At 39.3% G+C, this 576716-nt stretch overlaps 8 protein-coding genes and 3 pseudogenes across 16 annotated transcripts; 6 read left to right on the forward strand and 5 right to left on the reverse strand.

Moving 5' to 3' along the window:
* Positions 1-9868: 9868 nt before the first annotated feature.
* On the forward strand, positions 9869-10538 carry LOC128567878 (alpha-ketoglutarate dehydrogenase component 4-like; annotated as a pseudogene).
* A 7169-nt stretch (positions 10539-17707) lies between these two features.
* Positions 17708-94707, reverse strand: USF3 (upstream transcription factor family member 3). 2 transcript variants are annotated; one of them, XM_053565458.1, is made up of 7 exons: positions 94448-94707; positions 46068-46192; positions 44386-44450; positions 43224-43252; positions 40689-40771; positions 33746-33842; positions 17708-31005 (listed from the first exon to the last, which is right to left on the reverse strand). In XM_053565458.1, exons 3-7 carry the CDS (start codon positions 44430-44432, stop codon positions 24554-24556), a joined length of 6708 nt encoding a protein of 2235 aa, XP_053421433.1. In that variant the 5' UTR covers positions 44433-44450; positions 46068-46192; positions 94448-94707; the 3' UTR covers positions 17708-24553. The 2 variants fall into 2 exon arrangements, with proteins under 2 accessions (XP_053421433.1, XP_053421434.1); XM_053565459.1 differs by lacking the exons at positions 33746-33842; positions 46068-46192; positions 94448-94707 and having other exon boundaries at positions 44386-44445.
* LOC128568337 (uncharacterized) lies at positions 83545-83710 on the reverse strand (annotated as a pseudogene).
* Positions 94708-107312: 12605 nt separating the features above from the next.
* On the reverse strand, positions 107313-132288 carry NAA50 (N-alpha-acetyltransferase 50, NatE catalytic subunit). 2 transcript variants are annotated; one of them, XM_053564211.1, is made up of 5 exons: positions 131954-132288; positions 113836-113969; positions 113280-113399; positions 112486-112552; positions 107313-110306 (listed from the first exon to the last, which is right to left on the reverse strand). In XM_053564211.1, exons 1-5 carry the CDS (start codon positions 131959-131961, stop codon positions 110129-110131), a joined length of 507 nt encoding a protein of 168 aa, XP_053420186.1. In that variant the 5' UTR covers positions 131962-132288; the 3' UTR covers positions 107313-110128. The 2 variants fall into 2 exon arrangements, with proteins under 2 accessions (XP_053420186.1, XP_053420185.1); XM_053564210.1 differs by having other exon boundaries at positions 113836-113972.
* A 550-nt stretch (positions 132289-132838) lies between these two features.
* ATP6V1A (ATPase H+ transporting V1 subunit A) lies at positions 132839-190409 on the forward strand. Its single transcript, XM_053564207.1, has 15 exons — positions 132839-133074; positions 160684-160778; positions 162777-162905; positions 165368-165582; positions 165842-165979; positions 168494-168645; positions 171879-172041; positions 172567-172675; positions 177747-177869; positions 177968-178082; positions 178641-178704; positions 180586-180789; positions 183776-183870; positions 185413-185584; positions 188043-190409. The coding sequence occupies exons 2-15, from the start codon at positions 160694-160696 to the stop codon at positions 188133-188135; spliced, it is 1857 nt and encodes a 618-aa protein (XP_053420182.1). The 5' UTR covers positions 132839-133074; positions 160684-160693; the 3' UTR covers positions 188136-190409.
* A 24826-nt stretch (positions 190410-215235) lies between these two features.
* Positions 215236-313420, forward strand: GRAMD1C (GRAM domain containing 1C). 2 transcript variants are annotated; one of them, XM_053564209.1, is made up of 18 exons: positions 215236-215356; positions 221887-222036; positions 238703-238787; positions 254808-254911; positions 255505-255600; positions 261115-261195; positions 274607-274725; positions 278448-278580; positions 282143-282305; positions 293201-293338; positions 297010-297128; positions 299610-299752; positions 300520-300623; positions 302531-302707; positions 303882-303936; positions 306538-306648; positions 307043-307148; positions 311760-313420. In XM_053564209.1, exons 1-18 carry the CDS (start codon positions 215330-215332, stop codon positions 311838-311840), a joined length of 1992 nt encoding a protein of 663 aa, XP_053420184.1. In that variant the 5' UTR covers positions 215236-215329; the 3' UTR covers positions 311841-313420. The 2 variants fall into 2 exon arrangements, with proteins under 2 accessions (XP_053420184.1, XP_053420183.1); XM_053564208.1 differs by lacking the exons at positions 215236-215356; positions 221887-222036; positions 238703-238787; positions 254808-254911; positions 255505-255600 and adding an exon at positions 271714-272088 and having other exon boundaries at positions 261184-261195.
* An 857-nt stretch (positions 313421-314277) lies between these two features.
* Positions 314278-330499, forward strand: ZDHHC23 (zinc finger DHHC-type palmitoyltransferase 23). 4 transcript variants are annotated; one of them, XM_053565621.1, is made up of 5 exons: positions 314278-314415; positions 315002-315196; positions 320125-320835; positions 323326-323493; positions 325516-330499. In XM_053565621.1, the coding sequence occupies exons 2-5, from the start codon at positions 315036-315038 to the stop codon at positions 325781-325783; spliced, it is 1308 nt and encodes a 435-aa protein (XP_053421596.1). In that variant the 5' UTR covers positions 314278-314415; positions 315002-315035; the 3' UTR covers positions 325784-330499. The 4 variants fall into 4 exon arrangements, with proteins under 4 accessions (XP_053421596.1, XP_053421599.1, XP_053421597.1 ...); XM_053565624.1 differs by having other exon boundaries at positions 323335-323493; XM_053565622.1 differs by lacking the exon at positions 314278-314415 and adding an exon at positions 314444-314704.
* Positions 330500-331444: 945 nt separating this feature from the next.
* Positions 331445-418888, reverse strand: CCDC191 (coiled-coil domain containing 191). 3 transcript variants are annotated; one of them, XM_053565589.1, is made up of 18 exons: positions 418734-418888; positions 416604-416642; positions 413049-413190; positions 408089-408232; positions 400225-400403; positions 398472-398695; positions 395145-395298; positions 381154-381344; positions 373546-373780; positions 368066-368526; positions 367185-367297; positions 365181-365263; positions 364333-364434; positions 353227-353370; positions 351107-351259; positions 343061-343206; positions 341912-341968; positions 331445-332519 (listed from the first exon to the last, which is right to left on the reverse strand). In XM_053565589.1, exons 1-18 carry the CDS (start codon positions 418821-418823, stop codon positions 332366-332368), a joined length of 2811 nt encoding a protein of 936 aa, XP_053421564.1. In that variant the 5' UTR covers positions 418824-418888; the 3' UTR covers positions 331445-332365. The 3 variants fall into 3 exon arrangements, with proteins under 3 accessions (XP_053421564.1, XP_053421566.1, XP_053421565.1); XM_053565591.1 differs by lacking the exon at positions 364333-364434 and having other exon boundaries at positions 418734-418881; XM_053565590.1 differs by lacking the exon at positions 341912-341968 and having other exon boundaries at positions 418734-418881.
* Positions 418889-419100: 212 nt separating this feature from the next.
* QTRT2 (queuine tRNA-ribosyltransferase accessory subunit 2) lies at positions 419101-444951 on the forward strand. The gene is made up of 9 exons (XM_053565733.1): positions 419101-419222; positions 423862-424082; positions 424841-424896; positions 427163-427239; positions 429316-429528; positions 434999-435198; positions 438120-438271; positions 440671-440788; positions 442861-444951. Exons 2-9 carry the CDS (start codon positions 423883-423885, stop codon positions 443090-443092), a joined length of 1248 nt encoding a protein of 415 aa, XP_053421708.1. The 5' UTR covers positions 419101-419222; positions 423862-423882; the 3' UTR covers positions 443093-444951.
* A 14004-nt stretch (positions 444952-458955) lies between these two features.
* LOC128567450 (putative monooxygenase p33MONOX) lies at positions 458956-459812 on the forward strand (annotated as a pseudogene).
* A 37190-nt stretch (positions 459813-497002) lies between these two features.
* On the reverse strand, positions 497003-541485 carry DRD3 (dopamine receptor D3). Its single transcript, XM_053565211.1, has 8 exons — positions 541136-541485; positions 534895-535199; positions 523094-523206; positions 512375-512517; positions 504364-504560; positions 503185-503262; positions 499691-500036; positions 497003-498306 (listed from the first exon to the last, which is right to left on the reverse strand). The coding sequence occupies exons 2-8, from the start codon at positions 535162-535164 to the stop codon at positions 498110-498112; spliced, it is 1344 nt and encodes a 447-aa protein (XP_053421186.1). The 5' UTR covers positions 535165-535199; positions 541136-541485; the 3' UTR covers positions 497003-498109.
* Positions 541486-576716: the final 35231 nt, after the last annotated feature.

The following is a 576716-nucleotide window of genomic DNA, read 5'->3' on the forward strand; positions in this document are numbered from 1 at the left end:
ATGAACCTGGACTAGTAGTTAGAAATGAGTAACCAGATCAAAAGAACAAGATCAGAGAAAGAAAACACAGATTGTGCTACAATGTTTTATTTGGACATGCATCTATATATGCAAAACACACAGCCTAGAATTATATGACTATTGAACACATCAATGAAAAGTTCTCCAAAATTCAGAAGATATACGCCTGATATGTGTATAAACCTGAGTAACCGTGAAATCCATTATGCTTGTTTGAAAATAAAACAAGGAAAGCCATCCAATAAAACGAAGGCTTTGTGTCATCTTGGCTCTCTACAGTGGAAGAGAGGAGAGGAGCTATATTCATATGAGTTGCTTCACTTTCTGTTTTGTTTTTTTTTTGGCCGGGGCTGGGTTTGAACCCATCACCTCTGGTATATGGGGCTGGCGCCTTACTCTTTGAGCCATAGGCACTGCCCAGAGTTGCTTCACTTTCTAAGCTTGCAAAGCTAAGAACCAAAGTCCTTTTTTAAAATTCAGTGATTTCACTTGGCAAAGAACTGTGGACCTGAAGATTCATTTTAAATCAAAATACACATAGCATAAGGTATGAGGTTACCCCGGGGAGCCTGTTAGTTCAAATACAAAATTTAAATGAAAAGAAGGCACAGGAATGTAGGGTGGTTTTTATATTTTCTAAAAAATATTCAGAGACTTAAAAAGTTGTCAAGGGTCAAAAAGTTCTCCAAAGCTGCCCTGAACCCACTCATCTGTGCCAGCCCAGTGGATTAGCCAGAATCTGCAATTCTCACATTGGTTGAACCATCTTTGTTCTTGGCCACTGTGCCAAGCTTTCTCCTTCTAAAAGGTAGTACTTTTATCCCAGCCAAATTTAGGTAGAGGAATTAGCAGCATTGGGCTGGAATATTTCTTCATTCAAGGTACAATGATCATAATGATGAATGTTTGTAAGTTTATTCAGAAATAAGCCAAAAAACCCAATGACTTGGTTGGAAATACTGACATGCTAACCAATTCTCATCTTCTGTACTAAGCTGTCTGTTGGCCTTTTTTCTTTTTAAATACTTAACACGAATTTGCACATTCATCCTATGGCAGCATTCAAAAAATGGGATTTAACATAACTGAATCATGAATTCCCAGAAAACTTCACAAAGTAATTAAGTTCTTCACAACTACAATTTGGCTACAGTCTCCTTCTAAACCACAGATCTGAACATGATTAAGCAATGTAAGAAAACACCAACAACAACTAGAACGGCACAGCAGAAACTTGATTAAAAGCTGAATTTTCACATCTTCCACAAAATCTGTAGCTTACTTAATCATGTGAAAAATTAAGTGACACACTGATACTATTTAACCAAGCTACCTGACTTTGGAGCTTATCTAAGAAGCACATTAGCATCCTCATCTTCGTTTCTCATAGGAAGAAATAAAAAGCAGAGGAGCTGTTGACAATAACCAGATAAATACAGCAGAGACTGCATTTCAGTCTCATTCTAAGGGAGGTGGAAATGAGTGTAGTCATGGAAAATAAATACAGAACCTCATTTGTCTTTTCTAGCAACCCTGTGACAGAGGAACAACAGGTAACAATAACAATGAACGGGTAAGAACAAGCTAAGACACAGAAGTTGTGTCATTTGTCCAAAGTCAAAGCCAGGTGACAGAGTGTGTGTGTGAGGGGGGCAATTACTATTTTGTGCGATGGCCTTTTATTTTTCTAAAGAATGACAGTAAAATATCTTTTGGATATTGTTTACCGAAGGGGAATTTATCAAGAGAAAACTACTATCTGTTCAAACTACCAGAGATAATTTTTTCTTAACATTTTTGTTCAGGTATAAAATACACAAGATAATGGATAAAAGATACACTAATCTGAAGTATATACAGACTGGTGACTTTTTTCATGTGTATGTACTGTGCTCAGGTGCACATTCACCAGCATTCTATGCACATTTCAAGTCAACCCCTCCCCTCAAGATAACCACTTTTCTGACTCTCCTCCCCATAGATTAATTTTGCCTGGTCTTGAACTTTATGTAAGGGAATTATGTGGATGTACTCCTTTTTGTCTGTTTCTTCGTTTGACGTAATGTCTGTGAGATTTCTCTGTATCTGTAAGTAGCTTCACTTTGTGAATATATGACATTTATCATTTCTCCTATTGATGGACATTGGAGCTATTTCCAATTTTTGTCTATTATAAAGAAAGTGGCTATGAACATCCTTATTCATGTCTTTTGGTGAACTATTTCCAGGGTGTATACTCAGTTCTGTGCAATTACTAAGTTATAAGGGGGTATGTCTTCATTATCAAAAGATACTACCAAGAGTTTTCCAAAGTGGTTAGATAAATTTATATTCCTATCAGAAAGTCCCAATCATTTCATATCTTTGCCAGTACCTGGCATCTGTCAGGTCTTTAAAGTTTAATAAACGTATATGCCTGATATGTGTATAAATGAAGTGGTATCTCATTGTATTTTACTTTGCATTTTTCTGATGCACAGACTTCTTGGCCATTTGTGTGAAGGATTTCTTCAAGTTCTTTGTTCATTTTAAAAACCAGTTTATGAGTACTTTTCTTTTTGATATATAAAATCTTTGATACTCTATGACTTGATGAAGAGAAATTCTTTTTTTTTTTTTTTTGTAGAGACAGAGTCTCACTTTATGGCCCTTGGTAGAGTGCCGTGGCATCACACAGCTCACAGCAACCTCCAGCTCCTGGGCTTAAGCGATTCTCTTGCCTCAGCCTCCCGAGTAGCTGGGACTACAGGTGCCCGCCACAGCACCCGGCTATTTTTTTTGGTTGCAGTTTGGCCGGGGCTGGGTTTGAACCTGCCACCCTCGGCATATGGGGCCGGCACCCTACTCACTGAGCCACAGGCGCCGCCCGAGAAATTCTTAATTTTAATGAGGTCTAATCTAACAATTTTTCCTTTTATGGTTATAGTCAGACAGATACTTCCTATGGTTACCTTTAAAATACTAGTTCTCAAATTTTTTGGTCTTAGGGGCTATTTATACTCTTAAAAATTATTGAGGACTCCAAAAAGCTTTTGTTTATGTGAGTTATACACTGCCAATATTTACTATATTGCAAAAAATCAAAGATTTAGAAATATTTATGAATTTATTTAAAGATAAATTCATTACATAACACAAATCCCATTTTATGAAAAATAACTATTTTCCATAACTAACAAAAATTGTAAGAAAGAGTAGTATTGTTTTACATTTTCATTTTTTGGCTTTTTTTGTAGTTTTTGGCCAGGGCTGGGTTTGAACCCACCACCTCTGGTATATGGGGCCACTGCCCTACTCCTTGAGCCACAGGTGCTGCCCCACTTTTACATTTTTGTATTCTATTCAATGTCTGACAACATACAATAGCTGGATTCTCCTATGGGTTTCTGTATTTATTCTGCTGTAGTACATGTTTTGCTTGAAATACCGTCATATCATTTAATGACAGGGATACTGAGAAAGGCATCATTAGGCAATATTGTTATTGTGTAATGTGAGAATACCATAGGGTGCACTTATACAACTACACCCCTAGGCTGTGTGGTAGAGACTATTGCTCCCAGGCTACAAACCTGGGCAGCATGCTGTACTGTAGGCAACTGTAACACAAAGGGAAGTATTTGTGTGTATAGACATACCTAAACAGAAAAGACACAATAAAAATTATGGTATAAGAGATAAAAATGGTGCGCCTATATAGGGCATTTACTATGAATGAAGTTTGCAGAACTGGAAGTTGCTCTAGGAGAGTCAGTGAGTGGATGGTGAGTGATTGTGAAGGCCTCAGACACTACTGTGCACTACTGCAGACTTCATAAGCACTGTACACTTAGGCTACACTAAATTTATGGATTTTTTTCTTTCTTTAACAATAAATTAGTTTTATCCCAGAAACTTTTTAATTTTTAAACATTTTGACTCATTTTTAATAACAGCTTAAAACACAATGTGTAGCTATGTGAAAATACTTTCTTCATGTACTTATTCTGTAAGCTTTTTTTCTATTTTCAAAATTTTTTATTTTTCCTTTTCCTTTTTAAAATTTTTTGTTAAAAATGAAGACACACACACATTAGCCTAAGCCTACACAGGTCAGGATCATCATTATCACTGTCTTCCACCTCCACATATTGTCCCACTGGAAGGTCTTCAGAGGCAGTCAGATACATGAAGCTCCTATCTTCATGTATGACAATAATGCTTTCTTCTGGAATACCTCCTAAGGGACTTGCCTGAGGCTGTTTCACAGTCAATGTTTTTTGCTTTGTTCTTTTTTTTTTTTTTCCTTAGGAGAACATTTATTAGGAAGAATATGTTGATTTTTCTCTTAGGGGAGTAATTTTCCTCTCGGGAATTGCTGGAAAACAGAGAGACACGGTGATCTCAGCAGTGCCATTTGTGCTGGAAGGCAGCTAGCCAACTTGAAACCTGCAGAGATTCATAGACAGGGCAATGGGGCATAGGCTCTCTGTGGAGCATGGGCGGGGAATGCTCCTAACATAATTTGGGGCTACTCTGTTCCAGAGAATGTTCTTTCCCCTTCTGTTTTATTCTGCATTTTGAAATCCACTGCCAACCAAGAATCATTTCCTTTCTAATGTGATGTTCAGCAGGAGGCCGTCCCTTCAGAGACAGGAATGGGGAAGATGTGCTCCTAAGCATGTCCTCACACATCTTGTCTATGCTTCCATGAGGGGGCACGGAAGAGTCTGCCTGTCAATGTTTTTTATATAAGTAGAAATACGTAAAATAATATCTCATCATAAGAGAGACTCTAACAGACATGATCAACTTGATTTCCTCCAGCTCCATAATAGTCGGAGATTTTAACACTCCTTTGGCAGTGTTGGATAGATCCTCCAATAAGAAGCTAAGCAAAGAAATTTTAGATGTAAACTTAATCATTCAACAACTGGATTTAACAGACATCTACAGAACATTTCATCCTTACAAAACTAAATACAAATTCTTCTCATCAGCCCATGGAACATCCTCCAAAATTGATCACATCTTAAGTCACAAGTCTAACCTCAACAAATTTAAAAGAATATAAATTATTCCTTGCATCTTCTTGGACCATCATGGAATAACAGTTGAACTCAATAACAACAGGAATCTGCATACTCATACAAAGACATGGAAACTAAATAACCTTATGCTGAAGAATAGCTGGGTCATAGACAAGATGAAGAAGGAAATTACCAACTTTCGGGGACAAAACGATAATGAAGACATGAATTATTAGAACATCTGGGATACTGCAAAGGCAATCCTAAGAGGGGAATTTATAGCACTACAAGCCTTCCTCAAGAGAATGGAAAGAGAGGAAGTTAACAACTTAATGGGGCATCTTAAGCAACTGGAAAAGGAAGAACACTCCAACCCCAAACCCAGCAGAAGAAAAGAAATAACCAAAATTAGAGCAGAATTAAATAAAATTGAAAACAAAAGAATTATACAACAGATCAATAAATCAAAAAGTTGGTTTTTTGAAAAGGTCAATAAAATAGATAAACCTAACCAAATAAATAAATAAATAAATAAACCTTTGGCTAACTTAACCAAGAAAAAAAGAGTAAAATCTCTAATTTCATCAATCAGAAATGGCAAGGATGAAATAACAACAGACGCCTCAGAAATTCAAAAAATCCTTAATGAATATTGCAAGAAACTTTATTCTCAGAAATATGAAAATGTGAAGGAAATTGACCAATACTTGGAAGCATGCCACCTTCCTAGACTTAGCCAGAATGAAGTGGAAATGTTGAACAGGCCTATATCAAGTTCTGAAAGAAAAGCCCAGGACCAGATGGCTTCACATCAGAATTCTACCAAACCTTTAAAGAGGAACAGTACCTATATTACTCAATCTTTTCCAAAATATAGAAAAAGAAGGAACACTACCCAACACATTCTATGAAACAAACATCACCTTGAGCCCCAAATAAGGAAAAGACCCAACAAGAAAAGAAAATTATAGACCAATATCACTAAAGAATATTGATGCAAAAATATTCAACAGGATCCTAGCAAACAGAATCCAGCAACACATCAAACAAATTATACACCATGACCAAGTGGGTTTTATCCCAGGGTCTCAAGGATGGTTCAATATACATAAATCTATAAATATAACTCAGCACATACACAAATTAAAAAACAAAGACCATATGATTCTCTCAATTGATGCAGAAAAATATTTTAATAATATCCAGCATCCTTTCATGATCAGAACACTTAAGAAAATGGGTATAGAAGGGACATTTCTTAAACTGATAGAAGCCATCTACAGCAAACCCACAGCCAATATTGTATTGAATGGAGTTAAACTGAAATCATTTCCACTCAGACCAGGGACCAGGTAAGGTAGCCCATTATCTCCACTGCTGTTTAACATTGTAATGGAAGTTTTAGCCATCACAATTAGGGAAGAAAAGGCAATCAGGGTATCCACATAGGGTCAGAGGAGATCAAACTTTCATTCTTTGCAGATGACATGATTGTATATCTGGAAAACACCAGGGATTCTACTACAAAACTCTTAAAAGTGATCAAGGAATACAGCAGCATTTCAGGTTACAAAATCAACATTCATAAATCCGTAGCCTTTATGTATACCAACAATAGTCATGCTGAAAAAACAGTCAAGGACTCTATTCCATTCACAGTAGTCCCAAAGAAGACGAAATGTTTCGGAGTTTACCTAACAAAGGATGTGAAAGATCTCTATAAAGAGAACTATGAAACTCTAAGAAAAGAAATAGCTGGGGCGGCGCCTATGGCTCAGTCGGTAGGGAGCCGGCCCCATATACTGAGGGTGGCGGGTTCAAACCCGGCCCCGGCTGAACTGCAACCAAAAAATAGCCGGGCATTGTGGCGGACGCCTGTAATACCAGCTACTCGGGAGGCTGAGGCAGGAGAATCGCTTAAGCCCAGGAGTTGGAGGTTGCTGTGAGCTGTGTGATGCCAGGGCACTCTACCCAGGGCCATGAAGTGAGACTCTGTCTCTAAAAAAAAAAAGAAAAGAAATAGCTGAAAATGTTAACAAATGGAAAAACATAAAATGTTCATGGCTGTAAAGAATCAATATCAGTAAAATGTCCATACTACCCAAAGCAATATACAATTTTAATGCAGTCCCTATTAAAGCTCCACTGTCATACCCTAAAGATCTCGAAAAAATAATACTTTGTTTTATATGAAATCAGAAAAAAACTCAAACAGTCAAGACATTACTCAGAAATAAAAACAAAGCAGGAGGAATAATGCTACCAGACCTTAGACTATACTATAAATCAATAGTGATCAAAACAGCATGGTACTGGCACAAAAACAGAGAGGTATGTGTATGGAACAGAACAGAGAACTAAGAGATGAACACAGCTACTTACCATTATTTGATCTTTGACAAGCCAATTAAAAACATTCAATGAGGGAAAAGATTCCCCATTTAACAAATGGTGCTGGGTAAACTGGCTGGCAACCTGTAGAAGACTGAAACTGGACCCACACCTTTCACCATTAACTAAGATAGACTCTCACTGGATTAAAGATTTAAACTTAAGAGATGAGACTATAAAAATACTAGAAGATAGTGCAGGGAAAACACTTGAAGAAATCAGCGTGGGTGAATATTTTATGAGGAAGACCCCCCTGCCAACTGAAGCAACACCAAAAAGTACATTACTGGAACCTGATCAAACTAAAAAGCTTCTGCACAGCCAAGAACACAGTAAGTAATGCAAGCAGACAGCCCTCATAATGGGAGAAGATATTTGCAGGTTATGTCTCTGACAAAGGTTTAATAACCATAATCCATAGAGAACTCAAACGTATTAAGAAGAAAAGAACAAGTGATTCCATCTCAGAGTGGGCAAGGGACTTGAAGAGAAACATCGCTGAAGAAGACAGGCACACAGCCTAAATACTTATGAAAAAAATGCTCATCATCCTTAATTTGCAGAGAAATGCAAATCAAAACTACTTTGAGATATCATCTAACTCCAGTAAGATTAGCCCACATCACAAAATCCCCAAACCAGAGATGTTGGCTTGGATGTGGAGAAAAGGGAACACTTCTACATTGCTGTTGGGAATGCAAACTAATACGTTCCTTTTGGAAAGATGTTTGGAGAAAACTTAGGGATCTACAACTAGACCTGCCTTTTGATCCTACAATTCCTCTACTATATATGCCTATAGGTATATATCCAGAAGACCAAAAATCATATCATAACAAAGATATTTGTACCAGAATGTTTATTTCAGCCCAATTCATAATTGCTAAGTCATGGAAGAAGTCCAAGTGCCCATCAACCATGAATGGATTAATAAATTGTGGTATATGTACACCATGGAATATTATGCAGCCTTAAAGAAAAATGGAGACTTTACCCCTTTCATGTTTACATGGATGGAGCTGGAACATACTCTTCTTAGCAAAGTATCTCAAGAATGGAAGAAAAAGTGTCTAATGTACTCAGCCCTACAATGAAACCAATTTATAGCTTTCATATGAAAGCTATAACCCAATTATAGCCCAAGAATATCGGGAAAGGGGAGGGAGGGAGGAGGCTGTTTGGAGGGAGGGTGATCAGTGGGACCACACCTACAGTACATGTGAAATTTACCAAATGTAGAATATAAATGTCTTAACACAATAACCAAGAAAATGCCATGAAGGCTATGTGAACCAGTTTGATGAAAATATTTCAAATTGTATATAAAACCAGCACATTGTACCCCATGATTGCTTTGATGTACACAGCTATGATTTAATAAAAAAAAAAAGAAAAGAAAAAAATAAAATACTATCTTACCAATAAGGGAGGGTTAAAAAAATAAAAGAAAATAATGATAAAAAGTGTGGTATAGTAAATACAAAAACCTACAACATAATTATTATCATTATCAAGTATTATGTAGTATACATGATTATATGTACTATAGGTTTATTTTTGTCATAAACATGTGACTAATGAGTTGAGCTAGGACATTACAACAGATACAACATCACTAGGCAATAGGAATTTTTCAGTGCCATTATCATTTACAGGACCACCATTGTGGATGTGCAGTCTGTTGTTGACCAAATAGCCAAATAGCATTATGCAATTTATGACTATGTATGAAGAAAATTTTAGCTTCACAGGAACAAGCAGTTGGAAAGAGAGGAGCGTTTTAGTATCCCTTTTAGATAATTACATATGTTTTCCTTTGATACCATGCCAAAACTCTACAAAATGGTATTTCTCCAAGATTAGTTGCAATGTGGAATTTGAAAGCATATCAGTGAACTTTTCATATTTTGTTTCTTTGAAATCCATTGGTCTATCTTGCACTTGAATGAATTTTATTTTAACTATGCATGACTGTGTTACAGTCATGACTGTGTTATGCATGCCTAGGCCACTTGGAAAATATTGGTTGACTGAATTATACATACATTCCAAACATTGACACATTTTATTATATAATTACTAATAAAATATGCATATTTGTTAATATCACCACTGATCTCATCAGAGAAGTCTTACTGGGAAACTGTCAAACTCACAGTTATATATAGTCTGATGGGCTCGTTTTATTCATTTTGGGGAAAATGTCTGCCAAATACCCCAATTCTGAGTAACCACAGATTTTAGTCATTCTTTCAGCTAAAAATAGTATCCCATGAAAAGAAGCCACTATTTCCTTCCACAAGTCAGACGATTGCACTAGTGCTTTTCCTGGAGCTCACCATTACACTTTGGTTTACCAATCAAAGTGCTTTGTGTTTGCTTCCCACAGGATGCAAAATATTAATGCAATGTTTAAAAAGAATATTAAAAGTATACTTAGAGAGGTCATGATGGGCAGCAATAGGACATCTGCCAGCAGGATCACCCAGATAGTCAAGCCACACACTTCATTAATAAGATTTCCAGACAGAAGAGACAATCCTAAACCTAACATATCAGAAGCTTTGAGATCAGCAGGGCAACCTTCTCACTCTTCTTCAATTCCCAGCATTCTAAGGGAAGTAAATCACGAGATTTGCTGATCTATCAGGGTCCACCAGACACTGCAGAACTAATACATTACCTCAGAAATACAGAAGGTAGAGCACGGTGGCTCATGCCTGTAATCTTAACACTCTGAGAGGCAGAGTGAGTGCATTGCCTGAGCTCAGGAGTTTAGACCAGCCTGAGCAAGAGTGAGATCCTCTGTCTAAAACTGGCCGGGCACTGGGGCAGGCACCTGTAGTCCGAGCTACTTGGGAGGCTGAGGCACGAGAATCACTTGAGCCCAAGAGTTTGAAGTTGCTGTGAGCTATGACACCATGCACTCTACCCAGGATGACAAAGTAAGACTGTCTCAAAAAAAAAAAAAAAGAAAAGAAAAGAAAAAGAAAGAAAGAAATATAGAAGGTAACTTGTGTTTCAAGAAGAAATTGAATATACGTACCACGGAGGTCCAGAGTAATCACCGTGGCTGCTGTTTGTCATCAGACAAAAGAACTATCTTTATAGTAAATGACTTCTAAAATGAAAAATGAGAAATTGTATATTAAACGACTTTCATAAATATTCTGTAAAAAAATGAGATGTAGAAAATTCAGATGGACGCTTATTATCTCCTAATTTAGGTGTTTTGGTCAACTTCTCCATAAGCTTACCTGATTGTTTATATACTTTATCCTTATGAAACTATACATTTATTTTAAAAAAGTGTATTTGAGTCAGTATTTAATAAAATTAATAAATTTTCTTGATTCACCAAGGAAATTTTGAAGTGAATTGGCTTTTCTGTTTACCAGGAGTTCACGATGATTGAGAATACAGTCACTCTTAGGATAGTCATGGTGCCACTGCCTTGATTCATACTTAAGTACCAGAAGTTTTACTCACTATTGTTTTAGCTCCAACGTATGTGTTGACATTTGCCCTGGCAAATCTTATACAATCATAAAAATACTTTTGACCTTATAGACTCACTAAATGGGTCTCAGAAAACCCCAGAAATTCTGGGGACCACATTTAAGAACAAGAGCCATTTTTGGCAACAATAGGGCTCACCACTGGATATTCCAAAGTCACACCCTTGTCTCTCTGGGCAACCAGAGGAGGCCGGGCATCTTCTCAGGTGGCAACCACCATGGAACAGATCTGGGACAGAAACACAGGCCCCATGAGTAAAGGGTTTGCCTGAGGTGGTACCGGCCTGGGTGGAGCTCGGGTACTAGAAAACGCACGTGCAAAGCCGAGAGATTCCCAGAGCAGGGCTGACCCAGAGGACCGCTTTACTGAGCCTAAGACGCACCCGGCCCTCAGGGGATAATCAGCCTGTAGACAATGGAAGGCAGGAGGCTAGAAATGACAGGTAACCGCATACAAACCTGCACAAACAAAGATAGGGCCTGAGGCAGAGGTTCTGGGAACTCAAAACAGCTTCTCTTCTGCAGGGGAATTTAGCAGGGACAGAAACAAACTCCCACAAAGTTGTTCTGTTCTATCAGTAACATCAATCAGGGGTGAGTCTGGAACTTAGTGAACACCCCCCAGCCTCCATCAAGCGCCCAAGGTTGTCAGGCCTCACGTCCCCCTCCTGGATAGAAGCAGAGGGCAGCAGCCTGGCAGAGCAGACATAGATTTCCTTGTGATTCAGGCAGGTGCAAACCCCTGGAGTATTTGCTTATTGGAGGCAACTGGGTCACTGCCCTGTGGGGTTATCAGTGACTGGGTGTGACAGAGTTGCAAGGTGGGAAAGGAGGCATCAACATTCCCAGACTAATCTATTTGCGGGGTGGGTCCTCCTGACTTCACGGAGCAGCAGAGCAAGTCATATTTGAATTGTCAGCAGACTCCTGAGATCTAGTTGCAAAGACTTTTTAAACTCCCACCTGAGACAGGTACTGACTGAGACAATTGATTTGGACCTTTAGAACTGAGCCAATCGCCCAGGACTATCCAAGTGGTACCCTGGGTGTGTGGTTATAGGAAGGTTTGATTTTCCTTTTCCAATTGTTACCTGTGGGGGATGGGGTGACTTAATTGCTGGTATTTCTCCACAGCTGAGACTTCAATTCAGAGTAACTGTTTCACTAGGGTCGGACAGAAACCAGCTGAAAACAAGACAGAGCCACTTAGCCCCACCACACCAAACAGGCCCCCAGTTTCACAGGCCATAGCACTGTACAGGTCCTTGACAAAGCTCCAGGGGAAAAGACAAACAGTGTAATATAATCATGGGGCGGAATCAGTGGAAAAATTCTTGTAACATGAATAACCAGAATAGATCAATCCCCCCAAGAAAAGATATGGCAGATTTGACTGAAGATCCCATTCATAAACAGCTGGCCGAGACGTCAGAAATTGAATTCAGAATTTGGATTGCAAACAAGATCAATAGAATGTAGGAATATTTGGAATCAAAAATTCGAGAAGCAATTCAAAAGTCGGAATTAGAAATTTGAGGAGAAATTCAAAAGTTGTCTCAAGAATTTAATAAATTTAAAGACAAAACCCCCAAAGATTTTGACGCACTGAAGCAAGAATTTGCAGCCCTCAAAAATCTGAAAAATACAGTAGAATTTCTCAGTAACAGAGTGGAACAAGCAGAAGATAGGATTTCTGACATTGAAGACACAGCTTTTAAACACTCCCAAACTCTCAAAGAGGAAGAGAAATGGAGAACAAAAATGGATCATTCTCTCAGAGAGCTGTGGGATAATGCAAAGGAGGCTAATATTCGCCTCATTGGAATCCCTGAAGTGATGAAGTGGCTTCGCAAGGCACAGAGGCCCTTCTTTGTGAAATTATGAAAGAGAATTTTCCAGACATGCCAAGAGATTCTGAAATTCAGATAGCAGACAGTTTCAGAACCCCAGCACGACTCAACCCGCATAAGACATCCCCCAGGCATATCATAATTAACTTCACTAAAGTTAATATGAAAGAGAAAATTCTGAAAGCAGCCAGACATAAGAAATCCATTACCTACAAAGGGAAGAACATTAAAATGACTGCAGATCTCTCTGCTGAAACTTTTCAAGCCAGAAGAGGGTGGTCATTGACTTTTAATCTCCTAAAGCAAAATAACTTTCAACCCTGGATCCTGTATCCAGCTAAACTGAGTTTCATTTATGATGGAGAAATTAAATACTTTAATGACATTCATATGTTGAAGAAATTTGCCATAACCAAACCAGCTCTTCAGGATATTCTCAGACCTATCCTCCATAATGACCAGCCCAATCTTCTACCACAAAAGTAAACTCACTCAGAAACTTTTAATCAAACTCCAACTTCCACAGTGGCAAAAGGATTAAAAATGTCCACTGCACTTTCGAAAAACTCGATACCCAAAATTTTACCAGACTTATCAATATTCTCCATTAATGTGAACGGCTTAAACTGTCCTCTAAAGAGGCACAGGTGGGCTGACTGGATACAAAAACTCAGGCCAGATATTTGCTGCATACAAGAGTCACATCTTACCTTATAATATAAATATAGACTCAGGGTAAAAGGATGGTTGTCCATATTTCAGGCAAATGGTAATCAGAAAAAAGCAGGTGTTGCAATTCTATTTGCAGATAGAATAGGCTTTAAACCAACAAAAGTAAGGAAGGATAAGAATGGTCACTTCATATTTGTTAAGAGTAATACTCAATATGATGAGATTTCAATTATTAATATCTATGCACCCAACCAGAATGCACCTCAATTTATAAGGGAAACTCTAACAGACATGAGCAACTTGATTTCCTCCAGCTACATAATAGTCGGAGATTTCAACACTCCTTTGGCAGTGTTGGATAGATCCTTCAATAAGAAGCTGAGCAAAGAAATTTTATATTTAAACCCAACCATCCAACATTTGGATTTAGCAGACATCTACAGAACACTTCATCCCAAGAAAACTGAATACACATACTTCTCATCAGCCCACAGAACATACTCCAAAATCGACCACATCTTAGGTCACAAGTCTAACCTCCGTAAATTTAAAGGAATAGAAATTATTCCTTGCATCTTCTCGGACCACCATGGAATAAAAGTTGAACTCAGTAACAACAGGAATCTGCATACTCATACAAAAACACGAAAGTTAAATAACCTTATGTTGAATGATAGCTGGGTCAGAGATGAGATTAAGAAGGAAATTGCCAGATTTTTGGAACATAATGACAATGAATACATGAATTATCAGAACCTCTGCGATACTGCAACGGGAGTTTGAAGAGGGAAATTTATAGCACTGCAAGCCTTCCTAACAGAACGGAAAGAGAGGAAGTTAACAACTTAATGGGACATCTCAAGCAACTGGAAAAAGAAGGACATTCCAATCCCAAACCCAGTAGAAGAAAAGAAATAACCAAAATTAGAGCAGAATTAAATAAAATTCAAAACAAAAGAATTATACAACAGATCAATAATCAAAAAGATGGTTTTTTGAAAAGGTCAATAAAATAGATAAACCTTTGGCTAACCTAACCAGGAAAAAAGGAGTAAAATCTCTAATCTTATCAATCAGAAATGACAAAGATAAAATAACAACAGACTCCTCAGAAATTCAAAAAATCCTTAATGAAAATTACAAGAAACTTTATTCTCAGAAATATGAAAATCTGAAGGAAATTGACCAATACTTGGAAGCACGTCACCTCCCAAGACTTAGCCAGAATCAAGTGGAAATGCTGAACAGGCCCATATCAAGTTCTGAAATAGCATCAACCATATGAAATCTCCCTAAAAAGAAAAGCCTGGGACCAGATGGCTTCACATCAGAATTCTACCAAACCTTTAAAGAGGAACTAGTACCTATATTACTCAACCTGTTCCAAAATACATAAAAAGAAGGAAGACTACCCAACACGTTCTATGAAGCAAACATCACCCTGATCCCCAAACCAGGAAAAGACCCAACAAGAAAATTATAGACCAATATCACTAATGAATATAGATGCAAAAATATTCAACAAGATCCTAATAAACAGAATCCAGTAATACATCAAACAAATTACACATCATGACCAAGTCGGTTTTATCCCAGGGACTCAAGGCTGGTTCAATATACATAAATCTCTAAGTATAATTCAGCACATAAACAAATTAAAAAACAAAGACCACATGATTCTCTCAATTGATGCAGAAAAAACTTTTGATAATATCCAGCATCCCTTCATGATCAGAACACTTAAGAAAATTGGTATAGAAGGGACATTTCTTAAACTGATAGAGGCCATCTACAGCAAACCCACAGCCAATATCGTATTGAATGGAGTTAAACTGAAATCATTTCCACTCAGATCAGGAACCAGACAAGGCTGCCCATTGTCTCCACTGCTCTTTAACATTGTAATGGAAGTTTTAGCCATTGCAATTAGGGAAGAAAAAGCGATCAAGATTATCCATATAGGGTCAGAAGAGATCAAACTTTTGCTCTTCGCAGATGATATGATTGTATATCTGGAAAACACCAGGGATTCTACTACCAAACTCTTAGAAGTGATCAAGGAATATAGCAGTGTCTCAAGTTACAAAATCAACATCCATAAATCGGTAGCCTTTATATATACCAACAATAGTCAAGCTGAAAAACCAGTTAAGAACTCTATTCCATTCACAGTAGTGCTAAAGAAGATGAAATATTTGGCAGCTTATCTAACAAAGGATGTGAAAGATCTCTATAAAGAGAACTATGAAGCTCTGAGAAAAGAAATAGCTGAAAATGTTAACAAATGGAAAAACATACCATGCTCATGGTTGGGAAGAATCAACATTGTTAAAATGTCCATACTACCCAAAGCAATATACAATTTTAATGCAATCCCTGTTTAAGCTCCACTGTCATACTTTAAAGATCTTGAAAAAAATACTTCGTTTTATATGGAATCAGAAAAAACCTCGAATAGCCAAGACATTATTCAGAAATAAAAACAAAGCAGGAGGAATCACACTACCGGATCTCAGACTATACTCTAAATCAATAGTGATCAAAACAGCATGGTACTGGCACAAAAACAGAGATGTAGATGTATGGAACAGAACAGAGAACCAAGAGATTAACCCAGCTACTTACCATTATTTGATCTTTGACAAGCCAATTAAAAACATTTCAGCGGGGAAAAGATTCCCTATTTAACAAATGGTGCTCGGTGAACTGGCTGGCAACATGTAGAAGACTGAAACTGGACCCATACCTTTCACCATTAACTACGATAGACTCTCACTGGATTAAAGATTTAAACTTAAGAAATGAAACTATAAAAATAGTAGAAGAGAGTGCAGGGAAAACCCTTGAAGAAATTGGTCTGGGTGAGTATTTTATGAGGAAACCCCCCAGGCAATTGAAGCAGCTTCAAAAATACACTACAGGGACCTGATCAAACTAAAAAGCTTCTGCAGAGCCAATAACACAGTAAGTAAAGCAGGCAGACAGCCCTCAGAATGCGGGGAGATATTTGCAGGTTATGTCTCTGACAAAGGTTTAATAACCAGAATCCACAAAGAACTCAAATGTATAAGCAAGAAAAGAACAAGTGATCCCATCGCAGGCTGGGCAAGGGACTTGAAGAGAAAGTTCTCTGAAGAAGAAAGGTGCACAGCCTACAGACATTTCTACACTGCTGGTGGGAATGCAAATTAATACATTCCTTTTGAAAAGATGTTTGGAGAACACGTAGAGATCTAAAAATAGATCTGGTCATTCAATGCTATAATTCCTCTACTAGGTATATACCCAGAAGACCAAAAATCACACTATAACAGATATTTGTACCAGAATGTTTATTAAAGCCCAATTCATAATTGCTAAGTCATGGAAGAAGCCCAAGTGCCTATCAATCCACAAATGGATTAATAAATTGTGGTATATGTACACTGTGGAATACTATGCAGCCTTAAAGAAAGATGGAGACTTTACCTCTTTCATGTTTACATGGATGGAGCTGGAACATTCTTCTTAGTAAAGTATCTCAAGAATGGAAGGAAAAGTATCCAATGTACTCAGCCCTACTATGAAACTAATTTATGGCTTTCATATGAAAGCTATAACCCAGTTATAACCTAAGAATATGGGGAAGGGGGAGAGGGAGGGGAGGGAGGGGGGAGGATGGGCAGAGGGAGGGTGATTGGTGGGATTATGCCTGCGGTGCATCTTACAAGGATACATGTGAAACTTAGTAAATGTAGAATATAAACATCTTAACACAATAACTAAGAAAATGCCAGGAAGGCTATTTTAACCAGTGTGATGAAAATGTGTCAAACGGTCTATAAAACCAGTGTATGGTGCCCCGTGATCGCATTAATGTACACAGCTATGATTTAATAATAATAAAATAAATAAATAAATAAAATATGCAGAGAGGGTTTAAACTGGATCATCTCTAAATACTAGCCCAGATCTGAAATCCTAGTTTTATTTTTTTAGAATGAGTACAGAGACATTAATATATACTTTGTTCTAACAGTGTGGCTCTGGTCATAATTACAAGCTGACGTTGACTGATCAGGCACAATCCATTATGGCCTTATTTCCAGACACATTAGGAAAATTTCAAGATTACTTGAATATACAAAAATGAAAATGTAAAAAACAAGAAAAAAGATTACTTGAATATAATACTTCAGTATGCAGGACAAGTCATTTTAATAGAGGTTTGAAGTGGCACATGCGATGATCAGAAAAGACAGAATTCACAATGCAAAAATGCAAAGTTTATTTTCTTAAATAAAATACTATATTCATATCTATACAAATAATTATTACAACCATTAAAATGTTACATTTAACAATAAAAATTTCAAAACTTTAAACAAGAGCATGGTTTAGAATATTCACACCGTAATACAATGCATTTGTAAAAAGATGTCAAAATAAACAGGACCTATTCTTATTTACAACTGTAGGACAATCCTAATCATATTATACATATCTGTTTTCCATTACAAAACAAATTAGTTTCCATTAGAATATAAACCAGATGATTTACAGGAATAGGACACAGTGCACAGCAGACACTGCTGCCATGGTATTGATACAAATATTACACTATGGAAAGAACTAAAATTAGTTGGAGTTTTTCTGTTATTGGTTTTTGTTGTTTTGTTTTTTTGGTGACTGCCCTACAGTAAGCTTCTCACCCAGTGTATCTATAAATAATTTGTGAAGGTAACTATGTTCTCCTCAGATTTTTCAACTTTTTTTACCAAAATGAAAATATATATATATGTGTGTGTATATACATATATATGGCCTGCTGAAAGTGGAAGCGTATCTTTTCTTCACAGTAACACAACTGCAGCATCTTTAAGCAACACTGTCTGGTCCCTTTCTTCTTTAAGGTCAACAGTTCAACGCCCCTTCCCCTATAGTGGAAGGTTACCACTATAGTCAAGTCCAGTGCCTCAGTGACCTCACAGATGAAAAATGATTTTAAGACTTAAGGAATGGGAGAACAGAGAAGTCTCAGAAAAGTGAAGAAGAGATTTGATGGATCAAACATTAAGCGACTATGACATAGTATGGTGTATAGCTATACACACAATTGAGAAAAAAATTATAGATCATCTTTCTTAAAAAGTGTTAAATTACAAATGAAGAATTATCTTGTTACATGCAGTCATCCTATATAACACCAATTTGGATATTATGCCCAATATTTGCAACCCAAGTTGGTTCATATCTATGAAGCATCTGACCACTAATATGTGCCAGAAAAAGATTACAGTTGATACAATTTGTGTAAATCTAGAAATAAGGATGTTGAATGACCACCACATACAAGCTCTGAGTTTAAAAGGAGTTTTGCTACTTACTAGTAAACGCTTTTACAAGATCAGCATCAAAGATGGCTCAGAAAATGATAAGGCAACAGTGAGAAACATCAGCTGTACTTGTCTTCTAGGTGTTTGATTACACAGCATGTACCATCCCAGCTGGTCCTGTGCTATAGCAGAGGAGTGGGTGAGTGATATGTTCCAATAGCTGGTCTAAGGACCAGAGGCACAGTTTCAGATAAAGTGCAGTACCAGGGTAGAGGCATGTGGACAGATGTAGAAGCTCTATGTCCAACAAGGTCCTGGGGCTTCTCACCAGCATATCTGGACTGTCTCAATCTAAACTTCATGTCCCCTGCACAACCCCTACCCTAGTAGAAACACTCTCTAGGTTTCACTCCAGTAGAAACCTATACAGAAGAGCAGAATTGCAGAGAGAATAAAGTTAAGTCTAATAAAAGAACTCTTTTCTGTCAACTCTGGAGAAGGAAAAATGGCAACATTCATCCAAATAGGACATCTTGAGAAGAAACTAATTTCTGCCTTTCATCTGTATATTAGTATCACTATCCCTCAGATTAACTTCACATTAGATCACCCGGTTATTGGTTATTGCCCTCAGGATGTACACAGCCATAGGCACATTACCTCGAGGCAAAGACCACATTTATACAGATGTCATAATTACAACAATGAGTTCAAGACTCCTCAAGATACCAGCCCATAGTTGTTCATTTTGGTATCACCTTTGCCCTTTCTTCATTCTGCCACAGGCAAAAACAAGTCCACCAAACCATGAGACAGAGTTATATGGCACACTGAAATATTTTAAATCAATTTTGAACTAATTTTTATTTTCAAGAAATTATTGTGCCCTTTAAGAGATTAGGTGGCATAGAGGTTCCCAAAAGCAGGAATTGAGAATCACTGATTTGGGAGTATGATTCACTACCATCTAAGACAGGGGTCCTCAAACTTTTTAAACAGGGGGCCAGTTCACTGTTCCTCAGACCGTTGGAGGGCCAGACTATAGTTTAAAAAAAAAAAAAAAAAAGAACAAATTCCTATGCACACTGCACATATCATATTTTGAAGTAAAAAAACAAAACAGGAACAAATACAATCACACCGCCTAATGTGGCCCGCAGGCTGCAGTTTGAGGACCCCTGAAAGAGATGGTGGGCCCAATGAAATGTTCAAGCAAAGGAGTAATCATTCTAAAGGAATGACCAGGCTTCCTGCTCCCTATTTGAAATGGAGCAGATGGCAAATAATAAGAGTCTAAGTAAGGGAGGATAAAGATGAAATGTATATTAATATATTTTACCCTTTCTCAAAATTTAAAAATTTTACTCCTGTTAAAATGTGTTTTCACATTTTCTAGAGTATAAGTTTTAGCCTCTCCAAGACATTGCTAATGTTAGAAGGCAAGAAAAAGGCAAATTAATTATCTTCAAAATATTTAAATCATTTGTATTTTAGGAAGGTTAATTTTTAAAACTTGATCTTTGTTGCAGCTCAACACAACCCTGATATGTGACTGGAAATTGCTGTAAAAGTACAATCCTCCCATTTCTTTCACAGTTCTGATATATTAAATTTTATGAAATATGATCACTGTGGAATTCCCACACATTACTCAGAAAAAAGGTACCATCTCTGATACCCAAAAAGGTCTTATAATAAAATAAAAATAAATTTGCTGAAGTGGTATAAAAGAACATAGAAGCCATCTCAAAGCAACTTGTATTTTATACATATACACACACATACACATACATACACAAATAACATCAAACTGGATTTCTTTCATCTATGACTGACTCATTAAAAGCTTATACACAGGCTTGGCACCCATAGTGCAGTGGTTATGGTGCCAGCCACATACACCGAGGGTGGTGGGTTCGAACCCAACCCAGGCCAGCTAAAAACAACAACAACCGCAACAAAAAATAGCCGGGCATATGGCGGGCGCCTGTGGTCCCAGCTGCTTGGGAGGCTGAGGCAAGAGAATCACTTAAGCCCAAGAGTTTGAGGTTGCTGTGAGCTGTGGCGCCACAGCTCTCTACCGAGGGCAACCTGGTGAAACTCTGTCTCAACAACAACAAAAAAGCTTATACACAGGCCAAATGTCGTGCCTCACACCTGTACTTTGGGAGGCCAAGACAGGAAGATGCTTGAGGTCAAGAGTTCGAGACCAGCTGGGCAAGAGGGAGACTCTGTCTCTACAAAAAATAAAAAAAATTAGCTAGGCATGTTTCACCTGCAGTCCTACCTACTTGGGAAGCTGAGGCAGGAGGATCAAGTAAGCCCAGGAGTTTGAGGTTACAGTGAGCTATGATGTGGCAATGCAACTCGAGCCTCCGTGACAGAGTAATAAGACTTTCTTTCAAAAAAAAAAAAAGAAATTTTAAAAGCTTATACATGAAGTGAAATCTGAAATTTTTCACTTCATTAGAAGTTACTGTTAAGGAGGAATCAACCAGTTTCTATGACTGATTAGATGTGATCGATAATGCTAAAAAAGAGAAAAAGATGCAATCAATGACTCTCACTTATGACTCGGACACAACATTGTGTATTTTCAAAAGTTCCAAAATTATCTGTGGAACTGATTTTACTTTCTATAGTTATATGTTAGTAAGCTACGGATGATATTACTTGTATTATAACCAAAATTGACATTTTCTGCCATTCCTTTACCAAAATTATTATCTAGATACTTCTATATATTATACAACAAATATCCTCTCAGAAACTATGTAGCTCTAATTATTAAACATTTAATACTGGCAGTAAATCTCATATACTTGTGCTTTTAAATCAAATAATGGGCCTATAGTCCAAACATTTTCAGAATTGAGCCCATATGTGAAATGAACTCTTACATATGCTACACATGTATAAAATAATTAGAGCTACAAGTAAGCAAGAGCCCAATTATTTGCAGATGGTCACATCTTTCTTCAGATGGTCAACTAAGCCTTACTGAAACTCAATCAAGATCCAAATGTTACAGTGTTGGAATGAAAGCTCTGAGAAATGCAAATGCTATCTCTGAACACAGCTGAGCAGGAAAATATAGTCAATGCAACAGAAATATCTGGAAGTAACAGGCTTTGAGTCCTTTGCATTACAATGTTCAAACTGAGCTTCTCCCTTAACCTACTGCCTTAATTCCAATTACATTAGCAGTCCTCAGTCCAGTGTGGGGGTGTGGGCAGAGTCAGGGAGAGGGGAGCAGGGAGAGAAATGAGAAAGGGAGGGAAGGGGAATAGCCAAACACACAGAAAACTGCAGATTAGCCTTTCAAGAACAAAGAAAAACTTGAATGTTAAAGCTTAAAATTCAGTTAACAGAGTTAAAAAACAAATCATAAATGCCACATTTTTCCACAAGAAAAAGCTTTGACTACCATGTTTTATCTGTTGTCCTAAGTTCACCAAGTCCTATGCTACCCCAAGACCTTTAAGAACAAAGAAAATACAGGTTTTATCTGTTGTCCTAAGTTCACCAAGTCCTATGCTACCCCAAGACCTTTAAGAACAAAGAAAATACAGGTTTTATCTGTTGTCCTACGTTCACCAAGTCCTATGCTACCCCAAGACCTTTAAGAACAAAGAAAATACAGGTTTTTCTTGTTTACAATTTTTATTTTATTTTGTTTTGTTTTATTTTATTCATTTACCTGCAGGAAGCTGCTTTAGCAACAAAAAAATACAGGAAAGTTTGGTAAGAACAGTTAAAGAGGCACAACTGACCCTTTTGCTGAGTCTTTAGAAGAGGTATTCACTGTAGTTAACTGCTCTGACCAGGATTTAGGAGACTTTTTTAGGCTTAAAAAAAAAAAGAATGCTGGTCCTTGGGTTTACTTTGTTAATAAAGCAGACAGAACAATTTGTATGCATCTCTCCCACCTCATCCCATTTTTTTGGCAGAATATAACAATAAAAAGGAATTAATGGGCTTAATGGGTTTAAGAAAGTGAGTGCATATTGTTTTCTCTTAGATTTTTTAAGTATTCAAAATTAAATATATATGTTTTAAAATTTATCCTTAATTTCGGTGGCGCTTTTAAAAACTCCTCCCTACATGAAGTTTTTCTACACTTTATCAGGTCTCAGGTGTCAATTTTGCATTTTCAGATAGCAGGCCTGTCTTTAAAGGGCCAGTTTATCCTTTAAAAATCTGTGTGTAGGGCGGCACTTGTGGCTCAGCGTGTAGGGCGCCGGTCCCATATGCCGGAGGTGGCGGGTTCAAACCCAGCCCCGGCCAAAAAAAAAAAAAAAATCTGTGTGCACACATGCGCGCACACACACTCTCACATACACATATGGACATATATAAAGACTATTTTTTGAAGCACCATTTCACATATACCAACAAGAAAAATAATGAACAAATTCATTTTCTTCTTATAATTCCATAATGAATAATAATGCAATATACAATGTTATATTAAAAATATAAATACTATCAGTAAATTAAAATACTGACAGAGCTTAAAACTCTATTCAGAAATATTTTTTAAAGTAAGGCTCAAATATGTAGATTCCAAACATATTATTTACTGATTGATCCTAATATTTAAATGAATGCGGAAGAATTCATTTCAAGATCAAATAAACAGAATGAAGAGAGAATATTAAATCAAAGCTGAATTGAAGAAACACCAATCACTAACTGAATCCATTGCAAAACTCCACAATATAACTGCTTTTATCCTTATGGCCTGATGCAAAATTCAAGTACAAAATGGAGAACATTTATGTACTTCACTTTGTTATCTATTTTTAAGGCTAATTGTCTAAGGAAGACCTTTATTGTAAAGAATCTTGGCACATCAAAGAATTTAGAGAACAAGACAGAAAATTCAGGTAATTTACAGATTGTTACAAGAAAGACACCTCTACCTAAACCAAACCTCAGGAATAAAGGCTGATTAAACAATTCATTTATTTGTTAACTACTTGATTTTAACTACAGACTTTTAATTCAACATTAATTCAATACCTGCCATGGGTAAGAAACTATTCTAGAGGTTGATATTTGCTAGCCTTTAGTGAGCCACTGTGTTTTACCTATGTTTTTGGATAGCCATTCAACTATCTATTCTACAAATTATCAACAATTAAGTTTAAAATCTAGGCTCCTGGCTCAGTGCCCCTAGCATAGCAGTCACGGTGCCAACCACATACACTGAGTGCGGTGGGTTCGAGCCCGGCCTGGAGCCAGCTAAACAACTGCAACAAAAAAATAGCCAGGCATTGTGGTGAGCACTTATAATCCCAGCTACTTGGGAGGTTGAGGCAAGAGAATCGCTTAAGCCCGAGAGTTTGAGGTTGCTGTGAACTGTGACGCACAGCACTCTACCAAGGGCGACATAGGGAGACTCTGTCTCAAAAAAAAAAAAAAAAAAAATCTAGGCTCCTCCAACTTCCAGATGATTGGTATTTAGAGAATATAAGATTACAAATCAAAGTTGTAAATGCAAATGTGCTTGGAAAATAAAAAATCATGCCATGTAGTTAAAAACGAAAGATAGCTTGTTTTTGACAACTCAGTATTTGCATCATCTCTGACATGGCTTCCCTACATTCAGAAGATAACTGAGAATTTTGCTGTTGTTTTTACTGAGAATTGATTATACAAACACAAAGACATACACACACAGCCCCTCTCCTCGTGTGGGTATGTATGTGTGCATGAACACACAAATACATTTGTAATCTCACTGATTACCTTTATGTTTAGTTAATTGGTATTCAAACAGCTGAACTACAATCATGACCCAGAATATGGCTTATGTTGTGGGCAGGTCTGTTCGAGGACTGCTTGGAAGAGTCAGGGGCAGAGGAGTTTGCTATTGTAAGTAAAGGTGACATTGCTGAGCCATCAGGAAGAGCTGTAGCTATTTCTGGAAACAAAGATGTCATATTAAAATTGGATAAGTGAGAGTTGGTCATGTGCATGGGTGGCATCTCAGTAAGAAGAGGAAAACTTGGCTGAGCAAAGCCAACAGGTCTGGGAGGAGATAAAATTGATCCAAATCGGTTATTTAAACTTCCACTGTTTACCTTCTCTGTGCTAGGATTTGAGAACATTTGATTAGAAAAATAGGGAATTGAGATATCATTAGACAGTGTAGGATGGGCAGGAGAGTATGGGGGATAGAAAGAAGGGAGGGTATTTTGGGGATCTACTGGGATAAGGGCTGGTGCTCGAGTGGCACTAGGCTGAGTAACCTGTGGAATGAAAGAAGTATTAGCATTTATTGGTGGATTCATGCCACCCTCAGGAATAAAGGGAAAACCAAAATTCTGTGACAGCGTATGCTGATCAGGACCTGAATTATCATTAGGTACTTGTGGGCTATCAGGCATGAAACGAACAATACTTCTTCTCTTTTCTGCAGCAGGTTGTTGACGTCCCAGAATCATGCTGCCACTGGTAGAGAGAGGAAGATGGGGAAGACTTGGATCAAAGACATTACTATGTCTTTGGTTTCCAGAACGATTCCTTTCAGGCTGACGAATTTTGGAACCACTGCTATCTTGCAAGGGATGCCTTGATCTCTGGGGAACTGAAGAATTAGCTTGACGTACAGGAGGTCCTTGATCAGCATTTCCATGAGACACAGATGGGTGAGGCAAAGCTGGCCTTGCAACCCCATGCATGTTGGTTGTGACTGGAGGGTTCATATGGCCCTTGGTCCCATGACTGTCAGTAATCCTCATGGGATTGGATTTCTGTACAGAAACATTGGGACTTGTGTTTCGACCTTGAATGTCTCCTGAGGAAGAGGAACTTGAAAAGGGAATATTCAAGGTGCTGTTCCTGGTGTTAATTGCACCTAGAGACATGTCACAACTTTCCCTGTTCTGATTCTCACTCTCTCTTCTAATGTGGACACTTTCATGAGCTGGAGGACAGCTGTACTCAATTGCTGAGGACGGACCACATTGTGTATTCCTCTGATGTTCTGAGAGTGGTCTCTGGCTCCCAATGACCTGATCACCAAGGTGAGGAGCAAGTAAACTCTGCATGAAGCTTTGATGACATGCATTTTCACTGTCCCTTGGTGAAATAGCATTTCCTGTTGGAATGCTCTGAACTGGTGGGTAAGGCAATCTCTTTTGACGGTCGATTGGTGGTGGGCCAGTGTTTTGACTGATTCGAAAAGCCTGGGACTGCATACTCCTCAGTGAGGACACAGGGTTGCCTATCTCGTTATTTCTTGAAGATTGTACTTCAAAATTACTCTGGGGCTGTTGACTGGCTCCACTTGCTTTAAATGTCTGACAATCAGAAAGGCGGATATCTGAGGCTACAGTATGGTCCACCCGACCCTGCATATTATGAATAGCCAAACTCTTATTTCTAGGAACATCAAGGTAGTTTCTCATTTCAAGCTGATCTGAAACTCTGGAACCCTGAATTGATATACCCATTCTCTGCTCTGAATTAGAAGATGTCTTTCCAATGAGTGCCTCAGCAGAATAACTGGAAACTCTATTTCTCTCTGGCCTGTGTGGAGTACAGCTCATGTCGGAAGGTCTAGTCACGATACTCGATTGGGACACCATTTGCTGCTCTAAGCCTCTTGGTGTCAAAAGCCTCTGCATTGGATTATGCCCAGATACATGTTCAGAAGAAACCCCTGAGCCTTGCTGTCTGCTTCCAACATCCTGCTGTTGGTGCATAATATCTTGACTGAGATGATTCTGGGGATGACTATGGTGGTTCCGGCTGGCTGAAGGGTTTTCACAGCTCTTCTCTGGCTGGGAACTTCCAAAGTGTTGCTGCATTTGCTGCTGCATCTGTTGATGGTGAGGATGCGGCTGCCCACTCTTGGGTCGGGACTGATCAGTTGCATGGTGCTTCGGTTGTAAGGAAAGCTGACCGGCCTGAGTGGCCTGAACAAGATTCCTCTTTTTCTGCATCTGAACTTCCTGCTGTAGAGTCCTCTGTTGGTGGACGTTATGAGGCTGAGAGTGGACAGAGCTATCTGCATGAGGTACATGATGCTGCAGTTGATATAAGTGATGCCTCTCTCTTAACTGGCCTGCCTGCTGTTGCTGCTGCTGCTGCTTTATGTAGAGATGGTTACTGTGAAGGTGAGATACCCCTTGAACTGGAACATGCTGTTGCAGGACCTGTAGATGTTGACTTGCCTGGGTTTGCTGCTGCTCAGCAACTGAAGGCTGAGAACTACACTGAACTTCGGTTTGCCTCAATGCCGGGGCCACGAAGTTATTACCAGATGGAAACAATCGTGCAAGGCCTTCTCCATGTGCTGGGTTACTAACAGGCACAACAGAGTTTGAAGAGTTGGGGGGAATCTGACCAACCATCATTTGAGTTTGATCAGAAATGCTATCTGGAGTTCTACTCATCAAGGACATACTTTCAAGCCTGAGCGGGGCTGGCTGGCAATGCTTTTGACGTTTAGCTGAAGACAGTAAAAGGTCATCTTGGACAGCACGCTTGGCAGAATCCTTACGGCTTTCATGACTTGGCTTTAAAAGTGGCTCTTGAATCTGTGAATTTGGTATGTTACTAGTCATAGTATTTAGCTGTTCTTGGGAATATTCAGTCATCAGAGATGGTCCAGGAGGCTGACTACCATATGAGCTAGATGAAACAGTTAGATTAACTGTTGTAGGAACAGTTGTTTGCTCTGAAGTTTGGGATAAACCCACACAGCTAACCAGAGGATGGCTGATGCTGCTCTGATGAATAAGATTATTCACACTTAGACTAGTCATGCTTGGTGGCTGAGATGTTGAAGCCTGTAAAGAGGCATTTGATGTTTTAATTCCTAGAGAACAACTTGGTTTCTCCAGGGGCCTATCCACAGCTGCTTCAACTGAATCCTGAGAATTAAATTCATCTGATGTTTCTGCCTGTCCTGTGCCATTCTCTTTAGGTGTCTGTGATTTGAAAGGTGGATCTCCCTCTAACGATGATGCTTCAGAAGACTTTGAAGTAACTTCCCTTACATCAGCCTGGAGACCAACTCTTGCCTTTTCAAGGTTCTCTTGATCAAAAATAGCTCTTGCTGCAAGAGCTACTATATCAGTTTGCTCTACAAAGGGACAGCTGTCACACGTATTGGTTGCTGTGTTGCTGGTCACGTCCTCTCTAGTTGTCTCAGGAAGCATGGATGCAACTGAGAAACTATGACTACTGCCAGAGCTGGTTGACATAGGAGAGTCAGCCTGCCTGCTGGGCATCAGAGACCCATTGATGACCTCCTGATCAGGGAGGCAGGAGTGATGCTGTGCTGGATCTCTATCGTCACTGCCCATCAGTAACAGTTCCTGCTTATGCTGTAAACTAACACTGGAATCAACTATTTTAGAATTTTCTGAAGAAAAGTCAGGATGACCCATTTGATCTGAAAGAGATGATTTCTGAGGGTCTTTTTCTTTATCAAGATCAGAGAGCAATGTAGTTAAACCTTGCCCCTTTAAGAGACCTGTGGTTTGCATGGTATCTGATGAATCCTGCTCAACTCTGCAATGTTCAGCAATGATTTCTACCTCAGAAACACAGTCAGTACTTGTAGTACTTGTGGTAGATGACAAACCAGAAACCTGAGAAACCAAAATGTGAGGATCATTTGGAGATGGAATCAACACACTGTCTGAAGGGCAGGATTTGGCAGCATCTGACAATGCTAAACTAGTTGGTGGTTTCTCCTGAGATGTCTCTCGTTGCAAATTGGGAGTACAATCTTTGGATTTTGCTGGGGCCATTGCAAAATGTTCACTTGTTACAGATTCTTGGGAAGGTGAGCCAGACTCTTCTGCTGACTTACATTTGGATACAGACTCAGGTGTTACTGATTCAGAATTTAGACCATTCAGAGAATGTGGAGCAGAAACACTTACACAATTTGCTTGGGACACAGGGACAGATGGTAATATGACGGGGAGGCTTTCCAGCAGTCTGTCACTACAGGATGGCTCTGCTGAGCTTCCAGCACTGGGGCAGTCTAACTTGCTCACATCTCTGACTGGATTCAGGGGACATGCTGACTTGTTTGCTGCTAAGTGTTTCTTGGCACCTGGTTTCTTATTCAACCTTTTTGACTTCACGTTAGGTGGCAAACAAGCAACAGTGTTCACTGAAGGAGTAGTCACTAGATTATAAGTACTGGGTAGTGAGGCTGAATTATCTGTTGTTGTGGGAGGTGCTACAGTGGTTAACGAAACACAGTTAGCTGGGGCGGTTTGATTATTTGCAGCAGTTTGAGGATTGGCAGGCTGGCTGATAGACAACTGTACACAGCTTTGCCCTGCCATCTGTGATATGCTTTGATTGAGACTGGCCAAAGCGCCAAATGTATTCAGGGCAACATTGGTATTTGGATCTTCGCTGGTGGTGGGTTGAATGATTTGCATAGGGGTTTGATTTGTAGTTCCTGACGAAGACATCACAGGCTGTAAAGCAAAGAGCTGCCCATTTAAAGAAATGGTTTGAGGCTGTTGTTGGTTTGACATAGTAACAGAAAAAGTTGGTGTTGAATTAGACGTTGATAAAGATGAAGGTCGTGGTAATATGTGGACAAGATGCTTTCCTCCGAAAGTCTGTGGGGTTGAAACATTTTGCGCTGAGTTATTAGAACCTATTATCGCATTGGCTCCATTGACAGGGAGTCGAACAGAACCAGGAGGTGGAGCAGAGAGGAGCGGCAAAGGATTCTGATTAGCTGCCTGTATGATTACTATCTGCTGCCCTACTGCTTGGTTGGGAACCTCTGCCCTCATCACTGTTGGGCATGGGGTGGTGCTGGGTGGCTGAAGAATAATAACATTTTGATTAGCTGGAGCTGCATTCACCGTTGGCCCAACTGGCTGAGCCATATGAATCACTTGCATTGCAGAATTCAGTGGAAGGATATTTTTTGGAGGCTGAGATTTAACTTGTGGCTGGGCAATTATTGGCTGCAAAGGTAGAGATGGGCAAGAAGGCAAAGTTACAACTACTTGCTCACCTGGCTGCCCATCTGCTGGGAAAGAATTATTCAAGTTGATGCCTGCAGCCACATGTCTATTGTGATTGCTTATGGCGGTGTTAGTACCAGACTCATTTAATACTGGAGTCACAGCAGAAGATGGGGTCTGGCTTAAGGGCTGAATAGTGTTTCCTGCCAGTTGCAAAGTAGTCCATGTTGTCTGTGTGTTTCCAGCTGAAGAAATTCGGGTAAGGCTATTAATGTTTTTCAAATCTGAAGCACTAACACTTGAAGAAGGCAAAGAACAAGAAAGAATCCAACCACTGTCCAAAGGGTTTGCAGAAATAGTGCTTACAGGAGTGGTGGTCCTCCCCACTCCAGGGGCAGATGGTGCCACCACTGTGGTTGCACTTGTCAAGCTTGCAGTCTTGCTAATGCTCACTGGAGAAGAATTACCCGCAGATAGAAGAGCCTGGGAGCAGACTGTGGTGGAAACTGAGACAACAAAGGTGTTTTGAAAGTCACCCCTGAAGTCCTGTATGCTCAGGCAGGACTTGTTTCCATGGTGCACTTTAGTAGCAACTGCTGAGGAACTGGGGGGAATGGTTGTAGAACAAGGGGTTGTTTTCTTCAATAATTTGGGGCTCTCTTGTCCATTCTTATTTTCAGAAGAATTTTGATCATTTAAACATGCATGCAAGGAACGATGTTGATGAAGTTCAGGCCCGAGCGGAACAGCAATCAGTGAGCTGGTAGTGGCACCATGCACACTAGATTCACTTCCAGAGGTGGAAAGCTCAAGAATATTTTGAGCAGAAATGGTAGCAGGAAGACAAAGAGGAACAGGCTGGTTGGTAGCTAATGCAGAAACCGTGGTCTGATGCCATGGCTTGTTTTCAGAAGGGTAAACTCTAGAAATAGACACTGGAGTCACAAGATTGCAAGTCCTCTGCACTGGCACCACATTGGCAGTTTGCTTTTGTAAATTATGACCAACATTAAATGTTATCCCCTGAACAGCTGCTCCCTGGTTGTTTCCACCAGGCTGACTCCCACTGGAGTAAACAATGATATTTTTTTGAACCTGGTCACTAGGAATAACAACAGAGACCTTTGAGTTTTTGAGATTTCCTTTCCAGTGGATCGTAGGGTCATCATATAAGCATATGTCATTTGCTTTCAGTAATTCAATATATCGGCCATTTTCTTTTTGGATTTCTTCTAGTTGTTTCCGTAGCTTTTTAATTTCTTCAGCTATAATATTAAGAATAAAAATACAGATAAGTGTCTGTATTTATAATAATTTGGGAAAGCACTGTGTATTAAACTATCGAATTCTAATTCTAGCATTCTAAATACCTCAGCTGAGAATCTTCAGCTCTTTTCTAATATAACTTCTTTATTCTTTTTTAGAATGGTATCTCAAACCCCTATCCCTTCCTTTTAAAAGTGTAAATCTTTAAAGGTCAACAACCGAAAATTCACTCATAATGTATAAATCTGAAAGTTCCTAATTCAAAAATTTCCAGTAGGGCAGCTCATAGGTGAAACAAGAGAAGACATATTGATATTGGCTTGGTGCCCGTAGCACAGTGGTTATGGCACCAGCCACATAACACTGAGGGTGGCAGATTCGAACCCAGCCCAGGCCAGCTAAACGACTACAAAAATAAATAAATAAATAATAGCCAGGCATTGTGGCAGGTGCCTGTAGTCCCAATTACTTGGGAGGCTGAGGCAAAAGAATCGCTTAAGACCAAGAGTTGGAGGTTGCTGTGAGCTGTGATGCCACATCACTCTATGGAGAGTAACACAGTGAGACTCTGTCTCAAAAAAAAAAAAAAAAAAAGACATATTGATATCATAACATGCTAGGAAAATAAATGAATATCAATATAAAACCTTTTAAACGCTGCAACAGCTAATGTTACTTGTGGCAGTAATAGTCTCTTTTATAAATACCTTTAGTTTCTATTTTACCCTTCGAGACCAAGAGAGTGAAAGAAACAAGAACACATAAGAAGCACAGTGGTAGAGCAGCAAAGAAAGCTGCCTCTGCTGTGGCAGGACCAACACAGATATGCTACTGAGCAGTGGAGCCGTCTGTCATGGTCCTCCTCCTTTCGAAGGGAGACAGCTTCAGCCACAAATGGGCCTTACCAATGAGGCAGACTTGGCTGCAGGTATTGTGCATCTTCTGGGCAGAGTGGTAGGTATTCTAATCCATTCCCCACCAAAAGCAGCCAAACCTCAAGGATAATGTCCTGTGAGGTAGCCAGAAATGAAAAGTTCCATTCCAACAAGGATGAGCTGAGACTAGCAGATTATTTTCCCAGATATTTAAACTAAAGGACAAAAGAAAGATGCCAATATGATGGACATTATGGACCAAGTAACAGTGACCAATGTTCTCACTTATTGCACATTTACTGCTTAGCTCTTTTCATTCATTGCCTCATTTAATAATAACAAAAATAACGATGATCATGACAGCTAATGTTTATCAAGCATTTACCGTGTGCTAGACTTTAGTTTAAGTGCTTTACTTGTATTATCTTTTTTAATCCCAATAAGAACCCTAAGATGGGAACTATTATTATTACCATTTTTAGATATGAGAAATGGAGTCAGAGTAGTTACATAATTTTCCTAAACTCACCCAAGTAGACACTAAGTCATTCTCATTTAAGATTGTTTTTGGAAATGGAGACTTAGAGAGGTTAAGTAACTGGCCAAAGGGTACTGAATGAGTAAATGAAGCAGAGACTCAAACCCAGGTAGACTCTGAGGCCACTGCTTCGATTCCTGGGCATGTGAACAAGGAGTATGCAGAGGAAGCTGCTAGGAGGAAAAAAGAGGATAGAGCAGATAGTGCAGATGCACAAAAAAAGAACCAGGGAAATAACAATCATGACACAGATGAAAAATAACTAGATTTAAGCTGTTTCAGGTGCTGCCCCTAACCCTCCTAGCCTAGCTAGTTAGCGTTCTATGAGTCCCACACAACTTGTATTTTTCAATAGTTTCCCTTTTCAGCCTCTGGGTTGTGAAAATCAAAGCCGCCTTCATTAGAAAAATCTACTCATTTGCAGAGTGCCTCTGAAGAGCAGAGTATCTAACCATCTGACAGGATTGCAAAAAAGGACCTGGATGATAAAAGACAGCTGACTTAGGTGAGGGGTAAGTGGCTATTTCAATAAACAACAGAATTCTGAATGCTGACTTCCTGAACATGATTTCCAATATCCTTCCCCCCATCACAATAAACACAGCCCAGCACTGTCCCTTCCTCAGCAAATTTTAACCTTTTTTCTCTCCTTTTATGGTAGCCTACTGATGCCCTTGTCAGAGCCATAAACAAAAGACAATTCAAACTGGCCTTCTACCCTGAGCTTTACGCTTGCCTGGGATATTTTTCTTTTCAGCTGTTATAAGGAAATTTGTTCTCCAAAACTGGTGGGAAAAGAGAACTCACTAGACAACATTTAAAAAGTCACCTTTATCTAAAAGTCAAATATCATTAAATGATCAGGCAGTTTGAAGTACACATTACACACAACATAAACAACTATAAACTGACTGTTTTAGCCTTTTTAGTTAATACAGAGTTAAGTGTTGGCACAAGTATATCCTAATCTTGTTTTTAAGTTACACTAAATAGAACTCTCTCTAGCTGCAGGATCAAACTGGAATAAAGAAGATAGAATAGATAGAATATTCTCAGTATCATGAGTTAGGCAAATATGAATTCCTCAAAAAAATCCAAAATCAAAATTATGTGTACCTGCAAGATTAGACTTGCTCACAGAGGAAAGAAAAGAGTTAAAATAAAATCAAAGTATTTGTCGCACTATTCTTCCAGACCCATTGAATGCAAGGTCTTAATAATGTTTTGGGGGAAAAATAGGCTTCTATATCCTAATGTAAGTTTTACTGAGATATAAAGGCCTAACCATTTAAAAAACAACAAAAGTAAGAATTTACAAATCCTTACCTTGTTCATTGTTTCCTCCATTAAGCAAGAGTTCATCATTTTGCCTTTTCAATTCTGTTATATATTTAAAGGCTTGGTCCAGGATCATATTCTTGCTCTGCCAAAGAAAATTAACCATTTAAAAGTTTCACTGATGGGCAAGAAACTTGCCAGAAGAAATATAAAGCTTTGTCTGTATCATGTATGTGTCTTTTCAATATTTAAAACAGGTACCATATTTAAAAGCTTCTGCTGTTCATTTTTAATTTATTAAATATTTACTGGGCATTTCCTATGTGTCAGGCTCTATTCTAGGCACTAGGGATGTAATAGTAAAACAGACAAAGTCTCGGCCCTTGAAAAATACACACACAGATATGAAAAAATCAGTTGGTGATAAGATTACATGTGCATACATAAATGAAGAAAATAAAGCAGGGTAAGGAGGGGGTTACACTGATGATGGAGGTTACTCTGCACAATGGACTGAATGTTTGTTTCCCATTAAAAATCATATATTGAAAACTGTATCCCCAATGTGATCATATTTGGAAGTAGGGCCTTTGGGAGGTAATTAGGTCATGATGGTGGAGTGCTCATGATTGGATTTGTGCCCTTACAAGAAGAGACAAGAATGATCTCTCTCCACCACACTAGGACATAACCAGGAAGGAGGCCCTCACTAAGAACAGAGGGCTGGTGCCTCGATCTTAGACTTTCCAGCCTCCAGAACCATGAAATACATTTCTGTTATTTAATTCACCCAGTTTATTGTATTTCTGTTATAGCGGCCTAAACTTAGACACTCTGCTACAGTGTTTTGTTTTTGTTTTTGTTTTTTGGGTTTTTTTTGGAGACAAAGTCTCACTATGTCACCCTTAGTAGAGTACCGTGGCGTCACATTTCACAGCAACCTCCAACTCCTGGGCTTAAGCGATTCTCTTGTCTCAGCCTCCCAAGTAAATGGGACTACAGGTGCCCACCACAACACCCGGCTATTTTGTTGTTGTTGTTGCAGCTGTCGTTGTTTAGCTGGCCCAGGCTGAGTTCGAACCCGCCAGCCTCGGTGCATGTGGCCGGCGTCATAACCACTGTGCTACAGGCTCCGAGCCTGCTACAGTGTTTTTTAATATGGAAGCTAAGAAAAGGACCCTCAGCAAAAAGTAAAGGAAGTAAAAGGAAGCATGCCCCGTGGATATCTGAAGAAAGAGGCTCCACATATAAAGATTAGAAAGGCATAGAGCCTCAGACAGGGAATGGAATTTTTGAGGAACATAAGGAGATGAGTGGTGCTAAAGTGAAGTATACAGGGAAAGACTGGTGGAAGAGGCTGAGAGGGCCTTTAAGACCATGTAAAGATTTTGGGTTTTTTTGTTTTGTTTTCGAGACAGAGTCTCATTTTGTCACCCTTGGTAGCATGCCATGGCGTCACAGCTCACAGCAACCTCAAGCTCTTGGGCTTAAGCAATTCTCTTGCCTCAGCCTCCCCAGTATCTGGGACTACAGGCACCCACCACAACACTCAGGTATTTTTTTGTTGTTGTTGTTTAGCAGGCCTGGGCCACGTTCAAACCTGCCAGCCCCAGTGTATGTGGTTGGTGCCTGAGCCACTGAGCTATGGGCACTGAGCCCATGTCAAGATTTTGAATTTTCATGCTATTCTTTGCTCTGTTCACCCCAACTACAAATTATTCTAAATATAAGTCAAGAAAGAAATGTTACTTGATTGCATTTGGTGCAATATAGTCTACTCCAGTATAGTCTACTCCTAAGCTTTTTTCAGAAAGATTGTATTTTATGATTATATGAATCAACAATTTTTTAAATCAAAACCATATCCATATGGCAAAAATATATAAATTTTGTTAAGGACTATATGCCAAAAAGTACTATTCTTTTTTGCTTTAGTTCTCCAGACCCTGTTCCAGAGGTAACCACCATAAAGTGACTTGCATATCCTTCCAGAAATGCCCTAGGTTAATCCATGCGTATATAGATCTTAAAAAAAAAAAAAAAGAAAAAAGATAGAGAAAAGGATGCTATAAACAAAATGTTGCATTTTTTAAATTTAAAATATATCTTAGAGATACTTCCACACAGCATTTAGATATCTATATTATTATTATTATTATTTTGCAGTTTTTGGCCGTGGCTGGGTTTGATACCATCACCTCTAACATATGGGGCTGGTGCCCTACTCCTTTGAGCTACAGGTGCTGCCCTCTATCTTATTATTTTTAATGACTATATTTATTTTATTTGCCTTTTTTTTTTTTTGAGACAGAGGTTGTACCCTCGGGTTGAGTGCCATGGCATCATAGCTCACAGCAATCTCAAACTTTTGGGTTCAAGTGATCCTCTTGCCTCAGCCCCCCAGGTAGCTGGGACTACAGTTGTCTGCCACAATGTCTATTTTTTAGAGACAAGATCTTACTCTTGCTCAGGCTGGTCTGAACTCCTAAGTTCAGGTAACCCACCCGCTCCTAGCACAGAGTGCTAGGATTACAGGTGTGAGACACCATGCCTGCCCCTGCCATTTTATTATTGATAAATATTAAAGTCACTTAACAATCATTCTGGTTTTTATTCTCTAACTATTAAAAATGTTACAGTGACTATTTAACTTCTACTCCAGTATCTTTATTATTAAATATCTTCAGTACTCTGCAGGTAGCACTATCCATCTAGAAATCACTGTGATTTAGCACCTTATTAACCAAGTTATAGTTCTGGGTTCCTTACACTGAGTCCCAACAAAGACCTAATACATAAACCCAGTAAACACTTTACTTTTAAGAGAAAAAAAAAATACTGTCATTTTCTAAAATAAGAATCTAAACAAAGGCAGAGACTGATGATGTCCAGCCACCCGCCCCTCTACTGGAGACAGGCAGAACACATAAAAATAGGAAGAAAGTCTTAGGCCGTTCTGCTCTGCGAGCCACATACAGACTCCTTCACTCATTCTAGGACACCAGGCAGTGAAATGGTTAGGGTTTTCTTTCTTCAGGGAAACTTGGAGAAACAAAGCCAAGAGCAGAAAAATAAGATTTTATTGGGCAAAAACACAAATCAGAAGACATAGTGTGCTGCTGTGTTAGGGGAAAAAAAGTACATTTTTAAAAGGATGAAAAACACATTTATGGAAGTCTAAGTCCACTCTGTAGGGGAGAGTGAAAAGAAACTGAAGTGTAAGGGTGCTAATGCTGCGAAGCACCAGCAACTAGAGCAGGTGGGGTGACGTATGAGGTTAAAATTGAGGGGACTAGTTGAAAGACTCTTAATAAAGCAATGATAAGAACCACCATAGGATAATGCAACACAGTACATATCCTATGCAGCTGGATGATTTTCCTTTCCTGTTCCAACTGCAGGGGAGACATTTATTTTCCGTGAAATCTGAACCAGAGACTTCCAGCTTCAGGAAGAACTGGCATAAAAGTAGACAAAATAAGACTCCTGAATGAAAACAGGGAGTCCAGTAAACACAGGGAGTCGAGTAAAACTCTTAACTACTAAAACATGAGACTCTTTAGCCCCCATCCCTGATCAGCCCCCAGAATAACGGCAAGCAGGCTTCTACTCCTGTTCCCACCATCCCTATTCTGAGATAGGAGATGGATAGATTCTTCTCTGGAAAAAAATTTATTTACCCCTCAAAAGAAAAAAACTATAAATTCTGATATTTTTAAGTTCCTTAACAAAACCAGCAAACCATCTAATCCTGCAACACTGAGAGCCACCAAGAGCTAAGGCTATTCAATTATCTTTTTAAAGCCTCATTCTCAAGTATGAAGAAACAGCCACATCACTAAACATGTAAGGAAAGCCTCCAAAAAGGAAGACAAAAATATCACAACAAAAGGGGGGTGGGGGGGGAATCAGAGGAAACAAAAACAGAAAATTGAAGAAAACTTTAGGAAAAATCTAAATAACAATCAAAGATGAGAAGATTATATCCATAAACATATGGTATGAAGAGTCACAAACAGAGAATAAGAAAAAAAGACTCTTGGAAATTAAAGATAGGAAAGCTGAAATTAAAAACAGAAGAGTCAGAAGAGACCAAGCAGCCGAGATTGAAAGGACAGAAGTTCTCAGAAGTAAAGTCTCAAAGGGAAAATGGAAACTACACGGTACATTTAGCCACATAGAAAACTGCACTAAGAGACTGTTGAAAATGTGGGAAAAATTAAAGATAAGTATATAGAAAATTAAGCAAATGAAAAACTATATGGCAATTATTTACCCCCAAAACCCAAAAGTTACAAATGAAATAATATAGTATACTCTTTGGTTTAACCATGAACAATATTTACAGAACCTTAACAACATAAAAATTGAATGCCAATTTTAACCAAAAGCTGTGATAGAATTGTATTGGAAGGATCAGAGAAGGGGAAGTCAGGAGAAAAGCATAATAGGAAATTGGTAGATAATATCTAAAATGGAAAAATCGCCATTGTCTTAGGAAACAAAAAGTACATTTTTAAAAGTGGGCATAGTGGCCACTGTAATTCCAGAACTTCAGGAGACCAAGGCAGGAAAATCACTTGAGGCCAGGAGTTTGAGAGCAGCCTGAGCAAGAGGGCAAGACCACATCTTTAACAAAAATATTCAAAAGTATAAAAATTAGGCCAGGCGTAGTGCCTCACACCTGTAATCCTAGCACTCTGCAAGGCTGAGGCAGCTGGACTGCTTGAGCTCAGGAGTTCAAGACCAGCCTAAGCAAGAGCAAGACCAGTCTCTACTAAAAACAGAAAAACTAGCCAGGCATCATGGCAGGTGCCTATAGTACCAGCTACCCTGGAGGCTGAGGGAGAAGGATCTCTTGAGCCCAAGAGTTTGAGGTTGCTGTGAGCTACCATGATGCTATGGCACTTACCCAGGGTAACAGTGAGATTCTATCTCAAAAAAAAAAAAAAAAAATAGAATAAAAATTAGCCAGGTATGGTGGTAAATGCCTGTTGCTGCTCAGGAGACTGCAGCAGATAGCTTGAACACAGGAATTCAAGGTTACGGTGAGCTATGATCATGACAATGATCATAATAAATAAATAATAAAATGGAAAAATTACGATATAGCAACATAAGAATGTTATTTAGAAATTAACAGTAAAAAAATCAAAAGAAACAGTGGAGAATGTTGCCTCTGGCAAGCAGGTAGGAGATTAATGTTTGTTGTTCTAGCTTTTTTGTGCTATTTGCTATGTGCAATATTAATTTTTGCATATATTAATCAAAAATTAACAAAAAAGATTATTACAAATTATGATATCTCATTACACTGGAATACATATTAGATAACCATTAAAAAAAATAAGCTATATGAGGAGTAGAATCTACAACCAAATGTTCACTGTGTACGAGTGAAAGCGACAATCAGGTTATAAAACAGCACTGGATATGCATATCCAGTATATAGTATATCCATGTATATATATCCTTCATATTATACACACTCACACACACACACATGAAGATTCTTAAAGCAACTCCTGAAAAGATGTGCAACAACACTGAGAGTGGTTATGACTTGGGAATAATAAATAACAAAAAAAAATATTTATTTATTTATTTATTTTTTTTTTTTTGAGAAACTGTCTCACTTTGTTTTCCTTGGTAGAGTACCATGGCATTACAGCTCACAAGCAACTTCAAATTCTTGGGTTCAAGCGGTCCTTTTGCCTCAGGCTCCTGAGTAGCCGGGACTATAGGCACCTGCCACACGCTTGGCATGGCCTTCCAGAGAGCTAGGATTATAGGAGTGAGCTACCATATCCAGCCTTAAAATTTATTTTTTAAATGTTTTTATGTCTTCTATATTGTTTCAATTTTTTTCTTTTGTTTTGTTTTCAGCGAGTGTGCTTTATCCTCATTATGAAAAAAAATAAAAAGCTATCTTCATTCGGGAAAACCTTCACACTTGAAGCTGAGATTTTAAGTACTAGATGAGGTTGATAGGGTACACAGAATAAATTAAAGAAGTTATCCTTGGAAGATTCTAGTTAAGAATTTAAAGCAAATAAAGAAATGTCTGATAAATAAAGTGGCATATATATAAACATAATCCTGGGATTAATTTAGCAATTGAAGAGAAAACTCAATTTAAGAGTCTAGAAATTACATGGCACATTTAACCATATAGAACTAGAGGTCAGGTGCGGTGGCTCACACTGGTAATCCTAGCACTCTGGGAGGCTGAGGCTAGTGGATTGCCTGAGCTCACCAGTTCGAGACCAGCCTGAGCAAGAGTGAGACCCCCCCTCCCACCTCTAAAAACAGCCAGGCGTTGTGGCAGGTGCATGTAGTCCCAGCTCTTGGGAAGCTGAGGCAAAAGAATCACTTGAGCCTAAGAGTTTGAGGTTGCTATGAACAACAATGCCACGGCACTCTACCGGGGGCAACAAAGTGAGACTCTTCTCAAAAAAACAAAAACTGTACTAGAGATTATTGGAAACATGGGAAAAATTAAAACAAGTATATAGAAAATGAAGCAGGCCAGGCATGGTAGCTAATGCCTGTAATCCTAGCACTCTGGGAGGCCAAGGTGGGAAGATCTCTTAAGCCCAGGGTGGGAAGATCTCTTAAGCCCAGGGTTCAAGCCCGGCCTGAGCAAGAGTGAGACCCCATGTCTAATAAAAATAGAAAAATTAGCTGGGGATTTTGGTGGGTGCCTGTAGTCCCAACTACTCAAGAGGCTGAGGGAGGGGGATTGCTTAAGCCTAGGAGTTTGAGGTTGCTGTAAGCTAGAGGTTGATGCCACAGCACTTTCGCCTGGGCAACAGTGTCTCAAAAATGAAGAAGAAGAAAACAGAAAATGAAGCAAATGATAAATGAGGCAATTAGTAACTGCAAAAAAACCATAAATGGCAGGAAACAAAAGTAATCATTTTAAGTACCAAAACAACTTAGAGATTGTCTGTTCACAACTAATGAATAAAAGTATGAATGGACTTCTTACCTGCTTCAGGGCAGGAGAACATGGGATCAGCTCTCCTATTCTGTTTATCCCAGCATTGATTTTCTTCTTTCTGTGCCTCTCCACTAGATAGGGGGAAAATCCATTTATCAAACCTTATACTACTCTGCCAAAATGCCCCATTCTCTCTTGGTAAAAAAATTTTAGGTATCCAACATTATCTAAAGACAAATAACTATAACAAGTAAATGAGATTTCTAAAAATGTTATATTTTAAGTCTAGTGTTATACATAGCAATATAGGCAAATACGTGTATTAGTATTTTAAACAATACTATTGATAATAATTAAATTCAAATTATAAACAAACAAGAATTACTAACATTGCATTCGGCCATCATTTTATTATAGTTTAAGTATTTACTAGAGATTTTAATGATAGCCAGATTTAAAGAACCTACTAACAAGCTGAACTATTAAAAAGCTACCTGTTTATGGCAAATGGACAAATGAGACCTACCTAGGGAGATTAAAGAACGTTAAAACACTTTTAGGATGACTAGAAGGACTTTATGGAATTGAAATCAGCTTTTAGTTATGACTTAAAATAGACAAGAAAAGGCATTGGTTGGTTTTCTCTATAGGATATGGACTCTCCACTTTGGCCACATAGGATCTTTCCCATCTATGAAATTGGATACTTGACAACTTCTCAATCAACTGCGAAATGTTCCAGGCTTAAGTGCCACAACTTTAGAAGGGATAAAAGGATACAAGAGATTATATAAATAATTTCTATAAGACAAGGGTCTTATCTATTTTCTGTTAGAAAGTTTTCTAGGCCAGGCCCAGTGGCTCACACCTGTAATCCTAGCATTCTTGGAAGGCCAAGGAACCAGCCTGAACAAGAGTGAAACCCCATCTCTAGTCAAAATAAAAAAACTAGCCAGGTGTTATGGCAGGTACCTGAAGTCCCAGCTTTTGGAGGCTGAGGCAGGAGAATGGCTTAAACCCAGGAGTTTGACGTTGCTGTGAGCTAGGCTTATGCCAGGGCACTCTAGCCTGAGGTTAGAGTGAGACTCTGTCCCGGGGAAAAAAAAAAAAGGTAAATTTTCTAAAACATTCCTTTTTAACAAAGGATCACAGTGTTTCTAAAAAAATGATCTTTCAGATTACAGCATGAGCAGAACTGCTTTGTAAAATGTATACTTTTTGCTTCATGATCTAGTAATAAAGGCAACCTTTTTAATGACACCTAATTAGTCTGTTAGTAAGTTATGGTAAGGACATACCTATGGCACCATGTGATGGGTGATCCTAATAAAAAAGATTTAGCACTCTGCCAAAAAAGGTCACATTTATACATGCAAGGAAAGCAAAGCAACAAACTGTGGCTTACCTTTCCTCTGAATAATAATAACATGTGTTATCTAAGAGCAGATTTTTTTTTTTCTTGATACAGAGTCTGACTCAGTTGCCCTGCGTAGAGTTCCATGTAAGAACAGATTTTTTAATGTGTAGAGGATAAAAAAACAAGTCAGCTTTTTACCCCTAGTGATAAATAAGTCTCTAAGGCAATAAATTCCTCATTCTGGAAAACATCAAATCCCACCAGCATTCAATACATCAGTTTATTTTATTTCTTTATTATGTTATTTTTTATTTTATTATTATTATTTTTTTTTTTTGAGACAGAGTCTCAAGCTGTTGCCCTGGGTAGAGTATCATGACATCATAGCTCACATCAACCTCCAACTCCTGGGCTCAAATGATCCTTTTGCCTCAGTTTTTCTATTTTTAGTAGAGATGAGGTCTCGCTTTTTGTTCAGGCTGGTCTTGAACCCATGAGCTGAAACTATCCATCGGCCTCAGCCTCCCAGAGTGCTAGGATTATAGGCACGAGCCAGCCAACACATCTGTTTATAAATAAAATTTTTCCAAGGACCTTTTCCTTAGGGAAAGGAAGATATCATTTATAGAGCTATAGAAATTAATATCTAAAGTAATATTTTAGATCTGAATGTAGTTCTTGATGGAAAATAAAATGTTAAACCATGTGCCAAATTAAAAATGCATGTACAATTATTTCTATATATGTTTATTTGCTTTTAACCTATATTTTCAGTACTAGAGATAAAATCAAATATTTATTTCCTACATTTCTTCCTATTCTCAAGAACTCCACAACTTAAGACCTGCTGTTCACCTCCTACCTACACCGGATGCAGCCAGCCCCCTCTGGAATTTCTGCAAAGACACATATCCTTCATTCTATTTAGGAGTAATAGATCTGGACTACTATGGTGGTGAAATCACGTAAAACACTCGCTCCATAAATGTATTAATCTCTTATTATCTACATAGACTACAAATCAGAAGTTGATAAGCAAACAAGCCATTTATTTTCATGAGACTCGGGGAATAATCTGTCAAAAACGATAAAGAAACATTTTCCTAAAACATAACAAATAATGGTTCTATGCTTATAACATAAAACTTATATAGTCAACTGCAGAATAATTTCATTTTGAATTTTTAAAAAATGCTAACAAGTAAAATTTAAATTGTTGTTTCTACCTGCATTGTGTGTCTCCCGGTTTTTCTTCCTGAAAGAAAAAGTGTAGATAAAAGGTAGCACAAAAATAATGGGAAAGCATGCTCACCACTTTATATTTTGAGAATCATAAAAATGAATGTTACAAATTGGTACATGTTACATCAATAAGAAATCATCTGAAGAAAAATTTTCTTAATACATATTATGGTATAAAAATTTAAAAGCAGGTACCACAATATAAATTTAGAAATCACAACTTCTGGAAGTAACTACAACTCTCTATTCTTCCACACCTAGAGTTGTAGGTTAGGAAGTGAAGCAGTCACTGAAACTCTACATTATTTGGCAAAGTAATTTAACTGCTAGTAAGTTCATAAAGTGATATGCCAAGTAGGTGACTTCGGATGTTTGTCCTGGATGTGGGTGTATAGGAGAGAAAAGCAACAGCAGAGAGTAGCTTTGTAATCTCCAGGGAGAAAAATCTGGCAGCAAACAGCACCCATTCCCTGAAAGTGGGCATTTGAACTCTCCTGTACATTTGTGTACCTTAGACTGTATAAATTCTTAAATTTTCATGAAAGCAAGTGTACTAAAAACATTGATTTTCCCTGTCATGCATAATTACCCAATACATTGGCATTCTCTAATAGCTATTTGATAAGAAAAGAGAATAGTGATTTTAATATTAGCAAAAGCATTGGCTGTGCAAATCTAAGCAGAAACAGTACCCAAAATGCTGGAAGAGAGTTTATACAAAGAACAAGTAGTAATACTGTGCTGATATGCATATTGGTATTAATGGATTGCGATGTCACAAAATGTCCATTCAAACTGACTACAGCCTAAATGAACTTAGGATATCCAAAACTAATACCATAATATAAGTAAAACTGTCATAAAAAACTAAACATTTAGCCTAGATTTGGAAAAACCAAATAATTAAATTACTGATCGTCATTTTTACTTGTTATATTGCTAGCAGAATAAGGAGGACAGGTAAATCTTAGCCTCATACCCCTTCCAGTAAATCTTTTTATATTTATCCACACATATTTCTGAAGAGTAATCATTTTCTAGGCATACACATGAATGTTCCCTAAGGATGACATATTTAGCAAAATAGGAACTAATTATGTTTCTTATTTTCCCAGAATACATTAATTTTGTACTATGCATACATACCTATGCTGCTTTTTTGTAGGAGTCTCATTCTCTGTCATTTCTGGCATGGTTACAGTGATAGGAACCTATAAAAAGATGGAAAGTCACATCAAGAAGTTAAGTCATTCTAGAATCTTAGAAAAATTGATCAATAGCAATTTGATTTGAATACCAAAATGCAAAAAAATATGACATTGATAAAGCACTGGATTAGGGGTGGGGAGAGAAAGAAGTATAAGAAAATAGGACAAAAATATTATAACTAGCAAACATAGAACATGGTGAATGTGAAATATGAGGTATAGCCAGAAAGAGCTTAAGAAGATTGGGGCAGAGAAAGATCACTGCAGGCCTGAAAATCAAGAAAAGTTCAAAGGGAATGTAAATTTGAGCAAGACCTGGAAAAACAGGTAGAACATACTTGACCTGGGAAAGTGTGTTCTTTGTTCATGATACTGAAGTGTTCTACAAAATTTGAACTAGAACAATGGTTCCCCCTCTCTGAACACAGAAAAATAACCAGAGATGACAAGTGTAAAACATGTAATAATATTCCATACGTGAAGAAAAAGCATTCATTTATTCACTCATGTATTGGTATTTCTTTAACTTCAAACTACTAGAAGGCTCATGTTATCCTTTGAGAATCATTAAAATCTTCGCATGAAAATCCTATTTGTATTTAAAAGGTCAGGATATGAAAAAAATGTATGTACTTTTGGGAAATATACACATTATATGGAAAAATCCTGAAAGCAAACACATTAATACATTAATGGTAGTTATCTAAGGTCAACAATGTTATATAGGCAATTTCTTTCTCATCTCTGATTTTCAAAAATTTCATAATGAAAACTGTAATGCTTTTAAATCCCTAGGACTTACAATCTTTCAAAAAGAAGTCTACTAAGTTGGAATACCTGGTCTGGTACAGTAGGAGGTACAAGCATGGTTTCCCAATTTTTTCTCTCGAGAGAAAGAAGGCACAAGTATGGAATCCGAAGTCAGAAAGCATGAGTTTAAAATCTGGTTCTGACATTTTTTTTTTTTTTTTTTTGTAGAGACAGAGTTTCACTTTATGGCCCTCGGTAGAATGCCGTGGCATCACACAGCTCACAGCAACCTCCAACTTCTGGGCTTAGGCGATTCTCCTGCCTCAGCCTCCCGAGTAGCTGGGACTACAGGCGCCTCCCACAACGCCTGGCTATGGTTCTGACATTTTCTACATGTCAGGCAAATTCTATAACCTCTCAGAACCTCAGATGGTTCGTCTACAGCACAGACCATAATAGCAATATCTACAGTATTGGGTTGTTTGAGAAGGAAGTGAAATTATGTGCAGGGACAACACAGTACTACAGTGCCCGGCTGTGGCAAGAACTTAATGAACGTTAGCTATAGGTTTTAATAAGGTATTTCAGGTTACCCTTAGCCCTAGAAAGGAGGGGGAAATGTCCTGGGAAATATGTGGAAGTGAATGCAGGCAAAGGGATTACAGCAAGCACTAACTCAAGCAGCCTGTGGAGAAAGCAGCCTATGGAGAAATGTGTGGTCAAGGCCCATTTCCAGCAACTTATTTCTATTCCACCTTCTCACTAACACTAATGAAGGCACCTACTGGCTAAAAGCAATGGACTCACATTCAGTGTCCATATAATAATGATGCAGGACATGTCATTAAATAAATAAACAATTCCTGTCACCTTTCTCAGCCAAGGGCTTGCAGAGTTTCTTCACTTTTGATTCCTGGCTTCCAATGCCTCCTGTTTCTGATCCAAATCTACCATCTTCTGCCGGAAGATGGTTTAGAGGTTATATTTTCTTCTTACTACAGGAGAGAAAAAGCAATGAATGTTTATAGTCACTACATACCCATTAGCAAGCAGCACATTGAACAAGGGCTGACAACCTGTAGCAGGTAGGCAGATTTTTAGCGGTATGTAGGATGGCCTCCTCATCACTTCAAAACAAATGGAAGGCCGGGCACAGTGGCTCACATCTATAATCCTAGCACTTGGGAGGCCAAGGCGGTGGATTACCTGAGCTCACAGGTTCGAGACCAGTCTGAGGCACAGGGAGACCTCGTCTCTAAAAATAGCCAGGTGGGCACATGTAGTCTCAGCTACTTGGAAGGCGGAGGCAACGAGAAGCGCTTAAGCCCAGGAGTTTGAGGTTGTTGTGAGCTAATGATGCCATAGCACTCTACCAAAGATGACAAAGTGAGACTCTGTCTCAAAAGGAAAAAAAAGGAAAAGACAATAAATGCAGTTGCTTTCAAAAGTCACTTTCTAGTTGGTTACCCATGCCCCAGTTCCCTAAAGATGATTCCCTCCTTTCTCTTAAGCATACTCATTGCTCACTGATTACTCCAACTCATCCACCCAGATATGTTTTCAATTCTAAAATTATTTTTCCTTCAATTTTGGTAATACATGGTATAATAGACTTTGGAGACTCAGGAGGGGAAAGGCTGGGAGGTGGTGAGGAATTAAAAATTACCCATTGGGTACAATGTGCACCATTCACATCACAGGTATACTGAAAGGCCCAACTTCAGCACTGTACAATTCTTTCAGGCATCAAAAAACTACTTGTACCTCCTAAATCTATTGAAATTTTAACAATAGGAAAATAAGTAATAATATAAAATTATCCTTCCTTCATTCCAGACTGAACAAGTGAGAAGTCTGGGAAGAGCCCAGGAATTTGGATTTTCAACAAGCTCCTTGGGTCATTTTTCTTTTCTTTTTCTAGTACAAAAACTTTGAAAAACTTATCTCTACTTTAGGGCAATGTTTCCCAAACACCCCTGATGATGAGAATTACCCAGAAACATTTGTTTAAAAATACAAATTCTTGCCCAACCCAGACCAAGTGAATCAGTCTCTCAGGGAGGAATTCCAATCTCAAAGAGAGGGGGCTAACGGGGGAAGGACACAATTCTAAGAAGGACTTCACCTAACAAATGCCATCAGTGTAACCTAACTCTTTGTACCCTCAATGAATCACAAACAATAAAAAAAAGGGGGGGGGGGCTAAAATTGAATGAGTGTCCCAGGTGACTCTTATAAGGAAAATTTGGGAACATGGGCAGGTATCTTTAATTGGTGAAATTTCAAACATCTGACCAATACCTTAGTTCCAGTCTTTTCCCTATAACACTTTGAAAATCTGTAGATAATTAGATAATTTTATGTTATAATTAAGATACATGAAGTAAAAGTTCTAATCATCTAACATGAACTAGAGGCCTATCACATAAGTAAACACATTCATTGCACTTGGGTAAAAGCCAGGAATTTAACTGAAAAAGGAATAAAACTGCAAATCAAAATCATCTACTTCGCCAAATGCAACTATGAATAACCATATCAAACCACATTAAAAAAAATATTGAAACCACATATAATGGCTCATGCCTGTAATCTTAGCACTCTGGGAGGCCAAGACAGGAGGATCCCTTAAGCTCAGGAGTTCAAGACCGGCCTTACCTGGGCGCAGTGGCTCATGCCCGTAATCCGAGCACTCTGGGAGACCAAGGCAGGTGGATCACCCGAGCTCTCAAGTTCGAGACCAGCCTGAGCTAGAGCAAGACCTCATCTCTAAAAATAGTTGGGTGTTGTGGCAAGTACCTGTAGTCCCAGCTACTCAGCAGGCTGAGGCAAGAGAATCTCTTGAGCCTGAGAGTTTGAGGTTACTGTGAGCTGTGATGGCTACAGCACTCTACTGAGGGCAACGAAGTGAGACTCTGTCTCAAAAAAAAAAAAAAAAAAAATGACCAGCTTGAGCAAGAGTAAGACCCCCATCTCTACAAAACATAGAAAAATTAGTTGGTCATGTTGGTGAATGCCTGTAGTCCCAGTTACTTGAGGGGCTGAAGCAAGAGGATCACTGGAGCCCAGAAGTTTGAGGTTGCAGTGAGCTATGGTGACACCACTACGTAACTCTACCCCTTGCAACAGAGTGATACCTTGTCTCAAAAAAAAAAAAAAAGTTAATCTCAATTTCTCCAGAATGATAGCATATGGTACCATTTTGCACTCTGACCCACAAGGTAGGACAATTTTGATTGTCCCACATCCTCACTAACATTTGTTATTGTTAGCCTATTGTTTTTTTTTTTTTTTTTAAGACAGAGTCTCACTATATCACCCTTTGTAGAGTGCCATAGAGTCACAGCTCACAGCAACCTCTAACTCTTGGGCTTAAGCAATTCTCTTGCCTCAGCCTCCCAAGTAGCTGGGACTACAGGCAACCACCACAACACCCAGCTATTTGTTGTTGTTGTTGTCAATGTTGTTTAGCGGGCCCTGGCCAGGTTCGAACCCACCAGCCCCAGTGTATGTGGCCGGTGCCCTAACCAATGAGCTATAGGAAGTAAGCCATTGTTAGCCTATTAATTTTAGCCATTCTGGTAGGTATATGATGGCATCTCATAATTTAATTTGCATTTTCTAGATAACCAATGATATTGAATACTTTTTATATGCATATTGAGGCCACTTATAGATATTCTTTTGTTCATATCTTTTGCCAATTGTTAATTGGGCTGTTTATCTTTTTATTGTTGATTTACACACAGTTTTTATATATTCTGAGTTCTTTTTTTTTTTTGCAGTTTTTGGCCAGGGCTGGGTTTGAACCCGCCACCTCTGGCATATGGGGCCGGCGCCCTACTCCTTTGAGCCACAGGTGTCGCCCTATTCTGAGTTCTTTATGTCTTCTAGATACCTGTCCTTTACCTACAATACTGAAATATATTTTATAAATGTTTTCTCCCATTATGGGAAAAAATGTGGCCTGCCTCTTCATTTTCTTTTTCTTTTTATTAGCCTGAACACAGGAGGAACCTATTCATTTTCTTAATTGCATCTATTGGTGGAAAAAAATATCAATTTTTTTCTTTTATAATTATTATTCTCTGTATCCTATCCAGAAAAACCTTTATCTATCCCCAAGATATTGTTTTATGATTGCCTCTACAAAGTTCACAGTTTAAACTATTATATTTAGGTCAACAATCCATATTACATATGGCAAGAAGTAGGAGTCTCAGTTCATTTTTTTCCCCATAGGCATATTTAGTTATTCCAACACCATCAGTTAGAAAGATTTCTTTTTTCTATTTTTTTTGAGACAGAGTCTTACTCTGTTGCCCTGGGTAGAGTGCTATGGTGTCATAGCTCACAGCAACCTCAAACTCTTGGGCTCAGGTGATCCTCTTGCCTCAGTCTCCCAAGTAGTTGGGACTATAGGTAGTCACCACAACACCTGGTTAATTTTTCTCTTTTTAGTAGAGACGGGGTTGCATTCTTGCTCAGGCTGGTCTCCAACTCCTGAGCTCAAGCAATACACCCTCCTTGGCTTCCCAGAATGCTAGGATTATAGGTATGAGCCACTAAAAATATGCATTTCTAACAAGCTCCCAGTTGATTCTAATGCACCCTAAAGTCTGAGAAGTATTACATTACTTTAATACTCCTTCCTCTAAAACTTAGCACATGCTGAGGAGCTCACAAATTAAGGTTCATATGGAAGGACCAGTGCATTTTCTTTCTTTTTTGGCCGGGGCTGGGTTTGGACCCGCCACCTCTGGCATATGGGGCCAGCGCCCTACTCCTTTGAGCCGCAGATGCCTCCCACCAGTGAATTTAAAATGAGAAAATCTGGGCTCTAATTCTAGATTTGCTACTCAATAACTGGGTATCATTTTATGTATCTATCTATCTATCTATTGTTTAGAACAAGAGTCTTACTATATTGCCCAGGCTGGTCTTGAACTCCTGATTTAAGCAATCTACCCACCTCACATTTCTGAAAAGCTGAGAATACAGTGACATACCACCACACCTAGTAGTATCCTTTTATTTATCAGGACCTAAGTTTCTCCATGTGTAAAATAAAAAGAGAACTAGACTCAGTCATTCAAGTATAGAGTAAGTGCACACATTGTCCTAGGAATTGCAGATATAAAGATGTATAAGGCCTGTCTGCCCTCAATAAGAACACAGGCTAGATCAGAGCTAACCAAAAGAACTTCGTGTGTAATAATAGAAATATCCTATATCTGCACTGCTCAATATAATCGACACTAGTGAAATGGGCCTGAAATATGGTGAAACCACAGAGCTAAACTTTTTTTTTTTTTGTAGAGACAGAGTCTCACTTTATGGCCCTCGGTAGAGTGCCGTGGCCTCACACAGCTCACAGCAACCTCCAACTCCTGGGCTTAAGCGATTCTCTTGCCTCAGCCTCCTGAGTAGCTGGGACTACAGGCGCCTGCCACAATGCCTGGCTATTTTTTGGTTGCAGTTTGGCCGGGGCCGGGTTTGAACCCGCCACCCTCGGTATATGGGGCCGGCACCTTACCGACTGAGCCACAGGTGCTGCCCCCAGAGCTAAACTTTTAATTGTATATAATTTTAAGTTATTTATATTTCAACTTAAATAGCTATACATGGCCAATGGCTACATTAGTCCCCTACACCAGGTCTAAGTGGACTCAGCTTTGTTGCAACTGTCTCTAAATTATCCTCCCCAACATGGGGAGGGAGCAGAGTGGATGTTCTGGTGTGCCCCATGACTAGGAGCCAAGCAGCCCTCCCTTCTATGGGGAATTTGAGCCAAACAAGTGCTACAATACCACCTCAGAAGCCATATGATGACTGCTTCTGGGAGACCTGGGCAGGGGATAGCCCTGACTACCCAGTGGCACAACCCCTGACACCCCTATGCTGCCACTTGCCCCTCAGCTTTGCCCACAAGGTTCTTGTGCTGCCACTTGCCCTGTAGCTCAGTCTCCATGGTCCCCACTCTACCATTCAACCTAGCAGCCCAACCCACACAGCTCTTGTGCTGCCTTCAGCCTGTAGCCCCAGAACCAAAGCTCCCACCGCCCTGGTTCAACCTGCTGGTGGCTTCACCCTTGAGGCCCAGGCCTAGAAGATCTGAACCCAAGATTCCAGCACTGCTGCAGGACCACACATGGATCTATCCTTAAAGATCCATGCTGCTATAGAGCCCCACAGGGCCAGCTCTGAGGCCTCACTGATCTGCCCCCAGAGGCTTCAGCACCACTGCTATGCCTCACAGACCCTGCTCTGAAGCTCCCTGCTACCATCAGTCCCTCCCATTCATGAGATGAGAGCTCTACCAGTCTCAGCAGCCCCACCTGTAAAATTCCTACCAGCAACTAGTGGAAACCACCCCCCTGGTTCAATGCTTTGCCAGGAACTCACTAGCCTCAAGCTACCATCACACATAGACCTGGTTGGAGTAAATGTCCACAGCCCAAATACCCACAATCATTGCCTATATAGCCTGGTCCTGCTACCACCATCCCCTCTGCTTGGAGACCACAGCAGAGCAATCTTCCCCCAATGTTTGCCTCCATGGAGAGGGTTTCACCCAGTCCCCAACCTGAACTTCCAACAGCAGCCTGGGGAACAACCCAGCGTTCTGTGGGAAGATCATTCAGCAAGTCCTGGACTTGATCATCCAGTCAGTCCATAGCTTGGACTATGACAATCACAGGGGAGTAGGACAATGCAGAACCGCTGCATGACAGGCTCTCAGTGTACCTGCTCCTCCCCTAGTGGGTCAATCTTCCAGAGCAGGTCACAAAAGTACTGTGTAGGGACCTCTCCTGCTAAGAAAGAGTTCCCAGCAAGAAGGACGGGTGTGCTGCAAATCAATCTATGCTGAACTGAGAAAAGAGGAGTCAGATAAGAAGAAACAACCAAAAGAACTCTGGCAACAAGAGAAAATAAGCTAGTTCAATGCTCCAAAGGAATCACTATGGATCTACTGCAATGAATCTCAGCAAAAGGAAACTGTCAAATGATGGATGGCAAAAATGAATGGGACTGAAGAGAAAACCAACACAAAGAAGTCAAAAAAAGAGAAAAATCTCAAGACATTGATAAAAAAATGAAAAAGTCACCAATGAACTAGAAAACAACAACAACAAAAAAGATACAGTAGAACCTAAAGAAATGAAAGAACCATTTAGGGAATTTCAAAATATAGCAGAAAGCTCCAACAACAGGTTAACTCAAGCAGAAGAAACAATCCCAAGGCTTACAGACAAGACTCTCAAGATAACCCAGTCAAAAATCAAAGAAAAATAATAAAGAATGAAGAATCACTCAGAGAAACAGGGGACTATGTGAAGCAAACAATACATAAATTATGGCATCCTTGAGGGAGAAGAAGAAAAAACAAAAACCATGAAAAATCTATTTGAGCAAATTATTGAGGAAAAGTTCCCTGATATCACTGGAGATTTAGATATCCCGATACAAGATGATCATTAAACAGAAATATTCATAGCAAGTAGAACATCTCCAAAACATGGAGTCATCAACTTGGCCAATGTCAAAATGAAGGAGAAAACAACTAACTTAACAAAAGAAAAGCCACCAGGCTAACAGTAGACTTCTCAGTGGAAACCTTACAAGCAGAAAGGATTAGGGCCCTATTTTTAGTATTCTTAACCAGAACAACTGCCAGCTAAAAATTTTATACCCTGCAAAACTAAGTTTCATAAATGATGTAGAAATAAAGACTTTCTAGAGAAGCAAATACTATAGGAATTTGTCACTACTTAGACCTGCCCTACAGGAAAGACTCCAAAATGTGTTATACGTGGAGCATCACAATAGATACCCACCAGTGTAAAAAACACCTAAAAATGAAAAGCTCACAGCTCTTAAAAACAATAGCACAAAGGAAAAACAAAATAACAATGTATCATCTAACATGAGGAAGAGAAGTGTACCCTATGTATCAGTATATTAACAATCGGCCAGGCACAGTAACAGGGCTCATCTCTATAATCCTAGCACCCAGGGAGGCTGAGGCAAGTGGACTGCTTGAGCTCAGGAGTTTGAGACCAGCCTAAGCAAGAGTGAGACCCCATCTCTATTAAAAATAGAAAAATCGGCTGGGCATTGTGGCCAGTGCCTGTAGTCCCAGCTACTTGGGAGGCTGAGGCAAGATGATCACTTGAGCCCAAGGATTTGAGGTTGCTGTGAGATGAGATGATGCCACAGCACTCTATCCAGGGTGACCGAGTGAGACTCTCTCTCTCAAAAAAAAAAAAAACAAAAGAAAACCTATTAACAATGAATGTTAACAGTCTTAATGCCCTGCTCCCAATTAAAAGACAAAAACTGGGTGAATGAATGAAAACAACACAACCCAAGACCGAGTAACAGCTTCCCTGCAACTGGGCACGGTGAGTCTGAGGAGATAAGACTCCAGACATCTCTGGCTGGTGAGATCTGCCTATAATCATCCCTTTGAGGATACAGGGAGTCAGCAAGGGACTTCTGGACCCCAAGAGGAGGACAAAAGCAGTGGGAAACTGGCAAGTGGTTGCGTGTGTTCGATCGACCTAATCACGCTGGCAACCGTGAGTACAAGCGCAGTGAGACTGCAAACCGGAAAGGCCTTACCTGTGAACTGTTTCGGTGTTTTTGGACTTGACACTCAGTTGAACTGCCTTGGGGAGAGCTTAGGCAGGAGTGCAGAGAACTTTGGGCATTGTTTGGGGCCCCAGACAGAGCCACTGAGCTGGGCTGCAGAGAGCCATTATGTGAGAGAACTGCCCCGGCAAGCTCCGCGCTCAGGGTCCCAGAGCAGGCGGGACCTAGTAACCTAGCAACTGAGCAGCCTAAAGGCAGGGACTGAGCTGCCCTACAGCCTTAACCATTAGGAGCAGAGTGAGCAGGTTTTGGCACACTGGAGGCTCGGGCTGTTGCCCTGGGTAGAATGCCGTGGTGTCACAGCCCATACCAACCTCAAATTCCTGGGCTAGGTGCTGCCTGGATCTCCATAAGATCTGTGCCACGACCCCGCACCAACTGGGCCTCCGCATGCCCTGACCAGGAACTGTGGGAGCCGTGCAACCCTGCGTCCTCCCTCTTGTGTCCTCCCAGCCTCCACACTGGCCCACTCATCCGGCCAGGGATACTAGTAGCTGCGCACACTCTGGAGCCCTCCCTGCCTCTACACAGAGCCCTTCTGGCCAGAGACTGCTGAAGCCTTGGGCTCTCTGTCCCAAAGTCACTGGGTGCCAGGCACTCCCAGAACTGTGCGCACCACCTCCCGCCCTGTTGCTGGATCCGGGTGTGTCACACACCGGAGCTGCTTCCACAACCAGAACTCCCTAGCTGGAGCAGCCCCAGAGGAACTACACAGGGTCACTCCCTACAAAGATCAAGCAACAATAGAGTGATCCCACTGATATCCAATCTTGGAGAGACACCTCCCCAACTCTGAGAAGGCCAGAGGCAACGGTGAAAAACAATCATGAGGCGAAATCAACAGAAAAACTCTGGCAATATGAATAATCAGAGTAGATCAACCCCCCAAGGATCAATGGGGCAGACACAGCACAAGATCCCATGCACAAACAAATAGCTGAGATGTCAGAAATTGAATTCAGAATCTGGATAGCAAATAAGATTGAATTAGAACTCCAGCAGTAACCCAAAAGATTTCTCAAGAATTCAACAAATTCAAAGACCAAATGACCAAAGATTTTGACACATTGAGACAAGAAGTTGCATCCCTCAAAGATCTGAGAAACACAGTAGAATCCCTCAGTAACAGAATGGAGCAAGCAGAAGAAAGGATTTCTGACATTGAAGACAAAGCTTGCAAACGCTCCCAAACTCTCAAAGAGGATGAGAAATGGAGGGCAAAAACAGATCACTCTCTCAGAGAGCTCTGGGATAATTCGAAGAAAACCAATAGTCGTCTTATAGGGACCCCCGAAAGTGACGAAGTGGCTTCACAAGGCACAGAGTCTCTTCTCCATGAGATTATGAAGGACAACTTTCCAGACATGCCAAGAGATTTTGAAATTCAGATAGCAGACAGTTTCAGAACTCCAGCACAACTCAACCCAAATAAGACATCCCTCAGACACATCATAATCAATTTCACTAAAGTTAATATGAAGGAGAAAATTCTGAAAGCTGCCAGATGAAAGAAAACCATTACCTAGAAGGGGAAGAATATTAGAATAACTGCACATCTCTCTGCTGAAACCTTTCAAGCTAGAAGAGGATGGTCATCAACTTTTAATCTCCAAAAACAAAGTAACTTTCAACCCAGGATTCTATACCCAGCTAAAATGAGTTTCTTTTATGATGGAGAAATTAAATACTTCAATGACATTCACATGTTGAAGAAATCTGCGATAACTAAACCAGCTCTCCAGGATATTCTCAGACCTATCCTCCATAAAGACCAGAGTAATCCTCCACCACAAAAGTAAACTCACCCAGAAAATTTTGATCAAATTCCAACTTCCACAGTTGCAAAAGGATTAAAAATGTCCACTGGACTCTCGAAAGGCTTATCAATATTCTCAATTAATGTGAATGGTTTAAACTGTCCTCTAAAGAGGCACAGGTTGGCTGACAGGATACAAAAATTCAAGCCAGATATCTGCTGCCTACAAGAATCGCATCTTACATTAAAAGACAAATATAGACTCAAGGTGAAAGGATGGTCATCTATATTCCAGGCAAATGAATAGCAGAAAAAAGCAGGCGTTGCAATCCTGTTCGCAGACGCAATAGGCTTTAAACAAACATAAATAATTAAGGATAAGGATGGACACTTCATATTCGTTAAAGGTAATACGCAGTATGATGAGATCACTATTATTAATATTTACGCACCCAACCACAACCAACCTCAATTTATAAGAGAAACTCTAACAGACATGAGCAACTCAATTTCCTCCACTTCCATAGTAGTTGGAGATTTTAACACCCCTTTAGCAGTGCTGGATGGATCCTCCAAAAAGAAGCTAAGCAAAGAAATTTTAGATTTAAACTCAACCATTCAACATCTGGACTTAACGGACATCTACAGAACATTTTCCATCCCAACAAAACTGAATTCACATTCTTCGCATCAGCCCACGGAACATACTGCAAAATCGACCACATCCTAGGCCACAAATCTAACCTCAGCAAATTTAAAAAAATAGAAATTATTCCTTGCATCTTCTCAGACCATCATGGAATAAGTGTTGAACTCAGTAACAACAGGAACCTGCACACCCATACAAAAACATGGTAGCTAAACAACTTTATGCTGAAGGATAGATGGGTTATAGACAAGATTAAGAAGGAAATCACCATATTTTTGGAACTAAACAACAATCAAGACACGAATTAGCAGAACTTCTGCGATACTGCAAAGGCCGTCGTAAGAGGGAAATTTATAGCACTGCAAGCCTTCCTCAAGAAAACGGAAAGAGAGGAAGTTAATAACCTAATGGGACATCTCAAGCAACTGGAGAAGGAAGAACACTCCAACCCCATACAAAGCAGAAGAAAAGAAATAACCAAAATCAGAGCAGAACAAAATGAAACTGAAAACAAAAGAATTATACAATAGATCAATAAATCCAAAAGTTGGTTTTTTGAAAAGATGAATAAAATAGATAAACCCTTGGCCAATCTAACCAGGAAAAAAAGAGTAAAATCTCTAATTTCATCAATCAGAAATGGTAACGATGAAATAACAACAGACCCCTCAGAAATTCAAAAAATTCTTAATGAATACTACAAGAAACTCTGCTCTTAGAAATACGAAAATCTGAAAGAAATAGACCAATACTTGGAAGTACGCCACCTACCAAGACTTAGCCAGAACGAAGTGGAAATGTTGAACAGGCCTATATCAAGTTCTGAAATAGCATCAACTATACAAAATCTCCCTAAAAAGAAAAGCCCAGGACCAGATGGTTTTACGTCAGAATTCTACCAAACCTTTAAAGAAGAACTAGTACCTATACTATTAAACCTCTTCCAAAATATAGAAAAAGAAGGAATATTACCCAACACATTCTATGAAGCAAACATCACCTTGATCCCCAAACCAGGGAAAGACCCAACAAGAAAAGAAAATTATAGACCAATATCACTAATGAATATTGATCCAAAAATACTCAACAAGATCCTAATGAACAGAATCCAACAACACATCAAAAAAATTACACACCATGACCAAGTCGGATTTATCCCAGGGTCTCAAGGCTGGTTCAATGTACGTAAATCTATAAATGTAATTCAACACATAAACAAACTAAAAAATAAGGACTATATGATTCTTTCAATTGATGCAGAAAAAGCTTTTGATAATATCCAACATCCCTTCATGATCAGAACACTTAAGCAAATTGGTATAGAAGAGACATTTCTTAAACTAATAGAGGCCATCTACAGCAAACCCACAGCCAATATCATATTGAATGGAGTTAAACTGAAATCATTTCCACTTAGATCAGGAACCAGGCAAGGTTGCCCATTGTCTCCATTGCTCTTTAACATTGTAATGGAAGTTTAAGCCATTGCAATTAGGGAAGAAAAGGCAATCAAGGGTATCCACATAGGGTCAGAAGAGACCTCTTTCACTCTTTCACCAAACTTTCACTCTTCACAGATGATATGATTGTATATCTGCAAAACACTAGGGATTCTACTACAAAACTTTTAGAAGTGATCAAGGAATACAGCAATGTCTCCGGCTACAAAATCAACACCCATAAATCTGTAGCCTTTTTATATACCAACAATAACCAAGCCGAAAAGACAGTCAAGGACTCTATTCCTTTCACAGTAGTGCCAAAGAAGATGAAATATTTGGGAGTATACGTAACAAAGGATGTGAAAGATCTATACAAAGAGAACTATGAAACCTTAAGAAAAGAAATAGCTGAAGACGTTAACAGATGGAAAAACATACCGTGCTCATGGCTGGGAAGAATCAACATTGTTAAAATGTCCATACTACCCAAAGCAATGTACAATTTTAATGCAATTCCTATTAAAGCTCCATTGTCATATTTTAAAGATCTTGAAAAAATAATACTTCGTTTTATATGGAATCAGAAAAAAACCTCGAATAGCCAAAACATTACTCAGCAATAAAAACAAAGCAGGAGGAATCACGCTAACAGACCTCAGACTGCACTATAAATCGATAGTGATCAAAACAGCATGGTACTGGCACAAACAGAGAAGTAGATGTCTGGAACAGAATAGAGAATCAAGAGATAAATCCAGCTACTTACCGTTATTTGATCTTTAACAAGCCAATTAAAAACATTCAGTGGGGGAAAGATTCCCTATTTAACAAATGGTGCTGGGTAAACTGGCTGGCAACCTGTAGAAGATTCAAACTGGACCTTCACCTTTCACCATTAACTAACATAGACTCTCACTGGATAAAAGATTTAAACTTAAGACATGAAACTATAAAAATACTTGAAGAAAGTGCAGGGAAAACTCTTGAGGGAATCGGCCTGGGTGAATATTTTATGAGGAGGACTCCCCAGGCAATTAAAGCAGTGTCAAAAATACACTACTGGGACCTGATCAAACTACAAAGCTTCTGCACAGCCAAGAACATAGTAAGTAAAGCAAGCAGACAGCCCTCAGAATGGGAGAAAACATTTGCAGGTTATACCGCCGATAAACGTCTAATAACCAGAATCCACAGAGAACTCAAACGTATTAGCAAGAAAAGAACATGTGATCCCATCTCAGGGTGGGGAAGGGACTTGAAGAGAAACTTCTCTAAAGAAGACAGATGCACGATCTACAAACACATGAAAACAAGCTCATCATCCTTAATCATCAGAGAAATGCAAATCAAAACTACTTTGAGATACCACCTAACCCCAGTAAGAGTAGCCGACATAACAAAATCTCAAAACCAGAGATGTTGGCGTGGATGTGGAGAAAAGGGCACACTTCTACACTGCTGGTGGGAATGCACATTAATACGTTCCTTCTGGAAGGATGTTTGGAGAATACTTAGAGACCTAAAAATAGACCTGCCATTCGATCCTATAATTCCTTTACTAGGTTTATACCCCAAAGACCAAAAGTCACAATATAACAAAGACATCTGTACCAGAATGTTTACTGCAGCCCAATTCATAATCGCTAAGTCATGGAAGAAGCCCAAGTGTCCATCAACCCACAAATGGACTAGCAAATTGTGGTACATGTATACCATGGAATATTATGCAGCCTTAAAGAAAGATGGAGACTTTACTTGTTTTATGTTTACATGGATGGAGCTGGAACATATTCTTCTTAGCAAAGTATCTCAGGAATGGAAGAAAAAGTATCCTATGTACTCAGCTCTGCTATGAAGCTAAATTATAGCTTTCACAACTATAGCACAAGACTATGGGGAAAGGGCCAAGGATGGGGAAGGGAGGTGGGAGGTTTTGGTCGAGGGAGGGTAATGGATGGGACCACATGTACGGTGCATCTTAGAATGGGTACATGTGAAACTTACTAAATGCAGAATACAAATGCCTACATACAGTAATGCCATGAAGAAAATGCCATGAAGTCTATGTTGAACAGTATGATGAGAATATTTAAGACTGTATATGAAACCTGCACATTGTACCCCTTGATTGCACTAATGTACACAGCTATGATTTAACAATTAAAAAAAAAAAACCACACACCCCAAGTAAATTCTCTCTCCAAGAAACACATAATTTATAAGGATTTGCACAGACTCAAATTGAAGGTATGGAAATATTACATGCTAATGGGAACCAAAAATGAGCATGTATAGCCATTCTCATAGTAAATAAAATAGACTTTAAATCAACAATGGTAAAAAAAAAAAAAAACAAAAAAAGAAGACAAAGATGGTCATTATATAATGGTAAAGTTAGTGATTCAACAAGAAGACATAAAATCCTAAATATATATGCACCTAAGACAGGAGCACCCAGATTCATAAAGCAAATTCTACTAAATCTAAGAAAATAAACAAATAGTAGTATCATAATTGCCAGGGATATTAACTCCTCACTGACAAAGCTGTCCATATTATCAAAGAAGAAAATCAATAAAGAAACACTGGACTTAAAAGGGACTTTAGAACAAATGGACCTAACAGATAGATAGAGAACATTCCACCTAAAAGCTACTAAAAATGGAGTCTGGAGAGACAAGTCTCCAGGCATCTCTGGCTGGTGGGATCTGCCCATAAAAATCCCTTTGAGGACACAGGGAGTCAGCAAGAGACTTCTGGACCCGAGGAGGACAAAAGCAGTGGAAAACTGGGCTCATCAAAACCCTGGTCTAGAGGCATGTCAACTTAAAGACCAAGAGGAAGTGAAAGGAAAATTAGGGCAAGGAGACAGATAAAAGAAATCACTTATGAGGAAGAATCAGCAGAAAAATCCTGGCAACATGAAAAACCGGTCCAGAGCAACCGCCCCAAGGGACTGTGAGGTAGCTACTGCAGAGCATTCCACCTATACAGAAATTTTAGAAATGACAGACAGGGAATTTAGAATACAGATGATGAAAACAATGAAGGAAATGATGGAAACAATGAAGGAAACTGCTTATAAAGTAGAAAATAACCAAAAGGAAATAAAAAAACAGAATCAAGTAACAGATGAATGATATGAGGAATATAGAAAGGATATAGCAGAGCTGAAGGAATTGAAGCTGTCAATTAGGGAACTCAAAGATGCAATAGAACGTATCAACAACAGATTAGACCATGCAGAAGAATCTCAGAAGTAGAGGAAAAAGCTCTTGAGATAACTCAGATAGTTAAAGAGGCAGAAAAGAAGAGAGACAAAGCAGAATGTTCACTGACAGAATTTTGGGACTTCATGAAGTGTTCAAACATACGAGTGATAGGGATCCCAGAAGGGGAAGAAAAATGCCCCAGAGGAATGGAAGCCATACTAGAGAATATTATAAAAGAAAATTTCCTAAATATCACCAAAGATTCTGACACACTCCTTTCAGAGGGATATCGGACCCCAGGTCGCCTCAACTCTAACCAAGCTTCTCCCAGACACACTGTGATGAACCTATCCAAAGTCAAGACAAAAGAAAAGGTTCTTCAAGCTGCCAGGAGTAAGCACCTGTTGACCTACAGGGGAAAATCCATCAGGGTGACTACAGACTTATCTAATGAAACTTTCCAAGCAAGAAGACAATGGCCATCTACCTTTAATCTACTTAAATAGAACAATTTCCAGCCCAGAATTCTATATCCTGCTAAGTTAAGCTTTAAAATTGATGTAGAGGGTGGCGCCTGTGGCTCATTCGGTAAGGCGCCGGCCCCATACACCGAGGGTGGCGGGTTCAAACCCGGCCCCGGCAAAACTGCAACCAAAAAATAGCCGGGCGTTGTGGTGGGCGCCTGTAGTCCCAGCTACTCGGGAGGCTGAGGCAAGAGAATCGCTTAGGCCCAGGAGTTGGAGGTTGTTGTGAGCTGGGTGAGGCCACGGCACTCTACGAGGGCCATAAAGTGAGACTCTGTCTCTACAAAAAAAAAAAAAAAAAAAATTGATGCAGAAATCAACTCATTTACTGATATACAAACATTGAGGAAATTCGCCACAACAAGACCAGCTCTACAGGAAATACTTGAACCTGTTCTACACACTGACCATCACAATGGATGAACAGCAAAGTAAGAACTCAGCAATTAAAGGACAGAACCTAGCTTCCACACTGATGCAAAAGATAAAACTAAGCAATGGACTCTCACAAAATAAGACGAATACAACACTACCATACTTATCAATTATCTCCATAAATGTTAATGGCTTGAATTACCCACTGAAGAGGCATAGATTGGCTGATTGGATTAAAAAACACAAACCATCCATTTGATGTCTGCAGGAACACACCTGGCTTCAAAAGACTAATTAAAACTCAGAAATAAGGGTTGTAAGACAATTTTTCAGGTAAACGGAATTCAGAAGAAAAGAAGAGTTGCAATCTTATTTTCAGATACATGTGGATTTAAAGCAACTAAAGTCAAAAAAGACGAAGATGGTTACTTTATATTGGTCAAGGGAAAAATAGAACAAGACAATGTTTCAATTCTGAATATTTATGCACCCAATTTAAATGCTCCCAGATTTTTGAAACAGACCTTACGCAATCTGAGCAATACGATATCCTATAACACCATAATAACAGGGAACTTTGACACTCTTCTTACAGAGGACAGATCCTCTAAACAGAAACTAAAGATATAAGGGACTTGAATGAGACCCTAGAACAACTGTGGTTAATAGATGTGTATGGATCACTCCATCCCAAAGATAAAGAATATACATCCTTCTCATCGCCCCATGGAACATTCTCCAAAATTGATCACATCCTAGGAACAAAACAAACCTCAACAGAATCAACAGAATTGATATTTTACCTTGTATCTTCTCAGACTATAAGGCGCTAAAGGTGTAACTCAACTCCAACAAAAACGTTCAACCCCATACAAAGTCATGGAAATTAAACAACCTTCTGTTGAATGAAAGAAGGGTGCAGGAAGAAATAAAACAAGAAATCACTAACTTCCCTGAGCATAACAACAATGACGACACAAGCTACCAAAACCTGTGGGATACTGCAAAAGCAATTTTGAGAGGAAAATTTATCGCTTCAGATGGCTACATACGAAAAACAGAAAGAGAGTGCAACAAACTCACAAGTCATCTTATGGAATTGGAAAAAGAAGAACAATCTAAGCCTAAAACCAGTAGAAGAAAAGAAATATCCAAAATTAAATCAGAGATCAATGAAATTGAAAACAAAATAATCATTCAGAAAATTAATAAAACGAGGAGTGGGTTTTTTTTTTTTTTTTTTTTTTTTTTTTTTTTATTTTATTTTAATTTTTATTTTAACGGCAGGAGTGGGTTTTTTGAAAAAAATAAATAAAATACATAAAACTTTGGCCAGAATAACTAGAAATAGAAAAGTAAAATCTCTAATAACTCAATCAGAAATGATAAAGGGGAAATAACAACTGATGCCACAGATATACAAAAGAGTACTATCAGAAACTCTATGCCCAGAAATTTGACAATGTGAAGGAAATGGATCAATATTTGGAATCACACCCTCTCCCTAGACTTAGCCAGGAAGACATAGAGCTTCTGAACAGACCAATTTCAAGCACTGAGATTAAAGAAACAATAAAAAAGCTTCCAAGCAAAAAATGCCCTGGTCCAGATGGCTTCACACCAGAATTCTATCAAACCTTCAAGGAAGAGCTTATTCCTGTACTAAAGAAATTATTCCAGAGGGGCGGAGCAAGATGGCAGCCGAGTAACAGCTTCCTTGCATCTGGGCACCGTGAGTCTGGGGATATAGGACTCCAGGCATCTCTGGCTGGTGGGATCTGCCTATCATTACCCCTGAGAGGATACAGGGAGTCAGCGAGAGACTTCTGGACCCCAAGAGGAGGACTAAAACAGTGGAAAACCGGCAAGTGGTCGTGTGTGTTCAATCCGTCTAAACCCGCCTGCAACTTCCACAGGCACGAGAACTTAAAGAGCAAGAGGAAGTGAAAGGAAAATTAGGGCAAGGAAACAGATAAAAGAAATCACCTATGAGGAAGAATCAGCAGAAAACTCCAGGCAACATGAAGAAACAGTCCAGAATAACCCCGTCAAGGGACCATGAGGTAGCTACTGCAGAGGATTCCACCTATACAGAAATGTTAGGAATGACAGAAAGGGAATTTAGAATACACATGCTGAAAACAATGAAAGAAATGATGGAAACAATGAAGGAAACTGCTAATAAAGTGGAAAATAACCAAAAGGAAATCCAACAACAGAATCAAATCAGAGATGAACGATATGAAGAATATAAAAAGGATATAGCAGAGCTGAAGGAAATGAAACAGTCAATCAGGGAACTTAAAGATGCAATGGAAAGTATCAGCAACAGGTTAGACCATGCAGAAGAAAGAATTTCAGAGGTAGAAGACAAAGTTTTTGAGATAACTCGGACAGTAAAAGAGGCAGAAAAGAAGAGAGAGAAAGCAGAACGTTCACTGTCAGAATTATGGGACTTTACAAAGTGTTCCAACATACGAGTTATAGGAATTCCAGAAGGGGAAGAAGAATGCCCCAGAGGAATGGAAGCCATACTAGAGAATATTATAAAAGAAAATTTCCCAAATATCACCAAAGATTCTGACACACTGCTTTCAGAGGGATATCGGACCCCAGGTCGCCTCAACTCTAACCAAGCTTCTCCAAGACACATTGTGATGAACCTGTCCAAAGTCAAGACAAAAGAAAAGATTCTGCAAGCTGCCAGGAGTAAGCGCCAGTTGACCTACACAAAAAATCCATCAGAGTGACCACAGACTTCTCTAATGAAATTTTCCAAGCAAGAAGACAATGGTCATCTACCTTTAATCTACTTAAACAGAACAATTTCCAGCCCAGAATTCTGTACCCTGCTAAGCTAAGCTTCAAAATTGACGGAGAAATCAAATCATTTGTGGATATACAAACATTGAGGAAATTCGCCACAACAAGACCAGCTCTACAGGAAATACTTCAACCTGTTCTACACATTGACCATCACAATGGATCAGCAGCAAAGTAACAACTCAGAAATTAAAGGACAGAACCTAACCTCCACACTGATGCAAAAGATAAAACTAAGCAATGGACTCTCACAAAATAAGATGAATAGAATACTACCACACTTATCAATTATCTCCATAAATGTTAATGGCTTGAATTCCCCACTGAAGAGACATAGATTGGTTGACTGGATTAAAAAACACAAGCCATCCATTTGCTGTCTGCAAGAAACACACCTGGCTTCAAAAGACAAATTAAAACTCCGAGTCAAGGGTTGGAAGACAATTTTTCAGGCAAATGGAATTCAGAAGAAAAGAGGAGTTGCAATCTTATTTTCAGATACATGTGGATTTAGAGCAACTAAAGTCAAAAAAGACAAAGATGGTCACTTTATATTGGTCAAGGGAAAAATACAACAAGAAGACATTTCAATTCTAAATATCTATGCACCCAATTTAAATGCTCCCAGATTCTTGAAGCAGACCTTACTCAGTCTGAGCAATATGATATCTGATAATACCATAATAACAGGGGACCTTAACACTCCTCTTACAGAGCTGGACAGATCCTCTAAACAGAAATTAAACAAGGATATAAGAGATTTAAATGAGACCCTAGAACAACTGTGCTTGATAGACGCATATAGAACACTCCATCCCAAAGATAAAGAATATACATTCTTCTCATCACCCCATGGAACATTCTCCAAAATTGATCATATCCTGGGACACAAAACAAATATCCACAGAATCAAAAGAATTGAAATTTTACCTTGTATCTTCTCAGACCATAAGGCACTAAAGGTGGAACTCAACTCTAACAAAAATGCTCGACCCCACACAAAGCCATGGAAATTGAACAATCTTCTGTTGAATAACAGATGGGTGAAGGAAGAAATAAAACAGGAAATCATTAACTTCCTTGAGCATAACAACAATGAAGACACAAGCTACCAAAACCTGTGGGATACTGCAAAAGCAGTTTTGAGAGGAAAATTCATCGCTTTAGATACCTACATTCGAAAAACAGAAAGAGAGCACATCAACAATCTCACAAGAGATCTTATGGAATTGGAAAAAGAAGAACAATCTAAGCCTAAACTCAGTAGAAGAAAAGAAATATCCAAAATCAAATCAGAGATCAATGAAATTGAAAACAAAAGAATCATTCAGAAAATTAATGAAACAAGGAGTTGGTTTTTTGAAAAAATAAATAAAATAGATAAACCATTAGCCAGACTAACGAGGAATAGAAAAGTAAAATCTCTAGTAACCTCAATCAGAAATGATAAAGGGGAAATAACAACTGATCCCACAGAGATACAAGAGATCATCTCTGAATACTACCAGAAACTCTATGCCCAGAAATTTGACAATGTGAAAGAAATGGATCAATATTTGGAATCACACCCTCTCCCTAGACTCAGCCAGGAAGAAATAAGAGCTCCTGAACAGACCAATTTCGAGCACTGAGATCAAAGAAACAATAAAAAATCTTCCAACCAAAAAATGCCCTGGTCCAGATGGCTTCACTCCAGAATGCTATCAAACCTTCAAGGAAGAGCTTATTCCTGTACTGCAGAAATTCTTCCAAAAAATTGAGGAAGAAGGAATCTTCCCCAACACATTCTATGAAGCAAACATCACCTGATACCAAAACCAGAAAAAGACCCAAACAAAAAGGAGAACTTCAGACCAATCTCACTCATGAACATAGACGCAAAAATTCTCAACAAAATCCTAGCCAATAGATTACAGCTTATCATCAAAAAAGTCATTCATCATGATCAAGTAGGCTTCATCCCAGGGATGCAAGGCTGGTTTAACATACGCAAGTCCATAAACATTATCCACCATATTAACAGAGGCAAAAATAAAGATCACATGATCCTGTCAATAGATGCAGAAAAAGAATTTGATAAAATCCAGCATCCTTTTCTAATTAGAACACTGAAGAGTATAGGCATAGGTGGCACATTTCTAAAACTGATCGAAGCTATCTATGACAAACCCACAGCCAATATTTTACTGAATGGAGTAAAACTCAAAGCTTTTCCTCCTAGAACAGGAACCAGACAAGGTTGTCCTCTGTCACCTTTACTATTCAACGTAGTGCTGGAAGTTCTAGCCAATGCAATTAGGCAAGACAAGGAAATAAAGGGAATCCAAATGGGAGCAGAGGAGGTCAAACTCTCCCTCTTTGCTGACGACATGATCTTATACTTAGAGAACCCCAAAGACTCAACCACAAGACTCCTAGAAGTCATCAAAAAATACAGTAATGTTTCAGGATATAAAATCAATGTCCACAAGTCAGTAGCCTTTGTGTACACCAATAACAGTCAAGATGAGAAGCTAATTAAGGACACAACTCCCTTCACCATAGTCTGAAAGAAAATGAAATACTAGGAATATACCTAACGAAGGAGGTGAAGGACCTGTATAAAGAAAACTATGAAATCCTCAGAAAGGAAATAGCAGAGGATATTAACAAATGGAAGAACATACCATGCTCATGGATGGGAAGAATCAACATGGTTAAAATGTCTATACTTCCCAAAGCAATCTACCTATTCAATGCCATTCCTATCAAAATACCAACATCGTACTTTTAAGATTTGGAAAAAATGATTCTGCGTTTTATATGGAACTGGAAAAAACCCCGTATAGCTAAGGCAGTTCTCTGCAACAAAAATAAAGCTGGGGGCATCAGCATACCAGATTTTAGTCTGTACTAAAAGCCATAGTGGTCAAGACAGCATGGTACTGGCACAAAAACAGAGACATAGACACTTGGAATCGAATTGAAAACCAAGAAATGAAACTAACATTTTACAACCACCTAATCTTTGATAAACCAAACAAGAACATACCTTGGGGGAAAGACTCCCTATTCAATAAATGGTGTTGGGAGAACTGTATGTCTACATGTAAAAGACTGAAACTGGACCCACACCTTTCCCCACTCACAAAAATTGATTCAAGATGGATAAAGGACTTAAACTTAAGGCATGAAACAATAAAAATCCTCCAAGAAAGCATAGGAAAAACACTGGAAGATACTGGCCTTGGGAAAGACTTCATGAAGAAGACTGCCATGGCAATTGCAACAACAACAAAAATAAACAAATGGGACTTCATTAAACTGAAAAGCTTCTGTACAGCTAAGGAGACAATAACCAAAGCAAAGAGACAACCTACACAATGGGAAAGGATATTTGCATATTTTCAATCAGACAAAAGCTTGATAACTAGAATCTATAGAGAACTCAAATTAATCCACATGAAAAAAGCCAACAATCCCTTATATCAATGGGCAAGAGACATGAATAGAACTTTCTCTAAAGACAACAGACGAATGGCTAACAAACACATGAAAAAATGTTCATCATCTCTATATATTAGAGAAATGCAAATCAAAACAACCCTGAGATATCATCTAACCCCAGTGAGAATGGCCCACATCACAAAATCTCAAAACTGCAGATGCTGGCGTGGATGTGGAGAGAAGGGAACACTTTTACACTGCTGGTGGGACTGCAAACTAGTACAACCTTTCTGGAAGGAAGTATGGAGAAACCTCAAAGCACTCAAGCTAGACCTCCCATTTGATCCTGCAATCCCATTACTGGGCATCTACCCAGAAGGAAAAAAATCCTTTTATCATAAGGACACTTGTACTAGACTGTTTATTGCAGCTCAATTTACAATCGCCAAAATGTGGAAACAGCCTAAATGCCCACCAACCCAGGAATGGATTAACAAGCTGTGGTATATGTATACCATGGAATACTATTCAGCCATTAAAAAAAATGGAGACTTTACATCCTTCGTATTAACCTGGATGGATGTGGAAGACATTATTCTTAGTAAAGCATCACAAGAATGGAGAAGCATGAATCCTATGTACTCAATTTTGATATGAGGACAATTAATGACAATTATGGTTATGGGTGGGGAACAGAAAGAGGGAAGGAGGGAGGTGGGTGGGGCCTTGGTGTGTGTCACACTTTATGGAGGCAAGACATGATTGCAAGAGGGACTTTACCTAACAATTGCAATCAGTGTAACCGGGCTTATTGTACCCTCAATGAATCCCCAACAATAAAAAAAAAAAAAGAAATTATTCCAAAAAATTGAGGAGGAAGGAATCTTCCCCAACACATGCTACGAAGCAAACATCATCCTGATACCAAAACCAGGAAAAAAAACAACTAAAAAGGAGAATTTCAGACCAATTTCACTCATGAATATAGATGCAAAAATTCTCAACAAAATCCTAGCCAATAGATTACAGCTTATCATCAAAAAAGTCATACATCATGATCAAGTAGGTTTCATTCCAGGGATGCAAGGCTGGTTTAACATATGCAAGTCCATAAATGTTATCCACCATATTAACAGAAGCAAAAATAAAGACCATATAGATCCTCCCAATGGATGCAGAAAAAGCATTCGATAAAATCCAGCATCCTTTTCTAATTAGAACACTGAAGAGTATAGGCATAGGTGGCACATTTCTGAAACTAATTGAAGCTATCCATGACAAACCCACAGCTAATATTTTACTGAATGGAGTAAAACTGAAAGCTTTTCCTCTTAGAACTAGAACCAGACAAAGTTGTCCTCTGTCACCTTTACTATTCAACGTAGTGCTGGAAGTTCTAGCCAATACAATTAGGCAAGACAAGGAAATAAAGGGAATCCAAATGGGAGCAGAGGAGGTCAGACTCTCCCCCTCTTTTCTGATGGCATGATCTTATACTTAGAGAACCCCAAAGACTCAACCACAAGACTCCTGGAAGTCATCAAAAAATACAATAATGTCTCAGGATGTAAAATCAACATCCACAAATCAGTTGCCTTTGTATATGCCAATAACAGTTAAGATGAGAGGCTAATTAAGGACACAACTCCCTTCACCACAGCTTCAATGAAAATGAAATACCTAGGAATATACCTAACAAAGGAGGTGAAGGACCTCTATAAAGAAAATTATGAAATCCTGAGAAAGGAAATATCAGGATATTAAGAAATGGAAGAACATTCTTCCCATGCTCATGGCTAGGAAGAATCAACATTGTTAAAATGTCTATACTTCCCAAAGCAATCTATCTATTCAATGCCATTCCTATTAAAATACCAACATCGTACTTTCAAGATTTGGAAAAAATGATTCTGCATTTTGTATGGAACCAGAAAAAAACCCTGTATAGCTAAGGCAGTTCTTAGTAAAAAAAATAAAGCTGGGGGCATCAGCATACTAGATTTTAGGCTGTACTACAAAGCCATAGTGGTCAAGACAGCATGGTACTGGCACAAAAATTGAGACATAGACATTTGGAATAGAATAAAAAACCAGGAAATGAAGCTAACATCTTACAACCACCTAATCTTTGATAAACCTAACAAGATCATACCTTGGGGGAAAGACTCCCTATTCAATAAATGGTGCTGGTAGAACTGGATATCCACATGTAAAAGACTGAAACTGGACCCACACCTTTCCCCACTCACAAAAATTGATTCAAGATGGGCAAAGGACTTAAATTTAAGGCATGAAACAATAAAAATCCTCAAAGAAAGCTTAGGAAAATCACTGGAAGATACTGGCCTAGGGAAAGACTTCATGAAGAAGACTGCCATGGCAATTGCAACAACAACAAAAATAAACAAATGGGACTTCATTAAACTGAAAAGCTTCTGTACAGCCAAGGAGACAACAACCAAAGCAAATAGACAACCTACACAATGGGAAAGAATATTTGCATATTTTCAATCAGACAAAAGTTTGATAACTACAATCTATAGAGAATTCAAATTAATCTGCATGAAAAAATCCAACAATCCCGTATATCAATGGGCAAGAGACACGAATAGAACCTTCTCTAAAGAAGACAGACGAATGGCTAACAAACATGAAAAAATGCTCATCATCCCTATTTATTAGAGAAATGTGAATCAAAACCACCCTGAGATATCATCTAACCCCAGTAAGAATGGCCGACATCACAAAATCTCAAAACTGCGGATGCTGGCATGGATGTGGAGAGAAGAGAACACTTTTACACTGCTGGTGGGCCTAATACAACCTTTTTGGAAGGAAGTATGGAGAAACCTCAAAGCACTGAAGCTAGACCTCCCATTTGATCCTGCAATCCCATTACTAAGCATGTATTCAGAAGGAAAAAAAATAATCCTTTTATCATAGGACACTTGCACTAGACTGTTTATTGCAGCTCAATTAACAATCGCCATAATGTGGAAACAGCCTAAATGCCCACCAACCCAGGAATGGATCAACAAGCTGTGGTATATGTACACCATGGAATACTATTCAGCCATTAAATAAAATGGAGAATTTACATCCTTTGTATTAACCTGGATGGAAGTGGAACACATTATTCTTAGTAAAGCTTCACAAGAATGGAGAAGCATGAATCCTATGTACTCAATTTTGATATGAGGACAATTAAGGACACAGTGGGGGTTGGGGAACGAGAGAGCAGAGAGAGAAAGAAGAAGGAGGGGGGTGGGGCCTTGGTGTGTGCCACACCTTTTGGGGGCAAGACATGATTGTAAGAGGAACTTTACCTAACAAATGCAATCAGTGTAACCTGGTTTCTTGTACCCTCCATGAATCCCCAACAACAAAAAAATTAAAAATTTTTTTTAAAAGCTACAGAATATAGATTCTATTCATCAGCACATGGGACATTCTCCAAGATTGATCACATCTTATCATATCAGTATCAGGATATTTTAAAAAATGGAGGCTCAGCCACCTGTGGCTCAAGCAGCTAAGGCACCAGCCACATACACCAGAGCTGGTGAGTTCAAATCCAGCCTGGGCCCACCAAACAACAAAGACAGCTGCAACCAAAAACTAGTCGGGTGTTGTGGTGGGCACCTGTAGTCCCAGCTACTTGGGAGGTGAAGGCAGGAGAATTGCTTGAGCCCAGGAGTTGGAGGTTGCTGTGAGCTGTGATGCCACTGCACTCTACCCAGGGCGACAACTTGAGGCTCTATTTAAAAAAAAAAAAAAAATCGATGTATCTTCTCAATGACCACAGTGAAATAAAACTAGAAATCAATTCCAAACAAACATCAAATCTACACGGTCAGAGAAATTGAATAACCTTGGGTCAATGATGAAATTAAGATGAAAATCATAACCGGGTGTGGCTGCTCATGCCTGTACTAGCATTTTGGTAGGGCAAGGCAGGAGGATTGCTTAAAGCCAGGAGTTTGAGACTACCCTGAACAAGAGCAAGACTCCATGGTGGCATGTGCCCACAGTCCCAGATACTAGGAAGGCTGAGGCAGAAGGAATGCTAGAGCCTCAAAATTCAAGATCAGCTTGAGCAAGAATGAGACTCTTTCTACATTGAAAGGGAAAGAGAAAGTAAAGGAATTAGCCATGCCTGCTGGCATGTGCCTGCAGTCTCAGCTACTAAGGAGGGTGAGGGCAGAATTGCTGGAGCCCAGGAGTTTGAGGTTACCCAGGTTTCAGTGAGCTAAGATGACACCACTGCTCACTGGTGTCAGAGCAAGACGCTGTCTCATAAAAAAGGACGAAAGAAAAAGGAAAACTAATTCAATATAGATTAAAGACCTAAACAAAGACATGAAACCATAAAAATTCTAAAAGAAAATGCAGGAAAATCTCTTCTAGACATTGTCTTAGGCAAAAAAATTTATGATTAAGACCCCAGAGGCACAAATAAAGTAATAACAAAAATAAATAAATGGGACTCAAGTAAATTAAAGTTTTTGCACAGCAAAGGAAACAATCGACAGAGTAAATAGAGAATCTACAAAATGAGAGAAAATATTCACAAACTATATGTCAAAAAAAGGGCTAATATCCAGATTCTACAAAGAATTCAGACAAATCAGCAAGAAAAAAAAATGTGGGCTTGGCACCCATAGCCCAGTGGTTAGGGCCCTGGCCACATACACCGGGTTGGGATGGTTTGAACCCAGCCCAGGCCTGTTAAACAACAAAGACAACTATGACAAAAAAATTGCCAGGCATTGTGGCAGACACCTGTAGTCCCAACTACTTGGGAGGCTGAGGCAAGAGAATTGCTTAAGCCCAAGAATTGGAGGTTGCTGTGAGCTGTGACACTATAGCACTCTACAGAAGGCAACATGTAACATTCTGTTTCTAGAAAAAGAAAAGTGCTATCCCATTAAAAAATGACCAAAAGACATGAAAAAGGTTTTTTAAAAGAAGAGAGACATGGCAGTACCCGTAGCTCGGTGAGTAGGGCCTCAGTCCACATACACTGAGGCTGGCAGGTTCAAAACTGGCCTGGGTCAGCTGAAACAACGATGACAACTGCAACAAAAAAAATAGTTGGGTGTTGTGACAGGCACCTGTAGTCCCAGCCACTCGGGAGGCTGAGGGAAGAGAATCTCTTGAGCCCAAGAGTTTAAGGTTGAGCCCAAGAGTTTGAGGTTGCTGTGAGCTGTGGTGCCACAGCACTCTACTCAGGGTGACAGCTTGAGACTCTGTCTCAAAAAATAAATAGCTGGGTGTTGTGGCAGGCACCTGTAGTCCCAGCTACTAAGGAGGCTGAGGCAAGAGAATCACTTAAGTCCAAGAGTTTGAGGTTGCTGTGAGCTGTGACACCACAGCACTCTACCAAGGCTAGCATAGTGAGACTCTGTCTCAAAAATAAATAAATGAACGAATGAAGAGAGACAGCCCACAAACATGAAGAAATACATCACTAATCATTAGGAAAATTAAAACCACAATGAGATGCTTTCCTTCTGTTAAAATGGCATGATTAAAAAGTGAAAAAAGAACAGATGCTGGCATGGTTGCCCAGAGAAAGAAATGTTAATATACTGTTGGTGGTACTACAAAGTAATACATTCTCTATGCAAAACAGTGTGGAGATTCTTCAAAGAAATAAATGGAGACATACTATTTGACCCAGCAATTTCCTTACTAGTTACCTACCCAAAGGAAAAGAAGTCATTTTATCAAAAAGATACCTGCACCTGAATGTTTATTGCAGCACAGTTCACCAGTTGCAAAGATGTATAATCAATCTAAGTGCCCATCAACTCATGAGTGCATTAAGGAAATGTATATAGCCAGGAGAGGTAGCTCACGCCTATAAACCTAACACTCTGGGTGGCCCAGGCAGGTGGATTGCTTGAGTCAGGAATTCCAGTCCAGCATGAAAAAAGGTCAGACCCCATATTTTTAGAGATAGTCAGGTATTATGGTGGATTCCTGTATTCCCAGGTACTTGGGAGGCTGGGGCAAGAGAATCACTTGAGTCCAAGAGTTTAAAGTTGCTGTGAGCTACACCACCATGGAACTCTACTGAGGGTGACAAAAAAAAAAAAATGCTTTTTTACACTAACTTTTCCCAATAAAGACCACTATGAAACCATGAAAAAAAAAAAAAAGTGGTATATATACACCATGGAATACTACCCAGCCATAAAAAGGAATTAAATAATGTCTTTTGAGGTAACATAGATGGAACTGGAGACAATTATCCTAAGCAAAGTATCTCAGAAATAGAAAAACAAACATCACATGTGCTGTCTAATAATGGGGAGCTAAATGATGGGGATACACAGGCACAAAGAGGTATAAAGGCATTGGAAATCAGGAAGGGAAGAGGGTGGGATTAAGGAGTAAACTTACCGATTTGGTACAGCAAACACTATTTTGGTGATGGGCACACTATAAGCCTCTAATTAAGCCTCATACAAGGTATCCATGTTACAAAATCATGTGTACTCCTTAGTTTTTTGGGTTTTTGGTATTTTTTTTTGCAGTTTTTGGCTGGGGCTGGGTTTGAACCCATCACCTCCAGCATATGGGGCTGGTGACCTACTCCTTTGAACCACAGGCGCCGCCCCCACTTAGTATTTTGAAATTTTTTTTTTTAAAAGGAAATAAAAAGGTGGTGTATTATGGCTCACACCTGTAATCCCAGCACTTTGAGAGACTGAGGCAGAACGATTAATTAAGACCAGGAGTTCAAGACCAGCCTGGGCAACACAGCAAGACCCTATCTCTAAAAAAAAAAAAAAAATACAATAAAATAAATTTTTAAAAGAATATGAAAAAATACAGCCGATGGGAGAAAATTTTTACAAACATATATTTAATAAGGCATTGTAACTAGCATATATAAAGAACTTTTACAACTCAATAATAAAAGACAACAAATTAAAAATGGGCAAAGGGGATGGTGCCTGTGGCTCAGGGAATAGGGCGCCAGCCCCATATACCGAGGGTGGTGAGTTCAAACCCAGCCCTGGCCCAACTGCAACAAAAAAATAGCTGGGCATTGGAGCAGGCGTCTGTAGTCCAAGCTACTCAGGAGGCTGAGGCAAGACAATCGCCTAAGCCCAAGAGCTGGAGGTTGCTGTGAGCTGTGTGAAGCCTCAGCGCTCTACCGAGGGCAACAAACTGAGACTCTGTCTCTACAAAAAAAAAATGGGCAAAGGATCTGAATGGGTACAAAGAAGATATACAAATGGCCAACAAGCACACAAAAAGATGTCTGACATCACTAGCCACTATAAAAATGTAAATAAAAACCATGTTAGATACTACATATGACCTCACACCCACGAGGAAAGTTAATTTTTTTTCTTTTTTTTTTTTGAGACAAAGTCTCAAGCTGTCTCCTTGGGTAAAGTGCCGTGGCATCACAGCTACCTCAAACTCTTGGGCTTAAGTTATTCTCCTGCCTCAGTTTCCCAAGTAAGGCACCCGCCACAATGCCCAGCTACTTTTAGGTTGCAGTTGTCATTGTTGCTTAACAGGCCTGGGGCAGGGTTCAAACTCGCCACCCTAGGTGCATGTGGCTGGCACCCTGCTGACTGAGCTACGGGCGCCTCAAAGGTTAAAATTTTTTTTAATCAATTACAAGCACAGTGAGAACGTAGAGAAATCAGAGCCCTCAAATATTTCTGGTGAGACTGAAAAATGGCACAGCCACTTTGGAAAACAGTTTGGCAGTTCTCAAAATTTAAATACAGAGTTACAATATACTTCCAGGTATATACCCAAGAGAACTGAAAACTATACATTCACACAAAAACTAATATTTGTATCTTTAGAGCAGCAATATTCACAAGAGCAAAAAAGTAGAAACATTCCAAATGTATATCAATTGATAAAGAGATAAAGAAAATAATATTTATATGATATAATCATACAATGGAATATCATTCAGCAAGAAAAAGGAATGAAGTACTGATACATGGTACAGAATGGATGAATCTCAAAAACACTGCACAGCGTGAAAGAAGTCAGTCACAAAAGACTACATATAGTATGATCACACTTACATTAAATGTCCAGAATTGGAAAATCCATAGAGATAGAAGATATTCAGCAATGAGGTATATAGCACTTTTTCTAGAATGGGTTCATAAACTTAATTCTCAGACTTCATATATTCAATCTTCTTACTTGATTCTGTTTTGCTATTGTTTAATGCATTACTAAATGTTTTACAATTATAGAAGGACTAAATGATGGTTCAACAAGATTTTCAACTTTACTCTGATGAAAAAGCAATATGCACTGGTAGAACCCTACTTTGAAAACCCATATAACCATTATGTTTTCACTTTCGATACAGTATTCAATACATGACAATACTTTATGATAAAACAGGCTTTATGGGGCGGTGCCTGTGGCTCAGTGAGTAGGGCGCCGGCCCCATATGCCGAGGGTGGCAGGTTCAAACCCAGCCCCGGCCAAACTGCAACAAAAAAATAGCCGGGTGCTGTGGCAGGTACCTGTAGTCCCAGCTACTCGGGAGGCTGAGGCAAGAGAATCACTTAAGCCCAGGAGCTGGAGGTTGCTGTGAGCTGTGTGATGCCACGGCATTCTACCAAGGGGCATAAAGTGAGACTCTGTCTCTACAAAAAAAAAAAAAAAAAAAACAGGCTTTATGTTAGATGATTTTTGTCAACTGTAGGCTAATGTAAGTTCCGAGCACGTTTAAGATAGGCTAGGCTAATCTATGATCCTCAGTAGGTTAGGTGCATTAAATGTATTTTCTTTTTTTTTTTTTTTTTTTTTGTAGAGACAGAGTCTCACTTTATGACCCTCGGTAGAGTGCCGTGGCCTCACACAGCTCTCAGCAACCTCCAACTCCTGGGTTTAAGCGATTCTCTTGCCTCAGCCTCCCGAGTAGCTGGGACTACAGGTGCCCGCCACAATGCCCGGCTATTTTTTGGTTGCAGTTTGGCCTGGGCCCGGTTTGAACCCGCCACCCTCGGTATATGGGGCCGGCGCCTTACGGACTGAGCCACAAGCGCCGCCCCATTAAATGTATTTTCAACTTAAGATATTTTCAATTTAGGACCAGGAGTGGTGGCTCATGCCTATATGCCTAGCCCTCTGGGAGGCCAAAGCGGGTAGACTGCTTGAGCTCATTGAGACCAGCCTGAGCAAGAGTAAGACCCCCATCCCTACTAAAATAAAATAGAAGAAAATAGCCAGGCCTTGTGGCGGGCACCTGTAGTCCCAGCTACTCAGGAGGCTGAGGCAAAACGATCACCAGAGCCCAAGAGTTTAAGGTTGCTAGGATGATGCCATGGCACTCTACCCAGGACGACAGAATGTCTAAACGTTTTCAACTTAGGATGGGTTTATTGTAATATACCCCACTGTAAATTGAGGACCAACTGTATTTAACAAGTTTTATGCAATGGTTAGATGGATATATCCATAAATGTATTCTATTTCTTTATCAGTTAACCCTCAGTCCTCCCCATCCAAAATGACTTATCCTACAATATGGTCTACTGAAATTATGTAACAACTAAGCCTAAATCTCTGGTCTGGGTCACAGCCACTATAGCATTTTACACTCTGTAACAAACTGAGATTTACTTATTTTGATCACTTTTCTTTAACAGTCTGTTCTTATAATAAAAGTCATATATACCAAGAACACAAAGCAAAATAAAAAAAATTAAAACTACTCTCAATCACATCATTCAACAAGAATCCACAAAAATCACTGCAGGTTTTTAGGGATTTCCTTCTGGATTTTTACCTATATACACCTGATTTTTCACAAATATTAAACCATATGCCATTTTTATACTGTTTATTACTTAATATGAACATTTCTCCATCTTATTAAATATTCAAAATCATGATTACAGCATTTATAATATCAGATACATATATGCTCTAATTTCTATTTTATTTAAAGCTTTATGCATCTTTGCTCTCTGAATTTTGCTGTATGAGCTATTTGCTTTCATTTCATATGAGCTGTTAGTTGCAGTTACTATTATTACTTTTTTCTTTTTTTTTTTTGAGACAGAGTCTCAGTATCTGACCCTTTGTAGAGTGCTGTGGCATCACTGCTCACAGCAACCTCCAACTCTTAGGCTTAAGTAATTCTCTTGCCTCAGCCTCCCAGGTCACTGAGACTAAATGCATCGACCACAATGCCCAGCAATTTTTTTGTTGTTTAGCAGGCTCAGCCCAGGCTGGGTTCAAACCCGCAAGCCGGGGTATATGTGGCCGGTGCCCTACCCACTGAGCTATGGGTGCTGCCAGTTTTGTTATTTCTGTTGTTACTATTTTCTTGCATTATAATTGGAAATAAGTATCTACTTTTGGAATTTGAGATTTTCTTTATTTCCACCTTACATGATATATTTTTACTGAGTGTTGTATGAATGTGTATTATTAGTCCTGAAGGTACAAAAGTTATATTGAATAATTTGTTGTTGCTGTTGTTTTTTTTTTTTATTTTTGAGACAGAGTCTCAAGCTATCCCCTGGGTAGAGTGCCATGGCGTCATAGCTCACAGCAACCTCAAACTCTTGGGCTTAAGCTTCCCAAGTAGCTGGGACTACAGGCACACACCACAACATCCAACTATTTTTTGGTTATAGTTGTTGTTAGGCAGGCCTGGGCTGGATTTGAACCCGCCAGCTCCAATGTATGTGTCTGGCACCCTAGCTGCTTGAGCTGTAGGCGCTGAGCCATATTGCATAATTTTAGAAATTAAATGACAGTTTTCTGGAATTAAATTTTATCTGATATTATCATGTATTATCTTTCATTTAACATTTGCCTGGAGTATGCATACATACATATTTTTTAATCTTTCTGTCTTATTTTGTTTTGTATTTGTCTGACATAACACAAATCTTGAGTTTTACTTCCATACACTCTTAGACACCCCCCCCCCCTTTTTTTTTTCAGACAGTCTCACTTTGCTGCCCTTTATCAATAGAGTGCTATGGTATCATAGCTCACAGCAACTTCAAATTCTTGGGCTCAAGCGATTCTCTAGCCTCAGCCTCCCAAGTTGCAAGGACTACAGGCACCTACAACAACATTTGGCTATTTTTAGAGATGGGGTCTGGCTCTTGCTCAGGCTAGTCTTAAACTCCTAAGCTCAGGCAATCCACCTGCCTTGGCCTCCCAGAGTGCACCATGCCTGGCTCCTTTTTTTTTTTTTTTTTTGAGGATTTATTCTAATCACACTTACTGTAATATTTGGTCATATTCTATTCACTCTCTCTCCTCATCTTTTTTTACTTTCACTTGTCTGTTAAATCTTTTCTTTTTATTTTCCTCAACATCTTTTTTCCTTGTATTTCTATTCCATGTGTGAATGTCTTTAATAATTTTAAGAAACATACTGCAGTGGATATATGTTAGATATTTTTTCATTTACATTTCATGAAATTTCCCAATTTTCACTTAGGTACCCTTACCACCCACCCCTTATGCTTTCAGCACCATTTCTTGGCAGGTCTTGAAAAATGACTCTTTTCCAGCCACAGCAATTGGTCTCATGTTGGTTAAATTATAAACCCAGGACTTTTCTTTGAAGGTATGAGTAGTTATGCTTTCTCTCCCTGATTTAACAAGAAAGTTAATATAATTCCACATACTGAACTTTCAGACATACTGTAAGGAGGGAAGCTAGTCTGAGTATGAAACTGACACACTGTTATGCCCAGGAGTTCTACAAAGACCACACTGCCAAAAAAGCCAAATTTACAACAGAGTCCTTTTATTGAAGAGCTCGCCAGTGACTGCCTCAGTGTCCCAACATGGAGCTTCTGAGAGCAGCCCTGAGTCAGGGTTTTTAAGGGTCAGGTTTTTAAGGCTTGGTCTGCATCCTGGTTGGCACACAGGCTGTCCAGGTGCATCTGGGTAGGGTAGCAAGCAAGCATTGTACAGAAGCAGAATTTTGCGGTTAGTTAGTCATATATTATACCTCTTTATTTTAATATTTTCCTGACCTGGTATTTCTTAAAGGTCAGTCTAGAGTTAGTTGGTACTTCCCGATCCATTTCTCAGGGGAGTTAGTCAAGCAAGAAGTTAGTGAGTACTTTCCTATCTATCTTGGGAGTGAACTAGACTTACTCCATTTTGTTGAGGACTTTCAGCCCAGAAATTTGCCAAGAGTTAACTGGTATTTTTCTACTTTAGCCTAGGCCTAACAACACAAAAAAAAGCGAAGCAGAGAGAACATCAGAGAAAAGAAATTGCTTACCAATCAACTAAACAGTCATATATATATATATTTTTTTTTTTTTTTTTGAGACAAAGTCTCAAACTGTCACCCTGCGTAGAGCACCGTGCCGTCACAGCTCAAAGCAACATCAAACTCTTGGGCTTAAGCGATTCTTTTGCCTCAGCATCCCAAGTAGCTGGGACTACAAGCACCCACGACAACACCCGGCTATTTTTTGTTGCAGTTGCCATTGTTGTTTGGCAGTTGGAATTCGAACCCGCCAGCTCTGGTGTATGTGGCTGGCGCCCTAGCCACTTGAGCTACAGGAGCGGAGCTTTTTTTTTTTTTTTTTTTTTTGAGACAGAGTCTTAGTCTGTCACCCTAGGTAGACTGCCATAGCATTATAGCTCACAGCAACCTCACACCCATGGGCTCAAGTGATCCTCTTGCCTCAGTTTTTCATTTTTTTTTTAGTAGAAATGGGGTCTTGCTCTTGCTCAGACTGGTCTCAAACTCATGACCTTAAGCAATCCATCTGCCTCTGCCTTCCAGAACGCTAGGATTATAGGTCTGTGCCACCAGTTGACTTATTTATTTAACATAGAGTCTTACTTTGTCACCCTATAGCATCATAACTCACAGCAACCTTTAACTCTTGGGCTCAAAGTATCCTTTTACCTCAGCCTCCCAACTAGGTGGGACTACAGGCACCCACCACAATGCTGTTCAGTGTGGTATTGAACTCCCAAGCTCAAGCAATCCACCTGCTTCCACCTCCTAGAATGCTAGGATTACATGCATGGGCCCACACCTGGCCCAACAACCTTAATTTTAAAATTTCAACATATTGGGTGGCGCCTGTGGCTCAGTCAGTAAGGCGCCACCCCATATACTGAGGGTGGCGGGTTCAAACCTGGCCCCGGCCAAACTGCAACCAAAAAATAGCCGGGCGTTGTGGCAGGCACCTGTAGTCCCAGCTACTCGGGAGGCTGAGGCCAGAGAATCGCTTAAGCCCAGGAGTTGGAGGTTGCTGTGAGCCGTGTGAGGCCACGGCACTCTACCGAGGGCCATAAAGTGAGACTCTGTCTCTACAAAAAAAAAAAAAAAAAAAAAATTTTTCAACATATTTTCTTCCTTTCATAAACTGTATTTATGGTTTCCTCTCCTCTCACTACAAGTTTTAAAGCTGTTTCTTAGCCACCAACTGTCCACCAGCCACTTCTGTCAAGGACTTAACTGAAATTGTCTAGAATCTTAGTACTAGAATATTAGTTCTTCTCCTAGATTTATAATCCAAGTCTCCATATTTCATAATTTTCTTCTTCGTCCTTTTTCATCACATTTCAGAAGAATTCCTTGGTCTGTCTTCTAGTTCATTAATTTAGTCTTCTGTTATAACCATCTTGCCATTCACCCTTCTATTGAAGTTTCATTTCAGAACACATGTTTTCAATGTCTAAAAAATTTCTTGTTCTCATTTCTTTTTCATAGCAACCCACTGTTATTTTATGGATATAATAGTCTCCCAATTCTTTGAGGATTTTTTTTCGCTTTCTTTGAGGAATTTTTGAACAAAAAATATTAGCTTTAGTCTAACATATTTGATTTGTTTTCTCAAAGATTGGTTCCTCTGTTTGGTCAGCTTGGTGTCCCTCTTTCATCCTGTTAATTTTCCTTAAATATTTGGTGATTCTTGGTTAAATAAATTGGTAACTAAAGTTAGTTTTGTCAGTACAGTCATTTTCAATCTGGTTGCACTATTAAAAAAAAAAAAAAACTCCCTAGGTGATTTAATGTGTATCTGCTGCTAAGAATCACTACTTTAATATATGTGAAAATCACTTCCTACAAGTTCTACCTGTCAAGAGATTCATACCTGAATACCAGTGAGCAGCCAAGTGAGCAGAAGGAAGGAGCTCCACATTCACAGGGCAACCACAAGTTCTCTAAGGTATAACCAAGATTCTCTCTCTGCCCCTATAGCTCAATGGGGATATCCCAATTTATACAGATAATGTTCTAGCAGTTTAGCCTATGGGTAAATGTAATTAACAATTCTAGTGGGTCCACTCTGACTTTTGAAGTCTCTGAGCTCTGAGGTATTCCAAAATTGTGCTTAGAATACTCACTTTACTAGTGTTTTCCTTTTAACCTGTATTAGGTTGCAAATTTTTCCATACAATGAGGTTTCGCCATCAACCTGAACCCATATGCTTTACAGTTTTCCTAAATTCCTCAATGTTTGTGAGCTGTACACAGGTACCCTTCCCAGCTTTCAACATTTATTAGGATATATCCTCATTTTCTTATTATGTTACTTAAGTAGGTTTTTTTCATGAAATAATAAATAAAGGTTTCTATTAAACTACTCAAATCATACTGATGGATTTAAGTTGTAAAGAAAAATACTCTTCCCCACCAATTTTCCTCCTCAAATTTCCTATTAACAGTACACAAGTAATTATTGCTATATTACTGTTTCCTCTTTTTATCCCCTGGTCTTTGGAAGTGAGTACTATGTCTAGCCCACAGATTACTTAATCTCTAACTCTTAGAAAAGGGATATAAATATATTTTTTAGAATTCTTCTCAGAGGAAGATTTGTCCTTTCTCCCCCATTTATTCACTCAATCATTTATTTATATTATGTGGATTTGTGGATATTTATTTTTGTTGTTTGGGTCATAATTCAATACTAGAATTAACTTATTGTTCAAACTGTTTAGGCTTTGGCCATTGGGTTCTCTTCTGGATTGGCTGCCCATGCCTTTTTTACATCCACTCCCTTTTCATTACTTTCTTACTTTTTGGCACTATAAGATGTTGCAGGCTCATCTTACGTTTTCTCCGCTCGTTTTCTCTTACGTGTTCCTAGAATCAGTTATTTCTCCAAGGAACTTTTGTTCCTTTTATTGGTGAATGAAATATAGAAACCAAAATCTAGGTGCTTCATGTATTCACAGATACTGAGGTGTCAGTGCTTACAAGCCGTTTCAGCAGACAGAGCTAGCAAATAGACATAAATATATGTCTACTAAATCATGTATACACAAATATCTATATTCATATCTGTTAACCATTGTATTTTTATTAAAATAGACATGCACCTGTGGCTCAGTGGATAAGGGACCGGCCCCATATACCGAGGGTGGCGAGTTCAAAGCCAGCCCCAGCCAAACTGAAAAAAAAAAAAAAATAGCCAGGTATTGTGGCAGGAGCCTTTAGTCCCAGCTATTCGGGAGACTGAGGCAAGAGAATCACCTAAGCCCAGGAGTTGAAGGTTGCTGTGAGCTTGTGACACCACAGCACTCTACCAAGGGTAGTAAAGTGAGATTCTGTCTCAAAAAAAAAAAAAAAGACATGCACTTATACCTATATCTCTGATTCTACGCTTGATCTTAGCCAAAAGGCCGAGAAGTGATCCTACATCTCTGATTCTAATCCAGGACCACCAGGTTCAGTATATATACTCTTCCCCTCTTGCTTATTTATAACATCTTTCTCTGACAGTGAGAAACATGTCACAATTGTCTACAATTTCATTAACAGATTTGGCTCAACCCTAATATCCATGTAAAGTGGTTCCAGAATGGCTAACTCACAGTCCCTCAGAGGGTTCTTTTAAGGATCAACAGATACATCTGTAAATTACTTTAGAGCAAGGGCAATTTTGTCCTTGTATCCCAAGGGCCTAACACTTGTGTTACTCAAGTGTTTGCAGAATGAACAATGATCCTCTGTAACTAATATAGCTAAATCCATATAAATGTTAAATACTACAACATTAATAAACTTCCTTTGTAGTATAACTGACTCTAGGGTCAGCTAATTCAAAGTTTAACTCCTCAGTCTTATTCTAGACCTCTGATGCAAGATTACCTTCCAGTAATGTTTTCTTCTCTGTTACTAAGTACCCCTCAGTGCTATCTGTGCAGAGTAGGCCCTTTATGAATTCACACTCAGCAATCCTAGTCTGTCTTTCATTGATTACTTCTAGAGTAACGGCTCTGAAGCCTGAAAAATCATCAGAATCACCAGGATCTGCTTCTAGACATTGGTTCAGCAGATTTGGGTCCAGTGTCCTTGAGGGCAGGTATTTGAATGTGTTGATGTATTTCAAGTGCCTAGAACCATACTAGGCACATAATGAGTAATCAGTATTTGTTCAATGAAAAAACGAATGACCGAGATAGTGTGCGGAAATTTTTTAAAGCTTCTAAAATGACTCTGAGGCATAGCTGCTATTGTCATCAATACAGATGTCACCAAGCCCCCATGTATCCTTCACCTCATATCAACAAGTAGTATAGTGGATGGGAGTGGCATTTGATGACAGACTTAGGATCATACTCCAAAGCTAACATGTATTAGCTATTTGGTTTTGAAATAAGTACTCTTCAGAGTCTAGCACTCTGGGAGACCAAGGCGGGTGGACTGAGCTCACAGGTTTGAGACCAGCCTGAGCAAGAGCGAGATCTTGTCTCTAAAAGTAGCCGGGCATTGTGGTGGGCACCTGTGGTCCCAGCTACTTGGGAGGCTGAGGCAAGAAAATTGCTAGAGTCCAAGAGTTTGAGGTTGCTGTGAGCTATGACGCTATGGCACTCGACCAAGGGCAACGAAGTAAGATTCTGTCCCCCAAAACATAATAATTTACATGATGATACAGTTCATGATCTAGCAAAATGCCTGGTACACAGCCAGAGCTCAATGCACATAAGCTGCCTTTCTTCCATTTCCCCCTAACTGAGAAAATGAAAATCATCTGACACAAGTTCCTTATTGGCCAGGCATAGAGACTCACACCTGTAACCCTACCACTATGGGAGGCCGAGGTGGGAGGATGGCTTGAGCTCAAGAGTTTAACACCATGGATGCAGTGGCTCACGCCTGTAATCCCAGCATTCTGGGAGGCCAGGGCAGGTGGATCCCCTAAGCTCAGGAGTTCAAGACCAGCCTGAGCAAGAGCAAAACTCTGTCTCTAAAAATTAGCCGGGTGTTGCTGGGGGTATCTATAGTCCCAGCTACTTGGGAGGTTGAAGCAAGAGGATCTCTTGTGCCCAAGAGTTTGAGGTTGCCATGAGCTATGATGCCACAGCATTCTACCAAGAGTGACAAAGTGAGACTCTGTCTCAAAAAAAAAATTTAAAAAGAGTTCAAGACCAGCCTGAGCAAGAACAAGACCCTGTCTCTGCCAAAAAGAGAAATATTAGTCAGGCATTGAGTAGCTACTTGGGAGGCTGAGGCAGGAGGATCACTTGAGTCCAAGAGTTTGAGGTTGCAGTTATGATTACACCATGGCATTTTCAGCTGTACAACAGAGACTCTGTTTCAAAAAAATAAATAAACAAGTTCCTTAGCTGGATGTTATGTTTACCATAACACACCCCAGTCTGCTCATCTATCCTTTCAGCCTTCCAGGACCTTCTGAAGCTAACTCTTTGATCTCTGAAAAGAGGCTATACTTGATTCTTTCCTCTTTAGTACTTTTATTTCCTCTCTCAATCATCTCTCCTTCCAAAACATAAAGATTTTCTCATATTAAATTTAAGAATTTACTGCCTTTTTTGGGCAGCGCCTGTGGCTCAGTGGGTAGGATGCCGGCCCCACATACCGAGGGTGGTGGGTTCAAACCCGACCCTGGCCAAACTGCAACAAAAAAATAACTGGACATTGTAGCGGGCGCCGCGGGCACCTCCCAGCTACTCGGGAAGCTGAGGCAAGAGAATCACCTAAGCCCAGGAGTTGGAGGTTGCTGTGAGCTGTGTGACTCCATGGCACTCTACCAAGGGAGATAAAGAGAGACTCTGTCTCTACAAAAAAAAAAATTACTGCCTTTTCTATGCATCATTCCATTTTTCTCTTCCCATTCCTACGAAACTTCCCCTTCATCAGCCAGTGCCTCCTATACCACAGCACTATAACTTCTGATTGTTCCAGCCAATCAAAACTGCTTCCTTGGAGGTTAGGGTTATTTTTCACTAAATCAAATGTCTTTCTCTGTTGTCGTTCTCCTCTTGGCAGGATTTGAAGGTGCTGATCTCTTTTTTTCTTGAAATTCTCTCTCCTAGGTTGCCTTCCTCTTCTCAATTATACATCTTTCTTTTTTTTTTTTTTTGAGACAGAGCCTCAAGCTGTCGCCCTGGGTAGAGTGCTCAAGCGATTCTCCTGCCTCCACCTCCCAAGTAGCTGGGACTATAGACGCCCGCCACAACACCTGGCTATTGTTGTTTGGTTGGCCAGGCTGGATTTGAATCCACCAGCTCAGGTGTATGTGGCTGGTACCTTAGCCGCTTGAGCCACAGGCGCCAAGCCTATACATCTTTCTTTAACATGAATCCTTGTCTTTCTCATTTGAATTTCAAGGCTCAACATTCTTCTGTTTTTCTGTTTGCTTCCTCTCTACAAAGTTTCAAATTGTTTCTGTGTAAAACTCATTATAGTTAAGCTAGATTTCAACTCTGATCTCACTCCAAATCTTTGGTTAGGCAAAGTCCTCTTCAGAACATTTCATTTCAAAACAAATTAACAAGTCTGTTAGGAATGTGTTAAACTGCCTTGCTTCTTGAAAAATCTACTTCTAAGTTCTCTATTTTATCAATGACACCAAAATTTTAACCTAGCTCTAAACCCCAAAATAATCTTTAAATCCTCTTACCAAATCGTATCAGTTCTTTTTACAATGTTCATCTCTTCCTGTTTGTTACTACCTAGATGAAGTCCCATTTTACACATGTCTGGCACTAAATAGTTTTCTTTTTAATTCCCAATCTTTGTCCTACTCAAAAGATTTGATACTCCAATGTCTCATTTGCTATATTTTTCCAATTCACCACATTCATCATGTTCCTTTCCTGATCCAGAATCTACAGTACAATTTCCTACCATCTAATGCATCACATCCAAATTCTGGGTTCTGGCTTTCATGACTCTATCTTCTTCACTGGCTAGTCTCTCCTACCCACTTCCACCTAGTACAACACACAAAGGAGCAGCTGTTATCTAGCTAATGACATCATCTATCTTCCTTCCTCTCCTGTTCTGACAGATTCAGACAGGTTCTTCCCTGTACTCCTAATCAGCTAGTTCACTTTTTGCTAAATCCACACTATTTTCCTACTGAATGTCCTTTCTGCCTTGCTTATCCAAATCCTCTCAAACCTTTAAAGTCCATCCTCCTCTATAAAATCTTCCCCTATATTTTTAGCTAAAACTAAACCCTCTCCATTACTCCCACTACTTAGTAAACTTGTTACATAATCTCTTCTGTTGGCTGAGTGCAGTGGCTCACACCTGTAATCCTAGCACTCTGGGAAGCCGAGGCGGGTGGATTGCTTGAACTCACAAATTCAAGCCCAGCCTGAGCAAAAGACCCTGTTTCTACTAAAAAATAGAAAAACTGAAGCAAGAGGATTGTTTGAGCCTGAGTTGGAGGTTGCTGTGAGCTATGAGGCCACGGCATTCTACCCAGGGTGACAGCTTGAGACTCTGTCTCAAACAAATAAATAAATAAATAATCTCTTCTCTTTTATATTATCAATCTTGCCTTCCCTCCTAGTGCTTCTCCACCTAAAAATCCTTATTTAATTTTTTCATTTAAAAAGATAAAATTATGCTTTTCCTGACCTTTCTTCCTCCCTCTAGGTGCTCCCACCCTTTCTTCCTCCCAACCATAAGGCTTATTGAACAAGTGGTTTATACTTACTAGCCCCTCTTCCTCACTTCCCATTCACTCATCAACAAACTGGATTTTTTTGTTTGTTTGTTTGTTTGTTTTTGTTTTCAGACAGAGTCTCATTTTGTTGCCCTCGGTAGAGTGCCATGTCATCACAATTCACAGCAACTTCAAACTCTTGGGTTTAAGCAATTTTCTTGCCTTAGCCTCCCAAGCTGGGACTACAGGTACCTGCTACAATGCCCAGCTATTTTTAGAGACAGGGTCTCGCTCTTGCTCAGACTAATCTCAAGCTGGTGAGCTCAGACAATCTACCTGCCTCAGCCTCCTACAGTGCTAGGATTACAGGCATGAGCCACCAGCCTCATCAACAACCTTTTATCTGACTTTTATTACTAAAATTGGTTATACCAAGCTCACCAAAAGACTGCTAAATCCAATGAACTTTGTAGGAAATACCTGTTGTTTTAGCCTTTTGGAAATAAATTCTCTCTAGAGAGTTTCTCTGCCCCATTCCTGAGAGCCCATCAAAGTGGGCTCTCCTCTGGGGTAGGCAGAGGGCTGACCAATAAGACCTCCCTACACAAGGAAGAAAGTTAACTGAGGCTGAGCTAGCCCCACGAATCCATAATGATCCTGGGAGCTTCTGTTTCCCTGGCCTTCCCAAGTTTATGTTATTCTATCTTCTTTCACTTCTTTAAGATTACCCAGTATTCATCCATTTCCTGCTTAAGTTAGCCAAAGTCAATTTCTGTTGTTCATAACTAAAGAGAATGTAGTCCTACTAGTGGCACAGAGGTGGAAGTAGTACCTCTCATGGTTACACACGCATACTACAAATTTCTTCTCCCTCTTCCCTTCGCTATGGTTTCAACTGCTTAAGAAATTATAACAAGCAAAGTGCAGTGGCTCATGCCTATAATCTTACCATTTGGGAGGTCAAGGAAGGTAGTTCACTTGACTACCAAAGCCAAGCCTGAACATCATAGCAAGACTTTGTCTCTACAAAAAATAGAAAAACTAATCAAGTGAGGTGGCACACCTGTAGTCCTAGCTACTCGGGAGGCTGAGATGGAAGGATCACTCACCCAGGAGTCTGAGGTGGCAGTGATCTATGATGACACCACTGCACTCCAGCCCAGGCAACAGAGTGAGACCCTGTCTCCAAACAAACAAGAAATTATAACACCTAATGTGGGAATGCTTTCACCAGGGTATGTAATAAAGGCTTCATTAATTGGGAGGTAAGGCTCCTCATGTAGCCAGACAATAGACAAAACAGAAATTATAAGCAGCACAGCTGGAAACTGGGGAAATCCTGGGGTACCTCTTCGTACTAAGACTAGCAGGGTAGTTGACAGAAGACTATTGCTACCCTACACAGGAATAAAAGTTTGCAAACCATATCTGTATGACTCCAAGGCCCATGCTCTTTAACACACTTTTTTTTTTTTTAATTGAAACAGAGTCTTAGTATGTCACCCTCCATAGAGTGCTGTGGCATCACAGCTCACAGCAAACTCAAACTCTTGGACTTAAGTGATTCTCTTGCCCCAGCCTCCCAAGCAGCTGGGACTACAGGAGCCCACCACAACAGCCAGTTGTTTTTTGTTGTTGTTGTTGTTGTTGTTGTTGTCATTGTTATTTAGCAGGCCTGGGCCAGGTTCGAACCCGCCAGCCCTGGTGCATGTGGCCGGTGCCCTAGCTGCTGAGCTACAGGCACTGAGCCAGCACACCACTTTCTACTGATAACAGTCTACTTGCAGCTACTTAACCAAGGAATGCCCTCTCTCACTTCCATCCCTCTGTGTCTATTACTTTGAATAAAATGTCCATATCAATTTTCAACTGTAAACTCCTAGTTATCCTCTTTAAAACATTCCCTGATTCCGGGTGGCGCCTGTGGCTCAGTTGGTAAGGCACCAGCCCCATATACCGAGAGTGGCGGGTTCAAACCCAGCCCCGGCCAAACTGCAACCAAAAAATAGCCGGGTGTTGTGGCGGGCGCCTGTAGTCCCAGCTACTCGGGAGGCTGAGGCAAGAGAATCGCTTAAGCCCAGGAGTTGGAGGTTGCTGTGAGCTGTGTGAGGCCACAGCACTCTACCAAGGGCCATAAAGTGAGAATCTGTCTCTACAAAAAAAAAAAAAAAAATTCCCTGATTCCTAGAGATTAGACTAGCTGCCTTTCTTCATAGTCTCAAATATCCTAACATAACATCTCAGTGTCTTAAAGTGAAATACACCTATATGCATATTAATTTTTTCTACCAGACTATAAATATGAAGACTATAAGCTTCATATTTGTTTCCTCAACAATTAGTATTAAGTAATGCAGTAATAAATGTCAGTTTAAAGAATATGTGCCCTTTGCTAATATTTCAGTATGAATCATTAAACGATAGATTTTATGTACTTATGTTTAATTTAGCATCTAATGAAGACTTCAATGAGTCCCTTAGTTATTTGATATGGATGTTCACCAATTCTCCAAATAATTCTAAAAAGTTCTCACAAGCTGAGTCCACCATGTACTATGACTGTATTCTCTTTAGCACCTAACAGTGTTGGGTACATGGTAAATATTTAATAAATACTTAGTGAACTAAAGTAAAAACACAGTAATACACATTAATAGGAAAACTTATCAAGCCCTACTGATCTAATTAAAAGATCTGGCCTTCTAAAGTACTATAATTGTACCCATATGGAAATTTTAATGAGAAAAAGAAAAATTATCCAATTGGACCGTTAACAACTTTACTCTTGGCAAAAATTCCACAAATATTTTATGGATAATAAGGGTAAACCTCTATAGCTCAGGGAAAAAAAAAAAAAAAAAACCTTAAAGCACATATGCATGTGCATATGGAAATAAAAATTACATATTTAAGGGGTCTGTCACAATTACAATTACTTAGATTCCACCAGCCTTTAACAAATCCATAAGAGAGATATAGGACATGAGAATACTTAATAGCAAATTCACTTAATGCCAAATCAACCTATGCTTAAGAGGTACATAGCTATCTTTGTATAATTTATAACATGGCAGTTGTTTAGTCATTCAACAAACATTGACAAATATAATGTTAGGTCTAAAGAATACAAAGATAAAGAGAACACAGTTCTTTTAGGTGGGCTTCTATTTCTGTCATGTTGCAATGGTATTTAAGAATATGATGTGAATGGTACCCCCTGGAGTTGCCCAACATGGAAGCCCTAGTTAGCAGTCTGGTGGGGAAGACAGATAAATACATTCTATGCCAATGTGTTAATAAATACTAAAATAGAAATAAGTGCAAGCTGTTTTGAGGCCAGAGAAGAGAAAATAATCAATATACTGAAGAAGTCAATAAAATATATGGAAAAAAAATAATGCCTATCCATGAACCCAATGCTAGTTAAGATATGAGGAAGCCACTAAGATAGAAACATCAGGATGGAGTATCAGTAAAACCAGAAATTATGGGTGCAAGCAGAGTGAGGACAGTTCCAAGCTGAACCATTCCAACTTAAAGGAAATAACTGTAGAAGAGCCAAAAAATAAAATACTCCTCCTCAGGAAGTTTGAGAATGACGAAACAGACATACATAAGAAGTTAAATGACCACATACAATAAGCATAAAAGGAGTTTGTGAACCAATATGTAGCACGAAATTTCAAAGGAAGCCAATCATGAAGAAGTAAAATAAGCTAACCAGGAAACCTTCAAAACAGTATAATTAGAACTATTATTGATGGGGAGGGGAAACATAAAGGGAGGGTCCACATCCTAAGAAAGGCCAAAGTCTTGGGCGGTGCCTGTGGCTCAGTGGGTAGGGCGCCAGCCCCATATACCAAGGGTGGCGGGTTTGAACCCAGCCCCGGCCAAATTGCAACAAAAAAATAGCTGGGCATTGTGGCAGGTGCCTGTAGTCCCAGCTACTCAGAGGCTGAGGCAAGAGAATTGCCTAAGCCCAGAAGTTGGAAGTTGCTCTGAGCTGTGATGCCACAGCATTCTACCGAGGGCGATAATGTGAAACTCTGTCTCTAAAAAAAAAAAAAGAAGAAGAAAGGCCAATGTCTTTAACAAAAGCAGGAATCTAAACTGCATTATTTGTGGGACATTAGGGGTTCAAAAGGTTCATACTAGGAAGCAGTGGTGGAAAGTTAGACAATTTGAGTGAAGACCTGATTTAGAAAAGCCTAGAAAACAAAACTAGTTTTTGCACATTGTTCTAGGTCTAGATTCATAGTAGTTCTTAGCCCTAGCTGCTGAATAAAATCAACTGGAGAGGCTCAGTGCCCATAGCACAGTGGTTACAGCGGCAGCCATATACACTGAGGGTGGCAGGTTTGAACCCAGCCCTGGCCAGCTAAACAATGACAACTGCAACAACAACAACAAAAACAACAAAACACCTGGAGAGCTTTAAGAAATAGTACATGGCCAAGCCTTACCCTTGATCCAAAGTAAGAGAACCTCAGTGGGAAGTGACTGGGGCATTAAAATTTAAAGGAATACAAGATGACTGTATATACAGTCTAGCTTGAGAACCACCAAACTAGAGAATAGAAAGGTAAAGCATGACAAAAATGATTAAGACCCAACCTTGATTTAAGACCCTGTTTATAAGCAACAAATCTGAGCTGATTACCTATTGAAGCTTATCTTCTAACTTGAGTTTAAAACTCTTGGTTTTCTGTGTTTCCTTTCCCTTGTGACAGCTAAGCTCTGAAAATAGGAAAATAAACCATCAATTTCTCATGCATTACTGGCTCACTGACTATAAACTCTGAAATTTTAGAACTTTACACTGTGATATTCCACAGACCTAACTAACCTAGAAAATAACTATTTCAATTCTAAGCTGCTCTTAACATCCCTGCATTGTAGTGCTATTACATTAAGGAATCTTCTAGGCTGCATCTACATCCAGGTTTTACAAAACTCCTAAATATAGAGAGACTATCCATGTACACAAGTCTTTTTGCTCAGATAACAGCAAAATGTGAGATTAAATTCATTCCTCTATCACTTGGAGACAAATTACTCCTGGTTTCAGAAGTGCAATGATTACAATGTATTTTCCTTATTTTGTAACAAAACATTTCAGAATACTGAACAAATAAAGGGAAACAATACATGTATCACAAACAGCAACTCTGTATTACCTTAATTACGTATCCTTTGTGGGAGGAAAAAGTCATCAGGGTGACTGGAGTGTTTGACAGCCTGTTGAATCTTCAAAAGCAGGTTAGTCTGCTGTGTTTAGTTTTTGAGAGAAAGTTAATGTGGGAACATGTCACTCACCTAAGGTTTATTCAGCAAATCTGTACATTGTTTCTAAGTAATGAATTGTCTTCTTTTATTATTATTATTATTTTTTTTTTTTGAGACAGAGTCTCACTCTGTGGTCCTGGGCAGAGTGGCATCATAGCTCATAGTATCTCAAACTCCTGGGCTCAAGCCATCCTCTTGCCTTAGCCTCCCAAGCAACTGGGGCTCACCCATCACAACACCCAGCTATTTTTAGAGAAGAGGGATCTCGCTCTTGCTCAGGCTGGTCTCAAACTCCTGAGCTCAGGCGATCCACCTGCCTTGTCCTCCCGGAGCGCTGGGATTACGGGTGGGCACCACCGTGCCCGGCCACAGGCACTAACCTTCTTAACCTGATAAGTTAGCCACAACTGTCACTGACTTGTTTTGTGTGGTGTCAGGTAACTATATCTACTTAATGGCAAAAACGTTATGCGAACACAAGTTGAAATCCCCCAGTTAGGTTTATGTAATCTCTTATTTCCAGATAAAGTTGGACGCAAAGAACCACATCTTAATGTAAGGGAAGGGAGTCTTGGAAGAGTACAGAAGTCAACAATCAAAATGTTAAACATGAACAAGAACAGGTCGCGTATTCCTTCAGGAAATGTAAAAGCAGATTTCAAGAGGTGACCATTCGCTTGTACTGCTTTTATTCAGAAAGCAAAAGAAAGACGTCTAAAAAGAAAATGCAAGCCATTAACTCTTCCACACAGGGGTGAGAGTTAAAAAGCAAGCCACGAGTCTGACAAGTGAGTCCCGAAGAAATTCAGAGGGAAAGGAGAGAGGATGAAAGAAACAGGAAAAGGTGAAGGAGGCGGGCAAAGGCCATCCGGTGCGAACCGGGCTGCCCAGCTCTTTATGCACCCAGGGCAGCATGGGGCCTCTCTCGCTTCGCGCGCATCTGGGGGCCGGGGCGCAGGGCTAGCCCGGCCACCCGCCTGGCACCAGGGGGCGCAGGAAGGTAGAGGAGAAGAGGGTGCAAGCACCACCAGCGCTAGCACCCCGCCAGGTGCCGCTCTCAAGGGGTCCCGGGAGTGGGGCACACTTTGCGCAGCCCTTGGCTCCCAGAGCAGTGAGGGGGTGGGTGGAGCTGAGCCCGGGGCCGCCCTCCGGAGCCGCCCCCGCAGCCCGGGCCCCCGCCCCCCGCCCTGTCTGTCAGAGGCCCCCTCCCTCAATGACTCACCCGCTGACTGCGCGGTCTCGGCCGCTGTGGCGGCTGCGGCGACCCCCGCCTGGGTCATGATCCCAAGCGGAGAAGGCAGAGGTGTCCGACTGCCCGGACGAATCCCTCCGTCCGCGGCCGCCGCCTGCTCCTCCGGGGCTGGGGGAGCGCGGGCCCAGGCCCTCCTCTCCCCCCGCCCCTGCCGCCTCTTCTAGAGGCCACCGCCGCGGCTGCGAGTCGGAGCCCTCAAGGCCGGAGACCCGGAGGCACCGCTGCCTCAACTTTCCCAGCCCCCCTCCCCCCGCCCCTTCCCCCGCCCCTCCCGCGGCCGCCGCTCTGCACACGTACAGCCTACCCTGTGTACGTTGCGCGCCCGCCTCTATCAGTGAACCCACCAATCCAGCCGCGGGGGGGGGTTGCTGTACTAGCCAATCAGAAGCCGGAACGCCGTTGCGCTGGGCTAGAGGACCGGAGGAGGTAGAGGGAAAACCAAGGAGTGAACGGTACTGGGGCGGCCCAATGAGGAGGGCCGCGGGGCGGAGGTGTGCAAGTTGGGTTGAAGGAACAGGAAATATTCTTAAAGGTAGAGTGATAGGCAGGAAGGAAAGCCAGTAGGTGAATGGGAAAGAGGTGGACCTGGTTCCTTAAAGGGGACGTGTGGAAAAGATGTTTGTAAAAACTTCTTTGTATTTTGTTCTGTATTCTGGTTCTACGTCTTTCATTGGGAGTTTGGAAATGGAAAAACTGAAGAGGAAGACGGCACAGAAGGCTCTCGGAATAATTAGAGAACAGGAAGGAGTGAGGATGCCTCTGTAAGAAGCGGTGAGGAAGAAGAGAATCTAGACCTCTCCGACTTCCTTTCACTGGAAGGTGGTTGCTGACCTGAGGCTGGTCGAATTCATAGGTTGTAGTCTCTCCTGTCATCTTTTACTTGCAGCGACGCACAGATTCCTGCAAGCTGGCGATGGCTGTGTTCATAAATGCTCTGGGCTGTGTTCATAAATGTTCCCCCAGATGGAGGAAAGGCGTGTAGCATTGGGGGATGAGATTTGAACCCTCAAGCTTGGCGCATTTAGAGAATTAGTTCTGGAAAGTGGAGGGCCATGGGTCATGGAATGGTGACCTGTTTGTTCCCTAACTCCAAGATGGTTTTGAGCTTTGGAGCCCTGGAACTGTAATCACAATTCCTTTTTCCTTTTTTCCCTTCATCATATTTTATAAACCCCCACCCCCAGGGGGTGTCTCCCACCTAGTGGTGGTGAAAGATTCCCAAGCCCTTCCACAAGCAGACTTGGAAATATCCCAGATCTTTTTTTATTTTATTTATTTTTTTTTTTGAGACAGAGCCTCAAGCTGTCACCCTAGATAGAGTGCTGTGACATTACAGTTCACAGCAACCTCCAACTCCTCAGCTCAAGGGATTCTTCTGCCTCTGCCTCCCAAGTAGCTGGGATTACAGGCGCCTCCCACAACGCCTGGCTGTTTTTTGGTTGCAGCCATCATTGTTGTTCGGGGGGCCCAGGCTGGATTCTAACCCACCAGCTCTGGTGTATGTAGCTGGCGCTTTAGCTGCTTGAGCCACAGGCGCCAAGCCAATATCCCAGATCTTAAATGTCCATGTGCAAGACCAGATAATTTCCAGAAGGTACATACAGGTCATGAAATAATGATAACTTGAGCCTGTATACAGAAGGAGCAGGTCAAACATTGAGAGAAAGTAAGGGTATGTACAGTAACTGAATGTTAGCTTCGTAAAAGCTGGGCGGCGCCAGCTACATAGGAGTAAGCGCCAACCCCATATACCGGAGGTGGCGGGTCCAAACCCAGCCCCAGCCAAAAACTGCAAAAAAAAAAATAGCTGGGCTTTGTGGTGTGTGCCTGTAGTCCCAGCTACTCGGGAGGCTGAGGCAAGAGAATTATGTAAGCCCAAGAGCTGGAGGTTGCTGTGAGCTGTGACAGGGCGACAAAGTGAAACTCTGTCTCTAAAAAAAAAGAAAGAAATTCAAAAAGCTATGACGAAACAGGCCTCTAATGTTGGTTATAAACTATGGCACTATGGAAATCTTTTTTAACTCATCTATCTAGGCATGTGAAGTTCTAATTAGCCTTTCAGTGTAGTTGGCACACCCAAACCAAATCTGCTGATAAGAAAGACCCTATAGGCCCTTATGTCTGTAATGCCAGCACTCTGGGAGATTTGAGCTAAGGAGTTCAGACCACAGCCTGAGCAAGAGTGAGACCTCTACTCTACTAAAAATAGGAAAAATTAAGTGGGCATTGTGGCTAGTGCCTGTAATCGTAGCTACTAGGAAGCCAGGAAGGATCACTTAAATCCAGGAGTTTGAGGTTGCTGTAAGCTAGCCAGTCTCAAACAAACAAACAAAAAAGAACCCTACAGTTCAAAGCCATAATAATAATGATAATAACACCAGCATGAAATTGTATATTATCATGTCTAGCCATAGGAAACAATTTCCATTCTGTTCAGAATGTAAGATAGTCTAGCTAACAAATATTATATCTAGGGTAGTCATGATTTCCTAAACAACTCTAAAAGACATGTTCTAGATGGCATTTTCCAATAGAAAGATGTTTTGTCTGCATCAAAAATCTGTTGTGGCTGGCACAAGGTGGCTCACACCTGTAATCCTACCTCTCTGGGAGGCCAAGGCTGGCAGATTGATTGAGCTCAGGAATTTGAGACCAGACTGAGCAAGAGCAAGACTCTGACTTTAAAAATAGCTGGGCATTGTGGTCAGCACCTATAGTGCCAGCTACTCTGGAGGCTGAGACAAGAGGATTGCTTGAGACCAAAAGGTTAAGGTTGCTGTGAGCAATGATGATGCCATGGCACTCTACCCTACGTGACTGAGAGAGACTCCATCTAAAAAAAAAAAGAAAGAAAAATCTGTTAAGGTAACCATGTTCAACTCTAAAATAAAACAATCTTGGTGATTTGTAAAATGGAAATAAAGAGTTTCTTTGGACCACTGTTAGAAATACACATTAATACCTTTATGGCATGATTTTGAAGTGGAAACTAAGAGCCCTTCTGTTTGATAAAGTTCAGAATATTAGCTTTTAAATTTAATCCTCATTTCCTAACTGAAACCCAAATCCCAGCCAGTGATCTTTTCGTTCAATTTACCCACGGAAGTAAACGCATTGGTTTACTGCACTGGGTACAAAGGGATGCAGATAATAACACAAATTCTATTTTCAGGCTAGCTGGTACGTACTTAAAAGTGCCTATAGCGGTGATATAATAGCCAAATGAAACTGTCCCAAGTGCCTCCAAACCAAGTCCATTTTTCACGTGGACAGAGTGAATCTGATTTTCACCCTCATTCTTAAGACCCTTCAATGGCGCTAAAAGACTACTTACATGATTTACAAACGAGCGTACTTCCACAGTTTGATTTCATGACCTCTTTCACTACTACTACTAGGGATGATTGACCAGGGGACCTACGACAAGGTGGGGAAGACTGGAGCCCGGACTACGGTGGCTGCTCCAGGGGGCGGTCCCCCGGCTCAGCTCCACCCACCCACCTCCTCGCTGCTCCCGGAGTCAAAGGCTGCGCAAAATGTGCCCTACTCCCGGGTACCCTTGTGAGCCGCCCCTGGTAGAGTACAAGCGCTGGCGGTGCCCGCACCCCTCTACTCCCCGATTCCCCCTGACCCTCTTGCTCGGCCTGTGGCGGGACTCACCCTGTGCCCCGGCCCCCGGATGCGCGCGAGGCAAGAGAGGCCCCTGCTGCCCTGGGTGCATAAAGAGTTGGGCAGCCAGGTTCACACCGGATGGCCTTTGCCCGCCTCCTTTCACCTTTTCCTGATTCTTTCATACTCTGACTCCTTTCTCTCTTAATTTGAGACTCACTCCTCAGACTCCTGGCTTGCTTATTTAACTCTCATCCTGAGGAAGAGTTAAGGCTTGCATTTTCTTTTTAGACGTCTTTTTCTTTCTCAGTGAAAGCGAATGATCACCTTTTGAAATCTAACAAATATCAGAAAAAGTTGCCCAGTGTTTCCCTGAGTGGTTGAGGTATTTGTTTTTACATTCCCAAAAGCGATACTTGCAGGTTGCAGATACTCCATACCATCCCCAGCACTTAATACTATCATTCTTTTTAATTCTAGCCATTATGGCAAGAGTAAAGTGGTTACTCGTTATGATTTTAGTTTCCATTTCTGTGCTAATGGTGTTGAGCTTATTTTCATAAAATCTTTTATCAGGTGAATTAGCCGGTGCCAGTCTCAGCTACTCAGAAGACTGAGACGAGAGGGTACCTGGAGCCCAAGAGTTTGAGGTTGCTGTGAGCTATGATGCCATGGCATTCTAGACAGGAGAACAGAGTGGGACTTTGTGTTTATGTGTATACACACACACACACACACACATATACATACATACATACAAATAGATGCCTAGCTTCATTGATAAGTGATTATTCAAATCATTAGTCCATTTTAAGATCAAGGCGCTTGTGCTTAGGTTTTGTTTTTGTTTTTTAGACAGTCTCAAGCTGTCGCCCTGGGTAGAGTTCTATGGCATCACAGCTCACAGCAAACTCCAACTCTTGGGCTTAAGCAATTCTCTTGCCTCAGCCTCCCAAGTAGCTGGGACTACAGGCACCCACCACAATGCCTGGCTATGTTTTTTGGTTGTAATTGTCATTGTTGTTTGGCAGTCCTGGGCTGGATTCAAACCCGCCAGCTTCCGGTGTATGTGGCTGACACCCTAGCTGCTGAGCTACAGGTGCAGAGCCATGTGGAGGGTTTGTGTTTTGTATTGAGACAGGCTCACTTTGCTGCCCTGGATAGAGTGTCGTGGTGTCATAGCTCACAGCAACCTCAAACTCTTAGGCTCAAGCGATTCTCTTGCCTCAGCCTCCCAAGTGGTTGTGACTACAGGCACCAGCCACAACACCTGATTATTTTTAGAAAGAGAGCTCTCTGGTTCAGGCTGGTCTCGAACCTGTAAGCTCTGCAATCCACCCTCTGGGCCTCCCAGAGTGCTAGGATTACAGGCATTAGCCACTGTGCCCAGCCTTTGTTTTTGATTTTTTGAGTCAGAGTTTGAATCTGTTGCCCTGGCTAGAGTACCGTGGTGCCAGCTTAGCTCACAACAACCTCAAACTCCTGGGTTCAAGTGATCCTCCTGCCTCAGCCTCCCCTGTAACTGGGACCACAGGTGCCTGCCACTACACCTGATGTTTTCTATTTTTTTTTTTTTTTTTTTTGCAGTTTTTTTGGCTGGGGCTGGGTTTGAACCCACCACCTCCAGCATATAGGGGCAGCGCCCTACCCCTTTGAGCCACAGGCACTGCCCAATGTTTTCTATTTTTAGTACAAATGGGGTGTCTCACTCTTGCTTAGGCTGGTCTTGAACTCCTGAACTTAAGTGATCTTCATGCCTTGGCTTTCTAGAGTGCTAGAATTATACTGTGAAAATATTTATAACCAATTTGTGGCTTGCTTTCATTTTCTTAAGCGTCATGAAAAGAAAAATTCAAGTATAACCTAGAAATATTGTGTACTGGGTTTCAGACCACTGCAATAAAGTGAATATCATAATTAGGGAAGTCACACAAATTATATTTTGTTTTCCAGTGCATATTAAAGTTAGGGTTAGGGCCAGGAGTGGTGGCTCACACCTGTAATCCCAGCACTCTGGGAGGCCAAGGCAGGCAGATCACCTGAGCTCACCAGTTCTAGACCAGCCTGAGCTAAAGGGAGACCATGCCTCTAAAAATAGCCAGGCTAATCATGGCAGGCACCTGCAATCCCAGCTACTTGGGAAGCTGAGGGAAGAGATTTGCATGAGCCCAGGAGTCTGAGATTGCTGTAACCTATGACACCACGGTACTCTACTATAGGCGACAAAGTTAAGACTCTGTTAAAAAAAAAAAAAAAAAGGTTAGATTTACACTATACTGTGGTAAGTGTGCAATAGCATTATGTCTAAACTCAATGAAAAACTTAATAATAAAATGCTTTATTGCTTAAAAAAAAAAAAATGCTGTGGCTCATACCTATAATCCTAGCACTTTGGGAAGCTGAGGTAGGTGGATGACTGGAGCTCAGGAGTTGGAGACCAACCTGAGCAAGAGGGAGACCCTGTCATTACTAAAAATAGAAAAAAAATATTCTCCAGGCATGGTGGCTCTTGCCTATAGTTTCAGCTACTCAGAAGGCTGAGGCAAGAGGACTGTTTAAGCCCCAATTTGGAGGTTGCTTTGATCTATAATGATGCCATTGCCCTCTAGTTTGGGGCACAGAGTGAGACTCTGTTCTTAAAAAAAATGCTAAAAATCATCTGAACCTTCAGCAAGTAATAACCTTTTCCTGGTGGAGATTCTTGCCACAATGTTAATGGTGCTGACTATCAGGGTGATGATTGCTGGAGGTTGGGGTGGCTTTTGCTATTTCTTAAAATAAGGTAACAGTGAAATCTGCTTCCTTTTCTTCTCAGCAAATCTCTCTGTTGCCCAGGCTAGAGTGCTGTGGTGTGTGCCTAGCTCACAGGAACCTCAAACTCCTGGGGTCAAGCCATCCTCCTGCTTCAGCCTCCCAAGTAGCTGGGACTACAGGCACATGCCACCACACCTCACTAATTTTTCTAGTTTTAGTAGAGATGGGGTCTCCCTCTTGCTTAGGCTGGTCTCTTTAACTCCTGAGCTTAAGTGATCCTCCTGCCTCAGCCTCCCAGAGTGCTAAGATTGCAGGTGCGAGTGACTGCACTTGGCTGCAACAGCAACCCCTTTCGGAGTCTCCTGCATATCAGATATTTACATTATGGTTCATAACAGTAGCAAAATTACAGTTATGAAGTAACAATGAAAATAATTTTATGGTTGAGGTTCACAATATGAGGAACTGTATTTAAAGGGTCTCGGCATTAGGAAGGTTGAGAACTGCTGTCGTACATCAATTGACTGTTCCTTTCACAAAAGATTTTTTTTGGGGGGCGGGGGAGTCTCAAGCTATTGCCCTGGGTAGAGTGACGTGGCATCAAAGTTCACAACAAACTCCAACTATCCCCTTGCCTCAGTTTTTCTATTTTTAGTAGACATGGGGTGTCTTGCTTTTGCTCAGGCTGGTCTCGAACTCACAAGCTCAAGCTATCCACCTGCCTCAGCCTCCAAGTTCGAGGATTATAGGCATGAGCCACTGTACTGGGCCTCAGGGCCCTAGGATTTTTTAATAATAATAAATGATGGCTTGGCGCCCATAGCACAGTGTTATGGCACCAGCCACATACACCGAGGGTGGCAGGTTCAAACCCAGCCCGGGCCAGCTTAACAACTGCAACAAAAAATAGCCAGGCATCGTGGTGGGCGCCTGTTGTCCCAGCTACCTGGAAAGCTGAGGCAAGAGAATCCCTTAAGCCCAAGAGTTTGAGGTTGCTGTGAATTATGACACTACAGCACTCTACCGAGGGTGACATAATGAAATTGTCTCAAAAAAAAAAAAAAAATGAGCATTGGCTTTAATTTAAGTCACCTGTTAACATTAGTGTCTAACAAGTCAGCCTGTTCTTTAAAGCCAGGCATTAACTTCTCTCTATAAAAGTCCTCAATGGCATCTTCCAGTAAAAAGTTTTTTTTCCATAGTGAAAATCTGGTGTGGCCACCTTCATTAAGTACCTCAGAAAGATCTTCTGGATAACTTGCTCCAGCTTCTATATCAGCACTTGCTGCTTTACTTTGCACTTTTATGTTATACAAATGGCTTCTTTTCTCAAACCTCAAGAACTGGCCTGCAAAGTTACCCGCAAACGTTTTTTCTGCAGCTTTCTCACCTTTTAAGAATTGAAGGGAGTGCCTTCTTCTGTATTAGGTTTTGGCTTAGCGAAATGCTATGGCTGGTTGGATCTTCTAAAACTTTCTTCATATCTGCAATAAGGCTGTTTTTCTTATCATTCATGTGTTCACAGGAGTAGCACTTTCAATTTTCTTCTAGAACTTTTTGCATTTACAACTTACCTGTTTGGTGCAAGAGATCTAACTTTTGGCTTATCTCAGCTTTCAATATGTCTTTCTCACTATACGTAATCATTTCTAGCTTTTGATTTAAAGTGAGAGATATGTAGCTCCTTCCTCTCACTTGAATATTTACAGGCTATCATAGGGTTACTATTTAGCCTACTTTCAATATTGTGTCTCAGGGAGACCTGAGGAGAGGGAGAAGAGGGTGATCAGTGGAGAAGTCAGAACACACCCTACATGTATCAATTATGTTCACCATTTTATATGGGCATGGATTGTGGTACCCCCAAACAATTACAATTAATAATATCAAAGATCACTGATGACAAATCACCATAACTAACATTAAAAGTTTGAAATATTGCAAGAATTACAAAATGAGAAGCAGAAACACAAAGTGAGCACACGCTGTTAAAAAAAAAAAAAAATGGGCGGCGCCAGCCCCATATGCCAGAGGTGGCAGGTCAAACCCAGTCCCAGCCAAAAACTGCAAAAAAAAAAAACAAAACGGTGCCAGCTGGGCAAGGTGGTTCACACCTGTTAATCCTAGCACTGGGAAGCTGAGGCAAGTGGATTGCTTGAGCTCAGTTCAAGACCAGCCTGAGTAAGAGCAAGACCCCATAGAAAAAACTATCCTGGCATTAAGGCAGGCACCTGTAGTCCCAGCTACCTGGGGGGCTGAGGCAGGAGGATCGCTTGAGCCCATGAGTTTGAGGTTGCTGTGAGCTATGACACCACCACACTCTACCCAGGGTGACAAAGTGAGACTTTGTTTAAAAAAAAAAAGTTTCCAATAAACTTGAAAGTGTTGACACAGATCTACAATAATCCGTGAAGTTCAATAAAGTACAGTGCAGTAAGATATCCCTATAGATTTATGAAGGTATGATTGACCTATGATAAATATTTAAAATGTGGCGGCACCCGTAGTTCAGTGGGTAGGGCGCTAGCCAAGTACACTGAGGCTGGCGGGTTCGAATCCAGCCCAGGCCAGCTAAACGACAAGTGTAATAAAAAAAATTGCTGGGCGTTGTGGCAGACGTCTATAATCCCAGCTACTTGGGAGGCTGAGGCAAGAGAATCGCTTAAGCCCAAGAGTTTGAGGTTGCTATGAGCTGTGCAAAGCCACAGCACTCTACCCAGGGTGACAGCTTGAGACTGTCATAAAAAAATACAGAAAATGATACCTTTTGAATACGTATTCATTTGTGAAACCATCTGCAAAATAAAAAAATGAATGTATCCATCTTGCTCCCCAACACATTTTCCTCATGTGAATTCTTTCCTCCTGCCCTCATTCTGTTCCTCAGGCAGCCACTAATAAGCTTTCTGTCACTACATATTAGTTTTCATTTTCTAGAGTTCTGTGTAAAGGAAATCATTCAATATATATGTCTTGCTTATGTGTAAAGCAAATGAGTTTGATTAAAGTCTCTAATAGGTCATTCCTAGTACCAATCATTTGGGGAAGAAGTTTGTGTTGATCAGAAAACAATAAAGAATCTACTCTTTGGATCCTGATGCAAAAGGTCAAAAGGTATGTAAGGTCACTCCTCATTTGTCGGATATGATCTCTACCTAAGAAGTCACCAGAGTATGATTTTTTTTTTTCTGAAGACAGGATGTGGGGCGGCACCTGTGGCTCAGTGAGTAGGGCGCTGGCCCCAAATGCCAAGGGTGGCAGGTTCGAACCCAGACCCGGCCAAACTGCAACAACAACAACAACAAAAAAAACAGCCAGGCGTTGTGGCGGGCTCCTGTAGTCCCAGCTACTAGGGAGGCTGAGGCAAGAGAATCAACTAAGCCCAAGAGCTGGAGGTTGCTATGAGCTGTGATGCCACAGCACTCTACCAAGGGCAACAAAGTGAGACTCTGTCTCTGAAAGAAACAAAAAAAGACAGGATGAAAAAAAAAATAAATAAATAAATAAAGACAGGATGTTGTCCAGAATGGAAGCAGATACTACTTATAAAGCTTAGAGGTTAAATCTCAAAGAAAATTTTTTTTTCTTAGAGACAAGTCTGTTGCCCTGCATAGAGTGCCATGGCATCATCATAGCTCACAGTAACCTCAAACTCGGGGCTCAAGCAATCCTTTTGCCTCAGCCTCCCAAGTAGCTGGCACTACAGTTATGCAACACTATGTCCAGCTATTTTTTTCTTCTACTTTTAGTAGACACAGAGATTCACTCTTATCCATCTTTGAACAGTCTTGAGTTCTATGTTACTAGCAATTCTACTCTTACCCTAAAGCAGTCGTTCTCAACCTTCCTAATGCCGTGACCCTTTAATACAGTTCATGTTGTGGTGACCTCTAACCATAAAATTATTTTCGTTTTATGGTTGGGGCTCACCAGAACATGAGGAACTGTATTAAAGGGTCACGGCATTAGGAAGGTTGAGAACCACTGCCCCAAAGTGTAATAAAACCATCAGGAATTACATTTATAATTGGTTACAGAGGTATAATTTGAATATACAACTTGAAATTACATATAACAGTAAAACTCAGTGCTTGTCATAAGATGAGGGCTTTGTTAATAGCACTTTCAAAGCAGCGTCACAACACTGTCTTTATCACCTCTTAGAATGTTTTCTTCTTTGGAGACAGATTCTCTGTCACCCCTGCTACAGTGCAGTGGCATCATCACAGCTCACTGCCACCTCAAACTCCTATGCTTAAGCGATCCCACTGTCTCCAAGTCTCCCAAGTAGCCAGGACTACCAGTGTGTGCCACCATGCCCAGTTCATTTTTCTGTTTTTTTGTAGAGATGAGGGTCTCACTTTTGTTCAGGTTGTTCTTGAATTCCTACCCTGTTTCCCCGAAAATAAGACAGTGTCTTATTTTAAGGTATGCTCCCAAAGATGCGCTAGGTCTTATTTTCAGGGGACATCTTATCTTTCCTATAAGTAGGTCTTATTTTCGGGAAAACAGGGTAGTTTCAAGCAATCCTCTCACCTCAGCCTCCATAAATGCTAGGATTACAGGGTGAGCCACCTTGACTCTTGATTCTAGATAAATAGTTCCAGCAATTTTTACCCAAGAAATCAAGTGTTTGAAGTTTTGGAGAACTGAGTTAAATTTCTGTCCCAGTAACAGACTACTCCTGACTTCACATTCATCATTTTATCAAACTTAACTACATCTATCTACATTTTAGAATTTGACTCAAGTGGCTGGGCACGGTGGCTTGCCTGTAATCCTCACACTCTGGGAGGCTGAGATGGGACTGCCCTGAGCTCACGGGTTCCAGACCAGTATGAGCCAGAGTGAGACCTTGCCTCTAAAAATAGCTGAGCATTGTGGTGGATGCCTAAATCCCAGCTACTTGGGAGGCTCAGGCAAGAGAATTGCTTGAACCCAAGAGTTTGAGGTTGCTGTGAGCTATGATGCCACATCACTCTACCAAGGGCAACAAAGTGAGACTCTGTCTCCAAAAAAACAAACAAACAAACAAACAAAACTCACTCAAGCCCTTTGTTCTACATGGGTACTACTTAGTGTATCATAAACACTAAGTTCCTGTAGTTTAGCCTTGCAAAGGAAGTTCAATTCAGGAATCTCTGCAATCGAAAATATTTCCTGAAAAATTCTGATATTCTTACTGTTCCTATTTATGATTATAGCATCTAACATCCTAGAAATATTCCAATCACTCAGCTAGAAAAGCAGCAATCTCAGAGACAGATTAGTCCCTCCCTACCAAAAATCTATCCACTTTTAGACCCACTTTCTATTTTTTATATTCTGAACAATACAGGGCATTCATTTAGGAAACTAAACCCTTTAGAAACTAATAAAACATAACTTTACCAACTGTCCTGCCTTGGTAGTCAACAAAACTCAACAGTTTCTCCAAGCAGTGTGATAGCCATTCTCCTAGAAGGCACAACAATCCCCACTTCCCAGTATTCATATCCTTGTGTAGTCCTGTTCCACACTGTATTTTGATGGTGCAACAGCTGCTCTGGGTGACCAACAGAATATGAGAGAAGTAATGTCATCTGAGGCTAAGTCATAAAAAACAAAATAGGATGACTTCTGCTCATGCTTGTGGATCACTTGCTCTGGAGGAAGCTAGGTGTCAGATGTCAGTCAGGCAGCCCTATGGAAAATACCCATACAGTGAGGAATTGAGGTCCAAAACCCACATGAGCATTTAAGTGGCTCATCTAACCCTCGTCAAACCTTCAAGATGATGCCGCCCCAGCCGACAGCTTAACTGCAAGCATAAGATCTCAAGCCAGAACCACTCAGTTAGTAAGCAGCTGCTAGATTCCTTATTTGGAAACTGTGGGGGAGAGAATACATATTTGTTTGAAACTATAGTGATAACTAAGATACAGTGGGCAAGGGTCACCCACTGTTTCTTGAATGGGAAAAGCAAAATTCTAATTACAACAGTTTTGAATAAAGATGTATTGAGTTAAATTTGTTAAAGACAAATTTGTTAAATTTGTTTGTCTAATATTCAATAAAAAACTTAAAAACCAATTCCCAACTCACTTAACTACTCCTTCCTCACCACAAAAAAAGGAAAATATTAAATATATGTTATCTGGAGCTAATACACATCACTAATTAGATCACAACCTAAAGTGTCAGAGATTTTCAACAATTACATTCAAAATACAACAGCAGGACAATTCCTTAGATCCTATTTTTTCTCTCTCATTGCAGATGTCAAGCATTATATTTAGCAAGTTCCAAAAGGGCTGAATTAGGATGCCTTGATTACACCTGGACTGTTTTAATGAGTTTTAAATTAGACCTTAAAGAAACGTGAAATAAAAGCAGTAAAGGCAATAGTACACAATGACTATGTACAGCCTCCAACTACAGAATTCAATACAAGGCAGAGTTTTCTTCAATAGTTATAGACATAACGGATCACTACCAGAACATCACATAAGTTTATTTCAGATGTAATAGCAATGTTAAAATTGACAAGTTTAATTCTTAACTGCACCAAGTAAACTCAGCCATATAATTATTTTTAAAGTTATTCCCTCCAAAAAACTGAGGGAGCTTTTCTTTTCCACCACCACACACCATTGTTTCCCAATAGTTCTTTTTGGAGGACTTTCAATTGATAAATAAACTGCTTTGGAAATAATGCAGAACTTCCTTCCCTAAATGAAAACTAGTCTGGACAAGCTATATATTGCATAGATTTCTCTATATTCTTTTCTTCAAAACCTAAATGCAATTACCATACAGTATAATTTTAACCTATTTGCCCCACGATAAAACTATCTGTACTGAAAAATATGATGGATATATCCTGTGATCTTCCAGTTAATAGAATTGTTTTACTTCAAAGATAATTATCATATCAAAATAACCAACTCAACATGGGACATTACTTCAGTCTTTACTGACTCACAGACATATGAACTAGTGCCCAGCTTCTACCTCTTCCACATCTTCCTCCTCCATAAGTGGATGGAATTATTTAACACAAGTCTGATGTAGGACAATAACCCTTTACAAACATTTACAATTTATGTGAAGTCATTGACTAGTGTGGAAAACAAAACTGTATGATAGGGAGCACACACAATTCAAAATTTACTATTTTTTTTCTCCTTAAATAACAAGTATTTAATTGTTATGAGGCAGCTATTTGGTTTTCAATAACCACATTTTGGGATACATTCATAGGACTGATTAGATAGTCCAGGTGAAATGGTTATAGAAATTGAGGCAGTGTCATCTCAGAAAACTCATTTATATATCAAAATCTATTTTGATATCTTGGAAGTTTACAAAAAGGCTGAATTCTTCAAACTAATTATGCCTTCTGTAACTCAAGCACTAATTCTCTTGGCAAGAGCAAGCTGAAGCTTATCCATGAGGGTAAAGGTGCTCAATGCTAAACTTTTCTTCTAAGCTTATATTTGGACTGTTTAAGAAACTTCTACCCCAAAATCCAGCATGGTCTGTCTACATCTTTACCATCTTAAGATTAGAACCCTCTATCAACTATTTATCTTCTTTTTCTGAATTATTCTTGGCACTCAAGACTGCTGAAGTCTATTGTACTTTGTACTTTCACGTTCTCAAATAAAAACTTTAAGTATGCATAAACATTTTATAAAATAATTCTGTTATTTAACATATTTGGAGATGAAACTTTCATACCAAAATTTTACATAAGAGGATAAATACGAATCAACCTTTCTTTTAATGTCTAATGACAGAAAGAAAACTCAAGCCCTGTGCATTGTTTTAAAGTGTAATTGTGAACATTTCCTGGGCCATCAGCACTAGTAATCTAATAATTTCTAAATACTGGAGATAAGACTATGGGAAGAAAACACAAATATTTCAACTGTTTTCCATCTTACATTAGCAACCTATCAGAGCTAATCCCTGTGTTTCAGAAAGCAATCTGGCACAGACCAGTACTGTCATTAGAGGAGGTCACAGTGACATTTGCATTAACACTTTATACTTCTACTTTTCCAAGAATAGAAGCAATATGTTTAACAATTATCCTTAACCCAAATCCTTAAATTCAGTATCATAGGCACAGAGTATAAACAAATCTGAGATCGTCTCCAATAGATAAGCAATAGCACAGCTATGTTATTCTCAAAAATACTGTCTAGATATGCTTTTCTGTAAAATCAAATGCTCAGTGGCCACATTTTTACCAGCCTACATTAGTTGACATCAAATGTATTTATCATGCCACAAATCCATTTAAGCTTCCTTTAGGTAATTCTTAATATGTCCAAAAAAAAAAAAAAAAAAAAAACACCTGCTTTAGGTTTACTTAGGGGTAGTGACCTATAAGGACATCAACTCCACTTTCAAGGTCATACTAACTATTGTCCGGTTTACTGAAGAAAAAGGACAAGAGAAGAAATTAAATCACAAAAAACTTCTTTATGTCAGTTAAAGGCCGTATCTCTAGCTGGGATATTAAAAAAAATTAATCTCACCAGCCCACACTCTAAAAGTTAATGCCACTACTAACAATCAATAGCAGGAAAAATAAACCTGCTAGCAACCAGCCCACTCATTAGCAAAAAAGCAGTTTAACTCAAATACTTAGACCAAAGTATAACACTACCTACCCACATTGCCCCACCCACCAGCAAGAAGAGAAGAAATGCTTAAAAAAAACATCAAAATAAGCTTAGTATTTCTTATAGGGATAACAATGGTCTAACTCCTGAGACAGTGCTCAGAAGAACTAAAGGTGGAATGAAGGCAACGTCTAGGGATATGCATCTCACAAGTCTTAAAAAACCCAAAGTACCACAGACTAAACTTGTCTATTAATTAGGGAACAAGATATTGTTGCTGCTGCTGCTTTTTGCCTTTTGAAATATACATTTTGTAGGCTCTGCTCTTCAATGTGAAAGCAAGACACTAAAAAAAAAAAAAAAAAGCTAAAGACTTTGAAATTGTTTGATACCCAACTTTTTTGAGACCAGGTATTTTAAACACGAAATCAAACTGATCTAACCTTTACCTTCCTTCAATTGAACCACCTCACAAAAATAAGGGAACTAAAACAATCCAAGCATGATTACTTTTTAAAGTCCTTGAAAATATTAAACTTCTTGAAGAAAAAGAAAAGACAGAAGGAAAAACAAGAACAAGGAGAGGAAAAAGCTTTAAAAGAAAGGGGGAAATCAACGGGCCTCTCTTTTATTTGGCGACAAGCAAGTGCAAGAAAGTTCATTTGTCATTTGTTTAGTTGTCTGTCTTTTGGACATCTGCATTCTGACCAGAAGGGACTTTGAGGTTTTTCTGCAGCACATGAGCATCTGCAGGCTCTATCCTCTTATAGTAGTTCTTCTTTGTCTCAATAATCTCAAAGCCAAACTTCCTGTAGAAGTCAATTGCCGACTCATTGCTGATCTGGACATGCCTGAGATATAAGAGAATAGCACAAAAAAATTAAAAATTAAGGTTTCATCATCTTTAAGTGTTTGCTACAGAATTTCAAATTAGCTGGAGCTAGAATGCTGCAGACATTTGTTACATTCTCTTTACCATTACCAGTAATCAACATAGATCAGTACTTGTTTCCTGAAAATGTTTTCACAATAATTTCATACTTTTAACCTGATTCTTAAATTTGCAAGACAGCTGGCTGAGATTAAGAAGCTCAATAACAGTGTTTATTCTTTAAGTAAAAAAAAGGAAAAAATATGCTACCCTATCATATTTTTTATTTAAGGGGAGAAAAGATTCCTATAAGTAAAAATGAGTGAAATAGCTGTAGGAGTGACTCACAGACCATATTAACACACAGAAAAAAGAAAAAAAAGATGAATAGAAACTATATGTTCTCAAAGTTTGAAGATACCTTTTTTTTTTCTTAAATAAGAAATGAGGTCTCACTCTTGCTCTCACTCAGGCTGGTCTTGAACTCCTAAACTCAAGTAATCCACCAGTCCCAGCCTCCCAGCATGCTAGGAATACAGGTGTGAGCCACCACACCTGGCCCTCATCCTCTTTCAGACTGATGAAAAACATGATATATATTGAAAATGAAAATTTGAGTTTTCTCAATTACTTCTGAAAACAAGAATGCACATTGTAATCTGTCCCACTGCCAAAATCAATTTTAAAACAATATGAGGTAACTGTAACTTTGACTCAAACTGTATAAAAGCAATTTACATAAAATGTTACTCATTAATATTCTGAATTAAAAAAAAAAACAATGTGGCTGTATTCTGTCATGACTCTTAAATCTTCAGACTTTTGAGATTCAAGTATAATTTCACTTAAGTAATCTCCAATTTTGATTATTAAACTCAACTATAAATAAGCGTGTCATTGATAGCCTCAAACAAAATATACAAAGTACAAACAGCATGGCATAAGAAAAGTAAGATTATCCTAGCACTCTGGGAGGCCAAGGCAGGAGGATCCCTTGAGCTCAAGAATTCAAAACTAGCCTCAGCAAGAATAAGACCCCATCTCTACTAAACACAGAAAAAACTAGCCAGGAGTAGTAGTATACTCCAGTAGTCCCAGCTATTCAGGAGACCGAGGCTTAGACCCAGGAGTTTAAGGTTACTGTGAACCAGGCTGATGCCATGGCACTCTGAACAAAATAAAACACTAATATTAATGGGATTAATGGCTTTGAATTTTGAAGACCTGAGTTTTAATCCTGGTTTCACCTCTATGACTTTGGAGCTCCTAACCCAACATAATAAAGCTGTGCGTTTTATTCTCAGCTTCCTTATCTACTATTAAACAAAACAAATTGCCTACACCTTATACTTTTTTTTTTTTTTTTTTTTTTTTGAGACAGAGCCTCAAGCTGTTGCCCTGGGTAGAGTGCCATAGCATCACAGCTCACAGCAACCTCGAACTCCTGGGCTTAAGCAATTCTCTTGCCTCAGCCTCCCAATGGGACTACAGGCACCCACCACAATGCCCGGCTATTTTTTTTTTTTTTTTGGTTGCAGTTGTCATTGTTGTTTGGCAGGCCCAGGCTGTTTTCAAACCTGCCAGCTCTGGTGTATATGGCTGGTGCCTTAGCCACTTGAGCTACAGGGGCTGAGCCTTTTTCACAGCAACTTCAAACTCCTGGGCTCAAGTGATTCTCTTGCCTTAGCCTCCCAAGTAGCTGGGACTACAGGCGCCCGCCACAACACCCAGATATTTTTATAGACAGGGTCTCCATCTTGCTCAGGCTGGTCTGGAACCCGTGAGCTCTGGCAATCTACCCACCTCAGCCTCCCAGAGTGCTAAGATTATAGGTGTGAGCCACCTCACCCAGCTCAAGAGATTCTTTTGTCTCAGCCTTTGGAATAGTTGAGACTACAGGCACCCACCACAAGCCCAACTATTTTTAGAGGCACGGTCTTGCTCAGGCTAGTCTCCAATTCCTGAACTCAAGCAATTTACCTGCCTCAGCCTCCCAGGACTGCTAGGGTAACAGCCATCTCTCCTGGCCTTAAATTGCCTACACTTTGTAATAACTACTTTTCCAAGGTGTTTCCAAAAATACAATGAAATAAGTGACCAGATTTACTGTCAATTTAGTAAAGTCTTTAGATAAAAACATTAACTATTATTTTACTTACAGATAGATGTTGTCAAAAGTGCCATCTTTTTCACAGATGTTTAAGACATGATTTAACATTTTAGTTCCTATTAAGACAAACAACAAATAAATAACTTCATAAAGCAACCTTTAAATTACATATCTATCCATCTGCTATCTTAACTACTTGTGTCCTAAAAGAATTTATGAGGTATACACTAGACATCCTTCTTTTCTTTTCTTTTTTTTTGAGATAGAGTCTCATTGTCACCCTTGGTAGAGTACCATGGTGTCACAGCTCGTAACAACTTCAAACTCTTGAGCTCCAGTGATTCTCTTGCCTTAGCCTCCCAAGTAGATGGGACTACAGGTGCCTGCCACAATACCTGGCTATTTTTAGAGATGAGGTCTCACTCTGGCTCAGGCTGCTCTTGAACTCATAAGGTCAGGCAATCCACCGCCTCGGCCTCCCAGAGTGCTAAGATTAAAGGCGTGAGCCACGGCACCCGGCCTTACACATCCTTATTTTCCAAAATTTTGTTCTCTCTGTACAATAGCTACCTATGTTTAAAATTATCAGAAAATTAAACTTTTTATACAAGTACTTCCAGGTAGAAGAAAAACAGAAAAGGTAAAAGGGGATGTAAATAACAAATCTATGTAGGGTTTCCAACTCATTTATGTTAATAAACAAACACTAGTTATTCTTCACATTATTTTATATACTCAGTAACCCATCTCCAGTATTCCAAAAAAGAAAGAAATTGCCCTACTATATCAGCTACAATGTATTTATGCTTCTTTGAAGAAGTAAAAAATTACAAGTGATCTTACCTATTCCTAGCCTTCGGTAAGGTGCCAGACATCCTAATGTCATGATGTAAAGTCTCTTCTGGTTCTGTGAATGATCCACCCTACAGCACACCGCACCTACAGCAATATCATTGAAATAGGCTGCCATGGAAAATATAAAGATATAATGTTCAATAGACAGAATTAACATATTCTATTTAATATTCTTCTCTTCTAAAGAACTATACCATTACTAGCAGCATTAAATTTTACATCAGCTACTTTATGAGTATCGATAGCCTCAAAAATCTTACAGTCTTAGGAAGTTGAATCTTCCCCTAGAATAAAGTTGAAAACTTTAGAGAATAAACTTTAAAGAATAAAGTGAAATCTCATAGGCACACACTAAATAATAAAGAACATTTAAATCATTTCCTTTTAAAATTCAAGCATTTTGATTTCTCTGATATTTTTTCTTAGAACCTAGACTTCCTCCATTTCCACACTTGGAGCCAAATTAGTTAACTCTCTGTGCTCCAATATTAAAAACAGTTTTTAAGAACACAAAGAAATGAAGAGGGGTAAAAAAAACATATACCAAGTTTTGCTAATTCGCCAACCTCCAGCACATCCTTGTAGAACTTGTCATTGTAGCTGACAGGAAAGATGACCTGGTTCAATCTCTTCAACTGTTTAATATTGTGTGGTGTTACATCTCCCAGCTCGATCCGGCTACTGGAACAAACCAAAATGTACTCAATAAAATATAATTAACGTAATGTGCTGAGCTAAAATGAATATACCAAAAAGACACCAAGACTTTTTTACTTGATAACCAACCCTTTCATATTCCTATGAAGATTACTATTTATAAGCAAATCCTGATAGCCATTTGATTCAAATTGTAACTCAAAGTTTTCATATATTTATACACATTTAGGGACAAATACAGCACACAAAAAATACTAAGGCCAGAATAATATTCTACAATAAATGCTAAAATTTTCCTTGTAGTTTGTAGTTCAGAAAAATTCAAATACACCTATTATAGATCAAAAAAGACTCATGATACTTAACATTGGCAAAAGGATAGCAAATGGTATTCTTATACCCTACAGATGGGATGTAAATAGATACAATATCCCTTAAGGACAATCTAGGATCCTGAATCAAAAGCCTTACAATGGTATTTTAAATACCAGAGATGGTATTTAAATATCCTCAACACATATCCCTCCCTTACACTTTCAGAACCAGAATCTCTATAAAGTTAACAAAGAGATACACATTTTGAAAAAACATTTCAAGGCCCGGTGAGGTGGCTCATGCCTGAGCTCACGAGTTTGAGACCAGAGCCTGAGCCAGAGTGAGACCTCATCTCTAAAAACAGTCTGGCATTGTGGTGGGCACCTATAGTCCCAGCTACTTGGGAGGCTGAGATAAGAGAAAGACCAAAGCCCAAGAGTTTGACGTTGCTGTGAACTGTGATGTCACAGCACTCTACCAAGGGCAACAAAGTGAGAGATTCTGTCTCAGAAAAAAAAAGAAAAGAAAAAACATTCCAGCTTCAAAACTACCTATCAAGAATGCAACAATAGGCCAGGAGCAGTGGCTCACACTTATAAACCTAGCACTCTATGAGGCCAAGGCAGGAGGATTGTCTGAGCAGGAGTCAAGACTCCAACTCTACTAAAAATAGAAAAAATTAGCGGGACATTTTGGCAGGTGTCTGTAGTCTCAGGTACTGGGGAGGTTGAGGCCAAAGGATTGCTTGAGCCCAGGAGTTTGAGGTTGCTGTGATCTATGATGCTACAGCACTCTACCCAGGGCAACAGGGTGAAACTGTCTCAAAAATAAATTAAAAAGTACTCAATTACAATTTCTAAAAAAGCCTAAGTCTCTGTTTTTTAAAAAATACGTTATGAAATATAATTGTAAACAACACAAAGTAATTTAAGAACCTAGGAAGTCAACCCTCTAAATTATAAGTGAAAGAACTTGCAGTTTTTTTAATTTTAAAAATGATTTCTAGGTAATTACTAGGCTTCAGGCATATTTACAATTTTTGAAAAGATAATAACCAGGTATTTCTTGACTTCATATAGGAAGAAAAGGTGGTTACAGTGCAGTGTGTGAGATCAAGTTTAATAAAAGTTAAACACTAAAAAAATGTTTCCAGGAGGATGGGCAGACCAAGACAAAATAGAAAAAACAATATCAAACCATTAGGGAATTGGAAGCTTAATCTTTCCCCACCTAATTAAAAAGAAACACATCTTCATTAAAAAAAAAAAAGCACATCATAGAAATGACTTAAGCAGTAAAAGTATCCTATAAAAACAACCAGAAATAAGTTTGTTGATATAGTCTTTTCAATATTTTTTTCTATGTACATATGTATTTTAAACAGATTTGGGATATTATAAATAGCATGGTAGCTGTTTGAGAAATTAATAAAATTGGTTCTTGCTGGACTTTCAGAATATGCTAGAAATAATTTCAAAGCATCCATTAAATGTAACTTTGTCAGCAAAATTCAGCTTTAAATATAGTTTAACTCTCATCAACATGGTATGTCTGATTGAAATGGAACACTTCTGTAATCCTGATCACTTAGCTCCAAATTATTTTAAGATGTGGACATTCTAAATATATCAGAGTAATATCATCAACTTGCAAATATAATTGAGCAAAAAACATGTAGTATTAAAGGCATAAGCAGAGGGATATGCAGAAATGTCAAGAAAATGAGAATCTGACTGTAAACAACCAAAAAGTTCTTAGAAGAGAACTTCTAAAAAATTAAGCTTAGAAAAGTCCAAAGTTTCTACTAAAAAATTAACCTAAGAATAGATCTTTAAGAATTTTTGTGAATTGGGCGGCACCTGTGGCTCAGCCCGTAGGGTGCCGGCCCCATATACCGAGGGTCACAGGTTCAAACCCAGCCCCGGCCAAACTGCAACCAAAAAATAGCCGGGCGTTGTGGCGCGTGCCTGGGGTCCCAACTACTTGGGAGTCTGAGGGAGGAGAATCACTGAAGCCCAGGAATTGGAGGTTGCTGTGAGCTGTGTGAGGCCACGGCACTCTACCAAGGGCCATAAGGTGAGACTCTGTCTCTACAAAAAAAAAAAGAATTTTGTGAATCTAAATTTTTCTAAAAGTCTTATGAACACAGTAAAGTTATCTTTTCAAAGCATAAATTGGTTCTATTTCAGTAAATATTTGAACACCTATGTGCTAAGTACCTAGAATACAAAGGAGTTTATAATTAGTAGGAAAGGCAAGTATATATTAGGTTATATAGTATGAAATGTAAGATTTCCTTAAGTATTAAGTCTGCTGATATTTCACTTGGACACTACTTGTTTTATTTTTACTGTGAAGGGACCTCTTTATTCTTTCAGATGCACAGTTTGGCTTGTAATTACCTTTCAAATTTTATTTTATTATTTTATTTTTTGGAGACTGAGTCTCACTATGTCGCCCCAGATAGAATGCTGTAGTGTCACACTCACAGTAACCTGAAACTCTTGGGCTTAATCGATTCTCTTGCCTTAGCCTCCCAAGTAGCTGGGACTCCAGGCACCCGCCACAACGCCTGGCTATTTTGTTGTTGTTGTTGTTGTAGTTGTCATCGTTGTTTAGCAGGCCCGGGCCGGGTTTGAACCTGCCAGCCTTGGTGTATGTGGCTGGCACCATAACCACTGTGCTACAGGAGCCAAGCCTGTGTTTGTTATTTTTGAATATGAGTTCCATTATAGAATCAATAATGCAAAGACAGCTCAAAATATCAACAAAGTGTTTGGGAAGAATATGGATAATGAATGCATAGAAGGTTGGAGGTTTGAGAAGTTGGATTCTGATGATTTTAATCTTGAAAATGAGCCACATGAGCCACCTGAGACCAAGGTGAATAATGATGAGCTGAAAGCTGTAGCAAAAGCAAACCCATCTCGATTTTTGCATTAATTAGCAGCAAAATTTGACATAACTATTTCAACAATACTGGACCATTTGAAATAAATCAGCAAGGTAAAGAAGCTGGATAGATGAGTTCCACAAGAATTAAACAAGCATCAGAAGAGAACTGTCTTGAAGCTTGCCTTTCTTTGCTGTCACAACACAAAGGCAAACCATTTCTATACCATACTGTTATGTGTGGTGAAAAATGGATTCCTTTTGACAATCACAAGCATTAGGCATAACGGTTGTATGAAGACAAAGTGCTAAAACACAGCCCCCAATTGAATATTCATTTTAAAAAAGCGAATGTTATCTGTTTGGGGTCCAGCACTGGTATTATCCACTACAGCTTCATAAAACCTGGTCAATTGATTACAGCAGATGTCTACTGCAACAAATTGAACAAAATGATAATGATACTTGTGATTAAGCAGCAGAGATGGTCAAAAGAGACAGGACAATGCTTTTACAAGACAACACTTGACCACCTATCATACAAACAAACGCTGCTCAAACTAAACAGGCTGGACTTGGAAACCCTCTGTCATCCACTGTATTCACCAGACCTTACACTACTGACTACCACTTTTTCTAGGCTTTATACAATTCCTTGAAAGGAAAAATATTCAATTCTCAACAAGCTATAGAAAATACCTTTTACTATTTCATAGCCACTGGCTCTCCCCAGGCTTCTTTGCCATTGGCATCAACGAGGCATCATTAAGATGGCAAAACTGTATCAATAGTTTAGGCGCATACCTTGATTAAATGTACTGCTTTTTGTTGGAGATATAATTAAACTTTTGATTCAAAATGGAACATTTCATACAATACAATATGCCAGTAAATAGTGTATGTACACAAAGTACAAAATAATATTAGAATGGAAGGTCACTATTCCAATGGAGGGGAACCTCCAATTTAGTATTTTAGAATACTAGGTTTTAAAGGAGTAGTAAGAATTTGTTCTGTAGAGACACAATCTAAACAGAGGGTTAAACATTAACAAAATAGCATATGCATTCCTAAAACATATTATGAGTCTGAACTCCAAACTCGTAGATCCAAATTATCTCCAAAGCATCTCTCAGAGATACTCCAAAGTAAACACATTGAAAATTGAATTTCTAATCTTCCCAGCAAATGCTGCTACACCTGAAGCTTTTCCTGTGTCAGCACATAGCCTCTCCATCTTTGGCTACAGATTACCATATTTCGCCATATATGTGCTCCCATGTGTAACATGCACCCACATTTTTTTGCTCAAACTTTCAGGGGAAATTTTTTTTTCAGTTTTGACTACTGAGCAAAGTCACACAACTGTCATCTCAATTCAACTTTAAAACATGTCATTACACCTGAAACATTCCTTAGGTGCCATCTGCAATCAGTCCCCTTTCCTGCCCCAAGCCACTAAATCTACTTTCTCTTTCTACAAATTTGGCTTTTCTAGACATTTCTTACAAATAGACTCACACAATAAATGTGATCTTTTGCACTAGGCTTCTTTCATGTAGCATGTTTTTTAGTTCATCCATGTTGTAATATGTGTTAGCAATTCAACCTTTTTATTGATGAATAGTACTTCATTGTGGTATGGATATACAACACTTTATTCACCAATTGATGGGTTACAGAATTTTATTTACTTCTTGCTTATTATAATAAATAATGCTGCTATAAATATTGCATACAATATTGGACATATGTGGGCCTATGCCTTACTTTTTTTCTGGTATATACTTAGAAGTGGGATTTTAGGGTTGTATGGCAAATATATTTAAGAAACTGCCTGTGGTGGGCAAAATAATGGTCCCCAAAGGATTCCCATGTCCTAATCCCAGAAACCTTGAATACATTAATTTACATGGAAAAATGGACCTTGCAGATGTGATTAAGACCTTGAGAAGTGAGAATTAACCAAGATTATCAGACGGACCCAATATAATCACACAAGTCCTTAAGAATGAGAGGAAGAGATGTGACAACATAAGCAGATACCAAAGAGATTTTAAGACGCGCTACACTGCTGGCTTTGAAGATGCGTAAGAGCCAGGTGCCAAGGAGTAGAGGTGGTCTATAAAAGCTAGTACAGGTCAGAAAATGTATTCTCCCCTATGGCCCCTAGAATACACACAATCCTGGTATATTAGTTTCCTAAGACTACCTTAACAAAACACTACTGACTGAGTGGGTTAAAACAACTGACAAGTTTTTCATAGCACAGGACGCTAGAAGTCTGAAATCAGGCTATCAGGAAGGCAACACTTTCTAAGCTCTAGGAAAGAACTCTTCCTTGCCTTTCCAGCTTCTGGTGGCCCCAGCCATTTCTTGACTTGGGGCAACCCAACTCTAATCTCTACTGCGTCTCTCACCTCTTCTTAGAAGGACACTAGTCACTGGATTTAGAACTCACTTAAATCAGTATGAATTCATCCTAATTACATCTGCAAAGACCGTATTTCTAAATAAGGACACATGCTGAAGTTCTGAGTAGACGTGAATTTTTGAGGGGCACTATTTAAATCACTACAGATGCCAAAACCTTGATTTTAGCCCAGCGAAATCCATTTCAGAGATATGAAGAACTGTTATGGTAAATCTGTGTTAAGTCATACATTGTATAATAATTTTTAACAGCAGTAATAGAAAACTATGTTGCTAAATTGCTTTCCAAAGTGGCAGCCCCCATTTACCTTCCCATCACTAATGTTTAGGATTCCAATTTCTATGTATTCTTGCCAACTCTTTTTTTTTTTTTTTAGACAAAGTCTCGCTCTTTCACCTGAGCCATAGTGCCATGGCATCAGCCTAGCTCACAGCAATCTCAAACTCCCAGGCTCAAGTGATCCTCCTGCCTTGTCTTCCAAGTAGCTGGGACTACAGGCGAGTACCACCATATCCAGCTAATTTTTCTATTTTTAGTTGAGACGGGTTCTTGATTTGCTCAGGCTGGTCTCGAACTCCTGGGCTCAAGGGATTCTCCCACCCTGGCCTCCCAGAGTGCTAGGATTATAAATGTTGAGCCACTGTGTCCAATCCTTGCCAGCATTTCTCATTGCCTTTCTGTTAACAGGCATTTTAGAGGTGTGATGTAGTATCTCATTGGACATTCATTTCTCTAATGACTAATGATGCTAAGCACCTTTTTCTTTGGCTGTTAGCCAGATGTATACCTTCTTTAATGAAATATCTATTTAGGTATTTCACATATGAAATAGGCTCATATAAGCCTGAGAAAAAACTCTAGAATCCTTACACTAATTTAATCCATAAGAATTTCTACCTGTTAATTGGATTGTCTTATTACAAGTTCTGAGCATTCCTTATATATTCTGGAAACAACTCCTTTAAAGGTCAGCCAATTGCAAATTGTGGGCTTTTGGGAGTCTATGGGAACAAATCTATCTTTTTTTTTATTGTTGGGGATTCACTGAGGATACAATAAACCAAGTTACATTGATTGCATTTGTTAGGTAAAGTCCCTCTTGTGAACGAATCTATCTTAAAAAGACATTTATGAGACAAAGGGAAAAACTGTAACTGAGTATCAGATCATAAGATGATATTAAGTGCCGTAATTATATTTTAAAAAGTCTATGTTAAATATAGAAATATTTACAGGTAGAATAAGGTACTATGCCTAAGATTTCCTTAGAAAAGCTCCAGCTGGCTTGGCGCCTGTGGCTCCAGCGGCTAAGGCGCCAGCCACATACACCTGAGCTGGCAGGTTCAAATCCAGCCCTGGCCCGCCGAACAACAATGAGGGCTGCAACCAAAAAATTGCCGGGCGTTGTGGCAGGCGCCTGTAGTCCCAGCTACTTGGGAGGCAGAGGCAGGAGAATCGCTTAAGCCCAGGAGCTGGAGGTTGCTGTGAGCTGTCATGCCACAGCACTCTACCCAGGACAATAGCTTGAGGCTCTATCTCAAAAAAAAAAAAAAAAAAGGCTCCAGCTAAAAAAGGAAAAGGGGAACTGATCCATCCTACTTTTAGAATTAAATGATGGGGTTAATTGTACTGTTTAGTTTCATGTGTTTGAAATTTCCATTACAAAGTTAAAAATTACTCATTACATAGGCACAACCTTTAGTACTTTGCAGGCATGTTATTTTTGACACTAAAACTCACGTCTCATTATTCGTTACTATTGGAAAGAACAAGTAAAAGGAGCCAAGACCTTTAAATTAAGCCTTTAACAAACTCCAACTTCTCAATCTCCAGGTGTACCAAGTCTCTGGATTATAGAAGAGAAATCGAATGAGAGCAGGATGAGAAAAAACCTTCCATTCCTGTACGGATGTGAACAATGAAGCTACTGGGTGGCGCCTGTGGCTCAAGGAGTAGGGCACCGGTCCCATATGCTGGAGGTGGCGGGTTCAAACCCAGCCCCAGCCAAAAACCACAAAAAAAAAAAAAAGAAAGAAAAGAAAGAAAAATGAAGCTACTAGCCCATCTCTTCATATAGTCCATTAGCTATTAGTTTGTACCAACACCACAAGATTAGTCCATTACTCAGTCAAATTTCATATATGTAATCTTTAGGCTTAGAATATGGTAGTAGGAAAACTTTACCCTTGGCTTACAAAACAAGCAGTGTGATAAAACAAGATAATGCATGCTAAATTTTATTATAGTAGCATCATACAATAAGCACAAAAACCTGGGCATGGTGGCTCATATTTGTAATCCCAGCACTTTGGGAGGCCAAGATGGGAGTATCATTTTTGAGCCCAGTAGTTCAAGGTTACAGTGAGTTATGATTGTACCACTGCACTTCAGTCTGGTGACAGAGACAGAGCAAGACTTCATCTCTTAAAGAAAAAAAAAGAAGAAAAGAAAACACTGTAACACTTATGCCCCTAATTGTAAAAGCAAATTTAGTAGCAATATTCTGAAAGGCCACAAGATGGGGACATGACTTCACAGAAGTTGGCCCTTCTCTGTACAAAGTGTGACTTAAAAAAAAAAAGGGGGGGGGGAGTGTCTTACTATGTTGTCCAGGCTAGCCTCTAGCGTTGGCAGTACTATAGGTGCATGCTGTCCGGCCCTCAGTGTGACCTAAAGTTATTCAGAAAAAGTGGAAATGAAGTATAGAAAAAGCTTACAGCCTAACTGTACATTTTCAACTGGTATGAAGTACAAAGGGGCACAAAATTTTACACTGCTTGGTCATTTGTCATATAATGTTTTGATATGGACTGGGTCTAGTTCCCTCCATTTTAAGATAATGAAACTTGGGCAGCGCCTGTGGCTCAGTGAGTAGGGCGCCGGCCCCATATGCCGAGGGTGGTGGGTTCAAACCCAGCCCCGGCCAAACTGCAACCAAAAAATAGCCGGGCGTTGTGGCGGGCGCCTGTAGTCCCAGCTGCTCGGGAGGCTGAGGCAAGAGAATCGCGTAAGCCCAAGAGTTAGAGGTTGCTGTGAGCCGTGTGACGCCACGGCACTCTACCCGAGGGCAGTACAGTGAGACTCTGTCTCTACAAAAAAAAAAAAAAAAAAAAAAGATAATGAAACTGAAGCCCAGAAACAAATATACCTATAGTTACACAGCTATCAATAAAGCCAGAATCATGCCTATACCTATGAACTTCCACTAGAATTCAAGATCAGCTAGGATTATAGGCTAGGTCTGCCTCTATCTCCCAAAGTGCAAGAATTACAGTCATGAGCCACCATACCTGGCCCTTTTCTGTCCTTCTAAGATGCACTATCTCTGTACTGCTATAAGCATTTCATTTTATACCTTACTCCTTCTAAACTGTAAGGCTTAGGGACAGGACTTCAAAAATTCAAGATCAAAGAATCTCTAAAACTCATTAATATCCCATAAAAACTCCTATTTCATCTATATTTTATTTAATTTTTTTTTTAATCTTTTTTTGGTTGTTGTTTTAGTTTGGCCGGTGCTGGGTTTGAACCCACCACCCTTGGCATATTGGGCCGGCACCCTACTCACTGAGCCACAGGCGCTGCCCTCATGTAGATTTTAGAGCAGCGTTTCTCAATCTCAATTTGGGTTGGATGCATCTTTGTAGGGGAGGGCTTTCCTGTGCATTGCAGGATGTCTGGCACCATCTTTAGCCTCTCCTTACTAGGTGTCAGAATGCTCTTCATTCTGTTATGACAACTCAAAGTATCTCCTGACATTACAAATAATCAGGAAGGGGTGGAGGGACACGAGGATAGAAGTTTGCCCTGGTTGATAGTCACTACTTTAGAGGTTTAGCAAGAATCAAAACAGCAGTAGCAGGGAGGATCAACTCTCCAAATTGTATGACTGTAAGTAGTAGAGCTATAAAAATTTCAGCGATCATTTGGTTGGTTACTGATGCTAAATAACACACAAAAAAACAACAGTGAGTGACCCTACCTCTAGCTGGCATTTAGTTCTGTGTCACACAGAACTAAAGTCTGATCGCATTTAATTCAAAGCTTTTTGCATTGTAATAAATTTCCTTTAAGATAAATAAGAAACTATACAGATTAGAAAAAGGAAATGCAAATATACCTTTTCTGGAAAGAAAAGTTTAAAATGCTCCTAAGAACAAAATATTTTTCTTGCTTAACCTTGTAAGTTCTACCTGCAAAAAATTCTCTTTCAAATGATGTGGACCCTAAACAGGCAACACTTTGACAATATTTACTAATCTGAATGTTTCAACACATTTTCTTGTTTCCTTTTCTTTTTTGAGACAGGGTTTTGCTCTGTTAATCAGGCTAGAGTGCTATGGCGTGAGCCTAGCTTATAGCAACCTCCAACTCCTGGGCTCAAGTGATCCTCCTGCCTTATCCTATCGAGTAGCTAAGACTACAGGCGCCCACCACAATGCCCAGGGTCTTACTTTCTTAGACTGGGCTTAAAATCTTGATCTCAAGCAATCCTCTCACCTGGGTCTACTAGAGTGTTAGGATATAAATGTGAGCCATCTTGTTCAGCCTCAACCCTACTTCCTAAATAACATGATCTTTGATTGTTTTGTAATTTGATGCCAAGGCAAACAATATCCTACAAAACCTGTCACTTGTTTGTAAGTTATACAACACGTTATACAACAAAGATATAAGTTATCTTTGCAAGTCACAAGAATATACACACGACTGGTAAAAGTGGTTTTAAAAAAAAGAGGGGAAGAATACCATTTATTAACTTATCAGCAAAGTAAAATTAGAGTTATGTGTTAATATTTATCCAAAACCACCTTGTAAAGGAGTCATTACGAAAGTTCTGAGATACACAAAAATCAAGAAATGCAAAATCCATGCAGATGGAAACAAAAGAAGGCCTTTTTAGGCCAGGCGCAGTGGCTCATGCCTGTAATCCTAGAACTCTGGGAGGCCCCTCAGATTGCTTGAGCTCAGGTGTTTGAGACCAGCCAGAGCAAGAGTGAAATCCTGTCTTCAAAAAAAAAAAAAATAATAGCCTGGCATTGTGGCAGGTGTCTGTATCCCAGCTACTCAGGTGAGGTGCAAGAATCTTTTGAGTCTAAGAGTTTGAGATTGCTGTAAGCTGTGCCAAGGCACTCTATGAGGAAACAAAATTACTCTTTCAAAAAAAAGAACCAACCAAACAAAACAAATGAAGCCCTCCAGCAACACCCATAAGCCAAGCAAGGTAAAATGTGCATGGGTAAATCAGAAAGTACAATGTTGACTATGTTTCTTAGAAGTGAAATAATGGACAGTAACAGTCTGTTTCAAGACTCATAGTGAATGACCCATGTACCCAAGACTCATAGTGAATGACCCATGTACCCAACGCTGAAACAGCAGCCACAATGTCTTTCTCTATTCTCCTTAAGGTTTTTGCAAGTGCTCCTTCCCTTTCCAATCAGCCTTTGAAGAGAGCTTACAGAATAAACTACTACTATCTTTTTGAAGGTCAACCGGCAGCAAATATCAGAGGTTTAAATATGACATTATTGGGCCAGGCGCCATGGCTCATGCCTGTAATCCCAGCACTGGGGAAGCCAAGATGGAAGGATTGCCTGAGTGCACAGGTTCGAGACCAGCCTGAGCAAGAGCACGACTCTGTCTCAAAAAACTAGCTGGGCATTGTGGCAGGCGCCTGTAGTCCCAGCTACGTGGGAGGCTGAGGCAAGAGAATCACTTAAGCCCAAGCCAGGGCACTCTACTGAGGTAAATAAAGACTCTGTCTCCAAAAAAAAAAATAAAATAAGACTTTTTTTTTGAGTCCGAATCTCACTTTGTTGCCCTAGGTAGAAAGCTGTGGCATCACAGCTCACAGCAACCTCAAACTCTTGGGCTTAAGTGATTCTCTTGCCTCAGCCTCCCAAGTAGCTGGGACTATAGACCCCCACCACAACGCCTGGCTATTTTTTTGTTGCAGTTGTCATTGTTGTTTTAGCAGGCCTGGGCTGGGGTTGAACCTGCCATGGATGTGGCTGGCGCCCTACTCACTGAGCTATGGGTGCTGAGCCAACATTATTTTTTGATCCAAAAAATTCATTCCCAGGAAATTATCTAAAAGAAATTATTAAGTATTCATGTTGAGCAGTTTTACAAGCAAGCACTCACAATTGCTCTATAGGGGACTGAGATGAAAAGATTCTAGAGGAGTGATTTTCAACTAATGTGCTGTGGGAGGATCTTAGGTGTGTCTCAAAATTTTTTAAAAGAACATTAATTAAATTATTTTCAAAAGAAGAAGTTCAAAGCACAGTAAGTATATTCTTTTTTTTAAATCAACATAATTTAAGTGTGCCACAGAAGTTTAACTAGAAGTTCTAGTGTGCTCCGAGATAAAAAAAAAAAATTAATAAAGATTGAAAAACGCCACCTTAGACCCACGAAACAAAGTTGTCACTTAAGAACAGTTCTAACAGCCAGGCATGGTGGCTCACAGCTATAATCCCAGCACTTTGGGAGGCTGAGGCAGATGGATTGCTTGAGTTCAGGAGTTGGAAACCAGCCTGAGCAAAAGTGAGACCCCTTCTCTACTAAAAATAGAAAAACTAGCTGGGCGTTGTGGTGGGCACCTGTAGTCCCAGCTACTTAGGAGGCTGAGGCAAGAGGATCAGCTTGAGCCCAAGAATTTGAGGTTATCTACTTAGTAGACAGGTTACTGGATTACAATGTTTTAATCAAAAACTAGGAGTGACCTCAGAATCCTTCACCACAGAGGTATAAACAGCCACAAACTATGTGTTGGCCCACAAGCTGAAACACGTAGAAATATCTACCATCTGAGAAACAGATTTCAACAACAAAAAATCATATTTCACACAACTTGGGGAGTATTTTTTTATAGGTTTAGCACAGCACTAATAGAAATATAATCTTAATCACATAAAATTTTATTTTTTTAGCATCTATGTTAACAAGACAAAAAAAGGAGAAATCATTTCAACATGCAAAGTAAAACTTATTAAGGAATGTTTTAACTTACAAATTTTCGTTTTCATTCCAAGTCTTTAAAATCAAATTTATTATTCTCACAGCGCACTTTAATTCAGATGTTAACTTACCTTGGATATATGTGATCTGTATTTATACTTCATAACTTTTTTTTGGAGACAGAGTTCTCATTCTGTCACCTTGGCATCATAAGCTCACAGCAACCTCAAACTCTTGGGCTCAAGCTGATCCTCTTGTCTTAGCATTTCGAGTAGCTGGGAAAACAGTCACCCACCACAACGGTAGTCTTAGGAGACAGGGTCTTGCTCTTGCCCAGGCTGGTCTCCCAACTCCTGAGCTCAAGCAATCCACCTGCCTCAGCTTCCCAGACTGCTAGGATTATAGGTGTGAGCCACAACACCTGGCTTACACGTCCTAAGATTTAAAGTAGATTTACATCTCCAGGTTGTTTCAAATATACTGAAACTGACTTTCCATACTTTTTAAAAATATTAATTAAATTAAATTTTAAATTAAAATCTAAAATTAAAATCAGTCACACAAGGCACATTTCAATTGCTCAACAGACAACTGTAGCTAGTCACAATGAGACCAGATTAACGTTTTGGGAATAAGTTAGGCACTAGACTTAAATAGGTGATGGAAAAGGAAAGGTAAAGCAGAGCTGGGTGATAACACTATTACATAATTTTGTAGCTATTGAACTATAATCCATACAATTATTATCTTCATGATGGAATGTTTCTAATGACTATTACTGGTGTTCTACTAGTTACTACAGACTGTTTAAAAAGGATGTTTGGTTAATTGAGAAAGTATTTGTCTTTTCAAATGTCACAAAGGTGAAAGCCATAGCTAACAAATGGAAGAGAAAATTAGGAGTCAAAAGATTTCCACAGGCCAAAAAAGAGGATTTAGCAAATGAAATTTAATACAAACATTAGTCTGGTCTGGCAAAACCACTGAGTTTGAAAGATAATGCTTTCCATCTGCAGTCTCCAACCCCACTGTTAGGAACCAGGTCTCACAGCAGGAGGTGCGCTGTTGGCCAGTAAGGGAAGCTTCATCTGTATTTACAGCCACTCCCCATTGCTTGAATCACTGCCTGCGCTCCCTCTCCTTTCACAACAGCGGCAGCATTAGATTTTCACAAGAGCTCAAACCCTGCCTTAAACTACACATGTGAGAGATCTAGGTTGCATGCTCCTTCAGAGAATCTAATGGACGTTTGAAATTATGGAAAACAGAGAATGTATTTTGACATAATAGCTGTGTGCTCAGCCTATCATATAAATTTAAAAAATCTTTTCCAACACAGAAATTCTTGATTATTCTTCATTAAGAGCTTCTCCAAGAGCTGTCTGCAATTTGGGAAGAAATCACACCAGATGGCAACACAGCATGAGTCACCACTGCACACACCTATATAGATAGTAGATACACTTTTTAAATAATACAATGATTTAATTTACAGACAGACGCAAACATCTGATCTTCATATGCTTTGTGATATAGTTTTACCAGGTCATTACATACTGAAATAAATTTCATATTTTCCTCATATTTTTCCTTTATATTAGTTAAGATATTACATTGATTTTTTTAAAAAACGGTGGTACAGTTAGGTTATATTTTATATGGTTCATCTCAACACAGTATGTGTCATATGTAACATAACAGTATTTGTTATAAACAAAGTATTTGTTATCGGGAAGAATGTACGCATTTTAAAAAAACAAAGTATTTGTTACAATTCACCATCTCAATCAACAAACCACAAATTATTGGTTTCAAAGAAGCAAGGAGTAAGAATTGTCCACACTTTTATTTATTCATTTATTTATTTTGAGACAAGAGTCTCACTTCATCACCCCCTATAGAGTGCCTGAGGGTACACAACTTTTATAAAAGTTGTCAAATGCTGCTTCACCCTGACCGGCTTTTGTTTTGCTGACAAAAGCAGCAATATAACCTTTAAAAAGTTTAATTATTAAAGTATTAAAAAAAAAATCACAAAATCCTGTATATAGCTCAATTATTTTTTTCTTACATACGCATACCCCCTTCCAATGTAATCAACACCCAGATAAAGACACAAAATGTTTCCAGCATCTCAGAAAATTTCCTACTGCCTTTTGCCAGCCCACACACTGTCTGAGGTCACCATGATTCTAATTTCTTCACATAGTTTTGTTTGACTGCAGAATCTTGTATTTCCTAGTGACATTAGTCAAAATGGCTTCTTTATATATTCCGATTAGTAAACCACACTGTTCTATGTTTATGCTGATTTTCTAGTATCTTGTTAAAGACATTATTACTAGAGTTTGCACTGTCTTACAACAATTGAAGAGTAAATGGATTTAGTTTTACTTTCCATTGCACTAATTACATTGCCACCTCATTTATTGGTTGTGTATACCTTTTTGCTTGAAATCTCCTTACCCAGAAAGGAACACCAGATAAAAATTCACGGGCATATTCAAACTACAAGGTCTCTGGTTCATAAAAACAAGCAACCTCAGTAAAAAGGAAGGACCATTTCCTAGATCTCAAACTTCTAGATATTCATATAAACATATGAAATAGTCAATAACTGGAATGTATCTACTGTAGAAGAAAGGCAAATGCTACATGCCAATAGAATGGAATGTCTAGTGCTAATAAAATACTCATAGCAAAAATATAAGGAAAATCAGATAAAATAAGTTTTAAAAGTTTCAAAGTGATAATACAGGCAACAGTGTAAAATTATTTAAATGGTAGATGGATTTGGAGTTGGGCCTTTTAAAGTTTCCAATTTTATTTTTATTTTATTTATTTATTTATTTATTTATTTATTGACACAGAGCCTCAAGCTGTCACCTACCCCATCACAGCTCACAGCAACCTCCAACTCCTGGGCTTAAGCGATTCTCTTGCCTCAGCCTCCCAAGTAGCTGGGACTACAGGCGCCCGCCACAATGCCCGGCTATTTTTTGGTTGTAGTTGCCATTGTTGTTTGGCAGGCCTGGGCTGGTGTATGTGGCTGGCGCCTTAGCTGCTTGAGCTACAGGTGCAGAGCCAGTTTCCAATTTTTGATATTTCTATTCAACTAACTGTTCAGGTAGCTCAATATACAATAGAACACTTAGCAAATAAAATCTCATACAAAAATCACATAGAACCACTTTTTCATTTCCACAGGCCATTTACAAATCAAGAGTCAGGACCATCAAAACAGCAGTATGGTGCTCAGTGACACAAGTTTTGAAACTCAAGGACCTTAACAACTTTTAAACTTATACTGTCCTTATGTTTTTAGTGCTTTAAACACAGAAGCAAAAAAATTTTTAAAGTCCCATCTTACTGGAAGTTTATCCTGGAAGTATAATAAAAGGGACTACTCCTACAAAATCACTGTTTCAAAATAAAGAACTCAATGCTAAGCTCCCAATCATGAGAATAGGAATTACACAGGTATAGTTGTTCGCATAAGATAAAAATTCAAGAACGGTTTCCTCTAAATCTGGCCAGTTATTCATTTCCATGGATCCCCTTCCATCATGTTACACATAAATATCCATTGTAAACATAAAGGCAATTACTTCATAAGTATATTAATTAAAGACCAATTGTGAATATCACTGTTTGGCCCCATTTCTATTGCCAAGTTAAACATCAGAAAGAACATTACACCCTATGGAGACTGAGCTAGATCAAAGATCTGGATCTAAACATACAACAATTTCTTAAGAGTCCTTTATAAATCCATGGCAGTTTCAACACCAGGAACACTTTGGCCTCATTTTTCTTATTTAAGGGAACCTAAAATGCACTTTCTTTTTTTTTTTTTGCAGTTTTTGGCCGGGGCTGGGTTTGAACCCACCATCCGGCATATGGGGCCAGTGCCCTACTCCATTGAGCCACAGGCGCTGCGGGAACCTAATATATATATGTATTGAGTGCCTAGCAGTAAGGATACAAAAACCCAGTAACAGACAGCAACCACATATAAGGAGCACAGTCCACTGAAACAAAAAACAAACTCCCCAATTATGCTGGACCATATACAAAATAACCAAAATTCCTAGATCACAAATCAAGTGGAGAAAATTCTGTCCTTAAATTAGTTTCCTAATTGAAACTCTTTAGAACTTGGGAAATATGTGAGAATGTCGTGTTTTCTAAACTTTAAAGATTCTTACTGTAAGACATACAATTCAACATTAGAGTAACTGTCAAGTTTTTAAAGCAAAATTAGAGTAAGGCTATGTCACAGGCCTTACTTGCTAAAGACCAAATTAAACTTTCTCAAACTTTTCTCTTCAGAGACCTGAAACACAGATAAACACAAGATAATATTTAGATCTCTGTTCTAGGTAGAATGAGATTATTCTGAAAAGTAACTCTTATTTCATTCGAAAAGGGCGCTGAACTAGTTTGAAAGGTTTCACTAACTTGAAACATTGTTACAATTCTTTGACTTCACGATAACAGAAAAAAAAAACAAACAAGGCATCTCAGAAAGCTCTTATCATAGTTAAGTTTCATTTCCTTAAACGCAGTTTATTTAGCCAATGCTTTAAAACAATGTTATGAAATCAATACTTTAACAGTATATAACCTAATGGTTAAGAAGGCATTTCCATTTCCAAATGGAAACAGACGAGTCAAAGTAGTCCCTAATTTTATGAAAGATAAAAACTGACAGACGGAACGTTAGCTTTGACTACCACCTGAAGAAAACAGCCAAATTACCCAAGACCCTCTCCCAGCGGTCGGGGGCAACAGGGAACTACTTAGGCAACAGCTCCACCTACTGATCCTCAATACTTCCTAGAACATTTGGCACCCCAAGTCTACAGTGATCGCGCTCTCTCCCCCTCCTCCACTCGCTCTGACCCAACCCAAATCTAGTTGAGTCACTAGCTCTTAATACTCATTCCTATGCTCTTTATTCTAATTTCTTCTTCTCCCAGAAGGTTCTTGCATGGCTCCCAAGAGTGAATAAAAGTGAACTGTGCCATAGACCACAGTTCCACCGTGGAGTGTGGATGTGGAGGAGAGGACAACCACACCACTCCACCTAGAGTGGCGGGCCGCGGTGGCTCAAGTCGTCCGCTCCAAGGGAAGAGGCCCCAGGCGCCTCACGACAGCTTTTCCCGGTTGCTCATTTACCTGCTAGTCTCCAATCAACCCGCCCTCGTCCTCCAAGCCGAAATCCGGGGTTCCTCGGGTCTCGCCCCCGTCGGCCCTTCAGCCCGCCAACAGCCCAAGCTTCTCCGTCCCTGAGAAGCCTACAATCTCCCTTCGCCCGGTCTTATCGCCCTCTCCCTCTAAATGGGCCCCGGCCCCTCACCCCGCCGGCTCGGCCCGGCCCGGTGCCCTTCCTCACCCTTTCATTTTCCCCGCCTACTGAGGCCGTCGTTACCGCCGATATCAACGCCGCCGTTGTAGCCGCCCTGAGCTCTCCGCGCCCTCAGCTCGGGCTACCAACCCCGAAAGCTGGCCTCCTCGCCTTGGACAGCGAGCTGAGCGGGTGACCGAGGCTGCGAGAGTCAAGCGCGGCCCTGAATCTCCCGAGGTGGCGATGGTGTCTCCCGCCGCCGCACTGGTGCAGCCGCTTCTCCACACGTGCACACGGGACTCTCGGCTCCCGCCCGCTGCAGCCGCCAGCCAGCTCGAGCGCTGCGCCGTGACCTTTCACCCCGCCCCCTCGCGCGCAGTCGCACTACTCGCCTCCAGGCACCCTTCCCCCTCCAATCTGGGACCTCCATCTTTCTATTGGGCTGCGCAGTCCGGAGTCAGGCTCCGCCTCCTTCCCCTGACGAAATTACGTGTGGGGCTTGCCTGGTAGGCCCCCGCGGCAAAATCCGGATTTTTCCATCCCTTAACTTTCCTATCCCACATCGGCAAGGTCTTCCCAGACCCCGTTCTTTCCAGTTCGTATTCTCAAGAGTGACCTTCAAACGCTCTTGTCTCCTAATAGATTTTTATACAGTTGGTTCTTCTAAATGTAAATAAGTCAGTAGAAAACTCACGTAAATGAGAGGTTTTAAAACAAACGTAATTAAAAATCAGCTGGATAACTTAGCTACTCTCCAGCACGCCTCAAGTTTTGAGGTCACGTGATTGGCCCCAACCTTACAGCCGGAGATTTTACCCACCGGCCCCGAAAGGGACGGGACTCCATCGCCATTTCCGGTCCCTAGATCGTGATGGGAACGTCATTACCTTAGCAATGCACTTTAACCCTTGTCATCCACGCTTTCTGCATTACACTTTACAACATCTTTGTGAAAAAATTAAATTTACTTTTTTCCTTTAATGAAAGAAAATTAATATTCAAGCGATCCGGGGCGCGCCAGGATGGGGGGGCGAAGGGCGGAGCTCGAGGTCATGTGACTGATTGGACCCGCCTCTCCCCCCACTTCGCGGCTGAAGACTTCCCCTCGCGTAGTGACAGAGCTTCTGGGTCTGCGATCCGTACTGTTTCTGCACCTCGCGCCCCAGCAGGTGAGCGGCGACCGGTAACCAGCAACTGGTGGGGTTAGGAGAAGGGGTGGGAGGAGGAAGCGAAGGAGTGCGAAGGCGGCCTCTGTTGCCTGGGGCTTGCTCTCTGCTGTCACTCTGCACAAGCTAGGAGCTCCTTTTTCCAGATCTCTTGACCCCTACTTCCCCACTACGGTCCCCGCTACCTGGAGATTGAGATAGCCCAAGGTTGGAAGAGAGTGCGGCCATTATCCGAGTCTTTGGGGCTTAGGGTAGTAGGATTGCTTCAGCCGTTCCTCGGGGTCTGCAATAGCGGTCAGGTTCCATTCTTCAAAACCCCTTTTTTGGCTAAGGCCCTTACTGTCTTAACCCTCAGTAAAGCTCCCAGTGGCTGGGGAGCGGAGAGGTAGGAAAAACCCTGGAGGCAGAGGCGTCTCCAGTGAGACAGGCTTGGGAGGGAATGTCCCTGATATGGCCCTCACTGCAGAGTCACTGAAAAGCTTTCCTCCCAATGTGCTTTCTCAGTAATTCTGAGGGTTTTTAAATCTGACATCCCTGCAGGGAGGGTTCTATTGGTGTTCACATGCTTCGGATGGGACAGAAAGGGTAAAAGCGAGGCTTTTTCTTCTTTGAAGAGGACAGTTACAGAAATAAAGACATCAGGCCAGGGGATACTGGTAATGCGACAGTTTCGATTGAATGGGGAGGCGTTGAAAGATGGTGTTTTGGTGTCGTGATCTGCCAGAGGCTTATGGTATACCATAGGGAGAAGTGACTAGGTTTCCCTGACAGCGAAGTAATAATTCTTCAAAAACTGATTGGGTTGGAAATATAATTAAACCAAATTTGTTTGATCATAAACCTAAAGCCAAGAATATTAACCGAGATATTACTGACTTCAGATTTTTTGCCTTTAATCCTTCTCTTTTTGCCATTTTCCCCTAAAATCCTAATTAATGGCCACTCCCAATCAATTCCTTGACCAGCTGTGTGGTAAATTTATATTAAGAGAACTTGTATCCCTCTTTAGCTTTACCCATTTGTGAAAACTGCAAGTGACCTCTTCAGATTTTAATGAGTAGTATTTTGTGAAAATACAGAAATTGTTTTCCCTACATTTTTGCCCAACCCAGTGTACTCCTTGTGTGTAATGTAGTAGCCAATGTTTTTACCTCAAACAATGTGCTTAAGGAATGAGTATTTTTCTGTTTGAGGTTAAACACTTTATTTATACTGCAAACTCAGAAAGTTCCATGCTTTTCCATTGAAAGGCCTTACAAAAATTACAAATTTGTTTTTTAAAATTTAAATTGCCCTTTTTTATATGAAAAATCATATTCTCATTATACTTTATAATTTTCAAACTAATGCAGTTGAAGAATACATTAAAAAGACAGCCGAAAGGGTGGTGCCTGTGGCTCAGAAGTACGGCACCGGCCCCATATGCTGGAGGTGGGGGGTTCAAGCCCAGCCCCGGCCAAACTGCAAAAAAAAAAAAAAAGATAAAAAACACAGCTGAAAAAGGAGATGGAATCATTATCTTTGAGTGGTGAATGTGATTGGCTTATTGTTGTTTTTCTTTATTGTCCAAGTTCTCTACAATAAGCCGGTCTTATTTTTTTTTTTTTTTAAGGAAAACAAAAAGGTATAATTCCAGAATAATAGCAATTTAACAAAATATTTTTTATAGTAAGTTCAAAATAGAAAAACTGGCCTATTGATGCTTCTTTCTAGAAAATATAACCTTGAAGATCTTGCTTTCCCCAGGATTCATAATTTTAGCGTTTTGTACTGAATGACCTATACTGCACAATAGTACTAGTGTACTATCAATATATTAGCTTACGTAGCCATGCTTGCTACAGATACATACTTTTTCTCTATCAATTTTCTACATAATTAGGTTCCCTATCTTGAGAGGAGAAAAAAAAAATAAGTAGTGTTGCTTAATTGCCCAGGTGACATTCCACCGAATAAGGAGAATTCCTTAAGTGCTGTGGAAGTCCAAACCAGTCCTGTCCTGCTGAGACCAAAATGAGAAAGGGAAAACCAGCTAGAAAGCATTGACTACTAGAGGGGAAGATGTCAATGTGAAAGTGGTTGAATGAGTCTGCAGTTTTACTTCACAATTTCCCAACTTTAGAGAATTTGTGAAAGCAATAACATAATTACTAATGAAATCTGGAAGACTAGCAGCAGGAATTGGTGGTAAGGTTGCTGCTGAGGTAGAATATAAAAATAGACTTTGACTTTTGTACACAATTCATACATACACAGGTGATTTAAAGTTTGGAAGGCATTTCTGAGACTAGTTTTATCAATTTATGATAAGTAAGGCCAGAGGTGGTGGCTCAAGCCTATAATCCTAGCCCTCTGGGAGGCTGAGGCAGGTGGGTTGCTTGAGCTCAGGAGTTCCAGACCAGCCTGAGCAAGCATGAGACCCTATCTCTCCTAAAAATAGAGAAATCAGTCAGGTTATCGGGTTGGGTGCCTGTAGTCCCAGCTATTCTGGAGGCTAGGGCAGGAGGATCGCTTGAGCCCAAGAATTTGAGGTTGCTGTGAGCTATGATGACACCAGGGCACTGTGTCCAAGGCAATAGAGTGAGACTCTGTCTCAAAAAATAAAATAAAATTTGTGAGAAGTAAATGTAGAAGTCCTAAAGTTTATCAGGGGATTGTACTGTAGTCCTCCATTAAAAAAACATGAGGGGACTCGGTGCCCGTAGCACACTGGTTATGGCGCCAGCCACATACACGGAGGCTGGCAGGTTCACACCTAGCTTGGGCCAGCTAAACAACGACAACTGCAACCAAAAAATAGGCATGGCAGGTGCCTGTAGTCCCAGCTACTTGGAAGGCTGAAGTAAGAGAATCGCTTAAGCCAAAGAGTTTGAGGTTGCTATGAGCTGTGATACCATGGCACTCTGACTAGGGCAACATAGTGAGACTGTCTCAAAAAGAAAAAAAACCACACACACTTATAAGGGTTTTTGTTTTCACCACCTGTATAGCTTAAGTAGATTGTTGCCACCGTCAGGAATGCTTTCTTCTCTTTCTCTGGGGACAGAGGTAGCACTTCTACCACATTGTATTTAACTCCCATTTGCTGGGCTGTTCCTCAGTAAACTGTAAAGCTTCTAGGTATTCAATGACTGGTCTCTACTGTTGTGTTTTTAGCACCAGAATGCTGACTTGCATGATAGGTACTCATTAAATTGTTTAGTGAGTGAGCATTGGACAGTTAGGCAAGGAGATTAAACCACTTTAGCTCTTGCAGATCATAGCTCTTTCTAAGGTTGTGCAGTAGGTATTAGCTTTCAGATATAAATCAGTAATAATAACCTTCCAAATCGTGGTCAAAGGAATAGCTACAAATCTCAAATGTATTAAATGAACAAAATGGCACTGCCTGAGCTGTAAGTGGAATAGCACTACTCTAAAAGTCAAAGATCGGGGCAGCGCCTGTGGCTCAGTGGGTAGGGCGCCAGCCCCATATATCGAGGGTGGCGGGTTCGAATGTGACCCTGGCCAAACTGCAACAAAAGAAATAGCTGGGTGTTTTGACAGGTGCCTGTAGCCACAGGTACTCGGGAGGCTGAGACAAGAGAATCACCTAAGCCCAGGAGTTGCTGTGAGCTGTAACACCATGTGACTACTGAGAGTGATAAAGTGAGACTCTGTCTCTAAAAAATAAAAGTCAAAGATGGGCTTGGTGCCTGTAGCTTAGCCGGCTAGGGCCCCAGCCACGTACACCGGAGCGGCCAAGTTCGAATCCAGCCTGGGCCTGCCAAACAACAATGACAACTACAACCAAAAAATAGCCGGGCGCATGTTGTGGCAGACGCCTGTAGTCCCAGCTACTTGGGAGACTGAGGCAAGAGAATCACTTAAGCCCCAAAAGAGTTTGAGTTTGTTGTGACGTGACGGCAGTCTACTGAGGGCAACATAGGGAGACTCTGTCTCAAAATAAATAAATAAATAAATAAATAAATAAATAAATAAATAAAATAAAAGTCAAAGATCTTCAACTATCTCTGCTACCTTAGTTACATGCCCTTTTAAGTAAAGTTGGGGGAAGGAGTTTCAGGTTTGATTCATAGGAGCCTTCTCAAGGATAATCTGTGTGGAAAATATTTTAAAAACTAAATGGTATATAAATATAAAGCAATATCGTACAGACTTTCTGTGATTAGATTTCCTAGTCATACAGACCGGGCTCAAGTTCTGACCCTGCCACTTAATAGCTGCGTGATCTTGGACGGTTTTCTTAAATAAGGTTAAGTTTCCTCATGTTTAAATCTGTCCCATAGGTCCTAGTAAATTAGATTGTGAATGTGCAATGTCTACTACACACTTTGTAAAATTTTTTTATTATTTTACCAGTATCTACTTTGATTTTAGATAGTGAATTTCTAGGAGACATAAGACATCCCACAGAATTGTCTGATGCCCTGTGAGTGGGAGGTTTAGTGTGTAGAGCAGGGAGTAGAATTTCAAATAAAGCTATTACCAAAAAAATGGGGAAGCAAGAAACATGTTCAGTAAAGATTCTGAAACAGGTTTATTAATAGGCTCTCAGAAGTGTCAACATAAAGTTCCTTATTTTAGCAACTACAAGGACTTACCATTTTCTATATAAAATTTTTCCAAAACTCATGATCATTAATATGTGGAATCAATTTAAGGTGGCAGTTCTATTTATAAATTTTTTTATTATGATGAATTATAGAAATATGTTAAAATTGTACAGGAACTTTTGAGTTAAGGCTTACAAGTTTAAATTTTTTGCCTTTTTGAAAAATTTAAATGTTTTTATATCTATTTTTATGCACATGTGAAATAAAACAAAGGAATGTAGAGAACATAATGGACCACAGTAAATTTGATGACTCATGAGGATTAGTGGTTTTGCAAGGGAAAATATCAGTAAATTGAACAGTAATTCAAGTATAGCTATCATGAGTTTGTTTCACTTTAATCTTGAAAAAAATTATTTGTCTTAAGAATTTCATTAAGATACTACTGAATATTTTCTTTTAATGTCAATTATCATAAATGAATGAGTTTATTGTTTTATGAATAAAGTTATTCATTATTCATTTATTACCAGTAAGAATGATTTCCATACAATTTCTGTGGAGAATTTAAAAGTTTTTCTACTTTTTTTCCCTGTGGTGAATTGAAAGATTTTAGTTTATACTGTGTATAAGAATATTCTTTTATATTTAGTGTATGCACAATATACTAAATATATGTATGTAAGAAAAAATATAGCTGGAATGGATATATATCTTTATAGTAACAGATCTTTATTTTTACCTAAAACTATTAAAACTGTCTTTAAAACTACTTACTATTTGTGAATAAAATTATCTAATGATTAGTTTATGTGTTTGAAGCTCTCCTTTCTGTCTTTTCTTTGTAGTTAACTCTATTTAATAAATTTCATGACCATGATCATCTGTTTTAAACATTGATGGCATGTCATAAACATTGTCAGGTTTAAATTTTTTTTTTTTATTAAATCATAAACACATAGATCATGTATACACTAATACATTTATGGGGTACATAGAATTAGGAACACTTACATCACACTGGTTATTATGTACCTCATCTTGTTTACTTAATTATTGTGTTAAGACATTTATACTCTATACTAATAGATCCAACATGTACCCTTGCATTATGCACCATAGATATGATCCCACCATTCACCCTCCCTCAATCTAACTTTCTCCCTTCCCCCTGCCCCTTCTCCCTCCTTCATCTTGGGCCATAGTTGTGATCTATTCTTCATATGAAAGTGTAAGTGATTATAAATTGGTTTCATAATAGTACTGAGTACATTGGATATTTTTTCTTCCATTCTTGAGATACTTTACTAAGTAGGATATGTTCCAGCTCCATCCATGTAAACGTAAAAGAGTAAAGTAACCACCTTTTTTAAGGCTGCATAATATTCTGTGGTATACATATACCTCAATTTATTAATCCATTCATGGGTCAGTGGGCACTTGGGCTTCTTCCATGACTTGGCTATTATGAATTGAGCTGCAATGAACAATCTGGTGCAGATATCTTTGTTATAAAGTGATTTTTGGTCTTTTGGATAATACACCTAGTAGAGGAATTGTGGGATCAAACAGCAGGTCTACTTTTAGATCCCTGAGTATTCTCCCTACTTTTTTCCAAAAGGGACGTATTAGCTTGCACTCCCACTAGCAGTGCAGAAGTGTTCCCTTTTCTCCACATCCACGCCAACATCTGTAGTTTTGGGATTTTGTTATGTGAGCCACTCTTATGGTAGTTAGATGATATCTCAAAGTGGTTTTGATTTGCATTTCTTTGATGATTAAAGATGATGAGCATTTTTTCATGTGTCTGTAGGCCATGCGCATATCATCTTCAGAAAAGCTCTGTTCAAATCTATTGCCCACAATGAAATGGGATTACTTGTTCTTTTCTTATTAATAAGTTTGAGTTCTCTGTTGGTTCTGGTCATCAAACCTTTGTCAGAAACATAACCTGCAAATATGCTCTCCCATTCTGAGGGCTATCTGCTTACTTAAATTTTAGAAAGAAGCACTTTTATTCTTATATCCTATGATTTTTTTTAACCATTATTATTTTTGGTACTATTATAACTAACTGCAATACAAATTTCAGTTTTAGTCTTAATGCTATCTGTATGAACTATTCTTTTGGTGATAAAACTTTTTAAACATTTTATCTGCAATACATTTTGTTTCTTTTTTGCAAAATAACTGAGCTCATTTCATTGAAAATAAAATGGGTGGGGCGGTGCCTGTGGCTCAGTCGGTAAGGTGCCGGCCCCATATACCCAGGGTGGCGGGTTCAAACCCAGCCCCGGCCAAACTGCAACAAAAAAATAGCCGGGCGTTGTGGAGGGCGCCTGTAGTCCCAGCTGCTCAGGAGGCTGAGGCAAAAGAATCGCTTAAGCCCAGGAGTTGGAGGTTGCTGTGAGCTGTGTGAGGCCATGGCACTCTACCGAGGGCCATAAAGTGAGACTCTGTCTCTAGAAAAAAAAGAAAAAAGAAAAGAAAATGGGTGGTATGTGATGTCATACAATGTGGAAGAGGTCCAGATATTCTTGAGCTAAGAGAAGCAACCAGACTTTATAAATTTTATTTTAGTTATTTCTTAGTTTAATTTTTTAAAGCTGTTTATTTAAGATTAAAATAGGGGAAACTAATTAAATTGGAAAATTGAAGAAAGGGCAGATGTGTAGTGGTGCTTGTATATACATATGGAAAAAGTTGAAAGGTGGTGCATCAAAATAAGTAATTATCACGAGAACATTGAAGAAAAGTTAAAATTTATTCATATACCTTTTATATAGTTGACTTCCTATAATCAAAGATTGCAAAACATTTTTTTAATTTGATGTGGAAAATTAAAACATGTAAATAATTCTTTCATCTTACTTGGATATCTGAAGTGAAAATGTTTTTACTTGTCCAGATAACTGAGTAAGTTATTTAATTTTGTAGGTGTGTAGATAATGTTTTTAGGCCGGAGTATATCCTTGTAGCAGTATTTTAAAAGGCAGAGTAAATCCTAGTGTTTAATGGAATTTATCACGTGACAAAGTGATGTTTCATTACAGTGGGAAAAATGACATTTATATGTGGTAAATACAACATATAAAACTTTTCTACCTAGAAGAAAATAAAGTTGAGCCAATCCTTTGCAATAAAGGCAAAAACCAATTTCAGATGAAATAAAGGCTTACGTATAAGCAATAAAGTATTGATCTCCTAAATTTTCTTTATATTATACATACACTCTAATCATAACAGTAAAGTCGTAATAGTAAAGATAAACATAAGAGACGATGTAGAAAACAGGAATTCATAAGTGGCAAAAATGAAAGACAAAAGATAGATTAAAAATTTTTGAAGGATGAATAACAGATAAAGAGTTAACAGTTGTAAGAACTCTTAAGAACTAAGAAAAAGTCCACCCCACTAGAAATCAGGATAAAATATGCATCACAGAAGATAAATGCAAACATTTATTTATGAAAAGATGTATAACTTCCTAGTAATCATATACCAACGATGAAATATTAATATTCTCAAAATAGCATAAATTAAGTGGGAAAGTTACTGCTAGTAGGGATGTGTAGAAGATTTTGTTTTTTTTTAAGAGACGGAGTCTCAGTTTGTTGCCCGCAGTAGAGTGCCTTGGCGTCACAGCTCACAGCAACCTCCAGCTCTTGGGCTTAGCCTCAGCCTCTTCTCTTGCCTCAGCCTCCTAAGTAGCTGGGACTACAGGTGCCCACCACAACACCCGGCTATTTTTTGTTGCAGTTCGGCCAGGGCCAGGTTTGAACCCGCCACCCTCAGTATATGGGGACGGCGCCCTTCTCACTGAGCCACAGGCGCCACCCCAAAGAAGATTTTCTAATAAACCAGTCAGACAGACAGTATCTGTCAGTATTGAAAGATACATGTATCAATCCAGCTCCATCTGATCTTTTCCTTAGAAATAAAAGCACCAGTAAAAAAGTGTTTACATGTGAAGGCTATGTTAACCAGTTTGATGAAAGTATTTCAAATTGTATATAAAACCAGCACATTTGTACCCCCCCCCAAAAAAAAAAGTGTTTACATGAATGTTGATTGCAACAACATATGTCAGTTGTAACAATGTGTGTCTTGGCTAAAACCTTGGAACAGAGGGAAGGTCTTCAATAGTAGTAGTATTATAGAAATTATGACATAGGCCTATTAAGGAATGTTGGGAAGCCATTAAATGGTAGGCATTAAATCTATACTGGCAATTTGAGAGGGTTTTCCTCATCTAAAGTAAGCAAGGCAAAGTATAGTTAAATGTATGTGTATGAGATCCCATTTTTATAAAACCAGATGAAAAACAACTCTGAGTTTTGTATATGCTTACATGGTTGTCATCATTGAAAGGAGAAATAAGCAGAGAAGAAAAGGAAAGAGGCAGAGTATCCACAGGAATAACATATGCATCTAAAACTACATGTTTGGGCAAGATGAATTGCAGGAAAGGATAGTTATCAAGTATTTGGTGGTTATTTTAAAGTGACTGGATGGGCATGTAGGTGACGTTTTTTCTTTCTTTCCTTATACTTTAGTATATTATGTATATTTACAGGGAACATTAAGTTTTTGTTTAATTAGCAAAAAAACCATTTACATTTTTAAAAAGAAAAGGAAGACCAAATAGGGCAGGTATGTTTTCTCTCCTGCCCTCTCCCCATTCTTAGTCCTTTTTTCTCCATGTAGTTGTCCAAAAATGGTATCACCTTTTCATATTATCCTGTACTTCACATTGTTTCTTTTTATATGAAGCAATTACTTTCTTTTATGAGACAGTCTCACTTTGTTGCACAGGTTAGTTGTGCCATGGTGTCAGTCTAGCTCCCACTAACTTCAAACTCCTGGGCTCAAGAAGTCCTCCTGCCTCAGCCTCCCAAGTAGCTAGAGCCACAGGCACCCACCACAATGCCCGTGCAAATTTTTCTATTTTTTAGTAGATAAAGATGGCTCATGTTCAGGTTGGTCTCAAATTTTTTTTGTTTGTTTGTTTGGTTTTTTGAGACACCGTCTCACTTGTCTCCCTTGGTAGAGTGCCCTGGCGTCATAGCTCACTGCAACCTCAAACTCTTGGGCTCAAGTGATTATCTGGCCTCAGCTTCCCAAGTACCGGGATGATAGGCACCTGCCACAACACCCAGCTATTTTTTAGAGATGGGGTCTTGCTCTTCCTCAGGCTGATCTCACACTCCTGAGCTCAGGCAATCCATCCACCTTAGCCTCCTAAAGTGCTGGGATTACAGGCATGAGCCACCATGCCCAGCTCAAACTCTTTTTTTTTTTTTTGCAGTTTTTGGCCGGGGCTGGATTTGAACCCAACACCTCCGGTATATGGGGCCAGTGCCCTACTCCTTGAGCCACAGGCGCTGCCCCATGGTCTCAAACTCTTAAGCTCAAGCAGTCCTCCCACCTTGGCCTCCCAGAGTGCTAGGATTACAGGCAAGAGTCATGGTGAACCTGGTCTACATTTTTCACTTAACAATGCTATCTTGGTGATCTCTCTGCAGTGGTTGTCAACCTTCCTAATGCCGCAGCCCTTTGATACAGTTCCTGTGGGTTGAGAACCGCTGCTCTACAGTTAAACTTGCCTCATTCTTCTTAATGATAGCTTTGTGTTCATTTGTACTAACATCATTGTCATATGTAACAGTTATTGAAAGTTAGCTTTATTGACACATTTTTCTTAATACTTTAGTAGTATTAACTTTTGGAAGCCTTACAACAAGTATAAGATAGCTACTATTTTTATCCCTATTTATCAAATGAAGTAAGTTAGGCATGGGGTGATTAAATGCCCAACAATCACAAAGCGTGTAAGTGGTAGGACTCCATTTGAACCCAGCAAGTCTCTTTGTAGAGATTACTGTCTTAATACCACTAAGCATATATAGATTCTCATAATACCACAATGTCTAGTCTACATATCAATGGACATGCATCTTTTGCTTAGGAAACGGTGCTATAGTTGATATTTCATGAGTAGAACATTTTGTACACATATAGTAAATTTCTTAAAAATGGAATAGCTGGGTCAAAGGTAAGTACATTTTGAATTTTGGTAGGTATTGCCAAATTGCTCTCCAATTTAGGGATGTACAAAGTTCAGCTTTGCAATTTCACTGTCAATGTCCTTGTCTTTTAAAGTGCTTTACAAAATGGTTGTTTTGTTATTTGTGAATTCATCACTTTTCATTGTATATTTATTTGACATTTAGAAAAAAATACAAAATAAAATGACTCAATCAATGATAAAAAAAAAAAGTTCATCTTTGCCAGTAATTTGACAAAATCTATCATTTAATTTAGAGTCTTTGGAAGGCTAAATGCCTTTACCATTTCTAGCTCCCCTGGATTGAGTATGTTCTACCATCATGTTATAACATAGCTTACCCTCACATGGAATCAGTGTACCAGTGTTGGTATAAGAACACGGTATGATATTTGGACAACTTCTTACTTATGAATAACAATAAGTACAGTAGGACCTCTCTAAGTTGACCACCCAAAGGACTATAACAAACTGGTGAACATACATAAGGAATTAGGTTTGCTATAGTGACACGTACATGTGGTGCACGTCCAGTCTGTATGAAAATTAGGTCAACTGAAGGAGATGGTCAGTGTAGGCAGGTGGTCAACTACGGAGATTCTACTGTATTTTAGATATAACTTTAAGTCTCCTATGTGATTTATACATTGAAATTTTGTCCATTGAAATTTATGTATTATTGAAAAAGTAAAATGCTGTAATTGTTAACAATTGTGTGACTAGCTGATTTTATGTACCAAAACAAGTATGTAAGATCTTTCAGATACTTTCTTAAGGGAATCAGATTAGCACTATGAACATTAAGAATTAATAGCTAAAGGGCAGCGCCTGTGGCTTAGTGAGTTAAGGTGCCAGCCCCATATACCGAGGGTGGTGGGTTCAAACCCAGCTGCCGGGCGTTGTGGCGGGTGCCTGTAGTCCCAGCTACTCGGGAGGCTGAGGCAAGAGAATCGCCTAAGCCCACGGATTTGGAGGTTGCTGTGAGCTGTGACATCACCGTACTCTACTGAGGGTTAATAAATGAGACTCTTGTCTCAAAAAAAAAAAAAAAAACTTAAAAAAAAAAAGAATTAATAGCTAAATATGAGAATAATAACTATGTCTTTTCTTGTGGAAGAATGAGTTTTCAATAATACACGAGTTCAGTTTTAAGTAATGGAAAATTAGTCATTGAAGGACTTTATTCAGATAAGTTATAAAATCCATAAATTATCTTGAGTGTACTACACTTCTGTTCAGTGTACTTTATTTCATTTTTTCAAGAAAGGAGAAAATAACTGTTATGATGATTTTAAGAAGCAGATTGACACCAAACCCTTCAATGTAATCCAAAGCAGCCACTTAAAATACAGAATCTGCTCAGGTCCCAGGCTAGTATACATGTAGTACTTCAATAAAGATTTATAGTACCTGCTGTTGTTCAGAGTGTGTGTGTGTGTGTGTGTGTGTTTTCTCCCAAAGCTACTATACTAGGGATAGAGAGGGTTGGGGAAGTAGTTGTAAATAGAGATAAACATGCTCTCAGTAGCTGAGCGTAGTCATAGGTGCCTATAGTCCCAGCTACTCGGGACACTGAACCAAGAGGATTGCTTGAGCCCAGGAGTTTGAGGTTTCTGTGAGCTATGATGCCAGGCTACTCTACATACCCAGGGCAACAGAGTGAGACTCTTGTCTCAAAACACACAAACAAAACAAAATGAATACTCTCTTAGCAGTAATTCTTTATCATGAACAAATTTTACCTCAAATTAGAGCAGGAAGAAAATAATTCTCTGTCTACTTACAACTTCCAAATGAGCCATTGAACCGTATCAACTTTAATGTCCAAATTATTAGTATATTAACTAAATCTTTGAAGACATAATCTCCTATGCTCCAATGGCACAAAAGCTTATTTTAGATAGGGTTAATAATGTCCTAAATTTTCACTCAACATATTGTAAGCTGATAGTACCATTAAACCCTATTCTGAAAATGTGGATGAATAAGTACTTTAGAGCCATCTGGCTACCATATTCCTCAGTTATTAAGGGACTTCGAAATTTCCAGGATTAACTAACTTGGCGGGACCAGCGTATGCCTACACAGCTTTATCAGAAGTCATATACATTCATTCTAAACAGACAAAAACCAATTTGGTTGAGTTTTCATCTGTTGCCCCTTGACATCCTTTGGGTTAAGGCTGTCATTAGGTTCTCATAGGCCATGTAGGCTTTTATTATTACTGTATTAGTTGACAAGTAAAAGCAAAAGTGAGAGGGCAGCACCTGTGGCTCAAAGGAGTAGGGCACTGGCCCCATATGCCGGAGGTGGTGGGTTCATACCCAGTCCCAGCCAAAAACTGCAAAAAAAAAAAAAAAAAAGCAAAAGTGAATTTATATTCTGTAGAAGCATTGTTGTCTTTATAGAAATTATATTGCTAGTACTTTATGCTTTTAAAAAATTTATTGAGATATAATTGATATACTTGCCCATATTTACACAATTGGGTAAGTATTGGTGTATGTATACACCCAGGAAACTATCTTTGCAATCAACATAGTGAATGGACTCATTACTCCTAAAAGAAATTTTTGTGTCTTTTGTAATCTCTTCCTTCCATTCCTCCCTAACCCCCATCCTCAACCATCCTTTGATTTGTCTTCTATCATTATAGGTTAGTTTTTATTTTTTTAAATTTTATATAAATGGAATTTTTTATCTGCCCTTCACTCAGCTTAATTATTTTGAGATTCTTTCAGGATGTTACATGTATCAATAATTTATTTTTCTTGCTAAGTATTATTCTATTTTATGGCTATACCACAATTTAACCATTCATTTGTTGATGGATTTGGAATTGTATTTCCACTTTTTGATCATTTTGCATAAAACTGCTGTGAATCTCCATGTAAAGTTTTTGTTTGGGTGTAGGCTTTTATTTCCTAAGAGTACATCACAAGGAAAAGAATGGCTAAAACATATGGTAGGTGTATGTTTAACTTTTTAAAGAAACCACCAATTTTTGTTTACCAAAGTGGTTGTACCATTTTACATTTCTATATGAGAATTCTAGTCAATTTTGCATCCTTATCAACACTTCCTTAGGTCAGTCTTTTAAATTTTTAGCCATTCTAAGATTGGACGTGGTGGCTCATACCTGTTATCCTAGCACTATGGGAGGCTGAGGCAGGTGGATTGCTTGAGCTTAGAAGTTGGAGACCAGCCTCAGCAAGAGTGAGACCCCATCTCTAAAAAATAGCCAGATCATTGTGGCAGGTTCCCGTAGTCCCAGCTACTAGGGAGGCTGAGGCAAGAGGATCTCTTGAGCCCCAGGAATTTGAGATTGCTGTGAGCTATGAGGCCGCAGCATTCTACTTAGGGCAACAAAGTGAGACTCTATCTCAAAAAAATAAAATGAAATTTTAGCCATTCTAATAAGGGTGGAGGGGCATTTTGTTATAGTTTTAATTTGCATTTTTCTAGTGACTATTGGCGTTAAGCAGCATTTTATGCAGTTATTTGCTATCCATATATCTTCTTGGTGAAGTATATATTGAAATCTTTTGCCTTTTTTCTTTTTTTATTTTTTTAATTTGGCCGGGGCTGGGTTTGAACCCGCCACCTCCGGCATATGGGACCGGCGCCCTACCCGCTGAGCCACAGGCGCCGCCCTGCCTTTTTTCTTTTTTTTCTTTTTTTTTTTTTTTTTTGAGGCAAAGCCTCAAGCTGTCGCCCTGGGTAGAGTGCTGTGGCATCACAGCTCACAGCAACCTCCAACTCCTGGGCTTAAGCAATTCTCCTGCCTCCGCCTCCCAAGTAGGTGGGACTACAGGCGCCTGCCACTATGCCCAGCTATTTTTTGGTTGCAACCCTCATTGTTGTTTGGCCAGCCCAGGCTGGATTTGAACCTGCCAGCTCAGGTGTAAGTGGCTGGCGCCTTAGCCACTTGAGCCACAGGCACGAAGCCTCTTGTGCCCATTTTAACTGGGTTGTTTTCATATTGAGTTTTGAGAGTTCTTTGTATATTCCTGATATAAGTTCTTTATCAGATTTATGGTTTGTAAATATTCTAGTTTTTAACATATCCTCATTCCAACAAAGTTTTTTGAAGAGCAGGATTTTAAAATTTTTGTGAAAGTACAATTTATAAATTTGTTCTTTTACGGATTTTGCTCTACCTAACGCACGGTCACAAAGGATGTTTTGTAGTATCAGGTTTTACATTTTGGTCTACCACCCATTTTTACCTTATTTTTGCATATGTTGCAAGGTATGGATTAAAGTACTTTTTTTTCATTTACTTATTCACTTCTTCTACCACCACTTGTTGCAGATAATGTACTTTCTCCACTGAACTGTCTTTGCACTTTTGTCAAAAGTCAATTGTCGACTGACTTGGTGTATAGTCCTTTCAAGCTAAGTGTTCGCAAAATTTTAAATAATAATACTAGGCAAGTTGGGCAGTGCCTGTGACTCAGTGAGTAGGGTACCGGCCCCATATACCGAGGGTGTTGGGTTCGAACCCAACCCCAGCCAGACTGCAAAAAAATAGCTGGGCATTGTGGCAGGCACCTGTAGTCCCAGCTACTTGGGAGGCGAAGGCAAGAGAATTGCCTAAGCCCAAGAGCTGGAGGTTGCTGTGAGCTGTGATGGTACAGCACTCTACCGAGGGTGATAAAGTGAGACTCTGTCTCTAAAAAATAATAATAATAATAGGCAAATTGATAGAGATTAGATTTTATCTATTCATTATAGAATTATTTGGTGTTCCAGTATTCATAAGGTTAAACCAAATAACCATTAAAATGATTTATAACATTTTAAATTTAATAAATTAAGTAACATTTAAGAACAATCTTTGATCTCTTAGAAGGTCATTCTCTGGTGGTGATATTTGGCTTCAGTTTGGATTCACATGAATACTGTTTTTTTAAATCTTGGCCATTGGGCATTAGCCAAAAATGTGCACTTCTAAGGGATTGTCTCTGTTTTTCTCAGTGAATGAGAGTTTCTTTTTTCCCCTCACACCCTTGCTAGTACTGTCACGGAGCACTATTTAGTAATTGCTCCTATGTGCCAAGGTGTTTTACTGGGTAAGTAGGGTACTCAGTGAACAAAGCAGATGTGGTCCCTATTTTCCAACATTTACAGTCTGGCAGTGGAGACAGGCACTGAACAGTTCCTTTCACAGATTTTAATTATAGTAGTATTAAAGGCAGGCGTCCTCAAACTTTTTAAACAGGGGGCCAATTCACTGTCCCTCAGACCGTTGGCGGGCCAGACTATAGTTTAAAAAAAAAAACTATGAACAAATTCCTATGCACACTGCACATATCTTATTTTGAAGTAAAAAACAAAACGGGAACAAATACGATTCACACGGCTTTAGGTGGCCCGCAGGCTGCAGTTTGAGGACGCCTGGTTAAAGGTTACAAAGGATATTGAAGACTGAGTGTATACCAGGGGGAAACTAATTCCTTAGCAAACCATACGTCTAAAACCTTTGTATATGATTAAGTCCTCTCCTTTGCCACAGTCAGTTCAGTTAAGGAAACCCTAGCAGATTTCTTGCCCTCTGAATTGAAAATGTCTGTGGACTTTTTGACTATATTTCGTGTATTTAAATCCAGGTTATGAAGTGGCTTTTGGCTATGTTAGGGAGCATTCTTTTCTTACTTCATGCTTTAGGCTACTTCTTTTTTTTTTTTTTTTTTTTTCTTGAGACAGAGTGTTGCCCTGGATAGAGTGCTATAGTGTCATCGTAGCTCACAGCAATATCAAACTCTTGGGCTTACATAATCCTCTTACTTCAGTTCCTCCTGAGTAGCTGGGACTGTAGGCACCCACCACAACATTTTTTTGTGTGAAAAAATTTAGAAAATTTTCTAAAAATTAACAGAAGAATCTTATGAGATATTAATGTTAGCTTTACTACGTTTTTTGTTGTTGTTTTGAGATAGGTCCTGCCTTATTACTCAACCTGGAGTATAGTGGCATGATCATAGCGCACTGGGCCCTTGAACTTCTGGGCTCAGCAATCCTCATGCCTCAGCCTCCCAAGTAACTGGTACAATAGGCATGTCCCACCACACCTGGCTGATTTTTAAAATTTTTGTGGAGCTAGGATGTCACCATGTTGCTCAGGCTAGTCTTAAACTCTTAGACTCAAGTAATCTTACTGCCCCAGCCTCCCAAAGTGCTGGGATGACAGGCATGAGCCACCATGCCTGGCCTACTATGACTTTTTACTCTTCATTTAATCAATTTTCATCTAAGGAAAAAAAAAAAAAGAGGAAATTCTTACGTAGATTCTGCTTTAGGTAGCTTCATTGTCCTGAATTTATGATAGTTAACCAGAAATTTTCATTGTCATTCTAACATAGGGTCTGTATATAATAAAAAAGAGACATTCTTGGCCTCTTAGTTTGTCTGCTATAAGAATGTGTGGCTTAAACCAGTGTTCTCCAATCTTTTTGGCACCAGGGAGGGGGATGGGAGAGGATGGGAGTGATGAGGAGTGCCTGTAAATACAGGTGAAGCTGCTTCACTGGATCAGGCTGCTGTTCATGTCATGCTGTGTGGCCTGGTCCCTAAGTTTCATGGAAGACAGTTTTTCTAAGGACAGGGGTTGGTGGATAGGGGAGTGAGGTAGAGCTCTGTGCCTGGCTCCTAATAAGCCACACAGGTGCCTGGGTGTTGGAAACCACAAACTTAAACAACAAACATGTCTCATAGTTCTGGAATTTGGAAAGTCCCAGGTCAAGGTGCTGGTAGATCCTGTGTCTCCTTGGGGCTGGCTTTCTGGTTTGTAAATGTCCATCTTCATGTGTGTCCTCACAGGGTGAAGAACAGAGATCATCTTTCCTGTCTCTGTAAGGGCACTAATCTCATTCTTGAGCACTCCACCCTTAGGACCTAATTATGTCCTAAATGCCACACTTCCTAAGACTATCACGTTGTGGGTCAAGATTTCAATATGAAATTTGGGGGGATGGACACAGACATTTAGTTCATGACACCTTTTTTTTTTTAAATGGTATATAAAGGTTAAAGCTACTACCTAACGTAAGGTCTTTTGAATTACTGGTTAATAACTGTCTAGTTGTTGAAATTAGACCAAATCTGGGTGTCATTACTCTGTCATCTTGAGTGTGTTGGATGAGTCTAAAAAATCTTATTTCCTGCCAAACAATACATACCTCATAGGACTATTATTAAGAACTAAAGAGACATCTTGTTTTGAACATTATGCCTGAATGTGATATATGTTTAACAAACAGTATTTAATAGTATCTATTTTTAATTTCACATGTCAGAACATTTTACTGAGTTATTGCTTTGTGGGAGTGAGGGAATGGGCAAGTGAGAAATACGCTCCTTGAAGGCAGGGATACTTGAATCTGTTCATGTAACAGTTTCACCATTGATCATAGTTTTCTATCCAAGAAACTGATGCTGTGGAATTTATATACTAAATACAACATTTTGTTACGCTTTAACACATTGAATTTTCACACTCCATATTGCACAGTTTTACTTATAAAAAATTTGAAGGGAAAGTAATCTATGATTTCTAGAAATGCTATAGAAAATGTTGACAAACAAGCATATTTAACTGATAAAATTTTAATTCCATTCCCAGTTTAAGTGTTTACCCTAGTGTTTATCTTCACTATTTCTTTTTCAGGAATGCCTTTGTTTTGACGTAAGATCAAAACAGAAGGGGGTGTGTGTGTGTGTGTATTCTTATAAAATTTTATTCTGGTAGGGACAAATTTTCTCTGATTCCATTAATCCATTCTGCCATTTGTAATTTTGCTGTACTTCTTTACACTTTGATTCTCACTTTTGTTTGCACATTTCCCTATAGTCTGCCTGAGTGATTTTTATGAACTTTTTCATTAATGACCTCATGTTTGCCTTTATTCTTAACCTTTTGGTCTATTAATTTAAAAATAAATAGCACTGTAAGGTATATATAAATATAAAAATGTTTGCCCTTGAAAGTCTTTCTTCTTGTAATGTTGGATAATTCATTACACCAATAAAAGCAACAAGGACCGAAATGTTTTCTGTCTCTATATTTTGTCATTCTTAGCAGAGTGGCAGACTGCTGGAATTGGCCCTCCTCAAGGCCCCGATATAGCTGCCACTGTTCCAGCCTTTTCATGCAGATGTTCAAATCCCAAGGAATAAAGAGCGTTATTTCTCATAGCCTATATCTTTTAATAGAGCAAAGCTCCCCAGTACTGTATTAGAACTATACTCTATAAATATACCCTGTAATAAGGTAATGTTACCAACTGGAATTCTACTTATTCTGTAACTGTTTGAGCAAGCATGAAAATATTAAGTAGATTTAATACCTTTCTCTGAGAAGGTAAACTATGTATTAAAATAAGTAATTGATTGTAATCTAACTAGATTCTTCATCTTTTAAAAATCTATGATTTCTAAGATAGTCTTTAATCAGTTAGACGCAATGTGCTTTTTCAAGTGTTAACATTAAAATAATGTTCATTATCAGTGAAACACCACAGGAGTAGGCATGTGAATACATATTGCCTTGGAACATCAGTATTTAGCTTTTATGTCATCTAAGACTCTGGTAGGAAAAAGAATTATTTCTGGAATAACAAAATTATCAGGTGTATTAATCAGCAATTATAAAAATGGAAAGAAGAATTTTCCTCTAGTGTTATTTGCCACTGCAGTGTTCTGCAGTGCCTGTGGGGGAGAGACTGATGACTCATTAGCTCAGATGGTTCCTTGTGCTGTCTTCTTTCTGGATTTTTCCTCTTTTACAGAAAGGGTTTTTGTTGTGTTTTGTTTTGTTATTTACAAATCTTTCATAAATATAGGGGTAAAAAAACCCTATAATTTATGATTAAAGGGGAATCTTAGTTGGAATTTGTATTTACTTTTTATTTTTAAACAAGGTAGGAGTCAAATAGCAAAAGACAAGATTTTTATATAATCATTGAGTGGATGTTTCTGAATGCAGCCATGTATACCACATTGTTTTCATGAAAGCATGTAGTAGGCACTCATGATTTTATTTTTTAAATATCGAGAATAGCTGTATATTGTCTTAGGAAGGAGTTATTAAACAGCCTATCAAATTATTTTATGTAGCATTAAATCATATAATTTGGACCTTATGTAGATTTGGGTTAAGACTAACTTCAATATAATCTAACTTGCAATATAATTTCGCTTATTGAAAGTCAGTGTTTTAGGACTTTTTTCTTTTTTAACATTTTCAAAGGCCTGTACTTTTTCACCTAGAGCCATAAGCATTTAATGAGGAAGCAGAAGATTTTAGTGGAGTATTTTTACTTGGACTATTTTCATTGAGAATAAGTAAGTTAACAAATTGTCACATTGTATGGCTATGATTATCAAAATGCTATATGCTTAGCCCTGTTCAGTTGTCAAGTCACTATAACATGCATACCTCATGAATAATTTTTATTTATAGGGAAGAAGCACTTTCAAATTTTCTTAAAGAACAGATATTGTATGTGATGAGAGTAGAGTGCAAAACTTCTTTGAATTTAAGAGACTATGCAAGAGCATATGAAGAAATTTCACTGCTTACAGTAAACTGATACAGCATTGTGTTCTTGTCCATATTCTAGGGTGGTGGTTCAATGTGAAGGAGAGGTTACCTATTCTTTTTGGTGTTTAATTTGTTTTCTGCAATTGGGATGTTTTGGTGAAAGGTGAAAGCTTGAGAGGTACAATAGAAACTCTTGTATCAGGGGTTTTAAGTAATTTATTACTTTGCTATTTTTTAATTATAATAATTACTATTAGTAAATTATTTACTATTTTAACTAATGGAAGTTAAAAATTTTAGTGCTCTAAGAGGACCTTACCTCAGACCAATTCTGGAAGTTTCTTGCAGTATTTCAGGCTCCAACTCAAAAGGTTGGAGCTGGAAAATCCTGAACCTAGGAAAATATTTTACGGCTCTTACCAGAAAAGAGTACTTTAGAAATTAAACAGGTTTTTAAGAGACTATAACTGGTATTGGAAGGCTTTATCTAAGATTTATGTTGAAGGATGAGGAGCAAGTTCCTTGTAAAAGCTAAGGTTTTGATTGTTTGCAGACGGGACTGCTGAATGAGTTGTTTGACTTAGCCTGAGCATTGCCCTATCCTCTATATGACTTGCTGTTCTAAACTCTTTTATATCCCCTTTCCTCTTTTACGGAATAACTAATTACAAGGCAACTAAGAAAATAGGCCCCAAATGTGGTGATTAAAGTGTGAGTTCAGTTATCCAGCGAGTGACAATTCAGATTTTTTTATTATTTGAGTATTTTGGGTTCTCCACAAGCAGATTCCAAGGAGTTTGGTGTATAAGGTATTTATTAGGGATCAATACATGTGAAACGGATGGGGTGGAAACCGAGTTGAGCAGAGGATGTCAGAACACAATACAAGTCCAGCAGTGCCTCAGCTGCCCTACTAGGGTAGATGTGTAGTGAGTATTGCTTGCGAGAGTGTCCTACATCAGGCTGAGATGGCTGGGCATTGCTTTATGCATTGCTTTGCTTGGCCAGCAGATGCAGGCTGCTCTGAAGAGGGTGTGCATGTGGGCAAGGCAGCTCTGCCTCGGAACCAGACCCTGAAGGGCTAACAGCTATTAGCTATGTATGTACTGACCACAGTCCCCGTCTTTCCTTCCAGGAAGTCTGGGGGCTGCATCTCCATATCTAACTAAGTGTCCTAATGTTATCTTCCTTCAGTATCTTACAGTTGTCCTTTTGACCATTTCTGTCATTGTGCTTCCAGTAGAAGGACTGAAGGATTATATAGCAATCATAGCAAGTTGGCTAAATGGCAAAAAGATTTGGTAGAAAAGAGACTTCCACAGAATTGTACATTTAACAAAAAAGGATCCTGAGATCATCTGCTACAACTTTTGTCTTAAGGCAGAGAATATTTTATTGTCTTCTGTATCAAATAAGATTATTTAAATGCAAATTGTAGAAACCACCCTACTCAAGAAAGCAGGATAGTATAGAACTTAAAGAACATAGGCTTTGGATCAGACTGCCTGGTTCAAATACCACCTTTACCACTCGCTGGTTTTGTGATTTTAGGTCATTACTTGAACTCTCCCTTCTTTTCATTTCCCTATTTATAACAGTGAGGTGGTGTTAGAGAATATAAAATCATTCAGCAACTGTTCCCTGAATGCTTATTTTCTTTGCCCTCTTCAGGCTTACCTTTTAGGGAGGATGCAGGCAGTAAATAGGTAAATTGAAAAGAAAATGTTTATTTTTTCAGCTAGTTATAAATGCTATGAAGAAAAGAAGTTAAGAGAATTGAGAATGACAGTGGTAGGAAGGGGACTCTTTTATGTGGGATGGAAATATCTGAGCAGAGACCTAAATGGTGAGAAGAATGAAACATGGAAAGATCTGAGGAAAGAACATTCCAGGCAGAGGCACAGCAAGTAAAAAGATGTGTGTTGCTTGGGCGGCACCTGTGGCTCAGTGAGTAGGGCGCCGACCCCATATACCGAGGGTGGTGAGTTCAAACCTGGCCCCGGGCCAAACTGCAACAAAAAATAGCCGGGCATTGTGGTGGGCGCCTGTGGTCCCAGTTACTGGGGAGGCTGAGGCAAGAGAATCGCCTAAGCCCAGGAGCTGGAGGTTGCTGTGAGCTGTGACGCCACGACACTCTACCAAGGGCAATAAAGCGAAACTCTATCTCTACAAAAAAAAAAAAAAAAGATCTGTGTTGCTCTACCAGAGGTTAAAATTGAAATATGTTAAAACATCAAAAGTGGACAGAAGTGATTGTAATTTTACACTTTAATAACTGGTATTGTTAGGCCAGGCACAGTGGCTCACACCTGTAACCCTAGCACTTAAAAATGCCTTTAGAAACTTGAAATCATTGATAGTAGCGATATACTTTTAGGTTTTTTAAAAATTTAAAATACATAAAGAAAATAAATTTATTTTATGCTCCCTAATGCGACACATTTCAAGTGCAATTACAACTTTTTATTAAAAAAAAAGAAATAAGAACAGACGCTGTTTTGCCTGATGAACTTTCTTGAGCACCTTCCTGATTCCCCCAGGTGATTTTAGCCATCTGTAGGGAAACTTCACTATATACTCTAATATCTCCTTGAAGTCTCAGCTTAACCTCTTCTAAGTCACTCCCATCCTCACCAAGTCTAGGTTAGATGCTGTTACTTTATGCTCTTCTAAATCAACCTGTACTGCTTTTGTGTATCATAACTACCTATTTGTCTTTTTATCCCACCATGCCAGAATGTCCTAGAGGGAAAGATTGTGTTCTACTCCATTATATTTCCTATCTATATTATAGTAGCTGGCACATCATTGATGCTTTTAAAAAATCTTTATTTTTAGAAAATAAAGTTATATTAATAGTGAAATATACATCAGAGCTAAGGAAAAAACTAAATGACTAGATTTTGGTTCAAATAACAAGAAGATAAGAGTACATTAGATGGGGCCAGGCACGGTATCTCTTGCCTTAATCCTAGAACTCTGAAGGCCAAGGTGGATTGCCTGAGCTCAGGAGTTCAAGACCAGCCTGAGCAAGAGCGACACCCTGTCTGTAAAAATACCCACGTTTTATGGTAGGTGCCTGTAGTCCCAGCTACTTGGGAGGCTGAGGCCAGAGGATCGCTTGTGCCCAAAGGTTTGAGGTTGCTGTGAGCTATGACATCACAGCACTCTACCAAGGGCGACAAAATGACACTCTGTTTCAAAAAACAAAATACATTAGACACTTTTTAGAAATTAAGCAATCTGTGCTTGCATTAACAAAATACACTAATTACTTTTCTATTAGATGTACTGTTAAGTCCCTCACAACAACCCAATTAGATTTTCCAGATGAAACTGAAGCTCAAAACAATGAAAGAATTTTTTTGGTTCAAGGACACATAAATTTAAACTCATTCTATGTGACTCAAAGCGTTGATCTCTGTCTCAATAAAAAGAAGCATTCAGAATAGATGAGGTAGTACTCTTCAGTTCTTAGACACACAACATCAAGAATGTTGTTTTCATCTTATTTGCACTATTTTAAAAGAAATGTTGCCATCATGAAAAGGGTAGCCTCAGGAGTGAAGGATCTAAAAAAGACTATTCCTTGAGGGACAGTTAAAGGCAGTAACAGAGAATTTGCTTGGTTAAGGAGCATACTTACTCTGTGACCATAGTAGTTGGAGGAGACAGGACCAGAGGATAGAAGTTAACAGGGAAGTAGATTTAGGTTGGATGCAAGACTGAACTTTGTCAGAGGGGATCTCTTAAAAATAGAATGGCCTGGCTCCATGCCTGTATCTCAGTGGCTAGGATGCCAGCCACATACCCTGGAGGTGGTGGGTTCTAATTCAGCCCAGGCCTGCCAAACAACAATGACAACTGCAACCAAAAAAAAAAAAAAAAATAGAATAGCTTTTTCAAAATGGAGGGCCTTTTCAAATAGTAATATTACTGGTAAAATAAACTTAACCACAGCTCTTCCCCCACAGGGGAAGTTGATAGCATTATTCCTATTTTTCAAATGAAGGTATTAATAGATTTTGATTTGTGTAAGATGTCCTGCAGCATGTTGTTGGTAAACCAGAATGTAGTCCAAGTCTGCTGACTCAAGATCACATGCACTTTGCACATTGGCGGCAAATGACCATGTATCATGAATGCTAAGAGGAAATATATTTATTTTGGGCAGGAAGTTAAAGTGTACGATTATCAAGTTCTTCTCTGACTTTGAAAATCTTTTCTGCAAAGACTGAAATTTGTTAACTACTTTTTTTTTTTTTTTGAGACAGTCTCACTTTTTCACCCTCGGTAGAGTGCTGTTAGGTTACAGCTCACAGCAACCTCAAACTTCTGGGCTTAAGCAATTGTCTTGCTTCAGCCTTCCGAGTAGCTGGGACTACAGGCTCCTGCCACAACGCCCAGCTGTTTTTAGACATGGGGTCAGGCTTGTTTCGAACCTGTGAGCTCAGGCAATTCACCTGCTTTGGCTTCCCAGAGTGCTAGGATTACAGGTGGGAGCCACCACGCCTGGCCCTCTGTATGGTTTTAATCTTTGTTTTCACTCTTGGCTTTATCTTTTTTTTCTTTTATTATTACATATACATGTGTTTATTAGGTTTCCATTTTTTTGCCTTCACAAAATTAAAAATGCTTAAAATTTAATAACAGTAACAATGTTTAAGATAAGGACTAGAAACAAAAACCTCGTAAAGAATGAATGAACATGAGTACATTCAGAAAAGGAATCAGACAGTTGCTACATCAAAATATTAAGCGATGATAATAATAATGCAAAGAAAGTAACATTCACATTGTCAAATGAGAGTATGTGTATTATAGAATGCTTTGACTTTGAGATTCAGTATGGAGTCATCAGTTAAGTTCTTATTTTTTTTAAGTCTCAAAAAATAGACAACTAATATTTATAAATAAAAGTAAAAGATAATTTCGAAAAACAGATCATGCCAAATCTTGTAGACAATAGGAAAAGAAAAAATACTTCAAAATCAGTGGCTCAGGAAAGAATTAAAAACATTCCTCAACCCTGCCTCAGTTAATTCCAAAGCTCAGGGTTTGGCTTTCTTCTCCTTCTGTGTTCTTTCTAACTGGATTCAACTGGACTTGATTCATTCCCAAAACTTTCCAAACCTGGGCACAGTGGGTGGGCACCTATGGTCCTAGCTGTTCAGGAGGCTGGGACTGGAGGATACTTGGGGCTAGGAGTTCAAGACCAGCCTGGGCAACATAGTGAGACCCCCATCTCTAAAGAAAAATGTGTTTGTAATTAGCCAGGTATGGTGGCACTTGCCTGTAGTCCTAGCTACTTGAGAGGGTGAGGCAGGGGGATGGCATGAGCCCAAGAATTCAAAGTTGCAGTGAGCTACTCTGGTACTAGTGCATTCCAGCTTGGACACAGAGTTAGACCCAGTCTCATAGAAAAAATCTTTTTTTCATTTTAATTCCATTGATATTCAAGCCTTGTGTATTTTCAGAGCTTTTTCAACTTCTTGTTCTGTCTACATTCCATTCTCCACTTTAATCTGTTAGAATAACTGAACACCATTCTTTCTTATAACAGTTCTTCCTCAATCTTTAGTAATTTATTTTTGCTTGTAGGATAAAGTTCACTTGTTTTGTTGGTATTCAGTCAGTTCCAGACCCACAAATTAGAGCTTTTTACTTTTACATTCTTATTTCACTCTTTTATACTAATGCAAACCTTATACCAGTCAGGCTGGTCTGTTCACTATTCTGAATATTTTATCTCCATTCTTTTGTTATTGCCTCACCCGGAATGCCTTTGCTACCATTTCTTTCCTTGTTTATGCAAATTCTGCCTCATCATCAAGATGTCTTTCCTTGGGCCAGGTGAGGTGGCTTATGCCTATAATCCTAGCACTCTGGGAAGCTGAGGTGGGTGGACTGCCTGAGCTCACATGTTGGAGACTAGCCTCTGCCAGAGCAAGACCCCCATCTCTAAAAATAGCCAGTCCTCCACCCCCCCCCCAAAATGATGTCTTCCTGAAGTAATCTCTGAACTTTTTTTTTTTTTGAGACAGTCTCACAATGTCTCCCTCAATAGAGTGTGGTGGTATCATAGCTCACAGCAACCTCCAATTCTTGAGCTTAAGAGAATCTCTTGCCTCAGCCTGCCAAGTAGCTGGGACTACAGGCATCCGCCACAATGCCCAGCTGTTTGTTTGTTGCATTCCTATTTAGCTGGCCCGAGCTGGGTTTGAACCTACTAGCCTCGGTGTATGTGGCTGGTGCTGTAATCACTGTGCTATGGGCCCCAAGCCTAATCTCTGAACTTTTAACGTGTACATTACTTGGTACCTTATCACTTATGTATGAATTTTCCTTTATGGTTTTTGGGGGACATTGTTTAACTTTTTATTTGTACATGTCTTTTCTTTCCCTAATTAAATTATCAGTAATTATTAAGTTAGGCCAACAGTCAAAAGTAAGCTTTTACTTTGGAATCTGTCACCTATTTTTTATAAAGTAAGAGGTTGAACTGAATTTTTTAAACTGTTTTTTGTTCTAGAAATAGAAAAAAAAGGGAAAACTTCCCCAGATAAATTTTAAAGGTAGATAACAAATCAAAACTTTTAAAAATGTAAAGACCAGGAACAGTAGCTCATGCCTGTAATCCTAGCACTCTGGGAGACTGAGACGGGTGGATTGCTTGAGCTCACAGGTTTGAGACGTACCTGAGCCAGAGCGAGACCCCTGGGCTGGTGCCTGTAGTCCAGCTACTCGGGAGGCTGGGGCAAGAGAATTGCTTAAGCCCAGGAGTTTGAGGTTGCTGTGAGCTATGATGAGAAGGCACTCTATAGAGGACAACAAAGTGACACTCTCAAAAAAAAAAAAAGTAAAATTTATAATTTGTTCCATTGTGAAAAGTGATGTGGTGAAATATAAAATAAGGAAGGAGGGAATATGTTATAATTTTAAATAGATGGGCAGAGAAGCCTCAGAAGGAAGTGTATGTAGAAGCAGAGAAGAGTACTCCTTGAAGAGAGAACAACCTGGACAAAGGCTCTAAAGCAGAATGTGCCTGTGCTTTTGATAAACGGCAGAGTCCAGTTTTATATACAGAATGATTAAGAGGAAGAGTAGTTGGAGAGGAAATCGGAGACATAATTGGGGAGAGGGGGTTGTTGTAGGGCCAGATGATTATTGGAAAGACTTAATGTTTTTTATTATACATACATTTTTGTATGTCCTATGAAATACCTGAGAATCGACTGAATATAGAGATATAATTCATTTATTATAATGTATAACCACAGGGAATTCAGGAATGAGGTAATTTAACTAAACTCTAAGAATTTTATATTATACTTTACTTTGAAGAGGTGTAATGACTAAGAATACACCAAGGATGAGAGCTGACTGCCTGTATTGGTTCTTTTGCTGTAGAGCTTGTGATTATAACTTAATTTTTTTAATCATAGGTAAATTAACATGATGGATTTTTCCAAGCTACCCAAAATAATTGATGAAGATAAAGAAAGCACATTTGGTTATGTGCATGGAGTCTCAGGACCTGGTAAGTAATGCGTGATAATCTCACCTATAAGGATTCCTCAGCTGGGCATGGTGACACATGTCCTGCTACCTGGGGGAGCGGAGGCAGGAACATGGCTTGAGCACAGCAGTTTAAGGCTGTGTTGAGCACCGATCACACTTATGAATAGGCACGGCACTCCAGCCTGAACAACATAGGGAGACCTTCTCTCTAAAGAAAAAAAGAGTAAAGATTTCTAACTTTGATTAATGTTTCAAAATAGAAATACACAGGTTTCTGTTTACCTGCATAAATTCTGTTTGTCCTTAAAAGATCTTATGAGGGCTTATCTATCATTGATCGTATGAATTTGATAGTTATTGAAGTGCTGTAATGTCTTACTTATGTGAATGTGTAACCAGTGTTCAGAGTTTCATATATATTTCTTAATTTTTTTTTTTTTTTGAGACAGAGTCTCACTATCTTACCCTCAGTAGAGTGCTATGTCGTCACAACTCACAGCAACCTCAAACCCTTGGCCTTAAGCGATTCTCTTGCCTCAGCCTCCCAAATAGCTGGGACTACAGGCAGCCACCACAACACCCGGCTATTTTTTATTGCAATTGTCATTGTTGTTTAGCTGGGTTTGAACCCGCCAGCCTTGATGTGTGTGGCTGGCACCATAACCACTGTGCTATGGGCGCCGAGCCATATTTCTTAATTTTTTTTTATTAAATTTGAGGTAAAAATAATCTATGAAGTTTATAGCTCAGTATGTAATACTTTGCGCATAATAGGAGTTCAGTAAATATCTGTTAATTGGCTTTGAACTTTAATAATTGACTTCAGTGCATTTCTCAGTGATGCTCTTCGCATTTAGAAATCTTTCTTAGTGGTTATTTCAGTGGGAAAGAAGTCTGATGACCTGAGACTGATAATGGAAAGCAGCTTTAAACTTTATGTCCTCCCTGCCAGAACTGAGAGTACTGCTTTTTAAATAATAAATCTCATTCCAGTATTCATTTTATTATTGAACACTCCCATTACAAAATGTGATTCATAGTTTACCTAAGTAAAACCTGCATTGAATTATTGCCCTTAGTACCATAGAAATTCATTTTTCTTTTATGTCTTTTTATAAGCCTCACACTAATAGTCTTTTTGTTGTTGTTCTAATCACAGTGGAAGTAATAACACTACTTTGGTGTTTATGTAAATGAAAACTGTCCATCAATGTTCCTCTTTTTTTGTCTCCAAGAACTTGGTGTTTGACCTTAAACTCGTTGGCAAGCAATAAAAAAAGTTATACATTTCACTGTTTTCATTCTCTTTTGCCATGTAGAGAAACAAATTATCCCCACTAATTATAAGGGTTGTTAAGACAGACAGGCTAGACCCAACAACTTCTAGAGAAAAGACAAAAGGACAAAGACTTTAGGTAAAAATACTCTGAAAATATGTAGTAAAGTGCTCCTAGAACCAAGTTTTAATTCTTAAGTACTTAATAAGATAATGAGAAAGGGCATCCTTTTGGCTTATGAAATATGATTTTAAAATTCCAAAATTTCTATAATTTCAGTACATTTTAATTATTCTTAAATAGTAAGTATTAAGGTAAATATTTATGGAATAAATAAATCTTCATTGTTCTGGCTTGGCTTCTGTAGCTCAGCAGCTAAGGCCCCAGGCACATATACGCTAGAGCTGGCCGGTTCAAATCCAGCCCGGGCCTGCCAAACAACAATGACAACTGCAACCAAAAAATAGCCAGGCATTGTGGCTGGTGCCTATAGACCCAGTTACTTGGGAGGCTGAGGCAAGAGAATGGCGTAAGCCAGGAGTTTGAGGTTGCTGTGAGCTATGACACCACGACACTCTACCTAGGGTGACATAGTGAGACTCTGTCTCAAAAAAAAAGGAAAGAAAGAAAAGAAAATATGAGAGGCATATCATTGGGTTTATTGGATATTTTAATAATCTGTAACTATTCGCAGAGCACTTGAGAGTTAAGTCGTTAAAACAGTCTTTTGTTCTCTTCAGTGGTTACAGCCTGTGACATGGCAGGTGCAGCCATGTATGAGCTGGTGAGAGTGGGCCATAGCGAGTTGGTTGGAGAGATTATTCGATTGGAAGGTGACATGGCCACTATTCAGGTGTATGAAGAAACATGTATCCTTTTTGGTTCAGTTTCTATATGTCAGAATTAAGGGATTTAAGCCAAAGGTAGAAGCAGCAACAATGCTATTCCAAGCATAAAATTCTCGAGAAGACACTGGATTTATCAGTATTTTATTAAAGAAGGGGAGAAAGGTACTAGGATTTAGTGCTTTTATTTTAAGAGGTTAATATTTTTAGAACTTTTGTTCTTACTGTTTTAGTAGTTCACAAACTTCAAGGGGAACCAATTGGAATTTTTCTTCAAAGGGCCACATAGAAGAAAACATAAGCAAAATAACAATATTGATTTGTTGTGTGGTTAAAATTCTCTAGTGATTTTTGTTTAAAATAGTAAATCCATAAATAAGTCAGTCACCACTCTGTCTTTATTCTGAATGACATGTTATATTACAGCTTTAGCACTTTCTTATTTGGTTATCATAATTTTGGCTTTTAAACATAGTATTTATTTTCAATTTTCTATGAAAAATAAACGAAGGATTAAGCCTTGTGAGGAAGCATTATTTCTTTGGGGGGCTTATGCATATCTTACTTAGATTGATGCGCAGATTGGCATTGATTCTTCAGGTATGTAATCAAGATTTATTTGGACAACTTTTTTGCCATTCTAAAACACAAGCTTTTGCAGGTCACTAGTCTCTTTGTAGAAGTACTAGTTGCTAATTTAAAACAAAATCATCTGAAAAAATTTAAATAAAATTGTCTTTGTAGCCATGAAATCATGACTAACAGTTTTCTTCTATTACTTTATCTTTTATTTAATCTTTAACATGGTTTAAAGACCACGTAAAATGTATACCATGACAGTCCTCTATATTTCTGTCATTTTGTATCCAATCAGTTACCAAAACACATGTGGGCATGTGCACAACCACTTTTATTGGTTCCTTTTTTTGTAGCCTTCCAGTTTCTTAATTTACATATATGAACAAATACTAACATATTTTTCCTTCCCTTTTTTCCACAAGATAGCATATTATATGCATTGTCTTGCATCTTAGTTTTTATACTTAAAAATGTGTTTTAAAAAAGTTATAGAAAATGCATACTGTGCTTATATAATAAATGTAGTAAAATATTAATAGTATAATCTAGATAGTAGAGATGAGGAATTCACTGTGAAATTGTCTCAACTTTATTATAGTTTTGAAAATTTTTGTAATCAAATGTTGGACTTTAAAATGTACATTTTATACCTAGATAGCCTTGACTCAACCTGTACAAAAACAAAGTATATAAACAAAGCATGTACATCCCCTAACATTCTGAAATTTAAAAAAAGAAAATGCATATTTTATAGATCTTTCTTAAGCAATTCATAGATGTTCCTATTGTTTTTTTATATCTATATAAAATTCCATTGTGTAAATTTACCATTATCACTCTATCATAGGATAGAAATTTTGGTTGTCTCTTTGCTGTTATAAATAGTGCTGTGGTGTAACTATAGTATGAATTCATAAAAGTGGGATTCTTAGGTCAAGGCTTATCCATTGTTAAATTTTGATAGATATTGCTAAATGGCTCGCATTGTAAGTTTTACTGATTTTACTCATATTAAAAAATATATGAGAACAAAATGAATTCAATATGATTATTTGCAGGTTTTATTCTTTTCCTTTTGAGAACAGATTACTTAATTCTTAAAATTTCAAGTTTTTGTTTAAGTAGTAATGCCCTTGTTAGAGAACTGATTTTCCTCAGTAGTAGATTTGTAACAATGTTGATGAGAGGGTTTTGCTTTTATTTTTAACCTGTGGTTCCCAAACTGTGTGCAGAGGCACACTGGACAGCTTAAGCAAACTCATGATGCCCAGGAGGATATTTAAATTTTTGAGGTAACATAACAATATTAGACATTTTATCAGGCACTATGTGAACTAGTACCCCGCTTATAAGGTTGGAAAATTGCACAGAGCCTGACAGGCACATGCATCCCATTTGTAAGAATTGTGGTTATTTTGGACTGAAATTAATATTCTTTTTCTTTTAACTTCTATGTATCATTTTTTCAAACTACTACTCAGTTGTTAGGACTTACTTGTATTAAGTCCAACAGCTTAACTGTTATTGCTGTATAGGAATATTACTGATTTCTATACATTGATTTTATAACCTGAGACTTTACTGAATGTATTACTTCCAGGACTCTGTTGGTGGTTCTTTGGGGTTTTCTAGATACAAGATCAGATCATTAGCAAACAGCAATAGTTTGACTACTTCTTTCCCCATTTTGACATAAGTACATGTATGTAAGAAATGTAATTGTTAGATACATCGTTTGTTCTGAGATACTGAAAACATTACTAAAACACTAAGGATGCTGTGAACTGGTAAAATTTGGAAACCTCTGTTTTAGCTTTTTGAATGTCACTTCCCTGTTAAACTGTGGTATTTCCTGTTAATAGTATCTTAAACTTTCATAGTGAGTTTTCCTTAGCTACTGTTTTTAGCTGGTGTGTCTGTTGGAGATCCTGTTCTTCGCACTGGTAAACCCCTCTCAGTAGAGCTTGGTCCTGGCATTATGGGAGCCATTTTTGATGGTATTCAAAGACCTTTGTCAGATATCAGCAGTCAGACCCAAAGCATCTACATCCCCAGAGGAGTAAATGTGTCTGCTCTTAGCAGAGATATCAAATGGGATTTTACACCTTCCAAAAACCTGCGGGTATGTCTGTGTGACCAAGAATTTCTGAAATTGGTGAACAAATATAAAATGAATGTTTAGTGAACTATTTTGTTTTCTTGGTCTAAACAAAAATATATTGGAGAAGCATAGTTTAAATTTGTCCTTAAATCTACTAGTAGGATTTTATAACCAATATGTTCCATTGATAAATAAGGAAGATAATTTAAATTATAGCAGTAAAGGTGAGTCTACTTGACGTTTATTTGGACATTAAACAGCAAATACTTTTGTTCTCTAGGTTGGTAGTCATATCACTGGTGGAGATATTTATGGTATTGTCAATGAGAACTCACTTATCAGACACAAAATTATGTTGCCCCCACGAAATAGAGGAACTGTAACTTACATTGCTCCACCTGGGAATTATGATGCCTCTGTAAGTATCATTTCAATTTTATTCTGCAGAGTGGCCTTATTTATATACGATAGTTGCCCAGTTTTATTGCATTAAATACTTAAAGAATGGATATTTAATGTATAGGTTTTGACTAACTCCCAGAATTATTTTTTTCTTTGTTTGTTTTTAATTTGAACTTGGAAATACAAAAAGTAGAACATACCATTTCTTTGTAAAGAAATGTAACATTTTTCTATCTTCTTACCATTTTTCTGTCTTCTTACCTGATGTTAACATTTCTTTAAAATCCTGACTCTAGTACTTACATAATGGATTATGTGAATTCTTTTTTTTTTTTTTTGAGACAGAGTCTCACTTTGTTGCCCTTGGTAGAGTGCCATGGCATCATAGGTCACAGCAACCTCAAACTCTTGGGCTAAAGCGATTCTCTTGCGTTAGCCTCCCAAGTAGCTGGGACTACAGGTGCCCGCCACAATGCCCAGCTATTTTTAGAGATGGGTTCTTGCTTTAGCTCAGGCTGGTCTTGAACCTGTGAGCTCAGGGCAATCCACCTGCCTCAGCCTCCCAGAGTGCTAGGATTACAGAAGTGAGCCACCATGCCTAGCAGATTATATGAATTCTTACTTTGGGTAAAACATTTAAAACTTAATCTTTTAATATTATTTATAGTCACATAATATCAAATAAAGTAGGCCATAATAGTCTTTATGGATATGAAGATATTGAGATCATTGTAGCATATAATTTTCTCCCAATAAAATATGATGAGAGAAAATACTTTTTTAGTCATTTCACAAGAATAAGGCAGTGCTCTATAACAAATAGAAAACAAGAGTTAAGATTAGGATGCAGGGCATTCAATTGGACTCATTCACTAGCTTAAAGACTCACTCACTCTAAATAGAGGAACCACGTTAAAGCAGACAATTCAAATGCATGTATCAACAAAATTACAGATTTTTAAAGGGCCGTGAAATTTGGAGTTTGTGAATAGTTGAAACCATGTCTGTTCACAAGTGTTAATGTATTATCGTTACCTTTTTTCTTTTATATATATTTAATTTAAATACTTAAAAATATTCAACTTTGGGCACATGGCTCACTCCTATAATCTTAGTACTCTGGGAGGCCAAGGTGGGTGGATCCCTTGAGCTCAAGAATTGGTTGGGTGTTATCGCAGGCACCTGTAGCCCCAGCTACTCGGGAGGAGACTGAGGCAAGAGCCCAAGAGTTTGAGGTTGCTGTGAGCTATGACACAATAGCACTCTACCCAGGGCAACAAACTGAAACTGTCTTAAAAAAAAAAAAACTCAACTTTATTATACATTTTAGGGTTTTATAGGATTCTTAGCAAATAGGCGGTTTTCCTTGAAGCAATTTAAGGATCATTATAAGCAAACAAAACAGAATGAAAAGTAAATTATGAAAGCTTTCACTTCTCTCCTCTCCCGGTCCCAAGAACATCTTGTTGCACATCCTTTAAGACTTCTTCCTGTGTATTTACATGTAATTTATTTAGCTACTCCTTTTATGCTTGATATACTTCTTTCAAAAAGACTATTTTTTAATCATTAAAAAAGTAATAAATGCACCTGGTTAAAAAGTATTTAGGACCCTATATAAAGATTTATAATAAAAAGTGTAGGCTCTGCACCCATAGCACAGTGGTTATGGCACCAGCCACATACACCGAGGGTGGTGGGTTCGAACCTGCCCAGGCCAGCTAAACAACTGCAACAAAAAAATAGCTAGGCATTGTGGTAGGTGCCTGTAGTCCCAGCTACTTGGGAAGCCAAGGCAAGAGAATGGCTTAAGCTCATGAGTTTGAGGTTGCTGTGAGATGTGACGCAACTGAGGGGTACATAGTGAGACTCTGTCTCAAAAAAAAAAAGAAGCATTAATCTCCTTACTCACATGTACCATCTTCCTACCCCCAAGAGTAATCTGAAGTTACTTTTATTTTAGAGAAAGAACCATTTGCAAATTTAACTGTACTTAAAATTTTACTATATTCTTTTCTTCTTTTTTTTTTTTTTTGGAAACAGAGTCTCACTTTGTCACCCTCAGTGGAGTGCCTTAGTGTCACAGCTCACAGCAACCTCAAACTCTTGGGCTCAATCAATCCTCTTGCCTCAGTTTTTCATTTTTTGGTTGAGACGGGGTCTCACTTTTGCTCAGGCTGGTCTAGAACTTGTGAGCTCAAGCAATCCACCTATCTCGGCCTCCCAAAGTGCTAGGATTACAGGCATGAGCCACCACGCCCAGCCTTCTTTTCTTTTTTTTGAGACAGAGTCTCACAAGGCTCTAGTCAGCCTAGCTCACAGCAACCTCAAAGTCCTGGATTCAAATGATCTTCCTTTCTCAGCCTTCCAAGTAGCTGGGAATACAGGCTCCCACTATAATGCATGGCTATTTTTTCTATTTTTAGTAGAGATGGAGTCTTACTCAAGTGATCTTCAGTCTCCCCGAGGGCTAGGATTATAGGCTTGAGCCACTGCCCCTGGCCTTTAAAATCTTACTGTGTTTTTATAGGATGTCGTCTTAGAACTTGAATTTGAAGGTATCAAGGAGAAATTCAACATGGTCCAGGTATGGCCTGTACGTCAAGTTCGGCCTGTCACTGAGAAACTGCCAGCTAATCATCCTCTGTTGACTGGCCAGAGAGTCCTTGATGCCCTTTTTCCGTAAGTTTGAGATGTGTCTCATAGTTTTCCTTCAGAGTTATTATATATGCTTATCTTTTCATTATTTTTGTAGATAAAGGTTTTATGTGTTTAATACTATAACAAATTTTATATACAATGATAATGATGGATTAATTATGTTTAACTTTTGCCAGTACTTAAAGTAAAACTGTAAAAGATTTATTTTTTTCACAGTTGTAAGCAGAAAGCATATTTCTGAAACTTTTTGAAAAAATAAAATTTTCAGAAGAAATCTGTACCCATACAACATAGCTGTCTTTAAGTTATCCTAGAATTTGTGTCACTATAAATTGATGACTTCTAAAATCAGATTGGCTCTCTGTGCTACCCAGCTAATCTTTCTTAATTTGAAGCCTGCTCTTTTCCATTTTCTTCAACTGCTTAAAAACCTTCTTTTTCTTAAAGTCTCAGCCTTTTCCAAACAAATTACTTCATTTAATTCACAGAAAAAACTGAAGCTGTGAAGTGAGAACTCTCTCTTATTTTTTTTTTTTTTTTTTTTTGTGGTTTTTGGCCGGGGCTGGGTTTGAACCCGCCACCTCCGGCATATGGGACCGGCGCCCTACTCCTTGAGCTACAGGTGCCGCCCGTGAAGTGAGAACTCTCAATCTCTGACTACCAAACCCATACATGTACACTCTTAATGTAGTATCTTGCACTTCAGACTTGTTCTCTGAATGTTACTCTTTCATTAAGATCTCTATCTTATCTTAGCTTATCAATCAGCACATCCTGTTTGTATATTTTTCATTATCCAGCTTAAACTTAATAGTCTATCATTCTTTTTTTTTTGAGATACAGAGTCCCACTTTGTTGAGTACTGTGGCATCATAGCTCACAGCAATGTCAAACTCTTGGATTTAAGTAATTCTCTTGCCTCAGCCTCCCGAGCAGCTGGCATTACAGACGCCTGCCACAATACCCAGCTATTTTTAGAGACAGGGTCTCGCTCTTGCTCAGGCTGATCTGGAACTCCTGAGCTCAAGCAATCCACCTACCTCAGCCTCCCAGAGTGCTGGGATTACAGGCGTGAGCCACCACATCCAGCCCTTATCATTATTATGAATATTTGCTAATATAATATATTTTCTTGTTCCTTTGTGTTTTATCACACTACCTAGCAAAATTCCAACTATGAGTCAGTCCGCTATCTCCTTTTCTCATGCCTACACACAGCCTTCTGAGATAATCAAATAATCAATGCAAACTGGCAGCTAACTGTACTATGGTATAGCAGTCCTGCATTTTCCTAGTTATCATTTTCCCGTATTCTCAGTAGTTATTTGAGATTGCTCTGCTTTCCTCAAATCTTTAGCTCTACCTTTCTTTCTTTTTCTTTCTCAACAAATTACCATGCTAGATCTTTCACGGAGAAATTAGAGGCCATGGGATTTAGAATCTTTCAGTTCCCTGCAACTAGACTCACTTAACACACATTTCTATTCATCCATACTTCCTTTCCTCTTTCTGAAGCATAACCCACCTCATGTCTCTCCATGGACCTCCTTCTAGTCTACCTTTTATCCCTTTCCACTTACCACTATTTTTTTCTTTATCTTCACAGCCAAACCTCTTGAAGGAATAAATTCTGTGTCTCCACTTCTCCCACCCTAACTGCCCTTGACTTTAACATACCCTTAATTACCCTAACTAATTTTATCAGTCACTCCCTTAGTGATAAATTGAGGAAGTAGGTTTTAGTATTCTTTTAATCTCTACAGCTTTGAATATTGCTTTCTACTTCTTCCTTTAGGCATCCTCTTTCTTGTTAGCTTCTGTCTACAAATTGGAGCCTCCACACTACAGTGGTCTGTCTAAAACAGATATCTCATCCTGTATTGTTTTGTTTGAAACTATTAAAGTGCTCTTCATTGCTCATGAAACAAATATACAATTTTAAACTCCTTACAAAGTCACCTGGGCTCTGGCCATTGCTTCCTTTCCATTGTTGTCTTAGCTACTTAACTGCCCTCCTGGCATAGTGAAGGACCTTTAATTCCTCAAGCAGTGGCCTCTTTTATCCCTGGCCTCTGGACATGCTGTTCTATCTACTTGGAATGTTATTTCCCTTCATCTGTTTCCTTTCAGGTCTTATCTACTATCTGGAAGAATTTCATAACCCCAGTCCAATCCACTCAGGTTTTGCGCTCCTTCTTTGTACTCTCGCAGGATCCTGGATATTTTCTGTGATAGCACTTTTCATACAAGATTGCTGAATTTTCAAGATTTCCAGTCCCACCCCCACCCCAGGTTAAAAGTGATTTGACAGAGGTATATAGAGTCATAGGAGAAGTGTGACATGCTTTCTTAGGCTATCACATACACTGAAAGATTTAGAGAAGAAAAAAATTTAATGCATATTCACTTTATATTTAAAGTCTGTTTCAATGATTAAAGATGTAATGTTTCTATGAATTTTTATGATGAAACATGATATTACAAAGAAATTTCCCTTAGTGTTACATCCCATTTCTTCATGCCTGGACTCTCCCCAACCATACATGCTCAGTGTATGAACACACAAACCAAAGTGACATCCACTTTTTCTTCCCTAAAGGGATTTCACTCTCCACTGCCACTTTTTAGGGAAAGTTTGAAAGTGGCCGCTAAGTGGTCCTATAATCACTCTCTAGTTTATATCAAGGGGGGAGGATTTGAGCTAAACGAGTACAGAAACATTGCTGTCTTGTTTAATGTTTGTTGTCTCTGCAGCATCTCCAAGCACAGTTTTTAGTGCTTAGGAAGTACTCCAAAAGTAGTTATTAAATGGATAAAAGGGAACTTAGCATCTTAACAAAAACCTCTTTGATAATTAAACTTCATAGCAGGATAGGAATATCTTAGATCTTATTTTTTTGCCTCTGGAGGCTATTTTCAAAAGTTATTTTTCTTTTAACTTTAATTTCTGTATTCTTTTCATGAATTAACTGAAGTGTTCAGAATAATGTTATATTATGTACCTTATTATTTATATAGTCCTCCAACTTATAGAACACACTTTTACTTTTCAACCATTAAAGATAATAGAAATGATTAATAATAAAACATACACTTGGTACAAAGCAGGGAAGCAGTTGTTATATCTGTAGATTTTTATATGTGTATGTATAGATACAAATATTTCAGAGTGCTTTCTTTAACTTATATTTTTGTGTTACTTACCTACTTTATTTATCAGGATGAGTAACCTGTACCTTGTTTTCTTTGTTCAGGTGTGTACAGGGAGGAACTACTGCTATCCCTGGGGCTTTTGGCTGTGGAAAGACAGTGATATCACAGTCTCTATCCAAGTATTCCAACAGTGATGTAATCATCTATGTAGGATGTGGTGAAAGAGGAAACGAGATGTCTGAAGTTCTGCGAGACTTCCCAGAGGTCTGTGTATATAAAGTTTTAAATAATAATTTAGAGAAAATACTACTAATCAATGTTCATTGGCAATTAGTAAAGCTTTGTGTTGGGTCTGGAGCAATGCTCTCATTCATTAAGGATCTCTTAAGGAACTTTAAAATTATATTTGTGATTAAATTTATATATTCAAGGATGGAAATTTGAATTATTCAAAATTAAACACCAGAAATTTTCTCTTTGTGATCTGTTGATTTTCATTTACTGGGAGAAATAAAATAGACAAAACACTTAAGATATAAACTTTATGATCTACAAGGTTATCATAGTAATATTTTTTCATAATATAATGTATTTCATTTATGAAATAGAAATACATATATCTTCTTCATAGTACTATGAAGCAGGGAAGAGTGATGAAAGTGATGAGGAATATTACTTTGGGAACACTGATTATAAGAGGGATTAAATATGGGCAAATTGTAAAAGAAAAAAGGACTAAAGTGTTACCTTTTGAAATTAGAGGATCACTAATAGATTTATTACTTCTAGCTCACAATGGAAGTTGATGGTAAAGTAGAATCAATTATGAAGAGGACAGCTTTGGTAGCCAATACCTCCAACATGCCTGTTGCTGCTAGAGAAGCCTCTATTTATACTGGTGAGTATATGAATTGGAATAAAAGCAATTATCTATTCTTAAGTTTAAAGCTATAATTTTTCTTTTCCAAAGAACTTTTTTTTAAGATTCATACGATTAATAATTAATTTAATCTAACTTCCCATTAGGTTACATGGTGTGGGTTTCTTTTTTTTTTTTCTTTTTCAGATTAATGGGAGGTACATGGTCTGTGTTTGTTAGGTAGAATCTAAGTTGTAGTTGTGTTCCTCACCAGAGAGTGTGCCATATACCCTTACATTGTGCCTATTAGGTGAGAGCACACCAATCTTCTTCCTTCCTCCTTCCCCCCACTTGAGTTTGTGTTTTTCTTTTGCATAGGGATGTATTTGTTTGTCTATTGGTTTCATATTTGAGTACCTTGGGTACTAGCTTTTCCATTCTTGTGATACTTTACTAAGTAGAGTGTTCTCCAACTCTATCCAGGTTAATGCAAAGGATATAAAGGCTTCTTCTTTTTATGGCTGAATGGTATTCTATGGCATACATATGCCACAGATTATTAATCCATTGATGTGTTGATGGGCACTTGGGTTAACTCTACATCTTGGCAAGTGTGAATTGAGCTGCAATAAACATTCTAGTACATACCTCTTATGGTAAAATGATTTTTTTTCTTCTGGATAGATGCCTAGTAATGGGACTGCGGAAATGGAAGGTCTACTTTTAATTTTTTAAGTATTCTCCATACTTCTTTCCAAAGAGGCTGTATTAGTTTGTAATCCTACCAACAGTGTAACAGTATTCCCTTTTCTCCACACTCTTGCTTGCTGAGAATTGGATAAGAAGAACCTCCATAGTTCCCTACACTGACCACCTCCTTAAGTTGACTTAATTTTCATAGACTGGACGTGCCCCACATGTACATATCAGTACAGTAAGCCTAGTTCCTTATGTTGACTACCTCTTGCTATGTTGACCAGTTTTTTATAATCCCTTGAATGGTCAACTTATAGAGGTTCTACTGTATTTTTTCTTGCAAGAAGAAGGACCCAAAGCCTGAAAGAAGTGGTAGTCAGGTGCAACGTCTGGTGAATATGGTGGGTGACAGATTCCAAGTCCAGCTTCTTAGTTTGAACAGTATTGTTTGTGCAACAACCTTGTCTTGCAAAAGGACTGGCCTGTCTCTGTTGACCTCTCTTGGCTGCTTAATTACAAATATCCTCCTTGTATCCGTTTGAATGGTGTAGACATCCACTGTAGTCACTTCACCATGTTTCATGAAGTAGTAATGAATAATATCAGGGCTGGACCACCAAACAGACATCATTAGCTTTCTTTGATGACTATTCTATTCTATTCTTTTTTATTTATTTATTTATTTATTTTTGTTCAGACAGAATCTCACTATGTTGCCCTCGGTAGAGTGCTATGGCTTCACAGCTCACAGCAACCTCAAACTCTTGGGCTTAAGCAATCCTCTTGCCTCAGCCTCCCAAGTAGCTAGGACTACAGGCACTTGCCACAACGCCCAGCTATTTTTGGTTGCAGTTGTCATTGTTGTTTGGCAGGCCCGGGAAGGGCTCGAACCCGCCAGCTTCAGTGTATGCAGCTGGTGCCCTTCTCATTGAGCTACAGGTGCCAAGCCTGCATTTGTTTCCTGATTGGCTGAAATTTGGCTTTTGGGAATCTCTTCAAGAAAGGCTCACGGGTGCTATATTCCCTGAATTCTTGTTTCTTCATAAATTTGATGTTTTTTCTATTGACTTTGAACTTTTAGCAGTAGTTTGGTGGAGTATAAAATTCTTGGATCAATCTTTCTTTTTTTCTTTTTTTAATTCAGACAGAGTCTTACTTTGTTGCCCTCAGTAGAGTGCTGTGATGTCGCAGCTCACAGCAACCTCAAACTCCTGGGCTCAAGCAATTCTCTTGCCTCAGCCTCTTAAGTAGCTGGGACTAGGGTGGCGCCTGTGGCTCAAGGAGTAGGGCGCCGGTCCCATATGTCAGAGGTGGCGGGTTCAAACCCAGCCCCGGCCAAAAACCAAAAAAAAAAAAAAAAAAAAAAAGTAGCTGGGACTATAGGAGCCCACAACGCCCGGCTAGTTTTGCTTGTTTGTTTTAGCAGGCCCAGGCTGGGTTCGAACCCACCAGCCCTGATGCGTGTGGCCGGCACCCTACCCACTGAGCTACAGGCATCGCCAATATTTCTTAATCTAGTGTTAAATGCTGGGGAAAGATCTGAGGGTAGCCTGCTTTTTACTCTTTATGGTGATTTTTCTTGTTTTCCAAAAGAATCTCTTTAAATTTGAAGTCTCAACTTTATTAGGATATGTCCTAGTATTGACAGTTTTGATAAATTTTTCCTGAGACATATCATGTACCCTTTTAATCTATGAATATATCTTTATTTTGGAAAATTTTTGAGAATTGTATCTAAAATTTTTTTCCTCTTCCATTATAGCTGTCTTCTTCACATATGCCAAATAGACATACTAAATCTCTGTTATGTTTTCCGTATGTATCGTTTCTTCTCTAATCCTTTTAATTTAGCCTTTTGTGTGTTTGTTCATAGGATGAATGGTGTTTATTCTTTGTTGCTTCTAATGAAACCTTCATTTCTATAGTGTTTATTTTTTCTTCCAGTCATTATTAAGTTCCTAGTTTATGAAACTTGTCTTCTTATCTCACTATATGTTTCTTGCAATTTTATATTGTGGTAGGATCCATTATTAAGGTTTTCTTTGCTTAACTAACTGTAGTCACAATTTTTATCTGTCCCTTGGCAGATTATTTGATCATCATTGTATTCTTCTGTCTTTTTGTCCCTTATTTTATCTTTCTTTAGATATACTATGCTGATATTTATTATTACCATTACTCGTCTTTTTAGGAGATAGGAAGAGATGGCTGTGACTGTGGTCCAGGGTAGCAGGTATTTGTCGTCATAATCTATGAAATTTGTTCTGGAATACGGCAGTGTAAGCAAGTTATTTTACTCTTTACTTCTCTCCTGCCAACAGAAAGCAGCAGCTGTAAAAACCATTCACTGTGAATTCTTTCTCTTCCACCCTGCCTCACCCATTTTTCACTTAGTGAAAATGGGAATGCTACATGTGTTCCATTCATCCCCATCGCCCTCCTCCTTGATGCCAAACTGGATCCAAGGAACTCCTGTCATGTAGCTTCTTGCAGTTTTCCCAAAAAAGGATTCTTGGTTTTGCTCCTCAGGATGTACCTCCTATTTATGGAGGCTTTATCTGAGATAGACAGCCTGAGATGGACTCTGGTGTTCCTACACTCTTGTTTGGTGTTCATCTCATTTAGATACTAAGCTTTGTTTATTATTGTATCGTGGAACTAAACATGTCGTCAAGTTTTTAATGATTGAGTTCGTATTTCTATTTTTCACACTCTCTCTGTGTGGTAGTAATGTTTTCATCCGCCATTTTAAGACAGGAAATCTACCCCATTCTTTTAAATGGCTGCACACTATCCCTTTGTATAGTATATGTATAGTCATATATGTATAGTCATATTTATTTAACCACCATTTTTTGGCTAACACTTGCATTACTTATTATTTTTTGCTACCACATGCAATGCAGCACTAAAACATCCTCATGTGTGTTTCATTACATTGTCCTTTGTGTGTTTTGTGGGCATGTTTCTTGTGGGCACATTTTTGTAGGGTAATTCCTTAGAAGTAAAGTTCCTGAGAATACAACTGGTAATGCAGATTGCAGATATTAAGTTCTGATAGCCCTTCAAAAGGCTTAATAGCAGATAAATTTCCTTTTCTCCACATCTTCAATGTTAGTTTTTTCAACACATTCTTAGGATAATTATCAAGCATATAGAAAAATTGAAAGAATATTACAGTGAACACCCATGTATCTAGCACCCAGATTTTACAACTGACATTTTAACTGTTCTTGTTTTATTCGATACCTATTCAATCTGTATTTCTTTTCTTTTCTTTTCTTTTTGTTTTGTTTTGTTGAGACAGAGTCTCATTCTGTTACGCAGGCTAGAGTGCTATGGCATTAGCCTAGCTCACATCAATATCAAATTCTTGGGTTTAAGTGATCCTCCTGCCTCAGCTTCCCAAGTAGCTGGGGCTACAGGCACCTATCACAATGTTTGGCTATTTTTTCTAGTTTTAGCAGAGATAGGGTCTTGCTCCTGTTTAAACTGGTCTCAAACTCCTCAACTGAAGGTATTTTCCTGCCTCAGCCTCCCAGAGTGCTTATATGCATAAGCCACCATGCCCAGCCCAATCTGTATTTCTTAACAATAAGCTAGCATTTTTCCTATGCATATTATTTGAAGGGTATTTGTATGTGCACAAGTGTGTGTGTATATGATATGAAGACAAAACCTACATTTGGAAATTAATTTCACCACACAAGAGAAAATTACAATTAGATTCAAGAAGGAGGTGGGGGACTCAGTAAGCTCACCTAATAGGTACAGTGTTGGGGTGTGGCGCACCTCCTGGGTGAAGGACTGAATTACAACTCACGTTATACAACAAATGCAAACAATGTAACCTGATTGTATGTATCCTTATATTAATCTGAAATTTAAAAAAGAATTAATTTCAGACTTAATTATTTCATGAAAAAGTAGAGAAAAGTCTTTTCTTGCTTTCTAAAATGTGTATTATATTAGGGCAGGCTAAGCTCTGGCATCAAATAATTCCAAACATAGATTTTCTCAATATAATAGGTGTTTATTTCAGGTGTCCAAAGAGCTCCTTTACTCTGTCGTTCTGGGCTGAGATCCAGACTAAAAAGAGGTCATCTGTTTTTAATACATGGCTTTAAGGGCACCGTATAGTTCTCTGCATGTCAGTAGACCAGAAGAAAGAATGTGGAAGAGTAAGCTAGGCCATAGAACACATTAATTTGACTCCCATTCCATTAGCCAGAGGTTAGTTACATAGCCATATCTAAATGCACAGGATACTAGTAGCTGTATGCCCAGAGGAAGAGAAAGAACGGTAGAAAGTAAGTGTACCTCCTGTACTTACTGCTTTAATGTTTTCTTAAGAGTCAGAAAGTCAGGATTTTATATTCTAGTGTTGTAACTTACAATATTCTTCCCAATGTAGGAATTACACTGTCAGAATATTTCCGTGACATGGGCTATCATGTCAGTATGATGGCTGACTCCACCTCTAGATGGGCTGAAGCCCTTCGAGAAATCTCTGGTCGTTTAGCTGAAATGCCTGCAGGTAAGTCTCCGTAATGCTTATTACTTAGGTAAGACTGATAGGATTGGGGAGGGGGCTGCCTTAGAACCTCTCTTTTTAAATCCCTTTTCCTTTTTCAGATAGTGGATATCCTGCATATCTTGGTGCCCGTCTGGCCTCTTTTTATGAGCGAGCAGGCAGAGTGAAATGTCTTGGAAATCCTGAAAGAGAAGGGAGCGTCAGCATTGTAGGAGCGTAAGGACCCAATCCAAACTATTTACTTTTCAAAAGAAGTCGTTTATTTTAGAGAGAATATTTAGCTTCCTATAGGAGTAGTGTCCCCTGTAGAACTCTTTGAAGGTACACATATTTAGGTCATCTCTGCATGCTCTGGTTCACTGGTTTATTATACTCAAGTCACAGTATCTTAGGAATAATTTAGAAAGTTATAGACATCATAAGCTGAGAATGCATTGCGATAAAAACAAGTAAAGCTTCCTGATCACTACATAGTGCCATAGTTTATTCTTGGAGGTTTTCTGACCTTCCTGCTTCATCTATTTGCTTAGAATAATGAAACTGATAATAATAAAATATCTGTCTCCTTTCTCATACTAGAAGGTGTTCAATAGTTGTCATTCTTATTTGCAACTTAAATACTGGCTTTTGTTTAAAATTGTTTTTTAAGATTTTCTTTCTACAGGTCATTTCTAAAGTTATTTACATTTAAATTGACTTTCAGGAAAATTGGCTTTTATACATGTTATTTTTCATAAGCATTTCTAATGACTGTATTTTTTTCTTTTAATTTAGAGTTTCTCCACCTGGTGGTGATTTTTCTGATCCAGTTACATCTGCCACTCTTGGTATTGTTCAAGTATGTCTTTCCCTAGCACAGTCAACTTCTGAGCCTTTCGCCCTCTGCCTCCTTCCCCGTTCTAAATGTTGTGAAGCTCTTAGTCTCTAAAGATTAGGCAATAGTAAAGTCTGTTTTAGCAGCATTTTTAACACTGGGAGCCTTTAATAGTCTTTTTTTTCTACCTAGAATTTGTAATAAACTTAACAGCATATAAATGGAAAATATGTTTAGGTAGCAAAATTTTCGTAGTGTTAGAGTAATACCGCCTTTTAAGTTAGAGTAACCCTAGTTATAGAAACAAATATAAGTGTAATGGAAAAAACTCAAAAGTTTATTTCTCCTCACAATGTGGTACAACCCTCTTTTCTACCAAGTAATAATTCAGAGTTCAGGGTTCCTTCCATCTTGTGGCTCCACCTTCATGTGTCCTGATAATCATTTGCATCTGGCTGGTACAATCGGAAACTGTGGAGAGGAAATACCCACTTTTTGAACATTGGACTCAGAAGTAATGTAGTCACTTCACTCTTTCTATTAGCCATGCCAGACCAAAGAAAGGATAAAGAAATGCAGTTTCGGGGCGGCACCTGTGGCTCAGTCGGTAGGGCGCCGGCCCCATATACCAAGGGTGGCGGGTTCAAACCCGGCCCCGGCTGAACTGCAACCAAAATATAGCTGGGTGTTACGGCGGGCGCCTGTAGTCCCAGCTACTCGGGAGGCTGAGGCAAGAGAATCGCTTAAGCCCAGGAGTTGGAGGTTGTTGTGAGCTGTGTGATGCCATGGCACTCTACCGAGGGCCATAAAGTGAGACTCTGTCTCTACAAAAAAAAAAAAAAGAAATGCAGTTTCAACACAGGCAGTTGCTTCCTAGTGATAAGGCATGAATTTTAGTGGATAGCTAGCCAGATTGGTCATTGAAAGAAGCCTAAATAAAAGGTGTCTACAAATCAGAGTTACAGTTAAAAAAAAAGAAAATGATATGTATATGTGTGTTACTTTTGTGGGGAAGATGAAATATTTACCTATGTTTCTGTCAGTATTAGATAAAAAGCAATGGCAGAGGCTAAATTTACAATTCTCAAGGTCTTTAACATTTGCTAAAATTTTGACTTTTAAGTTGTGGGGAAATAGGGACTGAAGTTAGGAATGTATAAAATACATGTGAATGTTTAGCTTCAGAAAAATTACTGTCAGATCTTATCGGATGTGCTCTTAATAGTAGGCAACTGAATTTATTTAAGTTTATTTTATTTCATTTATTTGAGACATTTATTTATTCACTTTGTCGCCCTTGGTAGAGTGCCATGGCGTCGTAGCTCAAGGCAACCTCAAACTCTTGGGCTCAAGCAATCCTCTTGTCTCAGTTTTTCATTTTTAGTAGAGACAGGGTCTCACTCTTGCTCAGGCTGGTCTCGAATGCATGAGCTCAAGCGATTCACCTGCCTCAGCCTCCCAGAGTGCTAGGATTACAGGCGTGAGCCACCACGCCAGGCCAGGGAACTGAATTTAATCAGAATATTTAGAGGTTTCTAATCCAAGTGAAGTGTCTATTCCATCTAAAGAAACCTTTTTGGGTTCATCTTTTATATTATACCTTAATAATCTTCCAAAGTATCAATTAATTGTCCTTTTTGCTATCAGATTTGACATACTATTAAGGAAATTCAGATAAACTTTGAATATGGTTTGTAGGTATTACCCACCCTAAAAATGAAAGAGCTACATTTTTATTTTTTCTATTTCAATTATACTTGGTATGTGATTTGACCAACAAATTATAGGATTGTATAGATTTTATATTGTATACAAATATATATGTATACTTTAATTTTTTTAACTTTTGTTTTTTATGAAAACTTACTGAGTTTTTTTTTTGTTTGTTTGTTTGTTTTTTATTAGGTGTTCTGGGGCTTAGATAAAAAATTAGCTCAACGTAAGCATTTCCCTTCTGTCAATTGGCTCATAAGCTACAGCAAGTACATGCGTGCCTTGGACGAGTACTATGACAAACACTTCACAGAGTTTGTTCCTCTGAGGACCAAAGCAAAGGAAATTCTGCAAGAAGAAGAAGACCTGGCTGAAATTGTACAGCTTGTGGGAAAGGTGAGTTGTCAAATCTCATGGAGGATAGATCTGTGTGTCATAGTGGAATGTTAAATAAACACAGATAACCAAGACAGATTTTTGCTTAACGAAGTAAATATTTATTAAATATTTTTATAATTATCTGAAATGATTTGTCCTTTATAACATTTAATGTGGTCCTGGGTATATTGTAGGCAAAAAAGAAATGCTTGATTTACTTTTATTTTTTGAAATGGAATATACCTATCACCGAACAACTTAGAGGTAGTAGAGTTAGCATTTGCAAACATACATTTTTGTAGGAGCACAAGGCTGGGCAAGAGAAGAATAGGATTCTAGTTGCTCCGGTATTAACTGTGGAACCTTAAACAAGTGACTTGCATTCTTGTGTCTGTGTCTTGATATTTCAAAAGAAGATGGTATAATTAAATTTAGGCAAATTAAGTCACAACATTGAATGACTTCTTAGATAGTATGCAGTGCTGGTCAGGACTCTTAGAGTTTCTGTCTGAATCTGTTCTTTTTATTGTATCTTACAAAATCACCTTATTTTTCTAACAGAGGATAGTATTGTTAGATAGCTAACATTTCTAGTATGTCTAGTCATTATTCAGAGAGTACTATAGTCATATAAGAGGAGAAACAGAAGACCTTCAAAGCCAGGGAAAAATAATACAAGAAAGAAAAGTATAGCCTCTGGCGGTGCCTGTGGCTCAGTGGGCAGGGCGCCAGCCCCATATACCGAGGGTGGTGGGTTCAAACCCGGCCCCGGCCAAACTGCAACAAAAAAATAGCTGGGCGTTGTGGTGGGTGCCTGTAGTTCCAACTACTTGGGAGGCTGAGGCAAGAGAATCACCTAAGCCCAGGAGTTGGAGGTTGCTGTGAGCTGTGATGCTACAGCACTCTACCCAGGGCGACAGCTTGAGGCTCTGCCTCAAAAAAAAAAAAAAAAACCACTGGCATAAAATAAAACATTTTACGTGAATTTATACAAACAAATGGATACACATAAAACATTTTAATGTTTATCTGTGGTTGAAGCAAGGCCTGGGAATAAAAGGGATTTAAAAAGAAAAGAAAAAATAGATAAGTACATACTTCATAGTTCTAAACAACACGCAATGTTAAAAAAGTTAACTTTTTTTGAGCTTTGTAGATTTCTGTGAAACAGACTTAAGAATTTAGGTAATTAAAATAGAAAGCCTTAAGCTAGGATGTGAAGAAATATCTCAAGAAAAGAATATCAATCTGCTTTCACACCCATGTCCATAGCAGCACTATTTGTAATAGCCAAAAGTAGAAGTAAGTCAAATGTCTCTCTAAGGATAAATGGATAAACAATGTAGCATATACATACAGTGGATATTATTCAGCCTTAAAAAGCAAAGAGTTTAGCGGCGGCTGCTGTGGCTCAGTGAGTAGGACACTGGCCCCACATAGCTGAGGGAGGTGGCAAGTTCGAACCCAGCCCCAGCCAAACTGCAGCAAAAAAATAGCCGGGCGTTGTGGCAGGCATCTGTGGTCCCAACTACTCAGGAGGCTGAAGCAGGAGAATCACCTAAGCCCAAGAGTTTGAGGTTCCTGTGAGCTGTGATGCCACGGCACTCTACCAGGATGACAAAATGAGACTCCTGTTTCTAAAAAAAAAAAAAAAAAGGCAAGGAGGTTGGGCAACGTGTCTCATGCCTATAATCCTAGTGCTCTGGGAGCTGAAGAGGGAAGATTGCTTGAGCCCAGCCTGAGCAACATAGCAAGACCTTGTCTCTTCAAAAAATTAGCCAGGCATGGTGGCGCATACCTGTAGTCCTAGGTACTCAGGAGGCTGAGGCTAGAGGATCAGTTGAGCACAGAGTTTAAGGTTGCCGTGAGCTATGATGATATCACTACACTCTAGCACAAGCAACAGAGGGAGATCTTGTCTCAAAAAAAAGCAGAAGAAAGGAAATCTTGTCACATTCTTCATTATGATTAAACCTTGAGGACATTATGCTAAGTGAAATAAGCCAGTCATAAAAAGACAAATACTGTATGATTTCACTTACAATGAGGCATCTAAAGTAGTCGAATTCATAGAAACAAAGTGGAGGGGTGGTTACGGGGGACTGAGGAGAAGAGGAAAGTTAATGGTTTTTTTTTTTCTTTTTTTTATTGTTGGGGATTCATTGAGGGTACAATAAACCAGATTACACTGATTGCATTTGTTAGGCAAAGTCCCTCTTGCAATCGTGTCTTGCACCTAAAAGTTGTGGCACACACCAAGGCCCCACCCCCCTCCCTTCTTCCCTCTCTCTGCTCTTCCTTTCTCCACTCCTCCCTCCTCCTTTCTTTCTCTGCTCTCCCCTTCCCCCACGCCCACCGTGACCTTAATTGTCATTAATTGTCCTCATATCAAAATTGAGTACATAGGATTCATGCTTCTCCATTCTTGTGATGCTTTACTAAGAATAATGTCTTCCACTTCCATCCAAGTTAATACAAAGGATTTAAAGTCTCCATTTTTTTAAATGGCTGAATAGTATTCCATGGTGTACATATACCACAGCTTGTTTTTGTTTTTGTTTTTTTTATACCACAGCTTGTTAATCCATTCCTGGGTTGGTGGGCATTTAGGCTGTTTCCACATTTTGGCAATTGTAAATTGAGCTGCAATAAACAGTCTAGTGCAAGTGTTAAGGGGTTTTTTGTTTGTTCTGGGGGAATAAATGTTTAATGGACATAGAGTTTCAGACTTACAACGTGGAAAAGTTCAGGAGATCTGATTCACAGCAATGTGAATATACTTAGCATTACTCAACTGTATATCTAAAAGTGGTTAAGAGGGTAAATTCTATGTCATCTGCTTTTTAGGCACAATTTAAAAAAACAATAAAAAGCTCTTATAGAGTGGATTTATTTGTGAGAGATGATTGTGTGTTGATTATATAGTTTCTGCTTGCTGATTGACTGCCACCATTGGTCCAACCTTGTATAAGTCAATTTCTAAAAATACCTTTTTCTCTTCTAGGCTTCTTTAGCAGAAACAGATAAAATCACCCTGGAGGTAGCGAAACTTATCAAAGATGACTTCCTACAACAAAATGGATATACTCCATATGACCGGTAAACAATACTAATTTTGGTTTTTTTAGTTTTAGGATTTTCTTTTTTTTTTTTTATTAAGTCATAACTGTATACAATGATATGATTATGGGGCATCATACACTGACTTCATAAACCATTTGACACATTTTTATCACAGTGGTTAGCATAGCCTTTCCGGCGTTATCTCAGTTACTGTGCCAAAACATTTACATTCTACATTTACCAAGTTTCTAGTTTTAGGATTTTCTATTATGTTTTGTGAAGGAGCTGCCTAGATACTGAAAACATTTTTTTTTTCTCATACAGGCTCATATACTCTGATTCTATATTGGTATATTTTGTATAGTCATAGCAGATATCTAATGATCTAATATGTTTTCCTGTCTTGATTTGCTCATTTGCCAATTATGACAGTATTTTCACTCATACAGTTAACCTATTTAGATTAATTTGTAGCTTAGTGTGTAAAACCCGGGGGTTATTGCCTCCTTCAGAAACTTTCTTCACATTTTCTTTCTACTGTCCATGTCTCTCTTACTCTATACTTAATAATTATGTTCTCCTTTTCTTTCTTATTTCCCTAAAGTCCTTCTTCTCTTTCTTTCTACCAGAGTCCTTATTACAGCCTACAACTCCTGCCCAGTGCTTGCGTTTTTTCAATATTGTCTGTGCCACTACCAAGATTTGTTTCAAGTTCCCATGTCTTTTAGACTTTGAGCCCTTCATTCCAGGCTATCTTTTCTCCCTCAAATCATGTTTGGTCTCCTGTAATACTGAAGAGGGAGTTGAGCAAATAGAAGGATTACCAGAAAATAAGCCAAACAGAAAATATGTCATTATATCAATAAACCTCAGAAACTTCCTACATTAGGAACTTAAGAAGCCTAGGGACCATCCACACAAAGGTATCTCAACAAGAAAGAAATCCTTTGGAAAGGGTTAAACAGTAGTAAATATGAAATCATGTATGTGAGTTTGTTTAAATGTGTCCAGAAGGTGGTGAGACCCTGTGTGCTCAAAGTTTCATGTGTCTTAGTAATTACATTTGATCTTAGGCTTACAAGCAACAATGTCTTTGTAATTAAAAGGTACATGTAAGTGGAAATGAACACAGGGGAAAGGCACAACTATTAACTTTAGGAACTTGCAATTTCCTGTTTTCCTATTATTCATTAAACCCTAACCCGCTATCACAGGGAGTCCTTATAACTCGGTTATTTTGCCATTTAGGTTACTTATTTAACTGCATTGTACAAAACCAAACCCTTGGCAAGTCATTAGATTACAGCACTACTGTTCCATTTTTCCTCCTGTTTGATGATCTTAACAGAGAAAAATAAATAACTATCTCCATCCATCCCCATATCCTGAGACAGCCCTGTCCAAAAACTCTGGTTAAGTAGTTTTTGGTCTTTTCCATTATTCTTTTTTCATCCCCATGTATTATCCAATACATATAAGCAGTCTGCTCTGGTAGTTTATAGATAAAGTTTTATATAAAGTATGAGCCTAGTTTGGAGTTTTTATTTGTTGATTTTTTTTGACCTTCATTTACTCTAGGTTCTGTCCCTTCTACAAGACAGTAGGGATGCTGTCCAACATGATTGCATTTTATGATATGGCCCGAAGAGCTGTTGAAACCACTGCCCAAAGTGATAATAAAATCACATGGTCCATTATCCGTGAGCACATGGGAGAAATCCTGTACAGACTTTCCTCCATGAAATTCAAGGTATATTTTTGTTATACTATAAGAAATATACCTATAGTGGGGTTATTAAATATTCTTCTTCTGTAGCTGTGACTTTTTTTAGTAGATCATGTTTCTTTTTAACTTTTCTAACTCTTTGAGTCCCAAACCTGGTGCCTTTATCTTTTTTACACATGCTCAGTTTGTATAAAACCAATACAGGCCTCACAGTTATCTTCAAGTAGGAGTACTGATGATAAAAATTATAGTATGTCATGTCTAAAATAAATGCTGATGTGTTTTCCCTTTTGCCTTACCTGCCAAGCAGTTCAGACTTTAATTCATGGCTGAGCAACAATTACCTTACTTCAAATGCCTATTAACGTCTAGCCCCCATGTTCTTCTAAAATGACGTTTGCCCTGTTTACTTCTTTTAAATATCATGTATTACAATTCCTTTGGAAATACACAACATAAAAATAGAAGATGAAATTATTAGTAGAAACTCAAATGTATAGATTGTTTTAAAAATGATTAGTTGAATTTTATTGAATTATTGGTAAATCATAACATCCAGGTATATTTACTAATCACCTATTGAGAATGAGTCTCTGAGTATATATGTAATATAAAATTTTAAAAATATGTATATGGTATGTGTGTTCATTTATAATATAGATGAAAATAAACCTGTGCAAATAGATACTCACTGTATCAAGAATTTAATTCATACCCTGTGGGATCTGTTGTTCCACTTTGAAATATATAGACCAAGAAAATAATGAGATTTTATATAAATATATATATTTTATATTATATATGTAAAAGGTTGTTTATTAAACTTCTTAAATGCCATGCAAGAACAGAGTCCATAAGATAGAATATTATGAAGACGTTAACACCATTTTTTTTAATATCTGAAGATATGGAGAAATGTTTATGCTATACAGAGTAAAAAAAATTAAATTACAAAAATTCCATATGTAACTTGATCCAAATATTGTCTTTAAAAATTACATATTTAGGTCAGACGTGGTAGCTCATGCATATAATCCTAGCACTCTGGGAGGCCAAGATGGGAGGACTGTTTGACCAGCCTGAGCTAGAGGAAGACCCTGTCCCTACTAAAAATAGAAAATTTCATCAGGTGTCATTGGAGGCTAGACCCCAGCTACTCCAGAGGCTGAGGCAAGAGGATCACTTGAACCCAGTAGTTTGAGGTTGCTGTGAGCTGGGCTGATGCCACGGCACTCGAGCCTAGAGAAAAAAAAAATTATATGTTCATAGGAGGATGAAAAAGAAATATAGTCGAGATGATTTCTTATAGTGTGATTAAAGGTCATAGTCTTTTTTTCTATTTACCTACTCATTATATCAAATTTACCTTTTAAGGGATTTTTAGTGTCATTAAATATTCTTTTGTAGCATTAGTTTGTGACTAAAGAGTAATATTTTCCTGTTCTTAGGCATTTAGGAAATTAACATTTGGTGAAGACAACCATGTAATTGTTCACATAGTTGGTTTTGTTTATTTTCCTTGTATAGATTCCCAAAAGTAGAAAGATCGGGTCATAAAGAATTTAAACATTTTAAAGTCTCCTTTATGTATTACTTAAGTTGCTTTTCATAGGATTTTAAATATTATTTTTATTTATTTTTTAATTTTTAATTTTTTAATTTTTTAATTTAATTTTATTTATTTATTATTATTTCAGGTTATTGTTAGGGTACAACTAATCATTTTTGTTTGTTTTTTAAGAGACTCACTTTGTCACCCTTAGAGTGTTATGGTGTCATAGTGCACAGCAACCGCAATCACTTGGACTCAAGTGATTCTCTTGCCTCAGCCTCAATGCCTGACTATTTTTGGAGATGGGGTCTTGCTCTGGCTGGGGCTGGTCTCAAACTCATGAGCTCAGGCAATCTACCCACCTTCTAGGATTACAGGTGTGAGCCACCACACCCAACAACCAACCAGGTTTAATTTTTTTTTTTTTCTTTTTGAGACAGGGTCTTACTCTGTCACCCTAGGTAGAGTGCTATGGTGTCACAGGTCACAGCAACCTCAAACTCTTAGGTTCAAGAACTCCTCTTGCCTTAGCCTGCCATGTAGCTGGGACTACACCTGGCCAACATTGTTCGTTTTACTGTTATTTCCCAAATTTTACTTTTCCATCCCAGTACAAGACCCTGATTATCATATGCATGCAGTGTGATCCTGCATCCCAATATTGTGCATATTGAGGATAAAGCCATTGGTCATTGCATGTAGTTACTTAGCAAAATACAAAATTTAAATTTTATTTTCTCTGGTTGATTGTGACTTTATTGATGCGTTTCCACCCTTAAGGACAAAGGAAAACGAGGATAGTTTTGACTCTTGCTTGTGGTATACCTCACCTAACCTAGCATTCAAAATATATTAAATACAAGTAATTTACTATACATTGTGAAAATTATTTTCCAAAGGTAAATTAAATTTGTCATGTCTTTTTTTCAGGATCCAGTGAAAGATGGTGAGGGAAAGATCAAGAGTGACTATGCACAACTTCTTGAAGATATGCAGAATGCATTCCGTAGCCTTGAAGATTAGAACTGTGATTTCCTTCCTCCTTTTCCTCAGCAAGCGCATATGTGTATATTTTCCTAAATTTCTCATCTTAAGCTCTTTGCTTCTCTATGTGCAGCTTTGAGACTAGTGCCTATGTGTATTTCATTTGTTTTCCTGTTTATTTGGTAGGTCTTATAAAAAACAAACATTTCTTTGTTTTAGTGTTGTGAAGGGCCTCTGATTCTTTGTTCAAAGTGGTGAATGTAGTAAATAAGATGCATAATGGCTGCACTACTGTAAACTTTGTCTGTAGGATGATGACCCTCCTTGTCCAAGTTTGTCCTTTCTTCATCTCCACTAAATTATAAACAGGACTGCTGCACGTCCTCTCTGTGCAGTGGATTGGAATGGAAGGCCAGGTTTCTAGATGTTTTGACAGGTTCTTTTATGACTTGGTGTCTATGAGATAAGGTCATTATCATTTTGCAAAGTAATTGCTTTGCTGGAAATATTTACTTTTTAAAAACATAAATGATTAATGTTGCAATTATTCATTGCTTCCCCCAATATAAATCAGGAATATTTATGGGAAACTGTTGGGAACTATACTGTTTCAAAATAGGTATTTGTGGGGTTCAGCACAATATGTCAATCAATACCCTCTAAATGAAAAAAACTCAGTGAAACATAGATCAATATTGTCTTATTAAAATATACCTTATTTCACTAGGAAAAATTCAGTATCAAGGACCATTATACACTGTATTACTAGGAAATTCTTTTTAAAATTAAATTTAAAACAATCACTGAAAACTTGATCTGCATCACAGCCTCTTTCTGTTCTTCAAACATCTTAGAAGCTTAGGCTTCTAAGAATCATGTGGCTCTGTGACAGGCAGTCATATGCTACAGAGAAGGTATTCAATAGTAGTTAAAGGCTGTTTGCACCTTTAAGGACTAGGTGGGCTGTAGAGATTCTTGGGGCCAGAGTGGCACCATGTTTTTTAATCATTTAAACAATGAATGACTCCTGTTACAAGTCTGCATGTTTGTTTGCTTGTTGAATTTTTGAACAGCCAGTTTACCAACTATAGAAAATATTACTTATTTCATGTGGGTTTGATTCACTGGTTCAAAAAGTTTCTTGGAATTATCTATGGCTACAACAGCTTAACAGTTTCATTCTGTTTTAATAGGGATGAAATTAATTCTTCTATCTGCTGATAACAATCTGGGTCATTTGGAAAAAGGAACATTTTATTCTGTCTTTTAAGTATATGTTTAAAAAAATAATTTCTGTGTTTGTGTAATATGATAAACTGACCCTGCAGAGCAGCTCTGAGAGCAGCAGTTTCCCATTAACTCTTTCTGACCAATAGTGCTGGTACCATTGCTTCCTCTTTGGGAAAAGGAATGTATTTAACAATCTCAAATACCCAAGTGTAATAGCATAAATAAAATATTTATTTTATGCCTCAGTATGACATTATTTAAGTTTTTAGGTAATGTATTTATTTTATTCTGTTAGGAAAGATGCAATCGGTAGAGAATTCAAGTATAGTTTAGTTTAAATCTTACAGATTGCATGTTTTTTACAGTGACTTGTTACCAAGAAAGCTATTCTTTTCGTGCTACTTTTTTTTCAACCTTTCAGAATATTGACAGATAAAAATTATGCAATGATTTGTTGAGATGTGGACTTTATGGTGCTGCTTAATCAGTTTGCTTCTAATCTGGCCTCCTACCCAGAAGCCCTAAGACTAGTGGAAATTAAAAGGATTTCAAAAACTTTCTATTCCTACGTTAAACCTACCAGCAAATCAGGATTATGATAGAAATGAATGATATGATGAAGAAAGTTTGACCAAATTAATTTTTGTTGTTTTGAATTTGAGATCATTCTTACTCCTTTTGAGAATGTTGACGTGTGAGTGTGAAGATGCTAGACAACCTCTGCTCAGATATTCCTTGTAAGTCTCCCTTCACCTGTATGTTATAGAATTTCAGATTAGTCACTGATCGTATTTCTTTAGGGAGAATGTGTTAAAATTACAACAATCTTTTAAAAAGATGATGCAGTTATATATTTATTGTGCTGTGCCTGGTCCTAAGTGGAGCCAGTTAAACAAGTTTCATATGTATTTTTCCAGTGTTAAATCTCACACATTGTACCCTTTGGAACTTTCCTTCTATCCTGAAGAGTGAAATGAAGAGGACACATATATTGCCTCCTATCCTTGAGATTTCACTATCTTTATGTTAAAAGTTGTGTATAATTGTTAAAAATCTGTGAAAGAATAAAACGTGGATTTAAATCAACATTTTTTTGTGTGTGTGTGGCAAGCTCTGCTATTTTTTTGTTGTTGTTGCAGTTTGGCCGCCCGGCTATTTTTTTGTTGTTGCAGTTTGGCTGGGGCTGGGTTTGAACCCGTCACCCTCGGCATATGGGGCCAGCGCCCTACTCACTGAGCCACAGCCGCCGCCCTCATTTCAGTTTTTAACAAGTAAACTAAAGCCTGTAATTAATAATTTTGCTAGCAAAAAAAAAACAATTTAGGGCAGCACCTGTGGCTCAAGGAGTAGGGCGCCAGTCCCATATGTCGGAGGTGGCGGGTTCAAACCCAGCCCCGGCCAAAAACCAAAAAAAAAAATTATAATTTTGCTAGCTAAAATGTAGTAATATCCATTCTAGTAATCTAATACGTTTCCTAGGACATACTTTTTTTTAATTTTGTATTTTTAACAATTTTCAAAGTAATGAAAAAGCAGTGTGGAATAAACAACTTCTTATAACTGTTGAGTGAGTCAACTTTCTCAAGTGGAGTGTGATAAAATTCTTATTCTAAGAAGTTAGTTTGAATCCCCCACCCCTACCCCAAAGTTGACTCTGAGACAAGTATTGGAGTTTAGGTGGTTTATTTGGGAGATGACACCAGGAAACACCAGTAGAGAATTGAGACAGAATAAAAGGAAGCCAATAAAAGTGGTCATTATCAAGCAAATTAGCACTTTGGACTTTGGAGCACATCTCAGTTATTCTACCTGGGGTGCAGAAAACTAGGGTAACTGCCATCATTGATTGACAGCCAGCTACTATCATTCTTTCATTGAAACCTGTTCCTCACAGACAAGGAACATTAATCCCCACCTAGCACATGCATACAGGTAGGTCAGGCATAGGTGGCCACAGAAAACTCTTTGCCAAAATGTTTATGTGCTGGCAGTTAGGAAGTTGGGCTTCTGTGTACTTGTAGTCATGGCTGAGGAGATAAGGGTGGGGGACTACTAGCAGCCACTCCAGCCTTCTTACAAACCCAGGAAGAAAATTATTCAATCAGGAACTGAAAGACCATTCTGCAAATTAAGGAGACATTACATGAAGGGACCAGGAGACTCTTGGAAGAAAAGATGTTTTTCAAGCCATAATTAATATGCATACTAATTAGGGTTATAAGGAAACAGAAATGGAATTCAATGTTTTTGCAAGTAAAGCCGCTTCTTAGATGAACGGGGATTTTGATCATTTATTCCAACCCTCTCATGCAGAAGAAGAGATTGAAATCCAGAAAGGTTAGCTGATTTGCCCAGAGACTCATGGCTACTTAAATAACAAAACTCTGGCCTCCTTATTCCTAATGTCTCTTTGTTTACACTAAATCATACTGTGTATCTTTTCTTTATGTGTGCATTTTTCACTCAGAACCAAAAAGTTGGTGGAATAAATGTGAGATAAAGTAACCAGAGGATAAGTAGGGAGAAACTACTGGCAAGGCAAGATGGACAGTGTAGTAGGTGTAATACATACATACAATGATTCACTCTTTTTAAGAAGGAAAATGTGATTGAGAAATGGTTAGAGTTTCAGCCAGAGTTTAGGAGGATGAGTCTAGAAATAGGACAAGAACCATTGTTTAGAAGTCTTTTAAAAGGGGAGGAACAAGAATATAATAATAATATGCAAAGGACTTACATACAAAATATACAAAGACCCAAAAGTTAAAAGAAAAGGCAGAGATTCTAGGAGATAAATGGATAAAAGAATTAACAGGCATCTCACAAATTGGCCATTTATATGAAAAAGGTGCTCAGCTTCAAGTCATCAGGGAAATGGGAAGTGCAAATTAATAACATGTGATGCTAATTTGTACCCTCTAGGATGGCTTAAATGGAAAGGACAGGGACTACCAAGTGTTGGTGAGGCTGTGCAGTGACTGCAGCTGTTTTATATATATATATATGTGGTCTTGGTTTGTTTGTTTGTTTTTGCAGTTTTTAGCTGGGGTTGGGTTTGAACCCACTACCTCTGACATATGGGGCCGGCGCCCTACCCCTTTGAGCCACAGGCGCCGCCCTTGTTTGTTTGTTTTTAAACTTGCAAACTGTTCCAGAAAAGGTAACAGATTTGAATTTTTCAATTCAGAAGCTTTCATTTCTCTTTGCAATCAGTGGCTTGCTTTGTCAGCTAGCTGGTGAGGATTTGGGGTGTAGTCTGTTCTTGGAACAAAGTGAAGCTAACCAGACTGCACAACATAGAAGGTATAACCTGTTGTCTCTTCATAGTGCTTTAGATCATGAGTCACATACAAATCAGTATTCAGGTGTCCAGGAGTATTTATCACAGCCCTTGAAGTAGCAATGGATTGAAAGCAGGTTTAACAAATAACTACATAATTTTTTTTTTGAGACAGAGTCTCACTTTGTCACCCTTGATAGAGTGCTGTGGTGTCACAGCTCACAGCAACCTCAAACTCTTGGGCTTAAGGGATTCTCTTGCCTCAGCTCCCCAAGTAGCTGGGACTACAGGCACCCACCACAACAACACCCAGCTGTTTTTTGTTGCAGTTGTCATTGTTTAGCAGGCCCAGGCCGGGTTCACAACCGCCAGCCTCGATGTATGTGGCTGGCACTGAAATCACTGTGCTACAGGCGCCAAGCCATAACTACACATCTTAATTAGTTATTTTGCAAATGTGTCTAAATGTAAGAAACATATGTGATTATGTTAATCCCATATGCCCCAAACCAACCTAAACTGGAATCTCTAGTCTAGGGAAAGAGAAGGCGAATCAATATATCAAACATCCCAGGTAATCCTTACCATAGGATAAGTGGGGGAACAACTATCTTTGCTCAGTGCTTAGCTGTGAAAGCTTCACAGAAGAGTTAAATTTAATGGGTGTTACCCTAGTTCACAGCACCCTCAAGCTCCTGGGTTCAAGCAATCCTCTTGCCTCAACTTCCCAAGTAGTTGGGATTACAGGCACCCATCCACTCTACCAGGGATGACAAAGTGAGACTCTGTCTCAAAAAAAAAATAATAAATAAATAAAGGCCTGACCATTTCAGGTGGATGATATCAACTCTGGCGATATTTACTTCAGAGCTTTTGTCCAGGAGTGGCCGAATCCAGGATTGACAAGGTGGATTATGATCTTGGAGTATCAAGTCTCTTTGTTCTTCTCTATCTTCAGGCCATAACTTTTATCCTCTAGACTATAGGGGAGGAAGAATATCTTTCTCTCCCCAACCAAGGTTCATAGCTGAGGCCTCTACAACAAAAGACAGATTAATAAGAGAAAAGCATACAAATGTACTTAATATAAATTTTATATGACATGGGTGCCCTCATAGGTAAATGAAAACCTAAAGAAATTGTTAAATCTGTATATTTTTATGGTAGGTTTAATGAAGAGTAGAGAAATATATAGGACAAAAACTATTATCTAATATTAATAAACTACAGGAAACTTAGCAAAGCCTGTTCAGATTCTTCTCTGTGACCCTTCAGAGAGACACAGAGAGGATGGGGGTCTTTTTCCCAAGCATAGGGAGATACCTTTCGCATGAGGGTCTTATGACCTGCTTTAGGAGATTTCAAAAACAAAACAAATCAACAACAAAAAAACCTTCCTAAGTTTCATGACCTGGTTCCCTGGTTCAGAGGGGAAGGGTGAAGGAAATCAGAGAACCCTTCCCACCTTTGTGCTTTTCTCATATTCTCTCAGTTTGACCTATTTGGGGACAGCATATCCTAAACCCCATCAAATCCAAGATGCCTGCTTCTGCTTGTCCTATCAAGCCTACTTAGTTGTTTCAACTATCAGGAAGAAGGAAAAAGAACCTGTTCTTTGCTTTCGAGGGTACCTCTGCTAACATACAATTGGCCAGTGCTTAGTTACAAGGCCACATCTATCTGCAAAGGAAATTGGAAAATGTAGCCTTTATTTCAAGCAGCCATGTACCAAGACAAAGATCAAGGTTTCTAGGGCCATTTTAGAAATTTATGAGGATTTTAAAAATCTGTCACAATGAACATGTATGTGTGGAGCGGGAGGGGCAAGGGATTTCTTTGCCAGTGATATTTAGAGGGCAGGGCCACAAGCGTTAGACATTTTAAATGCAAAGAAATGAAGAGTCACCCTGTATCCTGCATGATATTCAAATGACCTGCCACACATTTTTATAGGTTAAACACATTTATAATGATTTAAGTCTGAGACTGAACCCCATATTCTGTATAAATATGGAGTGTTTTTTGCATGATATTAATATACACTGAGTTTTTTAAGAAATGCAATAATACATATATTAAAAGAAGACTATTTTGTTTTTTGGGAGAAATTCAAGATTTATTAACCACTTTGGGAATTTTTTTTTTTTTTTTGTAGAGACAGAGTCTCACTTTATGGCCCTCGGTAGAGTGCCGTGGCCTCACACAGCTCACAGCAACCTCCAACTCCTGGGCTTAAGCGATTCTCTTGCTTCAGCCTCCCGAGTAGCTGGGACTAGAGGCGCCCGCCACAACGCCCGGCTATTTTTTGGTTGCAGTTTGGCGGGGCCAGGTTTGAACCCGCCACCCTCGGTATATGGGGCTGGCGCCTTACCGACTGAGCCACAGGCGCGGCCCTTTTTTTTGAGACAGAGTTCTCACTTTGTTGCCTCAGTAGAGTGCTGTGACATCACAGATCACAGCAACCTCAAACTCTTGGGCTTAAGTGATTCTCTTGCCTTGGCCTCCCAAGTAGCCAGGACTACAGATGCCCGACACAACTCCCGGTTACTTTTTTTAAAGATGAGGTCTCACTCTGCCTCAGGCTGGTCTTGAATTTGAACTCCTGAGCTCAGGCAAGCCACCCACCTTGGCCTCCCAGAGTGCTAGGATTACAGATGTCAGCCACCTTGCCCTGCCTTAAGTTGCCTTTTATTTATTTTGGTTTTTTTTGGCCGGGGCTGGGTTTGAACCTGCCACCTCCGGCATATGGGACCGGCGCCCTACTCCTTGAGCCACAGGTGCCGCCCTAAGTTGCCTTTTAAATACGCCAGTAAATTTGCATTGGCTGTTAGGTTTCCAAGGATTTTAACTGTAAGTGTAAGCATCTGATTACTTAATCATGTTTAGAGATGCCTACATATTTATATATTGAAATGTATATTATTAATATTTTATGACAAAGCACTTTTCCTTTTATTTCTTCCTATATTAATGTTGAAAAATCATAATGAAAAATTATGTATGTAGGGTGGTGCCTGTGGCTCAGTGAGTAGGGTGCCAGCCCCATATACCGAGGGTGGTGAGTTCAAACCCAGCCACACCCAGCCAAACTGCAACAACAACAAAAAATTATGTATGCATAAATTATATTATCAATTCACTTGTGGATAATAAAGAAGATATTAAAATATTGTATCAAAATCAAACACTGCCTGAAGCAGGAGAATCACTTGAGGCTGGGAGTTTGAGACCACCCTAAGCAACTCTATGAAAAATAATTAAAAATAGCTGGCAATCAGGAATTTGAGATTGGACTGAGCTATGATGATGCCACTGCACTCTAGCCTGGGCAACAGGGCAAGACCCTGTCGGAAGAAAGAAAGAGAGAGAGAAAGAAAGAAAAGAGGCAGGGAGGGAGGGAAGAAATCCCCATCAGCCAGAGTAGAGAAATGTAACATTTCATTTCATTTCATTTTGACAGAGTCTCTCTCTGTTGCCCTGAGTAGAGCGCAGTGGCATCATCATAGCTCACTGCAACCTCATAACTCTGGGTTCAGCGATCCTCCCACCTCAGCCTTCCAAGTAGCTGGGACTATGCGCACATGCCACAGCACCCAGCTAATTTTTTCTACTTTTAGTAGAGACAGGGTCTGGCTCTTGCCCAGGCTGGTCTTGAACACCTGAGCTCAAGCCATCCTCCTGCCTCAGTTTCCCAGATTGCTGGGATTGCAGGCATGAGTCAACATACCTGGCCGAGAAACTTTATTTAATATGGGAAACATTTAGTTAAGACAACAAAAGAGCCATGCCTTAGAAGTGGTGCTACTCCTAACTAATCTGCAAATAACTGCTTCTCAGAAAAAGTCTAAGATACTTAAGGGAATGTAACAAAATCCAGCATTCAAAACTATAAAATTCACAATATTATGAGATATTGCCAACTAAAGTTAGGAGAAAAATCAGCCAAGAGAAGCAAATTCAGAAACAATAGTTGGTGGAATTAGTAGATAAAAAGCTGGAAATGTTATTATAAATGTTTTCTAAATGTTCAGGATAAAACTCAATGAGAAATTGAAGATAGGAAAAAATTTAAATGGAATTTCTAGAGATTAAAATTATAAAACAACAGCTACTTGGGAGGCTGAGGCAAGAGAATCATTTGAGCCCAAGAATTTGAGGTTGCTGTGAGCTGTGATGACACAGCACTCCACCAAGGGAGACATACTGAGACTCTGTCTGAAAAAAAAAAAAAAATTGAAAATTTCACAGGAAGACATTAGTGGCAGATTAAATGCTGCAAAAGGATAGATCAGTGAGTGTGAAGAGAAATAGTATCTACCCAATATAGAACACAGAAAAAAAGAAAAAAGATTAAGATTTTTCATAGCTTGCAGCAGCCTCCAATTCTTGGGCTCGATTGTCTTGGGCTCAGCCTTCCAAGTAGCTGGGACAACAGGTGCCCCGTCACAATGCCTGGCTAAGAAAAGAAAAAGGACTAGGGTTAAAAAAAAAAAAAAACTGAACAGAGCAACAGTGGCCAGTGGGATAATGATTACAACTAGTGTACATGTAATTATAGTTCCAGTAAGAAGTAGGGTAGGAGAATACCATATAAAGAAAGAACAGCAGATGGCCTGGAGTGGTGGCTCACACCTATAATCCTAGCACTCTGGGAGGCCAAGGCTAGTGGATTACCTGAGCTCACAGGTTCGAGAGCAGCCTGAGCAACAGTGAGACCCCATCTCTAAAAATAGCCAGGCATTGTGGCGGGCACCTGTTGTCCCAGCTACTTGGGAGGCTGAGGCCAAGACAATCGAGCCCAAGAATTGGAGGTTGCTGTGAGCTATGATGCTATGGCATCTACTGAGTATGACAAAGTGAGACTGTTTCCAAAAAAAAAAAACCTAGAAAGAAAGAAAGAACAGCAGAAAAATGTAAAATAAATGTAAAATGTGATGAAAATTAGAAGCCCACAGATCCAAGACATTCCATGAAACTCAGCCAGGATAAACACGTAGCCCAACCACACCAATGCACATTATAATCAAGCTATTGAAAATCAATTATAAATTTTTAAAAACCCTCAAAAGTAACTAGAGAAAAAAGACACATTACGTACAAATTAACAAAGATAAGAACAACCTCAGTTTTCTTACTAAAACTATGCGAGCTAGAGGACAATAAAATATTCTTAGTGTACTGAAAGAAAGAAAAATACCCTGTCACCCTGTAATTCAGTATCTAACCAAATTATTCTTTAAAAATGAAGGCAGAGACAGGCGGCACCTGTAGCTCAGTGGGTAGGGCACCGGCCACATACACCGAGGCTGGTGGGTTGAAACCCGGCCAGGCCAGCTAAACAACAATGACAACTGCAACCCCAAAATAGCCAGGTGTTGTGGTGGGCACCTGTAGTCCCAGCTACTGGGGAGGCTGAGGCAAGAGAATCACTTGAGCCCAAGAGTTTGAGGTTGCTGTGAGCTGCGATGCCACAGCATTCTACCCAGGGTGACATAGTGAGACTCTGCCTCAAAAAAAAAATAATAAAAATAAAGGCAGAAAACTCAATTCAAGTTGGGCTTGGGGGAACGAGGGAGGGAAGAGGGGGAGGAGGGAGGGAGATGGGTATGCTCCCACTTAATGGGCACAATTGGGGGTATATGGCACCTCTTGGGTGCAGGATACAACTACAAGAGGGACTCTACCTAACAAACGTAAACAACCTAGTTATTTGTACCCTCGCATTAACCTGAAATTAGAAAAAAAAAGAAAGAAAGAAAACTGTTTTTCTTAAGAAGAGATATTTTTGTGTCTCACCTAAGAGATGAGCAGCAATGAGGAAGAAATAATATGCAAAAGCCGAAAGTTCCCTGTTACGTGTTTTTTTTTTGCTTAGAAATTACTTTTGATATTTTTTCTATAATTCTATAAAAGAATAAAGAAAAACAGATATAACAGACAAAAAATAATAATAACAATAAAAATGAAGGTGGACTAAAGACTTTTTTCCACCAGTCAAAATCTGAGAAACTATATCATCAGTAGAACTCCTCTATAAGAAATATTTTTAAAAGTTATTTAGGTAAAATAAGAATGAGGTTACACAGAGACATGGATTCTCATCCAAGAATGAAGAACACTGGAAATTGTATGATAAATACGCGGTGTCTTCATTATGAGGTATCTGTTTTAGCAGCCTAAAACAGAATATCACAGACTGCGTAATTCATAATCAACAGATATTTACTTGGTTCCTGTTTCTGGAGGCTAAGCAGTCTCAGATCCAAGGACTGGGTGAGGGCCTTCTTTTTGTGTAATAACGTGGTGGAAAGGGTCACAAGAGAGAACAAGAGAAGGACCAACTTGCTTTTATTAATACAATAAATGCTCTCCGGAGGTGATGACATTAATCTATTCATGAGGGCTGACCCCCCACCTCTTAAAGGTCCCATCTCTCAACACTGTTGCGCTGGGGATTGTTTCTAACACACGGACTTTGGGGGACGCTTCAAACCACAGCATCAGCCTGTGGACAAATATAAAAAATGTTTCTTGTTTTATATTTTCTTTACAAACAATGTAACCTAATCATTTGTAACCTCATATTAATCTAAAATTAAAAATAATAAAAATAATTAAAAAACATGAAAGCAGTTTAAAGTGAATCAGTAGCAGTTACAAGTGAATTATTTTCCTTTAAAGATCCACTTGTAACTGCTGCTAACTTGAATCTATGCTACCCAGTTGCGACCCTCAATTTGGCCCAAATAAACTCTCCACTTACATTAACACATAAAAATAAATAAATAAATAAACATACAAATAAATTTTCTTTCAAAGGAAATTGCCTGTTTAAAGCAAAAATATGACTGTTGGAATAACCAAGGATGCTATAATTAATTTTTATTAAGTACAAGGTGTCAGGGACTTCAACGAGTAACCAAAAGCCAGATTTTTACTATTGTGAAACTTTTTTTTTTTTAGAGCGTTTTACTATGTCACCCTCGTTAGAGTGCTGTGGCGTCACAGCTCACAGAAACCTCAAACTCTTGGGCTTAAGTGATTCTCTTGCCTCAGCCTCCCAAGTAGCTGGGACTATAGGCACCCGCCACGTTGGCCCAGCTATTTTTTGTTGAAGCTGTCATCATTGTTGTTTAGCTGGCCCAGGGCCAGGTTTGAACCTGCCAGCCTCCGTGTATGTGGCCGGCACCATAATCACTGTGCTATAGGCGCCAAGCCTATTGTGAAACTCTTGATGATTTTAATGTTTTTTAAAAATAATTATTTAACAAACATTATTGCATAATATATGGTAATGGCAAACATTTGATAATTGGTAGCAATTATGTCCATTATTCAGTCTTAACATTTCTATGAGTTATGAAAAAAACTATATGCCTATTTATTTCATTGCCTGTGGTCTATAAATCAGCATGAGGGTTGTTGTTTTTTTGTTTGTTTTTTTGTTTTTTGAGGCAGAGTGTCACTTTGTCACCCTCTGTAGAGTACCTTAGTGGCGTCAGAGCTCACAGCAACCTCAAACTCTTGGGCTCAAGCAATTGTCTTGCCTCAGTCTTCCCAGTAACTGGGATTACAGGCGCCCTTGATAACACTGGGCTAGTTTTAGAGACAAGGTCCCGCTCTGGCTCAGGCTGTCTCCAATTGGTGAGCTCAGGCAATCCGCCACCTCAGTCTCCCAGAGTGCTAGGATTAGAGGCGTGAGATACCACACCTGACCTTAGGGTTGTTTTACAATAACAAATTTTTAGGTACGTGCTTCCTCACTCCCCTTCTAATTCCCTGGGAGTGAGGTCATGAGATGGGGCATTATTGGGATGCTCTCCCAGCTTTAGGGAATGGTGGTTTACCATCAGACTCTCCACATTGAGATTGTTCTGTCTCCTCACCAGGCCTTGAAAACTACATCTCAGGGTTTGGTCAGATACAGGGCAAAAGCAGCTTCATTACTTCAATTGTGCTTCTGGGTTCCTTAGATAATGGCTTGATAATCCTGTTTTGTCAGCTCTTTGATGCTTTACAGATTTTTAAAAAATATTTTATAAAGCATTTTTAGTTATTCTTAGTAGGAAGATTGGTCCAAATGTGTGGCCCAACCTATTACCAGATATAGAACTTGAACTCCCGTCATCTATGCTTTCATCCTCAGTAACACTACAAAGGGGTTAGTATTATTATTATTCCCTTTTTTTCCCAAATGAAGCAGATGAGGCACACAAAAGTAACTTGCACACATCAAACTGCTAGTGGGCATTGGAGTCAGGTTTTAAATCCACTTTCATTTTACTTAAAATCTTTCCCCTTAACCATCCAACTAGGTGCTTTACTTAAATTGAAGACTTTGGTAACCTTTATAAAAAGTAATTTAATCTTTTTATTTTGCTATTTCTTTGTTAATTTATTTATTCATTTATTTATTTAGAGAGTCTCATTCTGATGCCCTGGGTAGAGGGGCCTGGCGTCATAGCTCACAACAACCTCAAACTCCTATGCTCAAGCAATCAATTGTTTTGCCTCAGCCTCCCCGGTAGATGGGACTACTGCCCCAGGCAACGCCTGGCTAGTTTTTCTATTTTTAGTAGAGATCTAGTCTCTGCTTTTGCTTGGATTGGTTAAAGACTCTTGAGCTCAGGCGATCCACCAGCCTCTGCCTCCCAGATCACAGGCCTGAGCCACTGCACGGCTTTTATTTTGCTTTTTAAAAGTATTAAATAACAGTGAACCCAGATGCTAAATAAAAAGATGTTTGAAGATTAGAATCCAGTTTTACTTTTGATATATTAATAGCTATTACCAAAAATGTTCTTGAATCAAAACATGCAACCAAATAGTGAGGTGTTATATTAGAAAATAATATCCATGTCTATATTAATATTAATATTATACCATACCCCTTTACCAGGCCGGCTCACCCATTCTCCGAAGGAGTGTTGGTTGCTAAGAACTCACAGCAATGCATTTGCACTGAAACATGCCCACAACCATCAGGAACCACTGCATCTGGCAATGTCTGGGAGCTCAAGCCCTCTGTTTCCCCCACCCAGCTGGACTCAAGTCAGTATGAGGGTACCAAAGACAATCCTCTTTCCTCAAGGTGGCACAAGTCAGTGATGACATTTGTGATCCAGAGCTCTCCATGGGAACGCATGTTGGTGTCTTCCACGTGCCCTTTCCTGCTTCCCTCCCTCCCTCACAAGTGTGAGTGGTATCCTCTCAAAAAGCCACTTTTACAGGAATCTCTTTCTCAGGCTCTGCTTCTAGGGAACTGAACTGAGAAACTGAGACATTTTATTTCTTCTTCCACAGATACTCTCTCTGAGCAGAAATAACTACTATGCTTTTGCTGCTTGTGTTGAATAGGGTGAGAAGAGTATTCTGTTCTGAGAAGTTCTCACTAAATGAAAGGTTTCCAGGCGTGGCACCCATAGCACAGTGGTTACGGCACAAGCCACATACACTGAGGCTGGTGGGTTAGAACACAGCCCGGGCCAGCTAAACAACAATGACAACTGCAACAAAAAAAATAGCCAGGCATTGTGGCGGTGCCTATAGTCCCAGCTACTTGGGGGGCTGAGGCAAGGGAATCACTTGAGCCCAAGAGTTTGAGGTTGCTGTGAGCTGTGATATCACGGCACTCTACCCAGGGTGAGATAGTGAGACTCTGTCTCAAAAAAAAAAAAGAAAGTTTTCCAGTAATGTATTTAAAATGTACTATTTCTTCTTTAAGAGATGTACCCATTTTGAGCAGTTTGGCCTCATTTTGTAGAAAGCTTCTTCAATGTGCATCCTCAGTTTTCATTTTGAGAGAATTGAGAATTCAAGTCCACATTTTTTTCTTCAATATCTTTTTCCTGTTCTAGAATCCGAATCACACATAGATGCTCTTTCCCAGGGTTGTCTACATTTTTGAATGCTCTATTGTGTGATCCAGGGTAAGACACCCATTGATGCTTGTATTCTACATTTCTAAAAAACATAAGTACTCAAAAAATTATACATTTTACACTTTATATATTTTTACCATGGGTTTCTAATCACAATGAACATAATTTCTACTCTTCTCCCCAAAAAACGTCCATTATTTTTAGTAGGCAAAATGAACACTTACCCATGAATTATAACTGCAAAATGGCTAATGGTCTCACTAGAGATTTTTTTATTAAAGAACACTCCTGTGGACTGATAGATTAAATGAGATAGATAATGTAGTTTCTAAAAATGTCTAATTTCCAGAAAGAGTGTTGTATAAAAGAAAACATTGTCACAACATGTTTGGTGATCTCTGAGTTTAATTACACTATTAATAGTCTATTGGAAAACATTTGCTTGTATCTTTGTAAAGGCAAGCATTTCTACTTAAAATAGTGATGCTAAAATTGAGAGGTTGATGAATATATCAAGGCAAAGACCAAGGAGAGGGTAAGAGAGATGGTCAGTCCAATTTAGTGTGTTTGTTTAACACCACAGGTTATAGTGCTACATTCGATAATATAGGGCATCTCATTTCAGAAATTGGCCCAAGGTGGATTTAAATAATTTATAGTTTGGTGAAATATAAATCTAGAAACTCAATACCCTTAGCAAATGACATAGGAACTCTCAGCTTGCACTTTCCTCTTTTTATCCCAAGACTAGCTTCTGCTTCTCATATACCCTTATTTCACCAGTCCTAGAGTTTGTTCTGCTCAGTGTATATTGTCCTACTGACCCAGAGAATTTTCTCCCTTTCTCTATCCAACTTATCTTAAAACGCTTTTTCTCTCTTGGCTCTTTCCTATAAGGTATCAATGTATTCCATCTTACAAAGTTTTTCAAATGAAAACAAAAATCTGTCAATCCAATATTCAATAAGCAACATTTAAATTAAAACGTAATTTCTCGTTTATTTACTTAAAAATATTGTGACATGTATCATGCATACATAAAAATACATAGAATTTACACGGACAACTTCACAATACATAAATATGTATGTACCCATCATTCAGATTAAAAAATAAAACTTTGGAGTTCCATGGAAGCCCCCTGTGTGTCCCTCCCCAGTTACATCCATCCTTCTCTCCCCAAAGATAAACATTACTCTGACTTTTGTGTTAATCAGTGCCTTGTTTTGATTTATAGATCTATCACCCTTGTTTATATCCCTACATTAATATATTCCTTAGTTTAAAAAAGGAAAAGAAAGAGTATCTTCCTGTGCAAGAAAGGCGTGGTGCTGCTGCTATCAAATATTTTTATTTTGAGGAGAAAATAAACCGATTAGAGTTTGTAGCCAGGTCCTGATATGGTTCCGGGAGAGTCTGAGCACCTTCTTTTAGGGAAGTCAGTGGTCAAGAGCCCAAGAGCAGGGATTCTGAAAAGTGTGAGACTCGCCATAGTTTGAGCACTTGGACTAGAAATTGGACATCCAGCGAGAGTAAGATGAGAGAGAGTGCTCCATGTTCTCTGTTTCTAAATCCACCCCAACTACCTGCAGTTCTCAGGTGCAAGTCAAAGCAGAAATCAGTGAGGTGAAAAAGCAAAGCACGGAGGAAAAGAATCTAAGCATGGCTCATGGGGGGCTTCTGTCAGCCAACAAGAAGGACAACAGGGAACTTGGCGATGAGGGTGCTCAGTTTGTCCATTGAGGGGCCCTGCTCCATCTGAACGGGTTGGCCATGACAGCGCTGTTTGTCCACTAAGGGGCCCTGCTTCATGTGAACAGGTTGCCTTCTTTTTTTTTTTTTGGTTTTTGGCCGGGCTGGGTTTGAACCCGCCACCTCCGGCATATGGGACCGGCGCCCTACTCCTTGAGCCACAGGCGCCGCCCGAACAGGTTGCCTTCTACACCTAGTCCCGCTCTGTGATCCACCTTCCGCGTCTTCTTGGGGATTGCTGTCATCGCTTTCCTGGTTCCATTTCCCAGTTTTCATATCCTACATCTTGTCTTTACTGATTTCTCAACAAGCAGTTGCTTTAGTACAAAACACTGTACATGTGAGAAGTATACAGTTGCCTGGCAGCCTGGAGGTGAGGAGAGGACCTAGGGATATAACCGCTTCTCATACAGCTCTGATCCGAGGCCTCTTATTTTCTACTTCCCTCTCTCCCTGGTTGATCAGCAGTTCCAGAGGCATTTTGGCGTTATTTATTCCTATACTTTTTGGGGACTCTGTGGTATAAATCAAGTTTACCTTAGTTTTGCCCAGGGTCAGTTTGGCTCTTGGTTTTCTCAGTTTTATGAATCAGTTGCCACTTCTTCTGGTTTCCAGATTACAAATGTTTTTCGTAAAAGCTGAAAACCTCTTGCCTCCCCTTCCATTCTCCCTCTCTGTCCACACTCCTTTAATTGTAGTTTGGGTGGATTTCAGGAAGGAACAAAATTGAATACAGAGGTTCAGATACATTAACTCACTATTTGTGGGACTGAAAAAGTGATAAAAACTAATAGAGACATTTTCTAAGGATCTGTACTGAAGCCAGTCATGATGCTGAACATTAAAAAAATGCTGAAAGAGTAAAGTTTGTAAAGTCCTTAAAACACTTTCTAATAATGAAATGCAAGTTAGAGAATACTACTTCAGGAAAATTTTACCTAGTAAAGTGGCAAAAGGTACCACTCTTGCCTTGCTTCTGGGCCTCTTTGGGATGGAATAAAGAAGCAGCCCTGGGACCGCATGTGCTCCTGACAGTGTATTTCCTCAACACTCACAGCTTTGTCACCTCCCTGTCCCCAACTCTCAGACTGCTTCTTTGCTGTGCTGTGGAGTTCAAGAACAGATATTAACAAAATCCCCTGTATCCCAAGTTCTCTGCACTTCCTGAAAATTCTCTAAAGCCTCTCTTGGCCTTGCTCTGACTGAAACCTGGTCTTCCCCAGAAGACACTGCGTTCCTTGCAGCCCTCTCGAAGGCTGGCCGTGTTCTCTTCCACGCTGTCATACCACTTGTGGCAGCTTTACTCTCTGAAGCCACCTTTGATGCTGGATTTCTGGTATTCGTGCCCTGTGTAGTCCCCTCCGTCAGTGGATCAGAGCTGTCTGACCCCAGTGGAATGCAGAGTGAGTGACAGTGTGTGACGTCCAAGGTTAGGTCATAAAAGGCATTGTAGCTCTCACCTTGGCATCTTGGATGACACACTCTGAGGAAAGCCGCTGCCATTCCATGAGGACTCGAGCAGTCCTATGGAGAAGCCCATGTGGAGAGGAATCGAGACCCCAAACTAACATGTCCAGCTACGTAAGTAAAACGTCTTACCTGAAAACTGGGTCTTCCAACCTCACTCAGGCATCTCAGGACGGGAGCCCCACATGACTACCAACTGAGGGCAACCTCCTGAGAAACTGTTGAGCTGCTCCAAATTCCTGGCACAAGCATCCATGAACAGTAACAAATGATTATTGTTTTGGGTGATTTGTCACACTACTCTTTTTATATTTGGTGATTTCAATAGCCACTAAGATTGTACTTTCAATCCTTGACGTTTTAGTTCCTTGACCTTTCCCCCAACAATCTTAACCACCACCCTAGTCAGCCACTCACTCTCAGGTTCAGAGAACTCATTCTAACTGCAGCTTGTCCTTAATCTCACTTCCGAGCCTCATTTCTGTCTTTCTAACTCATCCCCTCTGTTTATTACCAGCAATACTTCAAGTCTGACTAGATTTACAAACCCTTAATCCCAATGCTTTTCACTGTCCTTCATACTCTCTAAGCTTATTTTGCTTTTTACCTGGCTTGGACTTCAGGTGCAATGATTATTGCCACATACCTGAATACATCCTCATCTCCCTTGCTTCTCTTGCACCCTAGCTTACTCACCTGGTATGAATCAACCATAATTAAATCCAACTCTGTCCATTGTGTGCTTGCACTTGTACAACAGCAAAAAACCAAAAAACAAAAAGTAAAAAATCAACCATAATTAATCCAACTCTGTCCATTGTGTGCTTACACTTGTGCAACAGCAAAAAAACAAAAAACAAAAAGTAAAAAATCCCCACCCAACTGTGCAGGCTGATTTCACTTTTTTTTTTTTTTTTGAGACAGAGTCTCACTTTGTCACCCTCCAGAGTGCTGTGACATCCTAGCTCACAGCAACCTCAAACTCTTGGGCTCAAATGATCCTCTTGCCTCAGCCTCCCGAGTAGCTGGGACTACAGGCGTCTGTCACAACGTTGGGCTATTTTTAGAGACAGGGTCTTGCTCTTGCTCAGGCTGATCATGAACTCCTGAGGTCAGACAATCCACTTACATCAGCCTCCTAGTGTGCTAGGATTATAAGTATAAGCCACTGCACCGGCACTTTTATTTTTTTATTTTTATTTTTATTGATGGGTTATATTGATTTTTAAATTCTTTGAAATAGGAAGGTTGTAAGAATAGTACAAAGGCTTCCCATATATTCTTGTTCCGATTCCCCAATTAACATTTCCATGTTTGATTTATTTATTATTTCTTTCTGCACATAATTTTTCCTGAAACAATTGAGAATGAGTTACACCTAAGTGCGTCAGTATATGGACTCATATGTCACTTAACCATGCACTATTAGGCAATTTTTTTGTGTGTCAACATCAGAGTTTTCTTACAGAAACCTACACCACGTAGCACACTACACATGTAGGCTATGTGGTGTTCCCTATTGTTCCTATGCCGTAAATCTCTACACCATATTACTGTACTCAGTACTGAAGGGAATTGTAACACAATGAGAGAAGCATTCGTGCATCTGAAATTGAAAAGGCAGAGTAAGGGCGGCGCCTGTGGCTCAGTCGGTAGGGCGCCGGCCCCATATACCGAGGGTGGCAGGTTCAGACCCGGCCCCGCCGAACTGCAACAAAAAAAAATAGCCGGGTGTTGTGGCGGGCGCCTGTGGTCCCAGCTACTCGGGAGGCTGAGGCAGGAGAATCGCTTAGGCCCAGGAGTTGGAGGTTGCTGTGAGCTGTGTGACGCCACGGCACTCTACCGAGGGCCATAAAGTGAGACTCTGTCTCTACAAAAAAAAAAAAAAAAAAAGAAAAGGCAGAGTAAAAATACAGTATTATAATTTTACAGGACCATGTTGGTATATGCCCTTATGTGGTACATAACTATATTTTCTAAAATAAGAATGTTCTTAGACCTAGACATAAGATAATTATCGAGAACAGGAAATTAACAATGAATGAATACAATAATCTGATTTATTCTTTATTCAAAGTTTTTCAGTTGTCCCACTAATGTTCTTTAGAGCCCCCCAATTTTCTTTCCTAGTTCAGGATCCAGTCCAAGATCATACATTGCATTTTAGTTGCCATATGTCTTTAGTATTTAATATGAAGCAATGTTTCAGTCTTTCTTTGTCTTTCATAAATTTGATATTTTTAAATTAAATCATAGCTGTGTACACTAATGTAATTATGGGGCACAATGTGCTGGTTTTATACACCATTTGAAATACTTTCATCAAACTGGTTAACATAGCCTTCACCACATTTTCTTAGTTATTGTGTTAAGACATTTATATTCTACACTTAGTAGATTTAACTTGTACCCTTGTAAAACGCACTGTATAAATTTGATATTTTTGAAAAGCTCAAGTCAATTATTTTCTTTTCCTTATTTATTTATATTTTAATATTTCATTTATTTTATGAATAAAATAAATTTAGAAAAAATAAAAATAAATTTATTTTTTATAAATAAAATTATTTTATATTTTATTTATTACATATTTTATATATTTATTTATATTTTTATTTTTTGAGACAGAGTCTTATTCTGTCATCCTGGGTAGAGTTCCATGGCAGTATCATAGCTCATAGCAACCTCAAACTCTTGGGCTCAAGTGATCCTCTTGCCTCAGTCTGCTGGGTAGCTGGGACTATAGGCTTGTGCTGCCACGGCTGGCTAGTTTTTCTATTTTTACCCTGTTTCCCTGAAAATAAGACATCCTCCGAAAATAAGACCTACTTACAGGAAGGATAAGATGTCCCCTGAAATAAGACCTAGCGCATCTTTGGGAGCACACCTTAAAATAAGACACTGTCTTATTTTTGGGGAAACAGGGTAGTAGAGATGGGGTCTTGCTCTTGCTCAGGCTGGTCTTGAATTCCTGAGCTCAAGCAATCCACTGGCCTTGACCTCCCAGAGTGCTAGGGTTATAGGAGTGAGCCACCACATCTGGCCTTAAGTCAATAACTTGCAAAAATTTCTCTCAGTTTGAATTTGTCCCATGTTTCCTCATGATTGGACTTCTGGTACTATATGTAGTTTTGTGCTTGCTTTTATTATTTGACAATATTCCTTGTAATCTTTTTAGATCAGTACAGGAAGAGTTTCCTCGTAATTTATTTGGCCATTATATCTTCAAATATTCTTTCCGTTCCTCTTTCTTTCAGCTCTCCTTCCAGAATTCCCATTATGTGTATGTTGGCACACTTGATAGTGTACCACAGGTCTCTTAGGTTCTGCTCATTTTTTATTTTTCTATCTGCTTCTCAGACTGGATAATCTCATTGATCCATCTTCAAGTTTGCTGATTCTTTCTTCTGCCTGATTAAATCTATTTGAATTCCTCCAGTGAATTTTTCATTTCAGTTGTACTTTTCAATTTCAGAATTTCTGTATTTTTTAATAATTTATATCTTTTAATTGATATCTTTTATTTGGTGAGACATTATTCTCATGTTTTTTCTTTTCTTTTTTTTTTTTTTGTAGAGACAGAGTCTTACTTTATGGCCCTCGGTAGAGTGCCGTGGCATCACACAGCTCACAGCAACCTCCAACTCCTGGGCTTAAGCGATTCTCTTGCCTCAGCCTCCCGAGTAGCTGGGACTACAGGCGCCCGCCACAACGCCCAGCTATGTTTTTTGGTTGCAGTTCAGCCAGGGCCGGGTTTGAACCCACCACCCTCGGTATATGGGGCCAGCGCCTTACCGACTGAGCCACAGGCGCTGCCCTATTCTCATGTTTTTTCTTTTATCCATGATTCCTTTGAGCTCTCTGAGCATACATAAAATATAGCAGAACTTCCGTAAGTTGACCACCCAAGGGACTGTAACAAATTGTTCAGCATACGGAGGTGATCAGTATAAAGAACTAGCTCTACTGTGCATTAAGTACATGTTCAATCTAAATTAGGAGGTGGTCAGCTATGGAAGTTCTACTGTAATTGATTTAAAATTTTGTCTTTGCAACGTCTAGGCTTTGTTAGGGACTGTTTCTATTATTTTCTCCCTATATAGTGTCGGGGAGAAAATAAGAAGAGAGAAAACTAATAGGAACAGTTTCTTTTGTTTCTTTATATACCTTGTGATTTTTGTTGTTGTTGTTAAAAACTAGACTGGCAACTCTGGAACAGATTGTCCCCTTCCCTAAAGTTTGTTATTGCTATTCGTTCAAGTACACACTGGATGTTTGGTTAGTGACTTTTATGAACTATTTTTTATTACGGTGAAATATACACACAAAATTTGCCATTTTGTCCATTTTAAGTGTGCAGTTCAGTTACTTTAAGTATATTTAGATTGCTGTACAAGTCATATCTCCTGAATTTTTCCTCATCCCAGCTGAAACTCTGAACCAATTAAACAATAACACCCCATTCTGTCCTCCCTATTGCCCCTTGAAACCATCATTCTACTTTCTTTCTCTATGAATTTGACTGCTCTAGATACCTAATACAAGTTCAACTACTTTTGTAAGTTGAACTTACAAAAATTCAAATTATTACATTCTATGTCATGTGTGGCCACAGAATTCTCTGTTCCATTAAATTAGAAAAAGGAAGGAAACAAAAAGAGGAAAAAATAAAAAGTGAAGTGAGCTTCCAGTCTTTGGAGATGGGCACTGTGTGTGTGGGGGGCAAACCTTTAATACTCAGCCAGCAGTTGGCCACTCTGCCTTAGCCTTCTTTCTTGCAGGAGGAGTGCAGGAAATTAGCCTGAGATGAGAGTTTAGGGCCCTAAATCTTTTCCGAATATGCTCCATGGGTGTGGCCTTCTGAATTCCCAGGAATTTGTGGGAGGTTTTCAAAGCCCTTTTTTCCCAAAGCATATTATTCTCCAGGTTTTCCTTCTAAGCTTTTCAGATTGTCTGTTATTTGCCTTAACCCTTGCCCCTTGTCCTAAGTGCCCGTGGCTAATACATTTGCCTTCAAATATTTTCAGCAAAATGTCCCTCCCCCACCTCAAGGTAGTTATCCTAGCCCTGAGAAAATTCTGAGTTAGGTAGAATAAAGGCAAGTAAGTCCTTGAGCCTTCAGCCACCAAACAGGTCAAAGCTAATAGCAACAATTCTTTGAGATTAAGGTCTATACTGCTCTTCTGATACTGGGAACCAGTATGAGGAATATGGGCTATTGTGGAGTGGGAGATGGTACCAGGCCAGGTTAGACTAAAATGCCACAAAGCTCTGTTACTGAAACTCAGCTGTTTTTTCTTAATTAGATATTCCTGACTGTAGTAAGGTTTTGGTTGGATTCCAAAGTTCCCAATAAATTGGTTCTGATGGTTCTTGCCAGCTTATTTGTTGCTTTTGTAGAAGCAGAGACTTTTGGCGTTCCCTACTCTGCCATTTTCCTTGATGTCACTCCTTTTTATTCCTTATTACTATTTACTACCACTATTATTATTATTAAACTGCATAGAATCCCACATTCCAACGGATGGAGGTATATAATTTATTTAACCAGTCTCCCATTGATGATGATTTGCTTCCAATTTTTAGTAATACAAACTTTTTTTTTTTTTGAGACAGAGTCTCACTTTATTTCCCTGGGTAGAGTGCCATAGCATCATAGCTCACAGCAACCTCAGACTCTTGTGCTTAAGTGGTCCTCTTGCCTCAGCCTCCCAAGTGGCTGGGACTACAGGCACCTGCCACCACACCTGGGTAGTTTTTCTATTTTTAGTAGAGATGGAGTCTCCCTCCTGCTCAGGCTGGTCTTGACTCCTGAGCTCAGGAAATCCATCTGCCTCAGCCTCCCAAAGTGCTAGAATTATAGGCATGAGCCACCACACCTGGCCAAACTATCCTTTAATGAGTAACTTTGCACATTATTTTGCATGTGTGCAATTAAATCTATAGAAAAATCTGAGAAGTTGGTATTGTTGCAAAAATATGTGCATTCTAAATTTTCTTTCTTACTTTTTTTTTTTTTTTTTTTGTCTTTTGTGGTTTTTGGCCGGGGCTGGGTTTGAACCCACCACCTCCGGCATATGGGACCAGCGTCTCACTCCTTGAGCCACAGGTGCCACCCTTACTTTCTTTTTTCAATCAGGCCCAGGTAAGGCTCAAATTTGCTGCCCCGGGTATATTCCTGGGGCTGGGGGTATATTCCTGGGGCTCACTAACAGCTGAGCTATGGTGGCCCACTTGCATTTTAAATTTTTATAATTATTGTCAAAGTTCTGTATCTCTCCATACTCCCATTATGAGAGCTCCTTTATTCCTATAGTCTTGTCAACAGATGCATTATTAAACTTCTGTACTTTTGTTACTCTATTAGGGGAAAAAGAATATTTTAGTGTGGTTTTAATTTCCATTTCATTCTGAGTGAAATTGAGGATTTACAAGTTTTTAGGAGACTTTTTAAAAGACTTTTTAGGAATTTTTTTCCAGTCACGTGAACTTTTTTTTAGACAGAGTCTCATTTTGTCATCCTCAGTAGAGTGCTGTGGCATCACAGTTCACAGCAACCTCAAACTCTTGAGTTTAAGTGATTCTCCTGCTCCAGCCTCCCAAGTAGCTAGGCATATAGGCGCCTGCCACAACACCTGGCTGCTTTTTTGAGACAGGATCTCGCTTTTTCTCAGGCTGGTCTTAAATATGTGAGCTCAGGCAATCCACCCGTCTCGGCTCTCAAGTGCTGGGATTACAGGCATGAGCCACCTCGCCCAGCCCCAGTTATGTGAACTTTTAAACATATGTTTACTAACCTTTACTTGACCTTGGTTTTTTTCATATATATGTATATGTGTATATATATATATATATATTTTTGAGACAGAGTCTCACTTTATCGCCCTTGGTAGAGTGCTGTGGTGTCACAGCTCACAGCAACCTCCAACTCCTAGGCTTAGGCAATTCTCTTGCCTCAGCCTCCCAAGTAGCTGGGACCACAGGTGCCCATCACAATGCCTGGCTATTTTTTTTTTTATTGCAGTTGTCATTGTTGTTTTAGCTGGCCTGGACCAGGTTCGAACCCACCAACCTTGGTGTATGTGGCCAGTGCCCTACCCACTGAGCTATGGGCATCGCCCTAGTTTTTTAATTTTAGTTTTTATTTTTTGAGACAGACCCTTGTTGTGTCACCCAGGCTAGAAGTGCAGTGGCCTCATCATAATACACTACAACTTCAAATTCCTAGGCTCAAGCAATCCTTCCATCTCAGCCTTCCGAGTAGCTGGGACCAGAGATGTTTGCCACTATGCCTGGCTAATTTTTCAATTTTTTCCATTTTTTTACATGCATATATTTAATAAAGAAACAACTTATCAACCAAAAAAAAATTAGAAAAATTCATGGGAACACAGTGCTGTGGAAGAAAATGGGATGTCAAGAAAAAAAATATATCAACTGACGCAGAAGCCTGCGTGATGAGTGAAGCAAAGGAAAATTTGGCTAGGATAGTATTATATGCTCTGAAAAGGAGAATGGCTGGCCAACTACCCACTCATCTGACCACTTGGTAATAAGCAGCCTTACTTTATGCTGCATGGAATGGAAGCAAAGAGCCAGGGAACAGAAGGAGTGGAGAGGGGAAAGAATAATATAGTACCCACGGCAAGCAGATGGAAGAGCTAGGTAGAATTACAAAGATATGACTTAAGGCCTTTTGTTTCCTCTAAAACCTAAAATAAACTTTAAGTTCTTAAGTATTTCAGTCAAATTCAATGATCAGCACTGGGCACTGTGAAGGAATGGTGGGGAAATGGTTTGTAAAAATAGGAGGAGGACATGGATTCTGTTATTAAGGAGTTTACAACATACATGCGGAGACAGATTCCACACATAAAACAACTACAAAACATATTTACAAAGTTACATATAAATAAACATACATATGATAACATATGAAAGCTAAAAGGTACTGTTTCAATAATTGCTTAGAAGTCCCTGTGTCAATCACTGAAGGCTTCCTAAAGAAAACTTTTTTTGGACTTTTAAGTATAATTTTAGTGAAAGAGTAGGGCATGTGCAAAGCTATGGAAAGCCATGGTCTCTTTTGTAAAGCCATGGTCTCTTTTGTAAAGCCATGGTCTCTTGCTTGCTTCAGCTGGTCTTGAAATCCAGCCTCAAGGGATCACAAAGTTCTGGCATTACAGGTGTGAGCCTCATACCTGGCACATATTCACTTTCACCTTATGTTCTATTTCACTGAAAAGTATCTATGCTCTTTAGCCCAAGACCATCCAAAACAACACCTGAAGTTGAACAACATTGGGCTTATCGACTTACTGTGATGAGAGTGAAAATGCACCATGGAGAACCATGGGGCATCTCAGTGAAAGGGTGTTGGGATTTACTAAAGGATTTGTGTTGTGATTTTAGGGGGAGAATTCAAGAAGTGAAGCTTTGTCCTGGATTAGACGTTGTCAAGAGGCTGTGGTAATTCCATGATTGGGCATATTAATAAATCTTGTCTAGAAGGTAGGAGGAGTAAAGTGATGAGAAAGGTGTGACTGGGAAAGAAGCAGCAGTCAGTTATCTTAGCCAACCCAGGGAGATATTTAGTCATTTTTGTGGTTTGCACAGGTTGCATGCTTTTGTCTGTGTTCAGACACGATTACAATCTTTTTGCCTTGCTTTAATATGATCACAAAATTGCCATTTTTGATATTGGTGTTCGTGAAATTTTTTATGCTCAACAGAACACAGTTTACGCAAAGTTTTATAGGACAAGGATAAAAACCTAACCTTTGTTGATTGTCTTATTAGGTAATTTGTCCTTGAATATGGAATGTACATTATAAAAATACCCAAAGTCTGACTTTTTGTGGAACTGGATTCAACTCTTTTCCCCTCAACTTTATGTGAAGATTTTCAAACCTACAGAAACAGTAAAAGAATCACTGAATAGTGTTATACTTTCCACTTTGATGCAGTAATTGTCAACATTTTGCTCTCTGTATCTTTCTTTGTTGAATGAAGTATTTGAAAACAATTGCAGACCTATTTGATATTTGATACACCCTTAAATACTTCAGTACAAGTTTTCTCGAAACAAAGATACTTTCTAATACAACATCAAATTACTAATCATCCGTAAATGAAATCCATACATTTACACAAAAATCATTAATTAGTCCATAACACGCAACTGTAATAGGCACTTTATAGTCTTTCCTAATTGTTCTAGAATGACTTTTCAATAGACTTTTTTGGGGGAATCAAGGATCCGCAATGCTCAACAGCCTTTTACCAAGCAACTTCAATCTCTGCCTTGAAGGAACAAGACTTTCCCATGCAATTCACTTTTTCGCACTTTGGGGCAGGGTGTGCTATTTCTCCGCAGACACGGGAGTTTGAGGGTGGGAAGTAGATTTAAGGTTCGTTAGGACCCACGCAGACGGTAGTTTCGGGCTAACAAAGTTGCCGCCAGAGGGCGCAGGGCGCGCGGCGGGACCCTCGGGGGTACTCGGAGGGCCTGCCGACCAGGCGGCGGGGCCGGGAGCCTGGAGCGCGCTCCGGGCCGCCGGGTCCCCGCGCTGGGGGGCGCGGGGGCGCGCGTGCGCGGTACCGCGGTGACAGAGGGAGCCGCGATGGAGGGCGCCCTGACCGACCGCCAGGTAAGCGGGCCTCGCTGGGCACGTTCCCAGCGGTGGCTTTACAGTTTTCCTCACGATGATTGCTTGAACCTTCTCCGATGACTACAGTTATTCCTCGCTGCCCTTTCCTCGGTGCTCGTTGGAGTAATTCGGAATCCGTCGCCGAGGAAACGGTTCCCCGGCTTCCTGCGCGAAGGAGGGAGCGCCTGCTCGCGGGGCGTTGAGCGCTGGACTCTGGCCTCCTGTGGCCTCGCGCAGGCGTGCAGCCTCAGGCCAGTCGAGGCAGGTCTCTCGCCGTGATTCTGACACTGTATTGGGTTTTTCCAGTCTCACCCCCTTCCTTTACTATTAGCCCTCGATGAAAGGGCCCAGATAATTTAAATTACTGTGCTGCCAACCACGTTTTTTTGTTTCAACTACTTTATTTGTTAACTACATGCTTTGACACCACGGAAAAACTTTCTTATTAAACTTTAGGGAGAAGTCTGTTTTGTTGCAGGGGTACCTGCATGCTGATACTACCCCTCATTACTTTTACATTGGTTGTGTATATATACAGTTATTTTATTTTTAGGGAATTGCATGCAGTGCCATCTCTTGGGAAGAACATTTTCTAGTTTATGGGTCAGTAGAGGCATGCAGTTAATTTGTATTTTATTTTATTTTATTTTTTGAGACAGAGTCTCACTGTCTCCCTCGGCAGAGTGCTGTGGCGTCACAGCTCACAGCAACCTCAAACTCTTGGGCTTACACGATTCTCTTGCCTCAGCCTCCCAAGTAGTCTTGCCTCAGCCTGCCAAGTAGCTGGGACTACAGGCGCCCGCCACAACACCTGGCTAGCATACAATTAATTGTTGAAGGAACAAACAAATGAACATTATTTCAATTGATTCTCAAAACATGACCGTGAAATAGGCAAGATAGATGTCATTCATTCAACTGTGTTCCTGCCACTGAGTGTTCTAGAAAAGATGGTGAGCAACACTGACATGATTCCTGCTCTCAATAATCTTACTGTCTAGACTAGAGAGAATTATTGCCCCTACTGCAAAGGATTTAGAGAGTTGAGTGATTTTGCTAAGGAGAACAGAACTAGAAAGTTAAAGAGGTAGGAATCTGTGGCAGCTACCACAGAAAGCCTGGAAGGAGCCTTACCCCAAATTTAGTTCAGATGTAGAAACTTAAGATGCTATATATGCACCATGAAGGTATGAAAAAAAGTCTATTACTTATGTAATAGAAGTCTTTGGGAAGAGCAGGACAGCCTGCCTCTAAAGCAGCACCATAATGGCTTAAAAGATTTTTTTTTATATATATTTTTTTGTAGAGACAGAGTTTCACTTTATTGCCCTCGGTAGAGTGCCGTGGCGTCACACAGCTCACAGCAACCTCCAACTCCTGGGCTTAGGCGATTCTCCTGCCTCAGCCTCCGGAGTAGCTGGGACCACAGGCGCCCGCCACAACGCCTGGCTATTTTTTTGTTGCAGTTTGGCCAGGGCCGGGTATGAACCCGCCACCCTCGGTATATGGGGCCAGCGCCCTGCTCACTGAGCCACAGGCGCCACCCAGCTTAAAAAGATTTTTATTGTGGTTAAGGAGTCAGTTGGCATGAGGGTTCCTGTGCGTGGACAAGGGTTTGCTTGATTGGACTATCCTACCTGGTGACAATGCAAGGTGCACCCAGGCTTTCTTATCACCTTGCCCTGAGGAGGAACAGAAGAGAAAGAGGGGGAGAGGTGAAGCTTAAAAGTTGTCAGCAGGCAACCAAAAAAATTGAATCAGACTCCTTATTACTATTCATCCCAGATGTTTGACTGATAGCAGAAATGTGCCATTTTGCATTTAATTAAATTTGAACTTATTTAAGTAGGCCATTGTAGTTCTTACTGAAACCAGTAAGAAAAGTGAATGTTCCATTGAAAGCCACGTTCAAAAGCCCCAAGTTGTGTTTTGAGTAATAAAATGAGTGCCTTGGTCACTACCAATAATGATTTGGAACTCTAAAGGGGATAGGGAGTGTCTCTCAATTATGGCTTTAGTATGTGTAGAGATATGTGTGAATTTGATTTAAAAACATTCTGAGGCGGGGCGTGGTGACTCATGTCTATAATTCTAGCACTTGGGAGGCCAAGGCAGGTGGATTGTTTGAGTTCAGGAGTTCAAACTAGCCTGAGCAAGAGCAAGACCCCCTCTCTCCTAAAAATAGAAAATCTAGCCGGGTGTTGTGGCGGGTGCCTGTAGTGCCTGCTACTAGGAAGGCTGAGGCAAGAAGACCTTTTGAGCCCAAGAGTTTGAGGTTGCTGTGAGCTATGATGATGTCACAGGGACTCTACCCAGGGTGGCAGAGTGAGACTGTATCTAAAAAAAGAAAAATCATTTTGGGTATTTGTGAAATAAGAAAGTCCTAGGGTTCTTTACCTTAAAGGCACTAAGACAGTGGCCCAAGGGTCTGCTGAAGTGTGCAGATGGAGCTAAGTGTTGACTAGAGAATTCAGTGTTGAGATGACTTTCTGAAGTTCAGCCACTTGTGCTGCCCTTGGGTTCTGTCCTTTATCAAGAACATCCTCAGTAGGGGATAAAAACCAACATGTTTATAGTGAACACCATCACCTGTAATGATGGGGATGCTGTCTGTGAAGTATACACGTTCCCACTGCTGTACACTCAGGTGACCCAAGTTGCTCCTGAGGCAGACAAGGGATCCAGGAGAGGGGTGACCTCTTCAAGTACCATGGCATCTGCCCAGGCAATGGGGACAGGGCAGGCCATGCCCTCCTGCAGGTGGGAGATGCCAGAGCCCAGATTTGGGTCTGTCTTCTAGTAAGGAGTTCCTGGTGGCTGTGCTGACCTTGCAGGGTGCTGCTTCCATGATCCAAGGCATAAGGGGCAAGTAGGTAGAGAGGAGACTTGTGAAACCCTCTATTTCCAGAAGATCTCAGCCTGCCAGCAATTGCTGCTATAATGGCATATAGTGTGGGGATGAGAAGAAGCCTCTACTATAGTGAAGGATTCTTTCTGTGTGCCTGCGTGTTTATGGCTGTGTGTTGTACACAGATATGTGTGTTTTGGGGATAGCATGGGATGACAGTTACTAATACCAGTGTCTGTTGTATTATAACTTGGAAAAATTCTGGATCCTTTTTTATAGAGGGGGCTAATTCAGGGTGGACTGATTTGAAAGTAACAGCAAAAATAGACTCAAGTAAAATTTGTAAATAATGATCATGTTTTCTCTAGAACCCCAAAAGAGTGAAAAGATGGTGAACTTGCCTTAACTTTGTGAGTGCTGAGAGGGTCAGTAGCTATTTCTCGATGCGTCAGGGATGGATTAGCCCTCGTTTTACCAAATAATTTGCAGAAGTATAACCACACTGGCAGGCCTTACACAATGTGTGGAGCAATGCCCCAACCTCGTTTGTGAGCTCTTTTGTGAGCTCTTTTGTGAACGAGTCAGAAGACTCTCCTTAGAGGAGGATATTGTCAACATAATGTAACACCTGGAGAAAACTGGATGCAATTAAGATCTTAAGATTGTGTACAATGGCAAAGCTGTTAAGGTATTCCATTGGTAGCCAGGTAAAGACATATGGTGTCCCTCTGGAGGTGATGGCAGTAATTTCACTACTATTGGGTATAGGGGCCTTCATGAGTAAGGTAGCTGCATTAAGACACCATGAGGCACCATTCATTGTTTCCAAGTTTAACCTGCCAAACTGGGCTCTTAAATGAAGAAGCAATAGGGATAATGACTCTTTCACTAAGTAGGTCTTATAATGAGTTTCAATCCTTGAAGGCTCTTGTTTTATTTGATACTGGGATATATGTTATTTTCACTAGGGGTTGAAGGTGGTGGTTCACGTGTCCTAGTTTTTAAAAAGTCAATTTGTAAGCCCCAAAGACTTTATTTAAATTCAGTTTAGGGGCAGTGCCTATGTCTCAAGGAGTAGAGTACTGGCCCCATATGCCAGGGGTGGTAGGTTCAAGCCTGGCCCCAGTCAAAAAGAACTTCCAAAAAATAAATAAATAAATAAATAAATAAATTCAGTTTATTACTCATTGGGTCAGAGTGACCATGACCACTATGGGATATTTTAGGGAAAGGTATACCCTGACCATGGAGAATTGAGGCAAGGTAATAGTTCTGATGTTTAAGGTGTGGCATGCTTGTTTGTTGTCTATTTTATGTTGATCAACTCCGTTAAGATTATAGGGGATACCTTGTTTAAATTTAGTAGGATCTTCAGATAATAACTGTGATTTGAGCCCCAGTATAATAACGAAAGCCATGAAGATTTGCCAAATGATGCATTTTAGCAGTTGCTGAAGTTAATTCAGAACCTGTGTTGTAGAGCACACAAGCCAATCTTTTATCTTTTGCTGTATAAATTATTTTAATTTTGTATGTCCAACTAGATCAAATTATGGACTTCTGTTTGATTTTGTTTGTTTGTGTATTTGTCTGTTTCTTGCCTCCTTTGTCCAGGTTTGTCTGTTTCTCTCTCTCTCTTTCTTTGGAGAGCATTGGATAAACTTCAGGTAGGACAGATTCTCTTTTTATATTTACAAATTTCTTCCTCCAGAGAGCTTCAAATCAGTGTGAGGGTTAAGGGCTTCTCATGTGGCAATGGTTAGTTTACAGGGTTTAGGAACGCCAAGCTGAAGTTGGGTATGACTTACCCTTTTGCTGCACCATGAGGGTGGCATGGGTGCCTCTCCCTATAATTGAGGATCAGGGTCTTTGATACAACAGAGATGTCGGTGATGGCGGTAGCCGAAGCAGCAGCAGCAGGGCATTTAAGCATCCTGGTGAGCCATGTGCTCTTATAATGCCTCCTCTACTCTTTTCTCTCATCTTTTTTTAACTCCCTAATGACTGCTCTTTTGTGAGCAACTACCTGACAAGCTCATGTCTTACACAGAGCATAATCATTGCCCTGAGTACTCTACAGATTGGAGGCCAGTGTCTGGTTGAGATATCTGATTCCTTCATTTAAATTCTATTCTTTTTGGCTAGCTACAGTGGCTCTCGTCTGTAATCCTAGCACTCTGGGAGGCTGAGGCAGGTGGATCCCCTGAGCTCAGGAGGTCAAGACCAGCTTGAGCAAGAGCAAGACCCGGTTTCTAGAAAAAAACAAAACAACAAAACGTAGCCGGGCATTGTGGCAGATACCTGTAGTCCTGGCTACTCTGGAGGTTGAGGTAAGAGGATCCCTTGAGCCCAGGAGTTTGAGGTTGCTGTGCGGTATGATGCCTGGCACTCTACCCAGGGTGACCGAGTGAGACTCTGTCTCAATAAATACACAAACAAACTCCATTGTTTGTATAAACTAGCACTTTTTTTTTTCTGATTTCTCTTGATGGACAGTTAGGTTGTTTTCTCTTTCCTGGTATTGCACACATCCTTGACTCCATGTGTATGTTAAATTGCTGCATTATAGTATATGTCTATCTTAGGCCCCACTGGGCATTGCAAATTGTTTTGTAACGTGATTGTACCGACTGACACTCCCATTACATTATATCTTTTTTAAAAAATATATGCACACAGTTTTATATATAACGCAGCATCACACCACCTAGGTTTTTCTTTTCTTTTTTTTTTTTTCTTGGCCGGGGCTGGGTTTGAACCCACCACCTCTGGCATATGGGACCAGTGCCCTACTCCTTGAGCCACAGGCACCGCCCGGGGTTTTTTTTTTTTTTTTAATGTATCTTTACTAGTTTGTTTGTTTATTTATTTATTTATTCTTTAAGGCAAGTGTGAAGCAAAGTTTATTGAGGAAGAGAAAGATAGGCATACAGAGTAAGAAAGCTTACAGTGCAGGATATGTTTGCCATAGAGAGTCAACAGACAAATTCTTGTCCAGGCAATAGAGGCCCATTTGCTGTCTATGGTGAATGTGTCCTGCTTTGTAAGCTTCCTTACTCTGCAAGCCTATCCTTTTCCTCATCAGTAAATTTTATTTAATTATTCCTCTAGCAGACTGTGGACTTGTGGACCTAAGGACTTTGTTTTATTCATCTGTGCATCCCCAGGGCCAACAAAACAACCTGAAAGACAGTAGTAGTTGGGACATCTTTGTTGCATGTATAAGTGTATGAACTATAGAAGCAAAACCATATTCATCACTGTCTTTCAAGTATTTAAATGTACTTTTAAAATTAATTTGTTGGCTTGGTGCCTGTAGCACAGTGGTTATGGTGCTGGCCACATGCACCGAGGCTGGCGGATTTGAACCCAGCCCCGGACAGCTAAACAACAGAGACAACTGCAACAACAACAACAACAACAACAACAACAACAAAATAGCCAGGCATTGTGGTGGGCGCCTGTAGTCCCAGCTACTTGGGAGGCTGAGGCAGGAGAATCACTTAAGCCCAAGTTGCTGTGAGCTGTGACACTACAGCACTCTACTAGAGGGCAACATAGTGAGACTCTGTCTCGAAAAAAGAAAAAAAAATTAATTTGTCTGTTTTGAACTTGAATTCTTTTCTTTGCAAAATGACCGTTTCTCAATAGGTGATTTAAATGGTTTGATGTTTGTTGATAGGTGATAAATGAAGGGGAGTCAAGCCTTGCCACTGAGTTACAGGAAGAAGTAGAGGAAAATCCCAGTCCAACTGTGGATGAGAATAATACAGTGTCTGCTAAAAAACAGGGACCAAATTTACACAATTGGAGTGGTGACTGGAGCTTTTGGGTAATAATTTTCCTTTTTTATGTCTTCATTTTAATCTTGAATGCAAATTTTCTTAACGTCTGTAACAATTCACATAATATTTATAATCTTTGCTTCTTAGCTTAGCTTTAAAATGTTTGGAATCTCAGACACATTTCTGATTATGTTCTCCTTTGGCCACTAGGATGCACTGTTGTCTGGTTTGATGGAGTGGAATTATCTGCTTCAGTTTCCCTGTGAGAAAAAGGACACCAGTTGGGCTCCACTTACATTGTTGTTCACTGTATTGGCAAGAGACTAACATTAAACAGAAACCATATTTCTAAAATTGCAGAGAAGCCAGCTATATAATTTATATAGTTTTGATTTAAAAAATTAGTTCCTGTACCTAAAAGGAAGTTTAATATTGTTTGACTAATAGTGTGTAATGACTAGAAGGTGAGTTTTAAAACTAGGAGTTTCACATTCTCTTTGCATTGTGCTCACTTGGTTGCATAACCTGGTTGTGCTTCAGGTTTCCCCAGTGTAAAATGAGACTAGTGCTTGTTGATTAGGCACATTAAGATCTCAGTCTTCTTGTAAGAACATTTCTGTTACCATATAAATGCTAACATTTGTTACATTAAAGTGCTCACTCCAAATCTAGCAATTCCTATGAGAGCTATGAGTCATTTGATAGAATCTGATATAATACAACTATAAGTGAAATTTATAGAGTTCCAATTAGTTCGTTAGAAAGCCAATCTCTTGAGGATTAGTATCTTTTGTAGCCGATTTTCATACAATTTCAGAATAAACTAAAAAAGATGTTTATTAGCAGGTTGTAAGGATTAGTACAAGTACCATCATTCTGGTCGCAATTACCAATTCTGTTCATTGGAATAATTATTCAATCTTAACATGACTGAAAAGTTCTGACTTCCTGTTAAGCTTAACATCGTAAGTTTTTTTGAACCATATCCTAAGGAAAATGTATTATTGCTGAAAAATATACTAAAATAACAATACATCCTGTATCGACTATGTTATTTTTGGTTACATTTAGATGAAGTTTATGACTAGTATAGTATTTTGATCCTTCTGCATTGTGAGCATTATAGCTTATGTTATTGTCAACTAAAAAAAATTTAACCAGGTTTATACTTTGGAAAAAGCAGAGTTTTATTTCTCATAAAGCCTGTTAAGCAGCCATTCCATCAGGTGGGGAAACAGAGCCCCAGCCAGAACCCGGGCACATGTGCTTCAGAGGACAAACAAAAGGAACACGTTTTTATACTGAGTGGGGTGGTCAAATATATGTCTTCAACAGGCTATAGGAGCAGTCATGAAAATTTATGAAAGGAAATCATGCCCAGGTAATATTGTGCTTTATCTTTTCAATCCCATCATGGCTGGGAACTCAGTTTTAAAGTGTATCTGGTGTCCCCTTGGCCTAGAGGGGCCCATTCAGTTAGCAAAGGGCTTAGGATTTTATTTTTAATTCTCATCAAAGATTGGGGAACCTTTGTAGGTCCAAGAGCTAACTGCAGGGATAAGTAGTTATTGTGGTTACTCTTGGTAGACTTACACCAAGAAAGAGTGTAATGTAAGAAAAGGAAAAAGCAAAGGAATGAGAAAATTTGGAAATAGGGGAGAGAAAAAAAGAGGTACATACATGTATTCTAGATCCTTGCTACTGAGAGCATGTAGAGCCAGCAGGCCTGTCATTACCTGCCAGACAGAAATGCAGAATCTTGGGCCCAACTTCAGACTGGCTGATCAGAATCTTCTTTTTCACAAGATTTCTAGGTGATTTTCATGAACATTAAAGTTTGAGAAACATGAGTCGGTGTGTCAAAGGTTTACTTTCGCTTAGTTTGGGTTCCTATACTTATTACAAACACTTTATTTTAAAGAACTTTTATATGAATTTACGCAGATTTGACTTAAAGACAAATAAAACTGCTGACAGATAATAAGTTAGAAGTTTTATAGACTTTTCCAGAGGTCTATTACCCAGAAACTAGAACTATCAATAACTCAAAGACAAACAAAACCAAAAAGACCCTGAAAGCTAAATCAGAGTTTTTTTATGCTGATGTATCTGGAGAATTCCCCAAATTTTCATTTGAAGTTTCCTTAATATATTTTTTCCATTTTTTATAAATAAATTGAATATTGGAGTTAGGGGAATTAGTTGTTAACAACACATGAAACAACAGAAGCTCAAAAGGTTTGGAAACCTGGGCCTCTTGAAGGGGGAGGCCAAAGGTCTCTGCTGCTCTAACGCAGTACTATAATTGGTAGAAACGATGTTCAAAAAGTCTGGAAAATAAATAATTCATTTTTTTTCCTCTACCATTTTAAATCCATCTGCATCTACCGTGGACTCCACCATGTTGCAATTTTCTTTTATTCATTCTCCCCACAATAAAGTAAGAATTGGATAAAAATAATAAGATGGAGAAGTTCACTGGGGATTCAAAGTGAACAAAGAAAGACAAGTAGGAAAACAAAGTATTCATAAGGCACACAATCTGGACTTACACAAAGAATTAAGAAAGTCAGAGCCATTTCAATGGAGCCATCCAAGGACTCTGGAGTTTGCTTTTTCACTTTCAGAAAGTTTCTACCAAAAATATTGATAACTTTTTGAATCTTTGGTATTTTAAGAGTTAAACTTTACAGATCTAATGCAGAATAACTCATATATTTTTGTCTGGCTAAATCACTTGTTCCATAGTAGTGAATTTAGAGGGCAACATGATGTAATTGAACAAATTGGAGACTTGGAACAAAACATCTGAAACAGAGTGCCAGCTCTGTCCGGGGTGATTTCAGTGTGCAGTGATCTTGAGTATGTTGTAAGTCCTGTCTGACCTCAGTTACCTCACCTATAAAATTAGACATTGGTCACGGCATTACAACACTGGTGTGTCTTGAATTGGTAGTAATCTCATGCTCTTTAACAGACTGGCTAATAAGTGTTTGGAAAAAGAGCTTTCTGGTTGTGAGACTTTAATTTTAAGGAGTATGATTAACTCTTCACAGCTCTTAATAATGAGATCATCAGCTTCAGATTTTCTATATCAGTGCTGTAATATAAAGATAAGAATCATATGTTTTATTTTTTTAATTTAAAAGTTAAAATACTTAATTCCAGTATGTGAGAAATGTGTTTTATTATTAACTCTTAAACCTAATAAAACATTTAAAATTATGAAATTAAGAAATGAAATTTAAAAAAAGTTAATGGCAAATAAATACTTTTGTTTTTGCCCTTTGTTAGTGAAAATTTATAATGAAAGTAAAAAAAAAACTCAAACAAACCTCCGAAGACTTTTTTCCTGACTAAAGTAATGGTATATTCCAAATGGATTAAAGTTGTGGAGGAAAAGCAGAGACCTGCAGCATGTACATTTATTTAGTGCAGCTTCTTTTAGTGATGTAGAGTTAGCAATGATTAGGAGGAGAGAATAGCTTTTAATAGTTTTTATTGTGTTTTTAGAAGTTGACATAATTGGATTCTCTGATACAAATAATAGTGTTTTGGATAAGATATTTAATAATAAGTATTCTTTTATACTTTGTTTTATTAATTTTAAGTTATTTAAAAATATTTGTCATTTGTATGTCACTTCTATATACTTATTTCTTTAGTAGCTGATTTAGTTGATAATTATATTTTAAAGGGGGAGGGATTTGTAGTTTTCTGAATTGTACAACTAAATTTTTCAGAGGTCCTTTTTTTGCTTTTCTTTTAATAATTGTGTATTGGAAAATCTTGACAAAAATGCACAGAATGAAGAAGATATGAAATCTCAGATACAGCATGTATTTGGTTTAGGAAGGGAAATAGGAAAAAAAGATGGAATAGGAGAATTTTATTATTTTTTTATGTTGAATATTATAATTTTATTTATTTTTATTTATTTATTTATTTATTTATTTTTATTGTTAAATCATAGCCGTGTACATTAGTGCAATCAAGGGGTACAATGTGCTGGTTTCATATACAATCTGAAATATTCTCATCAAACTGTTCAACGTAGCCTTCATGGCATTTTCTTAGGGAATAGGAGAATTTTAGAAGAAGTTCGAGTTCAAATCCATAATTTTTAAATTTTTTTGTTTGAAAAGATTTTAAGAATAAAACAAGTATAGATTTTTTAAACATTATCTATATATAGTCAAATGGTAACTACTGTACTTACTTTTTTGTTTGTTTGTTTTGTTTTTTTTGAGACAGAGTCTCACTCTGTTGCCCTAGGTAGAGTGCTGTTATAGCTCCCAGTAACCTCAAACTCTTAAGCCCAAGAGATGCTCTTGCCTCAGCCTCCCAAGTAGCTGGTATTACAGGTGCCCACCACAACACCTGTGATCATATACTTACGTTTTAAAGGAAAATACTAAGATTTGAATTTTTCTAGCTCACAATAAAATTATCAGAAATAAGAAGTATTGATTCTAGACTTTATCATTGATGTAGATTGATAAAGTGATTACAGTCATATTATTCACAAGTAAGCTTTTCTACTTGTAAGTGGAAGATAAAACTTACCACAAACCTGATTCATAGGTAATCCACCATGAGGATTAATTAATGGTGAACTTAAAAATTTTTTTTTGAAGCCCAAGGGAATTAATTAGTGTGTTTGTGAAATACTTTGGCAATTTTGGAGAAGAGCTTTCTCAGAATCATGTTGTCCTCCAGAATAACACATCTTGGATTTATTCAAGCTTATAAAGGATATTTCAGGTTTTCATTTTGGTGATTGATAAAATCAAACAAACTCATTTTCCAATTTATATTGGATTCAAGAACACATTTTATCCAATTTGAAAAATTTTAAATATAGTTAGATACTGTTTGGTAAACCTAGGTTATCTTTTTAACATTTTTAGATTTCCTTATAAAGGAACAGGAACCAACACTTCTGGTAATATGAGGAGGAGACTATTTAACTTAAATGCTCTTCTGCTAAAAGTACCTAGAAATGCTGGACAGTGTGTTTCAAACTTTTTTTTGAGACAGAGTCTCACTTTGTCACCCTTGGTACAGTGCCATGGCATCACAGCTCATGGCAGCCTCAAACTCTTGGGCTCACGCGATTCTCTTGCCTCAGCCTCCCAAGTCGCTGGGACTACAGGTGCCCTCCACAATGCCTGGCTCAAACATCTTTTCATAATATGTGCCTAGGCTCACATAAGAGCAAGAGAAATACCCAAGGGCTAAAAAAGAAGAGGGAACTGATTACCATAGTTGTAAGCACATGAACTTCTCCTGAGGCAGCCTTAAGGAGTTTGCTCAGCTGTAGTGGCCACATGAGGTATAAGATGATACTTTGAACTTTTAGTGGTTGGGACTGAGCACTCTTCACAGAGCCATGACTCTTGGCAAGTTATACCCTCTGTGAAATGTAGACTTGGAAAAACATTCACCTGGATCTGCAGGTTTAAGACAAAGAAGCTTTTTTGTCTAAATCTGGGCTTAGAGGAGAAATTTCTCCCAGGAGTATATAACGGTAGTCCATCTCTCATGAAATTTGGAGGCTTGGATTTAATACTGTATGAGAAAACAGAAAAAGATTTAATAATCAGGACTTTAGACCCTCTAAAACGTCAGATAAAAGGACAAAATAAAAACTATAAAAATCACATGATATTCAAGCTGCAGGTTGCTAAGGGCATTAAAAAGTACATCCTGGCCAGGTGCGGTAGTTCACACCTGTAATTCCAGCACTTGGGAGGCCGAGGCCGGTGGATTGCCTTAGTTCATAGGTTTGAGACCAGCCTGAGCCAGAGTGAGACCTCATGTCTAAAAATAGCTGGACATATGGTGGGCTCCTGTAGTCCCAGCTACTTGGGATGCTGAGGCAAGAGAATTGGTTAAGCCCAGGAGTTTGAGGTTGCTGTGAGCTATGACACTACAGCACTCTACCAAGGGTGACAAAGTGAGTCTCTGACTCTTGTCTCCAAAAAGTAAAATAAATAAAAAAGTACATCCTGAGTGCAAAAACCTGACTGAAGCACCAGGTTTTGAACTGTTGACCTAATCTTCCTTTGTAAAATCTGACTTAATAATGTCCAAATAAATAATGGGCCAAAGGAAAGAAATTTCTATTTCGTGAAAACATTTGTACTTCTTTAAAGATGACCACATCAACATGAAAAAAATCTTTTGAGGAAAAAGACACGATTCCTAAGAAATTACTAATATGCCAACATATTTAATAAATGGTACAAAGTATATGGAAAATAACTGAAACAGTGATGTTATTGAGATATTTATTAAAACTTTATCTTAAGTATAGTCCTTAGATTCTCTAGAGCAAAGAGAAATTTAAATATCACATAAAACCAACCCTAAGATAATCTTCTTTTCCAAAAAGCCTTGTTTTAGATATGAGATGTGCACTTAAAAACCACAACACTGATTCTGTGAGCTATATGGGAGAGTAAGTTTCTATTAACCTGGTCACACTTTGTTCAGTAATTAAATTAAATGATTTTGATTGCATTATTTCTCTGGTGAAGATATTAAGCAGCAAAAAACGATAAGCAGTTGGAGGGAGGAGAAAAAGGTGTGGAGTACTAACCTTTGAATCAGCTTTAAAAACATTTCAAACATTTTTTCCTCTTACATAATACATTTATTCTAACCCTGTAACCTGTTCTTCTTTTACTTTTTTTCTTGTTGTACTTTTAGTTTGAGATATTTGTAGATTCACATGTTGGTTTAAGAAATAATACAGATCCCCTATATCCTTTAAACAGTTCCCAGCAGTAAGGTGTTGTGAAGCTATTATGTATTGGCCTGATGAGATACTGACATTGACAGAATCAAGAACATTTCCCTCACAACAAGAATGCCTTTTGCTGCCCTTTTATAGACATAGCCCTTTCTTCCTGCCCCCACCCCCTACTTAACCCTTGGCAACCGTTAATCTGTTCTTCATTTTCATAATTATATAATTTCAAAAATTTCTTCGGATTGGAATTGTACACTAGGATGTAACATTTTTCATTGGCTATTTTTACTCAGTATACCTTTCTGGAGTTCCATTCAGGTTTTATATATACAAATATTTCATTTCTTTCTTTTTTTTTATTGTTGGGGATTCATTGAGGGTACAATAAGCCAGGTTACACTGATTGCAATTGTTAGGTAAAGTCCCTCTTGCAATCATGTCTTGCCCCCATAAAGTTTGACACACACCAAGGCCTCACCCCCCTCCCTCCATCCCTCTTTCTGCTTTTCCTCCCCCCCCATAACCTTAATTGTCATTAATTGTCCTCATATCAAAATTGAGTACATAGGATTCATGCTTCTCCATTCTTGTGATGCTTTACTAAGAATAATGTCTTCCACTTCCATCAGGTTAATACGAAGGATGTAAAGTCTCCATTTTTTTTAATGGCTGAATAGTATTCCATGGTATACATATACCACAGCTTGTTAATCCATTCCTGGGTTGGTGGGCATTTAGGCTGTTTCCACATTTTGGCGATTGTAAATTGAGCTGCAATAAACAGTCTAGTACAAGTGTCCTTATGATAAAAGGATTTTTTTCCTTGTAGGTAGATGCCCAGTAATGGGATTGCAGGATCAAATGGGAGGTCTAGCTTGAGTGCTTTGAGGTTTCTCCATACTTCCTTCCAGAAAGGTTGTACTAGTTTGCAGTCCCACCAGCAGTGTAAAAGTGTTCCCTTCTCTCCACATCCACGCCAGCATCTGCAGTTTTGAGATTTTGTGATGTGGGCCATTCTCACTGGGGTTAGATGATATCTCAGGGTTGTTTTGATTTGCATTTCTCTAATATATAGAGATGACGAACATTTTTTCATGTGTTTGTTAGCCATTCGTCTGTCGTCTTTAGAGAAAGTTCTTTTTTTTTTTTTTTTATTGTTGGGGATTCATTGAGGGTACAGTAAGCCAGTTACACTGATTAGAGAAAGTTCTATTCGTGTCTCTTGCCCATTGATATATGGGACTGTTGGCTTTTTTCATGTGGATTAATTTGAGTTCTCTATAGATCCTAGTTATCAAGCTTTTGTCTGATTGAAAATATGCAAATATCCTCTCCCATTGTGTAGGTTGTCTCTTTGCTTTGGTTATTGTCTCCTTAGCTGTACAGAAGCTTTTCAGTTTAATGAAGTCCCATTTGTTTATTTTTGTTGTTGTTGCAATTGCCATGGCAGTCTTCTTCATGAAGTCTTTCCCCAGGCCGATATCTTCCAGTGTTTTTTCTATACTTTCTTTGAGGATTTTTATTGTTTCATGCCTTAAATTTAAGTCCTTTATCCATCTTGAATCAATTTTTGTGAGTGGGGAAAGGTGTGGGTCCAGTTTCAGTCTTTTACATGTAGACATCCAGTTCTCCCAACACCATTTATTGAATAGGGAGTCTTTCCCCCAAGGTACGTTCTTGTTTGGTTTATCGAAGATTAGGTGGTTGTAAGATGTTAGTTTCATTTCTTGGTTTTCAATTCAATTCCAAGTCTCTATGTCTCTGTTTTTGTGCCAGTACCATGCTGTCTTGAGCACTATGGCTTTGTAGTACAGACTAAAATCTGGTATGCTGATGCCCCCAGCTTTATTTTTGTTAGTAAGAACTGCCTTAGCTATACGGGGTTTTTTCCGGTTCCATACAAAACGCAGAATCATTTTTTCCAAATCTTGAAAGTACGATGTTGGTATTTTGATAGGAATGGCATTGAATAGGTAGATTGCTTTGGGAAGTATAGACATTTTAACAATGTTGATTCTTCCCATCCATGAGCATGGTATGTTCTTCCATTTGTTAATATCCTCTGCTATTTCCTTTCTGAGGATTTCATAGTTTTCTTTATAGAGGTCCTTCACCTCCTTCGTTAGGTATATTCCTAGGTATTTCATTTTCTTTGAGACTATGGTGAAGGGAGTTGTGTCCTTAATTAGCTTCTCATCTTGACTGTTATTGGTGTATACAAAGGCTACTGACTTGTGGACATTGATTGTATATCCTGAAACATTACTGTATTTTTTGATGACTTCTAGGAGTCTTGTGGTTGAGTCTTTGGGGTTCTCTAAGTATAAGATCATGTCGTCAGCAAAGAGGGAGAGTTTGACCTCCTCTGCTCCCATTTGGATTCCCTTTATTTCCTTGTCTTGCCTAATTGTATTGGCTAGAACTTCCAGCACTACGTTGAATAGTAAAGGTGACAGAGGACAACCTTGTCTGGTTCCAGTTCTAAGAGGAAAAGCTTTGAGTTTTACTCCATTCAGTAAAATATTGGCTGTGGGTTTGTCATAGATAGCTTCAATCAGTTTTAGAAATGTGCCACCTATGCCTGTACTCTTCAGTGTTCTAATTAGAAAAGGATGCTGGATTTTATCAAATGCTTTTTCTGCATCTATTGAGAGGATCATGTGATCTTTATTTTTGCCTCTGTTAATATGGTGGATAACATTTATGGACTTGCGTATGTTAATTTGCATCCCTGGGATGAAGCCTACTTGATCATGATGAGTGACTTTTTTGATGATAAGCTGTAATCTGTTGGCTAGGATTTTGTTGAGGATTTTTGCATCTATATTCATGAGTGAGATTGGTCTGAAATTCTCCTTTTTGTTTGGGTCTTTTCCTGGTTTTGATATCAGGGTGATGTTTGCTTCATAGAATGTGTTGGGGAAAATTCCTTCTTCCTCAATTTTTTGGAATAATTTCTGCAGTACAGGAATAAGCTATTCCTTGAAGGTATGATAGAATTCTGGTGTGAAGCCATCTGGACCAGGGCATTTTTTGGTTGGAAGATTTTTTTATTGTTTCTTTGATCTCGGTGCTTGAAATTGGTCTGTTCAGGAGCTCTATTTCTTCCTGGCTTAGTCTAGGGAGAGGGTGTGATTCCAAATATTGATCCATTTCTTTCACATTGTCAAATTTCTGGGCTTAGAGTTTCTGGTAGTATTCAGAGATGATCTCTTGTATCTCTGTGGGATCAGTTGTTATTTCCCCTTTATCATTTCTGATTGAGGTTACTAGAGATTTTACTTTTCTATTCCTCGTTAGTCTGGCCAATGGTTTATCTATTTTATTTATTTTTTCAAAAAAACCAACTCCTTGTTTCATTAATTTTCTGAATGATTCTTTTGTTTTCAATTTCATTGATCTCTGATTTGATTTTGGATATTTCTTTTCTTCTACTGAGTTTCGGCTTAGATTGTTCTTCTTTTTCCAATTCCGTAAGATCTCTTATGAGATTGTTGATGTGCTCTCTTTCTGTTTTTCGAATGTAGGCATCTAAAGCGATGAATTTTCCTCTCAAAACTGCTTTTGCAGTATCCCACAGGTTTTGGTAGCTTGTGTCTTCATTGTTGTTATGCTCAAGGAAGTTAATGATTTCCTGTTTTATTTCTTCCTTCACCCATCTGTTATTCAACAGAAGATTGTTTAATTTCCATGCCTTTGTGTGGGGTCGAGCATTTTTGTTAGAGTTGAGTTCCACCTTTAGTGCCTTATGGTCTGAGAAGATACAAGGTAAAATTTCAATTCTTTTGATTCTGTGGATATTTGTTTTGTGTCCCAGGATATGATCAATTTTGGAGAATGTTCCATGGGGTGATGAGAAGAATGTATATTCTTTATCCTTGGGGTGGAGTGTTCTATATGCGTCTGTCAAGCACAGTTGTTCTAGGGTCTCATTTAAATCTCTTATATCTTTGTTTAATTTCTGCTTAGAGGATCTGTCCAGCTGTGTAAGAGGAGTGTTAAAGTCCCCTGTTATGATGGTATTATCAGATATCATATTTCTCAGACAGAATAAGGTCTGTTTCAAGAATCTGGGAGCATTTAAATTGGGTGCATAGATATTTAGAATTGAAATGTCTTCTTGTTGTATTTTTCCCTTGACCAATATAAAGTGACCATCTTTGTCTTTTTTGACTTTAGTTGCTTTAAATCCACATGTATCTGAAAATAAGATTGCAACTCCTCTTTTCTTCTGAATTCCATTTGCCTGAAAAATTGTCTTCCAACCCTTGACTCAGAGCTTTAATTTGTCTTTTGAAGCCAGGTGTGTTTCTTGCAGACAGCAAATGGATGGCTTGTGTTTTTTAATCCAGTCAACCAATCTATGTCTCTTCAGTGGGGAATTCAAGCCATTAACATTTATCGAGATAATTGATAAGTGTGGTAGTATTCTATTCGTCTTATTTTGTGAGAGTCCATTGCTTAGTTTTATCTTTTGCATCAGTGTAGAGGTTAGGTTCTGTCCTTTAATTTCTGAGTTCTTACTTTGCTGCTGATCCATTGTGGTGGTCAGTGTGCAGACAGGTTGAAGTATTTCCTGTAGAGCTGGTCTTGTTGTGGCAAATTTCCTCAATGTTTGTGTATCCGTAAATGATTTGATTTCTCTGTCAATTTTGAAGCTTAGCTTAGCAGGGTACAGAATTCTGGGCTGGAAATTGTTCTGTTTAAGTAGATTAAAAGTAGATGACCACTGTCTTCTTGCTTGGAAAGTTTCATTAGAGAAGTCTGCGGTCACTCTGATGGATTTGCCCCTGTAGGTCAACTGGTGCTTACTCCTGGCAGCTTGCAGAATCTTTTCTTTTGTCTTGACTTTGGACAGGTTCATCACAATGTGTCTTGGAGAAGCTTGGTTAGAGTTGAGGCGACCTGGGGTCCGATATCCCTCTGAAAGCAGTGTGTCAGAATCTTTGGTGATATTTGGGAAATTTCTTTTATAATATTCTTTAGTATGGCTTCCATTCCTCTTGGGCATTCTTCTTCCCGTTCTGAAATTCCTATAACTCGTATGTTGGAACGCTTCATAAAGTCCCATAATTCTGACAGTGAACATTCTGCTTTCTCTCTCTTCTTTTCTGCCTCTTTTACTATCTGAGTTATCTCAAAAACTTTGTCTTCTACCTCAGAAATTCTTTCTTCTGCATGGTCTAACCTGTTGCTGATACTTTCCATTGCATCTTTAAGTTCCCTAATTGACTGTTTCAGTTCCTTCAGCTCTGCTATATCCTTTTTATATTCTTCATATCGTTCATCTCTTATTTGATTCTGTTTGTGGATTTCCTTTTGGTTATTTTCCACTTTATTAGCAGTTTCCTTCATTGTTTCCATCATTTCTTTCATTGTTTTCAACATGTGTATTCTGAATTCCCTTTCTGTCATTCCTAACATTTCTTCATAGGTGGATTCATCTGCAGTAGCTACCTCATGGTCCCTTGGCGGGGTTGTTCTGGACTGGTTCTTCATGTTGCCTGGAGTTTTCTGCTGATTCTTCCTCATGAGTGGTTTCTTTTATCTGTTTCCTTGCCCTAATTTTCCTTTCACTTCCTTTTGCTCTTTAAGTTCTCGTGCCTATGGACTAAGGGTTACAGGACCAGAAGGGTGAGAAGGTTGAAGAGCAAAAAAGGGATGAAAGAAAGGAGGACTGAGTGATAAGAAAAAAAAGAAAAATAGAGAAAGGAGAGGGGGTGGGTAAAAGGAATATTGACAAAAAGAAGAGAGGCACAGAAAGAGGGAGATAGAACCATATATGTGTACAGTAGGGTACTTTGACACAACCTTAAAAAAAAACCACCTTCTGTAGGTGCCCAGTTGGGTGGTTCCCTTGAGGTCAGCAGCTCTTTGCTAACCTGATCAGACACAGTACCCCACCTCCACCCAGTAGAGAGGAAAGACAAAAATGCTATAAATCAAACCAAAACAAGCAAACAGAAAACTTTACGGGATAAAATTGGGTGAAAAACCAAATAATAGCAGTAGAAACACTAGCAAAAATGAAGTTCTAGTTATTGAAAAAGACAGCAATGGGATATTATAATTAAACTAGAAAAATTGAGAAAGAAAAAGGATCTGTATGGAAAAGGTTGAACTTATAAAACAAAACAACATCAACAACATCAAAATAAAAAAAAAACAACCAAACCAAAAAAAAAAACAAAAAAATCAAAGCAGTATGTATATGTTATTGATTATTGTCTGGGCAACACGTGGTCTTCTGGGGTATGAGATGTTAATCACAGTTCTGATACTACTGGAGGCTGCTGATTTCTCAAACCCCAGCAGGTAGACACCCTAAATCTCTCTTCAGCCCACTTAAAAGGCACTTTGAACTTGTTCACTTGCTGAGCAGAAGCTTTCCCAGGAAAGTGCTTGTTGCTGGAATCACTGCTGAAGTGGCTATCCACTTACCCAGTGTGCCAAAACTGGTCTCACTCTGCCCCTGTGGGTTAGGGCTGCAAGGTGGCTCAGACCCCGCCCTTAGGCTACTTGGTCGCTGGGTTACCAGCTCCCACCCAATTCTAGCTCTGCGACCCTGAGGGCGGAGCTTGCCGGGGCAGATCGCTCACAATGGCTCCCTGTGACCCAGAGCCAAACACCATTAGCTCCGTCTGGCTCAGCGGCTCAGACTGGGGCCCTAGATAATGGCCAAAGTTCTCCAAACTCCCGCTCAGGCTCTCCCCAAGGCAGTTCAACTGAGTGTCAAGTCCAAAGACACCAAAACAGTTCACAGGTAAGGCCTTTCTGGTTTGCAGTCTCGCTGCTACTGAACTTACAGTTGCAGGCAGGTTTAGACGGATTGAACACACGTGACCACTTGCCGGTTTTCCACTGTTTTAGTCCTCCTCTTGGGGTCCAGAAGTCTCTCGCTGACTCCCTGTATCCGCACAGGGGTGATGATAGGCAGATCCCACCAGCCAGAGATGCCTAGAGTTCTATCTCCCCAGACTCACGGTGCCCAGATGCAAGAAAGCTATTACTCGGCTGCCATCTTGCTCCGCCTCCCACAAATATTTCATTTCTTTATATACTTAGTAGTATTCCATTGTATGGATATACCACATTTTTAATCATTCACTTATTTAAGAACATGTGAGTTGTTACTGTGATTGGGGTATGATGAATAAAACTGCAATAAATATTCATTTATAGGTTTTTGTGTGAATATAAGTTTTCCTTTCTGTGTTAAATGCCCAGGAATGCAATTGCTGGATCATGGGTTACGTGTGTGGTTGCACGTTTGGTGTGAAACTGTGAAACTATTTTCCTGGGTTGCTGCACCAATTAATATTCCCACCAGCAAGGTATTGTTAGTCCAGTTTCCCTGCTGCTTTTATCAGGAAAGGAGCTTCCTTGTAAATTTGATAATAATCTTGACTGTATCTATGAAAAATCTTGGTAGGAGTTAGATAGAAATTGCATTAAGCCAGTGTGTCTTTGGGCAGGATTAACATTTTACTACCTCAGTTTTCCAATCTATAAACACGGTTTCTCTCTCCACTTATTTAGGTCTCTCTTGATTTCTTAATTCCTTCTTTCTTCATTTCTCTCGATTTTTATTTTTTATAGCAGGCTCAAGCTGACACGGAGCAATTTCCTTCCTAGTACAAGTCTTTCCCTCCCTCCCTCCCCTGTCTCTCCACTACCGCCTCCTTCCTCCTCCCCACCTCCCTTGCCCAGGCCATTAGTCTAGCTCACGGCAACCTCGAACTCCTGGGTTTAAGTAATTCTGGCTGGGACTACAGGTACCCACCTTGATACCTGGCTAATTTTTTCTTTTTTTAGTAGAGACAGGGTCTTGCTCTTGCTCAGGCTTGTCTTAAACTCTTGAACTCAAGTGATCTTCCTGCTTCAGCCTTCCAGAGTGCTAGGATTACAGGTAGGAGCCACCGTGCCCAGCCTTTCGTAATTTTTTGATTAGTGTTTTATAGCATACGTGTTTTGTATGTGTAAGTATTTTGGTAGCATCACATCTTATGTTTTCTTTTGAATTATTATAAATAATATTGTATTTTTGTTTCAGTGTCCATGTATTCATTGCTAGTATATAGAAATACAGTTGATGATACTGTGCTTGTCTTGTATCCTGAAAACTTCTGAACTTTTACTGGTTCTGGGTATCCTGGATTCCTTAGGATATTCTGTTGTGAAAATCATGTCATATATAAACAGGAATGGTTTGTTTTTCCCTTTCTGAATTTTATTTTTTCCCCTGTGTTCCCTCTGTATTACACTGATTAGAACTTTTTTCCCTTTGTTCCTTCTGTAGTACACTGATTAGAACTAACTGTCCTTCTAGTGAGACAGGACATTCTTGCGTTTTCCTGATCTTAGGTGGCAACCATTAAGTCTTTCACCATTACGGTATTTTTTAAACTATAGGGTTTATTTGGTGCTCTTTATCAAGCTGAAGAAATTCCTTTTTATTCCTATTTTTCTGAGAGTTTTTGTCACATGGATGTTGAATTTTGTCAAATATTATTTGTGTATCAAGTAATAGCTATAACGTTAATATGGAGGATTATACTAATTGGTTTTTGTCTACGGAACCCACATTGGATCATGGAATGAACTCTACATGGTTATGTTGTGTAATTCTTTTTGTATATTGCCAGATTATATTTGCCAATACTTTGTTAAGGACTTTTGCATCTATCTTCCTGAAGGATAGTGCTCTGTAATTTTCTTTCTTTCTTTTTTTTTTTTTGCAGTATCTTTGTATGGTTTTGGTATGCATTAGGGTTCTACTAGCTTCATAAATGAATTGGCAAGTGCTCCCTCTTATTCTGTTTTTTTGCAAGAGATTGTGTAAGTTCAGAGTTAATTTTTTACCTGGAATTGCTTTCTTGGGAAATTTAAATTGTGAACTAAATTTCCTTAATGGTTGTAGGTCTATAGTTAAATTATCAAATTTACATTGAGTGAATTATGGTAGTTTGTGTTTTGTAAGGAATGATTTTCAGCAAATGGAATTAAAACAACTAGATATACACATGAGAAAGAATGGTTTTGGACCCTTACTTTACACTGTATAAAAAAAATGTTAACTAAAAATGTGTCATAGACCTAGATGTGAGAGCTACATGCTGCTTTTGGCTACTGAAAGTGAAATGCTAGAGAAAATAACTTATTCAAAGATAATTTATAATTAAAAGGGAAGTGGAGCACAAAAATTTGGAAAATTTGTGGAGAATCAAAGAACATTTTAGGAAAGGAAACCTGACCCAGAGACTATTTGGAGATTAATATGGCTAAAAGGAAGCCTGCTGCAGGGACAGGGATTCGTTGAGTTTCTGTGATCTGCAGGTTAATGTTTTTAATCAGTTTTGGAAAGTTTTGATCATTACTTCTTCAAATGTTTTTCTGCCTTCTTTCTGAGACTCCCATTGTTTGTATTTTGGTTCAGTTGATGACGTGCCACCAGGTCTCTGAGAGTCAGTTCATTTTATTCAATCTTTTTCTTCTTTGCTTTTCAAATTTGATAATTTTTACTGATCTTTAAGTTCCTAGATTCTTTCTCTGCCATTTTGAATTTGATTTTGAGCCCTCCTAGTGTTTTTTTTTTTTACTTCAGTGATTATAGTTTTCAACTCCAGAATGTTCATTTTTAAAAAATTTTTAAAATATCTATTAGTTTATATTCTCTACTTGTTGAGTCATGTTGTCACATTTTCCTTTAGTTCTTTAAGTGTGGTTTTCTTTAGTTGCTTGAACATATTTATAATGACAGCTTGATTATCTTTGTCTGCTAATTCTAATCTCTGAGGGCCCTACAAGGCCATTTCTATTGCCTGTTCTTTTTTTAATGTAAGAACATGTAAAATATTGTATAAAATGCATATGATTTTACATTGCATTTTAATTTATTGACTGATTACAATTAGAAATTATAATTGAAAAGAAATTTAATCTTTTTATTGTTGAAGACTTCAGGTTCCACCTACAAAGACAGGAATGAGGAATACAAAAGACAGTTCACGCATCTACCTGATACAGAGAAGCTGATAGCAGGTAAAAAAGATAGAAATATACAAAAAATTGTGTTATTATCTCATTATCAAAACAGAATTGATGAGTGACAGTATATGTAGAAAATTTAAGCCTTTGTGCTAGACAGAAAATAGTTTTCAAGATAAGCAGTATTATTCACAATTAGACGATGCAAAACTTAAGTTGTAATTTGAGGACTAGTGATTTCTGACTTATAGACCATTAAGTCCTAAGAAAATAAAAAGAAGGGCGGCGTCTGTGGCTCAGTTGGTAGGGCGCCGGCCCCATATACCGAGGGTGGCGGGTTCAAACCAGGCCCCAGCTGAACTGCAACCAAAAAATAGCTGGGCGTTGTGGCGGGCGCCTGTAGTACCAGCTGCTCGGGAGGCCGAGGCAAGAGAATCGCTTAAGCCCGGGAGTTGGGAGGTTGCTGTGAGCTGTGTGAGGCCATGGCACTCTACTGAGGGCCATAAAGTGAGACTCTGTCTCTACAAAAAAAAAAAAAAAAGAAATTATTTATAACAGTTTATTCTGGTGTATATTTTATGTTTTTGGAGGGAAAATTTAAACTTGTGGTTCAATATATGTTAACTTTCCCCAGGAAAAATATACTCTTTAACATTAGTTATAGAGCAATTTAATAAAATGATCAAGGGTTAAATCATTATTCATGTTAATTGTTCATAAATTTTTTGAGGTAGGCTTTAAGTGGAAAAATTTAGTCATTTTTCTTACAAAAGTGATTTGACAAGTGTAGATTCACGAAAATGATATAGAGCTAGGTTTTCATATTAGTACATATTTTAAATAGTTATAGGAATTTCTCAGATTTTTGGTACTGTTGGAGACTTTTAATTTGGTGTAACAATTTCTAGGCAGTTCAGCTCAATAAATATAATAATGAATTAAAATGATTTTTAAAAAGATTGCTTTTTGAAAGTAATATATTCTCACGAGGAAATTTTCAAATACTATGTAAGAGCATATGAAGTGAGTGGATCTTCCAATCTAGATCTTTAACCTTCTTCTTAAGAGATAACTGCTGTTAGCTATTTCTTACATATATTTCCAGAGATTTTGTATATGTATTTAAGAATATACATACAAAAAGAACCTAAATGAGAAATGAGAACCGACAGTGATTATTGTTTTGAAGAATCTTTAGACTTGTTCTTTTTTTTTTTTTTTAGATAGGGTTTTGCTGTGTTGTCTGGGCTACAGTGCAATGGTGTCATCATAACTCAATGCAACCACAACCTCCTTGAGTGATCCTCCTGCCTCAGCCTCCCGAGTAGCTGGTGCTGCAGGTGCTTGCCACTATGCCTGGCTAATTTTTCTATTTTGTATAGAATGGGGTCTCACTATGTTGCTCAGACTGGTCTTGAACTCCTGGCCTAAAGCAATCCTCCTGCCTCTTGGAAAGTACTAGGATTATAGGTATGAGCCACCACTATACCCAACCTAGATTTCTTTTTTATTACCACTACTTACAGTTCTATTTCATTGTTTTAATGGCTTCCCAGTAGTTATTTCATTGATTATATCATATTTTCTTTACCACATCCTTTATTGATGGACATTCTGGTTACTTCTTATCTTTTATATTTATGTCACACTGGACCTTTTTGTACATTATTTTATCCACATGTGCACACGTATTATAGGACAAATTCCATGGAGTGGAATTGTAAAACAAAAGGTCATGAGCATTTAAAAGTTTGATGCTGTTAGGCTGGCATGGTGGCTCAAGCCTATAATCCTAGCGCTCTGGGAGGCTGAGGAGAGAGGATTGCTTCAGCTCAGGAGTTTGAGACCAGCCTGAGCAAGAGACCCCATCTCTACTAAAAATGAGACAATTTATCCGGGTGTGGTGGCTCATGCCTATAATCCTAGAACTTTGGAGGCTGAGGGGGGTGGATCTCCCAAGCTTAGGAGTTCAAGACCAGCCTGAGCAATAGTGAGAGCCTGTCTATACTAAAAAGAGAAAAACTTGCCAGGCATTGTGGTGGGTGCCTGTAGTCCCAGCTACTCAGGAGGCTGAGGCAAGAAGATCTCTTGAACTCAGGAGTTTGAGATTGCTGTGAGCTATGATACTATAGCACTCTAACCTGGGCAATAGAATGATACTCTGTTTGAAAAAAAAAATTTCCAAAAAAAAGAAAGAAAATTAGCCAGGTGTTGTGGTGGGTGACTGTAGGCACACCTACTCGGGAGGCTTAGGCATGAGTCTCACTTAAGCCTCATGGAGTTTGAGGTTGCAGTGAGCTATGATGGCGCCATTGTACTCTAACCAGGTGAGACACTGTCTCAAAAAAAAGTTTTATACTGTTGTTGAGTTACCCGCCAAGGTGGCTGTACCAGTTTTCATTCTCATCAGCAATGTTTGTTAGTTCTTTTTTACCACACCTCAGGAAATCTTGTTTTATTGAAGTTTGGGAGGTAGAAATGGTGTTTAATCATTGTTTAAATATGTATTTATTTAACTATGAGGGAGGTTAAACATCTATTTATATATCTATAAATCATTTGTATGTCTTTTTCTGTGAACCTTTCTCTTCATGAACTTTGCCCGTTTTTCTAGGAGGTTCTTGTTAGACTTAAAAAAAAAATTACATCTTTTTTGCATGTATTACAAATGTTTCTTGCCAATCTGCTACTTAAAATCAAATACTTGTCTTCTAAACTTTTCTAAAATGTATCTTACTCATCATTGCATTCTTGAAAGAAATTAATCTGATTACAGGCGAAACTTACTAAATGCAGAATACAAATGCCTACATACAGTAACTAAGAAAATGCCATGAAGGCTATGTTGAACAGTTTGATGAGAATATTTCAGATTGTATATAAAACCAGCACATTGGGGTGGTGCCTTTGGCTCAGTGAGTGGGGTGCTGGCCCCACATACTGAGGGTGGTGGGTTCGGGCCCAACCCCGGCCAAACTGCAACAATAAAAAAATTAAAAAAAAAATCAGCACATTGTACCCCTTGATTGCACTAATGTATACAGCTATGATTTAACAATAACAATAAATTAATTAATAAAAAAGAAAGAAATTAATCTGATATACAATGATATATATTCTTTATAAAATATTAAAGCTGTACAGAAAAGTATAAGGAAAAGAATGAAAATCATTGGTAATCCTACTACTTATACATACTTTCGGTTAATATTTTGTGACTTTCTAGATGTTTACCAACGTGTATAATTACTTCCCAAATTAAATATTTTGTATTTTTTCTTACTGCTACAGTAAACCTGTATAGTATAAGACATTTAGGAAATTGATATTTTCAAAGCAGAGAATAAAATCGCCTGTAATTGTACCATCCAGAAATAATATTAATAACATATATAATCATACAAATAAAAAGATATATTTGGGATCATTCTGTACAAATGACTTTGAGCTCTAGGCTTAACCACTATTTTCTGTGTTAAATTAAATCCTAAATTTAATGTAATTTTTCATTTTTTTTTTAATTTTTAAATCATAGCTGTGTACATTAGTGCAATCAAGCGGTACAATGTGCTGGTTTCATATACAATCTGAAATATTCTCATCAAACTGTTCAACGTAGCCTTCATGGCATTTCCTTGGTTATTGTACGTAGATATTTGTATTCTGCCTTTAGTAAGTTTCGCCTGTACCCATTCTAAGATGCACCATAGGTGTGGCGCCACCCGTTATCTTCCCTCCACCCTAACCTCCCCCCTCCCTTCCCCTTCCTTGGCCCTTTCCTCATAGTCTTGTGCTATAGTTGGGTTATAGCCTTCATGTGAAAGCTATAAATTAGCTTCATAGTAGGGCTGAGTACATTGGATACTTTTTCTTCCATTCCTGAGATAGTTTGCTAAGAAGAATATGTTCCAGCTCCATCCATGTAAACATGAAAGAGGTAAAATCTCTATCTTTCTTTAAAGCTGCATAATATTCCATGGTATACATGTACCACAATTTGCTAGTCCATTCGTGGGTCATTGAGCACTTGGGCTTCTTCCATGACTTAGCAATTATGAATTGGGCTGCAATAAACATTCTGGTACAGATATCTTTGTTATATCGTGATTTTTGGTCTTCTGGGTATAAACCTAGTAAAGGAATTATAGGATCGAATGGCAGGTCTATTTTTAGGTCTCTAAGTATTCTCCAAACATCTTTCCAGAAGGAGCATATTAGTGTGCATTCCCACCAGCAGTGTAAAAGTGCCCTTTTTTCCACATCCACACCAACATCTCTGGTTTTGGGATTTTGTTAAGTGGGCTACTCTTACTGGGGTTAGATGATATCTCAAAATAGTTTTGATGTGCATTTCTCTGATGATTAAGGATGATGAGCTTTTTTTCATGTGTTTGTAGATCGTGCATCTGTCTTCTTTAAAGAAGTTTCTCTTCAAGTCCCTTGCCCACCCTGAGATGGGATCACGTGTTCTTTTCTTGCTAATACGTTTGAGTTCTCTGTGGATTCAGGTTATTAGACATTTATCGGCGGTATAACCTGCAAATATTTTTTCCCATTCTGACGGCTGTCTGCTTGCTTTACTTACTATGTTCTTGGCTATGCAGAAGCTTTTTAGTTTGATCAGGTCCCAGTAGTGTATTTTTGATACTGCTTCAATTGCCTGGGGAGTCCTCCTCATAAAATATTCACCCAGGCCAATTCCTTCAAGAGTTTTCTCTGCACTTTCTTCAAGTACTTTTGTAGTTTCATGTCTTAAGTTTAAATCTTTTATCCAGTGAGAGTCTATCTTAGTTAACGGTATAAAGGTGTGGATCCAGTTTCAGTCTTTTACACATCAGCAGCCAATTCACCCAACACCATTTGTTAAATAGGGCATCTTTTCCCCACTGAATGTTTACGTGGCTTGTCAAAGATCAAATAACGGTAAGTAGCTGGATTCATCTCTTGGTTCTTTATTCTGTTCCAGACATCTACATCTCTGTTTTTGTGCCAATACCATGCTGTTTTGATCACTATCAATTTATAGTACAGTCTCAGGTCTGGTAGCGTGATTCCTCCTGCTTTGTTTTTATTGCTGAGTAATGTTTTGGCTATTCGAGGTTTTTTCTGATTCCATATAATCTTCCATTTTCAAGATCTTTGTAATATGACAATGGAGCTTTAATAGGAATTGCATTAAAACTATATATTGGTTTGGGTTTAATAGACATTTTAACAATGTTGATTCTTCCCAGCCATGAGCATGGTATGTTTTTCCATTTGTTAACATCTTCAACTATTTCTTTTCTTAAAGTTTCATAGCTCTCTTTGTAGAGATCTTTCATGTCCTTTGTTAGGTATACTCCCAAATATTTCATCTTCTTTGGCAATACTGTGAAAGGAGTAGAGTCCTTGACTATTTTTTCGGCTTGGTTATTGTTAGTATATATAAAGGCTACAGATTTATGGGTGTTGATTTGGTAGCCTGAGACATTGCTATATTCCTTGATCACTTCTAAAAGTTTTGTAGTAGAATCCCTAGTGTTTTCCAGATATACGATCATATCATCTGTGAAGAGTGAAAGTTTGATCTCTTCTGACCCCATGTGGATACCCTTGATCGCCTTTTCTTCTTAATTGCAATGGCTAAAACTTCCATTACAATGTTAAAGAGCAATGGAAACAATGGGCAATCTTGCCTGGCTCCTGATCTAAGTGGAAATGATTTCAATTTAACTCCATTCAATATGATATTGGCTGTGGGTTTGCTGTAGATGGCCTCTATTAGTTTAAGAAATGTCCCTTCTATACCAATTTTCTTAAGTGTTATGATTGTGAAGGGATGCTGGATATTATCAAAAGCTTTTTCTGCATCAATTGAAAGAATCATATGGTCCTTATTTTTTAGTTTGTTTATGTGCTGAATTACATTTATAGATTTACATATATTGAACCAGCCTTGAGACCCTGGGATAAATCCCACTTGGTCGTAGTATATAATTTTTTTGATGTGTTGTTGGATTCTGTTTGTTAGGATGTTATTGAGTATTTTAGCATCAATATTCATTAGTGATATTGGTCTATAATTTTCTTTTCTTGTTGGGCCTTTCCCTGGTTTGGGGATCAAGGTGATGTTTGCTTCGTAGAATGTGTTGGGTAATATTCCTTCTGTTTCTATATTTTGGAAGAGGTTTAGTAATATAGGTACTAGTTCTTCTTCAAAGGTTCGGTAGAATTCTAACATAAAGCCATTTGGTCCTGGGCTTTTCTTTTTAGGGAGCTATTGTATAGTTGATGCTATTTCAGAACTTGATATAGGCCTGTTCAACATTTCCACTTCATTCTGGCTAAGTCTTGGTTAGTGGCATAATTGGTCGATTTCGTTCAGATTTTCATATTTCTGAGAGTAGAGTTTCTTGTAGTATTCGTTAAGGATTTTTTGAATTTCTGAGGGGTCTGTTGTTATTTCATTGTTACCATTTCTGATTGATGAAATGAGAGATTTTACTCTTTTTTTCCTGGTTAGGTTGGCCAAAGGTTTATCTATTTTATTGATCTTTTCAAAAATCCAAATTTTGATTATTGATCTGTTGTATAATTCTTTTGTTTTCAATTTCATTTAATTCTGCTCTGATTTTGGTTATTTCTTTTCTTTTGCTGGGTTTGAGGTTGGAGTATTCTTCGTTCTCCAGTTGCTTGAGATGTCCCATTAAGTTATTAACTTACTCTCTTTCCGTTTTCTTGAGGAAGGCTTGCAGTGCTATAAATTTCCCTCTTAGGACTGCCTTTGCAGTATTCCAGAGGTTCTGGTAATTCTTGTCTTGATTGTTGTTTTGTTCCAAAAATATGGTGATTTCCTTCTTAATCTTGTCTGTAACCCATCTATCCTTCAGCATAAGGTTGTTTAGCTTCCATGTTTTTGTATGGGTATGCTGGTTCCTGTTGTTATTGAGTTCAATTTTGATTCCATGATGGTCTGAGAAAATGCAAGGAATAATTTCCATTTTTTAAAATTTGCTGAGGTTAGATTTGTGGCCTAGGATGTGGTCGATTTTGGAGTATGTTCCGTGGGCTGATGAGAAGAATGTGTATTCAGTTTTGTTGGGATGAAATGTTCTGTAGATGTCTGTTAAGTCCAGATGTTGAATGGTTAAGTTTAAATCTAAGATTTCTTTGCTTAGCTTCTTTTTGGAGGATCTATCCTGCACTGCTAAAAGGGTGTTAAAATCTTCAACTACTATGGAACTGGATGAAATCAAGTTGCTCATGTCTGTTAGAGTTTCTCTTATAAATTGAGGTGCATTCTGGTTGTGTGCATAAATATTAATAATTGAAATCTCATCATATTGAGTATTTCCTTTAACAAATATGAAGTGTCCATCCTTATCCTTCATTATTTCGGTTGGTTTAAAGCCTATTGCGTCTGTGAATAGGATTGCAACACCTGCTTTTTTCTGCTTTCCATTTGCCTGGAGTATAGATGACCACCCCTTCACCTTGAGTCTATATTTGTCTTTTAATGTAAGATGCGATTGTTGTATGCACCCGATATCTGGCTTGAGTTTTTGTATCCAGTCAGCCAACCTGTGCCTCTTTAGAGGACAATTTAACCCATTCACATTAATTGAGAATATTGATAAGCCTTTCAAGTGTCTGATGGACATTTTCAATCCTTTGCGATTGTGGAAGTTGGAATTTGATCAAAATTTTCTGGGTGGGTTTACTTTTGTGGTGGAGGATTATGCTGGTCTTTATGGAGGATAGGTCTGAGAAAATCCTGGAGAGCTGGTTTAGTTATGGCAAATTGCTTCAACATGTGAATGTCATTGAAATATTTAATTTCTCCGTCATAAATGAAGCTCAGTTTAGCTGGGTACAGGATTCTGGGTTGAAACTTATGTTGTTTTAGGAGATTAAAAGTTGATGACCATCCTCTTCTAGCTTGAAAAGTTTCAGCAGAGAGATCTGCAGTTATTCTAATATTCTTGCCCTTGTAGGTGATGGTTTTCTTTCATCTGGCTGCTTCAGAATTTTCTCCTTCATATTAACTTTAGTGAAATTGATTATGATGTGTCTGGGGGATGTCTTACTTGGGTTGAGTCGTGCTGGAGTTCTGAAACTGTCTGCTATCTGAATTTCGGAATCTCTTGGCATGTCTGGAAAGTTCTCCTTCATAATCTCATGGAGAAGAGACTTTGTGCCCTGTGAAGCCACTTCGTCACTTTCCTGGATCCCCATAAGACAAATATTGGTTTTCTCTGAATTATCCCAGAGCTCTCTGAGAGAGTGATCTGTTTTTGACCTCCATTTCTCTTCCTCTTTGAGAGTTTGGGAGCATTCGAAAGCTTTGTCTTCAATGTCAGAAATCCTTTCTTCTGCTTGCTCCATTCTGTTACTGAGGGATTCTACTGTTTCTTAGATCTTTGAGGGCTGCAACTTCTTGTCTCAATGTGTCAAAATGTTTGGTCATTTGGTCTTTGAATTCGTTGAATTCTTGAGATATCTTTTGGGTTACTGCTTGGAATTCTAATTTGATCTTATTTGCTATCCAGATTCTGAATTCGATTTCTGACCTCTCGCTATTTGTTTGTGCTTGGGATCTTGTGCTGTGTCTGCCCCATTGATCCTTTGGGGGAGTTGATCTACTCTGATTATTCATATTGCCAGAGTTTTTCTGTTGATTTTGCCTCATGATTGTTTTTCACTATTGCCTCTGGCCGTCCTCAGAGTTGGGGAGGTGTCTCTCCAAGATTAGACCCCAGCAGAATCACTGTATTGTTGCCGGATCTTTGTAGGGAGTGGCCCTGTGTAGTTCCTCTGGGGCAGCCTCAGCTGGGGAGTTCTAGTTGTGGAAGCAGTTCTGGAGTGTGACACATCTGGATCCAGCAACAGGGCGGGAGGTGGTGCACATGGTTCTGGGAGTGCCTGGCGTCCATTGACTTTGCAGAGTGCACCCAAGGCTTCAGCAGTCTCTGGCCAGGAGAAGGGCTCTGTGCAGAGGCAGGGAGGGCTCCAGAGGGCACGCGGCTCCAGACAGTCCCTGGCCAGAGAAGTGGGCCAGTGTGGAGGCAGGGAGGATAGAGGAGAGAGGACGTAGGGTTGCACAGCTCCTACAGTTCCTGGTCAGGGCATGCGGAGGCCCGGCGGGCACGGGTCGGGGGTCGCAGCACAGCTTCTATGGAGGTTCGGGGAGTGCCAAGCCCAGGAGTTTGAGGTTGCTATGAGTTGTGACACCATGGCACTCTACCCAGGGCAATAGCCTTTGGCTCCAGTGTGCAAAAACCAGTCTCACTCTGCCCCTGAGGGTTAATGCTGTAAGGCAGCTCAGTCCCCGCCTTTAGGCTGCTCAGTCACTAGGTTACTAGCTCCTGCCTGATCCTTGCTCTGGGACCCTGAGGGTGGAGCTTGCCAGGGCAGTTCTCTCACGATGGCTCCCTGCGGCCCACAGGTGAGCACTATTAGCTCCATCTGGCTCAGCGGCTCAGTCTGGGACCCTAGACAATGCCCAAAGTTCTCTGCACTCCTGCTCAAGCTCTCCCCAAGGCAGTTGAACTGAGTGCCAAGTCCACAAACACCAAAATAGTTCATAGGTAAGGCCTTTCCGGTTTGCAGTGTCACTGCTGCTTGTACTTTGTGCTGCCGGTGGGATTAGGTCGATTGAACATGCGCAACCACTTGCCAGTTTTCCACTGTTTTTGTCCTCTCTTGGGGTCCAGAAGTCCCTTGCTGACTCCCTGTATCCTCAAAGGGATGATTATAGGCAGATACCACCAGCCAGAGATGCCTGGAGTCCTATCTCCCCAGACTCACCGTGCCTAGCTGCAGGGAAGCTGTTACTTGGCCGCCATCTTGCTTCCACCTAACAAAACATCAATTTTTCAGTTTTTAAAACAATTATTTCAGTTTTAAACCTACAAGATTGTATTTTATACATTTGTTTGATAAATATATTGAGCGCTCATTATGTGCCAGATACCATTCTGTTTGTGAAGAACTCAGAATCTGGTGGGAGATATGTAAACAAATCATTGTGACTCAGGGTGACATGCACAGTATTCATAAAGTACAGAAGTAATTCAGAGGAAAATAGAACTTACCTTCTTGGAGGAAAACAATTATTTTGATTTTTGGCATTCTGAATTTGAGATGCCCATACAAAATGCCCAGCGTTTATATATAAAATACTGTCTGAAAATAAAGTTTTAGGATATATCCCAGGAGTCTTCTAACTGATCTCTCCTCCAGTTCTGGGTGGTTTCAGCTTACGGCAGTGGTTTTTCAAGAATGCAAATCTGATCAGATTAAAACCCTTCATGGATGGCATTCCAATGACTTAACTTCCTAATTTACAAAGCCTTTTTTAACATGTTAAATATCCTCTCTTGCCATAACTTTCAAGTTTTCTTTCATCTCTAGTTCTTCTGCAGTCTAAATTCTTTACACAAGTCACTTCTTTTACTTCTAGGCCACTTTATTCTGCCTTGAACTGTTTTCCCTCCTCTGTATGCCATTATCTTTTATTTATATTTTAAATACTTAGATATCACTCATTTAGAGAAGCTTTTAATTCTTTAGCATTTCTTTTCTTTTCTTCATTTCTCCACTTTTAAAGGCTATAGGGAAGCTTTTACTTATAAACTTGGCCGGGTTCAATTCAGGCCTAATATTAGGCTATCACCTACCAGAGTAGTAGTAGTAGTAGTAATTATTAAAATATTGAAACATTAGCTGGTAAATAGCCCTGGCTTTAAGTCTCCCACATGACTCCTCCTACCTTGGCTGTCCTGGCCTTTTTTCTAGGACTTCCAGGATTTTCCCATGATGTAGCAACTAAGGAACTTATATTTTGACAAGAAAGGTCCCTGTGCAGCTCTGATTCAGCACTTTCCACTCTGTTCCAATTGCTTTCCACTGTTACTTTAAGTATCATCTCTGGATATGTGATATGTATTGCTGTGTATTCCAGTAAATTCTTTGTGCTTTTTTTCTATATTTATAGAACCATTATCTGCATTTGTTGTAACCCTGATGTCTAGGCTAGTATTGAACTTACAATAGGTACTTGAATAATGAATATACTTGTCACAGAGAACAGATGAGCCCAACCATGGATAACATGTAGAGTTAAAAGGACATTAAAAGAATCATGGCATCAGTAGAAAAGGAGAATCCAGTAAAAGGTTCAGAAGGAAAGATCAAGGAGTCTGTGAAGACCCAGAAGAAGTATTGTAGGACACAGAGAGTTGTAAGAATCAGGGTATACTGTATTATGCAGTATATGATATGCACCCACATTTTGGCCCAAACTTTCAGGAAAACGTCCCTTAAGAAAGTGGCCAGCTCTCAGCCAGGCCAGACACAGTCTGGGAAGGGCTGACACTCCCCTAGTAAACGAGCAGATCTCATTGTCCTCCTGCAGCTGCCTCCTCTGTGAAGGCTGCACCTTTCCCTCTCGCCAGGGAGCCCTTTCTTCTCTACCTGGTGTGTTGTGGGGGGTAGCTAGGAATAGGAAAACAGTAAACTTTTTCTAATTTGTTATTGGAATTATTTTAACCTTGAAATGAGTTGAGATAAGAGTGGGAGGGTGTGAGTGGAGATTGGGAGGTGAGGGAGAAGGCATGTGTGTCAAAGAATATGAATTATATGATCTTATGGTTATTCATTTACATCAGTGTGGTTCTCAACCTTCCTAATGCCATGGCCCTTTAATATAGTTCCTGTGGGTTGTGACCCACAGTTTGAAAACTGCTAGTTTGAATGAATGGAGTGCTTAATTGAATAAACAGTTGGAGTGGCTTATTTCTATTTGCATATACCTCTGTTTACCCAAGAGAACTCTCCCTTGTCTGTATGGGAAAGTGGAAAGGAGGCCTATTAACAAACACACCTGGCTCGGTGTCCATAGCACAGTGGTTACAGCGCCAGCCACATACACCCATGTTGGCAGGTTCCAACCTGGCCCTGGCCAGCTAAACAGCAATGACAACTGCAAGAAAAAATAGCCGGGCATTGTTGCAGGTGCCTATAGTCCCAGCTACTTGGGAGGCTGAGGCAAGAGAATCACTTAAGCCCAAGAGTTTGAGGTTGCTGTGAGCTGTGAGGCCACGATACTCTACTGAAGGCAACATAGACTCTGTCTCAAAAAAACAAAAAAAATAAATAACCCCCCAAAACAAACAAACAAAAAACAAACAAACAGATTTTCTATTTGTACAGAGAGATGAAGGCAGATTTCCACATCTAACCTTAAATGCCAAAATGAGACCTTTACTCTGGGATACCAATATTTATGTTAGGAGCTATCACCTTTCCTAGGAGCATGCTAACACTTTTTCTTTCTTACCTTAGAACTTGGAGGTAAATACCAGTACTGTGTTAGGGGAGCTGCTGAGTGTGGCTGACCTCTACTGTAGGAAGCCTGTCAGTCGGGTATCTGTCCCTATTCTAATTATCCCTCTTTGTACCTGCTGATTCTAAGTGTGTAGTCTCTGCTAATTAAGTGTACAGATATAGGAAACAGTGGCTTTATCTCTGTTGCACACTTTCCCGTATATTTTTTGAGCCAAGGATTTCTCTACTCTGTACATATACTGAGAAGTATTGTTACCGATTGACTCTATCTATATTCCCGTGGCACTTTGTTCTGTCTCCCTTGTTATATATATATAATATATAAAATATATAATAGTTTACATATATAAAAATATGTATATATATTTTTTGAGACAGAGTCTCACTTTGTTGCCCTTGTTAATTGCTGTGGCGTCACAGCTCACAACAACCTCAAACTCTTGGGCTCAAGTGATTCTCTTGCCTCAGCCTCCCAAGTAGCTGGGACTACAGGGGTCTGCCATAACACCCGGCTATTTTTAGAGATGAGGTCTCCCTCTAGCTCAGGCTGGTCTTAAACCCATAGGCTCAGACGATCTGCCTGCCTCGACTTCCAGAGTGCTGAGATTATAGACGTGAGCTACCGTGCCTGGCCCTTGTTATATTTTATTTATTTATTTATTTATTTTATTTTTTTTGAGACAGTGTCTCACTATGTTGCCCTGGATAGAGTGCTGTGGTGTCACAGCTCACAGCAACCTCCAACTCTTGGGCTTAAGTGATTCTGTTGCCTCAGCCTCCCAAGTAGCTGGGACTGCAGGTGCCCACCAAGCCTGGCTATCTTTTGTTGAGGTTGTCATTGTTGTTTAGCTGGCCCAGGCCAGGTTTGAACTCGCCAGCCTCAGTGTATGTGGCTGGTGTCATAACCACTGTGCTATGGGTGCTGAGCCCCTTGTTATATTTTAGTTACTAAAAAACATCTTTAGGAGTTGCTGGTCATTTGCTTATACCAAAATCGATCATGGTAAATAGTTAGTTGATGTTAACATATCAAAGAGACCTAAGTTACTAGGTTAATTTCTTTAATTTTATCCTTTCTAGTAAACAATTATAAAGTTGTAAAGTCCTTAAAGCAATTTTTGATTAATGTTACTTTCTTATCCCATTCTAAATGAATCTAATTCGTAATATGATTCTAATCATGTAGAATATTGCATCCTGAAATGCTATTATTATGTGATTATTATTATGGTACATGTTTATCAGTAGATGAATTGAGAGCAAAAATAGAGTAAAAACCCTTTACTTAACAGAAATGTTCTATTTCTTACATAGGACATATTGTTAGGAAGCTATTTTTTTTTTAAACCTATTTTATTGAGGCATAAAATTATCTAGTTTTTTTTTTTTTTTTTTGGCTGGGGCTGGGTTTGAACTTGCCACCTCCTGCATATGGGGCTGGTGCCTTATTCCTTTGAGCCACAGGCACCGCCCTTTGAGGCATAAAATTATCATGATAAAATGCACCCATTTTAGGGTCACTTTTAAAAACCACTGGAAAAATTTTGCCAATGTATATCAAATAGTCTTCAATTAAAATAATCCAGGTGGTTACAATTGCTTTGAATGTAGTTAAAGTAAAAAATGCATGGTTCTTGAAGGATCAAAGTGGTTCACAGGCTAACAGTGCTGGCATCACTTGATGGTTTGTTACACATGCGGACTCTTGACCTCACCCCAGATTTATTTAATATGAAACTCTGGGGGAGTGGCCTGGCAATTTGTGTTTTAGTAAGTCTGCCATGTATTTCTGATTTGAGTTTGAGAGGCATTGAATTGATAAAATGTTTTGGTGGTTTAGAAAACAATTTTCAGGACCCCCAGGGTAATCTTTAGCCCCTCTCTGTTTTAGAGATGCATACTTGTTTTTTTTTTTTTGTTGTTGCAGTTTGGACAGGGCTGGGTTTGAACCCGCCACCCTCAGCATATGGGGCCGGCACCCTACTCACTGAGCCACAGGCGCCACCCAAGATGCATACTTGTTAATGAGTAACTTAATCTGCTTAATTGTTTACAAGGAAGTTTTTCCCCCATGGGATCTCTGGGTTTTTTTTTGTTGTTGTTGTTTTAGAGACAGAGTCTCACTTTGTCGCCTTTGGCAGGGTGCTGTGGTGTCACAGCTCACAGCAATCTCCAGCTCCTGGGCCTAGGCGATTCTCCTGCCTCAGCCTCCCGAGTAGCTGGGACTACAGGAGCCTGCCACAACACCTGGCTATTTTTTTTTTGTTGTTGTTGCAGTTTGGCCGGGGCTGGGTTTGAACCCGCCACCGTTGGTACATGGGGCCGGTGTCCTACTCACTGAGCTACAGGCGCTGCCCAAGTCTGCTTTATTTATTTATTTATTTTTGACACAGAGTCTCACTATGTCACCCTCAATAGAGTGATGTGGTGTCACAGCTCATAGCAACCTCCAGCTGCTGGGCTCAAGCGATTCTCCTGCCTCCACCTCCCAAGTAGCTGGGACTATAGGTGCCCACCACAACACCTGGCTATTTTTTGGTTGTAGTTGTCATTGTTGTTTTGGCAGGCCCGGGCTGGATATGAACCAGCCAGCTCAGATGTATGTGGCTGGTGCCTTAGCTGCTTGAGCCACAGGCTCCGAGCGCTCAGTTTTGTTTTGCTGAAGGAAGCCTTGTGAAAGACTGAATTACCTTGCTCAGTTTTTAACCTTTGCTTAGACATTTAACATAACTAAGTCTGAACAGTTTGAGGTTTATGTAACATTTACCTAAAAATGTTAATTATAGAGTTTTAAAATTTGGCAGGTAAGCTAAATCTTCTTACAGCAGCATTTTTAATCTTGCATTATTGATACTTTGGCAATGTGGTTTTATACTAGCCATAGAGCCAGACCTTAACCTTTGGAGGCATGGTGTTATGGTATTATCATGTTTGGTAGGCAGACTTGGTTTGCTGGATTTCTGAGCCATCTTTGACTCCTCCCTTTCCCTTTTTCATCATCTAATCAATCGCCAATTCTCCCTTAGTACTACTACCTAAACATTTCTGAAACTACTCTGTATCTTCATATCATCACCTCCTAGTCTGAGCCACCATCAGCTTTTCTCCAGATATCCATGTGATGTAGCAGACTCCCTTCTCAATGTGAATAAGGTGGTCTTTAATAATACACATCCCATTAAGTCTCTTCCATGTGAAGCTCACCATGGCTTCTCAGGGAGTCCACAGTTCATCGTCGCCTGTGAGAACATATGTGATCCAGCTTCTCTAGCTTCTGCAGCCCAGAGAGCTGTCTTCTTAGAGCTCCTCTGACATACTGTCTTTCTTTCTACCAAAGGGCCTTTGTTCTCTTCCTTAATGAACCTGCTGGCCCTTTATTGATTTTTAGGTCTTAGTTTAAAGACCACTTTTTCAGTGGAATCCTTCTGGTGTACTTTCTTTCTGACCCACCCTCATACCTGCAGAGCTTTCTCCACACTTTGGTCGTTATCATACTGATTTTTGTATTTATTTGATTATTTCTTTGCTTCCCTGCAATGCTATGTTCCATGAGAGCAAGAGTCATCTTTGCTAACCCTAGGGCACAGCAAAATATCTGGTGTATGGTGTCCAAAGTATGTGAGTGAATGAATGAACAAACCAGTGAACAAAAAGTGATGATTTCTCATGTGTTGAAATAGTGTAACATTTATTAAGTTGCCAAATGTTTGTGAATAAGCTGTTTCTTATTTTTTGTGTATATAGATTATGCTTGTGCTCTTCAGAGGGACATTTTGCTTCAGGGACGACTATACCTTTCAGAAAATTGGCTATGTTTCTATAGCAATATCTTCAGATGGGAAACTACAGTAAGACATATTTTGCATTTGATTTGTTGGTATAAATAACTGCATAGATAGAAATATATATATGGTTCTTCTATAAACAACATATTTTAGATGATTTAAAGTAAACTTATATATGCATTTGTGTATCTCTACTTGTACGTTTGTAAATACATTTATGTGTTGTACGTATACGTTTGTAATATATTTTTCTAACTTAATACATTGAGCTCCATTTGTAATTATTTAATATAGTTAGAGATTTCAGGTTGAAAAAAGCTAAAACATGTATTCGTTGGTGCCAAAAACCATGTCTTATGTGACAGACGGTCTGCATTTTGTTTGTGTGTCTGTGTGTTAATATGGAACATGAACACCCAGATGTCTTTTCACATTTTGTTCTAATGTTAGATACAGGAGTCAATGGGGGAGAATACTGAAAAAGAGAATGTCTGACTGCTTACCCTGTTTTGCTCAGAGAGTACAACCATGTCCCTATTAACTCCTTCAGGTTTTTCAATGGAATATTCTGGATTAGATCAATATAATATTTGGTATTTTGTGTTACATATGTATCTGAAAAATACACGTTCTTTTTAATTCTTTTGTGTGTTTAGATTTCTGTTGCTTTAAAGAATATAACCTTCATGACCAAGGAGAAAACTGCTCGACTCATCCCGAATGCTATCCAGATCATTACAGAGGGTGAAAAGGTGAAAAACTTTTCTGCCTTTGCCATGTGACATAATGTGAAGAAAGTCTCCTTCATGCCAGTCGTCAACGTTGGGAATATAGGTGGTTCTTCTTAGAGTTGGGACTGTTTAATAGACATTGTACTTAATATTTCATTTCTGTATGTTTAAGTGGTTATTGGTGATAAAATTTAAATGCCTACTTTTTGCGCTGCGTAGTGTACAAAGAACTTTTGCTCGTGTTTTTTATTTCTTCATTGTAAGAGGCAGGTAGGATAAACATTAGCAAAATATCCTTATTATTTCTAAATACCATAATGATTCTATTATTTACTACAGATAACTACATGATAGCAAGTAATAAAAACAAATGGTTCTGGTGAACAGAGATTTGTGTAGCATACCAATAAACATATAATCATTATGATCTTTTTTAGAGTGGTAGTTATCTTTAATTGACATCATTTTTGTTATTTACCTATTAATATCTGCCATTTCTTAGTGGAGATATAGGAAGAATATTTCTATACCAATATGAAAAATTGGTTAGGGCTCTGTTTGTAACATTAAAAGCATAGTGCTGAGAATGAAAAAAAAAAGAAGGAAGGAAAAGAATGAAATGAAGGAAATGTAACAAAATGAAAGAGAAAAAAAGGGAGAGAAACAGTATCATATTACATCTTTACAAACATACTTTTTAATTTTACAGAGCTTCTTTTGAGTGTACTTTAAGTTTTATTTTTATTTTTTATTTTTTTTTTAGAGACAGGGTCTTGTGTTGTCTAGGCTTGAACTCCTGTGTTCAAGCAGTCCTCTTTAGTAGCTAGGACTATAGGCACATGCCCCCATGGCTGCCTTTTTTGGGGGATTCATTGAGGGTACAAAGAATTAGGTTACACTGATTGCATTTGTTAGGTAAAGTCCCTCTTATAATTGATTCCCATCCCCAAGAGGTGTGCCATACACTGTGGCTCCCCAATCTCCTCCCTTCTCCCCCCTCTCTCATTCCCCTACTCCCCACCTTGTATTAGATCATGTACTACTTTCATATTAGAATGGAATACATTGGATTCTTGCTATTTTCATTTTTAAATAATCTCATCCACGAGATTAGATGTGCATATGGGGATGTGATTATATATAATGTATACCCTTGCTCTGAACACTCCCAAGTGTAATGGAAAGAACTCTCCCTGAAGTATTTAAGAATAAATTCTTACCCTGATCCCTTATCACCCTAGATATTCTAGCATGTATTTCCAACAAAGACATTCTACAAAACCACAGCATAACCATCAAAATCAAGAAATTAATTGATTTATTACCATTGTTCAATCTTTAGACTCCTTCCAATTTCCAGAGTTTATCCTAGTAATGTTATTTATAGCAAATAGACTCAATTCAGAATTAGTTATCATGTTCTTTAATTTCCTGGAAGAATCCCTTAGACTTTTTTTTTACTTTATGCCTTTAAAACTTTTAAAGATTATGGGGCAGTTATTTTGTAGGATATCCATCAATTTCTGTTAACCCGATGTTTCTTTGTGATTAAATTTAGGTGTTGTAATTTTGGAAGAAATATGTGGAAGTGATGTTCTGTACTTAACATTGTATTCAATCAGATGACACATGATTTCAATTTGTACCATTACTGGTGATATTTATTTTGATAATTTGATTAAGATGGTACCTACAGGCTTTATATAAAGTTAGTCGGTTTTCTTTTGTAATAATAAGTATTTTGCTGCAAGTGTAAAAAAACCAAACTTCACATTTATTCATTCATTTACTTATGTCAGTGTGAACTTGCAGTTTTTTTATTTTAGTCAGTGATTTTTTAATCCCTTGCTATCATTATTTATTTTATTGTTTAAATTGTTCCAAATTTCTCCATCAAGCTGGCTCCCTGTCCTTTTGACTACTTTAGTGATGCTTTTTGGCACAAGATGTTTAAGGCTTTCTCTGCCCCAGCTCTGGAATCAGCCACTTCTCCAAGGAGTTCTGGTTTCTCTTAGGGGAAATTGATATTTAGAAAATAATGTATTTGGTGGTGCTCATATCTCAGTGGGTAGGGCGCTGGCCACATACACCCAGGCTGGCGGGTTCAAACCCAGCCTGGGTCAGCTAAACAACAAAGACAACTACAACAAAAAAATAGACGGGTATTGTGGTGGGTGCCTGTAATCCCAGCTACTTGGGAGGCTGAGGCAAGAGCATTGTTTAAGCCCAAGAGTTTGAGGTTTCTGTGAGCTGTGACGCCACAGTACTCTACTGGGAGCGACATAGTGAGACCGTGTCTCAAAAAAAAAAAAAAAAAAGAAAATAATATGTTCATTTCCTTTGGAGTGTCACTATTTCCAAATCCCCTAAGTGGGCAGAGCAAGGGTATACATTATATATAATCACACCCCCATATACATAATACACACATGTATATACACCTACTTACACATCTATCTCCATCCATCCGTCAACCCATCTCAAATAAGGATTTCATACCATTACCTTCAACCTCAATCCAGCACTACACAATTCATTTTTATTTTCTCCTTTTGCATATTTGTAACTCTTCCCAGTCAGTGAGAAATCAGGTTCTCATCACCTTCAACACAGTTACTTATTTGACCAATCTGTATGTAACCAATCTTCATCTCCACTGCCCCTCTCCCCAACATGGACACCCTTTTACCCAACTTTGTTTCTTCTGCCCACCTCCCCATGACCTAGATGTTTCCACCATGTAAAAACTCTCTTCACTCTGCTTGAGCTAACACACCCCTGCCCACCCGCTTCATGTTCACTTTCCCCTGAACAAGGTAGCGCTCCACAGAGACAGCCTCCGTTCCCAGCCTGTGGTCTGACATGCTGTGTCACTGTGTGTGGTCACTGCCCCCACCCTGCTCAGACTCTGATACCCCAGTACAAGACCACCCTTATGGACCCTGTCACACCATGCTGCCCTCCCCTGGTCTGGCTCTGACGTGCCTTTGTAAGCTTCCCTCGTTCACAGCCATACTCGTCACATGTCAGGGCTGAGACACCCCATGCAAAGCTTCCCCTTTATATGGTCACCCTTCTTGGGCTCTGACTTGTGCCTCTCCCACATGATTTTATTTTATTTTTCCAGTTTTTGGCTGGGGCTGGGTTTGAACCCACCACCTCTGGTATATGGGGCCGGCGCCCTACTCCTTTGAGCCACAGGTGCCGCCCATCCCACATGATTTTTTTTACCCCATTCTTGTTCTAGCACTGTGCTTTGTGTCAACCCCATATGTGGCGGCCCTTCTTACTCACCTGGGCTCTGACACTCGATGCAGGTCCATATTGCCTTGTTAGACAACCTCTTCATTCTTTTCTGGTTCTGATATCCTGCTTTGGGCTACTGCAGCTCCTCTGCTCCCACCTGTACCCCTAGTGCGGAAGTCTGCTTTTCTCTGTTCCAACAACAGGTTTAGGGCTGAACTGTTCAGGAAGGGAAGGAGAATTAACATATGCTTATTCTTAATTACATAATTTATACATTTCAGCACATGTAGATAGGCCTACCACTGTTTTTTAAAGTATATATAGTAATTCATAGAACGGATTAATTTATTTCTGATGTTTTGTTATTATAAACAATGCTACAGTGAACAGCCGGACCGTGCCTTCTTAAGTTCATATGTGACTGTTTCTCACATACAAAATGGAATTTCAGGATCAAGAATTTTGATTTTAATAATGATAACAACAATAATGATAACAACCTAGTATTTGCTGAATACTTACTGTGTTCTAGATGCTATTTTAAACTTTATATATATTTTCTCATTTAATTCTTTAATAATTCTGTACTATAATTACTCCCATTTTGTAGGTAATGAAACTAAAGAAAAGAAAAGTGACTCCAGATCACAGAACTAATACATGGGAGAGCCAGAACATGAAACCTAGCAGTTTAATTGCAGAGACCCTGGTCGTAACTTGCTCACTACATTAACTCAATGATTTATTTCTTAATCATCATGGGGAAAACCTTTGTAATACGAAATGTTCATCCCTTTTATGTATGAATTCTGTGACTAAAGGAAGATTAATCATGGTACTTGTAGTTTTGGTTGAGGTTCTAGGATATGTTTTGTGTCCCCGCTACTTAGAGATATCATTATTCAGAATTCTTCCCAAATTAAGAAGCCTATTATTGGATGAAGATTTATAAATACATTTTTGGAGGAGGATATCAAGCAAAGAGTAAAGGAAGGTCATAATTTATGTAGATTATCCAGAAAGCTGGAAATTTTAAGGAGGGAATGGGAATGTGGGAATGTAGTGGTTGTGTATGAGAGTGGAGAAAGTTAATAACAAGGTATTTAGTTTAAGAAGTGGGAATTAGCAAGCATTATGCAAGTGGTGAAAATGAGGTTAGGAGATTTTTAAAACCTGTATGTCTTACAAGGTTGTAAGATTATTACAGTTAGGCAAAACAGTTCAGCCTAAGAAAAGGGAATAGGGGACAGTAAGTAGTGATCTTTAGCTCACATATTATTTATAGAATTCTCTTTGGAAGAGCTCTGGATATTTCCTGTTTATAAAAAGTTTGCTTATAAAGAATATATAGCAAGGGTTTAATTTAATAAATTGGAAAATAGCACTTTAAATTTTTTTTACAAAATGTATTAACACCCAAAATATTATTTTTTTTGACATTTTACTTAATACATTCAGCATAGAACTGAGCTTTCTTCTTTGTAAAGCAAACCAGTCAGTTATGAAAGGTCACTGACGAGGGCATGGAAGAGATGACAGTCTGAGAGACTGTATTTAGAGCTGTCTTATCATATTTTTTCATAAAAGCCTATTTTAAAATATAACTTTGCAAAAACCAATTAAATGCGAACATAGAATTATAGATTAAAACATGCTACTTCTACAATATTCAAAGAACATTTCAGTGTTAATATGGGTGACTTATATTGATAAATAGAGATTAGGTATTACTAGCATTTTTAGAAGACTATGAAAGCTAATATAATTTATAATTAAAATTTAAATAAATCTGTGAAATCTGTGTATATTTTTCTTATTCTTTGTGTACTTGGTTCAAATAGTAACTAAGTCATATCTCTTTGCAAAGTTTAGAATAAAATTAAATTTTCATTTCTTCATCATTTTATTTAGATTGATTTTAACAGTTACACAATGACCATAAATAGCTACTATTTCAAGCCCCTTTTCCTATTATGTAGATTGTCCATAAAGTTTGTGTGCAAACTTAAAATAGTTGTAAATTTTAAATTGCACATGAACTTTATGGGCACCCCGTGTAATGACAAAATTGTACTTGTTGTAAGATGTAATTGGTAAACAACTTATTCACACAACAATTATCTGTTTTTCTTCTATTGTAACAAAGAGTTAAGTAAGGATAGTATATGAGTAGGCAGTGGTGACTTACGAGTTTGCTTTGACCCTCATAAGTCCCTACAGACCTTCATGACAGATACTTTCCCCTTATTTTCCATGACACTAAAATTGTCCTATTATTTTTCTTTGCAGTTTTTCTTTACATCTTTTGGTGCCAGGGATAGAAGTTACCTCAGTATCTTTAGATTGTGGCAGAATGTATTATTAGATAAGGTAAGTGTTCATCCTAGAGGCAGCTGCTTATGATAGTAAGAATCTGCTGCCTTGTACCTAAATAGTATTTGTGAATTGAAGAGATCCTTTTCATTTTTCTGAACTTAATCTTGAATAGATTATTCAAATTCCAAGTAAAAACTTCAAGCAAACCAAGATCCATAGTTACAAGATGATAATTATAATCTCCAAGGTAAGCACCAAGAAAACAACTAAAACATCTAAAGTAAAAGAAACATCAAAGGAATTAAAATGCTACACTAGAAAATATCTTTTTAACACATGAGAAAGCAATAAGGGTGGAATAAATGGTCAAAAAGGACACAAACAAAATGGTCATTAAATGTAAGTGGGTTAAACATTTCAATCAAATGGAAGAGATAGGCAGAATGAAAAAGTATGCCATCTAACCACATGCTGTATATAAGAGGCACATTAGGTTCAAAGGCATATACAGATTAAAAATAAAAAGAAGAAAAATGTGAATAGTAGCCAGAAGAGGACAGAAATGAATATAGTACTATCAGACAAAATGGACCTTAAGACAAAAATTAATAGAGACAAAGAAGAATATTTTATAATAATAAAAGGTCCATTGATCTGGAATTCATAAGAATTATAAACATGTATGTATCAAGTCACAGACCCCTAAAATACATGAAGCAAAATTGGCAGAATTGAAGGGAGAAATAGACAATCAATAATAGTTGAAGATTTCAATACCCCACACTAAGTGATGGATGGAACAACTAGACAGAAGATCAACATGAAAACATAAGACTTTAACAATGCTACAAACTAAGTAGAACTAAAAGATGTCTACGAGACTTTCCATCCAACAATAGCAGAATATACATCCTTCTCAAGTGCACATGGAACATTTTCTGGACCAGACCTTCTGCCACGCCATAAAACAAGCCTCAATACATTCAAAAGTATTGAAATAGTACACAATATATTCTCTGACCACAGTGGAATTAAATTAGAAATCAAGAACATAATGAAATTTGGAAAATTACATAAAGGCAGAAATTAAACCGAATAGTACTAAATACCCAAGGGTGAAAGAAGAAATCACAGAGGGAAATCAGCAAATACTTGGAGCTAGATGAAAACAAAAACACAGCAGGCCAAAGCCTATGGGATGAAGCTTAAGCAATGTTTAAAGCAATATTTATAACTGTAAACACCTATTTAAAAAAGAAAAATAATCTCAATAACCTAACTTTCTGCCTTAAGAAACTAGAAAAAAGAGAGTAGAAGCAAGGATATGATAAAGATTAGAGCAGAAAGAAATGAAATAGAGAATAGAAAAATAGACAATTAACAAAAGTTATTTTAAAAAATAAAATGAATGTATCTTTAGCTAGATTGATGAAGAAAAAAAGAGAGAAGGCTAAAATGATAAAATTCAGGCATGAATGTATCATTACTCTTGACCTTACAAAAATAAAAAGGTTAAAAGGAAATGTTATGAACAATTGTATGCCAACAAATTAGTTTCCCTAAATGAAATGGACAAATGCCTAGAAAGTCGCATACAACCAAAACTGACTCAACTAGAAATGGAAAATCCTTATAGACCAATGACAAGGGAAGAGATTGAATTAGTAATAAAAAAAACTACCCACAAAGAAAAGGCCCGGATGGCTTCATTAGTGAATTCTACCAAGTGTTTATGGTAGAATTGATACTGATCCTTCACATATTCCAAAAAATAGAGAAGGGAGCACTTCACAACTTACTGTATGAGTGAAGTATTAACCTTCCCAAATCAGATTAAAAGACATCACAAGAAAATAGATCAATATCTCTTGTCAATGAACATAGACACAAAGGTCCTCAACAAATTATTAGCAAACCAAATTCAGCAGCATATACAAAAGGTTATATACCAATACCAAGTGGGATTTATACAAGTCAAGCTCAAAGAAGCATGGAGTAGAGTGGTGCTTGCCAGGGGTGGTAGGGAGATATTGGGAGATGTTGGTTAAAGAGTAAGTTCCAGTTATGCAAAATGAATGAGTTCTATAGATGTAATATATAGCATGTATAGTTAATAATACTGTATTGTATGCTTGAAATTTGTAAAAGGGTAGATCTTAAGTGTTCTCAGCATAAAAAAAGAATGAAAGAAAGAAAATTAGAACTATTAATCTGTGAGATGATGGATATGTTAATTATGGTTAATTGTGATCATTTCATAATGTATACATAAAACATCAAGTGGTATACATTCAATATATATAATTCCTATTTGTTAATGATACCTTAGTAAAGTTAAAAAAACATGCTTTTGAGGATGTGGAGAAACTAGAGCCCTCATGTATACATTGCTGGTGGAATTGTAAACTGGTGCAGCCACTTTTAGAAAGAGTTTGGCATTTCCTCAAAATATTTAACATGGAGTTACTATGTGACCCAGTAATTCCACTCCTCGGTATATATGCAAGAGAATTGAAAGCATATATTCATACAAAATCTTGTGCCTGAGTATTCATAGCAGCATTTTCATAGTAGCTGGAAACAACCCAAATGTCCATCAAGCGATGAATGGGTAAATAAAATGCAGATCCATAGAACGGCATATATTCAGCAATAAAAAGCAGTAAAGTACTGGTGTGCACCACAACATGGATGATCCTTGAAAATAATGTTCAATGTTAAAGAAGCCCTCCAAAAGAATACATATTGGTGAAATGCAGTCTGCCTTCTCATTTGAGAATAATAAACTACATACAGGACTGTGCAAAAAAAAAAAAATACATATTGATTGTATGATTCTATTTTTATGAGATGTCCAGAATAGGCAAATTCATAGAAATAGAACAGTTATGGCTGGGGGGAAAGAGTAATGAGGAGTGACTGCTGAGGCTTTCAGGTATCCTTCTGGATTGACTAACATGTCCTAAAATTTAGTGGTAATGGTTGTACAACTGTGGCTAAATGCTAAAAAGCATTGAATTGTACACTTTAAAAGGGGTAAAATTTATTGCATGTTAATTATAGCTCAATGAAGCTGTTTCTTAAAAAAAGAAAAAGTTTAGGAATTAGAATTAGTTTAGAATTTTCCAGTGGATTAGGCTCTTTCTTTTGCTGCGGTGGGTATACATGCAGGTGGAAATTTAATCTCCTCCCCCTTTCCATCCCCCCAGCTAAGTCCCTCCTTGAAGTGGACACATTTTGGCCTGCAGGGCTCTTTAGTTGAATGGCCTTTTGAACTAAGCTGCAGAGGACAGGTTCTCACAACAGTGCCCTACTCAGACGCTTTCACTTTGCCAGAGTGGGGGGGATGTGGGGAGAAGTGGACTAGAAGCTGGGAGATGGAGAGAGGACAGAAGTGGGTAGGGGTCAGGGGCCTTGCCAAACCCTGCTGCTCCAACCTCCAGTAAGAAAATAGATGCAACTAGCCGGAAAGCCCCAAATCCAAGTCTCTCCTTAGGTCTCTGGGCATTTGTGCTCCCTGCCTCCCTAGAGCCCCGAGTCTGTGAACCTGGCCGGGCTGTGCTCCCGCATAGCGTCCATCTGCAAGGGTGTGGAACGGGGGCACCCAGGCAGGCTGCCCACAAACCACAGCCACCTTTCTAGGTCCTGCTTCAGGAGGGAAGCCTCCCGTCACATTTAGAGCCGTTTCATAATCACTGTGGGCTGCTCTTAACTAGCACCGGCTGAAAAACCGCAGTGTTGCCATAGGGACCTGGCTAACCTCACCCAAATACCAAGTGGTGGGAGCGCTCAGGGAATCTCTGAGATGTGGTCCTTTATTGTAACACGGCAACAAAGACTTGGTCATACTCTGGGTGCGAGTGGCCTCCCCAAATCATATGTGCACTGATCACACATGAGTAAGCTGGGATACATACTAATACAGAAGAGCTGAGGGAGAAACCATGTGAGTGCTGCCCTGTAACGAAGGAGAAAAGAGCTCTGAAGCGGGAGGAAGAAAGGGAATTCCAGGATACTTTGGAGGCCACAGTAGCCCAGAAACGCTGCATCTACTGACTAGGCATAACACTTAACCCTCTTTGAAAAGATTGGCTTACGCCTGTAGCCCAGTTAGGGCAGCAGGCACATATACCAGGGCTGGGGGAGTTCGAACCTGGCACTGCCCAGTTAAACAACAATGGCAGCTGCAACAAAAAATAGCCAGGCATTGTGGCAGGCGCCTATTGTCCCAGCTACTTGGGAGGCTGAGGCAAGAGAATCACTTAAGCCCAAGAGTTGAAGTTCCATGTGAGCTGTGACCCCATGGGGGGACATAGTGAGACTCTGAACCCCCCTCCCCCGAAAAGAAAAGATCCTTATATCTGTGTTTTTGATGAATGCATGTAAAGTTGGATCATCTTCACAGTAATTTTTTCTTTTAAATCTTTGGATCATTTGGTTATCTTTAACATTAAACATGCAACTCAATTTCAAGTGCACACTATACTCTCATTTTCATTAACATTTTTTTGAAAAGTAAAGTAAATTTATTTCAGGTTAATGTGAGGGTACAAACAACCAGGTCAAAATATTTGATTCGGATATGTAGAGTCCCTTTTGTGGTTATGCCCTCCACACAAAATGTGTGCCAAACACCCTTAGTCTGTCCCATTTTAATTAACATTTAATGCCTGTTTCTGCTGTATAAATCAAAAATAAATGTTTAAGTATATATTATGTGTTAAATACTATACAGAACTTATAGTTGAAGTGAGATCTGAGTTTTAGATCTGTTGTCCTAACTGGAATTTTAAGGACTATAGAATTCACACATAAAAGGAACTAGAAAAAAAACAACAGAAACCGTGTTTCTTGTATTTTCCTTGTGATCTTCGAAGAACAATTTTTTTTTAACCTACTACCATCTATAACAACAATAATAGCAACTCTCATTCACAAGTTTTAAGTGCCAGCACAATGCTGGGTGCTTGGTGTTGTCATGGTATTGTCTATAAGTTTGTGAGTCTCATTTGCCTTCTAGTTTTTTAAAATCATTAAGCCACATTGGCTAGATTTCTTGATCTTTTGTGATCTTTTATTGAAAACCCATACAATACACAGCATAACTACAAAATTCCATTAGAATAAACTTGTAAGTAATTTCAATAATGCATTTAAATTATGTTCAAAATATTTTTAGATTCTTTAAGTTCAGAATATTATGTTTACGTGTACCTAGGGAATCAAGAGAGTAAAAGTAATTGTGTTACTTCTCACATCTTGGATGAGAAAGCCTTAAAAATAAAGCAAACTAATATAGAAAAAAGATTAGTTGGTCAAATACTACAAAATGATAGTAAAATCATGTTTGAGTACAGGTTTTATTTATTTCTCCAATAAAATAAATCTACCAAAAAGAGAAACTGGAACTGAAGCTGATGCCCTTTAAAGAACCACTTTTTTTCATTCATAAGATTCCTTTGATGCATTGCTTCAAAAAGGACAGTTTATTTCCAATATTTGACTTAGTGAAATGTAAGTCCTCAACGTTTAGATGTGTTTAAGCCGTCAATATGATCATTCATGAAGTAATTTATGGTACTCGAGCTTAGTTCACAACTTTTGAGTTTGGCACCCTGTTATGAGGGCATAGTGAGTATCTGAGATGTGTGGGGCCAGAGGACAGTGGCAGCACCATTCTTTAATATGAAAAATTGGTATTTTCTCAGTCTTTGGTAAAGAACCATGCACCCATGATTCGAGATAAGTTTTAGTCCCTTCCCAACCTCACTCTTACCTCTTCTGCTTAGTTTAAGCAAGCTATGACCCCTTCCCTGTTCTATACTATAGCCAAACACAATCCTGCCTTGTTTTTGTATGGTCTGCACACAGGGAATAGTTTTCCATTTTTAAATGACTAAAAAAAAAAAATCAAAAGAATAATATTACCTGACACTGGCAATTATATGAAATTCAGATTTCAGTGTCCATAAATAAAGTTTTATTGGAGCATAGCCATGCTCATTTGTTATGTATTTCAATGGCTGCCTTTCACACTGTAACAGCGGAGTTGAGTAGTTGCAGCAGAGACCATATGGTCCACAAAGCCTAAAATATTTACTATATGGCCCTTTGCAGAAACAGTTTGTTGAACCCTGAATGATACTACAGACAAACTTATCTTTAAAAAAAATATGCCTGCTTATGTTAGCTTCCTGCTTAATACCCATTACCCTTGGAATAAACATCTAAAATTTTATATAGGGACTGCATAATCTAGTCCACCATTCCAACCACATATCAGTACATCCTCCCCATTCTTGTCTTCTTAAATGTTATATGTTTATGTTCTGTGCTTATCTTTAAACATGTTCTTTCTGCCTAGAAACTGTGACCCTCTTATTTCTGTGCTATTTCTAACTGAAATTTGTTAATGAACCTGGAGTCAGGTTCATTCTTTCACTTTCCTACAGCATCTTGCCCTTCTCTTTTATAACATTCATTATAATTTATTTATTCTAATTCTCTTCTCCTTGCTTGATAGTAAACACCTTGAGGACAAGGACCACCTCTGTCTTGTTCATGTTGTATGTCCATTGACAAGCTCTGTGTTTGCCATATAGCTGGTTCCACATCTTGATTTACCCAGTAGTCTGTAACTGTCTGGGTTTAAGCCTTTGTCAAATGAATGTTAATTATTCCCCCTTTACTCTAAAAAGTGTGCCAGTTTGGACAATAAATTAGATATTGTATGAGGTCTGACAATTAAGTTTGCAAACTCATCCTAGAAAAAAGTGCTACATAACATATTGGGGAATATCCCTTCAGTTGCCTTCCAAGTATTCCCCTTGGGAAGGTATGCACCGATGCCAGCACACGGGGTCTACTTTTCGAAGCAATTTTGGAACTCTTTCTGGAATGATCATTAGAGCTGTTGTTTTATGAGGTGTGACAATTAAGTTTGTGAACTTGTCACCATGTAGTTACCTGGGCAGCACTGTACAAACAAGTTGGTGAGGTTTCATAACCTTGGTATATCAGCATTTCACAGCTGTGTTTGTGTCAAAGTGTGGCCGTGTCTTGCTGAGTGGCACTCGTTATTGTTCTGTGTTTTTGTGTGCTGTATGATGACAGCTCTGATGGCCATTCCAGAAAGAGTTCCAAAATTGTTTTTAAGCAAATGTTCAAAAATACCTTTTGAGTGACTCCATTTAGTAGAATTTCAAAGATTTAGAGTCCAGGTAACCATTACTCTTAATTAAAAAGATACTTTAAATTCTCTTAGCTGAAAGAAAAGGCAAAGGATGGAGAGAAAACACAGAAATTTAATTTCAGAGACAGTATTCAGGGCATACCCTAAGTTCCATGTATATTTAACTCAATTTCTTTAACCTTCAGTACATACAGTGAAAACAAGTGATTATCTTGAAACACTAAAGTATTCTCAGTTGCCAAAAGAAGTGTCATTTTCATGTACTTAAATTACTCAGAAAATTTGTAGTAACAAGGGTTAAAATTTAAAAGATTTTTTTTGTTAAAACTTGATGTATCTTTTCACATTCCTATTGATATTATTATATGATTGTATTTATAATTGTTGGTATATTAATAATATAGGTAGGATATATACAGACTCATAATTTACTTGTTCTATTTTTCTCTCAGAGAGCTAATAGTAGTCTCTGTTGCCAGTAATTAGGGGATCTGGGGAAGCTAACTCTCCTCAGAAACATTCTGAGATGAGTATATTCTGAAAATGAATATTTAATTCCAGGGCCTAATAGAGCAGAAATCTGCACACATTTAAAATTTTAAGGTTTAAAGAGACAGAATGGCTTTCAGACTTATTCTCAAATGGCATAAGAAAGTAGCATGTGTTAGATTCAGGTGTGAGGTGATGAGGGGAGCTTTTTAAAATGTATACAGACCTACCCTTTCAAATTCTGATCCATGTCACTCTAGCTTCTATTTGGGGAATCACTAACCAGAAGGGTGATGGAAGGGTGTCCTATTTTTCAAGTGTGTGTGGTAAAAAGGGTTTAAAACATTTAATTGAATATATAGTACATCAAAAGAAAGAATATGTGAATCTGAAGAAGGCTTGGTCAGACTTAGGCCAAGAACTTAGGACTTAGGACAGTGAGGTAGCATCACAGAGGTAGACTCTGATCTGTAGAGAAGTATACAGAGATGGGACAGAGAGGAATGATCCTGCTCCACCAAGGCACAGTAAACTGTCCCTTAAGCTTCTACCTTTGCTCTGATTTTATGCTTATCGTGCAACCTTCTGATTACTAATCTGACTAGCATTCAGGTGTTGTGAGTAGTGGAGTAAAAGATTTCTCATCACTAGAAAGGAATATTACCCACTCTGCATTAGTGTATTTCCAACTGAATGAGTATGTGCAGTTTATGGGTATGGCTTTTTTATGTCAATCTCTCTGAGCCCAAGTCTAGGACAGTGCACTGACAGTGCTGAGGCCACTCTCTAAATAGTGATCAGTTTACAAATCTGATGTCACCCTCTGAAACCTTTTAAAAGAATATCATCCAGCCTTCTCCTGGAGACTGCTCAACCTTATCAAATCTCTTTTTTCTCTCTTATGCCACTCTCCAAAAATCATTACTTTTTCAGTTACTTAGAATTCTAGAAATAGCTTGAACCTTTTAATAGTCTCCTAACCATCTCTTTAAACACCCTAATCTGTTCTGCAGATTGTTACTGCAGCTTTTAAAACCACAATTGTGAATTTGTTATTTTTCTATGTGAAGCCACTGGGCGTGGCTTTTTGTATTTTGACAGTCCTTTAGCATGGCACACAAGACTCTTCATGACCTGGCTGCTTCCTCTAACCTGCCTCCTGCCTCCTGCCTCCAACCCACACGCTCAAGTCATGGTGAACTGGCCTGCCAGGCTGCTTCACTCTTCAGGTGTGTGCATTTGCCATGTGTGTGCTCATCACGTGCTCATCTTACATGACCTTGTAGCAGCATTTGAAACATTGTACACTTCCTGCATTCTGAGACAGTGTCTTCCCTTGACTTCCAGGGTATCATTCTTTCTGGATTGTCCTACTTCTCTGATATTTCCCTTAATATATTTTACTAGCCACTGCTCCACTTACCCTTTGCATATAGGGCTTTCTTGAGGCCTCAGTTCTAGGTTCTGTTTTCCCTTAAGCCTACTGAATTGACCTCTGATCAAAATGACCATAGCAGTAAATTTTCTTTTTTTTTTTTTTGCAGTTTTTTGGCCAGGGCCAGGTTTGAACCCACCACCTCCAGTCTATGGGGCTGGCACCTGTTCCTTTGAGCCACAGGTGCCGCCCCTGTAGCAGTCATTTTGTATAAGAATTTTTACATTTTGCCAAAAAAAGTAAATATTAATTATAATACAGTTAATGTTTATTTTTCTTATAGCTATTTGTTCACTGTAGTAGATAGGTATATGTATGTATAGTTTCAGTCAGTGAAAACTACCATAATATGCTAAATGCACTAGTTTGTAGACAGTGGGAGCTAGCCCCCTCAGTGTGCTTTCTTCATTTGAATGAGTGGTGGTATTCCCCAGTGTTACCCTGCTCTCCCATCTGCCACTCAATAAAATTATTAGATTTCAGCAAACCCCCCAAAGGATTGATTCTTACAGTTCATCAAAGAGCATTTGACCTGTCTACATACTTTACTAAAGTAAATGGAACAGTTAACTAGGAAATAGGGCCAGTTTTGATTCTTTGTTTAAAAGAAAATTTTTTTCTGAGAAATAAATTGGAATTGGTAGATGAGACTCTCTGTAGTGTTTATTATAGTTCAAGTCCCTGCCAGGAAATTCTTCTTCTTTTTTTTGACAGAGTCTCACTTTGTTGCCCTAGGTAGAGTGTTCTGGCGTCACGGCTCACAGCAAGCTCCAGTTCTTGGGTTTAGGTGATTCTCTTGCCTCAGCCTCCTAAGTAGCTGGGACTACAGGTGCCCGCCACAATGCCTGGCTATTTTTGTTGCAGTTGTCACTGCTGTGTTAGCTGGCTGGGGCCGGATTCAAACCCGCCACCCTCAGTATATGGGGCCAGCACCCTACCCACTGAGCCACAGGCGCTGTCCCCAGGAAATTATTCTGATCAAACTAAAGTCAGAAATATTTTCAAAAGCAAGAATTTTGGAGTAATCATGATGTTACCAGCTTAAGCTTTTCAGTGATGAAAGATTTGCCTGGTGTTTGTTGGAATTGCTTTGCCTGAACATCTGGCTCTTCCTGCTGTTTCCTGCTGTTCCATCTATAGTATGCAAAGAGAATCCTTGGTGGTCAGTGCAGGAGTCTGAGGGGGATGCTGCATGAGTATTAGGGAAGTGGCATGTGAAGAAGTAGAAATGATGTTACCAGAACCTAATAGAAAGTACTGGCACAGAGAAGATAATTTAACCCTTAATCCAGTTCATTTTAAAAAGGAGATTAAAATAATATTGCAATAGGTATTTTACATTAACAGAGCATAAGTAAAGCATTTTCATTTTGTTGTTTGTAATCTGTGTGTAGAACAGTAAAAATTGAGAACTGTCCCTTTAATAAAACGCTGTTTACCTGTCCTCCTCTTGTAGGAGTGGCTTAGGAACCTGTAGAGTGAGGTACAACTTCCCATTCTGCATTCTGACCTGCAACCTTGGGAAGAGTGCTGCTACTATAGACCAGGAAGTGACAAATAATGTGCTTTAAACTACATTAGAACTTGTGTTTTGTAAGGCGCAGATTTTTCATAACAAAATTGAGAGACTGAAGCAGTGATTTTACATGTTGTCATTACACATTTGGAGCTCTGCTTCAAATAAAGACTTTGAAGCATACTTGGAATACAAAGCTTTCTGGGACAGAAATTGATCTTCTGACTTTTGAGCCTTATCTGATTACCGCTTGGTTCATCTTTATTTTGTTAAACTACTCTGTAGGCTGAAACGGGGAGTCGTTTTTCTTCTCAGGTAGGTGGTCAGTTTTTGTATTGAAAAGTAGGTTGTTTTCTAAATTTACTCATATTGGTTGTGGTGCTGATTATTGAAAGAATTATGAACATCAGGCTGGGCATATGTTTTAATGTTTGAATATGCAGTGTGGCTGTAATTTTTATGATGACTGAACAACTTCGCAGGAAAAGTCATTTTTAACAAATTGGTGAATCTACAAAATGGTGAGTTAAATTTAAATAAGTTTTACTTGGTTTTCCATTAGTTAACCTGTGTATATATATTTAATTAGTAGATTTAAAAGGATATTGAAATGGCCCTGCTATTAACTTTCTGATAGCATTTGATAAAATAGTTAAAACATTTATTTATGTAGTTAAATAAAATTGCATTTTTGTTAGTATTTTGCTTATAGTACAAGTTTTATATCTTTTCATTTTAGGAAGCTGTCTGAGTATTTATCATCGGTCTGTTTGCTTTCGCTTGTCTTTGGAATAGTTTAATATCTGTTTTTCTGAAAAGTTTTTATAAAATATTAATCTTACACAATTGAAATATTGCTGCCTTCTCTTTATAAAATTAACCATCCTTTTATGACACTAAAATAGTTTAAAAATAATGTTTTTGGAAGATTGGGTTTTTAGTAGTATGAGCTGTTAACTGTGAAGAGAAGTTTACAGATGACTCTTTGTGAGTGGAAGTCAGAAAAGAAACGTGTGTTTCTTCAGCAACAAGGGCTGTGGGTCCTTAACTCTCTTTACAGTAATGGTCTGTTTCATTTTTCTTCTCTGGACATTATGCTTTAAAAGATTTTATTTACCAAATAAGTGGTATATATTAAATAATCAATATTAGAACATCACTATTTTTTTGACATACATAATTTCCAATGAGAGTGTCTTATAAGCCTGAGATAGCCACTGTAGGTTAATATAATTGCTTGCTGTTGTACTTAGCTTGAATAGCTTTATTGTAGGTAACTATCTGGATATTTTTGACTTTTTACAATTTATTAATAATATCTGAATTTTCATCCCCTGCTCTTGTGGACCTAGTAATCTGAACATGCAATTGTGCACTAGCACTGTGAAGTGCATATATTTAGTTCTTAATTTCTTTAAGGTCCCATAAAATGTCATGAAGGTCATCTAGTATGACCTCTAGTATGACAAACAAAGATACCATAGCTACTAGACAGAAGAAAGAAAGGAAAAGATAAGGGGAAGGTGTATTTGTTGTGGGGAATATCAGGAAGGAATTCAAGGCATCTGTATGTTTTGGCCCCATCAAATGTATATTTATCTGTACTCTTTGCTAACTGAAAATTTTTACTCCAATTAGTCTGACAAACTATTAACTGATTTCAAAACAAATATTACTTATGTTCATGTATTTTTTCTCTATTTTCAGTTGGTTTCTCTCTCTTCTACTTGTCTTATTTCTCCAGTTCCTCATTCATATCCTTCCTCCAGCTCAGTTGAGAACCCTGCTCCAGTGTGAAACCTTATCTGATCACCTTTAATCCACAGTAGCATTTCCTTCCAAGTTTAGACTTTCATATCATGAGGATTCTATCACTGCATTATTGCATAATCATATTATATGTTGTCTTATAACTTAAAAGCATCCCATATCTCTTCAACTATAAGTTGTTTGAAGGCTAGGAGTTCAACTTCTACATCATTTTTATGCCCCTTAGCATGTAGTGCAGTAATATACATTTGTTGGGTACTAAATAATCTGTTGAATAAATGAGAGAAATAAAGACTCTTGCTTACAGTTGCTTCAAGTATTAATGCTGCCTCTTTCTACTTTGCTTAATCGTGTAATTAACTGTAATGTTATTAGAACTCAGCTCAGACCACTGGTTATTTTAATATTATCGTTTTTGTTTTGCTGTATAATACTTGAGTTTATTGTATTTGATGATTTAACATGGATATGCTACTGCAAAGAAAGAACAATCTGGACTTTATTAAAAATAAATTGAAGAAAATATTCCGAAGTCCACCCCCCCCACCCCGTGTTTTATATTTTAGGAGAATACGATCTAAAGTTTTTTTGGTATATGAGGTTTTAAAGACAGTTAAAATATTCAGATACATTATGGATTGAGAGGATGGGTTCTGAGCTGACATTTAGGACTGAACGGTGATATGATGGTTATCATGATAAACTGATTGAATTAACAGAATTTAAACTGCAGATCAGTAATTGCCAGAAACTATGAACAAATTATTTTATACAAAGAAAATTGTAGACACTTTTACCTGTCCTTTACAGTAGTGATTATAATGCTCATTTAAAAATTATTTTATCTATTCCTTGTACGTAGCATCAGCTTTGGTGATATGCTTTATTAGCCCAGTTTTATAGGCACAAGAAGCAAAGGGTATAGTAAGGTCAGATAACTACCCAAGCCACACATCTAAAATCATCCAACTGGCAATTTTGACTTCAAAATTCATGTTTTGAATCACTGTTACATTATTTTTCATATTTTCCAATACTCAGTGTAATTTTCCTGTCATTTTAGAGCCTGACTAGACAGGAATTCTGGCAATTACTCCAGCAGAACTATGGCACTGAGCTAGGCTTAAATGCTGAAGAGATGGAAAACTTGTCACTGTCGAAGGAGGATAATGTGCAGCCAAGGTACAACAAAATGTTTTAAAATGTAAACATTAATTAATAATTAATCAAAACAATTATTTTAGACCCAATTAATTCTGAATTTTTATTAATTCTGGGTGCAGTTTTCCTCTTCATTCTCTGTGGTGGAATGGGGTAAAAGGTGGAGAGAAAGTTTGCTAAGTAGGAAAGCAAACACTGTATACACAAGCAGATGTTAACTATGTAACTGTGGCTCCTAAGGTTTGCTTAAAGCCTAGTAAGCCTTTTTTTAAGGATCTAGAGAAGTACCTAGTGAAATCTCTGCATTTATAGGTAATAATAAAGTAAATTAGATGGTAGGTATTTTGAAGGATACCGTAATAAATTTTCCTCAAGGTTTATTTAGTGTAGTGCTTGGCATGTATTTTGGTACTCAAGTAAATATTGAATACATTAATGAAAGGAGTGTATAGTACTGTGCAAATACATGTAATTATTATACAAGGTAGAAAATGGTAAGAGGCATGAAGGAGTAATAGATAATGTGATAAAGTAAAAATAGGGATTATTTTTGACTGATAAGATTCAATTAGGAGAGTGGACATTTTTATTAACCTGTACAAGTTAAAGTGCATTTAAGCTATAGGATTAAAAGCAATTAAAGATGATACATTAAAATTCTATAGCAAGGGGACGGCGCCTGTGGCTCAAAGGAGTAGGGCACCAGCCCCACATACCAGAGGTGGCGGGTTCAAACCTGGTCCTAGCCAAAAACCGCAAAAAAAAAAAAAATTCTATAGCAAAATTATGTTAAGTGAAAGAAGCCAGTTAGAAAGACCATGTATTATGCGATTTCATGTGCATGAACTGGAGTCTAGAATTAGTAAATTCATAGAAAGTATATTAGTAATTGGCAGGAGCTGACAAGAAAGGGGAACAGGGAGTGACTGCTGATGGGTATAGGGTTCCTTTCCTAGGTGAAGAAAATGTTCTAAATTTGGGTAGTGGTGATAGTTGTGCAACTCTGTAAACCACTGAATTGTATGCTTTAAATGAAGTGAATTTTATATGTGAGTTATACCTTAATAAAGTTGTTACTAAAAAATTCTATAACAAATCTTAAAATGGAAATATTTTGAAAGTCTCAAAATATTTTACTCATCTAGTTATGCTGAACCTATTATTTCAGTTTAGCATCAATATTTTATAGTCTTTGTACATGTGTGTGGTTGCAAATGTATATTTTATTAGTTTTCTGGAAAGTTAACAATTTCTATTGTATCATTTCCCTTGTAAAATTTACTAGACTCTCTCAGATACTGTCATTGAATAGAAAAGTGATTACTCTAATGCAGAGGGCCTTGGGTTGTGGTAAACAAGATCTAGATCCTAGTCTGGGCCACCAAGGAGCCAAGTAACCTCAGTCACATCTTTTAACTTTCTTGGTCCTTTGTTTGCTCATCTGAAATGAAACACTTGGATTCAGTAGTTCTCAGCCTTCTTAATGCTGCAATGTATTTCCATTGTTAAAAAGGGGTCGCGACCCACAGGTTGAGAACCACTGGATTAGATGATCTCCAAGGTCCCTGCCAACTTGAGAAGTTTCTAGTTTTCAAAGAAGGAAAGAAATATTTTTAACCAGTTGCCTCACATACACGTAGGACTAGCTTTTTAGGGTCACCAACCAAGATGCTACTGTTTTTCTTCTGGTGATTGAGAGCTTTCTTTTCTTTTCTTTTTTCTTTTTTTTTTTTTTGAGACAGAGTCTCACTTTGTCACCCTTGGTAGAGTGCCATGGTGTCACGGCTCACAGCTCACAGCTCACAGCAACCTCAAACTGGCGATTCTCTTACCTTAGCCTCTCTAGTAGCTGGGACTATAGGCGCAACAATGCCCGCTATTTTTTTGTTATGTTTTGTTTTGTTTAGCAGGCCCAGGCTGGGTTCAAACACACCAGCCCCAGAGCATGTGGCTGGCGCCGTAACCACTGAGCTACAGACGCCCCAAGATTGGGAGCCTTCTAAGAAAGTATGTGGCAGGATCCTCATTCACTCTTCTACTGCTTTTCTCATGTCTCCAATCTCTGAAAGACGTATTATCTGTTTCAAGCCTTTATTTCCTCAGCTTTTCCACCTTCTTTCTCTTCATTCTTAATCTCTCTTTCCCTCTTCCTACTCCTTCCTCTCCAATTCTCCACACCTCACTTCTATCCTTAAATCTTAAAGTATAGACACTCAAGTAGTAAACTAATCCCAAGGAGCCATTTTTCTTATTTGGTTCCCTCAGAGCCCTGTCATTGTGCCTGGTCAGCAGTAACTGGGTAGCAAACCTTCCTATTATTTGGGCAGAGTTAAATAGGGTCAAAATACTCTGCTTTTTCTTTTCTTTCTTTTTTTTTTTTTTTTTTGTAGAGACGGAGTCTCACTTTATGGCCCTTGGTAGAGTGCTGTGGCCTCTCAAGTCACAGCAACCTCCAACTCCTGGGCTTAGGCAATTCTCTTGCTTCAGCCTCCCGAGTAGCTGGGACTACAGGCGCCTGCCACAGCGCCCAGCTATTTTTTGGTTGTGGTTTGGCTGGGGCTAGGTTTAAACCCGCCACCCTCGGTATATGGGGCCAGCGCTCTACCCACTGAGCCACAGGCGCCGCCAATTCCTGGCTTTTTCTATTCCTTTCTCAATATAATATAGCTTTAGATGTCAGGTTTCTACTTTATTTTAGGAGAAGGGTTTTAAGTCTATGCATAGCAAAAAAAAAAAGTCTATGCGTATCAATGACTACATAGGAATAATAATGGCTCTATAATGTTGAGCCCTGGAAAGCAGATCACTTGTGCTCCTTTTGTATTTTATAAGCTTGTCTTTCTTTTTACTCCTGGAGGAAGGGAAAGCAGATCCCAGCACATTTATTGTAGTCTTGACCCTATCATCATGTGAGCTATTCCTTAAACCTGTTCTTAGGGCTGAGCAGAACGACGGGGTAGGACTGGTTGATGGGCGCTGTGCACAGACCATCTTGAGCTTCCATTTTGGATAGGAGTTTGGAAAACTGGGTCACAAGGAAGATCTAAAAGGGCTTTGGTGTAGACTGGTGTCCAGCTCACACATTTATTCTATTTCTTTAGAATCTCTGTGGTTGTCCACCACTGAAATTTAAACAAGCAGTATTCATTTGATTAGTCACTGTTGTGGCCAATGTACTTGGCTGATTTTTTAAATAGTTTTTGAAATTTATGGAGTCTCATATGAGCTTACCTTTTTTTCTTGAGACAGAGTCTCACTTTGTCACCCTGCACAGTGTACCGTGGCATTTTCATAGCTCACAGTTTATAAGGATATAAACTCTTGGGCTCAAGCCATCCTCTTGCCTCAGCTTCCCAGGTAGCTAGGACTACAGACACCTGCCACAACACCCAGCTACTTTTTCTGTTTTTAGTAGAGATAGGGTTTCTCTTTTGCTCAGGCTGGTCTTGAACTCCTGAGCTCAAGCAACACTCAGCTCGACCTCCCAGAGTATTAGAATTATAGTACTAGGATTATAGCATGAGCTACCACGGTGCCTGGCTTGCTTATCTTAATTATTTTCAAAAATGAAGTCAATTTACATGAGATTTAAGAAGATAGCTTTATTTTAAGTAGAGGCTTGTTATGTTGCAATAATCCATTTGTGTCAAAATGCTTTATAATAGAAAAGGACCTCAAAGAGGAAACCAAATCACTTATTTGTATGGAAGTGACCTTAATTTTCTATAATGTGTTTCTTACAGAAGTCCAGGACAAAACAGCTTGGATAACTCGGGGGAGAGAGATGAAAAATTATCCAGGTCCATCAGTTTTACTCGTGAATCACTAAATCGGGTTTCAGAAACAGAGTCACTTGATGGGAATTCAGCGAAAGGAGTTAGTATATAATATCTCTTTAAAAATATATCTTATACTGCTATGTATTCATTATAATATATGATCAAATAAAAATACAATATATAAAACGTTTAAAAACCCAAGATGTCAGGTTGCTACTTTAGGAGAAGAGTTTTAAGTTTATAGGTACCAGAGATAATGCTGGAAAAATGTGTGATTTTATTCAGAGCTGGATAAAGTGTAGCAAAGCTACCAGGCAGTTCCCTGAGCAGCAGTCTATAGGGAGAGTAAATACAATTAAAAAAATAACAAGATGGGGAAATTTGTAGTTAGCAGAATTTTTCCCATGGCGAGTAGCGTGGTGGAAAGAGTCTATTTTGAAGAGTCTATTTTGATGAGCCCCTGAGCTTGAGTAACAATAAAGGCTGCTTAAGCTGCCTACTAAAGCGGGTACTTCAATTAAACACTGAGCTTTAGAGTCATTGGTTTCTTCCTTTATTTTTTCAAGTACTCGAAATGGAGCTGAGAAATTCCTATTGCCGCTGACATCATAGCTATTGTAATGTGGCAGCGTGATGACGTATTACTCAAATGTTTGTGGCGATGCTGGTGTAAACAAACCTACTGCACTGTCTTTCATATAAAAGTAGATATAGCACATACCATTAGGTGCAGGACATAATACATAATAATGATAATAAATGACTATGTTACTAGCTTGTGTATTTACTGTAATATGCTTTTTATTGTTATTTGAGAGTATACTCCTACTTATATTAAAAAAAACAACAACCTAACTTAACTGTAAAATAGCGTAAGACGGGTCCTTCAGGAGGTATTTCAGAAGTGCTGCTAACATAAGAGATGACAATTCTGTGTGTGTTATTGCCCCTAAAGACCTTCTAGTGGAACAAAATGTGGAGGTGGCAGACAGTGAAATTAATGGTCTTGACCCTCTGTAGGCCTAGACGAATGTGGGTGTTTGTTTCTTAGTTTTTAACAAAAACCTTTAAAAGTAAAAAAATAAAGTATTTTAAAATAGAAAAGGGTTTATAGAATAAGGACATAAAGAAAGAAAATACTTTTGTATAGTTGTACAGTATATTTATGTTTTAAGCTAAGTGTTATAATAACAGTCGAAAGTTTTTAAAAAATTAAAAAGTTTATCAATTTAACAAGTTATAGTAAGCTAAGTTTAGTTTATTATTGATGAAAGAATTTTTTTATGAATTAAGTACAGTGTTTATAAAGTCTATAGTAGTGCATGGTAATGTCCTAAGCCTTCACATTCATTCACTGACTCATCCAGAACAACTTCCATTCTTGCAGACACCATTCCATGCTGAATGCCCTATACTGGTGTACTAGTTTTTATCTTTTATACCATATTTTTACTGTACCTTTTCAATGTTTAATTATGTTTCAGTATACAAATACTTAACATTGTGCTACAGTTGCCTACAGTATTCACTACAGTAACATGCTGTCCATGTTTGTTGCCTAGGGGCAATAGCTACATTAGACATACAGCCTAGGTTTGTAGTAAGCTATGCCATCTAGGTTTGTTTAGGCACACTCTATGATGTTGGCACAATGACAAAATTGCTTCATAATGCATTTCTTAGAATATATCCCTATTGTTAAACGATGCATGATTCTACTTGGAACATTCTTAACACACATTAAGTATCTAATAACCATAAACTGTTGTAATTGAAGGTGAGTCTGCATGTGGCCAGCAATGGTCCATTTCTACCCTCCCCCAGGGAACTTCCTAGGGCTCTTCTGAGTAAATGTTGGGAAAACATCAAAAGATAATGTATTTATGTGAAAAGCTGCCAAGTTACCAGCTTTTTTCAGAAAACAGTGATGCATCTATATTCTTTGCATTCTTGCAAAATGTATTTATCTACAGACCTTTAATAACTTTCTACTTGTGCAATGGAAGCGAGTAACTTAAAGTTTTAAGATGGATCATACATTCATTAATGTCTAAGATTGGTGTTACATAACGTTTTCGGGTTATGGAATACAAATAATACACACGTTTTAGTCTTTTTTTTTTCCCTTTTGCATTCAAGGGTAGTGTGAGATTCTTAGTTGTTGACAGATACAAGGTCACTTTGCATTGATTTTACTTCCAGCAAAGTTGGAAATAACAAAAATACAGAAATAATTTTTTTCCAAAATGAAAATGTTTGTTATAAAATTAATATTATTTGTAAGATTTCAAATAGAAATATAGAACCAAGAAAATAAAAATCATCACTGAAATGTGACTGCTATTTTCCTTATAAGTATCTATGTGTTTTATAATAGAAAATATAACTTAGTTTTCAATAAGAGGAGAAACAATTATGGAGCTGCAGGGAAACTTTACTTAGTATTTGTTAAAGGGGCCCTGAGTTAGCTAAATAAACATGTTGCTTTATAGTTAGAGCTTCCAAATAAATTGTCTTGCTTTTAGCAGTGATCTCTGCTTGAAGAATCGATCTTCTGACTAGGTTAACATAATCCTCTCATAAATCGTGTCGTGGGTCTCAGTTGTTATTCTGCTTTCTGAGTGGCCACTGGAAACCTGTATCCTCCCTGGAGTTGCTTTTGCTGTTTGGTGCAGCTCAAGGATCTCATGGGACAGGAAGTATAAGGATTGTCTATTTGCTTTTTGCTCTCTCTCATCTGTATACACATAGACAATGCAAGAAAATATTTTGCCATATGGTTTAATATAGATTTTTATACTGTTCTGCTAAGCCTGATTATAACACAGTACTAATCTACTGGACTGGTAACATGATGATAGCATTCACACTTAATGCCTACCATTAAATTTATTGGTAGAAATAACCATCCCAGAAATTGCAAATAGCATCTTATGTTGAATATATTTTAATGCCTAAACTCTTAGATCCTTTCCAGCAAAGCCAATTGTATTTTTATGAGTTTGCTATGAGATTAATTTCCCTGTGAATCTTCTCTTCCACACTGTACTCTTATGTGACTTTTTGTCTCTCCATTTTCTTTCCCTTTCTCCTTCAGGTCTTGAGATATGGGTGAGTTCTCTCCTTTGAGGTGATGGGGCAGACACTGGCAGGGGAAACTAACCGGATTTGGCTCCTCTCTCTTACCCACTCCAGAAAACTGATAGTTCCATTATTTTTTTCTCTGTTTCTTTTCTTTTCTGTGATTCACATGATGTTAACTATCTGTGAGTTCTTTTTATATGATGTTTTTCATAAATTTGTTTTTCATTATTGTATAAGAAAGTGACTTCAGAGTGTTATATATTATTTACTAATATTTTACGAGCTAACATTTAGCAGCATTGAAAATGTGATATAAATATAACAAACAAAATGCTATGAATATTTTTCAAAGAGCTGTAGTTTAAACCATCTGTAATGTTAAAGTTCTTTCTTTTTTTTTTTTTTTTTTGGCCGGGGCTGGGTTTGAACCCGCCACCTCTGGCATATGGGACCGGCGCCCTACTCCTTGAGCCACAGGTGCTGCCCAATGTTAAAGTTCTTACTGTAAAATCTAAGCCTAAAAGATTCTGTTTTTTTTTTTTTTTTTTTTTTTAACTGGATTGTTTGCCTTCTAGGGCTTAGGGAAAGAGGAGCCCCAAAGAGAGAAACAGATCAAAAAGAGTCCTTTACTAACTTCACCAAAGAGGTTAAGTAGAGTACCATCAAAATCACTGGACTTGAATAAAAATGAGTATCTTTCTCTGGACAAAAGCAGCACTTCAGATTCTTTTGATGAAGGTAAAGAATTTCTAATTAATTTTAATAAAATTTCAGTTGTAGTTTTAAATGTTTATCTTTGTATTAAGTATGTTCAGACTGAGAATTTAGTTGCATTAGATTCAGTCTCACCCTATAAAGCTACTGTCCTCAACTCTCAGGCTGTGGGCCAGGATAGCCCACGGCCTGTTAGGAGCTGGGCTGCACAGCAGGAGGTGAGCAGTGCGCCAGTGAGTGAAGCTTCATCTGTATTTGCAGCCATTTACCATCACTCACATCACTGCCTGAGCTCTACCTCCTGTTAGATTCCCCCATCTCTCCCCAGACACCCTTGCCTTTTCCGGATCTGTGGAAAAATTGCCTTCCATATCACTGCCTGAGCTCCGCCTCCTATCAGACCCCGCCCCCCAACCGTCTGTGGAAAAATTGTCTTCCATGAAACCAGTCCCTGGTGCCGGAAAGATTGGGGAACCACCTTTTGGAAGTTGGAGAAAGAGGCAAAAACGGCTACTAAGTCTAACTTAACTCCACTTCCTTCTGAAACTTGGAATTTAAAAATCTTCATCACATTTAGCTTTTAAAATTCCAAGCCTTAAGGCAATGGAGACGGAGCCGTGCCAATGGAAAAACAAATCTGTTAATAAAAATCTGTATGGCCATTCCTGTATACCAGGCAGCAAAATATGCTCACATTTTATAGGTAGAGTTACCTGTTATTCATTTAGGCCACTCCTCATTTAAGCCTGTTTTGTGCATAATTATGAAAGCAAGTAGTCATGGGAGGGGTGCATTTTGAGATGAGCATTAATTTAAATTATTGTATAGCTTCCAGAAAGGATTAAAGAAGATTATGAAATTTTTTTGAAAAGAAATCATTCTATCAGTTAATGATTTTTTAAAAAAATTTTACTCACATTATTCAGAAGAATATTCAACTTCCTGTGTGTGAAGATACAAGCTTTTGACTGTGATTATATTTTAGAAATATGAGATGAGTTTTTGAAAGCAGAAGCATGGACATTTCATTATAATTACCCTTGAATTTGATTTATTTTTACTATTGTCTTTCCATTTAATTTAAATTCTTTTTTTTGAGATAGGGTCTTACTGTCATCTTAGGTAGAGTGCCATGGCCTCATGGCTCACAGCAACCTCAAACTCCTGGGCTCAAGTGACCCTCTTGCCTCAGCCTCCCAAGTAGCTGGGACTATAGGAGCCTGTCACAACGCCTGGCTATTTTTAGAGATGTCTCGCTCTAGCTGAGGCTAGTCTTGAACCTGTGAGCTCAGGAAATCCACCTGCCTCAGCCTCCCAGAGTGCTAGGATTAGAGGTGTGAGCCACCACTCCTAGCCTTTCAATTCATTTTTAATGGAGGATCCTATAGCTGAAATTTATTATAAAGAGAAATGATAATATTCCATATGGCATTGAAAGGACTTACTTGGTTTTAGAAGGCTAAGAAAGATTTGCCTTAGTTCTAATAAAATGATAAATAATAATCAGAAGCATGACCCAAAGGCCCTCTGAACTTCAAAAGTATTATATTCTGGATAATTTTTTTTTTTACTTGTTTTGTATTGTAATCCATGTAAATGTGAGGTCTTAAGTGGGTTCAACACATTATCAGTCCTTCTCAACTACCCTGTTGTAACCAAATTGGTAAAGAAAACAAAGACCATGTCAGACAGAAGCCAAAATATCATCTCTGATACTAACAGTGATGAAGTTAGAGGATTATAGCTGTGTGTGAAAGATAAGTGGGTTGCTGATGGAGTTCAAGAATGAGATAGACTTTCCTATCACTCACAGGCTGTGTTTAACCTCCTCTCCAGGTAGAGGGACGTTTGCGCCTGGAGGATACTGGCTTCTGTGGGCACCTACATTCCACAAAGAAGGTGGACAGAAGTGTGTCAGGCCTGCCCAGCGTACTCCTTCCATATTTACTAACTGTATTACTAAGCTCAGGCTGCCTTAACAAAATGCCACAGCCTGGGTGGCTTAGACAATGGGAATTTATTTTCTTACAATGCCTGGTGATAGAAGTCCCAGATCAAAGTTCAGCAGAGTTGTTTTCTGGTGAGGGTTGTCTTTCTGGCTGGCTGCCTTCTCCCTGTGTCCTCATGTGGCCTGTCCTCAGAGAGAGGAGACAGAGAGAGAGCCGGGGAGCAGGTGCTCTTCTGGTATGTTGTCTCTTCTTGTAAGGATGCTAATTCTACCCATCAGTGCTCCACCCTGTGACCTCATTTAACTTAATTACTTCCTTAGAGGCCCCATCTCCAATGACAGTCACACTGAGGGTTAGCTGCCGGTTGGGTTCCAACATAAGAATTTTGGGGGTACACAAATATTCATTCCTTAACACTAATCTACTTTCTGTGGGTGAAGTGAATGAAGGGGTAGAGAGAGGGCAGGAATTATCCTAACTGAACACCTTTCACTTGGAAGAAGTAATAAAGAGGCATCTCTACTGTATTTCTTTGTTTTTTTGCGACAGAGAAGTCTCACTTATGTTGCCCTAGGTAGAGTGTTGTGGCGTCATAGCTCACAGTAACCTCCAACTCTTGGGCTTAAGTGAGTCTCTTGCCTCAGCCTCCCAAGTAGCTGGGACTACAGGCGTCCACCACAACGCCCAGACACTTTTTGGTTGTAGTTGTCGTTGTTTGGCAGTCCCAGGCTGGGTTTGAACTCGCCAGCTCCAGTGTATGTGGCTGGTGCCCTAGCCGCTGAGTCTCCACTGTATTTCAATAATATTGAGTTAGTCAATGTGAGTCATTTCCCAACTGTTTTACATAAACATAAGTTCATTGTGTATTTATTTATTTATTTATTTTTAGAGACAGAGTTACTTTGTTGTCCTTGGTAAAGTGCTATGGTATTACAGCTCACAGCAACTTCCAGCTCTTGGGCTTAGGCGATTCTCTTGCCTCAGCCTCCTGAGTAGCTGGGACTACAGGAGCCTGCCACAACACGCAGCTATTTTTTTTTGTTGTTGTTGTGGTTTGGCCCGGCTGGGTTCCAACTTGCCACCCTCGGTATATGGGACCAGCACACTACTCACTGAGCCACAGGCGCCGCCCAGCTCAGCTGTTTTTTGGTTGTAGTTGTCATTGTTGTTTAGCTGGCCTGCGATGGGTTTGAACCTGCCACCCTTGGTGTATGTGGCCAGTGCCCTACTCACTGAGCTACAGGCGCTGCCTCATTGTATATTAATGTGAATTTCCCCAACATAAAATTTACTCTTTCTAAACATACTTTTATTTTTATTTAATTTCTTTTTTTTTGAGACAGAGTCTCACTTTGTTACCCTCAGTAGAGTGCTATGGCATCATGGCTCATAGCAACTTCAAAACTCTTGGGCTCAAAGCAATTCTCTTGCCTCAGCCTCTTCGATAGCTGGGACTACAGGTGCCCGCCACAACACCTGGCTATTTTTTAGAGATGAGGTCTTGCTCTAGCTCAGGCTGGTCCTGAGCTCTTGAGCTCAGGCAATCCACCTGCCTTGGCCTCCCAGAGTGCTAGGATTATAGGTGTGAGCCACCTAGCCTAGCCTGGCCCCTAAACATATTTTTAAAGCGTCCAAAACAAATATATTAGTTTGCATGTTGTGCCGCTTTTAGGGCTCAGAAAGAGGTCATAGATACAGCATTTCTCATGTTTCAGGTTTAAGAGTATATGTTATGGATGGGAGACAGAGGCAAAAGTAGAGACAATAAAAAGTAGATCTTTAGGGCGGCACCTGTGGCTCAGTGAGTAGGGCACCGACCTCATATACCGAGGGTGGCAGGTTCAAGCCCAGCCCTGGCCAAACTGCAACAAAAAATAGCCGGGTGTTGTGGCGGGCACCTGTAGTCCCAGCTACTCGGGAGGCTGAGGCAAGAGAATCACCTAAGCCCAGAAGCTGGAGGTTGCTGTGAGCTGTGATGGCACGACACTCTACCAAGGGTGATAAAGTGAGACTCTGTCTCTACCACAAAAAAAACCAAAACAGTAGATCTTTAAAGGAAAATCATGCGCTCCCCACTTTCTTTAATTAGTGCCAATAACTTGAAATTGGTTGTATTTACTAAATAGGCATTTTAAGAACTTTTTTTTTTTTAAAGTAAGATCATTGACATGGAAGTCAGCACAGTAGGAGACATTTGAAGAGACTGAGGGTGTTGACTGTTAGTGTCCTTACCATGCTTGTTTCAATATGCAACAGGGCATGAGTTAGAAACACCCTGTCTGTCTGAATTTAGGACTATAGGAAGATCTACTCTGGCCCCCAGTGGCTAAACAGGTAAGTAACACCAAAACAAGAAGTTTTTTTTCTTCTTTCTCACCTGCTGTTTTATAAGAATGATCCTTAAAAAGTAATTTCATTATTGAGTTACTATGAAAATATTAATGATAAATTATATAAAATATACTATTAAAACTCATAAAATCCATGTATATATCTAGAAATAAAGGAAGAATAACAGTGGCATAGTTTCTATATTACATCTGAGCCCTAATCATATTTTGCTCCTTTAAAGACCATTTGGCTTTGTAAAAGACCATTTGGCTTTGTAGAATTATGTGAGGAAGAGTTTTCATGTAACATCAGCTCTCTGTTTGTGGAGGTTTTATTTATTTATTTATTTTTTGTAGAGACAGAGTCTCACTTTATGGCCCTCGGTAGAGTGCCGTGGCCTCACACAGCTCACAGCAACCTCCAACTCCTGGGCTTAAGCGATTCTCTTGCCTCAGCCTCCTGAGTAGCTGGGACTACAGGCGCCCGCCACAACACCCGGCTATTTTTTGGTTGCAGTTTGGCCAGGGCCGGGTTTGAACCCGCCACCCTCAGTATGTGGGGCAGGTGCCTTACCCACTGAGCCACAGGCGCCACCCAGTGCAGGTTTTATTTAAAGTGAATGGGGTGATGACTTTTTTCTTACTAGTTTATAATTAGATAGCAAATAAGTATTCCTGCTGCTTTCTTGGGCTTGCCATATACGTATATTAAATGGGCATGATAATGAACCTGTTTATTATGTTTTTAGAGAGGTGATGTTATAAAGATTCTTGAAGGCAATGAACTGGATAGACAATGGTAAAGGTCAAAAAGAAGTAAACCATCCCAGAAGATTTGGAAATATGCATGTGGGTTTAGAGGGAGCTAGGTGGATGGCAGATCACTTTAAATACCATTTTGGTTAAAATGACAGTATTTTGATCTTCTGTAGAGAGTAGGCTGAGTGAGAAAATGAAAAGATTTTTTTTTTCCTCTTTTCTATTGCCTGTAGTTGTTTTGGGGGAGGCACTGGGCTGTTTATATGTAGAGACTCCCTCTAGACCCATGTATCCCTTCCAAGAACCCACAAAGCAGAGCATCATGAGGTATCTCAGGGAGGGACCTGGAAGAGCTTCTAGTCCAGTCCCAGAAGGGCAAAATTTGCCTAGAATCTACTTTAACTGAATTCTTTTGTTTGTGGCTCAGTTGGTAAGGCGCTGGCCCCATATACCGAGGGTGGCGGGTTCAAACCCGGCCCCGGCCAAACTGCAACCAAAAAATAGTTGGGTGTTGTGGTGGGCACCTGTAGTCCCAGCTACTCGGGAGGCTGAGGCAAGAGAATCGCTTGGGCCCAGGAGTTGGAGGTTGCTGTGAGCTGTGTGAGGCCACGGCACTCTACCGAGGGCCATAAAGTGAGACTCTGTCTCTACAAAAAAAAAAAAAAAAAAACTCTCACTATAGAGGCTTAGTGTAGTAGCTCACACTTGTAATCCTACCCCTCTGGGAGGCTGAGGTGGGCGGATCCCTTGAGCTCAGGAGTTCAAGGCCAGCCTGAGCAAGATTGAGACCCTGTCTCTAAAAATATCCGGTGTTGTAACAGTCCCACATACTCGGGAGGATGAGACAAGAGAATCACTTGAGCCCGGGAGTTTGAGGTTGCATGGGGCTATGGCACTCTACCCAGGGTGACAAAGTGAAACTCTGTCTGAAAAATAAAATTAAATAGAATCTCTCACTCTGTACTAGGCATTTAGAACTCACCAAGATTAAAGGATGCCTTTTTAAAGAATATTTTTGTGGGGTGGTGCCTGTGGCTCAGTGAATGGGGTGCCGGCCTCGTATACTGAGGGTGGCGGGTTTGAGCTCACCCCAGCCAAACTGCAAAAAAATAGCCGGGCGTTGTGGCAGGCATCTGTAGTCCCAGCTACTCGGGAGGCTGTGGCAAGAGAATCGCCTAAGCCCAAGAGCTAGAGGTTGCTGTGAGCTATGATGTCACAGCACTCTCCTGAGGGTGACAAAGTGAGACTCTGTCTCTAAAAAAAAAGAATATTTTTGTATTTCCAGAAATGGCCTCTGGGTACCCAGCTGCTGAACAAAATGCTAAGCATTTTGTCTTAATATGTTAAACTATATTATTAATTTAAAACAAAAAAATAGCTGGGCATTGTGGCAGGCACTTGTAGTCCTAGCTACACGGGAGGCTGTGGCAAGAGAATTGCCTAAGCCCAAGAGCTGGAGGTTGCTATGAGCTATGACACCACAGCATTCTACCGAGGGTGACAAAAAATAAGACTGTCTCTAAAAAAAAAAAAAAGGATATTTTTGTATTTCCAGAAATGGCCTCTGAGTGTCCAGCTGCTGAACAAAATGCTAAGCATTTTGTCTTAATATGTTAAACTGTATTATTAATTTAAAACTGTAATACATAACAATTTGCAGAATAAGCCATAGAATGTCTTCATTTATCTAAGGGGTCATTGCTGATAGACTTTCCCAGGCCAGGGAATGCTAGCAAACGTCCAGTCTGGAAGAGGAGTTTAGAACATCCGAACCCTGGCAAAGGAAGACAGGTTGACATAATGTATCTATATCCACAAGTACAAAGAAATTATGGCTGCGCTTTTTCTGGACATATTTCTATTGCTGTCAGGATCTACTTCTTCTACCTTCCTTTTCTATTTTGTTATGGGAAATCTCTGCCTGGGAGGTAGAACCATGAGTGAAAGCTGAAAATTGGCTTAGGGTATGAGATACCTGGCTGTGTCATGGTGACAAACTCTGGAGTGACAGGATTTCCTGACCAAAGTCACTGGTGCTGAAGCAGACTGAAGCTAAGTCTGAAGCAAAGATTAGGCAGTGGGAGGGGCACATAGGAATAGCAAAATTGGAATCCATGATCTATGGCTGACAGAACAAGATGAATTAGAAGCCAAGCCTAGCAAACAGTAACAAGAATCAGAATATCAGATGATACTTGTTGATTAATAATGGTGAGGACAAACAGACCTCTGGGGAAAGCTGGAGAAAAAGCCAAGCAGTGGGCAAGCATGTCAGGGAAGCAGCAGGAGGCTGGGCCAGGTAACCTTGGCACAGTTAGCTTAGTCAGATTTTTTAATAAAACTCTCCAATTGAACTTGTTTTTCCAGGCATAAAGAATAATAGCAGGTTACTGGTTTTTAGAAAATGGAAAATATAACGAATTGTGTATTCTTAGTTGCTAAGTTAAACTCTAAATCAATTGCTTTTCTTGTATAACTATATAGTACATTTTTCATGGACTCTCCAAAGACTGGTCAGCATGTTTTCAGTGTTTTTCATGTCCATGTGCTTCTCCTCTTTATTTCATTTTATGCCATTTCTATTGTCCACTTTCAAGATGATGTGTTTGAAATAATATTTCCTCTTTGTAGGAAATCACTGGGAACCTGCTACTGGGTTGAGCAGTATTCCTTTCCCCACTTATAAAATACCACCTGCTGTCTTAACATGTTCCAGCAATACCATTGTTGATGTTATTTAGATAGGAAGCTTTAAAGTATCATGAATTTCACAAATGAATTATCTCAGGAGGAAATAGTTTATTTCATATATTTACTTCCTTGAACAAATGTACATGCAAAGATATTATTGTTAATTTCTGGTAGCGATACTACAAATTATGCTTTTATCAGTCATCGTTCAGAATATTTTATCTAATAATGCGATTTAAAAATAGGAAAATATTATACTGAGATACATACATATAAGTGTAATTTGTTTCCTTGTAAGTCAAAACAAGAAGCTTAATTTTGAAAGGTTATAGTTCTAGAGCTTCATAGAGAAAAGGCTGATTCTAACACAGTGTAGGGAAGACAAACCTAGAGTGTGATATAGTGCTAGAAAGTAAGAAAGTACTTAAGAATAAAAAAAAAAAAGAAGAAATATAGAAGAATTTAGAATATAAGAGTCAACCTGAAAGAGCTCCTAATGGCCAAATCAAATAATTTGAGCAACAAAATAGTGATAGAATTGGATTATAACCTGAAGAATAAAATAACTTCATGAGTCCATACTGATAAAAACAAATGATTGAGTAAATGCATAAATGGGCAAGGAAGCACAACTCTTCCTTACAGAGTTCCCTATGATGTTTGTAGACACTCCTCCTTACGGGACACAGAGCTTAGTTTTCCTCTCTTTCAGTATGGACTGAACTTAGTAACTCATTTCCAAGGAATACAGTATGGGAAGGGAAAAATACTAGCTTTGTAGTGGAAAAATCCTCCAGATGTTACCTTAGCCAACTGATTGAGGTTAACATTATAAATCATGTTGATATCCTGTATTCCCTGAGTTTGGTTTTATGGTATTTTTTCTAAAAATTCACAATCCCACTCTAATCATGGAAAAACGTGAGATGAACCTAAATTGAGGGGCCTTCTAAAAAAATACCTGATTAGGAACCTTTAGATGTCAAGATCATAAAAAACAAGGAAAGAGGGAGAAGCTGTCAGAGACCAGAGGACACCAAGGAGGCGTAACAACTAAATGCAGCATGGTACGTGGGGTTGGATCCTTGCACAGGAAAGGATGTTGCTGAAGAAAAAGATAAAGCCTAGTTTAGTTTACTGAACATCTCACATTATTCCAAAATAAAAGTTTTTAAAAATATGGTTGCAGGGCGGCGTGTGGCTCAAAGGAGTAGGGCGCCGGCCCCATATGCCGGAGGTGGTGGTTTCAAACCCAGCCCCGGCCAGAAACTGCAAAAAAAAAAAAAAAAAAAATATATATATATGTATATATATATATATATATATGGAGAGAGAGAGAGTTGCATATTCAAAGCTCTAGAAATAAAAGTAGATCCTAAATTATTTTTGGCATTTTCAGTAACAATTTTCCATTTAAAAATAGTTATTTAAAACTTCATATGTGCCAAGCACTGGATATGTTAATATGCAGGTGTTTAAAATCAACATGGTCCCCACTCACATGGAATTTAGAGTCTAGTGCAGGAGAAAGTTTACAAGTCATTTGAAGATAGAATTACAAATTGGGTTAAGCTCTGTGAAAGAAACAAGAGGGATCAATAGAATCACCTATAGTTTTTTGCTTTCTTTGTGAACATTTGAATTGTTTTTACAGTGAACATGCAATACTTCTTTATTAGAAAGAGCCTAATTAGGAAATACCTCACAAAGCCTTAGAAGATTACCCACTTTCATGATTCATTTCTACACTAAACGAGCCATTATTTGAAATTGTGGTGAATAGTTTTTCCTCACATATAGTATTGTTGCAGGGAGAAGGAATATTTCCCTGATATCCCTTAGTTCCTTTTACCTGTAACAAAATAGACACAAATCATTTAATGAGGGGGAAGTAGAAATAGTTGGTGATGAAACCAGAGCTAGAATATATTTCCTGATCCATAGACTAATGCGCTTTTACTTAAACCAAACCGAGGAATATTAACAGATGCTTTACACAGATCATTCTTAGGAGTTGGTTTCTGAAATAGGAGCTTTGTCACATTTTTCATTCTGAGTTGATGGAGGATACTTCTTGAAATAGCAATAAATAATCCTAGTACTGAAATCATAAAAATTTCATACTGGATTGCTTTATGCTACTTCTTTTATTTTACCAGGCTTCTATTCCTAGCCGTCTTTTTTTCTTTACTTTTTGTTTCTTCTAAGCTAAACTCCTCCTGGCAGTGTAAAAAAGTGGTTAAGTTTGTGTGCTTTGGAGCCGGAGTGGGTTTAAATTCCAGATCAGTTAGTGACTAGTCATGGAGCCTTGGCATTTCTCTTGTGCCTCAGTTTCCTCATCTGTACAGTGCAGATGATGATGATGATACTGCCTCTTTGCTCACAGGGTTGCAGTGAGCACAAGACGAGTCGAAACTTGTGAGGTGCTTAGCACCATGTCTTCTGTACAGTTAAGTACCATCTGAGTACGGTCCATTTTATGTATTGTTCCAGGGAATATGAGGAGAGATGAACAGATACTGCGCCTCTTTATTTGCTACCGGTAGTTTTCAATATAATTATCATTATCAAGTTCCCAGAATAAATATAATACTATGTTTGGCATGAAATTCAGCTTGAAATAATACTTTTCAGAAGGATTTCTTGCTTCTTTTAGTGTGTGATATTGAAAATAGGTTGTGAATACAATGATTCTTATCTTGGGGGAATCAGCATTATTAAGTCAGGTTGAAATATAACTCTGGCTGACAAGCTAGTGCGTGTAGCAGATACTATAGCCATTGATGACTTAGTATTTACTGAATGTTTAAGCATTCAGAGTTAGGACTTGCTATTCAATAATTGTTGTGGTAGAAACCATCCAGCGTGTCTCCATATTGCCCTTGTCACTTTGAAATATTCTTTTGAATAACAGATGATGGAGGTTTGATGTCATTCAAGTTGTGTATTTCTGTATCTTTTGGGCTTGGCAATTGAAATATTGATTATGTGTACCTTAGTTAACTATATATAGTTATGTCTAGTTATTTGTAGTATATATGACATGTATGTAATTATAATTTAGTTTTAATATTAGAATGTGCTGATCATTGTCATCACATTTGAAAACCATTTTGTGCCAAAGCAAAACAAAAACCCACAAAACCTTAAAATTATCTTGCCTTGATTTCATCTATTTTTGTTTTTCTAGAAAATATTCCTGAGAAAGATCTTCATGGAAGACTTTATATCAACCGTGTTTTTCATATCAGTGCTGAGAGAATGTTTGAGTTGCTGTTCACCAGTTCACGCTTTATGCAGAAGTTTGCCAATTCTAGAAATGTAATAGGTTGGTCCTTGTGTTCTTACCAAATGACAAATTTGGGAGGATTTTATATACTAGGTGTCTATAAAGTTCATGTGCAATTTAATATAGTTTTACATTGTCAATTGCCCATGAACTTTATAGGACACCCTGTGTAATTTTTAGAGGAAGGGTGTCCAAACTGCAGCCCACAGGCAGATTGTTGGAGGACTATTTCACTTATCTGTGATGTCAGATACATGAAAAGTATACACCGACCTTTTCTTTTGCTCATCGCTTTTCATTGGTGTTTGTGAATTTAATTTGTGACCCAAGACAACTCTTATTTTTCCAATGTGTAACAGAAAGAAAAAAGATTGGACACCCCTGCTTTAGAGGGTAATGGCCACTATAAAAACTGATTTGTGTTGTGAGGAAAAAAAATTAGACATTCTTTGATTTTACTTTGGTGATATATAAACTGGTATTTATGTTTGGCTAAATTCACCTGTGAACAGTATAATTGTTAATTAGGTATATGCTACTCACAATTAAATTCAGACCCTTTGAAAACTAAAACTAAATTTATTCATTAAGGTACCAATAAATAATTGGGTTAAACCTAATTCTCAATGGTTCTGTTATGAAACAATTGAGTTCTGGTGGAGTATAAGTTGGAATAACTACTTTGCCCTAAGTGATTTGGTGGTATCAAAGTTACGAATTCTCCATGATTCAACAATTCCACTTTTAGGAATACACCCACCAGAAATGGGTACATGTGTGTTCTGAATGACGTGAGCTACAATGTTCACAGAAGTGTTATTTATAATAGCTCAAAACTCAAAACAGTCCAAACAGCCATCAGTTATAGAATAGATAAACAAATTGTGTGTTCCCACAAAAGAATATGATAGTAATGCAAAATGGAAACTACTACCACTTATAATGACATGAGTAAGTTTGACAGACGTGATGTTAAGCAAAAGAAGTCAGATGCAAAAGAGTACATGCTATCCTATCCATGTATAATTTCTTTATATAGAGAGTACAGGCTATCCGTGTATAATATTTTTTATATAAAGTTAAAAACCAGGCAAAACAAATTGATGAGTATATAGTCAGCATAGTGGTTACCACTGTGGAGATTCATGTAGGTAAAGACTGGGAGAGAGGTTTGGGGATGCTGGTATGAATTCTATACCTTGATCTGAATGGTGGTACATGTGTGCATTTCCTTTGTGGAAATTATGGAGCTATCACTTGAGATCACAATACGTAGTAGCTATAGTATACTACAATGAAAATCCAAAAAGTGGTTCTATTTAAAAAATTGGTTGTGCTCATAAAGTATTTGTTAAAAGTTCTATTTTGGGGCAGCGCCTGTGGCTCAGTCGGTAAGGCGCCGGCCCCATATACTGAGGGTGGCGGGTTCAAACCTGGCCCCGGCCAAACTGCAACCAAAAAATAGCCGGGCGTTGTGGCGGGCGCCTGTAGTCCCAGCTGCTCGGGAGGCTGAGGCAAGAGAATCGCTTAAGCCCAGGAGTTGGAGGTTGCTGTGAGCTGTGTGAGGCCATGGCACTCTACAGAGGGCCATAAAAAAAAAAAATTCTATTTTGGTAAACAGCTCAAATAAGCTAATAGTATTTGAAACTAACTAATATTTTGTTAGCTTTGGGAGTACCCCGGTTAGCTTGTTATATAAAATTAGAAGACAGCAGCAACAGACATTCATATGAGTCATTTGACATAGTCAAAGGAAGTTATTCTATGGTCAATTTATTTATTATTATTATTATTATTATTATTATTTTTGAGACAGAATCTTACTCTGTCACCTTTGGTAGAATGCTGTGGCATCACAGCTTACGGCAACCTCTAACTCTTGGGCGTAAGCTATTCTTTTGCCTCAGCCTTCCAAGTAGCTGGGACTACAGATACCCCCCACAACGTGTGGCTATTTTTTTTGTTGCAGTTGTCGTTGTTGTTCAGCTGGCCCAGGTTGGGTTGGAACCCTCCAGCCTCGGTGTATATGGTCAGCACCCTAACCATTGTGCTACGGGCGCCCAGCCTATTATTTTAATTTTATTTTCTTTGAGACAGAGTCTCACTTGGTCACTCTGGGTAGAGGGCTGTGGCCTCATAGCTTATAGCAATCTCAAACTCTGGATTCAAGCGATACTTTTGCTTTAGTCTCCCGAGTAGCTTGGACTACAGGTGCCCATTACAACGTCCGGCTATTTTTAGAGACGGGGGTCTGGCTCTTGCTCAGGCTGGTCTCGAACTCCTGAGCTCAGGCAATCTACCCACCTTAGCCTCCCAGTGTGCTAGGATTACAGGCATGAGCCACAGCACTCTGCTCTATGGTCAATTTAAATATTGTTTATAATCCAGGTGTTTTATTAACCATTAGATTTTTTTTTTTTGAGACAGAGCCTCAAGCTGTTGCCCTGGGTAGAGTGCCATGGCCTCACAGCTCACAGCAACCTCAAACTCCTGGGCTCAAGTGATTCTCCTGCCTCTGCCTCCCAAATAGCTGGGACTATAGGCGCCCACCACAACGCCCGGCTATTTTGTTGTTGTTGTTGTTGCAGCTGTCATTGTTGTTTGGTGGCCCAGACTGGATTCGAACTCGCCAGCTCAGGTGTATGTGGCTGGCGCCTTAGCCACCACAGGCGCTGAGCCTTTTTGTGTTCTTTTTTGAGACAGAGTCCCACTTTATCACCCTGGGTAGAGTGCCATGGCAGTCACAGTTCAGAGCAACCTCAAACTCTTGGGATTAAGTGATTCTCTTGCCTCAGCCTCCCTAGTAGCTGGGACTATAGGCGCCCACCCCATTTCTAGCTGTATTTTTAGAGACAGGGTCTCGTTCCTGCTCAGGCTGGTCTTGAACTCAGGAGCTCAGGCAATCTACCCACCTCAGCCTCCCAAGTGCTGGGATTACAGGCATGAGCCACCGTGCCTGGTCCATTATTTTTTTATTTGAAACTTTTAGGCAAACAAAATTATATATTCGTAGATGATGTCATTTTCCTATGCAATGCCTTGTTAATATAGAAAAATTTATATAAACATTAATGTTCCATCACCCTACCTTGATTGAAGATTTCAGCGGACAAGTCAGTAACGTTACATGATGTCTCATAACATTAATGTGATTTCTCCGCAAGTCGGTATCAAGGTCATATTGCTGCATGACAAATGTCTTCCAGTTGGTCCTCAATGAGGGGAATGTTAAAGTGTTCTATCTGTTTCTGTTGTCATTACTTCTCACCATATGTATTGGAGATTTTAAAAAGAAGCCTACAGATGAACCAACTTTTATTTTACCTTCTGAAAAACTAAAAGTATATTAATAGAAAACAATTTAGAAATAAATGCATCAGAGATGGGGAATATGTCACATATAAGAGGATTGCCTAACACTTAATCTCTCTTTACTGTTAAACTGACAACCCAGAGTTACAAGGAAGTTAGGACTGGTCAAAAATAAAAAATTAAATAATTCTATGATTGCAAGAGGGACTTTGCCTAGCAATTGCAATCAGTGTAACTGGCTTGTTGTACCCTCAATGAATCCCCAACAATAAAAAAAAGAAAGAAAAAAAAAAAAAAAAAAAAAAAATTAAATAATTCTAAAACTATCCCTTGGATTACATTTAAAGTCATACCCTTCAAATTTCTAGAACTAACTATGTTATATTTGCTGTGATTAGATATAGTATCTACCCCTTGGACTGCAGAAACTGGAGGTGACCAACTGAGAACCATGACCTACACTATAGTCCTTAATAATCCACTTTCCGGGAAATGCACCGCTGCCACTGAAAAGCAGGTACGTCTGCTCTGTCAGTGTTCCAAAAGAGTTGTGCATGTGGGAAGAGAGAAGATGCTTGTCATAGTCACCAAATTCTAAGACAATTTTAACAAGTAAATGGCAAGAAAAAAGGAGAAAAAGGAGAAATTCTTACAGGTTAAAAGAGACTTAAGAGGCATATAAACCATACCAGCCCAATCCTAATTCAAACTAACCACCTATTAAAGAGGTATTTATGAGATTTAAGGAATCTTTAATTTTTTATGTGTAATAATGGTATTATAGCTATGTTTTAAAGACAATATTTTTAAAAGAGCTATACTTAAGAATTAATTTATAAAGAGATATATTGGGGCGGTGTCTGTGGCTCAGTGAGTAGGTCGCCAGCCCCATATACCGAGGATGGCGGGTTCAAACCCACCCCTGGCCAAACTGCAGCAAAAAAATAGCCGGGTATTGTGGCTGGCGGGCGCCTGTAGTCCCAGCTACTCGGGAGGCTGAGGCAAGAGAATCGCCTAAATCCAGGAGTTGAAGGTTGCTATGAGCTGTGATGCCACGACACTCTACCGAGGGTGATAAAGTGAGACTCTGTCTCTTAAAAAAAAAAAAACAGAGATATATTGAAGTATATATATATATATATATTTTTTTTTTATGGATGAGATTACACTGATGTTTGGGATATCTTTGAAAAGTAATTTAGGGCGGCTCCTGTGGCTCAGTGAGTAGGGCACTGGCACCACATACCAAGGGTGGCAGTTTCAAACCTGGCCCTGGCCAAACTGCAACAACAACAACAATAACAAAAATAGCCAGGCGTTGTGGCGGGCACCTGTAATCCCCGCTACTCAGGAGGCTGACGCAAGAGAATCGCCTAAGCCCAAGAGCTGGAGGTTGCTGTGAGTTGTGATGCCACAGCACTCTACCGAGGGCAACAAAGTGAGACTCTGTCTCAAAAAAAAGAAAGAAGAGTAATCTGTCTAGCCAGGCAGAGGACAGTGGTGGAGGGGATGGGCTGTAGGCCCCGGGACAGATAAAACAAGGCTGGACAGGAGTTAATTTTGTTTAAGCTGTTTCATGAGGAGGGTTTATAATACTTCATTTGTGTTCTTACGTAAATTTTAAGTTTTTCATAATGAAAGATTTTAAAAAGATCACTGTGGAAATATGATTTACATGGTAATGTGAAGGGCCAACAACTAGATGGCTGCTATGACATGGGAAGAGATGGAATTTTCTAAATTAAATACTGCGTGAGATATTTAATGCTCTTCTATTGCCAGTGTGACACTGTCACACTGTCTTATGATGGAGTGTGTGTTCAGTCAGTTTGTGTTGAAATATCTGTTTTGCAGGTAGTCTGAAAATATCTCTTAACATCTGATCTAGTTGTTTTCTTTAGCACTTTTAACACTTGTCCATCAGTGTTAAAAAGAACTTATTCCTTGGCTAGGTGCCCATAGCTCAGTGGTTAGAGTGCTGGCCCTGTGCACTGAGATTGGTAGGTTTGAACCTGGCCTGGGCCTGGTTAACAAAAGAAAAACCAAACCAAAACAAACAAACAAAAAAAAAGAACTTATTTTTTACCTTTTAAAAATTCTTGAAAAATTGTTAACATTTAAGAAAAGTTTGGTATTTTAGTAGTGGGAAGTCTTTGATAACGTTAGACCCCCCTCCACCTCTTTTTTTCCCCTTGGAAGATAGTTAGGAAAGGTGTGGTTAAAATGAGAATGGTTTGGCCAGCAACTAGTTTAAATTCTGTTTAGGATAAGCAATATTTTGTTTGGTTACCAACCTTTTTCACTTTTTTGATTTGGTTTTATAAAAGGGTGGTTTTACAAAACTTGGTGAATTTTATGGTGGAGTTCTTACTTTGTTCAATTGATTTTTGAATTGTTCCCCTAACAAGACCATGTAAAATGCTATAAACTAATAACATAATACACATAAGAAATTATTTGGTTCCTTGCCCTTCCTTACACCTAAAAGAAAGAAAGAATTATACAGCGAAATGACAGAGAAGCAGCAAACACCGTTTCTGTCAGTCCCTTCTTATTTCTTTGGCAGTATAATCAACATGGAGGCTCTTCTAGCTTTGTAAACAGGTTTCTTATGACTTCGGTAATTTCTCAGAAGGAATCCTAGTATACATATTCTTTTTTTTTTTTTTTTGTAGAGACAGAGTTTCACTGTACCGCCCTCGGGTAGAATGCCGTGGCCTCACACGGCTCACAGCAACCTCTAACTCTTGGGCTTACGCGATTCTCTTGCCTCAGCCTCCTGAGCAGCTGGGACTACAGGCGCCCGCCACAACGCCCGGCTATTTTTTTGTTGCCGTTTGGCCGGGGCTGGGTTTGAACCCGCCACCCTCGGCATATGGGGCCGGCGCCCTACTCACTGAGCTACAGGCGCCGCCCCTAGTATACATATTCTAAACTGGCAAGAAACTTTATGCATGAAACATGTACATACAAAATTTTTTTAATCTTATTTTGGCAGACACTGAATAAAGAAAGTCAGGAAGCACGGTTTTATTTGGTAGATTCAGAAGTAATGACACATGACGTCCCCTACCATGATTACTTCTATACCCTGAATAGATACTGTATCATCCGATCTGCAAAACATAAATGCAGGCTAAGGTGAGTGTAAATGAGTGTGTTACAGGATAGGCTAGATTATGCCCTGGTAATTTATTCATCCTGAATTGTTAGTAATATCTTTACACAATAAAGCTTTATTTCTTGTTCTAATTACATATCCAGCAGTGGTCAGCAGAAAGGTGTAGTCAGCAGAAAGGTGGGGCTTCTCCCTCAAGGCTCCTGCTGAAGAAGGCTGTAACATCTTGCAGCTCTGTGTTCCAGAATATGTATTGTTTCAGTTGCCCTAGGAAGAAAGCTGTAAAATTGTGCTTGCAACCTATTGGCCATAGCCAGTCACGTGACCCTGTTTAATGGCAAAGAGCCTGGGACTTCTGGAGAGCACACAGTGAATAGTAGTTCACTCTGCTGCAGTGGGAAGTGAGAAATGTTGGGGCATTGAAGAGAGAGGTGGCTTAGTCTAAGTAAAATAGTTACTTTCAACTAATGAGTGTGACCACTAGAGATTTTTATACAAAGAATTTAGAACATTTTGCATTTATTTTGAGCCTTTATTTAGGTAAAGAAAATTCAGGGTGCAAGAAAGGAAAGAGATAACATGGGAAGTACTGAGAAGAAAAATTTGATGGAATTATTAGCAGCACACATGAATTTTTAAAGAAGTCATTACTAATGAACACATTTTCTTTTATAATCTTAATGCATTTTAATCCCTTTGGCTTTCCATTGAATACAGCCTTACAGTTATTGCATTAATATAACTAAAGTCTGTTCTTTAAATAAATATTCTCTCTTTCTTATTCTATTAGAGTTTCCACAGATTTGAAATACAGAAAACAACCATGGGGCCTTGTCAGATCTTTAATTGAGAAGAATACCTGGAGCTCATTGGAAGACTATTTCAAACAGCTTGGTTTGTAAATTTTTTTATTTATATATTTTCATAAAGATAGCATTTATTAGCAATGAATGGATAGAGTTTTCATTTGGATTCGTAGCAGGAACTGACAGGTGATGTTGGAATGACCCCCACTGACATGGTTCCCACTATCCATTCATTCTACCACTTGTAGAATTTCAAAACTTTTTTTTTTTTGTAGAGACAGAGTCTCCCTGTACCGCCCTTGGGTAGAGTGCCGTGGCGTCACACGGCTCACAGCAACCTCTTAACTCTTGGGCTTACGCGATTCTCTTGCCTCAGCCTCCCGAGCAGCTAGGACTACAGGCGCCCGCCACAACTCCTGGCTATTTTTTGGTTGCAGTTTGGCCGGGGCTGGGTTTGAACCCGCCACCCTCGGCATATGGGGCTGGTGCCCTACTCACTGAGCCACAGGCGCCGCCCAGAATATCAAAACTTTTAATTTTCATTGGTCTAATAAACACTTCTGTAATGCTTGTTATATGCCAGACATATGTATGATAAAGTTCTGTGTGCTTTATAAATATTGACTATTTCATACTTCTAACAACCAAAAATTTTTTTTTTTTCTAAAGAGGAAATTGAAACACAGAGATGTTAAGTGACTTGTCAAGATAACACAGTTATATAAGAGCTGTCATATGCCCTGCTTCTGCAAGGAGCCCAGGAGGCAGGCTGCAGGAAGGGACTGCGTAACCCGAGATAGATACACACTTGTGCTGTCCAAGATCTGGAGAGTCCTCAGGCTCAAACCCCCCTCATTGGTTGCAACTTTCCTAGGCATATGTAGGCCCACATAGCAATGGTATTATGTACATCTATGGTTTGGGTGGAGGTGAATACAGGAGGCTGACTGGAGGAAGTGACAGAGTTGACCTATTTGGGTGTTAACAAATATATACATGAGAAAAGGATATATGAGCATATATGAGCATAGCTAGTGGTAAGTCAACTCAAGGTAATTTAAGGCTTTGTTTGTCTGATTTGTTGATTATTTTCCTTGCCTTTCTTTCTCTAGCTATTTCATTATTAAACTTTTTATCAGGAGAAAAGAAAATTAAACTCAAAAATTAGTTTGGCCTTGGTTTGGCGCCTGTAGCACAGTGGTTAAGGTGCCAGCCATATGCACTGAGGCTGGTGGGTTCGAACCTGGCCCTGGGTCAGCTAAACAATGACAACTGTAACAACAACAACAACAAAAAAATAGCCAGGTATTGTGGCGGGCGCCTATAGTCCCAGCTATTTGGGAGGCTGAGGCATGAGAATCACTTAAGCCCAAGAGTTTGAGGTTGCTTTGAGCTGTGATGCCACACTCTACTGAGAGTAACATAGTGAGACTCTGTCTCAAAAAAAAAAAAAAAAGAAAGAAAATTAGTTTGGCTACTGGATAATGAGCTTCTAATAAAAAAATCTGGCAAAGGAAACTAATGGCAAAAATGAGGTTTTAAGTTTGTTTGCAGATTTTCTTTATCAGTATTTCTCTCTTACAAACCCTCCCTGAAAAGTAGAACTACATATGCTAGTCCTTCCTTTAAAGTTGACAAATACCATAACCTGTCTTGGAAATCTGTCAAATGATCTGGTGTGAGTAGCCTGTTATTTCTCTAACTGAAATCATTACATTAATATTTGATATAGCACATAGCAAATTTGCTCTAATGAGCCCATCATTTTTTAATACACATTCTTCTTAGAATAATGAAACCCCTCATTATGGGGTCATTGTGCTCTCTAAAGCTTTTTATTAAGAATAAAGTTTGAATCTAGGCCATAAAGATCTAAGGAGTAAAGTTATGAAGGCTTAAACAAACAAAACCCCAAACTGCTTTATCTTATAGTTCAGAAGGTATCTGCTCTATATACATAACTATCTAAAGATCCTTTTTTTATTTTCTTCTTAGAATCAGATTTGTTAGCAGAAGAATCTATATTAAATCAGTCCACTGAAGACCCTGGAAAACTTAGCAGCCTACGGAAGAGAAGGCGACCATTCAACAGAACGGAAACAGTTGCTAAACGAAATTCTTCTCAGCGTTCCCCTGGAGATGTGGGTTTAGAGACCAAAATGGGGATTACAGGTAGCTGTCACCTGGTAAACCAAGATGAAAGATTATATTAATGTGAAGTAGAATGTGCCTCTTACTTGTAAGATACATCCACTAAAAGGCCTCCCCTCCTTCTCTCCTTTTTGGATAATGTTTTTCAAACAGGGAATTTTTAAAAGGTAACTATAAAAGAGGGGTTGCAAAATGGCAGACACATGGCCAGTACAAGTTTTTTATTTGGCCCACATGGCATTTGAAAAATTGAGACATTTTTCTATAAAAACTCAGATCTGACAATCGTGGACCCAAATCCCTTCCTAGCAGCAGTTGGTTGGAGCTTAGTTGCAGCTGTGCCATTAGGAGTGTTACCCCAGCTTGCCACAGCTCCCAGCACGGTCACCACCCTCCCGCCTTCTGGACTGCTTTGCTCGTTTATTTCATGCCTACATTTATAGACATTTGATTTCTACCTTTGAATACACTGCTCTTACTCCTGTGTAAGGAGGGCCAGCCCAGCGAAACTGTAAAGATGGAATTTGACTTTGATCATCCCCACTCTAATTTTGAAGATATCTTGCTTCTACTGACTGTTACTCTTTCCTCTCAGTTATGAAACTGTCATGCCTTCTTCTGAGACTTATATCTTAATGTGAATATGTTTATCTACTATTTAAGAGTAATGGCTCTTGGGTGGTGCCTGTGGCTCAAGGAGTAGGGCGCTGGTCCCATATGCCAGAGGTGGCCGGTTCAAACCCAGCCCTGGCCAAAAAACACACACACACACAAAAATAAATAAATGAAAAAAGACAGAGTAATGGCTCTTTAATTTTGGAACGATGTTTTTTTTTTTTTTTTTGAGGAGGGAAGCATTCTATGTAAACCCAACTCAAATATTATTTGCAGAGAGAGTACTTAGCTAGGTGTCATGCTTGATGTATTGAATTTCTTCTTTAATTTTAGAGTAAATTAATTTGTAATGTAAGTCAAATTTGAATGATTGCTATAGGTTTTCTCTTTGTAGGCTGTTTCCTGTTACTCAGGGTATCAAAATCATAAAGGAGGTACAGGGAATTCATTCTAAATTACTTTTTCATTACAAATAATTTTTAAAATTTTATTTTCAGCGCTTTTCAAATGAATATTAAATTTTTTGTCTGTTGTAATCACAATCCTTATGTAATGCAGCCCTTTTTCTTGTGATCTGCAGGAAAGAAAAAGGAAGTGGAAAACTGTAGTACTGTTATTGTGGTGATGAGTATTTTGTAAGTATTTGCTGTGAATGCTTATTTTGCTTATGTTTTCATTTTTGAAGTAGTTTCCAAAAGAATTTGAAAGCATCTGTATGTTATTATATAGAAATTGCCACTATTTGACCAATGTTGGCCTACAAAAATAGTTTTATAGGGCACAGTCTGATAGTTTTTGGTGTATGATTTTTAGAAGAATTATTACATTTGAGAAAATACAGAGAATGTTTTTTATTTTTTTAACTAATCAGATGTATTTCTGTCATCATAGATTTGTATGGGACGTTCCATAAATTTAAAGGGAATAGTTATGTATCCATGCTGGTGAAGTCTCAAAAATGCTAGTTTATTCTATTTGTTTGGACCAGGGGTACTTATCCTTTAACATGCTTAAGATTCACTTGGGGAAACTGCTAAACATGCAGATTTCTCAGCCCTAGTTGCAGAGATTGATTCAGTAGGTCTCGAGTAAGGATTAGGAATCAGTATTTTATTTATTATTTCAATAGATTTAGGGGGTACAAGTACAGTTATGTTACATGGATGAATTATGTAGCAGTGCTGTCAGGGGTTTTAGTGTACCCATCTCCCAAATCGAGTACATTGTACCTGATAGGTAATTTTTCATTCCTCCATTCTGAGTCTTCAAAGTTGGTTGTACCACTCTCTATAATAACCATGTATACCCACTGTTTTGCTCCCACATTTAAGTGAAAACATGCAGTATTTGTTTTTCCATTCCTGAGATACTTCACTTAGGATCATGGCTTCCAGTTCCATCCAATTTGCTGCAAAAGAAATTCTTTCTTTTTTTTTTTTTTTTTTTTTATGGTTGAGTAGTAAGGCATAGTATTTTAAAACACATACCCCAGGTTATTCCGTTGCAAGTAATCTGAGCATCCCATGGTGAGAAATACTGGGGCAATTAGTTCAAATTTCAGGATCTTTTATAGGAATCTACTTTGCTAGTCTTAGTGGAGTATTAATATTTACATGGCTCTATATGAATCTTGAGGCAGTCCCTTAGATTTAAGTGAGTTGGTTCTGACTCGGAAAAAAATATATTAGCTGTTTTTTTTTTTGTTTTTTTTTTTGTAATTGTAGGTTTCAAAACATAGAAGATGTTATTCCTTAGAGTTTTATAAAAGGCTTTCTTATTCTGCTTAAATCAGTTTGCTGTGACAATTTTGAATAGCAAATATTATCAGTGTTTTTTTGTATTACTTTGTGGAAAATTTATACTTAAAGGTTGAAGTGTTCACCTATATACTATTTCAATGTCATAATACTTTCATAAATTTGATTTTCTTGATACTTCTAAGTTAAAAAAATCTTCTCAATGAATAAAGAAGAGAGAATACTATAAATTTTTAAGAGCAAGTCAATATTTTATCTGAAAAAATGAGAGACACAATGCCACTTACTATCTATAAATATGTATAATTAGGTATGTATTCATTCACTTGAAAGGCTGCTGAGAAAACCAATACATTAAGTTCATTAACATGTGATATTTCATAAATGACACCATTAATATATACTTGGGATTTGATACTTGCTTTGTCCAAGATGAACTAGAGAAATTTTTGCTGAGTGGTCTTTTGTGTATGTGTGTGTGTGTTAGCTTCCAGTGGGAATTAGAGATAGGTCATGATTTACCTAAGATCAACTGCATATTGATCTTAATTTCCTTTTTGAAATGTAGCATTATGAGTGTGTAATTGCATAAGCCCAAGGCACCCCAAAATAGAATCTTAAAGCTCACCTGGGAGATTTCTGAGCTGGTGGTTGCATATTGACACTGACTGGGATTTTAGCAGAGAGGAGAGAGGTCAGAAAGAACCCCTTTGTGAACTGAGTCATTCAAGGACTTTTACTTACCATCTTTTTCTCAACACCCAGTAATAATTACAAGTAATTATTTCAGGCCAGGTGCTGTGGCTTACGCCTATCTATAATCCAAGCACTCTGGAAGGCCAAGGCAAGAGGATCCCTTGAGCTCAGAAGTCTGAGACCAGTCTGAGCAAGAGCAAGAAAAACTAGCTGGGTGTTGTGGCAGGTGCTTGTAGTCTCAGATACTCAGGAAGCTGAGGCGGGAGGCTCACTTGAACCCAGGAAACTGAGGTTGCTGTGAGCTAGGCTAATGCCATGGCACTGTAGCCTGGGGCAAGAGTGAAACTCGATCTTCAAAAAAGTAATTATTTGCTCGGTGCCTGTAGCTTCAGTGGTTAGGGCACTGGCCACATACACTGAGGCAGTCTGGTTCGAACCCATCCTGGGCCTGCTTAAATAACGACAACTACCACAAAAAAAATTGCTGGCATTGTGGTGGGCGCCTGTAGTCTTAGCTTCTTGGGAGGCTGAGATAAGAGAATCGTTTAGTCCAAGAGTTTGAGGTTGCTGTGAGCTGTGACCCGCCATGGCACTCTACGAGGGGGTATAGAATATAAAAAGTAATTATTTTATATAATAAGATGGGGATAATTGATTTAAACAGGAACAATAACTGGAAAATAGTGTATATAATACGTATTTCTAAAGCTTTCGCATGTACATTCTCAGTAGCAATGCTTCCGGTCTTAGTGTGGATTAACCAGTGTGATTTGCTCTGCCCAGTGTGCTGGTGCTGGTTTTGTTGAATGTGATGCTGTTCCTGAAGCTGTCAAAGATAGAGTATGCTGCTCAGTCCTTTTACCGCCTCCACCTCCAAGAAGAGAAGTCTTTACAGTAAGTATTCCTACCCCAACCCCTCTGTATTCACCGTATTATTTCAATAATTCTTTAGTTGCTGAAAATTTAATTCTAGTTTCGGAGATTTTGGGTTGCTACCTCTAGTCATAAAGTACTTTTTGTTTTTATTAAATCATAGCTGTGTACATTAATGTGATCATGGGGCACCATACACTAGTTTCATAGACCATTTAACACATTTTCATCAACCTGGTTAACATAGCCTTCCTGGCATTTTCTTAGTTATTGTGCTAAGACATTTACATTCCACATTTACTAAGTTTCACATAATTTTGTTCTTTGTTTTCAAATGTACGAAGTACTAATGATTTCTGGAAATGAAAGACCAGAAGCCATTCTCCAGATTTTGAAGATGGTATTTTTCTTTCAGTTTAGCTTCTGCTATGGTGTCCAGAGCCGAAAATATTCCAAAAAACAAAGATCAGACCCATCGTTTAAAAGGAGTGCTCCGAGACTCCATAGTCATGCTTGAACAGGTAGGCAACTCTGTATTTCACAGTACATAGTGTCTTCATCCCTGTAGGAATCAGTTGCTCTTCTGATTCTGAAGAAATATTTTCTACATTATTATTTGAAGAAATCTCCCTCCTAGAAACAACTACACTTGCCATTTTCTGTATTATGTGTATAATATATATAGCCATTGGGTTTTTTTTTTTTTCAAAATGGGACTATGTAATACACACACTTACATATCCTCTTTTCAATTAATACTATATTTTGAAGATGTTTTCATATCAGCATGTATATATCTACTTCATTTTTATTGATCCTCTTAGATAAAATTGTATGCTTAATAGTAACTTTTTACAGAAATGGTAGCTTCTATTATTTTGCTTTTACCTATTAACCAAATATCTTAGAGATACTTCCCAATCAGTATATTAAGTACTTCCTCTTCTTTTAACAGCTCCATAGGATCCAACTGTATGTTTCCCATAGTTATTTTACTAGTATTTTTTTTTTTGTAGAGACAGAGTCTCACTTTATCGCCCTCAGTAGAGTGCTGTGGCATCACACAGCTCACAGCAACCTGCAACTCCTGGGCTTAGGCGATTCTCTTGCCTCAGCCTCCCGAGCAGCTGGGACTATAGGTGCCCACCACAACGCCTGGCTATATTTTTTTGTTGCAGTTTGGCCGGGGCTGGGTTTGAACTCGCCACCCTTGGTATATGGGGCCGGCGCCCTACTCACTGAGCCACAGGTGCTGCCCTTACTAGTATTTTTATCAGCATTATCAATTACTTTTACCACTATTTACAAATATTCCATCCCCTAATTCTCTGTTTATAAATCTCCTTTCAAAGTCTTTGTCCACTCAGGTTTCCCATTGCTGGAGCCTTCCACCCATCAGGCCAGTGGCCCTCTGTGCCTGGTGCATAGCTGTCAGCCTGGGCATCCCTGTCACCTGTCACCTTTGTTTCCTATAGCCCATATTTTCTTTTCTTAGCTTACTTCCTTCTTTTAGTGGAGCACATCAAATAGTAGCTTCCTGAGAAAGAGAATGTAGAGGTAAATATTTTAAGCGTTCACCTATCAGGAAAATTTTTTTGTTTTCCCCTTTCCCATGGTTGTTTGGCTGCTGATAGAATTATAGATTGGAAATAATGTTCTTTCAGAATTTTAAAGGCATTTTTCTGCTGTCTTGTGGCTTGCAGTGCTACTTCTGGAAACTTATGCCTGTAGTTCCGGAGACCTCTTGTGTCATCTAGTTGATGCTTTCCTCCCCTCCACTTTCTCTCTCCTGACTCTGCAGAGCTTCTGTCACTCACATGTCCGCCTCTTCCTGGATGGGTTGTCTAGCCTTCTTCCCTGCCCTTCTCAGCTTCTGTATCTTTGCTTTTGTTTTACTTCTGGGACATTTCCTCAACATTATTTTCAAATTCTTCTATTGAGCTTTTTAATTTTTGGTGACAAGTTTTTAACTTTGAAGAGCTGTTATTTTTCTGAATTGTTTCTTTTCTTTGTGGTATTGTAACCTTTATTAAATGGTTATAGTATCTTTAGCTCTCTGAGGATATTACTGATAGTTAAATATTTTTTCATCCTGCTTATCATTTTCCGTCAAGAGCTTTTCCTTCCATTTTAATTTCTACTTTTAGGGTTAGAGGTTTTCTTTAGAAATCTGCCACTTGCTTTCTGCTTGTGTGAATCTGAAGGTCTTAACATGTGAATCAGGCTGGTGTACCTGAACTTCTCTATAGACCTGGGTGGACTATTGATTGAGAAGTCCCGGTATCAGTATCTTCAGGTTAGTTTGTCATAGGATCGATCAGTCTCCACAGAGAAGACTCTTCCAGTCTCCCTGGCACGTGGAGGATTAAGGGTTGGCTGCTGCATTTTAGGATCTGGGTAGGAGAAGAGAGATTGTGAGGGCAGGACAGAGGGATGATCTCAGCATTCATTACATACTTTTTCATATAATCCCCCTGCTTTTGGTATATAACACTGTCCTTAACAATGCTTTGGTGTCACCCCTGCCAAACAGCCAGAGACCCTTTGTTTTATCCTTTCTAGAAAATAAAATCCATTTGTCTACCTAAGTCATATGAAAGGTCAGATGCCCCCAAATTTCCTCCAGTCCTTTTATTGTCTCTTCCCACTTCCAGATACTCCAGGCCATCAATACCTGAGCTTTGTGAGGTTTTGTTGGGGTTAATTTTGTTGGTTCTCAGCATTCCTTATTATTAGTTTAGGATTCTACTTTTTCAGGCCTGTGACGTCATCCCTCTGGTTTCCAGTTCTCAACATTGTGTTGCTTTTGTCTCCTTTTCTGTTCTCTCTGTCCTTATGGATTTATGCCTTAAAAAAAAAAATCCCTTCACTGTATTTTTAATGGGGTTTTAGGAGGGAACAGGATGGATTCTTATATTTAATCTACTTATTTGCTCTTCATCTTTCTCCTGTGTGGTTTTCTTCCCCCATAATTCCCCACACTAATATTGCTTGAACTAAGTTCCCCAGGGACGCCTGGCTTATGAAAATAATTTTCCTTTTTTCAGTCTTCATCCTACAGTGTCAGCATTTGAGAGAGCTGATCATTCCTTTTTTGAAATGTATCTAATCTAGCCTTCTTTAAAACTATTATTTAAAAAAAATCTTATAGTGATATAATTCTCATACTATGAACTTCACTCTTTGAAATAATTTTTATTCCATTCACAAGGTTGTGCAACCATTACCCCCAAAGAAACCCTGTACCTGTTAGGGTCACTGCCTTCCTCTCACTCCCCTCGGTCTTGATCCGTCACCCACGAAGTCTACTTTCCGTTACTATGGGTTTGCTTACTGTGAATATTTCATATAAATGGGATCATACAATTTATGAGGTTTTGTGTTTGGATTCTTCCACTTAGAATAATGTAAAACGGATTTTTGCTAGTTAATACCACCTCCTCTACCTGACCTCTTCCTGGCCCTAACGCTCCCAGGCTGTGTCAGATTCTCTTCCCTTCTCTACCACTTTCCTTATAAGTGATCTAATCCATAAACTAACTTTAAATAACCACATGTGCCAATGACTGCTTAGTCCAGGGGTCCTCAAACTATGGCCTGCGGGCCACATGAGGCGGTGTGATTGTATTTGTTCCCTGTTTTGTTTTTTTACTTCAAAATAAGATATGTGCAGTGTGCATAGGAATTTGTTCATAGTTGTTTTTTTTTTTTTAACTATAGCCTGGCCCACCAATGGTCTCAGGGACAGTGAATTGGCCCCCTGTTTAAAAAGTTTGAGGACCCCTGCGTCTTTTGTGTTGCTATAAGAAAATACCTGAGATTGGGCAATTTATAAAGAATGATAATTTGTTGCTCATAATTCTGGAGACTGGGTTGCTCATAATTCTGGAGGCTGGGAAGTCCAAGAGTAAGGTACCAGCAGATTCAGTATCTGGTAAGGGCCTATTCCTCATAGATGGCACCATCTAGTTGTCCACACATGGTAGAAGGGACTGAAAGCAAAACAAAAAACAAAAACCACCTTGTTCCCTCCAGCCTGGTTACAAGAGCACTAATCCATTCATCAGAGCAGAGCCCAGATGGCCTCATCACCTCCCAGAGGACATGCCTCTTCGTTCTACTGCATTGGGAGTTAAGCTGCAACATGAATTCTGGAGGGGACACAAATATTCAAACTTTAGCACCTCCTAGATCTATTTCTTTCATCTCCACCTCTTCCCTGAGTGCTAGACTCACAATCACTTGCCTACTTGGCATCTTCGCATAGATGACTAATAGGCATCCCAAACTGATGATGTCCAAAACAGAATTCAGTTTTCCTCCAAGCCAAAACTTAATTCTCTTCTAGTGGATCTCATTTCATAAAATGACACTACCATCCTCCAGTTGCTCAAGTAAAAAACTTTAAAAAGTATGTATTTGTGTGTGTGTTTTAGTTTTTTTTTCCTCACTAGTCTATAAGCGCCAGGAAGGCAGTAACAGTGCCTGTGTGGTTCACCATTGTATATCCAGTGCTTAGCACAGTGCCCAGCATGTATCAATAATAGGCAAGCGATAAATATTTGTTGAATGAATATACGAATACAAAAAAGATACAATTTTTGATTTGAAGTTGCCTATAATTTGTTAGAGAAATCAGATATCTATGTGTAAAAAAAGACTATTGAAAAGGTACAAAATCTAGTGTCGAAGCATTGAGTAGCAAGAATCATGCTTTCAGAGGCAGGCTGATGAGGAAGAACTACATGAAGACGGTAAGCATGAGAACATTTTAGGTAGGTGAAGAACATTAGCATAATAGCATGCAAAGACCCAGAAGTGGAACTTCAGTTGGTTAGGGGATAATGTGGAGACCACTGCAATTTCGGAAACCACTGAAGAAAATAAGCCTTTCACTTTGGGTAATTTGATTAAGGGACCTATTGGGAGGTAAGAAGTATAATACTCCAGCAAATGGAAAGAACTGTGTAACGACTATACTGATACACAGATACCCGAAAGAATCAGGTGTTTTATATTTAGTATTTTGTATGGGTATCAGTATAAACAAAATTATATTAAATGTAATTGTAAACTTTTGGCACAAAAATGATCAGGAAAACTTAATCTGATTTTGAAAATTTTGTTTGCAGCTGAAGAGCTCACTTATTATGCTTCAGAAAACTTTTGATCTACTAAATAAGAATAAGACTGGCATGGCTGTTGAAAGCTAGTGATTTTAAGGACTAAAACTGTAGAGATACTTGCAACTAAAAGAAAACAACTGGAAGAAAACCAGTGGATGGAGGATTTTGTCATAGGAATATTTCTGTTTTCTCATTAAGATTTCTAATGTGAACATTCTTCTTTTCAATAACATTTATATAATTAATCTCTGATGGCCTTTAGAATCTATCCTTACACTTACACGTATTTTTTTTAAGCTGTGAATTTCCCAGTGAACTATGAGATATATTGTGCAATTTAATTTCTGTGATACAAAAAGAAAATGTGAGTGCTATAGTCTCATTTCTACAGTGAGGTTTGATGTATTATCTGTTAGCACAAAATCAATATGGGTCCAATAGGCTGCTTGGTTAAGTTGAATAAGCTCAAGAGGCTAAAGAAGAGAATATAAGAAGAAACCTCTACATCATTACTAATTTTAAAGTATCAGTTCTTGGGCATATAGACCATAACATTTCTAGGTTTGTGTATTGTAATTATTATAATGTCTTCATTTATTTAGCATGCAAATTCAATAGTCAAACTTTTTGAATCTGCATGTTGTTATTATCTGAAAGGTTCTTCAACCATGTTGTCCTATCTTTATGAGAGTTTTCTCTTAGGTACCTAGCTACCAGACAGCTATCAGAGGTGTGATTATCTTGCCTCTTCAGACATCAAACGGTAAAAGAGTCAATTTAGGAGATAGGATACCAGGATTCAAAATGAAGAACCATCCTCTGAGTTTTCAAAACCAGAAGATAATGTTAAAATCAGGGTATTTAGTGACAGATCAAGTGCTTAAACTAAGCCTGGCTGTAGCTTAGCAACCTTTCAAGGTAGAAACGATCCATCAAGTTGAAAATAATCTGTCTTTGCAGTACCATGTATGGTTTCATTGTTTGTATTTGTGTGTGACTTGTTTTAGTTGGTAAGTTACAAGCCAGACAACAAGCTTTGGCTCTTTCATGTTATTTTTTTAGGCATTTATGTCTCAATATAAGTGGTTTGTGAAAATAAGGAAGGATTTTGTAAACTAACGGTATCAGTCTTTTTTTCCGAAGTTAGGAAAAGTTCACATAGTGTTTTATGGTTTCATCTCTTGAGCTCTTTCTCTGGAACGTACATATAATGTGTATATATTCTTACCATTTGAACAACTATTACCTTTAGTTAAATGTTTTCTTTTTTTCTCAGCCACCAACGCTCCATGTCATTGTTAAGGTCATTTTTGAGATACCTGTAGAGAACCAAGTATTGACTTGATTAAGGAAATGATGGGGTTTTTCTGAGTAAATTTCATTTATCCTGGGGGCACTGAGATTTCCTTTTGGTAAGGATTTATGTAGCATCTGGCTGTGAACCAGAGTGACTGGATTAAAAACTTGAATTTTTTGTTAAATTCACAAAAATGATCACTGACAAACAATATTTTTGTAAAGTTTCTTTAAAACTTGTACTTATACCTCAAAGATTACCTAAGTTGCTTTATAAATTAAGGCTAAATATGTGTGGATGCAGAATTCAGTTTTTAAGATTTGAGTCTGTTACGTAAATTGAGTATCAATAAAACTGGAAATAGGTCTGAGTTGTCATTTATCTTCTTCCTTTTCTACTTAAAATAAAAACAAAAACCAAAACCAGAAAGCCTTCCATAGTGAAAACATGTGCATGGGCCTACATGCTAAAAAATTTTGTGCAAAAATAAAACCCAAAGACGACTCTCATCTCAGCAATTTCATTTCAAACATGCAGATTACTGGAACAAAACTAGTAGACAGGCCTGCTTGTCTACTGTGAAGACTGTTCTCCAGAAAGCATGAAAATGAACAAATTGGATAAATAAACAGATCTAGTAGCAGTGATGGGCCTTTAAGGGAAGGTCAGCGAATTGGGGACTTAGGTAACATTTTGCTGTGAGACCCACCCCCACCCCCACACGCCTGTTGCCGGCATCGGGAAGAAGGCTGACTGGCCCAGTCTCACGTCGTTCGGAAATCCTCCGGGTTCCCGGGTTTTCCGTATTTCCGTCTCCGCACTTCGCCCGCACCCGAGGGCTCAGGAGGCGGCCACGCCGACGCGCCGCCCGCAGGCATGGGCGGGCCCGGGAGGGGCGGGCAGGGCTGGCCAGAGGTGCGCGGCCCGCCCCGCGCGCCCAGCCCTACTACTCGCTCCCGGGGCACGTTCTTCTGGTCTCCGGGCGCCCGGGCCGAGGGCTGAGCGCCGGGAGGAGGGGCCTGCCCGCGGGCTGCACGGGGCTGCGGGCGGCGCACGTGCGGGCGGGCGGGGATCCCGGGCTCGGCGGTGGGGCACCCGGAAGCGCGCGCGGACCCGCCGCTCCGCGCTCGGCGGGCCGGAGGGCGGCGGAGACGGCGCCGGGAGGCGGGCGCGCTGTGCTCACAGGTGGGCGGCTGTGGCGCGGGCGCGGCCGAGCGGAGTTGGGGTCCCTGAGACTTCAGCTGTCTCGCCCGGAGCCCCGCGGAGCGGAGATCGGGAGACAGCGCCCGCGCCTCTGGAGGAGTCAGCCCATCTGCGCTCTGTCTCCGCCACTTGGGTGCAGCTACACCTCCGGCCGCAGGGCAGGTAACTTCCCTTCCAAGGTCATTTCTCCTGGCTGGGTAGCGCTCGAGGCCCGCCCACGTCCTCCCGATTGGCAGGGGCGGGAGAGGTGCGCCCGGCGCGGGGCTTGCAGAAGCCAGGCTGGACGGCAGCCCTGCGCGCTGCGCTGCCCGGAGCCTGTTGGCATCCCCGGAGCTGGGTCGCCGGTACTAGCGGGCATACGCTTCGCTTCTCGCCAGCGCGCAGGGTGAGTTTCCCCCAGCGCCCAGGCTCCGGGTGGGGACGCTCGGCCCTGCGCAGCCCGCACCCGCAGGTGAGCGCCACCGCCCGCGCCACTGCTGTCCTGGGCGCGTGGTTCCTCCGTCGCTATGGAAACGGCTGGTTCCCAGACGGCGCCTGCACTAGAGGGGAAGGGGCGGTGAGGGCAGCTCGGAGCCCCGAGAAGCCTGGAGCCCGGCGCCTGGCCGAGCGGAGCCACAGAAGCCTGTGGATATGGGACCCCCTCTTCCCCTCTTCTCCTTTTTGATGGATCTGGCATTGGCGGTTAATCAGAGGCGTGGATGTGTTTACAAGATGTTAAGTTGTGTTCTTTCCCTCTTTACCTTCTGAGGGCTTCTTACGCCTTACGGTGACGGGTGCAAATTATGGCACAGAAGGGCAGTCTGAAGCCAGTGAAGAAAAAGAAAACCGAAGAACCTAAACTGGAGCCCTTGTGCTGCTGCGAGTACATAGATCGGAATGGGGAAAAGAACCACATGGCTTCTTGTTTGTGTGATTGCCAAGATCTGGATGAAGGGTGTGATAGGTAAGAACACAGCGCTTCCTGATGCAGCGCGCCCCGCCCTGCCAAGAACTTCCCTCTGTACTTTCACCTTAGCCACCAGGATGCTAGAATTTGCTCTTGATTCTATTTCCAAGCATCTAAAATCAGAGTTGGCTTCTGTGTGAAGTGTGGGGATTTTATTTTATTTTCTTTGCAGTTTTGGGCTGGGGCTGGGTTTGTACCTGCACCTCCAGCATATGGGGTTGGTGCCCTACCCCTTTGAGCCACAGGCACCACCCTAAGTGTGGGGATTTTATAAAGATGAATTATGCAGTAGTACACAGAGGTCTGTCCAGCTCAGTTTACTAGGAGATTATCATTTTAATTTAAGGAGAGAAGATGACAGAACAGGCAGATGAAAGGATAGTAGGCAAGTTACTATTAAAAAGTAAAATAAAGGCAAGCCAGTAGAATCTGTAAATTTAAAATGCACACGGTTCCAGAAAGTCCCTGCATTCGTGGCCTCAGCATTTAGAGATTGACTACTTAGGTCTGAGTTGCATCTGGCCACAAAAGGCTTTAGAGTTTGAAAAATCATTCTCATGCTGTTGGTACTGGTTTCTGGGGAGGAACTCCAGCCAGAAGGCATGTGTTTACCTTGGGTGGACTATTTTCTTTGTGAGCAGCAATATTGTCATGATGGATATATTGCATTTGGCTTTTATTTTCACCACTATCCCAGTGATGGAAATCACTATCTAAAAAGGTAATTTTGTACCAAATAGTAATAACCTGGTTTTTATCCATTTTATAAATAATTGTGTATTTAAAAATTATCATCATATGGAAGGCATGATGTGAGGCGAATTGGACGTGGGAAACTTGCTTTCCCGTAAATAATTACTTCTGGTTTAAAAAGTCATTGTGACTGCATATTGCCGACATAGGGCTTGGTGCATTAATATAGCCATAAAAAGCATTCCCCAGGGACCCCTGCAGTCTTGTACCAACCTTGACTCCTACAGATTCTATTACTCTGTTGTAATTCTTCCTTGACAGTGTTTGCTATACATCTTTTTTATAGGTGTCTTTAACAATAGGTTCTTTAGACTTAGGCTAAAATCTATACTGAGAAAATGGAGCACTTTACACTAATGAGGAGAAATGACGCTGTTTCTATAACCACCAGCACTCAAGACCGCAGCTCTCCATTAACCTTGCTAACACTCTTCCCTCCTGGTTCTGAGACTTCTATGTCCTGTCTCCTCTGGAGAAAGGTGTCCAGTGCTTCCACTGTCCCTGCTGCTCTTTGTCACTCCCATATGGTTATCTTCAGTTCATTTCCAGGTTCTAGCTCTACTTTTTAAACTTGTCTAAAATTGAAGTTACCTTTTCCTTAAACTCTACCTTTCCTTACTAGTTTGTCTTACTTTATTCAGGCTGCTATGATAAAGTGCCTTAGACAGAGTAATTTAGAAACAACATAAATTTATTGCCTACAGTTCTGGAGGCTGAGAAACTGAAGATCAAGGTGCCAGCAGATTACTTGGTGGGACCATCTTCCTCATAGGTGGGGCCTTCTTGGGGTGTCCTTAAACGGAGGAAGGGCAGAACAAGCTCTTTTTAGTTCTTGTTCACTGACGCAGTTTCAATGCTTGTCCCCTCCAAATCTCAAGGTGAAATTTGATGCCCATTATTGGAGGTGGGGCCAAGTGGGAGGTGTTTGGGTCACAGGAGTGGATCTCTCCTGAATGGCCTGGTGTCCTCCCCCTGGCAATGAGAGAGTTCACTGGAGAGCTGGCCTCTCCTCCCCCCTCCTCTTTTCCTTATGTGGTCTGCCTCCTCCCCCTTGGCCTTCTGTCTTTTTTTTTTTGAGACCGAGTCTCACTTTGTTGCCCTCGTAGAGTGCTGTGACATCACAGCTCACAGCAACCTCCAGCTCTTGGGCTTAGGTGATCCTCTTGCCTCAGCCTCCCGAATAGCTGGGATTACAGGTGCCCTCCACAACACCCAGCATATTTTTTGTTGTTGTTGTTGCAGTTTGGCTGGGCCCAGGTTTGAACCTGCCACCCTCGGTATATGGGGCCGGCCCCCTTACTTACTGAGCTACAGGTGCCGTCTGACCTTCTGTCTTGAGGAAGCTCCCTGAATCCCTCACAAGAAGCAGATGGTGGTGCCAGGCTTCTTGTACAGTCTGCAGAACCATGAGCCAAATAAACCTTTTCTATTTACCAATTATCCAGTCTCAGGTATTTCTTTTATAGCAATGCAAACTTTAGACTAACACAGGTACTAATCATGTTCATGAGAGCTCCACTTTCATGATTTAATCATCTAAAGGCACCGTTGGGAATTAGATTTCAACTTATGAATTTTGGGGGGAATACATATTTAGACCACAGCCCAATAGCCCTGTTAACTCATTCTGGCATCAACTCAAAAGTCTACTGTTCAGAACTCTGAATATCATTGTCTAAATCAGATATGGGTGGGCCTCAAGGTATGGTTCACCCTGAGGCAAATTCTCTTCTCTAACTGAGCCTGTGAAATCCAATAAGGTATGTGTTTCCAAAATACAATGGTGGGACATACAATGGACATTCCCTTTCCAGAAGGGAACAACAGGAAAACAGAACAACAGGAAAACAGAAAGGAGTGACAAGTCCCAACCCAACCGGTCAAACAAGTCTTAAGGTTTGAGAATAATCTTTGATGTCCCTCCTGGATATACTGGGATGGAGATTGAACCCCCAAGGCTCTAGGTGTCCCACTCTTAACAGCTTTGCTGAGTGCAGCCAAGGCCACGGCTCTCCCGTGCTCGAGTTGTACACTGGTGGCTCTACCAGCCTAGGGTCTTGGGAGCGACCCCAACCCCACAGCTGCATTGCCTCAGAGGGGACTCTCCCGAATGCCCCCACACTCATGGCTCCCCTGGGAGGTGTCCTGATGGGGGCTTTCTGGTGGCAGTTCCCTATCTCAGCCCCAGGGCACCCCTGGGCATCCGTAGAAATCTAGTGGAGGTAGCCATGCCTCTGTAGCTCTCGCACTCAGTGTGCCTGCAGAGTTAGCACCATGTGGACTCTGCTGATGCTGCTCTTCAGAGAGGTGGCCACTGTGGTGTGCATGGTAGCTGGACCCACTGGAGCCACAGCTGGAGCTGCCATGGAGTGCTGCAGCAGAATAGAGGGAGCAGAGACTTGCCGTGTGCTGAGTGAGCAGCAATCTCTGAACTCCCAGGGGTGTCCCTGGTTCCTCCTATGAAGTCATTCTGCCCTCAAGGCCATGGCATTCTGGGTTTGATGAAAAGCCTGGGGCTGATCCTTACTGATCCCCATATCCACAGGCTTGCTGTTCTCTCCAAAACACACTTTCTTGTTTGTTAGTATATAGACAGGCTGAGAAGGCTGAGAATTTTCGAAATCTTTTAAGTTCTGCTTCCCTTTGATTGTAAATTGTCTTTAAATCATTTGTCTCTTCTTGAATTTTATTGTAAGTATTCTAGAGAAGCCATGCAGCATGCTGAACGCTATGCCTAGAGAATTATTCTGCCAAATATTTAATTTTATGGCCTTGGATTCTGTTATTCGGAACACTAAGATACACGCAATTCCACTTAGTTCTTTGTCACTTTAAAACAAGGATGGCCTTTCCTGCACCTTCCAGTAGGATGTTCCTCATTTCCATCTGAGATCTTGTCAGAATGGCCTTTACTGTTGATATTTCTGCCAGCTTTCTGCTCTTGACCTCTTAGGTAATCTCTAAGATTGAGGCTTTCCCTCTACAGCCCTCCTCTTCTTCTGTGCCCTTGCCAGAATCACCCCTGTGGTTTCACAATGGTGCAGGTTTTTTCCTAGCATACAGTTCAGGACTCTTAGCCTCTACCCATTACTCAGTTCCAAACCTGCTTCCACATTTTTAGATATTTGTCGTAGCAACACCCACATCTCAGTATCAATTTCTGTCTCAGTCCATTTGGGCTGCTATAACAATACCTTAGGCTGGGTAATTAATGAACAACAAATTTACTGCTCATGGATCTGGGGCTTGGCATGTCTAAGATAAGGGGACCAGCAGATTCATTGTCTGGTGAGGGCTGTCGCTTTCTGCTTCCATAGATGGCACTATCTTGCTGTGTCCTCATGGGGGTGGGCTGAACAAGTTTCCTTAGGCCTCTTTTATAGAGGCACTAATCCATTTAAAGCTTCCTAAAGGCCCCATCTCTTAATATTACTGCCATGAGGATTAGCTTTCAACATGAATTTTGGGGAGGACACAAATACTTAAAACATCATATAGCCCAAGTGTTCAAAAAAGTCAACAAATACCACTGTTCACCTCTATCTCAGTTATTTGACTCATACTATTAATACATGTTTGATCTTCATCCTTCTTTAGGTAGACCCCCGGCCCTGATAAACTGTTTTTTCCCCTAGGTCTAGGCCAGGTTTTGTGCTACACACATTTCTTTCCACCAGAGAGCTTCCCTCCCTCTCCATTGATTACAAAGTGCTAGGTGACCATCACGATTTGAGCACAGATCCAACCTTTCCACAAAGACCCCTCTGAGACTCCACCTAGAAGTAGTGGACTCTCGCCTGATTGTGCCTTATGATGTTTGATCATAAGAGTTCATTGAATCCTCATGTTGTCTTCACAAGTAGATTATGAGGTTTTGTTTTTTTTTTTGAGATTCTTAGGACATAGGTGTGTAAACATAACTTGTATGGAGTACGGGTATATACCTATGTATTTGTTTAGTGGGGAATACTTTAGTGAAGACTGTTAAGTTTCTAAACGTTATTTTCTTGTTCCTATTACAAAAATGACATGTGAATCTGGAAAGCTTGTGTTTAGTAGTAAAGAAGTAAGACACTTGGCCTTTGGTCTCTTTTATCGTTTTCAGTATTCTGTGGTTTTTTAATTCAGTAAACCCATATGAAGTCCCTTCTCTTTGTGCTCTTTCTGAATAGATGGATTACATGTAAATCTGTGCGGCCAGAGACTTGTGAAAGAATCATGGATACCATTTCTGATCGCCTCCGAATTCCTTGGCTTAGGGGAGCCAAAAAAGTTAATATCAGCATCATTCCTCCCCTCATCCTCCTTCCTGTCTTCCTGCACGTAGCTTCCTGGCACTTCCTCCTGGGGGTGGTGGTTTTGGCCTCCCTCCCTGTGCTGGCACTGTGGTACTACTACCTCACTCACAGAAGGAAAGAACAGACTCTGTTTTTCCTGAGCCTCGGACTATTCTCACTGGGCTACATGTACTACGTGTTCCTGCAGGAGGTGGTCCCCAAAGGGCGTGTGGGCCCCACTCGGCTGGTCGTTCTTACCTGTGGGTTATTTCTGATACTCTTAGCCTTGTACAGAGCCAAGAGGAATCCAGGCTACCTCAGCAATCCCGCAAGCAGGGAGAGATCTCTAAGTGGCAGCCAAGTGGAATGCCTGGACAGAAAAGGGCAGGAGAAGACCAAAGGCTTCCCCGGAGCAGACACATCAGGAAGTCTCAACAACCGCACGCTGAAGGATGACCTGAAGGGCTCTCCCAGGATGTTGGCTGCAAGTCCCACCAAAGTGAAGGAGGACTGGTGTGCCAAGTGTCAGCTGGTGCGGCCGGCCAGGGCCTGGCATTGCCGGATATGTGGCATCTGTGTGAGGCGAATGGATCATCATTGTGTCTGGTATGTTGGAAGAATCTGGAGACTTTGGAAGTGTAAATGCATGCAAAACTAGCCACACTGGATCTTCTTTTGTGCTAGCCTAAAATTTTTCGCTTCCCAGCTTTACACCTTGTGGATATTTGTGGGCTGTTATGATGTTCCCACTTAGTCATCAGTTTTTCGAGTTTCACAAATTTAGTTTCTTCAGTCATTTCCTGAAGAAGGGTAGAAAACTTGTGGGGTATTTTTTGTAATTTTCTTTTGAATTGCTCTTCATTTATCTCTTACTTTCTAATAGAGAAGTATCTACAGTTGAGTGATTTTTTAAAAAAAGAATTTATTAAATGTAGAATGTAAAAAACAAAAAAAAGAGTTTATCAGAATCAGTATAGGCACATTTCCCCGTGTGATTCCTTTTGAATACAGAGCTCAAGAAAACATACCCCTAATTTTAGGTGACTATTTTGTCCTCTTGCCATGCATTAAATCATTTTTTTTTTTTTTTTTTGATGCTGTCTGTGATTTCCACTGACCATTATAGAGTTGAGGCCCTACCAGATAAACTATTTGGTTATTTGTGGAGAGATGAGTCTTCTTTCATACCTTCCATCTGGCCAGTGACAAATGAAAGCACATAAAGCGCATGAGATGTAAAGTGTGACATTTAAAGGGAATGCTGCAGTTTTACTGAGTAAATCTAAACTAAAGGGCGTGTCATTCATTCATATGGTACTGTCAGCAGCATATTTGCAGGTTTCTTGCTCTTCAGGCAATTGTGGTCAGTGAGTCATGCTTGTGTCTAGATTGTGGGCACGTAGCATCCTCCCACTCAGAAGGGGATGTAGGAGAGTGTGAGTGTGTCGGAAAGGCCAAGAGGGCATCAGAGTAGACTTCAAGGGTATGGCTCAAGTACAGGGACAGTATTTTTCTGGGACTTTGTCTTTAGAAGTAAATAGGTGTTTTCATTGTTAGGTGTTCTATTTCTGTGTCGTCTTCATTTAATCCCTGTGTGTTGGGGGTGGGGCGTCCCTCTGTGGAAACCCAAATTCTGGCTTTGCAGAGGGCCTGAAAACCTCACCTAACAGTAGCTTTCCTACCTCAGCGTCCCAGTGTGCCGGTATGTACATCCTGCCCCACAAATGACCGTGACATAAAACTGTTTTTACCGGATAAATGGCTTGCTTGTTAACAAGTTGTTTTCCACCTCACACCATGTTTCTAACCTTTTTGGATTGTTTTATTACTCACTACATATTTAACCCATGTTTTCCCACACTATGGTAATACCTCTGATTTAGCATTTTTAGTTTTTATAACTGTGCTGTTTGCCCCCTGTTCCTTAGCACGCTGGTGACAGTGTCAACTCTCTTCATAGCTGGGCAGCAAACTTCATACCCATACTTAGGAAGATTTGTTAGCCAGGTTCTGCTTTTTTTTTTTTTGAGAGTCTTACTATATCACCCTAGGTAGAGTGCCCTGGCATCACAGTTCACAGCAACCTCAAACTCTTGGGTTTAAGTGATTCTCTTGCTTCAGCCTCCTGAGTAGCTGGGACTCTAGGCACCTGCCAGAACACCTGGCTATTTTTTGGTTGCAGTTATCATTGTTTAGCAGGTCTGGGCCTGGCTCGAATCTGCCAGCTTCGGGGTATGTGGCCAGCGCCCTACTCACTGAGCTATAGGCGCCGGAGCCAGGTTCTGCTTTTTTATTTAGTCTTCTCCTTAAACTAATGATAAGATTCCACTTTGCAAAGAGTAGAGAATAGGCTGGGTGTGGTGGCTCATGCTTGTAACCCTAGCACTCTGGGAAGCTGAGGCAGATGGATTGCTTGAGCTCAGGAGTTGGAGGCCAGCCTGAGCAAGAGCAAGACCCTGTGTCTACAAAAGACAAAAAACTAGCTGGCATAATGGGGGTGCCTTGGGAGGCTAAGGCAGGAGGATTGCTTGAGCCCAAGAGTTTGAGGTTACTGTGAGCTATCATCATGATAGCTCATGTGATGCCACAGCACTCTACCCAGGTTGACAGAGTAAAACTCTATCTCAAAAGAAGGGTGGAAGGCAGAGAATATGACTGAGTTCCTCTGTGGAAAAGTTTCAATTCCCTAAAATTGAAAAATAAGAGAAGTAGGGTGGTGCCTATGGCTCAGTGAGTAGGGCACCAGCCCCATATACTGAGGGTGGCGGGTTCAAACCCAGCCCCGGCTGAACTGCAACCAAAAAATAGCCGGGTGTTGTGGCGGGCGCCTGTAGTCCCAGCTGCTTGGGAGGCTGAGGCAGGAGAATCGCGAAAGCCCAAGAGCCGGAGGTTGCTGTGAGTCCTGTGACACCATGGCACTCTACCAAGGGCGGTAAAGTGAGACTCTGTCTCTACAGAAAAAAAAAAGAAAGAAAAATAAGAGAACTTGCTTTTTAATAAGTGAAATTCACACTGTCCCTATTTTAAAAGCTTTCTTTTTTAACAGAGAACTTCTAAAAAACATGTATGCTTTTCTTTCCTCTGTGCCGTTTTGAGGATAAATAGCTGCGTTGGAGAATCAAATCATCAAGCCTTTATACTTGCCCTTTTGATCTTCTTGCTCACCTCGGTGTATGGGATCACACTGACCTTGGACACCATTTGTAGAGACAGAAGTGTCTTCACAGCTCTCTTCTACTGCCCTGGAGTTTATGCAAACTATAGGTGAGTTGTGGATCTAACAATATAGAGGCCCACAGAGGAAGTTATGGATGTTGCCATTAAGGGGGGCTGTTACGTACTGCTGGGCCGGCAGTTCTCAAGGTAATGTGAGGTCATGTCAAAAGGATGTTAACCTTTAAAAACTGAAGAGGGAGTAGTCTGCAAACAGCAGCAGGCTTACTCAGGGGCTTCAAGGGTTAGATGACCCCTCATACACCAGGGTAACAACAGTGAAAGTAAAACAATAAATAACCAGGGCCTATTTGTCATAATAGCAAGAATCTCTTCTCACTTATTGCTGGATTCTGGTTCTTGTTAGCCCAGTCTTAATTCAATACTTCTGACCCTTTTAAGAAGCACTCACTTTGTCTGCAACCTTTCTTTTCTTTCTAACCTCTTGGTTTTTCCTGTTCTACTTTTTTTGTAGACACCACTCATGATTACTGTGGTATGTAGGTCAGTATTTCCTTAGGCATTGTTAGGTCGGGGCCCATTTATACATTATGAGGCTCCCGGAGCTACCGCACAAGCTGAGATTCTTCAGCTTCGGCCCCCGCCGCCTCTCTCCTGAATGCCAGGGATCCCCTCCACCCTTGTTTCTTCCTTTCCTCCGCTGTTTTCCTGACGCGAGAACTCTCTGGTTTGATCCTTTTTTCCCCCACTCCTCATTTTCAGTATCCCTCTGCGGCGTTTGTTTGTGTTAGCATGTGGATAGATCTCACCATTGCCATTCTAGCTCTAGACATTAATGGGCATTATCAGAACAGATTGATCCTCTTCCTCAGGTAATTTTCTTTCCTAGCTATGTGGAGAGCTTGTGAAATTCTGCCCTAATACCATGGGTGCTAAGTGTCGCAGTCCCTAGTGGCCTTTATGGCCCTGGTCTCGATGGCCCCAGGAAGGAACCAGGCGTGACGTGGATTAGAAGTACAAGCTTGCAGGAGGTGGGCTAACCTTGATTGCAGGGTAGCCCCAAGCAACCTCCACAGTAGCCTTTTATTGATACAGTACAGGACAGGGGAGGGGAGTATTAGACAATGACTATGTACCTAAGGATCGCCATGGGCTCGGCTCTTACTCCACAAGGAGCACCTGCAGACGAATTGCCCAAGGGTCCGCCCCCCAGCTGCAAATCATCTTGCTCAGAGATCACCTGGCTCTTGGCGTCCTCTACAGCTAAGCATCCTAAGGCAGAGCAAGGTCCACCTTCAGTTTTAACTGAGGAACACAGTCCTGCCGTTGGTCCTCACCCTGCTCTGGAGGGGATTTGCATCACCCCATCTTTATGGTGAGGTCCTTGGATTTAATCATCTCCGAAGCCCTTCAGCTTTCCAAGTGAAGGTTCTGAATGAGTTTTATTTCCAAGCAGTGCTTAATGTGTGATTATTTGAATGAAAATAATCAAATGGCAGACGCTAAATGGCAGCCCCTCATGGTCTCACTAATGAGTCTGAAAGGAGCTCTCCTGCCCTGTGTGAGTCTGTTTGGCTTTGGGAAGCCAAGTTTGGGACGTTCCGGTGTTCCTGCATCTCTTATAAGTAAGCAAAGGGCTACGAATGTTGGGAGTTTTCTTCTTTGTGTTCCCCAGCATTTGACTGGAGATTAATAACTTTAGCATTGTTCCTAAGTGCCTGCCTGACGCTTCCTTGGAGATATTTATAGCAATCTCATGGTACTTTTGTTTTCTCAGGCATTAGGTACAATTTAGGAGTTATTCATTCAACAAATGTTGAACACTATTATGTCAGGCACTCCAATGGTTGTATGGAGGACACAGCGTACAGACGACGGTTCTTCCTATTCTAGTATAACACAGTAGGAAAAGCACCAGTAATTTAGAATAAAATAGAACATGTTCATTTTCCTATTTTAGGGTATTGACATTCTGAGTATCTTTCAGAGAGTTGGGGAAACTGCCAAAGTCCTTAGTAATAAGTAAAAACAAAATGTATAAAATGATAGCATGATGATGGCTTTCTCAGTGTGACAAAAACAGCTGCCCTGACTGGCCTTTGCTCCCCCCAGCTCAGCGCTGTCGTTCACCTGCGTGTGGTACTCTGTGATCATCACGGCGGGGATGGCATACATCTTCCTGATCCAGCTTATCAACATCAGCTACAATGTGACCGAGAGGGAAGTCCAGCAGGCCCTCCGACAGAAGACTGGGCGCCGGCTCCTCTGGGGGCTCATCGTGGACACAGGCCAGTACAACAGGGGCTTCCTGCGGAACTGGCACCAGTTCTCCACCCTGGGCACAAGTGCGTTCCCCCACCCTGCCGAGGACATTGTCTGAAGTGCCTTCTGTGGGGCTTGCTGAGGGGCGATGGTTACTCCCTCCATCTCCCTTTCATTTACACTTCAGTGTCCACGTGGGATGTTCATTTCATCCCAGTTTCATAAAGGGGATATAGGGCCATGCTCAGGTTTAGAGACTGGACTGGGAAGAAGTTAATTTTTCTGACTTCACAGATGTAAGAGATTTTTATAGTGAAGCAGTAAAAGTAGAGCCATTCCTTGCCAGTCACCTTATTAATTGACTCGGTCACTGGAAGTTGGAAAGGATGTGGATTGCTAATGCACAAACTGATATAAGCAATTCCCATCCATGAGTGTGGGGGAAAGAGTTTTTGGATAGTTTCTAGTCCCTCTTTCAATTTTTAATAGCCATGTGACCCTTAGTTGAGTCACTTTCCCAAGTCTCAGGGTCATCCCCCTGTAAAGTGGGGTACTGATGCCTGCCCTGGCTGCCTCACGGAGCTGCCGGGAGGGTCACGTGAGGGATGAGGGATGTGGAAGGGACTAAAAAACAACTAAAGCACCACAAGGTATGAAGTGTTTTTAGGAAAATCCTAAGACAGAAGGAAAATGTTTGCAAGTCAGAATATTGACACCAATATTATTAGGGTAATCAGTTATTAACATATACTGTATTTTACAATTCTGTGAATTTCAATTTCTCCTTCTAAGTATTAGACATTAACTACTCAATCAGAGTAAACAATGACCAGATGAATTCATGCTAGTCATCTGAAGGTGAAAGGATAGTTGATAATACTTATAATTATTGCTAATGTCATGTACAGTGGTCATGAATTTAGGTGATGAATTCTTATATTTATTTTTTTATATATCTTTTTGGATTTCCTGTAAGTAACTCCAGTAGGAGTTAATGTCTTTCCCCTCTTCCCCATATTTTACCTGGTAAGGTGCTAGCACACATGATGGAAGCTAGAAGAGGACAGACACTGCTGTGGTTAATACTTTACTCTCTTTCCTGGGTAGAGAGGCTGATTATATCAAGGGCTTACATTTTTTTATTCATATATTTCGAATGCTATTAGTTATTAGCACTACACTGCAAAAATCAAGTCTTCTGGCTTTCACATTATTCTGGCTTGAACTTTCTTTCTTTCTTTTTTTTTTTTTTTTTTGCAGTTTTTGGCCAGGGCTGGGTTTGAACCTGCCACCTCTGGCATATGGGGCTGGTGCCTTACTCCATTGAGCCACAGGCACCACCCTGGCTTGAACTTTCTTTGAGGAGTTGATTGGTATCTTCCTACTTAACTTGCACATTACTTCTCCTTCACCCTTCCCTAAATAAAAGTATCTCGCTAGGAGAGAAAAAACAGGGTATATGTCGTTTCCACTAATTATTGGATTACTATTCTTCCCTATCTCTTCCCCAACTACCAGGTTGTCCCTTTAATTATATCTCAAAACTGACAATGTATAAAAGATTACATATTTATATATTGGAGAATGGGTCATTCTGCCATAGAGTTAAGGTGAGGGAATTTCAGATGGGGAAAATACCCTCTTGAAATGGTTAGTCTTATACATGAACTGTTTTGCAATCTCAAAGAAAATTCACGAGTCCGTATCTTTAAATTTGCCTTGGCTTATAGCTTAATATAGGGAAATATATTGCCAGCTTTTTCAGTCATTCTGTGCATTCTGCTTTAGCAAGAGATTTATAAATGTTAAGAGGAAATGTTACTGCTTCTTGCAATTCTGCCCTCCCCAGCTAGCACCATCTCTAGTCTTGCCATGGGGCTGTCCCTGAGATGTAACCTTGTTTTTATCCAGGCTTCTTGTTGCTCTCCCCAGAGATGGATTATTTAATAAATGATATGCTCCATGTTCCACTGGGGTGAACCAAAGAGCAAGCCTAGGAATGTTAGCAAATGCTATGGTTTCTACAGTGATGCCCTCTCCCTAGCCTAGAATGGAATATTCATTTAGAGTGAAGGTTGGATCAGAAATAACTTAATTCTTTCTGTACTGGTTTTAGGTGAGAGAGATAATAATGTCAAGGACAGCACATGGGCGGTGAGGGCAGTGCCTGTGGGTCAGTGGGTAGGGCGCCGGCCCCGTATACTGAGGGTGGCAGATTTGAACCTGACCCTGGCCAAACTGCAACAAAAAAATAGCTGGGTGTTGTGGCGGGTGCCTGTAGTCCCAGCTACGTGGGAGGCTGAGGCAAGAGAATCACCTAAGCCCAGGAGTTGGAGGTTGCTGTGAGCTGTGATGCCATGGCACTCTACTGAGGGCGATAAGGTGAGACTCTGTGTGTCAAAAAAAAAAGGACAGAAATTGTGTCTCTTGGAGTGCCAGCTGCACAGCCAATTCTGATTGGCTAGCAGTCGATAATAAAAATTCCACAGAAACATTAGTATAATAGTATTTTAGCTTCTTGCCAAATCTTTATCAACAATCAAAATGTGATGAAAAGTTCAGAAAGACCGAAGTCTTTTGGATGAATTAGGAATGATTACCATCTGTCTAACAACTCACCCCTAATAGTGTTACCTGGATGAGGTAACTGAGTTTTCCTCACTTGGCTAGGCCTACTTGTGTATTATTCTGGCTCAGTGGAATTAAGGTACTTGTTTTAAGTTCCTTGAGACTCATAATTGGCAGTTTACAGAAGAAAGTTCAAACCTGTAGTTTTGTGTGGTGAAGTCATCTGAAGTATTTGTACTAAAAGGAGCAGCAAATGAGGGGACAGCCATGAGCAGTGTCTCTATAGGCTCCGGGACATCTTTGGTCTTTATTTGTAGACTGTTGAGCCTCTTTACAACCAGGAGCTATTTGCTAGTGATTTTGTTATAGGCCTTGGTTCTTTCCAGAGGGCAGAAGAATTTATTGCGGAATCTTTGAAAGGACAAGGCCTTTGTCAATGATTCAGTCCAAGAAAAACATTTGGTGGGGTGCAGTGGACAACTGCCTGGCAAACTTATAAACCAGCATTCTTGGCCAGAGGAGCAAGTCCCCTGAATGTGATTCCAATAAGCAGGTCCCCTTCTCTCACCCACATCCTCATGCTGTGTTAATAAACATCCTGAATGTGGGGCTTAATAAATTACTATATTCTTGCCACTTACATTCTCATCACACTGTGTGCTTTCGTGTAGGAGGGGAATGGGCTCATTTGACAGATGTAAGGGAGAAATAGTTAAGGGGCAGGATTGTATAAAAGGAGAAAATCCTTCAATATTTGCAATGTCTCTTGTACTCACAGAGTACTTTTGTGGTTCTTGCTGGGCCCTCCTGAAATGAACCGATCATTAACAAAGCCTCTTTGGTAGGTTACTTTGATGCTGCTCAAGTAAAGCCTTAAGTGTGTTTTCGGGACAATGTGCTGCTTGTTTCACTTCAGCCACATGTGTTTGTGTTTAGGATATGGTAAATCTTTGCTATCCAAGTAGTGTTTCCCTTGGTGAATGAAGTGATTGTTGTCTTCCCTGTACCATCTGCCTAAGCAGAAAGATTGCTTCCAAACTTCTCTTATGCAATAGTCCTTGGTACTTCTAATATTTTTAGCAAAAGAAAATTTTCTATACTAGACTCTTCCACTGCCAGAAAACACAATGCCAGTAAGATTCTACATAATATTGACCATCTGCTTAAGAGTCTATATTTCCTTTGAATAGGACATTAACTTTTTATTATAAAGCTCAACTAATATAAGCAAAAATATGAAATCTAGAAGCACAGTTTTAACTAGGATATTTAAAATTAATGTTTCGTAAAGTTGAAGGGTCTCTTTAAAGTAAGTAAGTAGGTTTATATGACTTCATTTTAGCCATGTTTTGGGACCCTGCCTTTTGAAAAGGAGAATTTTTCAAATAAGCAACAGATGATGAGAGACAATTGTGGGAGGCACCTGTTTGGAATCTGGTTTTCTCAGCAGCAGCTTGACATGCGTGCCATTTTATATTAAACCCTGCAGAGGCAGTGGGGGAGATTGGAAGCCATACTGAACTTCATGCAGAATAAAATTCATATGTTCTCATAGTTTGCCACGATTAATAGACACTTTTTGTAGAATCAGCTAAATTTAATCCTGTTGTTAATGGACAAGTATCCACACTTCAGCTGGCACTGAGTGTTTTACTACAGTATCAGCAGCTGGCTGAAAACCGAATGATTAGTAGAGACAATTTCTTAGGGGCCGTGACTGTGACCCAGTTGGTTTTGTGACTTCTTGGAACTCTAGCCCTCCTGATGGCACCTTTCAACTCTACGAATTCATACTTAAAAGGCAAAGCTTTAAAACCAGAGCTAGTCTATGCTGGTCATTGATGCAACTAAAATCCTGTATTTCTTGAGAAGGATCCACTGACAAAATACCATGTTATGGAGCCTACAACCTCAACCTGTTGGGACCCTGGGTTCTGGGTGAGTTGATGGCTCAAGTTGTCAGGGCTCTTGAGCCTTTTCATTTGGGGTCTGATGTTAGACTAAAGGAAACTAGGCATATTTATTTAATATTAAGCTTAATATTAAGTGTAACTGACCCAGCAACATTAAAGTGGACTTCCAGTGCCAACTCTGGAGGCTGTGGGCTAAACATTTTGCACTGTTTTTATACTTGTATTCCTATTCTCTTATCACCTCAGACTCTGACAAGGCCTTTTAAATGGAAATTTTATAAATTACTGCCATTTATGTAAAATAATATCCTGTGACCAAGTTATTTAAATAGAAAATAAAGTGCTTTCTTTAAAGAAAATAGCTGGTGTTTCTTGGTGTGTCTCCTGAATTCTTTTAGCTTTAAGAAAATCCTGCATTAGATTTGTTCTGCCTCTTTGGCTACATGAATACCCCATCCTGTGGACCTTGTTCCTGGCCCTAAACTGTCATTTTCCTGGTGGTTATTTTTCCAGCTTTGTGGGTCAGAGATACTGCTTATTCAGGCATCATGTTAGCAGTAACATTTCAAATCATATCTACGTGATGGTCCCCCAAGAAACAACATTGAAATTATTTTCCTTGTATCCCTTTAGAAGATTCTTTAAGTAGGTAAAAAGTCTAGTTGGTCCAGCTGGAATATGGGCTGCTCAATTTCTAGTTGATGCTTGAGGGGAGGCAGAAAGAAAAGAAAGTTTAAGAAAAAACTTACTCAAGCTTTATTGGGATTTATTTAGGCCCCTGGCATGTGTACTTAAAAATTTAACCTTCCTTATCTACAGGCTTAGCATTAAAATCAAATTGGTATTTGGCTTGTGGGTACTAACATGAGCCAATATTCTGTAACTGTAATGTAGTTAAGTATAAACAGACGGTGATTTAGACAGAACGATTAAGGGAAATTACTTTTAGTTACATTTTCTTTAGTGGCCATTAGTCTTAAAAACACTTCTGAATTTTGAGACAACAACTTTGTAATCATAGTAAAGGAAAAGTTACGGGAACAGGGATATTGTAGGAGAATAAAGTTTAATTCAGATTATTCTGTCATATCTTAGTAAATCACATCACACATCCTCCGTGAAAAAAGGATATAGTCATTTTGCAAGTAGAGCAGCTAGATGCCCCTTCCTGTAAGTACAAGATAATAACAGGAATGTGCACTTGAAAAACCACAAATTTTTATTTTGCCAACTCAAATTTTCAACAAATAAAACAAGTTACCTCAGGGCTGCAAAGGACTTTCTCATTTTACTGTGTGCATTTACGGACTACATGAATTTCTTATAATAAACATGTAATTTGTAATGAAACATTTTTTTCAAGCAAACAGTTCTTCTCTAAGACAATTCATAGAGAACATTTTATCAGTCTTTTAGCACTTTAACAATTAAAACATTCTTTAAATTCAAGATAGGTTATCTCAATATCTAGATCAAACTGAACAGAGGACTAGAAGACAATTTGATTGTATTATTTAGCAGTTGCAATGGGGAGTGTGAACAGATAGTTGAATGACTTGCAAGGTTGTTTGATAGTATTAGCTTTGGAATTTCTTTCATGCTTAGCAAGGTGCACTAAAGAGAAGTACCTTTGGTGCCCCAGTTTTCTCCGAAATCAGGAAAAGCTACTGCCCTCTGTGTGGAGTACCCATGATCATGGTTGCCAGCAGGGTGGTCACAAAAGTCAGGGTCTGGTGGAGCCTGTCACTGAGGCGGAGGCTCCAGAAGACGGACCACTTGGACCACTTGTGCCTCCTTTGCTAAGTAGTCACTACTTTTTATTTCTATTTAATTAAAGTTACATTTGTTAACAACTCATGTTAAGCTATAAGGACAGCTTTTTCTTCACAGGCTCAGGCAGGCAAACACTTGTTCTTTTTTAAGATTACTATGCTAAAAATATATAGGATACATTAGAACAGGAGAGCTCTACACTTCCTTTGGATGATCCCACTGTGATAAATAATTAGCAACTCAGGAAAAAAAATCAAAGAAGGAAATAAAAATTCCCCAAGTAATTCATTTGATCCAAGAACTATTTCACAGAAAATAAACCAGGTGTGTGTATGTATGGGGGCTGGAGACAGCACACACAAATTACGGACCAACAGATCCCCAGCCTCATCATTGCCAAAGACTTATCTTCTTCAAGGGCCAATGATCTGAACACTGATACATAACTAGTAGTCACTTGCAGGTGTCAGCACCTGGAAGTCCGGGAGAATCTCGGCCACCCTCCTACGGAGTTGCTGTCGCCGTTCTTCTTTTATTCTTTCCTCTTTCATGAGTTTTGGAAACTTCTTCCACATCTGAAATGTGATCCAGAGAATCCTCCTTTAAGGATAAAGAAAGAAAAAAGGGAAATGCTAAGGACAAGAGACTTTTCATCTGAAATACATTAAAAATTTTATAAAAATAATTATGCCAATAAAACGTTATATAAAAGGTATGGAAATCACAACTGGGATTCAGACAGTATGAAATGCTGGGAAGAAAATAAAGCAATAAAAGGAGATGACAGTGGCTGAGAGGTTATTTTCATTTTCAACCAAGTGGTCAGGGATACTCTGAGGAGGTGACGTTTGAGGAGAGCCCCCCCAGTGGCCTCTGATGATGCCAGGCTGTGAGTCGCACTCCTCAGCTGATCTGATCACAGCCTGTATGCTGGACCCAGGCAAGGACTCCCTCCAGCAGCTGCAGCCCTTGCAGTAAAGATGCTAGAAAATTGTACAATATGCCATAGGTACGGGCATCAAGTCCCAGATTGAAAAAACCTGTTGGTAAGCTTACCTCCAACAACAAAAACAGCAAGTCTTGAATTGGGGCTGAGAAAAAATATAATAATGTCACGTTCTGGAATTGTAGTTATGAAGGATCAGTTGTGGAAGCCGAGTGTTTCTGTGGTCACGGGGACACATGCGTGGCCTTTTAGGATTTATTAGGGCCTACTACAGCCGAACACACGGGTATGAAGGTAAGCCAGAGGAGTGTCTGCCCGGGTGAGAACGAAACTGGTGAACACAGTTTCCATACAGTGGGAAGGTACATTCAGGGAGATAAGCATGGGGCACTTCCCAGTCTGGTGCTAAGGGACAGCAGTTTTTGAAGGAGATGTCTGAATTTTTGTCAGGCAAAGAAAAGACTTTCCTAGGAGAAGGCATGTCTTGAGAAAAGGCAAAGATGCAAGAATAACGTGTGTGTGTGGAATTACAAGTGGAGTTAATGCTGTTGAAACAAAGTACAGATGGTTACATTCATATTTTTATAACTAGAGGCGGAGATGGCATTTGTCCTGGCCTCTTGACCATCTAATGAAACCCTAGAATGCACCTGTCTCCATTAATTTTATGGATATTGGTTGTTTCATGTTTTATTTTTTGAGACAGTCTCAAGCTGTTGCCTTGGGTAGAGGGTGGTGGCATCACAGCTACTTCACAGTCTCGGGCCCAGCTATTTTTTGGTTGTAGTTGTTGTTTGGCAGGTGCGGGCTGGATTTGAACCTGCCAGCTCTCATGTATGTGGCTGGTGCCCTAGCCGCTGAGCTACAGGCCCTAAGCCTCATGTTTTTGATAATGTTGATTTTTCTTGGTGGAGGTACTACTTAAAAAAAAAAAAAAAAGGCTCTTAAGAGTGGAACTGCTTCACTGATTTCTTCTTTTATCCAGTCTGCCCACCTATTACAGCTCTTGATACTTGGCTGTCTGGCCCACAGCATCCCTGGACTGTCTCCCACTCTGCCCTGGTCTTCCTATTTTAAAAATGTCTTAAAATGGACCCTCATATTAACCTGAAATTTAACAAAATGTAGATGGAGATAACAAAAAGTCAAACGTGAAGGGATAAAGTTGGAATACAGGGGGAGGAGTTTCTTGGTTTCTATTTTTTTGTCTGTATGAAGTTGTCACCTGTTTAACTTCTTGTCTCCTTTAAAATAACTTACGTCTGTAAAATGATTTTTGTAAGCTTCATGGTAACCACAAGGCATAAACCTCTAGTATAGAGGTTTAAAAATGTCTATTTTTGCTTTTGTTGCTTATGCTTTTTGAGATCTTTGCAAAAAATTCTTTGACCAGACCCATGTCCTGGAAGGTGTTTCACCAATATTTTTGGCTTCAGGTTTTAGATTTATGCCTTTAATCCATTTTTATTTGATTTTTGTATATGGTGAGATAGAGAGTCTATATAGAGTCTATATGGTGAGATAAAGGTCTAGTTTCATTCCTCTGCATATAGTTTTGCCAGCAGCACTTACTAAAGAGACTGTGCTTTTCCTCATTTCATGCCTTTGGTGCTTTTGTTGAAAATTAGTGTGCTATAATGTGTGAATTTATACCTGGGTTCTCTATTCTGTTCCATTGGTCTATGCATCTATTATGCCAGTACCATACTTATTTGATTATTATATCTTTATACTATATTTTGAAATCATATAGGATTATGCTTCCAGCTTTGGGTTTTGTTTTGTTTTTTTTTTTGTGCTTAGGATTATTTTGGCTACTCAGAATCTTCTGTGGTTCCATATAATTCTTTGGATTATTTTTTCTATTTCTGTGAAGAATGTCACTGGTATTTTGATAAGGAATTCATTGAATCTGTAAAGTGCTTCAGATAGTACTATCATTTTTAACAATCTTAATTCTACTCCATGAGCATGGAATATCTTTCCATTGTTTTTTTTTTTTTTGCAGTTTTGGCCGGGGCCAGGCTTGAACCCGCCATCCCTGGTATATGGGGCCAGCGCCGTACTCCTCGAGCCACAGGCACTGCCCTACCTTTCCATTTTTTAAATGTCCTCTTCAATTTCCTTCATCAATGTTTTATAGTTTTATGTAGATTTTTCATTTTGGTTAAATTTATTCCTAGACATTTTATATTCTTTGTAGCTATTATAAATGGGATTGCTTTCTTGATTTCTTTTTCAGGTTGTTTTCTGTTGGCATAGATAAATGCTGACTTTTTTTTTCCCAAAAAAAAAATGCTCAGGCTAGAGTGCCATGGTGTCAGCCTAGTTCACAGCAACCTCAAACTCCTGGGTTCAAGCAATCCTCCTGCCTCAGCCTCCCAAGTAGCTGGGACTACAGTGCCTGGCCACAGCGTCTTTCTATTTTTAGTAGAGACAGAGTCTCACTCTTGCTCAGGTTGGTCTTGAACTTTTGGCATCAAGGGATCCTCCTGTCTTGACCTCCTAGAGTGCTAGGATTACAGGTGTGAGCTATGAGGCCTGGCTATTTTTCTTTTTTCTTTTGAGACAAAGTCTTACTTTGTTCACCCAGGCTGAAGTTCAGTGGCCTGATCTTATTTCTCCGTAACCTTGAACTCCTGGGTTCAAGACATCCTCCCATCTCAGCCCCCTGAGTAGGTGGCACTACAGGCATGTCCCATGATGCCCATCTCATTTAAAACAATTTTTTTTTTATAGAGATAGGCTCTTGTTGTGTTGTCCAGGCTGGTCTCAAACTTCTGGCCTCAAGCAACCCTTCCTCCTGGGCCTTCCAAAATGCTAGGATTATAGGCGTGAGCACATGTATAGCCTCAACTTTTTGATATAGGTGTTTATGCTGTGCACTTATTCTTAGGACTACTTTTGCCATATCTCTAAGATTTTGGTATGCTATATTTCCATTTTCATTTAAGACATTTTTTAATTTCCTTCTTAATTTCTTCTTTGAATCATTTGTTCAAGAGCATGTTGTTAAATTCATTGTGTTTGTATAGTTTCTGAGCTTTCTCTCATTATTAGTATCTAGTTTTTTCCCACTGTGGTCAGAAAAGATACTAGATATGATTTCTACTTTTTTGAAACTGTTGAGACTTGTTTTGTGACGTCAGATATGGTCTATTCTGGAGATTGTTCCATGTGCTGATGAAAAGGAATGTACATTCTGCAGTAATTGGTTAAAATATTCTGTCAATGTCAGTTAGACCTATTTTGCCTACTGGGTGGTTTAACTCTGATGTTTCTTTGTTGACTTTCTGCCTGAGTAATTTTTCCATTACTGAAAGCGCATGCTGAAGTCTCCCACAATTATTGTATTGCAGCCTATTTATCCCTTTAGGTCTATTAAAGTTTGCTTTATGTACTTGGGTGCTCTGGTCTTGGCATAGATATCTATAATTGTTATATACTTTGCTGAACTGACCCATTTATGCTATACAGTGACCTTTATCTCTTTTTATAGTCTTTGACTTATAGTCTATTTTATCTTGTAAAATCTCTTTTTAGAGTCTTTGACTTGTAGTCTATTTTATCTAAGTATAGCTACTCCTACTCTTTGGTTTCCACTTTTCATGGAGTATCTTTTTCTATCCCTTTACTTTCAGTCTATGTGTTTCTTGGATTTCTTATAGGAAGCATATAGGTGGGTCTTGTTTTTTTTTTTGTTTTTTTTTTTTATCCATCCATTCTGTGTCTTTTAATTAGAGAACTGAGTCCATTTATATTCAGTGTTACTATTTACAAGTAAGGCCTTACTATTGCCATTTTGTTGTTTATTTTCTGGTTATTTTGCAACTCTTCCTTTCTTTGTTATTTTCTCTGATAGTATGTTTTATTTTGTTTCTTTTTTCTTTTTTTAGACAGAGTCTCACTCAGTTGCCTTGGGTAGACTGCCCTGGTGTCATAGCTCACAGCAACCTTAAACTTTGGGACTCAACTGATCCTCTTGCCTTATTCTCCTGAGTAACTGGGACTATAGGTACTTGCCACAATGTCTGCTAGTTTTTCTATTTTTAGTAGAGACAGGGTCTTGCTTTTACCTCGGTTGGTCTTGAACTTCTGAGCTCAAGCAATCCCACCCATCTTAGCCTCCTAGAGTGCTAGGATTAGAGGCGTGCGCCACGAAGCCTGGCCTTATTTTGTTTCTTTTTATTGTTAGTATACCAGAGGTTTTTGCCCTGTGGTTACCATGAGGCTTACAAAAAATCATCTTACAGACTTAACAAGTTATTTGAAAGGTGACGAGAAGTTATTTTAAACAGGTGACAACTTCACACTGACAAAAAAATAGAAACCAAGAAACTCCTCCCCCCATATTTCAACTTTATCCCTTAATGTTTGACTTTTTTTGGTCTCCATATACATTTTGTTAAATTTCAGGTTAATATGGGGGTACATACAATTAGATTACATAATACATTGTAGCTGTGTGTCCTTCACCCAGGAGTATACATATTTTATATTGATTATCTCTTAACAGGTTGCTGTAGTTAATACTGTTTTTGATTTATCTGTATTTTGGGCTCATACTAGAGTTTATCCATGGATTGCACACCACCATTATAGTATTAGAGTATTCTGGAATTGTCCATGTATTTAATTTTACCAGCGGGATTTATACCTTCAAATATTTTCTTGTTGTCAGTATTTCTTTTCTTTCAGATGGAGAAACTCCCTTTAGCATGTCTTGGTCAGATTGTGGTAAATTATCTCGGTTTTTATTTGTTTAAGAAAGACTTTTACCTCTCCTTTACATTTGAAGGATACCTTTGCTGGATATAGTATTCTTGGACGGCAGTTCTTTTCCTTTAGCACTTTGAAAATGTTGCCCCACTCCTGCTGGATGGTATGGTTTCCTTTGAGAAGTCTGTTGCCAGATGAATTGGAGCTCCTTTATATAGTGTTTGCTTCTTTTCTCTTGCTACTTTTACAATCCTTTTTGTCCCTGACTTTTGATAGTGTTATTATTAAAGGTTGAATCCGGTGTTCTCTGACCTTCCTGTACTTGGATATTTATTATCTTTCTCAAGTTTTCTGTTATTATTAATTGTAATTAGCTTTCTACCCCTTGTTCTTGCTCAGCCCCTCTTGTACAATAATAATTCTTTTGTTCTTTTTGTTCTAATTTATTCTTTTATGGTAATTATATATTTCATAGACCATCTCCATCCATTCTCATTATTTTTTCTCTTCTGTGCATTTTCAAGTAGATTGTCTTTGAGATCATTGATTCTTTTCCCCGCTTGATTCATTCTGCTGTTAAGAGCCTATAATAATTTTCAGTTCAGCAGACATATTTCTCAGTTCTAATATTTGTTTCATTTTTTAAAATTTTAACTTCTTATATTTCTCTGACAAATTTCTGCATTGTTTTCTGTGTTACCTTAGACAGATCACCAACTTAAAACTGCTGTTTTGAATTCTTTGTCAGACACGCTCACATACTGCTGTCTCATGGTTATTCACCATTTCCTTACTTTGTTATTTGGGGAAACTGATGGTTTTCTATTTGATACTGTTTCTTATGGGTGTATGTCTATGTCTTTGCATTGAAGGGTTGGTTATTTATTCCAGTCATCTCTGTCTGACTTATTTATTATTGAATATATTTGCTTAGAGAATCTTTGTAATTTGCCTCCCTCCCCCAGATCATTTTGGGCACTAGATGGTGGCTAAATCCCAGGTTTGCTTTGGCTCTAGTAAACAATCAGAGTGCTGCCCATCCCTGATGGGAGAGATTTCTAACAGAATATCCCAGTAGTGTGGTATGGATGGTTTAGGGTTCATGCCCAGGGGACCTGTGGATTTAATCTGCTATAATGTGGTGCTGTTGAACAGCACTATGATTTGGCATTTCCTTTGTCTGAGATAAAGAGCAGTTTCTTGGGTTAGGTGTGGTAGTCCTGCCTTCCTGCTTTGTCTTTGGCTGTCCTCAGGGATATTTCCCTTCAGGCACTTGCAATGCTTCCTGTGAGTTAGGCAGGGGCAGGTATCCTTTTAGGGAGCCCAAGATGATGGGGGAAGTTGGTTGTCTTCCTTTATCTCACTAGTATAGAAACTACGAGTTGGGGGGAATTTTTCCATGCACTTTTTGCCAGGCAGATTGGGGTTGGAGCATTGTCGATATGGCAGACTGATTATCTTACCATCTGCTCAGAGTTTTTTCACTTCTCTGTCCCCAGAAACTCTTCCATTTACATAGTTGAGTCCTGGGATATTTCTGGTGATAATCTTAGTGCTATATACATGTTTTGGGTCATAGCACATTTTGCTATGATGGGAAGTGAAGTCAGATTGCTTATATGTCACCATTTTGAACTGGAAACCTGTATGTATGTATGTATTTCTCTATCTGATATGTTTTCTGCCAAATCTTGAGAGCCAGGGATCATGTTATTAGATATTTCTTATGTTTGGCAAATATGTCTTGATAAATTGTATGTGGGTGTCTACTGTGTAATAAATATGACTTTTAAATCACCAAGGTAAGGGTTATTAACCTGGGGTCCATAAACTCCTTGACATTTTGTGTAAAGTTGTATGTGATGTACATGCATTTTTTGGGGTCCGGGTCTGTGACTTTCATTACTACCTCCTTCAAGATGGTACTGTGGTTAAGAACCACAATTATAAGGCAGTATTAGACATACTGATTCAGCTGATAATGAAACAAGGTGTACCAAGTTCTGTCTGCAGAACTGCAAAATAACTACTGATAACAAGAAACTAAAGCTTGGTGATATCTGTTTGTCCCACTGTGTATATATAAATGCCAGGTTTATAAAATTACCTAGAAGTGATATAGATATATAAAATCAAACTTCATGTTCTTAGTGGGAATCATCTTTCTCAATATTGTTGCAATTTAAAGGTCAACAGCTCGTCTATACAGTATTCTTTCATTTGTGTAAAATTGGGCAAGAACTTTGAATATCAATTTTTTAATGTTAAAGCTCCTTTTCAAAGTCCTGTGACTTTTAATATTAGTGTCATCCTGCAATAAAATCCATCCAGTCATTCATTTACCAAATATTTACTGCATATCTATGTACTAAGCACTATCAGGCACTGAAAACACAGTACTGAGCAAAATTTTACATTTCCAGTCCATTGGGAGAGCCAGACAGTTTACAGAGAGCCTTAAGTACTATGAAGGAAATAGAGCAGGTTAATTGCTAGTCAGTGATGAAGTTAGGGTGGTCGGGGAGGTGACATTTGAGCAGGGAGCTGCATGATGAGATCAGGTCATGTGAAAGCTCTGAAGCAGAAGTGAGCTTTGATGTCAGGAACATTCTGGGAGGCTAGTGGGGTGGAGCATGGTAACCAAGAAGCAAAGTAGGAAGAATGAAGTCACAATAATGCTTTTACATCAACTAGATGCTGGCTGAAAATTTATTTCCTGTTGCTTGCATGGATTCCAGCACTGATTTCATAACTTCAAACCCTGAATAGGGTCACTGTTTTATTGCTATATTTTATAGTTTATCAAGGAGGGTGAATTAGAGTTAGAAAACCTATTTTGGAGTCCAGGGAACAGTCATTTGTTATTTGTATACCTTAGGCAATTCACCTACCCACTTGCGCCTTATTTCTTTTCCTGAAAATGGAAATCATAACATATACCTCCCTCCCCGACTACACTGCAATCAGACAAGATGGTTTGTGTCAAACCCCCAAATGAGTATCAGCCTGTATACTTTATGAGAAATAGGAAGAAAAAGGCAGGAAAAAAGGACATTTAATAATAATACATTCACAATGACACTAAACTAAAAAATGTTAGCAATTATTTTGGGCTAAGCAGTGCATTTAGTGAGTTACTATGTTACCTCACTTAGTCTTCACAACTCCTTCCTGAGAAAAGTTCTGTTGTCATCTTCATTTTATAAAAGAGGAAGAGGGAGCTTCAATAGGTTATTTCTCCAGAGTATACAACTATTGAGCCTGAAAAATTCAAGCTCTAAAGTGCAAGCATTCTTTCAAAGGGATACCCTCCCTTATTGCATATTTATTTAAATTTAAACAAAACTATAATCAATTTGCTTATCTGTTTTCCCAGCCTACTGGAAATCAATTAAAGAAAGACGAGCAGGTTTTGGTGGAGGTGGGCACCCTAGAGGTAATAAGATGGGAAAAATATTGTAAATAACAGAGATGCACCCACATATACGAGGTCTGACTTAAAGTTTATGAACACATCCTGGGAAAAGAGCTACATACCTCATTGGTGAATTATCTCTATGGTCACCTTCAAAGTACTCCCCGTGGGAAGCTATGCACTGATACCAGTGGTAGTCCCCCCTTTAGAGCAATTTTGGAATTTTTTTTTCTGGAAAGGCCAGTAGAGCTATTGTCCTATTACCCTTGATTTCCTGAATGTCATCAAAATGTCTCCTTTCAATATTTCCTTTATCTTCAGGTAAATAAAATTGTCACTGGGAGCCAGATCAGGTGAGTAGGGAGCATGTTCCAATACAGTTATTTGTTTACTAGCTAAAAACTCTATCACAGACAGTGCTGTATAAGCTGGTGCATTGTTGTGATGTAAGAGACATGAGTTGTTGGCCAAGATTTTCAGTTAAGATTTTCCTGTTTCTCTATCAATGTTTACTTGGTCTGCTGTGCTTCTCACAGTCAGCTGATGATTTTGACACACAATTTGATTCATTTTTGCAATATTTTCTTCAGTTCTGCTTGTTATTAGCTGCACTGATCTCTCTTCATCAGTGATGCTTTCTGTCCTCTCAGATAGATGTTGAATCCATTTGTACACTGCAGTTGTCTTTAGGGAATTATCTTCATAAACTTGGACTAACATGTCCCTAATTTCACTTTCATTCTTGCCAAGCCAAGTTTAACAAAAGATTTATGAATGTTCATTGCTCTAATTTAAGTTTCAGCAGTACACAAAACCACACAACAATAATGAGTGCCACTCAGCAAGACACTGTCATACATTGACATAAACACAGTTGTGAGACACTGATGAACCAAGGTTATGAAATCTTACCAAGTTGATTGTACAGTGCCGCCAAAGTAAGCTCCTGGTGGCAGGTTCACAAATAGACTGTACACAAATGAAAACAGAGCGAACAAAAATGTATCTGTGGGTAGTGAGCAAAGGGGCACTTTTCTACATTTACAAATAGTTTCACACCTGAGATCCTGGAAGTATCACTGAATGTGCCCACCACATCAACTGATGCTCATAAACAACGACACCAAATCACCAAAACAGGACAGATCATTCATTCACTCTCAAAGGGAAGTGATAATGAAATCAAAACATTTCCACTCAAAATGTTTAAAATTAGAGAAGAACTTACTTATAAGGAATACATTAATTCCCAAAGATACTGGATTAAATAAGACTATTGTATTTTAAATTTTAATATAGCATATGAATGATTCCACAAATAAAGTTACAAATCAGGCAAAACTAAACCATAGCATTGAAGCCTGCAAGTGTTCACTGGAAACGTCAGGAGAGTAATTTATCTTTAGGAGAGGCTTGTCATTGGGGAGGAGCCCAGGGGTCAGCAATGTTCTCCTTTTTCACCTCACTAGTGACATGGAGGTCCACTACATAGTAATTCATTAATCTGTATTTGTATGATTTAAGCACTTTTCTGTATTTGTTTTCCCCACCCCACCATCTGTGTTTGTATTATATTTCACAATAAATATTTTAAAAGAATTTGAGCATAAAAAGTAAAACTATATGACTAATACAGAATATAGTAAATTTTCTTAGATGTGTTTCACATTTTTTTTTTTTTTTTTTTTTTTGCAGTTTTTGGCCAGGACTGGGTTTGGACCCGCCACCTCTGGCATATGGGGCCGGCACCCTACTCTGTTGAGCCACAGGCGCCACCCAAGTGTGTTTCACATCATTTTATTCTCTTGCCAGTCCCTGTGAGGTAAAGAGGGCAGGCCTCATTCTCACCCTCATTTCAAAGATGAGACCCTAGAGTTCTGGGGGGTTTACTATCTTCTTCACTCAGGTACTCAGTGGGTGAGCTGAGATTCCCACTCCTGCTTGGTGTTGCTGAGTACCTTGGTCTCCACCCTATCTTTTTAGACACATTCCAGAAACAGAATATCTTGTTGCATAATTGTGAAGTCAGATAGTGAATTTTCTTGGACATTAAAACCTCACCTGTCACTGTGCTCTGCTGCAGTCTTGTGTTTGCTCTGATAATCCATCTGTGCTTCCCTGACCATGTTAAACCAGGCCCTGAAAATCTTCTTCTGAAGAAAATGCACACAGAGTTTTCTTACTTCTTCCTTCAGATCAGTCATGTGCTGGGCATGAAGACAGGAACGGAAGAAAGACAAAAAAATGCCAGTGGACAAAGAATTAGAGCAAATAAACAGTATGAATGAGACAGAATCGAAACAGAAACAAAACAGGAACAAAGGATATAAGAGGCATGAAGTGAAACGACCAATGTAGGGGCCAAGATAACATCCTCTATAACATATTATAAAAATAGTAATAGAATTAATTACAAGATTTAAGAGGTAGGGTTCTAATAAAATCACTGGAGCACTGAGAGACAAGAAATAAGTAATGAGGATAATAACAAAAGGTGACAAAATGATACATTATAGTTTATATACACACAATCTCTGCACAAAGACATGTGCTTAAGATTTTATACTAACAAAAAATTGATTTGAGATTTTTAAATTCATTTTGCAAAGCACTGAATTGGATTGTCTACTATTTTGTTCTTGAAAAAAAAAACATAATGACCATGGACATTCTGGATTCCATTTAGTTTTCTTTCGTAGGCTTAAGCGTCAGATATATTTAAAATGCGCTTCCCGAGGGGAAGGGGCAAAATGGCTGACTGGATGCAGCCTCCAACATAGGCTCCTGTCCAGAGAGAAGGATAATATCCAGAGGTTATCCGATGGAGCTGAAGACAGGAAGCCCAACCGAGACAGAAGAGAGATAACTATAGGTCACCCTTGCGGAGGCAAGCTGTGATTCCAAGACAACAATCTCCAGGTACAAAACTCAACCGAAAGGAAAAATGCCCAACCCCTTCCCCAAGAAAGCTGTGGGTTCTTTTCTTTTTTTCCTTTTCCTTTCATTCTTTGTTTGCTCCTGTGGGATTTCTTCAGTCAAGTAGTGAACTGAGGACCTCTTGTCTCAACCCACGGGTGAGAGCAGTAAGAAGTGGGGACTTCTTCCTCCAGAGGGACCCTGCCGTGACTCTGATCATTCTTCTACCAGGCAGAAAAACTGAACTTACATTTTCCCTGCCATTCTGAAATTTCAGTCCACCCTTCCCCCCAACCGGATAAACCAGATTCCTAACTGCTGCAGAGACTGAGGGAAGAGGCTCATGAGCAGCACCCCCTCCCTGCCTGCCTAAATGAGTACCCCCCACCCCGGTTGGTCCCCTGCTGCGCCCACGCCCCACCCATCCGAAGACCACTGAAGCTGCCCACTGAGCCTGCCTCGCCTCAGTGCCAGGCCCCCGCCCGACCAGAATTGCCAGTGGAGTAGTGATCTTGCTGAAGTCACTGGGCACTAGATACTGCCAGAATCCATGTAGTGTACCCCAGATCCTGCTGCCAGATCCATGTGCAGCACTCTCCTAGAGCTGCCAGATCCATGTGCAGCACTCTCCTAGAGCTGCTCCTACAGCCAGAATTCTCTGGCTTTCGCAGCAGTAGTGGAACTGTGCAGGGGCACTTCCCACAAAGATCCAGCAACTATAGAGTGATCACGCCGGGGTCCAATATTGGAGAAACACCCACCCAAGTCTGTGCACTGCCAGAGGAAACTAGAAGTCATTCTATGGAGATACTGGTGCTGCACAGCAACAGGGACAAGGGTGCGGTGGCTGAGAGAAATAAGCATTTGCAGGCCTGGTACCCCCAGGATTAGACTGAGCCCAAGTGGAACACTCGCCAGTGGAAATTGAACACCCGAGGTAGGCAAGCCTCAGCTCTCACAGCTAGCTGGTAGTCAAGGGCAGTAGCCGGGCCTTGGAGGCACTGACTTTCCTTTGACTCTGACACTTCGCATTATTGGAGGAAACAGGGCTGTAGCCCTGCGGGGTCACCAGTGATTAGGCATGAAAAATGAACAAAGTGGAGAAAGAGACTCAGCCCCCTGGTCCTAGTGTGCTACCGGGCGGGCCTTTCTGACTCTGTAGAGCATCGGAGACAGCCAAATCTGAGTAGCCAGTAGACCTCTGCTATCTAGCTGCTGGAGACCTTTCAAACTCTCCCACCTGAGAGTTCGTACTGACAGAGTCAATTGGTTTGGAACCCCTAACTTGGGACAATTACCCAAGGACCCTCTAAGGAGATATCTTGGTTGTGTAGTAACAGGAAGGGTCGATTTTTCCCATTTCAGTTGTTGTCTGGGGAGGTGGGGTTCCTTAATTGCTTGTATTTCTTCACAGCTAAAACTTCTCCAGAGTCACTGATCCACCAGGATAGGACAAGAACCAGTTGAATACAAGATTGAGCCACCTAACCCCACCACACCAAGCAGGTTCCCCCAGCCTCAAACTATAATACTGTACCGGTCCTTTGCAAAGCTAAAGGGGGAAAAACTGCAGTCATCAGTCTCTGATCCTTAACAAAGGGCTGGTTAACCACAAAAACCCCAGGAAACCCCAATCCAATCTCATCTTACCAGACCACCTAGCCAACAGTGAAAAACAATCATGAGGCAGAATCAGCAGAAAAACTCTGGCAACATGAAAAATCAGAGTAGATCGACTTCCCCAAGAAATGATAAAGCAGATACAGTACAAGATCCTATTCCCAAACAAATGGCTGAGATGTCAGAAATCGAGTTCAGAGTTTGGATAGTAAATAAGATCAACAACATGGAGGAAATGAAGAAATTAGAATTTAAAGCAGAAATTCAAAAGATGTCTCAAGAATTTAACAAATTTAAAGACAAAATGACCAAAGATTTTGACACATTAAAGCAAGAATTTGCAGCCCTCAAAGATCTAAAAAATACAGTAGAATCCCTCAGTAACAGCATGGAGCAGGCAGAAAAAAGAATCTCCAATATTGAAGACAAAGCTTTTGAACGCTCCCAAATACTCAAAGAGGAAAAAAATTGGAAAACAAAAACAGATCATTCTCTCAGAGAGCTCTGTGATAATTCGAAGAGGTCTAATATGCGCCTTATAGGAATACCTGAAAGTGATGAGCTTGCTGCGAAGGATACAGATGCTTTGCTTCATGAAATAATTAAAGAGAATTTTCCAGACATGCCCAGAGATTCGGAAATTCAGGTAACAGACAGTTTCAGAACACCGGCACGACTCAACCTGAATAAAAATTCTCATAGACATAATTAATTTCACTAAAGTGAATATGAAGGAGAAAATTCTGAAAGCTGTAAGAAGTAAGAAAACCATTACATACAAGGGGAAGAACATTAGAATGACGGCAGACCTCTCTGAAACCTTTCAAGCTAGAAGAGGGTGGTCATTGACCTTTAATCTCCTTAAACAAAATAACTTTCAACCCAGGATCCTGTATCCAGCTAAACTGAGTTTCATCTATGATGGAGAAATTAAATACTTTAATGACATTCACATGTTGAAGAAATTTGCCATTACTAAACCAGCTCTTCAGGATATTCTCAGACCTATCCTCCATAATGAACAACACAATCCTCCACCACCAAAGTAAAATCACTCAGAAACTTTTGATCAAATTCGAACTTCCACAGTGGCAAAAGGATTAAAAATGTCCACTTTCGAAAAACTCGATACCCAAAACTCTGTCTGGCTTATCATTACTCTCAATTAATGTGAATGGATTAAATTGCCCTCTAAAGAGACACAGATTGGCTGACTGGATACAAAAACTCAGGCCAGACATCTGTTGTATTCAAGAATCACACCTTATGTTAAAAGATAAATATAGACTCAGGTTGAAGAGATGGTCATCTATAATTCAGGCAAATGGAAATAAAAAAAAAGCAGGTGTTGTAATTTTATTCGCAGATACAATAGGCTTTAAACCAATCAAAGTAAGAAAAGACAATGATGGTCACTTCTTATTTGTTAAGGGCAACACTCAACCTGATGAGATTTCCATTCTCAACATCTATGCACCCAACCAGAATGCACCTCAATTTATAAAAGAAACTCTAACTGACATGAGCAATTTGATTCCCCCCAGCACCATAATTGTTGGAGACTTTAACACTCCTCTGGCAGTTTTGGATAGATCCTCCAAAAAAGAAGCTCAGCAAAGAAATTTTAGAATTAAACTTAACCATTCAACATTTGCATCTAATAGACATCTATAGAGCATTTCATCCTAACAAAACCGAATACACATTCTTCTCATCAGCCCATGGATCATCCTCCAAAATTGATCACATATTAGGTCATAAGTCTAACCTCAGCAAATTTAAAAGAATAGAAACCATTCCTTGTATTTTCTCAGACTACCACGGAATAAAAGTTGAACTCAGTAACAACAGGAATCTCCACACGCATACAAAAACATGGAAACTAAATAACCTCATGCTAAATGATAGCTGGGTCATAGGCAAGATCAAGAAGGAAATTGCCAAATTTTTGGAACAAAACAAAAATGAAGAAACAAACTAATGAAGAAACAAACTATCAGAACCTCTGGGAAATAGCAAAGGCAGTCCTAAGAGGTAAATTTATAGCATTGCAAGCCTTCCTCAAGAGAAGGGAAAGAGAGGAAATCAATAACTTAATGAGTCATCTCAAGCAACTGGAAAAGGAAGAACTTTCCAACCCTAAACCCAGCAGAAGGAAAGAAATAACTAAAATTAGAGCAGAACTTAATGAAATTGAAAACAAAAGAATCATACAACAGATCAACCAAAGAGTTGGTTTTTTGAAAAGGTCAATAAAATAGATAAACCGTTAGCTAAACTAACCAGAAGTAGAAGAGTAAAATCCCTAATTTCATCAATCAGAAATGATAAAGGCCAAATAACAATGGACTCCTCAGAAATTCAGCATATCCTTAATGAATACTACATAAAACTCTACTCTCAGAAGTATGAAAATCTGAAGGAAATAAATCAATACTTGGAAACATGTCACCCTCCCAGACTTAGCCAGAAAGAAGTAGAAATGTTGAATAAGCCTATAACAAGCTCTGAAATAGCATCAACTATAAAAAATCTCCCCAAAAAGAAAAGCCTGGGACCAGATGGCTTCACATCAGAATTCTACCAAACCTTTAAAGAGGAACTAGTACCTATATTATTTAATCTTTTCCAAAACATAGAAAAAGAAGGAATACTTCCCAACTCATTCTATGAAGCAAATATCACCCTGATCCACAAACCAGGAAAAGACCCAACAAGAAAAGAAAATTATAGACCAATACTCTAATGAATATTGATGCAAAAATATTCAATAAGATCCTAGCAAACAGAATCCAACAACACATCAAGCAAATTATACACCACGATCAGGTGGGTTTCATCCCAGGGTCCCAAGGATGGTTCAATATACGTAAATCCATAAATATAATACATCACACAAACAAATTAAACAAAGACCATAAGATTCTCTCAATTGATGCAGAAAAAGCTTTTGACAATATCCAGCATCCTTTCTTGTTCAGAACACTTAAGAAATTAGGTATAGAAGGCACATTTCTTAAACTGATAGAGGCCATCTACAGCAAATCCACAGCCAATATCATAGTGAATGGAGTAAAATTGAAAATATTTCCACTCAGATCAGGAACCAGGCAAGGATGCCCACTGTCTCCACTGCTTTTTTTTTTTTTTTTTGTAGAGATAGTCTCACTGTACCACCCTTGGTAGAGTGCCATGGAGTCACACGGCTCACAGCAACCTCTAACTCTTGGGCTTACGTGATTCTCTTGCCTCAGCCTCCCAAGCAGCTGGGACTACAGGCGCCCGCCACAACGCCCGGCTATTTTTTTGTTGCAGTTTGGCCAGGGCTGGGTTTGAACCCGCCACCCTTGGCATATGGGGCCAGTGCCCTACTCACTGAGCCACAAGCGCCGCCCTGTCTCCACTGCTTTTTAACATTGTAATGGAAGTCTTAGCCACCGCAATCAGGCAAGAAAAGGCAATCAGGGGGATCCAAATAGGACCAGAGAAGATCAAATTGTCACTCTTCGCAGACAATATGATTATATATCTGGAAAACCCCAGGGAATCAACTACAAAACTCCTGGAAGTGATCAAGGAATATAGTAACGTCTCAGGATACAAAATTAACACTCATAAATCTGAAGACTTTATATACACCAATAATAGTCAAGGGGAAAAAGCAATCAAAGATTCTATTCCCTTTACAGTAGTGCCAAAGAAGATAAAATATCTGGGAGTGTATCTAACTAAGGATGTGAAAGATCTCTATGAAGACAACTATGAAACTCTGAGAAAAGAAATAGCTGAAGATGTTAACAAATGGAAAAACATACCATGCTCATGGCTGGGAAGAATCAACATTGTTAAAATGTCTACACTACTTAAAGCTATTTACAGATTTAACACGATCCCTATTAAAGCACCTCTCCCATATTTTAAAGACCTGGAAAAAATAGTACTTTGTTTTATATGGATACAGAAAAAACCTTGAATAGCCAAGACATTACTCAGAAATAAAAACAAATCGGGAGGAATCACGCTTCCAGACTTCAGACTTTATTATAAATCGATAGTGATCAAAACAGCATGGTACTGGCACAAAAACAGAGAGGTAGATGTATGGAACAGAATTAAAGACCAAGAGGTGAACCCAGACACTTATCATCATTTGATTTTTGATAAGCCTATTAAAAATATAAATTGGGAGAAAGATTCCCTATTCAATAAATAGTGCTGGATGAATTGGCTGGCAACTTGTAGAAGACTGAAACTGGACCCACACCTTTCTCCTCTAACAAAAATTGACTCTCACTGGTTAAAGGACTTAAGACATGAAACTATAAATATTCTTAGAGAGAGTGCAGGAGAAACGCTTGAGAAAATTGGCCTGGGAGAATACTTCATGAGGAAGACACCCCAGGCAATTGAAGCAACATCAAAAATACATTACTGGGATATGATCAAATTTAAAAGCTTCTGCACTGCCAAGAACACACTAAGTAAAGCAAATAGACCGCCCTCTGAATGGGAGAGGATTTTTGCAAGTTATACTACCAACAAAGGTCTAATAACCAGAATCCACAGAGAACTCAAACATTACTAAGCAAAAAACAAGTGATCCCATTTCATTGTGGGCAAGAGACATGAACAGAAAGCTTCTCTGAAGAAGACAGGCGCATGGCCTACAGACACATGAAAAAATGCTCATCATCTTTAATCATCACAGAAATGCAAACCAAAACTACTCTGAGATACCATCTAACTCCAGTAAGAGTACCCCACATCACAAAAATCCCAAAACAACAGATGTTGGCGTGGATGTGGAGAAAAGGGAACATTTCTGCACTGCTGGTGGGAATGCAAGCTAGTACGTTCCTTCTGGAAGGAAGTTTGGAGAACACTCAGGGATCTAAATGTAGACCTGCAGTTCATTCCTGCAATTCCTCTACTAGGTGTATACCCAAAGGACCAAAAATCATTTGGCAATCAAGACATTTGCACCAGACTGTTCACTGTAGCTCAATTCATAATAGCCAAGTCATGGAAGAAGCCCAAGTGCCCATCGACCCATGAATGGATTAATAAATTGTGGTGTACGTATACCATGGAATATTATGCAGCAGTAAAAAAAAAATGGAGACTTTACCTCCTTTATGTTTACATGGATGGAGCTGGAAAATAGTCTTCTTAGCAAAGTATCTCAGGAATGGAAAAAAAGTATCCAATGTACTCAGTACTACTGTGAAACCAATTTATAGTAACTCATACTTGCATATGAAAAATGAAACACAACTTTAGGCTATTATGAAGGAGGGAAGGGATGGGAGGGACAGTAGGGGATAGTAGGGGGACCACAGCTATGGAGCCCATTGCAAGTACAAGTTGGTTTTATCATGGGTAGAACACAAATGTCCTAATGCTATAAATGGATAAATGAAAGCTATGCTGATTATTATGATTTAAGCACTCCAATCTGTACAAATAATCAACACACTGAAAAGGGCATAAATGTATTTATGATCTATGTACAAAAGACTTAATTAAAAAAAATAAAAAATAAAAATAAAGTGCGCTTCCCTATAGCCTTACCTGTAGCCAGCTCTGAATGACTCTCCTAAGCAATATTTGGAAATAAAACTGTTCAGCCCGGGTCATCTTCCTAGCCAGACTTTCCTGACTACACTGGAACCAGGTCAACAGGCATTTCCTCTGTAAGGCCATAAAGTGATGTTCTTCTGCCAGCTGGATAATTTTTTAAATAAGAAAAGAAAATTATTCCTTAAATTTTATATCATTTAAAGAAATACATATCACTTTAGTGGATGATGGTGCAAACAACATTTAGGCAGTTACTAGAGAGGAATAACTTTAAGGTACATACAGCTTATGTACTAAAAGCTCTATTGACCCTATCATATCGAGGTTATTATAGATTGACATCACACATGGTTTTCTGATCCTGACTTCCTGAAGACCAAAGTGACTGGCTGGTTCTGAAAATGGAATAAACAGCCTCCAAAACCAGTACTTCATCCCACTGAATTTTGCAGCAGGTGGCTGGTGGCACTCTCAGTTTGCTCTCCTGGAGCTTAGATGGCAACTCTATAACAAATCTCTCTTTATTACATATTCACATACTGTCTAATTGAGGGGATGCCAATACTTTCAATTAGATTTGTAGAATGAGCTGTCACAGCATTGAAATGTATACATTATGAATAAACCACAAAGTCATTTGATAGAAAAATGACATGAATAATTTAATGTCTTATCAACTTAACAGGCTCAAAGTATCATTCTATCAAAGCAAATAGATAACTCAGTTTATAGATTTTAAAAAATACTGTTTTATCTTTCAAGAGGCAGCAGGGGAAAACCCTTCTCCCCTAGTCTTCTCCAAATAAGGACACATTTTTCTAAGCCTTGTCTAAACATCTGGCCCTGTGAATATGATTGATCCAAGTGGAGTCTCTCAGCAGTCATACTTTTTGGCCAACATTACCACCTCAGGAGGTCCCTATGGCACCTCAGTCTTATGCCTGTCCCAATTCATCCCAGCCTTGAAGCCAAAAGACAGGATGACATTTTATCTGTTAAACTTCTTGATCATTGAGGTGAATGCCCTTTCCTATGCACTGGATATATGTGTTAGGCAAATTCCAGAAATTCCAATGGTGTTTGATTTCATATATTGTTGTTTAGTAGAGTGGATTACTATTCCCTGTAATTTGGATTACTATTCTCTATCATTTGCAAAGTGATTTCACAGAGCCTCCCTGTGGAATAGATGAAACCGCCTATTCCCCTCAAAGATCTTGAGCTTGGCCTTAGGACTTGCTTTGGCTAATGGACTATTAGTGGACCTGATACAAGCAGAGGTTTCATAAGGGTTTACATAACTTGTTTTGGCCTTTTGTGACAATTGCCAAGTGAAAAACATGCCCTGGGTAGCTGCTGGAACCAAAGTGAGAGGCTTGGGGGGTGACCTAAACCCAGTCTACAACTGACAACTTGTATGTGGAAAATAAATATTTGAATTATTAAGTCATTGATATTTGGGGGTTGTTTTTTTATGCAACTTTATCATAGCAGAAACCTAATTATACCTTACCACAAACTTTTTTCTTTCTTAAACCCTGCTAAAATTGAGAGAAGTCTTTTATTCATTTTACCCTGGAGATTACTAATCAAAAATTTACTCTAGATTTTTCTGACTTGTTCAATTATAAGTCTTTCTCTACCTTAGAAGATAAAATCTAAAAAAAAATTTTTTTTTTTTGAGACAGAGTCTTACTGTGTCATCTAAGCTAGAGTGCAGTGGCACAATCTAGCTTACTGTAACCTCCAACTCGTAGGCCCAAGTGATCCTCCTGTCTCAGCCTCCTGAGTAGCTAGGACTACAGGCCCTGAACATGTCCAGCTAATTTTTTCTATTTTTAGTAGATACTGGGTCTTGTTCTTGCTCAGGCTGGTATTAAACTCCTGACCTCAAGTAATTCTTCCACCTCAGCCTTCCAGAGGGTTAGGACTACAGGTGCAAGCCACCAAGCCCAGCCCCAAATCTAAACTCTTATCTAAAACAAATAAATATACACACTCAATTCATTTATTTTTCTGGCATTAAATCACCGAACTCCCCAGAGCCTACTCAGACATTGATTATATTTGAAAAAGTCCGTTTTCTAACTTGGGTATAACAGCATGTGTACCTGCGTATTTTCCTTGCTCTGCATTCTCAATCTCTTCCAAGGCTCTAGACCTTTTTTTCTTAGCAAGACCTTATTATAGTGTTCTTTGGCTACTGCCTCCAGCTGCTGGTTCCTCTTAATTCTCATCTGCTTCTCTAGTTCTTTCTGGAAAAAATAAAGAAGTAAAACACCAGGACCAAACAACTCATGAGTTTGCAATAAAAACCTAATGAATTTAATTTGAGCATGTAACTACTAAACAGTGTGTTCATCATAATAAGAGAGCTCTGGAATATTAGAAAAGAAAAGGAAACAGTTCTGCTAAGAGGATCAGGAGAAGTTGGTCCTGAATTCTGCAAGAATCAAGGATATGCTTATTATTGGGTTTATTCAGTATTGTTCACAGAAATAATTCACTTCTCACCAATTTACTAAAAAGTAAAACATCTATTTAGGAAAGCAGTCAGAACTTTTTCCTCATTGTGAAAAAAAACAGAAATGCAGCCCTTTTATTTATTAATAAACTATGGGAGCTTTAGATATAAATAACCCTGTTCAGATGTAAAGATATTCCATTAAAAGTCTAGAAGAATAGTTTTTCTACTGAGCTGTTTTTCTTTTAAAGTGATGAACAGTAAGTCAAAAGGCAAGTTAAAAGTATTGGATCATCATTAAGCAGCCTGCCCCCCTCTGAGGAGAGAAAGATTGACTGTTCCTGGTGATGTGCTGAGAAGGGACGCCCTGTGCCCCTCCAGGAAGAAATGCACCCTGAGGGGTGTGCCTGAGAAAGATGACAGAAATTAATGGTCTACCTTACAGGGAGTATTCTTTCTTTTTTCTCTTTTAATGAAAATGGCCTATAATGAAGGTGAGAAAGAAAAAGAAAATACCTAAAAATGGGGAGTGGTGGAGAGTGACAGCTGCTGGTTTCTCTCAATGGTTTTCTTTACTTCCCACCATTTCACATCAGGAAAAGGGCAGTGGTGAATTGGCTGTTCTGAAAAGCTACTTAATGTGCCTGAGCCTCCTGTGAGAAAATAATTAGCACTGGAACACCAGTAATGTGGAAGGGAGAGTTGCTCTGATCTTCCAGTGCAAACTACCTATTTTTATGCAAATTCCAAAAATAAAATGTCCATATTCTCTGAAGAATTAAGCCCAAATAAGCTTTATAATCTTTTTTATTTTTATTTATTTATTTTTGCAGTTTTTGACTGGGGCCAGGTTTGAACCTGCCACCTCTGGTGTATGGGGCTGGCACTCTACTCCTTTGAACCATAGGCGCCACCCAACTTTATAATCTTTACTCTCGGCACTTGAGATACTTGTTGAATGAAATGGCCAGAAATAAAAATTATTTACAACAGTTTTCTCATGAAAGTAAGAGAAAGCATACAGTTAAGTGAGGAGTAAAACAGAAAAACTGACCATTTCCACATCTGCTGAAATGACCCCATGGCATAAAGGTAGCAGCTGCAATGTAAGTCATGGGGCAACTATCCTCCTAGAATGGTAACTCTGTGCCTGGTGTTCTAGGCTCCTAAAAAAATTATTTTCAGACTTTTAAAAAGTCTACATTTCCATGGAGAATTATAAGGAAAAACATTAACTATGAGTTCTGCTTGAGTCAGAATTTTGTATTCTTGCACAGCAATTTAATTCAAACATGTCTTTCCTCCCTCAATTAAGGATTGCTCAATAGAGCTAGTTGTATTTCATTACTATTACCACATTTCCATTCCCTTTTATATAAAACATCTACAACAGTACCTGTATCCATGACCTGCTGTGAGGATGACGTGACATGATGCTGTCTGTTTTGAGATAGCACTTGTATTGGAGATGTATGCAGCTAGGGTTTCATACAGCACATAGATTATCAGGCTAAAAAGGGATACACAATCTGGGTTTCTCTCAAACTTCAATTATGTTTTACATAATTACAAATGACATATAAAAAATCAGACTCATTTAAATGTGTATTTATCAGCCGCTATGCTTTGAGAGAAAGATCAGGAATTAGTTACGTTAAGGAAAAGTACAGGGCAGGTGACACTGCCCCAAACTCTCTGCCTTCCATGCTTTATAAGCTACCCTTCCATTGTGTTCCAGAATGTATTTCTGCTTATCTACTCCTGTAATTTATAGCCCTTGCTCTCTTGCATCATCAATTTCTCCCTCATTGCTGGATCAATTCCCATCAGTGTGACAACATGGGCTGGTATCTCCCATCTTCAAAAAATGAACAAAACCAAAAAACAATCTCAACAAAAAAATCCTTCTTTGAACCCATGCGGCCCCCATTTATACTGAAAATATTTGTCACCTATTTTTTCCTCAGCCCTCTGGAATGAAGCTCCCTTCCCAGTAGGCCACTGAAAGTACTCCTGACTAGGACATTGAAGATCTTGAGGGTGCCAAGGCAAAGAGCTACTTGTCTGTGCTTTTAACTGAACTCAGTAGCATTTAGCTGAGTTCTCCAATACTACCTTTCCCCTAACAGCATACTCTTTTCTCTCAGCATTTTGACTCCAAACTCTTCTTCTCCTTCTGCCTCACTAGCCCCAACAATCCTCTGAACTATTATGCCTATTCCTTAGGACTTGGTTCTGGGCTATCATCCTTTCTCTGTCCAGACAATCTCCCAAGTTGATCTCAGCTTCTTCCAGAGTATTAAAAACATTGACATGTTTTTGACATCCAGATTCCTTACTACAATCTTGTTATTCAGGCTTACATATCCAACCACACAGTTCCAACCATCATTTGGATGTGTGATGGGCATCTTACATTTAACAGGAACAGGAGGATACTGAGGAGGCCTTTCAGCATCCAGCTGCTCAGAGAGGTCTTTCCCATGCTGCTTCTCCCATTATACCTCTCCTCCCTACTTCTTTTGTTAATTTGATCTGTTTCCCCCAACTAGCATATCAGCTGTCTGAGGGCAGGGCTGTTGTCTGTGTCCTTTGTTGTTTTAACACTTAGAACAATGGGTAGCACATAGTAGAAGCTTTACAAATATTTGTTCAATGGGAAAATACACTTCTCAAGCAATTATGGAAGACTTCAAATCTTGCCTTATAATCTTTGATAAAATTATCTTTTTAACCACAAAATTCAACTATCCATCAATCAAAAACATATTTATAAGCCACAAAAATTACTGCTTAATAAGAATAAGCATTTAATAAAAAACATATCAATGGGATGTTAAGAGGAGGTCAGATCTTTATTTTCAGAAGGTCATTGTATGAGGCCCATAAAGTGGCCATCTTACTACTGTACCTGACAAGCTCCTCTTGTTAGGTTTTCTACCTGATCACAGGAACAATAAACTGTAGCCATGTCTTGCTCCTGTACCACTTCTTCTAGTGCAGAGAGGACAAGTTTGTCATGGGCTTTTTCCTGAAGAATTCTTCCAGCTTCTTCATTTTAAAAATGGGTTACAGGATCCTAACCACACACATAACTGGGTTTATCTTTTATTTTCTATCCAAAGATATATATGTAGTTGGCCACAGAGACCTTCTCTATCCTGTCCTATTAATCATTTTTGTAATTAAAAAATTACACACAGGTGGGACAATTTGTTGGTAAACTCAGTGAGCAAAAATCTGCTCAACTAGAAGAGGGAAAGCAGACTTCAATAAAACAAATATAAGATGCAACCCATTCAGAGATGTCACAACAGACACTGGTTCGGAAGTGCCATTCTGATGTCCGGAGGAACAACACTGTTATGGCCTAGGAGGATGTTCATAGAGAACAGCTACATAAAGTCTATAAGGAAGTAAAGAATTGCCTGGCAGAATATGATGCATCAAAGGTATAAGATCACATGATAAGCAGGGTAGAGAACCACAATGTATAGAGCATCTTTGCCCAGAAGACAAAGGAGACAACTGCATGTACATTTTAGACCTATAGCTGTTCTCAAAGAAGGCTCAAGCACAGCTAGTCTATAAATGCAACTATTTCAATTTAGATAGCTACAGTTGACTAACTTAATGGAAACTAGAGGACAGGGCACAAAAATGCTCTACAGAGCAGGAACAAAAATTGTTCTGAGTGTCCAGTGCTGTGGATGCCAAAGACTAAGATTTTTTTTTTTTTTTTTTGGCTGGGGCCGGGTTTAAACCCACCACCTCCTGTATATGGGGCCAATGCTCTATTCCTTTGAGTCACAAACACCCAAAGACTAAGATTTAATCAGAACAGAGAATGCTGCTCCTTGTCCACATCCTATCACCACACTTGTATGAACTTCCAAGAATATAAGCAGATTACAGCTTGGGAGAACTATAAAAGGGAGATTCTCTCTGGGGAGAAACATAAAGGGAAGACCCAAAGCCAAAAGATGAGACAAAAAGTAAATCACTAGAAGACATAAAAGTCTCTGGTGGTCATTGCAACAATAATCCTCAATAATGGTAACCATACCAACAGTGAACCTGAAACACAGCCCAATTCTGGGCTAGCTTAACACAAATCTCCACCCTCTAGGCCTATTTATCTTAGTTTTCAGTGCCCTGAACAACATATCTAGCTTTCAACAACAACCGCAAACTGACATACCAAACTACAATAAATAAACACAGTCTGAAAAGATAAAGCAATCATCATATATGACAGAGATATTGGAACTATCACAGAGAGAAGTTTAAATACTTATAATAATGTTAGAGGTGCTAATGGAAAAGGTAGACATCATTCTAGATCAGATAGGTCATTTTAGCAGAGACATTGAAGCTATAAAAAAGATTCTAAGTAAAAATACTAAAAATCAAAAATATGGTAACAAATGAAAGGGACTTCAACAGGCTTATCTCTACAAGAAACAGCTGAGGAAACAATCAGGTAAACTAAAGGTAAAGCAATGGAAATTATACAAACTTCAGGCCAAAGAAAAAAAGAGCAAAAAACACAAGAGTGCATCTGAGAGTTTTGGGACAATATGAAAAGAGGTAACACTGGCATAACTGGAATCCCAGAGAGAGAAGAAAAAGAATGGGGCAGGTGAAATATTTGAAGAAATGGGCAAACATATTTCAAAATTAGTGACAAAACACAAAACCATATATTCAAGAAACTTAAGACCATTGAAGCAAGATCAACAACCCATCAACCAACCAACCAACCATTCCTAGATAGATCATATTCAAACTGCTGGAAACCAAAGACAAAAAATCTTGAAGGTAGCTGAGGATAGGGAGGAAGACCCATGTTACCTCCTCTCATTACTGAATGCCTGTCTCCTCTGTTCCCCCAATTCATATGTTGAAGCCTCAACTCCCAGCATGGCTGTATTTGGACATGGGACCAGTAAGGAAGTAATTAAAGTTAATGAGATCCAAAGTAATTGAATTTAAATGAGGTCTGCAACACAAGAAAAGTCCTAACCAAAATCCAACCATGCTTGTAGATTTTCCAGCCTCTAGAACTGTGAGAAAACAAATTTCAGTTGTTAAGCCACTTAGTCTGTGGTATTTTGTTATGGTAGCTTGATCAGAATAAGACACAAAGGAACAAAGATGAGAATTATAGCAAACTTCTTGTTAGAAACCAGGAAAGAAAGAAGAAAATAATGTCTTCAGAATGTTAGGAAAAAAAAACCACAACTTGTCAGCCCAGAATTCTCCATCCTTCAAAAGTAAAGGAGAAGTAAAGATTCTCAGACAAATAAAAGCACAGAATTCTGAAAAAGAAAAACAGAATAGGAGAATTCACATTGCCTACGATGCTATAGCAATCAAAGACTACATAGTACTTGCAATGGAACCGACATAAAGACCAATAAGACAGAATAGAAAGCCCAGAAATAGATCGATACAAAAGTAGTAAACTGATCTTTTACAAAGATATAAAACTAATTCAGTGGACTTCCATTTGATCCCACAATTCCATTACTAGGCATCTACCCAGAAGAAAAAAAATGCCATTTTATCATAAAGACATCTGCACTAGATTGTTTATCACAGCTCAATTTACAATGGCCAAGATGTGGAAACAACCCCAGTGCCCATCAATCCATGAATGGATTAATAAGCTGTGGTATATGTACACATGGACTACTATTCAGCCATGAAAAAGATGTAGACTTTTACATCTTTTGTATTAATCTGGACTGAGTTGGAAAACATTCTCTTTAATAAAATATGGCAAAAATGAAAAGCAACCATCCAATGTACTCAATACTAATATGAAGCCAGTAGACAAAATAATACCTCACACGAGACAAAAACTCAATTTAATTCAAGTGGGGAGAGGAAGAATGGGGGAGAGAAGAAGTTGGAGGGGGACTGGTGTACTGTCACCTACTGGGCACAATGTAAGGGTATATGGCACACCTTCTGGGTGCAGGACACAACTACAACAGGGACCTCACATAACAAATGCAAATGTTGTAACCTAATCTTTTGCGCCCTCATATTAATTGGGAATAAAACAAAAACAATAATAATTCAATGAAGAAAAGATAGTCTTCTTAATAAATGGTACTGGAACAATAGGATGTTTATATAAAAATGAATTTGCCATATACTTTATACCTTATATAAAAATTCATTCCAAATGGACCTAAATATAAAACATAAAACTATAAAAGTTTCTAAAAAAATATAAGAGGGCCAGGTGTGGTGACTCACCCCTATAATCCTAGCATTCTAGGGGACTGAGGCGGATGGATTGCTTGAGCTCAGGAGTTTGCAATCAGCCTGAGCAAAAGCAAGACCCTTTCTCTATTAAAAATAGAAAAACTAGCTGGGCATCATGGTGGGTATCTGCAGTCCCAGCTACTTAGGAGGCTGAGGTAAACAGATCAGTTGAGCCCAGCAGTTTGAGGTTGCTGTGAACTATTGACAGTCTAGCCTGGGGCAACAAAGTAAGACTATCTCAAAAAAAAAAAAAAAAAAAAAGAAGAAGAAGAAGAAAGAAAAAGAAATATAAGAGAACTTCTGGTGATTAGTTTTGAATATAATATTGAAGTCACAATCCATGAAAGAAAAAAAGTGATAAATTGGACTGTAATAAAATTCAGAACATTCTTCTCTGAAAGCAAATCATATACCTAACAAAGGACTTGGTCCAGAATATATAAAGAACTTGTAGGGGCCAGGCAGGGTGGCTCATGTCTATAATAGCACTTTGGGAGGCTAAGGCAGGAGGATCACTTGAGGCCAGGAGTTCAAGACTAGACTGAGCAACATAATGAGACCTCATCTCTCCAAAAAGTAGAGAAACAGACAAGCATGTGGGACAGGCCTAAGTCCTAGCTACTTGGGAAGCTGAGGCAGGGGCATCTCTTCAGCCCAGGAATATGAGGTCACAGTGAACTATGTTGATACCACTATATTCTAGCCCAGACAACAGAATGAAACCCCGTCTCAAAGAAAAAAGAAAATAACTCTTAAAACCCAACAATAAAAATCAGAATCAAGTAATTAGGATTCCACTGTGGAGATGGCTGACTGGTTGCCAACCCTGTCTAAGGAGACCCTTTGGGGGGCTTGTAAAGCCACTAAAATAAAGTCATTGCAGTTGAAAAAAAAACAAACAAAAAATCCAACAATAACTAAATAATTTAAAAAAGGACAAAAGATCTAAGCAGACATTTCATCATTGATATATATATATATAGATAGCAAGTAAACATATAAAACCATATAGACACAGCTATATATAGAGTATGCCAAGAAAATGTATACACATTTTAAGAAGGGAAAAACCTACATTAAAACTGTAATACTCAATATATACCATTAACAAAAGATAATAGAAGACATGTTGAACACCTCTGGTAATTGCAGAAGTCAAAAGTGACTTGAGTATTACAAACTCAATACAGTTTTTTCCTTGGTCTAATAGGCTTCTCACAGGCAGCCAATGATTTAGACACATGATTCATGATTTTTGCAATGTTTTTGTTATTTCTGCTTATTACTGGCCACCCTTATCTCTTTGTCAGTGACACTTTCTCAACCCTCAGAAAAACATTTAATCCATTTGTACACTGCTGCTTCCTTCATGGCATTATTCTCATAAACTTGGACTAACAAGTCCCTGATTTCTCTTTCACTCTTGCCAAGTTTAACAAGAAATTTACAAGTGTTTGTTCATTGCTCTAATTCAGACGAGATTGGGCGTGTTCAGGGTGGTATGGCCGTAGACATTTCAGGATGGTATGGCCGTAGACCATTGCTCCAATTCGATCTGTAATATTCTCGCAGCAGCACATAAAAACACATAACAATAATGAACACCACTCAGTAAGACACCACCACCCGTCAACTTGAACACAGCTGTGACACTGATATACCATACAGAGTTGTTTGGAAGGCAGCTATGCTCACCACTATACGACCAACGCCATACAGAGTTGTTTGTACAGTGCTGCCAACATACGCTTGTGGTGGCAAGTTCACGAACTTAATTGTTAAACCTGCAGCACCATTCCCCAGGGTTCAGCCAGCTACCTGATGGCAGGTTAATTATACTGGACACTTACCACAGAAGGGGCAGCATTTTGATCTTATTAGAATAGATACTTCATCTAGATATGGATTTGCCTTCCTTACATACAATAGTTCTGCCCAAATCACCATTTATGGACTTATAGTTTCACCTATCCACCATCAAGACATTCCACACAGTATTGCTTCTGATAAAGGAGCTCACTCAGATGTGGGAATCCCTTAGGGCTACGGTCCCTAACCGCTGGACCATGGACTGGTACGGGGCCACAGAGCAGGAGGTAAGCAGCAGGCAAGCAAGCAAAGGTTCACCTGTATTTCTAGCAGCCTCTCACTCTACCTCCTCCCGGATCAGTAACAGCAACTGAACCCAACTATAAACTGCATATGTATGCTCCTTATGAGAATCTAATGCCTGATGATCTGAGGTGGAGCTGAGGACATGAGCAACACACTGTGGGTGCTACTGTCTCCCACCATCCCCAGATGGAACTAACTTGTTGCAGGAAACCAAGCTCAGGCATCCAACTGATTCTGTACTATGGTGAGTTGTATAATTATTTAGTTATATATTACAATGTAATAATAATAAAAATAAAGTACACAATAAATGTAATGCACTTGAATCATCCTGAAATCATCCTCCCCATGGAAAAACTGTCTTCCATGAAACAAGTCCCTGGTGCTAAAAAGGTTGGAGATCACTGCCTTTGGAAGTATCTTAGTATTACCATGCCCTGTGATCAAGGCTAGTGGGAAACTGTACCAGTGCAATCCAGGCAGGACTACATAAGCAGCTGAGGTGTTTGCTGACAGCAAAGGAAATACAGAGTGGATAGTGGAAGAAGGTAGTTATAAATACCAGCAATGAATACATGACAAGTTATAGAAATAAAAACTGTAATTGTCATGACTATTTTCTCATTTTGCTATGAATACATTTGTGTGTTTTCTTTTCTCTCATTCCCTTATCATGTGACATAAGATGTATTGACTTATGTCATAGAATTGCTAATTTTACATCATAGTATTTAAGATACGGGATATCTAGGAGAAGAGTAAGCATCACTCAAGGACTTTACCTGCTCTTTTAAGGAAGGGGTTAATACATTTTCAGTTGTGCAGCTTGATATTGTCTTTATTTGCATGATTTAAAAAGATGTATATAGATGCCAAGTCGACAAAGGATGAACTTGTGATGGCTAATTTTATCTGTCATCTTGACTGTACCACAAGATTCCAGATTCCACATTATTTATAGGTATGTCTGTAGGGTGTTTCTGGATGAGATTAGCATTTGAGTTGGTGGATTTAGTAGACTGCTCTCCCTAATGTGTGGTGGGCATCAGCCAACCTGCTGAGGGGTTGAACAGAACTAAAAGAAAAAGGAAAGAGGAATTTGTCTCTTTTTGCTTTCTGCTCACCAGCTTGAGTGGGGATATTAGTCTTCTCCCACCCTCAACTCCTCCCCTAATTCCCTCCAACTTCAGACTTGGACTGGAAATACACTCCTGGCTTTCCTGGGTCAGCAGACCCCAGATGGCAGATCACGGGACCTCTCAGCTTCCATAATTGCATGAGCCAATTCCTTAAAATAAATCTCTTCTTATGTATTTGTATGTCTAATGGTTCTATTTCTCTGGAGAATTGCCTCTAATTTCTCCAAAATCTTCATGAATCTCTCCTTGTATGACTCTCTTGTTCTCTTTTGGTCTGTGTAGCACCTGATAGCAAATGCTCTACTGGACTATGTTGTCTCTCACAGGTGTGTGTGTAAGAGATGGGGTCTCACTCTGTAGCCCAGGCTAGAGTGCAGGAGCACAATCATAGCTCATTGCACTTTGAACATTAGGCTCGAGCAACCCCCCAGCCTCAGCCTCCCATATAGCTAGGACTGCAGGCACATACATGCCTGGAAAATTTAGTTTTCTTTTCTTTCTTTCTTTTTTTTCTTTCTTTTGGAGATGGGGTCTCCCTGTGTTATCCAGGTTGGTCTTGAATCCTGGCCTCAAGCAATCCTCCTGCCTCAGCCTCACAAAGGGCTGAGAATATACCCATGAGCCACTGCACCTGACCAGGTATATATTTTTAGATCTTATCTTTCCAACTATAATTTAATAACCTTAAAAGTAAGGGCTTTGCCTCTTATTTCTTCTATGTGTACTTTCTTCCTTTTGTTCATTCACTTGTTCGTTCATATATTCACTCATTCAACGTATACATGCTGAGTGCCTACGATGTTATATCCCAGGCATACTGCTAGCCAATACAGACTGTTTTCCTTATTCTTATGATTACGGTTTTGTTGGGGATATGGAAATGAATAAAACAGCCACAATAAAGATGTGTAATTATAAGCTTCTATAATTTTCTGAAGGAGAAATGCTTTATAAGAGCCTATAGGTTCCTACAAAGGGGAACCTAAACTGACCTTGAGTGGAGAGGAGGCTGTGCAGGGCAGAAAAGACTAATCTGGAAGTGACATTTGAGCTATGAGCTGAAGAAGGAGTAGCTTTCTACCAAGTAAGATAGAAAAAAGAGTTGGAGATAAGAGAAGAGGATTCTAGACTCAAGTTCTGGTTGGGGAAAGTGACAGGGGCACAGTTTCACACACAAGTGGCCCCAAGAGGCAGGGACTGACTAACCAGATACCACTAACCATTTTCTTCAGTTTCTTTTCTTCTCGTTTTCTCTCAAGTTCTGCCCCCTTTTCTTCTGCCTCCCTTTTCTGACGCTCCTCCTCTTGGGCCTTCAACTGGGCCTGATCGAGATTAGAATGCAAAAAACCCCAAACCATCAATTTGTATGGGAATATGATCTTTTATGTGCAGGATAGTCAAGTTTCTAGCACAGTGCCGGCCCTGTCTCTGGAAGACCTCTGCACTTTATGTGAAAAGCAGAAAACCCAGCTAATATGTTTTCACTTACGCAACTTAATAGTTTCTCCAAAAGGATCCCTTTCTACTTGAATAATAGACTGAGCATGAATAAGACCATTAATTTTTCATTAGAAGATGATTACTTTTTAGTTCCTAAATTCATTTTTGAAAAGTTAAGTCTAAATTGTAAACAACATGGAGGAAAAATCTTTCATTTCATTTCACCCTCCCCCGCCCCAATATCGTTGGAACTGTTTATTTTTTTCTTGGTAGATACAAAATTAACTTCTGACAGCCTAAGTCAAAACTTTAGAACTATCCCCTTTGCAAATTCATTAGGACGGACATCTACCTATGACATGCTAATTTGGTTATGTAAAAATCTTCCAATCTGTTAGCTCCCATCAACCTTGTAACATTTCCTTCCTGCTATGCTAATGATATTGATGTTTTGTTCTCTTTTACCCCTCCTAAAATTGGCACAGAATTTAGGCAAGTAGGCCAAAAGCCATTTCCAAAGTTATCTAACTATATTGTCTCAAGAAGCTTGACAAGCAAAGTTCTATTTTTTAAGAAAGACCTAGACAAATCCTGTTTCTTGACTCAGTTTGCAGTCTGAATTTATTACCAATTTCTCTTCTTCTTGTTTTTTCTTCCTTTCTGCCAAGATTCGCCTACGTTCAGCTCGTTGAATTGCTCTCTCTTCCATAGCTAGAAAATAGTAACAGAGTTCCAATATTTTTAATATTTGAAAAATATGAGGAACATTGCAAAATAAATGTCTCCCTTTCATAGTGAAATTTAGTGTTACTGTTAGGGTTTTCTTGCATGTTGAATGGTCACAGTCTCAGAAAATATATATAGAGAGCGATATATAGAACTTACAGGTGAAAGACCTACAGTCCCAGCGTCAGCAATGATGAACAATTTGTTGTTTATGTTTTTGTTTATATTTTTATTAAAAGTTATTTACTTATTTAAATAAGGTAACAAGCCTTAATGATAGACTTAACTATGTAAAATCCAGAAACCAGAATTTTAATTTCATTATACCTTTGATGAATGTAGAAAACATTAAATACATCTAGCAAATACTTTGAGAATAGAATCATTCCTCATACCCCATTAAGTGAGTCTGCTAATTTTTCTTAAGTCACTGTACATATGTCTGTATATGTAAGAACAACAACAAACAAACTAAAGTTTGGGGTCACAATGAATATATTTTAATCTAGTTTTAAGGCCTAGAGATACAGATGGGCAGGAAATGGAATTGTACCAGGCACTTGGAGAACTGGCATCTGAACAAATTTGAGTGTCAGACTCCTGTTCTTGACAGTCTATTAAATATCGATCCAAAAGAAACAAATGTGCAAGATGGTCTGATAAAATGAGTCTGTATCAACTGGGATTTTCATAGGAAGAGGAGCATGGGTGGGAGGAGATTAGAGTTCTGCTCACTTAAGCCAGCCAATTGTTACTTTCAGTTCCTTGTGCCATGTTATAGAGAAGAGAATTTAAGTCCAACTTTTAAGAATTAATAAACAAAAAACTCACCAGGCTATTTCTTACGGATATTAAGAATCTGCTTTGCTGCAAAAGAATGGTGGTACCACAGATGGTGGGAGTGAGACTGTCTCTAAGAAGACAGAAATAGATTAGGGGATTAAAGTGAGAGACCCCTGAGAAGCGGTCTCTGATAATATACCCTTTCCCCCATCTTTTCTAGATCTAATCATTAAAGATTCCTTGAAAAGTAGACCGGGATTCTAAAATAGCAAACTCCTTGGTCAAACAATAATTTTTTAAAATGATCACAGCTAACTAGGCATTTCCTGGATCTGCCTTAGTGGTGGGCAAAGGCAGCATAAGCTGCTGTCCTGGCAGACAGCACAGAGGCTGCCAATTTCTTTACTAATAGAAAGCGACTGTGGGCAGTGTCTTTCAGATGTCATTACTTCTTACCAGAGCAGCAGTCTTGCTACAGGTAAAGAATCAAATTTATAAACCACAATATAATCGTCAAACTGCCGACCACTGTATGCAAACATATGTACAGTGACTAAGTATATGGGAAAACAATTAGCAGATTCATTAGGGGGTTCCTGAGGAATGCTTCTATTCTCAGAGTATTGTTGAAATAAGGGTTTCTGTGTGCATAAAAAATGTTATCAAAATATCTGGTTTGTAGATTTCATTATTAAAATCCTATTATGAAGGCATAACTCATTATAAAATGATAAAATATCTTGCCTTAGCTTGCTGGAAACTGACCAGTATTGTCATGTTAACAGAGTACAGTGATAGGTGATCTTCACCAGTGTTTAGCCTTAGCAGCTACACAGTTTTTTCATTTGTGTAATTATCCTTTTTTCACCCCCAATGAAATCTAGAAATACAGAAAAATGATATCCCTTTCAGCCATGTTTTCTTGTGTTGGCTGAGAAGGCCAACAAGTTTGGCAAGAAGAGCCAAGAGCTCTCTGGCATGTTCCACTGCACTCTTCACACGTCTATTCATTTGAGATTTTGATCAGGTCTGCCAAGTCTCAAGACCAGTGTAGCCAGGATTCAATCCTGGCATCTTCCTTCTATTCTAGAAAGAAAGATAACCACCACCAAGACCACCTTGCCTTTCACTATGGGATGGGCTGTCATCAGCTGCTTTGGGTTCCTTCTGTGTCCAGAAAGAGAATTGCAGGAGTCACTTCTACTGCCTTCAGTCCCAGAGGAAGCAACAGGTGAGCTGAGGGGAAAATAAAGGAAAAAAAAATCAGACCAATAACTAGCTTCCTTCAAAGCTCTTTTACCTGAGGAGCTCAAAACCTGTTAGAGACTTTAATCCTCCCTCTCTGAGACAGCTATGTATTATTATACCTACTCTATCAACTGGCATACTGTGGTATGGAAGGGTCGAGGGATTGGCCTGAGCATCCAGTGGATTGCAGGCACTCTGCAGTGCTTCAAACAGTACGTATCACCACTCCTTATTCCATCATTTACCACAGGTAGTGAGTATGTCCCAAACACATCTGAAACCACATTAAATGGCTTTTGAGAAATTTGGACTCTTACTCCAGGCTCAACTGTTAAGTTTTATCCCCAAAACTATAAATTTAAGCTAGGCAATCAGCCAGCCCAGGGGCTGCTCTTTGTGGACCTATTGTTATATGACTTCTCAGCGTTATATAAAATTAGAAACCTAGAAGTCTAATTAGAGCAAGCAAGCATTTTCCCCTTTAACTGGTACAGTAACAGAACTCCTCAGACAAAGACAGCCATGACACAAATGCTAACTGCATTAACTGGATCCTCATAGGCAGCCACGTGCCTTAACTATCTATTTATACTTGCCACGTACAGTCATAACATATGGGGCTTCATTGCTTTGAGAGTGTAAAATAAAAGATCATGGAGTTTAGAAGTAGGGCAAAGAAGTTCAGGAGCCTCTCTATCGCAAAGTGAAAAACCCCATAAAACAAGCCCAAAGAGCGTTCTGATACCCTGGACATACTTGAGAAGCATCTGGCAGACTCCCTTTGCATCTTCTTCTCCTGTTGGATTTGACAACGGGCGTCTGTGTATGTCCGTGACTGCTGTAACACGCTCCGCTGCCCACCGAGCCTCTGCCAGCCGCTGATTTTCCTTCAGCTCAAGAATTGTTTTCTGCTGTTCCTGAAGTTTCTTCTTTTGCTTCTCAATCAGCTGTTGCTGGAGGACATGGCGGTTGTGGAAATGACCCATGCAGATTGGTTCTGCTTTCTGGCATGTGGTTCTGAGCTTCTTGCTGTTGTCAGGCTGTTGGGCAGGCTCAGCATCCAGCGTCTGGTGCTGTGTATTGTCAGGTGTGTGCAGCGGGACATCCTGAAGGGGACCCTGCAAGTTGCACTTTGTTGTTGTTCCTTGGGGAGGGCTGGACTTACAACTATCCCTCTCCAAGGGAGGCTTCTCCCACAAAGGGGGCACAGCAGTTACCTGCGAGAGATGAAACATGTTAGGGCTCAAGTTGTGCTGATGAGATCCAACATTTATCCAGCCAGTATTGTTTTGTTCAGCCACACAACTGCCCTACACCCCAGCTAGAATTGCTCTGGGCTTCTGGCCTGGCTATCTCAGAGGTCACCCAACCTTGGCTCTGTAAGCTGCTCTTAAAATGTGCACTGCTGCTCACCATGAAAATGGGGTAAGATAGTGGCTACAGCTGCATGGACCATTGCCATGGCCAGGACATCTGCAATAGGAAAAACGTCCTCTTCTAAATTTCTGATTTGGACAGTTCATTTGTGAATTAGGTAAGATTACTCCACATATATACATGTAACAGCAATTTGAATATGCACGAATTCTGAATTTTGTATGAATTTGAAAATCTCAAAAATGCTTGAAAACTAAAGAATACCTTTCCAAATCAATAATAGCTCTGTTCTTTCAATGCCACGAGTAAGTTAACTTTTTACAGTACAGGGTATTTATTTAAGCATCATGGCCTGGTTTAAAGCCTACTTCACTATCTCTAGCAATTCTTAAACTATCTATTGGTAGGAAATATTTGAAAGGCCAGGATTACGGGCAAATATCTGCATTATATAAGAGTAATGTTACCTCATAATATTTTGTATTAGCATAGGACTTAATATGTTTTTAAAGCTTTATCATATAAATCTCATTTAATAGACTAAGGTATCATATTAATTAAAAGTTCTATACAGAGGAGAAAGAAACATGAATTCTTATTCAGAAAAGCTTATCCTGGCCAAAATAATGTCAAATTAAAATATGTCTTTTAGAATGGTTTGATCCCATAGTCAGAGATCTGACCAGTTTTTGATTCTGCCATTTTCAATAGCATAAAGGGAAAAATACTCAAAGCTATCTAGTATCAGAAGCTTCTAGCTCTAACAGGATGCCACTCTCAAAGTACTCAAAAAATATTTTTCATGATGATGGAAATGCTTTCTACAGACTGAGCTGAAGTGAAAAATGTGATATGTGGAAACTCTGACATGTTAATGACTTTTAAAAATAACCTTTTATTGCAGAAATGTCAGTGAACACTTATTCATGAGAACACCTGCTTAAGTAATTTAGCATCAAGCAGGGTACATGTTTTAGGCTCTTTTAAAACTTTGTGGTAATGACACGTTATTAACCCAGCAAGACTGTGTAAAAAGCCTTGAGTAAAACAACAGGATTTCTTTTAGATCATGGTAACTTTTTAAGATGAAAATAAGAGAATGAAAGAAAAGCTTAATGGTACAGATTGTACTTAATAGAACAAGAGTGAACAGTCTGGCTTAATTAGAGAAAATCACCTATTAGCTAGCTGATAATTTTGAAAAATTTCAAGGTACAATATGTGTGTTCTTGGTACATGGTACATGGCTTCCTATGATTGTATAATTAATACGCGTTTAACTAAAGGTTTTGTATTTTTATTTTTTCATGTTTTATACTCTGGAAAAAGATTAGTTTATTTAGTACCTGCAGAGTCTATTGAAGCCCTTTATTTTCATGTGTTCTATTTTTTTTTTTAACAATATTATCCTTCCTTGAAAAAAATCTTTTATTCTTGATTTTAGAGATTTAGAGGCTTTTTTCTTGAGTCTAAATATACATGTAGTGATTTTTTTGTTTGTTTTGCACTGGTAAAAAATATTTTCTGCTGGCTTTTTGCCACTTTGGGATAATACCAGTAGAACTTTGTTAAGGTAAAATGTTCCATATAGCTATTTCTTAAGATAGACATCTGGTTTGGGTCTCAGTGGAGACAAAAGTATCTAATGGGACATAAAGGTACATGAATTGGTTAGTGGAAGGGACCAAAATGTTACATAACTCCCAAAAAGCATCCTCATGATGCTCCTTTGCTGACTGAATAAGCTTAAATTTAAACCAGCTTACTGGGCAGTGACTGTGGCTCAAGGAGTAGGGCGCTGGTCCCATATACTGGAGGTGACAGGTTCAAACCCGGCCCCGGCCAAAAACTGCAACAACAACAATACCAGCAATTTCACATGTCTGAGTGAAGTATTTCATAGCACTATGTGGTGGGTGGAGGAGAGGGGGTAGAGGATCTTTTCCAAAAGCTTTTCTAAACATGACAAGTGCAATGATGAAGAAAAACACTGACAGGACTGACTTTGTAAAAACTTAACAGCTGTGTGTAGTACCTAACACCATAACTAAGACAAAAAAGACAAATGAAAAATGTGGAAAAAAAGTTTGCAACATGTGTAATAATAAAAGAATCAATAGTCTTAAAAATATAAAGAGCTCCTATAATAAGAAAAAGATCTGTAATCAAAAAGATAAATGGATAAAGGGCATAAAGAGACAAGTCATATATATACAATATACCTGTATTTATCTTTTTATATCCACAGTAGAACCTCTGTAAGTTGACTACCCAAGAGACTGTAACAAACTGCTGGACATACAGAGGTGATCAACATAAAGAACTAGGCCTGCTGTACTGATACATACATGTGGTACATTTCTGGTCTATGAAAATGAAGTCAGCTCAAGGAGGGGGTCTACTATGGAGGTTCTACTGTACAGATATACATACAGTCATGCATTGCTTAATAACAGGGATATATTCTGAGAAATGCATTATTAGGTAATTCTGTCATTGTGCCAACATCATAGCATGTACCTATACACGTGGTATAGCGTACTACATACCTTGGCTATGTGGTGTGGCCTGTTGCTCCCAGGCTACAAACCTGGACAGCATGTTACTGTACTGAATACTACAGGCAACTGTGACACAGTGCTAAGTATTTGTGTATCTAAGCATATCTAAACATAGAAAAGGTTCAGTAAAAATACAGCATAAAAGATTTTAAAAAACGGTATAGGGCTAAGACATTACCATACACTACTGCAGTGTTTATAAACACTATAAGCTCAGGTTTCATTTTATTATTATTATTTTTTTAATTACTTTTAATTTGCAACTTTATTTATTTATTTATTTTTGCAGTTTTTGGCTGGGGCTGGGCTTGAACCTGCCACCTCTGGCATATGGGGCTGGCGCCCTACTCCTTTGAGCCACAGGCACCGCCCCTTATTTTATTTTTTGAGACAGATTATCACTTTGTTGCCCTCAGTGGAGTGCTGTGACATCATAGCTCACAGCAACCTCAAAGTCTTGGGCTCAAGCAATTCTCTTGCCTCAGCCTCCCTAGTAGCCGGGACTACAGGCACCTGCCACAATGCCCAGCTATTTTTTTGTTGTAGTTAACATTGTTGTTTAGCAGGCCAGGGCTGGGTTCGAACCTACCAGCCTCGGGTTGTGGCCGGCACTGTAATCATTGTGCTATGGGCACTGAGCCATCAGGTTTCATTTTAAATTTTAGAATATTTTTTCTTCAATAATGCATTAATCTTAGCTTACTGTAGCATTTTTACTTAATAAACTTAAAAAAAAATTTTTTTTAACTCGTTGACTCTTGTGGTAACACTTAGTTTAAAACACAAATACAATGAGGGTATAGCTGTACAAAAATATTTTTCTTTAGATTTAGATTCATTAAGTTTTTTATTTTTAGAATGTTTTGTGGGTTCTTTTAAAAATTTTAAGCTTTTTTTGTTAAGAACTAAGATACAAATATACACATCAGCCTAGGCCTACACAGGGTCAGGATCATCAAGAAATCACTAGGTGACAGGAATTTTTCAACTCCGTTATAATCTTACAGAACCACCAAACACGTAGCCATTGACCAGAATATCATTATTCTGCTCGTGACTATATATCCAACATAAAAATGTCTAACTTCACTACTAATCAAGGAAATGCAAATATTGAAGCAACATTAAGATGAAAATAGAACATGAATTCTATGTTTAAGTAAAGCATCATGGATGTGTACAAAGATTTAGCTAGTAGGATGTTCACTGAACATTGTTTACAATAATCGCAAACTAGAAACAACTTAAATTCCAGCAATAGAGGAGTTAAACAGATTCTGATTTATGCTTCATTAAAGAATATCACGTAGTCATTACAAAATGATGGCACAGAATGGTAGCCCTTAACCAGGGGATATGTCTTAGGTTCACCTGTGGAAATTTTAAAAAATACAAGTACCAGCACACCCAGAAATTCTGATTTAGTAGGTCTGATTTTGAGATATACTCTCAGTTGAGAACTACTGGTGCAGAAGTACATGTAGTGATACAGAAATTTCTCATGTTATTTGAAAAATGCTAGAAACTTTTTTTTAGAAAAACAGAATAATTACATCAGTATTAAAAAGAAAAACTCATGGCCTTCCTTTTCCTGAATTACAATAGACTAGATTTCCTCAATGATCTGACTAAAGAAAATTTAAAAGCTAAATATAATATTAAAGGAGACAAATTTGCATATGCTTGAAAAGAAAAAAGACTATGGTTATACAAGGCAGCCATAAAGTTCGTGTGCAATTTAAAATCGTGTGCAATTTTAAATTGTACACGAACTTTATGGCCACCCTGTACTTGAACATTCTATTTGTGGTTATCTACAGATGATAGAATTATAGGCTTTTTTTTTTTCTGTGTGATTTTTTTTCCTACCGAATTGTTCAAATTATTAAATGTGACTTTTCTTATTAGAAAAACAAATATTTTAAAATTCTAAATGTCACAAGTTAAGAAATGCCCAAAGATCAAAACAGAGGAGTTCAAGGGTTGTAAACAGTGCTTTATCACCCTGTTCCCAAAGGAGCATTTCACCTGGATGTTTTAAGTCCCCTCTCTGTATTATATCTCTACTAACTTCCAAAGTTCATATGTGATTATACAAAGGAGATTCTGTTCAAGAAAAGAGACACTGCCTGAAAGGTAAATTTTGTACACAGTAGCAGCTCTGTGATAGTCTAGATGAGGCATTCTGACAATGGCTGATTTATACTAGCTATCAGAGTGCAAAGCTCAAATGCAAGTGCTTAAGAAGCAGGATGGTCAAACAAAGGAAAAAACAGTGCATTTCTCTCCATTTCTTACCAGTGGAGCCACCACGGCTGTTGCCTCCTCAGGTAGACTGATGCCTGATGACCCGTTTGCACTGAGTTTCCCTAGTGATGCTGCCTTCAGCAGCTCATCCATTTTCTTTCTAGTTTCCTCCTTTGCTTGAGCCAGCTCTCTCTGTAGCAGCTCTGCACCATGCCAATGCCGCCATTCTGTAAAGCAGTGCTGGAGAACTTGTTTGCGGTTGTGCTCAATGGCCAGTTGTTGTTTTCTAAGTAACAAAGCATTTCCATTAAACTAAAGAAGCTGTTTACATTTTATGAATAATATGAATAAAGCACAAATCCAAAGTAGTCTCAGTAATGTGCCCATTTAGCTCCAGCTTATCCTTTTATATTAAGATAAATGGAATGGCTTTACAAATTCCCCAGTATAAAGGTTCTCCTCATAGATGGCATTGGCAGCTCAAGACATTACCTCGAAAAAGAGAAGAGTATCCGCTCTGTTCTATCATGTCACAAAGATATAGTAAACTTTTTGATTACCATAAAATACTTTCTGACAGCTTTTGGAGGGGAAGAAGCAAAAATAATAGGTATATAAATAATGACTTGTAAAAGATAAATGCATAATTGAGAGAGATTCAGCCATGCACAAAATCTAAGAAAGGCAGAGGTTTGGGAGAAAGAGAAAAGAACAAAACTATACAGTTTAACAAGTGAATTGTCAGTAATTAAAGGTAAGACTTAAAAAGTTAAAGTAAAACCATGAGGGTAGATCTTGTGAAAGGATAGAGTCAGGGAAAGGAATGCTGAAGAGAAGGGCCAGTTTACAACCATGAGTGCCTAGAGCAGATACTTGCTAAACATTGGACACACATGAAAAACAGAGGCAAGGTACTTGCTCTCCTGGAACTTATTCATCATCTACCTTCCCAAGGAAGAGCTCCGGCTGATCCCTGGAAACATGGAAACATTATAAATAATAGGGGGCAGGACTGAGTGGAGCTAGGAGTGGTGTCACTGCCAGCCACAGTCCCTTTCCAGTGGGAACCTCCATTAGGAGACACTTTGGTTGCAGCCACTTGGGAATTCAAGCATAGAGGTCTCTGAGATCTGTCTGTAAGTGGATGGTTATTACCCCTGAAGAAGTGGGTTGTGAGCTTAGAACTAGTTATGTGGCATCAGAGATCAGTTTTGAGTTTTAAAATCTAATATTAGACACATACTTCATTTTACCTTGTAAAGGGGACTTGTATAATTTCTCTGTAACACCTATTTCTGTTAAACATATATAGTGCTTAAAACTCCTCATGGACACTTTGGGGTCATATCAAGAAAATCGTAAAGTTCTTAGAGAGTCAGGAGAATGTTTCTACAGTTTGTAAACATTTTTGTGACTTTTAAACCTTTTTTGACTGCCACCTTCACCAAGAAAAAATGTTATACTGTGACTCAATACACAAGCTTATGTATGTATATGTGTACGTGAAATAAAAGTATATAAAGTAGAAACAAAATTTCATCAAACAATATTTACTTTACTACCAGAGATGCACTTAGATATTTCTGTCCTAATCTGTTCTATATTTCTTTAAGAAATAAGCAACCTGCCAACAGTATATTTCATTTTATTTAATTGCTCCCTGCTAATGCATTGATAAGTATTCCATAAATATTCATTGACAGGCTTATTGATGGCTTTTGTAATAAAAGTATAATATGGGTGATCATATTTATATATAACATTTTGTTTTCAAGGAAATAAATTATGTATCTAATAGGAGACTAAATAACCTTGAAATATAAATTTGAGAATAAGAATATTAAATTATGTGGCAGCACAGATAAAAACAACGCTCCAAAAATATCAGTGTATAAAGAGTGAATGAACAACCCTTTAACATTCAAGTAAGCAAAAGTCATAAACTTCCACAGGATAGAAGATATATGTTGCTCTGTCTGATTAATGTGAAATTTGATTTACACCAATCTGCTCAGGAAGGAGGAGTGTGAAATTTACCTTATATATTAATTTCATGTTTTTACAGCATAAACAGCCAAAAGCAGCACTGGGTTTTGACTGTCAGAGAGGAGATTATGTGGACACTATGAAAAGGCAAAGAGAAAAATATTTCTGTAAATATAACAAGACCAAGAAAGTAAGAGAATGCATGTTCACTATAGTGCCTAAAGTCCATGCTATAATGGGCATGTGTGGGGGGAGGGGGTCTGAAAATAGTTAAAATATCTGTATTTGTGGAATCAGGTGGAAGAGCAGAGCACAGAAGTTAGGAATCCAGAGACAAGGCTGGTTCTACTCCTGCTCCCTTGACGTTCACTTCAGCGGAGTGGTAATTTCCACATAAGTGAAAAATGTGGAAGTGAAAAACGATTTAAATTTCTTAACATCGTAGTCACATGGAGTTTACTTGGGTACCCTCAGCAAATGGTTTCAGATATAATGTCCAGATCATCATAAAATTAAAGACATAAAATTTCCCTTCTGAAAAACAGCCTCTCCCAAAATGCTCCAAAGCTGAAATTAGGAAATTTCCAGCAAGAATAAATAAATTGATCATCACAATTATATACATGTATGTAGAGTAAGGTTGTCTCTGCAGACCTGGGAATATAAAATGCAAACAATTTAAATAGGAATTTAAGTATGAACCTTGCTGCTTAGGATCAACACCTCAGGCCATCAACACTCAATGATGGTGCATATTCTAGAACCCAGACATCTGAACACTTAACTGGATATGGGACACTGGATAAGCAACTGAAAGTTTCTAAGCCACAGACTCATCCTCAAAAATGATGTTGATAAGCCCTACTTTATTGCCTGTCCTGTAAGAAAATTTGAGAATCTGATTAAACAAAAATATAGAACAAGCTCACACATAAGATAATAAGGCTCTTAGGACAAGATTACTAGATATATAAAGAGTGTCTTGTTTTTGAAAAGGGAATGAGCGATGATAAGTAACCACAAACTAGGGATCTATTGAGTGCTGAAACCTGATGCAGAATATAAAAAAGCGGAGACAGGAACAGTTGCATTGGGGATGATCCAGTTCAGCAGGAATAGACATGAATAAACTCATGCTTTCAATAATACACCTGGTAGTCCCCAGGGAAAAGGTGGAAGATGAGACAATTCTGTTTAAAAAGTTTTAAAGTGAGCCAGACAATGCAAATCTGGCCCTCCTGGTTGTCTGATAGAGCTATCAGGAGCTTTACTAGCTGTAGATGCTACGCAGCTTCTGGCTGCTCACCTGCATACTCAGGCGAGCTCAGAGGGAAGGACAATTGAGCATGATTAACAGATGCATGCCATAAATGACTGCCCAAAAGAACGCTGAAATCAGGGGTACTGGAAATGGGAATATCTGACAGTCTATTTTCAATTCAGTCTCACTTCCCCTCCGCACCTCTGGGCAAGCTGGGAACATTCCCCCGACTGTTCCCACACAAGCCTGCCTGTGTACTAGTTCACCAGTTTTCCCTCAGACTGAAAAACTCCCTCTTCTACTTAACTGCATTCTGCCTCTGTCAGGGATGGGGCCTAGGAACTCCCGTTTATAAAAAGCTCCTTGGGGGATTATAATGCATGATAGCCAAATCTCTGTCACTCCTAAGTTTTTATCTAATGGTGTCTTCTGTTGCAATTATTTTTAATATTTCGATACAATCTTTAACTTCCCTATTTAGATTGAAAACTCCTAAAAGGCAAGAATGTTTAATACCTTTTTTCCCCATTCCTAGTACTTAGAAGAGGGTCCAGTAGACCATAAGCATCAGTAAAGCTGGTTGACTGAATGAATTTATCCCTTTAAACAGAATGAATGAATGAGAATAAATGAATGACATGGTTTGAGGAACGCCATAGGGCCGGGCCAGGTTTTTCACTGGCCTGCCACAATACTCTCAAATCCCCAAATTTCTTTAAAGGAAATTGATAACCTATCAATTGAGGATTACAGTAATGAAGAGTGAGGGGCTTGTGGGCCAGAGGGAAGGGGTAAAACCATGTTCAAGGAAAGGACCATAGCACTGGTGCAGAGAGGGCAAGAGGAAAAAAACTAAGAAATCAGGGATGAAGGGCTCAGGAAGGGCTGGCAGAGGACTTTGGAAACAAACTCTGCTGTTTCCTAATTTTCTAGGGCTGGCCATGAATTCTGCGAGGAAGGAAGAGAGTAGAAGATCTGGAACCAACTTTCAAAAGTAAAGATGCTAAGGAAGTAGAAAACACCAAATTTCAACACCACCGTAAGCAAAGAATCTAATGTAATGTGTCTACTAGAATATCGTTGCATTACCTATGTAAGTAAATCCACAGAGTTTAGAAATATTTGTTAATATTAAAAGTTTATCACAATGTTGTATTGTAATTTTTGTAACTCCATTTTAACTCCTTAAAAAAAATAGACAAAAATAGAGTGATTACAATTCCTATTAGGGAAAGCAAGATACCTTTTTAGAAGAAATAAATGATAAATCCTTGGAGTGAAGGTGAGGCTGAGCACAGGCTCAATAAGAAAAGATGGTTGCTAAATTATAAACAATAAGAAGAAAGGGATTTGTTGATGCTCCAAAGAGAAGGTGGAAAGAAAAGAAAGGAGAGAGAAAGAAAAAAGCCCACAAGGCTGGTCCCTGAATGGGGCACTGGGCCAGTGAGTGGAAACCCCAGGCGGCAAAACAAATGTGGATGCAGCAGCTGGAGGGTGAGGTCACAGCTGACATCTAACAAATGATTTCAACGGTGAAGGGGCCACACTATCACCATGTTTTGTCAACCTAGGAAAGAGTTAAGTTTCTATAGTGAGTAAATCATTATAATAAATGTTATCTCCATCCCCTGAGCTCACTATTTAGAAAGAATACTTGAAAACATTATCAAGTAAGTCACAGGAGAGGAAGCAACTGAGTTCTTCCTTCATCACTGACTCGCTTCTTTTTCGACAAGTATATTTTTCAGCGTCCACTGAGGCAATGGGAGAAACTCTGATGAGCACAGTGAAGAAGGTGCTGGCTCTCCTGACCCCCTCAAGCCCATGAAATTTCTTGGTTTCTGCTTGTAGTAGCTACCTTGGCGCTTTTTCGCCACCTTTAATATCCTGATCATTTTAAAATAAAATCACCTAACATAGTTTCCTAAAACGATCTCTGGAACAAAGTACAAAGAGAGATCAAAAGTACAAACAAAGTACAAAGATCGTTTTTCCTAAAACGATCTCTGGAACAAAGTACAGAGAGACAGGGATTTGTAGGAACAAAGAAAGTTTGTTTTTAATAACTGCTTTTTCCTCCTATGTTTCTAGCATGACTTGTCATTTGTTAACTGCCACTCTTATTTTCCATCTGCACCAACAGAAAGTAAATTGCCATATAACTGAAAAACATGGCTGTCTTAGGAAGCCATGACCTAGATGCTATTTGTTTTAACAGAGGAGTAGTGAAGTGTAGGAAAAAGTATCTGACTCATCATCAAAGAGATAAGGCTATAGTTCTGGTCCAGCTTCTCTTAGCTCCGTGACCTTGAGAGAGTCACTTATTGTCTCTGGGCCTTCTTTTATCATCTGTAAAAGGAAGAACTGAATCAGACACACAATCTTTGAGATGCTTTCTTGCTCTAGATTTTTTTTTTCTCTAAAGGCTTATAGTAAAAAAAAATTATTATAAGTTAAATATTTTCTAACTCTGGCAGTTTAAAAAAGTTGAGTATTTAAAAATAGATACCTGAAAATAATTCACAGCTATGGGACAAAAAGTTCTGAGATCTTTTTAAAAAAAATTGGCACATCATACTATTATGAAATCCCCATTTAGTGCTTTTATATTTAAACAGTTTAATTGGAATGGAATCTTAAATTCTCCAGATTTTTCTTACACAAGTTTCTTCTAGAATGTAAATCTCAGAGGCCACTTTTAACTTCAACATCTTAATTTCCACTTACTTTATGCCCTCACTCGCATTGCTTCCACTTTCCTTCTTTATCCAACACATCCTGCCAGCTATTCCTTCTTCAGTGAGCTATCATCCCAATTCCTGATATCAATCTCTAGGTCCTGTGATTTCAGAAACAAAACTATAGGAGAATTTTCGATATTGGCCTTTTTTTTTTCACTGAAGATTTCTCCCAGCATACTGTAGGACAGAAAAATTGACTAGGTTGCCCTCCTACTTAAAACCTTCAAGAATTCCTCTTTATTTACCAAAGAATATCTAAATTCCTGTCTTGGCACTCGAGGCCTTTTAGAAATTGATGAGCTTGACAAACACCTGCTTGATGATCTCCAGCCAATCCCCATGGCTATACTTCATGCCATCACCTCCACCTCCCCACCTCCACCTGGTAACATCCTATCTACTGTGCAGAGCCCACATCTTCTTGATAAAGGCTTTCCTGGCACTCTTTAGGAGCCTCTTTGGCCACAGCACCACCTTCTTCTGCCATGTTCTCAGCAGCAAATGGGAATGTAATACTCAGTTCATAATAATATTCAACACCTGTACTATCTAATTCTTGTTTTCACATACACCTGTGAGTTCTCTGAGGACTGGACCCAGGCATCAGTCTCCAGGGCCTGGTGCTGTCACAGCGTGCAGCTCCAGGGAGTACCACACCCTTCTGCAGAACAATACCCCCCATTCATTCAATTTTTCACCTTGAATGAGCGCTAGAATTGCCAGGAGAGAAGTGATTACACACAAGAACAGGAATCCTCCTCCCCCAAATAAACAAATGCTTTTTTCTACATCTATGATTTTGATTCAAGAATGCAAAGTTAAACTTGGAAATGAGAAAAAGAAATGTATTTAATTTTAAGATGATGGAATAAAGCAAGCTTCATTTGAAGACAAAAGTTTGTGTCATTCACAAGTATAAGAGGGAGCTGGTATAAAGATGTCAGAAACCTCTAAATAAGGTGTGGAACAAAAGACAGCATGGCGGGAGGAATCGCTCTTGGCAGATCAGCCCTCCCAGGTGGATGTTCTCTGTGTCCTTCATTAACATTCTATGTGCAGGCAGTGGTTTCTATCAATGAGAATTATTGGCATATAAACCACATTCTCTCTTTGAATTGTGTATAGTGCTATACCAGAAGGCAAGGGAAAAACCTTGTATTTGTTTTCTTTAAAGAAAGAAAATCATGTATATTAGTATATTTTAACCAAATAACTTTGTCTATGATTTTCAGTTAAAATTTTCTAGTATGAGATGTAACACAGAAAAACTGTGATTACCTTATTTCATAAATGGATAAGATGATTCCAGACAACAGCATGTTTACAGTATATTTCAGGATTCTTCAGAAGGGAAATGTACTAGAAAACATAAGTGCTTCTGGGCAGCGCCTGTGGCTCAGTGGGTAGGGCACCAGCCCCACATACCGAGGGTGGCGGTTCAAGCCCAGCCCCTGTCAAACTGCAACAAAAAATAGCTGGACTTTGTGGCGGGCGCCTGTAGTGCCAGCTATTCAGGAGGCTGAGGCAAGAGAATCGCCCAAACCCAGGAGTTGGAGGTTGCTGTGAGCTGTGACGCCAAAGCACTCTACCAAGGGCGATAAAGTGAGACTCTGTCTCAAAAAAAAAAGAAAAAAAAGTACTTTTAAATAACTATAGCAAATATAATCCTACCTGTTTTTTTCTCTAAGGTCATTTTCCAAGGCTTTAGTCTCCTGCTTCAACTTCTGGGATCTGGTGTAGTCCCTCCAGGCCCGCAGAACCTTCAGTTGAATCTTCCAGTCACACAGGGTCCCAGCTTTTCCCAGCTTAATCCTGTGATCAAGAATCAGCTTGTGCCAGGCAGAGAAATAGCGTTTTTGACACTGCAGAGGAAACATTTAGAAAATCACCACATGTCAGCGCTGGTGTTTCTTTCTTTCTTTCTTTTTTTATTTTTTATTTTTTTATTGTTGGGGATTCATTGAGGGTACAATAAGCCAGGTTACACGGATTGCATTTGTTAGGTAAAGTCCCTCTTGCAATCATGTCTTGCCCCCAAAAGGTGTGGCACACACCAAGGCCACGTCCCCCTCCCTCCTTCCCTCTCTCTGCTTGCTGGTGTTTCTAATACCTAATACTGAGAGCCCTTTCCTCAGATTTTCCTTTCACCTTTTTTTTTTTTTTGGCAGTTTTTGGCCAGGGCTGGGTTTGAACCCACCACCTCTGTTATATGGGGCCAACGCCCTGTTCCTTTGAGCCACAGGCACCACCTCTTCTCACTTTTTTTTAAACAAATCTAGAAAATGTTGTCTTGATGGAAGGGAACAGACAAAGCACAATTCCTCTATGCTAATAGTGACAAGAAATATTCAAGTCATACAACTGAGGCATTCTCAGCCCCACGACTTAAACTAAAATACGTAACTTTCACTGTAAGGCACATGTCCTGTGGGGAGCTGGAATAACACCTTATACCTAAGACATGAACTAAAGGGATTGTTTGGTAAGGTTGAAAGACTTGTTTCCAATTAGACCTCCCCTGCCAGGCTGTCTTGGAGCTTAAAGTAGCAACCACTTAATTCATTCCTGTTAGTGATACCACTAATGTCCTACACAAATAAGCATGGGAGATGCTATGAGGACCTAAAAACAAAAAATTCAGCTGGGCTACTATGGACCGCACCAGGGCATCGGTGAGTCTTGAGAGACTAGCTATTCAGGTTGCCTGCATTCTTCCACTATATGCAACTGACAGCAAATTAGACAAAGTCTACTGACCCTAACAATGTCCCCAGAGTAGAACTTTACTCATAATCCTAGTTGAAGAAAATAGCTGAGACCTAGTCCTATAGATCTTTTATCTTCTCAGCAAACTTTATATTCCTTCCAGATCAAATTACTTTCAGCTTTCAGCCTTAACACTAACCATGCTGTTTCACACTTGGCTGTGATTGTACTAATTTCTCTGTCCTCCTTTTCTGCTCTCTCTGTGCCTGACTAGTACTTTAGGAGTCACCTTCCTCAGAAGCCCTCCTATGACCAACCCCTCTCCACAAGTGTAAGCCTATATCCACTGTGTTCCCAGAGCAGCAGTGCTTTCTTATGTCAGAACATTCGTCAATGCTCTGCCATAATCTCTGGTTTACTGACTTCCATTACCGAGAGTCACCTGAGAGGAGGGAATGGGATGCACACCTGGGAGTGTCAAATCTAAGGGTTGCACAGGCTGTGGGAGCACAAAAGCAGAATGTAACCACACAGGAAGTGACTTCATGGAAGTATGGGGGAGGCCTGACAGCCAGCTTCGAGGACTTGCCAGCTTTCTCAGGGTCAGCCCTATTTACTGTTTTCTTCTCTGTAAAAATTTACTTAAATTTCACCATTTTCAACATTTATTAAGCATCCACCACTGTATTTGAATTTGGGAACACCGAACATAATCATTTAAGATATAATCTTTACTTTTGAGAGGTTATATTGAGAGAGGATATCTAAATAAAAAGACCAACAGCATAAAGAAGAATAGGCTAGAATTCTTAGCAATAGCCCATTTGGCCAGAAAGAATATCAGTTATATTCCTGCCTATACAAACCACACAATATTCTTTAATGTAATTTCTCATTCAGAGAAACGATGGTGAGTTTTAAAAAGCCCTTTTATCCTTTCCATTATTCTAGACCTTCACCTAAGATCTCTGAAAGGAAAGAGTGAAGAAAGGAAGGGAGGGAAGAAGAACGAAGAAGAGACATCCTGAGTATTAGTTAAGTCTTCAGTCATAACAAGGAGACACACAGCTGCCAGGTGTAGGGGGGATGCTTTTTCCATTATTTACCTGCTCCACAAAATATGGCTTAGGAAAAAGTGGTGTCAACTCGTGTGCCACAGCCAAAAGAAAATATCCTGTGTCTATTTACCAGATTCATGTAAGAGATTCTTCTCGAATGTTTTGGTGAGATATTCTATGCATAGCTATCTCTAATTTTTCTAGATTATTTCTAATGATGAAATATTACAAACATAATCTACTTTAACAATAATAATACTATTAATAGTGTCCTAGAATTTCTACATTTCTCTTTGTAGAGTTTAAAGCACCCTACCTGTACTAGCTTATTTATTTTTAGACCATCATTACAAAATAGGGATTATAGATATTACTATGATTTATCTTGATTTATCAAGCTAAGACTTCAAGTGGAGGAAGGGATAATAGCTAAATTCACAAAGTAAAGTGTTAGTGGTACACCTAAGGCATCAGGCATGCTGATAACTCTGATGTATTAGGCAAAAAGTCTCTCCTAAAAAGGAAGGGCAAATTTTTTGCTCCTTTTATAATGAAAGAAAACACCATACATAACTTACCATCCATGGTAGAAAAGCACTGGGTGAAACATATCTGAACTTAGAGGGGAAAATTTTGAGTTGAGACATTGATAGCTGTGTAGTTTTTCTTGATGCATAGCAAACATCATTCAGGTAAATAAGAGTCCCATAAATGTGTTTGGAAGAAAATATATGAGAAAGGAATATATTCTTAGTCCTATCTGTTCTGGAAGAAGATGCTAGCTCTCTGTTTTTATTTAGAAGGGCTGAGAAGTGGCACACTTCCACAGACATGATCTATTTATTCTCTCTATTCCTCCCACCCCCTGTGGCTCCCAGGCCTGCTTCTCCTCTTCAGCTCTACATTCTGGAACTACAATAGCGCTCTGTCTTTTTGCTCTTTGAAACAAGAACCATTATTAAAAACCATAACTGGGTTGGAGGCTTACTTTTTCTCTTTTGAGCCAAGAGAACTTAAAAGTATTAACCAGCCAGGTAACTATTCTGACTTCATTTCTTTCCTAGTTCATTTATTTTTGCACCATGATTTTATTTCTGGTAGATTTTTCTCTTTACCATAGGTATAGTGATAATTAAGGCTTGATAGAGGTTAACAAAATGAAGAAAATCACCATGTGAAGAACTATTTCTAAGTATGTATGTATCTATAATAATTTCTAAAATCAAATACTACAAGGTAAAATTTAGAAAGTTTTAAGGTGAAATGGTTTCCTCCCCTCAAAATCTTCCACAAGACATTACAAAATTTGGTTGTTAAGGGTTCCACCGAAGAGATGACAGCTTGCCCTGCTAAATTTATTATCTGCACTGTAGCTGCCCTTGTTCTGTTGGCAAGAAAAGCTCTTCCCTGAAGTGTAATCACACTGCTGTCACTGGGAATGATTGACATCAGATGGAACAGCAATTTGCTATCTAATCTTCATTGTAATTCTAACCCTGTCACTAGAGATGCTTGTTCTGATTAATGAAGTGGGTAACTCATCAAAATTCCTTAGCTATTTCTCTTTTGTCAGAAAGCTCAGTGATAATTGCATCAAAATTCTCTGTCACAGAAAAATAAACAATGAATTGTAAAGAGGACAAAAATGTCAACAAGTTTACAATTCATTTTTACTGAATGGAACTAACTGTGGTACAACTAGCGGCCTAGAGGAGTTGGCCAAGGGTGGAGTGTCAGAAAGAAAGCGCCACTCCCTCCCAGGCCCAAGTGACACCTTGATGTTCCCAGGCCAAAAGGAAAAGAAAGCCTATTGTTACAAAGGGAAGCGATAATCCCCGACTTCTTTTGTCTTCTGGGGGGAACTACTAGAGCTGGGCAAAATACTCCACAGACACTGAGAGTACGTGGGCCTAGAGAGTAGGATCTTTATGGCAAAATCAATCTTCAGTAGTAAGGAGAAGCACTGAATTTTGCCATGGAAAACCAGTACCCTGTGACCTATTCTATTCCTGATTTTCATAATCTTGCCCCAAAGAAAAGAGAGGAAATGCTGGCAGCCCTATATCCCCCAACCATATATACTCCTATAACTAATTACATTAGAGGAAAAACATTCAGTTCCCAGAACACAGTGCTAAGACTAGTTTGCTGCTGAGTTCCTTAGAAACCCCACAGAGGGCTTGACTTTGAAGGCCACTGCTATGCAAAATGCTACCGCTGGCTAGGGACCCAAAGCTACTTCTGTGACACCCTAGAAGATGGGATGCTCATTTTATTTCTGTATTTACAAGTTTTTTCTTCCTCTTTTAAACATTGTTTTTAAGACTCTTACTTCAGAAATTTAACAAACACACCTAAAAATAGATTAGCTTCCAAAATTATCAACATTTTGTGAAACTAGTTTCATCTCTTCCCCAACAAACTTATTTTTCTGTTACAGACATCAAATATTATATCATTTTACCCATAATTGTGTCAACATGGATCACTAACATAAGGATGTTTTGTAAATTCTTCTTAATTCTGCTAAAAAGTTTCAATCAATAATATTGCTGTAATTATCAAATGGTTATTCCGTTTTACTCTAGATGTACAAGAATTTCTGGAAGCAGTTGCTTAGGTCTCACCTTATAACAAATTCTGTTTTTTTTTTTCGTTTTGCTTTTGTTCTTGAGACAGATGAATAAAACTCTCTGGGTGGGCTCTTTTAAAGAAAAATGACTATCATGCAGCATATAACCTGACTACTCCTTAGGACAGGGCTCCTTTCCCACCCGGCCTGGTCTAGTTCTTGTGATCTCATGTCACCCATCGCTCCCATCACCTCCTGTTTATTTCCCTTTCAGATCTTCTTCCCCCAGCCTTGCCTTCTCCAACCTTGCCCCCGCCTTCTCCAACCTTCTCTACAGACACACAAACTATGCCAACAACACTGTTTACCTCATCAGAAAAATGTTTGGTTTACCTCTAGGGTAGTCTGACAGAAGACAATGATGGGATGGCATTTGTTCCTCACCCACATGGCTCTCCAGATCATTGTAAGTATTCACATGAAATGTCTAGTGTTTAGGAGAAAACATGTTCTACTCTGTAAAATTTTAGAGGATGGGCTTCATTTGTACCAAAGACCCTTTCCTCAATTTTTAAAGATTTAGTAAGCATTTTATTAAATTGTATTACCAAAACTTCTTTTTTTTTGAGACAGAGTCTCAAGCTGTCACCTGGTAGAGTGCCGTAACATCACAGTTCACAGCAACCTCAAACTCTTGGCTCAGCCTCCCAAGTAGCTGGGACTACAGGTGTCCACCAGAATGCCTGGCTATTTTTTTGCTGAAGTTGTCATTGCTGTTTTAGCTGGCCCAGGCCAGGTTGGAACCCGCCAGCCCCAGTGCATGTGGCTGGCACCCAACCCACTGATTATGTTCACCACCCCACAATCTACATTTCTGTAGTTGCTTATGAATTTTACAAATTTTATTTCCTTTAAATCTCACCATCATCCCAAATTTAAGGTCAAATAGGAAACAATCTCATTACTCTTAATTTCTAACAGTAATTTTTGTTTCTATTTCTCTACACAAAGTGTGTGTGTATAAAATAAACACTGACAGAGGTGCAGAGTCATGAATGCTGTGTATGTGTATGTGGGTATGCTTTCTATTCATGAAAAACATTTTGTCTGCTAGACCATCCTTTTGTCAGTTTTTAAAAGCAAAATTTAATTGCTATATTTTTCAAAAGACAACACCCTACATGTTAAAAATAAGAACCTCTAGGGTCAAAAAAGGCTTCATAGCACTTGAAAAAGCACAACACCAGTCCAGTACTCTGGTTGGCCGTCACTGCCCTCTCTGTGAGAATGGGAAATCGAGGTTACTGGTGGGGTGAGAGAAGAAAGAACATAATAACAAAATAAATAACCTCCTCACTAAAACTAATACAACTTTAGATGAAAAATTTATCTGTAGCATTGCATACATAAAATATAATAATGCTTCAAACGCCTCCTAAAATGTATCCCATACATTGTCCTTGGCAATAAACAGAGAGAGAAGAGTTACATGAATCCTAATATTCTTCATAGGTGTGCTTAGCATTTCTCTTTCTCTGCAGTTTCATTTATAAAGAGGTTTTTTTCTTCATTTCCCTCTCCAAACATAAAACAACATTGCTAAGTGGAGGGTTGCAATCTGTCAGCTCAGAAATGGTTTTGTTTCAGTAGTGTGTGGGCAGTCTTGATAAAACTAAGATCTTTGGAAAGGAATCATATTCTATAAATGAGGTATTTAACTATAGTTTTCATCATCCTCAGGAAAAAAATATAGGCTTCTTTACCATATATAGTATCTCCACATTTTCTTAGTTTAGTTTGAGGTGGACTTTTGGAAGGCACTATGTCATAAGCGTAACTTTAACAATGCCTCCTTGGGTCATTACTATCCTACTCTGTAATAGGAAAAACCGACCAAATAAGCAAACCAAAACCTTGCCCCAGACAACAAAGATATAGGTTAGTATTACCCATCTTTCATTGTTCCCTTCAGCTTTCACAAGCAGGAAAGATCACAGACTTTCTAATCTTATTAAGAAAACAAAAATGTATTTTGAAATAGGATGAGAATTAACAAGGCCATTTTCCAAATAATATAGGAATTTCAAAGTTAATCCCTTGTTGTTTCTGCTAATTAGCATAGACAGGTGGATTGCTGAATCTCCCCAAGAGATTTCAAGGCAAGATCAAAGAGAAAATAGGATAGGCTGGAAGCAGAAAGTTTCTATACAAAATACAGATGTTTTTGATAAAACAAAGAGACCTGACAAATATGTAGGAAAGATGCCTGAATAGTGCTGCACCTGAACTTGTGTTTTGATAAGAGAGTTTGTATTGTTTCTCTCATAAAGTCTCCTATTCAATAACAGCTCAAATGAGACGTTTAGAGATTGTTCAGAGGAACAAATAAAATCCAAAGTCAAAGAGCAAAGAATTATAGGAATTAAAGGTACCTGGGCAACAGTAACTCCTAAAAGCAGATTCTTTCAAGTCTTCCTACAACTACTCTACGGAGCTATTTCTGTAGGTTTTGTACTAGTGAAAGATTTTGAGGTTGCTGACAAGAGCTTCCAGTTATCTAGCTAGGCATTTTCCTCCTTTTCATCCTTATCTAGGCTCCTGAGTATCCGCATTTCATCACTAGGGGCAGCTTTAGGCTATAGCAGTTCTCAACCTGTGGGTTGTGACTCATAGGAACTGTATTAAAGGACCGCGGCATTAGGAAGGTTGAGAACCACTGCTTTAGAACCACGCTAGGAGTGTGGACTGGGACCGAGATAACAAGCCCAGAAGGCCCTACTACTCTTGTGACCTTTACCAGAGGACTGTCCTTCTCCAAACAAGTCTGTGTAAAAGCCCAAGCATTCTGCTAGGTAAATCCTTATCAGTCTCAGTTATACCCACACGCCCTAGGGAAATCCAGACAGAGGTTCACTAACTACATTTCACATGAATTATGATCACACTTAAGGAAGAGAGGAAGAAAAGAACTGACCTCAGTAACTTTGGAAAACAATATTTTGACTGAATACTGTACAAAAATAACTGTATAAATATTGTGCTTTAGTTAGTACACTGTTTTCCATAGTGGTATGGGACTGAACCAATAAGTATTATGTAGATAGTGATAGCCAGGGTTCTTACTGTCAGAGAAAGAAGTTACAAATGAGAAAGAAAAAAAAAAGGTACACGGAAAACTATGGCATTGGATTATCATTGAAAATATCATTATGGAGAACTCAAACATATTAGCAAGAAAAGAACAAGTGATCCCATCGCAAGATGGGCAAGGGACTTGAAAATAAACTTCTCTGAAGAAGATAGGTGCATGGCCTACAAACACACGAAAAAATGCTCATCATCCTTAATCATCAGAGAAATGCAAATCAAAACCACTTTGAGATATCATCTAACTCCAGTAAGATTAGCCCATATCACAAAATCCCAAAACCAGATATGTTGACGTGGATGTGGAGAAAAGGGAACACTTCTACACTGCTGGTGGGAATGCAAACTAATATGTTCCTTTTGGAAAGATGTTTGGAGATCGCTTAGGGATCTAAAAATAGACCTGCCATTTGATCCTACAATTCCTCTATTAGGTATATATCCAGAAGACCAAAAATCACTTTATAACAAAGATATTTGCACCAGAATGTTTATTGCAGCCCAATTCATACTTGCTAAGTCATGAAAGAAGCCCAAGTGCCCACTGACACATGAATGGATTAATAAATTGTCGTATATATACACCATGAAATATTATGCAGCCTTAAAAAAGATGGAGACTTTACCTCTTTCATGTTTACGCGGATGGAGCTAGAATATATTCTTCTTAGGAAAGTATCTCAAGAATGCCCTACTATGAAACAAATTTATAGCTTTCATATGAAAGATATAATCCAATTATAGCCCAAGAAGAAAGGGAAAGAGGAAAGGGAGGGGAGAAAGGAGAGGAGGAAGGGTGGAGGGAGGGTAATTGGTGGGACCACACCATGGTGCATTTTACAAGGGAACATGTTAAATTTACTAAGTGTAGAATATAAATGCCTTAACACAATAACTAAGAAAATGCAGTGAAGGCTACGTTAACCACTTTGATGAAAATATTTCAAATTGTATATAAAACCAGCACATTGTACCCCATGACTGCATTAATGTATACAGCTATGATTTAATAAAAAAAGAAAATATCATTATGAATTCACAATTGTTATACACTGAGAGAGAGAAATAGAGAGAGAACTAAGTTCCAAATAAGGAAAGGAGGAAGAATAACATGACCTTTGTGTTTATGTACTGGAATTGGAGGTATCAGTATGAATTTGTGGATTTTAATAGGTATACAGATAGGTAAACACAGAAATAAATCTAATGTGTTTATATGTGGGTTAATATATATGCATGTATTTCCTAGCTCTGTCTGCTGAGAGGGCCTAGAAACAATAACACCCCTTTAACAGTGAGCATACCTAGTGCCCAGATCTTGATTTCTAAAGACCATTCTCCAATAAATGGAAGCAAGGTTCCAAGCAAAAGTGGTTGATTCTAGGGCTAGGACAGGTAAAACACAAGATGAGCCTCAATTATCCTGTGGGGCCAGAAAAAAAGGAGGTACTCAAAAAAAGATGGAAGCATGTTGAAAGGGCAGAGGAGTCAACCTAAAGCTCTGATCAAAGTCGGAAAAATGTGAATAACAAAGTAAACAACAATAAAACTAGGTTATGACCCAACCTATAGAATAAAATAAATACCAATGAACCCATACTGAGTTAAGTAAATAATTATATAAATAAATGAATACGGAAATAAATACAGGAAAAGGGATAGTTCTTAAGAGAAGAATTTCAGAATAAATATAGAAGAAATGAGGAATATACAAAATCACCATTAGACAAATAACACATTAATAACTGTTGCAGGCAAGATCCATCAAAGAATGCTAAAATTAACAGGCGACAGTTTAAGAAGAAACAAGATATTTACATAGTTTCACAATTTTCTCCCACAAGATATGAAGGAAGAAAAGTGGCAGCTTTACAATAAACAAACCCAGCAGACACAACCTAACCAACTAACTCAGGCTAACATCAACAATTATGTCCTTCCTCCTTAATGAATATATGGAAAAGGGTACAGTATAGCTTCTTACATCATTCTTACAAAAAATATATAATCTCAATCAAAGCAGGAAAAAAACATCAAAAAACTCAAATTGAGAGACATTCTACAGAATATCTAACCAGTTCTCTTAAAAAATGTCAAGATCATCAATTTCATCTAAGATGGTGGACCAGAAGGATTGTTCCCCTGAGCTTTCCTACAACAACTGGGGAAAAAGACGGAACCCAGCCCTACCTGGCACAGGGACCTTACCCAGAGTTGTGGGAGTACAGTGAGGAGGTGGTGAGCTGGATATGATCCAGAGCAGTGGAAATCTGACAAATTAGGTAAGTGATTGCAACCTATACTGGGATTGACTGGCCCCCTACAAGGTCCAGGACAGGAGGAAGCCTTTCCAAAGTTTCCAGTTGTTACAGGAAGCTGCACATTGACTCAAAAGCTTAGAAGAGTGGGCAGACTTGAATAGTCTACAGCAACCAGATTTGAATACCGGTGGAATGGATTTGCCATAGGTTTGGTGGCTGACAAGGCAGCCATACTGAGAAGGTCTCCCAGGCCAGGGTGCTACCATTGTGGGACTGTTGTGAGAAGGTCTTAGCAGGGGCCTAAAGCACGGCAGTCTTAATTCTGCCTGCCAGGATCAGAACTCTGCTCTTGGGATAGGCTGAGGGATTCCCACACCCCATGGGAACTAGAGTCAGGGGGTACCCCCTGAAGGATTCTTGAGAGCTTTAAGATTCCAACCCAACAGGGTCTGAATTATGATTGTTTCCTCAGCATTCAGAGAACTTTCTCACAAATGGGACTTAATTAAACTGGAAAATTTCTGTACACCTAAGGAAACAACAACCAAAGCAAACAGACAAACTTCAGAATTGGAAAAGATATTTGCATATTATGAATCAGATAAAAGCATAATAACTAGGATCTATAGAGAACTCACATTAATCAACAAAAAAAGACCCGATAATCCCATATATCACTGGGCAAGAGACATGACTAAAACCTTCTCTAAAGAAGATGAACAAATGGCTAACAAACATGAAAAAATACTCGTCCCTAATCATCAGAGAAATGCAAATCAAAACTATCGTGAGCCTAGTGAGAATGGCCCACATCACAAAGTCTCAAAGCTGCAGATGCTGGCATGGATGTGGAGAGAAGGGAATATTTTTGCACTGTTGGTGGGACTGCAAACTAATATGACCTTTTTGGAAAGAAGTATAAAGAATCCTCAAAGAACTCAAACTCCCATTGGATACTGCAGTCCCATTACTAGACATCTACCCAGAAAAATCCTTTTATCATAAGGACACTTGCACTAGACTGTTTATCACAGCTCTATTTACAATCGCCAAAACATGGAAATAGCCTAAATGTCCACCAATCCAGGAATGGATTAACAAGCTGTGGTATATGTGTACCAAGAAACACTATTCAGCCATTAAAAAAGATGGAGACTTTACATCTTTTGTATTAGCCTGGATGGAGGTGGAACACATTCTTCTTAGTAAAGCATCACAAGAATGGAGAAGCAAGAATCCAATGTACTTAATTCTAATATGAAGGCAGTAGATGAGCTAATACAAGGGTAAGGGTAGGGGAATAAGGGAGCAAGGGAGGGGAGGAAGGAGGGTGCTGTAGGGTCATGGTGTATGGCACACCTCTTGGGGGTGGGACACAATTATAAGAGAGACTTTATCTAACAAATGCAATCAGTGTAACCTAATTCTTTGTTCCCTTAATGAATCCCAAACAATAAAAAAAAAAAAAATATATCGGCTCGGCGCCTATAGCTCAGCAGCTAGGGTGCCAGCCACATACACAAAAACTGGCAGTGTATACACCCTGGGCCTGCCGAACAACAATGACAACTACAACCAAAAAATAGCCAGGTGTTGTGGCGGGTGCCTGTAGTCCCAGCTACTTGGGAGGTTGAGACAAGAGAATCGCTTAAACCTAAGAGTTTGAGGTTGCTGTGAGCTGCGATGCCACAGCACTCTACTGAGGGTGACATAGTGAGACTCTGTCTCAAAAAAAAAAAAAAAGTCAAAATCATAAAAGATAAGGCTGAGGAAATGTCATAGACTGGAGGAGATGAAATAAATGCAATGTGAAATTATGAACTGAGTAAAAAAGGATATTCGTGGAAAAACTGATATTTAATGATATTTTATCAATGTTAATCTCCTAGTTTTCATAATTATACTATGCTTATGTAAAATGTTAACATTGGGAAAAGCTGGTTGAAGGGCATTCTGGAACTTTGTGCTATTTTTGCAACTTTTCTGTATGTTAAAAATTATTTTGAAATAAAAATTTAATGCCCCATGATCATATCAATGTACACAGCTATGATTTAATAAAAAAAAAAAATAAAATAGAAATAAAAATTTAAAAATAATGAAGTATAGGTACAAATCAAGTAGAATCTATGGCAAATTGGAGATGCTTTATTCACAATTTCTCATTTCCCCTTTATAAATACACTGACTGGTCTTTTTAAAACCAAGTAATCTATTTTAGATGGGTCACTAATTTTATAAAACTGTATGAGTGTAACATTCATATCTAGCAGTTTCTTCTAAAACACGTATGATTTGACAGTGGACTTCAATTTCAAATTATTGAATTCAATTTCAAAATTATTTTTTTAGGGAACACATGTTATAGTTGTCTCTCATTCATTGGATAACATCATGGTACTTTTCCCTTACACCCTCTCAAGATGGCCCACTAAATACTCATTTCTCTTCCTGTTTTTCTCTTAGAAATCTAAACTGTTATAGGAGGATATTCTAACTCCATCCGTCTCATGAAGGATGCAGAATCTAAGAGCCTTTGTTAATCTTTCTCAAAATGTTAAATCCAACTCTTAATATTTTCTCTCCCCACATTTCTCTCTCTTTTCCTAAATCCAAAACTCTGATCAAATTTTGTTGTTTAATGTCTGAATAATTACAATGTCTTGCCTACCAGTCCAAAATGCTACCATAAAATGTGTCTATCTTCTTTTAAAAAATGGTGTTGACTACCTTATTTTTCCTTATATCTCAGTTTTTCAAATCATGTTCACGTTCCTGTCATTGATTTCTAGGGCCTTTACAAGTCTATCCATATGTTTATCAAGCTCCCTTAATATCTTCCTAACAGTTCTTTTCTCTTATTAAATCCATTAATTCATGTACTTATTTCATTAACTTTCACTGAATTTCAGCAATGCTTAAGGCACTATGGTGGGTATTGTAGGATAAAAAATATATATATTTATCTTTTCTCATCCAACCTCTCTTTTAAAATCCACCAAGTAATTCCTCTTACCTGAAATGTTACAAGCCCCCAATTCCTACTTTATTCCTATACAATTCCTATTATACAATTCCTATTTTCAACTTCATTGAAAATAAATGATCAAGTAGCCCGAGGGGGATATTCATTTGTCTATAAAAAATTGGCCAGTTATTTTTTACAAAAAGAGAAATATAAAAAGGGTAAAATAAAATGTATATCATTCAAAAAAGAAGATCAGACATACATGTATCACTGGTTTAAGATAGCTACAGAAGGCAAGTAACTGGTTCTTACATTTTCTGATGTGACCATTCAGAACACAATGGTCCTTTAGAATATCAAAATGGAACCCAGGCTTTGAAAAATTGTCAGAGAGCTACCTTAGTTTTTAAATGCTATTCTGAGGCTCGGCACCTGTAGCACAGTGGTTATGGCACCAGCCACATACACCGAGCCTGGAGGGTTTGAACCCAGCCTGGGCCAGCTAGAACAACAATAGCAACAGCAACAAAAAATAGCTAGGCGTTGTGGCAGGTGCCTGTAGTCCCAGCTACTAGGGAGGCTGAGATAAGAGAATCGCTTAAGCCCAAGAGTTTGAGGTTGCTGTGAACTGTGACGCCACAGCACTCTACCCAGGGCAACATAGTAAGACTCTGCCTCAAAAGAAAAAAAAAATTCTATTCTGAGGAGGGTAATTGAGGAAGAAGTCCTAAATTTATCCTCCCAGTTTCCCAGGATCCCATCAGAGTAAAGGACAGCCTTAGAGCAATGGATTGGTGCTCAGCTGGGCAACACAGAACAAGTGCTGTGGGCAGTTTTGGTATTTGTGAGGAGACTCTGTTGGGCTTAGTGTTGACTTCATCCCCTCTCTGATGAAGCTCCTTGTTATTTATACCACAGGATGCTGAATAAAGAGACATTACAAATCCTACCTGTTGATTGTCCTTGAAAGTTTGGATTAATAACTCTTTCAGTTTCCTTTTTCTTTCTTTTGCCATTTTTTCCTCATCCAGGAGAATGTGAGCATTTTGAAACATGCCTTTTTCTAGATCCTTTTGAGAAATTTCTTCTTGCTTTTTCTTCTCTCTATTAGTAACAATTTAAAAATACACATATGCATAACAGATTAAAAAATGAATCATTATTACCTACTGTAGTGGGATGAATGCTGAAATTTCCACCACAAGACACAGAATTTTAGGTCTGGCTCTAAAACTATGCAGAGGGGTGATTTTTCTTTGGTGGTGGGGGGGGAGGCTTAGTATATTTCTTTATAAAATACAGATTAAATGAAATAAAATTGTTATACGGTACTTTGAAAAGTAGAAAGTCTTATGGATCCTTTAATTTTTTTTTGCATTTAATACTGAGCCATACATACTTTGATCAAAATTTGAGAGTTAACAACTACTAGATATTCTCTAACATAGACATAAATTCTCTCTTTAGAATGGAGAAGAATTAAGCGTTCTTTAAGTAAGAGATGAATGAGATTTTTACCACAAAGCTTTTCACAAGGTTTCTCGAAGAAAAATAATAAAAGAATCAAGTGTTATTAAGGAAAGAATGGCATCTAGATTAATTCCAAAATAGTTGAAAAGAGAAAAAAACAGAACTTAATGACAATATGGAAAAGGCCTTTAGGCAAGTAATCAGAATCTCTTAGTTACTTTGTCTCTCATCTTTCTGGTAATCCCTTTTCTCACCTATCTATTTATTCTTCATCTAAGCCATCCCTCTTTCACTCACCAATTCAAATAAGCTCATAGCTAGGGCCTGCTTAGTGGAGTGTATTTAATTACACAGGTATGTGTGTGTCTATGAAGTATATACTATTAATGATGTAGTAAACATAGATTCTAGTCAAAAATCAGAATTCATAATTCATAAGCTCTGGCCACAAAGCTACTGTGAAAACTCAGACAAGTCACCTACAGAGACATACAATGGGATGTTTTATTACTGGTAATGTTAACCTTCATCATTGGGTTAAGGTGGCTTCTCCAATATAAAGTTATTATCTTTCCCTTTGTAATCAATAAGTATGTATCTTGAAAGAGATACTTTTAAAATTCAAAATAAAGTAGATTTAGGATATGTTACAAATAAATTAAAAAACCTTAACAACCATAGGGCTTTTACTGACTGTTTTTAATTTACTAGTGCTATAAAATGTTACATTAGATGGTTATAGGCAGGTCACTGTAAACATTAAGAAATACAGTTCTGGCTTGGCACCTGTAGCACAGTAGTTATGGTGCTAGCCACAGCCACCAAGGCTGGTGGGTTTGAACCCAACCCGGGCCTGCTAAACAACAGTGACAATTGCAACCAAAAAATAGCCAGGCATTGTGGCAGGCGCCTGTGGTTCCAGCTACTTTGGAGGCTGAGACAAAAGAATCGTGTAAGCCCAAGAGTTTGAGGTTGCTGTGAGCTGCGATGCCACAGCACTCTACTGAGGGCGACATAGTGAGACTCTGTCTCAAAAAATAAAAAATAAAAATAAATAAATAAATAAATACAGTTCTAATATCATGAATCTGATTTTTAAAAATAATATTAGGATATATATCTGTGATGAAAGTACTATCTGTTCATTGTAAAAAAAGTCAGTCTTGCTTCATTGTACAATCATTTAATAATTTCTCTAAATTTATTAATTTCTGTTATTATAAATAATGTTATTTTAATAATTATCTTTGTGTATAAATCTCTAAAGGTTGAGATTTCTGATCATTTTCTTAGGGCAGTTTTCCTAGGACTGAAATTCCTAGGTCACAGGACAATCTATTTTATGGCGCTTGTTGTTTATTGCCAAATTGTTTTTTGGAAAGTTTAAATCAGTTTATCCACCAAGAATTAGACCATATTACCTGTCTCGCATAGGTAAGATTTTAACCTTTAAAAGAAATGCCTGGTCAGTGAACATCTGCTGAGGGCCCACTGTGAGCAGAGCATCCTGCTACCATCATCAAATGTTACTTGTTTTCACAATTATTTTAGGTTAGCCTAGTTCTTCCAGGGTTTGGGAGCAATCTGAAAAGCAAGGTTGACTTTAGAAAGAACTCACTAAAACACTGGTGATTGCTTTCTGAAAGGAATAGCAAGCTGGAGGCAGCCTGAGCCTGGCACTTGAAGAAATGAAGCACACCCACTGCTGAGCTGCCTTAAATTGGGTAGAATCAGAGCAATCAAGAACACGGGGAAACGCTGATGAGGGTGAAAGGATTATCTACTAGGTCTTTCTGCCCTTTCAGTTTGAGTGGTCAGACACTTTAGTCATATTGTTCCAAAACTTTTGCAGTTCATGCGTCAGTGCTGTTTCTCACAATAAATACATTAGTTATTTTCCTTATGAAGCTGATTTTCTGCATGCGGATGGATAATAGTACTACATCCTATGAGGACTGTTTTTATTTTCCTCTTATGTCACATACTCTTTTTCTTTATCAGTGGCATTAAGGCAATGGCAACTTTCTGTATGATTATTGGAAAATAAGAAACACAATTCATAATAGGTCAAAGCACAATTATTGAACATGCATAGGAAATACGTTCAACCTTAAAATAGTATGTAACCAAATAAATGTAAACTAATCAATAGGATACCTATTAGAAGTGTAAAAATATTGAAACTACAATACTCCCCAACGCTGAGAAGAGTGTGGTAAACTAGCCCATTGCTAGCAATAGATAAACGAGTATAATCCACTTTGACAGCAATTTGGCAATGTTTCAAGAGTCATAAAAGGCCTTTATCCATTTAACTCAGTAATTGCCCTCTTAAGAATTTATCCTGAGAATATAATTCAAAAGAATGAAAAAGCTCTGTGCTTAAGGATGTTCACTATAATATTATAATGGTGAAAAGTCTAAAATTGCCAAAATGTTTTGTTTTTTATTTTTATTTTTTAAATAGCCAAAATTTTCACCAGTATGGGGAGGAAGTCATTACATGAATTATAGTACAGGAACTCAATGGCATAATACACAGACCTCAGGTCTCCAGGCAATGTGTTAATTACAGTAAGCAGGACGACAAATTACATGTGCTTTACAGTTGTAATTAAGTAGGTAAAGGGACCAAGACCAGAGAAAATGTGGAAAAATGAAATTAATTTGTGAAGATGGTGGAATAGTGGGTAATGTCTCTTTTGTTTTTTGTTACTGCAATGTTTGCAGATTTTAAAAACTTTAGAGCACTTGCAAAAGGACTGCTTAACCAGAAAAACTCCACACTGCTTATCACTCTGGCTTACATTTTCCATGCTTCTTCCACTGTGCGCCTCCTCTCAATTATCTCCCTCCGCAGCTTTACCATCTCCCTTTGAATCTCCTCTTTTTCTTTCTTGGCCTCCAGAGCCTTCCTTTTCTTCTCTTCTTGCACCAGACATTGAGCCTCCAAGAAGGTGGCTTTTTTCAGGGCCTTCTCAATTCTTTGGCACTCCAGTTCTTTTTCACGTCTTAAGCGATTTTCTTTTACCTTAAAGAGAATACAACAAGGGTGAAATGCCACCTTTCAAGTAGGAAGGGATATGCAAAACCTTAGAATACATTTTGAAGTTTTGAATACAATCAGTTTGAAATATTCTGGCTCAGAACCCAACCGTTTATTGGTAGAATAGGAGGAATTCTTTTCTTTACTGGGTTGGGGCCAACACAAAATTTTATATGAAGTCGGATGAAGATAACTCAAATCATCAGGGAATGATCTGCATCATGGAAAAGTTGAGAATCTAATGGATCCAATCCCAAGTTCTGGATTTTTATTTAGTAATGATTTTCCCACCCATAAGATTGTCCAAGGTAGACATGAGTGCTTTTACTTAAGCCCTGCCTTGATTCTAAGTTCACAAAGAACTTTTGGAGGCTCTAGAGGCTTCATTATGAAGGACAGAACAGTAATTTATTGCCTTTAGGAACACCACAACCCTTTATTCATTTCTATCATTATTTAAATATATCTGGATCACATTTGTAAACCCAAAACATGAATAAGCGTATTCAATGTTTTCAAGTCTATTAATTCTTTAGAGGGCTTTCTAGCTCTCTATGAATTAAGAAATGGTTCTTTCCTTCCTGCTTCACTTAACTTTACCCTAATTTTACTCTCTAGTTGTGATAAGACTTCTGATAAGACTCCTAGGGAAGGACTTAAATCTCTTTCCTTCCCTTTTGTCATAAATCCAAACTAGATCATACTCCTACCTGTTCCACCAACACACCCAGTGTTGGGGCATACCTGAATGATTTAATAACTTAAAGCAGTGATTTTCAAATTTAGCAACCAGAAACTCAGTGTACAAATAAGATAGCACACATATGTACAGACATTAATGCCAGTTCAATCTTAGTTCTGGACATATGGCAAAGACTTGGTCATTCTGATTCTCTTAGGCTCCTTTACAAAATGTGGAGATAGCAGTGTTTTTTCCCAATAACCAACTATTCCCTTTGGAGAAGAAAAGTTCCCACATGCCTTTCTAATTCAAAACAGATGAACTAGATTTAATTCAGATCTTTCCTCCCTTTTAAATTATCATAACAAAATGAATGAATTGCAGTTGTCTAGAAAAGAATTATCCTTATAACACTGACCAGAATACTTGTAATATTAATATACTAATGTCTGCATTTAAAACCAAATTCAAGCAATCTACATACTTGCAATAGGAAGTGCCATGTCTACAGTCCAGAGTGTTCACCATTACCCAAGGGAGCCAGAAGTACCACATTCAAAGTTTACCTCAATACTCTTGGTCACAAGTCAATTAATCTTATTTGGGTTATTTCTGAACCAAAAAATAATTCTTAAATAAATTGTTTCCTGCCCTCAGTTTATGAGAATTATTTTTCTTCTGAAGTTCTTATATTTTATTTTTATTCTTTCTAACCAAACCACAGATGGCACCCTTTTTCATAATAAAGCCTATGTCTTTATTTAAGCTTATTAAATGTGTTACACAAAGACTGCTTCCTGTTATCCATTTTAATTTTGTTTTTCCCTCCCACCTGCTTATGTCTCATCTCCATGGTAAGACGAGGATCCTTCTGCTGCTTCTTGTCTTGGTTTTCCTTCCTTCCAAGATCTTCCAACATCCCAGAATCCACCACATCTTTATGGAGCAGATGGTCCATAAATTTTTGAACTGTGGTACTTTCCTCTTCTTCCTCCAAATAGGCACATAAATCTGGGGGAAACAGAACAACAACAAAAAAAGGGAAATTTTTTAAAAATGTAATTTTAGTATAATATTCATATTTATATAAAGAATCTTGGTACAGTAAAAATACAAAGCTGTGTCAAAGAGTAGTAACTGATAATGCCAATTGGGTGAGTAAAATCCCTGAGCAATTACCTTCAACTAAGAGGATAAAAACTCTACTTACCAGAAATTGCCCTTGCCCAAGTCACTCGAGACTCCCTTCACTGCCAAATCTAATAATTAATCTAAATAACCTTGAGAACTCTACTGCTTTTTAAAAAAGAATCATTATTATGGTGTAAGTGACATGCAATAAACTGCAAATATTTAAAGTCTGCAATAAATTTTGACATATGGATATGCCGCTAAAACCATTGCCCTACTCAAGATAATGAAGATTTCTGTCAACCCCCAAAATATCCTCAGACTGATTTGTAATCTTTTCCTCTCACTCCACACCATTTTCTCTGCCCTGCTTCAGGTAAGCACAGATTAATTTGCATTTTCTAGAATTTCATATAAATTAAATCACACACTATGTACTCTTCTTTTGGTCTGGCTTCTTTCAGCACAATTATTGTGAGATTCGTTTATGTTGTGTATCAACAGTTTACTATTGCTTTTCATTGTTGAGTAGTATTCCACTGTATGAATATACTGCAGTTGTTTATTCACTCATCTGCTAGCAAACATTTGAGTTGCTTTCAGATTTTGGCTATGACAAATAAAGCTGTTAGGAACACTTGTACTCTGTCGTGGCATCTATGGGGGATTCATTTCAGGACCTCCCAAGAACACCAAAATCTGAGGATGCTCGAGTCCCTGACATAAAATGACGTGGTATTTGCATATAACCTACTATATCCTCTCCCGTGCTTAATCATGTCTAGATTACTTATAATACCTAATAATTTACATGTTATGCAAATAGTTGTTATATTGTTTCTAGAATAATAGGAATAAAGTCTGTACAAGTACAGTACAGTTGCAATTTTTTTCTTGACTATTTCCAAAATGCAGTTGGTTGAATCCACAAATGCAGAACCCATGGAACTTAGGTTTTCTTTTCTGTTGGGAAAATGCCTAGGAGTGGAATGGCTGGATCATATGATAACTATATGCTTAAATTTGTTGTCAAACTGTTGTCCAAAGTGGTTATATAATTTTACACACTCACCAGTGGTGTGGAAGTTTTCCAGTTCCTCTACGTCATTGTTTTCAACCTTTTTTATCTCACAGCACACTCGAACCTGTAGTTAAACTTGCACGACACACTTAAATTATGTTGATCAAAAAAAGAGTAAAAAAGAGAATAGATGTACCATGCTTTGAACTTCTCTCAAAAATAATTTAATTAGGCTCAGAACCTGTAGCTCAGTGGTAAGGGCGCTGAACACATACACCGGGGCTGGTGAGTTCAAACCCGGCCTGGGCCTGCTAGACAACATTTATAACTACAAAAAAAAATAGCCAGGTGTTGTGGTGGGCACCTGTAGTCCCAGCTACTTGGGAGGGTGAGGCAAGAGAATTGCTTAAGCCCAAGTTTGAGGTTGCTGTGAGTTGTGATGCCCCGGCACTCTACCAAGGGAGATATAATGAGACTGTCTCAAAAAAAAAAAAATTAATTAATGATCTTTAAAAATGTTTGTAGCACACTTAAGATCCTCTCATGGCACACCAGTGAGCTGTGGCACTCCAGTTGAAAATCTCTGCTCTACATCCTTACCAATGTTGGTATGATTAGTCTTTCAAATTTATTCCATTTTAATAGATATGCAGTAGTAATTCATTGCAGTTTTATTTATTTCTTCATTATTAAATCATAGTTGTGTACATCAATGCAATCATGGAATACAATGTGCTGGTTTTATATACAATTTGAAATATTTTCGTCAGACTGGTTAACATAGCCTTCATGGCATTTTCTTTATTATGTTAAGACACTGACATTCTACACTTAGTAAATTTCACATGTACCCTTGTAAGATGCATCCTAGGTGTGGTCCCGCTGATTATCCTCCCTCCACCCATCCCCCCCTCCCTTATTGTAGTTTTGATTTGCATTTACCTAATGATTAATGATACCGAATATCTTCTTTGTTGATGTTTTTTAGTTCTATGGATTTTTGAGAGTGGGGTGCTGAAGTCTCCAACTAAAGTCATGTGTCAACCACATTTCACTCAATGATGGACAACATACGTAAAGGTAGCCACATAAAAGTCTAATGGAGCTGAAAAATTCCTATTGTCTAGTGATATTGTAGCCATCGTAACACTGGAGCACAAGGCATAATTCATGAGTTTGTGGTGATGCTGGTATAAACAAACCTGCTGAGCGGCCAATCATATAAAAGTATAGCACATACAGTTATATATAATACATAATACTGATATTTTTATTCTTATTTTGGAATGTATTCCTACCTATGTATAAAAAAAAAAAAAAAGGAACTGTGCAACAGTCTTAGGCAGGTCCTTTAGGAGGCATTCCAGAAGACGGCTTTATTATCAGAGAAGATAGTTCCATGTTATTCCCCCTGAAGACCTTCCAGTGGACAAGATGTCGAGGTGGAAGACAGTGATATTGATGCACCTGATCCTGTGTAGGCCTATACTAATGTGTGTGTTTGTGTCTTAGTTTTTATTTTGTTTGTTCTTTTGAGTTTCACTTTCTTGCCCCCATTAGTGTCGTGGCGTCACAGCTCAGAGCAACCTCAAACTCTTGGGCTCAAGCAATCCTCTTGCCTCAGCCTCCCGAGTAGCTGGGACTATAGGTGCCCGCCACAATGCCCGGCTATTTTTAAGAGATGGGTCTCGCCCTTCCTCAAGCTGGTCTTAAACTCCTGAGCTCAAGCAATCCACCCCCCTTGGCCTCCCAGAGTGCTGGAACTATAGGCGTTAACAAAATCAATTAAAAAGTAAAAATAAAAAAGTTTAAAAATTTTAAAAACAGAAAAAGCTTATAGAATAAGGATATAAAGAAAATATTTTTTGTACAGTTGTCCAAGTGTTTGTGTTTTAAGCTAAATGTTACTACAAGAATCAAACAGTTACACAAATTAAAAAGTTAATAAAATGAAAAAGCTATGGTTAGCTAAGATTAGTTTATTCTTGAAGAAAGAAAATAATGTTTTATAAATTCACTGTAGCCTCAGTATACGGTGTTTATAAAGTCTACAGTAGTATATACAGTAATGTCCTAGGCCTTGATATTCACTCACCATCCAACTCACTGACTCACCCAGAGTCACTTTCTGTCCTGCAAAGTGTATTCATGGTAATTCCCTGATACAGGTGTATCATTTTTTATCTTTTACACACTGTATTTTTACTCTACCTTTCCTATGTTTAGGTATATTTAGATACCCAAATATCTCCCATTGTGTTACAATTGCCTACAGTATTCGGTACAATAGTGCGTGTATAATTTATAGCCTAGGAGTAATAGCTATACCATATGGCCTGGGTGTATATAGGCTGTGCCACTCTTAAGTTTTTTTAAGTACATTCTATGACATCTGCACAATCGTGAAATCATGGGGTAATGCATTTCTCAGCACTTACCTCCTTTTTTTAAATGACGTGACTGTATTGTTGATTATTTATTTCTTTCCTCAATTTTGTCAGCTTTTGCTTTATGTATTTGTGACTCCTCTGTCAAGTGTATGTGTTTTTATATTTATGTGTCTTGGTTAATCGATTCATTTATTTATATTTAGAAATTGCACTTTGTCTCTAGTTAACAATATTTTTATCTTAAAAAGTCTATAGCCATCATACAAGTCTTTTGGCTTGTATGATGTATCTGTTTCCATCCTTTTACTTTCAATCTATAGTAGATTCTCCATAAGTAGACCACCCAAGGGACTGTAACAAACTGGTCAAAATACGGAGGAGATCAATATAAGGAACTAGGACTCTGTACTGATATGTACATGCAGTGCATGTCTGGTTTACAAAAATGAGGTCAACTTAAGGAGGTGGTCAAAGTAGGGAGGTGATCAATGGAGGTTCCACTGTATATTTGTGTCTTAAATCTAAAGTATATCTCTTATAGACAGACTATGGTTAGGTCATGCATTTTTACTCCATTCTGCCAATCTCCACCTTTGGAATGGATTGTTTAATTAAAGCCATTTATATTTAATGTAATACCTGATAAGTTTCATGTTTATCATTTTGGTATTTGTTTTCTATATGTCTTAATATAAATGCCCTTTATCAAGTTGAGGAATTTCTCTTCTATTACCAGTTTGCTGAAAGTTTTTTTTTTTCTTTTTTTTTTTTATTGTTGGGGATTCATTGAGGGTACAATAAGCCAGGTTACACTGATTGCAATTGTTAGGTAAAGTCCCTCTTGCAGTCATGTCTTGCCTGCTGAAAGTTTTTATCAGAAAGGGAAGCTGGATTTTGTCAAGTGTTTTTTCTGTATCTAATGAAAGAGTGGTCCCCAACATTTTTTTTTTTATTAAATCATAGCTGTGTACATTAATGCAATCATGGGGTACCATGCACTGGTTTTATATACAATTTGAAATATTTTCATCAAACTGGCTAACATAGCCTTCCTGGCATTTTCTTAGTTATTGTGTTAAGACATTTATATTCTACATTTAGTAAGTGTCACATGTACCCTTTTAAGATGCACCATAGGCGTGGTCCCACCAATTACCCTCCCTCCACCCATCCTCCTTTCTCTCCTTCCCTCCCTTTCCCCATATTCTTAGGCTATAATTGGGTTATAGCTTTCATATGAAAGCTATAAATTAGTTTCATAGTAGAGCTGAGTACATTGGATACTTTTTCTTCCATTCTTGAGATACTTTGCTAAGAAGATTATGTTCCAGCTCCATCCACATAAACATGAAAGAGGTAAAGTTGGCACCAGAAACCGGTTTCATGGAAGACAATTTTTCCAAGAATGATGGAGTAAGGGTATAGTTTTGAGATGATTTAAATACATTACATTTATTGTGCACTTTATTTCTATTATTAATATATCGTAATACATAAAGAAATAATTATACAACTCACCATAATGCAGAAATAGTGAGATTTTTCCTCAGATAAGACAGTACCATCTGATATTTACAGCCACTCCCCAGTGCTAACATCACTACTTCAGCTCCACCTCAGATCATCAGGCATTAGATTCTCATAAGGAACCATGTAACCTAGATCCCTTTCATACATAGTTTATAGTAGGGCTTGCACTCCTCTGAGAATCGAATGCTGCCACTGATCTGACAGGAGGCAGTGACACAAGCAATGGGGAATGGCTGTAAATACAGATGAAGCTTTACTCTTTTACCTCCCACTCACCTCCTGCTATGTGGCCAGATTCCTAATAGACCACAGATCTTACCAGTCCACAGCCCAGGAGCTGGAAACTGCAATATCAAGATAATCCTATGTTAATTAATATTTTGGTAAAAAAGTATTTTTTAATGATTACATAATTTTTTTCAGTATTTTGATTAAAAACACCCTAACTCTATTAGCATAACATGATTGAGTCCTGGTATGATATTAGATGATAGCAGCCAATCTAAGTAATGGGATATAACTAGTTCTATTAGTACCACATCAAAAGAAGTAATCATTTCACTATATTCTATATATTTGCTCTACATAACAAATAGGAAGTACTGACACAGCCACTGTAAAAATGACACTAATAAACTAGAAAATACCCAGAAAGCAGCACAAGGATGATAAGATCTAGAAACCATGTTATAAAGAATTATTGGGAATACTAGTGTATTTAATCTGGAAACATTGAAATACATGAGTAGTCAGATATGATTACAACTCCCACAAAAAACAAAAAAAGACTATTCTTGAAAGAGAGAATACATTATTTTCTGTTACACTAAGGAGTAAAAGGTTACTAAGGACAAAATCCTGATTCCCCTAACTAAGGAATTCTATAAGTACAGTGGGAAACTGGAGGCCTTCTGATTTCAAGATTGTTCTTTTTTAAGCACCAAAGAAGGCAAGAAAAGCATCGCCTTTCTTTACTGCATCCCTGTTTATAAAAAAATAATTTGTTATGTAAAATTTAGATTCGGTCAAAGGCTGCACTTAAGGACCAGGAAGGTCATAAATTTCCTTAAGGTTGCAAGTTCCCCACCCAGCTGTCACAGCAGCTGAATAGGCTCCTCTCAAAGCATAGGCTCCCCTTTCTGGGAGGTGTTCAGGCATAGATTATATTGCCACATGTTAGGGACATTGCAGAAGGATTATGATCTGAGTAAGGGTGGATCAGACTAGGCAATCTTGAAGGATTCTTCTAACTTTAAGAGCTCATGATTTTGTGATTCCCCCAGCTGGGGATACTGTAGACTCAAAATAAGGGGAATGATGCCAAGTGGGTTCACTAAGTGTGTTTGAGTCATCACCATGCCTACTCCTATGCTCAGAAGTAAAAACTTCAAGGGTTATTGTATTCAATTAAACCTTGACTACAATAATTCAGACATTTATGTATATAATAATTTATACCCCCCAAACAAAGGAAACTTGAGTGCATTTGAGGAACCCTCACAAGTTAGCTATCTAACTTGTCTATCACCAACTCTGCAACACAATAGTGGGTTTTTACCCCCTCTGGAAAAGGAAACCTAGAAAAGTAATAACTTTCCTTATATGGGATAACTAATAAATAAATACTATTCAGCCATAAAGAAGATGGAGACTTTACATTTTTCCTATTTACCTGAATGGCTTTGGAGAACATTCACCTTAGTAAAGTATCTCAAGAATGGAAAAGCAAGCGTCCCATGTACTCAACACTAATTTGAAACTAGTAGATGAATAACTACAAGGCCACAAGAGAGAAAGCCACAATGAAATTTAAGAAGTGGGGAGGGGATTCAGTGAGTTCCTACCTAATAGGTACAATGTAGGAGTATATGGCACACCTCCTAGGTGAAGAACTCAACTACAACTCAGACTTTATCTGACAAATGCAATTCTATGTACCCTTAATTAATCTGAAATTAAAAAAAGAAGTATTTTGTAAATATAAAAATGATATATAAATGCTTAAATGTAGTCTCTATTAAAGTAAATAGTCCAACAATATATGGAGAAGGGGCACTCTTAAACCTCATCAATTGCTATTATAACCGCAAGCAGCATTACAAACATAGCCAGCCCTCACCATCCATGTGTTTCGTGTCCCCAGATTCAACCATCCATGGATTGAAAATATTCCAAAGAAAGTAAAAAAAAAGAGTCACAATAGAATGAAAAATACAAATAAAAATATAGTATAACAACTATTTACATACCCTCTACAATGTGTTAGGTATTATAAGTAATCTAAAGATGATTTACTGTATAGGGGACGATGTGTATAGGAGTTAAGCATTCAGGAATTTAGGTAGCCGTAGGAGGATCCCAGAACCAATCCTTCTTAGATATTACAGTTGTCCCATCTACCATGGGACAACTGTAATAGAATATTTTAATTTTAAAAAATGTCATGAATTTACTGAAGATGTAGCATAAGTACTTTACATTAAATCACAACAAGTTAAAGCCAATAAAAACTAAGCAAAACACAAAAAATCAAACATATATCATTTATTATTCAAAACAATTATAAAGATGTCTTAGACATATCCATTGATGTTAAAGCTTAGAATGATTAGATAAGTTCTTACCATCAAACTTGTCATATTTCAAACAGCCACTGGCATCTTGCATAAGAGTGGCATTCGACACACCGTTTTCAGCATCACCTTCTTCATCACTTGCTAATTCTTGTTTAAGTTTGGTGTCTAACCAGTCATTGACCAGCTCCTGAGCTATCAACAAAACAAAAACATCTTTCAAATATTTCAATTACTTCACAGACTTTCTTCATTCACTGTTCACTCTTTCAATAAATATTAGTTGAGTACCTATCACGTGTCAAATACCGTTTCTAGATGTTGGAAACATAGCAGTGAAAAACCTGAAAACATAAACCCTACAACCATGCAGCTTACATTTTAGCTAGGGAAGGGAGAAAATATATAACAAAGGAGGAAAAGGAGGAATGCAGGAAATGGGGAGATGGGTGTTACAGTTTTAAGATACTGGAACAAGGACTAGAAGGCAGCGAGGGAGTAAGCCATGTGGATATATGAGGGAATAGTCTATGTAGAGGGAAAGCAAGTACTAAGACCTTAACCAGAAGTATCTACAGTGTTTAAGGAAACAGCGAGGAGGCCAATGTGGCTGGAGATCAGTGAGCCAGTGAGCCAGTGAGCAAGTGTGGCGGGGACAGTAGGAGGTGAGGTGGAAGCAGGTGCAGACCAGATTTAGAGCAGTGGTTATAAACTGGGGGCAGCCTTACAAGTGGACATAGAGCAATGTCTGGAGACAATTAGCTTGTCCTAACTGAAGGATGTGATTCTAGCATCTAGTGGGGAGAAGCAGGGATGCTGCTAAACATCCTACAATTCAAAGAACAGTTCTCTCCACAATAAAATTTCTCTATCCCCAAATGTCAGTAGTACTATGGTTGAAATCTCCTTGTTTAGACACTATTCTAGGTACCTGGGCTTCTACTCTGCTTGCAAAGGGAATCCACAGGAGGGTTGTAAACATATTTTAAGAGGATCACTTTGACCACCAGGTTAAAATGAACTATAGGGCAAGCATTTAAGCAGGGAACACTAACTGGGAGACAACCTGGGAGATAATAACACAGGACAGAGGTGATAGTGACCTAGATTTGGAGTGGAGGTATTAAAAACGATTAGATTCTAGAAAACAATGTTTTGAGGTAGAACTGGCATGATCTGCTGATGGACTAGATATGGGATGCAAGAGAAAGAATCTCTAGGGCTTTTGGCTTAAGGAACTGCAAAGGTGGAGATGCTGTTTACTTAGATGGGAAGGCCAAGGCGGCAGCAGGTTTGGAGAGAAAGATTTTAGACATGTTAGGCTTGAGATGTTTATGAAACATCCAATGAGAGGTGTCAAGTATGGCATTGGTTATAATATCCTGGATTTCAGGGGACACATCTAAGGTAAAGAAATCAATGAGAGAGTTGTCAGCATACAGATGGTATCTAAAGCCATAAAAGTGGTGAGATTACCAAAGAAGGAAGGTAGATAGAAAAGAGGCTTAAGATTGAGTCTTGAGGAACTCTAGCATTGAGGAGCTGAAGAGGTAAGGTGGAACCAGGAAAGAGAGGCCATTAAGGTAGAAGGAAAATCAAATTGTGAAACCCTGAACTAACTTCCACTGGGATTTTCTTTCCTAATGGTATTGAGAACATTTTCGTAAATTATATGAGTAGGGGGAAAATGCTCAGTTTAGCATTACCTTCATTGCTATCATTATGAAACAGCTCTTGTGTGGGGGGCATGGGGATTTCAAAGAAAAGCATCTATTTTAGCATTACCTTCGTCATTGATATCATTATCACACAGCTCTTAGGGAATAGAGTATTTATATTAAATGATGCCAAGAGGCATTTAAAATGGGTAAAATAAGAAAAGAAAATGAATCTGAGTCATAGAAACTAAATGTAAAAAGTATACACTGTTAGCATTCAGAAGAAGGTAGAGAAAGGGAGCTAAGATTTATCAATTAACCCTCGAATACAATAATTCAGACACTTATGTATATAATAATTTATACCCCCCAAAGGAAACTTCCCTCAAAGGGTTGAACTGTAGAAACACCTCACACTGGATCAGAGAAGTACATGTATACAAACTACTTTAAAGCAAAGTTTTTCAAAGTATGTTCTTCAGAACACCAATTCTTGTAGAATACTAATAAAGTTGATAAAAGAAGAAAAAATGATATAAACCTTTGAAAATTACTTTCTATCCATATACCAACACTTCCTAATATGGATCAATAGTTTCTCAGGTTATTAAAAGGTTAAAACTATTTTAGCAGGATAAAAAGAGGTTCATTCCTATCAAAATACCAACATCGTACTTTCAAGATTTGGAAAAAATGATTCTGCGTTTTGTATGGAACCGGAAAAAGCCCCGTATAGCTAAGGCAGTTCTGTGTAACAAAAATAAAGCTGGGGGCATCAGCATACCAGATTTTAGTCTGTACTACAAAGCCATAGTGCTCAAGACAGCACGGTTCTGGCACAAAAACAGAGACATAGACACTTGGAATCGAATTGAAAACCAAGAAATGAAACTAACATTTTACAACCACCTAATCTTCGATAAACCAAACAAGAACATACCTTGGGGGAAAGACTCCCTATTCAATAAATGGTGTTGGGAGAACTGGATGTCTACATGTAAAAGACTGAAACTGGACCCACACCTTTCCCCACTCACAAAAATTGATTCAAGATGGATAAAGGACTTAAATTTAAGGCATGAAACAATAAAAATCCTCCAAGAAAGCATAGGAAAAACACTGGAAGATATTGGCCTGGGGAAAGACTTCATGAAGAAGACTGCCATGGCAATTGCAACAACAACAAAAATAAACAAATGGGACTTCATTAAACTGAAAAGCTTCTGTACAGCTAAGGACACAATAACCAAAGCAAAGAGACAACCTACACAATGGGAAAGGATATTTGCATATTTTCAATCAGACAAAAGCTTGATAACTAGGATCTATAGAGAACTCAAATTAATCCACATGAAAAAAGCCAACAATCCCATATATCAATGGGCAAGAGACATGAATAGAACTTTCTCTAAAGACAACAGACGAATGGCTAACAAACACATGAAAAAATGTTCATCATCTCTATATATTAGAGAAATGCAAATCAAAACAACCCTGAGATATCATCTAACCCCAGTGAGAATGGCCCACATCACAGAATCTCAAAACTGCAGATGCTGGCGTGGATGTGGAGAGAAGGGAACACTTTTACACTGCTGGTGGGACTGCAAACTAGTACAACCTTTCTGGAAGGAAGTATGGAGAAACCTCAAAGCACTCAAGCTAGACCTCCCATTTGATCCTGCAATCCCATTACTGGGCATCTACCCAGAAGGAAAAAAATCCTTCTATCTTAAGGACACTTTTACTAGACTGTTTATTGCAGCTCAATTTACAATCGCCAAAATGTGGAAACAGCCTAAATGCCCACCAACCCAGGAATGGATTAACAAGCTGTGGTATATGTATACCATGGAATACTATTCAGCCATTAAAAAAAATGGAGACTTTACATCCTTTGTATTAACCTGGATGGACGTGGAAGACATTATTCTTAGTAAAGCATCACAAGAATGGAGAAGCATGAATCCTATGTACTCAATTTTGATATGAGGACAATTAATGACAATTATGGTTATGGGGGGGGACAGAAAGAGGGAAGGAGGGAGGAGGGTGGGGCCTTGGTGTGTGTCACACTTTATGGGGGCAAGACATGATTGCAAGAGGGACTTTACCTAACAATTGCAATCAGTGTAACCTGGCTTATTGTACCCTCAATGAATCCCCAACAATAAAAAAAAAAAAAAAGGTTCATGGTCTAGGAATCTTGGGAAATGGGATTAGCAAACATTTCTTTTTAAGGAAGTAAAACTTCTCAGAACCCTTAATAAGTAAAATATATCATGTATCCCTTTTGGCAGGATGGGAGGTGGGGTGTAGGAGATCAGTCCTGCCAATTTCAGAATCAATTTCGTTCCCCTATCCCCAGTACTAACAACCACTTGAGACCAATAACCCTTACTGCTCATCCAGACCACTACAATAACCTCCCACTGGTTGTCCCTTTCCCTCTTTTTCTTCTCTAGAATCCATTCTCCATATTTTTTAAAAACTAACCTATTACAGTTCTGCTTAAAACACCTCAATGCCATCCTACCATACTCAGAGTAAAATCTAAATTCTTTCCCTAAACCTATAAGGTCTAGCCACACAAGTCTTGGGTTCTTTAAACATACCAGGCTCGTCTGTACATTAATTCTAGATACCTCCCTCCGCTCTGTGTGAATGCTCTCCCCCACAACTGCTCCACTGACTCTCAGTCACTCAGCTTCAAACTTGAAGGATGTATCACCACCTGATCATTTGGTTTTAATTTTCTTTATTCCTACACTGCAATGCACACTTCATGAAAACAAGGGCTTTGCCTCTCTTACTCATAACTAGTACTTCTAATGCCTAAACTAGTACCTGACACAGAGTAAGAATTAAGTATGTATATGTTGAATAAATGAAGAAATAAATGTAATAACTGGAGACATAAATAATCCAAAAGGAAGCTGGCTTTTAGGACATCATACTTTGATTTTCTTCCTACCTCAGTGGTCCTCCCTGCTCAGTCTACTTTGTTGGTTCCTCCTGATCCCTTCAATCCCTAAATGGTAGAGTTCCTCAGAGTATCATCAGTAACAAAACTGATTCATAAACTGTGGTCAAAGTATCTGCATAATACCAAATTAAATTAACATGCCACTATCTGTGCCACAGGACTAACACCTCAAAACACTCACCAGCTGTTACACCAAACTGCCCCTGGATATGGTTTTATTTCAGTAAACAAAATGGGCCTTAAGTATAGCTTTACTTGTAATATTAAAGTTAAAGAATTTAAAAAGCTTCCATTCTCTACTTTAAAATGCATCATGTGTTATACTTCAAGAATTGTTAATATCACAGCAAAAAAATGCATTTCTCACCTTCTGCATAGATTTCATCATGATCCTCTATTTGCTCAGAGGTTTCCAAGTCTATGATTTGGCCCCAGAACCTTCCAGGTGGGTCTGAATTTCTGGCAGGAAATGCACTCCAAACTGCAAATTCTGAGGCTTTCTCCACTCTCTTCAATATAACAGAAGAAAATCAATTAAGATGACAACTTTGTTGTCAAGAATTTCTCTCTTATCCAAGAATCTGATTTTCTGTCAACTACTAATATTCCTTCATTTTTCCATTTTTGAAGGAGTTTTGAGGTTTAAACACCCACCCCAAGTAATTATTTGGTTTACAATACAATATTTAATTAATTGCAGAATTTTACCAAGTTCTAACAAGTGTTCATAATGTTTACATTTGGGCAAAATGTTATTTAAGCTTTAGATAGTATTTGTTTAAGGCATTAGTAATGGGATCCTGACACTTAGACATTTTATTTTAAATAAAAATTTAATATTTTATTAATTGCCATGTCCCTAGGATTAACACGAATATGAACCAGAGGCAGAGTAATTACTAATTCCTCAAATCACTACTCCTGAAAGGAACCTCCCAGTGTATATTTGGTAAAGTATAGGTTCAGTAAAAATGGGGTAAACAGAATCACTGAACTGCAGTCCTCCAAAATGTTTTAACTCAATAGTAAGTCTGGTAAAAACACTGACCAAATCTACAGGGTCGGGCAAGGGATGGAGGAGGTGTGTGAATGGCCTTAGCATTTTGATTTACCTGCACAGTACATAAAATTATATATTACGACTAACCCTCTGACTTTCTCTTCCCCACAAACCTGCTTTCCCCCATGCTTGCTGTGTTCTTAATCTTCCAACTTGGTTATTAACAACTCTATTCTTTCACTTGCTCAAACTTTGTACAAAAATTTTGGAGTCTTGCTTAATCCGATCTCTCTCTCCCTCACCCCGCATATAATCCATTAGGAAATTTGTTGACTCTAACTTCAAAATATATCCAGAATCTGACCCCTTCCTATCACCTCCACTGCTACTACCATCGTCCAAGACATAATTTCCTCAACAGGTTTTCTGGCCTCTCATCAGAGCAGTGAGTGATCCCTTTAAAAAGGAAGTCATATCATGTTATAACTCAAAACCCTTCAATGGCTCCTGATCTCAATCCTTGTAAGCCGAAGACCTTTCAGTGCACTTCAGGGTCCTGTGCCACCAGGCCTTCTGTGACATCTCCAGCCTCCCCACCTGCTGCTCTTCCCTCTGCTTACTTGACTTCAGCCACACTGATCTCTTTGTTCCTCCGCAAATATGCCCAGGGTATGCTGGGGGCCTTTGCCCTTATTTACCCTCTGCCTGGCACTGCTCTTCCACAGGTCTCCAGATGACTCCTTCCCTTCCTCACGTCTCTGCTCAAATGGCACCTTCTCAGTGAGGTCTTCTCTGACCACCCTACGTGAAACTGTAATCACCTTCCTACGGCTCACTTCTTCTCCTTCTCTGCTCTTTCTCTATAGCACTTACCTCTTTATACTGTATTTTAGAAATAGAAGGTTGGCAGGGATTGTCGCCTTCTTCCCACGTGAACCCCTAGCACTTAACAGGTGCCCAATAAATGTTAAAAAAAAAAAAATGAAACATATTTTTAAAAGGTATATTTTCTCATCTGATGTATTTTGAAAATGACTTTTCCTTTGCCCTTACCAAAGACTAGTAGTATGTCTGCCAAAAGTTGCCGTGAGCTTTACTATACAACTGCTCATAGATTTCATATATTAGGTTTAAGTCAAATAGACACAGGAATAAAGTTGAAAAGTCAAGGATAATTTGAAAAAGATGTAGAAATAGACCCATAAGAAAAGATATAAACCAGAAGAAAACATAATGTTATTAGAGTCAGAGTCAAGAAACATATCATTTATTCCTTATGAGGTCACTCTGCAAAGACCTGTTTTCCCATAGTATCTCTTATAGCCTCTGTCTGACAATATTTATACTGGTGGCAGATGACATTTATTGGATTTATGGTTGCTTAATATATAGTCTCTCCTTAGGTTCTTAAATTCTAAGACAGCAAGATGAATTTTATATATACCATATTTGTTGGTTTATATATACATAAATATGTAAATACACAAATAAATTGATAAACTTTAGTTTTTGAAACACCCACAAAAATAAACATCAAAAACAAATGTGTAGACTTAGTTCCTTACGCTATGAGGGAAAGATATAACTGGGTCATGTCATCCTGCCTGAGTTGGAATTTGTACAGATTCTCAACAGAAGAGGGTAGAGAACTTGGGAGACAAGACGAGGAAGATTGAAGGACAAAGACGGATAGAATCCAGCTCTGAAAAATAAGGGAGTAAAGAGAAACATGTGCTTGGCTTTAACAAGGCAAGTGTTTGGGACATCATTTAAAATGAAGATTTGAAGTGGGCGCAGTGGCTTATGCCTGTAATCCTGGCACTCTGGGAGGCTGAGGTGGGAGGATTGCTTGAGATAAGGAGTTCCAGATCAGTTGGAACAAGAGTGAGACCTCAGCTCTACTAAAAATAGAAAAAATTAGCTGGGCCTGGTAGTGTATGTCTATAGTCCCAGTTACTTAGGAGGCTGAGGCAGGATTACTTGAGCCCAGGAATTAGAGGTTGCAGTGGGCTATGATGATGTCACTACCCTCTAGTCCAGGTGACTAGATTTGCAGAGGGGAAAACTACTAGATGGTACTAAGGATTATAAATAATTGCTGTATTTCTTTGCCTTAAAATATTACATCCTTACCACTTTTTCCAAAATAAATATTAACATGTAAGAGATAGGTCTATTCTTATTTCAGTAAAACACTGTGTCAATAACAACTTATTTTTTCAACAAGTTCTGATTGAAGGCTAGCTCTGTTCCAGCACTGTAGCAGGCAATAGGAGGAAACAGAAGTCAAAGCTTCTGTTCTTAAAAGTTCACTGTTTTGTATTTGGTTCCATATATTATGTGTGCAATCAGCATGGACTTCTGAGCCAAATAAAGACTTACTGATTTTTTCTTTCAAGATGGGAGATTTGAGGGGATAATAGAGAAAGAGCTACACAGAAGTTTTAGAGCAGTGGTTCTCAACCTTCCTACTTGTGACCCACAGGTTGAGAACCGCTGTTTTGGAGGAATGATAAAAGAAATGATAAAAATCTGCATCAAGATGGCTGAAAACTATATGAAAGAGGAAAATGGTAGAGAAAAAGTCAGTAGAATTTTAGTTTTTAGTTTAGTTTTAGTTAAATCTTCCCTTCTGGAAGAGACAGGAACTATCAGTGCCAATAAGCCCTACTGGGCCTTGGCCCTGGGACTCTTAATACTGACCTTCAAGCTAGACTTCCTAGACATTGAGGAGTGGTCTTCTCAGAGGTCAGCTTCCATGATGGTAGATCCATTTAATTGTCTGCAGTAGCCAGGAGGCCATCCCTGACTCCAACTACATTAGCATCTCCCATTAGATCTTTAATTCTCCCATTAGCTTTATGTAAGTTGTTTATCCCCTACTAGACTACAAACTCTGTTTTAATTTCAAAATATCCTTACCTTAATCCAGGGTTCTACATTGTCAGGATCAAAAGCAGACTGTGTGAAAAATAAACACAGAATATTAATATACAGTGATATCTTTATCATCTTTGCCATTTTAATCTATCCTAACTAAGCATGCGGAAAAGTTGGAAAAGTTCAACATTAATTAACAATAATTGACATAATTACTAACTATAATATAATATGAAGCCTTCTCTGGGACATAGTCTGACTTTATTTCTTGCCTGGGACCACCTTGAGATTCTGATTTAATTGGTCTAGAATAGGGCCCAAATATCATTTAAAGCTCCCCACAGTTAAGAGCCAAGATATAAAAACCCTGATTAATTAGCCAAACAAGCACTGATCAGCCAGATTATCTAAGTAATCTTCCGCTTGGAGAAGGGTATGTTCCTCCCCTTACTCTCTTTGGGAGAAGCCTTTTAGCAAGAGGCTTTCTTATCTTATGGGTCAAGGATATTGTAAGAACCTGGTAGGGACGTGTGTGTGTGTGTGTGTGTGTGTGTGTGTGTGTGTGTGTGTGTGTGTGTGTGTGTGTGTGTGTGTGTGTGTGTTAATCAATCTGACTTCTGTTTTACAAAGCAGAAAATGAGGTTGAAAACAAATTTCCACCCAAATCAGTCAGATATTAATCTGAAATTAGAAATCAGATCATTAAGACATCTCCTTTCTTCACTCTCTGTAACTCCCAGAAGCTAGGAGAAGTTCCTCTAATATTCATTTACAAATAGAGGTATTGGCTTTACTAAAAATTAGGTGAGTTTTAAAAATAAGGAAGTATCTAACCTAGCATGCTGACACATAGAGGTGGGAAAAGTATAATATTCTTTAATTTATCTAACACTTCACATTCAAAGGCACCTTACAGGTAACTAATTAATGCAGCTGTCCTGCTGAATAATTTTGTCACTGCAACAAAGAAAGAGCTCATCCTATTAAAACACAACTGAACTTCAAGGAGTTCTGTGTTTTTATCTTTTTTTCCCTTTAGGCAGTAACAATGAACACAAACGGCAAAAATTTCTTCTTCTGGAGTCCTAAGAAATTGGCCCAGATTTTTACCTTTCATCATCAAGTCTATATCCCTAATCCATTTAGGATCCAATCTGTTATGAAACTGATGTATTGCAGTAGGAGCAGCCTCAGTTTCCAAGTCTCTCTAATGCTCTGGTCTGCACTCTACAGTATTGGGGGCAAAATATTTACCAGGTGCGATACGTCCACTGCATTTAGTTGGTAAATTTAGAATAAACTGCAAGAACAATTGCCTGAGGCCTTCACAAAGGCCACACATCTACAGAATACTTTTTAGGAAAGTGTAAGAAGGAAACAGCTGGTGAAATTGCTTTGACGCTGAAAGCTGAGAAACTTCTCCATTTTAGTAATCTCACATTTAAAGCAATTTTTTTTTGGACTGTTAAAAAGGTAGCTGTGGAAAGCACACACCGTGTGACTGTGACTTTGCACATGTCACTTACATATGTTTCAAGTTTAAAATGGGGTTATCAGTTTTTTTCTTGTCTTCAGTTGCTAATGCATCAAAAGGGGTAACAAATATGAAGATGGATCTAGTTTTTGAATGTTAAATTTAGAAATTCCCATGTGAATCAAGTATTACTATATTTAATATTCACTTTTGCACGCCTGAGTTTTTTTTAGATACTTTGTGTAAAACTGGATGGGCAGAAACATAGGTAAAGCATTTAATGTGAAGATCTCCCGCGTTCAATAAAGATCAGTTCCTCAAGATTTGCTAAACAAAAAAGGGAAGAGAAGAGACGTGTGGGAAGTCTTCCGAAAACTGGCGGTGGGGGAATGCGTGTTCACAAATTCCCTTCACCCTGATGGGCATTAGCAGACTCTTCCTGTTTGAGAAAAGCTATGGATGGAAATAGTTCTTCCACGATGCTGCCCACCAAAGCCAAAAGGTCCCCAGACCCCAAACCTCCGAGAACCACTTCACTCAGGGCGATGCTGACCCCGAGGCAGTCAAGGGAGGGGCACGTCAGGTAAGGACGCTCCTTGGGGGAAAGGGAGGGAACACAGCAGGTGCTGCGGCAGGCTTCCGGACTGGGCAGTGCCTAGGGTAGGTCCCCGCCCCTCAAAGCTCCCGATCGGGATCACCTTGGGATTCGGCTTTCTTGTGAGCTGTGTCCAGCGATTCAGCCCCATCCTCTTTTTTGAGGAAGACCTTTCCTGGGTTGCCAGCTGCATTTTCCAGGTTCGGGCCCAGACCTCGGACAACGCTGTAACAACCACTCTTCTTCCCGGGCTGTTCTCGGGTCTCTCTGGGAGTTGTAGTCTCTCCGCCCGAAAGACAGCACGTGTACGACGCAGTCCGACCACCACTCCCAGCAGGCTTTGCGTGGGCAGATTGCGTAGGCTCAGTTACTATGGCCACGGCAGCACTCCCTAGCCTCGCGGTCGCCGGGGTTGGCTTGGATCTCGCCCTTGACTGTTTTTGGCGCCCAGTGATGACGTAAATGCTCCCTTATTGGCTCTGCTGTGGAGGCGGTGGTTTAGGGGACCAAGAATTCCGCGAGCCGGACACGTGGTAGTGAACTGTGAGGAGTTTGAGCTGTTTGAAGGACCAAAGAGTTGGGCAGTTTACACGTAAGTACTCCCTTCCATCTGGTGGGGGAGCTATCGGGGGTGGATGAGTTGCGTCGCGCCCAGACGCATCCTGGTGGTGTTGCAGAAACACTAATTGTTTTCCTGCCTTGTTTCTCCTTTCCTTTTCTGGTTTCCTGGTGGATCTTAGGCTCTGTTAAGTTCAGATTTTCCCAACGTGTGAGCGTAGCAGACATCTCTGAAAGTTAGGGCCCCCTTTCGGCTGACCTCTACTCAAGAGTTAAATTCTCAGGAAGTGTTTTTTCAGAACTGCCCAGAATACTTGGGAGTGTGGGACGATCTCCAATCCCTGAGCTAAGTGCTTAGCGAGGTCTGGAGCCCCGGAGATGGCCTATTCAACGAGGATAAATCTACCTTATTGGCTGAGCTTAGATGTTTCCAGGGAGAGTCCACTCAGGGAGGCTGTATGGGCTTGTAAAGCAGAGTAGAGATTTATAGCGGGAGCTTTGGGCCCAGCTACTTTATGGCTGTGTGACTGTAGGCAACTTGTTTAATAACTCTTGAGAAAACTCAATTTTCTCATTGGCAAAATGGGGGGGGGGGATAATACCTAACTCATTGGGGGGTATTGTAATGATTAAATATCAATGTATGTAAAGCATTCTGCCAGGGTATGTATTCCAAAGTTGACTTGAAATTGAAAGTAAGGTCGGGAAAGCTGTATCCTCAGACTGTTGTAGAACCACCTCTGTGAATAGGTTGTGTTAGTACACACTATGTAGTATCATAGAGTAGTTCTTTTAAAAGGATAAATTAGTTCTATGTTTCTTCTTTATTAAAAATACCAATTGTGTATTCCTGAGAGAAAAGCAAAGTGCAGAGAAGTGCATATAGTTATGGTGTGTTTCCATTTTTGTAAAAGCAAACCAGGCGGGCTGCGCTTGTGGCTTAAAGGAGTAGGGCGTCGGCTGCGGCCAAAATCAAACTGCAAAAAAAAAAAAAAAAAAAAAAAGAGCAAACCATGGCACCAAGCATTTCCTCTTATATTCAGTATGTTTAAATATTTGTATGAGTATGGAGAAAGGTTGTAGAAGCGGGGAGGATGGAGCAGAGGAAAGAGAAAGGGTAAAGAACAAGGTAGCAAAGTGGAAAGTGGTTATAAAGTTATATCTTAATATTATAGCTAATATGTAAACATTGCCTGTGTTCATGGACAAGATGAAACTTCTAATAAACTACTACTGGCCTATTAGAGTACAACTTTATTTTATTTATTTATTTATTTATTTTTTGAGACAGTGTTTCACTGTTTCCTAAGCTACAATGCCATGGTGTCAGCCTCCCTCACAGCTCACAGCAACTTCAAACTCCTGGGTTCAAGCTATCCTGTCTCAGACTCCCAAATAGCCCAAACTACAGGTGTTCACCACAATGCTGGGGTAACTTTTCTATCTTTAATAAAGACAGAGTCTAGCTCTTGCTCAGATTGGTTTTGAATTCTTGAGCTAAAGCCATCCTCCTGCCTGGTCCTCCCAGAGTGCTAGCTAGGATTATAGGCATGAGCCACCATGCCAAGCCTATATTTTCTATTTTGATGTACTTTTTGGTTTGTTTTCCTCCTTTTTGCCTTTTATTAGATTAATCATTTTTCCTTATCCTCCTCCATCCCTCTCCAATAGGTTTGGAAATTATGCATTCATCTTTTAATGGTTACTTCTGGACTTTTAACATACATACCTAAAGTTTAACATTATTCATTGTCTCTCTCCACCTACCAAGTAGTGTAAGGATTTCATAACAACTCTACCGTTTGAAAAGTCTTCTGTTACTGTTCTTAGGATTCTAGCATTTCTGTGGCATTTGTGAATCAGCACAGTACACCATATTGTTTAGAATTCCTTCAGACTTTTTGTTTGCATAGACAAGCTTTATAGATACAGTGTGAATGTTGGGTGGGAGGGTGGGGGTAGACATGTACATACGTACTTACAAATATAGTTTTCTTTTCACACACAAACTGGGCGTTGTGGCGGGCACCTGTAGTCCCAGCTACTTGGGAGGCTGAGGCAAGAGAATCGCCTAAGCCCAGGAGTTGGAGGTTGCTGTGAGCTGTGACACCACGACACTCTAGCGAGGGCAATAAAGTGAGACTGACTGTAAAAAAAAAAAAAAAAAAAATACAGCTCCTTTGTGTACTTTTAAACTCTTTACATACCTTACACAACTCAGACAAAACAGAATTTTTGGAATAAGGGAGGTGCCAGCAAGTTCATGTCTCCAGCTCTTTCTGGGTAGCTCCAGACAAGACAATTTCCTCCATTCTCATCTGTGTGAGGGTAGGAAACATTTAATAAGTTATTTCCATTTTAACAATCTTGGTCCATTGTATTTTCATTAAGTTTTTATTTATGTATCAAAATATAGTGTTCCATATTGATTGCTTTCAGTATTCAGTCAGAATAACAGGTATTGATGCGTTAGCTTTGAAGTTCATTTCTTGTTTTTGTACTTCACTGGCCCTGCCTCAATTCTCCAGGGCCACTCGGATTGCAAAATACTGTCTTTAATCTTGCTTACAAGCTCTGCTGGAGTAAAATATAAAAAATATTTTTATCACTTGAAATCACTATATCTGATAAATAAGTAAGGAATATGATTCTTCTCTTATGTTTTCTAGACTATATTTTTGTTAGCTTGTAATTATATTTTTCTAATGTTTTAAAAAATAAACTTTCTTTTGGCAGTTTTAATGTGTGACAACCATGAATCAAATAGCTTTTATACTATTTTTGTTAAAATATAATACACCTTTTTTCCCTTAACAGTCTCCATTTCTATGGGCTCTAATAACTTTGGTTTTTATGTTTCTGTCCTTGTGATAATTTGAAATAATGATGTCGTAGTCACAGAAAATTGACCAGGCTTTCCTCTAACAGTTATATTAGTTTATATATTAATAATTCATGTTTAATATGAAATCTCTTATTAGATCATATAGAAAGTAGTTATTCTTATCTAATAACTAGACTGGCTATTTTATTTAAATATAAGAATTTGGCTCAGCGCCTGTAGCTCAAGCGGCTAAGGTACTAGCCACATACACATGAGCTGGCGGGTTCGAATCCAGCCCGGGCCCACCAAACATCAAGGACGGGTGCCACCAAAAAATAGCCAGGCGTTGTGGTGGGCACCTGTAGTCCCAGCTATTTGGGAGGCAGAGGCAGGAGACTCGCTTGAGCCCAGGAGTTGGAGGTTGCTGTGAGTTGTGATGCCACAGCACTCTATCCAGGGTGACAGCTTGAGACTCTGTCTCAAAAAAAAAAAAAGAATTTATCTTGATGGGGCTTGATAACTCACTCCTGTAATCCTAGCAATCTGGAAGGCTGAGGCCGTAAGATTGCTTGAGCTCAGGAGTTGGATACCAGGCTGAGCAAGACCAAGACCCTGTCTCTACTAAAAAATAGAAAAACTGAAGCAAGATGATCTCTGGAGCCCAAGAGTCTGAGGTTGTTGTGAACTGTTACACCACGGCAGTCTACCCAGGGCAAAAGAGTGAGATTTTGTCTCAAAAATAAAAAGAATTTATGTCTCCCAGAAAAGCAATATTTGCATGTCTGAATATTTTTAACTAATGATAGATAAGCCTTGTTTGTTTGGCAGCATCTTAAACAATGGTTAACTTTCAGAGAATGGTGTAGTATAATGCCTAAAAGCATGGACTCTATGGCTGGAGTCTGTTAGATAGCTGGAATAATTTATCAACTAATAAAACTGGGCCTGGCTCAAGAATTCCGGAGGATATGGTACTTGCTGTAGAGATGTAATGAAGTGTTTGTGTTAATAAAATGTTGGTATGTCTGGTGACATTTTGCAAATGATCTGCCGTGCATACTTATCAAGTTCTGTGGAGCATTTTGAAAGTGAACTCAGTATTTTGCTTCACCGAGTTCTAAATGATTTAAGAGCATCCAACAAATAATTGATATTTTCTGATTTGTTTCTTTGTTCTTATCTGTAGAAAAAGAAGGTACCTATATCTTTATTTTTTTCTTTACACAAATATTTGTCTTTCTCAATTATAGAAGTAATGACAAATTGCTTATAGATCTCACGTATATCACATAGTTTCCCACCTGTTTGGATGCCATATAAGAACAAATTGGGAAATAATCCTACCTCAGAGATAATCTCTGTTCATCTTTTATTGTGTATTCTTCCACCAAAATGATATTTTGAAACTGTTTTCTTCACTTGTCTTAACAACATTATTAATTGTATTCTCTCAAATTAGAGAAGGAAAAAAATAATCAGTATGGCTGAGCAGTGTGACTGTTCTGTATATATGTTTTCTAGACTGGGAGTAAGCCTAGGCTTCCTGGCATCCTGTTCATGATTAGTCTTCCTACTTCTGTCCTCTCATTTGTTTGGTTTTCATCAGCTCAGACAAAAATTCCATTCAACTGAAAAGTAGTTGATGTTATCAACTGGAACCTTGGGGAAGGTAGCTGATTTTCTCTGTGTCTTCCCATTTTCCTTTTCCTGACATCTGAAGACAGTTGTGGACTGGAAGTAGTAATGAATATGCTATCATTTATTTTTCTGTAGGTTGCTTTCTTTGCAAAATGCTTAACCTTTAGATGTTGTGAAGCTCCTTCTAAACTTAATGTCCTTTTCTTGTCAGGACCTAGAGGAATCCCTTAGGATGAAGCTGAACCTTACTAAGGTAGTTAATGGCTGTCGCCTGGGAAAAATAAAAAACCTGGGCAAAACAGGCGACCACACCATGGACATTCCAGGCTGCCTTCTGTACACCAAGACTGGCTCTGCCCCACACCTCACCCATCAAACGCTGCGTAATATTCATGTACTTCCTGCCATGGCTCAGCTTACACTGTCATCGCTGTAAGTGTTTGAACCTGTCATTCGAGTATCAACTCCAGCAGCAGCTTAGTTATGTTACTTGGGTACAACAAAGAGAAAGATTTCTTTTGCTTGTATGTGTAATTTGTAGATTTTCAAAATGAAATCAGAAGAAAAATATCAGATGTTATACATCCTCCGGCTGTAATCTGGAAGCCATGGCGAGACCTACCTATTAGAGGTGCTTTACTTTTCCTCCAAATCTGCAGTCCCAGGCTGGCCTCATTGCCACTGTACCCAAGGTTGACAGGGCAGGGAATGATCTGTGAGAGCTAACCTTGGAGTTCTGGGGCTGTCAAGCACCAGCCTCAACATTTTTTCTGCCTCTGCATATATACTTGCTAATACTCCTTTATGGAGGCAAAACTAATGAAGTTAGATCATTTTATGCAGTGTACATACTGACCTTATATGTAATTGAACAGGCTGCTATATGGCTAAATAAGTCTGCAGTATTGTGTTAAATAATAGTGATTTTAAAGTGGTAAGAGGAAAAAGAAAATCCAAGCAGCTGATCTCTGCCAGTTTCTCTTCTCACAGAACCACTTTTAAATTGAAGACTTTTATTGTGGTTAATGAACCTCACCTTGTTACTTGGCACTTTTAGATAATAGTGTACCTGTTAGTCAAGACTGCATTTACTATCATATAGTTTATTTGGGTGAGGAAAAGAGGGTTGTATAGTGTTACCTGTAGAATAATTCATTATTTTGTTATATATTTTTTTATTTTGTTTACAGGGCAGAACATCATGAAGTCTTGGCAGAATATAAGGAAGGAGTTGGAAAGTTTATAGGTAAAAATCGATTAAGTCTTTGTGTGTGCTTTGTGATGTGTTAATCTGAAGCTCGGAGATGCTGTTGACTAAAAGATCAACTTTCATTCATACATTTATTTGTTCATTATTTTAATAAGCATTTTTTTTAACATCTAAGAACCTGGCACTGGGGATACATAGTTGAATAGGAAACAGTTACTGCTCTCATGGAAGTTGGAGCCCAGCTAACATAAAGAGAAATGGGTAATACTAGTAAGAATATAGTGATTGCTTTATGGGATTAGGGATATGTACATATATCATGATAGGCCAGAGTCAGGAACATACAACCTGCTCTGTGGCTCAGTGCTTGTAGCTCTGGAGCTGGTGGGTTAGAATCCTGGGCCTGCCAAACAACAATGACAACTACAACAACAAAATAGCTGGGTGTTGTGGTGGGCGCCTGTAGTCCCAGCCTGTCGGGATGCTGGGGCAAGAGAATTGCTTAAGCCCAAGAGTTTGAGGTTGCTGTGAGCTATGACGCCACGTCATGCCACCCAGGGCAATAGCTTGAGACTCTGTGTGTCAAAAAAAAAAACCAAAAAAACCCTGCTCTGGGGTATGTATAGAAGGTGTCAAATAAAGAAAGGATTCTTGAAAGAGAAGATGAGGGATCATTTCAGCTGGGTCAAAGAGCAGCTCAGAAGCAGGAGCGGCAGGTGGTAGTACCCAGGTGCTGGGCAGACACACTCCAGGGAATGCACAAAGTTGTGGAGGTGTGAGATCCAAAGCATTCTCATTATGCTCAAGCCTCAAACATACAGGGAAGGATGAATAGTTTATATACAGCTATATTCTGATATGTTGATAGTATCTTTTGTTCCAGAAATAGGATTTTATATGCAGATGTATGTGTCCGTTTATTTATAGGAATAGCTTAGCAGTGACAGCTAGAGAACCAGTTCTTCTTTTTTTTTTTTGTGAGACAAGAGTCTCACTAAGCTGCCCTCCGTAGAGTGCTGTGGCGTCACAGCTCACAGCAACTTCCAACTCTTGGACTTAAGCAGTTCTCTTGCCTTAGCCTCCCAAGTAGCTGGGACTACAGGCACCTGCCACAATGTTTTTTTGTTGCAGTTTCCATTGTTGTTTATATGGCCCAGGCCAGGTTCAAACCTGCCAGTCTCCGTGTATGTGGCTGACACCGTAATCACTGTTCTACAGGCACCGAGCTGAGAACCAGTTCTTCTATAGACTATTTTCTACTGAACTTTTTCCCTAATATCCAGGACTCATTTAAGTGAATGAAAATCCTGTTTCCATTGGTTACTAAGTCCTATACTTCTAAGGGCCACTGCCTGATGATTTGTTGGTTATCACAAGACCTTGTATTTCAGTAGAGGAATTTATGTAATATGATTCATCTGAGGCCAATTTTAATACCACAGCTTAAAAGTATACAAGCATATAGTTAAGTGAAAATAATATAAGTTTTCTAGAGATAATTATAATAATTAAAATTGGAAAAAATAAGGTGAAGAAATGCAGAGATTTTTAGCATTCTTGTTTATTTTTCTCTTTTTCAGTGGAATCCTGTTTTTCTTTTTCTTATGGAAATGTGGTATATACGTGACCCTGGCATATATGTTTTACTAAACATTTTTTGTTGTTTTTTAAAATGATTATCTTTTTGACTAAGGAACTTAAGAAATTGTCATCTTGAGTCAATGAAATTTACTAAGAATGAGATCCCTCTGCAGTAATCTACACTTTCTCTATCATTCTGTCCCTAGGGACCTGTGATATTATTAATGAGTTTTATTATTAATGAGATCACCTTATGACCATATCATTTTCATCTTTCCAACAGTGTGATCAAAACCTTAGATGGTATGTAGAATGAGCATACTTGATAGTAAATTCTTTAAATCAAATCAGGTGGGATCAGCATGTCACTAAATACTGTCATTGTATCTCATACTCTAAGATTAGACGTGAATGTTTAAACTTAGTTTATTTTATTTATTTATTTTTTGGCCGGGGCTGGATTTGAACCTGCCACCTACAGTATATGGGGCTGGCGCCCTACTCCTTTGAGCCACAGGCGCTGCCCAGTTTTTTTTTAGATTAGTAGGTTTCAGAGTAATCTTTTCCTTTATACGGATAAGCCTCCCATAGTTCCAAGACAACTCTACTGTCTTTAGGGTTGCTTTATCCAGCAGTACACATTGTGAGCTGTTCACTGTACCACTGTCTGGTACAGTGTCACTGCTGATACTTTCAAGGCTTCTTTTCTGTGTTTACACAGGCATGCCAGAGTCAGTCTTGTACTGCTCCCTGCATGATCCAGTCATTCCCTGCCCAGCTGGTTATGTCACAAACAAGGTATGTTTTCAGGACCTCAGGGCTGCATCTTTGTCCCAGAAGTCCACCTGTTGCATCCCTCAGATGCTAGGATCCCACTATCTGGGATGATCCTCTTATGTTTTCTCCTTATTTCCATGATTATAGTGGGATAGGATGATTTATAAAAGGATGAAGTTATTGTATCATCATTGTTTTCATTGTTGCAAAAAATTTGAGGGTGGTGGAGGGTCAAGTATATACCAAAAACAGAAATTGCTATGATAGGAAAAAACAATTTTAACAACTTCAGGAAGAGTGGAGAAAGTTGCTAGGGCGATCACATATACTACTATATAAAGTAGAACCTCAATGCCTACTGGTAGAATAGAATTTGAAAAAGTGGGGTCTACAAGCAGAGATTTTATCTAGTGAAGAACGGTGTCAAATTCATTACCCCGTCTGTAAAAATAGCTGGGTGTTGTGGTGAGCACCTATAGTCCTAGCTACTAGGGATGCTGGGGCAAGAGAATCGTTTAAGCCCAGGAGTTTGAGGTTGCTGTGAGCTATGACGCCATGGCACTCTACCAAGGGTGGCAAAGTGAGACTCTGTCTTTAAAAAAAAGGACTTCATTAAAAGTTTTTATCTGAGAGGTAGTCGCATTGGTGGTATCCATGGGGCCAGCATCCTGGCAAGGCTTCAGTGTGCACTGCTGCTTTACAAATGCACTTACTTTATTAATGTCAGCAATACTTAATAATTGTACCTGAGAACACTATTTTCACTTACTCTGTTTTAAGCTTTTTATTTTGTAATTTGAATTCTAAAGAAAATATTTTGTCTGGGCACAGTGGCTCACACCTACAATCCTAGCACTCTAGGAGGATCACTTGCGGTCAGCCTGAGCAAGAGTGAGAGCTTCTTTCTACTTAAAATAGAAAAACACTAGCCAAGCAGGGTGGCATGTTCCAGCTACAGGGTGGCATGCTACAGCTGAGACAGGAGAATCACTTAAACCCAGAAGTTTGAAGTTACTGTGAGCTACAGTGACCCCACTGTGCTTTTGACAGAGCAAGACTGCCAAAAACAAAAAAAAGAAAAAGAAAATATTTAGACCTCAAATATCTACCTCAGTTGTAAGGGAGAAAGGGTTAATTTAAACAGTAATTCTTAGGCTTTAGTACAGAATAAAAAGACTGCATATGGCCTCTTCACGGATGTTTCTTTTGTCTTCTGCTAAGAAGCAGGACGCTATAGGGGAAGGAGTAACCAAAGCTGGAATGTTATATGGAGAGTCTCTTGAACTGTGGGATTTTTGCACATAATTCTGTATCTAACTCAATCTAGTACCAAAAGTTAATAGTGTGTGGGGCTTTAAACTGTGTTTTGGAGATACAAACAGAAATTGGGGTACTGTAGTCAGAGAAATATATAATGGTGTGATAAGTGGTATCTTCTATAAAAGAAAGAAATCCGAGTTGCTGTAAGAGCTTAGAGGATAGAATCATTGAAGGTTTGGGAACACATTTGAGTAGGTGATACGTGAACTCAGTGTCTTAAATGATGCACAGTATTTGCCACACAGAGAAGTAGGACAAGTGTAACATATAGAAATGGAAAATACCTGAGGTGATGGATATCCTAAATACCCTGGTCATTACACATTTTATGTATATAACAAAGTATTATGTGTACCCTATAAAAATGTACTCTTATATATCAACAAAACGTGTAGGAGAAGGACATTTCAGTCAAAAGGAACAGTGTGATCAAAACCTGAGAAGAATCAACATTTGTGGTGTATTCAGGAGTAGCAAGGGTAGGATGGTAGAGGGGGCAGGTGGGATGGGGAGAATGGAAGACTGGGCTGGAGAAGTGTAACAAAGAATTCTTGGGGGCTAGCTCAGAAGTTGGTTTGCAAAGCCATTGAAGGATTCTCTCTGAGCTGTAAGGTCCCTGGGGAATTTGGAGTACAGTGTGACTCTTTTACCTACCATGTCTAACATACTGAGTTGTTACCATCTCCTCAGTTGTAAAGAAGTGTTTAATCATTTTATTACTTTGCTTTTATTTACACTTTACTCTTGCTAGTTCCTCATTGTCTTATTCTGTGGCAGTCTGTGTCTGTGTGGGGTGTTGGAGGACGAGTGGAAATGACTGTTTCCAAGTTCATGGCAATTCAGCAGGCCCTTCAGCCAGACTGGTTCCAGTGCCTCTCAGATGGAGAGGTGTCTTGTGAGGAAGCAACTTCCATAAAAAGGGCCCGAAAGTCTGTGGACCGGTCACTTCTGTTCCTGGATAATTGTCTGCGGCTACAGGAAGACTCAGAGGTAAGGCTGCCCACTAACCCCTCCTTCCTCTTGGAACTTTTATCTGCCTTACATTTCATGACGTGACCTTTTCTGTTCCTTCTCCTATTTCTCTGCTCCTCACTTCTTGGTCTGTTTTACTCTCCCCTTGTTTTACTTGCTGAGTAATTCTAAAATTGTTTATACCATGAAGGTCATACTACCAAGCTTCAGAATTACGTAACTACTGGGATACAGCTAGGTTTTATCACTAGACTATCGCTCAGACTCAGAGTTAACCAGACTCATGTGTTCTCTCCACAAACCTGTGCTTCCTTTTGCTCCTCCTGAACACTTTATCTCAGTTTATGGTATCCACCAACTTCCTCAGCCCCCAGATTTGATCTTTTTCAAGACTTTTTTTCCCACTTACATTTAATATCCAGTTGCTCACTCTTCCTTAATTCCATCTGCCCCCTCTTTATCACCACCTTAATCCTACTATATCATCTCTTACATACATGATTACCTTTGAATTGTTCTCTCTCCCTCCATTCTCATTTTATTCAATCCATTTTCAGTCCTGTTATCTGAGAGATGATTATAAAAAGATACAGAAGAGGCTGGGCATGGTAGCTCATGCCTGTAATTCTGGCATTCTGGAGGCTGAGGCAGGAGGATTGCTTAAGCTCAGTAAATCAGCTTGAGCAAGCGCAAGAGCCCACCTCTACTAAAAATAGAAAAGTTAGTGGCAGGCGTCTATAGTCCGAGCTACACAGGAGGCTGAGGCAAGAGGATTACTTGAACCCAAGAGTTTGAGGTTGCTATGAGCTAGGCTGATGCCATGGCACTCTAGCCTGGACAACAGAGTGAGACTCTCTGAAAAAAAAATTTTTAAATACCAAAGAAAATTAAGCCAAAAACAGGATCTTGGGGAGCTTTGGTATTGAAGGGCATTCAAAATAAGAGGATTTACTGCATAAGATAGGGAAGTAATTATGGTAAAAGAAAAAGATATATGTAGATAGAGAAAGCAGACAGTCATACAGGCTTGGCCCTTACATAATTAGCACAGCCTAATTTGGAAAACTTGCTTTTCTAGGTGAAAGAAATATGATTCCTTTGCCCACTTCCCTAAGAGAATTTAATGACTTTCACTTCAGCTCTTATATGGCATGGACAGCCTGCTGTGACCTGGGCCTCTGCCTATTCCTCCAGCTCACTGTGGGATATTTTCTCCTGTGACCTGTGCTCTGGGCTTTCTGAGTTTCTTGCAATTTCTTGAGGCATTAGCCTGTTTAATTCTGGTGCTCCTGTGTACAAATTTCTTTCTGGACTGTTATCAGCAGCCTTATTCCTTCTCTTGCTTCCACATTGGGCTCATTTCATTCTTTTCATCATTCTTTGAAAGTGGTCCCTGACCACTGGTACTTTCGGGAACTTTAGCTTAGTGTTTGCTACCCCTTTAATTCGTGTGCATCTGTACTATGGCCCCAATCATATTTTATTGCAGTCTTTTCTTTTTCTTTTCTTTCTTTTTTTTATTTTGAAACAGAGTCTCACTTTATTGCCCTCAGTAGAGTGCAATGACATCATAGCTCGCAGCAACCTCAAACTCTTGGCCTCAAGTGTTCTCTTGCCTCAGCCTCCTGAGTAGCTGAGACTATAGGCACTCTCCACAAAGCCCAGATTTTTTTTTTTTTTTTTTTTTTTAGAGATGAGGTCTCGCTCCAGCTCAGGCTGGTCTCAAATCCATGAGCTCAGGCAATCCACCTGCCTCAGCCTCCCAGAGTGCTGGGATTACAGGCATGAGCCACTGGGCCCAGCTTATAGTAATTTCTTATCTGTTTGTATTAAAAGTATGGGCTCCTGGGCGGCGCCTGTGGCTCAGTGAGTAGGGCGCCGGCCCCATATGCCGAGGGTGGCAGGTTCAAACCCAGCCCCGGCCAAACTGCAACAAAAAAATAGCCGGGTGTTGTGGCGCGCGCCTGTAGTCCCAGCTGCTCGGGAGGCTGAGGCAAGAGAATCGCGTAAGCCCAAGAGTTAGAGGTTGCTGTGAGCCGTGTGACGCCACGGCACTCTACCCGAGGACAGTACAGTGAGACTCTGTCTCTACAAAAAAAAAAAAAAAAAAAGTATGGGCACCTTAAGCTCAATTTCTGTGTGTCAGTTTTATGTCTCTATCATATAGCAGCATGACTTACATACAGTAAGCCTTTAGCAAATGTTTGCTGGTGGTTATTGGTTACCATGCAGTGAGAAAGATGAACCTATAGCAGTAAATAAGGGATCCTGATAGCAGAGTTGATGAAATTGGGAAAAGTACACTTATTAGCAGTAAGCAGAGAAAGTAGGGGAGTAGAAAATAATGAGTAGAAGAGAGAATTTCAGTGTCTGCAATCATGTATAGGGAATGATCCTGAGTAAGGATCAGATCCTGCTATGACAAAGCATGTTGAGTTTGAGGAATATTGTTATTTTGAATTAGCAGTAAAAATATAATTTGGGACCAGGTATGGTGGCTTACTCTTGTAATCCTAGCACTCTGGGAGGCTGAGGCAGGAGGATCACTTAGGGCTAAGAGTTTGAGTACAGCTTGAGCAAAATAGCAAGTCCCGTCTCTACAAAACTAAGAAATAATTTATTTGGGTATGGTGGCACACACCTGTAGTCCCAGCTACTTGGAAGACTGAGGCAGGAAGATCACTTGAGTCCAGGAGTTTGAGTTTGCTGTGAGCTGTGATGATACCACTACACTCTAGCCTGGAAAACAGAGTGAGAGGACCCTTTCTCAAAAAAATGTATGTCTATATAATTTGGCTAATGACGTTAATATACATGGGATAAATTAGAGGAAACTTAGTTTTTTTCTGAATAGAAGTCACAGTATCTGCCATACAAATTCCATGGAGGGACATTCCTGTGGGTCTAGGTAGTGTTTGTGGGTCACAGCAATTGTTTTAATCCAGTATTTAGCCTTCTAGGACTAGTAATGTTTGAGTAAGTAAAAAGCAGAGTAGAGGGTGTAACAAAGATGATTATTAGAAAAGATCTGGTGAGTCTCTAGTCACTCCTCTATGTTACAATCAGCCTCATCATTGCATGTCACTTCTGTATACTGGTCAAGTGCTAGAGTCCCTCTGTGTCCATTACGTTTACACTCTACTTGGTACCATCAAATAGGGCCCCCTTTATTAAGTGTTCCAATTTAGACAGTAATCCTATGATCATTCTTATACTCATGAAAAGGAGTTTTCCAAATAGGGCTGTGCTAGTCACGTAATGGGGCAGGCCTGGTTAACTCTCCGCTTTGTGTATCTGCATACATCTTTTCCTTTTCCCATGATTCTTTCCCCGTCTTATTCACTGGATCCATTTATTCTAAAGGCCCTTCAATGTTGAAGCTTCCTGAGGCTCTGTTTTTGACTTTCTTTTTTCTCCATATATTCCCTGGGTCGGGGATAGCAAATAAGTGCTTAGAGCCATGCCCAGGTACAGCAGGGAGAAAGGCAGTTGTCTGTTAGCAGGTTTACCATGGAAGCAGGAGTGGAGGGTGGGAGCTTGGTGTCAAGTGTCTGCCATGCTAGCCTGGGCGATCTCATTTGTGTCACATGTAGCCAGAACCTTGGATTCCTATGTTCACAGGCTGAATTAAGATGGCCATTTGTACATCCTACTGACCCTTCGAAGTCAGAATGCACAAAACTGAATAACCATCTTGTCTCATCCTCTGCTGTTTTTCTAGGAGTCTCTGCTCCTTTCACCATCTCCCCTGACTTCCAGAACAGGAGCTGGGAGTCATTCTAGACTTTGTCTTTATCTTCTCCTTGGACAACTATTCAGTCAAGTTGTATTGATCCTACCTCCTGGTGAAGTTTCAAGTTTTATCTTTCTTTATCCCCACTGCCACTGCCTTAGTCCAGGTCTTCTTACTTTCATTGGATTATTAAAATTGTCTCCTACTACATCCTTTAGCCATATTCACCCTTAATTATTCCCACAGCAGCCAGAATGGTCTCTCTAGAGAATAGTCTGATTGTGCTCCTCCTGCTTAAACTAAGAAGCGAAACTCCTTCACACCGTTCCAGGCTTCCTCCTCCTCCCTCTCCTACCAAAGAGCCACTGTTGATTTGTGTATTTTCTTATAAGCCCTATTTTTAAAAATTATATAAATCCAATTAATACTTAGATGTTCAAGTCTATATTATATTAATATCATTGTATGTTCAGCAATTTGCTTGTTTTTCACTTAACAGTATTCTAAACCTCCTTCCCTATCAGTGTGTATGTATATTGCTCTAGCTACTGTACTCTTTAAAACAGCTGCATAGGAAGCCATATTGTGACTATATTCTAATTGATTTAATCCTTTGCTCTACTGATGAGTATTTAGGTTGTTTCTAGTTCTTCATTATTCTAAATGTGTTACTAAGTATATCTTGGTGCATATGAATGAATATGTTCATAGGAGAGATTTTTTGAAGCAAAATTTTAGAATCTAAAGATAAAAGCTTTGACATTTTGATAAATGTTGTCCGCTTGCCCCCTTTTACTCTCTGATTATCAGGGTGTATAGCTGCCATTTCCCTTACACTTTCACCTCCACTATGTTGTTTTCTGTGCTTTAGCATTTTTGTTATTGTGATGAGGAAAAGTGGCATCTCATCATTTCCAGTTTGCATGCCCATACTGGTGAGGTTTGGTAACTCTGTGTATGTGTCAGGCATGCACATTTATTTTTCTGAATTTCATATTCACATATTTACATATTCTACTGAGATTTCTATGGGTTGTCATCTCAGTAGAACATTTTTTAGTACTCTTTTTATAGTGTAGATATTTGTCTATTCCTCCAAAAATAATTTCTCTCCTTTACCTTTGTTGTTTGTATATTTTACGAGAGAAATAAAACAGCTCAACCTTTTCCTATGAGCTCTAACTTGCTTAGGATAGCCTTCCTCACCCCAAGATTATAAAAGTATTCGATGTATTCTTCTAATACTTATATAGCTATTTTGTATGATTAGATTATTAGGTCTGAGTGTGTTTTGGGGATGGTTTGCACTAGTAGTCTCTGTTTTTTTCCAAATGGATAGTCATTTGTTTCAACTAACCAATTTCTAAGTTTCTAAAGTTATCTCTAACTAAGAGACTTGGAGATAGCCTAAAGCAGACCTGGATGGTCATTTAAACAAATCATATCTCTTTTCTTTTGTCCTTTCCCTGTTGCATTTGCTCAGTGTACACTTAATTTAATCTAAGCCAGAGCAAAACTACATCTGTTGACTGCCTCTTTTTCCTCACTCTTTTCTTACCTGTTTGGTGTTTTGCAATTGTGTTCCTTAGAGACATAAAGGTGTTTATATAGAGAGCACCATCCCCCTTACAGGCTTCAACTGCAATAGCTCCACTGAGATCTCTTCTGTCCATTGAGCTTCCACGAAAGGTTCACATAAACAAAGGTCTCTATTACTGACAATGGTTAAAAATATTTAATCCTTTCTCTCCTCAGGTCCTTCAGAAAAGTGTGATCATTGGAGTGATTGAAGGTGGAGATGTGATGGAGGAGAGGCTGAGGTCAGCACGAGAGACAGCCAAGCGGCCCGTAGGTGGCTTCCTTCTGGATGGCTTTCAGGGGAATCCAACGACCCTGGAGACTAGACTGCACTTGCTATCATCAGTCACTGCAGAGCTGCCAGAGGACAAACCAAGGCTAGTGTTTATTTAGGATGCAGGCTGGCCTCCTGGAGTGGAGCGCGGGAGTGCTGGCTGATTGTATATTATAGAGTCTGTCCAGAGAGGTATCTTTGGATGTTTAGATTATGACCTAAGTCCGGTGAGGCTGACTGTGAGAGAAGTTTCCATCAAGGGTGTCCTGCCCTTAATTTCAGAATGTAGACAAGAGGATAATTGCCATCTGAGTTACTCTATTTGATCTTCATAAGAGAGAGCAAGTATTGTACTATTTTTACTCATTCTCATGTCAAATATAAATATTGTTCCATATTCATTTTAACATGGGAACTAGAGACAATTATAAAATCATGTAGAACTCTGGTTGAAATCAGGGTATGTTGAAGACAGATTGAGGATGGATCTGGGACGACTAATGGAGAAGATGGGCTCTATTAATAAGAACCTCTAAGAAGTTTTTAGATTCGAGGCAGGTAGTAAGTGGTGTAGAATAAAGGAATTCTACTTTAATCTTAATGTAACAAATCCAGGTTTTGCAATGATTTTTGAAGTTGAGGGGCCTGGCCATACCAGTCAGGCTGTATCTCATGTTTCACAGGATTCACTATAAGTCACAGTAAGTCACAGGATTCACTATATACAGGCAGTCTCAGAGATATGAACATCCAACTTATGTACAACACGCACTTGTGAATGGAGGTCATTACAGTAAGTTCTTGAGTTACAAACGTCCTACTGACTTACAGGTAATAGGTAAATGTGCATATTCCAGCTGACATACAAATTCAGCTTAAGAATAAACCTATGAGAACTATATTGTTCGTAATCCAGAGACTGCCTGTGTTAGTGAGATGATCATCAAGATTCAAAGCTACGAATTCCAACTGTCTGAATGCAGCTGATGTTATATTAGGCTATCCAAAGTTTCCTTATCGTCCTTTATCCCACTTATTGTGAATGTTCCTGCTTTTTTTCCTGCATATATATTAGGGGTTTAATTATCTCTAGGGCTGTTAGATAGTATATAGGTAATATCAATCATCACTTTTTTAAAAATCCAGGTATAACTTAAAGTTCATGAATGTTATGTACAACTCAGTGAATTTTTACACATGTATACATATGGGTAAACCCCACCCAGAACAAGAAATTCCATTACCCCAGCCAGTCTTTGCTCCCTAATTTTACCCTGGTTCTCTTGAGTTCATCATTCTCCCTCCTGCACTTATTTCATTATAGTACTGATAACAATTCACCACTAGTATTTCTAGTCATTTTTTGGACTTCTTTGCATTAAGTGCTCACAGATGTCTGTTACTGAATTTGAAAGCTGGGATTGTTTTTCTTTTTGTAAGTGTGTAGAAATGCCAACTTCAGTTGGAGAGAAGTTCTAAAACATTACATTACTTGAAGGAAACTGTAGTCAGGAAAACTGGCATATATTTAAGAGTTCTGCTTGTTTAATATTACATAAGCCTTTTTTTGAACTTCTTTTAGGAATCAGGGAGTCTGTAAGCTTTTCTCTGCCAGTTCATGAAAAGGGGGTATGGGGAGAAAAACAAACATAAAAAAATAGCAGCAGCCAGCCAGCCCATCTTGAAACAGTGGGTCTCCACATCTTGTTTTAGCGGTCAAATCTGGTTGACTTGTCATTAATAATCTCAGAATTCCTTACCCACTACAGGTTGAATATCCTTTTTTTGAAACATTTGAGGCCAGAAGTGTTTCAGATTTGGGATATTTTTGGATTTGGGAATATTTGCATCATACTTACTGGCGGAGCATCCCTGATCCGAAATTGGAAATGCTCCAATGAGCATTTCCTTTGAGTGTCATGTTGGCCCTCAAAAAGTTTAGGAGTTTGGAGCATTTCAGATTTTTGAATTAGGGATGTTGCACCTGTATCTTGAAAAACACCATCTCATTCTACAGTGCCGTCTTTTTATTAATGGAGAAATATAAAGAAAGTCAACTAGATTCTTAGAACCTATGGCCAGAGTTCAAATTCTAACAGCAAAAGTAGCTTTATAAATGAACCTCTGAGGAATATAGTAGATAAAATGTCTTTATTGAACCAATTATGAAAAATAATTATAAGCAAAAGATAGTTAAAATGAGAAAAGTATTTAAAAGGGAAATAAAGCACACAGCTTTGTACTCTTAAAAAAATCTGTACAGTATATACAGGTTATAAAGTTCAGTTTAACACCAGGGAGGTGATTCAGAGATATAAAACTGGAAAGGAAGGAAACTAGCCTTCATTGAGCTTCTCACTATGGTTGGTGACCATCTTCGAGTCAAAGACAGTATTAGACACTTTTTTTTTTTTTTTTTTTTTGTAGAGACAGAGTCTCACTGTACCGCCCTTGGGTAGAGTGCCGTGGCGTCACACAGCTCACAGCAACCTCTAACTCTTGGGCTTACGCGATTCTCTTGCTTCAGCCTCCAGAGCAGCTGGGACTACAGGCGCGCGCCACAACGCCCAGCTATTTTTCTGTTGCAGTTTGGCCGGGGCTGGGTCCGAACCCGCCACCCTTGGCATATGGGGCCGGCGCCCTACTCACTGAGCCACAGGCGCCGCCCAGTATTAGACACTTTTTCAAATACCTCATTAATCCTTGCAATGATTTGGGGTGAGGGGGGTATTTGCTCTTGTTTTTAAAATGAGAACACTTAAACTCAGAGCAATTAAGAAATTTTCTCGAAGTGATACAGCAAGGACATAAATGACAGAGCAAGAATTCAAGCCCAGGTCTCCACCTGCAAAGCTCTCCATTCTTTCTACCATACCTTGCTGTGCACTGCCTGTCACTCTGACCATGGTTAGTAATTTTTTGTTTGTTTGTTTTTTTAATTGTTTTTAGTGCCCTGTTCATTGAGAAGACTCTGATTTCATTCCTGGCATTGTCCTCATCTCAATTTTATTGTTCTTTTTACAGGCTTGTCTCTGGTATTAGCCGGCCCGATGAGGTGCTCGAATGTATTGAAAGAGGAGTGGACTTATTTGAGAGTTTTTTCCCTTATCAAGTGACAGAACGGGGCTGCGCCCTGACTTTCAGCTTTGATTACCAGCCGAATCCTGAAGAGACATGTAGGTCTTTTGAACTTGATCTCTCTCTTATTCTTAAGTTTCTTCTATTTCCTATTAATTTTTGGCTTAAATCACAAGACAGAAATAAAAAGCCAGTCTTCTGTAAAGCTACGTCTTTGTTTCTTATCTGTGCACCTTGGCATGTTGGCACACAAAGCCAGGTACTTAATACTGTACATGGAGCTCATCAATGTTAGGATGTGATTTTGTAGTGAGCAGAACTAAGAAAAACAAAACCTCTTCTGTTAACCTGAAAAACAAACATTCAGAGTAAAGTGTGATGAAAATCACAAGAAAATAAAACCTTTGAACTACTTGGTAAAAGTTAATTTGTTTTTTCACAAAAGAGTTCTTGTCTGCTTCTTACAAATCCCATGCTATTAAAATACAGGGAGAATCACCATCCTCTGATCTTAGTGTCACTTTTTGGTTTTTGTTTTTTTTATGTACTGAGATATGAAAGCTGTTTTCCTCTGCTAATGTTCTTTAAATCACTGCCATTTTCTTTTATTGTTCAGCTATTCAGAAGTGAAGAAAATCGATTTCAGGGTCTAATACTTTAAATGGAAGTAGAAGAGGAACTGGGGTGGGATCCCTTGAAGTAGTTCTGTGTGGAAGTGTTACATGCCCACGTTTTCTCCCTGGCTTTTAGAGACAGGCTTTCCTTACTCTTCTCTGCTATCCTTCGAACTCTTCTTCTTCACCACTGTTAAATTTGAATAGGGCCAGAAACTTCTTTTTTTTTTTGCAGTTTTTGGCCCTGGCTGGATTTGAACCCGCCACCTCCGTCATATGGGGCCAGCGCCTTACTCCTTTGAGCCACAGGCACCGCCCAAGCTAGAAACTTCTTTAAAGGTTCATTTTATTCTCCACAAGTGATTAAAATTTCATTCAGAAGAAGTTATGCTTTTATAATGCAACTTAACCACGAATCTGAATCTATTTCTTCTAGAAACAGAGGAAATCAGGTTGACTACATTCTTATTTATAGAAGGTCAATTTCACTGTCCTTTTAGGCACACCAGAACTTAAAATACATGGATACATGTACCACTAACACTTTATAAATTTTCGTGACTTCATTTATAAACTAAATTATTTCCACTAGAACAGAGGTAAACTGTTAGTCATTTAGCACCATGAATATGCAAAACTCTAAAAACCTGATTCTGAGTTCTCTGTAATGAACAAATTCCTTTTTGGCTAGAGAAAGCCAAGTTTCTTCATGATTAGGAAAACTAAAATATCTGTGTGTGTGTATGCGTAATAAATTAAAGTCCTTTGCTAACTATGTAGGGAAATTTTCAAAGGATATGTTGTCACCAATTCCCCTAAATGACAAGAATTTTCATAAAATAAGGGCTCTATTATGGTTTCTCACATCGACAAGCAAATTTTGGGGAATAAAATTGTAACAGCTCTGTGCCCAGTGCTGAAGTCACTTTTGTTCTTCCTTTCACCTTGACAAAATTACTCTCCTGAGACCATCTGCCCTTCCAGGGCCAACACTAAGATTCTTATCATTTGTTCCCAATATACCTCTTATCAACTTGCCCCCTGTTTAAGGCAGCTGGCTTTTTATAGAATGGTGCTAGAGCTTCTTTTGCAGTTACAGGAATGTTCCTTCTTGATATTTTCAAGGGAACAAACTCAGGTTTCCATTAAATTCTGGACAATCTGGGTTTCTTAAAGGGCTAGAGTCTTCATATAGAATACATAAATTAAAACCATATTCTAGGCTGAGTGCGGTAGCTCATATCTGTAATCCTAGCACTCTAGGAGGCTGAGGCAGGTGGATTGCCTGAGCTCAGGAGTTTGAGACCAGCCTGAGCTAGGGCAAGACCTCGTCTCTAAAAATAGCTGGGCCTTGTGGCAGGCACATGTACTCCCAAGCTACTTGGGAGGCAAGAGAATCGCTTGAGCCCAATAGTTTGAGGTTGCTGTGAGCTATGACACCACAGTACTCTACTGAGAGCAACAACAACAACAAAAAGTAATAATAAAATAAAACCATGTTCTACTTTAATCCATTTGGAATAGAGGCAGTTATAAAGCCCGGTTTATTATCATATCCCTTATGATAAGGATAGGAATAACCTTGGTGTGCACCCCCCCACGCACCCAACTGGTTTTTGATCACTCCTTGATGGCCAGATTTTATGTTATAAACTTGTACCACAATTTGTTTAGATGTTGTTGAATCTCTGAATTGTTTTTGTGTTTTAGATAAAGGGTCATTGACCATGTTGGAGCATATTGCTGTTTTTTTCTTATTCAATTTCCTTAGGGTAAATTCTCAGGATTGGAACTACAGAGTCAAAGGACATGAAATAACTAAAATAAAATTCTCCCAATGGCTACTTATCTTCATTCAAGCTTTTTATCGGTTTGTTCTTCAGTATTACAGCAAAATGGGACACAAGAAGAAATAAAATGTGTGGATCAGATAAAGAAAATTAAAACAACTGGTTGCAACCAAGAAATGACATCATTTGAAATTAATCTCAAGGAAAAAAAGTAAGAAATTATTTATCTATTTATTTATTTTTCTAAATTCTTTTTTTTTTTTTGAGACAGAGTTTCACTTTGTCGCCCTTGGTCGAGTACTGTGGCATCATAGCTGACAGCAACCTCCAACTCTTGGGCTCAAGTGATTCTCTTGCTTTAGCCTCCCAAGTAGCTGGGCTACTGGGAGCTGGGTGGACACCACAATGTCTGGCTATTTTAGAGATGAGGTCTCACTCTGACTCAGGCTGGTCTTAAACCTGTGAGCTCAGGCAGTCTACCCGCCTGGACCTCCGAGAGTGCTAGGATTGCAGGCATGAGCCACCATATCTGGCGTAAGAAATTGTTTAAAGTTTGGATTTTTGATTTCAGACTTTTTGATTTTAGTCTGTTGTTAAGTTTTTCTAACTATTCCCTTTTTAGTTTATGACTTATAAAATACTTATAGTTGATATTGTTTAGGCCTTCTCAAATATGCTCCAGAAAATCTTTTTTTCCTTTGCAGATGAATTTGTTTGTGTACTTCATCTTTTCAGAAAACTAAGGTTAGATAACTATTGCTTTAGAAAAGCTGTCAGAAAGATTAGAGCAAGTCCATTTGCTTGGTGTCTTTTATTCCTTCCGATACCTTAAATAAGACAACACAAAAAGGATTTCAAGATGAAATACAACACTTTTAAATTGTAAGGTACTTACGTCACCTTCTGTGGTTATAGATCTTAAAGAAAATTTTTGCCTCTGTAAGGAATGAACTAAGATATAGATTGAATATCTCTTATTTGACATGCTTGGGACCAGAAGTTTCAGATTTCAGATTTCAGATTTCGAGGGATTTTAGAATATTTGCATCATACTTACTGGATTAACAACCCCAAATGCTCATTGAATTTCCATTGAGCATCACCTTGGTGTTCAAAAAGTTTCAGATTTTGGAGTATTTCAGATTTTCGGATTAGGGATACTCAGCCTAAATCTTGTGACTTTGTATTTGGCCAAAAATAGTAATCATCAGTGAGCGAGTGTTTTTTCTTTGACTTTGATGCACTTCCTGTAGTGCTGGGGTGTTTTTGGCTTATGTGATGGGACATTATAGGGATTCTGACTTATCTATATTTGCCTAATAATGATACAGACTTGAGAATTTATGAAGGAATGTGAAAATCATAGTTCCTTACTATTTTCTCTAAGGGCTTCTTGACTGTAGGTCTGAATTGTTGATGTCTGCCACATTTAACTTCTTGAAAAATAATCAAAGAGATTTATTTCTGTTTTTAAAATGTTAGTATAATATTGATGGTTATTACTAAATTCTTTTTATACTATAGATTTAATTAGAAATTGTATGTAGTATTATTATTATGTGCCCTAGATTTTTAGTTTTGGAGATTGAGAGACAAGTCCTAGCTCTGTTCTTGACTATTTGACCTTGGTCAAGTCACTTAATTTCTCTGTAATAACTACATCTAATCCTTGCAACAACTCTCTAAAGTAGGTACTGTTATTATTTTTGGTTCATGGATGAGAAAGAAAAGCACTAGGAAAGGTAAAGTGACTTGCCCAAATGAGTTGTGGAGCCAGGAATCAAATTCGTGCTGGCTAGCTCCAGAGCCCTCCCGCCCTTCATCTGTACAATAACAATAAAAGTGGTTATCTCCAAGAGTGGGTGCAGAGATTGAATGAGACGGTGTATGTGAAAGTGCTTTGTAAACTGCAAAAAGAGCAATGCAAGTAGAAAGTCAGACCACGTCTTGTTACTAGTTCTGGCAGCAAGTGTGAGAGAAGACCATTGTTTCCCAACCTGATATGCCTCTACAGTGTGAGTAGAAGTGACTATGTGAATTTCTTTTGATGCTCCTTTGTAACAGCAAGACTGGGAAGTTGCATCAGTCAGAGGAAAACTCCTGAGTCTCTCTGACTTGTGTTCTTAACTGTTAACCATATTGCATCTTAAGCAGATGGGGAGCACTGAACATTTTCCAATGATATTATTAACTATTGGTTACCCCACCAGCAGAACAGATAGCCTCGGTTGTGGATTTCTTATACCTCACTTTCTGGAATATCATTGTGACTTCCTTCATCAGGTACCAAGAGGACTTTAACCCACTAGTGAGAGGATGTTCCTGCTACTGCTGTAAGAATCACACCCGTGCATATATCCACCATCTGCTGGTGACCAATGAGCTGCTGGCCGGGGTCCTGCTTATGATGCACAACTTTGAACACTATTTTGGATTTTTCCACTCCGTCCGAGAAGCACTAAAAAGTGACAAACTGGCCCAGTTGAAAGAGCTTATCCACAGGCAAGTATCTTGAGACCTTGCAAATACAAGTCTGACTCTTCACACTGAGCCTGTACTACTGTTAGAACATGGGACAAAATGAAGAAGAACTGCCCTTTGCTTTAATCATTTATGCTTGGGACTAAGGTCTGAAGAAATAAAGAATGCATGTAGCAAACTGCCCACATGAGGGTGAAGAGATTTCTTCTGAAAACTTAAATGACCTGGATTAATCAGAGAGAATTGAACTATGACCTTTAAAATTTTTAGGCTAACTCTTTTAGTTTATAGAGATTCATTTAATCAAAAACACAAACTTTAGATGTGAGTGAGTGGACAGCGTGGAAGTGGAGGGATGAGATTCTGAGGGGCCACTGAGTTGGAGTGAAGCTTCAGAGGAGATGACTGAGCAGCATTGACCTCTGTGGACACAGGCCTATAGACTGGAGGAGGAATCTGGCTGACTTTGATCTTCATACTCGGGAGGCTCTTTTGGATACGTCTGCCTTCCAAGCTGCCCTAGCCACGCAGTCAAAATGGCTCTTGTGACTTAATTGGACTTGCATCTCCCTGGAATTTTGGGCTCAAACATTGCTCCTGTGATTGGTTGGCCCAGGTTACACTCTTTCATTTGGCCACATGGTCTGTTTATGACTTGTCTCTCTAGAGCCAAGGCAGTTGCCTGCTAGGAGCCAAAATTTTGCCTGTCTTTCATTTGGAAGTACAAATCCACTGGGGTCTGCCTTCCAGGCTTGTTAATAGTCTGACCACATAATAACTATAGCTCCATCACTTGTGAAGATTCATTTGCAGTGTGTTCACTTGGACGGGCTCTGGCCTGGCAATTAGAGCATGAGTTTCAGTCCTGCTCAGTGGTGACACCTGGGCTCATCACTTATGCTCTCCAGGCCTATTTCCTCCTGAATAAATGGGAACAGGCATGTTGGATAGGACTAAATGAACTTCCAATATTCTGTCTAGCTCTAAAATTTGAGGAACAAAATGTTTTAGATAAAGTTATAGCCTTACTTGTTGTCCTTGCTTATTAATCATTATTGGTCTGATAAAAGAAAGGCCACAGTGCTGGAGATAGACAACAGTAGAGATATTTGAGAGCCTAAAAAGAGGTTTGGCCTATGGATTTTAAAGTGGTTGGTGAACTGGCGTCAGCAGGTCCCGAGGCTGGTGATGGGGGTTCTTCCTAAGTCATTTCTGTATTTATCAGGTTTTCAATAAGGAATACACATACATGCACATGTACACATATAATTTTTTTTTTTTTTAGTTGGGGATTCATTGAGGGTACAATACACATATAGTTTTTATAAGAACAACAATAGCAAAACCAAAATGATGCACCTTTTTTCGTTGGGGTAAGAAATATATTTATTTTATATCCTTGTATTTTGCTGTTTTTTCAAAATTTAGTGGGCATTACTAAACGTCGTTTCTAATTATTATATGGCTACTGTTTGTTTTATGTGTTGGGAGCCTCTGTGTACAATTTTCTTTCTAATAGTATAGGAATATCCATAAATTTCAAAAATTCATGAATATTTCTAAAACTTCTCCTACATGAATGGCAAAGGGTACTCATGGAAAACGGTTTCTGTTCTCCAGGATCTGATTGTTGTGAAATGTGTTGGATTGGAGTCACTCATATTTTCATGTTTCTGTTTACTACCACCCCCATTGTTGGAGGAGTATTGGTAAATATCCCAGAATCCATGTAATATTTATGAGTTTTATTTATGTTCAAAACACTGAAAATTGTGTCCAATATTGTTCAGTTTCCTGGGTCTTTTTCTTATTAGCACATTTGAAAAAAATGTTCCTTTAATGTAGTAAATCTATGAAAGGCAATAGCCAATAAAACATCTTTTATTAAAAACATTTACTGCGTTTTGCTCTGTAAGTCATAGTGAATCTATTAAACAAATATTAAATTTCCATCGTACCAGAAATGTTATAGAGATTTTATTAGAAAAAAATTTTTCTGTATTTATTTCTTCTATATTCATTGTTCTAAGAGCATTTGCACTACATGCAGAATCCAAAAAGGAGATATTACTCAAAGATACACATTATGAAGAGTTCCTTACCTGTATCTTTATAATTAGGGACATTAAGGCTAACTTAGTACATAATAAAACTAATAATAACCACAATCGGTGGAGCATTTTTAATGTGCTGAGCACCTTAGTAAGTGATTTCCATACTTAATCTCATTGACCCTTAGACTCCTCAGAGCACGGCTATGAGGTGTTAGTATTATTATTCCTATGTTGAGAACAACCAAGTTCCTGGGGGGTTGACTTGCCTGCCTTAGGGCCTACCATAAATTTTAGGAAGTTTGAGTAGTTTGCCTAAGGGCCTATCACTACTCAGCTCCCAGGTTCAGTTCAAATTCCATCTGACTAATATGAGACAGTTAACCATTGCACTAAATAGATTCACTTATTTTGACTTGTTCCTGAGTTGAAGGGACTGAATATAGGGGCCTTCTGGCCTTGGGGTTTTGGGTGCTTTGGGAGCTTTGCTGCAACTCAGCTCTGACTCCACCTCTCCCAATAGGGAATAGCTGACTCCTATAGGGTTATCTATAACATAACTTGTCCTCACATCTCCCCTTCCCTCCCAATGTGAGACTAACCACACCCTTAGTAGTGCTGAAAGGGTTTGGGGGCTGTGATTATTTCAAGGGGACCGAGGTGATCAATAGGAGTCTGAGATTTCCTATGTATCTTGGGGAAGGAATAGTCCGTTATTCCCTGGAATAAAGTAAAGGGAAAATATTCTTTTAAAACATTTTTTTAAACCAAATATTAGTGTAATTAAAATATTTTAATGAAAATTTCAAAGACCGTCAAAAGGTCAAGGCCAGGGAGTGAAGCTGAAGCAGCTATCTTATCCAGGGTGTTTCTTCTGTAAAGGCAGCTTGGAGCTCACTGAGAAACCACAGAGTTAAGTGATTATAGTGTTCTTTCTTGATTAGGAACAGGCTGCTCTGTGCAGTTTGATTAGTCTTGCTTGTAACCACGGGATTACAGCTTATTAAAACTGACAGTGCTGTGTAGGACAGGGAGCCTGGAAGGTCAAACATACTTGCTGAGCCAGGCACCAGCAAGCTCTGCCTTTACCTAAAGGTTTGGTATAATTGGCATTCATTTTCATATTCCTTTTAATTCCCTCACTTTTTTCCCAACCTTAATGTTTCTTCCTCATTTTAGACCTTTCACTTCTTTCTCATGAGATACCCTGATTTGTGAGCACAAAACTCCATAACAGCGGGCAGAGAAGAATGAGGCAAGCCCAGTGTAAGTAGTGTGAATTCACATAATCACACATTCTTACAGTTTACAAAAATCCCAGCTTATGCTTGTGGTTCAGATGTAATTACTAACAGCCTTCTCCCCTTTTATTCTCAAAAGTGCGCTAGTTTGCACAAGTTACGTGGTCGCCCTAAGGTGGATGGTAGAGATGACCGAACTAGAGAACAGGTGCCTTAGCTAAACAGGACAGCTGCTACCCACATCTAGCTAATTGCTGCTGTGGGTCCAGGGCTGCCATATATTTTAGTCTTTCAAGAGAAGCCAGAAATCTGGTTTTCAGGTGAAATTTCACAAGTTTTAAAGGCTGGAACAATTTTTTGAAAATATTCTGCTAACCTAACAAAACTTAGTTTGCAACTTCTGGCTTAGAATCTGGAAAGAAGGCTTTGGCATCTTTAGCATTAAAATTTTCTCACTGACTGATAAAAATAAACAGAAAATGTACCTGTAGTTTCTAGTCCTGCAGCTATTTGCAGATTCCCACATTAAGAGAAACCACGTTGTCCCACTTCCATTGCATGATCCTCAGATAAAATCCCTGAGCCACTCTAAATCTGCCAAAAGTGAGGTTATGTATCATCTTGTCAATCTTCCATTTTATGGATAAGAAATTTTAGGCCTGGAGAAGAAAGTAGCCATCACTTGCATCTTTCCTCTTTAAGGAACGTCTAGGTTCACGATGCCATAACACAATATCATAGACTGGGTGGCTTAATAATAACAAAAGAAATTAGGCCAGGTACTGTGGCTTATGCCCATAATCCTAGCACTTTGGAAGGCTGGGGTGGGGGGTGAGGAGATTGATTGAGGCCAAGAACTCAAGACCAGCCTGAGCAAGAGCGAGACCTATCTCTACAAGACATAGAAAAATTAGCTGGGTGTTGTGGTGCCTGCCTATATTCCCAGCTATTTAGGAGATTGAAGCAGGACAATTTCTTTTCTTTTTTTTGTTTTCGAGACAGAGCCTCAAGCTGTCATCCTGGGTAGAGTGCTGTGGCATCACAGCTCACAGCAGCCTCCAACTCCTGGGCTCAAGCGATTCTCCTGCCTCAGCCTCCCAAGTAGCTGGGACTACAGGTGCCCGCCACAATGCCTGGCTATTTTTTGCTTGCAGCCGTCATTGTTGTTTGGTGGGCCCGGGCTGGATTCGAATCTGCCAGTTCAGGTGTATGTGGCTGGCATCTTAGCCGCTTGAGCCACAGGCGCCAAGCCCAGGAGAATTTCTTGAGCCCAGGAGTTTGGAGTTGTTGTGAGCTATAGTGACACCACTGAACCCTAGGCTGGATGACAGAGTGTGAACTTGTCTCAAAATAAAAAAAAAAAAAAAGAAAGAAATTTCTCACAATTTGGAGGATACAAGTCTGAGATCCGGGTGCCAGGACCATCAGGTTCTAGGAAGCTCTTCCTAGATGTTGACTACTTTCTTCTTTTTCTATCTTCACATGGTGGACAGAGGGGCTAGAACGCTCTCTGGGATTGCTTTTATAAGGGCACTAATCCCATTCTTGAGGACTCCACCCTCATGTCTTAAGTTACCTCCCAAAGGCCGCATGTCTAAATACCATCACATTGGGGATTAAGATTTCAACAAGCACATTTTGGGGGAACGTAAACATTTGGTTTATAACGAGAAGTTCAAATGTGCCTTTCTAGCTACCACTTTGGCTGGGCTACATCTCATCCCTATTTTCTGCTGGGCTTGTGCCCTTCCAGGGTCAGCATCAATTTCCCAGTACTCACTTTCCAGTGATGCTTTCTGGCCTCACAAAACCAGCTGGACATGAGGGTTCCTATCACACCTTCCGGCATTAATAGCAACAGTCCTGGCTAACATAGTGAAATCTCAATTACTGTTTGTCAAGTGAACGAGTATTTTCAGGATAGCTAAAGCATTACCTTCAGATTTTAGCCAGCTAAGTGCTGTCAAGAAGTGACTTACACAGCAGTACGTGATAGGACCTATGCTGAATGTCTTGTCAGTGGTGGTTTTATCTCCCTTTATGCTGGGCAAGCTCCCAGTGTCCTGACACTTTGTTTTATTTTTTCATTCTTCTGTTACTCGTTCTACTTTCTACCATTATCTTTTAGGGCTGGCCTCAAAGCAATTTCCCCTGCTCTGACAAGAGGAACTCAGGGTGAACTTTTCTTTTGTTCTCATTCCTCACAATCCACTTGGAGACCAGGCCGAAGTTGCCAGGGAGTTCAAACAGCCGTGTGCTTCCCCACCATGAATCAGAGAGATTAGCGTCCTCTCTGCATACTTTTCCTAATGCTCCCCTTTCTCCCTGAACCGCTCTCCCCTGCTGTCTGCTCCTTTGTCTGCAAAACACATTTTCTCTTATTATCACCTTGTTCCCTGCCTGCTTTGGATGGCTTCAGCTTGTCTCTTAACAAAATCAAGATCTTGCTATTAATGGTCTTCTCTTTCGTGACAGCTTAGAGTCACTTTATTTAGTCCTTTTCCCTCTCCCCTCTCAAACCACATCATCATCCCTGCTTCAAACAAAATGGTATAACCTTTTCATAACCACTGCTTTGTAGTTGCTTTCACAAATGCACAAGAGGGAGGAAGAGATTAAAGTAAGGGGAGAAAAACCAAAAGGAGAGGGGGTAAGGGATACTCCAATAATTGAGAAACAGGGCAAGCATCTTCAGGCCTCTTCTTTTTTGGAAGAGATTTAGGCAAGGTTATTAGCCCACAAGACTGAACCTCGCAAGCTCTGTTGTCTTGTAAAGTTTTCCTGTAATTTTCATGGAGGGATGGGAAAATGGCCTCCCCTCTGAGGATCTGTTTTCCTTCCAAAATATTGTCTTACAATTGTTGGTTGTAAATCCTTCGTCGATCCAATTATGTAGTAGATACCAGTTTTTCGCATCCCTCCCCCAAAGCTAAAATATTTACTCACATTTTCCATTTCCTACTCATTTAGTTTTTACTTTAACACACTGAACCTTTCCATCACAATTCTATTTATTGTTCTCCATAATGCTAGCTAAAGAAAACACAAACTATGAGGATATATTCAGTTCCCACATAGTAATTACACATCAAAAGGGAAAAGGAGAGAGTGATAGTATGTTCATTTTTTCTTTTTCAGACCCTCCTATTTCATGGGTTTTTTGTTTTTGTTTTTCTTTTTTTGGTAAAACATCCCCTCCAGTCACGTTGAACATTCAGCTATTACTGCATCTCCGACATGTCAAAAACCAAATTTACTGTCTATCTTCCTTCAGTAAGACTGTTTCTCCACTTGAACTCCGTTGCCCATGTCAATGGCACCTGTCTTCCGGCCAAATCCATCTGGAAAATTTGTTCCTCGAATGAAAGATGTAATATATGGAAATAAAGGTTGGCTGTAAGATATTTGGGGGAGAATCAACAGGACTTGGTGACTGGCTTGGGGGAAGCAGTCGAGGCCTGATTCAAAGAAGATTACCACCTATCCTGCCCTCACCCCTGCTTGTCCTTCCCAACTGCACTCTCTACCTCTTGAACTTCTACCATTCACTCCTCTTAGGCTAAGTATTCATGGATATTATCTTCACTGGGATACTCCCTACTAAATACCTTCAGTGGCTCCCCGATACCCTCCAGACCAAGGTTAAGTGGCAGCCTGAATTTCTAAGCGTGCTATCATCTGACCCCATCCAATTGCCATGGGCTTTTCCTCTTTTTCCAAATGGTCATATTTTAATCCTACCCTTTCTCCAAGGTCCTGCTCAAGAGCCTTTCTTCCATAAAAACTTGAAAAGGTTTCAAAGTTGGAAGAGTAGGGCTTCTTTTTGTTCCGGCTTCCTCATCCATGAAGGCATCAACAAGTGCTCTAGACACTTTGGTTTCCTCAGGGCCTGATTCTGTGAGCCTCATCTTCTAACCAGACTATCAGCTCTGTAAGGGAAAGACGATTCCTGAATATTCTTCCAGCTTGGAATGTATTTGTCCACGTGGGAATGCGTAACTAATTTTCTGGCCACATGCCTAGAGTATGCCCTCCGCCTCTCCGTTTTATTTAACACATCGCTTGTCCCAGTTCTCTTTTCATTATCTCTTGCTCAATATTCTGCTCATTAGTACCATGCGCTAACCGATTGCACTACTGGAGCACTACTTGCTCAATAGTCTGTACTTTTGCATATTACCTTCTTTATTGCTCAAGGCCACCCTCTGAGGTCGATATTATCTTCTCCAATTTATAGAGGGGAAACTAGGCTCAGAAAGGTTGAGTTCTCAAGGATACAAAGCAGGGTACAGGATTTGAACTCAGTACTCTGACCGAGAAGATCAGGATTTTCCCATCTCACTCTGTGACTTCCCTAAATTGTGTTTTGTTATACAGAGCATCTGCTGCCCTTTGCAAGCAGAGGCCAGAAGTAGGTGGAAGCCTATGCCAGGCTGAACTTCATTGTGTGATCACCTCTCCTGGTTACCCTCTGGGCTACCCCCATAATTACTCCCTGGTGCTGTGGGACTGGTAGGTAGGGAAGACTTAATACTCTTCCTTTTTCCCTTTTTGGCTGCAGAAATCTGCACTGCATTTTAATGATGAGAGGGCTGAGGAGTGACCCAGAGATGATAATTTTGTTTTGGTCAAAGGCTCATACATTTACATATAAATGAAAAGCAAAAGGACATTTAAATTGTAGAAGGGGGGGGGGGGAATAGCTTAGTCTTTCTCCTTGTCAGAAAGAGGCTTCACTGGTGACACACAGAATATGATTTTAGAGCCAGAAGCAATGTTACAGATCATCTACCCAGCGCTCGCATTTTATAGAGGCAGAACCCAGGCCCAGACAGTGTGGCTGATGCCAGGTCTGACAGGAAATGAGAAGCAAGTCTGGAATGGGAGTCTAGGTTTCCTTCCTCAGCTCCAGCCCTCCTCTACATCCTTACCTCTTGTTCTGCCTCGTGTAGTCTCAGCCTTCTAAAATGGCTCCTACTTTACACATTAGGTGCTGTGGAGACTTTTTTATATTTTTAGTTTTGGGGAAGGGGTCAAGGTCTTGCTCTTTTGCCAGACTAGAGGGCAGTGGCATTATCGTAGCTCACTGCAACCTCAAACTCCTGGGCTCAAGCTATCCTCCTGTCTCAGCCTCCCCAGTAGCTGGGACTACAGGTGCACATCACCATGCCTGGATAATTTTTTTATTTTTAGTAGAGACACTGTCTTGCTCTTGTTCAGGCTGGTCTCAAACTCTTGGCCTCAAGCAATCCTCCTGCCTCAGCCTCCCAAGGTGCTAGGATGACATATGTGAGTGCCTGTATAGACACCATTATCACTGCCACTCTGGTAGTGGCTGTAGCCTTTCCAGCTGCTAGGATAGTGATTCTTCTCAGTCGGTAAGGCGCCGGCCCCATATACCGAGGGTGGCAGGTTCAAACCCAGCCCTGGCCGAACTGCAGCCAAAAAATAGCCGGGCGATGTGGCGGGCTCCTGCAGTCCCAGCTACTTGGGAGGCTGAGGCAAGAGAATCGCTTAAGCCCGGGAGTTGGAGGTTGCTGTGAGCTGTGTGAGGCCATGGCACTCTACCGAGGGCCATAAAGTGAGACTCTGTCTCTACAAAAAAAAAAAAGAACTAGGATAGTGATTCTTGAATAAAGAAATGATTCTTTATATTTGTAGATACAATTTAGGTGGCTTCATTGATCTCATTATTATAACCATAGGCATCTTTTTAGCAAAAGATGTCTCAAGACCAGCTCAGGAAGATCACATAGACCAAACCTTTTCCTATGTACTCTGTCACTAATAATCTCTTCTCTGGACGATGTACCTCTCATAATTATACCTTTATAATTTTTATGGGTTGCTGGTTTTTATCAGAAGAGGGGAAGGCGTGAGCATTGTGTTTGTTTTCCAGGGCTCCATCAGGTGATCCCTTTTTTCTTGTGGGTCCTTGATGATCTATGCAATTTGTTCCAGCCAATCAGCACACACCAACATCTTGATCAGTGACATCCCAATATCTTGACACCAGGGGTACTTCTGCTTAGTCATCTCCATCTTCATCCTAATTCTCTCTGATACCTGGCATTTGTTCATTCATCGAGTTAAGAAAAATGTATTCTCTTCCAACTCTCTAGACACTTGGGAATGAGAATGAGAAAGCCCCACAGACATCACCAACCCTCTTGGATTTAAAAACCAAGAGCAAATTGAAAATTATATATTTTCTGGGTGACACCTGTGGCTCAAAGGGGTAGGGTGCCGGCCCCATATGCTGGAGGTGGCGGGTTCAAACCCAGCCCCAGCCAAAAACTAAAAAAAAAAAAAAAATTATATATATTCTGCATAGAGTTAAAATGTTTCACTTTACTCACAGAGCTTAACAAATCATATTCCAACCACAAAAGAACTGTCCTAAGAGATAAGAGAAGATAAAAAATCACCAGATGACAATATAGATAAAGAAAATCAAAATGTTAACGTCTTTTACTATATTCTTTGTCTATTCATTACCACGGAATAGAACTGCAGGCCAAATTAGCAAGTAGAGTTTGCCTGTTAGCGGGCTGCCTGGAGTATCTCTAATTCTGTATGAGTGTTCTTTATATCAAGTCAGCAAATCTATAACCCCTACCAAAAGTATGATTTTTCTCATTTTGTACTTGAGTAAATAGGGCTGGTACAATCAAAGAACTGTTTAAAATTACTTTTGATTTCAGGAATATCTGGGCCAAAGGCAGTGCTATCATTGACACTTGAGGGCTGCAACAAGGAAATACAATGACTATAAAAGCAATAAACCTGACTACTCTTAACAAATGTGTTTCTACCAAGTCATATCTCTGATTTTTTTTTTTTTTTTTTTGAGACAGAGTCTCACTTTGTTGCTCTCGGTAGAATGCTGTGCCGTGCACAGCCGTGGCGTCACAGCTCACAGCAACCTCAAAGTCTTGGGGCTCAACGATTCTCTTGCTTCAGCCTTCCGAGTAGCTGGGACTACAGGCACCTGCCACAATGCTTGGCTATTTTTAGGGACGAGGTCTCACTCTGGCTCAGGCTGGTCTCGAACTCGTGAACTTAGGCAGTCCACCTGCCTCAGCCTCCCGGAGTGCTAGGATTACGGGCATGAGCCACCATGCCCAGCCTTCTCTGATTTTTTTAAACAGAATTTTGAAAAAGGCAATTTAATTTGGATGTCTAAGATAATTACAGGAGGTAGAGGCCTTTTATAAAGACAGTGCATTTACTCAAAACCGTTTTGGAGCAACATTTGGAAATCGAGTTCAGAAAAGGAGTTCTGACTGGGCAGCACAGTTAGCTGTTTATAATGATAGCATTGTATGTTCACTTTAACTGTTAGAAAACAGCAAAAAATCATTTAAATCCATATCTTATGAGGTGGTCAAGCTAAGTAGTTCTGGTTATGAATTTTTCAGAGTCTTGGCCATATGGGTTAGAGTGACTGTAAAATAGCTTATGGTATGATTTTGAAGTCAGGGATGAGATCCTAGCTAAGCAACCATGAGAGTAGTATTTGGTTGGAGGTATAAAGATTTAAAAAGTTGCCAATTCATACTGTTAATCTATTTGGATGTTCAGTAACATTTGTTCAATGGAGGATCTGTCATTTAAACATGTATTGCCTCTTTACTGTGTCCTACATCTTCTGGCTAGTGGAGGTTCACAGGTGAAAATGTCAGGATTTTTGCTTTTGAAATCGTAGCTTACTGGAGGAAATAAACACTTCATTACAAAACAGCAAAGTAATCATTTTGCTAGCGGGATATACAAAGTGCTAAGGCATGAAAAGTGTGAAAGTCTTTCTCACCCTGTGTTCTCAACTAAAATAAGAAGATGCAGTTTGATGAACATGAATCTATTGTACTTACGGGGACAATGGAGAAAATGGTTGACTTGGTAATTTTAAAAATGATGTGTAGAGTTTTACTAAGGGAAGAATGCTCCAGGCCACTGATAAAATGACCTCAGAGATCCTCCGTGTTTTGACCGTGTTTTCCCACAAGGCCATGTTGCCGCTAATTGATTACACTTCTGTCATTCATTCTGGTATTCACGATTTACTGACAGACGAGGCTGCCTGAGGGACACAAAAGAAAGGATCATTGCCTTCTTTGATAAAACAAAACCCAGACCTCCAAAGGTTAGTGTCAGAAGGAAAGAGATTTGAGGGGATGGCGAGCTCCAGTCTTCTCCCTCTGAGTTTTAACTTCCCTTTGGAGGTTTTGTTTTAAGTTAGTGCTGCCTCCACCATGCTAGCTTCTCTCCCAAGAATACTCTCGCTCACACTTGTTGGAAACATTTGTTTTCTTCCCTGAGAGCAGCTGAAATGTTTTCATTTTTTTCATATAACTGAGCAGATTTAGAGCCACAGTCTTTTTATTATTATTATTATTTTTTTAATCTTCAGCAGTGGGGGTGACATAGGCTCGCAATTGCGTGAATGCTTCACAGTCAGGAGGAGGCATTCTGGCCATTGTTATAACCTCCCCTGGGGTCAGAAGTCACTGACAGTAATAACAGCTAATCCTAATTCCATTATCTCATTTGCAGTGGGTTCAATGAACAAGACCCTCTATTCTTTGACAGTAACATTAAGTAGCAAGCTGGTGCCATTTTCTTAGTCAACCAATCAGCTCATGACCAATCTCAAGTCTTCTACATTTTCATTCACTCCCCTTGCTGACACTACTGGATTAATTTGAAGCAAATCCCAGGTGTTTTATAATTTCATTCGTTAATCTTCCAACATGTATCTAAAAGATAAGGACTTCCTTAAAATATTTAAGCATAGTACTATTATTACATCTAAAACTAATTAATAAGCTCTCACTATAACCAAATACCTACACAGTACTCACATCTCCTCCATCATCTCATTACTTTTTTCCTGTTGGTTTGTTGAATCAGCATCCAGGTGGCTTTTGAGCACTTGAATGTGGCTGGTCTCATTGTAATATGCACTCTACATGTAAAATGCACAATAGATTTCTAAAACTTGGTACAAAAAAAATAAGATGTAAGATGTTAATTATTTTTACACCGATTATATGTTTCAGGGATAATTTCAACAATGTTTGGCATATTGGGTTACATAAAATATTAAAATTATTTTCACCTATTTATTTTTACTTTTTTAATGTGCTAGTCAAAAATTTTAAATTACATATGTGGTTTATACTATATTTCATTGGATAGTATTGATCTAAAGGATTAATCAGGTTCAGATTTGATTTTTTGGCAAGGTGATTTCATAAGTGGTGATGTGATCTTCCATCTGGAGGCAGACAGTGATCGGCTCTCTTGTTCTAAGATTTTATTTATTTGTTTATTTCAAAATATTAAGGAGATATAAATGTTTTTGCTGTGTGGATACCTTGTATAATGCTATGTCAGGGCTTTTAGTGTGTCAATCACCAAAGTAATGTTTATTGTACCTAATAGGTAAGATTTTATCCCTTACTTTCTTCCTATCTTCCCCCTTCTTGGTTTCCAAAGTCCTTTACATTTCTTTGTGTCTATATGTACCCATTGTTTAGCACTCACTCATTAGTGAGAACCTGTGGTGTTTGTTTGTCCATTCAGTGATACTTCACTTAAGATAATGGTCTCTGGTTTCATCTAAGTTGCTGCAAATGACGTTATTTCATTCCTTTTTATGGCTGAGTAGTACTGCATGGTAGACATATACTACACTTTCTTTATCCATTCATGAATTGATGGGCACTTAGGTTGATTTCACATCTTTGCAGTTGTAAATCGTGCTGCAATAAACATTTGAGTGCAGTTGTCTTTTTTACAAAATAACTTCTTTTCCTTTGGGTAGATACCCAGTAAAGGGTTTGCTGGATGGAATGGTAAGTCTGCATTTATTTCTTTGAGGAATCTCTATACTATTTTCCATACAGGTTGTACTAATTTGCAATCCCACCTCTTGTGCTAAGATTGATCAGTGGTCCAGGTATTACAGCCTGATTCATCCATGTCAAGAATACCATTAGCTAATGGCTTTAGCAGCAATTAATAATCATTTCTTAGATCTACTCTTTCATTAGATGGTGCTATGAGCTGAATATTTGTTTTTTTCCCAAAATTTATATGTTGAGGCTGGGCATGGTGGGCTCACATCTGTAATCCAGCACTCTGGGAGGCCAAGGTGGGTAGATTGCCTGAGCTCCCAGGTTTGAGACTGGCCTGAGCAAGAGCAAGACCCCATCTCTAAAAATAGTGGAGCATTGTGGCAAGTGCCTGTAGTTCCAGCTACTAGGGAGGCTGAGGCAAGAGAATCACTCAAGCTCAAGAGTTTGAGGTTGCTGTGAGCTGTGATGCCACAGCACTCTACTGAGAGGTTGACAAAGTGAGACTCTGTCTCCAAAAAAAAAAAAAAAAAAAAAATTGTATTTGTTGAAATTCTAACCCCAAAGTGATGGTATTAGGAGGTAAGGTCTTTGGGAGATAATTAGGTTTAATGAGGTCATGTGGATGGGGCCCACATAAGGGTGCTAATAAGAACCCTTATAAGAAGAGATCAGTGTGCTTGCCATGTGCCATGTGAAGATACAATAAGAAGGTAGCTGTCTGCAAACCGGGAAGTGTGCTCTCACTAGAGTCCAAATCCACAGGCTCCTTGATCTTAGACTTCTGCTTTCCAGAACTGTGAGAAATAAGTGTGTTTGTTTAAGCCACTCAGTCTATGGTATTCTGTCATAGCAACCTAAATGACTGAGACAGAGCATTTCCAGGTGATAATACGTCATTCCTTCTGTATTTATTAATAGGAGTATTTCTATAAAGAAAACTTCTCATCAGTGATTTGTTATACAGTTGACCCTTGATCAACATGAGTTTGAATTACACAGGTCCACTTACACACTGATCTTGGTCCTCCTCTGCTACCCCCATGCAGCAGGACCAGCCTCTGCTCTTCCTCGTCCCCCTCAGCCTACTCAACATGAAGACAATGAGGATGAAGTGTCTTTGAAATGATTCATTTCCACTTCGTGAAAGTAAATATATTTTCTCTTCCTATGATTTTCTTAACATTTTATTTTCTCTAGATTACATTATTATAAGAATACAGTATAAAACATGTTTAATGTACAAAATATGTGTTAGCCAACTGTTTCTATTATTGGTAGTCTTCTGGTCAACTGTAAGCTATTTGTAGTTTAGTTTTTAGGGAGTGAAAATCTATACAGGGATTTCTGCTTGTGCAGGGAGTTGGGGTGCTTAACACTGTTGTTTAAAGGTCAGTTGTTCTGAGGTTCAAATTTTCTTGGATGAACATTTGATTTTTTTCTTGGTATTTACTAATTTTCTTTTTTTTGGTTTTTTTTTTTTTTTGGCTGGGTCTAGGTTTGAACCCGCCACTTCTGGCATATGGGACCGGTGCCCTACTCCTTGAGCCACAGATGCCGCCCAATATTTACTAATTTTCAAAAGAATAAGTTGATTCCTCAACATCCTCTAAAAGTAGAGTTTTTTTTTTAATTGTATTTTAAGCATCAAAATGAATTCGTGAATTTTATTTAACCTGTTTGGTGTTTTGAAATCATTGGAATATTCTTTTTGATCTTCAAATTATCTCAGTTTTGGCCAGTGAAAGGATGTCTGTTGAATTCTGAATCCTTTTGATACCATCCCACTGGTTTGCTTTTTTTCTTTAGGGAATAATAAAATATCCCAAGATTGTATTTTATATTTCCTCTTCCCAACCTGGAATTAGCCATTTTCCCATGAAATTCTGATTCCTTTTATTGGAAAGTGCTTTGTAAAGGCTATAATCTTGGTTCCAGGAATACTTATTGCTACATTTATGGTCATTGCTTCTAGGTTTTTTCAATGGACAAAAATATGGACAAAAATATTTATTAGAGCTTTTCAGAATAAAGATTTGATAAAGTAAATGATTATCAACAGGAAAATGGTATGTGTATACAACAATTAAATAAGTGAAGGAACTAAACCTATGTGTATCAATTAATGTGAAGTTTCAGAGAATAGTGCTTAATATACAATTGGAAACCCTGAAATCCAATACTATATGAATGTAGGTGTATGTAACAAAATACAAAATATGAAAATGGTAAACATAGTGACTTTTTCTAGTCCTGAAAGGGGGAAGATGCTATAAAGAGGATTATTTTAAGTGTATTCATAATTTATCCTTTCTTTTAAAAGATTTGAAACAAATATGACAAAATGTTTGATAAAGTGATTAGGTACAAGTATGAGTCTTTAAAGTATTCTGAGTGTTTGATATATTTTATAATATATTCAAAAGTAGACCTAGTGTTCCCTGATCAGTCCAGAGACTTTTGCTGTTGCCTCCTCTCTCACCAAGACTTGGGCCCAAACTGCAGCACAACCTCTCAGGAGATATGGGTCCTCAGAGCCACTTTAATATTGAACCTTGCAGCTCTGTAGGGGCAGCAGAATAGACCCTTCCTGGGAAGGACCCTTCCTGGGAAGTTTTACAGCTGCTGGACAATGCTCCTCATTAACATCTGTCTGTCAGCATTATCGTCACATAATTTCACTGTGGTGGCAGGGCCTCAGCTTGCAATTCTATATAGGAAAAGCACCTGCATCCTCATCTTTCAATGGCTTCAAGACAGCATGAAGTCCCTGCTGTTGAGCTTATGGGCCTCTAGGTATGATGTCCCTGCCCATTGGGGTATTCCATCGGGCATTCAGCTGTGATGATGCCCTCAAGGACACTATGCCCCTGACTCCTCCTCCATCAGACATGGGCAGCATCCCCTGAAGCCAGTAGAGGAAGGAGAGGCCACATATCCTCCCCCACCATGACTCCATCATGGCCCATTGGTAATATGGACAAGATTCTGGTGGTGAAGGCAAAAACTGCCCAGGTCATCATGAATTTTCTGATTACAAAACAGACCTAGGCAAGCATTTAGCATTTTGAGCAACAGGCAGGCCTGAGAGATGTTAGCTACAAACTGAATAAGAGCCTTAAAACTGAGGAGACCTTCTAGGGGCAGAAGCAGTCCACAAACTAAAGCTATGGAGTAGACAGATGACAAAAGAAGAGAAGGGGCTTGTGTCAGCCCTTGACCAGCTGAGGCAGCAAGACCAGCCCCTGCTGCACCCATCCTTCTTCCCCTGAACAGAGGTCCAGAGGCTGGTTCACTTCTGGTTCTTCCACAGCCTTACCTGGCCCTAATCTTTGCATCATGGGTTCTGGAAGTGGAGATAAGGACAGAAACCTGTCAGATAAATGGAGCCTCTTTGAACCAAGATCCCTCCAAAGTATGATTTGGGAAGTTTTGCCACCCAGGCCTACCCAGGAGCCCAGAAACCGTCTCCAGTAGAACTGATCCAAGTTTAGGCTACCTGAATAGCTGAAGATCCAGCAACCTTCAAGCTGCCCATGATGGATATCCCAGTGGTGGAGGAGAAGAAACAACCCCACAGACCCATAATCCCACACCCATGACTTGAATGTGTTCATGCCCTCTGGTTTCTAGAGCTCTTTCTAGTCCAGAAACTCTAAATAGTGGGTTTCTTGTGCCCTGCTTGTCTTTTACCTTGGCTCTGATATAGAAAAGATACATTTTTTAAAAACCTCTTAAATTGGGGCTAGAGTTGGAGGCATAATTGGTTTTTGAGAAAAATGAAGGCCAAGTTTACCCTTGCTGTATGGGAGGAAGTCATTTTTTCCATAAGCTTTAAAGTTAGATTAAATCACAGCAGTGGTGTATGAGGGACTTCATTGCCTATTTTTGAATCATTTACCCTAGACAGGAACTTGATCATTACTTACTAGACAATTTGTTTGTGCTATTCCAAAAACCCAGGCTTCTTGATTCTTTTATAATATCACCATCAATGTGAGCACTGAGACATCATGGCAGAGAGGTACTCACTGACTAGTTTAGGCAACTTTGGGCCTCTTGATGGGGCTGGTGCTGTGTACCAGCCTTGTCAGTGAGGTGGGCCTAAGATCTGTTTAAGACCTGGGTACAGTTAAAGACTGGCAGAGACCTCTCTTTCCAGGCTGAAACTGGAGTTTTCTTGTGTTTTGGTAGGCCTAATTGTTAGGGCTCCTAATGTAACCACATACGAACATTTCTCCCTTCTCCTCTTCCTCTCTTTCCCACCCCCTCCTCTTCTTCTTCCTCTCCTCTTAAGACAAAGGATCTAGTTAGCCCCACCCCCAAGAAGTTCCTGCCAAAGGACCCTAACTTTCCATGGAAGCTCTGGAATTTGCCCACCTTCTATGATAAAAGGGGTCTCTAACTGGGTCACCTTTCCCTTTCAATAAACCAAGCCTGAACATCTCCACTCTGGGCTTCTCTCTGGGCGCCACTACTTACACCTTTCACCAATGGGATCACTTTGTCCTTCAGCCAGTTCTTCATGGGGTACCTCTTGGGCCAGGGCCATTGGAGGGATACTGCTTTTGTATGCTACAGAACAAACACCAGACTTGCACATCCTTTCTTGCACTTTAATGGGAGATTAACACCAATTTAGTTGAAAACTTTCTGAAGGAGAAAAATTCAGTGAACAGATTAGATATAGATACATGGATGTTAAACTTTTTTTTTTCAAGTACTTTCTTTTTTTTTTAATTGTTGGGAATTCATTAAGGGTACAAAAGCCAGGTTATACTGATTGCATTTGTTAGGTAAAGTCCCTCTTGCAATCATGTCTTGACCCCAAAAGGTGTGGCACACAGCAAGACCCCAACCCCCTTCCTCCTTCCCTCTCTCTGCTGTTCCTTTCCCCACCCCTTCCTCCTTCTTTCTCTCTCTGCTCTCCCCTTCCTCCACCCCCAACGTGACCTTAATTGTCATTAATTGTCCTCACATCAAAATTGAGTACATAGGATTCATGCTTCTCCATTCTTGTGATGCCTTACTAAGAATAATGTCTTCCACTTCCATCCAGGTTAATACGAAGGATGTGAAGTCTCCATTTTTTTTTAATGGCTGAATAGTATTCCATGGTATACATATGCCACAGCTTGTTAATCCATTCCTGGGTTGGTGGGCATTTAGGCTGTTTCCACATTTTGGCAATGGTAAATTGAGCTGCAATAAACAGTCTAGTACAAGTGTCCTTATGATAAAAGGATGTTTTTCCTTCTGGGTAGATGCCCAGTAATGAGATTGCAGGATCAAATGGGAGGTCTAGCTTGAGTGCTTTGAGGTTTCTCCATACTTCCTTCCAAAAGGGTTGTACTAGTTTGCAGTCCCACCAGCAGTGTAAAAGTGTTCCCTTCTCTCCACATCCATACCAGCATCTGCAGTTTTGAGATTTTGTGATGTGGGCCATTCTCACTGGGGTTAGATGATATCTCAGGGTTGTTTTGATTTGCATTTCTCTAATATATAGAGATGATGAACATTTTTTCATGTGTTTGTTAGCCATTCATCTGTCATCTTTAGAGAAAGTTCTATTCATGTCTCTTGCCCATTGATATATGGGATTGTTGGCTTTTTTCATGTGGATTAATTTGAGTTCTCTATAGATCCTAGTTATCAAGCTTTTGTCTGATTGAAAATATGCAAATATCCTTTCCCATTGTGTAGGTTGTCTCTTTGCTTTGGTTATTGTCTCCTTAGCTGTACAGAAGCTTTTCAGTTTAATGAAGTCCCATTTGTTTATTTTTGTTGTTGCTGTAATTGTCATGGCAGTCTTCTTCATGAAGTCTTTCCCCAGGCCGCTATCTTCCAGTGTTTTTCCTATGCTTTCTTGGAGGATTTTTATTGTTTCATGCCTTAAATTTAGGTCCTTTATCCATCTTGAATCAATTTTTGTGAGTGGGGAAAGGTGTGGGTCCAGTTTCAGTCTTTTACGTGTAGACATCCAGTTCTTCCAACACCATTTATTGAATAGGGAGTCTTTCCCCCAAGGTATGTTCTTGTTTGGTTTATCGAAGATTAGGTGGTTGTAAGATGTTAGTTTCATTTCTTGGTTTTCAATTCATTCCAAGTGTCTATGTCTCTGTTTTTGTGCAAGTACCATGCTGTCTTGAGCATTATGGCTTTGTAGTACAGACTAAAATCTGGTATGCTGATGCCCCCAGCTTTATTTTTATTACTAAGAAGTGCCTTAGCTATACGGGGTTTTTTTCTGGTTCCATACAAAACGCAGCATCATTTTTTCCAAATGTTGAAAGTACGATGTTGGTATTTTGATAGGAATGGCATTGAATAGGTAGATTGCTTTGGGAAGTATAGACATTTTAACAATGTTGATTCTTCCCATCCATGAGCATGGTATGTTCTTCCATTTGTTAATATCCTCTGCTGTTTCCTTTCTGAGGATTTCATAATTTTCTTTATAGAGGTCCTTCACCTCCTTCGTTAGGTACATTCCTAGGTATTTCATTTTCTTTGAGACTATGGTGAAGGGAGTTGTGTCCTTAATTAGCTTCTCATCTTGACTGTTATTGGTGTATACAAAGGCTACTGACTTGTGGACATTGATTTTATATCCTGAAACATTACTGTATTTTTTGATGACTTCTAGGAGTCTTGTGGTTGAGTCTTTGGGGTTCTCTAAGTATAAGATCATGTCGTCAGCAAAGAGGGAGAGTTTGACCTCCTCTGCTCCCATTTGGATTCCCTTGATTTCCTTGTCTTGCCTAATTGTATTGGCTAGAACTTCCAGCACTGTGTTGAATAGTAAAGGTGACAGAGGACAATCTTGTCTGGTTCCAGTTCTAAGAGGAAAAGCTTTGAGTTTTACTCCATTCAGTAAAATATTAGCTGTGGGTTTGTCATAGATAGCTTCAATCAGTTTTAGAAATGTGCCACCTATGCCTATACTCTTCAGTGTTCTAATTAGAAAAGGATGCTGGATTTTATCAAATGCTTTTTCTGCATCTATTGAGAGGATCATGTGATCTTTATTTTTGCCTCTGTTAATATGGTGGATAATGTTTATGGACTTGCGTATGTTAAACCAGCCTTGCATCCCTGGGATGAAGCCTACTTGATCATGATGAATGACTTTTTTGATGATAAGCTGTAATCTATTGGCTAGGATTTTGTTGAGAATTTTTGCATCTATATTCATGAGTGAGATTGGTCTGAAATTCTCCTTTTTGTTTGGGTCTTTTCCTGGTTTTGGTATCAGGGTGATGTTTGTTTCATAGAATGTGTTGGGGAAGATTCCTTCCTCCTCAATTTTTTGGAATAATTTCTGCAGTACAGGAATAAGCTCTTCCTTGAAGGTTTGCTAGAATTCTGGTGTGAAGCCATCTGGACCACGGCATTTTTTGGTTGGAATATTTTTTGTTGTTTCTTTAATCTCAGTGCTTGAAATTGGTCTTTTCAGGAGCTCTATTTCTTCCTGGCTAAGTCTAGGGAGAGGGTGTGATTCCAAATATTGATCCATTTCCTTCACATTGTCAAATTTCTGGGCATAGAATTTCTGGTAGTATTCAGAGATGATTTCTTATATCTCTGTGGGATCAGTTGTTATTTCCCCTTTATCATTTCTGATTGAGGTTACTAGAGATTTTACTTTTCTATTTCTAGTTAGTCTGGCCAATGGTTTATCTATTTTATGTATTTTTTCAAAAAACCAACTTCTTGTTTCATTAATTTTCTGAATGATTCTTTTGTTTTCAATTTCATTGATCTCTGATTTGATTTTGGATATTTCTTTTCTTCTACTGGGTTTTGGCTTAGATTATTCTTCTTTTTACAATTCCATAAGATGGCTTGTGAGTTTGTTGGTGTGCTCTCTTTCTGTTTCTCGAATGTAGGCATCTGAAGCGATAAATTTTCCTCTCAAAACTGCTTTTGCAGTATCCCACAGGTTTTGGTAGCTTGTGTCTTCATTGTTTTTATGTTCAAGAAAGTTAATGATTTCCTGTTTTATTTCTTCCTGCACCCATCTGTTATTCAACAGAAGGTTGTTTAATTTCCATGCCTTTGTATGGGGTGAATGTTTTTGTTAGAGTTGAGTTCCACCTTTAGTGCCTTATGGTCTGAGAAGATACAAGGTAAAATTTCAATTCTTTTGATTCTTTTGTTGATATTTGTTTTGTGTCCTAGGATATGATCAATTTTGGAGAATGTTCCATGGGGTGATGAGAAGAATGTATATTCTTTATCTTTGGGATGGACTGTTCTATATGCGTCTATCAAGCACAGTTGTTCTAGGGTCTCATTTAAATCTCTTATATCCTTGTTTAATTTCTGTTTAGAGGATCTGTCCAGCTCTGTTAAGAGGAGTGTTAAAGTTCCCTGTTATAATTGTATTATCAAATATAATATTGCTCAGACTGAGTAGGGTCTGTTTCAAGAATCTGGGAGCATTTAAATTGGGTGCATAAATATTTAGAATGGAAACGTCTTCTTGTTGTATTTTTCCCTTGACCAATATAAAGTGACCATCTTGTCTTTTGTGACTTTAGTTGCTTTAAATCCACATGAATCTGAAAATAAGATTGCAACTCCTCTTTTCTTCTGAATTCCACTTGCCTGAAAAATTGTCTTCCAACCCTTGACTCGGAGTTTTAATTTGTCTTTTGAAGCCAGGTGTGTTTCTTGCAGACAGCAAATGGATGGCTTGTGTTTTTTAATCCAGTCAGCCAATCTATGTCTCTTCAGTGGGGAATTCAAGCCATTAACATTTATTGAGATAATTGATAAGTGTGGTAGTGTTCTTTTTATCTTATTTTGTGAGAGTCCATTGCTTAGTTTTATCTTTTGCATCAGTGTGGAAGTTAGGTTCTGTCCTTTAATTTCTGAGTTTTTACTTTGCTGCTGATCCATTGTGATGGTCAGTGTGTAGAACAGGTTGAAGTATTTCCTGTAGAGCTGGTCTTGTTGTGGCGAATTTCCTCAGTGTTTGTATATCTGTAAATGATTTGATTTCTCTGTCAATTTTGAAGCTTAGCTTAGCAGGGTACAGAATTCTGGGCTGGAAATTGTTCTGTTTAAGTAGATTAAAGGTAGATGACCATTGTCTTCTTGCTTGGAAAGTTTTATTAAAGAAGTCTGCGGTCACTCTGATGGATTTGCCCCTGTAGGTCAACTGGCATTTACTCCTGGAAGCTTGCAGAATATTTTCTTTGGTCTTGACTCTGGACAGGTTCATCACAATATGTCTTGGAGAAGCTCGGTTAGAGTTGAGGTGACCTGGGGTCCGATATCCCTCTGAAAGCAGTGTGTCAGAATCTTTGGTGATATTTGGGAAATTTTCTTTTATAATATTCTCTAGTATGGCTTCCATTCCACTGGGGCATTCTTCTTCCCCATCTGGGATTCCTATCACTCGTATGTTTGAAAGCTTCATAAAGTCCCATAATTCTGACAGTGAACGTTCTGCTTTCTCTCTCTTCTTTTCTGCCTGTTTAACTATCTGAGTTATCTGAAGAACTTTGTCCTCTACCTCCGAAATTCTTTCTCCTGCATGGTCTAACCTGTTGCTGATACTTTCTATTGCATCTTTTTAAGTTCCCTAATTGACTGCTTTAGTTCCTTCAGCTCTGCTATATCCTTTCTATATTCTTCATATCTTTCTTCTCTTGTTTGATTCTGTTTTTGGATTTCCTTTTGGTTATTTTCCACTTTATTAGCAGTTTCCTTCATTGTTTCCATCATTTCCTTCATTGTTTTCATCATGTGTATTCTAAATTCCCTTTCTGTCATTCCTAACATTTCTTTGTAGCTGGAATCCTCTGCAGTAGCTACCTCATGGTCCCTTGGAGGGGTTGCTCTGGACTGGTGCTTCATGTTGCCAGGAGTTTTCTGCTCATTCTTCCTCATGAGTGATTTCTTTTATCTGTTTCCATGCCCTAATTTTCCTTTCACTTCCTCTTGCTTTTTAATTTCCCATGCCTGTGGACTAAGGTTTTGATGAGTCCTTTTGGTACAGTACCTGAAGGATAGGAAGGTTGAAGAGCAAGAAGTGATAAATGAAAGAAAAAGAAACAAAGAAAGAAAGGAAAGAAGGAACGAAGGAAGGAAGGAAAAAAGGATGGAAGGAAAGAAAATAGAGAAAGAAGAGGGGGTGAGTAAAAGGGAATATTGACAAAAAGAAGAGAGGCACAGAAGGAGGGGGACAGAGCAATATAGGTGTACAGTAGGGTACTTTGACACAACCTTAAAAAAACCCCAACCTCTGTGGGTGCCAGGTTGGGTGGTTCCCTTGAGGTCAGCAGCTCTTTGCTAACCTGATTGGATGCAGTACCCCACCTCCACCAAGTAGAGAGGAAAGACAAAAATGCTATAAATCAAACCAAAACAAGCAAGCAGAAAACTTTACGGGATAAAATTGGGTGAAAAACCAAATAATAGGGGTAGAAACACTAGCAACAATGAAGTTCTAATTATTGAAAAAGGCAGCAATGGGAAATAGTATTTAAACTAGAAAAATGGAGAAAGAAAAGAAAGTAAAAGAAAGAAAGAAAAAATCTGTACAGAAAAGGTTGAAATTAAAAAACAAAACAACAATGACAAAATAAACAAAACCCAAACAAACTAACAACAACAAAAAAACAACCAAAAACAAAGCAGTATATATATCTTGTTGAATATTGTCTGGGCAACAGGTAGTCTTCTGGGGTATGAGATGTTAATCACAATGCTAATCCACTTATTCGGTGTGCCAAAACTGGTCTCACTCTGCCCCCTGAGCGTTAAGGCTATAAGGCGCCTCAGTCCCCGCCTTTAGGCTGCTCAGTCACTAGGTTACTAGCTCCTGCCCATCCTTACTCTGCAACCCTGGGGGCAGAGCTTGCTGGGGCAGTTCTCTCACAATGGCTCCCTGCGGCCCACAGCTGAACACTATTAGCTCCGTCTGGCTCAGGGGCTCAGTCTGGGGCCCTGGACAACACCCAAAGTTCTCTGCACTCCTGCTCAAGCTCTCCCCAGGGCAGTTCAACTAAGTGCCAAGTCCCCAAACACCAAAACAGTTCACAGGTAAGGCCTTTCTGGTTTGCAGTCTCACTGCTGCTGTACTTACAGCTGCTGGTGGGATTAGACCAATCGAACATACGCAGCCACTTGCCAGTTTTCCACTGTTTTTGTCCTCCTCTTGGGGTCCAGAAGTCTCTCACTGACTCCCTGTATGCTCAAAGGGATGATTATAGGCAGATCCCACCAGCCAGAGATGCCTGGAGTCTTATCTCCCCGTACTCATGGTGCCCAGTTGCAGGGAAGCTGTTACTCGGCTGCCATCTTGCTCTCCACCGGATGTTAAACTTTTTAAGTAAAGATGGTAACAGAGTATAGTCTTGAGTTCATGTGACAGTAATGCTACCTTATTTTGACTGCCTCATTTATCATTATTAGGTCAGGGCCTGAAATGTTTTTAGGGAAAGGATATGGAAAAATACAAATTTCCTACATCAAAGTATTTGTCACCAAAATGAACCTCATACTTTTATGTAATACAAACATTACTGAGGAAAGGAAATAGGGAAACTGCCTTTTTATTTCTCCTCACTATGCAGCTGCTCAGTCATGCTCTTGAACACTGTCTTAAACCCTCATTTTTTGTATTGGATAGCATTTTATCTACTAGTACATAATGAGCTGACCCTCCACAGAGATGCCTTGGAGTCTAAAATTATCAGAACCATTGATTTATTTGTGTCTTCTATCATGATCTCTCATTTTGACAATAAAAATCCTTACTATTTTCTCAGAAAAAAAACTTTTTTTTGAGATGGAGTCTCACTCTGTCACCCTTGGTAAACTGCCATGGTATCAGTTCACAGCAACCTCCAACTCTTGGGCTTAAGTGATTCTCTTGCCTCAGCCTCCCAAGTAGCTGAGAATATAGGTGCCCACCACAATGCCTAGCTATTTTTATTTTTACAGATGGGGGTCTTGCTCTTGCTCAGGCTAGTCTTGAACCCGTGAGCTCAGGCTATCCACCCACCTTGGCCTCCCAGGCTAGGATTATAGACGTCAGCTACCATGCTTGGCCAGAAAAAACATTTTGAAAAGTGAAATAAATCATCTAATTAGATGACATTTTTACTCTTATGAACCACATCCAGGTTGCAGGATTTAGTATTTCCTGCCAATCAGATGCTCCAGTTCTCCTCTCTTGGTTCTCTATTTCGTCTTCCTGAATTAGTGTGAGGTCACATACATGTAATCGCCAGGGGAGCTCAACAAAAACAACTATTTGTTCTTCCTACTTTTTTTTCCAGAGGAAATAAAACTCATATTGTGATTTCTACCCCCATTATATTGCTCATCAACTGACGGTTATGAAATGAGTAATTCAAGAACACTGAAATTTCTTCTACATATCCTCAGGGTGAAACCTGATCAAGATTTGAATGTGGTGGTAGGTGTGAGTGGAAAGATGGTGCCAAGGAGTTACCTGACAAGTTTTTGTGTTTTTTCTTGATTGAAAGGATTCACTCCTCTTTCTAGCTTTTTACTGAATTCTTTGTCGCTAACGGGTGTCTCACAATTTCTCTCTACCCTCCCTCCCTTCTTTTCTCTCTCTCTCTCTGTCTTTCCTTTCTTCCTGTCTTTCTTTTCTTTCTTCTTTTTTTGTTTTGACAGAGTCTTACTCTTGCCACAGACTAGAGTGCCATTAGATCAGCCTAGCTCACAGCAACCTCAAATTCCTGGGTTTAAGTGATCCTCCTGCCTCAGCCTCCAGAGTAGCTGGGACTACAGGCACCCACCACAATACCCAGCTAGTTTTTCTATGTTTAGTAGAGATGGGGGTCTTGTTCCTGTTCATGCTGGTCTCAAACTCCTGAGTTCCAACAGTTCTCCTGCCTTGGTCTCCCAGAGTGCTAGGATTACAGGTGTGAGCCACTGCGCTGGGCCACTCTCTTTTTTAAGGCATACTTTAATTTGTTTTCCTGTGACTCAGCAGCTAGGGCACCAGCCACATACATGGAGCTGGCAGTTTCGAACCCAGCCTGGGCCTGCCAAACAACAATCCTGCTTCCTTAGGATTTTCTTTGCAAATCCTGGGCAGGCCTGCCCTTCCTTCCATATTCTTCCAACTCAATTGTCTAGATGGCTTTGTCTTTATAGTATTTCTTTTTTTCTTTCCTTTTTTTAATTAAATCATAACTTCGTGCATTGATGCATTTATGGGGTTCAGGGTACTGCTTCAATATACAATGTGAAATGCTTACATTGAACTAACACATCCATCACAACTCTACTCATTTCTCAATAGTTTTGAAATGTACCAAAGTAAATCAGTTAGGACAGTGACATTTTTATCTCAAGAATCACAACTATTTCCCCAGCCTTTCCTTTCTCCCCTTGTGGGTAGGAATAGGGTAATTCTTTTTTTTTTTCCCTTGGAATAGAGTCTCACTATGTCACCCTTGGTAGAGTGCTATGGCATCATAGCTCACAGCAAACTCAAACTCTTGGGCTTAAGCGATTCTCTTGCCTCAGCCTCCCAAGTACCTGGGACTACAGGAGCCTGCCACAATACCCAGCTATTTGTTGTTGTTGTTGTTGTTGTTACGTCATTGTTGTTTGGCAGGCCCAGGCTGGGTTCGAACCCACCAGCTCCATGTATGTGGCTGGCGCCCTAGCCGCTGAGCTACAGGCACCTAGTCAGAAATAGGGTAATTCTTCATTTAAAACACTTACTGTTCCTGACTCCAAACCTCCCTAAAGACAATTTTATTCTGGTCAGTTTCATGTTCAAATATTCTGTCCTTGATATTTCTGGGTGACATTCCTGTGCTTAAGCATAAGTAGCGGATTTTGGAGGGGGGGCCTAACACAGCCTTCCATGAATATTCCCTTTCTTTCCTCCTAAGACAATGGATCTGGCTAGCCCACCTTTGGAGAAGTTCAAGCCAAAGACCCTAACTTTCCTCGCAAGCTATAGAATTTGCCCACCCTCTATGGCCTCATGTAAAAGGAGTCTCTAACCGCTCCTAGGCATAGATGTACTACCCAGGCGGATCACCCTCCCCTTTCTTTTCTTTCTTTTTTTTTTTTTTCAGTTTTGTTTCTGCTTTTAATTCTGCCATTTACTCTTAAAATTTGTTTTAAGAAAAACAGGGCTATTGTTCGCCAAATCCCAGGTATGAATTCATCGCATAGTCAAAGCTATGGCAATAAATTGCTAATTTGCACAACTAATTTTGGAAAATAGTTTAGTACATTTTTGTTACAAAATTCATTTACAGGAGGTTATTCACATGTACTTATCAAATTTACTCCTGATAACCCATGAAAATATATAACTAAACAAACTGTACAATAAATTCAAGGCAGATTATACACAAAGAAGCAAAACAAGTTTTTAAGTAGTATACCCTCCCCTTTCAATAAACCTGGCCTGAATATCTCTGCTCTGGACGGGGTGCTACTGCTTAGACTGTGCAGTAGACATTCTTTTATATATGAATCATGATTTCCTTGTACTTTCTTCCCATTTTTTCCCCCAACAACTCTGTAAAGTTGACAGGACATTGTTGTGCCCAGGTCGCAGAGTACCCCTCATAAATCACCCGAAGACCAAGTCCGATGCAAAAGCAAGAGGTAGTTTATTCACAAGCTCGGGCTTCTCCGTTCCTGACGCAGCAGGAGAGCAGAGATACCCCAACCGCAAAGGGAAGAGCAGTTTTAAGGATACAGAAAGGAAAAAGGGAGGGGGGATAGGAGCTTAGGGAACTGGACAATGTTTGTTGTCAATGTTTGATCTGGGCTAATTAGCCTGGGGGAAGGATTTACTACTACTGGGGTCGAGGGTGAGTGCCAGTTATAGCTCCGGGTAGACATACTGGAGCCAGGGGGTGGGGGAGGAAGCAGGTTGCCTATCACTTTTGGTATGCAAGCAGGTTGCCTATCACCTTTGGTATGCAAGCAGGTTGCCTATCACCTTTGGTATGCAAGCAGTTGCCTATCACCTTTGGTATGCAAGCAGGTTGTCTATCACCTTTGGTATGCAGCTGCAAATTGAAGGCTGTGGGGGCAAAGTGGGGTCAGTGAAGGCTGTGAGACAAAATGGAGTTAATTTTAACAAAATGGAGTTAGTTTGGTCCTTTCAACATAAAGTTTTACTTCAAAGGAAGCTGAGGCATAGAGAGATTTACTCTGTAGAGTTTGTCAACTAAAGAACTTGGACTTTAGTTGAAGTTGATCTAGTCAGGACAGTTAGAAAATGGAAACCCCCAGATGTCAGGGCTTTCAGATGCAGCCAATTCCTTGAGAAATGCTTTCCTCATTTGGCTCCATGCATGTATTTCTTTGGAGGTAGGTGGTAGGTGAGTTTGTCTCCTACGACAAAGGTTCCCCCCAATTCATGAAAAGAGAGGATTTCAGTTCAGTAAAACCAAAGCCTGAGAGAGAAACCCAGAGGGTTTATGCCAGTCCTGGAAGGAGGCAGGAAAACAACCAGAGGGGAAAAGGACAGAAGGAAAGTGGGAGGGGGAAGGAGAGTAAGTGACAAAGAAGGAAAAGGTGTGAAGTAATTTGCCCCTAATTTATCTTTATGAAAATTTGATATATGAAAATTCCTACTTGAAAATGTGATAAAGAAGTAATTATTTGCATTACAAATTAACTCTTCACTTCAAAAGAGTATTTACCACAGGTGTGATTCTGTGATGTGAGACTTTAGAAAAGAACATGACTTAGGAGAGGTGGGAGATTTAAACAATAAAATCCTGATTATAATATAATAGGAAGTAATTCCGGTGATAAAGGGGGAGACAGCTAAAGGAGGAGGTGGTTGTACAAGGAGCTCTCTGCCAGCTAAGGCTTTTAAAAGGACAGGAACAAAAGGCAGAGGGAGGGGATTACAGATAAGCTTGAACACAAAAGACTGTCATGAACCTTCAAGAGCAGAATAAAGCAGGCTCAAGTCAGGAATGAGCTGAGCTTTACAAAAAGCACTAAAGGCTGCTTTGCTTAGAGAGATGAGAAGCACAAACAGGAACATCCTGGACTTAAGGGAGATAGTGAGGTGGTCACAGAAGTTAAGTAGTTCTTATACTTTCTTCTATTATTTATTATGTTTTTGTCTTCTAAGAACATGGTATTTTTCTAAGAAAGATTGTGTATTTGTGTGGAAGGAGTACATTGCCATTATCCTACTTGGGACAGAGTTTGGGCACCAAGGATGGGAGAAGACTTAGGAGCTCGCAGGCCACGTTTGGGAGAAAGGTAGTGAGGAGCAGAGACAGGAGAGACAAAACTGGGAGGAGAGTGAACAGCCCCTTTCTCCATTCTGCTCAAATCTTTGATAATTCTTTTTCTTTCTTTTCTTTTCTTTTTTGTTGAGACAGTCTCACTATGTCACCCTTGGTAGAGTGCCATGGTGTCACAGCTCACAGCAACTTCAAACTCTTGGGCTTAAGCAATTCTCTTGCCTCAGCCTCCCAAGTAGCTGAGACTATAGGCACCTGCCACAATGCCCAGGTATGTTTTGTTGCAGTTGTCATTGTTGTTTCTAGCTGGCCCAACCCAGGTTCGAATCCGCCAGTGTTGGTATATGTGGCTGGCACTGTAAGCACTGTACTATGGGTGCTGAGCCAATTTCTTTTATTTTTTATTTTTATTTTTATTTTTTAGCCACAGAAGCTGTGAAAATCTTGGATCATTTTACTAAGACTTACTAATTGCTTGGTGTGAGTAGATTTTTATTGAAACGGATGATGGGACTCAGTTTGGCTCTGTAGGGGATGTGGGGAAAATGAAAGCCAACTTTCAGAAGCAGGAGCCAGAGGAAAGAGACACAAGGATATGCCACCTTTAATTTTGAAAGGAAGATGCAGTGAGAATTGAAATCCCCCATAGCTGAGAAAGTAAGAAAACATGAACCCTCTCGAAGTGAGTTTAAGTACCTAGAGCTAGAGGACTTAAATGCTAGAAAATTGAAATAATGTGCAATGTAGAGGGGTCCTCAGAGCCTCTGTCAATATCTGTTGGGAATTACAGCAAACGGGAGAGGTGCCTGAAGGCTGGAGGTTTTAACAAAGGGAACCAGATTAAAGTCTTTTTTTTTTAAACTTTTATTTATTTTATTTATTTATTTATTGTGGGTTTTGGCTGGGGCTGGGTTTGAACCCGCCACCTACGGCATATGGGACCGGTGCCCTACTCCTTGAGCCACAGGCGCCACCCCAGATTAAATTCTATCAGCTACAGATCAAGTAAGCAAGCCTGGACATCTATTCCACTGCACGTGATTGAGGCTAAGCCAACCATGGATTCCATGCACTTTGTAGGATAGGTCGCTGCTGTGATATAATCCTGGTTAATAGGTCTTCTGGGGGAATCAGGCAAAGAAATGACATGAGAAGGTTCTGCTGCTCCTGGACATTGTTGTCAGATAAGACTCCTGGAACTGCTCCATCATGTCTGGATGGAGAGCCAGCATGAGAATGAAGCAATCCTCAGGTTAGCAGACACAGGAGAGCTCAAATCCATGATGACATTGGTAAACTACTGAACCCACCAGCCTGAAGCTTATACTTCTTATAGACTTCTTCAGAAGTGTTAATAAACTTTCTCACTGCTTAAAAAAATTTGAAGCAGGGTTTTTTGATATTTGGGCCAAAGATATTCTAACTGGTTCAGTGGCAAATTTTTTTTTTTTTTTGCAGTTTCAGTGGCAAATTTTGAATTTTACAAAACATTTCACAAATTTTTCATATTGTCCTTGATATGAAAGCAACTTGTGGGCTAGATAATAACTGTAAGAGTATTTGTGGATGCTTGGAGAGCATGTGACATAGCCTGTGCAGGTCCTAAAAATATCATATGACTCTGACTATAAGGATTCAGGACTCACTGGTTTATCAATAACACAATAGTATTCTCTTCAATGTCTTCTTCATTTTGAAGATAATTCAAATTTCAATATCACGATTAAAATTCAAAGAGACTTAGCAGGCTGAAACGCTAGGATTCAACCAACTTGGAGTAGAAGACAAACGTAAGGTCCAGCATTGGCTCCAAAAATCTACTTTAAAAGTTCCAGGTGAGTGCAATCTGGACTAATAAAACTTCGGTAGAAAACACCTGAGAATTTTAATTGTGCATACGAGTAAATGATATGGTCTACTGCCCATAGTTCCTCTTCAGAACTCAGACAGGAATTTCCCCAGCTGTGGGTAGTGTTGGTGGCTAACAGCCAGTGGTTCTTAGCTGAGGCCTTTTCCAAGACTGATCTTCAGCTGAAGAGAACCATCAGTCCAAGATTGTGGCTTCTCCGTGAAGACAGATGTTTTTTATAATTCACTACTATGGGAATATAAAAGCCTGGTCCATGTTCCTAAATGCAGGGCAAGTCCTAGATCCAGGGACTCCTGTAAGATCTGCTGAAGCCTTCTGTAGAGTTCTGCTTCTCCTCTGCCTGATCTTCCATTATCTCACACAGGTATAGATCCTAAAGTTCCAGTAAACTCTCTATGTGTGAATTTCCAACTCAGAGTCTGAATTTGTTAGAAATTCAAGAGTGTAGTCATGGTCCCCCTGTTTGAAGGGGGTTCATATAGCGCCAGGTAGTAAATGTATCACTGGCCAAGGTATGACTCACAGCAGGCCATTTCCTTGGTTCCCAAATATATATATACATTCCAATTTATAATTGGAATGGACAGATGTGGTAGGTGGCAGAACCATGTATTGTTTGCTTGGCTTGTGTAGTGAGAACTGGTGTAGTAAGAAAGACCAAGTGAAGGTTCTGAAACTTCCCCTACAGGCAAGATAATAAATTTAAAAATAGGGGTTGGGTAGAATCACAGAGATTAGAGTGACCTTGGAGATCTAAAGGATGCAGAGGTGATGTTCTTTACTGTAATAACTCATCAGTGTAGCCCCTACAAAATCCTGGAGGGTGAAAGTGGACTACCACTTGATCAACTAAGCAGTAGCCCTAATGGCAGCTGCTGCACCAGCTATGATGTCTTTAACACAGCCTCAAGAACACAGCATGTGGCATGGATGTGGAGAGAAGGGAACACTTTTACACTGCTGGTGGGATTGCAAACTAATACAGCCCTTTTGTAGACAAGTATGGAGAATCCTTGAAGATCTAATGTAGACCTTCCATTTGATCCTGCAATCCCATTACTAGGTATCTACCCAGAAGAACATAAATCATTTTACCACAAAGACATTTGCACTAGAATGTTTATTGTGGCTCAATTCATAATTGCCAAGTCGTGGAAGCAACCTAAGTGCCCATCAACCCATAAATGGATCAACAAACTGTGGTATATAATATACCATGGAATATTATGCAACCATTAAAAAGATGGAAACTTTACATGTTTTACATTTACCTGGATGGAATTGAAATATATTCTTCTTAGTAAAGTATCATAAGAATGGAATGATGAATATTCAATGTACTCCATACAATATGAAATAAATATATAAACAATTACATGTTCCTAAGAACAATAAAACACTATTATAGTCCAGTTCAGAGGTAGAGGGAAGTGGGAGACGGAGTGGGGTGGGATGTATAGCAGAGGGAGGGAGGGCATGAGGCAGGATTGCACATTGTGAGGGTGTGTAACACGCCCCATGGGTGAGAGACTCTTCTATAAATGGAACTTTGCCCTGGAAGTAAGAACAATGTAATCTAAATATTGTATTCTTATATTAATTTGAATAAAGAATGAAAAAAAAAAGAAAAAGAAAAATCTGAACAATTAGGCCATGCTCTGGTCCCCTAGCTCATTATCGTTACATCATACTCTTTTTGTCCAATCACATTGCTACATGGCTGTCCATTCTTCACTGAACCTAAAATAAAACCTAAGCATAAAAATGAAAAAAAAGAAGAAGAAGAAGAAGAAGAACACAGCGTGAACCCATTGATCTGGTGGGTTTATGTGTTCATTTCCATCCCTGTTGGTAGGGAAGATCAGAAACATATTCCCTTGGGAAGAATAAAAGTTTATATTTAAAGTCTTGTCTCAGGACTGTGAAGATTCTCCCATCTGCTGACATAGTACAGTCCAAAGGGACCTGGACTATCTGGACATTTTGCAGATCTTCTCATTGCTTTTCTTATCTATGACATCATAATCAGACCAATGAAAAAGACGGAGAAAGTACACTGGAGGGAGAGGATCGGAGCAAGATGGCAGCCAAATGACAGCTTCCTTGCATCTGGGCACCGTGAGTCTGGGGAGATAGGACTCCAGGCATCTCTGGCTGGTGGGAACTGCCTATCATCACTCCTATGAAGATACAGGGAGTCAGCGAGAGACTTCTGGACCCCAAGAGGAGGACTAAAACAGTGGAAAACCGGCAAGTGGTCGCATGTGTTCAATCCGTCTAAACTCGCCCACAACTGTAAGTTCAGTAGCAGCAAGACTGCAAACCAGAAAGGCCTTACCTGTGAACTGTTTTGATGTCCTTGGACTTGGCACTGAGTTGAACTGCCTTGGGGAAGGCCTGAGCGGGAGTGCGGAGAACTTTGGCCGTTGTCTAGGGCCCCAGTCTGAGCCGCTGAGCCAGACGGAGCTAATAGTGTTTGGCGGTGGGTCACACGGATCCATTGTCAGTGATCTGCCCCGGCAAGCTCCGCCCTCAGGGTCGCAGAGCTAGAAACGGGTGGGAGCTGGTAACCCAGCAACCAAGTAGCCTAAGGGTGGGGTCTGAGCCGCCTTGCAGCCCTAACCCTCAGGGGCAGAGTGAGACCGGTTTTGGCACACTGGGTAAGTGGATAGCCACTTCAGCAGCGATTCCAGCGAGAAAGCTGGGAAAGCTTCTGCTCAGCAAGTTTACAAGTTCAAAGTGCCTTTTAAGTAGGCTGAAGAGAGATTTAGGGTGTCTACCTGCTGGGGTTTGAGAAATCAGCAGCCTCCAGTCGTATCAGAACTGTGACTAACATCTCATACCCCAGAAGACCACGTGTTGCCCAGACAATATTCAATAACATATACAAACTGCTTTGTTTTTGGTTGTGTATTTTTTTTTTTTGTTTGGTTGTTTTTTTTTGTTTGTTTATTTTGACATTGCTGATGTTCTTTTGTTTTTTTAATTTCAATCTTTTCCACACAGATCCCTTTTTCTTTCTCAATTTTCCTAGTTTAATTATAATTTCCCACTGCTGCCTTTTTTAATAACTTCAACTTCATTTTTGCTAGTGTTTCTACCAATATAATTTGGTTTTTCACCCAATTTTATCCCTGTAAAGTTTTCTGTTTGCTTCTTTTGGTTTGATTTATAGCATTTTTGTCTTTCCTCTCTACTTGGTGGAGGTGGGGTACTGTGTCTGATCAGGTTAGCAAAGAGCTGCTGACCTCAAGGGAACCACGCAACTGGGCACCCCCAGAAGGTGGGGTTTTTTAAGGTTGTGTCAAAGTACCCTACTGTACACCTATATTGCCCTGTCTCCCTCTTTCTGTGCCTCTCTTCTTTTTGTCAATATTCCTTATCCCCACCCCCTCTCCTTTCTCTATCTTTCTTTTTTTCTTATCACTCGGTCCTCCTTTCTTTCATCCCCTTTTTTTGCTCTTCAACCTTCTCACCCTTCTGGTCCTGTAACCCTTACTCCACAGGCACAAGAACTTAAAGAGCAAGAGGAAGTGAAAGGAAAATTAGGGCAAGGAAACAGATAAAAGAAATGACTCATGAGGAAGAATCAGCAGAAAACTCCAGGCAACATGAAGAACCAGTCTAGAACAACCCCACCAAGGGACCATGAGGTAGCTACTGCAGATGATTCCACCAGTATAGAAATGTTAGGAATGACAGAAAGGGAATTTAGAATACACATGTTGAAAACAATGAAAGAAATCATGGAAACAATGAAGGAAATTGCTAATAAAGTGGAAAATAACCAAAAGGAAATCCAAAAACATAATCAAATAAGAGATGAATGATATGAAGAATATAAAAAGGTTATAGCAGACCTGAAGGAACTGAAACAGTCAATTAGGGAACTTAAAGATACAATGGAAAGTATCAGCAACAGGTTAGACCATGCAGAAGAAAGAATTTCAGAGGTAGAAGACAAAGTTCTTGAGATAACTCAGACAGTAAAAGAGGCAGAAAAGAAGAGAGAGAAAGCAGAACGTTCACTGTCAGAATTATGGGACTTTATGAAGCGTTCCAACATACGAGTTATAGGAATTCCAGAAGGGGAAGAAGAATACCCCAGAGGAATGGAAGCCATACTAGAGAATATTATAAAAGAAAATTTCCCAAACATCACCAAAGAGTCTGACACACTGCTTTCAGAGGGATATCGGACCCCGGGTCGCCTCAACTCTAACCGAACTTCTCCAAGACACATTGTGATGAACCTGTCCAAAGTCAACACAAAAGAAAAGATTCTGCAAGCTGCCAGGAGTAAGCGCCAGTTGACCTACAGGGGCAAATCCATCAGAGTGACCGCAGACTTCTCTAATGAAACTTTCCAAGCAAGAAGACAATGGTCATCTACCTTTAATCTACTTAAACAGAACAATTTTCAGCCCAGAATTCTGTACCCTGCTAAGCTAAGCTTCAAAATTGACGGAGAAATCAAATCATTTACGGATATACAAACATTGAGGAAATTCGCCACAACAAGACCAGCTCTACAGGAAATACTTCAACCTGTTCTGCACACTGACCACCACAATGGATCAGCAGCAAAGTAAGAACTCAGAAATCAAAGGACAGAACCTAACCTCCACACTGATGCAAAAGATAAAACTAAGCAATGGACTCTCACCAAATAAGACGAATAGAATACTACCACACTTATCAATTATCTCCATAAATGTTAATGGCTTGAATTCCCCACTGAAGAGACATAGATTGGCTGACTGGATTAAAAAACACAAGCCATCCATTTGCTGTCTGCAAGAAACACACCTGGCTTCAAAAGACAAATTCAAGCTCCGAGTCAAGGGTTGGAAGATAATTTTTCAGGCAAATGGAATTCAGAAGAAAAGAGGAGTTGAAATCTTATTTTCAGATACATGTGGATTTAAAGCAACTAAAGTCAAAAAAGACAAAGATGGTCACTTTATATTGGTCAAGGGAAAACTACAACAAGAAGACATTTCAATTCTAAATATTTATGCACCCAATTTAAATGCTCCCAGATTCTTGAAGCAGACCTTACTCAGTCTGAGCAATATGATATCTGATAATACCATCATAACAGGGGACTTTAACACACCTCTTACAGAGCTGGACAGATCCTCTAAACAGAAATTAAACAAAGATGTAAGAGATTTAAATGAGACCCTAGAACAGCTATGCTTGATAGACGCATATAGAACACTCCACCCCAAAGATAAAGAATATACATTCTTCTCATCACCCCATGGAACATTCTCCAAAATTGATCATATCCTGGGGCACAAAACAAATATCAACAGAATCAAAAGAATTGAAATTTTACCTTGTATCTTTTCAGACCATAAGGCACTAAAGGTGGAACTCAACTCTAACAAAAATGCTCAAGCCCACTCAAAGGCATGGAAATTAAACAATCTTCTGTTGAATAACAGATGGGTGAAGGAAGAAATAAAACAGGAAATCATTAACTTCCTTGAGCATAACAACAATGAAGACACAAGCTACCAAAACCTGTGGGATACTGCAAAAGCAGTTTTGAGAGGAAAATTCATCGCTTTAGATGCCTACATTCGAAAAACAGAAAGAGAGCACATCAACAATCTCAGAAGAGATCTTATGGAATTGGAAAAAGAAGAACAATCTAAGCCTAACCTCAGTAGAAGAAAAGAAATATCCAAAATCAAATCAGAGATCAATGAAATTGAAAACAAAAGAATCATTCAGAAAATTAATGAAACAAGGAGTTGGTTTTTTGAAAAAATAAATAAAATAGATAAACCATTGGCCAGACTAACTAGAAATAGAAAAGTAAAATCTCTAATAACCTCAATCAGAAACGATAAAGGGGAAATAACAACTGATCCCACAGAGATGCAAGAGATCATCTCTGAATACTACCAGAAACTCTATGCCCAGAAATTTGACAATGTGAAGGAAATGGATCAATATTTGGAATCACACCCTCTCCCTAGACTTAGTCAGGATGAAATAGACCTCCTGAACAGACCAATTTCAAGCACTGAGATCAAAGAAACAATAAAAAAGCTTCCAACTAAAAAATGCCCCGGTCCAGATGGCTTCACCTCAGAATTCTATCAATCCTTCAAGGAAGAGCTTATTCCTGTACTGCAGAAATTATTCCAAAAAACTGAGGAAGAAGGAATCTTCCCCAACACATTCTATGAAGCAACACATCTATTCTATGATACCAAAACCAGGAAAAGACCCAAACAAAAAGGAGAATTTCAGACCAATCTCACTCATGAATATAGATGGAAAAATTCTCAACAAAATCCTAGCCAATAGATTACAGCTTATCATCAAAAAAGTCATTCATCATGATCAAGTAGGCTTCATCCCAGGGATGCAAGGCTGGTTTAACATACGCAAGTCCATAAACGTTATCCATCATATTAACAGAGGCAAAAATAAAGATCACATGATCCTCTCACTAGACGCAGAAAAAGCATTTGATAAAATCCAGCATCCTTTTCTAATTAGAACACTGAAGAGTATAGGCATAGGTGGCACATTTCTAAAACTGATTGAAGCTATCTATGACAAACCCACAGCCAATATTTTACTGAATGGAGTAAAACTCAAAGCTTTTCCTCTTAGAACTGGAACCAGACAAGGTTGTCCTCTGTCACCTTTACTATTCAACATAGTGCTGGAAGTTCTAGCCAATACAATTAGGCAAGACAAGGAAATAAAGGGAATCCAAATGGGAGCAGAGGAGGTCAAACTCTCCCTCTTTGCTGATGACATGATCTTATACTTAGAGAACCCCAAAGACTCAACCACAAGACTCCTAGAAGTCATCAAAAAATACAGTAATGTTTCAGGATATAAAATCAATGTCCACAAGTCAGTAGCCTTTGTATACACCAATAACAGTCAAGATGAGAAGCTAATTAAGGACACAACTCCCTTCACCATAGTCTCAAAGAAAATGAAATACCTAGGAATATACCTAACGAAGGAGGTGAAGGACCTCTATAAAGAAAACTATGAAATCCTCAGAAAGGAAATAGCAGAGGATATTAACAAATGGAAGAACATACCATGCTCATGGATGGGAAGAATCAACATTGTTAAAATGTCTATACTTCCCAAAGCTATCTACCTATTCAATGCCATTCCTATCAAAGTACCTACATCGTACTTTCAAGATTTGGAAAAAATGATTCTGCGTTTTGTATGGAACCGGAAAAAACCCCGTATAGCTAAGGCAGTTCTTAGTAACAAAAATAAAGCTGGGGGCATCAGCATACCAGATTTTAGTCTGTACTACAAAGCCATAGTGCTCAAGACAGCATGGTACTGGCACAAAAACAGAGACATAGACACTTGGAATCGAATTGAACACCAAGAAATGAAACTAACATCTTACAACCACCTAATCTTTGATAAACCAAACAAGAACTTACCTTGGGGGAAAGACTCCCTATTCAATAAATGGTGTTGGGAGAACTGGATGTCTACACGTAAAAGACTGAAACTGGACCCACACCTTTCCCCACTCACAAAAATTGATTCAAGATGGATAAAGGACTTAAATTTAAGGCATGAAACAATAAAAATCCTCAAAGAAAGCATAGGAAAAACACTGGAAGATATTGGCCTGGGGGAAGACTTCATGAAGAAGACTGCCACAGCAATTGCAACAACAACAAAGATAAACAAATGGGACTTCATTAAACTGAAAAGCTTCTGTACAGCTAAGGACACAATAACCAAAGCAAAGAGACAACCTACACAATGGGAAAGGATATTTGCATATTTTCAATCAGACAAAAGCTTGATAACCAGGATCTATAGAGAACTCAAATTAATCCACATGAAAAAAGCCAACAATCCCATATATCAATGGGCAAGAGACATGAATAGAACTTTCTCTAAAGATGACAGACGAATGGCTAACAGACACATGAAAAAATGTTCATCATCTCTATATATTAGAGAAATGCAAATCAAAACAACCCTGAGATATCATCTAACCCCAGTGAGAATGGCCCACACCACAAAATCTCAAAACTGCAGATGCTGGCGTGGATGTGGAGAGAAGGGAACACTTTTACACTGCTGGTGGGACTGCAAACTGGTACAACCTTTCTGGAAGGAAGTATGGAGAAACCTCAAAGCACTCAACCTAGACCTCCCATTCAATCCTGCAATCCCATTACTGGGCATCTACCCAGAAGGAAAAACATCCTTTTATCATAAGGACACTTGTACTAGACTGTTTATTGCAGCTCAATTTACCATTGCCAAAATGTGGAAACAGCCTAAATGCCCACCAACCCAGGAATGGATTAACAAGCTGTGATATATGTATACCATGGAATACTATTCAGCTATTAAAAAAAATGGAGACTTTACATCCTTCGTATTAACCTGGATGGAAGTGGAAGACATTATTCTTAGTAAAGCATCACAAAAATGGATAAGCATGAATCCTATGTACTCAATCTTGATATGAGGACAATTAATGACAATTAAGTTTATGGGGGGGGGAAGCAGAAAGAGGGATGGAGGGAGGATGGTGGGGCCTTAGTGTGTGTCACACTTTATGGGGGCAAGACATGATTGCAAGAGGGACTCTACCTAACAATTGCAATCAGTGTAACTGGCTTATTGTACCCTCAATGAATCCCCAACAATAAAAAAAAAAAGAAAGTACACTGGAGGCCTTAGCTAGGCACACGTACTCTGAAGGTAAAAGATAAAAACCCGGGAAGATTCAGAGACTTGATGGATCAGAGAAGTTTTTAGAGGTCCTCTGGTCTGAGATATGCCAGGACATGCCCTTCAAAGAAAGACAGATTATTGTAGCTTGCATTTCCCATCACTCAAAAGGAAGCAACAAGCCTCTTCTGGTTCTGGGAACAGTGTATTTCACATTTGAAATACTGCTCTGGGCCATGAACCAAGAGAAGCAAAAGTCTGAGCAGCACTGAGTAGGGTCCACAGTAGAGAAGAGTTCTGCAGGAGAACCAGGTGGTAGTGCAAGCTGCTCTGTGATTTGGGTCATGTGATGTGACAGAGGCTGTGGCATAGGAGATATCACTGATAGGAAAAATGCTATGTAGATTTTATGGGAAGCTTCAATAGGAAAACCCACTAGACCCCTAGGATTTGGAAGCAAGACGAACTATCTGCAGCAGAGAACTGTATGTACTTTTAGATAAATAGTTCCTAGTATGCGACTGGTTCCTGGTAGAAGCTAAGCATCTGATTTAGGGATGCCAGATGTCCATTCTGCTAGAACTGCCTATCATAAGTTCTGACAGATGAAGTCACGCAGGTCCACTAACAGTATAAAGAAAAAAGTGGTACATGTGGGATCAGGCATTGGCAGAGCCAGAGAGCACAAATAAGCTGTGTGAGTAGATGTCACCTGTGTCACCTACCAGTCTTGCACTGATGCCTTGCCCCTTAGCTCACATGTGTGGCAGTGTTTATGGATAGGTAATATTTGAATATGGTAGCAAGCCAAAAATAGATGATTAGTACACTACAATAGTGCAGTACCACTCAGGGATGTTTCTGAGAGATAGGGATGAGGGGGGATTCTTCCTAAGTCATCAGGCAGTTACCTGGTAAGAGATTCCCTGAGGTAAGAATATATATCATATAGGGGTAGTAGCAAATGACCTGGCCGGTTGACCTTATACTACCTAGGAAACAAAAAGTCTTAGCCAATTGATGTCAGCCAGTTTCTATCAGTGCTGCCATAACAGGTGCATTAATGTAATATAGGAAAGTAGACCCCCAATCTGGGGTCCATTTGACAGCCAGCTGGATTCTTGGCTTCCCTCAGGAAAGAAATCAACAGTGAACTGACAGAGTAAAGCAAAAGCAAGTTTATTAAGGTAAGAAGAAAGGAGATTGCCCATGGACAGGGCAGCTTCTATCTCTCAGAGCAACAGAGAATAGCACTTTATTAGTTTCTAGGGCCTACTTTATGCCTTCTATATAATTTTAAGTTAAGGAGAGGATGGATTATTCATAAGATTTCTGGGAAAAGGGCTGGGAATTCTTAGAATTGAGGGTTCCTCCTCTCTTAAACAATATAAGGCAGTGGTTCTCAACCTGTGGGTCACGACCCACAGGAGCTGTATTAAAGGGCTGCAGCATTAGGAAGGTTGAGAACCATTGATATAGGGTAACTTCTGGGAGTCATCATGGCATTTGTAAGCTATCATGGGACTGGTGGGGGCTTCTTTTAGTATGCTAATATATTCTAAGCAGGATATAATGAGCAGTGAGGGTAACCTGAGGTCATTTCTCATGACCATCTGGCTTATAGCTAGTTTTGCATGGTTTCTCCAGCATCTGTTTCATCAAAGACCTTGATTCAGAACTTCTGCCTCTTTATTGAATAGGGCCTGCCAGTACCCTATCTCAAATGGACCAACAGATAAGGAATGGAGTCACCATCCTAGCAGGGCTAACTAATCTTCGTAATCAGAAGATGGTTCTTCTCCTACATAATGGGGACAGAATTTTGGTGGCAAATGGGTAAGTACCACAACCATGTCTGAGAAACATGGAAGATGTGAATAGACCCAACAACATGGGCTCTCCCTTCCTCAGGCAGACCTAATTATTGTCACTGCTAAATATCCAGCCTCCCAGCAATAGATACCAGCATTGAGCTCCCAATGTCTTCCTCCCTCAAGGAGACCAACCAGAATCTTTTTTTTTTTTTGTAGACACAGAGTCTCACTTTATCACCCTCGATTGAGTGCCAGGGCATCACACAGCTCACAGCAACCTCCAGCTCCTGGACTTAGGTGATTCTTTTGCCTTAACTTCCCGAGTAGCTGGGACTACAGGCACCCTCCAAAATGCCCAGCTTATTTTTTTTGTTGTTGTTGTTGTTGTAGTTCTGCAGGGTCTGGGTTTGAACCTGCCACCCTTGGTATATGGGGCTGGCGTCCTACTCACCGAGCCATAGGTGCCGCCCCGACCAACCAGAATCTTAATGGCAAGGTTATTATGATGGGTTCTTTCTGTTGTAATGAAAATAAACCTCATAATTCATTTTGATAGGAATTGGCACTTACCTTTCCTATTCACACAACCTCACCCAGACAGTGCCTATGTAGCATTTGATCCATTGAAATAGGATCCTGTCAAACACTGCATCAGACTAAAGTTATTGCTTAGATCAGTGGAGGTGTGGCTCTGTGCATATGACTATGGGATCCACTGCTCCCATCACATATCATACTTCCCAGAAGTTTTCAGCCTAATGGAATGTAGACTAGCTTTTTGAATGCACATCAGCTTGGAGATGATACTTTCTGATGATGAGACACCAACTTTCAGACAACACTATACATTCTAAATCAATGACCATTATTCGTGTTAACCCAATCAACAGAATACATGGACCTGGTAAACAACCTCGCTTATGTCTCTTCTTATAAGGGAACTAATCTAATTATATCAGGGCCCAACTGATATATGAGAGATGATATCATCTCTTAGTGATATCATCTCATTTGACCTTAATTATCTCCACATAGGCGCTGCCTCCAAATATAGTCACACTGGGGATTAGAGTTTCAACAGGTGGATTTTGGAGAGACACAAAATCCAACAGGTGGATTTTGGAGAGGCACAAATCTCCACAGCAAGATCCCCCCTGCTTATTTACTGGTTGTTCCTTCTTTCACCCTCTGCCCCAGTCAACCACTAATCCATTATTTGTCTCTATAGATTTTCTTTTTTCAGATGTTTCATGTAAGTGGAATGATATAATATATAGTCTCTTGTATCTTTCTTCTTTCACTTAGTATAAATTCATCTTTTTGCATATGAACATCTAATTCTCCCAGCACCATTTGGTAAAAGTCTCTCCTTTTTCTATAGATTGCCTGTGTTGAAAATTAATTGACCACAAATATAAAAATTTGTTTCTAGAGTCTCAATTCTCTTCTGGCTTATATGTCTATCCTTGTGCCAATATCATACTCTCTTGATAACTGTAGCTTTAGAGTTTGTTTTAAAATTAGGGAGTAAACATTCTCCAAACTGTTTCTTCCTACTTTCAGAAACCTCCAATTTTCCTTCTGTCTCCATGAATTCATACCTATTCTGGATATTTTAAAAATTCATACCTATTCTGTTCTTTTTAAAAATTGTTTTGGCTATTCCAGGTCTTTTCTATTTTTATATAAATTTTGCAATCTATTTGTAAGTTTGTGAAAAAAAATCCTGCTGGGATTTTGAGAGGCATTGCATTAAGCCTACATATAAATTTGGAGAAAATTGCCATCTTAACATATTAAGTCTTCCAGTCCTGCAATGTGGAATGTTACAGGTTCTTTTCCTAATTTGAACATTTTAAAAATTGAGGTGAGATTCACATAAGATAAAATTAACCATTTTAAAGTGAACAATTCAGTGGTATTTGATATATTCTCAATATTATATAACCACTTCCTCTATCTAGTTCCAAACATTTTCATCGTCACAAAATAAAATTGTGTACTCATCAGGCAGTTACTCCTCATTCCCCCTTTCTTTCTACCATTAGAAACTACCAATCTTCAATCTGTGTCTATGGATTTACATGTTCTGGATATTTCATATAAATAAAATCATATAATATGTGACCTTTGTGTCTAGCTTCTTTTATTAGCATAGTGTCTTCAAGTTGCATCCACATTGTAGCTTGTACAGCTTCATTTCTTATTATGGCTAAATGATATAATTTTCTTATCCATTTATCCATTAGTCAACATGTGAGTCTTTTCCATCTTTTGGCCTATTGTGAATAGCACTGCTATGAACATTTGTATACAAGTATTTGTTTGAATAGCTGTTTTTAATTCTTTGAAGGATATAATTAGAAGTGGAATTACTTGATCCTATAATAATGCTATGTTTTTGAGATAAAGGCCTTTGTTCTTAAAGAGGGGATATATCCTCTAGAACATTAAAATCTCATTAAGCTCTAAGTTGTGGCTTCCATCTAATCATTTGAAGTTCCTCATGCCAGGAAACCAACAGGTAAGTGATTGGGCATCCTTGCAAAGGTAATGGAATCTTGATCATCAGAAAAAGACAGGGATGTTGTCATATAGTCAGGATATGGAAGAATACATTTGGTACCCAGCTGATCCACTGAAGTGTCTCTATATTCCTTTGTCTTAATGTTGGCAGTAAATGGATAAGTGCAGCAACCATGGCTTGAGAAAGTCACCATGTCCCTTAGGGTCACTCCACCACCACTGTGGTGGTTAATTTATACTGTCCAGTATAGCTAACACCTAAAATTATTTCTGGGTATGACTGTGAGCGTATTTCTGGAAGAGCTTAGCATTTGACTTAGTGGACCCTGTAAGGAAGATGTGTCCTTAGCCAATGGGAGCAGGGCACCATCAGGTCAGCTGAGGGCTTGGATAGAAAAAAAAGGTAGAAGGAAAGTGAATTTGCTTGTTCTTGTTTCTGAAGTGGGACACCCATATTCTCCTGCTTTGGACATCAGAACTCCAAGTTCACCAGCCACTGGACTCCAGGACTTCCCAGTCTTCATAGGTTTCCAAGCCTTCAGCCTTGGACTGAGAGTTACACCATCAGTTCTCTTAGTTCTGGGGCCTTTGAACTTGGGCTGAGCTAAGCCACCAGCTTCTCTGTTTTTTCAGCTTACAAACAGCAGACTCGGGGTCTTCTCAGCTTCCAATAGGGTGTGAGCCAATTTTTATACTAAATCCCCTCTCATAGATCTACATCTACATGTAACTATTGGTTCTATTTCTTTGGAGAATCAGAGAAATATCAACTAACTAACACAACCACCTAGACTAGTAGAGTGCTTATCAATAGTGAGAGGAATCTGGAATAGATAGTAGAAGATGGTGATGAAGAGAGTTACTTTGGCTTTGAGACTAGTTCCTGTAGCAGTGATTATAGTTCATCCCACTAACCTTCCACAGGAAGAGAGACATACTTCATTCTAAATGCAGCTGTTTTTAGAATTTATTATATGAAGAAAGTAGCTTATAGGATGAACTATAGTGGATGATGTGATGTGCCACCCAGATCCCACTGAGGAATTTGTTCCCCCAGTAGCTAGGGGTGTTGAAAGCTGAAAGCTTTTGGCTAAAGAGAGCCTTTTTACCTAAGCATGGCTTCCCCCAGAGGTAGCCCCCATCCCACAACTGGCTAGGGCCATAAATGCTCTGTCTCTTCTGAGCTTCCTTTGGGGTTGTCTGAGTTCTTTGTGTGATTCAATACAGTTTGACTCCTGCTGGATCCTACTCCCTTCACTTTCCTATAGGTGTTGATCCCTAAGCCATAACCCATTAAACTTACCCATTCTGCATGCAAATCTCCTTCTCAGAGTTTTAACATGCAACCATAAAGTCAGTGCAATTTGAATTGGGTCATTAAAAATTGAATAGTCTGGTCAGGGGAAATAATGAGCTCATGGCACTCTGCACTGGTTAAACAACATTTAGAGGATTATGTTCTATTTTAGGTCTTGTAATTTAAGAGAAACTAATAACATGGCTATTCCCAAAGGAAAGCAACTAAGATAAATAGTGTAAGAAAATGTTACTTGAAGTAGAGATAAAGCAATTGAAACTTTAGGGAACTATCTTTTTTGTTTTTGAGACAGTGCCGTGGTGTCATAGCTCATAGCAATCTCAAACTCTCGGGATCAAGTGATCCTCCTGCCTCAGCCTCCTGAGTAGCTGGGACTACAGGTGCCCACCATGATGCTCAGCCAGTTTTTCTAGTTTTAGTAGAGATGGGGGAACTCATTCTTGCTTAGGCTTGTCTTGAATTCCTGAGCTCAAGAGATCCACCTACCTTGGCCTCCCAGAATGCCAGGATAACAGGCCTGAGCCATCATGCCCTGCTGGCATGCCAAGCTAGAGAACTGTCTTAATCCACAAAGGCTGGCATGGGAAAAGATGGAATAGAGGTTTCTGTGCTAGACAGGAGAATAGGAACCAAAAGGCAGATATTAAAAGGCAGTAGATTTTGGCTTAACAGAGGGGGGAATTTTCTAAAGGACAACCTGTCATATGTCTTACGACGAAGTGAGTGAGCTCCTTAACACAGCTGGATGATCACGGAGCAGGGATATTGGAGATAATTTCTATAACTACTAGGGGATTGGATTCAAGTCCCTTCCAACTCTCAAATCCCAGGATTATAGGTTGTAATTAATTATAAACTTCTTAAAGGCCTGAAATATGTAGTCTGATGGAATCTGCTCAAACATAACACAAGACTCAATTTTATCAGTTTTTCTGAAAGGGAAAAACACCCTTTTCCTCCTTTAGTCAGTGTGGAGTGAAATAGGATATTCTACCCTACATGGAATAGGCTAAATACGTGATATCCTATTAGTTTCCACTAACCCGAATGAGTTTTCTATTGAATCCCATTTTAACACACAGAGAATGTTCATCTCTGAATAGCTTTGATTTTTATTTATAGACATGTTTATAGGTTTTTAGGGTTCAGAAGGTAATTTATATACTTCTAGCACTATTGTTAGCCTATTTATCGTACCCTTTAGGCTTGTCACTTTTACTGACTTACAGACTTGACCTGGGCCACCAGAAGGACTATATTCTAGAATATTATAAGTAGTGTAATAGTATAAGGCTGGAAACTGACTTCTTGTATTCTGAATGAAATCGCTTGTGTGCATTTCCCCACATCATTCGAATTCCAAGTCCTCTTGCCTTTCAGACCACTCTCACCATATTTTATGTGTTACATTGTGTCCCCCCAAAAGATATATTGAAGTCCTACCCTGTAGACTGTGGTCCTTTGTTGAATTAGGGTCTTTGCAGATGCAGTCAAGGTAAGGTCATAATGGGTGAAAGTGGGCCCTAATCCAGTGCTTTTATAGGAAGAGGGAGATTGGAACACAGGCACACTGGGGAGAAGCCCACAGAAAGGTGAGGGCAGAGACTGCAGTTACGCTGCCACAAGCTAAGGAACACCAAGGATTACAAGCAACCTCTAGAAGCTAGGAAGAGGCAAAGAGCTTCCTGCTCTAGAGACATTAGAGACAGCATTGCCCTGCAAACACTTTAATTTCAGACTTCTATCCTCCAGAACTGTGAGAGAGTAAGTTTGCATTGTTTTAAGCCACCTAGTTTGTAGGACTTTGTTATGGCAGCTCTAGGAAACTAGTACACTATGTCCAAGGCACTTCTCCCAGGCAGAAAGAGATAAAGTACAAGGAAGAGGGGCCAGCTCAGGTAACATAAGGGACAAAGACAGAGAGTCTTGAAGAATACGTGTGCTCTGCTCTTCACCCCTGACCAGGAAAGGAACAAAGGACCCAAGGTAGCCTTCAGATCTGCTGTCATCAGCCTGGGTGTTAGGCCATAGCATACTTGTGTACTTGGCTTGTAAGCAGGAAAGGGTGTCCTGTGAGGTGCTATCTATTTGTCTAACAATCAGATTATAAAGCCAATCAAGCATCCTGGTGTGAACTAAAATAAAATTTTAAGGCTCCCAGCGACCGACTAACTAGATCCCCCTCTTAGTCTAGGGGGTCCCTAAAACTGAGTTGTGAGCCATGAGAAAGGAGATCAGACAGGACTCACCATGTCCTTCTCCCCTTCTTAGAGATGTCCTCTGTGACTCACTAACAGGCCTAAGGTTATACAAGATATACCATCAGGTCCTCAATGTACACAACAAACCACTTGAGTTTGGGGTGTGTCCTAAAGTTTGTCTCTTAACTCAGTATTCCGTTTAGCCTACCTCTTACAGGCAATTGGGAGCTAAAGAATCTTACATCTATAGGTTACATCTATAACCTATAAGCCCCCTGCTTTGAGATGTCCCACCTTTTGGGGGCAAACCAATGTATATCTTCCATGTATTGACTTATGACTCTACTTGTAATTACTATCTTCCTGAAATGTGGACCCCACCACTGGGAGTCCACTTGCTCAAGGCTTCTTGGATGTGGCTTTGGGTCATGGTCCTCAAATTTGGTTCAGAATAAACCTCTTTAAATTATGAGTATGGCTTCTTTTCCCTCCGTACTGGGCACATGTAGGGATTAAAAGACAAGAGAAAAATCAGATTTCATGTGGGAAGTTGAAAAGACTGTGCTAAATAAACTGCGAAAGAGGCTCAGGTGGGCTGTGAACCAGATAGGTAGGGTAGAAACAGCTGTTTAGGCTCAGCACCTCCTAGCTCAGTTGTTAGGGTGCCGGCCACATACACTGGGCTAGATGGTTTGATCCCAGCCTGGGTCTGCTAAACAACAATGACAATTATAACAAAAAAGTAGCCAGGCATTGTGGCAGACGCTTGTAGTCCCAGCTACTTGGAAGGCTGAGGTAAGAGAATCGCTTATGCCCAAGAGTTTGAGGTTGCTATGAGCTATGATGCTGTGGCACTCTACCGAGGGTGATATAGTGAGACTCTGTCTCAATAAAAAAAAAAAAAGAGAGAGAGAAAGAAAAGAAACAGCTGTTTAAGGGAATAATAATAATGATGACAATGATAGTAATTTCTTACATTTATTAGGGCTTTACAGTTGACAAAACACTTTTGCTATGGTTTAAATGTTTGTATTCTCTCCAAAATACATGTTGAAACTCATTCCTCAATGCAAAAATATTAAGAGGTGAAAGATTTAGGAGGTAATTAGATCAGGAGGGCTCTGCCCTTATGGATGGAATTTGTGCCTTAAAAAAGGGCTAGAGGGAGCTAGATAGGCCTTTTGCCCTTTTTCCCTTCTGCCATGTGAAGTCACAATGTTTGCCCCCTCAGGAGGATGTAGCAACAAAGTGCCATCTTAAAAGTAGAGACCAGGCCCTCACCAGACACCGAACCTGCTGGTGCCTTGATCTAGGACTTCCAGAACTGTGAGAAAATAAACTTCTATTATAGTAGAGCCTGTATAAGTTGACCACCCAAGGGACTGTACCAAAGTGGTCAACATACAAAAGTGGCTAACATAAGGAACTAGGCCTCCTGTACTGATATGTACACATGGTGCATGTCTGGTCTGTGAAAATTAGGTCAATTTAAGGAATAGTCAATGTAGGGAGATGGTCAACTATGGAAGTTCTACTGTATTTGTAAATTACCCAGCATGAGTTATTTTGTTATAGCAGCAGGAAAGACTAAGATAACTTCTAATACAGGATTCTATCTAATCTTCAAAAGGTCATATGTGTGTGCTAACATTAGAACTCCAGTTCTTAACTCGTTTTTGTGTGTTGTCTTTCCCATAAGGTGGTTAGAGCTGCCTTGGGCCCAGGCCAGCTCCCTCTCTGGGGTACATCCATCCTCAGAGGCTTACAGCCACTGCTCCTCTCCTCCCAGTGCCCAGCAGACTCTCCACAAGGCAGGACCTCAGTGCACAATGATGGAGAGAGGGTGATTAACTGAGGTGAGGGTGGGTGGAGCAAGTGGTCCCAGGTCTTGTGCTTGGCGTGGACTCTGGGAATGTGCCTCTGCTGGTGTGTGCTACAGAGCAAAGCTGACACTGACATCACCCACAATGAGTCTCTGTGTCAGTAGGTAGCCATGGAAACTCACTCCCTTCCCAAGCTGATGAGGAGACAATTAGGTAGAACGGAGGAATCAAGTTAATTGCCTGTCATCCCTTTCTGCTCTCTGTCTATTGATTCAAATTAAGCGTTTTCCGTTTTCTAGTGTCAGGAGAAACTGAACGATCAGAGCCTGGGTCTAGTAGTCAAGACCTCCAGGAAACAGCCAGTTCTAAGAAATCCTTTAACCTTTCTCCTCTCTGCTTAGTTCTAACCCAAGCATTAAGGAAAACAAATCTTTTTGGCTGACCTCCCTTGGTTTCTAACCTGAAGTCTCAGAACTGCCTTAATTTTAATGATATCTGATTTCATATTCATTCAACTAGCCACTTCTCCTCTTTCAGAGAAAAGAGTGAGGAATCCAAATTAAATTTTGCATTTGTTGAAATTCAGTGTTGCTCAAAGAGAAGTAGTTAAATAAATCAGCAGTGGATGTTCTATGGTGTGGATTATTTGCATGGAGGGCAGAGGAGGCAAGATTGAAAGGTCATCTGCAAAAAGTGTCACCATCAGCTCAGTTCCCATGTGAGCAGAGCTGGAGGTGGTCTTTAAAAATGAGGTGCTTTCCTCTCCCATCCTCTCCCTAGGGCCTGCTTTCTACAGCCAGATGGTATTACTTGAAATTTCTTTCATATTCCTTGCTTCTTATCTTTAGCTTTTGAGGGGTCTACTCTGCTGGAAACACCCTTCCTATTTTTTCTAATTACTTCTCAATCCTGGCAATACTTGTCCAGGAAGTCTTCTCAGGGATTAATACAAGGCTTCCAAACACCACGATTCCTCGTTATTATAGGAGACAAAAAGGTCCATCACTAAACACTTGTATTCTCCCTCTATGTTGGACTGTAAGTTTCTGGGGACAGGGACTGTCTTCCTTGATGGAATTCTCCAGCACAAGGCCCGCACATGGATGGTCACCAGTCAATACTGATTGATTTAATAACTGAGTAATGGATGGAGTATTAGAGGATGGTGTCATGGGAGAAGGAAATATTTACATAAGGTCTAGGGTGGAATATTGATTGTGATCTATTTTGATTTCCATACTACTTGCATTTTACCCAAAAAGTGTGAGTGTCTATGAGACTTCTTTGGGATTCAGAACGGATTTGCCCCAAGACCTCTGCTCTGCATCATTTAGGTCAGTATCTCTTCTGGGATTTTTAGCCATGTTGGCTCTAATAGTGGAGTGCTGAGGTTATGTGCGCTGGTTCATGGTAGGAACTGGAGAGGTAGAGGAGATGGAGTGAAGAAGAGGCTGAAGTAATAGCTCGGGAGATGTGTTTGGGATTTCTCTGGGAAGCTCTTCCAGGATCAGAAGAAAGTTCTGGGAGGGGTTCTCTATGATTAAAGATAAAAGACATTATCTAAGCAAGAGGTGCCTCTCAGTTTAGTGGTGGAGGTGACAATATGAACTTTCATTTTGCATATGAGAGGAATTGTGTAGTTTTTATGGGGCTCTTGGGAGTTGGCAAAGTAGAAAGGGCACTGAACTAGGATTAAGCACATCTGAGCACTTCTCTGTCATTTACCAATGAGGAGAAAATAGTTCTGGGCCTCAGTACCATTTTCCGTAAATGAAGGAGAAAATAGAACCAAATACCCTGTACAAACTGTCCCATGATTCTGCAAAAACGGACATGGATTTCCCATGTACTGTTTTAGAAATTAGACCTTGTAGGAGAGTGAGATCAGTTTCAGGCTGGGTTCTTAGGGACATTCTTAGGAAAGTGGGTAGGATAGGGTGAGACTCACCCAGCAATTGTTGTTCTGCCTTTTTTTTCCCCTACTTTTTCCTCCCTCCCCTTTGGCTATTTGGGGAGAGCTAATTGTCTGGGCTTGTTAATCAGAGAGATGTTCATTTGAATCCCCATCTGCCACTTACTGTGTGTGGCCTAAGGCAAATTCTTAACCTCCTTCTGCCTCAGTTTCCTCATCTATAAAATGGAGTTTATCTTCCCTAAGCTTCTCATAGGGGGTTGAATACATGATGTAAAGAAAGAATACAAAATATTTGCTATTCTTCTTCACAAATATACAGATGTTGCTCATGTTTATGCTTTTAGAATGCTGGGGTTTTTTTGTTGTTTGTTTTGGTTTTTGAGGCAAGGTCTTGCTCTGTTGCCCAGGCAGGGGTGCAGTGGTGCAATCATAGCTCATTGCAACCTTGAACCCCTGGGCTTAAGTGATCCTCCCACCTCAGCCTCCTGAGTAGCTGGGACTATAGGTGTGTACACCATGCCTGGCTAATTTTCTTATTTTTAGAGATGGGGTTTCACTATATTGCCCAGGCTGTAGAATCTAATTTTGACATGAAATTCTATGATCTTTTACTCTGTCATCTCACTTGTTTTCTGTTTATTTTGCATAGAAAAATATAGGAATCACTTTTTACATTTGCAGACTTTAATTGTCTGAACACCCAGCTTTGCTTATGTCATATACCTATTGACCTAGATGATAAAGGGAAAAGAACTGGGGAGAAACTGAATTTTCTCAGTGTGTTACAATATAAACATTATTACAGAAAAATTTTAAATGCTGGCATTAAAAGCATTCAGGAGTTTCTGTTGTGTCCATACACTAACAGCTCTTCAAAGTGAATTTATTGAAGTTTAGGATAATATTTCATAAATTATTTATATTTTTATCATGATTCTTCAAACAATAAAAAATAGCTTTCTGTGGGTGAGAAGGTAAATGGTGAGACTATTCAAGTTCTTTCTAAATGCAATTTTGAATGACATTTACAAATTATTTTTATGATACCTTTAAACTTAGTTGTTGGAGTGGTGACATGTAAAATCTATCCTAGGACTTTATAAAGACTGTTCATGAGAGAAACCCTGCCTGGTACTCTCAGTTCTGAGGTGTCCTGGCAGCCTAGGTGATTGTCTGTCACCCTTAGACAAATAAATGGGCCAATGTAGGAGCAGGCAGCAAGCTCTTTGGGGACAGAAACTTTCTTACTTATTCTTACATAACCAGAAAGAAGTGACTGGCCCTTTGCAGTCGCTACTTTGTGAGTTTTGGGGTCTGAAAGTACCATCATGCATCACTTAATAATGATGGGGATGCCTTCTGCGAAATGCATCAACTAGGTAATTTCATCATTGTGCAAACATCAGTGAGTGTACTAACTTAGGTGGTGTAGCCTACTACACACCTTGGCTGTATGATGTAACCTATTGACCCTAAGCTACAAACCTGGACAGCACGGTACTGTACTGAATTCTGTAGGCAACTGTAACACAGTAGTGAGTGTATCTAAACATGCCTAAACACAGAAAAGGTACACTGAAAATAAAGTAAAAAGGGCGGCGCCTGTGGCTCAAAGGAATAGAGCGCCAGCCCCATATGCCGGAGGTGGAGGGTTCAAACCCAGCCCCGGCCCCCCCAAAAAATAAAGTATAAAAATAAAAGATGGTACTATTGTATAGGGCACTTACACAAACAGGGCTTGCAGGACTGAAAGGTGCTCTGGGGGTGCTCTGAATGTGAAGGCCTAGGGCATTACTGTGCACTATCATACACTTTATAAACAGTATCTGCTTAGGCTATACTGAATCTATTAATTTTTTTCTTTATCCAACTATACATTAAACATAGCTTACTGTAACATTTTCACTTTATAAACTTTTTAATTTTTTTAACTTCTTGATGTTTTTGTAATGACAGCTTAAACCCCAAACACATTGTACAGCCGTACAAAAATATTTTCTTTATATCCTTATTGCATATGCTTTTTTCTATTTAAAATTTTTATTTTTTAATTTTTTTTTGTTAAAAACTAAGACATTAATGAACACATTAGCCTAGGCCTACACAGGGTCAGGATCATCAATATCACTGTCTTCCATCTCTACATCTTATCCTCCTGGAAGATCTTCAGGGCTAAGAACACGCATGGAGCTGTCACCTCTTGTGACATCAATGCCTTTTTCTGGAATACCTCCTGAAGAAACTGCCTGAGGCTGTTTTACAGTTAACTTTTTTTAATAAGTAGAAGGAATATACTATGAAATAAAAATAAAAAGTATAGTAAATACATAAACCAGTAACATAGTCCTTTATTATCAAGTATTATGTTCTGTACATAATTGTATACATTTATAAGACTGGCATTGCTGTAGATTTGTTTACACAGGCATCACCACAGACATGTGAGTAATGTATTGTGCTATAACATTACAACGGTATGACATCACTAGGTGGTAGGAATTTTTCATCTCTTTTATACTCTTATGGGACCAGCATGGTATATGTCTGTCCTTGACCAAAATATTACATGGTACATGACTATATTGGGTCTCTGTTCAGCAAAAAAGAGGATGCCCTCAATAGGAAAACCTTATAGTGTTATGAAAAGCATATCAGTGACGCGTTCTGAATGGTAAGTTCAACAGTGATACACTGGGAACTGTCATCCCTTTTTCAGTTATATCCCCATCTTGAATGACCCTGGAAGTTGAAATTCTGAGACTGCCTCAAAAGAATAAGGGAACAGGATGAAAGGGACTTCTTAGCCGGACCCAAAAGAAATTAGCTAGACCTAAAAGAAAAGGGTAGCAAGGTTTGAAACAAAGTTCTGGTCCCAATATGGGACAGTATTCCCCTGGGGCTAAGGCATGCACCTCATCAAATGTAGCCAATTAGATTCTACAGTGAGGTAGAAGTTTTGGCCTTGCTATTCATATTTCCAGATACAGTGAAGAAAAGTAATGACCAAGAGGGAACTGGCTCATGAAAGTACAAGGTCAGCCTGACAGTTAGTTAGACGTTTGAAGGTAGAACAATTAGTTGTTCTGTAAGATGGTTTACTGTCTGAAACTTCAAGGATCCCTGGCAAATTGAGAATGATGAAATTTGTTCATTTTTCCTTCACCGTAATGAATCATACTCCCAATGACAATTTTGTGTGAGTCACGTTTCATCAGCTCCTTTCTGAATTATTCCTCATCACTTAGGGGCTCCCCAACTGTTTGGAGATTGTCATAATGAAGTCAGATTTTAGCTGGGGAGGTAGAACATTCTATTTTGGAAAAAGCATTTGGTTACATCGGCCACTCATGGACGTCCTGGCTCCCAGAATCTTCTTCCTAGCACATACCAGAGGACATCACACAGTCTTTTGGGGCAGACCCTGGCTAGAGGCCCCATAGGATGGCAGGTAGAAATGGGGTACAGGCAGTATTTCCTCCTTTCCTTTTTCAGCAAGACAGGATCTTGAGAAAGGCTTTGCGGAACTCGACATTGAAGGTGGTATAGATCACCGGGTTGAGAGCGCTATTCACATAGCCTAGCCATGTTGTGGCACTGTAAAGCTCTGGGGACACGTGGCATGCTTGGCAGTGGGTATTGAGAATGTGAATCAAGAAGAAGGGCAGCCAGCAGACAATGAAGGCACCTAGGTTGCAAAGGAAGAGAGAAACCAGGTAAGGGATTTGCTTGCTCCTTTCGTTATGACATGAAAATGACTCATGCTTGTCTAGTTTGTGTCAGCCGCTATGCTGGAAGTTTTTCATACCCATTTACTTTTTATAACAATCCTGTGAAGTAGGTGTGATGAGAAAAATTGCTTGTTAATGTCTCTACCTTACCTCAGGACTTTGTTACTAAACCAATTTTCCAGTTTGGTCTTTGGGTAGTTTTTACTAGATTTTTTTTTTTTCCAATTCAATTAAGACTTTTACTTAATGTCTACCCATGCAAGACATGATTCTAGGCACTGATAGGAGAGCAGATCTTAAAGATGTGATTGACATAGTGCCTGCTGTTAAGATTACATCTAGGAGTTTTAGGAACACATCTAATACAGTAGAATCTCTGCAACTTGACCACTTGAGGGACTCTTAACAAAGTTGTAAACATACGGAGATGGTCAACCTAATGAACTAGTACTGATATGCCAGTCTCTGAATATTAGGTCAACTTAAGGAGATGATCAATAACGGAGGTTCTGCTGTATATGAGAAAGTTGAGATTTGTTAGTGACATTGAATAGAATGAATTTCCTTCATTCATTATGTGGTACCTGTGATTTATAAATTTTTAATTTCTTTATTTAAATAATTTTTCTACTATAAAAATGATCCATGATTGTACACACTACAGAGAACTTGGTAAATACAGAAAAGAAGAAAGAATGGAAATAACCACCTAGTACTTAAAGACATCAGTTTTGACATCTTGGTAAACTTTTTACTCTGTACTTAAACTAATCTAGATGTTATATGCATGGACCATATCACAGTAGTGTTTCACGTTCCTGTTTGTTTTTTTTTTCATTTACTATTTTAAAATGAGTAAGCCTTTATTAAATATCTAATATATACCAGACACTTTCATTGAATCATTATGTTACTTATTATTATTTGATTCATGCATTATAATTCTATATGATTAAGCAAAATATAGCTTAATTAGGTGGTTTATTCAGCTTTATAAATTTTAATCTAGGTCTTCTGCATTTCTATCAGAGTTAATAATCATACACCAAAAAATTTTTACTTTTTTTTTGAGATAGAGTCTCCCTCTGTCATCCTGGGTAGAGTGCCATGACCTCATAAATCACAGCAACTTTAAACTCTTGGGGTCAAGTGGTCTCCTTTCCTTAGCCTCCTAAGTAGTAAAAATATTTTTATAAAAATATTTATGTATAGAGTTAATATTTATACAAAAATGTTTACTATGAATAATGTAGTGGTTGTATTTCCAATTTCTGTCAAAATGTGGCTCCACCTAATGTAACCCAACCCAACTTAATTCAACCCATGCCAACCCAAACTTACCAAGCACAATGACCACCATCTGGGTTGCCTTCTTCTCCCGAAGTGGCACTCCCCGAGGTTGCAGGGGCCCCAACTTCAGGGACGTTGATAACCTGCCGTTGCTGAGCTTTCGGACCTCTAAGCTGAGCTTGGGTGCTATGGTGGGGCTTAGGGAATTCCGACTCTTCTCCTCCCTTTTCAGTTCTCCTTCTCTTTCCTGGAAGCTTGGTCCTTCCAAGGCAGCATCTTGGCAGATGCTGTAGTAGCGCTTCAGCTCCATGTGTGGCCGGCCAGGAGAGAGGGGTTGCAGATGTGACAAGAGAGGATTCTGACATTTCTGGGGATATTGCTTATCTTCTGAATGTTCCTGAACGGGAAAGAGAATGCAGAAAAGAAAGAGGAAACCATGAGCGTGTGAACCCGACAGAAGGAGCATCTGACAGTGCAGTGGGACCATGAAACTTAAAGGAAATGAAATCTGCTTCTGATTTTTCAACTAAAAAGTACCTACCACATACAGAACTTGAAATGCTACTACAGCCCCTTAAGGAGAGTAGCATTTTGCTTGCTTTTTTGAGGTAGAATGACCTGGTGATACTGAAGAACAGGGTAGGTGACACCCCAGGGATATAAGCAGCAAAATCTGGAGTGTGGGAAGCTCTAAAAGAAAAATGGCTCAATTGTTTCAACAAATAAATTGTAACAACAAAAGCACTTACCGTTGCAAAGTATGGTCTTCATTTGAATTTTGATTCAAACAAACCAACTGTGAAAAATTTTACAGGACAATGGGGAAAATTCAAACATTGGATATTTAATGATATTAGAGGACTATTATTAATTTTTTTAGTGTGATGTGGTATTATGCATATGTATTTTTATAAAAAAGCCCATATCCTTTGGGGAACTTACAGAAATATTTTCAGTTGAAATGATATGTATTTGGGATTTGCTTCATAACAAGCTAGGAGTGGGTGTGCAAACATAAGTGGGAGTGTACGGAAATCAGATTGTGCCTGAGTTGATGATCACTGGCGTTGGCTGATAGAGAGTAGGGGCTTGTTCTGTTTGTCTTTCTACTTTTTATTTTTGAAAATTTCCATATTAGAATCCTTTTGTAAAAAAGGATCTTAACTCTGCTTTCTTGCTTAGTAAATGTATCCTTTGGCAAGTTAATTTACTATCTCTGAGCTTCATTTAAAAAACAGAAAAGAAAAAGGAAAAAAAAAAAACGGTTTGAGATGAGCAGCACCTCAGAGTAGAAAACTTGAAGACAGTTGTATTTTTTCTGGTATTTTGGGTAGAGGGGAACATGTGTATCCAGTATCTGCCCTTCTTTCCATGTTTGAGGAATCAGACCCTTGTGTTAATCCTGACTAGGAGACAGAACTTGACTCCCCCAACTCTCATCACTGAAGCCGTAAAAGCCAGCTCTTCATGTCCTGCCCCCACCTCAATGGAGCTACAGTTCTGGCGCATGAACCAAGCTCAGACGATTACTGATTCACACCTCAGACTGACCCTGAACTAGTGAAGCAGGGAGACTTTAGAATTCCTCCACCAGTGGTGCCACCCAATGTCCAGTGTCCTAGGCCCTGTAAGCTTTTTTTCAGCCTTCTCATTGAATCCATGAGGTACTTGACAGGTCTCCAGAAAGTTTCTTTTCTCCACAAGTTAGTCAATATAAGCAACTAAGACCCTTCACTTCTCTCTCCTTAGATCAAGGAGTCACAAGTCTACCAAGTGCACAGTGGTGGCACATTGTGCACACTCAGAAGTACCGTTGAATGAATGGATATATTCAAGGGGTCTTCAAGATTACTTAGTGTTTTTGAAATCATATTTCACAGAGGTATTCTTAGGAATTCTAGGAGAATATGTATTTGTTCTTTTTTAAAAAATAATTTTATTGATACACAATAACTGTACATATGGGGTACTTATGATATTTTGATATATGTATCGGGATAATTGACTTATCCATCCCATCAAATATTTATCATGTCTTTGTGTTGGGAGCATTTCAAATATTCTTTTCTAGCTATTTTGAAATATATAATAAATTGTTAACTACAGTCATCCTACTGTGTTATTGAACACTAGAACTTATTCCCTCTATCTAACTATGTACCCATTCACCAAACTCTTCATTCCCCAACCCTCTCAGCCCCTGGTAACTATCATTCTACTCTTTACTTCCATGAGATCAACTCTTTAGCTCCCACAGATGACTGAGAACATGTGTTTAGATAACTTGTCTTTCCATGCCTGGCTTATTTCATTTAACATAATGGCCTCCAGTTAAGAAAATATATTAAATTTTTTTTTTTAGTTTTAGTTTTGATGGGATTTTATAGTAATTAATATAAGTATTTTCTCTTTTATCTGAATGATAACCAAAATTATGTTTATGATTGTGCTGGCAAATATTGGTCTTCTAAAAGTGATGATATTTAACTTTTAATGCCTTATTTCTAAAACTAGGGGACTGGGTTTCTCAAAAGTGGCTATAAAATATCACATTTGAGAACACTGATCTGGTATACCCTGTTTCCATTGTACAGATGTGGAAAGTCAGTCTCATAGGAGGAAAGTGATTCTTCTGAGGGTGTATATTGGCGAGAAGTACTTCTCAGTTCTCTCTGCAAACCCTTATCACTACCTCCATGACTGCATGAGGGAACACTGGATTCCTCTGGGTCTGGCTAGCAGAGCTCTCCACTCCCAGATGGCAGTCCAGAACCTGATTGTCCAGAATCCTTGCAATGCCAGCCTCATGGCTCACTAATCTCTCTTTTCTTCCCTTGGGCCTTGGATGCCCCTCAGACCTTGGAACTTCCATGGGCAGCTTTAAGTTGCTTACCTGTCTTTTATCATTTACAGCAAGGGTCTCTAACTGCTACATCAGGCCTGTGTAAAAGTGATTGGTTAACTGTACCGAGATGGAATGAAGCTCAGGCCTATATCATTATTGGCTTTTGAAGTTTTATTCCTAACATGGAGTTCAAAGAGAGGACTACTGGCCTATACTTAACAGCACCAGGCTCCATCATGCACTCTGCTAGCTGGAGGAGGCAGGGCTGACTTGAATTGGTCAGACAAGGCTCACAGTGATCATGACATTGTGTTTGTTTTCCCCACATTCAGTGGTTAATAGGGCACTTTCAAGTCTTCTTTCTCTGCTGTTATTGGCTCTGCCCTTGTGTGTTTTGTTGACATCTTGATCCTGCCAGGGCAAAGTGGCTCTGGATGGCATCTTCACACCACATCCAAGAATCAGCAGCACCAGTCATTGAGATCTCGCCCAACAGCCATATGCCTTCTCAACATCACTTGACGGATTCTATGCTGCAGCTTAAATAAGGCAGAATCTCAGATCCCATCATGTATTATAGGTACATGTACAAGAATAGGGCTAGATTCCGTTTGGGGATGGGACTGTAATCGAGACAAGCCAACATTGTGAAAAAAGGGCTCTTATTCTTTTCCTGTGATCAGAGACATTGTCCACTTACCATTTTTCCTGTAGCATCTGATGGAAATCTGGTCCTTATTGAAAACTGCTGCATGGGCTGCAGCTGCAGACAGGAAGACTAGGGTAGGTTGAAGGAGAAACAGTCAGTTATGGATTAAGCTTGACACTGCTGATCCATGTCATATGTAGCCATGTAGCATGGCAATGCTTTGAGTGCAACATGTTCATGTCCCTAGCCTTGGGTTCTGATCTCTTATCTCACGGGGCCAATAGTCTTGTTCTACCTAATCCTTGGGGCTTCAGCTTTGAGAGTCTGAACTTTATTTAGGTCATCACGACTGATGTTGGCTATACCTTCAAGACCAAACTCACTTCTTACTCTGTAAAGCCCTTTCCTGAGCATGTTGGCTTTTTCTCTTCTTAGAACCTCCACAATACTTCATATTGGGGTGCTTAGTTATCTTTACCTCACATTTGGTAAACATTCCCTTCAGTTCTGGGCTGTTCATTAACTTTAGGTCTCAGGCTGCTGTATGTGCTTGTCTAGAGCCTGAGCTCCATGAAGGCAGAGGCTGTATAACATTCCCAGTGTCCTTTCCCTGGCAGAGTGCGAGTGATCAGTATTCATTCATTTGTGCTTCAAGTATGTCATGGGCAAACTACTATGTGCCAGGCACTGGGGTAAACTGGAAGATCATTGCAGAAAGAACAACCTTCTTCTTCAGAAGCTAGAAAGATCTGATAAAATGATCATCCAGCATCCCATCCCAAAGCTGATCAGTGCCTTAACATGGGGAGATCTAGTGAGGACAAAAGGTTTTGGTGGACCATGATGATTCTTGGAATGAGTGGTTTGAACAAAAAGTCAGTTCTGTGAACCAAAAGTGCAAGGTACATCTGCCACATACAACCTCAGACCCTGTGGGACATATACATTGCTGGCCATCTGGGGGAAATGAAAGACTGTGAGGGAAAGAATAACATGTCTAGAAACTATCCTACCATATTGACAAGTAAGGGGGCTCTAGGGACAGCTATCGGTGCACTCTTGAGGTTGGATTTCCTACCTCGAAGCATAGCTAATAGCCTCCAACAGGTTCAGAGGTAGGTGTCAGGTCTGTGTCTCCATGTGGCAGAATGGGGACGCTGCATGGATGGACACAGGCTGGGAGGTCGGGGGCGGGTGTTGTCCTCCCACTGCCCGCTCCGGGGTGCTTACTTGTTGAGGAAAGCTGGGCCTGACACTGATGCACTGACTGTTCTGCCGAGTAAGGATCCGTTTCTGTCTCCTTTGTCTCAACACCACGTAGATCCTGGCATAGACAAGGACAGTTACTCCGAAGGGCAGGTAGAAGGACACCACCGAAGAGTAGATGACAAAATCAGGGTTGGAGATGGAGCAGACTCTGGGATCCCCTGTGGGCAAGAGAGGGGGAGAAGGTGAAGCCATTTTCTGGGTGTTAGAGCTCTGCAGGGAGCATAAGACCTGGCCCCATATCACCCATGTGTGAGGTCTCCACCTCCTGATGGAGATGGGGTGCAGTGTCAGCGATGCTGTCAGCTCCTTATGGTGAGGGGGCCAATTCACCTTGGGGTTTCTCACAGTTCACTTAAAGAGAAAATTTACCAATGATTGTATGCCAGACACTTCTCTGCACTGGGGCTGCAAAGAGGACAAGACAGCATGTCTAGTCGTGAAGGTTTGGAGTCCGGATAGACGATGATCCTTCCATATGATGAGGTAAGTGTCACCCAGGGAAATGCAGCGTAAAGGCTGCAGGAGTGTCACAGAGCAGAAGGGCAGAGGCTCCTGGGGAGGTGGAGGGGCTGCAGCCACCAGAAAAGGCCCTGCAGGTGTGCAGGCATTAAAGGATTATTTGAATACAGGCTTCTTTGGCTCCTTTCACTGCATTCCAACAGTCCTTTCACTGAGAATTGTAGGTCTTTAGTTTTGAATGTGGGATGCAGGACAGGTAGTGGCTGAACACAGGGCAGGCATTTGATTTTTCAGGGAATCTCCAGAACCAGCCAGGGGGTGGGGTGGGAAAAGGCTGGTGAGAATATAGTCGTTATGGAGAATATGGATTCAGAAGTGCCCCTGTCTCTGCTTTATGTCCTGAAACGCTGCTGCCACTCTTCCTTCAGAGGTCCCTATAGCTTTGCCTTCTTCATTAGCAGAGGTTGAGATCCCTCCAATGCCAAGATAGGGCCTGAAACTTGCCCTGTCTTAAAAGAAAAAAGGGAAGCAAACCAATATCTGCCAGGTGATATGCCGAAGGCTTGGTATGCATTATCTTACCTAATCATTATGGCAACAGTACGTGAGAGAGATGACATTACAGTCTCTATTCTCAGATAAGCAAACTAAAGCTCAGAGAGGAACAGCAAGTGGCCTAAGACTGCACAGCCTGAAAGACACATTTCTCCAGCTAGTCTGACCCCCAAACTCATGTTCTTTCTGTAATTTTGACTTTCCAACTCCCTCTACTACCGTGACAGGGCACATGTGTACTTTGTCCAGCATTGTCAGCGACTACTGTTGGCTCAGCTGGCCAGTCTTCATCACCCCAACCCCAAATCTGGCTGTAGAAAATAAAGCCTCAGTTGTGACCTTGTGGGGAGTGGGCAATGGCTGCGTGAGCCCCTCACTCTGCTTCTTGCTCTTTTGAGATTGATAGAGGCCATACAAGCCTAGGTGTGAGACCCAGCTCTGCTGCTTATGAGCTATGTGATCTTGGACACACTACTTAACGATGCCAAGCCTCAGCTTCATTATCTATAAATAAAAGGATAGAAATATTGTCTTGAGCTAAGTCATGGAAGAAGCCCAAGTGCCCATCAACACATGAATGGACTAGCAAATTGTGGTACATGTATACCATGGAATACTATGCAGCCTTAAAGAAAGATGGAGACTTTACCTCTTTCATGCTTACGTGGATGGAGCTGGAACATATTCTTCTTAGCAAAGTATCTCAGGAATGGAAGAAAAAGTATCCAATTTACTCAGCCCTACTATGAAGCTAATTTATAGCTTTCATATGAAGGCTATAACCCAACTATAGCTCAGGAATATGGGGAAAGGGCCAAGGGAGGGGAAAGGAGAGTAATGGATGGGGCCACACGTATGGTGCATCTTAGAATGGGTACAGGCAAAACTTACTAAATGCAGAATACAAATGTCTACATACAGTAACTAAGAAAATGCCATGAAGGCTACGTTGAACAGTTTGATGAGAATATTTCAGATTGTATATGAAACCAGCACATTGTACCCCTTGATTGCACTAATGTACACAGCTATGATTCAACAATAAAAAAAGAATTAGTTAATTAATTAATAAAGAAAAAGAATATGGGGAAAGGGCCAAGGGAGGGAAAGGGAGGGTAATGGGTGGGGCCACACCTATGGTGCATCTTAGAATGGATACAGGTGAAACCTACTAAATGCAGAATACAAATGTCTACATACAATAACTAAGAAAATGCCACGAAGGCTACGTTGAGCAGTTTGATAAGAACATTTCAGATTGTATATGAAACCAGCACATTGTACCCCTTGATTGCACAAATGTACACAGCTATGATTTAACAATAAAAAAATAAATATATAAAAAAAGAAATATTGGTCTTGATAGTGGCTGTGAGAATTAAAGAAAAGAAATGGCTATTGTTATTTATTATGTACTATCATTATTATTATTATTATTTACCTCCCCTGATTTTTTTAAAATTTAAGAGGGAAGATATCATTTGGGAATGGAAATTTGGAGAGAGACTTATAGTGAAAAATATTTGTGGGGGAAGGAAGGAACCAACGGTTAAGAACTAAAATGGAAAGAATGTTCTCAGGGGTCAAGGAGGCACATTAATGATGACACTGCCACCAGAACCTTTATAAGCTACTCCCCCAAGTTCTCTGGTTCTCTGGGGAGGGGCTAAAATTCATGTCGTCTCCCCAGAGCCTGTATCAGCGTCCTTTAGGGATGGATTATCCCAGCCCCTCCCCTGAAATAAGCTCTCCCGTTCCTGAGCATGATTCAAGTGCCTCTTGTATGGAGGTGGAACCTCAGCGTGTGGCCAGCAGGGTGGCAGAGCTACTGTCCCCACCATTCATCTGGTTGCCACCCTTGGCACACTGGATATTTCCCATTTGTCTCTCCACAGGACTCTCTACCCTTCTCTAACCTCCTCTGTGTTCTGGGAACCTGACCTCTAAATTTTATATATGGCCTTTTAAAAGGCCAGAGTCAGGAGTGGGCATAAGGGGCTCGTATTTGTGTTGAAATGGAAACATGTACCCACACATGTGCTTATGTGTGTGTGTACATGCTTATTTCAAGCATTGTCTTTCAAGAATATTCTAGGGAGGGGGGTGGGGAACTAGCAAGCTGGGGTAGGAGGTAGACCCACCAGTGGTACATATGGGTCTCATTACACCTTCTGAATGTTTTGTTATGAGCAAGTATTTATTTTTCCACTAAAAATATTGAAAGTGTATGTATGAGAGGGAGTGAAGAAAAGCACATGGCTATCCCAGGGTCTCTGGTGGTAGATAAAGGCCCTCCCATAAAATCACTGGATTGTATCGGCAGCCTTTCTTTCCTTCCTCTCCTAGCTAAGAAAACCATTGTCCCTCCTTGATGGAGCTTTGCTGCCTCTCCTAGAATCTCCCCATGCTCTCTGGTCTCGTGAATGCACAGCGGGCAGAGTGACCCCTGGAGGTTGTGGCCAATGAGTGGTGTCTGCCCCAGTGCCCAGCAGCCCTGGCCTGGGTGTGGGTCCTGTCAGTGGGGCAGGGGGAGGCACCACACCCCAGCGATTCTGAAAGCTTCTCTGCTGAGTGCTGTTCAGGAGGCTTCCTCGGGAGATGAGGCACCTTGCGTGATGATTGAGCTTAAATAGTACATGTGTTTAGCACCACAATTATTGGACGAATACATGAACGGTGAATAAATAAGGAAAATGTACAAATGAGCATTTTATATAAGCACAGAGGCACGTGCTGGCTGGCTGGCTGGGGACTACTGGGGAAAGCTGGGCAGGGAGTGGGGAGGTTATGCCTCATTTTCTGAGATTAGAGATGCTTGTTCTAACTAATCTCAACATTTAAGGAGGAAAGAATGATAAGGAAGATTCAGTTCGTCTACTTACTCATTCAAGAAACCTTTGCAGAGCACCTATACTATGTTCAAAGCACTGTCCTGGGTGGTAAAAATACTAAATAGTGCTACTAAGTGGGCCAAGAGGCTTTTTTTGCAGGCTTTCCTGGGAACTTGAGCCTCATAGTGATGTGAATAGCATGGCCAAAGCAGATTTACTTGAAAGATTGATGAATTTCAAATTCATTGAAAGATTTGATCTCAACTTGATTCCAAAGGCAGGAGATGCTGATGAATTCGATTTTAGGATGACCTGAACATTCTTTTCACTTTGTAATTCTATTATTCATTTAGCTTTTTGAGTAACCAACTTCCTCCAGGCTCCAGTGCTCTGCAAGCCAGGTGAGGTGTTCTATCACTAAAAATCAAACAAATAGCACTCATTGATTTCCTTTTATCAAAGGAAAAATCAAGCCAGCTGGTAAGATTTTCATAACTTTCAGTTTTTCTTCCCTTTTAGGTGTCTTAAGCCTGTCACTAGCTTATTCATTCATTACTTATTCATTCTCGAATTTTTTATAACACAATAGCCATCTGATTTAGCAGAAATTTAAATACTAGCTATTTTTCTTATCTGTGAAATAAAACAATTGGGCTACTTATTTGGGCATTTTTAGGGTTTCCCCTAGCCCCAGAGCTCAATGCTCTGTTGTCATTAAGAGCCGTTGATGATGTGACATTTGGCTAGACCACTGGGCCTCTGCTGGGAATGGGGGGCAACAATGGTCAGCCAGGACCCCCAGCCTAGGAACTCTCTGACCCAAGATCCTCCCTTGTGTTGCCCTTTTCTCAGAGAACAGGATCAACTCCCAAGTAGGAAGAGATCGAACTTCTATCTTACCTTCTCTAACAATTCACAATCGCACGTGGCAGCCCAGGCATTAAAAGCAGTACCAGGCCAGAATGTTCTTCTTCTGTGGAAGTTCAGCTGCTGCCAGTAGCCTTCCCCTGGACTTCCAACAGAAGAAATGACTGAGAGAAGTCACTTCTACTGGGTTTTTGAATTAATTTAGTCAATTCCTTAAAGATGGAAGAGTTGTTGGAGGAACCCATGTCTACAAAGATAATGAAGCTGTACTGTGAAGGTCAGAGTGAGGCAGAGGAGGACAGTTGGGCTTCTCTCTCTTGAGTTCCATTCACTAATTCTCTGAAATATTTGGAAGAGGAGATTGGTCTCCTGAACAACCATCGGTAGAACTACCACTGTTCAGATCTTCTTTGGAGCAGATATGTTGTTAAATTCTGGGGTACAGAAAACCTTTTAATAAATAATCACACCAGAAAATATCTACTGGGCTCTAAAGATGGAATCTAACACTTTGACACAATATATGGATAATTGGATGGGTTACTACTGTGCTATTAATAAAGGTAAAAGAGAGATGAGAGAGCAGTGAAAGCTCACATGCTAAGTCACAGACCCTTTTGTAACCTTCCCGATGCTGTGTTTGAAAAGTCTTTTGGAAAGATTTTCCTGAGTTTTGTTTCTGGAACGAAAATGATCTCATTGGTGGCAAGTTTTTGGTCTCCTCCCTTCTTTGCGTTAGATGTTGATAACTGGGAGCTCTGTCTAGTATCATATTTTGAGACTATTTCAACTGTTCCCAAGGCATGTGTGTCTGTGAGAGTAAGACCACCCCTACCAAGAATGAGTAAGAGAAGCCATACTCAGCCCAGCAAGCACCGAACGTGGGGATTTGCTGCCGGCTGGAACATAAGCAGTGCCTTGGTCTAACAGTTGCAGTGGGTTTCCCATATGCAAATTCCAACAAAGAATGTATTTTCATATAGAAACAAAGTTATATCAGAAGACTTAGTTATTAGGCTAACCAGTAAAGCACATTTAACACTCACTCTGTAGCCATGGTGGGGGGTGGTGCTTTGTGATGTGCAAAGTGTGTATGTGCATGTGTGACAAGTTTATAAAGTATCATTCAGTTAAAATAACAAAGTAATGAATGATAAGGAGTAATGCTAAGATGATTATAACGTTATATTTTAGAAACATCCTGAGTTAGCCAGGCAAATATTTATGGATGAATTAGCTGGTTAACCTTTATTGTGGTGGAGAAACAAGTCTGACCTTGAGTGGCTAGTATGTGCTTGGCATGTTTACATCTGTTATCCCAATTTAATCCTCATTTAATTGCAAAAAGTCTCTATGAAGGAGGTAGAGTTATATCATATGTAGGGTCTGATTCTGAAGTCATTGAATAAAGTGAATATTATATAGACCCCAAACTTGCTTTGAAATTCTCCTGAACTACATATAAAGATATACGTAGTCTTATTATTATAAGGCTTAAGAGTGATGTACATAGGAATACCATATATTATAGAGTTCATATGGAATATGTAACTTTTGAGATAAACTTTGTGAGCTTATTTGTAGGGGGTCATATACAAAACAAATATTGAAAACTTTTTAACTAAATATATAGTCTGATGCTAAATATTTGAATTTGCTGAAGTTTATGCTCCACTGTATTATTATCCCAAATTTACCAACAAGGAAACCAAACTCAGAAAAGTTAAGTAACCTATTGAAGGAGACACAGCTGTTAAGTAGCAGAACTGGAGTTTGAATCCACGTTTCTCTGACTCCAGAGACTTTTTCTGACTTCCCAAGTATTTTCTGACTTCTAAATCATTGTCCAGCAAATGACATTTGGGAAATTATTTATGAGTTAGGATTTGCCTGTATTTACATGTAATATGCATACACATAAGCACATGGCTATATGACTAGTACACATATAACAGAAATTCACAAACCTGGAACATAAGAATTGAATGAACTGGCTCGGCGCCTGTAGTTCAGTGGTTAGGGCACTAGCCACATACAGTGAGGCTGGCGGGTTTGAACCCGGCCCTAGCCTGCCAAACAACAATGACAACTACAACAAAAAAATGGCCGGGTGTTGTAGCAGGCACCTGTGGTCCCAGCTACTTGGGAGGCTGAGGCAGGAGAATCACTTAAGTCCAAGACAAGAGTTTGAGGTTCCTGTGAGCTGTGACGCCACAGCACTCTGCTGAGGAGAGTGAGACTCTGTCTCAAAAAAAAAAGAATTGAATGAACCAATCCAAACAGACAAAATAAGAAATCTGGATGAATACTAGAATACCAGTCAATCAGTTTTCTCTTAGCAAGCACTCAGTGTGTATTGCCAATACCCATCACGTTACTACGTGTGTTAATAGCTTTCATTGGACACATAAAGTTCCTGAGGCTGAAAGATGGACATGGTGCAGGCACAGAAGGTACTGGCCCATATGAGGTATAAATTTGGGTTGGTGTCATTTACTTAAAATTCCCAACATCTCAGATGTACACATTGTCTGTCCATCCATCCATCATCCGTCTCTCCAGTAGAAGATGTATCATGTGGCACACAGAGGTAATCAGGTTGACACACGTGGCTGGAGAAAAATACAGGAGAACCTCCTTGGTTGATCACCTCCCTACATTGACCTCCTTGAGTTGAACTAATTTTCAGAGACTGGACATGCACCTCACATACATGTCAGTACAGGGGCCTAGTTCCTTATGGTGACCAGTGTCCTTGTATATTCAAAATAAAAAATACACACTTTCATAATCTGAGAATCTGTACTAGTTCCCAAGTGTTAGAAATTGTTCTTATTGAGTAAAACACCAGAAATATATATCCTACTATAGAACTTTTATGATGTAATATTTTGCATTATAGGTCTGTTACAAATTGCTATCTTTTCATTAGCAAACCTCACCTAAATTATTAATATATGAGCTTGGTTTCTTAACTGGTACATTTCTTCAAATAAGTACAATGACACTTGTTTCAAAATAGAGATAAGCCAGATTTTTCATGAATTAGGGCAGAACTTTACCCCTGTGTCAATAATGGATGAAGTTTTGCTTTATATTTTATTTATAACCAACAAAGGCCAAAGCCTTGGAGTCCATGGCATTCTCATTTACAAAGTACACCAACTGAGAGTCAGAGATTTCAGGGTTCAGCACCACTTGTAGCCCCTCAGGTGTCTTGTGAATCACATGGATGCTAGAAGTGAAGCCACCATTGTTACCTGTGGTGTTGAGGCCAAAGAGGAGAGGGCAGGACACAGCAAAGGCCAGCACCCAGACAGCTGTGATCATGAGGGCCACACGCCGGCAGGAGCTGCGCCCTGTGCCATGCTGGTAGTAAACCGGCATGACCACTGCAGTGTACCTATAGACGGAAGGGGGAGAGGATGGCATGGTGAGATGGGCATGGGGAACTGTTTAAAATACACATTGAAAGAAGTTGCTAAGAGAGGTAATCAGGTTGACACACGTGGCTGGAGAAAAATACAGGAGAACCTCCATGGTTGATCACCTCCCTACATTGACCTCCTTGAGTTGAACTCATTTTCAGAGACTGGACATGCACCTCACATACATGTCAGTACAGGGGCCTAGTTCCTTATGGTGACCAGTTTGTTAAAGTCCCCTGGGTGGTCAACTTACAGACATTCCACTGTAATTTAGTTTGGAGAAAGTTAAGAAAGGAAGGGGTGTTTGAGGGAAAATAGCAGAAAGGTTTAGAAACTCATTGAGGAACATGAACAGAGAAAGAGAAGAATAAAAACATTAATACAGTAAGATTGGGTTGCTGGGGAATTCTTTACCAATTTGGGTCGATTGCCTGGCACAGCAGTCTTGCAGTCATACCCCCTCCATTCACAAGACTCTGGATGCGGGTCTGTGGGCCTTGACTTTCTCCTGCAGTTTTTCAGACTATGGTAGAACTGTGCCCAAAGTAGATGTTTCCTCCCTGCTTGTATCCTTATATATATTCTAACCCTCATAGCAGCAGCTCCTGCAGGTAGTAGAGGCTTCAGAAACAGGGATGAGTAATGTCCAATGGAGGCTTATTTTGAAATCCAGTTTTCATGCTTTTACATGGTCAAAGCCAAGTGCCTCACTCTTGTTGAATGTTGTTGTATTTTCTGTGGGAACTCATACACATTTCCACCTCCTCGTGGGACTTACCTGGACAATTGTTCCACAGTCACATCAAACTCAAGATGTCTAAAACAGATCTCCCCAGCTACCCACACCAATTGTTCTCCTGGATTCCATTTTCTGCCCTTCTTCAAGATATCCTGATCCAGTACTCAGACCTTTCGGCTCTCCCTGGACCCTTCCATTCCAGTTGTTCACTCACTCATTTAACTTTTCATTCAGTATTTCTTGAGTCTCTCTCTCTCTCTGTACAGACATGTGCAAAAGGGGCATTGTCTCTGTCCTCATTGAGCTTAGAATGGAGACAGTAGATGAATAATAAAAAGTAAAAAACAAATATGTTAGCATAAAATGAAGAGTGCCATGGATGAAAGAAGCTGGCCGATGCCTTAGAGGACAAAGGAAGAGGTAAAGACGAGCAAAGCAACACGGAGTGGGCAGGGAGCTGAGTGTGTGAGAGGGGGCCGACCATGAGGCGAGGAGCAGGAGGAACATTCCAGGCAGAAAGACGGCAGGTCCTGGAAATTTACCCACTCTCCAGTTGTTCTCAGCCTTCCTAACGCCTCTTAATGCCGCGATCCTTTAATACAGTTCCTTATGTTGTGGTGACCCCAACCATAAAATTATTTTCATTGCTACTTCGTAGCTGTAATTTTGCTACTCTTATGAATCATAATGTAAACATCTGATATGCAGGATGTATTTTCATTGTCACAAAGGGGTCACGACCCACAGGTTGAGAACCGCTGCTATGCCGTTTTGTGCATGTACCCACCTGTGCCTTTCCTATGACCTGGTTTCTATGATGGCTGCAGCCTCCTGGCTGGTCTCTAGCCTCCAAGTTCCCAGAATAAATTTTATCATATTTCCCCACCTCCCCAGCTGAAGGTTGTCTCAGCTAGGCAGAATGCTAAGATTTCTGCCCTTATAAAGTGAAGATTTCAGTCCTTCAACTACAAGGAACTTAACTCTAACAACAACCTGAGTTTGGAAGAGGACCTCGGGCTCTGCGTGAGAACACAGTACAGCCTACACCTTGATTCTAGCCTTGTGAGACCCTGAGCAGAGAGTTCTGACTTCCAGAAACCGTGAGATAAAAAATTAGGTATAGTTCAAGCCTCTGAATGTGTAGTAATTAGGCCAAACTTAATTTTCCTTACTAACCTGACCTACCATTGGTCCCTGACATTTGCTCATAATTTCAGTCAAAAGGGCCTGGTGCTGGGCACTCCTCAAAATTCAGAGGCTGGTGTCTTTTTTCAATCTGTTATTCCTTCTCCATCCCTGGGTAACTCAATCCCACCCTCCCTAATTCCAGATTAAGTCTCCAGCAACCTTCTTAGTCCTTTCCATACTACAGGCACCTCCGATTCTGAAGGCAAAACATTTCTGCGAGGATCAGTGCCTTCCTGCACGCAGCTGTCTTGCCTCATTACTGAAGTTGCCTCATGACTAGAGAGAGATGCCCCCATATGATTGGCTCAAATAATCTTATAGCCATGGTATCAAGCTCCATACACAGGATCAATAGTAAGAAGGTGTTGACAGTTGCCTCATGGGTGATGAAGACCTCCTTCCCCATAAGAGGAGAGTTTTCACAGAAGATGGGCTCAGGGGATCTAAGGTACATAGCTGGATCTATTTACGACTCAACATGTTTTTGTCTTCTCAGTTCCAGTGAACCTAAAGGCCAGATTGGAGCAGGGGCCTCCTCCACTTTTTTATGCACCTTGTGGGTTGGGGCTGAGGAGAGAAAGGACAGATGCAGGGCCAGACGGTGTGGGGCACTGGTCCCTGATGTTCTTTCTGTGTCAGCTCCCGTGTGCCAGCACTGCCCGGATCTGCCTCTCATGCTTCTGGTTTTAGAGTGTTAACATTTGTATTCCCAAAAGAGCAGCTTAAAGTCAGCTGTGAATCCTGAGATAACAGTGAACTCTGTAGGACTTTGCCTTGACACCATAATGTGTGACTAAAGGTAGCTTCTTTTTCAAGAGAGAGAAGTAGAAGTCCTTATTTAATAATGTCAAATAACCCAAAGGGAGGCTATGACAACCCCATTGCCCCATCTGAGACACATACGTTATGAGACCTCCATGAATCCCAGGAGCAGGGCAAGGAGCACTTGGCGTTCCTTCAGGCCTCTCACACTCCTCAGGACTCTTCTGGGCTTTGGACAAATGTGCCTGCCTAAAGAGCTTTGCTGTTAGTGGTGACCCTGAGGCATCTTGGACGAGAGGCTGATCTCTGAGTCCTGCTGGTGCCAGTTAGTTAAGGGTGAGAATAGAAAAGCTGCGACCCACTTCCCCTTGCCCAGGCCTGCAGATGGGACTCGATCTCCCATTTACATAACATCCTTTGATGTAAAAGAACCTGAGTGTCAGCAGCATTCACTGTTGTGCTAGTAAATGGCTAACGAGTGGCCCTCCAGGTGAAAAAAAGCCCTAATTTGTAACATTCGCCAATTTCTGTGGTGTAATTACTCCACTGATGACCATTTTAAGCTACTACCAAAGCTTTAATAAGTAGCTCAAAAATTCCTAAAATTTTGCCAATCAGATCTCGCTAGACCCATTAGAAGCTGGCTTTAGTACCCCACTGAGACTTGCATACTTTCCCAAATATGCTTTAATGTTCAGCAACTATTTGGAGGCTCCGTTAATTCAATGAGTTTGTGAATGCGGGGAAAATGCGGGGAACCCTGGCTCCATTTCATCAAGGAGGAATCAGTGACACAGGGAGGTTAACAGTGAACAAGACCTCACAGCAGATTGTGGTGTGAGCTGGGTCACCCACCTCTGAGGCCACTGGCTCTCCCTAGTGCCCCTCTCCTTCTTAAGGGCATTGACAAGTCTCTGAAGCCTTGCCAGCGACAAAGTCTTCCTCAGGAAAGTTGGCTCGGTAAGGGTGGTTTGTATGTGGAGAGTACTGTGGGTGCCCAGAACTGAGTTTTCCCAGTTAGCTTGATTCTGTTAATTGGGATGGGTGTGTGTATAAGATTCAGTTTTTCAGTGGCATGCACTCATACCTGTACTCCTAGCACTCTGAGAGGCTGAAGCAGATAGATTGCCTGAGCTCAGGAGTTCAAGACCAGCCTGAGCAAGAGAGACCCATCTCTACTAAGAATAGAAAAACAAGCGGGGCATAGTGGCAGGTGCCCTGTAGTCCCAGCTACTTGGGTGGCTGAGGAAGGAGGATTTCTTGAGCTCAATAGTTTGAGGTTGCTGTGAGCTATGATACCATGGAACTCTACCCAGGGCGACAGAGTGAGGATTTGTCTCAAAGAAGAAAAAAATCCAGCTTTTCGGGCCTTGTCCCTGGAGATTTCGATTAAGTACTTTTGAAGTGGAACCAGAAATAGTCATTTTTAACAACTAAGTGCTTAGTATGATTCGACAGGTTTGAGAAAGTCTGCATTAGGGGAAATTTCTGTGACAAAGATTTTTGTTAACCTGGGTAAGAAGTGAGAGTCAAGATCACAGTTTATCACTGTTCTATGATTTTTTTTCTTATTCTGTTTAAAACATGCTTTAACTGTTAGAATAAAAAAGCCCCCTGCTTGCCTTAGGTGACTGAGACATCGAGGCTGTTCCGGAATCAGCCATCGGAGGGCACCATAATGCAGCGAGAACTCCGCCAGCTCCGCCGGGGTGAGAAGTTCATTGCTCACCTGGGGGCTCTCCAGGCTCGCCCTGGCGGTGAAGAGGGGAAGCCGGGCCTCCCGGGTTCCTGCGGCTCTGCAGGGATTCTGAATTCCTACCCTGGAGCACGGCTTAGCCTCCAGTTTCCTCTCAGAGCGATTGCAGTGACCACCGCAGGCGAGGGCTGCGCCAAAGCACCCAGAGGGCGGGCCAGGCCGGGCTTGGACCTAGAGGGAGGCTTGGTCCTGGTGCCTCTGGCCATCGCCCGCTGCCTGCCTGGGTTACTCCAGGGCCAGCCACACGCTGTGCGCACGGCCCTGTCGTCCCTGGGCCAGGACCCCTCTCTTCTCCACCGTGGGTGTTTGAGCTCCTAGCTCCCTGGGCCCTACCCGATCACTGGCATTGTGCCTAGTGGTTAAGCCCGTGGGCTTCAGAAACCGACCGAGAAGAGTCTGAATCCCAGCTCTGCTACTTAAATGTGCGGCCAGTGGTTTGTCTTTTTCTGAGACTCAATTTTCTCATCTATATAACGGGGACAATAGCCCTTCCTGCCAGAGCTATTATAAATATTGAATGAGATTATCTCTGTACAAGGCCTAGTGCATATTACATTTGTATACTTTCCAATGACAGTATTACTATTGTTATTATGTTAGTTCAAGGGATCAGTGAATGTTCTTATCAGTGAGTTTACAGTTGTCTTTCTCTTACTCCCGAATATTAGAGAACATTCCATTGTAAAATTTCTGTAGGGAACAAATGTGTAGCACTTTCTATGTGCCAAACTCTGTTTGAAGTGATTTAAAAATATTAATTTATGTAATCCCCCAACAACCCTTTGAGGTAGTTGCTATTACCAATGGAGGCCCAGAGGGGTTAATTTCCTTGCCAAGGTTACATTGTTATTAAACTGTAGAGCATGGAGTTTTAGCTAGGCAGTGTGACTGTAGAGCTAGGGGATCCAGAGTATGGCTTGCAGGTCAGCATCTCTGAGTAATACAGCCCCTCTGTGTTAGAAAGAGGCTAACTGAATTCTTACTCTTTTTTATTTATTTATTTATTTATTTATTTATTTATTTATTTATTTTTATTGTTGGGGATTCATTGAGGGTACAATAAGCCAGGTTACACTGATTGCATTTGTTAGGTAAGTCCCTCTTGCCATCATGTCTTGCCCCCAGAAGGTGTGGCACGCACCAAAGCCCCACCCCCTCCCTCCACTCTTGCACTAGCTGTGTGATCTGGGAAGCTTATTTGCACAGTCTGGCCTCAGAACATTTACTTGTAACATGGGGACAATATACCTACCTTGATGTGTTGTCGTGAGGACCATAATGACTGAAAAGCTCTTAGTGCCTGGCACATAGTACAGGCTAAATAAACGGTAGCTATTTTTATTGTTGTTGTTGCTTCTAGACTCATGCAAGTTAGGATTAGCACAGAAGTAGCCAGGGCAATGAACACTTAGGAAATGTGCCTCATTTAGTCCAAGGAAATTGCACCTATAAAAGTGCCCATCCTCACCTCTACCGATAGAAGAGCGTCTTGTTGCAATAGATAGAGAACCAGTGGGAAGCCTAGAGTCTCAGTTTTCAGTCCCAAGCCTGTGCTAAGAGGCTGCAGGACCCTGTGTGAGCATTTCACATTTCTGCTCAAGTGAGTTAACTATGACACTGCTTCTACTCCCATGTCTGCCCTATTAATAATGAAGCCTGCATAGCTGGTCACTCTACTGAAGGTCTCAGTACCCTATAGAATTCCACCTAGGAGCCCTGTGGACTGGGAGATTGTGTGTGTGTATGTGTGTGTGTGTGTGTGTGAACTGATGAGGGTACCTCTTTGGGAAGCTGGCCTGGGCAGGAGGGCCTGACTCTGCTCCCGCCTGGGTTTAATGAGCCCCAGAGCTCTGTGAGGGCTGCTTTTCACCACCTTTTATTTGGTCAGACAGGGGGCTCAATAAATCTTTAGTTCTGTGGACTCCCCTTGTGGAGTTGTTGAAGGAGAAAGCTTTTTGCAAATGACTAGAAAGCCCTTTGCAAATATAAAGTACTTATTTAGATGCAAACTAAAAATCCAAGGTGCCTGTGACTCATCTGGTACCTATTGTGCTGGCTGCACAGACGCAGAGGCTCGCCTGTGTGATGGGTGCCATTTGAGAGCCACTTAAAGAACTCCCTGGTGAATGAATTTGGCTGCATTATTCCCGGGCTCCTCTCGGAGGATTCTAATTCTCAACACTTGGTCTTGTCCTCCTCTTCTGACACATTCTCAGCCCTCTCCCTGAGTTCATTCTGACCCCCGTGCAGGATGTTGTGGTGGGGGCTGGCCCCCTGGAGAGGCAAGGAGCCAAGACGGTAGGGGCTTGTGCTCAGAACACTTCCCACTCTGCTTTTTAAAAAAGAAAAGGCAGCATTAATCCAAGCATCCAGAGCTATGCCTAAGAATCTAATGACAATAGCGTGTTACTTGCTTTCAAAAACCCTTTTATCATTTCCTTTTCTTTCCTATCTCTTTCCACTCTGTTATTACAGATCAGGGCTTCATGACCAAAAAATACTGAATCCATTTGGTTAAGTTTGTCAGACTGGTGACTGGCATTGTGTGAAGACCAAAGGCCTGCCTGAATGACTGCATTTTTAATGAACTGACCAGCTATTTGTCATCAGATGAACAGCATTTAATGCTGTGTATGGCGCACTGCTGTGAAGGATAATGGAGACAGCTTTTCCATGGCCTATTTTCATTCCAGAATAGGAGGAGGCTCCATTTTGAGCCTTGGTGATGATGGATTGGGCCAGGAAGGGAGGAGCCTTCCCCATTGGGACCTAAGGTGTGGCTGGTCCCTTCAGGTTTCCAGCAGGTGAATGCCGTATATTCTTAGAGTTTTCCCATATGGGACAGGGCCAATTCAAGATTTATTCTTGTTGGTTGTGTTTAAATTGGTGAAAATAGAAATGGGTGTTAAGCATGGCTGCTGCCAACGAAATGATGCTCTTGGGCAAATTAGAGAAAGGTGCCCTCTTCTGGCTGGCAATTTGCAAACCCCCTTTGTCCAACTCAAGGCTTGATAAAGGAAGTACTGGCTGAATTTCTTTCCCACATCAGTGTTCAGGGCACAACCTGTGCCACTTGGCCCACAGCCCCACATGTGTGATTGTGTGTGGGTGGAGTGTACATGCATGGTCTTGGGAGGGCAGAGAGGAGGGTCAGGAATTAGGAGGACTGGCAGGGGGCTGTCCCAGCCTCTCTCTTAGACATGAAAGCACATGTCGTGAGAATAAGATGGCGTCAGGCAGGCTTGAGCAGACATGACACAGCTGGTCTCGTGGATTTAGGTCCTGCCTGACCTTCCCCCAAGTCTCCCAGTCTCACTGTTTTGTAAATTTAGCTCCCATCCTAAAGATGCCTATCTTGAGTTTAGGTGGATTGATTTAGAAGATTTAACTTTTGAATTGGAATGTTGTAATGGGTCACTGAGTTATACTGATCATTATTTGAAATAGGAGTTGGTGTGGTCTTTGCTTTGAACGTTTATGTATAAAACTGTAATTTTGGAAATAGAAGAATAGAACAGTCTTGGAGAGGCTACTCTCACTGTTCTCTAAGAACCAGGCCTTCTGACAAAGTTTGGTGGTCCTATCCCCATCTCTGCATATTGGCTGACAGTGACAGGCAGCCAGACCCTCCTGGTCCGGTAACAGACACTCTCTTTCTACAGTTCTTTCCCTCCTCCCATTTCTGAAAGTGCCTGTTTGTGGTATGAGCCTGGGCTACCTTCAGACAGAGAGCACAGTTCAGTTTCATACTCTCTGCTCCAGGCCCTGTCATGGGCACAGCAGGGGATTCACAGGTGCTGAGGAGCTGGGTCTAGCTGGGGGTTTGGGGTGGTGGAGGCAAGGATAAAGCACACCAGCTGCCTGCAGCCCAGTACTTCTGTAAATAACACAGTCCCCCCAACATGTACAAAATGTACAGATATTAGACACAGAGTACTTAGATGTTAGACTATTATACAAAGTATTATAAAATTCCTATCTTTTCACTTTTTAACAGCTTTATTGAAATATAATTTGTACACCACATGGTCCACCCATTTAAAGCATACAATTCCATGTTTTTTGATGTATTTACAGAATTATGCAACCATACCCCTCTATTTTTAAACATACTCTTCACTGGTATTATTTGCAGCATTATGGATATGTTCTTCAATTTTTTTCTCTCAGTTAGATAACCAACCACATGATGTCAAAAAAAAAACCAAACAAACATCCAGTCAACTGAGTGGTTTGCAGGATCTCCATAGGAAAGGGTTTTATGTTCATACCCTGGTTCTTTTGGTTCCAAATTCCCATTTCAGCACATGAAGGAAAGTTCAAGGCTGTTGCTCTAGAGAACATGATGCTGGGCAGTGTGAGGAGAGCATACACTAGGCCTCAGAGCATAAGAAGAATGTAGGGCAACCCAGAAAGGGATAAAATTGGAAAGGGAGGGTGAGGCCCTCTGGTGGAAAATGTGGAATGCCAGCTTGTGGAAGTAATTTGAACATTTATTCTATAGGCCAAGGAGACACTAAGGGGTTGTGAGTAGGGTGGTGGACATTAGGGCTTTCCTTGTAGGGGCATAATTCTGATAGTGGTATGAAGAATCAGTGAGAAGGCAGGGGCAGAATTTCAGGTGAGAGGTCATGGAAGCCTAAAATAAGTAGGGGGCAGCCAGAGAGGAAAGGTAGGGGCAAATTTGAAGAAATTGCAAAAGTAGAGTCTATAAATATTGACTGCTTGGGTGTGGAAGATTAGGAAGAGAGCTGAGTCAAACAAAAACCAAGATTCCAGGAGAAAGAGTGTGTCAATAAGAAATCATCAAGTCAAGAAGATTTGGTGGTCTGCTTCTTAATGTTTAGCACTGAAGAGGCCAGTGGGATACTCAGGCAGTAATGTGATAAGGGGAGAAGGCAGAGGTGGACATTTGGGGAGCTTAGCAGAAAGCTTAAGATTATCAACTTGGAATCAAATAGACTCATATTCAAATGCTAGCATGACCCTATATTTGCTGTGTGACTTCAGCAAATGCCTTAATTACCCGAAGAAGCTGGAAATGTGATAATAATAGTAGATAATAATATGTAGTGGTACCTAAGAATTGTGAAGATGAAATGAGTTAATGCATGTCAAAGTTCAGCACAATACGGTCAATTCTCAATAAATGACAGATCTTATCTGGTGTCACCTGTTGGGAGTATGGAGTGAAGTAATGATATTATTGGGAGAAGGAAAAGAGGTGGAAGGTGAGTAAGGAGGGACAGGACTCAGAGAAAGAAGGTTGGAGGCTCTTGACCAGTGCCAGAGACCACAGGCTTGGAAGCAGCCTCCTTTCCTCAGGGCTCTCAGTGGGCCTGGTGGTGTCCTATGGGAGTAGCAAATCTAAGGCTTGTGCAGGGTGAGGGGAACTAGCGGAGGAAGACAGAAGGAGAGGGGAGGGAAGGAACACCGGGACCTCTGGGCTGTGAAGTCAGGTGCTCTTAGGGATAGAAAGTGATATTACTCACGTGGAGCACACAGAGTGGAGTCAAAAACCAAGAAATCCAGAAATTCCAGCTAAAAAAAGGCAGTTAAAGAAAACCTATCATTCTCTACTTGCTTTTCTTAAACTCCCTGAGAGAAATATATAGATCATAGCCATGCTTTTAAAGTCGCCTTTCCCCCCCATTTTTCTTCTCTCTCTCTCCCAGCAAAATGCATTTTGCCTGCCTCTCTCTTTTCCTCTTTCTCTCTCTCACCTTCCTTCCATCCCTCCCTTCAACAAAAACAAAAACAAAAGTAAGAGAATATTCTATCAACCCAAGTCAGCTCTCCTTTTCTCCTTTTCCCCCTCTTCCTTGCCTTCCTGTTAGGAATCACACACCCCCCCCCCCCAAGGGATAGTGGAAAAGGAAGACCAGAATGGCTGGAGGAGATGCAAAGCCAGGAAAGCACAGAAGATCATTATTTCTCTCCTGTCACCGAGGTTTCTTCTTACCTGCACCCCATAATTTATAAAGAAAAAGAAAATATCCCAGGGTCAAGTTCTACTTGATCCCAGTGGCCTCAAATGCAAAGCCTATGCCTCCCCCCCAGCTTTTGGGCCACCTCCCTAAGCCTGGAAGGGGAACCCCAACTCTACCTGTCAATGCTGATGGCGCAGAGGTTCAGGATGCTGGCTGTACACATCATGACATCCAGAGTGACAAAAACATCGCAGCAAACGCGGCTGAAATTCCAGACTCCACCTGTCACCTAGGCATCAGAAACAAGGATGTTAGTGTTTTCCGAGAGATGGAAGAACCACCAATCAGCAACGTTGTCATCCCTTTGTCACCAGTAAGGATGCTGACCCCTGTCTGCTCCCTTTGGTTGGTACTATTGTCACCTCAGGGTAGATGGACATCAAGGAGTACCAGGCTGTCCAAGATTGTTGCTAAGGAAAGGACACATTCACAGAATGTTAGAAGGTTAGTGCTGGAAGGGATTTTCCAAATCAATTAGTCCTGTGTTTCTCAAAGTCCACAGGGGGATGCTCATTAACAATGTAGATTTCTGAATCCTTCTTAGACTCACAGAGAGTTTCTGGCTCTGTGGCCTATGAATCTTCATTTTTAAACACCCCAGACACACCAAGGTTTGAGATCACTGATCTAGTTCAGGCCCAGGAGGCAATGGTGCCCTTGCAGTCAAGTGATATGTTCGCACATGCACAGCTGGTAGTACAAGAACTTGGGCGGCTGCCTGATGTGTATTGTGCCGGAACTGCCTCTCTAAAGCCCTCCGCCCTGTAGAGAGCTCATTGTGTACTCTGGAAATAATCTTAGAGCATGGTTTTTTTTTTTTTACCTCCAAAGCAAAAATCTATCCAGTCTCAGGTTTTAAAGCTTGGAAACATCATAAAACAACATCTATAAGAACCTATCTGTGTTAATGTCACTGTTCTGCACTACTGTCCCACTCACCAAGAGGAGGGGAAAGGGCTGAGTCCAGGGGACTTGGATGGAGCACAGATTCTCTCTACCACTGGCAGAATTAGTGACGGTGCTTTCAACCTCTACCATGTACATAATTATAAAAAGTCCAGAATTTAGGTAATTTATATTCTAGTACATTTCTATTTTTATTTTTAAAACTTTCACATAACCTAATTGAAGCAAGAAGATGTGTCGGGGAGATGTCATTTTCAGAATGTCTGAAAAGGGCCACTCATGGGCCTCAGGCTTTTGTGTATTTGCCAGCTTCCTGCCTAGGGGGCTGCCATTCTTGGGGACCGTGCTTCTCAAGGAGAAACCTGAGAAGCTTTGTGCCTCTGGCTGTAGCTGAGTGTTTGTGATATTCCTCCTAAGCAGGGCTATTTAAGGGTAAGGAAGAGTGAAAAATAGAAACAGTAGCCTCTGAAGCAGCTTCTCAAGAAAAAAATACAACACAAAAAAACAAACAAAAAAACAAACAGTTAATGACCAAATGACTGAGTAATAATGGTGCTGTTCCTCTTAGTTTTCTTTCTCTTTTCTTTTCTTCTTTCTTTCTTCTTCCCTTCCCTTCCCTTCTCCTCTCCCTTTCCTTTCCTTCTTTCTTTCTCCTCTCCCTCTCCCTTCCCTTCCTTTCTTTTCTTTTTTTCCTTTGAGACAGAGTCTCATTCTGTTGCTCTGGGTATAGTGCTGTGGCATCATAGCTCATAGCAACCTCAAACTCTTGGGCTCAAGTGATCCTCTTGCCTCAGCCTCCCAAGTAGCTGGGACTACAGACATGTGCCACAATTCCCAGCTAGTTTTCTATTTTTAGTAGACATGGGGTCTTGCTCTTGTTCAGGCTGGCTTCCAACTCCTGAGCTCAAGCAATCCCCTCGCTTCAGTCTCCCAGAGTGGTAGGATTACAGGCATGAGCCACTACTCCCGGCCTTCCTCTGAGTTTTCTCATGGAAGAATCTTCTTCTATGACCAGGTTACTTTACTTTTCATTCCTGTTTTATCCCAATAAAGTAAGGTTCCAAGGAGCTGTCTCTTCTTCTTCCCTAATAACTTCTTCTCATTGGATTTATTTCTTTTCCTGTATTCTCTTTTAACCCTTTGTTCATTTCCAGACTCTATTATGAGAAACTCTGACTAAAGACTTTTTTCGTTTGTTTAAAAGTAAGAATAAACAGTTAAAGCTAGTGATAAAGTCATGATTTTTGTTCGCTTGGTTGTAGACTTCTCTCTTTTAGTTTGACCACTTGGCTCTATATACATAAAGGCCTAACATGAATTTTGGAATTCTTGGCATGAGAAACTTTTTCAAAAGGGAGATGTAAAAATTCTGATCTGAGTCATAATAACACAGTGATTTAAGGGAGCCAGGAGAATAAAAAGATGGTTTTGCTTATTACGTAGGACAGTTGCATGTTGTAAAAGCTTCTTGCAAAAGTTGATTTTTGCACACTAAATTTTATTTCAACATTGTCTGTACCATAAGATTTATATTTAAATCAGGAAGAACCCACTTTTTTGCATAATTGTGAGTGCCAGTTTGTTTATGTGCATTGGGGACTAGTCCAGATGAGAGAGAATAGGTGGGGCAACAGCAAACCTCAGTGCTTGCTGGGTATTCATTTATCCATGCATTCATAGAGCAGGTGCTTGCTGGTCAAGCTACCCTTACTTAGCTCATAGAAGGAAGATATGTTATATGTGTGAAGAGGTTTTACAAAAGTACTACAGGAACTATACCAAACAACTTATAATAACAGGAAAAGCAAGGCATTTTACAATAAAATAGAGATCATCATGAGATCCTAATTTTGTGAATACAAATTAACATTTATTGAGAATTTATATGTGGCACTGACCTACATGACCCATTCCAGCAATTTCTATCATTTTGAAACTCTAGATTTTGCAAATGGAATTGTTTTTTACTGCGTGTGCCGTTAGAGCTCTTTTGAGGACTATATTATACACTTACCTGATAGGAGATTATCTGACTATTACTTAACCAACACCTATAAGCTCAGGGACATTTACTTGTTTGCTGCTCCACGCTCAGCTCCTAGACCAGGGCAAGGCATGAAAATATATTGTGGAAAGAAGGAACAGTCTCTGACATAATCTGTCTCAATAGCAGCTGACGTTTATTGAATGCTTTCTAAATGCCTGTGTTCTGCAAAGTGCTTTACATGCATGGCCGCTATTGCCAATTATTGTCCTATGACAGAGGACTATTACTATCATCCTCACAGAGAAAGAACCAGAAGTTTAGAGAGATTAAGCACTCTGTCAAAGTTCACAGGGCTAGTAGAGGCAGACAGGGCGCTGGAATGTGGCTCGTTCGGCACCCTGTTACTGGGGAGTGGTTGTGGGAAGATGGATGGAAGTGGGTAGACAGGGGAAAAGAGAAAAACATTTGCTCCTCCCAGAGTTTTGCCTGGCAGACTATATGGACTCCTTTTTAGGGAATGTGACACCCTCCTGATTGGCTCTGTCTCAGGGTGATAAAAAACAGTTCACAAGACAGTGGTGGCTACTGCCTTTGGAGGTAGGTGAAAGCACACACAGACTGCAGGTTTCTTTACTATCTGTCCCTCTTGCTTAGCCCCTAAAGGACAAAGTCCTCAAGCTGTCCCCCGGCTTCCAGGCCCCCATTGGAGAGCCACCCCATTCTGGCTGTCTGCTTTTCCTGTCTCCAGATTCTGCCATCAACACTTCCATTCTCTCCTTGATCCCAGCCAAGTGTCAAGGAGAAAACAATCTGATTAGCTGATTAAAGTAATTCCCACTGAGGTGCACTTAGACTTCCCTAGTGCTTACTCATTAAAATGAGTTTCTAATTGGTTGGACTTGTAATGACAAAATAATATTTCTTTACTGAAGTCCTCCACACCAAGTAAATCACAGTACGGGATCAATAAAGAGCATCAGAGTGTGCCAAGAGCATGCTAGTAACTCTCACACATTATCTCATAGTAACCCAATGAGGTAAATATGATTTCTAATGGAGAACAAGAGAAATTGAGTAATTTGCCTAAGGACTCATAGCTTGTAAAAGGGGTTGGAATTTCAACCCCATTCATATTAACCATTGCTCCATTCTACCTCTCCAAGGTCAGCACTTGGGAATGCCACTGCTGAGAAGTGCACAACCCAACTCCATTCTAATGTCACAGTAGGGAGAAGAGTTGGTATTTGTCCATCCATCTACCCATATATCCACTATTTATTGAGTGCTCATTATGTGTCTGATTTTGCATGGGTGGGTATGTTGAAATGAATTAAACTTGGTGTTGTCCCTACGGCATCAGAATATAGAATGTTCCTATGAGGAGGATTAATGCATGAACGGTATGGCTGAAATGACGGCCAAGGAGATAGATACTAAAAAAATAGCTGTGATGTAACCTGGTAAGTGCCAACAGTGAGATAGATACAAAGTATTGGGAGATCATGAAAGGCAAACTGACTTTTTGAAATTAAGGCAGATAAAAAGTACAAGAGCAAGTCTGATTGATTTAAGGCTCTTCAGAGACATGCTTCTTTCTCCTACATTCTAAAGAATAAGTCACTTCAGAATTATACAGCAGCCAGGTGGTGTTACTCTCACTTGCTAATGAATATAACTAACTCCCTTTGGCAATACAGAAGGTAAAAGTAAGCAAGCCTGTCTTCAGGTACTGAAGTTGGCTATTGATTTTCAACAGACACAGCCTAGGGCAGCATTTCCCAAATTTACTGATTATAAGGCAGCATTTCCCAAATCACCTGAGGCTCTTGTTAAACAAATGATTCTCAGGCCTCACTCAGAATAAGTCCCTAAGGTGATTATTTTTGCCTGGGTTTGGGAAACATTGGTTTGGGAGGTGAGGCAGCAGGACTTTATCTTCAGAAATGGTTGTCCCTAAAACAGGGATCCTTAAGCATTCTTTTATTTTTATTTTATTTTATTCATTTATTTATTAAGACAGAGTCTCATTATGTTGTCCTGAGTAGAGTGCTATGGTGTCATAGCTCACAGCAACCTCCAACTCCTGGGCTAAATTGATCTTCCCTCAGCCTCACCCCAGAGTAGCTGGGACTACAGGTGCCCACCACAATGCCCTGCTAGTTTATTATTTATTTTTAGAGGCAGGTCTCACTCTTGCTCAGGTGGTCTCTAACTCCTCACCTTCACCTCGGCCTCCCAGAGTGCTAGGATTATAGGCATGAGCCACCACACCTGGCCCTGCTGCAGTCTTTTCTATAAAGTTATTTATTTATTTAGAGACAGGGTTTCTCTTTGTCACTCTGGCTGGAGTGCAATAGCCTCACCGTGGCTCACTGCAACCTCAAACTCCTGGGCTCAAGTGAGGCTCTCGCTTGAGTCTCCTGCCTCAGCACCCCTAAGTGCTAGGATTTTAGGTATAAGCCACCATGTCCGGCCCCTTAAACATTCTTTATGCCCTGGATTTTTTGGGCCTCATGGTCCCCCTCTTAAAAGAATGTATTTAAATGCATGAAATAAATATGATAGATCTTAAAGGATACTAATTTTATGGAAAATAATTATCAAGATATTTTAAATATATATATCACATATAAAAATATATGTGCTACTTTAATATTTTATCAAATAAGATCTAGCAGCAGGTTCAAAACTCTTACAATTTCTAAGTAATGATGAATATAAATGATATTTCAGGATGTCTACAACAACCATAATGTGATTTGAAAATATAAATACCTGTGAGTTCTACCAGTGACACTAAAGATCTCTTCTGCTGTGGATTCATGCCTACATTCATAACTAAAGACAGTACTAAATTTTCCCTTAGTGAAAATAGGGAAGTAATTTCATTTACATCCAAGTCGATGGACTCCCCAGGTTAAGAACTCCTGCTGTAAAGAGATGAAGTTTTAGTTGTTTGGGGCTAATACCCAAAGGGCAAAGATAGAATTACTTCCCTAATTGGCCTCTTCAGCCCATTTTTGTTTGGAAATCATTTTTTTTTTTTTAGTGGGGGGTAGTGAGGAGGGGTTGCTATAGGGCAATATAGGATAAATTAGGAGTTTTCACTTTTCTGAATCTCAGTTTTCTCATCTGTGAAATGGGGATTTTGTAGATTAGTGGTTCCCAAATGTCATTTTAGCACATGGCTAGATGGCTGCACAAGTCATCTGGGATGGGAGTGGGGCTGGGTATGATTACAATCACTACAGACTTCCAGGCCATTCTGGAAATTCTGGTTTGGGAGATTTGAGGTAGACCCAACCAGCCTATATTTTAAACAAGCAATCTCTCCCTTCCCCTGTGCTGTGGTATGAATGTGTCCTCCAAAAAGCTTGTATTGGAAACAATGAAAGTGTTGGGAAGTGGGGCCTCGTGAGAAGTGATTAGACCAAGAGGGCTCCTCCCTTAAAATGGATTAATGCTACTACTGTGGGAGTGAGATCCTTATACAAAGACAAGTTTTGCCTCCCTTTTGCCTCTCTTTCCCCTTTTGTCTTCCACCCTGAATGATGATGCACTTGGTCTTGGCCGAATGTTTGTCCTAAACCTTGGACTTCCTAGCCTCCAGGACTGCTTACAGTTTTAAAATAAAATATGTTTTAACAAATTACTCAGTCTTGGGTATCCTGTTTTAATAGCACAAAGTGGTCTAACACACCTCCAATGAAGGCTGAGCTCAGAACTGCTCAAAGTTTGGGTGCACAGGAATTACAGAGAAGCTCATCTAAAATGCAGACTTCGCAGACCCTACCCAGAAAAACTTCATCATCAGAATATGCCTAGGAATTCTGTGTGATTGGGGCACACTTTAGAAATGATACAAAAATCATTTTCAAGTCCTTTCAGCTTTAACAATTTATGACTTTTATAAAAATCAGAGTTTGAAGAAATTGTGAGAATCTCCTTTTTCTTTCTTTCTTTTCTTTCTTTCTTTCTTTTTTTTTTTTTTTTTTTTGAGCCAGAGTCTCATTTTGTCACCCTGGGTAGACTGCCATGGCATCATAGGTCACAGCAACCTTTCAAACTGTTGGGAGCAAGTGATTCTCTTGCTTCAGCCTCCCTAGTAGCTGAGACTACAGGTGCCCACCACAATGTCCATCTATTTTTTAGAGAAGGGGTCTTGCTCTTGCTCAGGCTGGTCTCAACCTCCTAAGCTCAAGCAATCCACTCATCTGGATCCTCCCAGAGCGCTAGGATTACAGGTGTGAGTCAGCACACCTGGCCACTACAGTAGGGAAGTCTTAATTGTTATCAAGTAAATGTCATTCTTTTTAATAATCACTATCATTACAAAGCCCAAACATTCATCCATTCCCAAGATATTACTGTTCTTTCCTTTTATCACATCTGACCTGGTTGCTTTTCATCGGTGCATTTCCCTGCCTGAACCCACCCTGCTCTATTTTCCTTGTCTACATTTCTTAACTCTTGAGTCTTTTCTCCTGTTCATACTGGAGCCCAAGTACTCTGAATTTAGTATTCCAAATCATCCCCTGGCTGCCTACACCACCTTACTGTCCTGATATAAGTGCATTAAATGTCACAAAAGGTGCTTAAGTGAGTGGAATAAAATGAGATATTTGTGCTTGGCAAGAACGCTCCAGAGTGCAGCCTGTAAAGCAGGAAATTAAAAACTTGAGAGGGAACCTGAGATAGAACTATTTGATATGGCACAGAAAAGAGTTTTTGAGAAAATACCGCAAACTGAATTAAAGAGACAGTTAAGCCCGGAGCCCTGTGAAATATAACCTTCTGTGAGGTCCTCTGCGTGGCTTTTGTCCTGAACTTTTCTGCTAGGCTCCAGGACAGAGAATACTGAAATGGGTCAGTGACTGGCCTCTGGGAATCCCCAAGTGCTTCAAGCTACTCTGAGAATGATACCGATGAGAGCCCACTGTGGTTCACACTTACTGATTATCTTTTCTTTCCAGTAGGACACTGGGAATTCATGAGATCCCCAAGCAGTTGACGTGTTCCACACGTAACTTTTCTGGTGATTAGTTCAGAAAAAATCATGTGGCACAATCTAGTCCAAACACAGCACATCTCTTCTACTAAAAGTTCTGAGATGGATTTTCTCTCCTGCTGTGAATGGTGTCATGCAGTGTGCACATGTGAGGTCCATGGCTGGACTTTTGCCTGAGGATAAGGTTAATTGAAGAAAGAAGAGCTGATGGAATTATAGAGAAATGGAGCCGGAGCTTCACAGACCAAACTGTGCCTGAAGCCCATCCTAACACAGAACTTTTAAAGTTCCTGATGTGGCAGCCAATGCATTCTGTTGATTTAAGCCAATTAGAGTAAGTCATTAAAGGTGACTTAACTGAAACACTTATAGATGATACTTTTTAGTTATCAAGGCTCTCTCTCAGCCAATAACAGTTGAGCCTTATACCAGCCTAATGTGGAAAGTATTGTTGTCACTTCCATTTTATTCACTTAATTCCATGTCTTCTGACTCTAGGTTCTGAGCCTTTCTCATAGCATGACCTTGTGTTTAAATGGCATTCATCCCAGTGAATTCTAACAGAGGCAATGTTGTAGGACACTGTATTGACGGCCCATAGCAACTGCCTATCTTTACATCATTTTTTAAATAAAACAAACATTTTTTCTTTGCCTTGTCTTGCCTTTTCTTTTTTCTCTTCTCTTCTTTCTTCCTTCCTTTCTCCCGCCCTCCCTTCCTTCTTTCCTTCCTTTATTCTTCTCCTCTTCCCCCTCCTCCTCCTTCTCCTTTTCCTTCTTCCTATCTTTAGTGACTTCATGATTAAGTACTGACCAACTAGGCTTAAATGAAGTTCTTTAGAAAGATGCTTCAAGCTACTCTTGGGGGAGGAAGGACTTTCTCTCACCTTCTGATGTCCTCATCCATCCAATTTTGAATAAACTACCATGATGCTGAGCCATGACAGCCCAAGGAGGTTGAAGAGGAAGAATAGAAAAGTCTGGTCTGAGATGACATCATGGGGCAGCTGACCTAACACTAACAATCTCCTCCCTCTACCATTCTGGTTATGTAAGAAGTATAAAATTTGATTAAGCCACAACTAGTCAAGGTTTCCACAATTTACAGCCAAATACATATTGGTACATATTGGTATCTGGAAAATAAACTAATTTTCTTTTGAGAAAGATGGATGTATTCAAATCAAAGCACATGAAGCTATGAATTTGATGAATCCTTTGGTCCACAAAATGGTGTTTTTCTAATTTTCGGGCCTAGCTTCCTGGGGGCCCTAAAGGCTACAGCAGTCTGATCAACAATGAACCCTTTCCTTTTTCAAAGGAGGCTCTTAGGTGTAATCATATGATTACAAGACCAGTTACTCAAACTGGGCCATTGTCAGGACTAGTTAGTAAGAGCAACACTTTGCTCTTCCTAAGACACATGAATTTGTATATTCATAGTCCATATTTTAAAAGCTCAGAGTACTCTTTTTTCTCATTAAGGTATCTCATCTGTCTCTAAGGAAAGACAGGAAAAAAACTTAAGACTAAGGAAAGTATATACTAATGTGGGATAGGGAGACCTGGTCCTCTGAACTAGAAACTTCTAATATCTTAACTGGCCATCTGTTAATAATAGCTGCTTCAAATCATATCCTCTCCTCTATTGAGTTAGGTCCTTAGTTGACTGCTGGGGAAAGTGATGCAGAGATGTTAAGTTGCATTGACTGGGCCTTGAAGCAAGTTGGTAAGACCAAAAAAGAGGCCCCAAAGCCCATTTCCTAGTGAAGAGAGGTTTCTGCTCCACTAAATCTTCTTTATGGGATGTAGATTATTTTGACCATGCTCTTGATTACTGAACACCTACATCAAATTGCCTGAGGGACAGAGGGCATAGTGGTTTCTATGGTAGGAAACCAAGAGCTCTACCAATGCTCTTCTCATGGGAGGAAACCCATAGATACTACTACAGAGCTCCCAGTAAGGCCTTTTGCAATGTTTCCAGGGGCTCTGTGTGGTCTCAGCTGTTCTTCTCTGCTGTGCAGTGCAACAGGGGCATCAGTTGTATCAGCAGATTTGGCTAGAAGGGGATGTCATGGCTTCCTAGTGTGGAGAAGTCACAACATTCATCTTTTAAGCCAGCATGTACAGAGTTTTTTCAATATGGTTCAGCCTGAGACCTGGAAGAAATTATAAATGGGTAGCCAAAGAGTGCTGAGTGGCTTTATTATAGACACCCAAAGACAAATTTTATTTTAGAGGGACTGAAAATGCTTATTAGAAGTAAGGTCCACTGCCTGCATTTCTGACATTCCTCCTTCTCCAGAAACTTGAACTTAAGAAACTTGGTAACATAGAGAGAAGAACAGAAACAGTTCAGGGGGATGGTGGTGGTGCTGTGAATCACTGACCAAGATATACTGGTTTGTGGCACCAAAAGTGCCTCACTTTTGAGCAAGATTATCCCATGCTTCTCACATCTTTTCATTCTCATTGTTATCAAATGTAAAATAATAAATATTTCACCTCTTCTTCTCCACCAGAAGTATGCTCGTAATAGTAGATGTATACGATGATGGTGTAAGCTGGAACTGCCCACATAATGCATATATTACAGAGCAGATTCATGTCATTATTCATACATCAAATATTTATTTAGCGCATGTTATGTGCCAGGGAGTGTGTTTAGACTACAGGAAATGAAGAACAAAGACATAACCTCTGACTTCAGGATGACTTAGTCTAAGTGGGTTGACAGAAAAGTTAAGATAATTACAAGACTCTTTACCATCAGAATTATCCTGAGGAGAATAAGCACTTATCTTCTTTCAAACGCAAGTATTCCCGTAGACTTTAGATCTATCCCAATCAGCCTACTTGTTTTTCTTCTCTTCCTTTTCCTATCTATTTTCTTTCTTTCTTTATCTCTGTCTTTTGAGATCACCAGTCTAATTTTAGTTCCCAGTCATTCTTTGATATGGGCACTAGCACAGGCAGTCAATGTTCAAGGTTTTTGCTCTCCCGGGATATGTCATACTTAACTGTCACCTTCACTATTAACATTAACTGAGATATTAATTTGATGAATCTTAATTTCTCTTAATCACAGCATCATTTTGATCCTTCAGTGGATACCTCTTTAAGTATGACACACAGTGCAGAGGAGAAATATTAATAGAATGTTAAGATGTTCTTTAAAAAATCTCTTTAGTAATTACATGTTTGCTTGGTGAGAATATGCATTTCTTGAACAGATGTAGGCACCCTGATTTCCTTGTTAGCAAATGGATGTTTTGTCTTGATCACTCCTGTCTTTGTCTTGCTCTTGCAAATGAAAATACTTTTGAATTTAAGAAAAGCTTCTCCCCAAAAGAATTCTCCAGGGTCTGCTGCACCATCTAACTGGCAAAGGCTCCGTACTATTAATGGAGGACAACATAAATTTGAAGGTTTAGTTTGTTCCTTCAGTAGCAGAGTCTGTGGAGAACTGGCAATTAGGAGGGAAAAGCCAAGATGCAGGCAACTGCACCACCAAAAGAGGTCTGATCTATTTGCAGACCATTCTTTCTGTCTCTTCTTCTTATTCACTGAAAAAAGCAGCTTCTTTTTGTTTTTAATATAATGTCTTCCACCACCCGAGCTCCATATCTCTCCTGCACACTCTCACTCCATATACATCGAACACTGAAGAAGGTGCACTCTGGACTGCCTCCCCAGATGCACCACAACATTGAGATGGGATGGGCATAAAGAATAAACTCGAGGCCCTTTTAGGAAGCATCCCATCTCTCAAGTTCAGTTCCCAGGATCGTATAGATCTGAGAACAGAATCATCCCCAGCTTCCTGGTTCTGATGTGGGAGAAGGATCAGATGGTGACTGCCACCCAGAGCTTCAGTTCCCTCATTAAAGAAAGAATTTCCTTCCTCACCTCCTGGACCACTGGAGGAGTCCTTAGAGCCCCAAAGGCCAGGAGCTCAGGAAAGACAAAGAAAAGCATGGGCACACCAGCAGCACATGCCTGGAGCCTACTCACCTCCAGGTACACCACCCAGGGCATCACCAGGGTGGCCACCAGCAAGTCTGCCACGGCCAAGCTCACCACCAGGTAGTTGGTGGTGGTCTGCAGGGCCCGCTCCCTCAGCACAGCCACACACACCAGACCATTGCCAAAGACGATGGCCAGGATGAGTACACAGTAGGAGAGGGCGTAGTAGGCATGTGGATGGGCCCGATCAGCACCTGTGAAGTTCTCTGCCCCGCAGGTATAGTTCAGGTGGCCACTCAGCTGGCTTAAAGGTGCCATAGCCCAGAAGGAGGGGCGTGACCTCAAGGGGTGTCCTGGGAGGAAAAAGAAAACAACAGAGGTAAAGTCAGACTCTTTGGATCTTGGTTGCTTGTGTACTTTTTTTGGTTTATCGAGTCAGCAAATATTTATTGAGCACTTCCTATATAATACTGTTTCTCAACCTCATTGCTGGAGGTACAGCAATGAACAAAACAGATAAAAATTCCTCCTCTGTGAAGCTTCTGTTCTGGAGAAGAAGACAGATATACAAGGTAAATAAAAGATGTAGTATGTTCAATGATATGTATTGTGGAGAAAAAGAAATCAGGAAGGTGTAAGAAGGGGATGAGGATTGCATGTATGTAAGTTGGTGTCAGTGCGACTTTAACTAGTGTGATCAGGAAGCCCTCATGGAGAAACTGGCAATTGAATCAAAACCTGGAGGGCACAGAGAAGCAGACCACGCAGATATCCGGTGGGAGAGGGGTTCAAGCAGTAGGAACAGCAGGTATCAAGAGGAGGGGCTACCACATAGAGGGGCTGATAGGGAAGCCCGCGTGGCTGAAGCCAAGTGAGTCACGGGAGGAGTAGAACAGCATGAGGTGGAGAGGCCGTACAGGCCATTGAAAGAGCCATGCTTGGACTCTGGACACCGCAGGACCTTGTGCACATTACTCTACCTGTCTGAGCTCCAGTTCCCTCCTGTGTGAAATAAGGGAAATAATGGAACTCAGTTATCTAAGTTTGTGCTGCTGGAACAGAATACTCAAGACTGGGTAATGTGTCAAGAATAGCAATTCATTCTCTCACAGTTCTGGGGTCTAGGAGAAGATCCAAGGCATGTGGTTTTTACAGTGGGACCCTGAAACCCAAGCAAAAGTGACTCCTGCTTCCAGCTCTGCCTTGTAAGAGGGCTGCACTCTTGGTCTCTGCTGTGGCCCCAATGTTTGTGTCCCCTCAGAATTCATATGTTAAAGTACCAACTCCCAGGGGGGTGGTAGGGCTGGTACAGGAGAGAGAAGGGGTCAATGGGAGGTGATTAGATGACGAGGTCAGAGCCCTCATGAACGGGATTAGTGTTCTTACGAGGGGTGCCCCAGAGAGCTGACCACCTTCTATCCTACCATGTGAGAACACAGTGGAAAGATAGCTGTCCAGGAAACGGAAGGCAGGACCTCACCAGACACAATTCTTTGGTGCCTTCATCTTGGACTTCCCGGAAGTAAATTTCTGTTGTTTATAAGTGGCCCGTTTTATGTTGTTTTGGTATAGCAGCCCGGACAGATTAAGACACCCTCTTCTAGTTATATGCTCCCCACTGGATGAGGTCATACCCTCCCAGATCCTCTAAGGGTCTACACCCCATCAGACCACCTGCCCAGTGCCAAGATCACAGAATTCTCTGCCCTAACTGCTCAGAGCCTGTTTCCAGGGCATCACAGGCCTCATTTTGAATCTGTCACCCTGCGGGCAGACTGTGCCATGTGTATGTGTGTGGGTGTGTATGGTCCCCGGGACCAGGTGGCAGTTTTTGTTGGCACTTAGATGAATACCTTCTGTGTAGCTTGAGGTGGGAAAAGAAAAGGATAGGGTCCTTGGGGTGGGACAGAGGAAGGGGCCCAGCTTCTTCTGCACTGTCATATCCTAGGGGCTCAAGAATCCTAAGTTCAAACCTGACCCTCCAAGTTGCTATGAAGGTATATTTTTGAGGGTGGGAAGATTAAACATTTTATTCAATGCTTTGCTGGTTATGACTTCAAAATATTTAAATATAGTATATGTGGGCCTCCATTGGAACTCTTGCTCCAGGCCCTGGCAAACATAGAGGCTGGATTGGTGTCGGGATTTATTCTCAATCCTGGCTCTGCAACTCTCCCTTGATTAGGAGACTGGCCTCATCATGACTGTCATTTCATACTTCACTTCAAGATATTTTAGGCAGGAATATGAAAGTGTTAAAATGAGCAAATGATTGGAAAGAGGTGACCAACTTGGAATATATCAGAGAATTGCTTTAAAAAATTGTTCTTTATCTTGGCAAACTGTTTGCATTCAATGTATTTTAAAACATAATAATAATTCTTGATAATAATTATAATTTTCTCATTATTCGGAAAAGGGCAGCTGCTACCCTGGAAATAGTACTGCTGCTGCCAAGAGCTTTTGGAAAAATACAATGCTTTCTGATTGTGCAAGGATATTTCCACTTTTAAGGCAGGCTTGTGCCCAGATGACTTTCCTTTCACAACTGGGCCACCTTGGAAGGCAGTGGCCAGAACCCTCCTTTCCTGGGACTTAGCCTCATCTCGTCCGCCATTTAAGAGGGAAGCATAAAAACTTGTGATGTTTGTTACCATCTTGCTGGACTTTTTGCTCTGCCAAGAGGTTGTCAGCTACTTAAAAATAGTACAGCTTAGTGTCAATGGCTAATTATACAAAGGGGAACCCTCAATTCTGAAAATCAATTCTGAGCCTGATATTAGAATCACAACTCCATAGGTTTCTGATTTATTTTTTTCACATTGTCCTGTCTCAAGTCTTATATTCTTTCTAGCAGCAGGTGGGGTAAGCTGAAGCTGTCCAGGCAGTTTCTGACAGGTTGTGGATGTGAGAGATGAAAGCAGAGATGAGTGAGATGCTAGAATACTCCCTGCCTCTCAGCTAATTGTTTCAGCTTCCTCCCTTCTTAGATTTCTTCCTCCCTCTCTGTGTGTTGCTTATACAACACAGAGCTCAGCTGGGCTTTCTTCTTTCTTTTTCCCTCTGATATATATACTAAAAGATAGTAAACTGGTCTCAGGTAGAGAGAAGCAAAGAGTCTAGAGAGTTCCTTAACTCAATAATCACTCTCTAAGCAACTCCTAAGTGTAGGCTGGTTTCCTCATCAGCAAAATGGGGATAATCATACCCATTCCACAGGGTTAGTGTGAAGATTAAATGAAATTGTATATGTAAAGCTTTGGCACTATTGACAGCTTGGGATGGATAATTCTTTACTGTGGGGGGTCATCCTGAGCATTGTAGGTTATTTATCAGCATCCCCAACACCTACCTACTAGGTGCCAGTATCATGTCCCCCCTCCCCCAAATCATGACAACCAAAAATGCTTCTGAACATTGTCAAAAGGATCACTGCCATAGCATAATGTCTGGCAAATAGCACCTAAAATACAATAGCTTTATTGTTAACAGGAAAGCAGGAAGAGGGGAAGGGGTCAAATAAGCTACAGCTGGAGAGTGTCTAATGAACTTGGGAATGAGCACATCGCTGGTGACCAGCAGAGGGCTGGGTGTTAAAAGGAGATGTGGGGTGAGAAAGTATAGAAGGCAAAGACTGGAGGATTACTGCTGGCTTCACTCTTTTTTAAGATTCATTACATGCAGCACTATGTACAGATTTTTATGAGCCTTTAACTTTCTTATAAAGTATTGATTTATCTCGATCTTTTACAGTCTGTTTGAGCACCTCTTAGAGTGAGTGCGTAATCTATTTAAAGAAGCAGAGGAACAGAGAGGGGTCAGGTCCCCATCAGCTATGACATATATCCTTCTTTGTTGCTGTTCAATCCTTCAGTACTGAATGACAGTCTGCCTGGAACATTTGTGGGATTTACAGGGTTTTAATCATTTCTTCTCTTTCCTTAAGAATATTGAGATAAGCAAAAAACAAACATAACAAAAGCACCTTGAGACCTCAACCTGCTTCTAAAGGCGACTACTTCTGGGCTGCTACTGTGTGTCAGATGCTAGGGTTTTACATGTATTATCTCATTTTAACATTTATAGCAGCCATAAAGGTCGATATCCTTTTGTGGATTAAGAAACTGAGACAGAGGTTCAGTAGCTTCTTCAAGATTACACAATGTATAAGGTGCTGGTTTGAGCCAAGCTTTGATCTCAGGTCTCCCTAAAGGCAAAGCTCACAATGCATTCCATCTGTGAGTAGAAGTTGAAGTCAGGAGTCATTCTCAAGTGGAGATGAGTTTTCTTCAACCTGGAGCAAAACACCTTTGTAGCAGGGTTCCATGACTCCATCTTCACTCAGTTCACAGATTGCTAGCTCTTGCCACCTCTAATTTTTCACTCGGTCACATCCTGACCACCCATCTTCAGAACTTTTCTGGCCTGGGCTTCAATTCAGACTTGCTATATTGCCGGATATAATTAATAATTAGAGCTCCCATTTGTAAACATTCTCATATTTAAACCTTGCAACAACCTGATGAAGGAGATAGGTGCCATCATCATCTCGTTTTTGCAGATAAAGAGAGTGAGGCCCAGAGAGGTTAAGCATCTTGCTAAGGCCACAAACCAGGAAATGATGGAGTTGATTCAATCCAAGATCTGTCTGATTCCAGAGCTCATATTCTTAACTATGCCACTTTTGGGGTAAGGCAGACAAACATGAAATGGGTACTAATTTTAAAATCTCACTTGTTCAGAGTATCTTGTGCAGATCATCTGACTAAGCTCAGTGAAGTAAATGCAGGTGCACACTGCTGATAGAACCAGTGGGAGTTACATTGTCATTATTATTAGAGGTAGTCTTTAGCATTTCTATGACATTTTATTCTTGCAAATTGCAATCTAGTGTATTTACCCAATGAAGACCCAAAAGTACATTGAATATATAGTATATTTTATATATGTGTATTTGGGCACATTTACATTGTTGGTATAAGTACAGAAAAAAACTATAGCTGCTTACTGGGATCCAGTAGCTAAGATAATATCATCTTTTTTCCTCATTAAAACTGCTCAGCAAAGCAGAACACCCTCACTTTCCCTTACAACCTCTAAAGACTGAGCACACTGCTGTTCTAATCAGAGATAAGATACGAATTCAGTAGATCAGGCAGTCAATAAGTAAATATTGATAACAAATTTCAATGAATTAGAAACCGAATTTATTGAGTAGAATCTATTTGGAATCTGCTTTAATTTGTATTCTTTCATAAGCAGCCTTCTGTATAGATGCTTTAATATCAGGCACTCATTTGGATACTGTCAGTATTTTCTTTGCTCAATATCCCTGCGACTGCTAACCATGCAGACTTGAAAATATACAACTATAAATAAACACATGCTTGAGGAAGAATCTTTCTCGATTATCTCTGCTTCTCTTTGCCTATCAGAGATTCTAATGACACGTCAAGCAGCTGTTCTTCACTCTTACCTAAGGACAGACATTTCACTGACCTTTTAGTATCAGTAAGTGAAGGGCTTCACCAACAAAATGCAAACAAGCATGAGAGTTTAGAAACATGAGTTTAGAATCCACGTTCCACTTTGCTATTTCTGCATTATTATTTGTGTGTGCATTTTGATGGTATTCAACTAAGCTAAATGGATGAAATGGAGGAAATGCCTAATTGCAGTTATTGCCATTGACCCCATAAGCTACAATAAGCAACGAAAGTCCCACAATTAAATAACCATACGCGAAAAATCATATGTCATCACAGAAACATACACAATCATCACTGCCACTACATATCTCTGTTGGGAATAATTGGATTCTGACTTGCAAATAGGCTGACTTTAAATAGACCATTGAAAACAATACCTCTTAAAACCCTCAGCCCTGGATTACCAGGGTATTGAATTGGGGAGTTTAAAATAACAGACCCTTAACAATTAAGTAAAACCCTTAAGAGAAATACAATCAACTTCCACGCAAATCCCAGGAATAATAACAGCTTTTTGTTTTCTATCTTTTAATCCTGCCTTGATATAGTTTCTACAACCCATGAGTATACAATTTCAGGGGAAAAAAAAGAAAAGAAAAAAGGAAGAGAACAGATTTTTACTGTCCAACCACTTAGGAAAAAAATAAAAACGGTATCTTCAGGGTTTTAGGTTTTTAGATAAGAGCAGGTATAGAGTTTTACTGCATATTCTTAGAGAACCACAGAACCCCAAGCTGATTAAATAAACTTCCAGGAAAACATGATGGACTAAATTAGAAACAGAATGAAAAATTACTTACCCTGAAAATTTCTTCTGATTTCTGGAGACTGTGGAGTTTAGCACTTCAGTCCCTGCAGCCATTTACTGACAGCAGACATACTCAAGCAAAGCAAACTTTTGCCTTTCCCAGGACACGGAAACTATGTACATAAACAGAAAGAAAATCACCCATTTTTACCTCTAAGGTGAAATTACTTGTGTGCTGCTTTCCCAGCTACCCTATTAGACCTTGGTGCATGTTTTATAGCTGCATTTGAACGCATCCGTTTTTTTTCTAGAGGATTTGGGAGGGATCCTAAACTAAACGTCGCTAGGGTCACCCGCCGAGAGGTTCTGTCCTTGGTGCTGAAAGAGAGCTGGCACAGGCATGAGCAGGCTCTGTCTTCCTCGCTCTCTTTTCCCTCTGCGCTTCTCTCTGCTCCGGTTCTGTGCTTTTTAGTACATGTGTATTTTCTCCTCAGTACCCTTTTTAATTCCAGTCTTCCCACCTTATTTACCTTTATGATTTAGTTTTTCTTAAATAACTCTCACCGTCCTCAGTTTAATTGCCTATAGCCTTTCAGTGGGCACAAAGACGATTGGTTCAGAAGAAGGAATCGATCAACAAATTGATACACAAGTGGTGAATGGAAATCAGTACGATTTAAAACATAATTGACAGAATAATTGACCTTGGAGGTATAAGCTTGTCCGAGGACAAAAGGTTAAAGGAACTATATTACAGTGTAAGCAGAAACTGAGACACGGAGCATAGCTGGTGACAAAGATGAAATAAGGTTAATTATGTGAGAAATACGAAGTGTTTATTTAACAGCACTTACTGTTTTCAGAGAACATTACATACATTTGCCAATTTATTCTTAGTGTTCTTCTGTATATATGTGAGTATTCTTTCTTTCTTTCTTTTTTTTTTAAACTCAGGTTTAGAACAAGCTAAAGTGAGATGCAACAAGGGCAATATTTGCAAAAGTCAGTACTAGAAACAGATCATCTTAATTTATGGTCACTTTTTCATTTAACATTTTATTGTGAGATCCTAACTATTTCCTGTTCTCTTGTTTTAATTTTTCCCCCTCACTTTGGACAGGGTGGTAATTCTTTCACTATTTTCTCTGCCAACAGTGGATGTGCTTGGCAGCTGTGGTGCAGACTGTCACAGGGAAGCTAGTCCTCAGGGACTATGATGGAGACCTCTGCTGGCTGAGAAAGAGGCAGCAGCAGCAACAAGGTCAATACTGCTGACCTTGACCATTAACAACTCTAATTTATTGAGCATGTACTAATAGCTAGTCACCTTAATGCATTGCCTCTTTCTTTCTTTTTTTTTTTTTCATTGTTGGGGATTCATTGAGGGTACAAGAAACCAGGTTACACTGATTACATTTGTTAGGTAAAGTCCTCTTACAATCTTGCCCCCAAAAGTTGTGGCACACACCAAGGCCCCATCCCCCTCCCTTCTTCCCTCTCTCTGATCTTCCTTTCCCCACTCCTCCCTCCTTCTTTCTCTCTTTTAACCCTTTCAACAACCGTACAAAGTAGGTGCTACTTTTACCATCCTTAATTTATAAATAGGGAAATTAAGGCTTAGAAATGTTAACCATTTCTGAAGGTCACATAGCTACTATACAAGTGGTAGAGCCAGTATTTGGATCTAAACATCTTAAGTAACATAACAATTATGATATAATTCTTCCAAAGGTGGAAAATTCAGATTTCCTGGGAAACTGATGATATGTCAGAGATAATATTAATTATAATGATAAGAATATTAATAACATAATATTTGAATGATGACTTATTTAGAATAAGTCTTGTTCTTATTTATATCTTACATCAGTTTTGTGATGGCTACTTTTAAAGTGGCTACTATGGACTAAACTGTGTTCTTTTAAAATTCGTATGTTGAAGCCCTAACCTTAAGAATGTGACTACATTTTAAGATGAGATCTTTAATGTGTTAAGTTAAAATAAGACCTGAAGGGTATGCCCCAACCCAGTATGCCTGGTGTCTTTATAAGAAGAGGAAGAGATACCAGACATTTATGCACAGAGGAAAGTCCATGTGAGGACACAGCAAGATGATGTCCATCTATAAGTCAAGGGTGGGGCCTTAGGAGAAACTAAACCTGCCAACCTGTTGATCTTGGCCTTCTAGTATCCAAAACTACGCAAAAATAAATTTCTCTTGTTTAAGCCACCTGGTCTGTGGGATTTTGTTATGGCAGCCCTAACAAATTAATACAGAGACTTAGAGAGGCTGCCATATCCAAGTTGCTTACGATTTCTTTGGCATAGCTATTTTACATATATGGTTTATTGAATATGCCCTATGGCTAGAACTTCCAGCTTGAATGTGAACTCCCAGGCTCTTCCTCCCTTAGATTAGGAGGTCAAGAGACTATGCACTGCTAAAGCTTGGTTTGTCTGAAATACGAACGCAAGGAGGGAGTAACTGCAGGGCAGTGTCTGAGCAGAATGAAGCAGGGGCATTCTAAGGGTTTCATGGCTTTATAATGCTCATCTTCAGTATCATAGTTTTAACATTTAGTATTCTATCTTTATTTTCTTTAATATTTCAAAGTAGTGTGCCTAATAATAATGATGCCTTGCTAATGCATGAATATAGCAGGAAAGACCTTGCTTCTAGACTTTCTGTGTTAAGAACACATAGTATATCCTCACAGGGTAGCTATAATTGCTGGCAGGCTTTTTCTTAGCATCTTGGTAGTGCCTTTCTTTGGCAAAGTTCAAAAGAAGATAAAGAGAGATAAAGACTCTTATTCTAATTCTGGGTAGGAGCAACAGACAGGGAAATTAACTGACATGCCCAAATTCACACATTTAGGCAGCAACCCAGTCTCAACTCAGCTGTCTCTCTGGTAGACGTCCTGATTCTTTTGGTAAATTGGAAGGGATTGGTGTAGAAAATAGAAGGAAGGGAAGAGGGGAGAATGAGCTGGTCCTTTCTTTCAGGACTCTATTATAGTTGAAGATCGGCAGTTGTTCCTTTTAACCTGGCACTTTTCATTCATATTCACAACACCAAACGGGTTTTATTCTTTTAAGTAAATGAAACTCTTATTCATGATTGGCATTGAAGATTTTGAGATCTGCCTTCTGGGAAGAACTCCAGGACGCCTACAGAACAGACACGCCTGGGTAGAAATCAAGAAAAGTACAGATCATTTTCCTCATCTTCCTTCCAGGAACTCATCCCAATAGCATAAGTGGAACATTCTCATATACCAGACAATGGTGCTTCATGAGGAAATCTTTATCTTTTGCACCTGAAGTGAGTGGTGTAGAGGAAGAGTCTAGAGGTGGTGAGTTTCCAATGTATAGGAATGCTCAGTGGTTGTGTTTGAAAGGAAGTTATGTGAATTTTGTGGTAGAAATATTTCTCTTCTGGTCTTTGAAATGCTGCTTCAGGGAAAGGTGCAGAAAACCTTGTCTGGTGCACCAACTATTGAGTATGCCGTGACTTTCTCACACCACTTTAGACTCCCATGTCCCACTCATCAGAACAATGTGGAGACCAAATGAAGAAGTGTGGGGAGCCAATTTGAAGGACCCTATGTGAACAGAGGGACCTTTTGTTTCCATGTCTCATTCTATAATCACTAGCATTTGTTTACTGGGAGATCTGATTGTCATGACGATCTTAAAATTGCATGGATACTGATCTGGCCGGAAGAACAGCCCTAAGTGTATTTTTCACGGGAGTTAGACCTCAAATTGTAGGAGTAGAAACATAAGTTGGCAAATGGAAGATCAGGAAGTATAATTGCTTCTGTAAGTCAAGGATATCCAAAAGAATTGAAAACAAGGTTTCAGAAAGGTGTCTGTACACCCATATTCACATCAACATTATGTATAATAGCTAAAATGTGGAAGTAACCTATCATCTGTAGGTGAATAAGCAAAATGTGATACATATGAACCTGCAATGGAATATTATTCAGCCTTGGAAAGGAAGGAAATTCTGACATATGCTTCATTATAAATGAACTTGCCCCTAGTCCTCTCTTGCCCAGTCCTCTCTGATGAGGCCTTGTATTTTACCTCCTTTTTAGACTTCTATCTTTACTCTTTAACCTATTTCCCTCTTGTTTTTTTCTAATCTCCATTAATTATCTGATCTTTTATTCTTTGTTTTCTCAGTTCTTCCAATATGTTTTATATTTCTTTTTTTCTTTCCTAAAATGTATGTACATGGGAATGGGAATGGGAATGGGGTAGCATTAGAGAATTTTGCATTTTAATAAATTTAGCATTTGTTCACAAAGCATTTGGAGTGGATAGGTATGATAGGTGGTGTTTTCCAAAGATGATCATGATTTGATGCTCCATTCCTCACTCTCTTACAGAACTTTGCCATTCCATCCTCAAGAGGTAGAGTCTTCTGTCACTCTTCTTGTAGGCCCTTATGACCATGTAAATTAATAGCAGAATGTACCACAATTAATAGTAGAGTTTTAGTCATAAAAATGCTATTTACCAGAAAGTGCCAAAAAATGTATACACATTTTGAGAAAGGAAAAAATGTATTAAATTTGTAACACTCAAGTCATGTTTGACTTCAGCAATTATAAGAGGTGCTCAAATGTGACTTGTATTCATCTTTTGTTATCTGCATATATTGAGTATTACAATTTTAACACAGTTTTTTTCTTTTCTTAAAATGCATATACACTTTTTTTTTTGGCACCTTCTATCTTTGTTCTCTTGAGACACTTACTCTTGTAAAGCAGTCACCATGCTATGAGAAAGCTCGAGCAGCCCATGGAGGTGTCATATGGAGAGGATCCAAGACTGTTGTCCCACAGCTCTGGCTGAGCTCACAGCTAATTCACAGCTAAAGCCAGCATCAACTAGCCAGCCACACAGTGAGTCATTTTGTAAGTGGCTACTCCAGTCCCCATTTAAATTGTCGTAGTTGATGCCATGTGGAACAGAGACAAGTTATCTCTGCAAAGCTTTGCCCACATTTCAAATTCATGAGCAAAATAAATGTTTGATATTGTTTTAAGCCAATAATTTTGTTATGTAGCAATAGACAATAAAGCAAGACCCAGTCTTTCTAGAAAGTGTCACATTTAGTGTTCAGAAAGAGCACATCTTCAATTCTATTGAGTCCCATCTCATTTTGAGGCAACTGCCATTTAATTATTCAGTGTGTTTGGTTTGAATCTCAAATGCTGTTTATCTTACCTTATAAATTTTGTAAAACCTTTCCCTCAAAATCTGGGGCCAAGGACCAGGACCAGCAACATTGGCTTCACTTTGGAAGTTGAAATGGAGAATCTTAGGCTCCACTCTAGACTTATTGAATCCAGAATTTGCATGATAACAAGACATACCATTAATATTTAAGGTTGGAGAAGCAGTGGTATAAAGAATAAGCCTATAAAACAGACGCACCTCTAGACACTAGACAGAGAATTTATTATTTTCTATTTTCAGGGTTTTTTTTTTGTTGTTGTTAAAATACTTTTAACATGAAATCTACCATCTTAACCATTTTTAAGTGTATAGCTGAGTGGTGTTAAATGCATTCATAATGTACAACCATCACCACTACCCATATCCATAACTCAATCTATCCTGTAAAACTGAAACTCTATACTTACTGAACAATAATTCTCTATTTCTGTCTTTCCCTCCAGTCCCTGGCAACCACCATTCAGTTGTCTGTTTTTGTGACTTTTGACTACTGTTAAGTACCTCATAAAAGTGGAATTGTAGGAATTTTGATTTGTCTTTTCATGACTGTCTTAACATAATATCCTCAAGTTCATTTATAATGAAGCATATGTCAGAATGTCCTTCCTTTCCAAGGCTGAATAATATTCCATTGCAGGTATATATTTATTACATTTTGCTTATCCACCTACACATGGCACTTACTTTTCTACATTTTAGCTATTATACATAATGTTGCTGTGAATATGGGGTATTATGTTGCAGGTCTGAGACCCTGTTTTCAATTCTTTTGGATGTATATCCAGAAGTGGAATTGCTGGGTCATATGTAATTCTGTTTTTAATTTTTGGAGGTACTATGATATTGCTGTATCATTCACATTCCCACCAATAGTGCACAAGCGTTATTAGAATTTCTCCACATACATACAAATAGTTATTATTTTCTGTTTTTTTGTTTTTTTTCAAACAGCCTTCCCAATGGGTATTGGGTGGTATCTATTATAGTTTTAATTTGCGTTTTCCTAACGTTAATACTGTTGAGCATCTTTTCCTGTGCTTAATGGCCATTTGTATGTCTTCTCTGGAGAAATGTCTTTTCAAGTCCTTTGCCTATTTTTTTTTTTTTTTTTTTTGGTAGAGACAGAGTCTCACTTTATGGCCCTTGGTAGAGTGCCATGGCATCACACAGCTCACAGCAACCTCCAACTCCTGGGCTTAAGCGATTCTCTTGCCTCAGCCTCCCGAGTAGCTGGGACTATAGGTCCTTTGCCTATTTTTTTTTTTTTGTAGAGACAGAGTCTCACTGTACCGCCCTCGGGTAGAGTGCTGTGGCGTCACACGGCTCACAGCAACCTCTAACTCTTGGGCTTACGCGATTCTCTTGCCTCAGCCTCCCGAGCAGCTGGGACTACAGGCGCCCGCCACAACGCCCGGCTATTTTTTGGTTGCAGTTTGGCTGGGGCTGGGTCCAAACCCGCCACCCTCGGCATATGGGGCCGGCGCCCCACTCACTGAGCCACAGGCGCCGCCCCCTTTGCCTATTTTTAATTGGGTTATTTGTGAGTTTGTTTATTTATTTATTTTAGTTTTGGGAGTTCTTGATATAGCATTGTAGGTATTTTCTTATCAGATATCTGATTTGCAAATATTTTCTGCCTTTTTACTTTGTTGATACTGTCTTCTGAGTCACAAAAATTTTAAATTTTCATTAAGTTAAATTTGTTTATTTCTATTGCTGTTGTTAGCTGTGCCATGGTACCATATCTAAGAAATCATTGCCAAATCTAATATCATGAAGCTCTTCCCTTATTTTAAGAGTTTTATAGTTTTAGGTTTCACCAGTAGTTCTTAGATACCTTTTGAAATTAATTTTTGTGTTTGATATTAGGTAAATGTTCAACTTCATTTTTTTGTATGTGGATATCCAGTTTTCCCAGCACCATTTGTCAAAAATGCTATACTTTCCCCATTGAGTGGATTTGCACCCTTGTTAGAAATCAATTGACCATATATGGGTCTATTTCTGGGCTCTATATTCTGTTCTTTTGGCCTATATGCCTGTTTTTATGCTAGTACCACTCTGTCTAATTACTAATTACTAATTTTATGCTAGTACCAGCTCTGTCTGTAGCTTTGTAGTAAGTTTTAAAATCAAAATGTGTGAGTGCTACATCCTTTTTCTTCTATTTCAAGATTATGTTGGCTGTTTCGGGTCTCTGGAGACTCCTCTAAATTTGAGGATAAGTTTTTCTGTTTTTCTGCAAAAAACATCATTGGAATTTTGATAGGAATTGTACGAAATCTATGTATCACTTTGAGTAGTATTGACATCTTGAAATTAAGTCTTTCAATCCTTGAACATGGGATATGTTTCCGTTTATTTATGTCTTCATAAATTCCATTTAGTAATGTTTCGTAGTTTTCATTGTACAAGTCTTTCACCTCTTTGGTTAAGTTAATTCCTAAGTATTTTCATTCTTTTTGGTGCTATTAGAAATGTAATTGCTTTTTATAATTTCCTTCTCAGATTGTTCATTGGTAGTACATAGAGATGTAATTGATCTTTGTGTATTGACATTGTATCCTGCTACCTTGCTGAATTCATTATTAGTTCTAATAAGTATTTTTCTTTTTTTGTGGAATCTTCAGAATCTTCTACACAAAAGATAACATACTTTTTCCTTTCCAATTTGAATGCTTTTTATTTCTTTTCTTTTCTTTTTGTTTTTTAACCTAATTTCTCCAGTTGGAACTTCCAGTACAAAAGTGGGCATTTTGGACTTATTCTTCATCTTAGAGGAAAAGCTTTCAGTCTTTCACCATGGAGTGTGACATTTGCTGTGGGTTTTCATATGTGGTTTTTATTGTGTTGTAATAGTTTCCTTGTATTCCTAGTTTGCTGAGGGTTTTTATCATGAAAGAGTGTTGAATTTTGTCAAAATGTGTTGTCTCCCTTTGTTTTGTTTATGTGGTGTATCATCATGTGAAATATATATTTGGTCTTTGTCCCTATTTCCTGGCATATAGCTCCTATATCCTTGGAATCCCCAAAGTGATGTCTTTTTGTATGCTAATGATTGAATGATAGCTTCAAGATGGGGGCTTATCTTTGGAAAGACAAACCCATGATTAGCGGGTTGAGACTTTAAGTCCCCACCCTAACCTCTAGGGAGGAAAGTAGTGCTGAAGGTCAAGTTGATCACTAGTGGTCAAATATTTTAATCAATCATGCCTATGTAAGAAAGCTTCCATAAGGCTGGGCCTGTGGCTCATGCCTGTAATCCTAGCACTCTGGGAGGCCGAGGTGGGTGGATTGCTTGAGCTCACGAGTTTGAGACCAATCTGAGCCAGAGCGAGACCTTGTCTCTAAAAATAGCCTACCTTTGTGGCTGGTGCCTGTAGTCCCAGCTACTTGGGAGGCTGAGGCAAGAGAATCACTTAAGCCAAGAGTCTGAGGTTCTTGTGAGCTGTGATGCCACAGCACTGTGCCAGGGTCAACAAAGTGAGACTCTGTCTCAAAAAAATAATAATAAATAATAAAAAAAAGAAAGCTTCCGGGTGGTGCCTGTGGCTCAAAGGGGTAGGGTGCCGGCCCCATATGCTGGAGGTGGTGGGTTCAAACCCAGCCCCGGCCAAAAACTATGAAAAAAAGTAAAGCTTCCATAAAACCCCCAAAGCACTTCTGAATAGCTGAATGTGGAGGTTCCTGGAGGATGGCATATCCAAGGAAGGCATGGAAGTTTTGAGCTCCTTTCCCTACACCTTGCCATATGAATCTCTTTGTCTGTAACTTTTGTGATATCCTTTATAATGAACCAATAAACTCAAGTATTTCCTTGAGTTCTGTGATTGGCTTTAGCAATGTAATAAAATTCAAAGAGTCATAATGGGAACCCCAACTTGAAGCCAGTCATTCAGAAGTTCTGGGTGCCCCGACTTGTGACTGGTGGGAAGGGGGAGAGGTCTTGTGGGATTGAGTCCTCACCTGGTCGGTTCTGATGCTATCTCCTGGTAGATAGTGTGGGAATTGAATAGGAGGACACCCAGTTGTTGTCCACTGCAGAATCATTTGCTAGTTTGCTAGTGTGGTGAAATATCCATATATTTTAGGATCATAGGACTTCTATGTTGATTATCATTGTGTTGATGTGACAGCAGAGGAAAAATATACCTTGGGTTTTTAAAGATCATACTGATTTATTTTTGTATGTTGAACCACCTATGCATTCCAGACATAAATCCCACTTGGTCATAATGTATAACCCTTTTAATTATGCTATTGAATTTTTTTTTTTTTTTGCTAGTATTTTGTTGACGATTTTTGCATAAATATTCATAGGAGTTATTGGTTTGTAGTTTTCTTGGAGTATCTTTGTCTGGCTTTGGTATCAGAATACTGCTGCCCTCATAATGAATTAGAAAGTATTGTCTCCTCTTCAATTTTTTTGAAAAGTCTGAGAAGGATTGGTATTAGTTCTTTACATATTTAGTAGAATTCACCAGTGAAGCCATAGAATAAGAGTTTTTCTTTTGGGGGATTTTTTTTTAAATTATTTTTTATTTCCTCTTTCTTTTCTTCCTTCCTTCCTTCCTTCCTTCCTTCCTTCCTTCCTTCCTTCCTTCCTTCCTTCCTTCCTTCTTTCTTTCTTTCTTTTTTTGTTATTGTTTTTGAGACAGAGTCCCACCCTATTCCCTGAGCAGAGTGCAATGGCATCATAGCTCACTGCAACCTCAGATTTGGGTTGTGGTCATCCTGCTGCCTCAGCCTCTGGAAGCTGCTGGGATTACAGGCTCTTGCCACAGCAACTGTCTTGGTGTTTTTTTTTTTGTTTGTTTGTTTTTTTTTAATGAGTTGAGGTCTCACTCTTGCTCAGGCAAGTCTTAAACTCCTGAGCTTAAGCAATTCTCCCTCCTCAACCTCCCATGGTGCTGGGATTATAGGCATGAGCTTTTGATTACTGATTTAATTTCCTTACTAGTAGTAAGTCTATTCAGATTTTATATTTATTCATGATTAGGTTTAGTCATGGTAGGTTTTGTATTTCTAGCAATTTTATTCATTTTATCCAGGTTATCCAATTATTTTTTGGTGTACTCTTCTATCATCTGTTAATCTTATCAGGTTATCCAATTTATTACTTGAATTTATTCAAACATCCTTTTTATTTCTGTAGAATAGTAGTGATGTGCTCACTTTTATTTCTAATTTTAGTAATTTGAAACTTTTCTTTTTTCTTAGTCCACATAGCTAAAATTTTGTCAATTTTTTTATCTTTTTAACAAAAGTAGATTTTTCTCTACTATTTTTCTGATCTCTACTTTATCCCTATTTCAATGTTTATTATTTTCTTTCTTATGATAGCTTAGAGTTTAGTTTGTCCTTTTCCTTTTTTTGAGACAAAGACTTTGCCATCCTCGATTGAGTGCTATGGTGTCATAGTGCATGGCAACCTCAAACTCTTAGGTGTAAATGATTGACTTGCTTCAGCCTCCCAGGTAGCTGGGACTACAGGCACCCACCACAATACCTGACTATTTTTAGAGACAAGGTCTCACTCTTGCTCAGGCTGGTCTTGAACTCCTGAGCTCAAGCAATTAACCTGCCTCAGCCTCCCAGAGTGCTAGAATTACAGGCATGAGCCACTGCACCTGGCCTAGTTTGTCCTTTTTCTATTTCCTTAAGTTGTAAAGTTAGATAGTGGATTTGTTGATTTCTTATTTTTTAATGTAAACATTTATAGCTATGAATTTCCCCCGTAGAATTGCTTTCAGTGCTTTACATAAGTTTTGGTATGCTTTTTTTTTAAATTTTCATTTAATTCTAAGTATTTTCTAATTTCCATTGTAATTTCTTCTTTGATCCATTTGTTATTTGAATGCATATTGTTTAATTTTCAAAAATTTGTGAATTTTTCAGTTTAACTTTGTAATTTATTTCTAATTTTATTCCAGTGTGATCAGAGAAGACTTTGTATGATATCAGTCTTTTACAATCTATTGAGACTTAATTTGTGCTCTAACACATGGTCTATCCTGAAAAATGTCCCATATGTGCTTGGAAAAAAATGTATATGCTATTGTTGTTGAGTTCTATATGTGTTCTATACATATGTTTGGTTTGGTTGGTGTATTATGTTAAGTTTTCTATTTCTTTACTTCTTTTTGTTCTGTCCATTACTGAGGGTGGGACAGTGAAGTCTCCAACTATTAATGTAGAACTATTTATCTCTATGGATCTGCTAATTTTTGCTTCAGATATTTTGATAGTCTGTTATTAGCTGTGTCAATGTTTATAATCTTTTATTAATATATAATTCATTTTTCGTCTCATAAAATTTTTTTTGCTTAAATTCATTTTTATCAGATATTTAGTATAGCCACTCCTGCTATCTTTTTGTTATTGTTTGCATGGAATATCTGTTTCCATCTTTTCATTTTAACTAAGTTATGTCTTTGGATTTAAAGTAAGTCTCTTATAGGCAGCATATAGTTGGATCATGTGGGGTTTTTTTAATCCATTTTTCAGATCTCTGTCTTTTTGTTGGAGAGTTTAGTTAATGTACACCTGAAGTTATTACTGATAAAGGAGGACTTACTTCTATTATTTTCTATTTGTTTTCTATAGGTCTTACAGCTTTACCCCTTCATATCTGTATAGCTTTTTTTGGTGTGTGTGTGTTTAGTGATTTTTTTGCAGAGAAATAGTTAAACTATACTCTTATTTTCTTTTGTGTATATTCTTTAGTTATTTCTTTGTGGTTACCATGGAAAATTACATTTAACATACTAAAGTGATAATACTCTAATTTAAATTTATTTCAGTATAACTTCAATAGCATGCAAAAACTCTGCTCCTTTAAGCTCTGTCCCCATGCCCTTTGGATGTGGTTATGAAATTACGTTCTTATACATTGTGTCCCCCAATATATAAAATAAGTATTATTTTAAATGTATTAGTCTCTCAAGTAAAAAACAAAATATGGAACTACAAACCAAAGTTACAATAATACTAGCTTTTAGACTAATGATTATTTTCTTTTAAATGTATCGGCCTCTTACATCATGTTGACAGCAAAAGTGGAGGTACAAATTATGGTAACCATAATGCTAGCTTTTGTAACTGCCCTTACATTGACCTTTATTGGGCTCTTTATTTCTTCAAACAGCTTCAAGTTACTGTCTGGTGTCCTTTCATTTCACCTTGCAGGACTCTCTTGTACATTTCTTCCAGGTCTAGTGGTAACAAATTACCTCAGCTTTCATTTATCTGACAATGCTTTAATTTATCCCTTATTTTTAAAGTCAGCTTTGCCAGATATATGAATCTTGTGACAGTTCTTTTCTTTTGTCATTTTGAATGGATTGGCCCACTGTCAGATGGTCTTCAAAATTTCTGATGGGAAATTTGCTGATAATCTTTTTAAGGATTCCTTATATATAATGAATCCCTTCTTTCTTATTGTTTTCAGGATTCTCTCTTTGTCTTTCAAAAATTTGATTATAATGTGTCTTGGTGTGGGTCTCCAAGTTCATCTTGGAGTTCGCTGAGTTTCTTGAATGTTTATATTTATGTCTTTCATCAAATTTAAGATATTTTAAACTTTTTAATAATATTCTCCTGCTTATTTCTCTGTCTGTTCTCTTTCTGGGAATACCATGATGTGTAAATTGGTCCACTTGCTAGTATCCTACATATTCTTTACACTCTGTTCATGTTTATTTAATCTTTTTTTATTTCTGCTCCTAAGACTGATAATTTTCATTGCCCTATCTTCTGGGCCACTGATTCTTTATTCTGACTGCTCAAATCTGCCTTTGACTCTCACTTGTGGATTTTTTATTTCAGTTATGTACTTTTCAGCTCCAGAATTTCCTTTTGGTTTCTTTTTAAGATTTCTTTCTCTTTACCAGTATTTCCACTGCATTCATACATATTTTCTTGAGTTTCTTTATGTCTTCTTTTAGTTCTTTGGTGATCTTTAAATTATTGTTCTAAAGTCTTCAGTTAGTAGATCTGTCATTGGATCTTTTTCAGGAACACTTTATGTTAATTGATTTTTTAAAATTCAAATATGCCATACTTATCTGTTTTTTTTGTATGCCTTGCAAATTTTGTTTAAAAGTAGACAATTGATTTTAACAATGTTACTCTATAAATCAGATTTTTTTGTGTTATTGTTAGGGTTGGTGTTTTTGTTTATTCTTTTATTTTATTTATTTACTTAGTTTTGGAGACAGGGTATCTTTTGGCCAGGCAAGTGTAGTAGCATCATCATAGCTCATTGCAACTTTAAACTCCTGGGGCTCAAGTGATCCTCCTGCCTTAGCCTTCTGAGTAGCTGGGACTACTGGTGCATGGCACCATGTCCAGATAATTTTCCTAACTTATGTAGAAATGGGGGTTTCACTCTTGCTCAGGCTACTCTTGAATTCCTGACCTCAAGAAATTCTCCTGCCTTGGCCTCCCAGAGTGTTGGATTATAGTCATGAGCCATCATACCTGGACCCTCTATCACTTTTTAAAAAAAATTGTTCTATGATGTTTCTGTGCCAAGGATCAGCCTAAGATGCAAACTTAAGGATTTTTAGGTCTTTTCTGAGCCTGCACTTTTCCTTAGATATGCGGAGTCCCTTTCTAATTTTATCTGTATATGCAGTTATTTTTGAATGTTTCATTTGCCAGATTTACAGCACATGCTCATGCTTAAACCAATCTCCAGCAAAGGGCATGGAGGCACTGCTACTAACACATTTATCAGGACACCCCCCTGAATCACAAAGGAAAAGAATGGATACCTGAACAAAATGCTACCCTACCAGCATTAGTAGGAAGTGACAAATAGTTACTCTAGAGAAAATGAACCCCTGTAAATGTCATTAAAGAGAATCACCTGAAATACTCTAAAGAATAGTTTAACAGCATTAAAATGATTTTTTAAAAGGTTAAAAACATAATCATGACTGAATGTGGTGGCTCATGCCTGGCTTTCAAAATTTGGGAAGAGAAAAATGAAGAGAGGCTATAAAAAGGAAGCTTCCCCTTTTAGTCCCTTGGAAGCCACTTCAGCCAGAGGAGGAGGAGCTTGCAACAATGGGAGGAGTGCAACAATATTGGAAGCATGCTTCTTTGTCTGTACCTCTGTGATCAGAAGTAGCAATCAGTGATTGAAACACAGATTCCTGATATTTGAAGGACAAGGTTCTTTTTGTCCACCCTGGCTCTTGCAAGCTATGCTAAGCTGCTCTAGGCACGGGGGGTAGAGGATGGGTAGCTGTTATTGTGCTAAGAGCTAAAATGACCAAAATAAACCTTAATTTACCACCCAAGTCTTCCCCTGGGAGTTGCAAGCTTCCAATATACTCCTGAATGCCAAAATAATTACACTAGGTAAATTCTCTCAGTGCAATTATTGTCTAGGTAGGTCCTCACACTTTCTACTCTATCACATTTCTGCTATCTTCCTCTCCTTTCTATTGGCTTTAATTGCATCCCTGGAAATTAGAAGTCAGATATGCGGTAGAGGATGAGGGAGATGGAGGAGAGGTATTTTTCCAGAAGTAGTAAAGGCTGGGAAAGTGAGGATCTGGAATCTCAAAATTACCTGGAGACTCTAGACTGGGTGAAGCATATTTCAACTATTTTACAATAGGGAATAAGGTAGGTGTATCACGGGGATAAAATGGAGGTATTAGAGAGTACTTCAGCTTTTTCATAGTTGACAACTTTCCATTATAAAATAGGTGAGATTTTGGGGGGGACAAATGTCAAAATATATGTGAAATTATGTATATTTATTTTACAAATTATTTTAAAGCCTTTTAGGATTTCCTAAGAAGAAATGTTAACTAGGATCTATAGAGAACTCAAATTAATCCACATGAAAAAAGCCAACAATCCCATATATCAATGGGCAAGAGACATGAATAGAACTTTCTCTAAAGATGACAGACAAATGGCTAACAAACACATGAAAAAATGTTCATCATCTCTATATATTAGAGAAATGCAAATCAAAACAACCCTGAGATATCATCTAACCCCAGTGAGAATGGCCCACATCACAAAATCTCAAAACTGCAGATGCTGGTGTGGATGTGGAGAGAAGGGAACACTTTTACTACTGCTGGTGGGACTGCAAACTAGTACAACCTTTCTAGAAGGAAATATGGAGAAACCTCAAAGCACTCAAGCTAGACCTCCCATTTGATCCTGTAATCCCATTACTGGGCATCTACCCAGAAGGAAAAAAATCCTTTTATCATAAGGACACTTGTACTAGACTGTTTATTGCAGCTCAATTTACAATCGCCAAAATGTGGAAACAGCCTAAATGCCCACCAACCCAGGAATGGATTAATAAGCTGTGGTATATGTATACCATGGAATACTATTCAGCCATTAAAAAAAATGGAGACTTTACATCCTTCGTATTAACCTGGATGGAAGTGGAAGACATTATTCTTAGTAAAGCATCACAAGAATGGAGAAGCATGAATCCTATGTACTCAATCTTGATATGAGGACAATTAATGACAATCAAGGTTATGGGGGGGGAAGCAGAAAGAGGGATGGAGGGAGGGGGGTGGGGCCTTAGTGTGTGTCACACTTTATGGAGGCAAGACATGATTGCAAGAGGGACTTTACCTAACAATTGCAATCAGTGTAACTGGCTTATTGTACCCTCAATGAATCCCCAACAATAAAAAGAAAAAAAGAATATTGGACATGAACTGTTATTATTCTTGCTGTAAGTTGGGGTTTGAGTGTCCACATGCTGTGCCTCTCTTGGGAAGTGGCTTTATGATGGTTTGATCCCTATACTGGAGCACAAAGGAGCTGCTTTATCTTCTTATTTGGTTTTTCTAGATACTCAGCATGTATAAAGTACATCTGCAATCCATTCTCTATGGGTTACATTTCTAACCCTCATAAGTTCAGTTCTCCACAGCAGATAGGATCTGTAGGGCTTTGTTAATAATGATAATCTTGAGTTCAATGAAGCTTTTTTCCCCTCCACAGCCTCTATGCAATCTTGTCACTGATGTTCAGATGTCCTACTGCATTGCCATGATTGAAATATGGTAACTTCCAGATGAAAGCAAAATGACAGACTATTATAAAGTAGTTTACTTTAAAAAGCACAAATATGACCATCCAAAGAAGGGCTTTTGATGTCACTAAAGCTCTTGGAGGAGTTAAATGGCACAGATTTATGGGAATGGCATCACTCTTACTGGATATGCCCATTTTCTCTGTGTTTTTTAAAACTTATTTTCTCTTAAGAGATGACGCTTCTCTCAGACTCACTCCCACTCTATGTCTTAAAGATGCCATAAAGAAGTAGCTGTTGTTTAGCTGGCTCGGGCCGGGTTCTGGTCTTGGTATAGAGTAGCTAGTGGAACCATAACTGGTAGCTCAGGCAAATGGACTGTGCCTCATATTCATTCTGAACACATCCCTGAAATGATACACTAAAGAATTCAACATAATCATGCTGCCTATGTCTTAGGAAGAGAAAAGGAGAAACAAATATGTGAACATCTCTCTTATTCGTAAAGGTATCCAAGTATGCTTTCCAAAATACAAAGGGGGGAATCAAATTTATAATTTTGGCTTGGACTGTGGAAAACAAGAACAAAACCTCCCTCCTTTTAAACGGAATTAAATGATAAAGAGTTCATTATCTCACATAAGAAGTCTAGAGATAAGTAACTCCACAGTAATTCATTAGGGATTATTTCTATTGTTTTATTCTTATAGATCTTGTCATTGAGCTGACTTGCCTCCTGGCCACACATGGGGTTGCAGCAGCTACAGGTGTTGATATTTTCACTGCAATATCTTAAGTGTAAGATTAAAGAAAACCTTTCCCAGAAATCCTTTGGCATATTTTCTTTATGTTTCATTTGCCAGATTTCCATCACATGCTCATGCTTAAACCAATCTCCAGCAAAGGGCATGGAGGCATTGCTACTAACACGTTTATTCGATGTCCCCCTGAATCACAAAGGAAAAGAGTGGATACCTGAACAAAATGCTACCCTACCAGCATTAGTAGGAAGTGACAAATAGTTACCCTTGAGATTAAAATGAATCCTTGTAAATGTCATTAAAGAGAATCACCTGAAATACTCTAAAGAATAGTTTAACAGCATTAAAATGATTTTTTAAAAGGTTGAAAACATAATCATGGCTGAATATGGTGGCTCATGCCTGTAATCCTGGCACTCTGGGAGGCCAAGGCAGGTGGGTTGCCTGAGCTTACAGGTTTGAAACCAGTCTGAGCCAGAGCGAGACCTCACCTCTAAAAATAGCTGGGCATTGTGGTGGGTGCCTATAGTCCCAGCTACTTGTGAGGCTGAGGCAAGAGAATGGCTTAAGCCCAAGAGTTTGAGGTTGCTATGAACTACGATGCCACGGCACTCTACCAAGAGTGACAAAGTGATATTCTTCCTCAAAAATAAAAAAACAAAAAAACAACAAATAAACAAAAATCATGTTATTCTAATTTCATTTTGCCAATTTCGTCCTAGTCTTTATCCACTTGTATATGTTCTTTTATGTAGTTTAAATTTTAGTTTTGTAGTCTGTGCTTACCATGTAAATTAATTGTGAATAGTATTTGTACCCATTTTACATTATCATCATCTTTAATGATTAAATTTTATTTTATTTGGTTTGTGTAACATTGTAATCCAGTTTCTACCACTTGATCCTTTTGCCATTATTACATTATTAATATAACTATCATTGTTGTTTAGCTGGCCCGGGCCGGGTCTGAACCCACCAAGGCTGGTGGGTTCAAGGGTGGCGCCATAACCACTGTGCTGTGGGCACTGAGCCAACACAATGTATATTTAGTACACATCAAGAGTAATGTTATTACCAACACATTTGGAAAAGCAAGGGCAAGTAACTAAAAGATACCAGACTTAGAGGCTAGAGATCTGTTTTAACTCTGCTGTTTCTTTCTTAACTGTGAACCCTTTGACTAGCTTATCATTCTTTTGGGCCTTAGTTCCCTTACTTGGAAAAGGTGAAACTGGAATAAATAAATACTATGATCATTTTCACTTCCAATTGCCCATAATCTATGAATTCTAAGATGTTTTGAAAAGCTTAGTGTTTGGGAGTCAGTCTAGGATATTGACCGAATAGAGGCATAGAGATTGAAAGTTGGTGGCCACATTATACTGGTAGAAAACTCGTGTTTAACTGGCCCATTTTTATGAAAAATGAGTGCAAATACTTTTTAGGTACAGAACACAGTATCCATTTTGGCCACAGTTTTTTACATTCCCTGTTGTTTTATGGTAGGCTACTTCATACCTTTATAGTATCTGTCTTAGCCCTGAAGGGCTTTGAGTTTGCAACCCCCGGAAGAAAGTGAGACTGCTGCATTTGAATGAATCATCCATCTGAGCTAGCATGTAGGTTTCCATGGAAGTCTTCCTTTGAAGTATTATTGAAAGGCAGCCTTATTTGTTCGCAAGATCTAGTGATGGTTTCCATGTTATGCACATAAACACCTTGTCAGGCATCAGAGACAGGTTGGAAAGGATGATTGATGGGAGTGGGCTTGTGAAATCACACCTGCTGTCACAGCAGATGGGGAAAAAAGCCGAAGTAACCTGTGGAATTGCTGATCCTTTTTGAAAATTCACTCATAAAAACATAATTTTAGCTCTTTTACATACTTTAGAAAGATCCAGTATCACAAACCAAGCTCTAGGGGAGCAACTACAAGATGAGTTTTCAGGAGTATAATTTCAACAAAATAGCAAGAAGCCTTCACCAACCAGATGAAGTGGTGTTTGAGCGTGGGGGTCATGAAGCAACTCTTCCTTTGACAAGCAAAAATATGTCATTCAAGCCGCAATTGCTGGCTGGCTACCCAATGGGCCCATAAGCCTGTCCTCAATAGATGTTATCCCAATCCATGCCTAGCTTTTGCCTTTGGAGCAAAAGAGTTTGAAGTTTCCTAAAGAGGAAAAAAGAAGAAATAGATTCTGTACTGAGCAAACCAACGAATAGGCAATTGGAATGTGGACTTAAACCAACAAAAAATCCATGTGTACCTGAGGAAGTGCTCTGAGGTCTCAGTTTTGACCTCATTTCATTGTTGGTTTTGTCCTTCACAACTTAGCAATAAGTTTTGCTAATTTTACCTAATATGCATTTAAAAACTTATTCAACAACTAGTTATTGAGTTTCCACTATATTCACTGCCCTGTTTTGTGAAAGGTTCAAAGAAATGTGTTTGGGTGGGTGGAACATGCATTCTGTGCTCAGCTAAAAGCAAGGGAAGGGTTTAACAGGCATAAGAGAGAGGCCCTCAAGGTGGGATATGATCAAATCCAAAAGAATCCTTCCAGTAGTCAGACTTGTGAGTGCAGAGTGGGAAAAGGCACTGTGGAAGTTACATCTGAGTGGAAAAGGAAGACCTAGGGAAGCTGGGAATTGACATGGCCCTCAAAGTACATGGCAATTAAATTTAAGGTAGGGCATGGTAAGGAAAAATAATTTCATCTATCAGCATCCAAGGTCTCATGCAGTTCAATTATTCCTTCCTTCATTCATTTGTTCAATAAATACTTATTGAGAATTGATTCTATACCAAGCCTGTTTTAGGCCTGGAGAATACAGTAAATAAACATGACAGATAGATAGATCCCTGCTGTCATAAAGGCAGGTGGAGAATAAAACCAGCCAATAAGGGAAAGTCTCAGAATCTGGTGAGTGTTGTGCAGAGAGCTAGAAATGGATGACATGACGGTGAATGAGTGGCCATAGCAGACTTGGTGCTCTCTTTGCTTCTCTGAAGAGGTGATGGTTAAGCTCATATCTGAACGACAGGAAGCAGCCAGCCATGCATAGGGCAGGGGGAAGAGCATTCCCAACAGACGGAACAGCTGTGCAGAGGCCCTGAGATGGGAACACGATTGGCACATTTGAAAAGGCCAGTGTCGCTGGGGTGTAGTGGATGACAGGAGGGGTGGAACAAGGTGAGGCTGGGGAGGAAATGTGCCAGACGGTGTAGGAGTTTGCATTTTATTCTAAGTGGGACGGAAGCCCTTTGAAAGTGTAAGCAAAGAAATGATGTATCTGATGTGCAGATCCATTTTCCTGCTGTAGGAGAACAGATAACAGCAGGAGCAACAGGAGGAAGGGGAACCAGTGAGGATGCTATTGTGGTAATGCAGAAACAACTTGGAGGTTCCTTGGATTCTAGTGGTGGTTCTAGAGATGGGGGAGAAGCAAACCCATTGGGTCATATTTTGGATATTGAGCTGATAGGACTTACCAGGGGATTGGCTGTGGTGTATAACAGTAAGGGAGTTGCCAAAATGGTGACAGAATTAGTTCTGTTATTAAGAATGTGTGGGTTTCTCTGAAATCCTTCAGGAAGCTCTGTTGGAGAATTGAGCTCTCCAAATATGAGTAAACATGTTGCGGAAATAAATGAAGACCAGACAAATGAGAAAACAAAAGCTATTTACTCTGAGCTGGCTGTAACAAGGGAATCAGCTATTATCCCTCTGCCCTTGGCAGAGGCTTGAATGCAGAGAGAGGAAGGAGAAAACTTTATAGTGGACAAAGGGGGAGGTTTCAGGTGTGGCCTGATTGGAGACTGGTGGCTTGGAGAAGCTGTGGTGGGCCTCCTAGAAGCAGAGTACCCTGGGAAACAAGTCAGGGGGTGCATATTTTCATTTCTCTGATTAGTCCTAAGTTGGAAGTAGGATAAAAATTAGGGAAGCTATCAGTTACTAATCCAGTATTGGCCATTTGGGGCTGACTATTATAAAAAGTCTTAAGTGGCTTCCTGAATTGTCACTAAAGATAGCAATCTGGGCTGGGCATGGTGGCTCATGCCTGTAATCCTGACATTCTGAGAGGCTGAGGCAGGAGGATTACTTGAGCTCAGGAGTTCAAGGCCAGCCTGAGACAAGAATGAGACCCCATCTCTACTAAAAATAGAAAAGTTAGCCAGGAGTCCTGGGGTGCCTGTAGTCTCAGCTACTGGGGAGGCTGAGGCAGGAGGATTGCTTGAACCCAATAGTGTGAGGTTGCCTTGAGGTAGGCTGACACTATGGCACTCTACCCTGGGCAACAGAGTGAGACTCTGTATCCCCCCCCCCCCAAAAAAAAATATATATGTGTATATATATATATATATATATATATGGCTTTTTGCAAGTCTGGTTATAGTAGGCTGGCTTCCTGGGTGTTATTCAAGGGTTGGTGTTCTGGGTAGGCTGTTGCAGTTTGTGGATGGAAGTTCTGTATTTACATATGGTCCAGCCAGTGTTTATAAATTCAGTTTCTTGATGTCTTGATAAAACTCGTGTTTATTTCTGAATTAGGTCATAACATTGTTTTCTCTAAGCTCTTGCAACGCCATTTCTCTTCACTTTTCTGCTCCAACCTCAGTTTTCCATTGGTGATTACTTTTCCTTTAATGGCTCATACAGTCCTTACCTCTCCCAGGTGATTATTTAATGTCAGATATGAGTTGAGCTTCAAATCCTAAGACCTAGGGTTGCCTGATCACACTTTATGTCCATTGATTGCCACTGTCAACCTAACATGCTCTAGGGTTCAAAGTTTACCAATCGGTGGTCACAAAGTTTGAGACAAGATAAATAGAGAAATTGAGAGTTAGCACTCAGAAACATTTATAGCAATTTGACAAAACAATTTTCTATCTGTTGAATTTAATATTTAAATGTTTGGTTTATATGCCCCCTTCATCCCATTTTATCATTCTTAATATGTGGAATGGAAATTTTTTAAAAAAGCACCTGAACTTTCATAGCATATGGTTTGAGAAGTACTGTTCTGGACTCATTATCATAGCCAGCTCTAGAACAACTAGAATGAGAAGAGAAATAAAGAGGAACGCAAACAGTTAATGCTGTGGTCAGAAATAATGGCTGACTTGTCCTTTTGCAGCCTGGAAGATTCCCTGTCCTCTGAGCCAACCTGGGCTATGTGGGATCTCTACTTCACCAGCTCTGCAGACACAGAGCACCCCTACTGCATATGACTATCTCTGTTGGACAAAGGGAAAGGAAGGAAGGGGGGGAAAGGAAGAATCTACCTTCTTTCTATCTTAACTAGATTTTTTCCTCAAACACTCTCACTTCCCCTTCTTGGGGTTTGTTGGTGTGAATACCAATGCTGCAGAAGGACAGCTGAGCAATGGAATATCTAAGTCTAGAAAAAGAAATCTTAAGATATAATAACTTAAATTTCATTTATTGAGTTTTTGAGTATGAATGAGAATACCTATAATTTGAATATATGAAACATAGTTTAAGTTATCTTTTTTAATGGAGTTCACTGAATAGGTACAACTTAGATTTTCTTGTTTCCTTATTCCTTTGCCACTACACATTTTGCCATCTTGGCCAGTTCTAGTTTAAAGTAGGCTATCCTATAAATGAATTCACATTGGTCAGATCATGTGTTCTGATTTTTGATTCCTAAAATATGGCCAGGATGTCAATCAGCTTACATCCTTGCTCACCTCAGGGTCTGTGATAGCATGTTCTAAACAATATCCCCAAATGACATAGCCAAGGTGATTTTTGTCATCCTCCAAGTCTGTTTTTTTTTTTTTTTTTTTTTTTTTTTTTTAATTTTTTTATTAAATCATAAGTGTATACAATGATATGATTATGGGGCATCATACACTCACTTCATAAACCATTTGACACATTTTTATCCCAGTGGTTAACATAGCCTTTCCGGCGTTATCTCAGTTACTGTGCCAAAACATTTATATTCTACATTTACCAAGTTTCGCAAATACCCCTGTAATATGCACCACAGGTGTGATCCCACCGATTCCCCTCCCTCTACCCACCCCCCCCTTTCCCACTTCCCCCTATTGTTAAGTTGTAGTTGGGTTATAGCTTTCATGTGAGAGTCCCAAATTAGTTTCATAGTAGGGCTGTGTACATTGGATATTTTTTCTTCCATTCTTGGGATACTTTACTAAGAAGAATATGTTCCAGCTCCATCCATGTAAACATGAAAGAGGTAAAGTCTCCATCTTTCTTTAAGGCTGCATAGTATTCCATGGTATACATATACCACAATTTATTAATCCATTCGTGGATCGATGGGCACTTCGGCTTTTTCCATGACTTAGCAATTATGAATTGGGCTGCAATAAACATTCTGGTACAAATATCTTTGTTATGTTGTGATTTTTGGTCTTCTGGGTATATGCCCAGCAGAGGAATTACAGGATTGAATGGCAGATCTATTTTTAGATCTCTGAGTGTTCTCCATATATCCCTCCAAAAGGAATGTATTAATTTGCATTCCCACCAGCAGTGCAGAAGTGTTCCCTTTTCTCCGCATCCACGCCAACATCTCTGGTCTTGAGATTTTGTGATATAGGCTAGTCTCATTGGAGTTAGATGATATCTCAAAGTAGTTTTGATTTGCATTTCTCTGATGATTAAAGATGATGAGCATTTTTTCATATGTCTGAAGGCCGTGCGCCTGTCTTCTTCAGAGAAGTTTCTCTTCAAATCCCTTGCCCAGCCTGCGATGGGATCCCTTGTTTTTTTCTTGCTGATGCGTTTGAGTTCTCTGTGGATTCTGGTTATTAAACCTTTGTCAGAGTTATACCCTGCAAATATTTTCTCCCATTCTGAGGGCTGTCTGCTTGCTCTGCTTACTGTGTTCTTAGCTGTGCAGAAGCTTTTTAGTTTGATCAAGTCCCAGTAGTGTATTTTTGAAGCTGCTTCAATTGCCCGGGGGGTTCTCCTCATGAAATACTCACCCAGACCAATTTCTTCAAGGGTTTTCCCTGCATTCTCCTCTAGTATTTTTATAGTTTCATGTCTTAAGTTTAAATCTTTAATCCAATGAGAGTCTATCTTAGTTAATGGTGAAAGGTGTGGGTCTAATTTCAGTCTTCTGCAGGTTGCCAGCCAGTTCACCCAGCACCATTTGTTAAATAGGGAATCTTTTCCCCACTGAATGTTTTTAATTGGCTTGTCAAAAATCAAATAGCGGTAAGTAGCTGGATTCATCTCTTGGTTCTCTATTCTATTCCAGATATCTACTTCTCTGTTTTTGTGCCAATACCATGCTGTTTTGATCACTATCGATTTGTAGTAAAGTCTGAGGTCTGGTAGTGTGATTCCTCCTGTTTTGTTTTTATTTCTGAGTAATGTCTTGGCTATTCGAGGTTTTTTCTGATTCCATATAAAACGAAGTAATGTTTTTTCAAGATCTTTAAAATATGACAGTGGAGCTTTAATAGGGAGTGCGTTGAAAGTATATATTGCTTTGGGTAGTATGGACATTTTGATAATGTTGATTCTTCCTAGCCATGAGCATGGTATGTTTTTCCATTTGTTAACATTTTCAGCTATTTCTTTTCTTAGAGTTTCATAGTTCTCTTTATAGAGATCTTTCACGTCTTTTGTTAGGTAAATTCCCAAATATTTCATCTTCTTTGGCACTACTGTGAATGGGATAGAGTCCTTAACTGCTTTTTCAATTTGACTGTTGTTGGTGTATATAAAGGCTACCGATTTATGAATGTTGATTTTGTAACCTGAGACGCTGCTGTATTCCTTGATCACTTCTAGGAGTTTTGTAGTAGAGTCCCTAGTGTTTTCCAGATACACAATCATATCATCTGCGAAGAGCGAGAGTTTGATCTCTTCTGACCCTATATGGATACCCTTGATCGCCTTTTCTTCCCTAATTGCGGTGGCTAAAACTTCCATTACAATGTTGAAAAGCAATGGAGACAATGGGCAGCCTTGTCTGGTTCCTGATCTGAGTGGAAATGATTCCAATTTAACTCCATTCAATATGATATTGGCTGTGGGTTTGCTGTAGATAGCCTCTATCAGTTTAAGAAAAGTCCCTTCTAGACCAATTTTCTTGAGTGTTCTGATCATGAAGGGATGCTGGATATTATCAAAAGCTTTTTCTGCATCAATTGAGAGAATCATATGGTCTTTGTTTTTTAATTTGTTTATGTGCTGAATTACATTTATAGATTTACGTATATTGAACCAGCCTTGAGACCCTGGGATAAAACCAACTTGGTCATGATGTATAATTTGTTTGATGTGTTGCTGGATTCTGTTTGTTAGGATCTTGTTGAATATTTTTGCATCTATATTCATTAGTGATATTGGTCTATAATTTTCTTTTCTTGTTGGGTCTTTTCCTGGTTTGGGGATCAGGGTGATATTTGCTTCATAGAACGTGTTGGGTAGTCTTCCTTCTTTTTCTACATTTTGGAACAGGTTGAGTAATATAGGTACTAATTCCTCTTTAAAGGTTTGGTAGAATTCTGACGTGAAACCATCTGGTCCCGGGCTTTTCTTTTTAGGGAGGTTTTGTATAGTTGATGCTATTTCTGAACTTGTTATGGGTCTGTTCAACATTTCCACTTGATTCTGGTTAAGTCTTGGAAGGTGGCGTGCTTCCAAGTACCGGTCTATTTCCTTCAGATTTTCATATTTCTGAGAATAAAGTTTCTTGTAATATTCATTAAGGATTTTTTGGATTTCTGATGAGTCTGTGGTTATTTTGTCTTTGTTGTTTCTGATTGATGATATTAGAGATTTTACTCTTTTTTTCCTGATTAGGTTGGCCAGAGGTTTATCTATTTTATTGACCTTTTCAAAAAACCAGCTTTTTGATTTATTGATCTGTTGTATTATTCTTTTGTTTTCAATTTCATTTAATTCTGCTCTAATTTTGGTTATTTCTTTTCTTCTACTGGGTTTGGGGTTGGAATGTTCTTCCTTTTCCAGTTGCGTGAGATGTCCCATTAAGTTGTTAACTTCCTCTCTTTCCGTTCTCTTGAGGAAGGCTTGCAGTGCTATAAATTTCCCTCTTAGAACTGCCTTTGCAGTGTCCCAGAGGTTCTGATAGCTTGTGTCTTCATTGTCATTTTGTTCCAAAAAATTGGTGATTTCTTTCTTAATCTCATCTCTGACCCAGCTATCATTCAGCATAAGGTTATTTAACTTCCATGTTTTTGTATGGGTATGCAGATTCCTGTTGTTACTCAATTCAAGTTTTATTCCATGATGGTCCGAGAAGATGCATGGAATAATTTCTATTCCTTTAAATTTACTGAGGTTAGACTTGTGACCTAAAATGTGATCAATTTTGGAGTAAGTTCCGTGGGCTGATGAGAAGTATGTGTATTCAGTTTTGTTGGGATGAAATGTTCTGTAGATGTCTGCTAAATCTAAATACTGGATGGTTAGGTTTAAATCTAAGATTTCTTTGCTCAGCTTCTTTCTGGAGGATCGATCCAACACTGCCAAGGGAGTGTTGAAATCTCCAACGATTATGGAGCTGGAGGAAATCAAGTTACTCATGTCTGTTAGAGTTTCTCTTATAAATTGAGGTGCATTCTGGTTGGGTGCATAGATATTAATAATTGAGATCTCGTCATATTGAGTATTACCCTTAACAAATATGAAGTGACCATTCTTGTCCTTCCTTACTTTTGATGGTTTAAAGCCTACTGTATCTGCAAATAAAATTGCAACACCTGCTTTTTTCTGATTACCATTTGCCTGAAATATGGATGACCATCCTTTCACCCTGAGTCTGTATTTGTCTTTTAAGTTGAGATGTGACTCTTGTATGCAACAAATATCTGGCTTAAGTTTTTGTATCCAGTCAGCTAACCTATGCCTCTTTAGAGGACAGTTTAAGCCATTCACATTGATGGAGAGTAAGGATAAGTCTGGTGGAATTTTGGGTATCGAGTTTTTCAAAGGTCCAGTGGACATTTTTAATCCTTTCGCCAGTGTGGAAGTTGGAGTTTGATCCGAAGTTTCTGAGTGAGTTTACTTTTGTGGTATAGGATTGGGTTGGTCATTGTGGAGGATAGGTCTGAGAACATCCTGAAGAGCTGGTTTACTTATGGCAAATTTTTTCAACATATGAATGTCATTGAAGTATTTAATTTCTCCATCATAGATGAAACTCAGTTTAGCTGGATACAAGATCCTGGGTTGAAAGTTTTTTTGCTTTAGGAGATTAAAAGTTGATGACCAGCCTCTTCTTGCTTGAAAAGTTTCAGCAGAGAGATCTGCAGTTATTCTAATATTCTTACCTTTGTACGTTATAGTTTTCTTTCGCCGGGCTGCTTTGAGAATCTTCTCTTTCATGTTAACTTTAGTGAAGCTAATTATGATATGTCTGGGAGATGTCTTTTTGGGGTTGAATCGTGCTGGGGTTCTGAAGCTGTCTGCTATCTGAATTTCAGATTCTCTAGGCATGTCTGGAAAATTTTCTTTCATAATTTCATGTAGAAGGGCCTCTGTGCCCTTGGCTGCCACATCATCAGCCTCCGAAATTCCTATAACCCTTATGTTATGTTTTTTCGAATTATCTGAGAGCTCTCTGAGTGAGTGATCCGTTTTTGCTCTCCATTTCTCTTCCTCTTTGAGAGATTGGGAGCGTTCGAAGACTTTATCTTCAATGTCAGAAATCCTTTCTTCTGCTTGCTCCATTCTGTTACTGAGGGATTCTACTGTATTTTTCATATCTTTGAGGGCTGTAAGTTCTTGTTTCAGTGTGTCTAAGTCTTTGGTGGTTTTGTCTTTAAATTCGTTAAATTCTTGAGACAACTTTTGAATTTCTCCTCGAATTCCTAATTCCATTTTATTAATCTTGTCTACAAACCAAATTCTGAATTCGACTTCTGACATCTCAGCCAGTTGTTTATGAATGGGATCTTCAATCACATCTGCCGTATCTTTTCTTGGGGGGGTTGATCTATTCTGGTTATTCATGTTACCAGAGTTTTTCCGCTGATTCCGCCCCATGGTTTACTCCCTTTGGTTTTTCCCCTGGGGTTTTATCGAGGGCCCGTATAGTGTTGTGGCCTGAGAAACTGGGGCCCTGTCTGGTGTGGTGGAGCAAAGTGGTTCTGTCTTGTTTTCAGCTGGTTTCTGTTCGATCCTATTGCAACTTCTACTCTGGCTTGAAGTCTCAGCTGTGTGAAAAAATCAGCAATTAAGTCACCCCGCCTGCCCACCTCTGGCCCCAGTTGGAAAAGGAGAATCAAACCTTCCTACAATCGCACACCCAGGGCACCACCTGAAAAGTCCTCAGTCTATTAGCCCAGTTCAAAAGGTCCGAATCAACTGTCTCAATCGGCACTTGTCTCAGGTGGAAGGGTTCAAGAGGTCTCTGGGAACTGGATCACAGGGGCCTGGTGACTCCTCTGAGACAGCTCACCCCAGTGCAGCGTGGAATCAGGAGGAACCACCCCGCAAACAGAGCAGTCTGGGAAGGTTGACGTCTCCTTCCCCACTTTGCCCCTCCGTCGGACCCAGTCACTGGTATCTCTGCAGATGGCTAACCCAGTTGCCTGCAGTGAACAGACACTCCAGGGGTTTGCACCTGCCTGAATCGCGAGGAAGTCTGCCAGGCCCCCGCAGACTGCCGCTATCTAGCAGGAGGAGATGGGGCCTGACATCTTTGAGTGTTTGATGCAGGTGATGGGAAGGAGGTGTTCACTCAGGCTTAGCCCCGTCCCTGATGGATGCTGCTAACAGAACAGAACAGAACAGACAACTTTGTGAGGTTCTGTCTCTGTTCCTGTCATCGCCTACAGGAGACGGGCTGTTTTGAGTTCAAACGTCTTTGCTGCTGGAGAATTGCGTCTGAACACCTCTCTGGGTCGGCCCCGCCCTGGAGGCTTCTGGGTTTGTGAGCCGTGACACCGGTGGCCTCCTCTGGTTGCCCAGGGAGACAGGGGGTGTGGCCTCAGAATATCCAGAAGTGAGCGTTCTGCCGTTAAAGAAAAAACGGCTGTTGATCTACCTCCAGGGAACTGCTGCTCTGGTGTGGGCACTCAGGCGACCCTTTTCTCCTCTGTCCCGCGCCCCAGAGTCAGCACTGAGCGGCTGCAGTTTGTGCTGGGTCCACACCCCTTAAGAGATCCCCCAAGAATCAGAACTCTTGGGGGATGGGCCCCCAGACCCGGATTGGGAGTGGGGCGGGGGGAAGCTAGAGTTTCATTCAGTTTCACGCAATACTACGGTCCGGGGAGGGCTCCTGCACTGCACCGCAGGGAAGTGCCGCCAAGGCTTGATTTCCCCTCAGCGGAGTGCCCTCTCCTCGCTCACGTGTCCCAGAGTCAGCGCTGACCTGACGCAGCTCAGGCACTGTGCACTCCCCTCGAGAAATCACCCAAGGAGCCGAACTCCGGAGGGATAGGCCCTCAGACCCCGAGTGAGAGTAGGGGCTCTCAGCTCTCAGCGGGGAGGCCAGAGTCTTATTCAGTCTTGTGCCCGGGGAGGGCTCCTGCACTGCACCGCAGGGAAGTGCCGCCAAGGCTTGATTTCCCCTCAGCGGAGTGCCCTCTCCTCGCTCACGTATCCCAGAGTCAGCGCTGACCTGACGCAGCTCAGGCACTGTGCACTCCCCTCGAGAAATCACCCAAGGAGCCGAACTCCTGGGGGATAGGCCCTCAGACCCCGAGTGAGAGTAGGGGTTCTCAGCTCTCAGCGGGGAGGCCAGAGTCTTATTCAGTCTTGGGCCCCGTATGCCCGGGGAGGGTTGGTGCACTGCACCGCAGGGAAGTGCCGCGAGGCGTGACTCCCCCTCAGCCCGGTGCCCTCTCCTCACTCGCGGGCCTCAGAGTCAATGCTACCAGTCGCAACTCGGGGACTGTCCACTCCCCTTGAGAAATCACCCAAGGATCCGAAGTCCTGGGGGACAGGCCTCCAGACCTCAGTGGGCGGGAGGGGAGCGCCGGGGATTCAGGGTTGCCGGCAAAGGATTCCCAAAGTTTTATTCAGCCCTATGTCCGGCAGGAGAACGCCACGGCACCCCAGTAGGGGAGGTAGGTCCAGTTTTTAGAAGGTCTTTCCCGTGGAGTGTAGTGGGAGGGCCTTTAATTTCTGCCCGCTTGTTAAATTGTGGGGCTCCAGAGCCGGTCTCATGGGGGAGGGGGACTCCCGTCCGCTTGGTGGTGGATTTTGTACCTTTTGTTTGCGTCCTTGTGATCACAACTTGCCTCAGCGGTGTTGATGTGCGTTCTTCAGCCTTCTCTCTTGGTGAGGCTCAAGTCCACCAGGATACTTACTAAATTCCTGTCCCTTAACTCTCCTTCTGGACGGGAGCCTTTGTTGAAAGCTGGCTTCAGTCCGCCATCTTGTCTCCCTCCCTTCCAAGTCTGTTTTAGATTCAGTTTCTTCAATATGTTTTCACCCAGTCGGTCGTTTTCCTGTCTAGCTGCGTTTTGGAAGGCACACCTATCACAGCAGGATCCTCTGAATCCCGGATCCATCAAACTTTCTGTCCTTGTCTCTCTTATGAAACCATGGTATGTTCTGTCATGTTTTCCAAGTGATGAAAGTGGACTTGGTACCTGCCTTTCTCTGTTACTCTGAAGGCAAGTGTTTTATCATGACTCTCTTTCTTTTCCACCATTGTTTCCTTCCATAAGAAAGAATGACATGCTCTCGGAGCATATTGCAAAGAAATTTTTTTCTAATCAAAGTAAAACACAGTCTCCTCTCTCTACGAAGTCATTTATAACTAATGCTCAGAGCAAATTCTGTTTCTCTTTGTCATCAGCAGTGAAGGAGGAACAACTTTCTCAAGACTTAGGGGAAGCTTGTCTGCTCTCAATTCTCAGGAAATTCCCCCAGGGAGGTATCTCCAATCAACTTGAATCTACTCATCAGTGATTTTCTTTCAAAAGGAACCACTTGAGGCTGAGCCAGAGGCTTATCAAGTACTTTAGGCTTTGTGAGGAACGAGGAGGGAGGGAACAAAGGTGGGTGACGCAGGGGGCTAGGGAGAAGCTTAAAAAGTGCTTCTAACTACCAGTAAAACCTTTTCTGGAGTACCTGAGTTCCAAAAGAGGGAGTACTGTTTACTGTAGGTTATTTTTAGTTTTATTCTTCTCTTATTTACAATAAGTGGGAGATATTTTCAAAAATATCCACAAACTGAAGGCTGGGTACATTCAGCTCTAGTCCAGTCAAGAGCTGCCAAGCTGACATCATACTGATCCACGATGCATGTCCAGGGATGGTGACGTACATTGACAAAAGCACAAACATTCAAATGAGAAAATATTGTATGTCTGAAATCACAGTCAGTAAGATGTATAAAATTATGAATATTTCAGCTATTTACAATTAAGGTAATCAAAGTAACTCAATTTCCTAACAGATTTTATTATTTATATAATAAGAGAGACTGGCAAGTAGAGACAATGAGACGTAAATTGATTTTTAAAAGTATTGGCCTTGTGGTTAAAAATCTAGACAGCTTTATTTTCAGGTTTGAAGTTAATTCAAAGTGGGGAGGGATAGCCTGTATATTGCAATGTTGGGTAGTGCAGGTAGGATTCAAAAGAGTTAAATGTAAAGCATTTATATTTATAATACTGTAGAACAGTTTAAAGCTATAAAGTATCTTATTCACATATATTAATAAAACACCAATTTACACAAGTAGAAAAGGTGGGGAGATCCGGCTTGACAATACTTATGGAACTAAGATTTGGGGGGAATGATCGATTGAATCATAAGCTGAAAAATATTTAGCAGTCTGGTGAAAATAAAGGAAATATCCACCAAAATTCAAAGCTGTACAACTTTTGGCTGTGTGTGTATAAACAGAAGAATACAAAACCAGGAAGAAAATATTCCCTTGGTACTCCTGACTGTGCAGATCATCTTTGAAATGTTGTGTAACAAGAGCACATTTTGGGCAGGACGGCCATGTTGGTGGAGGGCTTGGTATCTGTAATGTAGGACAAACGCACAGACTCCCATGCAAACTATGCATCATAATAACTTCCCAGTTTTCTGAATTGAGGTAAAGTGCACATACTTGACGTATGTAATCTGACGATGAGTTTTGATGTTTGTGCACACTCTGAAACATCACTACAGCCAAGATAATGACCATATTCATCATCATCCCCACACGTTTCTTTGTGCCTAGTGGTAATCCTTGCTAACTATCCCTTTCTCTATCTCCTCCCCATCCTCAGGCAAACACTGATGTGCTTTCTGTTACTATTAACTACTTTACACTGTTAATAATTTTATTTGAATGGAATAATATGCTATGTACTTTTTGTGGGATCTTTTACTCAGCCTAGTTATTTTGTATTCATTCATGTTGTTTATATTAATATTTATTTCTTTTTAACGCTAAATCATGTTCCCTTTTTTTTTGAGGCAGTCTCACTTTGTTGCCATTTGTAGAGTGCTGTGGCATCATAGCTCACTGCAACTTCAAGCTCTTGGGCTCAAGTGATCCTCTTGCCTCAGTTTTTCATTTTTAGTAGAGATAGGGTCTCTCTCTTGCTCAGGCTGGTCTCGAGCTTGTGAGGTCAAGAAATCCATCCACCTCAGCCTCCCAGAGTGCTAGAGGTAATATTCCATTTAATTTCTAGTTTTTGGTTATTACCAATTAAGAGGCTATGAACATACCCATACGAGTCTTTGTCTAGACATAGGCTTCTTTCCTTGTGGCTAAATACCTAGGAGTGGAATGGCTGGGTCATGCCCATCCCCAACTTCAGCTTGTGTAAATTGTATAAACAGTACTACACTGTTTTTCAAAGTATTTGGATTATTTCACATTCCCACCAACAGGACATAAAAACTCCAGTTCCTCCACATCTTTACTGACCCTTCTATGGCTAATACCTGTATAACTGGTTTTTTAAATTTTAGTCATACTAATAGTTACGACATGGTTCCTTGTGATTTTAATTTGCTACTTATTTATTTATTTGTATTTTGAGACAGAATACCACTCTGTCATCCTAGGTAGAGTGCTCTGGTGTCATCATAGTTCATAGCAACCTCAAATTCTTGGACTCAAGCAATACTCTTGCCTTAGCCTCCCGAGTAGCTGGGACCACAGGCACCTGCCACAACACCCTCCTGGTTCTTTCTACTTCTAGTAGAGATTGGGTTTCCACTCTTGCTCAGGCTGGTCTCAAACTCCTGAGCTCAAGCAATCCACCCACCTCGGCCTCCCAGAGTGCTGGGATTACAGGCATGATTCACAGTGCCTGGGCTACTTTAACTTGATTTTATATGAATAAAGACCCTGAGCATCTTCTTGTGCTTATTTCCCATCTGTATGTGTTGGTGAGTTGATAATATCTATTCAGATTCTTCCCCCAATTTATATTGGATGTTTTCTTTTTATTGAGTTTTAAGAGTTCATTACACATTCTGGATATAAGTCTTTTATATAATAAATGACTTGGAAATATACTCTTTCCAGTCTCTGTCTTTTTATTCACTTAACAGTGTCTTTTAAAGAGCATAAGTGTTAAATTTTGATGAAGTACAACTTATCAATACTTTCTTTTTAATGGATTGTTTTGGTATCTTATACAGGGTGTCCATAAAGTTTGTGTGCAACTTAAAATAGACAACTGTAAGACAACTATCCAATGTACTCAATACTGTACTCAACAATGAAGCCAGCAGAAGATCTCATACATGTCCACATAAGAGAAAAACTCAATTCAATTCAAGTTGGGGGGAGAGGGAATAAAAAAAGGGGATGAGTGGAGGAGGGAGGGAGATTGGTGTTAATGGGCACAATATGGGGGTATATAGCACATTTCTTGGGTGCAGGACACAACTACAAGAGGGACTTTACCTAACAAAGGCAAATATTGTAACCTACTTGTTTGTACACTCACATTAACCTGAAATTAAAAAAGAAAGAAAGAAAGAAACCCTTGTTTACTCCACAGTCAAAAAGATTTTCTTGTATGTATCTTTCTAAAAGTTTTATATTATTAGACTTTACACTTAGGTCTATGATCCATTTGGAGGCTCTTGGTGTGTTTGTTTATGGTGTAAGACTTGGATTGAAGTTCATGTTTTTGTATAAGTATATTCATGTTTTCTACCATCTTTTGTTAACAAAGCTATTCTTTTGCCGTTAATAGTCATTGTAACTGTGTTGAAATGTGTCTATATATATATATAGGTATATTTCCGGACTCTTCTTTTGTTCCATTGTTCTCCATTGATACATCTGTCTATCTTGACACAAATACCACACAGTCTTGGTTACTGCAACTATACATGGTCTGAGTTTTGAAGTCAAGTAATGTCAGACTTTAACTTTGCTTTTCTTTTTCAAAGTTGTTTGGCTACTTCAGGATCTTTGTATTTCCATACAAACTTTAAAATCAGCTTGCTACTTTCTACCAAAAATGTCTGTAGGGATTTTGATTGTGATTGTGTTTATTCTATGAACCAATTTAGGATCTTTTTTTTTATTGTTGGGGATTCATTGAGGGTACAATAAGCCAGGTAACATTGATTGCAATTGTTAGGCAAAGTCCCTCTTGCAATCATGTCTTGCCCCCATAAAGTGACACACACCAAAGCCCCACCCTCCTCCCTCCATCCCTCTTTCTGTTTTTCCTCCCCCCCCATAACTTTAATTGTCATTAATTGTCCTCATATCAAAATCGAGTACATAGGATTCATGCTTCTCCATTCTTCTGATGCTTTACTAAGAATGTCTTCCACTTCTATCCAGGTTAATACGAAGGATGTAAAGTCTCCATTTTTTTTAATAGCTGAATAGTATTCCATGGTATACATATACCACAGCTTGTTAATCCATTCCTGAGTTGGTGGGCATTTAGGCTGTTTCCACATTTTGGCGATTGTAAATTGAGCTGCAATAAACAGTCTAGTACAAGTGTCCTTATGATAAAAGGATGTTTTCCTTCTCGGTAGATGCCCAGTAATGGGATTGCAGGATCAAATGGGAGGTCTAGCTTGAGTGCTTTGAGGTTTCTCTATACTTCCTTCCAAAAAGGTTGTACTAGTTTGCAGTCCCACCAGCAGTGTAAGTGTTCCCTTCTCTCCACATCCACGCCAGCATCTGCAGTTTTGAGATTTTGTGATGTGGGCCATTCTCACTGGGGTTAGATGATATCTCAGGGTTGTTTTAATTTGCATTTCTCTAATATATAGAGATGATGAACATTTTTTCATATGTTTGTTAGCCATTCGTCTGTCATCTTTAGAGAAGGTTCTATTCATGTCTCTTGACCATTGATATATGGGATTGTTGGCTTTTTTCATGTGGATTAATTTGAGTTCTCTATAGATCCTGGTTATCAAGCTTTTGTCTGATTGAAAATATGCAAATATCCTTTCCCATTGTGTAGGTTGTCTCTTTGCTTTGGTTATTGTGTCCTTAGCTGTACAGAAGCTTTTCAGTTTAATGAAGTCCCATTTGTTTATTTTTGTTGTTGCTGTAATTGCCATGGCAGTCTTCTTCATGAAGTCTTTCCCCAGGCCAATATCTTCCAGTGTTTTTCCTATGTTTTCTTGGAGGATTTTTATTGTTTCATG

Source organism: Nycticebus coucang, chromosome 16 (genome assembly GCF_027406575.1).
Source record: "Nycticebus coucang isolate mNycCou1 chromosome 16, mNycCou1.pri, whole genome shotgun sequence".
NCBI lineage: Eukaryota > Metazoa > Chordata > Mammalia > Primates > Lorisidae > Nycticebus > Nycticebus coucang.

Coding starts and splice junctions, on each gene's coding strand:
- ATP6V1A (XM_053564207.1), top strand. CDS start 160,694: ATGATGGATTTTTCCAAGCTACCCAAAATAATTGATGAAGATAAAGAA. Junction 165,583..165,841: donor CACCTTCCAAAAACCTGCGG/GTATGTCTGTGT, acceptor TTTGTTCTCTAG/GTTGGTAGTCATATCACTGG. Junction 180,790..183,775: donor TTGTACAGCTTGTGGGAAAG/GTGAGTTGTCAA, acceptor TTTCTCTTCTAG/GCTTCTTTAGCAGAAACAGA.
- QTRT2 (XM_053565733.1), top strand. CDS start 423,883: ATGAAGCTGAACCTTACTAAGGTAGTTAATGGCTGTCGCCTGGGAAAA. Junction 424,083..424,840: donor CAGCTTACACTGTCATCGCT/GTAAGTGTTTGA, acceptor TTTTGTTTACAG/GGCAGAACATCATGAAGTCT. Junction 429,529..434,998: donor GGCTACAGGAAGACTCAGAG/GTAAGGCTGCCC, acceptor TTCTCTCCTCAG/GTCCTTCAGAAAAGTGTGAT.
- CCDC191 (XM_053565589.1), bottom strand. CDS start 418,823: ATGCAGCTGGCAACCCAGGAAAGGTCTTCCTCAAAAAAGAGGATGGGG. Junction 343,207..351,106: donor TCATTCAGAGCTGGCTACAG/GTAAGGCTATAG, acceptor CTTCATGCCCAG/CACATGACTGATCTGAAGGA. Junction 341,969..343,060: donor GCAGCAGAGCACAGTGACAG/GTGAGGTTTTAA, acceptor ATTTGTGTACAG/TCTATTTGTGAACCTGCCAC.
- NAA50 (XM_053564210.1), bottom strand. Junction 112,553..113,279: donor TTACCGAAGGCTAGGAATAG/GTAAGATCACTT, acceptor TTGTCTTAATAG/GAACTAAAATGTTAAATCAT. Junction 110,307..112,485: donor ACTTTTGACAACATCTATCT/GTAAGTAAAATA, acceptor CTTATATCTCAG/GCATGTCCAGATCAGCAATG.
- USF3 (XM_053565458.1), bottom strand. CDS start 44,432: ATGCCAGAAATGACAGAGAATGAGACTCCTACAAAAAAGCAGCATAG. Junction 40,772..43,223: donor CCGGGAGACACACAATGCAG/GTAGAAACAACA, acceptor CCCCCTATCTAG/TGGAGAGGCACAGAAAGAAG. Junction 33,843..40,688: donor GTTCTCCTGCCCTGAAGCAG/GTAAGAAGTCCA, acceptor TTTCTTTGGCAG/AGCAAGAATATGATCCTGGA.
- GRAMD1C (XM_053564209.1), top strand. CDS start 215,330: ATGGAGGGCGCCCTGACCGACCGCCAG. Junction 238,788..254,807: donor TACAGAGAAGCTGATAGCAG/GTAAAAAAGATA, acceptor TTGTGTATATAG/ATTATGCTTGTGCTCTTCAG. Junction 302,708..303,881: donor GACCAAAATGGGGATTACAG/GTAGCTGTCACC, acceptor TGTGATCTGCAG/GAAAGAAAAAGGAAGTGGAA.
- ZDHHC23 (XM_053565621.1), top strand. CDS start 315,036: ATGGCACAGAAGGGCAGTCTGAAGCCAGTGAAGAAAAAGAAAACCGAA. Junction 320,836..323,325: donor ATGGATCATCATTGTGTCTG/GTATGTTGGAAG, acceptor TGCCGTTTTGAG/GATAAATAGCTGCGTTGGAG. Junction 323,494..325,515: donor GGAGTTTATGCAAACTATAG/GTGAGTTGTGGA, acceptor TGCTCCCCCCAG/CTCAGCGCTGTCGTTCACCT.
- DRD3 (XM_053565211.1), bottom strand. CDS start 535,164: ATGGCACCTTTAAGCCAGCTGAGTGGCCACCTGAACTATACCTGCGGG. Junction 504,561..512,374: donor CTTTGGCCTCAACACCACAG/GTAACAATGGTG, acceptor TCTTGCCCACAG/GGGATCCCAGAGTCTGCTCC. Junction 500,037..503,184: donor CAGATGCTACAGGAAAAATG/GTAAGTGGACAA, acceptor TTTCCCGTTCAG/GAACATTCAGAAGATAAGCA.